The 502,550-nt window shown below is 33.4% G+C and overlaps 6 protein-coding genes, 1 long non-coding RNA gene and 1 pseudogene across 12 annotated transcripts; 4 read left to right on the top strand and 4 right to left on the bottom strand.

The window, feature by feature from the left end:
- Positions 1-46,904: 46,904 nt before the first annotated feature.
- Positions 46,905-60,332, bottom strand: LOC118200529 (uncharacterized). The gene is made up of 2 exons (XM_035372490.2): positions 59,373-60,332; positions 46,905-48,091 (listed from the first exon to the last, which is right to left on the bottom strand). Exons 1-2 carry the CDS (start codon positions 60,155-60,157, stop codon positions 47,320-47,322), a joined length of 1,557 nt encoding a protein of 518 aa, XP_035228381.1. The 5' UTR covers positions 60,158-60,332; the 3' UTR covers positions 46,905-47,319.
- A 16,705-nt stretch (positions 60,333-77,037) lies between these two features.
- LOC118200530 (uncharacterized) lies at positions 77,038-103,217 on the top strand. Its single transcript, XM_035372491.2, has 2 exons — positions 77,038-77,369; positions 97,175-103,217. The coding sequence occupies exons 1-2, from the start codon at positions 77,164-77,166 to the stop codon at positions 97,941-97,943; spliced, it is 975 nt and encodes a 324-aa protein (XP_035228382.1). The 5' UTR covers positions 77,038-77,163; the 3' UTR covers positions 97,944-103,217.
- Positions 103,218-135,700: 32,483 nt separating this feature from the next.
- LOC118181314 (THAP domain-containing protein 2-like) lies at positions 135,701-137,882 on the bottom strand. Its single transcript, XM_085823118.1, has 3 exons — positions 137,449-137,882; positions 136,492-136,668; positions 135,701-135,790 (listed from the first exon to the last, which is right to left on the bottom strand). The coding sequence occupies exons 1-3, from the start codon at positions 137,599-137,601 to the stop codon at positions 135,701-135,703; spliced, it is 420 nt and encodes a 139-aa protein (XP_085679244.1). The 5' UTR covers positions 137,602-137,882.
- A 3,815-nt stretch (positions 137,883-141,697) lies between these two features.
- LOC118181315 (uncharacterized) lies at positions 141,698-152,818 on the top strand. 2 transcript variants are annotated; one of them, XM_085823932.1, is made up of 4 exons: positions 141,698-142,346; positions 142,444-142,512; positions 143,877-143,954; positions 152,650-152,818. In XM_085823932.1, exons 1-4 carry the CDS (start codon positions 142,201-142,203, stop codon positions 152,651-152,653), a joined length of 297 nt encoding a protein of 98 aa, XP_085680058.1. In that variant the 5' UTR covers positions 141,698-142,200; the 3' UTR covers positions 152,654-152,818. The 2 variants fall into 2 exon arrangements, with proteins under 2 accessions (XP_085680058.1, XP_085680056.1); XM_085823930.1 differs by lacking the exon at positions 152,650-152,818 and adding an exon at positions 144,192-144,654 and having other exon boundaries at positions 141,700-142,346.
- Positions 152,819-159,304: 6,486 nt separating this feature from the next.
- LOC146995456 (uncharacterized) lies at positions 159,305-163,897 on the bottom strand. The gene is made up of 2 exons (XR_015043067.1): positions 163,761-163,897; positions 159,305-159,468 (listed from the first exon to the last, which is right to left on the bottom strand). It is a non-coding gene; the product is annotated as an uncharacterized LOC146995456 (long non-coding RNA).
- Positions 163,898-167,184: 3,287 nt separating this feature from the next.
- On the top strand, positions 167,185-186,894 carry LOC118181310 (uncharacterized). Its single transcript, XM_035350422.2, has 2 exons — positions 167,185-168,274; positions 179,682-186,894. The coding sequence occupies exons 1-2, from the start codon at positions 167,253-167,255 to the stop codon at positions 180,466-180,468; spliced, it is 1,809 nt and encodes a 602-aa protein (XP_035206313.2). The 5' UTR covers positions 167,185-167,252; the 3' UTR covers positions 180,469-186,894.
- Positions 186,895-228,071: 41,177 nt separating this feature from the next.
- On the top strand, positions 228,072-501,896 carry LOC118181311 (uncharacterized). Of its 5 annotated transcripts, none has more exons than XM_035350424.2 (4): positions 228,072-229,178; positions 344,323-344,415; positions 490,090-492,029; positions 501,514-501,896. In XM_035350424.2, exons 3-4 carry the CDS (start codon positions 490,110-490,112, stop codon positions 501,700-501,702), a joined length of 2,109 nt encoding a protein of 702 aa, XP_035206315.1. In that variant the 5' UTR covers positions 228,072-229,178; positions 344,323-344,415; positions 490,090-490,109; the 3' UTR covers positions 501,703-501,896. The 5 variants fall into 5 exon arrangements, with proteins under 5 accessions (XP_035206315.1, XP_085680055.1, XP_035206316.1 ...); XM_085823929.1 differs by having other exon boundaries at positions 344,323-344,434; XM_035350425.2 differs by lacking the exon at positions 344,323-344,415.
- LOC146995455 (histone-lysine N-methyltransferase SETMAR pseudogene) lies at positions 419,087-419,740 on the bottom strand (annotated as a pseudogene).
- Positions 501,897-502,550: the final 654 nt, after the last annotated feature.

Here is a 502,550-nt window from a genome sequence, read left to right as displayed (position 1 = left end):
TGTTGCATTTATACCATAAGTACATCATTTATTCATTGTTAAATTAATCTCGTTAGGCTATTTTCGTTGTTGAGCCAGAGTGCTAATTTATGTTATCTCTATATTTGGTACTGCATTATCTCTTTAATTGCCTACATTAATAAGCGTATATGTGATATTACCTGTTGACAGTATCTAAGAGTTGACAGAGTTACAGTTGACAGATTCTAAGTCTTAAACAACTGCTTTATTTTTGTAAATCAATTTCTCAGTAATGAATTGTGGTATTTTACCATCTAAAGAAGTATTTATTATCTTGGAATATATTACTGCATCATTCTATATTATTAATTTTGTTTAATTGCATTAATTAGTGTTTTGATTTTGTATTAGCATATGTATGTTTAATTTCTTTTTTTTCTAAATCCTGTATGTCGGCCATTTTGTCACCTACACCAAATCCTTGTTAATTATTTTGCAAAGCTGCATTTAAGACCTGTTACTTTACACCAATAAGTGTATAGTACCTTTATTATTAATTCGCCATTTTATCAGTCATAATACTGTTGTCAATCACTGTGTATGCCATTTCATCATATGACCATTTTCTAATGGCCGCTAGAGACTCCTCACTCTCTCCCTCCGCACCCCTCCGTTACATCAGAAGGCTTACCGTGTCCACCCGTTATCGACTCATCCCTTTCAAGAACGCAGAACTTTTTGGCTCAGATCGCCTTCATTTCCCGGTTCCTGGCAGCCAACAACGCCAAACGAAAACTGAACAAAGAGGATCTCAAAATAATCCTGGACTTTGTGGACCTGGCTCAGAAATTGGTGCTTGAACAGGAATTAATAATAATCTCCCATCAAGCACAACTGGAAGTCTACAACGGGCAAGCAGATTCCCTGCAGAAATTGCTAACATTATTCGAACCTTCCTCAACATCAGTTTCTGTTCCAACATCCTCTCATCTCCCCACCACTGCAGAGGCACAGCAGGAAGTTCAAGAAGACGAGGGAGGTCCATTCACCTTGATTCAACGGAAAAAGAAACGGCCACAGAAAAAGCTGTCGGACAACGTCCTACTTCTAGCCCCCATAGATTCCACCACTTCCCCGATTGCCATCCAAAAGCAGCTTACTTCTCAGCTAAACCCCTCTAGATTGGGCATCCCTATAGAGCAGATTTGCACCACAAGATCCAAAGAGCTTTTAGTCAGGTGTAACACCCGCGAGCAATTACTCAAGCTGAAAAGTTCAATAGAACAAGTACCATCTTTAAAAGATTCACTCACCCTTCGAGAGCCAAAGCCAAGAAGAGAGTCGATAATCCTCTTTGGTGCACCGGAAGAATTCACTACAAAAGACATCGTTACGGCATTTGAGTTACATCTCCCGTCCAACAAAGTAGGGACTATCCACCCAAGAACTCCCCTACACCAAACCAACTCCAAGAATAACTGGATTATCCAATTGGATAGGGACTACTTCAACAGGCTTGGTTCTAGCGGCCGCATCTACTTAGGCTTCTTCTCCTGCCCTTTTAGAAGATACCTCCGTGTCCCTCGTTGCTTCAACTGTCAAGGTCTAGGCCACATCAGCAGGAATTGCCAAGAACAACCCTCTTGTGTGCAGTGCGCAGGCCCACATTCCATGCCCATAGGATCCTGCAAGGAGCATCCTATATGCAAAAACTGCACATTGGCAAATCAGCAACAAGGTACAGATCACGACTGCCACCACGCGGCTAGTTCAAGACAATGTCCTGTATACAGGACTGCGGTCCAGAAACTCCTGCGGACAGCAGGACAACATTAGATAACACCCAAAGATCAAGAATTCCAGTTCTCAAAGTCATACAATGTAACTTACAAAGATCCTCAGTAGCCACAAGTCACATGCTGCATGTCCAATTCCAACAGCAGGCGGACTTAGGTATCTTTCAAGAGGTTTATATTACTAAAGAAGGTCTTCCAGTTGGCTCGACTTCACACAACAAAATTTTTCTTTCCCATAACAAGCTAGCTATGATCGTCTATAACGGTGCAATGAATCCCATGGTCTGGAGAACGACAAACCACACAATTGCCATCATTCTGGACTCAATAGAGGGAAGCCTCATGGTCATTTCATGCTACTTTCCCCCTAGTCTCAGTATCAACGACCTCCTAACTGAACTTGACTTCTTACACCATACTCCTCTAACCCACATCCTGATCTGCGGGGATTTTAACGCTGCTAACCGCCTTTGGGGCTCACCAACAGACAGTCCTCGCTCCTTTCCTGTCATAGATTTCATAAGTTCTCATGGTCATCCTCAATAAAAGCGACTCCCCTCCCACCTTTGACACAATACGTGCCAGAGGCTGGCCTGATCTCTCTTTGGCAACACCACAGCTATCCTCACATATTGCAGCCTGGACAGTAGCAGACTTCCCTTCTCTTAGTGACCATCAAGCTATCATGTTTAACTTGCAATCCCCACGCAGCATTGTAATTAAACAAAGATTTAAGACGGCATATGGTGGGACACAAAAACTGGAACAACACCTTTCTGCCTAACTAAATTTTTTCCTACAAAGAAACAATTCCATAGACCCCAGGCAATTTGGCTTCCAAGGAGGACTTTCTACAGAACACGCCATCTCCAAGTTAATGAACTTGATAGAGTGCAACAGAAACAAGGGGCACCACTCCTTGATCATTAGTCTGGACATCCAGGGAGCATTTGACTCCCTGTGGTGGCCAGACGTTATACAGGCTTTATCTCAGATGAACTGCCCGGCAGAACTACAAGAGCTAATTCATAGTTACCTCAGCGATCGCACACTCCAGTATACAGCGAACGATGGTATAGTCAGACATCACCTAAAGAAAGGATGCCCCCAGGGCTCATGCCTTGGACCAGTACTTTGGTCGATAGTTGCCAACTCAATCTTCAAGGAATTTGATGACAATTGCCAGGACTGTGACATACTGGCCTACGCGGACGACTTCTTGATTATAGTCCATGGAAGATCCAAATTAGAAATGACAGCGCAATTCTACCTCGACAAGTTTAGCTTCTGGACAAGGGACCACAAGATCACGATCTCTGCCTCAAAATCCCAAGCTTTGCTCATAGGCGCCAAAAGACCTCTCAAAAGGAATCCATCCATCAAACTTTATGGCAACCCCATCAAGATAGTTAAACAACTCAAATACTTGGGCTTAATCATTGACTCAAGGTTATCCTGGCTTCCGTATCTTCAGTATCTAAAAATAAAAACACAGTCTTAAAAATTACATGCAGAGAACAGCGGCTCCAACCTGGGGCATTTCATCGAAACTGCTAAAACATTGGTATCTCACCGTTACCCAGGCCATAGTTTTATACGGATCCGGCATTTGGGCAAAGCATCTAACGGTACAAGAGAGGCGCCTACTTAACTCACTCCAACGCCCACACCTTTTGCAAATAAGCAGAGGATACAGGACAACTTCAACAGCGGCACTGCAAGTCCTAACAGGGATACCACCACTAGACTTGGTGGCAGAGCGAGAGGCGGCCATCTCCAATACTCTCCGACTTGGGAAAGACTATAAACTCTGGAACAGGAACTTGAATACCTCGGAGTATATTCACAAGATCTTTGACTATCCCTGCCACCCAGCCCAGCATTACCTCGCGGAAAATATATACACGCAGACACTTCTCTGTCGGCAGAACTCAATAGCCATCTACACGGATGGTTCCAAAACAAAGGATGGCACTGGATGCGGCTTATGCACAATGATCGATGGAGAAATCAAATACCGCTGGAAACGTAGACTCAATCCGAACAACACAGTCTACCAAGCTGAATTGTTAGCTATTAAAAAAGCAATCGATCTCTCATATGGTCACCAAGAAACTGTCTATATCTATAGTGACTCACTGTCGAGCATAGCCGCCATAGAAGGACCAGCCAGCCGAGACCCCTTCGTACTCAACATACAAAGGGCATTAGTCAACCTCCCACTCAATTATCGTCCCATCATTAGCTGGGTACCAGCGCACACAGGTGTAGTCGGCAACGAGCTGGCGGATGAACAGGCAAAACAAGCGGCTTCGGGTATCTTCCTGCCAGAACATGCTCTACCTCTGCCTTCCTCTTATCTCAAAAAGATTACACGCGGCGACCTTTACGCAGAATGGCAGCAGAGATGGGATACTTCCCGGACAGGTCGAAGGACGTATAAATTTATCCCAAAAGTTACAGACCTTGTCTTCTCCAACTCATCTTCATTGACTACGTTCCTCTCTGGGCACGGCCCGTTTCCTGATTACCTACACAGATTTGGACTTAGAGACTGTGATCTCTGTGAATGTGGACTAATCGGAACGCCAGACCATTATGCATTTACATGCAGATTGACAGAGGCGCACCACATGCGTCCTCCTTCAGATAGATATTGGAGAGAATGGACAAAAGTGCTACTAGAACGGAGGGGAGCGTGCTTTAAACTTCACAAGATCATCAAGTTCTGCAGGGTACACTTTTAATTTGTCACCTAATACCTCCCAGCGCATAACCCTGCTACCAGATAAGTAATATCTGTTTGCTACTGTTATGTCCATATTATTTTCATCATACTCTTATCCTATTCGTTAGATGCATTTAACGTATTACCTTAAATACTACACTTTATGTGACTTTTACTTGACTGTAATAATCATCCTCGATGTGTTTATAGTATTAACTTAATTATTATAATTGATATCATATGCTTTCATTTTAATCTGAATTTTGTAACTACAGTATATGTTGTCAACACATTAACGTGTCTAATATATTAATTTAATCATTATAATCGTAATCTTATGCCTTCCACTTAAATTGAATGTAGTAAATACATAATCCAACGTATATATATGTAAGTGGATTCCCATCGGCATTAAGTAAGGAACTGACACTCTTATAAGTATGTTTCATAAACAAATTATCTTAAGAATGTATTATATTATGTATATTTAAGCATTGCCATAAGTAATGTAAGCAAGATCCTGTATGCGTATCAATAATATGTGTTGCCAGTTGTACAAAATTTCATGCTTGTTTAATCATTGTACCATGGTATTCTGTGCTTTGCTTACTGTACTCAGAAACTTCATTCTTAGTACTCATTCATCTCAGTATGTTGCCATTTTTATCTCTTATGTTTTTATTGCATATTACCAAGAAGTGTCATGTAATCAAAATGCGCACTAAGTCATGTCAGCCATAGCACTTCCCTATATTTTTTATTATTTTACTGCTATGTAATTATGCCTTATTGCAAATCGTGTAACCTACTAAGCAAGCATATCTAATCTAGAATTTATCATGCGCTTACTTAGTATTAATAGTTATAAGATAGTTGCATCATTTCGATTTCCGCAAAAATTCCTGAAACACAGCTGTATATTTTGCATTAAATTAAGAAATTTTGAAACTTATAGTACTATTTGCGAACTTTGTTATGCACTTATGAGCTTTAGTATTAAATACTATTCTTTAGTTACTCACTATTAATCGTTATTAATGTATCTCAGTATCATTCATTTACTTACCTATTCAAATTTGCAATGTTCTGCATTCGAGTATTTAATTATTTATCTTATAATCCTATATATTATGTAAGCGCATATTATGAAACGCATATATTATGTAATATGTAAATAACGTGTGGCTGCTAGGACCTATTTAATGTTTATAATATTCTGTGTGCACAGCTACTAATGAGTACAATATTTGTGCGGATAGTAAGTTATATAATTTGTTCATTGAGCAAAACAGTAATAACGTTTGATGCTATGTATATTTTTTTTAATGCTATGTGTAATTTTTAGTGCTATGTATAATCTTCATGCTATGTATGTAATCTTCATGCTATGTATATCATCATGCTATGTATGTATGTATGTACAGTATGTCTTTAGTATGTGACACGGACAGATACGCAGCATAGATTAAGCCAAGTTCACCAATAACGATTTGTAGTGAAGTCCGGACACCTTACTAACTCAATGTACTAAATTTCATGCAGTGCTCTTAACAAATTACTGCCGATGGAACATTACACAATCAGAGCAATTGTAATTACACGCGCGTATGAATAATACTCAGCTCAGTACAGCACTTACATCTTTTCATGTAGCAGACAACGTCTGCAAAGGTGCCATTGTAACAACCATTACTGTGAATCGGTAACTTCTGACTTAGACTCAATAAATGCCGCTGGTTTGCGGGGCTCGCCCTGGCAGTGGCGGAAGTAGATAGTAGATAATTTCTGCAGGTCAGGCACTATTCCGATTGGTTATACCTGAGGCCGGAAGCCTGGTCTGTAGTGCTCTGCCCATGTACACATCGATCTATTTTCACTTAAACATCCGAGAATTGCACAAATTAGGCACCGCTCACAACCTCGGCATTGCGCACTACGTTGCCTTTGTCCATGTACTGTAACAGCTTTAAATATTATTAAAATCTTGTAGTTTAAATAATTTAAGTAGATGAACATTAAGATATTCGTGAATGGCAATATTTGAAACCAGACTCGAGTGCCACGTGCGACTTATTATGTGACACGAACAGATATGCAGCATAGATTAAGCCAAGTTCATCAATAATGATTTGTAGTGAAGTCCGGACACCTTACTAACTCAATGTACCAAATTTCATGCAGTGCTCTTAACCCATTACTGCCGATGGATCATTACACAAACAGAGCAATTGTAATTACACGCGCGTAAGAAGAATACTCAGCTCAGTACAACACCTACATCTTTTCATGTAGCAAACTACGTCTGCAAAGATGCCATTGTAACAACCATTACTGTGAATCGGTAACTTCTGACTTAGACTTAATAAATGCCGCTGGTTTGCGGGGCTCGCCCTGGCAGTGGCAGAAGTAAGTAGATAATTTCTACAGGTCAGGTACTATTCCGATTGGTTATACCTCAGGCCGGAAGCCTGAAGTCTGTAGTGCTCTGCCCATGTACACATCGATCTATTTTCACTTAAAAAAACATCCGAGAATTGCACAATCTAGGCACCGCGCACAACCTCGGCATTGCGCACTGTATTGGCTTTACCCATGTATATAGCGATCTCTTTTCACTTAAAAATCAGATATTGAATAAACTCTGCATCGCTCATATACTAAGAAATCTGCTTTGACTTAAAAGAAATCGAGGAATTGCAGAAACTCGCGCATAAGCAACTCCATTGATTCGCGTTGTAAAAAAAAAATGTTTCTAGAAAATTGAGCGTAGTACAGGCGAACCAAGATCCTAGGCTAATTGATTTCTCAGCCCTACACTTCTTGCATCTCCAAGTACTACCATTCGATGATTTTTTCTGACTAACTAACCAGCATGGTATCTTACATTTTTCACAACAAACGTTATCCTTCAATAACCGACATTCCATCATAAATCCTCTAAAAAGTTCATACTCTCTTGCTAGTAGTAACCGGAGGTACTCGTGCGGCGGAAGTGACGTCACAGAAAAGGGGCGTGGTCTCCGACATCTTGGATAACGTGACAACCGGAAGTGACGTAGATGGATGGGATGACGTAACGGGATGACATCATCAAGCTTTCGTTTTGATTTTGTGGCAACGATAATATGTTTCAAAGTTTTTATTTTTTGTGGCAACGCACAATTTTTATGTTTATGGCAACGGTATCTTGAACCACGTGTTTGGAATGACACCACTTTTAATTTATTATTTTTAATTATTCGACACGTGATTAATTATATTTAATTATTTAGGACATCATTAATTTTAATTAATTACCCTTTTTTAATAAGTATTTTAATTATTTAGTACGACATTATTTTAATTGTTACCTTTAATTAATTTTTATTGAATTTAATATTATTTTCCCCGAATTTTAAAAATAACTCCACGAGCGGGATTCGAACTCGCCATACCTGAAATGAAAAACCTGAGCGTTACCTCAAAGCTAGCCCATCCTTCTTGCAAACATGTTATTTATTGATCCCATTTGTCCCTTTGACCTTTGTGTAGCGGAAACAATTATGATGTCACGAATCTGACAAATTGCTCATGCGCCAACCTGCCTTGACATGAAAACCGCGTCACACATTTGTCTTTTTCACGACGGCGAACGAATACAATCTTGGCGCCAATCAGATTCTTGCTAACCACGAATTGCTTTGTAACCAGGACGCCTATTCTATGATCACTGGATCTGTCTACAACTTGAGCGAACAATATTGACTAAAAAAAACCGGTATGGACAGCCATCACAACTTATCGGAGAAAGCCATTCTGTGGTCCTCAGTTGGTGGGAGGGTGGGTCCATTTAACTTTACTGAAAGGGGACAAGGCTTCAAGAAGCTTTAGACCAATCGCAGTACAGATGAGTGACGAAATTTATAGCGCGCGCTGGCTGAAATTCTAGGAATATTCTCCCATTATTTCACTAACTCACACGCTGCATTTTGTAATTCGAAAAAAATTGCACAAAACAGTATTATGACCAACACGCAGCAGAATATGCTGCTGCGTTAAAGCGTCATCACATTAGCTGTTTGTTTCCGGAACAAAACGTTTGCAGCAACAGTTCTGAGAAACGGCCTTTGGCGATATAGGGTTACCATCTTCACTCGGTAAACAGGCTGAAAGCCAAACAAGAATCAGTTATCGCTCAGATTGGCGAAAGTGACGTTTCAAGTGACATTCGCTTCTTCGTGTTGTTTTGTATCGCTCATACGCTTTTCGTTTTAAACTTTATTGTTAGTAATGGAAGATAATAGAAAGGTGATTGCTATCAAGTTAATCACTTTGATCTCCACTCTCGCACTTCATGTAACAGATAAACACCTTCTGGTTATAGCAATCAATTACATCAGTAATAACCAAATTCTGTATACACTAAGAATAGTTTATAAACATGTGCTGGATAAGTCTATTTATCACACATCGCTTATGTGTATTTTCTGTTGTCTGCATTTCAATGAAAATTTGATGGCTCACTGGAAAATTTGTAACCTGGTGAAAGCATTTTCTGACTAACTTTAGGACTTATAATTACTGTTCTATCCATTCAAACAAACAGACAAACTCATGGTGGGGAAAAAAAAAAAAAAAAAAAAAAAACCTTCTATGACAAAAATCTATATGGCTGATATTTACCTCCTCACAGCCAGCAGATACTATTCAGCAAAATGAAGATCAAATAAAGCATATGAATACATGAGCAATCAAACATGTGCGAGTTTTTACTGTCCCATAGAACACACGGTAATATGCCTAAAACACATTAATTATACCAACTCTAGAAATTAGGTGTTCACATCATGAGTTTGTTTTACGGTTTGGTTTATTGAGATTACAGCAAAGCACACTAGGGCTATCTGCCTAAGGGAAGGGATGCCTTCGTGGAGGACTTTCTAAGGAAAACTGGCTCGTATACACGTTACACATGGGGAAAACCACGAAAGCGCCCATGCAGCCAGCCCGTTCGCGGGATTCGAACCTCGGACTGAACTACCAGTGTTCAGCGACTTTACCGCTCGGCCGCTGGTGGGCTCAGTTTGTTTTATGTGATTACCGCAAAGCCTCGAGGGATAACAACAGGAGGGATCCCTTTGTAGAAGATTTTTTAAAACTGGCTCGTAGTTACAAATGGGGCAAACCAAGGAAACGTCATGTAGCCAGCCCGTTCGCGGCATTCTAACCTGAGACAGAACTACCAGTGTTCAACGACGCTTCGGCCACTAGTAGGCCCGTGCACTTAATTGGAAAGTGCAATTCATTATGTAAACAGACATGAAGGTGATAATCAGTTGTGCGCTGTTTTAAGTAATCAAATGTTATAAATGCACAGCTGTTACATTTTTTAGTATTTATTAGTCATGTTTTTATTACGTAGATCATACGTATGATATAATTATGAATTAACCCAATAACAAAATGTGTACACTCTTTAGTACTCAAATATTCATCAATTATTTTTCAACTGATTATTACATACCCATAATAATTTGCAAAGAACTGATAACTATAGTTGCTGCCAACTACATAATCGTTATCTGAATTAAAAGCAACTTCAAATAAACTTCTTGGCAATGTTCATTTTTGTATTCATACATACATATATATATATATACACATCTAATAAGTCATATATTTACATACAGATAGAGAGATGCGATGGTTTAGAAGTTGTTAATATATATTTATTATTATTAATGTAATGAATAAGATTTATATTAATGAATGTATATACAAATATTTTCATCATTCATAATAATAAATCCATAAATTTACAATGTTTCAACATGTAGCATTTATAATAAACATATAGTTTTTAATGTATTTATAATCTAAAAAGCATTTCATTAATAACAGGAAGATAATAGCATACAAATTTAATGTGTATCCTCATTATTACATAATCTATGTTTTCCTTTTTTACGCACCTTATTTGTTGTTTACAGTGTGTCGCTGATTATATAATTTCAATTTAAAAGTAGTAAAAGAAAAGTCGCGCATATACAAACGGATTTAAAAAAATTATTAAACTTAAATTTAAGAAATAAAATTCTATTATATAACAGTGATAATACACGATCAGCACGAAATACGACAAATTTGGCGAACTTTTGGCGACGAACAAGTTGTAAACAAATCCGAACTGCAAGAACGTCGTAAAATACTGTCAGCTCTGAAATTTCCACGATTATATATTTAATGAATATATACACATTTAAAAAATGACTCAGGCAGTTATATTACAACAAAACAGCAATAATTAAATCGGCCTCTATTTCCACCGTCCATCACTTCACAGTGAGAGCCATCGCCATATTGAAAGTTACCCGTGATCCTTTAGAAGCAGAACTTTCGTCTGATTGGTTGAACGTTCGAGGAACACGTCTCCAGCCGGAACATTTTCGGATAAATTTTAAAATGTTGCTCGTAGCCGGGACAGGCTCCTCCTAGCTAGACGAAACATTTCTCGGAAGCCTGCCGCTTAAAGCCGTACTACTAGAATCTCGTTTCTCGGAATTGTCCCGGGTAAGCGCGCGCGTCCATAGAAGTGATAGGACCATTATGTGAAGGAAAATCCCGTTTTTTAATGGGAAAGTTAACGCAGGAATTTAGAGCTAAGAAATAAAGAATGATATGGGATACCACAAAAGCAGTGGTAAATACATAAGAGTAAATGTATTAAACTTACTTCAAATCCTTTTAGAAATAAACAATTTTAATCATTTAAATTTATAATATGATTAATTTGCATTACAATCTAATAGCAAACTAAGTTTTTTTTTCCCCATGCTTACATTAAAACTGTTTTTCCACAATTTATTTTACAGTTACTGTAGAAAAAATATTTCTTTAAATAAGAAATTAGAAAGAAAATATTTCTTTCTTAATATTCTTCCCTTTTCTTCTTTTTCTATGAAAATTATTACTTTTAGGAAAAGAAATAAAATTCATTCGCTATTACAGTATGGCCGATTGCTGCTGCATTCAAGTATCACACACGCATCAAAATGCTTTATTTTAAATAATTTATTCTATAATTAACATGAAAGAAAATATTTTTTCAATATAAAATATATAACCAAAATTAAACTAATCTATCCTGTATGTGTGATTAATTCGTTTTGCAATTTTTGTCACACAATTACTAATACCTTTTTTTTAATATTACATTGCTGTTATTTTAATTTTGTATATATATAAAAACTGCTCAGTCTAAATATTCTTCCTTCTCAAAAGATTTTATTCTGTGAAAATAATTAAAAGATAGTAATATTTTCACAATGCAAGTACTAAAGAAAAAATAATCAGTGTAGGTCTCCTGCAGTTGAAGTCCTTGTCAAAGCAGCGTTTCGACACATTTTAAATAGAAAACTAATAATAATCAATATCTCTTTTACAATATAAAAATAAGAATGCTATGAACAGTATTTTTTTTTTTTTAAGTTTGCTAAGAAACAATGATTTTTTAATACTATAATAGGTTACAAAAGTACTATTTCATGAACAAACCCTCAGTCTTATAGCATTGTTACTTTATAGCATAATAAATTAATAATGCAGTATAATTCTGCTAACAAGCTCACCAGCCGACGAGCGATAGAGTCGCTGAACGCAGGTAGTTTGGTCCGAGGTTCGAATCCCGCGAACGAGCTGGCCGGCGTTTTCGTGGCTTTCCCCATGTGTAACGTGTATACGAGCCAGTTTCCCTTAGAAAGTCATCACTTAGAAACCAGTTTTAAAGCGTAATAAAATTACACACACAAACAACAACAACTACAAAATCTGAAAGCATTCAGATTTTATATTACTCCCAAAGGGCCATTTTTTTTTAACGTTTTGCGTGTTACCTTTATTTATTAAATATCATGTTTTTCGCACTTATAGCATAAAATTCAATTCAACAGCAATATCATACAATTTTAAAAAAGCATATCTTTAGAATTTCCGATACATAGTCTCGCGCGCTAGAGATGAAAATGTTGTTTTCCTCTTTCATCCCCCCCCGTACAATGTTACCATTGCTCGCTTTGAAATCGTTGGGTTTCTTAATCAAAAACTCATAAATGCTTTACAAAATATGATATATGAAATGGATAATAATACAAATTCCCAGTTCCAAATTTGGGCCTCCAGATGCCCATATTGGAATAGAGGATTACGTTATTCAGAATTTCATGGCTCTAGGTACCGTTGTTTTATCCCAGTGCGGGAAACATTCATACATTCTGCAGATTCCTCATTATTTAATTTTTTTAAATATAATAGAGTGCGAAAATACTTGGTGGCACCGATTTGAAAAGTGAAACGACACAAAATGGCAAAACGAAATTAATAGCCCCTCTGGGCTAAAACTTATTTTTAAAAGTATCGCACTAGTAGTAGTACAGCTACTGAAAAAAATATTATAAAACTATTTTACAGTTTTATATTTTTTTTTTTTAATTTTTATTTTACAGTAGTGTGAATTTCGCGTAATAATGAACGACATTCCTTTTTGTGTTCACAGTATTATTCGTAAGCTATTCAACTGTTAAATTTTAAAGTAAACGTAATTCTTGCTGTACATAAATCGAGTAGAAGCTTATCGGATGTCTATATTTGTATTAAATGAAGAAGGTTTATGTGCTTGATAAACTTCTTATTATTTTTAAAGCATACAATTACAATTTAAATCTATAATTTCAGGAATAGTAGAACCTTTCTTTCAGTAGAAATTGCGTTCTTGTTTTCTGAATTTGGCTCCAAATACTCTCTCAGTTCATCGCAAATTAAAATAACTATAAATTTTGGCAATCTGAAATACGCAATGAAAACATCTTTTGGCAAATCAAAAGCATCAACATATTTTCTATAAATTCGCCACAGATGCAGAGATTTACGACCGTATTTTTCGTTTAAATATGAAAAAATCAGCGGCGAAAACACATACACTTCCGTACTCAGAGAATATAGGATGTCGGGCAGACCTGTTTTTTACTAGCAGCGACATCTGGCGGCCCACAACTTGCTGTCGACTCTCGTAGCGTAGAATAACCGTCCAGGAGTGTTTATTTCTTGAAACGGACCAGGATTTCTTTTGGCTTTCTAAATAACTCTGTTCTTTGATATTTTAAATGTAAGATTTTTCCACAATTAAATTTTTTTATTATTAAGATATTTTTAATTGTTTTCTTTTTTCTTCTCATACTTACTAATAGTTAATTTATTAATTTTTCTATGTTTCCCTTTCCCAAACATAAATTTTATTTCTAACTTTTGCAAATTGACGCTTATTCCTACAAAAGTGAATTTAGATTTTCTTTTTTACATTTTATTTTGCAAAAGTTTTTTTCTTTTCCTTTTCGTATTTTTACTTTAATTTTTTTTATATTTAACTTTCTTTTTTGGTTTTACAAAAGTAATATTTTATTTTTACGAATTTATTTTTTCCTTTTCACTTTTTTTATTTCGCAAAAGTTTTTTTTTTCTCAAATTTATTCCTTTTCGTATTTTTACTTTATTTTTTTATTTACATTTAACTTTTTTACTTTAAAAAGGTTTTTTCTTTTGTTTAAACTTATTTTTTTTTTACAAAAGTAATATTTCTTTTTACAAATTTAATTTTTCCTTTTCGTTTTATATTTTAAAAAAAGGTGTTACTACATTTCTAACTTTATTTTACAAAACTAATATTTAGTTTCATAAATTGAATTTTTTTCAGTTTTTTGTTTGCACAAATGCAGTTTTTTCCCCCCTAATGTATTTTGATTCCAAACGTAAATTTTAGTTTTTTTCTTTCCTTTAAAATTTTTTCCTTGCTACATTTTTTTTTTTTTTTTAACCTTAACATTTTACCCTTGTGTTAAATACAACATGATGTTACACTTCCATTTCTCCAAAAGTAAAGTTACCTACATTTCTCTGTCTACGAAATTTTAAGCTGGAATTTACATGCATATAACTTCACTAGATAATATTTTCTGTAACTTTAAACCAATATACACAATGTTCATTCTATATAGTCTAACTGGAATACTACATTTCTTACTTTTTTACTACTAAGTTGGTGGTACTCAGAACTTTGCCTTCTAATGTATTGTACTAACTATTTATGACTCTTTTAACTCCATGGGTTTAAGGCATGGAGGTAGGAAGTAAGATGGAGTCGCCCTAAACAAGTTTCTCCGTATCCTGCTTTGAAGCACCGGCGATCCCTACGTGGTGACCAAAACATTGGGTCATTTACCATTGAGTTCTATGGGATTTGACGCATTCGGGTGTAAATATTTTGTAATTACGTCGCAAATATACATATAAATGTATATATTTTCTTTTTCTACAACACTTCAGAGTCCTAAGTATGTGAAAACAACTTATTTTTAAACAACATTTCATTCTGAACGGAATTAAATGCTATACTTTTCACAGGACAGTTTTCTCAGAATGGTTTAATTTGAGTGAAATATTTTCACAAGTTTTCGTTAATTACATTAGAAAAAAAAATTAAGGTAATTCGATTTTATTCGGTTAAGGTACAAAAATTAAGATCAAAGTTTATTGTATTATTAACATTAAAATTATGCATTATTTCTTTTCTATTTATACAGCTTCTTCCTAAAATACTTTCTTAAATATGACATGATTTTTTGGCTTCTTTTAAATCGAAAAATGTAAGTCAATTTATAATTAATGCTCTATTCGGTTCATTTTAAATTAGAGAATTATTAGGAATTAGCGAAATACTTTAAATAAGTATTTCGCTAATTCCTAATAATTAAATAGGTATTAAATAGTATTTGACTTTCTCTGAACATTTCTGAAAGGGAATAAAATAAGTTTTTTTTTTTTAAGTATTATTTAAAACTTGTAACTGAGTTATTATAAAATGTAAAGGGAATAATTCCTTTAATTATACTTATCAGATTTTTTTTTTCCCTTCATTTCAACAATACATATTCCAAAACTCTTTATTACGTTCTTAAGTGCGCATCTCATAGCATTTGCTTTACAATACCTTTTAACAGATTGCTTTCCAATACGAAGAATTCTTGCTTAAATAGTTTTATAACGTATTTGTCAACAGGATTTCAATTTATGTTTACAATTCAATATTAAGGTTATTATTTATTTAGATAACATTTGTAATCATTATAAATTAGATACATTTAATCATTAGATTTCTTCACAGTACTTTCACAATTGTTTATAAGTGAATAAATTCTTCATTTCAAATACATTTATAAATAATTTAATGAAAATTTAAGTATTTTGTCAAAGGCAGATACATGCTTTTTGCAAGCACATGCATAAATACCCATACATATTTCCTATTTATCATTTCCGGCATGTGCAAATCTTTAATTTCTGTGCATTCACTATATTTTTCGTGTAAAGTAATTTACACTAATTTAGGATACACCCGAAAGTTTTACATAAAAAATATATATGAATATAATTTGAATGAAAATTATAAGTATTATTTTTAATACCCACTCAAAGGTCAGTTTTTCTTCAAAATTCTTCCACGATGGCATCTCTCTCTTTAGGCAGATAGCCCTTGCATGCGTTACTCTATTTAATCTGACCTATGTGCCTAATTACAAATATTTTAACATACATAATTTTATATTTATAAAACGTGTAAGCCCAAAGTGATTATTTTTCAGATATATAAAATTAAAACGATGGGTTTAAAATGAGCAGCAGTAAAGCCTCTCCTCTAAAAAATTTTAAAAGGTACATGTTACAATAATATATGGATGTGAAAAAAAATTGTTTTATTTAAAACATTTTGACGTTTGGAAAATAAAATAAAAGTAGCGAATACTCTATCAAGGGTATCGAAAGACGTATACAATTTTAAATGTACCGTAAGTTATTTTTCATTCTTTAAGCATAACATTTTTCTTAAAATCTATATTTTTGTAGTGCAACAGCTTATGATTTTATAAAACAAATTCATAATCCAAATCGCTGTTGTTAGTTATCGAAAAATAACCAAGATGTGATTTTTGCGTAAATGTCACTAAACTATACAAATTGCTATTATCCATCACACTATGAATGTTTCTTTCATGCGAAAGTGTCCCTTTTTCGATTTCTATGGAACTGTCGTGTGTCGAAATACTATCAGAATCTTGTCAAGCGAACTTCTGAATGTAAACAAAGAACACCCCCTCTGGTGACCCAAGCTTCAAAGCAGTGCTTCACTTTTAGCGCGGGTTGGCCCCTCCTCCCTTTCCTACCTCCATGCCTCCATGGTTTAAGGATGGGGACTTTTCTTCTCTCCAGCATAGCTCTTTCCGGAGAAGAGACCTTTCGCACGTCGCAGCAAGTAATATCGTCCTTTTTTTGGGCGAGTCTATGTGTTTCGGCAGAATGCCAACCAGGGTTGCGCTTGAGACGAACCAGGGTTGCGCTTGAGGTCGAACTATAAAACTGTTTCGATATTATAGAATGATAAGTTATGCGAAGAGTAATTCCAGTGTTTTTAATACTTGGGTTATTGTATGCGCTACGCAATAGGTGTATATTTTAATTGAAATTCACTTGCTTACTAGGTACACTCAGCAATCTTCAGTAATTAATCTTAGAAATTTTATCTTGTATATCAAGCATAACCTTTGCCATATCATTTGGCGCATCAACGCAACACTAAATATCAGCACAACTTTATGAAAAATGCATGTTTCATAAGTGTCTTCTATTGGAATAACGTAAACATATGATATTTATACTCAGATACATAAAGCGTATCGGGCGGTGTTAATTGGAAGAAAATGTTAATTTCCCGCGCAGTCCTAACTCCATTCTAAAGAAAGGGATAAGAAGAGTTTGGATACGTAAAGTAGACTCATTTATACTCTCTGTAAGATACTGTGTAGTTTGCAAAAAACATGCAAGTAATTCCAGAAAAAAAAAAAAAATTTTTTTTTTTTCGAAGGTGAACGCATTTCTTATTGAAATATAGATCGCAATCTGAGTTATATATTTTATTCTGTAATTTCATAATCTACATTTTTGCGACAACTGTCGTCGAGTTGTTGAGTTGCAAGAAGGCTTCGAGCGCAAAGGGTTAAAAGTGCTGTCATAGAAAAGATCGGGGCTTAAGATATTAAATGATGCATAAATAACTGAAAAGTTTGAGACAGGACGCAGACGATATAGCTAAAACGTTATGTATTACACATTTAAATTTGAACAGTTTTATGTCTGCATGTTTATGTGTTTGTAGCAACAGTCGCAATTTGTCTATCGCAGAATAAATTTTGAAAGAAAGGAAAATGGAAGCTGATGCAAGAGCATTAACATACGCTGTGACTTTAAGGTGGTGGCCAAATCATCAAGAATGCCTTCAACGTCTAATAATTATCATATGGAAATGATATTGTATCTTGTGCCACTGTATTCAGGCGGTTTACAGAATCCTGCAGAGGATGAAGTAATCTCCTGGATGAAAAACACACAGAAAGACTTTAGTTAGCTGTACTCCCAGAAAATACTAAAAATAGTAATCAGTGATAATCGCTGTACCATCCAAATGATACAGAAGGAATTTAACATTGTATCCGCAACTACGCATAAAATTTTCATGAGAATTGCATATGAAATAATTAGTTCGTCGTTGTGTCTCCCATAATTTAATAGGACATGCATATGAAAAAATTAGTTCGTCGTTGTGTCTTCCATAATTTAATGTGACATAAATAAGCGAAGCCTGTTAGAATTAGTAAAAAAAACCCTTAAAATTACTTAATGATGATTAACATTATTCCTAAAATCTTAGCTGGTAATGAATTATACGTAGCGTTTTTTTTATGTTCCAACACATAAAGAAAGTAAATATGAGTTTTTGAAGATGACTCCAAGCAACAATGGTGAAAAAAAAATGAGAAATAAAATTAATATATACCATTTTCGTCAGAAGTACAGAAATGTCAAATCCATTGTGTTAGAGGGAGAGAAGACAGAGCTAACTTAGTACATCAATAATTGTCTTCCAGAAGTTCATGAAGTGAATTTTAGGAAATTCTTGCTTCACCATGACAATGTATCTTCTCATTCAGCAAGATTGACAATTGAATTTCTTGAACAAAATACACATTAAAGTAACAGAACAATCCTGTGACAATTTTCGTGATCTTGCTATGTGTGACTATTTTTTAAATTAAAACAAAATTTGCGTGGCCATCGTTTTCATTCTGAAAATGAGACTGATAAGGCTATAAAAGTATATTTTTCAAAGATTCTAAGAAATGGAAGGCTTGAAGCATTAATCTTTGGAAAATTCGTTTACAAAAGTATATTGATGTTAGAAGGAACTGTTTTCAATACTCCTAAGTTTTGGTAAGTTTAACTTGCACTGTTTAATTGTGTCGCAAAAATTTCAGTATCATCCGTTTAAGGTTTCATGCCCTAGCAATTTAAAGAACTTTCCTCAAATACAATATTATATCCCCAGTTAATATAGATAAAATCTTTTTGATGTTATACATTAGTTTAAAGAAATAAAATTACTGTGTCTCAAAGAAATGATCGGCCACTTTATTTTTTTAAGTAATAGGAGAAAAGCTTTGAAAAAAAAATAAAGAATATTTTCCCTTTAAATACATATTTTCGTAGCTTTGTGTTTGTACTAAACCAATTTAAAAAAATTAAATAGTAAATTTAAAATATAACGTTTTACGCTGAAATGAAAAAAAAAATTAACCTACCCCAAAATTAATCGGACATTTTCATAATTTCTAATTAAAATCGTTTATACTAAATAAAAAAGGAAATTTTATGGAACTAGCCTGGATATAGCTTCTTATAAGAAGCTAGACAAAAATCTAAAAATCGTTTGCTTTTATAATTCGAATTTTCTTTTTAAAAAATATCGTTACTTAAATGTTTTCTTGCAATGGCTCGGTTACGAAAGGAAACATCTTTAGAAACTCACAGATTAGTTATTGACTTGCATCAAAAGAAAGGGAAATCTATTAGAAAAATTGTCCATTTACTTAATTTAAGTAATTCTACAGCACTTACAAAATTAAGTGTTATAAGAAACAGAATCGTATTCAAAAGAAAAGAAGACCTGGAAGACCATCTAAGTTACAGTGTCTCACAAAAGTGATGGGACACTTGTGCTTTACAAAACGAAACTGTAGTAAAATAAATTAAAAAAACATGTAAAAATTTTTTGTGCGTGTGTTTCATACTTAAATTTAGTAACAATTATTACATAACATACATTTTCTCAAAATATTAAAATATTAATTTAATAAAAATACAATTGTTTAGAACGGAGCAAAAAATGGCTCACATAAGTGATGGACACTTACTTTTCCATCAAATATTTATCAAAAAATTTTACTTTTTAAAAGGTTTTAATATTTTGGTGGATTTCCTTTCACTTTTAAAACATGATTTAATCTTCTTGGGATGGATTCGACTAATTTTTTTGTGATTTCTGGAGTGATTTTACCCCATTCTTCTTGAAGCACCGATTTTAATTGTTGTTTTGAAGAAATGGTGTGTTTGCGAATTCTTGATTCCAATTCTTGCCAAATATTCTCTACGGGATTCACGTCTGGAGATTGTGGTGGTATTTTATTATTTCAGAACAGTTATACAGCAGCCAGAGTCTAATGTTCAAAGCAGTGTGCGTGGGGTCATTGTCCTGGTAGAATTTAAAATCGTTATGAAGGTTCAATTTTCGCGCTGAAAATTTCAAATTTTGATTTAAAATGTCAGTATACTTGTACTGATCCATTATATTGTCAATAAAAACAAGAGTACCAACTCCAGCAGACGACATAAACCCCCATACAATAACTGCTCCTCCACCATGTTTTACTGTTGGCACCAAGTTCTGTTTTCGAAATTCTTCCCTGGGTTTTCTCCACGCCAAGATTTTACCGTCAGAACCAAATATATTAAATTTACTCTCATCAGCAAATATAACTTCATTCCAGTAATCAGAATTCTTATTTATGTTGGATTTTGCGAAAGCCAGTCTGAGTTTTCTATTCTTTTCACTTACGAAGAAATTTTTCCTCGCTGCTCTACCGTGATATCCAGGAGATCGAATTACTTTTCTAATAGTCTCAGGATTACCAATTACTCCATATAATGCTTGTAACTCAGCAGCAACTTTAGGAGCACTCATTCTTGGATTTTTTTTTATATTTCGAACGATAATTCGCTTTATTCCATTGGATAGCTTTGATGGTCGGCCAGGTATTCTTTTATCCTGAATCATATGATTCTTTTTATATCGTTTAATGATATTGCAAACTGTTGAATGACTTAAGTTAACTGTTTTAGGAGTTTCTCTAATAGATTTTCCACGTTCAATATGCAAATTAATAACTAATTTTCGAATTTTAGGCAAAGTTTCTTTTCGTTTAGCATTCATGGCTGCACAGAGCTAAAAAACACAAAAATTCCAAAACAAACTGGAGATAAATACTGCAGACGATTTTATAAATTATTGCCAATTGCTTTTGAGTAAAAATAAAAACCTCAATATTTTTATTGTAGTACGTAGTAGTATCTATGAACGTAGTAGTATCCATCACTTATGTGAACCATTTTTTGCTCCGTTTTAAACAATTGTATTTTTATTAAATTAATATTTTAATATGTAATAATTGTTACTAAATTTAAGTATGAAACACACCCACAAAAAATTTTTACATGTTTTTTAATTTACTATATTACAGTTTCCTTTTGTAAAGCACAAGTGTCCCATCACTTTTGTGAGACACTGTATACTATGATGGAATGAAAGGCTTTATTCTAAGTAATATTAAAAAGGATCCGAAACTGAGGGCTCCTAAACTCGTTACGGAACTTTATGTATTATATGGAATATGTGTATATCTAGAAACTGTAAGAAGAGTAATACGATCGGCGGGATATCATGGGCGAGTAGCAAGAAAAAAAAATTATATCGGTAAAATAATAATAATAATAAAATAACTTTCGGCTAGCTCGATGAAACAAAGCACTCCCGACTACTGGAAAAAAGATGTTTGCTGATCGCAAATGTAACATCTTTCGGCTCAGGTGGACGAGAAAGAAGAATTTTTTGGAAGGAAAACTTAGTACTAAGTGTTAAACACGGCGGAGGATCAATGGCGCATATTCCAGTGTTGGTAATATAGATTTTATAGACGGTATTATAGATCAGTATAAGTATCTTGACATCTTGAAGAGACATTTGGCATCGTCAGCACAAAATATACAAAATACTTTTAAATTCTACCAGTACATTGATCCAAAGCGTATTGCGCACAATGTTAGATTCTAGCTGCTATATAAGTGTCCAGAAGTAATTAAGACACCACCCTAATCGCCAGATCTTAATGCTATTGAACATATTTGGCAGGAACTAGAATTGAAAATTTGAAAACACAGCATGTCTTCGTGGCAGCAACTGAAAGCAGTGATTCAAGAGAGCATCATAATTAAAAAAAAAAAAGAAAAGAAAGAAAGAAAGAAAGAAAGAAAAAAAGAAAAAAAAAAAAGAAAAAGAGCTTGTGCAGTCAATGCTCAAAAGATTGAATGAAGTGATCAAGTATAAAGGTAATCACACAAGATATTAAGAAGCAAAAGTCATTTTTGGCTGTTTCTACATGCGTCCGATTATTTCTGTGAGAATATTTTTTGTCATTAAACAAACGATGTTGACTTTTGAATTTAATTTTCAACTTTTCGAAAATGTACTTTCTGTAAAAAATGAAGAATTTATATATAATCAATTAAAACCTTTTTTTTTTCTTTAATTTGTTTTAGTTTTTATGTTTATCAAAGGATACAAAAATTCAGTGTCCGATCATTTTTGCGAGACACTGTATGTAATAACTTTGAATTTTATAAGAATAAAAGTGTTTCATATATCTGTTCGTTGATAAAAAATGAATATTTAATTTTTTTTTAAATTTGTAATAACTGAAACTAGGCGAAATTTACGTCTTCCTAAGTTAGAATTGAAACGTTTTGATGGTAATATTAAAAACTGGCAAAAATTCATGATGATGATAGCACTGATGCAGATGACAAATTTCAGTATCTTTTACAAGACAATGAAGAAGCTTCATCGGCCAGAGATTTAGATGCAAGTTTTCCACCATTTGGCGAAAACTATTATAATGCTATTGAACAACTGAAATCTCGTTTTGCTAAAGATGAACTATTAATTCAAATTTATGTTCGTCAACTTTTAAATCTAGTTTTAACGCAAGCGAAAAGTGGCGAAAATTTTACTTTGCGGGTTCTTTGTGATAAACTGGAGACTCAGCTGCGAGCATTAGAGACTTTAGGGGTAACGCCTGAAAAATATGAAGCAATGCAGTAGAATCAGCTCTACCAGAAGTTCTTATCAAGGAGTGGGAACGCACACATAACCGTGTAGAAAATAAAGACAAGATGAACACGTTAGGAAATTTATTAGAATTTCTTCGTTTGGAAGTCGAAAGTAAAGAGCGGTTACAACTTGCTCGATCAGGGTTTGCGAATGATCAATTTGAAAAATTTAAAACAAAAGAAAAAATTCCTACTGCAATTTGTATTCTATCTAAATGTCACTGGAGGCGAAAAGGGAAATATTGAAGAAAAGGGGGTTTTGTCTGTTTCGTTTCATCTTGGCGCAGTATTGACTGGGAGAATTGAGCCCATTGATAATAATTTGGTAGCTATTAAAACAAAATTTGGATGGACGCTTCAAGGTAAACAAAGAAACTACTCAAAATCTTTGGAGAGTATTGTATATGCTAATAATTTAGATTTGACGGAATTATGGAGCCTAGATATCATCGGTATAAGATGTCGTGTGACAAATGTATTACAGAAGTCAAGTAACCGATGAAGAAACGGTAGACTTTTTTCAGCAAAACTATTAAAAGAAACAAAAGGTATGAAGACAAAGGTACAAGACAAAAGGTATGAAGTATGTTTGCCATGGAAAAGTGGACGTCCAGAATTAGAAACGAATAAAGAATTCAAAAGAAAGAAAGAGTACAAGACAAAAGGTATGAAGTATGTTTGCCATGGAAAAGTGGACGTCCAGAATTAGAAAAGAATAAAGAATTAGCCACTAAACGGTTAATGTCAACTACCAAAAATCTCATTAGATCTGGACATTTAAGAAAATACGATGATGTGTTTAATGAGTGGGTTCACGATGGGATTATTGAAATTGTATATAAAGTCGAGAAAAAGGGACACTATTTACCACATCATCCTGTGATAAAAACGGGTGTAACAACAACAAAAATTCGTCCAGTTTTTGATGCGTCGACGAAAGATTCCTAAGGAAATTCTTTGAATAATTGATTATAAAAAGGGCCAAATTTATTAGAGCTGGTACCCAAATTGATAATGCAGTTTCGGAAAAACGCAAAGGGTGTAACATCAGACATCAAAAAAGTATTTTTGAAAATCAGTTTGAATCCAGAGGATGGGGAATATTTTTAATTTCTGCAGTGGAAGGAGTTATCAAGACGAGAAGAAATAATCACTCTCCGACATTGTAGAGTGGTATTTGGTGCTTCTCCTAGTACATTTTTACTAGAAGCAACTATAGCTTACCATCTAGAGAACGTTCCAGATGAAAGGAAGCAAACAGCTTGTCGACTCAAAGAATCTTTTTATGTGGACAAATGTATTACAGAAGTTTTTATTATGGCTTTAAGAAAATTCTTTGCTCGAAGAGGTAGAGTAAATATAATCTACATTGACAATGGTACAAACTTCATTGGTTCAAGCAATGCTCTAAAAATTTAGATTGGGAGAAGATCATGAAGTTTTCCACTATCAAGAAAATCAAATAGAATTTTAACCCTCCAACAGACGCCTGGTGGGGAGGATGGTGGGAGCGCATGGTTAGAATGTTGAAAGAGATGCTAAGAAGAATTTTGGGCAGGAAAAGTCTTTACTATGAAGAGTTGGAAACTATTCTATGTGACTGCGAAGCTACAATAAACTCTAAGCCACTTACATATATTTTGAAGACAATTCGGAAGGTCTGAAGCCATTAACTTCCGCTTGTTTCTTACAAAGTATTCCTAGCAGTGAAACAACTGATTTAGACGAAATCGACAGCAAAAGCCTAAATATAAGATTGCGTTTCGTACAAAAATTAAGGCAAGATTTAAGAATGAGATTTCGGAATGTGTATTTAGCAATGTTGATTCAGAAAGGTAACAGCCTGGAAGAATCTTTAAGATGTGGAGAGGTCGTTCTTTTAGAAACTGATGGCAAGCGTATCAATTGGCCTTTAGGAATCGTCACTGAAGTCTTTTCTGGAACAGATGGGCAATCAAGAGTTGCCAGAGTGAGAACAGATGATGGAGAGAAGTTGAGACCATTCCAAAGACTTTATCCGTTAGAAATCAACAGTTCGGAAAAGTTACCATTCATTGCCCAAGATGCTCGAAGGGATGAAAGTGCCTCTACGAATATGCCTCTACGCCTGCAGCTAATGATTCAGATTCCAGTGAAGATGATGTTTCATCACCCTAAGTCCCAGATTTTGTTACTAGAGCTGGTCGACGTGTTAAAATTCCCAATAGACTTGATTTATAACTTTTGTTACAATTTATAGGTATCATACAAATTGCAAGGTGGGAGGTTGTTTGAGTAATACCAGTTACAACTCAACTCTGTTAAAGTTTTATGTTTTAAAACTAAGCTCTATCGTTGTTTTTAAGAATAACTGCTTCTAAATTTTGTAAATATCTGCAATTAAAGTGTTTTTTCATATTAAATCCATAGTTATTTTCGAATTCTTTAAAATCACTTTTGTAATGAAAGCATACAAAAATTTTAAATACATAATGTCAGTTGACATTATGTATACTATGATTTCAAAGTTTTAATAATCTTAACACCAAGAAAGAGTGGTTAGAAATTTATTCAAATTTTAGAGTAGACGCACGTCACTGAGTTATGCGAATGATGTGAAATGCGCAGCTCTCCGACACACGTGAAGTAAGATATAAAGGAAGAAACGTGCACAATGGGCAATATTCGTGTCGTTATTTCTACCAGACGAATTATCGAAGAAAGTTGGTTTTTGTCCCGGAGGATACGTGTAATAGGAGAGAATGCCAGGCCGCCGTCAACGAAGGCACTTCCAGCAGATAGACGATTTTACGAGGGGTATAGTGAGCAGACTGAGAAGCGTGGGTTGGTCCTTACGTCAAATCGCAGCTGATACCCACATGGATGCGAGCACGGTGCATCAGCTATGGCGAACATGGTTGGAACAAAGAAATGTGGGAAGAAGGAGGGGTGCAGGTGCAGCCAGAATGACGTCACCACGCGTGGATCGACGCATCCGCCGACAAGCTGTGGCGATCCCGCAAGTCACTTATACCGCGATTCTGCAGCATGTGCAAGGTACCCTGGATGTTTCCGTGTCGACCAGAACCATTTCCCGTCGATTGGCTGAACGTGGCCTGCACTCACGGCGTCCGTTAAGAAGACTGCCATTGACCCCAGAGCATAGACGCCAACGTTTAGAAGGGAGCCGGACTGGATGTGGATGACAGAAGGGCAAAACGTCATGTTCTCGGATGAGTCACGCTTCTGTTTATCCAGTGACAGTCGCCGCATACATGTGTGGCATCGACGTGGAGACGGATCTAATCTGGCATTAACTGTGGAACGCCCCACCGCGCGACAACGTGGCATAATGGTTTGGGGCGCTATTGCCTATGATTCCAGGTCACCTCAAGTTCGTATTCAGGGCACTATGACGGCCCAACGATACTTGGATAATGTACTGCGGCCGCTGGTAATCCCCTCCCTACCTTCAGGGGCTGCCTAATGCAATTTTTCAGCAGGATAACGCCCGACCGTAAAGTACTCGCATCTGCCAACATGCTCTGCATGGTATACAGATGCTTCCTTGGTTACCGTACTCTCCTGACCTGTCACCAATCGAACATGTGTGGGATGTGATAGGACGCCGTTTGCAGACTCTGCCCCTCTAGTTACTCTAGTTCAGAAGACGAACTGTGGCAAATGGTTGAAAGGGAATGGAGAGCCACCCCTCAGGACACCATCCGCACTCTTTTTGACTCTATGCCTAGACGTGTTTCTTCGTGCATCGCTGTCCGCGGTGATCCTACATCCTACTGAGCCGACACCGTTCTCGCTCTGTATTCTAATCATTTTGAAATAAAGATCACTTATTGCTGCTTGCTGTATTTGTCTTTTTTCCAAATTTCATCATTTTCTGACCACTCCTTCTTGGTGTTGCATTTTCAATATCGAGCAGTGTAAAAATATGTAGACATTCATTTATTAATGAATAATAAAATAAAGCGTGAAAACAGAAAAAAAATGCATTTAATTAATTTTACTTTTTAAGCAACATATATTAAACATACTGAAATTCTTTCATCCTTTTAAAAAAAGAATCATTTACAAAATTGCATATATTTCTTGATTAACAAATAACATAATCGAGTATGTCGTTTTTTGGAATTAAGTGATAAACATACGAATCTGATACACATATACTATACTCAATCAGAATAAGGTTCTTTGAGATTTGAAGTAGATTTCAACAATCAATAAAGACTACTGATTATTGAGACGATTAAGTCTACATACTAGTTAGTCTCGCTCTCCTAGTTCACTCATATTCCGCTTATTCAAGCTTAGCGATTTCTTTATCTTTCGGTATCCGACTACTTTCGACATCAGATTTTGGAAAATAGTACAAGTAAATCTATTATTGTTGTTATTTTTTAACAGAATACTATTTAAAGTGATAAACATTTGATCAAAGCTGGTTTTTTCTTGCATTTTGGGTTGAAAATGTGTTAAATTTCAGGATTACTAGACATGTTCCCACAAGTATTTATTAATATTTTACTTTTTTATCCTTCACTTATATTTATTAAGGTATAAAGAATTAAATGGACTCATCCAAGTGATAAATTAAAATGTCTACCTGCCTGAGTACATACACTAGCTATTTTTCGAGAAATTTCTCTTTTTTTCCTTTACGAAATTGTCTGAAAAAAATTTTAGGTGTGTATGTATCTAACTTTTACTCCGTTTAATTCACAATACTTCATAAATATTTATGGAAAACTACTATAGTTATATTTTAGGTTGGATTTGTTTCGTAACAGAAAAGCGGAAAAAAATCAAGTTTTTTAGAAAATAGGTTTAATGTAATGCAAACACAAACAGAAGGAAAAGAAAATATTGCCAAGCATGAAAATTAAATTGCAAAACTAATCTTGTTCCCGAGCACTTAATAACAAATTCAAAATCATCTTTTGAACATCACCAAAAGTCTTTAAATGTAAAATTCTCGTTTTAAAATTATTTAGAGTAAACCTTTAAACATTCTGGGTTCTTAAACGGAAAATTCCAGTTCACGGAATACAGCAAGAACAACCATAATTTTAACGATCGGAGAGACAAAATAAAAGTAGTTTTGGAAAGCTTAATGTATAACCCTTAAAATAAATTAATAAGGATTTGAAAAATTTTATTAAAACTGACCATTTGAACGTAGTCGGGACCTTAAAAGCTCACTTGGTGTGCGCTAACAACTTTTCTTGAATTTCAGCTCAAAATTAAGTCTGTAATCAGACTGAAAAATGATCGACAACCTCAACACTTATTTTAAAAAAATCTGATGTGGACACCACATAACTTCCTTGTGCAGAATATTAAATTATACGCATTTTTTTGCTGCATTTCATTTAAATTTATTTCTTTGAATTTCATTAGATATATATATTTCTCATTCAATTAAGTCAGTTCTCACTTCGCGGCAAGGCACAAATGCATGAAACCTCTAAATATCTTTATTAAAAATTAAAATATATAGAAACACATACAACACACAAATACAGTTAAAACAATTAAAATTATAGTAGTTCTTTCTTCCTGCTGCTAAAGAAGAAGAACTTATGTTTGATTGCCCTTGAAATCGATAATGTTATTCAGAATTTTATTTATCTATGGTTGCTTTTTGGCCTATTTATAAATTTTACATTAAGGCTTTTCTCTTCCGACTCAAAACAATAACAAATATTTTTAAAATATGTAATTTCCTAACTTATACGCATATCTATAGCACATACGTTACATTTAAACAAGTCTCCCAAACGGTATAGTGTTTAGAGGAGCCTATTACATTACCGAAGGGCCCGGGTTCTAATCCCGGAGAAGACATAGATGTTTATAAACGTTTAATGTCGGTGCGGCATGGCGGCACTCTAAATATGCGGCGAGCCAAAAATCCTCTCATGTGGATTGGTGGGAGTGGAGATGGGTGGGAGATCTCCGGATCCTACCCCCTCAAAATTGGGGGTGGAAAATAAAGTCCAACCTCTCTTCGGAGTAGGCTCTGACAAACATTGTTCCATGTAATATGGACAAGACAACAACAACAAAAACATTTAAATAATTGCAATGTGAAAGATTGTTGTCTTAGTTTTGACAAAAGAGCTTTTCTTACAATATCTAAAACGAATTATTTAATTTTTCAAAAGTGGGGGCTAAGGAGGAAGTCCCTTTCTCATGCGAAATTTATTTTCATGTTTTATACAATTATAAATTATCTAAAATGCTTCACTAGCTCTGTTGTTTAAGCTTCACTTTTTTAAAATTTGAATATGTCAATTTCTAACACCAATTTTTTTCTAGACTTCGCTTACCTTTCTTGTCACTGAGCCAGTGCCGGATTTTTCTGATGTAGGGCAAAAGCTAAAACTGCCGCCCTCACCCATCATCCCTTAAGTTTCTCTAGCAAGTTTCAATTTGTTTAATAAATACAGAACTAGATAGGGTTTGAGGTAAAAAACCTAAGCTCCATTTTATACTAAATTCTTTACGTACATTTTTTTTAATAAAGGAAAAATGCGTACCAAAGTTACATAATTAGGAAATCGTGCGCTTTTAGGAGAATCGCCTTTCTGGTGAGCTTACTTTCGGATTCAATCCTAAACCTAACTAATCCTCCAGTCCTCGCTTCTCACTATTCCGTATTATTGCATACTGGTTAAATTAGGTTAGGTTAGATTATATGAATATGGCAAAAACAGGATGGCAATCTGCTTAGAGGAGAGGGGCTTTCGTATAGGAACTTTTTAAAGGAAACTGGCTAGTATTCACGTAACACATGAGGAAATCCACGAAAACAAACCATGCAGCAGCACGTTCTCCTGGGTTTGAACCCAGGCAAGGTCGAACTACCAGTATTCATCGGCCTTAATCACTCGGCCACTGCTGAGGACATTTGTTTGATTATTTACTATGTGTTTCGTCATTAGGCACTGCATGGAAAAGGAGGAATGCCCCGTGGAAAAAAAATATTGTAAGGGGAACTAGCTCGTATCTATGTTACACACTGGGAAAATCACGGAAATGCTCATACAATCAGCACATTCACATATACTGGACCCTCGGACCGAAATACTAGTGCTCAGCGGCTTTTATTTCTCAACCGCTAATGGGTCCTTTGCATACAAAATATGGGCTACTACTGAGAATATTCGTGCTTAGTGTCTTGTTTTTCATACTTCCTATTTCATAAGTAATGTTAAGTTCTTACCTGCCTTACCCTCAGGGGAAGTTATTGGCAATATTTGTGATTGAAATTGATTATTATTATTAAAGCGAATTATTTAGAAAAAGTTTATTTGTTGATATTAAGCCAATAGTAAAACTTCCCAGGAGTCTGGTACCTTGACGCGGTCTGAGGGCTCCTTCTCCCAAGGGGGGAGGTCAAAATCCAGGCTCCACGTTCAATTGGGGAAACCCCAGTGTCCCAATTGAATCAGGACAGACAATGGATCAAATAATTCAAACTGCCTCAAACGAGTTAATCGAAGAGACAAAACTTTTGATAAGTGATATTGAGACGAGTTTGGAGGAAGCTTCAAGAGTTACTATTCCTCTTAGGAAAAAAAAAAAAAAAAAAAAAATTCAAAGTGCAAGAAGCGTTGTTTAATTTTATTGTTTCACAAGCTCTGGAGATAGAAAACTTGAAAGGTAAACTAGAAGGTAGTCAAAACCTACCTACTGAAAAAACGTTTTCAGAAATAGTAAAGGAACAAAGATCGGAAAAACGATCAGTCCCAAAGAAACATAAAATGAAGAAAAACGAACATGTAGCACTGATTTTTCCAAGTGTTAAAGGAATATCCTCAGAAGAGGTTAAAATGAAAATTGTTGAAACTATCGATCCAGTAAAATTAAAAATTGGAATTAGGAATGTAAGAAAAATTAACAATGGAGGCATTGTGAAAATCCAAAAATTATATTGTATAATATTGATTCTGATGTCAAGGTATCAGGGTCACTGTTCCTTCTAACCTTCTTCGGGAACATACAAGGACCTGACTCGGAACAGAGAGCTTACTAAAGCTATGTTCACTAATTGTGGTAAGTAGACAGGATACAGACGAAGGGTATACAAAACCCTTTATTTTTCTCTATATACAATAACTTCCGTACTTCGGAATACACTGACCCGCCACTTGGGGTCTAACGTAAAAGTATAAAAATAAAACTAAACTCTAATTTAACTTTAGAATAATAAACGTGGAAGATTGGCCTTATAATAACAGGAAGCGTATGTAGCACAGAGACTGTGAACACTACAATACGTTTAAATTTATCAAGAGGATTAAAACCTCTGGCCTGGAAGGCAAACAGCAACTGCGTAACTTCTAAGGTAAGCGGCCTGCTTTGACTCAACTGCTTCCTCTCTCTCGCTTGGCAAAAGGCCACAACTTAAATACTTGGCGTTCGCCAGACAAACTTTGCATAAAAACCTTAACGCTTATAATTCTTGCCGGAAGTAGAAAATAAGAAGTGATAGTAAAGATTTAAAATAAAATAAACGTTAGTAAAACTTAAGATCCTTACATACTTCCCGCCAGAGTTAATTAGTTTGAAACTGAGGTCTAAAACGACCTTGTTGAAAACTTTTAGCTCTAGAATCTAACGCGAGGCCAATCTTTTACAAACATACTTCGCTAGAAACTAGAAATTTAAAAGAAAGAACTTTTTTTTTTTTTTTTTTTTTTTACAATAGCAGCTCCCAGGATATACAACAATTTTTTTGATCTGTACTGCATCTAAACAGGAGCTTTTATTCAATTCTAATTCCTTCCAGAGATCTGGAAGGAAAACTAGTTTAATGAAATGTTACACAATGAAATGGCAAGTAACATATACAATTATACTTCTCTTAACATTCTTATTTCATTCATGACTATTTTAATTATCTCTCCCCGTGCTCTCTGACATGTGTTGTAAAAGAACACCAAACACGAATGTGTTTATGTCTATGTGTTCAACACTTCCTCCTACAATCAAAACACTAACGTGTTAAAATTCAACATACCAAGACCTCGTAACACACCCTAATTTCAACTCTAAACCCTGAGGTACTATTCTGAAAGTGGCTAACTCTGAAGTGTAGCGTCAGAGAGCCTAACTACATCATTCAACCTTTAACACATATTCACCATGATTTAGTCTTTTTACAGTCACACGAATAAAAAAAAAATTAACATTCACTTTTACCATATCACGGTATTTCTTAACATTTAAAATAACAGTTCACATTGTATATAAGAACATATCAACATACCGTTAATTTTACACATTTGAAAACATACATTAGTAGTACATTGTTAACTTCTATTCTTTTCAAAGCAAGTGCCAATTCTTTCTACATTGAAATACTACATTTCAAAAAGTCTTTCAGACTAAAACTTCTCTCTTGCTAGAATGTTTTAAATAAAATGTATACAATAACTTTTTTTCAATAATTAAGTCTTTACCCAACGCTATTACGCTATTATACATCAACTTTAGTTTTACGCGCGAGTAATTTAAAAACATAATACGAAAATCGGTCACAACTCATTTCTCGCCCTTTTGGCGATAAAGGTAGACCTCGCATGAGGTAAAACTTCTTGAAATCTGCCACTTGGCAGTAAGAATGAAAGATTAACTTAAGTTTGCAAAGTAACATAAAATTTTACTTATCTTTGTAATATTCGGCCATCCTTTTCTGGGTCCAGTCTTTAAAGGTACTGCAGATAGTAGTTTGATTTATCCTCCTTCTTGTACGGGCTCGCCCTTCAATGCTTTCCTCTGGAAGCTTCCTTTTTTCACCAGTTCGGCCATCCTTGAATACCTTCCTTTTCTCCTCTGCTTGTGGTCTTGGCCGTTTGATGGCAGCTGGTCTTAGCGGAACCGGGAAATTTCTTCCGTGTTCTTGCTTGGACCTCGTTGCTGGCCGTTCAAATTTTCCTTGTAACTTTTCCTCCGCCGCTGATGGCCCTTTCGCAGTTCGGCGACTTTTGCCGCGGAGAGTTCTGTCGGATGAGTAGATCTTCCGTTTTAGAGCCGGGTTATAGTTGCCGTCATTTCTCCTGGTTCTCTTCACATACGTCGTCCTTCTCCCTTCTTCATTCTGGGGGTGTTCGTGAACTCTCTTTTCTGGACGGTGGAACGGCTTCTTTTTCTTGTTACCTTCAATTTTTCCGCGGGGCAATTTTCTTTTCACTTGCTTCTGTCTCTTATTGGCCTGCCCTTGTACTTGTCGTTTTTCCACCTCTGGAGCTTGTACCTGCGGTGTCTGCCGTGCTGGATCCTGCAAAAGATCTGAAAAGATTTGCATTTTATTACGATCGAAGTAGGGCTTGATTTGATCAATGTTTGCGGAACAGGTTTCACCATTTCTGGCTTTTAACACTACAACAGCGTGAGTTATTTTTTCTATAACATATGGTCCTTCAAATCGTGGAAAAAATTTGGCAGTTTTATCTTCTGGTGCTGAAGAAAGTGAATGCTTAATTTTTAAACTTCATCCCCTACTTTATAAGTTACTCCCCGTCGTTTCAAATCATAATATAGCTTCTGTTTCCTTTGTGCTACTTCCGTATTCTTTTTTGCTTCTTTTATTAGTTTTTCTATATCACCCATTTTAAATTCTGGGGCTCTTTGTTGCACATAAAATAATTTATCTAACGGTGTTATAATCTTTCTGCCTAGAAATAACTCAGCAGGAGTTTTGCCCGTTGTATCATGTTTTGCGGTCCTAAGGGCGAAAGCAAATTCATTGACATAGTTATCCCAGCTTTTATGAAAATTTTTAACATAACTACGGATAATTTTCACTATATTTCTATTGACCCGTTCCGCTATATTTGATTGCGGCCGATACGGGACCATTTTTAAATGACGTATGCCCAGTTTTTGGCACATGTCTTCAAATATATTACTTACAAATTGAGGACCATTATCCGATATAACTTTTAGGGGCGCCCCGTATTTTAAAATATATTTATTTAAAATAGAATCGGTAACTAATTTCGCGGAGGCTCGTTTTAAGGGAACAATTTCGGTCCATTTACTAAAATGATCAACTATAACAAGGAGATAGCGACTTTTGTTTAACTGACTTTTTGGGAAAGGGCCCAATAAATCGATGCCGATTATTTCATTTGGAAATTCGGATTTAATACTATTTAGAAACCCGGAAGGCGGAAATTAATATAATTAACGGCTTGACATGTTGGGCAGGACTGGACATACGCCCTTGTTAACTTTTGCAGTTCAGGAAAGTAGACTGCCTCGCGTACGCGTTGAGTAGTTTTTCGAATACCAGCATGGAAGCTAAAGGGCTGTCATGGAGCTCCTGCAGGATATTTAATCTAAGACTAGCTGGGATAACAGGTCGAAATTCGTTGTTGGAATTCGTAGTTTTTGTTTAAAATAATAGACCATCTATTAGGTCGTAATGGGCCGCCCTATTTCTTATCGCCACAATATCTTGGTGGCTAAAATTTTCAGGATCCTTCAAATACTCATAAATGCTTCCAAACTCAGGATCCTTACCCAGTTCGGTTATTACAGTTTCTCGGGAATTTATTGTACATGCTGTAAGCATTGCCATCTTTACGGTATTGCCTTGTTCGTCTATTTTAATCCTTGATAGGGCATCTGCTACGATATTTTCCTTTCCAGGGGTATGCTTGATCACCAGATTATATTCTTGCAGCTTGAGTGCCCATCTTATTAACCTTGGGGATAAATTTTTCCCTGAGTACAATCTAGTTACCGCCGCATGATCAGAGTATACTGTTATCGGCGCCTTTCCAAAATAGACTCGGAACTTTTGCACTGCTAACAGAACTGCAAGTGCCTCTCTCTCGGTCGCGGAATAGTTTCTTTGTGTTTGATTTAAAGTTCGGCTAAAAAATGCCACGGGCTGCTGATTTTGCGAAAGTACCGCTCCTACCGCATAATCCGAAGCATCCGCTGAAATTTCTAAATCCTCATCCTTTTCAGGAAATTTCAACACAGGGGCTTGCGTTAATGCTTGTTTCAATTTTTCGAAAGCACTATTGGCTTCGGCCGTCCACGAGAATCTTGCCTTTTTCCTTTTTAATGTTAACAATGGCTTCGCGATAGCCGCAAATTCCTTTATAAAGGACCTATAATATGAACAAAGTCCTAGAAAAGAAGAGACCTTCTTTGCCGTGTTTGGAGTCGGATACTTTTGTACAGCGATTATTTTTGATTCATCTGTCTCGATCCCTTTTTGAGATATTTTGTAACCTAAATATTTTAATGCAGGGGCTGCAAATTTGCACTTTTCGACATTAACTTTTAGACCGGCCTCATTTAATAAAGAAAACACCTGTCTTAAATCCTGTACATGTTGGTCGAGATTATCACTAGTAATAATGATATCGTCTAAATAGATAAATGTGGACTTTCCAAGAACAGGTCTTAACACAATGTCCATGCATCGCTGAAATGTTGCCGGGGCCCCTGAAAGGCCAAACGGCATACGCAAAAATGCATAAGTGCCAGACTTGGTTATAAAAGCAGTCTTAGGCACGTCCTCAGGCCTCACCCCTATTTGAAAATAACCAGTCGTTAAGTCTAAAGTCGTCATAAATTTGGTTGATTTTATGTTCCTTAAAATTTCTTCTATGATCGGCAACGGATATACCGGATATTTCGTTATGGAATTTAATTTACGGTAATCAATAGCGAATCTCCACCTTTTTGGATGCTCCAAAGGATAGTCATTGTTTTTCTTACATAAAACCACCGGGTTAGCATAACTACTTGAGATGGGCGTTATGATCTTTTTACGTAGCATATCGGTAATATGCCATTCTAATGTAATATGCCATTCTATAATTTTTTCCTTATTCTTATCATACCGGTATGGTTTTTGGCGAACTGGCATTGCATCTCCGGTGTCAATACTATGGTTAGTAACCTGAGTAAATCCTGGAATATCACTAAATAACGAAGCAAATTCACTTACCACTTGTCGGATTCTATCTTGCTCGTCATTAGGCAGGTGGTCAAGTTTTAACATCGGCGGTTCAGCGTTTTCAGTACGAACTGGTTTCATTGTCAACTTAAGGGACGCTTCATTAAAATCCAGCGTAGCTTGGGCTTCAGAAAGAAAATTTATTCCTAAAATTAAATGTGCTTGCAGATTCTTTACTATAAAAAACATCACCTTTATTTGTTCGTCCTTGATACGGATATACAAAGGTACTTTACCTACGCAGTTACATTTTTCTCCTTGCGCCGCTAACTCTGTCGTATTATCGGCATTATATATGCGGTATTTGCGAAAATACTTTCTAAAAAACTCTTCTGCCACACAGGAACACTGCGCGCCGGTATCCAGGAGTGCGGTGGCTGGGATATTATTCACTAAGACTTCAATCTTCGGAAGAGTCAAATTTTTCACCATTACTGTATTTAACTTGTAGGAAGAGGGGTTTTCGTGGCCTTCGGATTTCCGCACCCTCTCGTCAGCAGAAATCCGTTTTAGTTTAAATTATTTTTCCTTTCCGTGCTTTCCTTCTTTTTCCCCTGGCCTTGAGACTTTTTTCCTGGGTTGCTATTGAACTGTCGACGTTCGCCGGCTGTTTTTGAATGCTCGGGTTTCCTTGCCCACTGATTCGCTTTTTCTCCGTAGCCGTATGCTTGAGTTTGCTGTAGTCTTGGCGTACCAAATTGGTTTCGCTGTTGATATTGGCGTCTTCTTTCGACGTCCGCCGTTCTTCTACTTTCAAACTGGATTGCTAGTTCAAATAACTTTTCCAGTGTAGTCGGATTTCTTAATTCAATAAAGTCTTGCGCTTGGGGCAGTAACCTCGGCAAAATCACTTGAATTATTTCAGGATCCGGACGGTTTCCATACAAGAGCTTGAAAACGTGAATTTTTCTTAAAATAAAGCTCGAGAGGTTTTCAATTCTTTGTTGATATATACTGAAAAGTTCCGTTTCTAATTTCGCACGATCCCTTACAACAGGGAAGGCTCTTAGTAGGGCAGTCTTGAAATTTTCGTAAGTATAGGTGGGACTTCCTGCTTGACCCAAGAGACTTCTGCCTATACATTTGAACCAGTTAAGCGCTTGGCCCCTCAAAGCGCTGGTAGCTAAGGTAACTTTTTGAAACTCGTGCACGGGGTAGAGCATGAAGTGGTCATCCAATTTTTCCAAAAAACTGGTTACCGGTGAGTCTCCATTAAATGTTGTTTCTGGTTTCATCGAAGCGCGCATGGTCTGGACGATGTAACTAAATCCTTCCAGGGCGGCAGCTGGCATTTCTGGATTCTGAGCCGTTTCTGCAGGCAGCACAGGTTCTTCTTGAAACTCGGCCATGGTTATTCTTCTTCGTTGGGCGCCACTATCAGGGTCACTGTTCCTTCTAACCTTCTTCGGGAACATACAAGGACCTGACTCGGAACAGAGAGCTTACTAAAGCTATGTTCACTAATTGTGGTAAGTAGACAGGATACAGACGAAGGGTATACAAAACCCTTTATTTTTCTCTATATACAATAACTTCCGTACTTCGGAATACAATGACCCTCCACTCGGGGTCTAACTTAAAAGATATCAAAATAAAACTAAACTCTAATTTAACTTTAGAATAAGATTGGCCTTATAATAACAGGAAGCGTATGTAGCACAGAGACTGTGAACACTACAATACGTTTAATTTATCAAGAGGATTAAAACCTCTGGCCTGGAAGGCAAAGTAGCAACTGCGTAACTTCTAAGGTAAGCGGCCTGCTTCGAACTCACGGCTTCCTCTCTTCTGCTTGGCAAAAAGGCCACACTTAAATACTTGGCGTTCGCCAGACAACTTTGCATAAACTCCTTCACGCTTATAATTCTGGCCGGAAGTAGAAAATAAGAAGTGATAGTAAAGATTTAAAATAAAATAAACGTTAGTAAAACTTAAGATCCTTACAAAGGAAGATGAATTGCAGGAAGCAATCTTAAAACAAAATTCAGTTTCTGAAGAAGGTGGATTCAATCCCCTGTTTCAGATTAAAAGTAAAAATAATAAAGTGCATTGGGTGGCGTAGGTCCAGCGCCCAAAATTTAAATCGATAATGAATCAAGGAAAATTGAACTTTAAGTAGTTTCGTATAACAATTAAAGAATATTTAAACATCGTAAGATGTTATAAGTGTCAAGAGTTTGGACACTTTCACAAAAGGTGCACTAAGGAAATGGTTTGTGCAAAATGTGCGCAAAAGGGCCATAACCATTGAGATTGCAATAATAGTCCTGTATGTATTAATTGTACTATGCCCAATAGTAAATACAAATTGGGACTGGATGTGAGACACTCAAGCTTAGACAAAAATAGTTGTTCATGTTTAAAAAGACAATTTGAATTATTAATCAAAAGAACTAATTATAGCCTTTAGTTCTTTTAAAGGATTAAAAGGGGTTCAAATAGACTTACATGATGCACGAGCTGCAGTATCTCAATTACAACAACGCCTTAATGAACAAAATTATTCTTTTGCGCTCATTCAAGAGCCTTATCATACAATAAAATAAAAGGATTTTCTTCACAATACAGATTGTATTATTCTGAAAGAAATTCCTTTGGCAGGAATTGTTGTTTTCGATAATGCTATTTCTGTTATAGAAGTATTTACTTCCAATTGTTTATTTATATTGAAAGTGAATTTTGGATTTAATGATTTACTTTTGATTTCTGCCTATTGTTCTCCAAAGGCTGATTTAGCTAAACATTTGAGTGAACTGTCAATGATTTTAAATAAAGAAAAGACTAAAGACATTTTAATTGGAGCAGATTTTAATGCTAAGAGTGATATATGGGGTATCCAAGAAGAAGATTCCCGTGGAAAATTGGTTTTAGAATTTATAAACACTTATGATTTATGTATTCTGAATAATTCAGATTCTTTTCCTACCTTAGAGGTTCCTCATGGATTGATTTAACATTGACTCATTCTTCTTATTGTATTGATTGGCAAGTTGTCTCGGATGTTTCCTGTAGTGACCATAATTATATTGAGATTGAAATTGACAAGAAAAGAATATTGTCTAATGTCAAAAAGAGATATAGTCTTAGTAAATTAAATTAGATTGAGTTTAAGAAAGTTTTAGTGATTTTAATGGAGCAGTATATTAATAAAGAGGTGAATGATGGTAATCTTGAAGATGTTGTTGAAAGTTTCACAAAAGAGATTGTATCTATTTGTGAAATGAATTGGCTGAAAAAGAGCAGGAGCTCAGAAAAGAGAAAGGCAATATGGTGGTCGAAAAACTTGGATTTTTTAAGATCTAAATTACGTCTTACAAGAAGGAAAGTTCTTCGAGACTTCAATTTTAATGATAAAAAGTTTTTAGAAGACAATTATAAAAGACTGAGAGGTCTTTACAAAAAAGAAATAAATGCTGCTAAAAATCGTTCATGGGATGATTTATGTTCTCAAACTAATTTAAACCAACCATTTGGTATTCCTTATATGGTTACCACTGAAAAAATTAAATCTGCTTTAAGCCAACTTAAAAAGGATGATGATTCTTTAACCGGTTCCATTCAAGAAACTTTGGAATTTCTGGTTAAATATCATTTTCCAGAAGACGTAGCTGTTGATGATACGGAATTTCAAAAAGAGATAAGACAAAGTTCCTTAAATTATGTAAATAATCACAATGATTTGTTGGATTTTACAATTGAAGAAATTCAAGAAATAGTGAATTCTATGGATAAAGGTCGTGCTCCAGGATTGGACGGTATTTGCCTAAATATAATTGAGGAAATTTTAAGAATAGACTTTATATTTATGTGTAGAATTTATAATGCTTGTTTAAAATACGGAATATTTCCAAAAGCCTGGAAAGTGGCTTCTTTGATTCTCTTTAATAAAGAGGGTAAAGAGAAGAATGATCCATCTTCCTATAGACCTATCTGTTTGTTGTCTATTTATGGAAAAATTTTGGATAAACTTATGACCAAAAGATTATGGTATTACTTGAACTCATGTCATGCTTTGAATTCTTCTCAATATTGTTTTACAGAGGGTAGTAGTACTACCTTGGCTATCCAAGATTTATTGAAAAAAGTGAAAGAAAACAGAAAGAATAACTTGCATACTGCATTAGTTTCATTGGACGTAAGGAGCTCTTTTAATAATGTATGGTGGCCCTTCGTCCTCCATCAATTAAAAAGATTCAAATGTCCTATGAATTTATTTAACTTATTTGGTAAATTATTTATGTGATCGTACAAGTTACATTTCAAGAAGGAAATTTCTGTATTTTAAGAAAGTATAGTGAAGGCTGTCCTCAAGGATCAAACTCAGGTCCTTTATTATGGAATATTTTTTGTGACTCGTTATTTGAGTTAATGTGGTGTAATGTACCTTTATTAATTTATTTTTATTTATTAGTTAAGGTGTAATGTACCTTTTAAAGATAATGTGGTGATTCAAGCTTATGCAGATGATATAATTGTGATAGTCTCTGCTAGTGGACGGCACACTATAGATCCAGATATTGATCATACTTTGGACTTGATAAATGAATGGTCCAAAAAAGTTAAATTGAATTTTGATCATAGGAGATGTGCGATTATGAGTATAGCAAAGAAAGGAAAAATTATTACACTTCCTAGAGATAGACTCAATGGACATTCACTGAAAAGTGTTCGTCAAATTAAATATCTTGGAGTGCTGATTGACGATCAACTTTCGTTTATACCTCATCTTAAAATGATTAAATCTCAATGTTCTGTAATTTTGAATAAGCTTTATGCTATAAAAGGTCTCAGTAGTGAAATTAAGAAGATATTTTACAAGAGAGGTATTGAGAGAAAAATTTTGTACGCTTGTCCTGCTTGGTATGAAAATAATGTGAGAACTAATAATATTATGGTACTAATTCAAAGATTGCAATGCTTAACATTACAAAATGTTTTAGTACTGTTTCTAATGCTAGTTTATTTATACTGAGTGGTTGTGAGCCTGTTTATCTGATTGCACAAAAGGATTGTATTATTTTTAATTTAAGGCATGGTCGGAGTTCTGACTTTGTTTTTGATTTATCTGTAGATATAGTAAATGTTGAGATATTAAGTTTAAAAAATGGTAAACATCCTGCTTTATATTCAAATATCGATTGGGACAAGAATGTTCCTTCTGGTGAAGGTCTTGAAATCGTCCCTGATGTTTCAAAAGTTGGTGGAAGAATTGGATGTTCATTTGTAGCGTTTTCAAATGGTGAATTAAGTATTGTACAGAAGTTTCGTTTGAGTGATAACTCTTCAGTTTTTCAGGCGGAAGTATACACCATTTTAAAATCCTTGGAGTGGATCAAGGATAAAGACTCTCAAGAAGATACTGATTTGTATTCAGATAGCCAAGTGCTATTCAAGCTTTAGCTGCTTCTAAGATTTATTCTGGCTTGGTGCTGAAGGCGTATAATTTATTATTGGACATTTCTAAGAAAAGAAATTTTAATCTTCATTGGATACGTGGACTCACTGGTTATTTGGGGAATGAATTGGCAGATCTTTATGCAAAGCAAGTGTCTAGGAAAGAGAATATTGATGTATTTCTTCGAACTTCATTTGTTTCTTACAAGAACTTGTTAAAGATTAATATTTCACAAGTTTGGCAAACCTTATGGGATAATTACTCAGGTAGATTTACTTTAAAGTTTTTAAAAGAAGTAAAAACTAAGAGATGTATTGGAAATGGTTATCTTAATCAATTCCTCACAAATCATGCTCACGTTCCGTCTTATTACAATAGATTTAACATTATACCTATTATGTGTCAATGTGGGGAAATAGATGCAGATGTTGAACATGTTTTTATTTGTAACTTATTAAAGGAAAGATGGTATAGGTTTATACCAAAATTGAGAATTGAATTGGATTTGGTTAAGATCTTCAAGAACGAAAAATCTTAAAATGGAATAAAAGAAATAATAAAGATTATTACTGAAACAGAAGAAGATATGTTCTTAAGATCTCAGTAATGTTAAAGAATATTGTATTGACCTTAAATATTTATACTGACAGTTTAATTTATTTGTAATGCAATCTCCTTGATTTGTTTTTCTAAAAATTGTATATGATATATATATTTAATATAATTCAAAGTTTGGAATTATTGTTTTAGTTCATAATCCTAGTTGGATCATTATTGTATTGTTTATCATAATCAGGCTGATTGTAATTATTTTTTGTATATGTAAATTTGTTTTAAATAAAGATATTTGCTGGCGAGGCTGGCGAATCTTGTATTCATCGACGAGTACAGTATGTTGGTGGAATTAATTATTTAATCGAGTAGTTCCAATAATTCCTGCATATACCGTAAGGTTCGCAGGAGTTAATAGCCAGTCTTACCTGCCTTAACGCTATTAAAATATCACGGAGTTAGTAACGAAAATTAAAATTTTACTCTGTAAGCCTTTTGTTCTGCAACTAAGCGCATGGAATCGTCATAATTTGGTCTGCGGTTTGATTTTCGGTTGTCAGAATCGCGAGACTTGATAAACGTTCCTGGCTCACCGATGATCGTAGATATTTTTTAATATGTTTTAATTTGCTGAAACTTCGATCTGAACAGGTTGAAGTGCTGGAACTGTGGAGCTGGAAAGTATTGTTATTACCATTACATCTTTGGCTCAAAATGGATTCCTGAAAAGTGTCAACCTAATTTCTCTTGGAGTCAAAAGAAGTCGGAAAACTTAAACCAGCAGTGGAATTAGCGGCTGATTTTGCTGTAGGTTATGTTCAGGATGGCCGCAAACACCGAATATTTGTGACTGCAAACAACGGGTTTGCATTTTCTAATTGATCTCGGCGCAGATGCTTGTTTATTACCTGCTACAAAAAAAAGATAAACTTCAAAGTGATTTCAAAATATATGCCGCCAATGGCACTACTTATGGGGTAAAATTTTTAACGCTTGATCTTGGCCTTCGTCGAGCTTTTCGATGGCCATTCATTATTGCCAAAATTAATAAAGGCAAAATCGGAGCAGACTTTTTGGACCATTTCAAGTTATTAATTGATTTAAACAACAAAAGATTAATCGATGGTGTAACTAACCTTACTACTCAATGTGACATTACATCCATCTCCAAAATGAATGATGTAAGTTCAGTACATGAAAAGTTAAAATATCATGATTTGTTATCCAAGTATCCGAATATTACAAAACCTAATCTTTTGATAACAAATGTTAAGCACAATGTTAAGCATCACATTTTACCTGAAGGTCAACCGGTGTATTCCAAGCCAAGACAGCTAGACAGTAAAAAGTTACAGACTGCCAAACAAGAATTTCAGTATATGTTGGAAAACAATATAATAAGACGGTTTACATCTCCATGGGCTAGTCCTCTCCACTTAGTCTCTGAAAGAGATGGAAATTTTCGTCGCTATGGAGACTATCGAAGACTTAATGCTATAACTATTCCTGACAGATACCCTATCCCTAGGATTAATGATTTTAACCACATTTTAAAAGGCAAAAAAATATTTTCCAAAAATTGATCTTTTCAAAGCCTATTTCCAAATTCCTATAGCCGAAGAGGACAAGCAGAAAACCGCTATAATTACGCCATTTGGCCTCTATGAATTTAATGTAATGAGCTTCGGTTTGCGAAATGCACCAGCTACTTTTCAAAGATTCATACATGAAGCATTTCAAGGTTTGGACTTTACTTTTCCATATCTCGATGACATATTAATTGCTTCATCCTCAGAAGAAGAACAGACATGACTTGAAACTTGTTTTCCATAAATCAGATAAATACGGTTTGAGAATCAACATTTCCAAGTCGATCATGGGTGTTGATAACTTAGAATTTTTAGGATATCTTATAACACCGGAAGGATCTCGTCCTCTACCTGAAAAAGTCGAAGCAATATTGAATTATAAATTACCAGAGACTATCCATGATTTGCGAACTTTCTTAGGGATGTTTAATTTTTATTGACCGTTTCTCAAAGATGCTGCTAAGACACAAGCAATACTTCATGAGTACTTAAAGGGTGCTAAGAAAAAAGATCGAAGAAAAATTAAATGGTCCGATGAAGCTATATTTAACTTTGAAAAATGTAAACAGGATTTGGCAAACGTAGCTCTTTTAAGTTATCCCAAATTCAGATTTGCCCTTGTCACTATGCACGGATGCATCTGATTGGGCTATTGGTGCAGTTCTCCAACAGTTTGGAAATGGAGCATGGAAACCTTTAGCGTTTTATTCAAAAAATTAAATAGCACTCAGAAAAATTACAGTAATTATGATCGCGAGTTACTGGGAATATATCTTGCAATTAAACATTTTAAACATATGTTAGAAGGTCGCGATTTCAAAATTTTTACGATCATAAACCACTAGTTTATGCTGTCAGACAAAAGACCGAAAAGACATCACCAAGATAATTTGGTTGTGGTTTCCTGCTGTTAAGTTTTCTTGTGGCAAACCTAGAGCTTTATTTCGGTAACTGTAAGAGCGCGAATTTAGTGTAGCCAGATTTTTTTTTAAATTTAATTTTGAAATACTGTGTTTGTTTTTAAAAGTTTTACTGTTTAATATTATTGTTATATATATGTTTAATATTATATTTATATAAATATTTGCAGAAGGTTAAGCTGTCGTTGGTGAGAGAATGTTGGATTTCATATGACATGAAGTTTATAATTTATGAATGTTTTCATTTAATTTTATTTAGTTAATTTTTTTTTTAGTTGTGTTTCTTGCATGTGGCAATCGAAAGATGTGGAATATTTAAAGCATTGAACAAAAGTTGTTTTGTTGAATTCCACGACGATAGTAACTTGAATATTTTAGTTAGTTTATGATGCTGAATACGCATAATTTGCTATTCTGTTTATGTTTAAAACTGACTTCGCAGTGCTCTGATCTGATAAGTGTATACATTTATTTACTCAATAATTATTTATAAGAAATGTTCATTCTACTATTTTATGATGAATTACATATATATAGGACTATGCTTTTACTTGCAAAGCTGTTGGACTTTGTTTTACGCATCTAGTATTTTATCATCTCATTTTACTATTCTGTTTACATAAAATAACGGCGTTTCACTACTTCTTGAAGGCCAAACTAGTTTGGCGCCAACTTACCCCGCTTATGGAATTTTAGCCTCAACTGCCTTAATTGCTCTTGTTATTGGCATTCAAACTCCACTCCTGACACCAAAAATTGTTGCGTGCGTACGGGTTCGTTACGAAATGAATGCGCAAGTCCGATAAAAAATGAACAAAAATTTATTATTATCACAACAAATATGATTAAATGTCTTCAAATAATCGTTCAGTATCACAATATATCATAGTAGTTATCTTCTAACTACTCAAACGTTCAAAAGAACTTAATTCAAAACAGCTAAAGAAAGCTAATCCGCGAATTCGCTACAATCAACAAGAGCAGTTTTCTAAACAACAACAAACTAAGTAACTACCACGAACTGAGAGGTTTTCCTCCTTTTATAAGATTTTAAAAATCGCGCGCGAGAATTTTCTAGTACTTTCTCGAAATCAAAAAGAGATATTTATTAAATGTTAAATCCACGCGCTCTTGTATTTTCAATTTTCCGGCTTAGCTTTCTTTTAATATTCGCCACGCGCGGGAAATAAAAGCATTTAATTTACAATTCAACTAAAGTTAATTATTTAAATGCCAAATTCGCAACAATATATATGATTAAAATTAATTTGGGATATCTACATCACTAGAATATACCTTTGCTGCAAAATGGAACAGTTTTAAATGTGCGAAATTAGAACTGATGCATTATAATGACTAGTTAATTTTATAAGCCTGTACTACAATCTGAGCTCGTCGCACAACCGAGCCCAACCCCAACTTAAGACCTCCATATTAGGTAGCAGTTAGGTCGTCAGGCAAATTTTGCCCCCAAAGAGAGTATTTGGTAATTTACTGTGCTGCTGCCAGTCCCACACTTACAGGGGCAGACTTTAATTGAACTCTTTCATCCATGGCTGAACTGTTCGACCGAGGTCACCACTCCTGGCCACCGGAAAACACCACGGGGTGTAGCTCTATCAGGCTGGAGATTTTACTGGTCGTCAGATTGTTGCCTGCCAATACTACGCCTGATGCCGCACTAGTCAGGAAGCATGGCTTACACCACCTCATCCTTTGGGCCACTCGAATAAACAAAATCAGGGCATCTGCTAACATACACAGGTCACGGTGAACCGACAAGCTCGTAACTTTATACCCCTGTGACCGAGATTGCCTAGCTACAGATTTTAGTCAGTAGCTTCACGGGTTTTTAGTGACGTCAGACTACTTCCTGTAAAGTTCCGCACGGGGATCGTGTCAGCGAGGTGTCACTCAAAAGCAGGGCTGGCGCTAAACTTTTCGCCGCCCAGTGCAAACTCCAAAAATCCAAAATTCTGCTGCTCCTGAATTCCGCCGAGCGGTGAGGTCACACTGACTGCACATGTTCTGGCGCCGGCTCTGCGTAAGAGAATGACTTTCTCTTTAACTCTGATCCCAGATGCGCTCAAACGATTTCGTCACGTCTAGTATGACGCATCAATTGTTAGTGTTATTTGAAAAGCATAAACCAAACAGCATAGAACATGATGTAGCTATAAATTTTTTATCAGCACTGTTCGATACCTATTTGCATGTTTCCATCCTGGGCCGATTTGGCCCTTTTAGACGACTGGTAGATTTCAGCTTTCGCAGTTTAACCACATCGACACTATGCATAGAACGCCTGATCGACATAAAGAAATAGAGGAGAGATCTTCCAACATTTCACATTAGTAAGATTAAAATTAATCAAATTATTTTTCTCAAAAGAATCAGATAAACTTTCAGAAGTATAAATGAGATTAAAAATGTCACGTGTAAAATGTAAAGTAGGGTACACAAATCATATTGCACTTCTCGATTTAAAAATACCTGACTGTTCAAAACTTAGAAACAGTTTTCATAAAACTATCTCACGGTATTCGTGGAGATATTCGTAGCATATACTGAAAATATCCAAACCTAAATTTTTTATACAAAATTATGCAAATTACTCAACACAAGGTTATTATATTTAATACTTTGAGGTCTTACACACTTCTTACTTACATAGCAAAAATTTGAAATAATATTTCATTGCAAAGTTCTTCGTTATAAAGTAGTATCACTACATTTTACTTAATCCTTTGGTCAATACAAAATAGCAGTTCCAAAGTTTAAAGAAAAATTTCACTCATTTTTCTTTAGATGAGGGTGTATATCTACATAGTGTCATTATACACGACGCAAAGTATAAACTATTCTTCTCATAAGTGAACTGAATTGCAAAATGTCACATAAAGCTATACTACGAATAATAGTCTGAAAATATCTCAAACGATCAACTTTCTACATATGAGCACATTAGAGCCGGAATGATTTTCAGTTACGTCAGATAAAATATAGCTACAAAAAACCAAGATGCTACAGTGATATTTATCCTTTACAAGTATAAAACAATTTTCCAATAACAAATCTCTTCTGATTGGAACGTGGAATTTTTCTGTTACTGAAGCACCTCACATGGAATTTTTCCCAACGAGTTTCATGCAGCACATCATTTTTCTCGATAGCATAGCAATTACAAAGCTTCAAATCATCCATTAAGATACTGATTTTTGCTTTCTGCCCAGGCCTGACCAATAACTTAGAAGAGAAATTTACAGCCATAAGTGATTCTGAATCTTTATAAACCGTTTCCTCATTATGCATACCTTCAAAATAATTGGATATTTCATAATATATCGGAATGCTACTACCCTTCTCGTTCTCGAGAACCTGAAGCTGAATTTCTACACCCAAAATATGAAATATTCCATTAATAGCTTCAAACTCAATATCATTTCTTAAATCACTCGAAAATGCTCCATCGATGGTTTTGAGGCTGTAACTGCTCAGAGGTAAACAGAATTGGGAAGGATACATCGAAATTGTAATCAGGCATATTTTATCTGGGATTCGATCATTTTGTTCAGAGAAATTAATATGTTTTCTGAAATACTTCTTTGACTTCAGGAGTATATCCTTAACCCCAAAGATTTGAGCCATACGATAGATATAATGAGCATCCTCTGGAGGAACAGGATAGCGAATAAAAAAGGCCTCGCATGCTGATACTAAATCGTTGACTGCGTAGAATTTAGCAGCAGAATAAGCTTCCAAAGCCACATTCCAATTCAAGATTACATATGATCGAGATAAAACACATCTGAAAATAGAAAAGAGAAATCAGTCATAATAAAATCTAAATTAATCATATTACTTTTAACATTTATTTTAGGCTCATTTATTTAGAGTAGGGTACACTTATAGAATTTCATTATTTTATGACAATAGATTCAAAGTGGCGGTTTGCGAAGACATTTTAATTATGTGCAGTGTCTTACACTATAGTTTTGAAATTTTATTTGAGTAGATCCTGTACTACATACTGAAATTTAAATTCTAAATTCTTTCCTAATATATTATTTTTTCTCTGTTTTTAAACTTGCTTGCTGCAAAATAAATATCATCAAAATGCTCTTTACAATAAAATAATTTAATCCATAAGGGTTAATCAGTAACTTTTATAATAATTCGGACACTCGAAAGTTTTGTTGATATGTTTCAAAAGAAGATGTTTTTTTGCCATATTTTTTGTTTTATATGAAAATATAAAACAAAATACAAGAATCATCATCTGCATTTGAAAATTATTACTTATTTACCAAATATGTTAACAGTTATACAAGTATATACGAAGTGAACATGGCAAGATGTTATATGCTAGCGAAAAGTTCTGTCAGAAATTTAATTATTCATCATTTTAATTATGGTCAAATTATTCAAAAATATCGAAAAAATCCTCGATTTAAAGCGTTCATGATGTACGAAAATGATGGAAATTGTGTTTAACTGTTAAAAATGCACTAGAGTCTGGACTGCATTCCAAGTCTGGACTACATTTCAATTTAAACAATAAAAAGATAAAAGTATGTGAATATAAAAAAATAAGAGGAAGATAAAAATTGAAACATTGTGAAAATCAGTTACAGATGGGTAAGCAATATTAAAAAATAACGGAAAATGTTTTAGCGTCCTTCAGGCCTTGTTGGTATCTACAACAACCGATTACAACATACATTGACTGTTGCTCTCTAGCGGTAATTCTCGAAAGGGTGTTGTCATCGCAGGTTGCAATTAGGTAAAACATGAGATCGCCATTGCGAACAGGGTGTAACCATGTGCATGACTGCGCATGTTGCAATCCGAGATTACGTCACGAATAGGAGGACATGATCTCTTAAAAGGTCCATGCAGGAGGGAAGAGCACTGTCGCTCTTGCAGTTCCGAAATTCTGGCATGTTGTTAGAAACGTGATTTCGTTTTACTCCGCGCGTGTGATATTCCTCCACAAGGTGAAACTTCATCATACGGATCATAAACAGAGTTCATGAAAATTTGCAACCTTTAAAAAATTGCCTTACTGAAATTCAATCAACATCAAATGCAGATCAAACTATTGCAAAAGCAACAGGAATTTTAAAATATCTAAATGGTGATAATTTCAAGTTTTGCTTAGAACGTTTTCATCAGATGCGTCATGTTGAAATAATATGCAATTAAATGCAATCCAGAGAAATTAGTGTGTTTAAAGTTCATGAATATATAAAAAATTTCAAAACTGCTATTTTAGAATTAAGAAACTCAAAGTACTGTGAGAATTTTTCAAAGATACTGATGGCAGAATCTAAGGAAATATGTGACTTTATACTGTATTGATATAGTGCACAGGTATTCTTCCACTAAACACTTAGCAGCTGCTAAATTGTTAAACAAGAAATGCTTCGCTAGTTTTAGGAATGAACATTCTACAAAAGAAATAGTACTGACCACTAAAGCATATCCAATGACTGACAAAGAAAAGCTTGAAATTGAACTAAAAGTATTCTATTGTAGGTATGAATACTGAAACTATCCATGAATACTGAAAATTAATTGAGCTACTGAAATTTATCTTCGAAAATAATCTAGTGAAATTACAAACCTGATAAAAATTCTCTTGAGAGTTCCCATGACTACATCAGAGGCAGAACGCTGCTTTTCAGCATTGAAAAGAATGAAAACTTTTTTAAGCACTAGGAATTCGGAGAGACTAAATGCGCTTGCATTGCTTTCAATAAAGAAAAATTTCCTCATTTGTCATCCAGAGATCAAGGGAAAATTATTGATCTTTTTGTGCAAATTAAAACAAGAAGAATGGATTTCATTTTTAAATGAATAGACAAAGACTGAACAGTAACAATTTTAAGTAATTAAGAAATGTTTAATTTTTTTCTTGTAAGATTTCATGAAGTTTCAAAATAAATTTTCTTTTTATACATGTTTGTTTTTTTGTACACAATTTTAAAACAAAGGTTAAATTTTTTGGAACAGCACCCCCACTAATTTTAGCCAAGAGCCGCCACTGTTGCCGACGGCAGTTCGGATGCGATCCTTCAACTCAGGAATGGTGGCACAACATGTTCGGAAAACTTCTTGCTTCAGGTGGACCCAAAGAAAAAATTGTACATATGAAAGATCAGGTGAGCGAGGCGGCCAGGAAATGTCACCAAAACGGGAAATTACTCTACCTGGAAATGTCTGTCGCAATGGTCCGTCCATCTGGAACTTTCTTATAACGTCCCAAGTTGAAATATTGCTGAAGTAGACGCTGGGTAGTAATAACAGAGTAGTTATTCTTGAAATAACTTTCAACAGCAAAGGCACGATGCTGTGCACTCCAACGATCCATATCACTGTCACACTCGAAACGGCAGCTCATTAGTACACGAATGCGGGACGAGCTGGCGCGCATTCATGCAGTACGTCATTGTGCTACGTAAGTCAAATTACGCTACCGCACCCTATATATATATATACTAGAAAGCCCGGCGGTCATACGAATGACCGCTGTTTTATATATTATAAGTTGTAATTAAAATGATTTATGCAAAGGTGTCTGCTAATTCAAACTGAATTACCCAGGGCAGGCGGCGAGGACGTTTCTTTGCTTACTGCCCCACGGGGTTTCCCCCTTCTACTTGTTTAATTGCTTAAAGTAGAGTGCAATGAAGGAAATCACTGGCGGTACATTTCTTAAGAACCACTGCTAGCTCAATAAATAAAGGTGATTTAAATAATAAAATGTTAATTCACATGTCAAAGATCTCTTTGTACACAACATTTTTTGTGTAGATCTTATCATCATTTTTAAGCTCGCCTTGCAGAGGGCCATCCATTATTTTTAATTTTACGTCCGTTATTTCACGAACCCTTGAACAGGCAACATAAAGTTGACCGTGTCCAAATGCAGTCTCAGGTAAAAAAATGCCAACACGCTTAATTCGATGAGACTTATTGATGGTCATAGCAATGGCAAGTTTTACAGGAAATTGTCTACGTCTCAATTGAAACGGCAACCCTGTGCCACAGCAACTTCACTCCATTGGCTAGTACATTTACGCAAGCAACCAATAAACTATCGGCGACAAACAGACACTTAAGCCGCATTTGTATATGGGGTGAAGTAACATCATCTGCACCGAAACGGCTGGCTCCCGGGCTTAGCGAAGCACACCGTTGGATTACGCAGGTCCGTGGCACGCCATTTTGACCATTCGTGTCTTCTTGGGACTTTAATTAGCCGAGATATTAATTAAAAACTAATTTCCCCCTACTTTTTCCCTACATTTTTCACTTTCTTTCTTGGGTTTTTCCTATTAGAGGAATTTGGCTACGTGCCAAATCCTTTTTTCTCGAATATCTACGGAACGGCGCTGAACTGAAATTCGATGCGCGTATGTAAGAAATTTTTTGTGGAAATATATTTTAATCGCCAAAGAGGGCGTAAATCATTCATGATGTATATATACTTCTTGTTCTTGGATTTGGCACCGCCAGTTGAATGTGTGTTAGACTTGAATAAACTTGGCAGTTTAGAAACTTGATTCGGAGTTTTCTGATGCTGAATTAGAGCGGAAAAGGTGTATAAATAATACTACAATACTGCCGTCTATTGCATACAAATCTAATTCTCTGTTGAATCTTGAAAATTATAGTAAATTAATTAGCTATTAGAGTGATTGCATGGATATTTAGGTTTATTCACAATCTGAAAAAACTGACAAGAAAACCGGACCCTTGATAGCAGAAGAACTTTTAGCCGCAGAATTATATTTGATAAAAGAAGTTCAATATGAAAATTTTTCTGATGAAATTAATAGTTTAAAGTCTGGACAGTTGATTTCAAAACACTCAAACATTCATGAACTAAATCCTTTTCTAAGTGAGGAAAGAGTTTTGTTAGTAAGAGGAAGACTACAAAAATCAACTTTAAGTTTTCATGAAAAGCATCCTATAATTATTCCTTCAAAAACTCATTTTACAGATCTTCTAGTACGTGATGCACATGAACGAGTTCTTCATACAGGTGTAGCTAGTACTCTCATGTTCCTTTGTGAAAAATACTGAATAATTAGATCCAGACAAAATGTGAAACGTGTTCTAAGAAACTGTGTACTGTGTCAGCGTTATAATTCCTGACCGATGCGACAAGTCATAGCACCATTATCTCCATCTAGAGTGCTAAGAGTATTAATATTGTGTGATAGTATTCTTACTGAAAATGTAATCTTAATGCTACTAATGTTGTATCTATGCTTAATATTTCAAGTATTGTATATATAATATTTAAAGAAATGCATATATTAGAAAATTTTAAGGTTGTAGAAATGTATAAGTGTGTTTAAAATTTTAATTTAATTCTGAAAAAAAAAAAAGAAAAAGAAAAAGACAGGTTTCTTGTAACAATTCTAGTATTTTAGTTGAATTATGATAATCTTGATTTTGAAATCATTTGTTTAATATTATCTTGAGTTATATAAATTCTTGATTTAAATTCTGATGCTTGAACAGGAATGTTATGAGAATAATTCTTGATGAAATTTACTTGAAAATTTACTTGATATTCTTGAAACATATGGTAAGTTTTACATGTTCTTGATATTTATGTGACATTTCTTTATTACAAAAACTTGAATTTGTATTGAAATGCATAATAATTCTTGAAAATGTTCATGTCACTGATAATCTTGATTGTTCTGAACTACAGTTCAGCCGGGCCCAGTGTGTAAGAAATTTTATGTGGAAATATATTTTAATCGCCAAAGAGGGCGTAAATCTTTCATGATGTATATATACTTCTTGTTCTTGGATCTGGCACTGCCAGTTGAATGTGTGTTAGACTTGAATAAACTTTTCAGTTTAGAAACTTGATTCGTAATGTTCATTTTACCTTGATGTTATGTATGATTTGAATTAGTGTTTTTTGAACCAGAATATCTTGAAATTCTTGACAGTTAATATAATATTTTATAGCGTATGCTCGGATTCCAAAAAATTCTCCGAATCCATCGATACCGTTCTCATCTTCGTACGACTTTAATCGGTTGAGATATTAATTAAAAACTGCGGAAACGTTAATTTCCGCGCTCATTTTTCCGAGTGGCAACAATAAACTATCGGCGGCACACACTTTAGCCGCTTCTTTTATATATATCCAAAATGGCACGCATTCAGTATTTATAGTAGCGGTTATGTAATAGGCTAGAATATTCTCGAAGGTACTGGTCTAGGGGGAAGATCCTAAATTGCTGAAAGTTAATTGGAGGTTGCGTGTTCGCGTAGAGCAAAGCCATAGTATTTTTTTTATATTTTACATATATGTCTTTTATCGTTTGTTCTTTTTACCTTACTTTAAATTATATATATATATATATACAATCTACTTTGGTTCTCAATACCTTCACTTCACGGAAATATTTGGCCTAACTTAATTTGCCAGTTTGACATTACCATTATTATTTGAGTAAAAGACGAAACACCTTCGTATTTATTTATTAATTATTGTTCATTGAACGGGAGTTGGTTTATTCCCTTGAACGGTCAACTAATTTCCGATCAATGACAATAATTACTTTCTTTTAATTTAATTTCTTTTTCCAATTGAAATTTTGTTATTCATGATTTAATTCAAGTCCACGTAAAACATTTTTAACAATTTACATTCAAGTTACTTTAAAACAATTTTTGGAGTTAAATTTCCTACCTGTGGGTTCACTCTTTTTAGATACTTCTACTAAAATTAATATTAGGAGATAATATAATCAATATACTTTAGTAAATAAATTATATATATATATATATAAATCTGAAAGGTTTCAGATTTTAAATTGCGTCCAAAGGGGCGTTTTTTATTTAACGTTTCGTGTGGTACCTTTATTTATTAAATATCATGTTCTTCGCACTTAAACCATAAAATTCAGTTCAACAGCAAGGTCGCAAAATAATTTTAAAATGATCACGTGTTTAGGATTTTCGATACATAGTTCCGCGCGCTGGAGATAAAACGTTCCCCCCCCGCAGAGTGCTCCCCCCGTAGAGTTCGACAGAGGAAGGATAGTGGCTTACCGAAAAAAGATGTGTCGACAAAAAAGATGTTATCGACAGAGGAAGGATAGTGGCTTACCAAAAGTGTCGATTATCTTTCAGGGTAATCGGTAGTCGTGTTGGACGAAACCAAACAACTGTAATGCGGATATGTGACCGTTGGATGCAGGAGGGTACGAAGGACTGACGTATTCGATCGCATCCACCTCAGTGCACCACTTCACGTGATGACAGGAACATTGTGCACATGGCCGTGACGGATCGCTCAGTCGCATCACGAACCATAGCACAGCACATTCAGTCTGTAATGCATCATCCAGTGTCTGTGCGTACCATTCGACGCCGTTTACAGCAGAGTGGTCTGTCCACAAGACGTCCATTGCTTCGTCTACCCTTGACGCAGAACCACAGACGTCTCTGCCGCCAATGGTGCGATGAAAGAAAAGTGTGGACGGCAGAATAGAATGAAATTGTCTTTACTAACGAGTCACGCTTCTGTCTGCAACACCACGATGGTCGGATTCGAGTCTGGAGACACCGTGGAGAGAGGATGCTGAACAACTGCATTATGCACCGCCACACTGGTCCTGCACCGGGTATTACAGTATGGGGTGGTATTCGATATCCCTCTCGCACTCCTCTAGCACGCATTGCCGGTACTTTAAACAGCCAGCGCTACATCTCCGAGGTGTTGGAGCCAGTTGTCCTTCCTCACTTTCAGGGCTTGCCCACAGCTGCATTTTAACAGGATAATGCACGACCACACGTGGCACGCATTGTCCAAGGGTTCTTCGTCAATCACCAGATTGAATTGCTTTCCTGGCCGGCTCACTCTCCGGATCTTTCGCCGATAGAAAACATGTGGTCCATGGTTGCTAAACGATTGACCCAGATTACATCCCAAGCTGCCACACCAGATCAACTTTGGCAACGTGTGGAAGCTGCTTGATCTGCTGTACCCCAAGAACACATCTAAAGTCTCTTTGAATCCATGCCGAGGCGTGTGGCAGCGGTGATCTCCAACAATGGCGGCTACTCTGGCTACTGATTCTAGAAGGAACTACACTTCACACCTCAATGCATCACTTCACGTGATAAATAGAAGAAGTCTATAAATTTAATCATTTGATACTTGGTCATCGTGTTATCTACTAAATAAATTTTGCTGTGATATCTCTTGTCTTTCTTGGTGTTGCAATTTGTGTGGCCAGGAGTGTAAATTAAAAATGCAGCAAACATCTACAATAAAACATTTAACTTTCTATTTGCTTTGTCCATGTGCACAGCGACCTGTTTGAACTTTAAAAAAAAAAAAAAAAAAAAAAAAAACATTAGAGAACTGCAGAATTCTCAGTATTTGCTGAGCAAACTGGCACTGCTCTGCATATACACATTGACCTGTTTTACTTTGAAGTAAAAAATAAGTAAATAAAAAAATAGAAAATCATAAATAAAAATAAGAACAAAGGAAATCTGAAAGGTTTCATATTTTAAATTATATCCAAAGGGGCCTTTTTTTTACATTTTGTCTGTTACCTTTATTTATTAAATATCACGTTCTTCGCACTTAAACCATCAAATTCAGTTGAAAGAGCAATATCGCAAAATAGCTTTAAATTGAGCATATCCTTTAGAATTTCCGATACAGAGTCTCGCGTGCTAGAGATAAAAAAAATTTCTGTACAATGTTGCCATTGCTCGCTTTTAAATCGTTGAGTTTGTTAATCAGAAATTCGTTAAAATTTTACAAAATATTAAATCGATAATAAAACAAATTTCAAATTTGGGCTTTCAGATGTCCATATTCGCAGTAGGATTATGTCATTTAAAATTGGATGGCTCTAGGTACCGTTGTTTTGTTTTATCACAATGCGAAAAACATACATACATTTATGTAGATTCTTCATTATTTAATTTCTTGAAATATAATAAAGGGCGATAGTATTTGGTGGCAACGATTTGAAAAGTGATACAGCCTTTTAGTTTTCAACGCAAAATCGCAAAACGAAAACAATCAGGAACAAAGCCCCTTTTAACTAAAAAATATATATATATATATTCCAAGTCTTTAAATAACAAGCAAAAAAATATATAATTCTTATTACCAAGTATTTCAGTAATAGTTAGCAAAAGTTACGGAGCATAATCATTACCACATTTTAGCATAATTAAAAACTTTTAAGTTTAATTACTTAAATTTAAAAACAAGTAATATAAAAAAATTTAAGTCAATTCTTTCTTAGGTCAACAAAGAAAAATATTATTTTAATTACTTTTTATTAACATTATTAAGATTTTTTCATTTCCTATTAATGAAGCTGATAGTGGTCTATTATTTCTTATTCAATCCACCTCTTGTAATGCTTCATTATTGCAAGGAACCTTTCCAGTGAGTTTCGAGCAGTCCAGTTCTTCAATTAATATTTTATGCAATGATTTCACACGACTCAAGGCGACATATGCTTGACCTGCTGCTGTTTTTCTTTCTCTAATCGTCGCTTGCGTTGTGTCGTAGTTTCTTTTCGCATTCTCCGTTTGTGAAGCAAGGAACATTTTAAAGGGTTATATTTTAAACATATGACTATTATGACGTTAACATAGAAATATGGGGAGATTTTAATGGGACACTACATCCTCTTTATCCAACCCTATAAAACTACAATTCTTTAATTCCACACACTTTAAAAATCTTTAGAACTTTGTCTAACTGTTGCCACTTATTTTGTTAAATATTATAATCCCATTTATCACAGTCATGTACTATTATTTATAAGTTGTTATATACAGTGTCTCAAGAAAGTGATGGGACACTTGTGTTTTACAAAAAGAAACAGTAATAAAAAAAATTAAAAAACATGTAAAAATTTTTTGTGGGTGTGTTTCATACTTAAATTTAGTAACAATTCTTACATAACATACATTTTCTCAAAATATTGAAATATTAATTTAATAAAAATACAATTGTTTAGAACGGAGCAAAAAATGGCTCACATAAGTGATGGCACACTACGTACTATGCAACAAAAATCGTCTAAAGTAAGCAATAAAAATATCTTTTGGGGTATTTATTTTTACTCAAAAGCAATTGGCAATAACTTATAAAATCGTCTGCAGTATTTCTCTCCAGTTTGTTTTGGAATTTTTGTGTTTTTTAGCTCTGTGCAGCCATGAATGCTAAACGAAAAGAAACTTTGCCTAAAATTCGAAAATTAGTTATTAATTTGCATATTGAACGTGGAAAATCTATTAGAGAAACTCCTAAAACAGTTAACTTGAGTCATTCAACAGTTTGCAATATCATTAAACGATATAAAAAGAATCATATGATTCAGGATAAAAGAAGACCTGGCCGACCATCAAAGCTATCCAATGGAATAAAGCGAATTATCGTTCGAAATATTAAAAAAAATCCAAGAATGAGTGCTCCTAAAGTTGCTGCTGAGTTACAAGCATTATATGGAGTAACTATTAAACCTGAGACTATTAGAAGAGTAATTCGATCTGCTGGATATCACGGTAGAGCAGCGAGGAAAAAATTCTTCGTAAGTGAAAAGAATAGAAAACTCAGACTGGCTTTCGCAAAATCCAACATAAATAAGAATTCTGATTACTGGAATGAAGTTATATTTGCTGATGAGAGTAAATTTAATATATTTGGTTCTGACGGTAGAATCTTGGTATGGAGAAAACCCAGGGAAGAATTTCGCAAACAGAACTTGGTGCCAACAGTAAAACATGGTGGAGGAGGAGTTATGGTATGGGGGTGTATGTCGTCCGCTGGAGTTGGTAATCTTGTTTTTATTGACAGTATAATGGATCGGTACAAGTATATTGACATTTTATATAAAAATTTGAAATCTTCAGCACGAAAATTGAACCTTCATAACAATTTTAAATTCTACCATGACAATGACCCCAAGCACACTGCTTTGAACGTTAGACTCTGGCTGCTGTATAACTGTCCTGAAATAATAAAAACACCACCACAATCTCCAGACTTAAATCCCATAGAGAATATTTGGCAAGAATTGGAATCAAGAATTCGCAAACACACCATATCTTCAAAACAACAATTAAAATCGGTGCTTCAAGAAGAATGGGATAAAATCACTCCAGAAATCACAAAAAAATTAGTGGAATCCATCCCAAGAAGATTAAATCACGTTTTAAAAGGAAAAGGAAATCCTACAAAATTTACTTTTAAAATTAAAATTTTTGGATAAATATTTGATGGAAAAGTAAGTGTCCCATCACTTACGTGTGCCATTTTTTGCTCCGTTCTAAACAATTGCATTTTTATTAAATTAATATTTTAATATTTTGAGAAAATGTATGTTATGTAATAATTGTTACTAAATTTAAGTATGAAACACACCCAGAAAAAATTTTTACTGTTTTTTAAATTTATTTTACTACAGTTTCCTTTTGTAAAGCACAAGTGTCCCATCACTTTTTTGTGTCACTGTAATTAATTTTTACAGCACTTGAGAATTCCTAATAAGCGGCCATTATTTGTAAGTCTTATAATATATTTAATAAAAACAGCATAACTTTAGTTCCGATAAACAGGAATAAATAAGTAAGAATTGACTTTAATATGCGAAAAAACTGTATTAACATTAAGTGTCATCCACTACAAGTTTAAAAAAGTATATTTGAACTTGAGTGGATTATTCATCCAAGTATAAAGTATTTTGTTAAAGATCGAAAATTTGAACAAGATATAGGGAGAGTGTGAGCTAGTAGTAGGAATTTCATGAACAAATAGATAAATAAAAAAACAATTAACAATTTTTTTTCTATTTTAAAATGTTGCAAAATAAATAAATTTGGGGAAAACTATAAAATAAGAACTCAGTAGATATATTTCAGAAGCATAATTAAATAATAAGGGGGGAATTTTTAGTAAATAAAAGCAGTTTTACAAAGATGCAAAATGTTGCTTTCAGTTAATAGAGACAAATTAAATGCACATAATATATAAAGAAGTAAAAAAAAATACTACTACGGTTACTGCTTACCTCAATAAAATTTTGATTGCGTCCAAACTGTGTTTGACTTTTCGAAATTTGTCATTTACTTCAGGAATTAAAAGTGGTAATCTTGGAAATCGTTTCTTAATCTCCACCCATTTTTTTTCCTCTACAATTTCACTCACTGTTTCACCGGTGTTAGAAGATACTTCTATCATAACCTTCACAGAATCAAACGGATAATCTTTTTTCACACTTTCTATGGTCATTTTACTTTTTATGCTTTCTTCACTCTGTCTTGTTTCTCTGTGCGTATCAGAAATATCTTCATTATTTTTTCTTTTCGAAAATATATTTTTTTCCTCTTTTTTCTTACAATATTCATTATTTCTTCCTTGTATGGAATAGCTTGATTCGAAACCTGATGATTCCCCGGAAAATAAATTTCCATCCACTGCAGTGCTGGGATTGGATTTACTTTCTTCATAAAAATTCCTAAGACCAGTTACTGCTCTTAGGTTTTCTTTTCGGGATCCGTCAAACTCTTTGTTTACTGGCTGCATTCCATATTCTTCTTTATGGAAGATTTGTGGACATTCCACTGGAAAGACCTGATGTACAATCATGTCCCGACGTTGTTGTAAAATGTCCGTTTCCAGTTCTTCGAGAAAATCAGTGCAATCCCAAATTCCACCGCAATATTCAGTTTCTTTTTTCTTTGCAGCAGAGTTGCGCCTCAAAAGCACTTCTTGAAAAACATCGTCCATCCAAGCTTCACGTTGACGAATTTGTGAAGGGAATTGCGATTCATTTTTTTCACGTTTAATGCCCATGATTTAATTACGCACACGCAAGGGATTTAACAGGTTTTTTGACACAACGCAACGACTATCAAATGTCAGCGCCAAACGCGAACTGAAACAATCTTGTTTACTTCCCGTTCGCTAGCCGCTCCGCTCTCTATCGGCTCAATTCCAATGCGCATATCCGCATCAGACAAGAGTATGGGCGAGGAGGAGATGTTCCAGCGTAAAAGTTTCTGTTTGTAGCCTAGCTGTCGTCGCGCGATTGGTCGGCGATATTCAAGGTTATCCCAGCATTCCATGGGGCATTTATCTACATGTTATCGACCGCATATGAAAGTCTCGGAGTCGTTTTGACTTATTTTTGTCTGCATACATCCTGGACCAGAAAACATAACTGTAAGAAATAGTAAATGCATATAATTGAATTGAATGGAAATAACCATATTTACATTTTCGGGAAAAATGAATGTCTGCTTAAGTTGCTAAACATTCTTACGCTTTCGTAATTAGGAATAAAACAATTTTAGAAGTCAACAGCACAATACTCATTAAAAATATCTATTACAAGAGCAGTAGCTATTATTAAAATGGATATACTGTATATGCTTTTTCCTCGCGTTATGGAAAAGCGGAGGCAACCAGAGCCAGCAAATTTGGCATACATGTAATCGTCTGTCAGAAAATGTGCAATTTCGAAATTGTTTTTCATTTAGTTTATACTTTGCGCACACTTAATAAAACTGAATAAGATACTTTTTTTTTAAAGCAATGTGTTGCATAAGATATTAATAATGTGTTGCATATTTTTAGTTTCAATCAGTAAGTCGAGCGATTTAAAAGAAATGTGATGCCACTTGCCAGTGGGTAAGATATTTGTTTTAGTATTTGCCGAGAGTAAGACAATCACTCGGCAAACTCAGCACTTTGAAGAAATATATTGCCACTCCCGAAAAAAAATATTTTTAATCTTCCACTCGCTAATGTGTTGCCTTACTAAATATCCTAATAAAACTAAATATCCTACGCTTTGCTTACGACAAAGCGCAGGATATTTAGTTTTCAAATTTAATGTTTCTGTTACACATTACAAAATCGAGCATTTTAAGAGCACTTTGTTATTATTAGTTAGTAACTGGAACGCTAGCTTAATTCCTGAAAATAACTGTGTATTTTTTTTTAGCCCCAAAGGGGCTATTAGTTTCGAAATGGGATTTTGGGTGGTTCGCTATAAACGGCGTATTTACTTATTAAATTTTAACCACTGACCTATTTGATGAACTACACTCATGTCCATAAATTAAGGATAATGAAAAATCAGGCAAAGGAAGAGTTACAAGCAAAACAAATTTGACTTATTTGTAAAGCTTATTTATTAAACAAAAGGTAAAGAGCAAAATAAGATGCTACATGTTTGATATTATTAAAAAAATTAGCGAATTTTTCTCCCTGGAGCAAATTACAAAAAAAAAAAAAAAAAAAAAAAAAAAAAAAAAAAACCTATTTACAAAAAACCAATATTACATGGTTGGTATGATTGTTAATACACTGTATGTCTCACAGACGGTGCAATACAGTCCGTATAAAGCCTAGGCATACTGAGTATCAAATTATCGATCTGATCTTGGGGGATATTACACCACTCAAAAAGCAATGCTCTCCGAAGTTCGGTAGACATGTAGGAGGAGGTTTACGGGCCGCAACTCGTCGGCCAAGCATGTCCCACACGTGCTCTACTGGATTCAAGTCCGGTGAGAATGCTGGCCAGTCCATACGGGTGATATCCTCCGATTGAAGGCATTCGCTTACGACGTTTGCACGGTGAGGACGGGCGTTGTCATCCACAAACACAAATTGTGCACCCATGGCGCCCCGAAACAAACGAACATGTTGTTCCAGAATGACGTCCCGATAGATTTGGCTTGTCATGGTTCCAATCTGAACACGCAGGCCAGTTCTGGAACCCAGAATAATTCCACCTCAAACGAGCACTCCTGCACCACCGTAACGGTGTCGTTCAATGATGTTTTCTTGGTGGTAACGGGTACCTGGAGCTCTCCATATGAACGTCCGGCGAGATTCAGACTGCAAGCTAAACCTGGACTCGTTGGAAAACATCACACAAGCCCATTGTTGCGGTGTCCGTAATGCATGCTCTCTACTCCAGGCTAACCGCAGGCGACAGTGAGTTGCAGTAAGTGGAACGCATCTGACAGGTCTACGAGCATATAGACCAATCTGCCCTAATCGTCTGTACACGGTCTGCCTTGAAATTGTCGTACCAGTGGCTGAAGAAAGCTGACAAGACAGGACTGAGGCTGTGCTCCACCTGTTTCTTTTGGCAATAACTGCCAAATACCGGTCCTCATTCGGCGTTGTAACTCTGGGGCGACCTGTGCTGTAACGTCTACTCACATTACCATCATCTTGGAATCGTTGCCAAAGCCTGGAGATGACACTCGGGGCAATTCCAAGTCCGTCTGATACTTCCAGTTGAGTACGCTCACATTCCAGACGGCCGATAATTCTACCACGTAAAAAATCATCCAAATGCGTCCTTTGTGTCATAACTATTCGGTTATTGCACTGAAATGCTTATAAAGCGCCTGCGAACAATTTTACTTCTTTGCCTGTATTCCTTATATATCACTCTCTTACACTCTCGTCATTGTGACGTACCATCGGTGTCATCTGGTTACTTCCTGAAATTTGCATATAATTCTTGAAGATGTGTGTTGTGATTTTACAGGTGATATATTTATTTTAGAGTTCGATTTCCTCGTGACTCCGAATTATCCTTAATTTATGGACATGAGTGTATATATATATGTAATATGGTGTAACCACCATATTCATCAAATTCTCTTTTTAAGAAATTAAATAATGAATAATCTTTATGTCTGTCTCTATGTATGTATGTTCCTCGCATTGTGAAGAAACGACGGTATCTAGAGGTATCAAATTTTGAATAGCTTATTCCTTTCCCCGAATATGTGTTCCTGGAAGCCCAAATTTTGAATTTCGAGTTAGCTTTACTATTTATTTCATATTTTGCAAAATTTTAACTAAATTTTGATTAACAAACTCAACGATTTAATTGCGAGCAGTGGTAACATTGCTCGCAATTAAACACTTTCATGTCCAGCGCACTAGACTGTTGCTATTCGAGAAAATGTAAGATGTGTAAGGATCTTAAGTTTTACTAACGTTTATTTTATTTTAAATCTTTACTATCACTTCTTATTTTCTACTTCCGGCCAGAATTATAAGCGTTAAGGTTTTTATGCAAAGTTTGTCTGGCGAACGCCAAGTATTTAAGTTGTGGCTTTTTGCCAAGCGAGAGAGAGGAAGCAGTGAGTTCGAAACAGGCCGCTTACCTTAGAAGTTACGCAGTTGCTTGTTGCCTTCCAGGCCAGAGGTTTTAATCCTCTTGATAACTTTTAAACGTATTGTAGTGTTCTCAGTTATCTGTACTACATACGCCTTCCTGTTAATATAAGGCCAATCTTCCACGTTTATTATTCTAAAGTTAAATTAGAGTTTAGTTTTATTTTTATACTTTTACGTTAGACCCCAAGTGGCGGGTCAGTGTATTTCGAAGTACGGAAGTTATTGTATATAGAGAAAAATAAAGGGTTTTGTATACCCTTCGTCTGTATCCTGTCTACTTACCACAATTAGTGAACATAGCTTTAGTAAGCTCTCTGTTCCGAGTCAGGTCCTTGTATGTTCCCGAAGAAGGTAAGAAGGAACATTGAACCTGATAGATGTTTATTCTTCAATTATAATTAAAAAACTCGGCTCTGTGGAAGCAATGTATTGCTGCAGCCGGAAATGAAACACTTCTATCTTGCACGCACTAGAGTGCTGCCATTCAGTAAAGCTTAAGATACTTTCAAATTAAATTGGAAGGATTTATGTAATAAACTAAGCAATTTAGACAATAAACACAGTTCTTAAGAATATGTTTTTCTACTTTTTAATGCGATTGATTTAAATAAACATGCATAAAAATCATGAGATGTCTAATTAGAAATAGTCAGTGTTTTTATGAAATGATGTTAGTTGGGCTCATTAAAATCATTGTATACATTTTTCTTTTTTATAATAACTATTTAAGGTTGCTAATTATGGAAACGGTTAATTTTAAAAGAATTAATGTAGCGAATATAAAAATATATATCGCAACCTCCAACACTCTATCGAAAATTCAAAAGATATGCTGTTTTTGACTATTTTATGATTTTGCTGTTGAACTAAATTTTAATTGTCGTAAGTATGAAGAACATCATATTTAATAAATAAACATAAACATAAAAAATAATAAAAAGACAAAGCCATTTTTCCTAAGAAAACCGAATACTGATAGGATAAATTGAGAAAAGATTAAAAAATATAAAAATGCAGGCCAACACTTAACATTGCAATGGGAATTCTAAACACATGCTGCATAAGCAGCCTTTATAAATTCTGTGCTTTTGTTGAACTGCATGTGGAGTATGTGCGGAGAAAACGGTGCTGAATAACAGAGCTAAAAAGAGAAAAAAAGGGAGATGATTAGAGGGAGTGAGGGCAAGAGCAGACTATTGGACTGAGAGAGCACAAAAGACCCTTTTGGAAGACTGGTCAAAATCTGAAAGCTTTCCGAATATATATATATATTTAATAATACTTATTTTAGGTAGCTGGCAGTCGTAAGCAGTTAATGAAATAAAAATCTGTCTAGAAGAATTATTACTTTCCGCACATAAACTGAGCATCATTCAATGTGTTTGAACTCCTAATACAAATTATTGATACGCCAAAAACATCTTTATTGTTGTATTTATTTTAAATTTCTTTTTTTTTAAGACACATAGTCGCATATGGTATTACATATTGAATTAGCCTCAGCTAACATTTTTCGTGTCACTCTTTAATACAATAAAAACACGAAGGTACTGCACATGCTAAAGCTGTAGAGAGGTATTTTTGGAAGCAGGCAAGATGAAAAATGAACAACGCCTTCACCGGGAACCGAACCAAAGACCTCTGGAATACGCGCCAGCGTGTAGACCACCACACTACGAAGGCATGCCAATTTATCCTTATAAAGCATTCGCAAACACAATGCACATAATACATGCACTATTGAATAATATATGCCCTTTTACCCGGTTATGAAATCAAATCTCATGATTTATTTATTACCTTTAGCAGCGAACTAATTTGCTTTTTTATTTCCTGTAATTAATCATGTCTGCAATCTACAGGTTTGAAAAATAAATAGTAATAGTTCAAAAATAGCTAAACAAATTTTGAAAAATATGGAATGTAGTACGCAATCATACAATTTTCGAAGAATCGAAGAATATTTTCGACATTTTCACTTTCTTGTCATTGTTTTCAATATTTTCCTCTCACTCGAATATTTATTCTGTAGGGATGTTCAAAAAGTATTTAGTGTAACATAAAACTCTGTCGCAACGTCTTTCATTTACATTATGAGATTTACTATATTACTCGATATTACTTTATTATTACTCTATATTAGAAGATACTGTATTACCCGCTGTACTTATGAGTAATGTTTTCAGATACTCGAATTTTTCTATCTTACTAAGACTTTTGTTCTTGTTTCTAGTGTTTTCGTAACTATTCCAAAACTCCGTGAATTTTTTAGGATGACCTGAATATTTTTCTTACAATAATTTCTAACAATAAGTTTTACTGTACTTTGTTCATTTTTTAGTCTAACCAAGTTTTGCTCAGGATCTTTAGTACTTATTTTACCCTCTTCTAACACTCGATTAATTCGTTTAATCGTTTAATAGTTCGAGAACATTTTTCCTGATGTTCCTCAGAACTAACTACATCCACTTCTAGAGAATCCAAATTGAAGAATAAAGTACCCGTCTAATTCTTTCAAATTACTTTTCCTTTCTATTAACAATTCATGCACTTTGCATAATTCATCTGTATCTTTCTTTGCTAAATTATACTTGACTTTTTTAATAGTTTAAAAACTATTGTTTTCAATGCGGTTCTCCTTCGTTTTAATCTTTCTATTTCTGCGATTTTTTCGCGTTAATATGTAAATGTACCCAAAACTTCAAACTTCAAATTATCAAAATCTAAATCAAATACTTTCAAAATTAAGTATTCTGATTTTTAAGGCATGATCTGGACACATCCATCCGCATGAAATTCACTTGTTTGTTTTTTTAGAAATCGAAATTTTCCGGTTGAGATGCACCATATAAAAACAGTATTAAACCAATGGCGGCCCGTACAGGAACACAAAGCATTAGGTGGTTCTTTATCCTTTATTACATATTTTATGTCATATAAATATGTATAGATGTCCTATTACAAGGTGGCCCAACCCTTTGAGAATAATACTAATTAACCGATACTCGGTTCCCCTTCTTCGTTTTTACATTACATGTGTTCTGCTGCCAAGCAGAGCCATCTACAATACATTTATTCTTTTTAACACCTTCTTTTGCCAGTTGCTGATTCTTTGCTTCAATGATAAATTAATTTCAATTTCATTGCGATAACAGCAATTTCCTTACTTGCCTAAAAATGGCAGATGCCGAGTCATCTTTGGATAAAGATTATGAAATTTGGTATTATCGTCCTTAGATGCCTATTTTTTATGGCATATTTTAGGAATGCTACTAAAGTTCAGGTGGTCTAATAGGATGTTTTTCTTTAGTTAGGTTGGACTCAAAGGTATGATGATTAGGGTGGCCACTTTTGTTGTACATTGAGCCGATTGACTGATGCCCCTCTCAAAGAAGTAGACGGGGAAGGTGAAATATTGATTTATGTAGTGATCGAAATGCACCCTTTCTTGATGAATCTTCGGGAGGAAAGGCGCGTTTCTTTTGTTTTGCCGACTTCCATTCTAGTTTCATTCATTGCGGCAATCTATAATTAGTGAGTTTAGAGTATATTTCCGATGAGACTTTGGTCTTGGTACTTCTACGATATCGTTGCTACTGTTGGTAGTTGTATCGTTTTTTCTAGCTGGTCTACCCCTTCGTTGCCTCAAATTCCGCAGTGTGCCTTTACCCATTTTTATAAAATTTTGATACTTTTGCACTACGTTCGTCGCCTGTTCAGTCATTTCAGATGGGCACACGAAATTAATTGCGCCACCTATTGGTACGTGGAATAATTATTTGCTAGGAAATTTTGGCTTTTTGGAAATACATACAATAGGTGCCGCTTAATGTGATCACATTTGTTCAAGACTATAGAGAATTAATTCAATGATAACATTAAACAATGGCAAAAAATAACCTTTAAAATAGCGATGGAATTGAACTAAATGAATATAAATATGATTAGAAACATATAAATAGGGACTTTCACAACATTTTAATTATGAAAATGCAAAAGTTTATTTATAAATTGTTCATGTGGTCTTTAATGCAATGGCGTTTCATAACCATTCCAATAAATATAGAGGGTGTTTTCATTTTTTTAGAATGATTTCGGACATATGGAGCAGATTGCAATGAAAAAGGGAGATACACAACTACATGTTATAGGAGTCCCATATACAAAATTTCAATATTAGACGGCTACTGGATTTTGAGTTATGCGAGATACACGTACATAGAGACGTTACGAAAAAAATCTCTTCTGGATCCATTTTAAATCTATTTTACAATCCGTTTTGGATAACAGAGTCCTTTATTTTGTCCTTACATACAATGTCAGGGAAAAAAATCATTAAAATGGATTCGAAAGCGGTCAAAATGTATATTTTCGTTGAAATAAGATCCCTGAAATTTTCCTCCATTGAAAAAGTTCCTTTACCTCTTACAAGGAAGTAAACATTTATTTCCAGTTATTAGATAGTTTTTTTGAATTCTCCGCTGGCAGCAAACGATATTGTTGTTTTTAGGAGAACATCTCTATATATAATAAAAGAAAAGCTAATAGACCCAGGGCTACGAAATTTGGTACATAGGTTATCTAGACAAGAGGCAGTGCACCTCGAAGTGATTGTTTCAAAATTGGAATCAGATTTTTCTTTTTATTTTATCTTTTTTGATGAAATTGCATCATTTTGAATAGTTTCATTCTTTTAGAAATGTTCATTCCTTTGCAACAGTTTTTCATTTAGTGCTTTGTATACTGGACTGCTGACTGTTGAAAATATGAGATAAAATATTATTAACTATACATGCAACACGCACATTGCAATCTTCTTATTCTGACGCGCATGTGTCTCGGGAGACACAACAGAAAGTGTTTTCCTTTTTTTTTTCTCTCTCTCTTTATTAGCTAATGACAAAGAGGCTTGGATATTTTGAAGTATGTCATCGACAAAGCACAATTTTGATTTGTTATTGCTTTCTGATGATAGTTTTATTCATTCGGAAATGGGATTTTGGTAACAGTTTTTCATTCATTGCTTTGGATAACTGGACTGCTGACTGTTTTCTCTTGAAAATATGTGATTTATTGATTATTTCACTGCAATTTTTATATTATGTTTTAATTATATGAAAAGTTTTGCATGATTTGTTTTAGGAAACAAAGTTCTTGACTTCCTTTATACCATTTGAATTTTTAAGGCATTGCAACAGGAAGTTGGTTAATTTATTTATTAGGATAATTAATACTTGTGTTAAGGGATATTGCTTATTTCATTGTAATTTTTTTATATGTAATACATTTTTACTGAAATTTCTGGTTTTTTGATAAAGTTTTTCTGTAGAGTAAAATTCTGCGTTAGTTTTTTTAATTTAATGTTTGATGATCCTTTCAGGCATTTTTGTGGTACATTTAAAAGCCAGACGAAGGCTGGCCGCTTAGCGTCTAGTTATATATAAATACTTTGATATCGGAAAACTCAAATATATCTTAATATACTGTTACGAAGTTTGCACATATACGGATAATTTTAATGAAACTATATGTAAAATTGTTGTATTTCTTTTGTATTATATAATACGAAAATCTAAAGAAGGAAGCTTGCCGAAAAAGTAAGAATAGACAGGGGCAAATCTATTTAACATTGAGTAAATGGCTATTTCGACAATTTGGCGAAATATCACCAAGCTGGCAACATTTTTGGCTGCTAATTTTTATCGCCAAATTTTGCCAAAACTGGCGACCATTTGACGACATTTTGGTCCAGCTCCTGTATCTCCAAATTAAGTATTGTAACTGAATAAAATGTAATTGGTCTCTATATTAGCTGTAACCGTATCTGGCCCTCTTATGCCTTGCAGTAATTTAGAGCAGCAGAACGTACTAGAAATATCTCGGTGGCCGGGGGAAAACTATTTAAGGCCGAAGAGAACATCTGCCCTCAGTTTTATGTGCGCAACTCGCTCCAGTCCTGTTTGATTAGCCAAGATAGAAACGATGGACATGAGATGGCCACAGTCTCAGTGTACTTACCGCAATATGGTAATTTGAATTTCATTTCATTTTATAGGAACTACTGACGGAACTACGCCCAGGAAACTACTGACGGAAAGTGTTCTTTCCAAACTTCTCTCTGACACTAATAAGTATATCCTTACGGGTGATCTCAACGCAAAGCACTCCGAGTGGGGGTGCCGTAAAACTAACCAAAATGGTAAGGTCCTCTATGAATTTATAAATAATCACCCAGTTGCCCTGCATGTTACTGAGGAGTATACGTACAGACCACAGAACCCAAGAAATGCAGACCTTCTTGATATTCTTCTGACAAATACGTCAATCAGTATTTATACTGAAGTAAAGCACGAATTGAGCTCTGACCATATACTGGTCATTGCTTACCTAGGCACTACTAAAGAGGCAGAAAATGAAATGATCCGCACAAATGACTGGAATAAGTTCCAGAAATTTCTTAGACAGAATCCGCCCATCTTTGATACTCTGAACTCGCGGAAAGATATAGATGATGCAGTTGATACCCCCTCTGATTCAATCAATAATGCTATTGAAAATGCATCTAGACACGTCAGAAGAAATAAAAACGCTGGCATTCTGCCACAGGAAATTAGAGAGATGATTAAGGGCCGGAATAGGATGAGGAAAGCGTGGCACCTTACATGGAGCCCTCACGGTAAAAGAGATATGAACAAATTAAATAAATTAGTTAAAAAGAAAATAGATGAGCATAAGAGAGATGTATGGGAGGAAAAAATTCAGAATCTTAGTCCGAATGATGGCATTCTCTGGACGTTCATGCGTAACTTGAAAAGGCAGCGTACATGCAATAAGCCGATTTATACTGAAAACTCTGTTGCTCTCAAGACAAATCGACGATCCTTGCGGACCATTTAGAAGAGCAGTTCAGACCTAACATGACGCCCATGGACATTAATTTTGTCAATGAGGCATACTACTTTGTTAGGGATTGTCTTAATGCCCACACTGCTTCCCCCAGTGAGATCAAAGAAATCACAAAGAAGCTTAAAGTCAAAAAGGCCCCTAGCATAGACGGTATTAATAATCACGCACTTAGAAATCTGCCCTGCAATGTTGTGACAAAATTCACGAGTATTATCAATGCGTGTCTTAGTCGATGCTATTTTCAACACAAAATGGAAAACCGCAAAAGTTATTTTATTGCCTAAGCCCGGCAAGGATAACACTAAGCCAGATGGGTACAGGGCCATTAGCTTGCTTCCGGGACTAGGAAAGATCTTTGATAGAATAATGTACAGCAGATTGAAAAACTATATTGAATTACTGCCTCCGGAACAATTTGGTTTCCGGAGAAAGCTTTCGACAACGAAGCAGCTGGTTCGGCTCGTCGAGTTTTGTGGGGATGCGCTCCACAAGAAACAAAATGTCGCCTTACTCATGCTAGACGTTCGAAGGCATTCGACCGCGTCTGGCATGAGAGGCTTATTTATAAACTTATAAATCTTCCTATGGATAGAAAGCTGATTCAGCTAATTATGTCTTTCATCACTAATAGGAAATTCACTGTGGCTATTGGAAAGGACATCTCCAGTTTACGCACCATGAATGCAGACGTCTCACAAGGGTCCATTTTAGCGCCCGTCCTGTATTTATTTTATGTTCATGACTTCCTTAGGGCTCACATTGGTAGAAATCACTTTCTTGAGTGCTATGCGGACGATACGGCATTAGCCGTAAAGTCCGCAAACGCACACCATGCAATCAAGAAGTTACAGGAGCTTCTACCAGTGGTAGAAAAGTGGTGTATGACTTGGAGGATTGCTATTAATGCCAGCAAGTCGCAATTATTAATGATAAGGAGGAAAAATACACAGTTGACTATTAATAACAAGCTCTTCTTATTCTCTGAAGAGATTCCTAGAATTAGTAAGGCGAAATACTTAGGGGTAGTGCTAAATGAAAGATTAAAATGGGGAGATCATATAACAGAAGTCGGAAGAAAAATTTTCACTGTTGTAAATAGTCTCATCCCTATATTGGGTAATTATTCTAGCTTAGAGCTCAGGAAAAAGAGGCTAGTTTATATCACGGCAATTAGGCCATTGATGACTTATGCGTCGCCGGCCTGGTGCACAGCTACCAAGGAGGATATAAAAAGACTTCAAATCATGCAAAACAAAGTCTTAAGGCTTATCACCCATGCTCACTTTTTTGTGAGCAATGCTACACTGCACTGTGACTTAAAACTGGACACTCTAGAAGAGCACCTGAATAAGATCAACAGGAAATTCTTCACGAAAGCTCTGAACTGTGACCATATGAGAAATTTTGATATCTTTACTTACGAAATATTGAATGAGGACGCCAAACTGTGCCCACTTGCGGTCCACCTTATCAGGGACCCGAACCTTCCCACCTAGTGCCCACCTGTAAATAATGTACCTAATGTGTTTATTAGCATTCTTAATTTTGTATCTTATTCATTTATTGTACTGTGTATTTCTTAAATTCACTAGTTGAATTCACATTCTACACTCATTTTATGACTCCCACTTAGTCACGCCTTTACCGGGCCGGTTACTTGCTAGTGAGTTCTTGCGTTGCTGGTCTTCCTATTCTTTATCCGTCTTTGCTCCTCCTTACGGCGGACATTATGTGAAGATAGTTCTACGTTATTGTGCCCATCTGGCATAAATTTGATTGAGCCAGATAAACTACTGATCTCAGTAGTATTCTGGCTATAAGTTATTAGTCAGACAGTCAGTCTGCCCTCAGTTATTGTTGTTGTGAGTTATTAGTTCAGAGTGACTTCGGAATAATGAAAGCTTCGCCTCTTAGATGCGCTTTGCTTGCGTTGTATTTAATGTTCTTAGTAATTTGAAGTGTAACCACTGATTTGTACTCTGTAATATTGTGAATATCTGTGTATTTCGGTAAAGAGCTCCAGAACTCCGTAGTGTTTCTTTTGATAAAATATATTTTATAAACCTATCAATCTATTACGAACCCGTACGCAGGCAACACGTTTAATTTAATAACTGAGACTTTTATTAAATAATTTCTCTTTGCCCATGTTCTTAGTATTACTATTATTTTCTGACTTTCTTTAAAGAAGATAAAAACTAAAAATTGTGAGAAGTAAGATCTACATTAGAACACAGAAAAGGGACCAGATTCAGAAATGTATGTGTTCATATATGTATGTATGTGCATATTTACGTAGGTATGCACGTACATGCACACATACATACATATGTCTCCACTCGAATATGAGCATCAGGAATTTGGAATTTAGCCCAGATTTGGAATTTGGAGTTTGTTTTATTATCTATTTCACATTTTGTAAAACTTTAACGAATTTTTTATTACCAAACTCAACGACTTTAAAACGAGCAATGGCAACACAGTATGGGGGAAAAAAGATTATCTACATAGCGCGAGATTGTGTATAGGAAATTCTAAAGATATGCTCTTTTTAAATTATTTTGTAATATTGCTGTTGAATTAAATTTGATGGTTCAAGTGCGAAGAATGTGATGTTTAATAAATAAAGGTAACACACAAAACGATAAAACAATGCCCCTTTGGACGTTATATAAAATCTGAAAGCTTTCAGATTTTTTTAAGTATCATTTTGATTTCAACAATAGGCTCTTCAGTGAATTGGATTGCAAGCTAAATTTTTCAGGCTAGATTTTTTAAATAATTATTCTTTTTTATGTTATTTTTTCGATTTGGTAAATTTAGTACATTACCCCATCCATCATAAACATTGATCAATATTCACTCCCGTGATCATTTACGTGATTAGTATTCAATATGGGGCAGGAAGATTAAATGTAAATCTTTTCCACAGATAGGCTGGTGGCATTGAAAGCAAAAACGCTAATGAGAACTAGGGGACAAAACCGGTGGGAGTTTGATCAGCAATGTGTTAGACGGTAGCTAATTATTTACAGTAACATACTTTCAGCACAATGCAAAAATTTTTCAGATTGCGATGGCTGTATCTCTTCAATAATGAAATGTTTGGTTAATTAATACCCATTAGCTATCTACCCTTAATTGTAATTAGTGAATAGGAAAAGCTACGCATATCATCTTTCAATTAAAATCTCAGTGGTATTACAGGATTACAAGCACGTAAAAGTCACAGTCACACTCAGTCTTTTCAAAGCAGTGATTAGATATGATCTGACAGTCATGAGCATGAGGATTGTTTGTCTGAATAGAGGCTTCTTAACAAAAGGCTTTCTAAGGACAACTGCTGATATTTACTTTCACGTAGATATGTAGAAATATTAGCTATTTTGGAAGCAGGAGATGTGAAAAATGAGCAATGAGCAACACCTTCGCCGGGAATCGAACTACGGACCTCTGGATACGCGCCTAGCTTGCTGACCACTACACTACGAAGGCATGCTAAGAAGGTGGGAGAAATACCTAATATACTCCCCCTTTTAAAGGGTAACTGGGGTTTTAGGGGACCCAATCGCCAAATCCTGGGCGTGGAGAATCATTATTCACCACCCTTTTAGTTCGGGCCCTGTACAGACATTAGGTATTTGGGAAACAGAAAATGTTATGTTATGTAGAAGTGAGGGGGGCCACGTAATATTTACCCTAAGTAAGCAGGTATTATCCCCACACACTAACCAGAAAACTAACAACATTCTGGCATCATTCCTCGAGTCGTGATGGAAATTGTGACTCCAGTGAGCACTTCAAGTACTGCCACCGGCGGCGACATCAACGGTACTCCTAACCTTTCAGCGTTAAATTAGCTCAAGTAAAAGGGATTAAATTACATGATATATATTGAGATATACATAGTTGTGCAGGTGCATATTTCAAGATGTTATCTATTGTAGTGGGTACCGGCAACATGTTTCAGAACATTATATATTGCATTTGAAACAGGCATGATGTTTCCACGTTAAAATCATTTTTGTAAACATGATCTGTTTACTATCAGAATTAATTAAGAACTATAAAATTGTTTACAAAGCTTTAGATAAACAACGTAAAACAAACCTATAAACAACTTAAACATGCAGCCAGCTAGAATCGAATCTGGAATGCAGTAGCAGTCAGTGACTTTTACCTTCTGGATAATTAGTGGAGAAATTTTTTGCAAATATTTTAATGCCATATAAATAGGCTGAGTTCTGGAGAAACAGGGTTTAACAGCGAAACCAAGACGTAGAAAATTTTACATTTCATTAAAAAATAACATTTTTTTAAATTTAATACAATCCATAAAGTGAAAGACTGGTAGATTTTACGCACTTACATATTAAGTTATTTAACACCAATAGCTACTATAAGCTACTACATGATATATTACATACTGAAAAAGCTTATAATATTTTAACAAGTGCAACAATAGGGAAAATTTGACATTAAAATATTTATTGGATCTTGTATAGCTAACTAATATATCGAAGATATTTATTAGAGTGTATAAAGCTGGTCAACACCAAAAATGCATAGATGGCCAGTATCTCGAAGTTGTACCCCGGTCGCCCAATCGGGCATAGTGTGATCGGTTGCCAGACCGATTAGCCCAGGTTTGAATCCCTTATAATGTATGGATGTTTGTAACAGGGCTAATTAAATTATTTTGTGATATTGCTGTTGAATTGAATTTTATAGTTCAACTGCAAAGAATGTGATGTTTATTAAATAAAGGTAACACACAAAACGATAAAAACGCCCCCTTTGGACGTAATATAAAATCTGAAAGTCTTCAGATTTATTTTATTTTATTTATATATATTTTTTGTGCAACGTGTACATATACGTGCATATACATACATACATACATTTTTGAATGCTCTTTCGATAACAGAAAAGTTCCGAATACAATAGCGGACATTATTATGCTATGTTTGAAGCCTGACTAAATTTGAATAAATTTCAGGTGTATAGAAAAGTTTGAAATTATTTTTATTTGAATGACTATTATATTTAATTGTTGATAAACTTTGAACGAAAATATTATATTTGATAGAAAGAACTTATGAATTCCACTACCAAATATTAGTATTTGAACCTCAGTATAATGCCCTTTTAATGAAAATTAAGTTACAAGTTCAAAAATGTTTGTGTTAATAAATAAATAAATAAATAAAACAAGAAACTGTTAATGTATTGTGCCAGTGTAAGTAATATACTGAATTCTTAATAAAATCATGTCAGAAATAATATGAAGAAAAATATGAACTAGTAGTTAGAAGAAAACCAAAACCTACAGGAGAATTAACCCAAACTCAACCTAAGCACAGTGGTCCAAATTATCGTGACAGTGTCAATTCCTGGGAGTTCCGACGCAGTGAGCCTAATCTTTATTGTCCTTAACCTAACTCCCTCCTTTTTTGTTCTAGTTATCGTTGATCATTTTCTAAGTAATTAAAGTACCAGTTTAATTGAACGAAAATGTTTCCATAAATGTTTTGTTGATGTGTGCTACTATATGAAATTTTTTATACTTGTTTAAGTCTGCTAAGTCAAAAAGAATATCCGAAGATATTTGACCTTACTGAGAGCGTAATATGAAACATATACAACATAATTATGGCAAAATATTTGCGAGCAAGTAATTACATTTAGATTACAAAATTCTCTATTTTCAAACTACAAACTCAAGAATTATTTTATCAAGGTTAATTTTTTGGGTCTAATTTCAATTGAGACAAAACTATACTAGTGAGCCATTTCTGTCCCATAGTAAATTTTACGTTTTGCCGAGTGGCAGCAGATTTATTTTACATAAAAGGATTTTCTTATTAAATTTCAAATATAAACATCTTACTCTTTCTCCAGTGGCTATTATATCGCTGAGTTTTTAATCAAACGTTCCTTAAATTCCCCCAAAATATGAAATAAATAAAAGAACCAATTAAAAATCCGGGCTTCGAATTGCACAAGTTCGGGTGGAGGACTTTAAGTGTTCAGAATTAGATGGCTACTAAAGTCGAAAACAAAGTTATTGCTTTTCGTGAAGTGACAACAAAAAGCTTTCTGTCGCTTAGTTTTCTAAATAAAATTGAAACTTAAGTATCTTACGCTTTACGGAACGGTAACACAAACTTTTAAATCTCCGAGATTTTAGTCAAAAGCTACTTAAATTCGCCCGAAATATGAATAAATATAAAACGAATTCGAAATCTAAAATTCGGCTTTCAGGATGCACATTTTCAGATAGAGGACTATGTGTATCAAAATTTAGTGGTTTCTGTGACATCGTGATTCTTCATTATTTAATAGTATTGATAACTATTAAACCTTTTCATACGGTGCATTATTACTTTTTTGCTGCATAAATAATCGTGAATTATTCTTTCATGTATAATAAACCTTATAAACATTTAAGTTTCAGAATCGAAACCTCAGAGTGGTTTGGTGCGTATTGTTTCCAAGCTGCAGTAAAGGCTGATAAAAAAGATCGATAATTTATATCTCTCTTTGTTATTAATTATCAGTAGCTTTGAAGAGCTCTGGTATAAAAAGGACAGAGATTTTGAATGTGTTATTTTCCCCCTTCGACTCCTGATACGTAAAAGTGTTATTTCCCCCTTTCGACTCCTGTTACTGTGAAAACTAATGTTTAAGAAACCCTTTTAAAAGACAACAGCTGCCTATAACGTTTTATATAGCATAAAATGGTCATTCGTTTAACCATTCGATTTCAGACGCAGCTTGTGCTCGTCGAAATATTCATTGAACCAACAATAAGAATGATACTTACTAAAGATAGATTAATGGCCAGTGTAGAGAAATACCCAGCTCTTTCACAGCTGATTCCATCAGAAGAAGGGCATATTATCGCTTCTGATATTACAATGGATGGATTACTGAATATAATGAGGTCAGTGAAGCTCTTAAATTCATGATTTTCAAAATTTAAACCTGAGATTGTTTGGCTGTGTATAACAGGAATTGTTAATAATTTTTAAATGTACAATCAGTCATATTTTGATTTTGATTTACATTTTACTATTTTAGCCAGCCATATTCAGAATTTAAAACTTTTGTTAAATAAACCATTTTGATCCATATTCAGAACTATAGGTTAAGCAAATGTAGTTTATGAATTTCGAGTAAAACTTGCTTAAGAGAGAAAACTTATCACTTAGATCAGTAGTCTTCAAGCTTTGCCATCTCCCAGACCCCCTAAAACTATAAGGGTTTTCGGGAAATTTTACCCCACCTTTAGAAAAATGTATCTTAAAAATAATATTTAATGTAGATCTATAGGAACTTTACGCGAACATTGTTAAAGAAAAGTACTGTATTTTTTATTTTAAAATGTTAACGTAAAATTAGCATAATTTACTCATTATGATATTATCTGCAGTCGCATTCCATATTCTGGATTAATTTGTTTCTGTGTTTTGTTTTTATTGCCACATACTTGGAGAAATATTTTACTCTTAATATTATACTGTTCTAAAGGGCCTGAAAATTTCTGGATATTCTGCATGCATTTGCAACCAAAAATTTAGTAGCTCTTCTTTCTTAAATTTAGATTTTAAAGTTGAATTTATTTACACGTGGATAAGTCGTCCCTTTTCTTTCGGATTTTTTATCCAGTCATACTTAGTTTTTTTCTCTTCTGTGAAATATTCTTTTACAGTTTTTTTTTTCATTTAAAAAGTCTGCTATATTACATAATTTTTAACACTGTCATCTAAATGTAATTCATCTTCCATCACAAAAATTGTTTAATTTTGCAAAGTATTGCATGTGATTCTCTTCGACATATGTTATATAGTATATGTCAAAGAGAATCGCGATCGACACACGTTATATGTCGAAGTTTTATTTTGAGTCGTGAAACTCCGAGCTTTGATTAGGAAACACCGCGGTTCCCCGGAACACAGTTTGACGACCACTCATCTAAACTATGCGGAGACTACAAGATCATGTAGACCACGATAGAATTTCGAACACATACTAACCAGGCTAACTTCGGTGTAATCCCAGCAAGATCAGTATTGTCTGCTATCAACAGGGCAGCGGAAACAGGCCAAAACTCTCACATTCCTATTCGTAAAACTGTTCTTTTTAGAGTAAAAACTGCCTGTCGCACAAAATCTACGTAAAATCTGAATTGCAAATCCCCTGATAAAAAGAGGCAGAAAAAAAAAAGAATTAAATAATTTAACATGTCGTTGCAAAAACGCAGATGCAATAACAGTGAAAAAATTCCTGTTAAATTGTCGTTGGATAATATTTCTCAGCAATGATGATATTAAGGAATCAGTATAAGAAATTAATAAAGATCATTTAAATTCATCAATTGTGAAAGGTTTTTAAACCATAAAAATCATGAAACCAGTTTCACTTTTTAGTCCAAAGGAGCTTTGTCCCTGAAGGACTATTGTTTTCGTTTTGCGATTTTGCGTTGAATTACTATACTAAATGCCCGTTTCACTTTTCAAACAGTTTCCACCAAAATTTTAGAGTCTTACATTAAATTTGAAGAAATTAAATAATGAAAAACCTGCATAAATGTATGTCTATTTCTCGCATTGTGATAAAACAACGGTACATAGAGCTATCGAATTTTGAATAACATAATCCTTCTACGAATATGGGCATGTGGAAGACCAAATTTGAAATTTGGAATTTGTTTTATTATTGATTTCATATTTTGTAAAACTTTAAGGAATTTTTGAGTAACAAACTCAACGACTTAAAAGCGAGTAATGGCAACACTCTACGGCTGGGGAAAAAAAAACCTTTTCATCCCCAGCGGGCGCGGAACTGTGTATCGGAAATTCTAAAGATAGGCTCATTTTAAAATTATTTTGCTGCTGAACTGAATTTTATGGTTTAAGTGCAAAGAACATGATATTTAATAAATAAAGGTAACACACAAAACGTTAAAAAAACGCTCCTTTGGACGTAATTTAAAATCTGAAACCTTTAAGTTTTTTTGGGAGGCGTCTCTTTTTTTTTTTTTTTTTTTTTACTTTTTGTTTGGCATTTTTAACATAATCACAGGGTGGAACACTTGTACGTAAAGTGCTAATAAATTGACGCCGGAAAAATTTTGCCCCATTGTTGATTGTTGATATTCAAGAATCCAGATAAGAAATTTCTACAGACCTTTAAAATTCATCAGTTCTAGATGTTGGAACATTTGGAAGATATTGAACTCTTACAATCTTCTGGTATTTGTAATTCGATGCTAATACTTTGAGCTATAGTATAGGCGGACTATAGAAATATCCTGTCATAAAACATCTCTTGTTTTACGAAGTTCTGTTACGAATATTAAAAATTTCTTTACGCAAGCCACACACTGTAGCATATTTAGATTTCTTTATCTTAAAGTATTAACCACAACTAATATTAGTATGATACAAGTAACATTTAATATCACACTCACGGTTGATGATTTTGAAGTACAAAAAGCCGAGGTGGCGAACATTAAAACTCTTTCAGCGGCTATTCAGATTCAAGTGATTGGCGATCATCGAAAGGATGTTTACAAAATTTAACAGATAACGAATACATTTTTGGGTTTTAGGGAAACTTGAATTAATTTGAAATAGAGATTTCAAAGAGAAATTTTATCAAATTCGCAAATTTATTTTTCATAAGATGGAAGATTCAAATCAGCAATTAATTTTCTCATATAAAGGAAGAACTAATTTATTGAAATTAGAACAGAAACGACATTTTACGTCTATTATTATTACCCACATATTGTTATGCTCATAAATAAGATAACGAGAAAGTTTTTTCTAGTGTAGGTAGTTGGATTCACTGTGTAAATAGATAGAGATCTATGAATCAATGCAGGACGCTGAAACTCTCAACATAAAAATAGAAACATAATAAATTTTGAAATTACATGGTAGGCAGGTTCGTGTGAGGGCGGGTGAGATAACGAAAAATTATACTCTTAAAAAGCGTAACAGCCCTGGATTTGAAGACCATTTAATGACTACAAAACCCACTAGAACTACGTGCTCACGGGAAGGGGTACTTCCATGGATGTATTTAAAAAAAAAAAAAAAAAAAAACTGACTCGCATTCACATTACATACGGGGAGAAACAAGAAAGCTTGAAAGAAATGTAAAAATTGGTTCCAGATATGAAACCTCCCTGCAAAATATTTTAAAACAATCCAACATTTTTTTAACGATAAATCAAAATTTCTACAGCAAATCTCCGTTTATATATTTCAACAGCAAATTAAAAATAGAATTTTTTTTGCTTGGTTTCTTCATTTAATTAAATCAAATCCTGAAATTCGTTTTTAACCCCCTTCTATCAACCAGAATTTCTTGAATTTTTCGGCATATACGTACCTATGACGACGACACAATATTCTTGAGAAATGTTTAAAAAATTCCGGAACAAAAATTTTTTTGTTTAGTGTTAAATATTTTTCACATATCTTCCTCCAACGGTCAAATTAATCATAATTTCGATATTCACGCAGTCGGAGATGGACCAGAAAATAATTTTCTAAATGAAAAACTTTTGCGACTTTAAAAATAATTTTTGAAATTCTGGTGTTTAACAAAAAACGATTTTTTATTGCATAATTGTTAATAGGGATGGGTTTTAGAATCCTTCACTGCTAGTAGCCCTATAGTTTTAAGTGGCGCGATATAAGTTACAAAAGAATTTGAATTTTAACAAGCATTTAAATTGGTTATTCAATATTATGATTATATGAAAATGTTATTCAATATTATGCCTATATGTTAGACTATATAAGAATGGAAGATTTACTCAGTCTTAAAATATCACCACAATTTTTTTTCCATATAGTTCTCTTCAGTGAAAAGGCCAGTAGGTTAGAGAACAATACGTTGCAGATAAAAAGTTTGTTTACGTAGAAAGTTTTGCTGAAACAAAATAGAGCTTGATAAAAATAAATGTTAAAAAGGAAGAGTTTCCAATGAAACCCAAAATATGAAGGGTCTGAAATTAAAATTAAATTTTTATCTTGCCCACACACACATATATGTAAATCGAGAGAGAGAGTGTGTAAAATTTAGCAAAGTTTCAGCTTCAACAGTTCATTTTTTGACAGCCATGTGCTTGCTCCTTTTACATTTTCCCTTTATTTTTGCGGCACGTAAGACGCATGTAGGACCTTAAGCTGTTGTGCAATCAGTGTTATTGCTTCAGATGTGATTTCTAACTTTCTTTGGTCGAAACAAGAAAGAGAAATTCTTCAAGGCACTTTTATATGTTGTTGTTGATGATGATGATAGTAATACTACTACTAATAATAATAATGATTTATACATTTAAAAAAACAGTACAGTTGGCAGCAATAAAAAAGGAAAAGAAATTAATTTCATATTGGATTTAGTTTTATAACTAACTACGTAAAAGCATCAAAAAAGGGTACGAGCTTGGATTAACTTAATCAAACATCTTTTCACTCTTATATCTTTTTCTGAGTATATAAGCCTCGTTAGAATGGCTTTTACTACGTGAATTATCTAATTGTATGCCCAAAATACCCCAAGCTGTACGATTATGTTTTCAAACTCACTCTTAATTTATTATAAATCATGTTGGCCTAAGAAGTATGCATACATTTTTGAACTACTTAGTAACAAATTAAACAACAGAATCTAATTACTGCCTAGGCTCAGAAGGTCCAGGCCTAAAACTCCCAGACCTTAAGGGCACCTCAAATTCCTCATTGCTGGACTTTCTCATTACTTTTCTCTTACACAAAAACAAAAAGCATTGCGTGTCCCTGAAATAATACTACGCATAGGCCATCGTCTATCTTAATCAGGCCCAGTCGAGCAATATTTGACATTTGAGCTTGGCTAATTAAGTGGAAAATACAAATAAATATATATCATCGATAAATACAGATAAATATCGCTACTGAATATAAGAGGATAGAAAACGAAAGAAAAGAAAAACAAACAAGGAAAACATTAACAAACTGCAGTTTTATGGGAATACTCTCTCTTGGACTAAGCAAGTGATCTTGTCTAATACTCTCACATGGATCCCAAACATTAGATCTATTATTCAGGTGTGTGGATCGAGTAAAGCTAAGCACTTCTTTCTAATTGCTGCTTTCTTTCTGCAGACAACAAAGCATCTCCCTTCTGCATTTACAAAGCCATCTCACTTCTCATATTCAGTTATGCTTGCTCTGTCCGGGTGTACTCAAGCTGCACTACTCGCAAGCAGTTACAGACTGCACAAAATCTTATTATTCGACAAATATGTAATGCATCGTGATATATTCGTAACAATAAAATACATGAAGAATTATATTTTGTGCAATTGAAGTAATACTATAAGCTAGCCAAGAAATTTCTTGAAAAAATTTCCTTTATTAATAATGAATGTATTAGCAATTATGATTACGATAGATAGGATGCTAGTAATGGAAAACGCCTCAGGGTGATCCTTGATGTAAATATGATCTAACAATTTGCTTACTTTTATTACTTACGCCTGCTATCAAAATAAAAACTCCGTTTTTGGACTGTTGGACTCAGGTCTTAATGGACATTTTTTGAACTGACTTCATTCGAAAAAACAAATATTTCGACAAGGAGAGTGCCTCGGGTACAGGCACCTTGGTGACAGCACAATTCCAATCCGATATAATCAATAACTCGGCTATTTAAAAGCGATGTATTGCCACTACCTAAATAAAATATTTTTATCTTCCGCGTGTCAGTGTGTTGCGATTCAGAAAAGCATAAGATATTTAACTTTGGAATTTAATCTGCTTGTTACTGATTAGTAAACCAAGTGCTTTAAAAGGAATAAACGCAGTCTTAAGAACAAAATTTTACTTTATAATCTTATTGATTTGAATAAAAATATATTTAAATCAGGAGATGTCTAATTATTAAAGGCTTTTAGGAAATTACATCAGCTGGATATATTAAAATCATATAAAAAAGGGGAACTTTGCAATATTGATGGTGTAGAACGTAGAAAGCTGAACTCGTAATGAAGAGCGAGAATTTTGATTGCGTAGAATGTCGATCCATAATGAATATGAAACTGGCAGCAGAGGCAGATTAAATCTTCATTTTATTCCAGTAGGCGCATTATTTGGGCCTATTTCAAAATATTTACATTTTTGATAGATTTACAAATAAGAAAAGAGCAGCAATAAAAACAAATCTGAAAGTACTGAAGTAGGAACACTGAGACGCAAAAACGCAGCAATGTTGTTTGGCGTAGAACGTAGATCCATATTGAAGAGGAAGAATTCTGACTACTTAGAATCTTAAAATGTAAATATTAAGAAATTTGACAGTCTAGGTAGATTTGACAGTTTTTATTTAAATTGACATTTGTGGCCACAACTTACTTGGCACTTTAATGGAGCGTATTTCCAGAACATTTACATTTTTGATACTGTTTGCGAAGGAAGAGAACACATCGAAATTGCATCCAAGTAGCACAGAAATTGAAGCGATGCCCCGCAATTATCCAACAGGGAAGCTCGTCAAGAGGAAGGTTTGGTTAGAAAGGTTTCAGTTCTCAAAATTTTGAGTTTAGGTTCCAAATAACCCACGTCATCAACGTTGCACAGTCCATGCAAGATGGCAATCCAAACAAGTTATTGTGATTTTTAGAATACAGAAGAAGAATTAAGGGGTTACTATTAGTTTAAAGTATAATTTTGATTTAATTTAGGTTGCTCGTCACGCAAACGTCTAGAAACAGAAGTGAAGAACTGTGTTTATTGCTTTTAATCTGCTTAGTTTGTGAATGAGTAACAGACATATTCTGTTCGAAAGAAAAATTAAATATCCTATGCCTTTTAAATCGCTGGCTTTGTCAAACAAAATTTCATTAAATTCAAACAAAATAAATAAAGAAAGAAATAGTGTAGAGTCATTAGGGTATTCTGAAGCAGGAGAAATGAAAAATGAGCAATTTCTTCGCCAGGACTCGAACCCTGGACCTCTCGAATACGCGCCGAGGGTGCTAACTGTTACACCATGCCATGAAGGCATACCGGAAGGAGGGAGAAAATACCTAATAATAAAAATTAAATAAATTAAATAAAATTAAATAAAGAATAATAAAAATCGATTTTCAGAGTACCAGCTTTCAGGTAGCATTCTTTTCGATTGGAAGATCGCAGTGGTTGTATGTATGTATTTGTTTTCAGACACTTGCGTTTTTCAGTTTTATTTGTAAATATCACTTACTAAACATTAGCAAAGTGACTTTATTTTTCTTCCATATATATTATTGTTTATATATTTTGAAACCTGCTCGTTTCGAAAAAAGTTATTCAAGACGTTTTTAGATATATATATAGTATATATAAGGTTCTGATAATGAACTTACATAAGTATTCCGATACTTTGAATAAACAGTTTACACGTAATTCCGTCGGATATCCTTTAGATAAAATTACACTTTTCATTATTAAATAAGACAGTTTATTGTTTAAGAATGTTCCATTTGTTTCATTACTACGTAAGAACTGATTTTAGTAGATCGTCCTAAAAATTCTTATGTTTCCTTATTCTTTTCTCTAAGTCACTCCATACATGTTCTATAGCATTTGATTCTAGAGAATATGGAGAAGTTTTGATAATTTCAATGTAGGATATGTATCTAATCCTAAACTTTTAAAAAGGTAGAAACGATGATTTTTTAATGAATTTCAAACAATTAAATTTGTAATTGGTTCCTTAAATTAAAGTGCCAACTGTTCTAATAACTCGTAGAATTGCAGACTTCAATTTTAACTCATTGAAAAAATAATTATCTGCATACTTAGTGCGTGAATTCGCATTATTAAAGAATAGAAAATGCTACTAATGTTTTCTTAGAAAAATTAACATTATTAAGATTAACAGTACAAAAATTTATGTTAATTCTCTTCTCAAAGTCTTCATTACTTTGAGAAGGGAATTAACATAAATCTGGAAGAAATATCTCATTTTATGATTTAATCTCGTTATTTTGCAAATTCCACTTTTTAATACAAATAGTTAATACCGGAGATCCTATTTGTCTTTAATAATTAGTCTTCAGTTTTTTTAATGCCAGAGTACTTTAGTCTCGAAATTCACTTTTTGTGCCAAAATCACTTTTTAAAGTGCTGCCACCAAATGCCATCGAAATGCATTATTAAAAAAAATTAAATAATGAAGACTGAATGTATGTGTGTATGTTTATTGGATTGTGATAAACGACGGCACCGACAGCCACCGAATTTTCAATACACACTGTTTTTCACCCGAACTTGGGTACCTCGAAGACCGAATTTTGAATTTCGAACTTGTGTTTGGTTTATTTCGCCCGAAATGAAACATTTTTATCTCCGGCGCATGACTGCTACCATTCGGCAAAATGTAAGATATTCAACTTCAACTTTTAATCCACAAATTCGACTGTTTGAAAGCAATGCGTTGCCATTGCCTCAAATAGAATACTTATTATAACCACGTACCAGCCTGTTGCCATTCAGTAAAGAATAAGACATTTAACTTTCAAATCTAAACTTTCTGTTACTTCGTATCAAATGACTCAAAATCAATAAAACATAGCTCTTAAGAATATTTTTTCTGCTTTTTAAGCCAACTGATTTGAATAAAATTGCATTTAAATCACGAGATATCTAATTAGAAATATTAAATATTTTTATGAAATAACACTGACTGGACTCATTACAACCATGATATAGATTTTTCTTTTTTAATGATACCTCTTTTAGGCTGTTTGCTGTTAGTATTCACAGAAATAATATAGCCAATATGAAAAAAAATGTAAGCGATAGTTTTTAATATTCATTTCCTAGGAAATAATCATAAATAAAAAGATTAACAATTATATTTACATTTAGTCTTAGCAGCGATAGCGATAGATGTTTAAATTTAAGCCTTTAAGTTTTTCTTATAAATATATATTTTATGCAAAATAAAATAAAAAAATATGTTTAAAATTCCTCAAAAATTCTGTTTGAAATAAATCACATGCAATAATAATAATCTTTACATATAATAAAAGAAAGAGTCTGTTTGTGTGTGTGTCTTTCGTTTGCACTGCGCGTAAGCTAATAGACCCACGGTTACGAAATTTGGTTACATAGGTGCATCTAGACAAGAGCCAGTGCACCTCGAAGCGATTTTTTTCGAAATTCGAAATCGAATTTTTTTTTTATTTTTTTTATTTTTTTATTTTATGTTTTGTGACGATATGTCACAAAACATAATTGTCATTTTGAGACATAATGGGCTATAGGAAAGCGAGATTTAACTCTACACACTCCATTTTCACATCGTCATGAAACGTAGGCACCCACCTATTTTACGAACTTAAAATAAATTTCGTGTTTCAATAAATCGGTTAAATACGAATTTATTTAACAAAGGGAGCTTAACACTTTTTCAATGGGATTTTTTCTTAAAAAGTTTATTTTTAAAAATGTACAGTTTATTTTTCTTTGATTTTTGGACACGTTAAACTTTTATCCTTGCGACTGCTTTTACAAAAAGAATTCTGGAAAAATGATAATATTTTGTATTTTTTAAAAAAAAATTAATTAAGCTTCCGAGTACACTTCTCACATCTTTAAAAATGTGATTTTGGCAACAATTTTCCTGTCTTATTGTTGTTGATAGATGTTTGATGAAATCGCATCATTTTGAATAGTTTCATTCTTTTAGAAATATGGTTTTGGCAACAATTTTTCATCGTATTTCTTATGTCACTGTTTTTAAGAGACTGGCATATTTCATTGTCGTTTTTCTAAATATATAATACATTTTTATGGATTTTTTTTTTTTTTTTTTTTTTTTTTTTTTTTTTTTGATAAAGTTGTTCTGCAGAGTAAAATTCTGCGCGGAATTTTTTATGTTTTTTGAGTTGCTTTCATGTTATTTTTTGCTTATTTCACTGTTTGTAAGATATTGAAAAGTTTTGCATGATTTTTTTTTTCTTCAACGGAAAGTTGGTTAATTTTTTTTATTAGGATAATTAATATTTGTATTAATTGATATAGCTCATTTCATAGTAATCTTTTTCTCTTGAAAATATAAGATGAAATATCATTAATTACACTTTGCTTTTCAGAATTTTTTGTTTTTGTATTCTTTTATGTTATTTATTGCTCATTTCATTGTTTTTAAGATACTGAAAAGTTTTGAGTGATTTTTTTAGGAAACAAAGTTCTTAACCCCTTTTATACCTTTTGAGTTCTTCAGATTTTGCAAAGAGAAGTTGGTTAATTTATTTATTAGGATAATTAATATTTGTATTAAGGGATACTACTTATTTCATTGTAATTTTGTTATACGTAACAACTTTATTTTATGAAGTTGTTCTGCAGAGTAAAATTCTAAGCAGTTTTTAAATTTAACGTTTGGTGTTCCCTTCAGCCATTTTTCCGGTACATTTAAAAGCCAGACGAAGGCTGGCAGCGAAGCTGCTAGTAATAATGATAAACAGAAGTGCGCTTCTCTGGCAAACTGCAAGAAATTGGAGGGGGGACAAAATATGCCAAAACCATAAATGAAATATTATACTTATATCTTTCGGTGCATCGTCATCAGGGGATTGGCGCAACGACAGAAGTAAATGAATAAAATAAAACAGCCTGTTTCTGAACAGTTAAATTTTTAAATTTAAAATAGTTTTAGAAAAATATTAAAAGTAATCTGTGCCTTTGTCAATTTAAACTTTACAGGCAAAGTAAACAGTGCAAACTTATCAAAAACATAGAAAAATTCAAAAATATTGCGAAAAAATAGGAAAATTTATATATAAAAAGGCCGGGTTAAAGAATAGCATAAATCATAAACAAGCAATTAAGCTTTAAAAATGAAAATTTATAATTTTAGTGGACAGCGTCCAAAAACATGTAAAACAGAAGTAATCCAATATATCAAAAAATAAATGAAATAAGTCAAAAAATTTGATAAAAAAAGTATAAAACAAAAAATAAAAAAATAAAAAAGAGGATAAAGTTTCTAAGATCTGGAACATAAGAGTAACAAAAGTTTTGAAACGAAAAAAGATATTCGCTTGTGTAGCCGCAAAGTGTGTAAAGTAATAAATTTAGATAAACTTTATGAATTTTAAACCGGTTAAAGTCCACATGAATAATTAGAAAAATTCCATTGCGATATTAAAAATGTAGTAGTAAAAATGAAAAGTTTAAAAAAGGAAAAAAGATCGAATTACCTGGATTAGGAATCCGAAGAGATCGCAATTTGAATTCAAGTGAAGTACTAATTCACATCAGTTCAACGAATGGAATAAGTTATATTTTAAATACTAAATAAATGCTAAAATAATTGAAATATTTTTAATTGAATTTGATATTAATTGAAATACAAAGTAAAAGCTTTTTGTAAAAGTAGAAAAAATATAAAATTTAAAAATATAAAAATAAAAAAAATTTGCAAATAAAATATAAATGAATGAATTGAGCGTAGTGTTTAGTAAACTTTGAGTAAAGTTGTGAGCAAACTTAGTGAATGCAAAACTGGGATTAGGAAAATTTGTCATAATTATAGGTAACCTAAAAGAGGTTAAAGGCAGAAAACGAAAGAACAGTCAAATGTTAAAAAAATAGAACGCACTCAACGGGCCTTTCTTGTGGCATGGAACCTAGAGTATGTTTATTTCGTTAATAAAAGAGATAGAAAATTTAAATTAAAATTTAAATTTAATTATGTTAGAATGTTCACAAGAATACCTAATGAAAGTATTAAGAACATCTAAACTATAATGCCATAATGGTTTAGGTGTATTCTATTTTGAAAAACAGCAGCTTGGAGGTGAAAATAATTTTTAGATTGACAATTATATTTTAAATTATATGGATCTTTTTTTACTTTTTAGTGTTTAAATTAATAAACTAAGTTCTTTTGTAAAATCATTGCTGCTATTACAAATATTTTGTTATTATTTTTTATATAGTAGTATTTAGCAATAATTTTTTAGATGTATTAAAATTCCAATTAATAGGTTTAATTGTTTCAAAATTGAAAAGTCTTCTTTTATCAAATAAAGTAATATTGTTGAGACTGTAAATTTTGTAGGTCAAGATAATCTGCTTCGGTGTCTTCTTTGTTAGCTTTATCAAGCTTAAAATATTTAGGATAGATACGTTATTTGATCTGGCTTACCCGGTTTAAAAGTCCCTAACTGAACTTTATTTCCGTAATCGTTGACCGTAGGCATATACTTACAATTTCAGAAGTGTTTTAAATGAGGAAAATATTCATACTTTGCAATTTCAAATTTAAAAAAAATGAACAAATAATGAAATGTAACTTTGAATGCGGTCTTCCGGTTCCTATACTTATATTAAAAAAAATCTGATGTGTACACCACATGACTTCCTTGTACGGAATATTAAATTATACGCATTTTTTCTTGAATTTCATTTAAACTTATTGGATTAAATTAAATCTACTTCGGCGACAGCACATAAACCACAATAGAATAAATGCATTCTTTAAAATTCACTCTAGTATTTGTTTACCATAGCGACACTCTGGCGCTAGATTCACTTAACAGTATTATATTTCGTTCATATTATAACTCATAATGCACAAAATTTATATAATTTAAAGAATAGAATTATCTATTCGCTGCCACATGTTCTATTCAAATACTATAATAAAGCTAGAATGATGCATAAAAGAAATTAAGCAAACAAATAAAAAAAGAAACAGTTTTTCACAGACGATTGAGTATTTCTCATTCAATTAATTCAGTTCTCACTTCGCGAGAAGGCAAAAATACATGAAAACTCAAAATATCTATATTAAAAATTCCGAGGTAAATCTTAAACACTTATTTCCTCGAAAAAATTCTAGAAAGGATTAAGCATGATTTAATTGGGAATAATAAATGAAGGCGTTATCTTTGTTGTTGAGAAGCTAAGTTTCTCTAGATTGGCAACAAATCCACTAGTCTGCTGTTTCAAATGTAAACAATCAATGGCCGCCATAAAAAAAAGGCTTAGCGGCACTTAAACAACTTTTAAATTGTTGATAATTCTAAAAATATTGCATACAGATTTACTATAGGCATAAAAACCTTAACCGGAAAATAAAAACAACATAATTAAATCATTTTTAAAGCAAAAAATGTACAATTTACAAACATATAAGAGTAAAGGAACTGAGATCACTGAGCCGGGTAACAGAGTGGATATATATATAAATATATTTATATACGTTTGGTGCGGCCGATTGCAACCAAAATACGAGGTGCACATCTACATGTTATAGCAGTCCTATATACAAGATTTCAACGTTCTGAGGCTACTCGTTTTGAGTTATGAGAGATACGTACGTACATACTACTTTTGTACTTTACGTACTACTTTTCTACTTTACGTACATACGTACGTACGTACATACATACGTTCGTACACACGCCACGAAAAATTCTCTTCAGAATTCATTTTAAAGCAGTTTTATAATTTTTTTGGAGGAAAAGCGTCTTTTACTCTGTCCTTACGTACACATGTCACGCAAGAACATCGTTAAATTGCATTCGATAGCGGTCAAAATGGATATTTTCGTTGAAATATGCTGCCTGAAACTTTTCGCGGTTACAATACTTCCTTTTTACTTCGTACAAGGAATAAAAATTCAGTAGTAAAAAAACGACGATAATTTTAATTAAATAAGACTTAAACAGCAACAAGATAAAATTTATGAATTTCACATCTTTAATCTATACAATTATTTTGTATAAAAAATAACATATATATACATATTCAGAACTTGTTTACGTACCGTGAATAATTAAAATAAAAATTAAAAACTTCTAAACTGAAACTGTGACATTCGCTTTACAATATTTGCAGGTTAAGAATTCAAAATTACATTTTCTGTCGCTCCTGGCCGATAATTTCGGCCATTTTGTAATGTTATATTTATTATTCATTAAATAAAATACTAGCAAATATTTCTATCAAGTCATTTTATTTCATCCTAGTTGCACAATTTCTGCGAAAACCAGGTAAGAGTTAATCCAAACCATGAATATATAAAAACGGGCTTGGTGGCAGCAATAATAATACTTGTCTAAGAAAAGTTTATTATTTTTTTATTCTATGTTTTAGGAGTTCTAATACCGTTACTTTTCACGTCACTTCTGCTACTTTTAAGAACACATGTCAAGCCATAATTAATATTTAATGGAGCACAGCGTAAGAATATGATGATGTTAGTTATCATTTTGCGACCAGCTAATTACTCGTTGAAAAGAAGCAAAACCTACTGAAGTCACTGTATAACGTCAAGTTTCTTTGCTTGTCTGCCTAAGGATGTCAAAAGCTTTTACGTACTTTCCCCACAATGAGAAATCACAACAGGTGGCTTATGATAACTCGCCACTAATCGGATTTGAATCACTTTTTTGTTTTTGTTTTGTGCTCTCCGAGTTTTAGAATATTCTGAGTGGCAATTAGGGAAATAACCTTATCCGCTGTGATAGGTTAGTTTCTTGTGAAAACGTACACATTGTAAAGTCATTAAGGTTTTCTTTCTTCTTTTTTTTTTTTTTTTTTTAGTCCAAAGGGATTTGAATCCCGAAGGACTATTAGTTTCGTTTTGGCATTTTGCGTCGGACTCATAAATGTCGGTTCACTTTTCAAACTGTTGCCACAAAATGTTAGAGTCCTGCATTATATTTGAAGAAATTAAATAATGAAAAATCTGCATAAATGTATGTATATTTCTCGTATTGTGATAAAACAACGGTACATAGAGTCATCGAATTTTGAATAACGTAATCCTCCAACGAATATGAGCATGTGGAAGACCAAATTTGAAATTTGAAATTTGTTTTATGATCGATTTCCTATTTTTTAAAACTTTGACGAATTTTTGATTAACAAACTCAAGGATTTCAAAGCGAGCAATGGCAACGTTGTGCAGAAAAATATTTTTATCTCCAGCGCGTGAGTCTCTGTATCGGAAATTCTAAAGATATGCTCGTTTTAAAACTATTTTACGATATTGCTGTTGCACTGGATCTTATAGTTTAAGTGCGAGAAACATGATATTTAATAAAGAAAGGTAACACACAAAATGTTAAAAAACGCCCCTTTGGACGTAATTTAAAATCTGAAACATTTCAGATTTTTTTTTTTCTCTCTCTCTCTCTTTCTTTCTTTTTTTTTTTTTTTTTTTTACGTACATACGTTCGTACAGACGCCACGAAAAATTCTCTTCAGAATTTATTTTAAAGCAGTTTTATAATTTTTTTTTTTTTTGGAGGAAACGAGCCTTTTATTCTGTTTTTATGGACAGATATCACGCAAAAACATCGTTAAATTGCATTCGATAGCTGTCAAAATGGATATTTTCGTTGAAATATGCTGCCTGAAACTTTTCGCGATTACAATTCTTCCTTTTTACTTCGTACGAAAAAGTAAAAAGTTTCAGACTCTGTGAAAAAATAAAAATTCAAGATGTTTGACTCCCGCAAGAGAAAAATTGAGTAGGATATCTACAAGTCATTTTAAAATTGGCAGTTTTTTATGTTATTTTCAACTTGCCTTGAGATATAATTAAGTTAGAATAATTCGAGAAAAAGTTTAACTGAAGTGCTGTAAAAATGTATATAATTAAATAGGTGTACAAGAAAGTCATGTGGTTTTCTACATCAGATTTTTTATTTATATTTTGATTTATACATGGAATATCTTTGAAAGCAATATTTTGGGCTGCTGCGTCATGTCTGATATGCTGTCCAACAGTAAGATATTGATAACGAATTGAACAATAGAAAAGCAGTAACATATCGAAGTATCAGTGACTAGAGAACACCCAGACGAGGTCAAAGACAAATAGTTACCTGGGAGTGGGAAAAACAAGAGATAGCGCTTCTATGATATGTAAACTGAAACTTTTACTTGAGCAAAGTGACAACCAAAGGGTTGTTTGCAGCAATAAAAATATACATTTATATATAGATTAAACGGAAATTTGAAGAGGAAAAAATTTCGCCCTATGAAAATGCCAACACTATAAATTCCTTCGATAAAAGAGATGGAGCAAATTATAGCTGTTTAGAGGCTGAATAAGAAATTTATTAAAGTATTATATTGAAGGTGCCTTCCGAAAACATTGCGACAAAAGCATCGCAGATGAAAACGGTACGGAGAAAATAATGCAAGGGGAATAAAGAAAGCACGGTGAAAACATTACAGATCTAAAAACATCGTCGTAGAAAGAAATGCGTCTAAAAATTTTTGCAGTTTTAAAACACCGTCATAGAAAATACCGTGGTAAAAGTTAAGGCACCTAGAAATCATAGCATGATGATAACGTCACAGACATGTATCTTCAGACTTAAAATTTTCCTACATTTGGCATAGGAAAGAATTTTCACGGAAGTAATTTGTAAGTTTACAATGACCGAAAATAATTTATTAATGTTTTCATGAAGTTTTATTACTTTAGAATCATAATCTGAAAATCACTCAAAAAATTCCTTAAAATACAAATATTTTTCACTTTCAAATAATGGCAACCATATTGTGAGCTGGCTACATGACAATACTGAAACCTGCCAGCTAATATTTTATTTTTTAGCTACGTAGAAATGCAAATATTTCACACTTCAGTTTGTGTACGGGTCCTACATACTTTTCCCAATTTGAATATCAAATATTTCGGTCGATTTTTTTCGTACAAGAGTCAAATGTTTTGCGTGTCTACGGAATAAGTGTTTTACGTGTCTTTCTAAGGAATAATTGCCCTTCCATATCAATCAATATACAGCGACCAAAGAAACATAAAAAGTTATATCTCGTATTTTATACAGTCAAAAGTCGTTAATTCGGACACCCATAATCAGGAATGATCTATAATCCGGACCTCAAAGCTACAAACTTTCTGCGCATGCGTCGCGTTGACGCATGCGCGTAAGACCTTTACGGCTGCGAATATGCGTGTGCGCGTGCGCAAAATACGTTTACAAATGCGCGTTTAATGTATAACGGACGGTATAAGCTAAGCTCAAATTATGTAATTCAGTTAATGTTGCAGATTGCGTTGTTCCTTAATCTTCGAATTGGATTCGGCTTATTATTTTTTGCATACTGTTAAAGCAACTTTATAAAAGTAAGCTTGAACTTTCGATTATGTCAAATAGAATTTCTGATATATATTTACTAATATGTAAAGGATCTACAAAGGGAAAGTATGTTTCGAAATCCATTAAACAAAAAGTGGAATTGCTGCAAAAAATGGATAAAGGCATATCCTTTGTTTATCTAAACTTTAACGTTTGTTTATCTAAACTTTGTTTATCTTTAACGCCGCGGCACGCAATGAATTGGAAGTTGATCAGTCAGCACTATCCTTATCTTCAAGGCAGATGTTTTTATTTTATTTGGCTTATAATTCCTTACTAAATGTAGTATTTCATCTCGATGTACTCCGTCTTTGATATGATTTAAATCGAATTCCTCATCATTATAATTCGCTTCCGATAGCGAAGAAAGTGACAGAGGTTATTGAAAACGAAAAAATTTCGATTGACAAATTAGTCGGTAGACACAGCAATTATAGGACTTGAACAGCGGAACTTTGTAACTGAACAAGAAATTATGTCTGTTTATAGAATTCAAGAGAATGTATTATCACATAAAAAACGAAGCAACTTAAATAATTGAAAGAAATGTTTAATAAAGTAAACAAATAAATATTAAGCTTTTTTTTTTTTTTTTTTTTTTTTTTTTTGTAAATTTTGATACTCTTTAGATCATAATTGTTCTTTATTTCATAAATTACGGTTTCATATTTTTAATTTTATAATTTCTGCATGCCATCTTACCAGATTTAAACTGATGATCTATAATCCGGAAAAATTGATAATGCGGAATTGTCGAAGTCCCGACGAGTCTGGATTAACAACTTTTGACTATATAACATTTTTTTTACATTAGAAATATGAAATCACGAATCTTTGCTTCACTTAAACATTTTTTTTCTTTTCAGCTTTGTTATTAAGTATCGTTTTTTTTACGCTTACGCCACGTGTGGTTCGACAGTAAAATCACAAAATTTAAAAATCAGCACAGCAGTAAATGTTTAGAAATCTCGATGCAGTGTTGGCATGTAGTGCTGGTGTTAAGTATTAGCATATATTAGTCCAAAGGAGCTTTGTCCCTGAAGGACTCTTGTTTTCGTTTTGCGATTTTGAGTTGAATCACTATAAGTATCCGTTTCACTTTTCAAACTGTTGCCACCAAATATTAGAGTCTTTCATTATATTTGAAGAAATTAAATAATGAAAAATCTGCATCAATATATGTATATTTCTCGCATTATGATAAAACAACTGTGCATTGAGCCATCGATTTTGAATGACGTAATCCTATTGTGAATATGGCCATGTGTAAGCCCAAATTTGAAATTTGGAATTTGTTTTATTATCGATTTTATATTTTGTAAAACATTAACGAATTTTTGGGTAACAAACTCAACGATTTGAAAGCGAGCAATGGCAACAATCTACGGGAGTAAAAAAACCTTTTTATCTCCAGCGGGCGCGGAATTGTGTATCGGAAATTCTAAAGACAGGCTCATTTTAAAACTATTTTGCGACATTGCTATTGAACTGAAATTTATGGTTTAAGTACGAAGAGCATGATATTTAATAAATAAAGGTAACATACAAGACGTTAAAAAAACGCCCGTTTGGACATAATTTAAAATCTGAAACCTTTTAGATTTTTTAATTTTTTCAGTCTTTTCTCAGTTCATCCTATCACTGTTCAGTTTTATTAGAAAGATGGCTTAAAAGCTGTTTTTTTTTAAAAGGGGGGGTCTGTTTGCTATGAACGTTTTGTGTGTTAACTTTATTTTTTAGATATCACTTTCTTCCCATTTACACTATATAAAATTCAGTTCAACAGAAAAATCACAAAACATTTAAAAACAGCATACATTTAGAATTCCCAATAGTGTGTTAAAGGTTGTCATACATATTTTTAAATTCGTTATATTATTTTTAAAAAAAATTAAAAATTTTCATAAAAATATTGAATATTTCTAATTAGACATCTCATAATTTTATGCATGTTTATTTAAATCAATCGCATTCAAAAGTAGAAAAAATATTTTTAAGAACTGTATTTATTGCTTTTAATTCCTTAGTATATAATTCAGTAATCTTTCAGATTAAATTTCGGAGTTTCTTAAACTTTACTGAACGGCAACATGTTGAAATGCGAAAGATAAAAGCATTGTTTTATTTCCTGCCGCTGCAATACATTGATTTCATTAAACCAAGTTTGTTAATTAAAATTGAAAGAACAGTTCAATTTCGAATAGCGTTGTCACAGCTCGCTTTCAGATTGTTGAGTTTGTTAATCAAAAATTCATTTATGTTTTACAAAGTGTGAAATAAATAATAAAACAAATTTAAAATTCGGCTTCCAGGTGCACATGTTTGGGTGGAGGACGAAGTTATTCAAAACTTGAAGGCTTTAGGTACCGTCGTTTTTCTACAATGCGAGGAACATACGTACATGCATGTAGTTTCTTCGTTGTTCAGTTTCTTTAAAAATAAAACAGGGAGATAATATTTGGGGGCAACAGTTTGAAAACGTGAACCGACATTTGCCGCAAAATCACGTTTCGAGACTAACAGCCCCTTTTAGCCTAATAATTGATGTTAACGCTATTCTTTCTTTTCAGATTTATCCAGTGGAATACATGTCCAATTAAAAACTGGGATGTTGCTCTGAAGACGTATGCAGCTGCACAGGCATATGGAGTGGTAACTTTACAACGCATGTGCGAAGAATTTTTCTGCGAAAACCCTATTTGCACGAACTATATTAACGCAGTTCACGGGCTGGCGACAAGGCTAAGCATTGATCCTGTTGTGCATGTCACCAGTCAATTTTTAGCTTTAGGCAGAAATATGCGTGAAGCAGAGGAATTTCTGTACTGCTTCGTGAAAAATTCAATGAACATTGAAGCTTCAATTTTTACTGTGCCTTTGGTGGACATCGGCATGAGTGCAATGAACAATTTTCATAAAGATATATCCAATGAGGTTGTCTTTGAATCTCGGATGAATTGTTACGAAATATTAGGAATCGGGATTAATCTGCACTGTTGTGATAATACCGAAAGAAAAGTTTATGTAGAAGTCGTTAATGACAAAGAACATATATTTTTTACCGAAGAAAGGTTCAAGTCATTAAATTCGCCTTGTATTCTCAACCTCAGAAAAAAGTTGATCGTAAGACCCGAACAGTCTGCGAGCATTCGAATAACTGTAGAAGACCTGGATCCTGGTTTATGTTACTCCTTGGCGCAAAATTCTATGGAATTATGCAGTAGTTTGAAATGTTCTGTGAGAAGCCATCAAGAGAGGCTGCACGAAAGTAAAGAACTATGCTTCATCGGTGAAATTTTTTACCACAAGAAATTTCGAATGCATTCATTAAATTTTTAAATTAAAATTAAATTTAAATTAATGTTAAGCATCTTTTGCATTTAGGTTAATCTTGTGCATTTATTTTATTTATGTAGACTTTAGCTTTTGTAGAGCTTTGAATCAGAAGCACCAGATCAACCATTAAATGCACTGTATTAGAAAGATTCTACTAATCATTAAGTACAAGATGCAGTTAAAATCATTTATGATAATCCTTCGTTTATTTAAGAATGGCTTAAGTCTACTTACTTACTTATGGTATTAAGTGAAAATGATATACATGTAAAAAAATTGTAAGAAATAATTTATGTTTGGCACCTTAGAAAATGGGAAAGATATTTTCAAACGAATACCTAATTTATCGATTTAAGGGCCATTACATTCTGTGTATGCTAGTAGTTAATTACGCCATCATTCTGCAAAAATTCAATTAATAGGTAAGTATTTAAATGTGAAAATACGTTGCCCATTAGAAGACAAAAGGCCAAATGTTTAACTAACAAATTTGAGGAACAAATATCGCTTCCTTTGAAGCTGGACTTGTTCCTCACATTTCTTAGATCTATCTGTTTTTCAAATTTGCTTTTAAGAGATATGATGAATAAGGAAATATAATGAACGATATATAATGAAGAATTTAAATTAATTTGCAAGAAGTAGCATAATACCTACCCATGGATTAGTTTATTTTGAAATTTATGCAATCCAATTCTAAGTTGTCGCATAATGAAAAATGCATGTATATATAGTATATATAATAAAAATTAATATATAATATGTAATTAATATATATAATGTATTAATATGTAATAAAAAATTAAATAAAAAGTAAAAAATAAAAATATTAAACATAGTTACAACTGATGTAAGTAAAAAACAACTAATCGCGTAAAATTACAAATTGTGCAAAAATTACTTTTAAACTCTTTCTTCAGTTTAATGGCACTTGCGCACATGACAGTTTTTCCCAAACTGAACGCTTGCACACAAGAAATATCCGTTGCTGGATGAGTAATAATAGTTTGTATGGTTTAGTGGCAGTTGCACACAAAACCACATCTTCTTGATTTTCTTTCAGTAACTTAAAACTGCGACTCGAAGTATTAACTTGTTTTACAAAATTTTAAGCCATTGGGCAGCATACATATAGATTTTAACAAAATGTTTATCTTGTGTGTGTCTTGCCGTATAAAGAATGATGACCTTAAGAAGTTAGGTAACTTTAAAATGTCAAAATATCCCCAAAATACGATACATTTTAAAACTCAAAAATCTTCATAACTGGTTTATAAATATACGATGCTGCATACTTACTTCGATAGCCCCCGTAAATCACAAGGCTGATTGATTGTTTCTGACAGGCTGGTTTCTGTGCGGAAGTGTTATTTGTTGTTCATAATTGATTATACTTTTGTACCTCATTTAATGACTCAAAATTCTAATTTCAAAGCTTTAAATAAATACTATCAATAATTCAGGGTAAACAGAAGTAATCGTTTTAAATGTAATTTTCTTTCGTTCTTTCTTTCTTTTTTTTCTTTTTCTTTTTTTTTTTTTAAGAATATAAGTTATAATGAATTTCATTTCAATAACATTATATTAAAACTGTTACTAAATTACTTTAATACGCAGAATACACATTTTCAAAACTATTTTAATATTCAGAATCAAAATGTGTAATCATTAATTATGTATAAAAAAATTTATTCATTATCTACATTAAGATTGAATGGCAAAACTTGCAACTACCTTTTTTGAAGCCGAAATCAGAGTTTATATTACTGTAAAATTCTAATCAAATTCCTCATTAATTAATGAAATTTCAATAAATTTTATGCTAATTGTTAAGTTTATAAATCTGTATAAAACAGTATATAGGAATAATAACATTATCTAATATCTTCTTAAATATTAATGTAGTTAAATTCTATCTTTATGTATGGTGCATTGTAATTAATGTTACTTTCATTAACTTGTATATAAACATCAGTTATTATTCTTGCATCTGCTAGAACGTACTGCGTAGTTGGAGGACAACGAAGATAAAAAAATTGTGTCTGAATTTTAACGATACAATGTTCATATCTTAGTGTTGCTCGCTCATTTTTGTAACAGAAGACCACAGGAAGCTAGAATCTCACTAACAATCCCCTTAACGGCACTTGCATATTTTCTCGTTGACCATGAAAACTGGCGGAGATGGCACCAAATGTTCTAAAATTATTCCGTGGTTTTTTTTTTTTTTTTTTACCGGAAATGGTCGATTGCAAAGATATGTAAGTACCGTTTTCTCGCATGTTTCTTAATTCACCTGCTACTTGTGGTCTTTAATATTACTTTAATAATTAGCATTAAATTAATTCAAAAATAATTGGGTTTTATTTCAGTTTACTTAACGTAATATTTAACTTTCTTTTTAAATAATAGCATTAATGTTGCGCCGTGTTTAAAGTGATTAAAAGTAAGAGAAAAAGGAAAAATTCAATTATTCGAAAAGTGTAGACAGTATTCCCAGAAATCCACAGAAAGTGTGTGATTATGGCAAAGCCTCGAGGGCTATCTGCCTAAGGAGAGGGATGCCTTCGTGGAGGACTTTCAAAGGGAAACTGGCTCGTATACACGTTACACATGGGGAAAACCACGAAAACGCCTATGCAGCCAGCCCGTTCGAGAGATTCGAACCTCAGACCGATCTACCAGTGTTCAGCGACTTTACCGCTCGGCCACTGGTGGGCAAATTCACGGAAAGACTTTGCTTTTATTTCTAATGACTAGCTGCTTGAAGTAGTTATGTATATATACATCTTTCTTTTACAATTTTCTGAAAAATTCCATCGAATTATTGAGTTTTTAGTTTTTTTATTACTTTTCAGTCTCCGGGTATAATAGTGATAAAAGTAACGTTAGCATCATACACCTGGTTAAAAGAGTTCTTTAAGGGAATTGCAATTTTGGTTTAGAATTGAAACTTGTAGTATTAAGTTAAGGAATTGCTTGAGTGTTTAAATAAACAATTTTGCTTATTCATTAAGTCAACTTTGTGCCTAACGAGTTTTCATACATAAAGAAACTTTCGGCTAGCTGCATTGATTTTTTTATGGTTTCTTCTATTTGTCACATGTATACGAGGTAGCATTTTGAACGTTGCCACGATCGATGCACATAGATCTTGCGCTTTATATCAAACTTTGAGAAGGAGGTTTACTAACCCTGAAGACGTTTATGAAAATTTAAAATAATTGTTTTTTACTTCTAGAATAATTTAATTGGTTAGTATTTTAGGAATTTACTCATTATAGCGGCCCTCAAGTTTGAATGGCTAATCAATCGTGAAACATGAAGATAATAAAAGACACAATATACCATAGTAACAATAGTACTCACATGTTGCTTCCTAAGAATATTTTTAATAACCGTTATTACAAGGCCATATTTCTGAAACTGCTTTCAACAATTCATCAAAAACATAATCTGTTTCCTATGTACATTCTCCATATAAATTCCAAAATATGTGATTCGAAGTGATGTCGATCCGTGCCCCGTTGTTTTTTATTAAGCCACATAGGCGAAACCCGAGATTCTTCCCACATTTTGGGTGTGAACATCCGTTGTATGATCTAAAGAATTGTCACTGGGACTAACGTCATCAATTTTCTACATTTTATATCCCTTTCAGCAGTCTGAATAGATCATTGATCCATCTTGTACGCGTTGAATAATTTTCTCAGTAAGTATACTATTCCAGATTTGAACGAAAAAGCATTCACTAATTTCACGGCATATTCCTCCAAAAATCCATTGTTGTGTGAGTATTTTGCCACTGTTGTTCTTACATGGCACGAACAAACTTTCATTGATTTCAGCTATTTAACTGGGACCGTTCACTGTCTGAGGCAAAGATTCAGTGGACAGCATATTCGTCTACTGAATCTTTGCATCACGTTTAGGGAACACGCAAACAAATGTTCCGATCATTCGCAGCATTTTCGAAGCTGTTTTTCACACAGTCTGAAGAATGTCAGTTCCTCTGCCCAAGAATACATAAATTTAATAGCAGTGATGAATGATATTCTTGAACAACTGAACCAATTTCCAACACGAAGTCCCTTCTTTCTTTTACAATTTTTAAGAGTGCACCTCCAAATGGTTTCGTCGTTAACATATAGCTTCGTGTTGTGGCCGGACATTTTCGTACAGTCGCTTGTCAGGTAAAATATCTCTTTCTTGAAAAAATTATATGGTACCCACCTTTTTATTTGGTAAATTGGAGACTGTTAACCCCATATTCACAAAGCAAATATTTAAATAAAAATAATGCGGAAAAGAGAAGTATTTAAAAAAAAAACTAATGCGAATTCGAAACCCTTAACAAAAATTAAACAAATTAACAAACACAACAATGGAGTTTTGGAGGATGCTACAATATAAGAACACGTGACGACAGCAAAAATGTAATGTGTAGTGACGTTGTAAGGGTTCCCTTTAGTTCACTAACCACTTATTTTAAATTTTATATCTTTTCTGAATTCTCTCGTTTCCTCTCACATTTCCTCTCCAGGATACAAATTAAGAAGGTGAAAGAGGGTATTTAAACTTTGGAAACGAGAAGGTTAGGCAGAGAATGATTTCCCTAATGAAGCTCACGTTTGTTATTTTGTCCTCCATCTTAGTAGCATATCGCCGGTGTAGGTTTCTTAGTCAGCCTGTTAGATTAAATTAAATTGTGTAATCTAGCACTACATCTTACCTTTTAGATTTATTGTCAACTTACCTTTAAGTTCTCACCCCAAGTAATCGGTGTTGTTAACCGCATGTAAATATGCGCCTAGTTGTGATTAATAAATGTGCTTCTTACACCCTTTCCTTGTAGTGTTTATCTTCACGCCTGTACGTTAACACTAAGATCTAGTCACATCCCATGTTAGCAACGAAAATCAGATCTTACAACGTATAAAAACACGTGGCGAGATATCTCTGTTGATTAGCGATTCAATCTTGGGGGCCGCTATCATAAGAAAGTACCATATTTTAAAATGATTTCTTAGTTTATGTGATTTTCAAAAATTGCTGAGAGCTTAATCGTAATCCTTTGTGTTTGTTATAAGTAAAAAATACATTTGTTTTATCCTTAATTTTATCAAAATTTGTAAATTTTTAAATATGACTGGTGTTCTACCAGTTTGAATATAGATCTAAACCTATGTGATTCTTGTATGATCTTAATTACTATTATTATTATTTTGTAATGATTATAAAGAATTTTTTGACAAATAAATATATTTATATATTGTTTATATGATTCTTGTTTTCATTTATTAATGCGAGACATCTCGATTTAATAATTTAATTTCTATTTTTATATGTTGGTTTTTAACATTAATTTCAATTTCTTAATGATATTTTATAAATAAATGAATGCAGTTAACGCGTCTGGAACTCAATGCCAGGTTCTTTTCATAAACATTTCAGAATATAAAAACGGTAGGTATCTCATATTATATCAAAATTATGCAAACTGTTCCAGAATAATTTTTGTATTGAATGAGCTTAATTACTTTTACTATTAAATAAAATTTACTAACAAAACTTTTACTGATAAAAAATTATTTCTACTTAAGTTAAAAAACTTTAGCTAAAGTAATTTTTTAATTTTTATTTGACATACTGGGCAATAATTAGATAATTACGGTAACTCGCGGAATTAAATATAGACGAGGGATAACTTGCTGCATAAACTGCATGGCTTTAATTCTAGTCACAAGATATCAGTCAAGATATCACAGTCATGTTTACAATCGTAGAGACATTAGGTTTACTTCGAAGCAAGAAACGTGAAAATTCAGCAACGCTCTTTCTAAATTTCGAACTTCGGAGGCTAGTCGGAGGTGCTTCCAATTGTATCCCGGAGACAGATGGTAAGGGAGGAGAAAATTCCTTACATTTTCCCCCACTTAAAGAGCAAATTCTGAGGAGAGAGAGAATGCACCATCAAATTAAGGTGGTGACGAATTATCGTCGGCTATGAATCGATAAATCTTACTTGAATAAGTGTTCCATTTCATCGACTAGGGCACTACACAAACTGACTCCCTTGCCTCCGTATTAGGCCGCAGGTGGGTTCTCTTGTCAAAAGCTTCTCTAAGAAGGAGAACTAGAAACATTCACTTATTGCAACACCTGTGGATTTCCTATCCACAAGTGGCGGACAATTAATAACAAGTTAAACCACCTTCCCAGAAGCACGAAGGTCACAAAGGGTGGGGAGGATATTACGCTCGTCTCTAATCGTCACACTTCCTACCTGGGTGGCATAGGCCACTACTTTCCAGTGAGTAGTGAACTCCTATGTGAACCTACCAGTACGTCAGGATCACATAGGCTGCCCTTTTGGGCAGTAGGAACCGTGTCCGTGTATTTTATGCTTCCAGAGTTCCGACTGTCAGAGTGCAATACGATGCCAGTATTTGCAATTCCAGAGACTTTGAATCGATACCATACTGCGTGCCTTCGTGACGTAATTAGTATAGTGACGTAATTAGGACTTAATGCTGTAAAGTATTTAAATGGCATCTTTTTTATTGTATGATGTAAACCAGGTTTTGGGGGGGAAGGGGGTCTGCCTAACGTGATTTATACCTGATGATAAGCACATTTTCTATTTTTATTTACATGTATTTTAATCATTTCATGATTCTTTTACAATTTCCATAAAATTTTATCATTCTCCTAAATTAAAAAAAAAAATTATTTCACATTTTTTCTCTAATATGTATATTGACTTGCTTGTTCTTTGGTTATGTCCTAAAGGCTAATTTGGCGAACACGTCATGACTCAAGCTTGCAATTTACATGACACAAGCTTTTAATGCAAAAAAAAATCTCATCTGGTGTTTTCAGATAGCGTATATATAGGATCATATTTTATCATTCATTTGATGCATCATAATCTTTAAGGTTATGTGCCATAAAATATATACCAATCATTACAAAAAGGGAAATATCTTTTCACTTTTTGCATTTTATTTCAATTTCTCTTCACTCCCATCTTTTCTAGCAATGGAATCATTTTTATGAGCGTGCTTGTCTTCATAACATTTGCAATATTCATCAATTTATTTTTAACAAATGCAAAATACAATTCAGTTTCCCACTTATTCTCAATAGCAGTTATCAGTATGTTGTAAGAATTTTTCCAAGAACATAGTAAAATTCTATGTAAACAAATTACTTTCTTTTAATTTTTTTACCTATCCAAAGCAACTTTCTAGATAATTCTAATACTGCAGTAATATATTCTTGCATTTTCATTATATCAAATACAATAACATTTTATAAGAAGTAATATGTTTATTAAATTTGTACATTCATGAATTGATCTAATTTTTTTGACATATTTTTTTGAAGATGTAGTGCGTATGATTGTGAATCTGAAATATTTAGGAAAATTAAAACCTTATTTTTTCAACCATTCCTTATCTTAGTGCACTAATCACTTCAGGCTTTTCTTCAAACATAATCCTTCTTTAATTAGAAGTTATTCTATTTTAAATATTCATATGGAATAGTTTCGTCCATATAACTTTTCTATGCAAATTCATTCTTTTAAAATAGATAATATACAATGCTTCCATTTCATATTTTTGTCAGTTGCAAAATTGCATGGATTCTCCAGAAATTCAATTTTCAAGTCATTTTCTCGCTTATCAATAAAAATGGTTCGATTCCATTTCTGACTTTAATTCTTGGGAAATTTATAGGTATCTGTCCGTATGGTTTGAAGTGTATCGGCTAAACTAACAGTACGTTAAAGTTTTGCATCAAGGGACGCGAACATTACGTCCGAAAAGCCGAAATTAACAAGTCTTTGATAGCTAATCAATTTAATCTTAATTTTGGCTTTAGGTCTGCAAAAATTATGCATTGTTGTTGGTAAACTGGATTTTCTTGAAGCTTCTCACATTCACAAGGATTTATCTTGTTTAGTTAATGACTTTAAATAGTCTAGTCCTGCCTAACGCTTTTATAATTATATTAAATTAATTTCTTCATAAATAGTTGCGTTACTATTTATGAAGACTGATGGCGCTACATTTTCATTCGCTTTACTCCTTACTACTCTCGCAGTGCAAAGCGAGAGGGCACGATCAAGAAAAACGGAGAAAGAAAGGCTAAATTTTCCGTAAATAGAAAGAATATCGACAGGCGCTCCTAAAACAGATCAGGAAGACAAAGTGGAAGAAAATATTTCTTCATTTGATGAGAAAGTTTGTGTGCAAGAACACTTTACAGAACTGGGTAGTATCTCAGCCACAAATGAAAATTCTTAAGAAAGCAGGAAAGAAAATTAAAGCCTTTTGTTTGTATATGTGTTAAATTTAGTCCCATCTAAGAACTTTACTACTTCAAAGCTGGAAGGACAATTAGAAAAAACAAATAATACAGAGGAGGAATCATAGCCATAAAAAAATCATCTTAGGCAAACACGGCAAAAAGAGGCACCTCTACACTGCGAGGTCGGTCACAGAATAGAGCTAAAATAGAACAAAAACATATCACAATAATATACCCAAAATAAGAACTCTCATCTGAAAAGGTAAATGAAAAACTGGTAAAATACATCGATCCGCCAAATTAAAGTTAGGTGTGCCCGCAGTTAAGAAAGTGAAAAATGGAGAGGTCCTAATACAAACAACTAAAGAAGAAAGAAGACCTCGAGATCCTTAAGGAAACTTTCATGCTGAAATGCAAAAATTAGGAAGTTAAAAGAAACAGTCGACTCAAAACGACCGCGAAAGGTTAATCCATAAATCATACTTTGCAACAGAACAAAGACCTACCCAAAGATGAGATAACAAAGACCTACACAGAAACTGAAAACTCAGAGTCCTCAAGTCGAAAGCGTGGACATCGAACTGTTATTGTCAATGAATGCTAAACTTGGTAAACACTAGGTAGCTTCAATAAATCCAACAACTTTTAAAACCATCATGAAAATAATAAAGCTTATCGTACAGTGGATCAGAAATAATATCCGAGAATTTATGCAAGTAATTTAATGTTGCAAATGCAATGAAAGTGTGCAATGAAATCTGTAATACCTTAGAAAGAGTGATCTTTCTGCTATTGGGCTCTTTCTTCCTTTGAAAACTTTTAAATAGTAATTAGCAATTTATTGTCAGCTCTCGTTATTTTACAGCTATCGTTAATTTTTCTTATGTTATAAAGTTCTTCTTAAGCAAGCTTGATATAAATATTCTCATAATCCTTCTTTTTTTGCAGTTTGAAGTATCATTATCATTCATTTTACAGTCTGAATGGACTTTAAAAAAAACTGGTTCTGTTGAATTAAACACCTTTTAAATGTGTTTGGTAAGAGATCTATTATTTGGCATTTTTCTTATAGAAAAACAGAATATTCTTCTTCGTACATCAAAAGTACACTTATGTAGCCATTTTACTTTCTACACCCAATTTCTTCGCGAAACATTTAACGCATTCTTTCTTTAGGGATTTCTATACTTCTTGCCAACGTTTAATAGACAAATAAAACAAATATGCACCATAAAACTAAATTTTATATTTCAATTTAAGAACCGTGACTATATTTTCTATTTTGACGCTAGTTTTAACATACCTAGTTATTAAAGTCTAGAAAGAGGATATTTAATGTAATTAGAAAGAAATATTTCTTCGCAAATACATAACGATTTAAAGTATGCAGAACTATATTGAATTACTTTAGATGAGAGTAATGATGCAAATGGTTATGGACAACTAGTAGTTTTTGCTAGAAGTCAATCAGGGAATATATTGAAAGAAGAGCTAATAGAACTAATAACGTTGAAAGAGAAATGTACCAGTTTTGATATTTTTAAAGAATCCATTTTAAAATTCAGTATTTATCTACAAAAATTGTTTCTGTGGCAACAGATGGTCCACCCTATATGGTGGAAAAAACATTGGTTTTATTCAGCAGCTTAAGCAAAATATTGGACATTCTCTGATTGAATTTCATAGCATAACACACCATTAAGTTTCACGCGCGAAGCAAGTTTTAAGTTCCATGTAATGCCAGCTCTAAGAAAAGTCATCAATTTTATAAATGCACGAGGTCATAATAAACAAGAATTTGCACAATTATTAGAGAAACCGAGTACCAAAATTCTGACATATAACAATGTATATGGTTCTGACATATGACAATGGGGTTCTGACATATAACAATATTGAATGGTGCTCAGTTGCGGTCAAGATCTTAATCAGTTTTTCTGTTTATTAGAAGAGATAAAGCTATTTTTGAATGAAAAAAATAGTTATGACGAATTTTCAAATATAGCCTGGTTAAATGATTTAATGTTCATATGTGACATTATTCAGCATTACAATGAAGTGAATAAAAAGCCTCAGGGAAATGGACGAATTATATCAATGACATTTGAAAGTATTAAAATATTTATGAAGAAACTTGACATCTTCACTAAAGATTTGGAAATGAAAATCATGAAATATTTTCCTCAATTACAAAAACATTTTCAAAATACAAAATTTTTTAAAAATACGCTTGACTTTCAAGAAAATGGAATTAAAATATTTAACATAATTTCAAGAGAGATTTAATCAATTTAAAGTTTGAAAAATACATTTCCCTTTTTTTTTATACCCACACGAAACGGAATTGAAAACAGTGAAGTTAACATAATTTATGTTGTTAAGTATCCATGATTTAGAAATGGAATTAGTTGAATTTCAAAGCAGCATACAGTGAAAAAATAAATTTGAGAATTTGGTTTCTGAAGGAAAACTTTCTGAAAGTACGTTTTCAGTAAATAATGATCCACCACTATAAATTGAAAATATTATATTAAGCGTCTGGGATTCTTTATGAAACAATTTTATTTCAATGAAGAGACGTGTTAATGCTCTTCTAACGATGTTTGGGTCCACATATTCATGTGAAAAATTGTTTTCCTCGACGAATTTTGTAAAATTTAAAAATAGAAATAAACTTGAAAATGAATTGACCGCAAAATGAGTTAAACTAATGAATACGGAAAATGAACCTAATGTTAAGAAACTATTTTAAATAAGCAACAACATATTTCTCATTGAATATATTTTATCAAATTTATTAAACATATTGTTACGAACTATGTGCATAGACAGATGATTTTAGTGCAATTGTATGTGAAAGTATTGTATTTCTTTTGTAAATGCGGTGTCCGCCGAAAACATCGCGGACGAAAACGTCGCGGGAAAAAGCAACGCAAGACGAAAACGTCATGGTAGCAAAACATCGTGGGAGATAAAAAAAAAAAGCAAAGAGAAAATATCGCAGTTCTAAAACATCGCGGTACAAAATATCGTTGTTCAAAATAAAGCGGTTCAATTACTTCGCAGTTTAAAAATATCGTCGCCGAAAATATCGTGGTAAGAAATAAAGCTCCTACAAATCATCGTATAAGATAACATCGCAGATATGCGTTAAAAGCTGTATATCCATATCCTCACATAATGATTTATGAGCGCAAGGAAGAAAGAGGAACATAATCATTTTTATAATTCATAATTTTGAATTCTTTAATACATTTTTTCTAGAAAAGTGAGAAGGAAATCTGAGAATTTAAAAGCTGAAAAGGAGTAGAAAATTAATGCAACATATAGCACTTAATAGAAGTTTTAAACTGTCACAGATAGGTAATAAAGGACATGAATAAATAAATATTTTTTCATAAATGTTACTGATAATTTTTCATGAAAAATATATATTTTAAAGAAGTTTAGAAAAAGGAAGATCTGTAACTGCAGAAGATTACCTCTATAAAAGTTGCTTAGTTAATTGTCAAATAATTTTCTTTCACGTTTGTTAATCTGATATTCTTTAAGTGAAAATTATGTTTCAGTTCCTTTATTCTTAAAATGCCGTTAACATTTTCATATGGAATCAATTATTTGGATGCAAATTTGTTAGTTGTGATGAAAATCAGCTACATAATATTTCAGCAGGAAATTTAGATTTATTGAATTTTACAAAAGCACCCTAACACTATCTGCTTAGAGGAAGGCTCTACTTTGTCAAATACCTTCTTAGGAACTGATTCATATCCACGTTATACTTTAAGAAAATCCCGAGAATCTCATACAGCCAGCTCATTCACCATGTCGAAGTACCAGTATTCAGCAACTCTACCGCTCGGTCACGAGTGCTAGTTCAGCAGGGGAATGTTAATGGAAACTAGTTCTTTTTACACCAGTCGTTGAAAGACTCACATTAAAAATTATACGCTGAAAATTTCAACCGGACTTTTTTTCTTTAGAAATAATATATAATTGCGATGAATACTCTCAGAAACACTGGTATCTACTTAAGACGACTAGTGCTTCTGAGAAGAGAAATAAACATAGGTTTTAACCATTATGCATAATGACTATATCCACGTTAAGATTCTAAAAATATGTTACTTTGACTAGTCGCTTTAAAGAGAATTCTTTATATTTTACGTTTAGAGATTTCTTATAAGATTTCTTATAAGCACTTTAAAAGTGTTATTTAACTTTAAGGATATATTTTATTCGAAAATTTTTTTGTTATGGATTGAACATTTATAACATACGAGAACCATTTTTTTAAGACGAATACATCTATGAATGACTAGTATAGCTTTGAAACTTTGACATTTAATGTCATCTTTCTAAGACGACCAAGTTCGTAGAAGAGAAACTGTAGATGGTTGCCTTAGAGAGGGTTAACTGAACTTAGCTTTCACATTTAGGTCTATTTATGTCTATTGGTAAAGATTTAATTTTTTTATTACCTTATGTGAAAAAAAAATAATTATTTCTTGTTCTTTCTTAAGAAATAGTTTATCATTTCGTATCAACTGGAACTGGCCAATATTCGGTTTAGGGTGAAAAAATTATTCTATATGTTGGTAGATAGATATTTTATCATGGCTGCTACTAAACTATAGTGGAATTACCACTTAGGCTTGGGTTGGTTTATTTTATCATGATAAAGCACATCAGGGCAGTATGTCTAAGAGGAGGAATGCTTTCGTGGAGGACTTTCTAAGGGAAACTTGCATGTTACGCATTAGGGAAAACACGAAAACGCCCATGTAGCCAGCCTGCTTTCCTGAATTTGAACCCAGGTCGGAATTATCAGTGTTCAGCGATTTTACCGCTCGGCCGTTGGTGGGTCTAGCTATTAGGAAATGCGGCTTAGTTAAGAAAGTTTCAAAGAACACTGGATCATTTTAGCATTTAAAACAAAAGTACTGGCAGAGGGCTCTTATTTTATAAAGTCATCTTTGCTCCGTGTTTCTTAATTTTCAGATATCTTAATTTATGCGTACCAGAAATCTATAGCAAAATTACATTGATATTTCTAAGTGAGATTTTATTTAGCGGCGATTCTTTGTCCTGGGAATTTCTTTCTCGTATTCTTTGTCCTCCGTAAATTTGAAACGAGTATATGTGGCTGCAAGTGTTTAATTAAAGTAAAAATTATTAAAATAAAACCTTCAAGCTGGCCTTAAACTGCCCTTAGAGTAGACAGTTTTCAAGGACAGAAACTGCACATATTTAACTCTGACAGTGAATTTTCAGTGAATGAAACGTTTCAAGTACAATTTTTTTGTATTTAAATGGCCAGTTGTTTGAAATAAAAAACCGCCATTGTTTCTATGTGTCATTTTAAAGGTTTTATAAGCATATATTTTTGATTGTCAACCCAGAAATTAAAATCAACCCTGCAATTAAAACCCTGCCAACACTGCAATTAAAACAGGATTAAATATACGAATTCGTGAAATCCAGGAACTCATAAGTGAATATAAATCTCAGTCTTTGGAAGACCTGCTTGATTCAATGCAGTCTGACTACACCACAGTGTGGCGGATCGCCCGCTCGCTACATACCCACACTTCTTACCCCATTGGCCCTTTTCAACGCAAAAAATAAACTTATCTATATAGATGAATATATGGAAGATGTTATGGCAGATCATCTTGCTAAAATTTTCACTCCTATCCAGACTACCATAGAAGAAATTATCACAGAAGTTCAAGATTTTATTATTCACCTCCCGGATAAAGTGGGAAACACACACCTGAATCCTGCATCTCCAGTAGAAGTTTCTAACATAATTAAAAACCTCAACACCCAGAAAGCGTGTAGTTTCTATTGAATATCAAACAAATGCTTAAAAGAACTTCCACGAAATAATATTGTTTTAATAACCAACATTATGAATGCCTGCCTTCGCCTTAATTACTATCCATAACAGTGGAAACATTCAGTCATAATTACTTTTCACAAACCCGGGAAACATCCAAAAGAATTCTGCTCCTATAGGCCCATCAGTCTCCTTCCAAATATTGGCAAGATTTTTGTAGAGAATAATTCAGAAAAGACTCCTTCATCACCTTGAAAATAACAACGTAATTACCCAAGAACTATTTGGTTTTCGACCAGGCTACAGCACTGTACATCAGCTTTAAAATTTCACTGAATTTGTTGCCCACTCATTTACAAAGAAAAATACAGTTGCTCGCTGCTTTATCGATTTTAAGGCATTCGACAAAGTGTGGCATGAGGGGTTACTCTTCAAGCTGCACTTAGCTCGTTTGCCTATCAATTTCATAAAACTTATCAAAAGCTATCTTCAAAATCAACCTCAAGGAAGTGTCCTTTCACCTTCGCTCTATAATTTATACATCAATGACATGCATGTACCACTTAATTCTACAATATACGCTGACGACACTGTGATCGCAACCAAGTATCTCCGGCCCCAGCTTGCCATAGAAAAATTAGAAACAGCCACTTCAATAGTCTCTCCCTAGTGTAACGTATCGAATTTAAAGATAAACCCTACCAAAAACCAAATTATGATATTTCGAAGATACAAGAAAAATATTCCCACCAATATTGACATTCAATAAATCATCCTCATAATAATCATCCTCTTCCAATAGTTACTTCAGTAAATTATCTTGCATGAAAGCAACTGCAGCCAAAATTTCCTTACGTTCCTTAATTGGCAGATATCGTCTTAATATCAATACCAAACGTCAACTCTATTTAACTTAAATCCGACCTGTATTACTTCCAGTATGGGCGACAGTTCGCAAAACCGACAGAAAACGAATGGAAATATTTCAAAATAAATTATCCGGGAGATACTCAACGCCCCATGGTACATGAGAAATAGACAACTCCAGAAAGAAATTCGAATAACAAATATTTAGGACCATATCCTTTAAACTGCACATAACTTCTTCGAAAGATTACAGCATTCAACATATCCGCATATCCAGAATTTGATAAATTATGTTCCTACAACAGAAAATCCTGTGAAGCGCCCTCGTAATATTTTCCATAACTCTAAATGGTAAATCCATGTTTTACGAGGACTTTGTATTGCAAAGATATATTGACTTTGTTTACCTCATACTTACAAAGATATGCAAAACGTGTGTAAATATGTGTATATATTTTACTAGCGACTTGTTTGTTCTTACAAAGATGGACTTTGTTCTTTTATACTTGCAAAGCTCTACTTGTTCATAGTTTATTTCTTTACTCAATTTACGTATTGTACCTTCAAATGTGCTTGCACAACCAAAGTTATCCTAAAGGGAAAGAAAATATCTCAAATTTTCGCTAATATAAAGATATGTAACAAATCTTTAAAATGTAAACAAATAATTATCATATGAGAGAGTGTACTCTATATTACGCATCCTCACGTGACTAGTTTCCATCTACCACTTTTATCTTACATTTAGTGCTCAAACTTTCAAAGTACTTATAAAACTCCAAATTAGTGCATGTTTACCTTCATCATGGCAATTCGAACACACTCATTTGTCTCATACCATCTTTCAAACTACAATTAATTCCTGTGTTTACTTCTACTAAAAGTCTATCTTCCTACAAGCCACATGCTGGGTCACCAGCCCGAACAGCCAACTCCATAACTTTGCATTACGCCATATCGACGAAGCGGCCCAAGGCCCAAGGCGATATTTTCCGGAGTACCTTTGCAACTTAATGCAATTACCTCCACAACTTCGTTAAGGAAAACTGAGGTGATTAAGACAAAGCACTGGCTGAAGGGTAATGAAGGAGACCATTAAGGGTTTACAGAGAAGGAAGTGAATAAGGAGTCCGCACTATGGACGATAAATTCTTTCTGCTTTCAACGCTAGGTTGAAAGAGAGAGAGGTGATGGATAAGGCGAATTCCTGAATGCATTGCATTAATGGAATCGGAAAGATTGAAAGACAATTAGCCGGGAAACATAATTTTCCAGGGCTCGGGAAAGGTATATTAGGTAATACGGAAAACCGCAGTAATCGCTAATGCCTTGGGGATGGGCTGGGGGGGAGAGAGTCTTACGACTAAAGCTCGGAGCAAGGGATCGTGAAACGAAAAGAAGGGGGGGAAAGGATTCAGGAGGCGCAAAAGTTCTCCTACCGCCCGTCGAGAGTACAATAGGAGCAACTTTTGAAGCGGAAAGAACCGTGAAGAAAGTTAACTGTAGAAAAGACGGAGAAGTTTTAGGATAGTTAAAGGGAAGGGAAGCAAGGAAAAGTGTTATAAGTTGGAGAGGAGAGGTGGATTAAAAAAGGGGACAGAAATAAAAATTGGGACAGAATTAACCAAAATTACCTGATTGCAGTTGGTGTTTGAAGATATGCAAGCTTGTATATATGCAGATTGCTGGAACAAAAATTCATGAAATAAAAGTGTTTTGAGTAGCATATGGGGGAGTTAGATTTAAAAGATTAGAATATTAATTTAAATTTCAATAATTAAGCAGTTTAAGTTAAATAATTAAGTTAGATGATAAAATAATAAAGAAACGTTAAAACTATTGCAAATCTGATTTATAATTGTCTGGGCCGTGTTTTATGAAAAGATGAGGTCTTGGCAAGTGGAGGGGCAAGTTACTTATAGCAGCACGGATATAAAACCGAGAAACGAGGCCGAATTAGGTCCGGCGGGCATGTAGAAGTATAGAAATAATTAAGGGTCGTCGGGTTAGGCCCGTGAAGTGCTTGGTAATTTAAAAAATTTTTAGAAAGAATTCCTAGTCAAGCAGACACCTCCGCTTCGGCTTCCTAGGAAAGATGTTATAAGTTCTATCAAGAACGCTCCTAGGTCGCTTAGCTGAGCTGGGCTCAGCTGGATCATAAGCAGGAAGTGAATGCAAGACTGGGTTTTCGATCTGTGTTAATCTATTAAAGAATTTGGCCGAATTTTGCCTGAAAAAGGCGTCAAGGGGAAGAATTTTGAGGTCGTTATGAAGCACTTCATTACGGACGAAATAATGAGCATTTGTCAGAATACGAAGCGTGACGCTCTGGAATACTTGAATTTTCTTCAGGTGGCTATTGACGGCAGTCAACCAGACGACAGCTGCGTAGGTCAGGATCGGAAGGATGGTGCTTTTGTACAGGAGGATCTTGTTGTTGAGAGAGAGGTTGCTGGTTCTATTGAGAAGGGACATCAGTTGAGTTCTTGTAGTACGAGCTTTGGATATGGCATAATTAATGTGTGTATTCCAGAGCAGCTTCGCATCTAGATATACTCCCAGATATTTGTAGGCTTCCACCCAGGGTACATTTTCTTCAAATAATCTGAGTGGAGGGAGTTGACTATGGACATTCCTCTTTCTGGAAAAGAAAACTGTGGCGGCACTTTTTGCGACATTAATTTTGATTTTCCAGGTAATGAGCCAGGACTCCAAGTCTGTTAAATACAGCTGTAGGTGATTGAGAGTGGCATGTAATGTTGGGTGCTGTGAAATGATGGCTGTGTCGTCTGCATAGAGTGCTAGGTCGACACTTGGTGTTTGTGGTATGTCATTTACATACAAGTTGAAGAGCGTAGCGCTAAGAATTCCTCCCTGAGGCACCCCAGCCAAGATAGGGCGAGGAGAAGAGACAGAATATTTTACTTTGACAGAAAAGGTACGATTAGTGAGGTAAGAGTGCATTATGTGCACAAAATTAGCCGAAATTTCAAGTCGCATGAGCTTGAATAAAATTCCGATATGCCAACATCTGTCGAAAGCCTTTGCTACGTCTAGATAAACAATAGCTGTAGGCTTTCCACTGCGAGATCCTGTATGAATGATTTCTACTACCCTCAGTAGCTGGGCCTGAGTTGAGTGTTTAGCACGAAAGCCGAATTGCTGAGGAATAATAATATTTCGGTTTCGGCAGAAATCATTCAGGTATCTAAGCAGTATAGCTTCGTAAATTTTACTAAGTGAAGACAGAAGGCTGATCGGCCTATAATTTTGAGGGACCTTTGGGTCCATTCCAGGTTTTAGAATAGGAATGACTAATGCATTCTTCCAGCTATGGGGATAATATTTTAGCCTTAGCATTGAATTTATCAAAACTGCTAGGTAAAATATGAATTTAACTGGTAAATTTTTAATCATGCGATTAGAAATCCTATCCAGGCCAGGTGCTTTTGCGGGGGTGAGATTTTTGATAAAAGCAGAAATCTCGGTCATTGTTGTGGTGATGGGTTCCTCAGAATTTGTATCTGAGGAGAGAAATTCTTCAACTTGGTGTTGGACTTCATGCGTGTGCTCTGCACAGGAATCGAACATGAGTCCAGTGTTAGGTGAAAATTGTGTTTGAAGGCTGTCTGCTATGCGTTCAGCCTTTTCGGTGTCTGTTAATGCCATCCGGTCGTTGACCGTGCCCATTAGGGGGGGAATGTCGTGCTTTGGTTTGCGAAGCCGTGCGCTAGCAACCCAGAGGCTATTATCAGAAGTCTTTAAGGACTTAAGATAGTTTGCGTATTTTTCGTCTGTATGTTTCTTAATGTCAGACTTGATCTCATTCTGGATCCTTCGCAGTTGCACTCGAAAGTTTTCCAAACGTGTATTTTGCCAATCTCTGCGAAGGCGGTTTTTAATTTTGATTTTATCTTTAATGTGATCAGGTAATTTGTAATAATTTTGCCTGAATTTGGGTTTGGAAGCGGCTGTAAATGCGCTTCCTAGGGTTTGGTTGAGCCTGTCAATGGCTAAGTCAACCTCCTGATTATCGTGAATTTTGATAGGGGGGAGAATACCATTTTCCAAGATATACCGAAAGTTGTCCCAATTTGTGGAGACTTGCGCCGGTAAATTTTGGATGTTTTAAGGGTGAGGTGAACCGGATAATGGTCAGAGGACAATTCCGGAATCACTTCGATCGAATAATCTACTGGAATATTTTTAAATAAGGCCAGATCAATAATGGAAGGAGCACCTAACCCCCCAGGAAACTGGTAATGGGTAGGTGTGTTTGGCGCAATAATTTGGATACGGGCGTCCTGAGCCCAAATTTTGAGTTTATCGCCATAGTTGTTGGCAGTGACACAATCCCAACTTCTATGACGGGCATTTAAATCTCCTGCGATAATCAGGTTATTTGCAACACCACTTAATTTTCTGAGATCAGAGATAAATGCGGGTCCCTGTCTCGGAGGCATATAGCAGGACGCTACTGCTATTGGGGGACAATTTGGAATATGAATTTGGACTATAGTCGCTTCTAAGGCCTCCAGTGGTGGCGTGGGTATCCTAGAATGCTTTAGGGAGCGTTTTACATAAATGCTAGTACCGCCACTAGCACGAACAGTGTCACTGATGCATACCTCTCTGTCATTTCGGTAGCAGAAATAATTCGCGATGTTCGCGCTAAGTCCCTCAACCAGATGTGTCTCCTGTACGAGGAAGAGGTCCATGTGATGCTCATTAATAAAATCCCGGACTTCGTGAATCTTCTTCTTGATTCCATTAGCGTTCTAGTAGGAGATCAGGAGAGAATCTTCACTAGTTGCACAGTTGAACTTGAGGCCTTTAGTTTAAGAGGCCACAGTATGCCTCATAAATATAAAATGCTCTCTCAGGCCCCGTGGAGACATTTCGGAGCCTAGGGAGAGCATTTCTAAAAGCCTCGAGGAGGATCTTATGCTCTATACCGAATTCCGAGGCGATTTGGAAGACGCTCCGGAGGGTATCTGTGCAGCTTCCATCATCTACGGTCGGGGCTGGAGCCTGGGCCGGTGGAGTTGGCTGGAGAAGAGGACTCTGCTTCGGCGCTTGCTTGGGAACTTGCTTCGTCGCAGGTGCTTGCTTCTGGTCCTTAGTAGATGATGGTAGTCCGGGATTTTTCCGTCCGGAAACGACATCGCTAAATGAGGGATCCGTGCTGCTAATTGGAGCTTTAGCCGGAGCCGGTACAAATTTTGAAATCCCGCTATCCGATCTAATAGGGGGGTTTTTATTTTTATTGGCTGGGTTTCGGGGACAGTGAAACCAGTTGGCTGCGTGCCGCCCAAGGCAGTTCGCGCAAGTGTTGGCTTCCTCCGGGTCTTTGGTGCATTGGTACGCGTAATGCGGGCCAGCGCACCTCAGACACCGGATTGGCAGTGTGCACACTGCGGAACTATGGAAGAAGCCTTGGCAGCGCCAACACTGGCTCGGCCCCTTCTTCCCGATATGCTTTTCGAACTTGATCTCAATGCCGAACATTGTGGTTTCCTCAAATATGTCATAGACATTTAAAGCAGGATTTAGTTGGACTAAAAATAATGGCATTGGATAGCGGGACCTGTGCCTACGGAGTTGGGTTACAGATATGACAGAATAACCCAGGAGTTGTAATTCAGCTTTGATTTTGTCTGCTTTTGCAGAGTTGGGTAAGCCGCGTAATATTGCCTTTACGGGCCGATCCTGCTTAAGATTAAACGACTTATATTCGGCGCCCTGATTGTTTAAAATTTGGGCTACCGAACGATAGTCTTCCTCGGACTGCATTTCTATGCGGAGAAACTTACCCTTCATCCTACAGATGGCCGTAGGCACAGTAGCTTGTACTAAGGAGGTAAGAAATTCAAAGTCTTTTGGCTCTACAAAGAAGAAAGGAATTTTTCTCTTTGATTTCTTAGAGCTTTCAGTAGGGGGGGGGGAAGTACCGTCGCCGGATTGCTCCTCGAGATCGTTTTTTTCTTCCACCCTAACCGCAGGTTGGGTGGGAGGCAATTCCTCCTCTGGTTGTTCGCTCCAAAATGGAGGTAGGCTATTGTTTGGTTGTGGTTTCGAAGGGGAATTTGGCGCACCTCGTGCTACAAGATGGCGAGGAGGCCGTTGAAATCCTTCATCGTCAACTTTTCTAATTTTTTTATTTTTAGGCAGATCGTTATTATCTCTTGAATTTAAAGTTAATTTTTGAATTTTCTTAGCACTATGAAGAATTTTTTCTGCATTTAACTTTGCAGGTTTTAGGATTGGGCTATTGGATTGATTTTTATTTAAATTTTGAGTTTTATCAGAATTAACATTATTTTTTTCCGAGATAACATCTTTAGTTAGTTCTTTAGCCGATTTGATTAATTTCTTAATACACTCATCCTCAGTTGGGGGAATGGCAAAGAGAGGCAGATTTAGGCGTTTAGCAAGAGTGGTAAGATTAAAAAGCGTTACCTTAGATTCTTGTTCCACGCACTTGAGATCGATGCTTGCAAGAGGAGTTGATCTTCGAGCCCTGGACAGATTCTGCTCCAAATCTGTAAATCTAGCCTTGAGTAGGTAGAGTTGTTTGATCTGGATGAGTAAATCGTCCGGATTTACCTCTGGAACTGGATCTGAGTCGGAGACTGGGACGGTCGTGTCCATCTCGGCGCTGGTATCCGTGGGGTTGCCGGCCATAATTTCCGGCGTCGCGTCGCTGCAGGTGGCTTGTGGGGAGTTCATTGTCATGCGTCCGCACTCTGCGAGAGACACCCTGCTAATCCGACGAAGCGGTTATCGCTTGCAATTTCAGTTTTACACCATCGTCTCAGGGCAATTTTCAATTCGAAAGGTAAAAGCAGTATTGCTCACAACTTCGTACCGTTCAAGGTTCCGATTTCCTAAATATTTATTTATTCAACGGCCTTGCAGCATTCATCATAACTATCGTTGGTGATTTATTATAATCTTGTAATTATCTTGTACATATATATTAATTCTTTAACTATGTTCATATGATAGCATTTTTTACTTTCCCCAAGCAGATACTCAGTGTTTTTGTAATTTTCAGATGCGAAATTTAATTAATTTTCTGTTTACCTTTAGATGGCAGAACTTAACTCCTTCTCTTTCAGAGACTCTAACCTTATCAGCATACACTTTTTCAGTTTCTGGTTATCACGACTCATTTATGTCCCAGTGACTATGAAATTTCTAGGAATAAAGGATTCCAACCGATCCGCAGAGTCCTTCAACGACCGACGATCTACGAAACATAATTGCGTTGCTAGGCAGCTATAAGCTTCGTAACCGGAAGAGGAAATGTTTATGTTTTTATGCGATGGATTGCGTTCTATGAACGTTCGAAAAGTTATTTCCTGCATAGATAGGGATAGGGCTATTGGCCAGGAGACCTTGCAATAGAACTTGTTACTTCACAAATGGATTATGTTTATAACTTTTTTGTACAATTTTTTTCTGTTCAGTGATTATATTTTATTCTTTAAATTAAAAAATTAATTTACGACTTTCATGGTCAAATGATTGCAGTACTTTTTATGAATGATTAATCTGAAGATCTTTTACAATCTCCCCTGAGAAAAATAATCATATTACTATTAATAACACTTACTATATATAAATTTAATTAGAGTAGGCTCTTCGTGTCTTTCATTTTGAAAAATGCTTTATCTTAACACAGTTTCATATAAACTGTGGAGAAATTTCAATTCATGTTATAGAATTTTGTTCTTCAGTCAGTAAATTTTCTTTTCAGTGATAATGGGTTATTCTTGTTTATGAATCAAATGTCAGTTTTGATTTTGATATTTTTATAGTTTTCTGTTAAAAATTTCCATATCTTTATTATTTTAGAAGGTCTGAATTATGTTTCAAAGCGATTTGACAAGATTTTTAAATAGCATTCAGATATAAATTCAGTTAAGTATTCTGAACACGTGGTTACTCTCAGTTCTCTTTAATAATTTCATAATTAAATATAAAGAGCAGAGAAAGTAAAAAATGTATTCAAACTAATTCAATATATCCTTAATTTCGTCCTGCTTGAACTAACTTCTAACGAATAAATGCAGTATTTTAACTAAAATATATACTGTAGATCTTTTGTATTTTAAAAGTACATGTGATAAACTTTCTTCTGCCAAACGATATATATGCAGATATTGAGCTGTTTTGGCCATGGTTAAATTATATATTACTCTCATTACCTACAGCAGTGTTATTTTATTTATTTATTTTTCAAATTAAGTGCAATCAATAAGTTTTCAATCATTCTATTCCATTCAATAACCTAAAAGTTGTATTTCTGATGTTTAAAAAAAAAAAATTATCACCGTTATCAGGAGCTTTTATTTTCTTGCAGTTAAGTTTCAATTGGTACATGAACCTTTTTCGAAAAAAATGTTTTGCATATGTTATCTTTTACTGGAAAAGACCTCCTATTTTTTATTTTCATTTATTGAACTCATCATTTCCTGGTAGAGGTTAATTCATTTGCTGCAAAACTACCAGTTTAATATCAGAATACCTAATGTATGTATTTTAAAAAATATCATTCATTACCTATGTAAAATTTAAGTTCACATTCTCTTGCAGTAACTATTTGCTTTTTTATTCTCGGTTTTCTTTTTCAACATTAAAGACTCGCAGTGAAAGAAACAAATTCAATTAAATAACAAGAATTTAATAAAAATATAATGGTAATTACATAGATAATCCTGAAATAATCTTAACAGAATTGTTTTATATTGTTACGCACAGCGGTGAGCGATAAGAGGCTAGAGTGACTCCTTTGCTAAACTTATTTCCAATTGACTACTTTTTTATAAGCATACAGTAAATATCCTCTTATTAACTAACAATCCAGACTTTCTGAAATGTTGTATAAATTCATCTAATTGTGGCCAAGTATGATATAAATGTTGCTCACCTTTGGAGTTCTAAATATACTTGGATTCTTTATTTCCAAGTTTTTATTCTTCAGCCTTACTACAGTTCTATAACCAATGTTGCATTCAGGGACGAAGCAGGTTCCATTATATCCCTTATATTCGTAATAAATACTCATATTAAATCAATATTTCCGCTATTATTGCCCATGTAAAATACTACTGTAAGGTGAATGTGTAATGACTTCAGCGCCCTGTATAAATAATGCGACAAAAAAGTGGTAATACGAGTTTCACATCCTTCTTTACACTCCGTGATCACAAGCTATTTCAAGCTATTTTGATTGCGAAATTGGAGACAGTCATTGCTGACTAGAACAAAAGCGGAAGTACCTGGATACGCAGGGCAGAACCTGTGACCTTCTTTCTTCGACTAGTACCGACTACTTCGAGTCTTGACTAGTAATTCAAACTAGAGCTACTAGAGATACAGGCTGACTCGTCAGCCATTTTGAATCTAAGCTTTAGGGTTGCAATTTAGGTGTGGAGCGGCAACTTTGGCTCTTTAGCGCTGTCCGCTAAAATTTAACATTCTAGAGAATCCGAATTTCAGCTTTTTTCTGCATCCATATAAAAATGTGTGGCTTTTCCCCCTTCTTTTGTCTTCAGTTCAGATTCTTTCTCGTATTTTTTTTTAAATTGCCAAATTTCTCGTATGATTCAAGTTATTTTAAAAGTTTCTAAAACATTTTCACATATCATATTTCAAATTTGTATTTTTAGTTAAACATACTTTCTTTTTGAATTCCTTTATTGAATTTTCAATTTTTTCTTTTAAATACACGCATAATGTTATTCATCTCAAAATGTATTTTTTGACAAGAGCTTTCCCTCAACCACATTCTTAATATGGTTGAAGGAAATCCCTCAACCTCCATTAATTTAGGATAAGGTTTAATCTTTAATTCTTGTTTTTTATTTTTAATATGTTATTTGAATTTTGCTCATATGGAATCAAACGTCTATTACTGTAGCAAATTTGTTAAAAATGTTATTTTGTGTGTGTTTCCAGAAAAAGCTGCTAAACACTTTATGATTTTAAATACTGATTCAGGATATACACCTTTAAATTATAATGCTTTTAGAATGAAGTGCAGAATGCTATAAAAATTACTTCAATGCTCAGATGACTGTGGGATTCATAGATTTAATAGAGTAAAAAATTCCATTAAATATTTTTTTTTTTGTTCTTTATTTAGCTAAAAACAATAAATACACACACAAATAAATAAAAATAAAAATAATACCTTTACATACAGAATTTACAGATACTATTTACTTATAAGTTTATTTGTTGTTGATGGTTACTTTTTATTATACTTGGAAAAATTATACTTACATACATATGCTCTTAATAGTACACGATCTGAATATTTAAATGATGATAATTCCATAACATAATAAGATTCAATCTATATCACAGCAAAGACAATACTTAAATCACAGTTCTTTTTATTAATTAATTTGCATAAGTAAAAACATAAAAATATTATTCAGCTTCAAATCTATAAAATAAGTCCTCTAGTAACAAACATATGACAAACACATATAGTGAAAATAAAGATAAATAAATAAAAATGTTTTGCTTTTTTGTCTAATGTAGTGCAATTCAGTCTATTATATTCAAATTTTATTAAAACATACTGCAGTAATTGAATTTTTTCCATTATACATCAAACTGCTTTATATAGAATGATATTATATTAGTTTTACTTTTAAAACTAATATAATATAATTAATTCTCATTTATATGCAGAGATGTTTGAATAAATGCAAAAAACCATCTGAATAAATCTTAGCCAACACTATTCAGATAGTATTCTTGTTTTCAAGGTATATCATTTTTATTTTGTTCTTTTTCCATTAAAGGAGCTAACCTAAGAGACTTATTTCATTTACATATATCTCATTGATATTATAAATATAGCTTAAACATGTTTTATGTGCATACTCAAAGGGGGATGAGAAGTAAGCCTTGATTCAAAATCTGTTTTAAAGCAATAAGTAAATAAATAAAATACACTGGTTCTATTAGAATGTCAAAAAATACTGTTATGTATTCTATGAACAAATACAAATTCTCACATCATACTACATAATCCTGGTACAAAAGAAGAAATGTCTGATTAGGAACATACTCTATTTATTTGGTAAAAAAGAAGAGTAAAACATATGCAACATCTCATTATGAAAAATCCTGCAAGCCATTACAATACTATAAGACATTGATTAGTAAGGTTATCAGGTTCAATGTTTCTTCTAACCTTCTTCGGAAACATACAATGACCTGACTAGAACAGAGAGCTTACTAAAGCTATGTTCACTAATTGTAGTAAGTAGACAGGATACAGACGAAGGGTATACAAAACCCTTTATTTTTTTCTTTATATACAATGACTTCCGTACTTCGGAATACAATGACCCTCCACTCGGGGTCTAACTTAAAAGATATCAAAATAAAACTAAACTCTAATTTAACTTTAGAATAAGATTGGCCTTATAATAACAGGAAGCGTATGTAGCACAGAGACTGTGAACACTACAATACGTTTAATTTATCAAGAGGATTAAAACCTCTGGCCTGGAAGGCAAAGTAGCAACTGCGTAACTTCTAAGGTAAGCGGCCTGCTTCGAACTCACGGCTTCCTCTCTTCTGCTTGGCAAAAAGGCCACACTTAAATACTTGGCGTTCGCCAGACAACTTTGCATAAACTCCTTCACGCTTATAATTCTGGCCGGAAGTAGAAAATAAGAAGTGATAGTAAAGATTTAAAATAAAATAAACGTTAGTAAAACTTAAGATCCTTACATACTTCCCGCCAGAGTTAATTAGTTTGAAACTGAGGTCTAAAACGACCTTGTTGAAAACTTTTAGCTCTAGAAACTAACGCGAGGCCAACCTTTTACAATCATAACTTAGCTAGAAACTAGAAAATTTTAAAAGAAAGAAATTTGTTACAATAGCAGCTCCCGGAATATAGAACAATCTTTTTTCTTTTTCATCTGTACTGCATCTAAACAGGAGCTTTATTCAATTCTGGTTCCTTCCAGAGATCTGGAAGGAAAACTAGTTTAATGAAATGTTACAGAATGACATTGCAAATAACATATAGAATATACTTTTCTTAACATTCTTATTTCATTCATGACTATTTTAATTATCTCTCCCCGTGCTCTCTGACATGTGTTGTAAAAACACCAAACACGAATGTGTTTCTGTCTATGTGTTCAACACTTCCTCCTACAATCAAAACACTAACGTGTTAAAATTCAACATACGAGACCTCTTAACACACCCTAATTTCAACTCTAGACCCTGAGGTACTATTCTGAAAGTGGCTAACTCTAAAGTGTAGCGTCAGAGAGCCTAACTACATCATTCAACCTTTAACACATATTCACCATGATTTAATCTTTACAGTCACACGAATAACAAATTTTTAACATTACTTTCACTTTTACCATATCACGGTATTTCTAAACATTCAAAATAACAGTTCACATGTATACAAGAACATATCAAGATGCCTTTAATTTTACACATTTGAAAACATACATTAGTAGTACATTGTTAACTTCTATTCTTTTCAAAGCAAGTGCCAATTCTTTCTACATTGAAATAATACTACATTTCAAAAAGTCTTTCAGACTAAAACTTCTTTCTTGTTAGAATGTTTTAAATAAAATTTATACAATAACTTTTTACAATATTTAAGTCTTTATACAACGCTATTATACATCAACTTTAGTTTTACGCGCGAGTAATTGAAAAACATAATAAGAAAATCGGTCACAACTCATTTCTCGCCCTTTTGGCGATAAAGGTAGACCTCGCATGAGGTAAAACTTCTTGAAATCTGCCACTTGCAGTAAGAATGAAAGATTAACTTAAGTTTGCAAAGTAACATAAAATTTTACTTATCTTTGTAATATTCGGACATCCTTTTCTGGGCCCAGTCTTTAAAGGTACCGCAGATAGTAGCTTGGTTTATCCTCCTTCTTGTACGGGCTCGCCCTTCAGTGCTTTCCTCTGGAAGCTTCCTTTTTTCAGCAGTACGGCCACCCTTGAATACTTTCCTTTTCTCCTCTGCTTGTGGTCTTTGCCGTTTGATGGCAGCTGGTCTTGGCGGAACCGGGAAACTTCTGTCGTGATCCTGCTTGGACCTCGTTGTTGGCCGTTCAAATTTTTCTTGTACTTTTTCCTCCGCCGCTGATGGCCCTTCCGCAGTTCGGCGACTTTTGCTGCGGAGAGTTCTGTCGGATGAGTCAATCTTCCGTTTCACAGCCGGGTTATAGTTGCCGTCCTTTCTCCCGGTCTTTTCCACATACGTCGTCCTTCTCCCTTCTTCATTCTGGGGGTGTTCGTGAACTCTGTTTTTTGGACGGTGGAACGGCTTCTTTTTCTTTGTACCTTCAATTTTTCCGCGGGGCAATTTTCTTTTCACTTGCTTCTGTCTCTCATTGGCTTGCCCTTGTACTTGTCGTTTTCCCACCTCTGGAACTTGTACCTGCGGTGTCTGCCGTACCGGATCCTGCAAAAGATCTGAAAAGATTTGCATTTTATTACGATCGAAGTAGGGCTTGATTTGATCAATGTTTGCGGAACAGGTTTCACCATTTCTTGCCTTTAACACTAGAACAGCGTGAGTTATTTTTTCTATAACATATGGTCCTTCAAAGCGTGGAAAAAATTTGGCAGTTTTATCTTCTGGTGCTGAAGAAAGTGAATGCTTAATTTTTAGTACTTCATCCCCTACTTTATAAGTTACTCCCCGTCGTTTCAAGTCATAATACAATTTTTGTTTCTTTGTGCTATTCTTTTTTGCTTCTTTTATTAGTTTTTCTATATCACCCATTTTAAATTCTGGGGCTCTTTGTTGCACATAAAATAGTTTATCTAACGGTGTTATAACCTTTCTGCCGAGAAATAACTCAGCAGGAGTTTTGCCCGTTGTATCATGTTTTGCGGTCCTAAGAGCGAAAGCAAATTCATTGACATAGTTATCCCAGCTTTTATGAAAATTTTTAACATAACTACGGATAATTTTCACTATATTTCTGTTGACCCGTTCCGCTATATTTGATTGCGGCCGATACGGGACCATTTTTAAATGACGTATGCCCAGTTTTTGGCACATGTCTTCAAATATATTACTTACAAATTGAGGACCATTATCCGATATAACTTTTAGGGGCGCCCCGTATTTTAAAATATATTTATTTAAAATAGAATCGGTAACTAATTTCGCGGAGGCTCGTTTTAAGGGAACAATTTCGGTCCATTTACTAAAATGATCAACTATAACAAGGAGATAGCGACTTTTGTTTAACTGACTTTTTGGGAAAGGGCCCAATAAATCGATGCCAATTATTTCATTTGGAAATTCGGATTTAATACTATTTAGAAACCCGGCCGGGCGGAAATTAATACAATTAACGGCTTGACATGTTGGGCAGGACTGGACATACGCCCTTGTTAACTTTTGCAGTTCAGGAAAGTAGACTGCCTCGCGTACGCGTTGAGTAGTTTTTCGAATACCAGCATGGAAGCTAAAGGGCTGTCATGGAGCTCTTGCAGGATATTTAATCTAAGACTAGCTGGGATAACAGGTCGAAATTCGTTGTTGGAATTCGTAGTTTTTGTATAAAATAATAGACCATCTATTAGTTCGTAATGGGCCGCCCTATTTCTTATCGCCACAATATCTTGGTGGCTAAAATTTTCAGGATCCTTCAAATACTCATAAATACTTTCAAACTCAGGATCCTTACCCAGTTCGGTTATTACAGTTTCTCGGGAATTTATTGTACACGCTGTCAGCATTGCAACTTTTACGGTATTACCCTGTTCGTCGAATTTAATTCGTGACAGGGCATCTGCTACGATATTTTCCTTTCCGGGGGTATGCTTGATTACCAGATTATATTCTTGCAGCTTGAGTGCCCATCTTATTAACCTTGGGGATAAATTTTTCCCAGAGTACAATCTAGTTACCGCCGCATGATCAGAATATACTGTTATCGGCGCCTTTCCAAAATAGACTCGGAACTTTTGCACTGCTAACAGAACTGCAAGTGCCTCTCTCTCGGTCGCGGAATAGTTTCTTTGTGTTTGATTTAAAGTTCGGCTAAAAAATGCGACTGGCTGCTGATTTTGCGAAAGTACCGCTCCTACCGCATAATCCGAAGCATCCGCTGAAATTTCTAAATTTTCATCCTTTTCAGGAAATTTCAACACAGGGGCTTGCGTTAATGCTTGTTTTAATTTTTCGAAAGCACTATTGGCTTCGGCCGTCCACGAGAATCTTGCCTTTTTCTTTTTTAATTTTAACAATGGCTCAGCGATAGCCGCAAAATCTTTTATAAAGGACCTATAATATGAACAAAGTCCTAGAAAAGAAGAGAGCTTCTTTGCCGTGTTTGGAGTCGGATACTTTTGTACAGCGATTATTTTTGATTCATCTGTCTCGATCCCTTTTTGCGATATTTTGTAACCTAAATATTTTAATTCAGGGGCTGCAAATTTGCATTTTTCGACATTAACTTTTAGACCGGCCTCATTTAATAAAGAAAACACCTGTCTTAAATCCTGTACATGTTGGTCTAGATTATCACTAGTAATAATGATATCGTCTAAATAGATAAATGTGGACTTTCCGAGAACAGGTCTTAACACAATGTCCATGCATCGCTGAAATGTTGCTGGGGCGCCTGAAAGGCCAAACGGCATTCGCAAAAATGCATAAGTGCCAGACTTGGTTATAAAAGCAGTCTTAGGCACGTCCTCAGGCCTGATCCCTATTTGAAAATAACCATTCGTTAAGTCTAAAGTCGTCATAAATTTGGTTGATTTTATGTTCCTTAAAATTTCTTCTATAATCGGTAACGGATATACCGGATATTTCGTTATGGAATTTAATTTACGGTAATCAATAGCGAATCTCCACCTTTTTGGATGCTCCAAAGGATAATCATTATTTTTCTTACATAAAACCACCGGACTAGCATAACTACTTGAGATAGGCGTTACGATCTTTTTACGTAGCATATCGGTAATATGCCATTCTATAATTTTTTCCTTATTCTTATCATACCGGTATGGTTTTTGACGAACCGGCAATGCATCTCCGGTGTCAATACTATGGTTAGTAACCTGGGTAAATCCTGGAATATCACTAAATAAGGAAGCAAATTCACTTACCACTTGTCGGATTCTATCTTGCTCGTCATTAGGCAGGTGATCAAGATTTAACCTTGGCGGTTCAACCTTTTCTACACGCACTGGTTTCATCGTCAGCTTAAGAGACGCTTCATTAAAATCCAGTGTAGCTTGTGCGTCTGAAAGAAAGTCTATTCCTAGTATTAAGTGTGCTTGCAAATTCTTTACTATAAAAAACATCACCTTTACTTGTTCGTCCTTGATACGGATGTACAAAGGTACTTTACCTACGCACTTACATTGTTCTCCTTGCGCCGCTAATACTGTTGTATTATCCGCATTATATATGCGGTATTTGCGAAAATACTTTCTAAAAAAGACTTCTGCCACACAGGAACACTGCGCGCCGGTATCCAGGAGTGCGGTGGCCGGGATATTATTTACCAAGACTTCAATCTTCGGAAGAGTCAAATTTTTCACCATTACTGTATTTAACTTGTAGGAAGAGGGGTTTTCGTGGCCTTCGGATTTCCGCACCCTCTCGTCAGCAGAAATCCGTTTTAGTTTAAATTATTTTTCCTTTCGGTGCTTTCCTTCTTTCTCCACTGGCCTTGAGACTTTTTTCCTGGGTTGCTATTGAACTGTCGACGTTCCCCGGCTGTTTTTGAATGCTCGGGTTTCCTTGCCCACTGATTCGCTTTTTCTCCGTAGCCATGTGCTTGAGTTTGCTGTAGTCTTGGCGTACCAAATTGGTTTCGCTGTTGATATTGGCGTCTTCTTTCGACGTCCGCCGTTCTTCTACTTTCAAACTGGATTGCTAGCTCAAATAATTTTTCCAGTGTAGTCGGATTTCTCAATTCAATAAAGTCTTGCACTTGGGGTAGTAACCTCGGCAAAATCACTTGAATTATTTCAGGATCCGGACGGTTTCCATACAAGAGCTTGAAAACGTGAATTTTTCTTAAAATAAAACTCGAGAGGTTTTCCATTCTTTGTTGATATATACTGAAAAGTTCTGTTTCTAATTTCGCACGATCCCTTACAACAGGGAACGCTTTTAGTAGGGCAGTCTTGAAATTTTCGTAGGTATAGGTGGGACTTCCTGCTTGACCCAAGAGACTTCTGCCGATACATTTGAACCAGTTAAGCGCTTGGCCCCTCAAAGCGCTGGTAGCTAAGGTAACTTTTTGAAACTCGTGCACGGGGTAGAGCATGAAGTGGTCATCCAATTTTTCCAAAAAACTGGTTACCTGTGAGTTTCCATTAAACGTTGCTTCTGGTTTCATCGAAGCGCGCATGGTCTGGACAATGTACCCAAATCCTTCCAGGGCGGCAGCTGGCATTTCTGGATTCTGAGCTGTTTCTGCAGGCAGCACAGGTTCTTCTTGAAACTCGGCCATGGTTATTCTTCGTCGGGCGCCACTATCAGGTTCAATGTTTCTTCTAACCTCCTTCGGAAACATACAATGACCTGACTAGAACAGAGAGCTTACTAAAGCTATGTTCACTAATTGTAGTAAGTAGACAGGATACAGACGAAGGGTATACAAAACCCTTTATTTTTTTCTTTATATACAATGACTTCCGTACTTCGGAATACAATGACCCTCCACTCGGGGTCTAACTTAAAAGATATCAAAATAAAACTAAACTCTAATTTAACTTTAGAATAAGATTGGCCTTATAATAACAGGAAGCGTATGTAGCACAGAGACTGTGAACACTACAATACGTTTAATTTATCAAGAGGATTAAAACCTCTGGCCTGGAAGGCAAAGTAGCAACTGCGTAACTTCTAAGGTAAGCGGCCTGCTTCGAACTCACGGCTTCCTCTCTTCTGCTTGGCAAAAAGGCCACACTTAAATACTTGGCGTTCGCCAGACAACTTTGCATAAACTCCTTCACGCTTATAATTCTGGCCGGAAGTAGAAAATAAGAAGTGATAGTAAAGATTTAAAATAAAATAAACGTTAGTAAAACTTAAGATCCTTACAAGGTAAACATCAGTTGATCATTCTTTCACAACAGCAATAAATGTTTCATTCAAAATTCCTAATAACATGCCAAAACAGATTCACAATTGATGCCTCATCTAAGGTCACACAAAAGTAAATCCGATTTAGCTGACTATGAGATCTTCTATTGTAGAGGACTTTCTAAGGAGAACTGGCTTGTATTCACATTACACATGGGGAAAAACCACAAAAAAAAAAAAAAAAAAAAAAACCAACCATGCAGCCAGCCTGTTCGGAAATAGAACAGAAGATGGAACTCCCAGCATTCAGTAACTTTAACCATTCAGCTGTTGGTGGGCCTAATTATTATTCGAAGAGACAAAGAGCAATTTTTCAGTGACAACTACTCTACTTTTTTACAGACAAAACTGAACAGCAAAAACTTCTTAAACTCTTGATTAGATTCTAGTTTACTTTCTTCCTTTTAAAAGCAGGAGATGCAAAACTTTGCCGCTGCTGCCTTTTATTTTGAAGAAGCTTCTTGAGACCAATTCCACGGGCAGTCAAATAATATTTTATTATCTTTGTTTTGATATTGCAACAGGAGGGAATATTTACCTCGCCTGCTTTCTTACAAATCATATTAACAAATTCCACATCCATAGTTATATTTCCATGTATTATTTCGTCTCGAAAATTTTGAATTATTTTTTCACACAGAAGGCACAATTTAAAAATTTCTGGAGGACATTTAAGCCCACCTAAATTTGCAAAATTAATTATGTACTGCTTATTTTCATCAATGGAAGGAGTATTTTGCTCACAAACTAAGAGAAACTGTAAGCATGAATTACAAGCATTTTTCAAAACAGAATTTATTGCAGCTCCTACAATATAACAGACATTATTTTCCTCACTAAGGGTGAGATTCTGTAGAGATACATCAGAAACTTCTAGTATGGTAACAGGCTCTAAAGCTTTTTTCTCCTTCAGAAATTCAAATTCATCTTTCGCATAGTTTAATAAGTAAATATCTGAATCAGTAGCATAACTGGAGTTCTTAATGTCAGATATAAACTGAGATAAACAGATAAGCTTTAATGCTTTCACAGCTTGCAAAGCACTTGGCCTCAAACCAGCTTTTCTGCGTATCTGAGAAAATACATTTTCTAGAGCATCTTGTATCAATCTGCTCGTCAAAATAAACTGAAAATCATTCAGAAAACATGCCTCTGCTAACTGTATGGCTGATAAAGTAGAAAGAATCAAACCAGTATGTAATGGTTTCCACCCTTTACCAATTTCTATAAGCTGTATAACATTAATAAATTCAAAAAGTAACTCAATTTTTTTGCTTTTATTTCTCACAGAAATTGAGTTCTTTCTACATCTAGAGGATAGCATTTGAAACCACTGACATATAAATCTTATCCACCATGCTGTTGTAAGAGCATTAGGGCTTATCTCTTTTAAAGCTACTGCCTTCTCCAATCCCACAGCTGTTTTAATTGAAAAAAACCTCACAGCAGAAGCAACATTCATTTTATCAAAATGTGAGGGGAAGAGCTCTTCTTTGCTGAGATGATGCATAGTTCTCAAACCACAATTTTGGTTTGTTTCAGTAATCCAGATATCTTTTATAAATCCTGCAGATACATGCAAAGTAACCAAATTTTCTTTATTGCAAACATAACTGGGCAGTTTTATACTATGATTAAGAGTTGCAGACCAGAGATTTTTTAAAGATGTGGCACATCTGCAAATACATAAATAATTTTGCCCTTAATTTCAGTAGTGAAATTATTTCTTTGGTTTTGAGAAACAGATATTCCCAAAGAATTCCACAGGCTTCTATTTACTGCTGCCATATCGCTAACAATACCAACAACATTAAATCCAACAGAATTGACAGCTTCGATAATATTGACAAGTTGTTTGAGCTGGCATCCTGTTACCTGTCCAGTTATCTCACGGGCAACCACTTGCTTCCATTTCAGCTTCAGACTTCTTAGTAAAATAACTAAATAGTGATTTCCTGCACCCTTTTGATTTCCTAATGTACATTTACCAATAAATTTACGTTCTGAAATATCAAAATCAGGATTGCGAGAAATCTCCATTTCATCCAAAGATAAAATACAGTCTTTATCATTAGCATTCATTTTTTCTCCTTTAATTTTCAAAAGTTCAATCATGTCACTGATGACTCCAAAATTCATTTCAAGACCTTGAAGTCTTTTATTTAAAGTGCTGTATGAAGGCACAGGAAAACCTATTCTGTGCAAGTAATTATAAACATGCTTGCCCAAGGCAAATCTAACTTTGAGGCCTTTTATTATTCCCCCGTTAGACCATTTTGCAATGCTTCTACGAGGAATTTTCAACATTGCTATTTGTTCATCTGAAAGAAATGTTTTCACTCCTTTCAGCAATTCCTCATGCTGTACTTGAAGGTCATGAAGTTGAATTTCAGTGCTATGCCATTTTTTTAAAACATTAATTTCATTTTTTTGGTTGCTCTAAGTTCTTTCAGTAAAATTTTGTTCTGGCATTGCAGAAGCGAGATCAATTCAGTCTGCTGTTTTATAAAAATTCCTTAAAAGAACATCCTGGAATAAAGAAAAAATCTATATGAATAATCAAAGGGGGGGGAACACAACAAACAAACAAAAAAGATCTGAAAGGTTTCAGATTTTAACACCCAAAGGGGCTTTTTTTGACATTTTGTGTTTTACCTTTATTTATTAAATATCAAGTTTTTTACACTTAAATTATAAAATTCAGTTCAACAGCAATATTGCAAGATAATTTTAAAATGAGCATATCTTCAGAATTCCCTATTCATTGTCTCACACGCCGGAGATAAAAGTGTCTTTTCTGTACAACATTTCTATTGCTCGCTTTGAAATCCTCAAGTTTGTTAATCAAAAATTCATTAAAGTTTTACAACATATAAAATCTATATTAAAACAAATTCTGAATTTCAAATTCGGGCTTCCAGATGTCCATATTCACAGTAGAATTAAGTCATTCAAAATTTGATGGCTCTAAATACCGTTGTTTTATCAGAATACAAAAAACATACATGCATTTATGCAGATTCTTCACTATATAATAGGGTGATAATATTTGGTGGCAACAATTTGAAAAGTGATGCAGCCGTTTATAGTGTTTCAATGCAAAACGAAAACAATAGTCCTTCAGGGACAAAGCCCCTTTGGATTAAATGCCAAACTTAAACAGATAATAAATCCACAAAATAAAAATGCAACTTCCAGGTCTCTTTTCCTACACTGTGGTGGGTTTTTAAATTTGACTCTATTGTTTTCAGCATTTTCTAGATTATTTTTGTTTTATTTTCTAATATTTAAAATTTATTTCCAGCTTTTCAAGGGATCGATTATCTCCATAATCATGAGCAATTTAATAACACAAATTATCAACTTATATCACAGCCTTCACAAATGCTGATGAAATTAATTAAAATTAATTACAATTTGGTTGCAAGATGAGTCTAAAAGTTGTTTTTGCACACAAAACTGAAATTTACATAGAGAATTTGCAACTATTGATGAAATTAATTACATTCCTTTTACCAAAAAATTACTTTATAGAACATTTTAAATGTATATAAGGAAGCAATTTAATTATACATTAGTTATCAACTTACATCAGAGCCTTCACAAATAGATGGTATTTCATTGCAAAATGAGGCTAAAGGCTGTTCTTGCAAACAAACGTGAAATGTACACAAAGAATTTGTAAATGCTGATGAAATTAATTACATTCCTTTTACCCCCCCCCCAAAAAAGTTAATAGAAACGTTTTGTATAAGCAAGCAATTTAATAATACACTAATTATCTACTTACATGAGATCCTTCACAAATAGATGGCATTTTATCACATGATGAAGTTGAAGCTTGTTCTTGCAAACAAACCTGAAATATATATATATAAGAAATTTAGAAATACAGATAATATAAACTACATTCATTTTAAGAAATAATTATTTTACATAACATTTTATAATTCATAAATAGATAATAAATTTTTAACACTCAAAATTCAAAAATAATTCCATAGCACAACAGCCAGATATAGTACAGCTGTTTAGCAACCATAAGACAAACAATTTCATATTTCAGAAATCGTATAAAAATTCATTAATATATGTAAAACATATGACATTTAATAGCTGCTCAAATGAAAACATAGCATAGATTCTTTACTAGCAGCTGTTATTTAATCAGAAGGTAATGCTAAATGTTGTTGCAAACACACCTGAGATGTACTGTAATGCACACATTTGCAACCACTGGTGAAATGAAATAAAGTGCATGATTATGAAGATGGAAACATTTAAAATACTTCAGCAGCAAAATTTATTTCTCCAAAATATGAAGCTGAAGGTTGTGGCAAATGAGCCTAAAAGAAATTATAATATATGAAATATGTGGAAGTGAAAGAAATTAACTCTGATTGGATAAAAATAAATACAAATAATCATTACCATTTTAAAAGTAACTTTCAACTTATAAAAAAGCATAAATACAGACTGTTCATAGCATTCATACTTCTTAAACATAAGTAAATATTACATTAATATATTTTTAAATTTTAGAAACAGTGTTAATACTTTTTAGAAAAAGTTTATAATACTAAATATTTAATAACCGTTCAAATGAAGACTTACAACAGATGGTTCAGCAACAGAAATCGCTTCAGTTGATAAAGGTAAACTGTGCAGCAAGCCACCCTGAAGATGCAAAAATTATGAAACACATATAAGTAAGGATACCTGAAAATGCTGATAAACAAAATATACTTAATGTAATTTTAATAATAAATAATATAAATAATCCTAATAAGTTTTGTAAATCTTTAAACAAAAAATAACAACATTCAGACAAGACATATAAGACATTAAAATATACATTTAAATCAATGTATTATAACTATATTATTGTATTACTCAAGATTAAAGTTATTAATTTCAATATTATTTCTTTTACTTACTCCATACATATTTCCCTCTATTTATCTGGAATTTAAAATTAAGCAAAAAAGCAACTTTAGTTTAATACAAATTTTGATTTAAACTCTTTTGACTTTGAAGGCAATCAGATACAGGTTTCTTTCTTTTAGGAGCAAATTTGAAGAAACCAGACCCATGTATGACTGTCCTCGAAAAACTACAAAAACTTTATCCAAAAACTACATCAAATTGAGGTTTTATGCCTAATTTTCAATATATGATTATAATAACAAAGTACATACTTAATTATATATATAACAGAAAAATTTTAATTTTTTAATCTAATCTTAGGGACTGTAATTACAGCTTTATCACATAATGCCTTAATTTCAATATTTTGATTCTTTTATAAAGCAATTTAGTCCATTTGTAATAAAAACATATTTTTCTTATGAAAAACCATAAAAATAAAAAACACATACATTACAAAAATTGGATGTAACTGAACGGTGCTTTGGTAAACCAATGCCTTTTAGACGCTGTGGGGTCAACAGTTGTGGGGGATTAGGCACATTGAAAAGAGTTGGCACAGCATTGGGCTTGAGTTTTTTACGCCCATCTTGCCTAGAGCATTCAAATTGATTTTCTTCAAAATGTACCTGCATATTTAACAAAAGCATGCATGAAATTTAACATTAAAATCAAAAGCACTAGTATTTAATTACAGTTACATATATTATATTAATTTAAGAATGTAATTTTCTGATAAATTAAAATTTTTTTTATGAAAATAGAACAAAATTTTTAAAAAGTAATCATGTTTGTAAAACTACTTAAAACATATTTCCTGCTCACACACTAAAAATAAATTTAAAGTACCTATAGTTAAAAATATAACATTAAGATTTACTACTACAATAAAGGATAATAATGGGATCAAAACGATTCATCGAACATTTAAATTAATATTTAACTTCTTAAAAATGTCTAAAAATACAGAATATATTTATCTTACTATAAAGAAAAAACAAAATCATTTATTATTTGGATCATACCATCCAGTTTTTAACATTGGCGCCAACTATCTGATTTGGCGACAATATATCAGAATCAAAACATAGAATGCTACTTTAAAACACCAATCGTACAGTAAAATTAAAGAAAAAGGCACATCACATTTCTAACTGAGCACAAAGTTTACATGAAATGTATGATACAAATTTTACAAACGGTATAAACTTTTCATGATAACAACAGAAACAACATGAAACAACGATGATAAGGCACTGCACAAACACATACACATTCCGCAGTTGATTTTGTACTTCTAAAATCAGTTGATCGTCAATAAGTGACAGTTAAATGAAAATAAATATTTTAAAGTACCAAGAAGAGTAATTTTTCTAACATTCTATGGAAAAATACGAAGCTGAACTTACCTCACAAAGATACGCTCCTGGGCCCGGGATCCATTCATCTCGACGAGAATTAACTATCCATTTTCTTCGTCTTTCTTCATTTCTAGGGAAACGAAACATCCTAAAGTTATTTTTAGACAGATTCAAATAATTTGGTGCAGCACAACCACCCATATTTCTGAAAATTAGGTCGGAATCGATCCACAAATATGTCAAGAAATCAGTGCTAATCCAATAGCGAATACCAACAAGTTAGCTTCAAAATGGATGATGATTCAGCTCCCCTTTATAGTAGCCTTAATTCAAACTGGTGTCAGTGGCCTTTCGCGGTAAATATTTAAGAAATAATCCCCTTTGCATCAACACCTGTAGGCGAGAATTTTCACGATAAGCATACGATCTTTAATTTAGAAGTCAACAACAAAAATCAGAGTTATATTTTGAAATTTTCACAAGACTAGTTTCAATGGTTTTACGGAACCATCATCCTCAGTTGCAAAAGCGCAAATGAACGAAATAAGATATAATGATTAGATAAGATAAGAAAGACTGGACAGGAGTGAGCTACTGGTGCCATCTGTTGATGAAACAATAACTAAAATATAATTTCTTTAAAGGCTGAAGGCAAAGATGGATTGGAATTAGCGTCGTTAATTAGAACAAAAAGATTTTTTTATCCATTTTTCAATCTATCTTGGCCTTCAGCCTTTAAAAAAGTTATGTTTTAGTTCTCGTTTTATCAACAGATGGTGCCAATAGTTTAACTCCTGTCCAGTCTTTTTTATCTTATCTAACCACTATATCTTATCTCATTCATATGTGCTTTTGCAGCTGAGGATGATGGTTCGGTAAAATCATTGAAACTAGTCCTGTGAAAATTTGAAAATATAACTCTGATTTTTGATGTTTGACTTCTAAATTAATACTTGCTCGGCGTGTTATTGTATCTTAATTATACGATCTTTCTTAACTAAGGCAATGAGATAGCAATTTTTATAAAGCGATCCGGTAATCTCTAAATGGCATACCCAAGCAATCAATCTTTGAACATGAAGCAAGTACAGGTATAAGTAGTCGTTAAAGCAATTATTGAATGGCAATTTGTGTACTAAATATGGCAATGCAATCTCGTAAAAGTAAGCAATTAAGGCAAGTCAAAAAGCAAAAGTTCAGGTAGAGTTCGATCTTGGTGGTAATAATGGCATTAGCATAATCTAAAAGTGACCGAGATTCTGTCGCAGGCGAAGTCGTAGCTCTGAAGCTGCGTTCACACAGACGAGGTCACGCGGTCGCGCGTAAAGCGTTAACCAATCAGGAGTGAGTTCAGAGGCGGCATTTGTCGCATCTCCGGAGGCCGCGTGAGTTGACTTAACTTCAACTTTTTGACGCTCGATGCGTCAGTTTCAGGCAACTCGTTTCAAAAGTCCGGTTTATACCATGGTTTTTAAATGATTGCACTTTCAAAAATTCTTCTCGATATAAAAAAAAGGTCAAATGGACTAATCTTAATAAAAAGTTCAGATAATAATAAAAAAGATGCAGAAAATTTCTCAAGTTTATTAACAGTAAGCAATAAACTTTAATAATAAACTATAAATAATATATGGGCCCACCAGGCGGCCGAGCGGTAAAGTCGCTGAACACTGGTAGTTCGGTCCGAGGTTCGAATCCCACGAACGGGCAGGCTGCATGGGCGTTTTCGTGGTTTTCCCCATGCGTAACGTGTATATGAGCCAGTTTCCCTTAGAAACTCCTCCACGAAGGCATTCCGACCCTTAGGCAGATAGCCCTCGAGGCTTTGCCATAATCACACATACATATACATAAATGATATATGATTGATAGCTTTTACAGAATAATCTAAAGCAATAGATTGTTGCAAGAAAATAGTGATGGATTTCGGAATCCGAGATTTTAAATTTTTCTTAAAATATATCTACATCAATTTAAGGTTGCTCTTGTTGCCTAGTGGATAAAACGTTGGCTTCTTGAGTTAAAGGTTTTGGATTCAAGCGTCACCAGGAAATGATGTTGTTACTTGAAAAAAAAATGTACAGAAAATATTGAAGAAAGGAGCCGAGAGGTGAAAAACTGATACCTTGAGAAGAAAGTTACGTGATAGTTAAGACGTTTTAAAAGAAACCCGTGCTGTTGTACGGGCCCCGTATTGGCCCATAGGCCAAATCCCCGTAAAAATCCATAAACAGAAACCCGTATAACTGTACAGGTACCCATAGGCCAAATACTCATAAAAACGTATCATATGATGCTTTATAAATACACACACAAACAAACTATATCTTATCTCGTTCATTTGTGCTTTTGCAGCTGAGGATGATGGTTCGGTAAAATCATTGAAACTATATCTTATAGTTTGTTTAATAGCTAAGACGTCTTAACTATCACGCCAAATCCCCGTAAAAACCCATAAAAAGAAATCCGTGCTGTTGTACGGGCCCCGTATTGGCCCGTAGGCCAAATTCTCGTAAAAATATATAAACAGAAACCCGTATAACTGTACGGGTACCCACAGGCCAAATACTCATAAAAACGTATCATATGATGCTTTATAAATAAACACACAAACAAACTATATCTTATCTCGTTCATTTGTGCTTTTGCAGCTGAGGATGATGGTTAGGTAAAATCATTGAAACTAGTTTCAATGATTTCACGTTCCCGTGCGTTTGAAATAAAGAGTTCGCTAATCGAAGTATCTCACCTGTTCTTGTTACCAAATAGATCTCCAAAACTGGAAGCCCGGTTCGGGGAAGAAAAGCATGTTCTTTGGAGATAACATGTTACAAAGTCCTATTAGCAAATATCACAGATGTCCATTAAAAGAAGTGCACTGTAAAAAAGAAATCTGTAAGGTTACTAAGAAAACTCATGGAAACTGAGATGCCATGGGTTATTTGAGTAACAGAAACAGGTGTTTTCTTTGTAACATTACAAGAGTTTTGCCTGTAATGGTTACAGATCTTTTTCTTGTAATATCACAGCATATAGTTATGTAAGTAGAACATATTTTTCTCATGTAAATTCCCAAACGATATATCTGTAATGGTTACAGATTATTTGCGTGTAATATTACAGCAAATAATTATGTAAAAAGAACATGTTTTTCTCATGTAAAATCTCAACAGATATATCTGTAACCGTTACAGGTTATTTGCTTGTATTATTATAGCAAGTTATTATGTGAGTAGAAAATACTTTTCTTAAGTAAAATTCCAATGGTTGTATCTGTAAAGGTTTCAGATTATTTCCTTCTAATATCCCATTAAGTAATTATGTGTGTAGAATATATTTTTCATAGATAATACTAAAGTATATGTCTATAAAAGTAATAGATTTTTTTGTCTAAAATGATGCTTATTATAATAAAATATATTGAAATCAAGATGTTTTGAGTAAAACAAAATCTGCATGTGTATATCATTATACAGATATATGCAAGTGAAGCATAATAGTTTGGCTTTTTAAATTAGTCAATTTGACCTCAGAATAGCATTAATTTAAAAGATGCACTTTCAACAGCAATGTTCTTTTTTCAAAAAGTAACATTAGTCTGTTGCAGAGTATTTTTGTTTTATGAAGAGAAACTTATGTCTGATATTATTGAAAGGCCTTTCATATTATCATTTTGACTAATTTAAAAGTTCAAATTGATATGCTACTCCTTATATTTGCCCTGTAAAATAGCTGAAAAAATAGTATGTTTTATTTGCATGTTTTAGTGTCAGTTAATAAGATATGTTCTAGAACTTTCTTTTTAGTAATTTTAGCTAAAATAGACACATGTTGCTTTAGATTTAACTTATATGAGTAAACGTGTTGCATGTTGATATGGTCATATTATTACAGTAAAAGATATTTTGTGAAATATTTCTATGAAGAACTCAGAACAGCTGTTCTTCATATTTCAAAAATATATTCTCTCCTTCTAAAAAATGACATTTTCAGTAAGTTAAAGAATTCAACATGGCAATGAACTTCATTTTGTTACTACAAGGAATTCAAATTTTGTTCATACGCTTGAATTACAACGTCTAACTAATTTTTTTATTCTTATCTGCACTCAGTGTTTGTCAACAGTCTGCTATTGTTTGAAATAATGCATAACTTTTTTACTTACCTTCAAATAATTTCCTTTCAATAAACAGATAGAAGTCTTTCATTAAAAACCTAATGTCATGCTTTTTGAATAAGCATAAAACTTTGCCAACTGACCTTAATTTTTAAAGCCTTGTTTCCCTTAAAATTCTTAATACAATTATGCCTTTAAGGTGGTCTACTACAGCAGCATTACAATACTAAAAATTTTTTTACACGCAGAATCGCTAATTAAGAAACTATGTTGCGTGCAATTTGGCAGAAATATAAAGCAATAGGTCAGTTTTCGAATCACAATGTTAGAATCAGGTTTGAAATGAAATTTACTTAAATATTATATTTTAAAAAAATTAGTTTGAAATACGTAATTTTAATGTGTAGTTTGGAAAGCCATCAATAGATGGCGCTACGAGTTAAAATTTAACATTGTAATCTTATTTCTGCAAAAATTCACGAAGTAATTGATTTTGATATCAGTTATAAATCATATTTTTTTCTAAATAATATTTAGAAGCGTTTCATATATTCCTTTATACACAGTTTTCACTAAACATTGTCAGCTGTCAGCAGAATGACGTTTACGGCAACCCTATTGCATTGCTATTCCGCACTCGTTTTGTTTACATTTATTTGTACTGTGGTCAGTTTGCAAAAAATATGCGAAAATATCAAGGACGACCGAAAAAACATCCTGGTTTTAATAAAAGATCCAGAATTCAGGGTAAACGTCGAGCTCAAGAAAAAAATATGAAATTAAATTCCCGAGATGTGGAAGATTCCGAACAAGCGGATGTTTTCGAAAGGTGAGAAATAATTTATTCTTTATATCGACTACCCCGTGTTTATGATTTCGTAGTAAGTTAATTCCGAAGTAAAATATGCGTATTTTTTTTATTGAAGGTCAGAAATTATTGATACAACTGCATCTGTGTCAAAGGAGAATCATTGCCCGGATGATTTTTTTACAAAGTAAGTTTTTTTTTTTTTTTTTTTTTTTGTATGTGTGTGTATGAGGGGATGCTAATAATTGTTCAATTCTGTTATAATAATTTATTCCTCCATTCACACTAAATTGTTGGGAAATATTGAAAGGGTAAATTCCAATTCACAAGGAATTGCTGAAATAATTGAATCTTTTCAAAAGTATGAGCATGTTCTTGCGATCTAAATTGAATTCACCATCATTACATGTATTATTGGAAATTTTATAGTCATATGTTTGCTACGAAATGCTTTGTCAGTTACCTATGGTATATTTTAACAGGTGTATGCACATTTATTCATGTGCTCGCTGTTCAACTTGCTTTTTTTTATTATGTCATTTACTTGGATGTTAAAACTTTCTTTTAGCGTTGGAACATTTTATGATCATTTAGTAAAATTTATATATAAATATATATTATTGCTTGTTTATTTATGGTTCTGTGTATTTGTCATGTATGCATGTTGTGAAGTGTAGTTTTTGAAAAATATGTCACAAATGTTAAATTCCACCAAAAGCTGAATTGAATTGATATTGGGATGCAGGTAATTAGAAAATATCTGCTGTGTATTTTGAGCGTAAACCAAACTAGTGCCAAGAATGGGACCAATACGCTCAGGCTTGCTTAGCCTTTTTGCCATTGTCCAAATTGAATTATCTCCAGTATAAAGGGAGTGAATGCTTTCTCTGTATAACATTAAAATATCCGTCTGATCAAAAATCTACCAATAAGAAACTTTTCATATGTTATGTGACAGACTTTCTGCAAACAGAAGTCCTCAGCTGTGTTCTTGTACATGTTTTTTAATTGTGGTTCAGATGTGTACTTCTCAAAGGAATTCTTCTCATAGGAAGATTATCTGAACATTTAAAAACTATATTCTGCTTTTAGGGGCCTAATATTTTATGCCCCTAAAATTAATATTGAAATTTCTAAAATGTTGAAAAATATGTCATCTGGATTCTGTACAAAAAATATAATCCCCTTTTTCATTTCTGCATTTGCAATTCCTGCATTTTCTTTATTCCTACATTTTTTAATTGGAAGGAATTTCATTCGCAGAGCCCTCTAATTTATTCTTACAAATCATGTAGTAATGTACCATTTTAGATAGATATAAATAACACATTTTGTAATTTTTCTAAACTGTGGTTATACAGCATGATATAATAGCTACACAGGGTATGGCGAAACAGTATACAGCAATATCTGTCGCACTGTCTGAGATGGGTGGTAGTCATACATAGCTTAATGCTTAAATTTGTTATGTGTTATTTATTTATTCATGTTTTTTTTTTTTTTTTTTTTTTTTTTAATTATGTTATAGCAGTTTATTTCTTTCATTCTTAGGTCCGGAAATGAAAAATTTGACTTTTCTACGCCAGAAGTTACAGCTAATGTTCCTAAGACAAACCAGGCTTTCCTGAGGTAAGTTGGTTTATTTTTAAAATAGATATTAGCTGTGCATGATATTACAGTTACTTAATTATGGTTAACTAATTATGTATTAATTTAGAAGTCAAGCAACCAAAATCAGCGTTATATTTTCAAATAGTGAATATTTCAAAATATGATGCTGATTTTTGTTGCTTGACTCTCAAATTAATACTTGGTCGGTGTGTTATTGTATATTAATTAAACTAATTATGGTTCTTTTCTTCTCAGTTCTGATCTGGACATTTCAGTTATTGACTCTGACGTAGAAGGTAGAAATACAAGCTCTCTTTTGGGATAAATATGTATTTCTCTATGCCAAAATTAAAATGTCATCATTTATGTTTTTCTTTTATGGTGTTACATTATGTTGTTTACATACTGATAGCTATTAAAACTGTTAAATATAATATTGTAGCTATCAAAAAGAGGGGGATGAATTTGATTTGTACCAAATTTGGACGTTTTGCATGAAAGAACTTGAAAATAAAAGATTTTTTTAAAAATATATTCATTGAAATCAGTGAAATTTTCAGTCGGGACACTGAAGCAAATGAAAATATTTTGGGGTTTGATTCTTTTGATGGGAGCCTCATCAATAAGCCTACTATCTTTTTTAAATATTGCTTCTTTTTCATTGTTTTCATGATGTTTTATGTTCCCTTCATGAAAGAGATTTTAATAATTTAAATTTTGTTAATAAAATATAACAAAATGAAATCTGTGATTATGTGGCTGTTATTTTTTCCATATATATTTATTTGAGGAAAACCACAAATTTTATTATTTTACAGAATTTTTAAGAAAAATATAAGGATAAAATTTTTTAAATAATTCTGATTACTACCTTTGCTTTCCTCTCATAATGTGCCTCAAATTAGAGCAATTAGACAAGAAATTTAAGTCGTGATCTTTTTTTTCCAAGTTTTTTTTTTTAGGCTTAGGAGTATAAATTGCTTATCCCCACAAGACAGTGCATCTTCTTAGTATGCCATCCTAAGGCTCCGTTCACATGATGGTATAAATGTCATAGACGCATAATCATAAGGCACAAAATGTGGGAGTTCCATTCACACCTGCGAGAGAGGGTCTAAGCCATAGCCAATTAGAGAAGCTAAATTTGTGCATGCATGTATGTGTCTACAGCTTTGAAGATGACTCATCTTCTTGTAGTAATATACTGGTAATCCAGTGTATTATTATTGTTAATTTATTTGCTATCTGTTGCCTAAATTTCCTAAACCTAATTGCGAATGGGCTGCCTGCATGGGCGTTTTCATGGTTTTCCCCGTGTACATGAGCCATTTCCCTTAGAAAGTCCTCCATGAAAGCATTCCTCCTCTTAGGAAGATCAAATGCTTTGCTGTCATCAAATAAGCCAAATTTAAACCTAATTTGTAATATTTATATATATTAATTATATATATGTATATATATTGTATATATATATATTTTAGCTTGGAGTCTGAGCCTCTTCAGGAGAACCTTAATGATGAATTTCTGTGTCCTGATTCACCTTTAATTATCGAAAGGGAAGATCGACGAAAGGCAAATCCATTACCATCTGGCAGAACAATTTGCAATATGTCTTTTGTAATAGTGCAGGCTAGGACATTAGAGCAACATTCCCTAAATTGTAAATTTGGAGGATCATTTATTTTTAACAAAGTGATTCGACGTGGTCTTGTCACTACATATAACTATGTATGTGATAAAATTTTATGTGGGGAAATGGCAACAATTTGTTCTGATATGGAGAAAAGCAGCCTAAATCAGCTTGCAGTATTAGGTGCGTTATCTACTGGCAGTGGATTTTCACAAGAGGAGGAAAAGTTTAGCATCATGGAAATTCCGTATATGAGCAACTCGACCTTTGCTTCTTGTGAGCGAACTACTGGCAAAATAATACAGGGATGTGCACAGGAAACTATGTTTCTATAGAATAATGCTGCTATAGAAGAGGAGAAAAGGCAGGCAGAACTTCGCAATGATAAAGATAATGATGGTTATCACTGTATAACTGTCATTGTTGATGGAGGTTGGTGTAAAAGAAGCTATGGGCATGGTTACAATGCTTCAAGTGGCATATCTGTTATTATAGGCATGGTCACCCAGAAAATTTTGTTTGTTGGAATTCGCAACAAAGTGTGCCTTATATGCAGTGCTATTGAAGATGGCAAGATGCCAAATAAAGTGCACCTTTGTTGGCGAAATTGGAATGGGCCTTCTACAGGTATGGAAAGCAGTGCCATTGTGGAAGGTCTGAATTATCTCCAGTGTGTTCACAAAATACGTTGTACTCGACTTGTTGGAGATGGAGATGCTAACACAATGGCCAAAGTGAAAGAAAGCGTTTCATATGGAGGACGGGTGATCAAAGTAGAATGTGCTAACCATGCTGTTCAAAGATATCGCAGAGCTCTTGAGAAACTTCAGCAAAATACTGCGCGCTTCCCCGGGGCTAAAGGAATTGCTGCCCGTAAATTGCTGAAAATTAAAATGCCACTGTTAGTCAGAGGTGCTAGAGTAGCTATAAAAGCTCATGCTTTACCTAGCCATTATCAGCACACACAAGAAGCTATTGATGCATTAGTATCTGACTTGAGAAATGGGCCACATCATATATTTGGCAAGCATGATGCTTGTAGTGCTTTTTGTGCAAAGAAAGGTGCAGAGTTGGACAGCACGTACAATGAAATTTTTTCCTCGGGTATGTTGCAAGCTATTGAAGCAGAAGTGGGAAGAGTACTGATATCGTGTAGCAGTACTCTTATTTGGAATGCCACAAATAATCCTGCTGAAAGCTTCATGAGTCAACTGTGTAAAACATCTGGTGGAAAAAGAGTTGATTTTTCCAAAGCTGGTGGCATGAACAGGCGTGCGAGTATTGCTGTCATGGCCTGTCAAAATCCAGCACAGCAGTGGCAAAAAAATGCACAAAAAGCTGTAACAGGAAGTAGCCCCAGGACTCCAACTTTGAAATTCTTAGCTTCCAGAAATAAGCGCCATGTAAAACGTCTTGAGACACGTAGACTTTTTGACACTGAGAAGAAAAAGAGAAATATGAGGAAAGCAGGACATATTCAGCAAGGTGGGGATATTTCTTATGGTGATTTTCCTGAGAAACCAGACCTATCAGATGAAGCATATGAATTGGCAGCTAAAAATTTTTTTATATCAATTGAAGTTCCAAAAAAAGATTCTCTTGAGGCCGTAACACGTGGACAGTCATCATCTGAAAGATGGCGTCATGAAAGATCAAGAAGAATATCATCATCCTTTTTCAAAGATGTTGCTGATAGGCGTCCAACAACACTCAGTGCTGCTTTAGTGAAACGTATCATATATAATGATAACGTTTCAACTAAAGCATTAAAGTATGGCTTGACTAACGAAGCAGTAGCCTTAAATCAATACAAGGAAAAGCACATGGGAAAAAACATCAGACGTTGTGGCCTTTTTATTGATCCTAAATATCCCTTTCTTTGTACTTCGCCAGATGGATTGATAGACGAAGATGGATTACTTGAAATAAAATGTCCTTATACAGCCAGATTCTCAGCAGACTTGTCAGACTTTTTCAGCAAGCCTAATTCTGTTGGTCTTCGGATGGATGCTGATAATAATCTTTATTTACCGAAAAGCCACAAATATTATTTTCAAATTCAAGGGCAGTTAGCCATAACAGAGAGGAATTGGTGTGATTTATATATATGGTGCAGAGAAGATGCAATCACATTAAGAATACCCGAAGACAAAACTTTCTGGATCAGTTTAGTTCCAAAACTCGAAAAATTTTACGTGAATTGTATTCTTCCTGAGCTTGTTGATCCAAGAGCACCAAGAAAAATGTCTCTTAGAGAACCGAAGTATATTGTTGATGCTAGAGCACAGAATGAGAAACAAAAACAGGCCACTGCTTCTGTAAAACAAACACAAGAAAAAAGAGAAATTGAAATTTCAGAAGCAGATAAAATTATTTCATCTCCTAGAAAGAATGCAGGAGAGAAAAGAATCAGGAAACCAAAAATTATTTTTGATTTGTAATCAGTAACAAGCCAAGCCAGCACACCGTAACATTTTCTACGTCTGAATAAAAACTATGCCTGCAACAAAGCATTATGATTAAATCCATACCTAATTAGAATATTACCCCATTTCTCTAAAAAAAATATGTTCAAAAAGTCTCTGCTTTCAGTAATAGATATGTCTGATCAATTCTGCCATAATTCTGTAATCAATACTTGAAGCTAGAATCTCCTGTGCTGCACTGCCATTGCATCTCTTTTCTGAATGTTTCATCATCCACTTCTCATTCTAAATATTCCTGTGTGCTTTCATTTATAGCTGCTAACTTGTTGTGAACATTTTCTGCACCACATGTTATATTTTGCAGTGTAAATAATGCGTGCAATCATATATTTTGGTTTTAATCATCAGTAACTTTGGTAAAACTACATTTATGCAAAGAAGACTTCCATAAAGTCACAGTTTCTGTGAAAAAGAAAATAAGTTTGATGACCTCTGTCATAATTCAATAAATAATTTTTTAAAATAGCATCACCTGTGCTGCACTAACATTAGAAAAAATTAAAGTCATCTCTTTTCTGAATGTTTCCTCATGCACTTCTGTTTCTAAGTATTCTTGTGTGCTTTGATCCATAGCTGATAACTTGTTGAGAATATTTTCTGCGCAACATGTTACACCTCTGAACTTAAATACTTGCGGTAAAGAAGTATTTTGGTTTGAATCATGTGTAACTCCAATATAAGTCCATTTCTCCAAGGAAAACCTCCACAAAGTCACTGCTCCTGATTCAGCTGGAAGGACATCCATACAATGATATTTGAGAAGAAGACATACAAAATTGAGTATTGTGGAAAGATGATTGCTTATATCTTGAACGTGGATGATCCACTTGTCTATAAAACTCATAACCATTCTAAAAAATAAGGACATCAAATTTCAGTGCATCCTGCTCTCACAAGAGAGAAAGGTGATCATTAGAAGCCTTCCCAGCTCCACATGTTAATGCTGCCTCATGTTGCATAATATAATAATACACACACTGGCCAATCAATAAGAAACCTTTCAGATTTTCATCTGAATGCATGCTAGGGATGAAATATCCAAATTTTTTCTATGATGTGGATTATACTTGGTTAAAATGCCAGTATAAGTAAGGTGTAAGAGTGCTTTTCATGATGAATGAAGTAAAATGGGGAAAAAAGGCGGCAGATCGTTCACCATTTGAAAAAGGGGCTTATTGTTGGTGCACATTTAGTGGGGGCATCGATTTCGAATCCTTCTCTAAAAAATGTAACTGCAGTTCGAGCATAGTTTTCAAAGACAGTGATCGGCGGTATCTCCGATGAATTGTACGGCAGAACACGGATTCAACTATCACAAATCGTCAACCAAGGCTCTTCCCAACAAATTTCAGCTAGAACTATGCGCAGCGAATTGCAGAGGGATAGGAATGCATAGTTTTGGTGCCTGTAAGAAAATCACTCAGTTCTGCCGACATGCAAGACTTCATTTTCAGTGGTGTCGAGAAAAGACACTGGACATCTGAGGATTGGAAATGGGTAATGTGGTGGGATATTACATTATGTATTACATATTAAACATAAGTTATGGGTTACCTCATAACTACAGAAGGTTCCTGTTCGCTGCCAGAAAAGGTTGAAGTAATCTGCAATGTAAATTACCGACAATACATGAGCTTTGTTCATTTATGGGCATGATAAAATTTTATCGATGCTTTTTGAAAAATGCTGCAGAAACTCAAGGAGTCATACACGAAATGTTAAAGGGTGATAAAAAAAGATCATTGTAAAGTTCCATGCACAGATGAAGGTGTTTAGTGTATTTAATTATGGCAAAGCACACTAGGGCTATCTGCCTAAGAGAAGGGATGCCTTCGTGGAGGACTTTCTAAGGGAAACTGGCTCATATACACGTTACACATGGGGAAAACCACGAAAACGCCCATGCAGCCAGTACGTTCGCGGGATTCGAACCTCGGACCGAACTACCAGTGTTCAGCGATTTTACCGCTCTGCCGCTGGTAGGCCTGCACAGATGAAGGAATTCACCAGTTTGAGAAGTGCAAATCTGATTTAGTCAATGGTGCCCTTTTGTGTTTCCCAATGGATTACCCTTTGTGTGCAGATACATCAGACTTTCCTATAGGATCAGTATTGCAGCAATTGGAAGAACAAGAACAAGACTGAAAACCTATTGTGTTCTACTCTAAAACATTAAATAATGCACAGAAGGTTTATAGTACCTATGACAGAGAATTCTTAGGAATATATCTTTCTGTCAAGCATTTTAAACATGTATCGGAAGGACGCAAATTCATCATACTTACTGATCACAAGCCACTGTCATATGCATAGAAGCAAAAGAATGGGAAGGCATAACCCAGACAACAACACCAACTTCAGTATATATCGGAATTTTCAACTGATATTCAGCATATTGATGCCAAAGAAAATTTAGTTGCAGTTGAAGTAGTCTCAGTTACTGGCTATGAAGCAGTAGCAGATGCTCAAGAATATAATGAAGAATTGCAACATTTAATGACAGGTAGTGCTTCACTGAAATTTAAATCATCTACATTAGCATTTTGGAAAACATTAAGATGTGACAGCTCAACAACCAGTATCAGGCCTTTTATTTCAAAGCAATTTAGATAACAAATGTTTCATCAAATTCATAATTTTGCTCCTCTGGTATCAGGACAACTGTCAACGAGATGACTGAAAAATTTATCTTTCCAAATATAAAGAAAGAAATTCACGAATAGACTTAAAGTCCTGTTAATTGTCAAAGGAGCAAAGTCAACAGGCATACAAAATCTAAAATAGCCGAGTTCCAAGCACCTCATGCTAGATTAAGTATTGTGCAAGTTGACCTGATTGGGCCATTACCACCATCTGCTGGTAGGACGTATTATCTGACATTTATTGACCATTTTTCCTGTTAGGGAGAAGTAGTTTCTTTACCAGATATCACAAGAGAAATGGTTGTCAAAGCATTTTACAATCATTGGATTAGCAGATTTGTTGTGCCTAGTTCCATAATCTCAGATCAAGGAAGACAGTTTGAGTCGCAGCCTTTCAAGAGCCTTGCAAAAGTATGTGGTGCTAAAGTTTTACGTTCCACTCCATACCACCCACATTGCAGTGGGAAAATTGAGCAGTTTCTCAGAACTTAAAAAAATGCAATAAAGACTCACAGCAACATCAGATGGACAGAAATCCTTCTAGGATTCAGAGTTGCAATATGTCCTGATACTAATCACTCTGTAGCTCAAATGGTATATTTTATGCAAATAAGGTTACCATGTGAGTTTTTCGACTACCTACCACTAAAACTAAACCTGAACCATTTGTAACAAATTTACTGTCTTTTATGGATCAGCACCAGTTTATCAACTGCTAACAAACATAAAATATTTATGCATAAAGACTTGAGATCATGTTCTCATGTGTTTGTGAGAACTGATCGTGTGAAAAAGGCACTTGAATTTGCTTATTGAGGGACCATTTTTTTTGTGGTGAAAAAATATGATAAATATTTCCGAGTCTTAATTAAGGACAGACAAGTTAACATTTCATTGACAGACTGAAACCAGCTTATTTGTTACTTTCGAACAAATTACTAGAAACAGTGACTAAAAATAAAAAAAACCATTTCACATTTCATGTACCCAAAATTCTGATATTGTACCTAACGTCAAATCTATTATTCTAGATGGTATGAAAATCAGAAAATGTGTTGGATTTAAGGACTAATGTTTTGTATATTTTGCTATACTTCATCATCTTCTAAATATTAGTAAATATATATCTGCATTAGTGATAATCAGCTGTGAGCACATAGTGCACCATCTGCAACTCATTTGGGTATAAACTATGCTAGTGATTATAATGTCCTTGCTTTTTCCCATATGCCATATGTTGCATGAAATTTTGTTATATGAATCTAGCTTCCTGTGAGGAATTTCTGTGACCTTTCTAGTATGTATGGTCAAGAATTAGGCTTGTGATATACTGTCATGATTTTGCCCACATGTTCCCTGAATATACTACCATTTCCTTAGGAAGACTTCCAAGAAGAATACTGTTGTGAGTTCTAAGCCTAACTATGGTTTGGAACTGTTTATAATGAATTATTGGGATTCTGCACATGTAATGTGGATGCAATTCTATTTCCATTTAGATTTTCTGCAAAGGCAATGCTTTAGCTGTGAGATAATTCTGTTTTGGAAATAAAACTGATATTTATTTAGATTTGTGGTATTTATAAGGCAGTTTATCAATAGCAGGTAGCATCTTGCCTCTTTGCTTTGATCAGGGCCTGTGCAACCAGTGGTAGTCAAAATTTTATAATTTAGCAGAGGGCACTGAGCAGCAAAATTTAGAGGCAAAAAAATGTTCAGAACTTACGAAGACATCAGCCAGCAGAATTTAGGATATGCAGAGATTGCACTGAGTGGCAATAGTGCCATATGTTACATTTGCTATCTGCATTATTAATTTGTGAAACAATTTCAGCTGCTTGAAAATGCATTTTTCTGTTAGAAATTTGTATTTCTTGCAATTTCTTTTTTTTTGGGGGGGGTCGAGAATATGGTGTTAAAAATATTTTATCATTTTCTTTTTTTTTTCTTTTCAGGTGAAAATTTTGTGCATGATTTGGCTTTCATTGAGACGTCTCTGGGTCAGGAGTTACTAAGGAAGAGAAACTTACATGCAGGTTGAAGCATGCAGTGTCAAATGTATAAGGAATATAAAAGATGCTGTATATTAGTATAAGTTTGAATAACAATAATAAAAAAATTTCTTGAAAATTGTGTTTTTTCTGCGAGTTATTAAAATTGGAAATAATTAATTACAATATTTATGAAAATTTTCGAAAATAAAAATACAAGTAGTATTTAAAAAGTACTGCAAAACTCATTTTTAAGTAGAAAAATTATTCTCAGATGAAATTCTTTATGCAAAAGGATTCGATTATGCAAAAGGACTTTTTTAGTATTTGAAAGGTTCATTTGAACCCAACAACTGAAACTAACGTATCCCCAGTTTATTGATACCAACCATTTTGTTGGTATCAATGAACCCACTACTTTCTAAAAGCATTTCTGTCAATTACTAAGGGCTAATGAACAAGTGTTGAATTCTCAAGATGAATGTTGCCGAAACAGAAAAAAGTGTACTTCAGAACATTCTGCAGTAGCTCAAACAAAGTCACGGACCTCATCTATACTGTAGTCAGAGAGAAATTATTCCCCTTCCTTTTCTTTCAAAAGCTGAGTTTCCAAACGCACAACGGGAGGCCGTTGCTAAAAGCTGTGGAACCAGTTTTATAGCTATTTTTAGCAACTTGTGAGCTGTTTTTCAGATAACACAGTAAATCTCGGGGAGGGGGAATTTGAAATCATGATCACTGCCGGTACGGCAGAATTTACGTACAGCAAAATTGTAAAATTCAGCGAAGCATCAAGCAATAAAATTTTAGAATTTTGTGGGAAGGGCACTTGACAACAGAATTTATTGCGTACAAAGTCAGCAAAATGCATAGCGCCGTACCTGATTCATGATACAGCAGTATTCATTACCAATAGCAAACTTGTTTGAGGATAAGTTCGAAAAAATGTTTTCTAGTTGTTACCTAAAATCGGTAAACAATAATCTTTGAAAGATTATTCGATTATATCGTTACTAATATGGTAAAAATTTGAAAAGCAATCAGAAGCCGTATCTCTAGGGTCTTCAAGTCACGATTTGTTTTTATTTGTTCGAATATGATATTTATATCTCTCTTCCTACAAGTATGTATCTTCGTACGTATAAAGTATCAAAAATAATAAAAGTAATTAATAAATTTTCTCTAGTTGCCATGAAAACTACATCTGAATATAAAGATAAGAAAGACATCAGTAAATTGCTGTTGTTATTTGCTGATCATAATGGTAATCAACCGAACATGATCACATATACCGTCTTCAAAACTTTGATTTTTATCAAGCTTCATATAAATACTAGGTTTTTGTTAGTCACGTAATTTGACATCCTAAATTTAAGATGACAGATGAAATAATGACTAGTTCTGAATTAGCTCACTCAGGAAGTAAAATTTTCTCCTTCCCGTCAATATAGCATATTTATAGCTCCCAATGATGGCGATCACTAACTAAATATGTTATGGATTAGAACCCTATTGCACTCCATAAGTTTTTCTTTATTCGCTTTATGTGCATGCATGCATGCTTGGTTGTGGAAGAAATTAAAAAGCCCCCCCCCCTTTTTTTTTTTTTTTACTTAGGTTATTCGAATGTATACGCCAGACATTTATTTGTTGAACTGTAGTTATAATTTGGTACGTGGTGCTAGAGCCGTTGGAGCCGAACCGAACGTCAGTTTGTTTAGAATTATAGAGTTTGATTACGCCAAAGCAGGTGAATTTGGAAAACACCAAAATCGGTCATGCATCCAACTCGTTATCGAGGCTTGAACTCCGGATGAACTACCAGTGTTCGGCGGCTCGCTTGCTAGAACTGCGTTAGGCTCTTTGAATGTAGCAAAGCCACGAGGGTTACCTTCTTAAGATGGCAGGCCTTCGTGGAGTCATTTTCTGAAGGCTTAGATTAGGTTATTATGGCAAAGCACAGTAGGATGCCTTCATGTTGAACTTTCTTAGAGAAATTGACAACCCATACACGTTACACATACAGAAAATTATGAAAACGTCCATGCAGCCGGCCCGTTAGCCTTTATTCGAATCCAGGTCGAAACTACCAGTGTTCAGCGATTTAATTCCTCTACCGCGGGAGGGCCTAATTGCTGAAGGGAACTGGCTTGTATTCATGTTACACACGGTGAAAACAAACAATGCAACCAGCTGATTCGTCTGGCATCGAACCCAAACCAGTTCGAACTTCCAGTATTCAGTAGTTTTAACCACTCGGCCACTGGTGGCGTGTGGTAGGAGCCACAGATAATGTACTGAGTAGCAAAAATCCCTAATAGTGGCCCTGGTTACTAGTAGGATTGTAAGTATATTGGTAATCATCCAATCTACAGCAAGGAAATTTCGGAGCTTAATTGTAAAGTCAAATGCGACACTCCGATAAACGTGGTATATGTTCTGTAATATCTTTGCGTGTTATATACATAGTTTTTTTTTTTTTTTCTTTCAAAGTTAGACAAGTTTACACAAACAATATAGGTCGAAAAGGGAGCTGGTCTGCGCCCGGTGAGCCTGTCGGCAGCGTCGCAAAGCGTAATTTGACTAACGAAAAGATCATGCTTTGGATCTGGTGATCTGGATAGTCACTTGTGTTGAAAAATAAATTTATTTCAACAACATAGGCCAAAAATTTAGTTGATCTGCGCCCGTGAGTCCGTCGGCAGCATCGTAAAGCGTAATTTGACTAACAAAAAGATCATTCTTTTGTATTTGGTGGGATTGCCGTGGTATTAATCACAAATAGTATATGGAAAAAGGTAAAACCCTTGACAGTAAAGGATACAACGAGATGCTAGTGCATGTTGACGCTGCTATCAAGGAAAAGAGTCGAATTGAGTTCCGGCGCAGAAAGGTAACGTTCCATCAAGATAATACCATACGTGTCTGCATTCACCGGCTAGCCTCTGTACGGACTCGAAAGGGATCTTTCACCACATCCACCATATAACCCCGACATCGCACGTTCGGACTTTCAGCTACATCTTGCTGGTCCTATCTTCACTTCTGCACAAGACGTCCGAAATGAGGTTGACCTGTGTTTGGACTCGGGCCACCAAGTTTCCGAGCCGAAGGTTTTGAAAAACTACCAAAAAATTGGCAGAAAAGCATAGATTTTTGGTAGTGATTACTATCCGCACTAAAGGTACTGACTGCTTTTTTTTCATAACTTTATGAAGAACGTTCGTGCTTAAAATTTTCGTTACAACCATTAAATTCTGTAATTTATGAATTCCTTCCCACTTCTCATGTATTTATCAACTGTTCTTTATGAACCTGATATTCCTACAATTATCAGCTGTACTTTATAAATCTGATATGTAGAAACGCAATTTGATTTTATGCATTTCAGTATCAAGTGAAATCTTTAAACTAATCGTTCATTATAACACTTTATGTTGTTTTCATTCAAAGCTGAACTCAGATAATGTGCCGAGGTTGAACTACCAGTAATAGGCGACTTTAGCGCTCGCCCGCTAGAATTTAGAGAGGAACTGAGTGCTAGAATTGGGTTAGGCTCTTTGAATATAGCAAAGCCACGAGGTGGCAGATAGCAGATGCTTTCGTGGAGGAAGTTTCTGAAGGCTTAGTTTAGTTTATAGCAAAGCTCCCCATACACGTTACACACGGGGAAGATTATGAAAACGCCCATGTAGCCAGCCCGTTCGCCTTGATTCGAACCCAGGTCGGAACTACCAGTGTTCAGCGATTTAACCGCTCGGCCGCGGGTGAGCCTAATTGCTGAAGGAAACTGGGTCGTATTCATGTTGCACAACAGGAAAACAAACCATGCAGCCAGCTGGTTCGCCTGGGATCGAACCGAAACCAGGTCGAACTTCCAGTAATCAATATTCTTAACCACTCAGCCACTGGCGGCGCGTGGCAGAAGTAAGAGCCACAGATATTGTAGTGAGCAGCAAAAACCTCTAATACTGGCTCTGGTTACTAGTAGAATTATATATTGGTAATAATCCAATCTACAGCAATGAAATTTCGGAGCATAATTGTGAAGTTAAATACGACACTCCGATAAACGTGATAAAGATGAAAAATTTTTTAAAAAAGGAAACTTACTATGCAAATACATGTATTCATTAGTAAACATTTTATAAAATTTATTCTTAATTTAGCGTTTATGAATTCTCAGAGAATTATCTCATCGAATTATTTTTTTCTCCTCTGGTAATCCAATATAATTGATTAAATTTATGTGCTGTTAATATCTTTGCCTGTTATGTACATAGTTTTTTTTTTTTTTTTTTTTTTTTTTTTTTTCCCGTTCAAAGTTAGATAAAACTGAACGTACGTTACACTGAAATTACTTTGTCTAGAAAGTAAGCGCTTGAGTAGAAACAGATGTTGGGTTTTATTTTTAGAAGACATGAGATCGCTTTCTGTAAAGTAATGTTATAAAATTTTGAATTTGAAATAATCGTACTTCGTTTTTAGTAGCGCAGAATGATAAAGATTTAATGAGAATATAGCAAAGCATCTTTTTAGAGACGCTGTTATAATTTTGCTATTTTATTTTTTTATGGTAGGTCAAGGAAAAAGGCAGGCTGCTAAATACGGTAACAGCACATTACTCTGTTTCATATATAGCGAATCCGCTCTGAAATGAGGCACGAAGCGGTAAAGTAGCTGAACACCAGTATTTCGGTCCGAGTTTCGAATCCCGCGAAGGGACTGGTTGCGCTTTCGTGGTTTTACCCTGTGTAACGTGTCTAGGAGCCAATTCCCTTAGAAAGTCTTCCACGAAGGCATCCTTTCCCTTAGGCAGATAGATCGTACCGGTGTTTATTTTATCAACAGTACTGGTTATTTTTAAAAATGATCATCCTAGAAAGGTGATTGCCAAAAAGTATTCACTTCGCATATTTATACGTTATGCATGAATATACTCTTTTTAGTCAATCTAATATATATAAATTACTAATGCTTTAAAAAAATTCAATTTTCAATATTCTGTTTCCTATTTGTTCCTGTTCAATGAAACAGATTCATACACAGCAAATCCAAATGCATCGCTACAGGAAGATGATAAACCAGCACAGTACGTAATTACAGTTACATCCGGAAAAGAGTAGATATACATATAAATACATAATATATATATACGGTATACAACGATATACAATATATATATATATTATCGTTTTTTAGGATGTATCTATAATATGTATCATTTTACTTTATTAAAATATAATATTCAATTTTGTAATTTAGGAATTTCTTCTCCCTTATCATGTATTATCAGCTTGTACTTTATAAACCTGATACCCCTTCAATTATCAGCTGTATTTTATAAACCTGAAACATAGAAACGCAATTTGATTTTATGCATTTCAGTATCAAGTGAAATATTAAAACTGATTGTTCATTATAACACTTTATGTATTCATTCAAAGCGGATCTCAGATAATGTGCCGCAAATTATTTCCACACTAAGTTTTTTGTGCAAATAATACGTCCTGCTAGTGTTTTTGTAATAAAATGCATGTTATTGATTTCGAATTTTCGTTGCATCTTGATATTGCTGCCAAAAGATATTCAATCAACAATAGTATCTTTTACTACGTTTATGTGTGTGGATACATAGACCATTTCTCCGTGTACTAGAAAAATTTGATAATGATTTATCCACTTTTGAAGTAAAAAAATAATAGTTAGGAGTGTTATACGATTTTATAATACAAGTAAAAAATATATATAAAGCTCTGGAAAGTGCTAACACATATTTATGGAATATTATGGATGGTAATTTATGAAATATTATGGATGGATGAGTAAATGGAATATTATGTGCGTGCTATATATGTATACACATATCATCAAGTATAAAATCATTTATATATAATTTTTATGTCGCGATGAAATTTGTTTTCTTCCGCAAAATAACGGCAAATTATGAAACATTACGCAACATTGAAAAGCGTGATGAACAAATTTTGCGAAAAGAAATAGCGACTGCTGCACGTATCTCACAGATATCTTTCATTCAACACAAAGGTGAAAAAGTTCTATTCCTGTTCAAAACATACCCTGCAGTCTGAGTCACAGACGGAAGAAATGACAGCAGGTCTTTTGTTCAACTGAGGGGATGTGTTTTATGGCTTACTCACTTTCCCGCCAAACAAGTACAGAGGAAGGAAGCGTCGTTGCCATAGTAACCAGGCTGTAGGTAGTCTTACAGATTTGAGTCTTTATCGCTCAACGTTCGTAGCGCCATCTGTTATTAAAAATCGACATGAGAAAGGGATATTAAACGCTCTTAAGAAATTTATTTCTAAAATTAATACTTCAGTTTAGCTTAAAATTTAATGCATTTTAATTTTACCTATAATTTTTTACAAACATAATATGTAATAAATAAGCTTAATATTTACCATTTCGAAAGTGATACTAAAAAGTATTCCTAGTTATAAATTTCGAGATTCGCATACAAAATTGTGAAATAAACATGTGACAACAGAAAACAAACTTTATGCTCTCTCTATATTACAGCATGTTAATTAAGAAGTTTATTGAATTTATAATTTTATTGTGAAACACTATGAAGCAAATGATATGCTAATTAAAATACAGAAGTAAAAATAATTTATTACTTAATTCATAAACTTTACATAAAACCTGAAAAAAAGAATTAATTAAAAAATAACATAATTTAATAAACATTTCATAAAAATTCGTTTCGACTGCTTGGTAAAAATGAATGGTTTTTCTCCTCTTTGTAAACCATGTCTCCTAAATAAAGAAAAACATTTCTTTTAAAATCATAATCATGCTCTTAAAAAGCTTATAAAAATTATTTTAATAGATGTTTTAAACATGTGCTTATATAACACTTTTAATCATATTTCTTTATAATATCTTAATTAATTAAGAACAGCTTAAATTCTTTAAAAAATTGGATTACAGTGAACCGTCTCATTACGACAAGCTACCTCAGTCAATCACTTTTTAAATTTAACCAGCATTCCTCATAAAATAAGGATGCCCACTATCATTCATTTAAAAGATCAAAATTTTCAGGAATCACGTATAGCTAGCTTAGAGAAGGTTCATCGTACAAAAACAGCCAATATTCAAATATTTTCATAAATGAAGCCACCATAGTTATTAAATATAATATACAGTATACTTATATTCAGAATTCAGAACTTGAATAAATTTCTAGAACTGTTTTAGCATTCGAAAAATATTATATTTATTACCTTAAATTTCTAAAACAATATTACATATTCGTCCAAAGGAATCACTGGGACTCGGACATTTTCCCCCTAGCTTTCTTTTAGCACAGGATTCTGAATATGTTTTAAAGATTTAGGTAATGTTTGTCTTCCTTAAGGCGCTCACAAAACAAGTTACCCTAAATGTTTTGTCCGCATAGTGGTCATTTTCATCTTACTAACTGATTTGCTAGTGGATTTTGGGTGCGTGGCCTATCATTGATGAAACAATAATAGTGAACAGCTTCAAGAAAATTGGGGTTATCTAATGCTCTTGATGCCATATTCCCACTTATTTTTACTAATTTTATCTTCCGAAAATTAAGAGGGAAAAATTAAACGAATAATTTAATTTCCAAAGGACACAGTCACAGTAGGAATATAACAAAGGAAAAGTAATCAGGGATAAACTACTACTATCACAATATTATTTATTTAAAAGAAACCTCTATTTCAATAAGAATACACATAATTGCAATATCTAATAAGTTATCTCATTTCTTCTTTATAATTTGAACTTCTGTCATTCTCATTGTTGTTCTTGCAAATCCTTAGGCCTCAAATCATACATAAATAATTAGAGAAGGTTGTGGTCCGATGCTTGCTAGGGTGAACATTCAGCTGATATGGGAAAATTGCACAGTGAATGGCAGTTGGTATTTGCTTTCACTATCATAGATCATTGTTTGTATTAGGCTGACATAATATTCAACAGTTAGAAGAGAAAGATTCAACGGGGCCTTAAGTGTGCAAAAGTTTGCCTTTGTTAGTATGACGAAAACAATCATTATGTTGATAAATCCATTTTAAAATCTTGGGATATTCATTTTCTGAATGCATTAAAAGGGGGAAAATTATGTAAATATTTTTTTAATTTTCAGAATCTGGTTCTAAAGCTGGGTGGGGTGGAATATGCAACGCAATACGGTAATCCTGAAGATCATTGCTTGTGGCAGTACAAACTAAACGGTGATAACTTGCATGCTGTAGAAGAAGACACAAATTGCAGCTCCAGATGCATTAAATGCTTTGAGGTCTAGGGAGTAGCAGTGGGCAATACTAAGAGTGAAATTCAAGGTATAGGGAAGTAGGAATGAAAATTACTTTTATCAGATAACTTAAATGGTTATGTTACTAAGTGTTCTTATTGGAATGTAGGTTTCTTTTAAATAATAATACTATGATAGTTACCAGTAGTTCATTCATGAATATTTTTGATTGTTTATGATCTTATTGTAATCACATCCTTCAAAATTAAATTGATTGCTTAATTTCCCCCTTGATTTTCATACTATAATATTAGTAAAAAGGAATAAAAAAGTCTGCAAGTAAACATAACTCCTCTTTCTCCCTCTCTCTCTATATATATATAGGTATGTATCTTCGTGTGCAACTAAGCAAACCAAATGTGACTTTTTCTTCTTTAAAAAAATTGTGTAAATAAATAGAATTAAGTTCATTTCAAAGACTTATGACACATGAAATATACATGATCAAAATAAATTAGAAAATTAAGTTCAAATAAATTTTAAGCTAAATTACGTGTTGCAATGTAAGTTGCAATAATTCAGTTGTAATAATTAATACTAACAAAACCAAACATCATATTCCCATTCTGCAAAGTATAAAAATTCTTCTGCAAAACTGAAAAAATGACCAACACTTTCTTTGGCTTATTTGATAACTTTCAAATTCACTCCTTTGTTTGCATTTAGAATTTATAACTTTAATTTTCCACAGAAATTTGTTTTTGATTTTAAAAAATTTCACTGGCTTAATTTCATTCACTTCAGCATATATTAATAGATGCAGAAGGTTTTTGTACCTTACATAATTTTAAATCTTATGTAAACTAACGTAATTAATAACAAAATCAAAACATAGATCAGAAACAGCATAAAATTTAATTAATAATTACTACTAGTGTCACACAAAATGCTATGAAATTAATTAATAAAATAAGAATGAGATAAAATATATAGAATTAATATTCCACATGTGTGAAGTTTGGAAGTTTTACGTTAAATATTTTTTTTAATTAAGTATTTTTAAAAATGACCCCTTAAAGCATGGGACCTTGCGTAATTAGAACTTGCAAATCCACTTCACTAGTCTTTCATAACATTGCTTTAAGATATCAAAAATAATGCTACTGAAAGGCATGAATACTTACTTAAATTTGAAATTAATTTGGTTGACTTAATATTAAAAAAAATAAATCTTCATATATACGTCTAAAAATCAGACCTTATTAATTTTCTTTTATTTGAATGATATCTGAATTCTGCCTTAGTTTGGACTAGTAAATCATTGGGTAATTAAATGCCAAGCTATAAGAGAACTAACGTAGTTTACAAATGCACTGAATTTTATTTCCGGTATTAACTTTCAAAGAAAGTCAAGTTTTCTGCATATTTGCATCATTTGGATTGATAGAATATGGCAAAGCATGCAAAGGCTATCAGCCTAAAGGGAAGTATATATTCATGGGCGGTTTTGTAAGGAAAAGTAGCTTGCATTTCCATTTATTCATGTGTGTAGATATATATATATTTACATTGTTAATGCTAAAATCAATGCTTCATTAAAAATTCATTATTATTTTATTTTTAATACAACATACAGATACAGAATTGTTTTAAATTCCAATAAACAATAATAATTTATTTTTAAGAAAACTTATTTTATGATTTATATATTATATTACATGAATAAGAGAAACATTTGTCAAGAAATGTATTAAACTTGTATTAGCAGATTCATGCTTTCCTAGTAACAAGACTATCATACTTCAAAACTGTATTAAAACTGGGCAAAATAAAATCAACATAAATTCTACATTAAATGTTTAAAAACTTATAAGTATGCAATGGTAGTTATATATACAATATAATATATGTTGTCATTTATAAAATATTAATGAAATGATATTTTTGGAAATAATGCACAAAATTTTAGTTTTGTTTTATAATTAGTTTAACGAATTGTTAGAAAAATATTTTAGGTCATTTCCATTTTTCCCCTGTTGATATTAGTATATTAAAATATATGGAATAATTAAGTTGCATCTAGTTATTAAAACAAAACATTACGAAAAGTATGATACGGCATATTTTTAATCAATATAATTACTTCATTTTGGAATTATATTTTCGTAAGAAATTAATACCACTGAAAAGAATATTATTACACTAAAGGAATAAACGAGATTCTCGACCGCGTTGTTCAAGTTTTTGTAATTTTACTTCATAACACACTCGTACATAAACATATTAGACTGAATTATAAACCAGGTATAACTAATTAGATAATCCTAGAAAAAGAATAAACTAAACCTAGTAAGCAAAAAAATATATACATTACATTCAGAATTCTAAATGTTTATGTAAACGTTTCTCGCAAGGCCTGCCGGGAAAAAGATGTCAAACGTTCTTTGGTCAGACGATTGGAAAAGAACGCTAAAATGATTAGTTTTGTTTTCAACAGCCACATTACCATTTCAATTATATACCACAAACAGTGATTAAATTTTGGAATAATTAGTTTTAAATAATAATACGGGCAATTTAAGGCGTAATTTATCGGATGCACAATGACAAAATACTACTATTAGATCTGCATTTGGAATAAATATTTTGCATTCTTTCAACTCATTAGACATTACGAACACTGATATTAATTAATCGCAAAGCTTAAACGTTTAAATACTTACTCACTACATATAACAGTGCAAAGTGCATGAGAATAATTTGCATAAAATGAACAAAAAATATTTCAAGCAGTAATTGTAAACATTTTCTTACTTACCTGCGCCATGCAACCAACATGCATTGAGCCATGTTTTTTTCTGCAACTAGCTTTCAAACACTTTTTTCCTGATTGGCTAATTTCCAGTCAGTCACGTGATTCTTCTGCGCGGCTACTGAAACATTATCTGTAATGTTACAAGCAAATCAGCTGTTACCCCTACAGTTTGCTTTCAACCTTTTACCATTACAGGAAATTCTTCTGTAACTTTTTGATTTCTGTAACTTTACAAAACTTTTGCCTGTAAAGAGCGAACTTTTTTTTTTACAGTGTGCTTAATGAAATAACTCACTAATTCAGTGTATTTTCAAATACAGTAATTTAAAAAAAAGATATTAATTTATACTTCATCTTTTTATACATTTTTTTTTTAAGGTTTCTATGTATTTTGTGTTGTAAAAAAATACAAGCGCGTATTCAGAGACTTGAATGCTCGGCCGCTGCTGAGCCAAATATATGAGCGAATTCGTGCACTACATTTTAAATCAGAGTGACAGAAGGGGACTGGGAAAAAGAGAATAAGTTCAAAAGTTCTTATTCATTACAATTAAATTACAGAGGTAAGATTGAAATAATGCAAAATTACAAAATTAACAATCCAAAATTTAACCTAGGGTGTTTTTTTTTTTTTTTTTTTTTTTTTTTTTTTTAAAGCCTAAGAGGAACATCAGTCCCGAATGGGATGTGGGATGTCTCAAAACGGCGTTTTGCGTTGAATCACTATAAACGACGTACCAGTTTTCAAATTGTTGTCACTAAATATTATCGTCCTGTATTATATTTAAAAAAATTAAATAATGAAGAATCGGCATAAGTGTACGAATGTTTTTCGCATTGTGAAAAAACAGCAGTACCTAGAGCCATCCAGTTTTGAATAACGCAATCCTCCACCCGAACATAGGTACCCGGAAGCCCGAATTGTGAATGTCGAATTTGTTTTATTATCTATTTCATATTTTGTAAAACTTTAATGAACTTTTGATTAACAACTCAACGATTTCAAAGCGAGCAGTGGCAGCACTGCACGGAAAATATATTTTATCTCCAGCGCGAGAGACTGTCTATCGGAAATTCTAAGGGTATGGCATTTCTAAATATTTTGCGATTTTGCTGTTGAATCGAATTTTATGCGGTGTAAGCGCCAATAACATCCCTGCTAAAAATGCCCCGTAGAAACCCGTACAGCTCTATAGGTAGGCCAAATCCCCGTAAAAACCCATAGAAAGAAACCCGTACAGCTGAACGAGTATTCGTAGGCCAAATCCCCGTAAAAACCCATAAAAAGAAACCCGTGCTGTTGTACGGGCCCCGTATTGGCCCGTAGGCCAAATCCCCGTAAAAATCCATAAACAGAAACCCGTATAACTGTACGGGTACCCATAGGCCAAATACTCATAAAAACGTATCATATGATGCTTTATAAATAAACACACAAACACCTTAATAATAAAAAGACAAAAGAAAGCTTTCAGATTTCATATTACCCCCACCAAACCGGCGTTTTTTTCACCTACACACACATACACGTTTCTAGAGCTTTTGGACTAATGCTCCTTTGGGATAAAAGTATTTAAAAATAGCGTATCTTTAGAATTTTCGATAGGCAGTCTCGCGCTAATGATAAAAATATTTTATTCCCTACAGTGTTGCTACTGCTCTCTTTGAAATGTTTGACTTTTTAATAAAAAGGTTGTTTAAGTTTTACAAAATGTGAAACAGATAATAAAACAAATTCCTAATTCTAAATTCGGGCTTCCAGGTGCCGATGTTCAGATGCAGGACTACATTTCAAAATTGGATGGTTCTAGGTACCGTTGTTTTTTCACAATGCAAGAAACATACATAAATTTATGCAGATTCTTCATTATTTAATTTCTTAAAATATAATACAGGGCGATAATATCTGGTGGTAATAATTTTTCAAAAGTGAAACGGACATTTTTAGTGAACAGGCGCAAAATGCTGTTTCGAGACTAATAGCCCTTTTGGGCTAAAAAGGGCGTGTCTTTGGCTAAAAAGGTTTGTAAAGGACCTTTTAGTAAGAAAACATAATATTTATATGATGCTGTTGACAAGGCATCCTCATATTCATGGTTGTTATCTACCGGAAGGAATTTTACGGTACTCCTGCATAAGGGTCATAAGAACATTTACGGTACGTTTACATAAAGGCCATAAGAGTATTTACGATACGTTTGATAAAACTCATAATGATATTTACGCCAGTTGCCAAATGCTATTAAGATCAGGAGCCTCAACTTAAAAGTATCAGAATCACGAATCTTTACGAACGTTTGTGTTTGAATTTAATCCAGCACTTCTGATTAGGATGTCGTTACAATTTTGCAATCACAAATCATGACTGCTAACTGCATCAATAACATTGAGGTTTTTCTGGCTGATGAGTAAGATCCGGCCGTTTATTTGTGTTACTGACACTTAGTAAATATGAGAGGTCCTGTAGCTCAATTATAAAATAAATTATGATATCCAAGAAAAAAATAAATATGAAAAACATGTCAAATCACCAGGCCAGTTATGACAATTCTGCAACTTACCCTTGGAATTAATACCGGTAATGGAAGTCAAAAAGTTACAATGAAAAACTTACATAGTATACAAGCAATAAGTTTAAAATATCAAGTAGTAGCACAAGGTTCAAAATAATGTTTTCAATAGGAAGCTGTTCGGGCTGGTGATTAGTAATTATACAATGCAAAGAGTATTGTTAGGAGTTTATTAAAAATTTATTAGTGATATCAAATGATCGAAAAATCAAAGCGATATCAAATGATCCAGAAAGGAGCAATAATGAAATGAAACAATACTGGTGAGATTGGGGAGAGACAAAATGATGTTTAAGGAAATGAATTATTATTTAAGTTAATCAGCATACCTTGTAGTATAGTAAGTATACCTTACGTTATTACTACTAAGCTAACTTTTATTATTTGTGGAACGCACACACTGGACCGAGAGTGAAAATACTTCTGGTGATGTTGCTGCCTGTAAGTTTCTCCATTAATGAGAGGGTATGTCATGATGTCATAAGATTCAAAACGCCATTTCGCGCTGCTGTATTGTGTTGACTTTGCATTCTCCACGTCTACCGATTTATCTAGGACGCTTTCAAGTTACTCCAGTTCAAGTTCAAAGTTACGTATTTTTCTTTGTAAATTGCAACATACTATGTCTATATGTTTTTTATTTTACAGAAGAAGGAAATTAGGGAGAAAGTCGGTGACATGACGAGCCGACAAAGTGAACTAAAACTAATGTAATACAAATTATCGAGAGTTACTGATTACCAGCTTCATTCGTGAATTTTTTACGACGCAACAGCATACACGATAAAATATCACGTGCTCTGACGTCATATCTGAATATTTTTCGATTAGTTTTAGTTCTCATTTGCAGTCACGGCAGGCTGCAGTCAGGCGGTGAAAAGAGATCGGGATCGGAAAAAAGAGAGTCTTTTTACGGTCGATCGACATGAATTCGAGCTCGGAAGCAAAACAGCGGGAATCTCAAATGGGTGACGCAGTTTTGGATGCGCTTTCCAAGTTCGATCGCTGCGCTAAAACGAAAAATGAAAAGATCCACCGCAAATTGCTTTGGGACTGGACCAACAATGAAAATGACGACTCGTACCCGGCCCCGCGTCCTAAGAAAACTCAAATAATTTCTGCCAGCTGTCTTGGATTATGGTGCAAAGATGATGATGTTGAATTCGTAGATGTAAAATTAAACGTTCCGATTCATGAATCTCCGAAAAAAAATTCGGGAAATGGTGTTTGCACTTCCGAAACTTCCTCAAATGTTAGTTTGCTCGCGTCTAGAACGAAAGAGTTTCTGCTACAGGCATGTTCAGTTCCAAAGAAAACAGGCTTAGATGATGAATCATCCAAAAGAAACCGTGATAGAAATACTTACACAAATTCTCAAGGAAGATCATTAAGTGTGTCTTCTCTTTTGAGGAAAGGAGATAGATCAAAAGTAGATTACAAATATCCTGTGCACAGGTATCATAGGAATATCCATCGCGATCAAAGTCTGCTGCAAAAAACATATTTCAGCAATAAATCTAGCAGTGCAAACGAACAAAAAATAAAATATGTTAATGTACAAAGAGAAACGCATGTTAATGTACAAAAACAAAAACCAGTTATAAAAGAAAATGTTAAAAGAGAAAATCCTTTTGCAAACAGGATTTCAAATGCTACAACTTCTTCGAAGTCTGCAAAGAATTCAACAGTAAGCATCCAATTATCATCCTCTAATGGAGAGGCCTTTATTTCAAAGGCTACAGCTTCTACGAAGTCTTCAAAGAATTTAACAGTAAGCATCGAATTATCATCTTCTAATGGAGAGGATTTTGCTGAGTTCATGGCTGATATGAAAGCTTTGAAAAATATTCGCAAGCAATATCCGAAGTTAAGAGATTTAATCCCTGAACCCAACACGGAAAGAAGGAATGTCAAATACAGTTTGGAGGGAGTAAAATGTTTGCTGAAGTGAGTTCCGTTTTGTATTTTTTAATGGCATTTTATTTATCTTAAATTAACATTTTGCATGTGAAGTACAATTTTATTGAATTTATTTTAATTTAGAAAATGCTAATTCAGAAGTCAAACAACAAAAATCAGCGTTAATTTACAAAATTTTCACAGGACTAGTTTCGATGGTTTTACCGAACCATCATCTTCAGCTGCAAAACCGCAAATGAACAAGATGGGAAATAATTGGGATAATAGATGGGATAATAAATAGATGGGATAATAAATAGATTGGGATAATAAATAGATGGGAACAAGATGGGAAATCTTGTTCATTTGCGGTTTTGCAGCTGAAGATGATGGTTCGGTAAAACCATCGAAACTAGTCCTGTGAAAATTTTGTAAATTAACGCTGATTTTTGTTGTTTGACTTCTGAATTAGTATTTATTCGGCGTGTTATTGTGTCTTAATTAGGAAATGCTATTTAAAATTTATGCAAATGTTTCAAATAGCCTGTTTTATTTGTTGATTTTTGAACTATGTTAATTATATTTTTCAAAGGTTCGTATGTTTTTCAAAAGTTCATTGATATGTTTGTACGTTAATTTGTTTGTATATTTCATATGTAGATTAGTTGATCCCAGTATGTTTCGAGTTTTATGGGGAAATATTACTATTTTCATTCACATTTACGACTGACTGTAGATTTTTTTACCTTTAAGTTCTATTTATGAATCTAATTTTTTTACCATCTTCCCATTGAATGCTTAAAGACATTTTCAGACTTTAGACATTTTCTATAAAATTTTTCGTCGAATTATTATTATTATTATTGCGTTCTTTATTTACAAACCAGAATTTGTTCTGCTATCAAATGACTTTAGAGATTTCGAATTTAGTCTTAAATGTTTAACAAGATAGTTCAAAATTTTAAAAGTGACTCGTGTTTTTGTTTGCATTTGTGTTGTTTAAATCTCTTGTGTTATGGGCCATTCTGAAAGATATAGATTCTTAGATCCATAATTTGTTTCTTGCTCTGCTTTTTCAATCACTACTTTCACATATTTTCGAAAGAGAGTTGTGTTATCTTCGTTACTAATGCATTGTTAAATAAAACAATTCTTACTATCCTGCCAGTTTAATAAACTCTTTATATGTAATGCGCAGATCCTCAAGAAGTGCATGGGCCCCAGAATAAAGTATATGATGTGGACACTACGTCTTCCTTCTATGGCCTATAGAATTATACACATCTTTTGCTGCACTTCATTTAAACTTATGTCCTCGAATTTTCGATAGAGATGTATTTCTAATTTAATCACCTAAAGTTCTCGCAATCATGCTACAAGAGAAAAAGTTAAAACACCAAATACTGTAAAACAGTTAAAAAAACTATTTTTAGAATTAAAATGAAGTCTCTAGGAAAAAAAAAAACAAGCAATTCGGCCAGCAAGCAGCAAGACAAAATTTTCGGTGCACAAAATTGAAAGTTTAACTGCCAGTCTCTCACTGGGAGGAAAAGACACCGATATTGGTGCTACAACTGACGTAATTCACTGTTCTACTAGGGGTTTAAATTTAAACGAATGGCGACCTTGTTAGGCTTAACAGCACTTTTAAATTGTTCATGGTTCTACAACTATTGCATGTAGATTAATTAAAGCCATAAAAATCTTAATCGGAACATAAGAACAATATAATCCAACAACTTTTAAAGCAAAAAATGCACACTTTACCAACGTATAAGAATAAAAAAACAGTTCATTGAGCCGTGTAACAGAGTGGCAATACATATATATATATATATATATATATACACGTTTGGTGTGGTGAATTGCAAAGAAAAAGTGAATTACATTTTGGAGTTATGTGGGATACGTACGTACGTACAGACATCACCAAAAAATTCTCTTCTGAATCCATTTTAAATCCATTTAATAATCTGTTAATCTGTTTTGGAAGAAATAGTTCGCTATTCTCTTCGTATGTACAGATGTCACGCAAAAACATCGTTTAAATGGATTCGGTAGCTATCAACATGGATATTTTATTGAAATATAATACCCGAAATTTTTAGCGATTGGAACATTTCCTTTACTACGTGCAAAGTAAAAAAAAAAGTTCCAAAAGTATAATTAAAGAGTATTCTTATAGTCAAAGAGTATAGCAAAAGATAAACTTTATGCGCTCATATGTGTTTGAAAGTAGTAATATTTATTGTGAACTTATACATGTCCTCTATAAATAAAGCAAACATTAATTTTCATTTTACTACAGCTGCATGTAGCATGTTTGCTAATTTTAGGTCATTCAATATTGAGTCTTTATAGTTGCTTAGTAAATATACTCGATCAATATGAAATAAAGTAAATTTATTTCTAGTTTAACACTGTTGAAGTTATCAACAATAATATAACATTCATAGAAGGATTCGAATTAACAAATATTGAATTCGATTTAAGTATTATAAGGAATTATAGTATTCTCCTCATTTGTGCCCATGTGGCGTAGTGGTTAGCATATTGAATTCTCATATCGAAGGATACGAGGCTCTGTTTGTTCCCAATGATGACACAGTTGATTTTTCTCGTTCTTCACTCCATGAGGGACCAAGTCGCTTCGGAACCCTGAATGCTGTTAAGTTCAACAGAGTTAGATCCCAGGTAAACGGCCCGACCCAACGATTGATTTTCGTTTTTTCCCCCATGTGTAACGTTTTAACTCCATAAAAGCAACCTGCCTTAGGCATATAGGCCGGATGTACTCAAATAACGTAATAATTTTTACGTTTCTCATTCTGAGAAACCTACGTCAATAATACAACTACTTGTATTAATCAGCATAAAAAGTGACTTATAAGGAAGCGTGTAATTTATTGTTACGGATTTTGTATTTTTTAGCTATTTTTAGTAGAATTAATTAAAATTGTTTTATATCCCCGTGCAATAATCAGCACGAGACTTATTTGAAGAGAAAGCTACGGAAAAATTAAAATACAGGAACACAAGCATTCAACATTATAAATAAATAGATATCTCGTAATTGTTCATGTTGTTGTTCATAACTTCATTTGAGAACTTATTTCAACTCTGCATTACAACAGGTGCTTTCTGTAGCGGGATCGGTCACACAACACAAGTGGTTTGGGAATGCTTCGCTGCCCGTGGGATTGGAAATTTAGTTTTTATAAAAAATCGTGGAGATAGGTAGAAAGTTGTTGCGGTTTTATCTATGAATTGCACGGAAGAATTGGTTGTCAGAGCCTCAATAAGTTTGGACTTCTACTTCCACCTAAATTTTGAGGAAGAGCACCCCAGGACTGTGGTCTGAGGGTCGCCTACCCCTGCCCCTATTCCCTTCCACCAATTCACATGAGCGGACTTTTTGGCTCGCCGTATATTTAGACTGCCGCCATGCAGCAAAGAACGCTACACATTTACAAACATCCAAGACTTCTTCTGAATTCGAACCCGGGACCTAACCATTCCCCTAACCATTATACCGTTGGAGTGACATAAGTAGAAGGTATGTGGTATAAAATATAAGGTATGTGAAAGGCATACATACGTTCAACATCTGTCAGGATGACAATCTTTAACTTAACGACCTAAATGTTGCTTGTGATTATAATGCAACTGAAGTTATCAAAATTCCTCTATATTCTTTGGCTTTAAATTCTGTCGAGCATCAGGAGTGAGTTGGAAAAAAGAATAAAGAAACATAATATTTCTTTGAAAGCTCCACTAAAAGCAATTATTATTATGGAGGAATGGGATAAGGTGGAGCATTCTTACTCGAAAATGTTGGTTGAATGAGTGCCAGAGCAGTGAAAAGTATCATTTTAGTAAAAGGTTTTCCAACGAAATATTAAATATCCTTTTTTTTTCATTTTGAACTGTTTAAAAGCATTTTGAATAACTCTTCCGAAAACAAGAAGGCCTTAAAAAAAGAGGATCAGTAGTACATATGAAAGAAAAATGAAGTTATTTTATTGGTATTTATAGCAACTGGTATTCTCAGATAAAACACTAGTGTCCGAAAAAAAATGTGCGTATGTATATATGTAGAGATAAATACCAAAATTTTTTAATTATTTTTTATTTTAACTATAAATATTTAATATTAATTTATATTAAAAATATTTAAATTTTCTAGTATTTTTAAAGATAAGCTCTTCATCGAGGTATTGTACTGTAAAACGAAGTTGTCAGTTATAATTTTTCACTGTTATTATTTCATAGTAGCTGCAAACAGGCGAGTTCCATATTAAAGTATTTGATCTATAAGCAGTCTCTTTTTCAGACAGATTTAGTGAAACAGAGTTTCAGTTTACTGTCGTTCAGCGAAATAAAACTCTTTCATAATTTCAAACGTTCTTTTGCTTCAGCTCGATAGCAACTAACAGCTCACAGCTGCTGCTTATTCAGTAAAATAAATCTAATAAAGTAACTTCTTATTAATGGCTTAAGCCTCTAATGAAACCCAGGCCCTTCGATACCATATACTATAAGCAAATAATTAATAAATGTCAAAACTTCATTAAGGGAAATAAATTAAAGCTTTTCGTCTATTTTTGAAGGAAAAACTTAATTACAACTAAAATTATTACTTTGCCAGTTTTTTGTTCTCAAAATCTTCAGTAACACTGTAGAGATCTAGTCCATTGCGCCTACCTTCTGTATTGTCCACTATGTAGACCATATGGAAGGTTTATTTAATGCAAAATATACATTTGTAGTTTTATTATTATTATTATTATTATTGTGGTTCTTAAAGAAGTTCTTATACTTCTTAAGTAATTTTTATTTCTCCCAACAAATAACACTTTCAGCAATTGAGAGGAAAGTTCGCACTGATATTACAGTATCTGCAGCTTTGTTCTGGAATCGTATTTTAGAGTAAACTGCAAAAATTTAAAAGGACTGCCGTTCCACGTTCTTGTGTCGATTTTCAAAACAATAATGTAAATAAAACTCTGAAATACTTCTTTCTTAACGAGGAAGTCTTCCTTATGAATGCCACCATGATAATAATTTAGTTGATATTCGTAATTTCCATTCAAACGTTTCGACGAAACAAAAAAGGTTTAACAATTAATTACATGTAGCTATTGAAATCACATGGTCATTTCTTTGAATATTCCATCCAGAGTAAAAACAATTTTCTTCTGAATTTAATTCCCTATGGCCATTTAGAATCTCATTCTTCACCTTCCGACGATCTCACCTGACTAACATCTATAAAATAACGTTTCATGCAAAAAAAATGACACCCTTAAAAATGTGGCGTCCGCGGCCCTTTCGTCTCCTTCTAGCTGTGCCACTTCTTCTTATTAGAAAAGGGTCTCGTTTTACATGTTTTTGCACGATCTAAATTGCATAAGCGAGATACTACTATCTCTGTGCCCAAGATCACATCAGTACACAAGTTATCAGCTTCGAAAGTAATCGAAATGCAGAGACTGATACGGTGCTTGTTTCTTTCCATTCCCTACATAAAATAATTTTGTAGATTACGGTCGCGTTATCAAGCTGTTATTGCATAGATATCGGTAACAAGAAAACTAGTCGTTTCGGCAGCTATTTTTCATATCGCCAAATTGAAAAAAATAAGGTAATCCAATAATCTGAAAAATACTAAGCAGCATGTATGTAATCAACAACCCGTTGTATGAAATTCTTTTTCTACTGCAGAAAATTTAATTTGACTAAGTAAAATAAAATGGGAAATAAACATTTAGTATGCATACATTTTAGACCAATAAACAATTAAATTTGCTAGGCGATAAAGCGTTAATATTATGACGAAGGGATGAACATTCCTTTCAAATGCTAAGAAAAAAATATTTTGAGGAAATTGTTTCGTTCAGCGTTAAAAGAAATATATCATTTACGAATCCAATTTGTATCTTCTTTTCAATTATAAAATTAAAAATAGTTAATCATATACTTTAATCTAATTGGTTTAACCCACTTTTAATACACTCGAGTGTAAAATTAAGAGAATTTGTGAATTGTATCTAATTTTACGAAAAGTATTGAACAAAGGCGCTACAATTTGCCGCCGAAGAATTATGCAAGTATTCAGAGCCGAATACCTAAGAGTGTAATGAGGTGTCTGCGGTGCTATGATTGTGGAAGGGATATAAGCGCACGGAGAGTTTTCGGCGATTTGTATGCTCATACTCTTTCACGACATTCGCCGTGTTTCTCGCAAGAGTTCGGTAAATTTTATAAATTATCAGGTAAAATGAGCACCTATGAATGTATAGGTGACGCAGTGAGATGGCCTATTGGAGGCATGCCAATCATAGGCGTAGGTGGCTAGAGTACTCCAGGTAACATAGTGTTGTCTGCAATTTATGGAAACAGTTTCAGGACACTGAATCCATATCGAAAAGACCGGGATAAGGTCGACCAAAATCCGTAACGACGAATCAAGAACGTTATTTAGCCCTCCCAATGCGGAGACACAGGACTGCTACAGCTTCACAGCTGTCACGTTAAGCTCTATGCTGCACCTGAAACTCAAATTTCACGGTTTATAGTTAATCGAAGGCTTCTTGAGATACGGCTGTATGCCAGAAGACCCTCTGTTTGCGTTCCGCTCACTGCAGTACACAAGAGAGCGCGTTTAGCACAGTCAATATGCGCTTTGGACCAGACTTCAGTGGAACACCATGCTTTTTACAGATGAGTTGAGATTCAGCCTGGACACTGATTCTTGGCGGACCTGTATTTGCAGAGAGCGTGGAACACGATAATTTCTACCCCTCATCAGAGAAAAGATTCATTTCGACGGTGGTAACGACCATTACGAGGTGTAATGATCTGAGCAGGCACTATGTTGGACGGCCGCACACCCTTTTGGTGTTTGACAAAAGTTTTCTGTGTGCTATGAGGTATAAAGAGGGAGTTCTTATAGTCCTATGTTCGACTTTTCAGAGGCACTGTTGCACTGTTTCAGAGGCACATGTACGACTTTTCAGAGGCTTCCTGTTTAATGGACGACTATGCTCGTCTACATATGGCTCAAGTGGTCGTCGAGAACCATCCCGGAATTGAAAACGGCCTTGCTGCAAGAGTGGGATCGACTGTCACGGAAGCTCCTCAGCGAACAGCTGTGTGGCTTCACATACGAATTTCGATGTGTCAAGGGAATATATTAATTTATTTGTAATAGCAGGCTGAGAATAGGAATAGTTGTAATTTAGCATTCTTTCATCTGGAACAGTGGAGCCTATATTTTGTACGGTATCATCAATTTGTGAAACAGTACTTTCCGCAGGATCATGCTTTGAATTATTATGGGACAAATGTAGTAAAATATTATCTGAAACAGTAAATCTTTCTTCTTCAGTGGCTCCTTGTTATTTGTTTTCCCTGAAAATTCTCGTATATTAAAAGGGTGGATGTCAAATGAAGTGTTGCATCAAGAACTTGTGAAGTAGCAGTGGATTTGACTTCTTAGTGACTTCCGCACTCCCTCAGTTTCCTGCTGTTTCTTATCCTTAGCCATTTAACATCATGCTGTGACAATGATTTTCATTCTTCCAACTTCGTTTCCTTATATTTATTTCTCTTTTGTGTACCCACAGCTGCTTAGACATTTTTAAATTAGAACTAAACGAAATATTATTTTTATATGTTGCCTGCACAAGAATAAAACTGTGATAAAATACTGTTAATATTTAAACTAATTATTATTTTTAGAGTGAATGCAAGCATGTTAGGAAGTATCATTCTCTTGAATACCCTCGTATTCCATATTCCTATGTTTTGCCTAATCAAACATTTAACAGGGAATAATAAAAATCTAAGAATTCGTTGCATATGGAATTAATTATTAAAATTTTACTATAAAACTCAAGCAATATATTAAAAAGTACTAAGCGAAATATTCTACAAGTACATAAAAGCTTAACACTACAAACCACTACACTATACACATACGAAAGTACAAAATTGCCTGCAGAAAAAAACAAAAATTTAACCTGACAAAACTGGCAAGTTTTATCCAAGCTCGTTCGTCACGTGTCTGTTAGTGAAATGCTCGGAATGCGGCAGCTAAATAATATTATTATTTGCATTCTTACTTGTTTTCACAAACACATATCGCGAAAACTGTAGTGACTAGCATTTTGTGCCCCACTTCGAAGTAGGTACTGTGCGGGTGCATTTGTTGCATCAACTTAGTTATGGAATTACACAGAAATGTTTATTATGTTGACGACACTGATCTCTTTTAATCCCTTATGATTTTTTATTAGGGAGGGTTTTCCACGAATACTGTTTGTAATACCTCCATGCTCTTCTAATTGCCGGCCGTAACCTTCAAACTGTGGCTTCATCCGTCAGCCAATGCATATGAAGCGAGATAAATTGCCGCATCATTCTGAAAATCATTCTGAAAAACGTTTGCACTATGTCAAGGTGTTTGCCCAGTTGAAATCCCCATCCACGCTGACAGACGAGAACATAGTGATGCGCTTGCAGACCGCCTGTTCTCCCTTACAGCGGCTTAAAAATGAAAGGAATGTATTTTGGAAGTCTGTAGTGACGGCAATGAAACATGGGTCCATTACTTCAATGCCAAACACCAGGCTTAAATCCCACTTGGAAGACACGCAATTTGTGGATATCGATGCCATCAGTGTTAGGAGTGAATTCACAGACATTTGGAAAAACTCCTTTGAAAGTAGTATGATTTTTTCCCCAGTGGTGGCACTAGCCATTATAGGCATTGGCCACTACTAAGGCCGGAAGCTGTGGCTACTTTTTAATGGAGGCACTTAATAGCTGGGCCACTGTTGCTTCATGGGAAGGGAGAGACAAATTTACATATATGCCTTCTCTGGGATTCGTACCCGGGCCCTTCGGTACGGCAGTCAGGGTCACTAACCACTTTCTCGTACTGCCGGCTAAAAAGCATGAAAATACTTCCAGAACATTAACAAAATTATATTGACTCTTGAGGGGAATTCGTTGAAGGGTGACATCTTCAATTCTTTTATTCTCAATAAAAGTTTTAGTAAAACAAAAAATCCAATTTTTTGGTCATATTTGAACCACCTTATATGCATTTGCTTATTTATGTATTATTTTATGGACCTGTACCACTTGGAAATCGTGATCGAACTGATTACGTTCTTAAAGAATTACTCTCGCAGCTGTCAATTTAATTATTTTTATTAATTATTATGAACACTGAAGCTGTAGTTTTTCGATGCGATAATTTCGATTGTTTTGTTACTGGTTTTATTCTTTGACAGATTATATTTCCGCGAACAGACTGATGATATTTCCACGGGATAGTAAAGGCACATTGGGACGACACAAACAGCACAAAGTTTAATAATGACAAAAAAGATGAAAGAAAATATTTTATCAAATTTACCTGTTAAGTTTTCCTGTTATTTTTAAATAAGAGAAGCCGTATAAAAATTTAGGCATACTTAGATTTGAACTATATTTCTCTGAACTTTTGTCTTTCCACACTTTATCAAAAAATTTCTCACATTCTCCATGACACTACTACTGTGTATCATAATTTACCAAAGCCTTTGTTTCCTTGATGCTTAATCTAGATTTCTCTTTTGACCGTACTTTGTTCTTAACAGAAAATTTTCATTCAAGTACTACGTTTCCATGATTTCGGGAAAAAAAATTCATTGTAAAACAAAATCATATAAAATCTAAGCCAGGAAAATTCTGATCTCATTTATAAATATAAGAGTTTTCTCTTTATTCTAGATATTAAACTGCGTTATAATTTTTATAATTCTTTTAATACTGTAAGTATAAATAATCGAATTATCAAATTTCACAGCTCCATTTGTGATAGGTCGCTGAAGAAAGGTGCTGATGTGTTCCAAGAGCTCAAAGGTGGTGCTCCAAGAACTGGAATTGTTTGTCATTTTATCGGAGAATATTATAACAACAGCAAGAAATGAGTACGGACTAGTGGAATAGTGCTGTGCCGATCAAATGGATACCAATAAAAATCACATAAGACACTGCTTTCCGTTTGTGTTTGATAAGAGCAGTTCTGCAGCTTTGGGCTGCTGCAATATTAGTCTGTCTGTGGATTTGTGTAACGACTGGCATTATTACTTTGAAGCTATGTCAACATTCGTTTTTAGTATCTGTGCAGTATGTAATAAAGTATTTAGCATCTATGTATCTATATAATGTATGCATATGTAGCATCTTAATAAACTCCTCATGCGTTCCTTGTAAGGCTCAGGGGATTTTTCACTAAATAGTTGCGGCATTCGGACAATACCTGATTAGTCTATGTAAGCCCCCCGGGTGTCCGGACCCACTTTCACCTGCATTATTAGTCAAGTGTATCAAAAGCACATATCGTTGCTACGAAAATTGGAGGACGGTGACAGAAGCTTTCAAGATCAACCACGGTCTGGCCATCCATCTGCATTTTCTAAAGAAAATCTGAGCTAAGACATAACAGTTAGTTCAAATTCAGTTGTAGAGGAATTAGTGGAAACCTTCCAGGTACACAGAACAACAGTGGAAAGAAGTCTTGCAGCAATGGCTTTCACCACAAATTTTGGTCACTGGCTTCCACATTATCCGAGTGCAACTTATCGAGTCATGACGTTTTACCTTGTCGCCAAGAGTTTATGATCCAACATGATAACGCTAAGCCACATACTGATGTGTTGATACGTCAGAAATTACTAGACTTTGGTTGAAAGGTTTTACCTTATTCTCCGTATTTGCCTGTCATATCCCCCACAGGCTTCCCCTTTTCTTGCGCTTTGCAAAACTCCTTCATTGGGAAAACCTTTGGTGATGTGGAGGCTGTGAAAAGTTCTTAAACTCGAAACCTCAGGAGTTTAATGGGGTGAGATTCATTGTCAACCGGAAAGATAATAAGAGGTCATTGATCATGATAGTGATTAAATATAGTCCTTAGTGAGTTCCAGTTTGTATTGCCTGCGCTTCGATATGCACAACAAAAACGACTAGAACACGTATGCAAAAGTTGCTTTACGAGGATTTCGTCACTAATACTGGAATAATATTTTTTTCTATGTTGTAAATTTCAAATTATTCATGTTTCACAAAAGCTGACATAAAATTCACAGAAAAATGTTTCTAAATTTTTGGATCTCACTTTCATCTTTAATAAATGTTTTGTATTATTATACACACATTTTACTTGTTTTATTATTATCCAGTGGGCCTGTTTCTTTTAGTATCCATTACAGGAGAAAATTCTTTTCTTTGATGTTTTATTTCTTTTTGTTACTTTTATTTTTATAGTAACTTTTCACTCTTTTTTGCCAGCTTCAAAATATTTTATTTAAACATGTGTATGCGTACTTTTAAACATACTGGCATTGCTTGAAATAATCATGCTTATAATCAAATAACCTAACATAAATTTTATTCTTTTCAGTTTCTTATTCTCTGGATCATGCAACTTTCTCAGTTGGAAACTAGCCTTAGAAATGTACGCTATTTCTCAATTCTTTGAGGTAGTTGGACTTCAAAGCAAGTGCCATGCTTTTTTCCTTCAAAACCCAGCTACTTCGGAAAATGCTCGAGAAATCATCCAGTACGCCAACTACTTTGGAATCAAGAAAGAGCTCTTAATGTCAGAAACATTTCTTCAAGAAGACGATGTATTTTCTTCATCGCCATCCAATATCTACACAAGATCATGTACAATCACTGCTTCCACATATTTGGAACCGTATGAGTTTCCAATACCTCTAACCAATGCAGGACCTAAATCATTGGATAGCATATTTTCGGGTGATATGAAAAATGATCTTGAATTTGAATCATTCCAAGGATCCTTTCGGATCACTGGCATACAAATCAAATTAGAGCCGGATGGTAAAGAAATAGGTAAGAAATTGAAAATCTTCTGTGACGTCTCGAATGAGTTCGAAAATATCTTCTTTGAAGAAACTAGAGAGAAGTCTCTAGATTCCTTAATCGTAATACATTTTCGCAACAATTTATTGGTAAAGCCTGATCAGAAAGCTATGATCAGTGTTGTTATCGATGATTTGAAACCTGCTCTCTGTTGGGCAGTCGAGGAAGATGCTTTGAGGTACCAGTCATATCAAGGAGGCTTCCGACTGACAATAAGAAGCAATCAGAAACTTAGAGGTTCTAAACGAAAGAGATTTTTCATAGAAAAAATATTTTATACAATTAGAAAAGAGGTTAATTAGATTCTTGCAAGTTTAATTTAAAATACCATTAAAAGTCTGATTTAAAATGATTTATTTTTTCACTTTTACTAAACAGTTGGTCGGAACTTATCTGCCGTTTCTTGAATGATTGAAGTGTTTTATCATGAATTGCTCAATATTCATTTTTATATCTGAAATGTTAAAATTTTCGACTTTCTTACCACGTTATGTTGCATTATCGCAGTGCAAAGCCATCCTTGCTCTTTGAAAGTCTTTCTAGATCCGGAAACTGTTTGCAATGTTACACCAAATCATAGAAAAAGGTAAATACAATAGCAGCCGACAGATTTATCTCCCTCATACAGAAATGAGAGATTCATCTCAAAAGATTTTTGTTAAAGAGCTTGAATATTTTTATTCGAAAATTTATAGACTAAAAGTATGATTTTAATTTAATATTATAATTCTGAAAATGCACCATTGCTTGAATAGCAATAGCAAAAATGTTTCACTACATTATTTTTATATGTTCAATGTAAGTTATGATAAATTATTTAGTGACCTAAATCGGTAGATTGACTGATGGAATTGCCCTTCATCTTTATCAACATCTTCATTAATAAGCTGTTGACAAATTATGAACATTTTGAACATTATTTAATGTAATTTGAAGCAAATGCTTTTAAGATTTTTAAAGATAATTTATTTCAACTGTTTTGTAAAATATTTCTTCTAGGACGGAACGTGAATATGAAACAGTTTTTCTTAAAGTACTCGAGGAAGGCACCTTTTCTCCGTAAGAAGGTAGCCTGAAATGTTCTGTGCTATGATCGCCAGTAATGTAATGAAATTTTTTTCTACCTGAGTGTCGAGCAGCAAAAGCATTGTTTTGGCTTTGTATATATATAAAGTAAATATGAGCCAGTTTTGTTTTGGAAAGCTCTCTATTAAAGCATCCCCTCCGTTAGGCAAACAACCTAATATTATCAATTAATCTTATCTCTTTTATAAAGTAAGAAATAAATATATAAGTAAGTTTCGTAAGAAATAAATATATAAGTAAGTTTCGTAAGAAATAAACATAAAGGATATCATAGTGTTATAACACTATGCAACTATAGTTGCAGTATTTCTCAGAAATCTGCTTATATTTAGGTTTGTGATTTAGAACTTCATGGTTACCGTTTTCGACATTTATATACTCATTAAATGCGTTATATATGCATTTTCCTATATATGAAAAAGTTATCCTTTGAAGGAAGATACTTTATCTGATTATATTGTCTGCAGTTTTATCTCGGCTGTTGCACTACTTTTCAGAATGTTTAATGGGTCTAAAAAATTGTCGTTGAATAGTTCCTGCTATGATGGTTTTCTAAAGGTCTGTGCCCATGCTTGCGATGATCTCACAGTCTTGTCTATATATAAGCCCTGAACCAACTGAGAAGCTATTTGGAGCCAACAACCAGATTCAGATGATTTCTTCTTAATTAATAATCTTGTTTGATATGTCTTTGAGTAATGCATATGATCATAAAGACGCTGTGTAGTTAGACTTTTTTTTTCTGATTTAATATGGTGAAAATGTCGCATGCATTTAATAGATATCGTGTTCCGAAATTTGGATGATGATTATAGATCGGTATTTTCCGAGGTTATTTTTTTAGTATGAGTTAGGTGTGCAGCTCGTATGAAAAAAGACGGTTTCAGACAAAAGATGCTCCTGTTTGTTATAAAAACAAAAGGAGCAAGAATCAAATTCTGTAAATAAAAGTTGGATATCTTCCCACACTTTTTCATCAGTAAGTGTCTATGACAGCGATTCTCAACCGGTGGTACGTAAGAGAAACATAGATGGTATGTAAAGAAACAAAGTATTTTTAACTATTAAATTAAAAAATTACGTGAAGAAAAAGAACACTTGATAGAAATTTCTTAACAGAAGATTTAAAAAATAACACCCTTTTTAATATTTGGCTGAACAAAATAATAATAATAACAATAATAATAATAAATAAATAAATAAATAAATAAACATTTAAAGGCATTTCAAATAAAGCTATTAAATTTTTATTGTCTTTTTGCACAAACTAATTGTATTTGTGTGGACAAGGATTTTCTTCCATGTTATATTTGAAAAATAGATACAGAATAAAATTAAAAGTGGATCCTAATTTACGGTTAAAATGAAATGAAATAAGACCAGACATAAAGAAATTGATCTCTCCTAAACAGTCCCAAATTTCCCACTAAATTTTAGAATTAAAGTATTACAGCTTAAATTTTGATATTTAAAATGATAACGAATTTTTAATCTAATATTTTTATGTGTGCATATTTAATACAAATAGCCAATAGGTTGCGCAATCGGCAAAATGTATTTTTTGTAATATTTCTATTAAAGAACCGAAAAATAATCATTGAAAAATGCAGTGGTGGTACTAGAAGCTTTCAATTTTTTGTTTAGATGGTGAGCGTTAGTCAAACCGTTGAGAACCGCTGATCTGTGGCAATTACCAGCAACCTCATCTCTTCGACTGAGACTGAAAACGATCCTCTTGTTTAGTTATAGCAATTCTGCCAATCAGCTATAAATTTAGAATCAATGAGTAAAATATTTTAAATCTCATTGGGATTTCTGATGAGCACAGTGATAATGAGTTTTTTTTTTTCCTAAACTTCTTTATTTTTCTCTCATTGAGCAGTAGTCAAGAACTTACATGAGATATTTAGAAATTTACTATGAAACAGACTGCTAAATGATGAGGCCTAGTTTTTAGGCTGATGTACACCTTAGACGATACCGAAGTAAGTTTGACTCATCTGTGACAGATGGTAGATTATCATTTATTTACATTTTTCGACTTAACAGTATTTTCAGCTTACGAGGGAGAGTTCACGTCCTTTATAAGCCAAACTTAAGTGGAGAAGCACTATTGGATAATTACAATTTATTCCTTAATCAGGTTAATTAGAAAATCGTTTATGAAGACATCCATCCTATATTAGGCAAATTGCTGTAATGCGCTTTGCCGCAATTAAGTAATCCTGCCTTGTTTATTTTGAAATCCAGTTCATCGATGATCGACGGCAGAAAATTGTTTCCTTGATATGGTTTTGATACTAGACGAACGGATTAATTATGTGGATATTTTCGAGTTTTTACTCGTGTGTAACGTAAATATATGAAATATGTGTCTGTAAGTCCTCGTCGAAGGCATCCATTCTTTTCAGAGATAAACAGTTCTCGTGTGCTTTACTTCAGATACTGTTTAAAATATCTTTTTGAATAGTTGAAGTGTTGTTCTGCTCATCGACTGACAAAGTGCTACAGTGCAGACAATTAGATTGTAATGCAGTTGTTGGCTGCTCTTCCTTCTTAATTGTTTTCTTGAAGGAAATACCTTTGCAAATATTAGGCCTTGTGACTTGTACTTTTTTAGCTGTTTTTGTAAATGTTTTCTCATGTAGAAGCTCACGAATAGCTCTGCCACGAAGATTTACGAGCTATGATACTTTCCTGGACTGCGTATAATGGACAATTTACCAGAGTTTGTATCATTAATAATCTATAGGGCATAAATAACCTGTGGTTAAGTAGTTAAGAGTGATGAATACTGGGAGTACGAACTCGGCTCGATACAAGGAAAACGGGCAGGCTGCATGGTTTGTTTTCGTGATTTTCGCTTGTGTAACCTGTTTTCCTTAGGAAGTATTCGTGAAGGCATTCCTCCCCTCATGCAGATAGCCCTCGTGCTCTCATAACCGTAACGTAACAATTAATAATCTATAGTTGAATTCCATTCCGATCTCTACAGCCCATCCGTAACCGAGCGAATAAGATCGCCGAATGCTGGTAATCCAATCCTATACCGGCAGATGGGCTAATTGTATGAGAGTTTTCGCGTTTTTTCCCCATATGCAATGTGGATACAAGCTAGCTTTCCTTGTTCCTTGAAAAGTCCTACACGAGGACATTCCCTTAGGCACATAATCAACGTGTGCTTCGCTTTAACCGAAACCGCGCTATTAAAATAGCAAAGCGCATGATGACGCCTATTATGAGGTATAATTCAATACGGAGGCAAAGAGAAAAGCTGCTGAATACCTCTATACTTTATACTACCCGCAAAGGGATATAATATGTCTTTATTCTTTTTGTTTTAGTTAGATTCGATTTAATTTGGAAAAAGTAGATGATATCTTACGTAGGTATGAATTTCGGTAACATTATATATGTAAGAATCAGATAACTGAAACTGATTTCCAAATAACGAACTTCAGAAAGATTTATGACGTGCATATTACTATCTTTGGGATAGGTTCGAAGTAACTAAACTGAAAAGAGATATGGTAGAGGCATAAAGATTGTTAGAAATTAAAGGTAGAATTTTATCTTGCGTATAATTCTGTTATTATATAATATAGTATACGACGCAGGCTTAGTCACATAAAAGATTTGTTTATTCGCTTCTGTTAAAAGTTTTTAACAATGGCCGAATGGCTAAGACTGCTCAATACTGCCAGATCGATCCCAAACAAACAGGCTGGTTGCATGGTTGGTTGTCAATATATATAGCGTGAACATGAATCACTTTTCCTTAGTAATTCCTCCACGAAAGCATCCTTCCCCTTAGATGGATAATTCCTTGTGTGCTTTGCCATATTTGAATAACCTAACCTAATTTGAAATTTTTAATTTCTTTCCATTATTCTAGCTAATCGCTGTATAAAATGCATGTTAAAGAGACAAATCTGTTAACTCATTACATGTATAAAATAAATGCTCTTATTGGTACCTTCTAATTATCCGCAACCCCACGAAAAGTGACCACTTCATTATTGACTGTTTGAAATAACGGAAAATGTTTGTTTAGTTAATTTTACGCCTAATAGGTACTGTTCTGTTCATAAGTAATAAGAAGCATTTTACAAGGAATTTAAAGAAGGGTAGGCAAAAACATTTTTATGGCCGATATTTACTTTTTGGCAGTTCTTCCAAACGTCAGTGCGTCTCTGCGGATAATCAGAAAATATCGAATTATGTATAGAAAAGTTATTTCTCAGTTTATGTAAAGCTTAAGTAATTTGGAATTTGCGTAAATTTTTGCACGGTCAAATAAATGATACTGTTCTGAAACAAAATTATGATCTTTCGAATCTGATTGATATTGTGAATAATTTTTAACAGGTTTACTCCAAAATTGGCATTCATAATGTTATATCACCCATCATTTTCCAGAAAGTGTTTTGCAGAAAAATATTTTTATTGAAGCTGAAGTTCTGATCATGAGATAATTAAAAAAGTACTGTTATAGTTAGCTCTATAATTTTAATAAAATATAGTACCCATATGACTTGAAAAGGGTGATTTTTTAAGATGTGGGTGATAATAAAACATAAAAGTCATATTTCGATTTAGCAATGCGAAATCTATAAACAACATTAAAAACAACTATAGCATTAAAAACAGATTTTTTTAATGCTTTTGGCTTTTAAATGTAGCAGGTTTTTTTAAATACTTCTTGATGGATTATACTTTGGTGTATGTAAGAAATACAAGTATGTACAAGAATTATATCTATCTTAAGTGATTAGTGTTCAAAATGAAATGCTCAATTTGATCCACTCAAAATTTTTAAATTTCCCTTTTTATTGCTAATTACTGCTTTTTATTACCAATTTTAGACGCTATTTAATAATTCTTACTTCCTTTGAAGTACCAAACAGTTCAAAAAATTCCATTCTCATGTTAAAGTTTATCCTGAAAAGCATTTAAAGAAAATTCTAACTTATTTAAAACAGAATTTTGCTTGAATGTAGAAATAGCATGTGTAATGTAATGTAATATATGAGTGTGCTTTAACCCTCCTGGCTGATAATAAGAGCTGTTAGTTATTTATTATAATACAATTTATTGTTATTATTTCATTGCCTATTTATATACTTTTGTGTAAAGTAACGGCCCAAATATGACAGTTTTATTCCTTGAAATGGCTAGCATAGTGTCCCTTGAATGACAATTAAAAGTACTTTCTTCATTTTTATTTTCAGCATTTCTCTTCCTTCAAAACTTTTTGAAAAATCTGAATCTGAAAAAACTCGAAGTAAACAGTTTATGTCAGCATCTGAAGTTCCACTTTTTGATTTTTTGAAAAACCCATAAGTAACGAGTATACCATGTCTATAATAATGCTAGTATTTATTGTAACATTCGTATGTGACGTCATCTTCTCTACGAGACTTTTCTTTTCTTTTCTCTCTCTCTTTTTTTTCGGAAAAAACCTTAAAAAATGTTTTATATTCGGGCCAATACTGTATTGTATTCATGTATAAATAATACTAATTAATTATTGTATGTTTCTGATTTGATTTTTTCTAATTATCTACTTATCTTGAAACCATTATTTAATCTACATCTTTATCTCATCTTGTAAATTTTGAAATAAATGTTTCAACAAAGAATTTTTATTCATAAAATGCGTTTGTATGTAATATGGGTTTGATTTTGCGTATCTTTCTGTTTTCAACATCTAAGACTCTCGTAAGAATACGTATACAAAGGAAATTAAAAATCCTAGTTTAAAAATGCAAATATTATTAGAACACGATTACTGTAGCATTAAATATAAATACACATCCAGTATTATATATTACAACGCAATAAGATGGCAAGTTGACAAGTACGAAAAAATGAACTAAAGGAATATATACAGGTCACAGATAAGGTATATAATTCAATTATTTCATGAAATAACTAGTCAATTCGGTTAACGTGTGTGATAAATTCATAATTCCACACTTTGACTAATTATTTTATTGACTAACGAGTTATTCAATAAATTAACTAACCATAGATAGTTAAAATGCAAAATAAACAGTTTGACTGAATAAACAGCATGCAAAATGCTGTTTAAATAAAAACACAATAAAATCATTTATTATGGCAGGGCTAAAATAGAATTTGGTTTTGCACAGAATATTATTTCTTAAACAGATGCAGTTTTGTTAAAACATGCGTTTTTCCTGACCGTAACTCTAGCAATATGAACTGTGGCAACTGACCGGAGAGATTTCTGTATATCCGGCATTTCTTCAATCTTTGATGGTTTTTCTCACAGACATTGAACTAGGATCGGGAATATAGCTGTTTTATGTGCTTGTTTATTATTCCCAACAGAAAAACCTCTTCTATTATTTTCGTTATAACATTTTAAATAAATCTGGCGTTACCTGTTTCTGTATCAGCTTCAGGTACTAAGATATGAACTGTAATACCCAAAGTGGCTTGAGAATCAGATTTATCTGACATTAATTTTATCTTCTTCATGAATTTCAGATTTATGTGACATTAGTTTCTTCTCAGTTTCAGAGTTTAGATTTCGTCAGCGAGTCAAAAAATCAGATTTGTCTAACATTAATTTCATTTGAGTTTCGAAAGATTCTTTTAGAATTTCTGTTTCGTTACGAAAATCCAGTTCATTAAAACTACACGTTGAGCTTAGCCAGAAGGCCGAGAAGCGATGGGGTCAGCTGTTCTGTTGGTAGCGATAAGAAAAGCAAGTTCATTAAAACTCAAGTCATAGATCTTCTGGACAATTTTCTAAACATGATAAGTCAACAGGTACTGGGATACGAACTATAAGTCCCAAAGAAGCTTCAGAATCAGATTTATCTGATATTACTTTCATCTGGGTTTCAGAGGTCAGATTTTGTCAGACTCAGATTCTTGAGAGTCGGTACATAAAATTTAATCAATTTCATCTGAGTTTCGACATTTTTTTTATTTATTTATAAACATTCATTAAAACACAATTTATAGATCTTCTGAACAATTTTGTCTTACAAAATACAGCCTTCTAAACATGATATGTAAACCGGCTTATTATATTACCGTGTTTTTGTGAACAAACTATGCGTACTTTATTAATGGCACTATTTAACCTTGTTTTTTCAGCACGTCATTATCACAGTCTGAGATAATGAATGATGAATACTGATGTTCTGAGTGTCTGACACAAAACATTATTTGGCCACAGTAATCTCTATACATTTAGTTCAGTAAATTATCTTTAATTGTAAAAATATTGCAAATGAAAGTAATTCTTTCAGTTTCTTAAACGAAACATAAAAGTTGAAATCATTATTATTATACAGGGTGTCCTATAAATATTCGTACAGACTTTAATGAGAAGTAGGGCACATCGAAAGAACTGCATAGCAATCCATAACCGGAAACTTCATGATAAATTGATATCAGAGGTACATAAAATGAAAGGACGCAAGACATAGAGAACCAGAAATATTTAACGCTCACAAATATTGTAATAGATCATAAACTTCATTTCAAAATGTTCAAAATTTCTGCCATTACAAGCGATACATGCGTGACAGCGACGGACCATGTCCTGGCGGACAGTGTCCCAAACACTAGGATTTGCTTGGTTACCTGCAGCAGCGCATACGATTCCTGGAATTAAATCTATTTCGGACATCGCCGGTGGTTCTTGAGGCATCAACCGCTAGAAGTTTTAACTTCTAGCTGACATTGTGCTCTGAGGCCTTTGGCTGGAAATAGAAGAATAAGCGCTTTTGCGTGACTTAGATTAGTATTAATTAGTAATTAATTAGTATATAAGTAAAACAAACATGAAAATGTTATTTGCTATATGGAAAATGCATAATAAAGTTGAATCTTAATAAACATAGATGAAGTAAATTATATATCAAGAAATTGTATTCTTGCAATGAGGACTCGAAAATTATTTGCCAAGTTTAAATGCGCTAATACTAGAATAATGAAAATGCGTTGAGAGTAATAATATGGGTAAATCTATAACAGACTACCCATGTGTTTCGTACACAACAGCCAAAGAATTTCTAGAGTTAAGAAAGAAACTTTCGCCAAAGCAGAAGTGTCCGTGTCAGACTGAAGAAGTAGAAATATACATAAAGTTTACTTCTTTGGTCACATTTGTGATATGATCACTCCAATTTAGTTTATTATTCAACGCAACTCCCAGATACTTGGCCTTATTTACCTGCGGGACTTCTTCATTAAACAGGTGAAGTTACTTTTAAGGGGAGCTCTAGTGTGTTTCCTTCTTACAATTAACAGTTGAGATTTCTGTGCCTTAATAGAAATCCTCCATCTAGTGCACCATGCTTCTATCTCAGGCATAATATTTTGAAGTTTTCTTACTGCGTGATTTGCGTTGGCGGACTTTCCAGCTAAGGCTGTGCCGTCCGCGTAGCATCCCAAGAAATTATTCCTATCTAGGTGGGCCTAAGGGAAGTCAGGAATATACAATAAATAGAGTACGGGGCCAAGAATACTCCCTTGGGGGACCCCAGTGTTGATAGCTCTTGTATTTGAAAAGTCACTTCCGATAGACACTGTAAATTTTCTTCTGCTAATGAACGAGACTATCAGTTCGATCAATATTGTCAATATTGAAGTTAATTAGTTTGTAGATGAGACCGCCATGCCAGACGCGCTCAAACGCTTTTGCCACGTCTAGCATGAGGATGGCAACATTAATCCGATGGTGAAGGGCATCTTTGCAGAATTCTACAAGTCTGACTAACTGTTTCGTCGTGGAAAGTTTACTGCCGAACCCGAATTGCTCCGGTGGCAGTACGTCTAAGAATGGCCAAAATGATTGTCTCACAAATTTTACCCAGACCCGAGAGTAGACTAATAGGCCTTTACCCCTCATGTCGAACAGAGCAAATGTTAACACAATATATATATATATATATATATACAAATCCAAAATGTGTATCCCGGACCACACTTAGAGTAAGCAGTCGCTTGTTACGTGAGCGGAATCAAACATTCTAATTCGTTTAACGAATACTTGTCCAGAAATGATGATATGAGTAAAATAATTAAATAATGGATTATAACAGAGAAAAATCATTATTTTCCCATGTTTTTCAATGCAATAAATATAAGGAATTTCAGAAATTTCAGTCCTGAAAGTGCAGAAAGTCCTACAATAAGGCTGAATAAAGAAGTCCGTAGGTCACGTGAGAGGTTACCCTCCCTGGTGCTAGCTTTTAGAAATGCTTCTTGAGTATTGAAGAAACGCAACAATCTGGAGTAAAATAAAAAGAGTAAAAATAAGAATATAAGCACTATGTACAGAGGCTGTTAGCACATTTTTTAGACGATTTTGGCAAGCGGTAATAAAAACGCGTTTGCTGCAAAAGAAGTAATTGCACAAACCTCTCGTGTGTAGTTATTCCAGTCCACAACTGTTCCGTGACTGATTTCCAAGTGCTTTTCATGCCATTTAACTGAAGTTAATTTTTCGCTCCAACCATAAATAAACCTCACACACTTCAAGAAACTCGATCTCCATGACTCAAACCATGTACCTTTCCGAACATTATTTTACTGCGACCAGCTGAAAGGCTGCAGCGCCATTAAATTTCGTCTCCGAAATATAATCTCATTTTATGACTATTATCACAAGTAGCAATTTTAGGCAAAACGCCTTTCGCTTGAAAAAATCTGGCAGATTCTTCACTTCTGGGCAAATCCGAAATTTTCATTGGTTTTTCATCCACTTTTGACATACTAGTAAAAAACGTTAGTTTAAGAATTTACTATGCTTTCATGGTACAACGTCCTGATTCTCCAGTTCATATCACGTGACCCCAAGTGATATCATCTCACGTAGACTACACTACAAAAATATAATTCTCTCAGTAATTATTTACATTAATTTCAAGTTAAATCTTTATATGAAATACACAAGTTTAAATGCAAGAATTATTTCAATTTGAACGAGTAACTTACTCAGAAGTTATGTAAAACCGCAGTCCTTTACTTCACTAGTGCATTCGGTTAATCTTCAAATTATGGTAACTTGGCGATTTTTTGGCGAAACTTTGGCGACCAAACCTGCTACAGCAGCAACCTGCTAATTTTGGGGGGGGGGGGTGACGCCATTTTGTTTTCACGAAGTAAAGGCGTTTTTATTTATTTATTTATTTTTTTCAACTCAACATTTTTTCCAACAATCTGCTAGCCGAATTACACTTATGCTTTTATGGAACAAAAGTGCTTAATCATGACGAAGATTAGGTGCGAAATCGGGAGAAAGTGTAGAATCGTCCACTGCTTGCCGCGTTTTTAAGAATTGCATATACACGGTATCCATGTACACGTCGAGCTATTTTCCCTTAAAAAAAATCCCAAAATTGCACAAAAATGGCATTGCGCACACTCTTGACTTTATCCATGTACGCATCGACATATTTTCACTTAGAAAGTCAAGTAAAATTGACAAAAATCTAATTCTTCTTACTCTTGTAAAAAGCGCCAAACAAATAAGTGGGCAATTCTGCACTTTAGCAGCGAAATTGTTTCTAAGTGCTTATTAGCTAAAATCCCGATTGGAATTTTCCGCAAAATGTCACATTACATGTCTCATGATCTCTCATTTCTCTGAGACAAAATAATCTGTGATTTGAACTGTGTACTTCTCAGATTATTGCTAAAGTCCTAGCTAGTAGTCTTTATCGCCTTACCAAAATGTCGCCAAACTACCTGTTACCATATTCCAAAGATTAGCCGTGCATTCTCATTAGAATTGATGAATTTAATAATTGACTTTGCCTTTTTTCCCCTTGATTTTCGCCTTTGGGTGAGCGGTGTGATTGCATCCTTATTGACTCAATTACCGCGAGTGGCCTTTGTGCATAAAACTGAACTATCTGGTAAAAATTCTGTGTAATTGTATGCCAGCATTGAAAGAATCAATCTGATAAGAAATGGTTGCAAATTGTTTTGAAAATGAGGTGTAAAAGGTTACCAGCGAGGATATTACGTTCAGCATCAGTTGTACCACTAATCGCCTGCGCCGGCGTAATTGAAAAGTATCAAAGTTTTATTTAGTGAACCATCCCACTCATACTGTTAAAACTATGTTTGTTTGTTTATGTACCTTACTTTGGTAGATTCTGTACCTGGAAGCGCATGTTAAGGATCACTATTTAAGAAAATAATACCTATAGTCATTTTGTATGTAACAATATTATGAAAGGTTTCCTTTCAGTATGAAGATAAAACAGAAACAAATCGTTATCTCTGAATAATATTTGGACTAATAATCCTACGTTAATAATAAATTAGATTTAAATCAATGTTTAATTGCTTGCTAAATATTTCAGTAATTCAAACAAATAAATTACCAACATAGAGGCTGCTTTCTAGCTTCTACTTGGCACGAATCAAAAGTGACCTCGAGAATTCACACGTGTTATCTCGTTATAGCTCAAAATAACTTCAAAATTTATAGCATCAGTTCCAAATTTACCTCATAAGCAATAGCACTTTAGTTTAAACAGATTTTATTTTTCTAAATTCGCCAATTTCTGTTAGCTAGTCGAAGGAATTTGCTAGCTTTTCATTAGTACAAGAAACAGTATTTCAGAAAAATTTAGTTTTCAGTTAAGATTCAAAATCCATCTTTAACTATGGAAGAATTTGATGCATACGTTTGGCGGAAACATGACGTTTACGAGTCAGGAGTAAGCTGCAGCAGAACAATCACTCGATCGCAGTCTTGCTTCAACAGAGTTCAGAATTCCCCATCGGATTTGGCTCTGTTCTGCAATGCCAACAAGCACCAACCACCAGGACACCCTCATCTGATGGTAACAATGAAAGGTCCTTTGGGTGCTATACCCAATACAATAGTAACTCGAAGCACAGGACAACATCTCTGTATATCTGACTATCTCTGCGACTGTTTAGAGCCATACAAGAAATACCATCCTTTACGAAACCAACAAGCTAACAGCAAAAAAGGCTCAAGTCGTAAAACACGTTCCAAGAGGCGGTAGTTCTTGTCAATCGTATTTAATTCCTATACTTTAGTAGCTTCCAAGTCTGCTTTAGCTGAGTTTAGAACTGATCCACCAACCTATATTTCCAGTGTTATTAATTTAGCCCGTCGATTTAAGAAAGAATTTAAAGAACTGATAGAGAGGTACGTAAACCATCACGAGGTCTTTATTAGTACAGATATGGACATCTAACTTTTTACTACCTGCTACAAAATGCCTCTGAAATAACTACGAGAAGATAGTGTCAATCAAATGCGAAGTCCTAGACAATCAGTTCATCTGTTAAAGACCGTATAGAGAAAATGTATTTTCAATCACAAGTAGAAAACATAAGATTCAAATAATAATTATAGGCTAATATACTTTTTTTTCCTGCAAATAAAAACATTTTCAGAACTAACGAGTAGTGCATAAAAATAGTTTTATTTTCTTTAATTTTTGCTATATGCTTTTGTTTCTAAAAGCACTTCTTACTTTTCTTGAAATTTAGCTTTTGAATTCTTAAAAATCTCCATGAAATTCTTCGCTTGCGTAAAATTAAAAAAAATTATTACAATTTAAATTAGCAATTATTTCCCCGGTAGTTTTTCCGCTTAACTTTTCTTTCCTTAATCTGCTCTTGTTTTATACATATAATACCATAACACAGATTTTATATATACACGATGAATTCGTATTTTTATCAAACTCCAATTTACAAATTAAAGTTCCTGAAAATTTATGGTCTTTCTTATGCTTTTCTACGCGTTTAGAAACTTTGCTGCGACCCATACGAGTTTATCAAATCGAGAGTATATTGCAATTCCATAATTATACAGTTTAATTCTAAGTAATTGCACATTAATTTTAATGAGACTAACATCATGTGTCAAAAGTAGACTCAGTGGCTTTCGTAAAATATCGTTTTATCTGTAACCATGTAAAGCAACTTTTCGCTGAGAATTTTTTTCTTTTTATCCAAGAAATCGTCTGGAAGTTAAAGTTTGCTCTTCAACCAATACTCATTTTATTCTGTCTCCAAAATATGTAAATAATGTCCCAGGTTCAATTTATTAATATACTTGTTAGTTCTCGATTGTTACCGGGAATTTTTAGAAACATGAAAATCTATAGAGATGTAAGCGAATTGGTAAGCAATTCTTGCTACTTTTAGATTCAATTTCTATAGGTTTAATTTTAATTAACGTAACTAACACCATGTTATCTTTGATATTCAAATGTGCGAGTCCTTTGATGTTCAGTCTCTATCATCATGTATGATGATAAGTATCCCCCCCCCCACCAAAAAAAAAAAAAAAAAATTCAGATTTCAATGTTTCCCAAATAGGTTTCTTAAGGTTTTTTAAGCTCTCCCTGAGCTCGCAGTTACACTCACCTACTACTGACCCATTTTTTTACCTCTTTGTAGCTTTATTATTAAGCATCAGTGCATCATTTTTTTCACACTTACGCCATATACAATGCAACAGCAAAAATTGCAAATATTTTAAAAGCAGCTTAGCAGTATACGTTCAGAATTCCCGATGCAACCCTAAGTGTTGGCATGCATTCCCCCCCTTTTTTTTTCAGTCTTTTCTCAATTCATCATATAAATGTTCAGTTTTCTTACTAAGATGGCTTTACAAAAATATTTTGGGTCTTTTTATTATTAACGTTTTGTTTGTTTACTTTATTTATTAAATGTTACGTAATATAAAATTATATGCGACTTACGCAACACAAAATTCGATTCAAAAGCAAAATCACAAAATATTTAAAAACACAAAAAAATCTTTAGCACTTCCGATTGACAGTCTCGCGTGCTGCAGATAAAAATATTTCATTCCGTACAGTATTGTCACTGCTCGCTTTGAAATCTTTGAGATTTTAATCTACAATTCGTTAAAGTTGTACAAAATATGAAATAGGTAATTTGAAATTCAAATTTCCGGCTTCCATGTGCCCATGTTCGGCTGGAGGTGTACGTTATTCAAAAATTGATGGCTCTAGCTACCGTTGTTTTCTCAGAATGCGGGAAACATGCATACATTCATGCAGATTCTTCATTATTTAATTTCTTTAAATATTTTTACGGTTTTTGTATTTAGTTAGCTATTTTTAGTAAAATTGTAATTAAATTGTTTCATTTCCCCGTACGACGAGTTTTAAAAGAAAGCTACGCCGAAAAATTAAAAATACAGGAGCACGCGCATTTAATAAATAGATATCTCGTAATTGTACTCTTTTGCTTTCCAGAAACCTCGAGAAAATACCAGAGTGTTCTCGTGCATAATTTAAAAATCTAATAAAAGCTGGAGGAAAACATCTCAGTTCAGTTGTTTAGTTAGTGCTGTTATTGATTGTAGCGAATTCGCGGTGAGATGGGATTTCTCTCTCTCTCTCTGTGTGAGTGTTTTTTTTTTTTTTTTTTTTAAATTGTATTCTATTTAACGTTTTAGTAGTTTAAAATATAACTACTGTGAGATATTGTGATATTGTACGAATATCTATGAGGAAATTTAAGCACTTTGCTTTATTTCTTGGGATAAGAATAAATTTTATTCACCTTTTTATCGACTTGTCCATTCAATCCATTACGAACCCGTACGCACGCAACATTATAAAACGGAGCGATAATATTTGGTGTTATTTTACATTTAAAAAATTTTCTAATGAAAGCATTGGGTGGAACCTTATGATCAAAAGTAATTATTTATACTGATCTGTATTCTATGAATTATTCTTGAATTATGGTACCAAATATGCAAAACCATTTCATATTACGAAAAGCTTGAATTTTCTGTTATCAATGATAGACTGAAAACAGAAAGAAGTAAATATTAAATGTTTGCTACGAATCAGAGTTGCAAAAAAAATATTTTACAGATCTTAAGTCAGCTGCTTAAAGCAAAGTTGCAATGTGTCGTTCTCTGCAAAAAGTATATTATTTGATACATTCTTGTTAAAGCGGTCAACACTATTGGTCAAAATTGGAAAACTTATCGCCTGACCTATATGTGCCAGTTTCAAATATCGCCAAAAGTTCTGTCAGCGGCTGATTCAATGAGACGGCTTTTGTTATATTCGTCTAAATCGAAAGGTTCCGATTTCCATACCAAAGGACGAACCACAAAGCCTTCAGCTTATACCGATAGATGGCGCTCTGGTAGCATGGCGAATTGTGCAGGCTTTGCACTTTTTTCGAAACGTGCAGGTCATCACTTTTTTTAAGCTTCCATATTTTATGATTAATATATTAAATATGCGTATCTTCCTTCATTATATCATATCATATCTTGTATTTGAAGCCGAAATGATGGATGGAAGTTTTACAGATAATTTACGACATCATTAAAAATATTAAAATTAAAAATAGAATATATTGCTTTAAAATTTCTTGTTTTAATAAACAGTTACTGATTAAATCTAAAAGACAAATTGAAGATATTGCTGCATTTTTCTTTTCTGACACCATTTGTTACGTTATTTTCTTCCTTAACGTTCGTACGGGGTTCGTATGGATTTGGAGTGAATAACTACGACACTACTTGATGGAATATCGAAACACACTTTACCAATATTAATCAGGACAGCTGCAAAGTCACTTTTTACAGTCGTCGAAGATCTACTGTAAACACACTGTCACACACGATCAGCGACACAGCCTCCAGGTTATCAGGCTATCACCGTGGAGACAGCTTCACAGGTGACACGTGACAGCAGGGCCGGACACCCGGACGGCTTTCAAAGACTAATCGGGTATAGTTCGGGACCCGCTCCATCTAGAACATAACATGTTTACAACATAAAATACCTAGCGTTGCATTACCTACACGACAGGAGAGCATTGCATGGCGACATAACATAGCTCAGCACAGACATAACATGGCATAGCATTCGAGGAGACAGCTTCACAGCAAAGCAGTAGAGTACAGCTCCCGACTCTGCTTGGTCGTTCTCGGAACTCCACGTACTCTCGAGACTCTCCACGCTACAACTCGCGATGCACTCGACGACACACAGTGCACAGCTCCCGACTCTTCGGTTCAGTCGTTCCCGGAGCTCAACACGCTTCCTCGACGATGCACTAACCGCGATACACGAGACTCTTTCGGTGCACTCGACGACACACTCGGCACTCGCTGCCCGGCTGTGAACTCGATCGACTCCGCAGGGATTGACTCGCTAGACGAGACACCAACTCGATACTAACTATTTCGCACTTGATGAGACACTCACTCTCGCCCTCTCGACAAAGCACACTCTAACTGACTGCGGACCAGCAGGGTTTTATATAGCCTTCGGCTTGTGTTCGAGAACATTCTGGGCTAAACCGGTAAGAATTCGTTCCAGAAGGTTCTCCATCCGTCCATGGTATATCGCCAATTTTGTCGCCAAATGGATGATCTCTCGCCAAATGTAGCAACTCTGCCTTTCCTTGCCATTTTATGGCAGCCTTAAACCTTCTTTGCGGGGAAGCTATCTCACCGCGTAACACTATTAAGCTTTGTTTTCGTTACGACATCCACTGAGTTGCGGCCCGCCGATAGAGGAACTGCTGTTTTTTCATAAAACACCAAAAATTATTAATTTTTACTTTTAAATAACGAAGCTTCAATAATTTTGTTTGAACGATGTGGCAACAAGCGATTTATTTAGCCTAAAGGGGCAATTTGCCCAGAAGGCTATTAATTTCGTTTTGGCATTTTGCGTCGGTTCACTATTAATGTCTGTTCACTTTCCAGATTGTTGCCACCAAGTATCACAGCCCTGCATTATATATAAAGAAATTGAATAATTAAAAATCTGCATGAATGTACTTATGTTTCTCGCACTTGAGAAAACAACAGTACCTAGAGACATCAGATTTTGAATACTGTAGATCTCCATTGAAATATGAGCATCTGGAAGCCCAAATTTGGAATTTGTTTATTATCTATTTCATATTTTGTAAAAATTAAAGAATTTTTGATTAAAAATGTCAATGATTCCAAAGCGAGCAGTGGCAACACTGTACGGTGTGTTCCTCAGGAAAATAAAACATTTTTATCTCCAGCACGCGAGACTGTGTATCGGAAATTCTAAAGATATGCTCATTTTAAAATTATTTTGCGATATTGCTGTTGAACTGAATTTTTTGGTTTAAGTCGAAGAACATGATATTTAATAAGTAGAGGTAACACACAAAACGGGCGTAATGTAAAATCTGAAAGCTTTCAGATTTTCAGTCCAAAGGGGCTATTTGTCCAGGACTGTTAATTTTTTTCCCGTTTTTTATGGCTAAACCTACGGGGCCCTTAATTTTTTCTAAGTGTGAAGTTTGATTTCAGTCTCCTGTCGTATTTATCTTAATATCAATGCATCCTTATGTTCGTATCTGTTAGTATTGTTTGTTTTTGTCTGTACGCGTATCTATTCTTGTATTTGTTTTGTATATTTTTATGTATCTGTGTTATTCCAACGGCCATACACACCCACAAAGTTATTGTCACGTAATCATAGTCAAACAATAATCCTCAGCTCCTGTTTGGCCTAGTATTGATCTTTAGATTTGTATTATAAAATCCCGAGGCAGCCTCACGGGGCCCCACGGAGTTGCTATTCCTAGATAAGGGAGGGCGTGGGACACACGCCTGTTTACCTATGTTAAACACCAGGCGTCCCCGTCCTCCGTAACCTGTCACCTGTACAAAGATGTAAACATAGTTTTGGGTGTGAGTAGTGGGATTTAGAAACCTCTTTAATTGCCGCAATAAACGGACAGTAGACAAGGACTCAGCAGGAACAACACCGAATGAACAAATAACCTTGCAGCAAATATTTAAGAAATTCCTCGCTAGATGGCAGAACTAGTCAAAATAATTTTTTGTATTCTAAAATAAGGTTTAATAATAGCACTGGGTAATTTATAGTAATTAATAATATTAAAATAACATATAAAAGACTGGGCAATTATGATTAACTTTTAAATAATTATAGAGAATTTTTAAGATTTAATTAATAATTAAAAAGTTTTTTAAATATACTTCATTCGGTGTATAAAGCTTACTTAACTGGAGAGTTTACCTGTGTAAATAATGTCGCGTTGAATTGACAATTACGTGCTTGATAAATTTGTCTAACAACAAACCGACACTGTGAATACAATTGACGCTGCTAACACAAATTATCAAATAAGAACACCTGAGTACACAACACTAATGTGCACACAAAACAGGATTTAAAACTGCTCCTTATTTAAAAATTTAAAATATAAATAAATAAATAAAATAAAAATTAAAAAATATGAAAGTTTTCAGATTTTATATTACGCCCAAAGAAGCATTTTTATTTTAAGTCCAAAGTTGCTTCGCTCCTGAGAAGCTATTGTTTTCGTTTTGCGACTTTGCGTTGAATCACTCTGAATGTCCGTTTCACTTTTCAAACTGTTGCCACCAAATATTATCGCCCTGTAATATATTTGAAGAAATTATATAATGAAGAATCTGCATAAATGTATGTATGTTTCTCGCATTGTGATAAAACAACGGTACCTAGAGCCATCCAATTTTGAATGACGTAATCCTACTGCGAATATGGGTATCTGGAAGCCCACATTTGAAATTTGGAATCTGTTTTATTATCGATTTCTATTTTGTAAAACTTTAACGAATTTCTGATTAAGAAACTCAAGGATTTCAAAGCGAGCAATGGCAACGTTGTAGAGAAAAAAACATTTTTATCTCCAGCGCGGGAGACTGTGTATCAGAAATTCCAAAGATAGGCTTAATTTAAAATTATTTTGCGATATTGCTCTTAAACTGAATTTTATGACTTAAGTGCGAAGAACATGATATTTAATAAATAAAGGTAACACACAAAATGTTAAAAAAACGCCCCTTTGGACGTCATTTTTCTTTCTTTTTTAATTTGTTTTGTGTGTTACCTTTATTTATTAAATATCATGTTCTTCGCACTTAAACCATAAAATTCAATTCAACGGAAATATCACAAATAATAATAATAATATATCACACTAAAGCATAAACGTGATTCTCGCATGAAAACCATGTTGCTCAAGTTTTTCTTATTTTTATTTCCAACACATGCATAAACATAGTACACTGAAATATAATCCAAGTACAATTAATCAGGTAAACCGAAAAAAAGAATAAAAAGTAAACTAACCTAGTAAGAAAAAAATATCCGTTACATTCCGAATTCTAAGTATTTGTTTACATAAACATTTATCTTAGATATCAGACGATTGCAAACATACGATCGCCAGAGATTATATGATCATTTTATTTTCAACAGTTTCAAAAGTGAATGGATGCAAAATGCCAAAACGAAGTTCATAGCTCTTCTGGGTAAATTCCCGCTTTGAGCTAACGCAAAAGCAAGTAATTCGGCCAGCGGGCAAGAAGGCAGCGTTTTAGGTGCACAAACTAAAAACTGAAACTTTTGGTCCCACTCGACAAAAAGACACTGAAGGTGCATAAACTGATTCGCTATTTTTGCTAAGTTTCAGATGTAAACAAATATGGCTGCTATGGTAAAAATTAGGCTTAGCCGCACTTAAACAACTTTTAAACTGTTGATGATTCTACAACTGTTGCTTGCAGATTAACTAAGAGCATAAAAACCTAAACCGGAAGATAAGAACAACGTAATTCAATCATTTTTAAAGAAAAAAAATACACAATTCACCAACTTATAAGAATAATAATAAAAAAATAAAAATAAAAACCTCAGCTCACATAGCCGAGTAACAGAGTGGGTATATATATACATATATTTATTTATATACTTTTTATACTTTTGGTACGGCTGATTGCAACCAAAATGGAGGTGCACAGCTACATATCATAACAGCCCTATGTACAAAATTTCAACGTTCTGAGGCTACTCGTTTTTTGAGTTATGCGAGATACATACATACATATGTACGTAGTATGGTATAGACGTCACGAAAAAATGTCTTCTAAATCCATTTAAATCCTTTTTGAAACCCGTTTTGGGAAAAAAGGAGTCCTTTATTCTATCCTTTCGTACAGATGTTACGCAAAAACATCGTTCGATTGCGTTTGATAGCGGTCAAAATGGATATTTTCGTTGAACTATGATACCTGAAAATTTTCGCAATTAGCATCTCTTTAGAATTTTCGATACAGAGTCTCGCGCGCTGCAGAAAAAATGTTTTTATCCGTACTGTGTGGCTATTGCACGCTTTGAAATCGTTGATTTTGTTAATCGAAAACTCATAAATGATTTACAAAATATGAAACAGATAGTAAACCAATTCCAAATTTGGGCTTCCAGATGGCCATATTCGGGTGAAGACGTACGTTATTCAAAATTGGATGGCTCTAGGTACCGTTGTTTTATCACAGTGCGAGAAACATACATACATTTATGCAGATTCTTCATTATTTAATTTCTTTAAATATAATACAGGGCAATAATATTTGGTGGCAACAATTTGTAAAGTGAAACGCCACAAAATGGCAAAACGAAATTAATAGCCCTTCTGGGCAAACGCTCTTCGGGCTAAAAACGGAAAGAAAGAAGGAAAATTATTATTCACTACAATCCACAGACTGCAACCATCAGTCTTCGATTTCCGTGCAACCTCCCCGCCCACATTACACAACATCATATCCCACTTCTGACACCAGAAATGATGTTGTACAGGAAAGCATCATATGATTCATTTTCCAAAAGAAAATCAAATTCTTTGGAAAATAGATAACGCTGATGCCACGCAAATTCAGTGTAATGTTCCGGTGTCAGGATCAAGTTCAATACACAAGCCAGTGATCTCAAACTGGAGGCCCCCCCCGAAGCAATTTTATGTGGCTCGCGAATACATTTCCCAAAAATTAATTAGTATTATTATGAGAAGAATGAAGAAAATTTTTAAGATTTTAGTGATCTGGAGTGCAATTTTATATTATTTTGCTTACCGAAAGCGAACGTGAGTAAAGCTTTGAAAAATCTACAAATGGAACTAATTAATTTATGCTCTGATATAAATCTGATTCAAAGATTTGAAGATATAAATTTGATTAATTATTATTAGTACTAGTCAAAAGTTTGCGAATTTTTGTAATAAGAAATTTTGTTTCTAAATACACAGTAAACAATTTTTTCCCGTAGTTGAAAATTGGTAAGTCTTAAGAAAATAATGTTAAGATTTCTAAATAAAGATAGAAAATTTTAGTGAAATTATGTGTGAAATCGTTGTATTTTTGTCTATAATGTAACAGGAAAATATCGAGAGAAATGATTCTGTGCCGAAAAGTAAGAATACAAAGGCAAATTGATGGCTATCTCGCTAATTGGCGAGAAATCACATTACGTCGCCAAACTTCGCGACCATTTGACGATATTTTGATCCGGTCTTTGTATCACAGTATTGTAACGGATTAACTTCAATTGATTTTATATTTAACTGTAACCGTATCCGACCCTCATGTGCCTTCCAGTAATTTCGAGAAGCAGAGGCTGCGATCAGGAACGATAGCGTTGACATTTTAGCAGAGCTCCGAAATTTTAAATGTGTATTCAGAATTTCTCACATCCCTAAATAAGTTTTTTTACATTTTCCCCTTCGGAATGTCTCGTCCATCGAACCGAAAGTTTCCCTGTCTCTAAAAAGAATCTGTTCTCCGTTCTTCATTTTCTGCAACATCTACGAAACCGAAACCTAGCACCTAGAACAAAACATTCAGATAAGTATCAGACAAGCAGACTTCGTAAAATTTGAGGACTATAGATATACAGCTTGTTCACAGTGGAAAGAATTACGGGATAATTTTGAGGTACCAGGAAAATGATTAGAATGGCTGTAGCGGCAAATTTAAGAAGAATTCGAAATTTCATAAGCATTACAAAGCTGTGAGAGACCAGAATTTACAAGAATGTATAACGGAAGAATCGGAGTACCGCTTTCGAATCCTTTTGAACGATGTTTTTGCTTGACATGTGCACGTACGAACAGAGCAAAGGACTCATTTTTCCAAAACGGATTGTAAAATGGATTTAAAATCAGTTTCAGAAGTTATTTTTTTTCCTGTTTCAGAAGTTATTTTTTTTCCTGTTTCAGAAGATATTTTTTTTTCCCTGACGTCTGTACGTATGTATGTATCTCGTATAACTCAAAAATGAGTAATCGTAGAACGTTGGAATTTTGTATATGGAACTACAGTAACATGTAGTTGTGCACTTCCCGCTTTTCGTTGCAATCGATCGCCCCGAACTTACATAAATATATATGAAAAGTAAATAAGAATTAAAAAACTGAGCTCACCAAGACGCGTAACAAAGTGGCAGCCGGCTCGGTGAGCTCAGTTTTTTTTTTTTTACCTTTATATGTTTGTAAATTGTGCATTTTTTGTTTTAAAAGTGATTGAATTATGTTGTTCTTATGTTCCGGTTAAGATTTTTATACCTTTAGTTAATTTGCATGCAATAGTTATAAAATTATCAACAATTAAAATTTTAAGTGGTTCTAAGCCTAACGAGGCCACCACTTGTTTATATCTGAAACTCTTAGTAGAATACTGAATTAAAATTCAGTTGGTGCACCAACTTCGGTGTCTCTTCCTCAGTGTGACCGACAGTTAACTTTCAATTTTGTGCACCAAAAATTTTGTCTTCCTGCCCGCTGGCCGAATTGTTTGTTTTCCTGTAGAAATTCTAATTTTAATTGTACAAAATTTTTAAAACTGTATTTGGGGTTTTAGGTTTTCTCTATTTTGCAATTTTAATGAAGCTTGAGTTTTTATGTATTTTTGCCTTGCCGCGAAGTGAGAAGTGAACTGATTGAATTAGAAATGTATCTTTCATGAAATTAAAGGAAATAAGTTTAAATGAAGTGCAAGAAAAAATATGCATAACTTAATAGGCCGTACAAAAAAGTCAAGTGGTGTCCATATCAGAATTTTTCAGTATATTTGCATGCAAAAGATTTACTAATTGATATTTTAAAATAAAGGCTGTATTTTTCTAAATGGAATTAATTAAAAGTCAATGGTTCAGTTAAACAATGACATTAATGTCATTGGCATTAAAACTTTGGGGATCATATTCAATTTACATAAAATATCTTGCGCGCAATATAGCAGTACAGTTAAATACTTGCAGTATTAGAGTTTGATAAAAAATACTTTTTGAAATTATTATAATTTAATTCAAATCTACTGAATATTTTTTTTCGCACATATAAGTGTCATTTCTTGTAACTCTAAAAAAGTGTTGACATAGTTTTTTTTTTTTTTTTTCTTTTTTTTTTTTTTTAATTAAGACCAAGGGGCTGGCAGTAGTTGAGATGATACTGATAACTAAGATGATTTTCATAAATCAGCGACTCTGTTTGAGGTAATATTAAAACGTAACAGGCAACCTTAAAGCTGAAATTTCTTATGTCAAGCTTTTAGTTTAGAATTATATTCAGAGATGGCAGCAGTGAACATCGTATAAATTCTTTTTACTACACTGTAGGAGTTGTTCCCACCACAGCTTACATCTCATCCGCAGAATACTATTTACGCATTTACGGATCTCCTCAGTCGTCAGGCCCAATTCGGGATTCACTCAGAAATCTGGAAAGAGCAGGAACAGGAATTCCCCGCTGCATGCCAGAATAATAGCAATAGTATCAATGGTAGAGTTGCTTATTGCGATCGCGTTACTCCATAGCTACACTGATAACATTAAGTAACAAGAAAAATACCTTTTCAAACAATACCGGAATTTGACTAATTTAGCACAAATACCAAATAAGTACACTCCGCAAAAAAAAAGGGGGGGCACAGTTCTATATCTCCCGTTCTACTGGGTCGATTGACAAAATTCAAATTACGTTTTTCCTTTCTCGAAAACGCGACTTAGGATATGTATTAGATTTATATATAGCATTGCTCTAACATAAGAATTTTGACCCAAAATTATCTGTTCATAATGTCTTTAACATAGTAATTCATTAATAAACTGTTCGTACCTTTTCTGGATATTATTTAACCGATGCTAATCTTAATGCTCGGAGGGCATCCCTCATTCACTGGAAGAGAACGCTCAAATGTAAAATTTTAAATTAGGCAAAAAGGGAAAATAAGTTCAGTCTCTATTTGTCACTCATTTATTTAAATATTTTATTTATTTTATCCTAAAAGAGGCTATTAGTCTCGAAATATGATTTTGCGTTGGTTGGCTATAAACGGCGAATCACTTTTCGAATTGATGCCACCAAATATTACAGTTCTATTATTTTTAAAGAAATAAAACATGGAAGAACCTGCATATATGTATTATTACGTGCGTACGGGTTTGTGATGGATTGAATGCACACAGAACAGATGATAATTTGATACAAATTTATTTTGCCAAAAGAAACACTGAACCTGCATATACGTATGTATTATTACGTGCGTTCGGGTTTGTGATGGATTGAATGCACACAGAACAGATGATAAATTGATACAAATTTATTTTGCCAAAAGAAACACTATATAGTTGCAGAACTTTCCACAAAAATACTCATACGGCTTATAGAGGTTCGCGTTGCCAAGCATTCGTTGTTACATTACACAAAAGATACTACAATGTCACATATAATTTCACTAAAATTATTTACACATATACAAACATTGCCTCCTTTCCCAAAACTGTTCATCCCGGTCAGTTCAATCCCTGGACAAGAAGCGATGTTTTCAACTAAAGATACTAAAACAATAATTTCAATAAATAACATGCAACAGCTCAAATACTAAATCAATTATTAAACGTATAAATTTACAAACAGGACCATGATCTTAGTTTATTATTTACATTATAGTCTATGTTGCCGTTAAATTTCGAAAATCGTTCATGTACACATTACCTAGCTAACCTGCAGATTAACTCATTTGCTCCGTAAAAATGCGAAATCAAGAGTTTTCAGCATTCCACACAGGTAATGTGCACATTAACGGCTTCCGTATCGTTAAAGTTCAAAAGTTTGTTTCTCGCATTCTCTTTCCCGTTCCTTCCACTTTACACATTACCTACTAGGCACTCGCTAATCTGCACACTGCCTACTAGGCGCTCGTTAAACTGAAAATAAATATATGCTGGAACAACAGCAATGTTCCTGTACACTTAAATTAACATAATGTTATTTAATTTTTTATATCTAAAAAATCAAGTTAATACAATTAAACAATCAACAAATTAGTTGATAGAATCAATCATCAATTAATTAAAGACTATAACATTATGATTTAAAATACTAATGCAATTAAGGAAATGAATTTGCAATAGATATGATAAAATTATGCCACTTATTAGTGTAACCTAAAGATTGTGGACACTTTGAATTACATAGCAATTGGATTTTGCGACAATCACACCTATTTGTGGTACATTTAGATTTGCAGTAACATTTTTTGAAACCCTGCCCCATCAACAATTTAAAAGTGTAAGTGGCGGCTGTTTTAAGCATACAGAAATGTTGCTTTGCTCCAAAGTTCTTATTTTCACCTTAACGAGTGCCCAGTAAGTAATGAGCAGATTATCTAGGTAATTTGCAGATCGCTGAGATTGAAAATTTCCGTAATTTGAGTAAGCAAACATTTTCCCGTACTTTAACGGATCACCCTAGTTAATCTGCAGATTAGTTAGGTAATGTGCAGAATAAATTATTTCCGCACTTTAGCGGCAATATATACACTATGAGGATTACGTACTATGGTCACAATAAAGGGCTAGCCCGTCGTAATAACCAGTTTTAGGCTTAGAATTTCATGGCTTGCGGAATCGAAATACGACGTGGTTTAGCCTAATTAAGACTATGTAAGGACCATCGCAGGGTTATTGTAGTTTAGGAGAAAGTTCTTTCCACTGATTTCGATTCTATAACCAGACCTTGTCACCTGCATTAAATCGACGTCCTGTAGCTATTGTGTCATAACAAGTCTTCATCTTCTCCGTTGTGAAACTGACTCGATGTAGAACAAAATTGTGCATCACTACAAACCATGCCTAGAAATCTGAATGTACTTCTAAAGCGATGAAGACGCATCCGGAGGGCGACCAAACAAGACATCACCAGACAGATGAAGGTCCGGATCGAAGAGCATCTGGGATGGAGAATAACCGATAGCCTCGTGGACAGTACTGCAATAGGCCAGTAAAAACTGAGGTAACTTTTATTCCCAATGCTGTTGGTTTCTGGAAAACATCAGCAAAAGATTGTTGAGGAGAGTTCGGTCAAACCTCTCTACTGTGCCATCTGGCTGCGAATATAATGGTGTCGTTTGGATTTTATAAATGCTAACTAGTTTACAGAATTCTCTAATCAAAGCAGATATATAATTTCTTCCGTAATACTGAAGAGGCACTCCGAACATGGAAATATAATGCTGTATTATTATGCTGGATTATAGCTCGAAATGTCTTACCAGCTGGGTTTCCTATTTTAAGACTCCATTAAATCCATTATGACTTTAATGTCGCCGTCTTCCAACTGGTCTTTTTTGACTTGTTCAGGATTTCATGACTCACGATCAGTAGATGTTGAAGTTGTACTTGAAGAGCGACCGGATTAATTAGCTCGTATCTCGCTTCGGCTCTTCTCCAACTTTCTGAGCAGGGTCTTCTAGATAGGGCCTCAGGGTTTCCGTATTATGATCCTTCCGGTGACGAAAAGAGATGTCATATACCTGGAGTCTATCCACTTGGCTATTTGAACTTCGGCATTCTCAAAAATAATAACCAGGTCAATGATGCATGATCTGTCCGCAGCAGGAATTTTCTTCCATAGAGACGATGGTGGAAATGCTCTGCTACTTTAACTAGACACTTGCTCCAGCATGCTACGACAAGTCCTTGACCCTTTACTTTTGGGGACAAAACAGCATCAACACTTTCATTGCTCACATCTGTATCGAAAATAAATGGTTTGCCGACCTAAGGGTATGTAAGGATTGTCGCAGATGTCAAACATCCTTCAATTTGTTAAATGCATCCTTACATTCTTTGGTACACAAGTACTTCTGCTTGCTCCCTGTCATTTTTAAAGAGGCCTTGCGATGGAAGAAAAGTCCTTCGCATAATCTCCTATAGTATGTGTAAAGCCCCAGAAAACTTCTCTGCTGAATGAACATTTTCGGGGTGTTTCCAATCTTTATCTGCCGGCGCATTTTCTGGATCCGTACACACAACTTCGGCAGGGGTAACATGTGCGAGGTAAGTCACTTCCTCTCTGAACAATTTACATTTTGCAGGACTTAACTTTAGACTGGCTTCCTTCAATTTCTGAAACACCTTTCTAAGATTTTTCAAATACTCTTCGAAACATTTCCCGACGACGATGATGTCACCCAGGTATATATCAGACAGGCTTCGTAGGAAAGAACTCTCAACACGGTCTCTATGAGGCGTTCCTATATTGTTGCTTTGCAAAATCCATAAGGCATCATACTGAACTGCTAGAGTCCTTGTCCGCTAGTTAACGCCATCTTTTTTCGGTCGTTAGTGTGTATCTCTAGCTGATAATATCCACTTTTTTAATCAAGAGTCGAAAACCACTTGCTTCCAGAAAGATAGTCTAGAATGTCGTAAATTCTAAGTAAAGGATAACTGTCTTTCTTATGGATGTCGTTCCGCCGGCGATAGTCAAATCAAAATCTAGTCGAACCATCCTTCTTTCGGACTAGGATGATTGAAGAGTTCCACATAACATAATCCTCCACCCAAACAAGTACAGCTGCACTCCAAATTTTGAATTGCGGATTGTTATTATTATTTATCTGATATTTTGTAAAATTTTAATGAAACTTGCAGAGCGAGACTGCTGCCATTCGGAAAACTGAAAGAGAATCTTTTAATTTTAACTTACAAACTCCGCTCTATGAAAGCTATTTGTTGCCGCTGCCGGAAATAATATACTTTTATCTTCCACGCCGCAGCGTGTTGCCATTCAGTATAACCTAAAATACTTTTAAAGTTTTGTCTGGAAGTTTATTGAGTAATAAACTAAGCGATTTAAAAGCAGTAAATGCAGCTCTTAAAAATATTTTTTTCTACATTTTAACATGATTGATTTAAATAAATATGTACTAAAATCACGAGTTCTTTAAGTAGAAACATTCAGTGTTTTTATGAAATGACACTAGCTGGACTCATTACAATCATTATATATTTTCATTTTCTGTGATAACTATTTAGGCGGTTGGAAGCGCAAGCGGCTTGTTTTTAAAGAATTAATATAGTGAATACAGAAATGTGTATGACAACCTTTAACACTCTTTCGATATTTCAAAAGATATGCTGTTTTTGGATATTTTATCAGTTTACTGAATTTTAAGCAGCATAAGGGCGAAGAGGGTTTTATTTAATAAACAAAAATAATACCTAAAAAATTAATACTGGTGTTGGTGTATTTAATTATGGCAAAGCACACGAGGGCTATCTGCCTAAAGGGAGGGATAGCCTTTCGTGGAGGACTTTCTAAGGGAAACTGGCTCGTATACACGTTACACATGGGGAAAACCACGAAGACGCCCATGCAGCTAGCCCATTCGCGAGATTCGAACCTCGGACCGAACTACCAGTGTTCAGCGTCTTTACCGCTCGGCCGCTGGTGGGCTCCTAAAAAATTAATAATAAAGAGACAAAAATATTTTTTTCGTCTTACAAAGAAAACTGAATTTTGATATATTGAACTGAGAAAAGTCTGAAAAAATATTAAAATATATGTCAGCATTTAACCCTGGATCGGAAATTCTAAACATGCTGCTATGGAGCTTTTAAAAATTTTGTGAGTTTGTTCTTTAAATTTAATAAACAAGTTCAAAGATTTAAAAAAATGTTTTGTCGCCATCTTTAAACATTAAATAAAATACAACGAAGTAAGCAAGCAAAAAGTAAAGCTAAACGATTTTTTAAACATCACCAAACTACAAAAATAATAAAAAAAAAAAGTGTTAGACGATAATTTTTTGTATAAAGTTTCACGAAAATGTTTTGGTGTACGATCACTTTTGTGGCGTGTTTTATATATGCCTAACATTTTCAACTTTAGAAAAAGAAAATAAGTCAGTATTAAAAATTAAAAAGTTTAGTTTTATTCAAAGTCAGATGGAGATGATACGAAATAAATACTGGGCTTTATATTTGAATTCAATCCCGGGTTACAGCGCTTTTTCTGCAAATTCTTAAAAGTGTGCGAACACTTTTGTGAGACACTGTGTGACACTCACTCTGTTAGCTGGCTTGGTGAGCTTAGTTTTCTTTTTTTTTTTAATTTTTATTTTTATATGTTAGTAAATTGTGCGTTTTTTACTTTAGAAATGATTGAATTGTGTGTTTTTTATGTTTTTTATGTGTTTTTATGTGTTGTTTAAGTTTTATGTGTTTTTTATGTTTTTATGCCTTTAGTTAATCTGCAGGAACTAGTTGTAGAATTATGAGTACTTTAAAAGTTTAAGTAGCGAGTTAAGCCGAACGAACCATCATTTGTTTACATTATCGATACGTGTAATCTCGATTTATATTTTGTTATGCAGTAATTATTTATTCCGCTCGCGTGCAGCATTGCAAATCCTTTTGTTGTCATTATCTTAAGGACAAATGCCGTGATCTTGAAACAATCAGTTTATACCGGTCGCGTGCGACCAAGCTGTCGAGGATTGCATCCTTAGTAAGAAATGCATGAAGGTTTATCCACAATAGTAGTTGTCTCAGAGTCAAATTGCATACGGGTCCAATGCATGATTACAAAACAGTTCACTGGGCAGAATTTGTTAAAAATACTTTGTTACAATGAAATGAAATTTTTTATTAACAAAAAAACAAAAACAAATAAACAAAATTTTAAATTTCGCTGCTTAAATTTTACTAAAAACGTCGCAAAAACATTAAAAAAAAATCTGAAATGCCTGAGATTTTAACGGTCGGCCAAAAGGGTTTGTTAAGTTTTTTTTATACTTTTGCTGAGCTTGCAGTCTACCAGTCTGTTCTTGAACACACGCCGAACCTATTTCTGTTTCTGGCTTTTTAGCTTTATTATTAAGCATCGTTTTCTCTGCCATATACCATTCAATTGCAAAACCACAGATTTTTGAAATCAGCTTATGTTTAGAATTCTCGATGCAGTATCGTTCTCGATGAAGTACTGGCATAGATTTTTAATTATTTTCAGTCTTTTCTCAGTTTATCGTATCAAAGTTCAATTTTCTTAATCACTTGGGCCAGAAAAAAAAATTTTATTAGTAACTTTTTATATATAAATTTTATTTATAAAATATCACATTGGGAATAAACAATAACAATCTAGTTTCTTTCATTTATTCATTAAAATTTTCTTCGAAGCATCAGTATGTTTGTTTGTGAATAATTATGAACGTTTTTGTTTCTTATCAAAGTTTGATACTGAATGGCTTTTCAATTCTGATAAAGTTTTGTAGGCTTGGAAAGTACTGGAAATTATCTTCATCTCGAACTGCAGATGCTCATTGATCAATGCGGTTCTTTTCTTATTAATTTTAAAAAGTGAAAGAAAGCTGTTCACATATAAAGGTAGCCCCAAACAAAGCTTTCGTAACAGAGCTTATTTATGTTTTGCCAGCTATAAATAAAGTTTAATCAAGTCTGTATCTTCAAATATTCGAATAAGATTTATATAACATTTTAAATTAATTACTTCGATACATAGATTTTATGATATGTTATTAATGTTTGGTTTTAACAGAAATAAAAATAATATAATCCTGGACTTAAAATGCAGTTATAAAAAAGGTTTTCTCACAATAAGCTTTTATTCAAAATGGTAAATTTATGCACTAAAAGGAGAAAAGCGATTTATCATACAATTTAATAGGAATTACATATTCAATAATTCTATGGACAGAATTCATCTGCAATTTTATATCACAAACAATAAAATGCAGTTATAAAAAACAATAAAATGCAGTTATAAAAAAGAATAAAATGCAGTTATAAAAACAATAAAATGCAGTTATAAAAAAGGTTTTCTCACAATAAGCTTTTATTCAAAATGGTAAATTTATGCACTAAAAGGAGAAAAGCGATTTATCATACAATTTAATAGGAATTACATATTCAATAATTCTATGGACAGAATTCATCTGCAATTTTATATCACAAACAATAAAATGCAGTTATAAAAAACAATAAAATGCAGTTATAAAAAAGAATAAAATGCAGTTATAAAAACAATAAAATGCAGTTATAAAAAAGGTTTTCTCACAATAAGCTTTTATTCAAAATGGTAAATTTATGCACTAAAAGGAGAAAAGCGATTTATCATACAATTTAATAGGAATTACATATTCAATAATTCTATGGACAGAATTCATCTGCAATTTTATATCACAAACAATAAAATGCAGTTATAAAAAACAATAAAATGCAGTTATAAAAAAGAATAAAATGCAGTTATAAAAACAATAAAATGCAGTTATAAAAAAGGTTTTCTCACAATAAGCTTTTATTCAAAATGGTAAATTTATGCACTAAAAGGAGAAAAGCGATTTATCATACAATTTAATAGGAATTACATATTCAATAATTCTATGGACAGAATTCATCTGCAATTTTATATCACAAACAATAAAAGCGTGGGGCATCCACGATAAATTAAAAAAGATAATGGCTCTTACATTTAACAATGTAATTAAATTCATAGATATTGTTATTCAGGCGCCCCATGCATCTATTATTCGGGATATAAAATTATGAATAAATTAAGCTAGCAGAATTATTCGATCTATTAGTCTGTAGAGTGATTAGGTTTTTTTTTTAAGCAGGAGATGTGAAAAATGCTCAATACCCTGGCCGGGACTCGAACCTGGACCTCTCGAATACGCGACGAGTGTGCTACCGTTACACCACGAAGGCATGGAGAAAATACATCATAATGCCCGTTGAAGTGATGAATCATTTTATTCCTTTTGATGCATTAATTAACATATCCATTTTAAGTTTTCTGCATAATTTTTTTAATTAATTTTATTTTCCGTTTTTAGTCTCAGTTGCACGTTATGGATGATAAAATTTTGAGTCTTTATTAAAACATCAGTTTAAATTATACGAAAGTCTATGAAATACAGAAAAAATAAATGTATGTCATTCAAAAAATGAAGAAATCGCTTGGAATGTTCAGTTTCAGAATCTAAATTTAATAGCAATGTTACAACAAGTATTTTACTTAAAGCTAAAAGAAAGTTCATCGTTGAGTACGCCAAAGTGACAAACTCCGTCATTAAGTTCATCGAGATGGCAAATTCAAAACACTTTTTCAGTCAACTTCAGACTGCAACACATTTATAATAAAACGAAGAAACTAGCTTAGTTAATATTTTTTTTTATCATTCCTATTTTTTAAACGGACAGAAAATTTCTTTTACAATCTCCGAAGATTTCAAAACTTTATATCGGATACATTTTTAGATGTTTTAATTTTAAAAATCATAAATGTCGAAAAGACTGAAAATGATTGGAGCGATATTAAAAATTCACCAAAAATTCAGAATTTAATTACAGTTTTCATAGAAATTTCATTGTAAAATTTGTTTATACTATGTTCGATTGCAAAAATTGTGATTTCTTTAGTTTGTTAACGGAAGATATGTGTGAAACGTCATTTAAACATTAAATAAAAAAAATCTAAATTTGAAAAACATCGCTTCACCAGATTGCATTGTCATCAACCAAAGGTGTGGGTATAAAATCTGAACTTGATAGCTTATCGGGAAGTAGGTTAAAATTAGATGACAAAACTCCATTTAGAAAGTGAGCTAAATAAAAGTTTAAAGTAACTAAAATATAGAAATCTTTGCAACACCATACTTGCAACAAATACATAGATGAAATAAATGTCTTTGTAAGCCGTACAAAATTGCTTAACACTACTACGTGATCATTTCTATCTTTTCCTACTGCGTTATTAGTCATCCTCAGTATATTTTATAGTGCATTTAATAGGTAAGAAGTTTGTGTTATGCAAAAGACTTTGGCAATTCTCAATAATAAAATTTTGAGAATTAAGCCAATGCACAGAATTTTTATAACTCAGCTTCCAGTTAAAAAAAGTAATCAGAAGAGAAAACAAACCTGAAAAGATTCAGTTTTTAAAGTCAAACCAGAGAATTTGCTAAAGTTTTTTATGCTCTCGCTGAGTATCGCAGGTTACCAATATGCTCTTGCACTCATCCTAACAAAATATTTTTTCTTCTAAGTTCATTCTTTTTTAGTGTTGGGGGTTACCATACATTTTTTAAAAATATTCGTTACACTATTTCTTGGAAAACCAACCACTAGAGTGGCCAGGCGCCTCAAATGCCATCTTAAAAACTAAAACAGTATACAAATATTTTAATGAATCCAGCTAGTGCCTTTTCATAAAAATATTTAATATTTCTAACTAGTCATTTCGTGATTTAAATGCATTTTTATTTAAGACTAGCGGAAGTACCCGATGCTAGTTACGTTAGATTGAGAGTAGTGTATCTAACAACAGAAATAACGATACCGCTGTAATCTTTCCCTAATAACGATGCACAATATAAGATTCACAGTCACACATTTTTCAGTCTCATGAATTTTGAATGACGTAATCCTACTTCGAACATGGGCATCTGAAAGCCCAAATTTGAAATTTGGAATTTGTTTTATTATCGATTTCATATTTTGTAAATTTTTAACGAATATTTGATAAACAAACTGAAAGATTTCAAAACGAGCAATGGCAACATTGTACAGGAAAAAAAAAAAAAGAAAAAAAATTATCTCCGGCGCCTGATACTGTGTTTCGGAAACTCTAAAGATATGCTCATTTTAAAATTATTTTGCGATATTGCTCTTCAACTGAATTTTATGGTTCAAGTGAGAAGAACGTGATATTTAATAAATAAATGTAACACGCAAAATGTTAAAAAAAAAAAAAAAAAAAAAACAGCCCCTTTGGACGTAATTTAAAATCTGAAACCTTTTACATTTTCTTCTTTTTATTGCTTTTTATTTTATTTTGCGACTTCATTTACTCTCAGACTATTGGGCCTAGCCTTTCATCATGTTCAGCAATACAGCTCTCCTCAAATAAGCTCTTCTCGTCCATGTAGCCTGCTCTAGGGCATTGGCAACACAACTGTCCGTAATTTTATCCTATGCATTCGTCACCCAACTTAACGATTTCTAGTAGCCTAAGCTATATAAAGTTTCCTCGTTGATTTCTCTTCAGTCTATTTTCAATGTAGTTATTGATTTCCGTGTGCAAATGATCTGTAAATGGCTTGTTTTTCAAGCGTTTGGAGATTGGCTTGTTTTTCAACCGCAGGAATGACTACATATCTCCAAACTCTTGGTTTAAACCAAGAGTTTGGAGATATGTAGTCATTCCTGCGGTAATCACTATTTTGTTAATTATTTTTTCTTTAAAGAAGTTCTTCGTGGTTTTATCGCAGGTGAGTGCTGGCAAAATCCTGCATTAGCACAGCTCTCTCACCTCACAAAACAAGTGATAGAAATAAATCGACTCTCTTTATTATCGCTGCTTGTGTGCACTAAACTTTCTTGGTCTTAAGAACATAAGAACTTAAGAACATAAATGCCTAAAACACAATCTATTTCCTCTTTCTTGACCTTAGTTATGATTGGGGGGGGGGATTTCTTTTCATCGAGACGAATTCCCAAAATACATGTACTACATTTGCAACCATTGTGCACTTTCGTAGCCATTGGAGGGAATGCAGCCCACTAGCGACCGAGCGGTAAAGACGCTGAACACTGGTAGTTCGGTCCGAGGTTGGAATCCCGCGAACGGGCTGGCTGCATAGGCGTTTTCGTGGTTTTCCCCATGTGTAACGTGTATACGAGCCAGTTTCCCTTAGAAAGTCCTCCACGAAGGCATCCCTCCCTTTAGGCAGATAGCCCTCGTGTGCTTTGCCATAACTGAATAATCCACTAAATCCACTTGGAGGGAATGCATATCACAGAGACGCCCCTTTGATCAATGGCAGTTTGAGACCCTTGTTCCATAAACACTGCAGTTTCATCCATAGCAATGATGTTAATTTGAACAGTTTTGTCAATCATATCGCTGAAAGAACCATCCAACCCCTATTGTAATGCTCTGAATACGTTTGGCGATATGTCTAGCTATGGTTCCACTGCAGGGGCAAATGCTTGAATATCAGCTCTGCGAACAACTAACACTCTGCTCTTCTGTCAGCAACCCATTCACAGATTATGTGTTTCAATTCAGGAAAGAATAGTTGACGACATGATTCGCATTTACGCGCCTTGGCATTTCCCTGTCTACCTATTGGCTGAATTAATTGTACTCTGATTGTCATTTTCAGACCATTCGTAGATTTAACTTCTTCTCTTTGCAGAAAGCTATAAGATTTTTCATCCCTGGATTCTTCCGTCATTACTTTCTAGTATTCGACGGAATACCTCTTTTTGCACTTTTTTTTACATGAGCATCAAAATTTTTAAATCAAATGCTAAACTTCCGTTGCTAAAGCGACGTATCAAATAATAAATATTCTAATTGGTTGCAACCACGTCCGTTTGTTTTAAATGGCCATACGTCCGCATTTCGTCATTCGGCAATTCGCTTGTCTGGATGCCAGGTAATAAGGCGCACGTGTGGCTAACGATCTTAACTGCGGCTTATTTTAAGGGTATGGCTTATATCAAGAGTACCCCCTGAAAAATCGTGCTAGAGCTTATTCTTCGATTAGGCCTTATTTTCGTAGAAACGCGATACATATATGCAAATTCTTCACTATTTAATGTTTTTGGTAACATTTGGTGAAAATCGCTAGAAAGGTGATTCGAACAGAAAAGTGATACATACAAAAAAGGAGTTTTATAGTAATAGCACCTCTGGTGGAAAACGTGGGAGGTGCACCAGTGGCCGAGAGGTAAAATCGCTGAACGCTGGTAGTTCGTTCTGGGACTCGAATCCTGACGAACGGGTTGGCTGCATGGGCGTTTCCGGTATTTTTCTCATATGTAACGTGCATACGAGCCAATTTCTCTTAAAAAGACCCTTCGCGATGGCATCGTTTCCTTTAGGCAAATAGCCCTTGAGTGCTTTGCCATAATCAAGTAAATCAAGCCAAACCTGTTGTGAGAAGGCTGAAAATTCTGAAATTTCAATTCTCCAAATTTTTAAAAATTTGTCAAGGTGAACGTGAAAATAAATCAGCCTGAAATATTCGAAAAGAACTCATTGAACCGAATCACTGGTGTTTAAGTAAACTTCTCATCAGGCTTCAGATTTATGGGTAAAAGTAAAATCATTGCTTTTAAATGTTTTTTATACTTTTCAGAAACAATGCGAGTGAAAATATGTAAACAATTTCACACACGCAATAATTTGAATAAAAAATTTGTAAGAAAATCATGAAAGGCGTTTAAAAATAAAAAAAGTGCTTTTTTAAATTATTAGTAAGCTTTCTTCGGCATTTAATTTACACGAAACATGATTTTTTATTTTACAGTAAAAATGTATTCCTTCGAGTGAGTGGGAGGAGAGAGAGAAAATGGAATTTATTTCCAAACGAAACCAAGAATATAAGAAAAGTCAGCAAAAGTGGCAAGGAAGAAAAAATTCCAGTATTAAAAAAAGTAGAAAGCAACTCACATGACAAAGAATTACTGGATATTATACCTCACATTAAGCATTTTCTTTTCGAAACATATTTCAGGTTGTTCGTTGTTTTTTTTTAATTAAATTTGAATGAAACAATTAGAATTCCTAGTTTTGACTTTAATATCAAACTGAAATAAGATGAAGATTTTAATTCTAAACTGGTTTCCAAATGTTAAGTAACTAAGAGAAAGCTGACGATAACTTAAAAAGTATTCTAAGCAAAGTGGATGGAAACTTGATGAAAATATTTATTATATATATCTCTTGTAACTTAAAAACACAAGAAAATGTTATACAGAGTATTGATATTTAATATTAATATCTTATAATATTCGTAATTTAATATTCGTTTGAACAATAAATTTGCATGAACAAAAGTAACATGAGTCAAAGACAGGGCTTGAAGCTTCGTCCGCCAACTTGTGTGCACGCCTCACATCTACGGCGCATGGAATCCCAAATATTCTGGAATATTGAAATTTAATTTTTGCGGCAGCTACTGGGATTCGTGCAACCAACTCCTCGGCATTTTTAACGGGGGTGTCATAAACCAACTGCTTCATATGCCCACATAAAAAGAAATCAAGACGTGATAGTTCGATGATCGAGCAGATCAACGCAGCGAACCACCACGTCCGATCTACTACTGTTGTCCGATTGGGGGATACCCTACAATGCCGGCCCAGACATTAACTGAGAATGGACCCTGCGCTACACGACGTACTGTTCGGTGAGGCTTGTCTACTGCCCAGAGATGGGTGTTATGTGCGTTGCTCGGTGCATGGCAACTCTTTGAAAAGAACCTCTTTCTGAATCTCCGGTGCAGCATTGCAAAAATATTACGGTTCATAGGATATCGTTCTATGTACCAGCGCTGTGCGGCTGACCCACTACTATCTGCAGCACCGTATGTCAAATGCATATCTACTAACTCCACGTTCGTTTAATTATTCATCCAACTAACTCTGCGTTCTCGAGCGAAATGACGATTACCTGCAAGAACTCTCAGAATTTTCGCTCAACGCTATCTACCGCGTCCGAAAAAACATTTCAGACCCAGCATTGCTATATGATTCCGAGTGGTAGGGTTGCATCCTACACCTCCTGAAAGTTCTGAAATGTGATACTGAGACACTCTCTCTCTCTATATATATATCATTGTAGAACTAGCCTGAAATTAAGAGTAAAATCAGTGTGAAATGTTAACTATCAGTGTAAAATGTTTATGTATGCCCAACAACTTACGCATGTGTAAAACAAACATTATTGTAACAATATATTCTCAGTGTCTATACTTAGGTGCACATAAAATGCATCACGGTAAAGGTTTAGTGTATAATATTTATGTAAAAGCTTTAGTGTATTCGTCAATATGCAAATATTGTAAAAATGTTTAAATATCATTGCAAAATTCTCAAATTTCAGTGTACAGTGTCAGTAGAAGTTTCTATTAAGCTATCGACTCCTCGCTTCAAAGAGTTCTCGCGCTGTACAGTTGCGAATTCCGGACGATACCTGAATAGTCCTTGTAAGCGGCCTGGGTGTCTGGACCCGCTCTCACCTGTCACCTGTAAATATCTATTGATGAATCGGACGATAGTTACAATAGATTGGAGATGGTGGCGTAGATATAATGATAATATTGCAGACTGACGTGACTGAAGAAAAGGCATTATTTGTTGCTGGGCAGCTAATTATGGATACACATGTTCTTCTTCACACATCATCATGAGTGCGATATACATCCCATCTTCATAACATTCTTTGAAATTTGCTTCTTAGATAATGGACGAAGCAAACAGATTAGTTGCAAATGTTAAGAGCAGTCAGCAAAGTGGAGAAGTACGCATTCAAAAAAAGCGCGAGAGACTCATAGATTCGGTACTTTGTTGAAATTTTGGTTTGTGATTGGATAAAAAATACCCGCAACGCTGTGATGTCATAATACAAAAGATGGCATAATACATGAAACGGGTAGTAGTTTCCGAACTCCATTTCCTTATCCTAATGACTTTCAAAAAGACAATGACATACATGCAGACTTATAACATAATATATATATTATAATATAACATAATCCAACAAGTCATACTTCGAGAAGTAATACTGCATTCTTTGAAATAATGAAGACTGGTGCGGGCATTGCATATACAAAATTTCAGCGTATTCCTGCAAAGTCCCTTGACATTAATCTATTGTTACGGATTTGGTATTTAAATAGCTAATGCTAGTTGAATAGTAAATTAAATGGTTTTATTTCCAGCGCAGTGCAGCGCGTGAGGAATATTAAAAGAAAGCTAACCCGGAAAATTGAAAATACAAGAGCGCGTGCATGTAACATTTAATAAATATCTCTTTTTGATTTCGAGAAAGCTCTCGGGCGCGATTTTAAAATCTTATAAAAAGGAGGAAAACCTCTCAATTCAGTTAAGCACCGCTGAACCAGAATCCATGGAAACAGCACCCATTGATGATGGAAAAATAGATGAAATTCCACCCGAATCAATAAATCCTAACAAGAATGGCGGACGGCTTCCGCCCTTCATTGTAAGAGATACCAACTTCAACTGGAATAAAGCTAGAGCGTTCTTAAAGAAGCATGGACTGTACTCTGAAAGTGACTACTTCGGTCAGCAAATCCAGGACGGATTCAAGGTATTGGTAAAAATACCAACTATTTTTAAACAAGTCCAGAAAATTCTGAAAGATGAAAAGGTGAGTTTCCACTGTTTTGAGCTACCTGCATCTAAAAATTTAAAAGTAGTAATCCGGCATTTACCGGCTTACATGGACATTAATGAAATTACTGAAGAATTAGTCGCCAAAAATTATGACGTCATCCGTGTCAACCAATTGAAAAGACGAAGAAATGGTGATGTAATCAACCTCCCCCACTTTCTCATTACTCTTAAGAGAAAATGACAAAAATAAGAGAATCCATCAAGAATCTTTCCTTATGGGAATGAAAATCAAAGTTGAGGATTACAAGGGCAGAGCGGGACCCTTGGCAGTGTTATCGCTGCCAAGGGTTCCACCACTCGTTCGCGAACTGCAATCACGAGCCGCGTTGTCTTCGTTGAGCTGAGGCGCACGAAACTTTCAATTGTTCAAAGGATAAATCTGAACCTCCGAAATGTGCCAACTGTTTGCAAGTTGGACACACAGCCAACTATAGAGGATGTGAGAAATTTCCACAGCAGAAAGTGACTCCCAAAGCTAAAACGTTCAATGAACGTATAGTGACGAATAAATCATATGCTCAGGCATTAACTACGGGACTCGCTCCGGAAGCTATGAAAATGATGACAGAGGCCAAACAAATGTTCCAACAACTAAGCATGTTGGTCACCTTCATTAAGGAATCTGGAATTCCTTTTCTGTGCAAGAAATTAATTGATGAAAACTCAACTACACATCAGGAACGAAATCCGGACTCCCAAATTCATGGATAATTACACCAGACGGTTAATTTAATTTAATTGCAATTTTCTCAGAAGACACGTAACCAATGATAAGTCAGCTTGCAGCCCACGTGACAACTGGTCACGCCCCTTCGCTATTAGCTCCTGCCCTTCTGGACTCACACTTCGAACTTATTCTTTTTTCAGCGCCATCTGATGTGCAAACATCTGATGACAGCCCGAACACATCAAGCAGAATGCTTGATAATCTCGGCATAAGTGGAATTAGTCAGTTATTTTAGTTAGCTTGTTGTTGTTTTAAGAGTTTGTTTAGAAAACTGCTCTTGTTGATTGCAGCGAATTCACGGATTTGCTTTCTTTAGCTGTTTTGAATCGGATTAGCTTTCTTTAGCTGTTTTGAATTAACTTCTGTTGAACGTTTGAGTAGTTAAGATAACTCCTGTGAGATACTGTGATACTGCACGATCATTTGAGGAGATTTAAGCATTTCTGTTGTGATAATAATAAACTTTGTTCATTTTTCATCGGACTTGTGCATTCAATTTTTAACGAACCCGTACGAATGCAACACTATAGACCTCTCGTCTCTTGAAAAGAGCTCTTCTTAGGTGCAAACCCACCACGATGGATAGACGCTGAAAAGTAGTGGAAGAGGAACCCAAATAATTTTATAAAACTCCCTTCTATCATAGAACTCACGTTCAGACTTAGAAGTCCAGAAAAAAGGCTATCAGATAATACATTTAAAAAATTCTCGGTACTTTTCCGTTTCGCCGGCTCAAATCTTGCCAAGCAGACTGTATTGGGGACAACATACAGTATACACATAAAAAATTTTAACAAATGTTACTTCTAAGAATATTTTATTTTGAAGGCATAAATATTTTAATATCGTTTAAAATTTTGTAAAAAACCAATAAATAAAGACAATAAATTTGTAAAAAGACATTAATTCAAGAATTTACTATGCTTTCATGATTCAACATCCTGATTCGCCGCTTCATATCACGTGACCCCAAGTTATCTCATCTCATGTAAACTAGGCTACAAAAATCTAATCCTCTCAGTAATTATCTACATTAATTTCAAGTAAAATCTTAATTTGGGATATAAGTTTAAATGCAAGAATTATTTTAATTCGTACGAATAGCTTACTCAGAAGTTATGTGCTTTATTAGCCACAGTGCCAGACAGTGCTTTATTTTGCTAGAGCGCGGTGTGATTGCATCTAATTGACTTAATTACCGCGAATGGCCTTGGGGCATAAAATTAAACTATTGTAAAATTGTAAAAATTATACGTAACTGTATGCCAGTATCGAAAGAAACAATCAATTTGATAAGAAATAACTGAACTTGTTTTGAAAATGAGGCGTAAAAGGTTACCAGCGAGGATATTCCGTTTGGCATTGGATGTACCATTATTGGCGACTTTATCGCCTGTGCCGGCAAAACGGAAAAATACCAAATTCTCTTTACATTTCGAACATTAATTAAAGGGCTCTTAAGCGTGTCTAAACATCCTCTGTATTAAGAGAATGCTAGAAATGGTGAGAGTTTAGAGGTACTCTATAATTGCAAAGTCTCATTAATGAGTACACGAATGAAAAACCGTTTTGTGAACTGCTGGTGTATTTGGCGAATATGTATTTGTATTCTAAGCAAAGTAACGTAACCTGTAAAATAATTTTAAGTTTTACCAAAATAATTACTCTAAGTATATTGTCATAAATGTGCGACGATGAATTATTGCCCTGAGGTAATCAAAATTTTCTCTGACTATCCAGATTTAAGTCTTATTCAACTTGTTGGGAGCAAAACACGGGAAATATAAAATGCGAAAATAAAACAATTGAACTGCCAAGATGAATGTCGAGCAAAATCAGGTAAATCAAAACAAAGAAATACCAAATTTCCAAAACGCAAGCCAAATACAGAATGTTTCATATTAAATGGGACAAAAAGTATAGCACATTACGTACAAATTCTGTAACTGGTTTTTTAGGCCAAAACAAATTAATTCTGAAGCTACAATTATACAAGTTTTATCTGGCAACAGCAGAAAAGTCTTCTGATTACAAAATCGCCGCTAGAGGCACTGTTAATAAAAATAGTGCCATCCATGCAGAAGAAAACGTACTGTGTTTTGGAATGCAACAAAACATCATCGTTTATCGTCGTTCAAGACATTTTCACACGAAATTTGGTAAAGAACTATCAAATCGTCATGATATCGAAAGGTGGCTGAAGAGTTTCGGAACACGGGCTGCTTGTGTAAGAAAACCAATCCAGGACGAACAGCAGCCAAAACCGAAATGATTGAAAAATTCGTGAAACGCTTTTACAAAGTCCCACAAAATCAAAATGTCGTGTGAATTCTGAATTTAGTATGCCTCATATAACGGTTTGGCCGTGTTTTACGGACACATCTACAATGCCTGGTGCAGGCGTTGACAACTTCCGGCAAAAGGTTACGTAAAGCTTTCTATGAGAATTCGCAAGATAAGCTGAAGGTAGATGGTTTCCCAAATAGACTTATGCTCACGGATAAGAATTAAGCCAGAAACGTGTAAAGTCACTTTACACGTTTCTGGCAAAGTTAATTACCATAATTTACGATTTGGGGGCACGGACAATTCGCATGTTCTAATGGAACATGAGAGTGATTCTCCAATAGTGAAAATTTTCGCCACCATTTTCAACAGTTGTGTTTTTGGTCTTTTTTTGTCCGTGGAAAAATTGATTAGCGGGTGTATTTTACTAAGATATGCTATATATATGAGTGGTGTTCCCTCAGTTAGAGAAAGCGGTTCCTGTCGTCATTCTGCAGCAAGACGATCCTCCACCACATTGGGATAAAAAGTACGCTAGTACCTGCACGGCAGTATATTCTATCGCTGAACTGGCCATGCTGGCTCAAACGGCATGTCATTGCTTTGTCGGCCACCAAGATCCCTAGATCTAGCCCCTTGCAATTTTTTACTATGGAGTTTGGTTAAAGACAGCGTGTTAGCGCTGTTCCCCAAAACGTAAAGCAACTGAAGCAGTGGATAAATGAAGTGCTCGAATCAATAACAAAGGATATTCTAATTTTCTTATCAAGAGTATGGCAGGAATTAGAATATTGCACAGATATTTACCGTATCACCGGGAAGGTACACATATAACATCTATGGAAACTTGGATAACTATAATTTCACTGTTAATTTGATTTATCAAAATAAAGTAACTACAGCGTTCACAGGTATGATTCCTTTTTGTCCCATTCAGTATAAAAAAAACCTGTATATTAAAAACAGAGACAAGCCACTTAAGAAAAGTTCAAACAACAAATAAATAAAAATTCTGAATTCTGATTTGAGATGTCAGCAAAAAGAGCTCTTTTAAAAAGTAATATAGTTTATCCGAACCACAGAGATGGCCCAGGCATAAAAGAGACATACTTTATAGCAGTATTCTCAGCCAGGTTTGAGTTTTCCCCAAGAGGGACTCCGTAATTTCAGGGAAGGAATATAGTCAGTCTATCATTTACCTTTTAAGCATTTAGTTGTAGTTTATGAATATAAAACTCTTATTTGTTTTAAAGTTTTAAACTTTATTTTTCTTAAAGTTTTGGTATTGTTACCGAATTTGTATACATGTCAATAATTTTACTGAAATTCTGTGTGAATTGTAGTATCTCCTGTAACATGACAGGCCTCAAGAAAATGAAGCTCTTCCAGAACAGTAAGATTACATGGGCAGGTCCATTTCACGTTGAGGTAAATGATATGGCGAGAGAGCGCCAAGCTGGCGGTGAGAAATCGCCAAAAGTTGCCCAGTTTGGCGACCATTTAGCGAAATTTTTGTCCGATTCATTTATAATTGTAACTATACATCCCTTCCAAGAATTTCGGGAAATCGAATTTATTGGAACTTTTTCGGCCTCCTGGGGAAAAACTGTGCAAGACTGGACAGAGCATCAGCTCTTAGTTGAGATTTGAGGACTTAGTAGTTTGAAGTGGCGACTACTCACGTTTGTGAAAAGGTCTGGAACTATAGAGCTTTCCTTTTGCGAAAATAAATTTTATCAAGTTATCGGTTCTGTGTGCATTCAATCCATTACGAACCCATAAGCGTGTAATTGTATTTATCATCATTTTCTGTATATTTTCTTGTTTAATTTATAGAAACATGTTAAAAAAAATTTAAATTGAAATAAACGTACATCTATTTTTTAGGTTTTGGAAATGAGGCAAAAGGGATGGTCGTCTAGCAATGGTGAAATGGGTGCATGGTGTAAAAAATTAGAAGCATTGATTTACAGGCTATTAGATACATATATATTGAGAATATCACGGGAACGTTCTACAGTGGGTGTTTACACACTTTTTGAATGATTTCGGGATCGTTTAATTAAAGTTTAAACTGTAAAGAGAATTTTTTTTAAATATTCGATCTGGTAACCTTTTTTCTGGTCTATAAGTCTGCATCGTTGGCTTTTCGTGCAAACAAGTAATGGATCAGAAGATATTTACAGTGGCTCACATTTGTTTTCGGACACTTGGTATTATTTAAACTCATTTGAATAAATTGCGTACTAAATACTATGTGGAGACATTAGGTATTTTTGAAAACAGGCAAGATGAAAAATATGCAACCGCCTTCACCGAGAACCGAACCACGGACCTCTGGAATACCGGCTCAGCGTGTAGAACCACTACACCCCGAAGGCAGGCTAAGAAGGTAGGAGAAATACCTTATATACTCCCCCTTTTAAAGGGCGACTGGGGATTTAGAGGACCCAATCGCCAAATCCTGGGTGTGGAGAATCCTCATCCAACATCCTTTTAGTTCGGGCGCCACTGTAGATACATTACGATTTTTTCGAGGCCGGAGAGATGAAAAATTAGCAACCGCCTTAGCCGAGAATCGAACCACGGACCTCTGGAATTCCGGCCCAGCGTGCAGAACCATTACACCACGAAGGCATGCTAAGAAGGTGGGTGAAATACCTTATAACAAAAACACAGACTTCATATTTTTCTCTAATATATTATTTTATCTTTATTTTAAGCTTTTCTTGATGTAAAAGAAATATCCTCAAAATATACCTTGCAATAAAATGATCTGCTCAAAACGTGCTAATCAGTAACTCATAATTAATTCGGACACCCAAATTTTTTGGGGGAGATGTTTTGATAGATAAGCTTCTTGTAATTTTTTATTTTCAATGAAAATATATAACAAGAATTATCGTCTACATTTAGAAATTTTTACTCCCTTAGGAAAATATATTAATATCTATGTGTCTAAATTAAACATGGCAAGACGCTTCAAATTAACGATTATTCTGTATAAATTCAATAATTCCTTTTTTTTTAAAGATGCTAAAAAAATTCGAAATATGCATAAAATCCTTCATGTAGAGCGTTTAAATATCTATGATGCTATGAAACGAGACAAATTAAGTGGAATTTCTGAAAATGCACTGAAGTCTAGACCACATTCCAAACTAGCATCAAAGAATCAAAGAAGCATTTTTAAGAATAATTTCGGATATAGGGATACAGAGGGCAGTCAGCAAGAAAAATATTTTTTGCCAATAAGAAAAGCAGAAAATACACCTGGTGTTCTCAAAATTTATAAGTTTTGTCACATTGGAACAATCTTTTATTTACAGAAAAGTCAAAATGTAATATACTTGGGTGAGATAGACAAATTAATGTATGGCAAAAAGCAGACTTAATAATTGATTTCGAGAAACCTATTGCCCACTTAGTAGCACATGCATCATGGTTTAAGGATATTTCTGTGCCTCGCCTCTGGGATAAGAAAGTTAGTGTATGTAGAAAATAATATGGATTTAGTATAAATATGTAAATATTTTTAATGAAAACCTGAAAGCATCTGAACTAAAATTTGGAATGCAAAATGCATTCAAATTCTATCAGGATAATGATCTTAAATATACATTCCTAAATGTTCGCTTATGGGTATTACACAAATGTCCTGAAATTACGAAAACTCCTAAATATTCTCCGGACTTAAACATATAAAACATACAAGGACGGTACTGAAGAAAACAATAAGAAAACATGATATTCCTTTGACAGTTGTACTAAACAGAATTCATTATGTAAGAATGGAACAAATGAAGCATTCTCATACTAAAATATTAGTTGAATCCATTTGAAAAGAGCATGAAAAGTATCATTTCAAGTAAAAGATATTCATGTTTTTATTAAATGTAAACTGTTTGCTAAACTTGCTTGCCGAATACTTATGTGAGTTCATTTTCAGAACTTATTGAATATTTTTTTTTTTTTTCCCCTTGCCAGAAACGTTTTGAATAACTTTTTTTCAAAACAAGCAGTTTTAAACTAGGTGAATAGTATAAGTGAAAAAGAAAGGAAGTTATTTTGCTGATATTTAATAACTAATATTTGTAAATAAAACTAAAAAACAGAAGGCTTGGAAACAAACACTGTGTCATACAACGGAAAGCAACCAAAAATCCATATCTCGATGCAAAATTTTTTGTTACGTTCCTGAGAAAGTTCTCTGTCAATGACATTTCCTTCTTCACCCTTGAGCATCTGGTGACAAATTTTCGAACACATGATCAACGATGTGCAGGGAAAGAAAAACGAGGTTTATTTTTAGCGGCAGCATATAGATGGCGCTGGGGATATTCCGAGAGATTTTCACAGCAGTCCCGCTGAAAATTTGTTCTCTCGGAGCCATATTCTGTCAATCGGTTTGGCCCGCGAAAACGCGGCTCATCCCCACCAGTTGCATCGCGTGCGGTGACGTTCTTTCCTCATCACTCATAATCGTCTGCACGCTTCTCGAATGAGGTTCTGTAGCAGTTCATAGGTCGCGCTCTTATTTGTTTCATCATCCTACTTTAGCTGTTTAACATAAGCCCAGAGGGAGAGGGAGGTGGAATTATTTTCGTGCTATATCGTTCGTTTTTATAAACATATGACAGTATTTAGCCTTATTAGTATTTCGTCGTGACCGCATCTTATTCAACAGTTCTTCATATAGAGAAGCTGTGCTAATGTTCAGGAAAGAACAACACTTCTGAATATCTGATAAAAGTGATTGTATTTATAATCAACTACCAAAAAACAGATGGATTAACTGATTGTTCTTCAAAAACAAGGCCGGTAGGTGAAAATTATTATTTATTTGAATTCCTTACGTTAAAGAAGAAATTTCACCTTGCTTTTGTTCTTGCTGGTCTTCTTACAAACAAGAAGCAACAACATTCCGTTAATTTGGTACATCGATGAAAAGCAGATCAAGGCTCAGATGGTTCAAAACATTTCATTTCCCCGAGGAATATCTTAATTTATTCTTCATTTAATACAATTTGTGAAGAGGCTGTTGTTGCTGACAAACAATGAAAACTGCTCCAATTTAAACTTTATCAGCTCCACCCAAATTTTGTTTTCCTTCTTCATTATGGGACTCTCTCCGCTTTGCACACGATTATTACCATTTTTATTCGTTCTATTACCGCATTGGAGAGAGAAACAAACAGAAAAAAACCCAACTTAACTCCCAGAAGGCATTCTAAACGAAGGCTAAACAGCGAACAAGTTGACTTTGGAATTTTCTTTTACTATTTTTTTCCCTCCCGATTCATGAAGACTTGCCGGAAAGTGAAGTTTCCCGCTTTCATTTGAGCGAAGGATTGAGCAATTCTCCAGTGTTTTTTCTGATTAGGTTCTACGGCGAGTGGAGGTGTCACGTTGCTGGTTTCGTCAAATATTGAATAAAATCATTTATGTTGATTTCTCCTACATGTTGCCCAGCTATGAATTAAAACTGGATTCAATCAGCTTTAGGACGGTAAGTGTCTTTTTTAAAATTTCTCAGATTTTATAAGGAACGAAATTTATTTCCCTGTTTTCGAAGCATAAATATTTATATTTGTTTGACATGTAAAAGTCCTGTAGCAATTATGAAACAGGTTTTTTTAAAATGTAAGCTGCTTTAAAGATTGAAATTTTCGCCATTATTAACTCATAGGGGATAATTAGGCTCGAAACACGATTTTACATTGTTTCACTGTGCATTCCAGTCTATTCCCATTCAGCAAAATATAACATAGGTATCTTTCAAATTGAATCTGTCCTTTCTGAATTATCATACTAAGTTATTTAAAAGCAACAGATGCAATTCTTAAGAATATTATTTCCTGGCTTTTTTAATCGGATTGATTTAAATAATGTATTAAATTCTTGATACATTTAATTAAAGACAATATAATTATTTTTATAGAATAATTTCCATAGTTTTTCAATTTTGAAATACATAGAAGATATAGAATTCTCCCATGTTAGTCTCGATGTATATTCATCTAGTATACTCTCAAATTTTTAGCTATTCTACCTGGATCATCTACAGTGTCTCACAAAAATGATGGGACACTTGTGCTTTACAAAAGGAAAAGGTAATAAAATAAATTAAAAGAACATGTAAACATTTTTGTGGGTGTGTTTCATACTTAAATTTAATAACAATTATTACATAACATACATTTTCTCATAATATTAAAATATTAATTTAATAAAAATACAAATGTTTAGAACGGAGCAAAAAATGGTTCACATAAGTGATGGGACACCATTAGATACTACTACGTACTACAATAAAAATACTTTTGGGGTTTTTTATTTTTACTCAAAAGCAATTGGCAATAATTTATAAAATCGTCTGCAGTATTTCGCTCCAGTTTGTTTTGGAATTTTTGTGTTTTTTAGCTCTGTGCAGCCATGAATGCCAAACGAAAAGAAACCTTGCCTGAAATTCGAAAATTAGTTATTAATCTGCATATTGAACGTGGAAAATCTATTAGAGAAACTGCTGAAACAGTTAACTTGAGTCATTCAACAGTTTTCAATATCATTAAACGATATAAAAAGAATCATATGATTCAGGATAAAAGAAGACCTGGCCGACCATCAAAGCTATCCAATGGAATAAAGCGAATTATCGTTCGAAATATTAAAAAAAATCCAAGAATGAGTGCTCCTAAAGTTGCTGCTGATTTACACGCATTATATGGAATAAATTTTAATCCTGAGACTATTAGAAGAGTAATTCGATTTGCTGGATATCACGGTAGAGTAGCGAGGAAAAAATTCTTCGTAAGTGAAAAGAATAGAAAACTCGGACTGGCTTTCGCAAAATCCAACATAAATAAGAATTCTGATTACTGGAATGAAGTTATATTTGCTGATGAGAGTAAATTTAATATATTTGGTTCTGACGGTAGAATCTTGGTGTGGAGAAAACCCAGGGAAGAATTTCGCAAACAGAACTTGGAGCCAACAGTAAAACATGGTGGAGGAGGAGTTATGGTATGGAGGTGTATGTCGTCCGCTGGAGTTGGTAATCTTGTTTTTATTGACAGTATAATGGATCAGTACAAGTATATTGACATTTTAAATCAAAATTTGAAATCTTCAGCACGAAAATTGAACCTTCATAACGATTTTAAATTCTACCAGGACAATGACCCCAAGCACACTGCTTTGAACGTTAGAGCAGTATAACTATCCGGAAATAATAAAAACACCACCACAATCTCCAGACTTAAATCCCATAGAGAATATTTGGCAAGAATTGGAATCAAGAATTCGCAAACACACCATTTCTTCAAAACAACAATTAAAATCGGTGCTTCAAGAAGAATGGGGTAAAAATCACTCCAGAAATCATAAAAAAAATTAGTCGAAACCATCCCAAGAAGATTAAATCATGTTTTAAAAGTAAAAGGATATCCAACAAAATATTAAAACCTTTTAAAAAGTAAAATTTTTGGATAAATATTTGATGGAAAAGTAAGTTTCCCATCACTTATGTGAGCCATTTTTTGCTCCGTTCTAAACAATTGTATTTTTATTAAATTATTATTTTAATATTTTGAGAAAATGTATATTAGGTAATAATTGTTACTAAATTTAAGTATGAAACACACCCACAAAAAATTTTTACATGTTTCTGTAATTTATTTTACTACAGTTTCCTTTTGTAAAGCACAAGTGTCCCATCACTTTTGCGAGACACTGTATATTAATATTGATAGACCATATTAAACTTTAAACAGCTGTTTTGAGCGACCGCTAAAATCGGAACCCCTTCAGATTTTAATTTTTTATTAAATTTTTTCTCAATGATGTTTAAAAATATAAAAATGATAAAATGAAATTTTGTAAACTTCAGTTATCAGTAATAAAATGAAACTTGTAAACAGCGTGTTTAGTGAAATTTTATCTTAAACACGTAATGTCTAGAACCTATAAAGCATTTCTTATTCAGATTTTCATATCAAATCATATATTTTCAAGCTTTCCATTCATTCAGCTTAAATTTTGAAATTAAAATTCAAATACATTTGAATATAATGAATAATGAATATAATTCTTTAAGGCCTTTAAAAATAACATTGAAAACATGTGCCAAATGTTTCACCAAATGTTTGTATATACTTTGTACATGTGCATTAAAGATTGAGACTTTATATACCTATGTTCGAAAATATTTTTTTACATTCATATCAAATCATATATTTTCAAGCTTTACATTCATTCAGTTTAAATTTTGAAATCAATATTCAAATACATTTTATATTCATTCTTTAAAGGCCTTTAAAAATAACGTTGAAAAAATATGCTTCATTTCATCAAAATGTTTGCTTATACTTTTGTACGTGTGTTGATGCTTAAAGATTCTGAGACTTTACATACCTTGTGTTGAAAATATTTTTTTCTTAGGTTTAAAGTTACATATTTTTGCTTCCTTGTACAAAGTAAAGAAAATAATGTAATCTTCAAAAATTCCAGTTTTCGTATTTCAGCAGAAGCATTTTAATTTTTTTGGGGGGGGGGGGCTTGACGTTTGCACGTACGAACAAAATTAAGAATGCTTTTTTCGAAAACGGATTGTAAAATAGATTTAAAATATATTCAAAAGGGATTTCTTTCGTGGCGTTTGTATAGTCTGTACGTACGTTCGTGACGTCTGTACATGGGTATGTAGGTTTCTGGCAAAACTCAGAAAAGATTAGCCGTAGAACGTTGAAATTTTGTTTATGGAATTGCTATAACTCCATATAGAACACTTAGTTGCTAAACTTTACAGTGATATCTCAATGTTACATTACCGTCACATTACATTTGTAACCACGATACAACGTCGCAGAACTGTCACATTGGAATGTGGATGTGAATGTCGCACGGATGTCACATACACGTTATAGCAAACATTTAATGTGACCACAAGAAATTTTTCAGTCTCCCACACCCTGACCTTTCTTGACTTTGTTCACGTAATTCTTCTTTAATGGGAGGTATCCTTGCAAGGCTGACCTTGCCTTCCCGATTCATTGTTAAATGTTTCAATAAACCTTTGAAAGGAAATTATTTTTTATGCTAACGGCTTGGAATTTTAGTTACTTCCTCTTTGATTAGAAATAGAGTTTATACCGTGTTTTTATTCATGTGATACTTAGAAATCGTGGAAATGTATTTTCTGGTGAATGAATTCACATTTTACCGTGTCTAGTATTATTAAGAGGGACTGACTAAAGAGTTTAACATAGCTTTTTTTTAATGTCTGAGGATTTTCACGACTATTTTCTTAGTTCTGTTCCTTCTGCTAGCTGAGTATCTCGTCTCTGCTAAATTTTCAGGTAAGCACTCTGTTTATTGTATATTAATGTCAATAATATCAGTATAATTAATATGCAATAATAAATGTGTATTTTAAAAGTTATGAGCAAAAAGAAATAATGCATTGACATTCGATTCACTTTTGTTTGTATTGCCAAGAGGGCGGAAGCAAGAGCATCAGCAATACTTTCACTTTTGTTCATTACTTAAAAATTTTAATTTAATGGAGTCAGTTTTATTTGGTAGATATAATTCAATATCTGTTGCTTTTAATATTAAAAAATAATGTAAAAAAGGAATTTATTCTATACATTTTATTACAGTACTTTGCATAGTTATTTTATTGCAGTGCTCAGCTATTTTTTCAAAATTAATTTCATAAATTAATTAATTATTACCATGCATAGTATTTTACATCACATTACAAATGATACCGTTATTTCTATAACATAACAAATGATGCCATACTTCCGTAACCAGGTTCTAGTTATATACAATAATTTTTTTAATCGTTATAATCTTACAAGTGGCGTATTACTTTACAACGCTGAACATTTTAACGTGTTTCCTTTTGCTAAACTTCTGAGAAAGTGTTTACTTTCCGTATGTGTTGATTAAAATATGGAACTTTTGTCACATGAACTTTTGAGTCTCATTCATTTTATCAACTTAACAGTACTTAAGCATTGCTATATATATATTCTATATTGTCGATATTCCATATTGGATAAATGCGCCCTTTCAGCTTCACCCTCTGTGACGCTTGGACGTTATTACATTCTGCTCTCTTTCTCTCGCAACAGTAAAAAAGTGTAAATGTTCTGGTAATAGGCACGATTAGAGTGCCAAGTGAATTGTGGGTACATACGTCAAAATTTAAATAAAAATGTAATTTATTCCGCCTGGAATGCCAAGTTTTCTGTTCATTGTGGATTAGTATTCTACGCAATCAAAATTCTTTCCCTACAGTATGGATCCTCTTCAATATGCCATCTACGTGCTTCGTCATCAGAATATCTAAGTTTCTAAGTCTCAGTGTTCCTACATCAGGGATTTTTAAAATTTGCTTCTATTACACACACACACATGCGCGCACGCACACATATACATAACATATATATAGCTACCTCCCTTACCCGGCCTTTATTTTCGTAGTCGTTGGTCGTAGTCATATACTTCCAATTATAGAAATGATTTAAATGACGAAAATATTCATATTTTGGCAATGCCAAATGAAAAATTTGAATTTGGACAAATAAAGAAATCTAACTTTAACTGCGGTCTCCCGATTCCTACACTTATATTTAGATACGTTTTCATACTCGTTATTAATAAACAAAATTGTAAGAAGTTTGACTCCATACGACAAAAATTTACCGCGATATTTAATTTCAAATTTTGCAAAATTTGATGTCACTTTCAACATGCCTTGAGGAATCATTTATTTAGCGCGCCAGACTATTGCCATTCTTAAAGGTGAAAATTATTTATCTTTCAGTTTAAATCCACAAATACGGCTGTTTGAAAGCAACGTTTTTCCGCAAATACCAATAATGAATAATGAACATTACCAGCTCAGATTGAAGTACTGCCTTCAATAGCGCTTGACTTTGTTTGACTTATGATAATGTGATAATCCGTAAGAACGGAAAAAGAAGAACGTGTTTCCACTGCACTCAAATAGAATACCTATTATCTCCACGTACCAGCGTGTTGCCATCCAGTAAAGCCTAAGATATCTAACTTTCAAATTTTATCTTTCTGTTAGTAAGTAGCAAATGAAGCGACTGAAAAGCAATAAACGCGGCTCCTAAAAGTAATTCTATACTTCTTAGTTCGTTTGATTTAAATGTAAATAAATTTAATGAGCTATCTAATTAGAAATATTAAATATTGGTATGAAATGACACTAACTGGACTCTTAAAACTGTTACATGCTTTTTTCAATTAAAAAATTAAAACTCGTGGACGTTCGAACGGCTAGTCTTCAAAGAAGTAATATAGAAATAAATAAATTTTTCGAGGTGTTTAGACTGAAGTTAATGTTAATCTGAAGTGTGTTGTTATCTGTTTAACGAGGTGTTAATCTGAAGTTTTCAGAATGCAGTTTATTTTATTTGATATATATATTTTATTAAATTGCATGATAATTCAAATTACATTTGTTTCTAGATCAGTTATGGAAGAAATTAGTGCACAGTTGGTTTTAAAAAATTTAAATTTATACATACATGTCCCCACACATATTTTTGTCACAAATACGATAATTCCGTTTCAACGTGAATATTTTTATTTTTAGTTTGCTTTTAATTTTGGCCTAACATTTTTTTTTTAAAATTTTTCATGCGTTCAATAATATTTCTTTTCTGAATACTACCTTTTTTACGCGTTCATCCGTATCTGTTTGTCATTCCAAACCTAGAGACTATGATTATGCGAAGTAGATTCAAAACAAAAGTAATAGCATTGTCTATATTTATCTTAGTTGTTTGACCCCTACTTTTTAAATACGAACTTTCATTTTCGTTTTTACTTTCCCTTGCTTTGATAATTATATATTACCTTCTGCATTCTTTTTTTTCAGCGATATAGTTTTGCTATAATCTGCTATGTATTTTGCATTTTAAAACGAATTTGGAATTTGATATCGATCTGTAAAGTTAAATAACTATTCTTTCTTAAATTTCTTACGCGATTTAGATATTCTGCTGTGCAAACAGAAGCATTATTGAAAGAATAATCTCATTTCAATTCTTTCTTTTTGACTGAATAAAAAGTGTCTAGGGGTTAATTTATATGAAAAAAAGTGTTAAAAGTTTCAATATTACAGTTTTAATGACAAATTTACATTGTGCGCGCGCTTGTTAATTAGGTATCTCATGATTTAAATACATTTTTATTTCAATCAATCAGATTAAAAAGTAGAAAAAATATTAAGAACTGCAATTATTGTTTAAAATCGCTCAGTTTGTTGCTCAAGAATAGTCAGATTCGATAGGAAAGCAAAATATGTTACGCTTTACTGAATGACAACACGCACCCGCGCGGAAGATAGATGTCTTTTTAGGCATTGGTAAAAGACTGCTTTCAAATAACTCTTTTTGATTTAAACTAAAAGATGACCACTTTTACATTTTTCCGAATGGCAACAGTCTGATGCACTGGAGATAAAAATGTTGTTGCCATTGCTTGTTTACAAATCGCTAAATTTATTACATAAGCACAAAATATTTTTTAAAAAATTCAAAATTCGCTCTTCGAGGTGCTTATGTTCCGATGGAGGACTCTGCGTATTCAAAATTCGATAGCTCTAGATTTTACCTTTTTTTCCCCACAGTGCGGGAAATATAAAAACATAGATGTACACATCACTTCATTATTTCATCCGATTAATTTCAGAATTATTTGTAATTAATTTTAACTCTCTATTTCGTCTTTTCAAAGCATTTTCTCATATTGATTACTTTTATTTATTCATGTGAAAATAGAGGTTTTTATTTAACTAACTTCGAGTATGAAACTTTTGGTCTTTGGTTTATGGAGGATTTGATTAAAAATGAATTGCAACGATTAAAATGGAGAACGTTAAAGAAAACTGCGCTGTGTACTTTTTCCTATTTTGTAAGATTTGAGTTCTCCCTATGTAAAGTATTTATGTTTTGTGAAATTGACGATAATTGAGCTTGAAGCTGTTAATGTGGAATCATTAAATGTCTGTATGGATACTACTTGGTATTTTTTCTTCTTTTATTAATTTCTTCTTTTGCTTTTTTGTGACAAATGTTTTTATCAATAAAGAATTTTTTTCTTTCATCATGAATTGTGAAACTTGATCGTAATATTGAATCTGCAGCTATTAATTTGAAATTAATGCATGTTGGATACTTAATTAATTCTTTTTCAATGTTTTATTTATTCTTTTAGACCCGGAATTCCCAATATTTTTCTTGTATCGATTCCTTTTAAAAAGGATGATCTTCTTCATAGACCCTTTTACATAACATAACCTGCTATAACACATAATTGTGCACTTTTCGTTGCAATGGGGCGCACCAAAAGTGTGTGTATAATATATGTATATATATTGCTACTCTGTTACCATGCTCGGTGAGCTAGTATTGAGTTTTTTTTTTAATTCTCATTTGTTGGTAACTGTGCACTAACTGCTTTAAAAGTGATTGAATTATGTTGTTCTTGTTTTCCGGTTAAACTTTTTATGCCTTTAAAAATGCTTTAAAAAGACAGAAATAGAGAATTAAAATAAATTACACATAAGTTAATGATGATCGTGGAGTCGACAGCCGAATATCCACCATCAACTAATCGGCGTAATCAAAATTTGATTAATTATTAAAAAAATTGATAATTAATTGTTTATCTACATACAATAGTAAAATTATCAACAATTTAAAAGTGGTGCTAAGCCTAACGAGGCCACCATTTGTTTACATTTGAGAAGGTTAGTAGAATAATGAATTAAGTCAGTTGGTGCACTGGCTTTTTGTCCAGTATGACCAATAATTAAATTTCAATTTCGTGCCCTGAAAATTTCGTATTCCTGTCGCTAGCCGAATTGCTTGTTTTTGCGTAGAAACTCTAATTTTAATTGTAATTTTTTTTAAACTTGTATTTGGTGTTCTAGGTTTGGACACATGCCTGTTTACCATGCCTGTTTTGTTAGTATATAAAAAGCGCTGTATATCTGTTCAAATTAAATAAGTTTTGTGTACCTGATATAATGTATTGCATAATGTATTCTACAGCGTAAAGTTTCATCTGTAATTACTACAATCTAATAACAAAAATTAATATTCTACAGTGTGTCTGCATGCTTTATGTATGTTTATATGCGCATTTTACATGTGATCTATATGTGTCTTTAGTGTAAGTGTATACTATATATTAGCTTAATTATGTTTCATTATAAGTATGTGTTTTACTTGTATAAGTGTGTGCAAACTAGTATCTAATTTCTATTATTCTATAATGTGCTTACATGTTTTATATGTGTTATATATGTACATTTATATGTGTTTTTCTTGTATAAGTGTGTGCAAACTAGTATCTAATTTCTATTATTCTATAATGTGCTTACATGTTTTATATGTGTTATATATGTACATTTATATGTGTTTTACAAATGTTTTGTATATGTCTTTATATGTGCAAGTGTAAGTGTATGTGTTTGTATATACTGTAATTAGTGTCTAACAAACCAAGATGTAACAAATCATTTGCCTATCGATCAAAACTAATGTATTCTTAAGACGCCCCTGTATGGCTGTGTACAATTACGTAAAATTCTTCAATAAACTTCCGAGGTGGCCTCATGAGGCTCCTGAGAGTTGCTGCCACTAGATAGAGGAGGGCGCGGGACATATACCTGTTTACCTCTGTTAAACATCAGCCATCCCGTCCTCCGTTACCACCCAACCAACCAAAAATTTTTAATGAAGGTGCTTTGAGTTCTTATGTATTTTCGTCTTTGAATGAGAGATGTATCTTTTGATGAAATTTAAGGAAATAAGTTTAAATAAAAGGCACCAAAAATGTGTATAATTTAATAGGCTGTAAAAGGAAGTCATGTGGTGTCCACATAAGATATTTTAATAAACGACCTTTTACAAATGGAATTTTGGCTGCTACAAAAGGATGTTCGGTGACCTTGAAAATTTCTCGACATCAATTTCTTGTAAAATCGGCTTATTTTTAAGAGGTTTTGAAAATAAACGCAACTTAAAACAAATTCGAGATGAAATTCTATTCGGCTTGTATATTTTCCCTTTTTGCATGGATTGATCTCCGCAATCATTTTAGTTTCTTGTTTATTCAGAAGTGATTGGAATTATCCATATATGAAATATTGAATATTTTATCTTTACTTGCAAGTGAGATGATAATCACTCAGGAAATGCCTGCAGATCTAAATCGTTGACTTTTTCGACCCATTTAAATATCTTAAGATATTTCGTAAAATTTACCTAGAGGCAAGTAGGTAAAAGGAAAATTATGCGCTTTTTTAAAATGCAGCAATTTAAGTTGCAAGTTTGTGCAAATAAATGATTTACAACTGTGATGTAACAAATAATATCAATCTCTACTTCGAAAAACAGATTTATCTGATTTTAAACACACGTCGTCCTCTACCGGAACATGCGCATCTCGATACCTTAATTTTGGATTTGTTTTTGTTTATTTCCTATTTCATAATTTTTACAGGAATTTAACGAATTTTTAATTAACTAATTTAGCGATTTTCAAGAAACGCGTTACCACTGCAGGAAATTAACATTTTTTTTTTTTTTTTAATCTTTCACGTGTATTACGAGATTTCAAAGCAATAAACCTATATCTTTTTATCATTTTCCGCAGCAAAGACTTAAAAAGTAAAACCTGGGAGGTCTGGTGATCTGTCAGGGGATGTTGAGACAGTGGAGAAGGTGCAGTCCGGGCGCCACATTTTCAGGGGCCGAGTTTTTGATTGAAACATTATATTATAGAGGTTAGTCAGGTAAATCGTCGAGGCAGGTGAAGAATAATTAAATCATAAGTTGCCATACGGAATTAAATAGAGTTAAATAATTAAATAAAATTGTTTCTGATTTTTGTTAAAATTTATATTAGTTATTTATTTGTTAGTAATATTTATAAATTTTTCGAAAACATTTTTGAATTTGTAACCTATAAAATTTTTATCATTGCCTTAAAGTAGAAGTACATCTACTTTAAGGCAATGATAAAAATTTTATAGGTTACAAACTTGGAAAAAATAAGCTTTTTTTATTCAAAACTTGCAAAGATATACACAAATTTATATACTGGCACGTTTTGAAATTTGACATATTTATAAGCTATATAAGTTATAAGCGATAATATGCCAAATGTACTTTACGCACTTCGTTAAAATTATTTTAAAGAACGAACGATGCAGCTTTTTTGTACGCTCGTGCACAATGAGAAAAGGGAAAGGAAAATAGATTACTCTAAATTAAGAGTTTCGGCAAGTAAATTATTTATTCTTGGCGCAAACTAAGAAATGTTCGCCAAGATAAATTTTTAAATTTCTTGGTAAAGTTTTCAACAAATTTTATAAAATTCAATATTTTGAAATAATGAGTCAAAGAAACGAAACATGGAGAAAATAGGTATGCCATTTCAGAAAAAGTCCGATTTTGGATCGAAATACCTATGTTAGAGCAAAGGTATAATATTAGTCTAATATATACACTTGGTACCACTTTTGAGACATGAAAAACGGAAGTTAAGTTTCGTCAATCAGGCTTAGTAGAACGGAAAACATAGAACTGTCCCCCTCCTTCTCCCCCCCTTTTTTTGGTATTGACAACTAAATATTAAATTCTTAGACTGACATTTCTTTCAGATAATTCTAACGTGTTTAATTAATCATTAAAAAAAATTAATTAAATATAAATTAAAGTAAGCAAATTATGAAATCTTTCAAAGCTTTCCGAGAAAATTTACGAAGTGAGATAACACTGGGTAGCCAAAAATAATGATTACCCAGTGTCTTTTTCTTGTCCATTAAATTATTCTTCGACGCATAAATAAAAATACATATGTTTGTATGGAAACAATTCTAAAAGTTTCTTAATTTCTTACTATACCTTGACACACGATGACGTTTTGATTTTGATTTTTGTAGCCTTAGAGAGAAATGACTAGAAATTATATTCATCAGGGATTATAGATGCTTGTCAGTCAGTCGGGTTCTTTTCTTATTAATTTTCAACAGTGAATAAAAGCTATTCGCATATAAGTGTATTTCCAAACGAAGCGAATTTTCTTAGTTCAAAAATTTCGTAACTGAGCTTATTTATTTATGGGCAAGTTATTAAAATCTCTACCTTCAAATCTATGAATAAGATTTATATCCCATCCAAAATTAATTAGCTCTATTTATGTATTTTCTAGGGCGTTGATTCATATTCGTTTTCATTGGAAAGGAAAATAATATAAACTCGGACTTTAAATAGGTAAAATCTTGAAATCTTTGCAACAAATTTATTGTTATTTGCAACAAACGCGTAATTGAAATGGCTTAACGGGCCACATAAAATCGCAGCGGGGGCCGCCTGCAACTTTTGAATGGCCAGTAAGGCATCTGTCTTAAAACATTTTTTAAACTTTATCTAGGGGGAAATTATTAGGAGAAAATTATATGCATTAAAATATAATAATTGAAATTGCAAGAATATGCAAATAAATGATTAACATTTGTGATATAATAAGCAGCATCACTTCAACTATTAAATAAAGAAATGTATGTATGCATGCATGTACGGATGTTACTCACATAGCGGAAAATGATGGTACGCACAGCTACCTGATTTCGAACCCACGTAGTTTTTAACCCGAACAAGTGCATCTTTACTTCATAATTTTTGGTCATTTAATGAATATTTTATTAAGAAATTTAGAAGTTTAAAAGCAATGTGTTATCACTGCCTGAAAATAAATATTTTATCTTCCATTCGTCAGCATGGTGCCAGTCAGCAATTTATAAGATCTTTGACTTTCAAATTGAATCTCTCTTTGATTGATTAACAAGCTAAGCGATATGTAAGCAATAAACACATTTCTTTTAAACACTTTCCGTAGCAAAGGGTAAAAATTAAAAAGTGGGAAATCCCGGTGACCCGATGAAAATTCTGTTCTCTGAACAATGTGTATGTTGCGATCGCAATGTTTTTTGAAGTATTGGTCAGTGGCGTAGTTAAAGGGAGGGCGAAGGAGACGATCCGCTCCGAGCGCGCATTTTTAGACGGTGTATGTAATGCGTGAAACATTATTTTATAAGTTAGTCAGGTGGATCATCGAGGCACATGAAGAATAATTAGATTCCAAATTGTAACACAGAATTAAATTATGAAGAAAAAGACCTTTCAGTCTAAGTAAAATATTCAAAGAAATCCCCATCTGATTTCAATAGGTACAGACCCTTTTTATTCCTTTTTTCATTCCGTTGACACTTTTGAATGCAAATTACGAGTATCCATTAAATTATGATCACGATGACTGTAAGGAAGAATTCCTCATTAAGAAAGAAGCATTTAATAATTTTATTTTCGTTATTGCTAGGGAAATCGAAACAGAAACGTGGAAGGGCAGTCATTTTGAATTTTTTCAGTTTACACCAAAAATACAGTCTCCAGAACATAGTTCCAAATATTGTAATACTAGTGCGAACTTTCCAGTGAATTGCTGTTAAGTGTTACTAGTTGTGAGGAGCAATTTTTAAATAAAAATCATTTAAGACCTAGAAATGTTTACTTTGCATTAAAAAAATCTTTCTAACAGCAGCTGGAGCAATCAAATAGACTTCTAAAATGTCATCGATGGCTTTACGAACAAAGAAACAAGCAGGATAATAATATAATTTTTAAATGCTGGAATTAAAGTTTTTTCTTCAGAAATAAACGTACAGTGTTATTTTCCCCCCGCATTCCGTTTTCATATTTTTTCTAGTTATTTGTTTGTATATCAAGAGGGCGGCGAACATTCTAGCTATGGCACTGCTTTGAAGATGGGATGAAAAACACCAGCCGGGAGAATTAGCAGCTATGCATTCGATTTTCGAACATATGCAGCCAAAATTTCTCTTCAACCTAACATATTTTTATTTCCCCCAACGTAATTTGAACTTCAGCTTGAACTTTGTTGTGGGATCATTCAACTCAAAGGAGAGAATCGATCCATCGTTGAGAAGGGGAGGAATTCCACCATAAAATAATACTTGTCATCATGGTTCGACATAACTTTCCTTTCTGTAGTCACTATTTATTTCGGAACGTAGCGAAAAAAAAGCAATAAGTAAGCAAGCCAAGGTTTCTTGACCTCTGGAGAGGTCTTTGCCAGCGGGTACAAACAATCCCCAGCTGGCCAAGGTGCCGTTTTCTATTATGATTGGCGGCACCTGTCATACCATGTCAAGGTTGGATGGACGTTGTCCTAAGCCGAAACGGTCGCTTGGACATTACTTCAGATCCGTGTGCTGTACGTTGCCATGGGTTACGTCTTCCAATCTGCTGACGGGATTACGTAGTGAAAGCGTCATAAATCAAATGTAGCGAAAAACTAAATTTTACCTTCTTATGTTGTTGAGTCGGTTGAGTTCTTTTGAAGAATTCGAAGAAGTATACACCGTGTCCACAAAAGTCCTCACCCAGTCTTTATTTTCGAAACCATTGGCCATAGACATAGATTTCTAATTACAAAAACGTTTCAAAAAACGTAATTACAATCGAATCCCGCTATAACGAACTTCAAGGGATCGAAAACTTGGTTCGTTATATACGTTTTGATTAGACGGAGAAAAAGGGAGATCATCTCATAAAATAATGTAAAAATGGTTTGATTTGATGAATCACACAGAACGAATGGTTAGCATTGCCTTATCTCCCAAAGATCTTAGTAGTAATTTTCATTTAAAAAAATCGGATTAACTCGGTTGAGATTGTGATTAGAAATGGCCCGACTGGAAGAGCGAAACATTTTTAGAAGAGTAATCTCAAACTGGAGGCCCCCGAACAAATTTTATGCGGCTCGCGAAGATATTTCAATTATGTATTTGTTACAAATGCGGTGTTTCAAAAATTTCAGGATGTTAGTTATTCGAATTTCGAGTTAATGTTATTTTCATTACCATTAAAAACGAACTTGAATAATGTGGCAAAAATCTACAAGTGGAGATAATTAGTTTGCAATGTGATATAAATCTTATTTGACGATTTTAAAAATTTACGAAATTTGCGCTAAGAATAATAGCTTTGTTTAAGAATACATTTATATGTGAAGCGTTTTTTTCATAGTTGAAAACTTATAAAAAAGATGAAGATTTAGTCATTTCTCTCCAAGGCTATACAAACTTTATCAGAATCATTCAGGCTGTGGTAAGAATAAAGAAGTTTATAATTATTTACATTTTTATATTCAAAGATATGTATTTTTATTTATGTTTCGAAGAGAAATTTAATAAATAAGAGAAAGAGACTAGGTTGCCAGTATTTATTCTGAAATATGTCCCACACGCAACAGTTTATCCGAAAGCTTAGAAAGATTTCAAAACTTGTTTACTTTTGGTTTAAGTTAAATTATTTAATGATTAATTAAACATATCAGAATTATTTGAAAGAAACATTAGTCTCAGAATTTAATATTTAGCTGTCAATGTACTTAAATTACAAAGTGTAACCAGCAAAAATGTCTTGCAGGTACCAAATTTTAGATTTCAGATTGAAAATAAATATAAATTGCAGTTGTTTTTATTTATGATATTATCATTTTTGCTTGTTATGTTTTGATAAGTGTTTAGCGAGCAAAATTTAAAACTTACTTAAAATATTTTTTATTTTGTTAATAAAACTTTCCATTACATTAAAAAAAGAAAAGAAAAGAAAGGGGGGAAGAGAGAGAAGGAAAAAGAAAAGATTTTGCCCCGTCAGTTGTTTTCGGATCATGCATGCAATTTGACTCTAAGCTCACTGTTTTATGGGATATTAGATAGAAATTTAGACAAGTATTGGAACGCTCTATATCTCTTGTCTAATACAGAAAATTAGGGAACGTCATTCCATAAAAATATTGAATATGAAGATATATCGAGAATTCAGTGCATTTTCATCATTTTTATTTATCCGACTGAAAAGTGAAAAGCAAATATTCTTAAGAACTGGATCTGTTGTTTTTAAATAACGTAATTTGTTAATTCATAAGAGCCAAATTTAATCGAAAAGATAAATAGCCTTCATTTTCCCGAATGGCAACAGATTCGAGTGAAGAATCCAGTAGACACCGCTTCATGTGATCGTGGTCAATGTTACCATTCGGATATTGTTATCGAATTGCCTCAGTTCCTCCCCATTGTACACAAAAACATGGAAAATACAATACGTCACTTGTTGGAATAAACAGTTCAGTTAATATGATCAAATCATTATCGAATAAATTTTCAAACTGAAATAAAGTCCCCAAACAAAGTTAAAGTAGATTATAAAAATTGCCAAGAATAAAAAAAATGTCGCCAAGTAAAAGATTGTATCGCCAAACAGCTTGTTTTCGATTTTAGTGAGCCATTTAAACAAATATTGACTTTAGTTTGATGCTCAAATATTGCACTTGAGGCACAAATATCGACCCTAGTGTAGATTTTCAATAATTCTGTTGATTTTGAGGACGATCAGACGGGAGTCTCACTTCTTCAGGAGAGGGAAGGGGGCATTACGCAATTTTTCCTCTTTTCCTTAAAGGGGGGGAGGAGGAATCCTATGAAAACATCTACAGTAAATTTAAGTTTCTTTTTTGTTTAGTTTTGATTATTACACTGGCATGTTCTCTTTCAGTGAATGAGGGATGCCCTCCGAATATTAAGATTAGGGGTACAGCATCGGTCAAATAATTTCCAGAAACTTTATGAACGTTCATGAATGAACTTTTGCGTTAAAGACATTATAAACAGTTCATAAAAAAACTTTCAATTTTCTTAATTAAAATTCTGTTGAAAGTACCTATTTATATGTTTCTTACATTCCCTTGACAGTTTGAAACACATTTTTTCCTCATCGTGTAATGCTATCATTCGATAAGGTTTCTGTTATCAAAACAGCCGTGGACAGACGTGATGGCACGGAGAGTAGAAACAATGTATTGACTGTGGAGGAGATAAGTGAATCAAGTCAAAATCATGTTTCGAGACTAATAGCCCTTGGGCTAATAAAGTGTACTTACAACTATGATAGCATTCGTAATTCAAAGATCACTCAGAGATTAAGTACGAAATTCAGGATTGTTATTTTAACCAATAATCTCTCTAAACCAATTTCTTGGGCAATTTCTTTAACCCAGTAGCTAGTTATAGAAAATTCTTATTAATTTAAGATGTCTCATTCTTCTTTAAACTGATTTGCAATCAACAAAAGTATACAAATTCCATTAGTTATTCTATTGTTTATTCGATAAACTTTATATCCTTGTCAAAACAATTGAGTTTTTTACATTCCAATTTAAGCATATATCTACACCGCTTTCAAAGGTTGCTTTTGAAAGGAAAATTGTGATAATGACAATTACCTTCATCAAATCGTAAATGAAAAAGAAAAAGTTTGTATTGTTTCGCTGTTTGTTTGCTTTAACTAACGATAATATCCACGAACTACGAATTACTACTAATGAAAAAAAAAAAAAAAAAAAAAAAAAAAAAAAAAGAGATCCAGAGGAAAGAAAAATCTTTAAGGCTCAAAATGATACATGTCCATCAAATGCTTGGGCAATAGTCTTGTAAACTATCGTCTATACCGCATTCAACGGATTCAAATTGAATAACAGTTAACTAGTTCGAATCGATGTAGCGTGCCATTTTTGAGATTACCTTGACTCGGGAAAGAAACGAGAGCAAAACGTCTCAACCGTAATAAGCGGCTATTAAGAAAGAAATGTTGAAGTGTGAATGAAAAACGAACAAAAAAGAATTGAGAAGGAAAAGTACTGTTTACAATCTGCTCGTTTGTGTGATATGAAATCGACCAGCCGTCATTCAACCCCCCCTTTTTTTTAATTCAGTGTGTCAAAACAAGAATTTTTGCGTCATTTAAGACATTTTTGTTATTAGAAGTTTATGACCAACGGTGGAGGAAATAAAATGCCGGATGAGGACTTAAGTGGAGGTTATGTTCCATTTCAGGCTTTCCCAGTTGAGGCTTTTTTAAAAATCGTGCTATTTCAGTCTCTATAGTTGAGAACGATTCCCATTTCACCCTTTTCATTCAGGGTCAACGTAAAATCCGAAAGCGCAATAGAAGGTCACATGGCTATGAAATATGTATAAAGTGATGTCACACTCACACTTCAGGTTTTAAACTTAGTTTCGATGCAGTTTACACAAATCATTAAAATCATTGGGAAATACACCTTATATATATATATATAAAACAGCATGTTTGAAAAATTTGATTGTAATTCAATATTATAACTAGAAATAAATGAATTATTTAAAGAATATCTAAAGAATAATATTTTCAGAAATGAAACATCTTGAAAATCGAAACAATGGAAGCGAAAAATGAAATATTTTGAGGATTTGGCTAATTTAACATCTGTAATAAAAACAGAGTGCTCTGTGAAATCCTCAATAATACTGCTATCACAGTTTTTAACAAAAATCCATTATTTTACAGATTTTTAGAAATGTTACTTTCATCTTAGAGAAGGATATATAGGAAAATCTGTTTTTTTACAACCATCTGCCGAGCAAAGTTAATATATATAGAGTATCTATGCACATATATGTCTTCCTTTCCGGCTGAAGTAATTTTTATTTATGCACTTTAGAGACTCACATTTTCTTTCCGGTTTTCCTTGTTTTTCTCACAATTTATTCCGGAGCAACTCAAAATACACGATTTCACCTTATAACGTCTCCCTCTTCACCAACTATTATGAGAGGTTAAAAACAGGAAGGCTGAAATAGCAGGGTTTTTAATTTTTTTTTCCTTTTAATTCAGAACCCTTGCAGAAGGGGAGGTCTGAAATGGCACGATTTTTGTTGCCACCTCCAGAAAGCCTAAATCTAGAAAGTCCGAAATAGGACTTCACGTTCGTGAATAAGGTGTATATATAATTTAAAGTACTATGGTTAATACTGTATTTTGATAATTGAATATTACTCTGAAATAATTAATTATATAATAATACCATACGAATAATTATTCATGTGAAAATTAAAGTGATACGAAATGCTACGCTTTTAAAATGGTGCATTATTTAACTCCTCAAGATTTCACTTTTACCTGAAATAAATAACTACAAAGTAAATTAAAAAGCAGGCAGAATAAAGCAAAATGAAGCTAAGCAACGAACAGAAACAGAATAGACAAAGAAAAAACTATTTTTTCATATTTTGTCTGCAATTTTTCATAGATTATGAAAACAAAGAGACCGCTGCAAAAATAATACATCTTGAGTATCACTGAGTCTTTTTGACCAAAGTATTATTCGAATTTCATTTCGTTGTCGAATTGCGCAGTTCAGCAGAAATTTTTGCTCGCCTTTTTAACACCAGAGGTGCCGTTAGTCTCAAATCAGGCTGTTTTGTCCGTATCACTTTTCAAATGTTGCATCAAATGTTGCCACCAAATTTAATCACCATGTATTATCTGTAAAGAATTAACATAGCAAATACTAAAAAAAGTATGGCAACATTTAGCACACTATCAAAAATTTTTTAAACAGACTGCTTTTAAAAATCTTGTGATAGAACTGTGCGATTTTATCTGGCGTAAGTGCGAAGAAAGCGACGTTTTAAGAAGTTTAAAAGAAAGTTTAAAAGACAAAAAAAAAAAAAAAAAAAAAAAAAAAAAAGTTAGCAGGGGAGAGTAGAAGAGTAGATTGGTAGACTGAGAGCTCGGTGGAAACATAAAAAACCGTAATAGACCCTCTGATGCGAGGTCAAAATTTGAATTTTTTTTAGTCTGTTTAATTAATATATTTGTATATTTTTTCCTATCTTTTATTTTATTTAAATTATACAGCTTATATTATATTAGCTTGTTTAAATATATATTAAATAGAAGTTTGAAAACCTTTCGCAAATTTCATTGATCTTGATCAAATGATTAAATGATCTTGATTTTTTAATGAATTTACCTAAAAGTCTGCCTTGTTCTTTAATCTCCAATAAGCAATTCCTACTACGCATCTTTAAAAAGACCTTAATGACTTCTAAACATTTATTAATATTATTTACGTGTTCCGCCGTAAGGCACTACACGGAAGGAAGGAATGCCTTTGTGGAGGACTTTCTAAGGGAAACTTACAATTATTTTCGGACACTTATTTTAAATTTATTTGCAAATTTCAGTCATTAAATATTAGCGAAATGTCTTTATTTGTCTTTCAAATGTACTACTGCTCATCTTTTCTTAAAACAAGAGAAATTTAAAATTTTAAAATTAAACTATAAATTAAAATTGCACTTTTCATTCATAGTTTGTTGAATATGTTTTCTTATTCTTTTCTTCAAATTACTCCATACATATTCAACAGGACTAATCTCTGAAGAATATGAGGGCGTTTGCATTATTTCAAGACCTTATTATAATAACCAAAAGCGAACATTTAAAGTATAAGATATTTCCTCCCTCATTCCAGCATGCCTTCTTAGTGTAACAGCGCATTCGGTGCGTATTCGAGAGGTCCTTCGAGTTCCCGTGAGGGCATATTTCTCATGGCTCCTGCTACAAAAATACCTAATGTCTCTACAGTGGCGCCGAACTAAACGATAGTGGATGATGATTCTTCACCACCAGGATTTAGCGATTGGGTTCCCTAATCCCCAGTCGCCCTTTAAAAGGACGAGTATACAACGTATTTTCTCCCTTCTTCCAGAATGCCTTCGTGGTGTAGCGGTTAGCATACTCGGCTCGTATTCGAGAGATCCAGGTTCGAGTCTTGACGAGGGAATTGCATATTTTTCATGTCTCCTGCTACAAAAATACTAAATGTCTTTAAAAGGGCTTCTGTTAAGCATCGTTATCCTGGTAAAACTTGAATGTATTTTGCATTTCAAGTTTTCTTTCAGATGCTTTAACATTTCATTACGCATATATTTATAATGATCCATATTTGTTACTATGAAAATGTAAATTTCTTATCCCTGACGTAAGCGAAGCATCACAAAGCCACTAGACCTCCGTTCCCGAGCTTAAATAGTAGGCAACAGATTTTCGAATTCAGTTTACATTTGTTTTTTTTACCACAAAGTTATTTCCCCCATAGGACTCAAATATATCAAATTTTTACTCGTCTGTAAATGCAGTATTGTTCTAATATGATTAGCTTTGCTTACTATGGGTTTTAGAAACGTCGGGCATATTTTCCTCGTTTTTCTTACTAATCGGCCATTGTATCCATGAGTTCTGAAGACTCTTCTAAAAGTCTCAGGTTTAAAGTTTATTGCAAACATATATCAAAATCCGATGTAAATTTTACAGCACTAATTATTTTGTATAGTTTTTCGTATGATAAATCTTCGATTTCTTGGTCTTAATGGCCCAGATTTCAGTGCATTTTCAGTAGTTTAACTTACTTCCCGTCGCTTTATAATATGAAAGATAGTTAAAACATTTTACATCAACAATGTTTATACGCAGCTATCTTTTTTCTAAGCTCGGAAACTTACATTTCGAACCTTCTTTGCCGGCAGTTGATCGCGCTGTTTGCTCCAACTGCGCACACACGAAAAGTGTGTGCGTAGTCACCACCTTATATATTCTTGCTGCTGCTCTTTTTCCATTTTCCAAGGCAAATTCTAATTCTACGACTTTCAGCTTAAAAGCCGATGTATAGCTGCTGTATTTTCCGATTTCAAGCACGCTACTTACCACGAATTCCAAATGATACTATGAATGAAAAGAGCTTGAAATATGCGAATGCTCCAAGGAGGAAGGAGAAGAAAGTAATTTTATTACAAAACAGTATTTCTTGGAAGCCAGTGTAGTGAAAACCTGTTTGGACTGCCTTCATTTATTATCGCGTCTTCGATATCATTTATTATCGTCATTTATATCGAGTGGATTTCTGGCGTCGATGTTATGGCTGAATAACAGCTGCACCAGAATGCAAGGAAAGTTTCTGCTTTCCATCCTGGCGCCAACCAAAGACAAAACAAATACATATTCTTTCTTTAAAGATGTTTATTGACTAATGTTATTGACTAAAGGGGAAAAGGCGATGTTAAAAAAATTATATTTTAAAATAAGAAATTGTTTAGTTTTTGGGGTCCGGACATCGTGCAGGTCACTATTTTGTTACATAAATTTCATCTGCAAAGTTGGGGTGCGGACATTACACAAGCGTATACGGTAATAATTTATTTCCAAATGCAGACTGTAATTCTTACAATGTATTTTCATTTAAAATAAAATATTATAATAAGAAATGTCGTTTGCCGAACAGTTTAGGAAAACATTCGTGTTTTCGAATTATTATGTGAGTTACAAATTTTTAAAGTTGTTTTTTAATGAATTATTTTAATAGGATGAATATTTAGATAATATTTATTTTGTAAATAGAGGAAAAGTAATATATCAAAAGAAAATCTATAGTAATAATAAAGAAATAGTCTATGTATAAGTATGTATTAGTATAATTCTTTTTTTTTTTTCGAATCAATTTAAAAAATTTAAGTGTCCGAAAACAATTATGAGTCATAGAATTTAATTTCTCTGTTACTATTTTACCTATAAAACCAAATTCGTTTGGAATTGTTCACCTGGTAACAAATATTTAATTTCTGCGTGTCTCATTTTCAATCTTAATACGCGCGATGACTCGCTTCTACATATCGCGCTATCGTAATAGTTGTTTATGTTACAGTTTATGTTACAGCTCACGAAACACATTTACATTTCTTGCAATACACGCATAAGAAGATAGTAGTCGTAATGAAGAGAAAAGTAAAGGAAATATTAGGTTGACTGCAATCCGTTTTGCACTCTACTTTTTTGTTACGGTTCTCTTATCGTAACCGCACCGCTTCAATGGAAAGGGTCAGAGTTGCTAGAATTTTAAAGAAATTTTCAGACACTTTTGCTAATAAACTGAATTTTTGCAGCTTGCTGATCTGATTCCTGTTTCAGAAAATACTATTGTTTTAAGATATAAAATTTAAATATGACGTTTTGATGCTGATATCGAAGATAAGCCTTCGTCTTGGATAATTTATAATTTCAGTCATGTGTTAGGTAAGTGTAAATTAACTTCATTAGAAATATGTTTCTTACAAATTTACGTTTTTGCATTATATGAAATAAATTTTTTAAGTTAGCTAGCGATTTCGCGATAGTCTTCTAAATTAGTTATTATATAAAAAGAAAAGTATACATATAAAGATTTTGAGAAATCAAGATAATGTAATTTCAAGAGTCCGTCTAGCAATCAATAACAATTGCAATGACTACATTTTTGCTTTTAAATTTCTTTTTTTTTTCTAAATTTTTTGCTTTTAAATTAAATGTTTATTAATAACAGAATAAATTTGAAATTAAAATTTGTTTTTAACCAGCTTCGTTAATTAATCCATTTAGTCAGATGAGACCCCTTTCTCGTAGTTTATGAGTTTACCAGCTGCGGGAGCGGTAAGGCTGATGAATACTGGTAATTCGAGTTTAAATTCTGACGAACGAGCTGGCTGCGTGGAAGTTTTCGTGACTTTTCTCATGTATAACATGAACACGTGACTACTTCCTTCAAATAGTCCTTCCTTTAAGCAATGAATCCTCGTGTCTGTAACCATAATCCAAATGAATCCATCCGTCTTCTCTAATAGTTGTTATCACCCATTAAAAGTCCATTAAACCCCCAAAGTTGAAATCTTATTTTTATTATTTAATCTCATTTATTATTTAATCTTAATCCAAAAATTTAGAGCAAGGATGTTCAACCTTATCCTTCAATCGACCCCCTTTTAAAAGAATACTTTTCTTCATCGACCTCCGTACACTTTTTCTCTATAATAATTGAAAAAGAAATTGTAAAGCTAACAAGTAATTAGACGTAAGACCTATTTGGTCTTAAAAATTTTTTGCGCATAATGCTGCAAAAAGAAATGAAATAATAGTAGTAGGTAGAAACATTGCAGCGATCTTGCTAAAAAGTTACCAGGAGCTGTAGCTCCACGAAATATTTCAACGCTGTATTACTAAAATATGAACTAAGAAGAAATTTTTTTGTCTGGAAAAACTGGAAAAAACTGTAAACATGCGAAAAAAACGCCTAAAATTAACGTTGGAAGACATGCTAATGCACGAAAAAATTAATCTGACCGTTGTGATATGTGAAAAGTTAAAACACATACAAATTAGATTGACGGTAAAAAAAAATATATATATATATGAAAAGTTAATACATATAAAAAAATAGATGGACTGAAAAAATGCCAATACATAAAATGCAAAAATCTTAATGAAAACATAAATTGCAAAAATACAAAAATACAATAATTACATAGCGGAAAATGGTAAATTAACCCACTCGTACCCTCAACAGGCTTTTCAAGGGAAAAATGACTAAGTGTCGAACTAGGCTAAATACCATTACGCGTTTCGCCGAAACAGACCATTGAAGCTCTTGTTTAATGCGAAAATTTTTTTATAAAAAACATGAATATTCCCGAAAAAATCTTTTTTGGAGCTTCACTGCTCTGTTCCTTTTTCCCGACGCGTCCGCTGAAAAACACATTAGGGTGTTAAAAAGTAGTTGCAACTCCGAGCAATGTAAAATTAAAATCAAAATAAAATAAATAGCGGTCTGCTATTAGTCAAAAAATTACAACGTACGGGCTGGTCCTGTATAGCTTACAGAAGATAGAACTTTTATAAAGAGAATGGTGCTGTAATCAAATTAATATGCAATTAAATTTGCAAGAAAACAAACGTCGTAGGGTCTTATTAGGACGAAAAAAACACAGACAAAAGAAACGAAAAAACTGACCTGGGAGGTGCCGTCCTTTGCGTCCGAAAAATTTTAGAAAAGGGTGCAAAACCCCTCCGTGTCCAACCAACCTTCCTTCTCGTCGTGTAACGTAGGTGGGAGAAACAATAAAATCTGCATAGGCCAATGGGCTGAAATTGTTGTTTTGGCGGGAATTCCTTTCCCCCCTTTTTTATAGAGGGTGTGACAGACGTGAAAAGACACGGAAAGTACTCAAAATGGCGTCAGTCAAGTTGTTAGAAGAACAAAACTGCTACAAATAAATTAAAATGGCTAATTCAGCTAAAATTACTTATTTTTGGCCACGAAAGAAAGAGTAAATTGGAAAAAAGTCGTCATTCTTCAAGCTAGAGGGCGGTCAAGCTACTATGAAAAATGAAAAGGCCCGATTTGTTAATAATAGTAGAATTTGGCCTTCTAAGTAATTTAAAACTATTAAATAATAGTATTAAAGTATAGTGCCAAAATCTATAATATATATAATACAATATAATCATAATACAAATAACTGCACATAAAATAACTTAACAATTAGATTAAGAATATGAACCAAAGTTTTGAAAAAAAAAAGTGTTTCATTATATTTATGTTTCATTATTTTTTACAGATATAAACAAATTTTCAGAACCAAAATCACAAATTTTATTGCACAAAAGTTTGATTTTAATGAACGTGATGGCTACGATTAATGCAATTTTTTGAATATTTGGCATAAAATTGCGCACCTCCCTTTTTTATTGCAATCGCCAGCGCTAAAAAAAGCACTTTGCTCGAAGGACTTCCCAAATTTTTAGCATAATTTGAAAACGGATAGCCGTAGAATGGTAAAATTATAACATCTAGTTATGCATTTTTCTGATTTTTCCTTCCTTGTACAAATTCCAGAGAATATTCTAATCGGGAAAATTTCGGTTTCCAGATTTCAACGAAAATATCCATTCTGACCGTTCCCGAATCTATTTCGACTAGTTCAGCCGTGGCTTCTATATGTACGTATATCGCATAGTTAAAAAACACTTTGCCGTAAAATGTTGAAATTTTGGGTTTGTAACTAGTATAATATCTAGCCGTACACCTCTCTCTCTTTTTTTTTTAATGTAATCAGCAATCCCAAACAGCCACATTACTCAAAGCACTTTTAAACTCAATAAAATATGTTACTAATATAAATTAAAAATTTGGTAATCTTCCAGTTTTTTGTTTTTGTTTTCGTTTTGTTGATGGTTACAGAATAATAATATAAAAACATGGTATTAGATAAATTAAAGACTTCATTTATTTTAAACAGCAATAAAGAAACTTTTATTCTGTCTTAATATGTCAGGTAAGATTGTTGAATTAATGGTTGTGTCAATATTTGATGTTAATAAAAAAATAAAACTAAAAACTCACCACTACACCACGAAGGCACGCTAGGAAATCGGGAGAAATATCTTATATACTCCCCTTTTTAAAGGGCGACTGGGGTTTTTAGGGAACTCAATCGCAAAATCCTGGGTGTGGAGAATCCTCATCCAACACCCTTTTAATTCAGGCGCCACTGTAGAGACATTAGGTATTTTTTTGGAAGCAAGAGCTCCAAAAGTTTACAATAAGAGTTGTTTCTGTTTTTGTACGATGCAACTTTATAAATGTATCGTATCCGGTGTCACGTGTTTAAATAATCACAAGAGTTACAAAATAAAAATGATCTCTGAATGATATATTTTATCAAAAGCAAAATTTGAGAACGGTAATGAGCGAACATTTCGCAAATCCAGAAATTCCGGATTTGAGAAATTAAAAAAAAACTAGAAATTCCGGCTATATCCGTCACCTTTGCGTACTTAATGTATTTTATTTATAGAAACTGCGCATTATTATTATTATTATTATGTTGGAGTAAAAAATTAATTTTTATCCTCACAATTATATTTGTGGTAAAGTCCTTGAAATGATAGATTTCATACACACTTAAGTACGCACAAAAACCTCTCGTATTCATGAAATCTCTACGAATTTGCATTGGTAATTACAAACATTTCCAGAAATTTAGGTGAAGCTACCTTTATTTCGACATTTAGCTAAAAAAAACTGAAAAAATATTTTACTTTATGAGAATCAGAATTCTTAAAAAAAAAAAAAAAAAAAAAAAAAAATGTTTGCAGCATATTTTTTAACAAAATCAATTTTTTAACAAAATCAATGCTTCAATAATTTATTTCTTCTAGGAGAAGAATTTAAATATGTTTATTCAATACATTTAGGTAAGTAACATCATAAAACAAAAATGAAGAATTTTTTTATGGTTAGAATTTTATAAATATGTAGAGTTCCTCACTTTGTAATTCTAAGTTAATGTTGGAAGTGAAGAATCTAAGAACTGATAAGCGAATAGTCGCTTTAGTTCGGTGACAAGAAACAACAAGATAGAAGGGTAACTAACCCTTTATTATTTCAATAAGATTTAACAAAACTCCGCCTGGGAGTGTACAAACAAAGCCCGCACTTGGGCTTGAACTTAAAAGACTAAGAATTTAACTAAAGAAATATAGCCGAAGCTATCAAGGTTCAAATCGAGTTGGCCCCTTTATTTGACAACGAAGCTTAGCAAGGGCCTGAGTACGGCCGAGCGTAATAACAGCTTTGAGAGAGAGAGAGTGGCCAAAAAGGCAGACGCGCGCAAATCAGAAACTCTGATTCTCTCTCCCTTTGTAAGTAACTTCGTGGTTTAAATACCGCTTTTCCTCATTAACTATTCAGCAAGATTCCAAAACTACGTTCTGGCCGGAAGTAGTAAGTTGAAGTTAAGAATTTGACAGGAAAGGAACTTTAACTTAAAATGTAACTGTTAATAAAATTAACATAATCCTTACAAATATGTACTTAAATATCGGAAATCCTCGTTTTAAGGAAAAAAAAAGATAAAAAATTCGCTGTCTCCGCTACATTAAAATTTTTTAAACTTTCTTGCTTCATAATTATGTTGTGATGACTACTGCAGCTTCACATTTCATTGTATTTTGTCTTGCAAAAATTCTTGTTTCCTGAGTAATTTTACAAATAATTGTTTCATTTTTGAAGAAAGGATTTCATCAATTTTCGAAGATGCTTACGTGTGTTACTGCGTATCTGTATCTTTGAAATTTTCAGCAGTTTATTTCGACAAGAAATGACTTTTTAATACATATAACTATAAACCCTTTCCCCTTTTCAATGATGTCACACCAATACACCTATTTTTAGAAACTTCAGACCGTACATGGATAATCCTGTTAATACTTCTTCGAATTAAGATCTCTGAAACGTACTTTTGTTGCTAGCAGGCATTATTCTGAAAAAAAAAAAAAAAAAAAAAAAAAAAAATTTCTCATGCGTAATACCGTTCAAATAGACCGAACGTAATAGTATGAAAAATACTGATAAGTCTCAAAAGAAAATGTAAAAGGATTTAAGCAAAAAAAGGAGCGCGTCTGTCTTATTTTGTACCTTAATTTACTAGCATCTGGTGCAACAAATCTAAGCATGTTAAATATTTTTGGAATCAGCAATGCTCACTTTATTTTTTAAAATCAAAACTAAAAAATCAGTTTTTGAATTGTTAATTTTGTTTTATTCTTCTTAACTAGAAACAAATACTCTAATCTTGTAAACTAAAATGATATGCAATATAAGCAATTTAACAGCATTAGGAGCTTGTACGTGAAAATCACTTTGGATCTGAAAATTAAAAGTGAAGGAAAATATTATTAGTTTCACTAGAATTCAAATATCTTTCGCGAATCTACTAATCGTTCCTTTCCATATGATAATTTTATTGTTTATTCTCCTGAAAACTCGGCAAATCATGTCAGCAAATTGGCTTCATGTTCATCTGTCATAATAATACTTTCGATTTTAGACTTTATAGCTTTAAGCTTTCAGTTTTATTCATTAACTAGCGGAAGTACTCGATGGCAGTTAAGTTAGATTAAGAGTAATGCATCTAACAGAGAGAGAATACCTCTATAATCCTTCTCTAATAACGATTCAAAAAAATATGATTCATAGTCATACATTTTTCAGTCTGATGCGATTTGGAAAACACATAAAAAATTTCGATAGAAAAATAAGCTAATTCTGTCTCAGTATGTCAGCAACAATGGCACGGAGTTTTTAATGATTTTCGTCTTTCGTTTTTCCGAGTTCTTAATTAACATCCTGATTTTAGCTATTTTTATTTATTTATTTATTTATTTATTTGAAAATGTGGACGTTGACTTTTTCCAGGACCCAGAAAAGAACTGTAGAAAGTTTGGTGACAATAGCTATAGTAGTTTTAAAGTTAAAAAACTGCTTTGTTTGGTTTTGCTTTATAAAAAAATCTGATGTGTACACCACATGACTTCTTTGTACGGAATATTAAATTATATGCATTTTTTCTTGCATTTCATTTAAACTTGTTGGATTAAATTAAATCTACTTCCTCGACAGTGCATAAACCACAATAGAATAAATGCACTCTTTAAAATTCACTATATTTGTTTACCATGGCGCCACTCTGGCGCTAGGTTCATTTAATAATATTTCGTTAATATTATAACTCAGAATGCAAAAAATTTATATCATTTGAAGAATTATCTAAGCGTTGCCACATGTTCTATTCAAATACTATAATAAAGCTGAAACGATGTACAAAAGAAATTAAGCAAAAAAAAAAAAAAAAAAAAAAAGAAAAGAAAAGAAAAGAAACACTTTTTCACAGAGGATTTTGTATTTCTCATTCAATTAATTCAGTTCTCACTTCGCAACAAGGCAAAAATACATAAAAACTCAAAATATCTGTATTAAAAATTACGAAGTAAATCTTAAATACTTATTTCCTCGAAAAAATTCCAGAAAGGATTAAGCATGATTTAATTCGCAATAATAAATGAAGGCGTTATTTTTGTGTTGCGAAGCTTAGTCTCTCTAGATTGGCAACAAATCTACAATTCTTCTGTTTCAAATGTAAACAAATATGTCCGCCATGTTATTTAAAACTTAACCGCACTTAAACAGCTTTTAAATTGCTGATAATTGTACAAATATTGCTTCCAGATTTACGAAAGGCATAAAAAACCTTAACCGGAAGATAAGAAGAACATAATTCAATCATTTTTAAAGCAAAAAATGTACAATTTACAAACATATAAGAGTAAAGAAACTGAGATCACTGAGCCGAGTAACAGAGTGGATATATTTATTATAAATATATTTAAATACGTTTAGTGCGGCCGATTGCAACCAAAATACGAGGTGCACATCTATATGTTATAGCAGTCCTATATACAAAATTTCAACGTTCTGAGGCTACTCGTTTTGAGTTATGAGAGATACGTACGTACATACTACTTTTGTACTTTACGTACTACTTTTCTACTTTACGTACATACGTACGTACGTACATACGTACGTTCGTACACACGCCACGAAAAATTCTCTTCAGAATTCATTTTAAAGCAGTTTTATAATTTTTTTGGAGGAAAAGCGTCTTTTACTCTGTCCTTACGTACAGATGTCACGCAAGAACATCGTTAAATTGCATTCGATAGCGGTCAAAATGGATATTTTCGTTGAAATATGCTGCCTGAAACTTTTCGCGGTTACAATACTTCCTTTTTACTTCGTACAAGGAATAAAAATTCAGTAGTAAAAAAACGACGATAATTTTAATTAAATAAGACTTAAACAGCAACAAGATAAAATTTATGAATTTCACATCTTTAATCTATACAATTATTTTGTATAAAAAATAACATATATATACATATTCAGAACTTGTTTACGTACCGTGAATAATTAAAATAAAAATTAAAAACTTCTAAACTGAAACTGTGACATTCGCTTTACAATATTTGCAGGTTAAGAATTCAAAATTACATTTTCTGTCGCTCCTGGCCGATAATTTCGGCCATTTTGTAATGTTATATTTATTATTCATTAAATAAAATACTAGCAAATATTTCTATCAAGTCATTTTATTTCATCCTAGTTGCACAATTTCTGCGAAAACCAGGTAAGAGTTAATCCAAACCATGAATATATAAAAACGGGCTTGGTGGCAGCAATAATAATACTTGTCTAAGAAAAGTTTATTATTTTTTTATTCTATGTTTTAGGAGTTCTAATACCGTTACTTTTCACGTCACTTCTGCTACTTTTAAGAACACATGTCAAGCCATAATTAATATTTAATGGAGCACAGCGTAAGAATATGATGATGTTAGTTATCATTTTGCGACCAGCTAATTACTCGTTGAAAAGAAGCAAAACCTACTGAAGTCACTGTATAACGTCAAGTTTCTTTGCTTGTCTGCCTAAGGATGTCAAAAGCTTTTACGTACTTTCCCCACAATGAGAAATCACAACAGGTGGCTTATGATAACTCGCCACTAATCGGATTTGAATCACTTTTTTGTTTTTGTTTTGTGCTCTCCGAGTTTTAGAATATTCTGAGTGGCAATTAGGGAAATAACCTTATCCGCTGTGATAGGTTAGTTTCTTGTGAAAACGTACACATTGTAAAGTCATTAAGGTTTTCTTTCTTCTTCTTTTTTTTTTTTTTAGTCCAAAGGGATTTGAATCCCGAAGGACTATTAGTTTCGTTTTGGCATTTTGCGTCGGACTCATAAATGTCGGTTCACTTTTCAAACTGTTGCCACAAAATGTTAGAGTCCTGCATTATATTTGAAGAAATTAAATAATGAAAAATCTGCATAAATGTATGTATATTTCTCGTATTGTGATAAAACAACGGTACATAGAGTCATCGAATTTTGAATAACGTAATCCTCCAACGAATATGAGCATGTGGAAGACCAAATTTGAAATTTGAAATTTGTTTTATGATCGATTTCCTATTTTTTAAAACTTTGACGAATTTTTGATTAACAAACTCAAGGATTTCAAAGCGAGCAATGGCAACGTTGTGCAGAAAAATATTTTTATCTCCAGCGCGTGAGTCTCTGTATCGGAAATTCTAAAGATATGCTCGTTTTAAAACTATTTTACGATATTGCTGTTGCACTGGATCTTATAGTTTAAGTGCGAGGAACATGATATTTAATAAAGAAAGGTAACACACAAAATGTTAAAAAACGCCCCTTTGGACGTAATTTAAAATCTGAAACATTTCAGATTTTTTTTTTCTCTCTCTCTCTCTTTCTTTTTCTTTTCTTTTTTTTTTTTTTTTTTTTTTTTTATGCCAAAACGAAATTAATAGTCCTTCTGGGCAAATTGTCCAGAAGGACTATTAATTTCGTTTTGGCTTTTTGCGTCGATTCACGATAAGCGTTGTATCACTTTTCAAATTGTTGCCACCAAATATCATCGCCTTGTATTATATTTAAAGAAATTAAATAATGAAGAATCTGCATGAATGTATGTATGTTTCTCGCACTGTGATAAAACAACGGTACCTAGAGCCATCAAAATTTGAATAACGTAATCTTCCATAGAATATGGGCATGTGGAAGCCCTAATTTGAATGTGAAATTTGTTTTATTATCGATTTCATATTTTGTAACACTTCAACGAATTTTTGATTAACAAATTCAACGATTTCAGAGCGAGCAATGGCAACACTATACACAAACACGAAAAAAAAAAAAAAAAAAAAAAAAAAAAAAAAAAATCTCAAAGGCGCAAGACTGTATCGGAAATTCTAAAGATATGCTCAATTTAAAATTATTTTGCGATATTGTTCTTGAACTGAATTTTATGGTTTAAGTGCGAAGAGGTGGGCGCACCAGCGGCCGAGCAGTAACGTCACTGAACACAGGTAGTTCGGACCGAGGTTCGAATCCCGTGAACGGACTGGCTGCATGGGCGTTTTCGTGGTTTTCTCCATGTGTAACGTGTATACGAGTCAGTTTCCCTTATAAAGTCCTCCACGAAGGCATCCCTCCCTTAAGGGAGATAGCTCTCGAGTGCTTTGCCGTAATCTAATAAAACCAAACCAAACCATAAATAAAGGTAGCGCACAAAATGTTAAAAAAACGCTACTTTGGAAGTAATTTAAAATCTGAAACTTTTCAGATTTTTCTTTTTTCTTTTTCTTTTCTTTTTTTTTAAAAAAAGCAGAAGACGTGAAAAATGAGCGATGGGCTCGATTCTTGGACCTCACGAATAAGAGTCGGGTATGCTTTCAATTATACCACGAAGCATGCGGAACGAAGAGAGAAAATAACTTATAACCTTTAAATGTGTAACTAACCATTTTGCTCTTGCGACTTAGCAAATTTCAACCCGGCTTTGATCAAGATTCGCTTAGTGCAATTTTTGTCCAGGCTGTTTTGATACTATTAACCAATGATAACGCTAAATGATGGGAAACAAATATCCTCAAAACAGCGATGGAATTTAACTAACTTATTATAAATAGAACAAAAAACATAGAGTAATAATGAAATATATATATGATATATAAAAATTGAAAAATTGGTAAAATAAATATGAATATAAGTAGGCAGTTTAAATTAGAAAAATGCAAAAGTTTGTTTATGAAATGAACTATTCACAATTTCTTTAATACAAAACCATTTATGAGCATTTCATAGCATTTCTGGAAATCGGTTACCGATGCTGTAGCCCTAATCTTAATATTAGGGCATCCTTCATTGGAGAAGAAATTACCAATGTAAAATTTAAAATCAGGAAATAAATCAACCTTAGTTTAGCTCAGGTGTTTTCAGGGAATTTTTTCCCCCCAGGAAAATAAATAAATAAATTGCAGACTTCTGCCCCCCTCCCCGAGAAGGGGCCTGTGTCTGATTCCAACATAACTGCTATAACATGTAGATGTGCACCTTCCATTTTGGTTCCAATCAGCCGCACTAAAAGTATATTATCTATCCACTCTGTTACTCGGCTCAGTTTCTTTATTCTTATATGTTTGTAAATTGTGCATTTTTTGCTTTAAAAATGATTGAATTATGTTGTCCTCATCTTCCGATTAAGGTTTTTATGCCTTTAGTTAACCTGCATGCAATAATTGTGGAATTATCAACAATTTAAAAGTTTTTTAAGTGCGGCTAAGCCTAATTTTTGCATGGCAGCCATGTTCGTTTACATTTGAAACTTAGCAGAATAGTGGATTTGTTGCCAATCTAGATGTTAATCTTCGAAGCAACAAAATAACGTCTTATTTTATTATTGCAAATTAAATTATGCTTAGTTCATTTTGGAATTATCATTTTAGTTATTAGCTTGTTTTTGCGTAGAAACTGTAATTTTAATTGCAAAAATTGTGTTTTTCTAAATTTTTTTAACTGTACTTGGTGTTTTATGTTTATCTATATCTTTCAAATTTGAATGAAAATATTTTGAATTTTTATGTATTTTTGCCTTGCGCGAAGTGAGCGTAAGCGGCGCTGAATCGTCTACAAAAACTGTTTCTTTTTTATTTGTTTAATTTCTTTTATTCGTCGTTTTAGATTTATTACAGTATTTGAACAGAACTTGATGTAATTTTTCAGATGATATAATTTTTGTGCATTCTGAGTTATAAAATTAATGAGATGTAATGCTGCTAAGTGAAACTAGCGCCGAAGTGTCTCTGTGGTAAATAAATATAGTGAACTTTAAAGGGTGCATTTATTCTATTGGGGTTTATTCGCTATCCACGAAGTAGATTTAATTCAAAATTCGTTAACTAATTGAATATGTTGAAATGAAATGCAGGAAAATTACGTGTAATTTAATATTCCATACAAGGAAGTCATGTGGTGTGCACATCAGATATTTTTATTAACTTTTTGTGTGTTTATTTATTTTTGAAAAACACCATGTTCTTGGTGCTTACGCTACATATTTTTATTTATATTTTATAGCATATTTTCCCATAGACAGTCTCGCGGGTTGGTGATAAAATTTTTTTGTGCACGCTGCTGCCACTGCTTGCTTTGAATTTGTTGATTTTGTAATTCAAAAATTCGTTAAAGTTTTAAAAAATAGGAAATAGATAATGGAACAAATTCGAAATTCAGGCTTCCAACTGCCCATGCTCGGGTGAAGTACAACGTTATTCAAAATTTAATGGCTTTTAGGTACCGTTGGTTTTTTTTTTTTTTTTTTTCGCAGTACAAGGAACATGCATGCATTCATGCTGATTCTGCATTATTTAATTTTTTCAGTATATTACTGGGGAATAATATTTGGTGGTAGCAATTTGAGAAATGATACGCCGTTTATAGTGATTCAACGCAAAATGCCGTTTCGTTAATAATATATCCCATTCGGGACTAACATCGCTTTTGGACTAAAAAATCAGAATAATATTGTAACTTAAAAATATTGGAATTTTAAGTTTTTCTTCAAAAATAAATATATAGTTTTAATTTATTTCCTTCGCGTCGTTTTGACATCTTTTCTAATTATTGGTTTCTGTATCAAGATGGCGGTACAATAAGGCACCGCCCTGGGCGGCGAAAGTTCTAGCTACGCCACTGCCGCTTAGCAGACCTTGGGCTTCCAGGTAAATTATTTGGAAGAATAAATACAGCAGGTATGTAAAGGAGGGCCTGCACGTTTATCATCTCATCTCCGTACAAGAAGGGTTTAGTTTGCGCGATTAGTTCGGCATCCCATGCATCTCTGCGAAACGAACCAAACATCCTCCGTAAATATTTATTTCCCGCTCGGCTTCCTGCAAATCAGCGGGGCGAGGAAGCTTCAAGAAACCAGCGACCACGTCTCGAGAAAAGAATCGCTTTTGTCCCCTGTTTTAATTGACATTGTCTAAATGGATGTGGGGTCCTCTTTAATTGGGTCTCTCTCTCTCCTTGCCAGTCGCTCCTTTCACATCTCGCTGGGCGCGACACTGAAAATATGTTTTTTGAATAGTGGGTATAAGAATACGTATCTTGAATAAATATTATGCGTACACTTAGGACAAGTCCAAAGGCATTGTTGACAAATTTGAGCAGTGTATGAAAGTGATGGAATGAGACAATTATAAATCAAAGAGTAACTTCCGGTTTCCAAAGTAATTCTCCAGAGTAATTTTGTAGAGTAATCAGATTCATTTCGAAGTAGGAAACGAATCATTACGAAATTCTGGAGCAATTTTAAATTAAATCTTATATTAAAATAGGCGAAAAAGAAATGTGTGTGCCGTGGACGCATTCATCTGATCAATGTTCACCTTTATAGAGTGTTAAGTATTGTTATACATTTCTTTCATATTCGCTATACTATTTATATCTGGAATATACACTGATGATGATAATCCGGATATCTTCAGTGTAAAAATTGTTACTGCTTAGAGTTGTAAGAAAAGTTCCGAATTTGGGGGTAATTTTTCTCATCTGACGTGTTTATTCCCAAAATTTATACATATTGTTAACATGCAAAAATACTAATTCAATACCTGAAAACATTGGAAAGTATCAAAATGTTTAATTTAATTATTCTTTGTTTTGAAGGTATTGATGGCGACGATTTATAAAACAATTTAAAATGGAATCCTTAAGTTTTGAAATTTTTATTTTCGAAAAGACACGGGTTTTTTATAGATTTAAAACTGACAATTTTAAGACTCGATAGAATATTATAAGCCTTATTTATTATGATGTAATTTTATTATGACTTGCATTCTGCGAACGGTTTTATGTTAGTTTTGCGATATTATGAGATGAATAAGCTTTAAGCCATGAGTTATCTAGTTTACATAAATTCAGCTGTTATTTATTTTGTTACTTTAGTTATTATTTTCAGTGTTAATAGTTGCATCAGCGTCTTGGTTAATATGATTCAGAAAGGCGAAAAAGGGGGGAAAAACAGGCGAACCTTAAAAACAACATTAGTTTGGCGTAAATGTCTTCAAAATAATTTTTTTGTTTGCTTTCCTTAAAAAAAAAGCGGTAGAAAAAAATTCTGCGGAATTTTTGTCGCTCCTGAAGAAGAGGGACTTGTGTCTTATCATCTTCAAAATCGATAATTACTCAAAGCTGAACTAAGGTCGCTTTCTTGCCTAGTATTAAATGGTTAACTAAAATCAAAAACAAGCTGTTCTGCGATATAGTTCTCTATTTGGCGATATTTTTTAATTCTTGCCAATTTTCATGTGTCTTGACTTTATCTCTTATTCGAAGACTTTGCATTGGTTTGGTAAGTGTATTCGATAATAGTTTGACGATATTAGCGGAACTGTTGATTCTAATAAGTGATGTATTTTGCATACAAACAGGAGGGACTTCGGCAATTCGATAGCAATATTCGAAAGGGAACAATAACCGTGATCCCATCAAACGATGTGTACTGTTATGTCGAAGTCGGTGCACAGTGTCCTCTTAAAATATGTTTAAAGAAAAGCAGAATTCTTTCTAGAACAACTGCTTGTAAGGATAGTGTAAATAAAAATGAAAAGCGTGCTCTTGTTTCATTGTAATTGAGGGTAGTGTTGGCAGAGTTTAAGCCTTTATCTGCTTTCAATTTCCCCTTTGGAAGGGGTCAATCACGATAAAAGATTTCCAGACCTACCAGCCAGTTGCAAAGAAGCGGGTCGCACTCCTTGGTACGACTTATTACCTTATAAAAAGAACCCAAATAATACAGCCTGCCTATGCGATCTGCGTCAGAGGTTAATTTTTAACACCTACGTATATGGGTGTGCGCAGTGGTCAGTTTTTTAATGATTGCGCTTTTACTCACTGGAATAGGAATCATGCCTTCCCCCCCCCCCCGGTATCATTTGTTTCTGTTACTTCAGACTATTTTGATAGTATAATCAGCGCTTAGATTCTCTAAGTAAATAAAGATAAAATAGTTATTTTGAAAGAGAAAAAATAATAATATTTTGGTTTGAATGTGTCCAACTAGTGTCATTAATGAAAATATTTAATTATTTTAATTAGATATATCAGGAATGGAATAGATTCTTAAGATAATCAGTCAGATTAAAAAGTGAAATATATTAAGAACTGCCTTTATTACTTCTAAATCGGTTAGATTTTTAATCTATAACAAATAGGCTAAATCTGAAAGTGAAATGTCTTACGCCTTGCGGAATGGCAACATATGCATTCAAATAGCCTAGCTTGCTATAGAAAATCTCTGTGCTACGGGGGGGGGGCAGAAAAGCAAAAATAAACGCTTTTGATTCAACACTTATGAATCATTTTTGAACAGAAATTTTTGCCTTTTTTTCCTCTAGATTAACATTTTTCAGCTTTTAAATTTCTATGATATTTTATACAATTTTTATTTCCTTGTGCGAAATAAAGGAAGCATCGTAATCGCAAAAAACTTCGGGTGTCAAAAGAACAATTTTGACCGCTTTCGAATCCGTTTGAACGATGTTTTTCCATGACATAGCTACACGCGGATAGAGTTTAAGACTCTTTTTCCCAAAGCACATTGTAAAATAGATTTTAAATTGATTCAGGACAGACCTTTTTCGGGACATCTGTACGTACGTGCAAATGTATCTCGCATAACTTAAAAAACGAGTAACCTCAGAACGTTGAAATGTTGTATATGGAACTGTTATAACATGTTGCTTTGCACCTCCCTTTTTGGTTGCAAGATGCTGATATCTTCTGAAGTCGTTCATTCGAAGCTCATTTTTCACAGGCTTTCGCACAATGGTATACTTGGTGGAACTGATAAGCGATACGTGTTGAGGGAAATGCTTGAGAAAGTAAATAAATCTGCAAAGAGGGTGGGTTGTTATTCATTGCAGTTGTATACAAGAATATTATTCAAGAGTTCGAGAAAAGGGGGAAAATAATTTGGGATACGAATGTATTCGCGGTGTCAAATGTTTTCTCTTTCTGTAGTTTCTGTAGTCATTCGAAGCCGTGATTTTGAGCAGCGAAGGCTTTAGTAAATCGCATTGGCTTTGCTGAAATGCAGTTGATTTAGTGTTTCTTTCAGTAGTAAATATGGCTCCTGCCAAAGGAAGCAAACATAAAGCTGGCTTTAAATGCAAAGTCGTTCAGTTTGAATAGGAAAATGGAAATTGAAGAAGCAAATGATGTTTGGTTTCGGTGAAGGCTTCATATGTGACTGGAAGAAAATTGATGGCATAGTAATTTATATGCCAAAGAATGACTATGCTTTGCGGACAGGGTAACAAAATGGCTTATCTTAGAAGAAAGTGTTGTAAACTGACCTCCGGAAAATCGTTAGTAACAGCATTTAGGTACACCTAGAAATGAAATTTTTGTATGCTCATCTTTTCCTTATTTTTATACCTATCATTTTTACATCCGCCGTATAACGCGCACTCCTAAATGTCCGTCTCATATTTTGTATTAAAAATGCGCATCATATGCCAGAATATGCGGTACACGTACATCGTAGTATCTCTTGTATCATGCAACATGAAAGTCTTCAAAAAAGCAAAGCTTCCCAGTAAAAATGAGTCAAGTCCACTTAACATTGAGGTCATAACATCTCGCCAAATTTTCGACGTAGAGCCAAGCTGGCGATAATTTTGATGACTAATTTTTTTCGCCAGATTTGGCGAAAAATTACAAAATGTCGCCAAATTTGGCGAGCATTTGTCTATATTTTGGTCTGACCCTTGTGTAACTATAACTGGTTCGATCACTATGTAACTGTAACTGTGTATGCCTTCCAGCAATTTCAAGAAATCAAAGGTCCTGGAAATTTCTCGGCTGCTGGAGGAAAAAGACCAGAGAAAATATCAGTTCTCAGCTTAATTTGGCCCTGTGTTCAGTTTTCAGCTTAGAGTACTGAGAGACAACTCTGTGAACTTTACATTTGACGCTTTTTATATTGCTTTGTATTTAACATTCCTAGTAGTTTAAAGTAGTAACTATTGATTGTGCTCTGTCATATTAAGAATAGCTGTACGAGTACTTTTGAAACATTCCAGAACTGTAATTTGTTTCTTTTTGGGAAAATGAACTTTATCAAGCTATCATCCGTTCTGTGTACGTTCAATCCATTACGAACCCGTACGCACGTATATACTTTTAGTCTTGCTGACTGCAATTAAAAAAATGGAAGTGCACAATTAGATGTTATAGCAGTCCCATATACAAAATTTCAAAGTTTTACGGTTAACTTTTTTTTTTTTTTTTTTTTTTTTTTTTTTGAGTTATACGAGATACATTTGTAAGGACATATTTAGGGTAACTTAGCTCTCATAACGCACGTACAGACGTCACGAAAAAAATGCATTTTGAATCCGTTTTAAATCCCTTTTACAATCCGTTTTGGAAAAGAGAGTCCTTTTCCTGCCCGTGCGAGCAGACATCACGCAAAAAGTAGTCAAAATTGATTCGGAAACGGTCAAAATAGATGTTTACGTTGAAATATGAAACTCAAAATTTTTCGCGATTACAATAGTTCTTTTACTTCATAGAAGGAAGTAAAAGCTGCTTTTATTCGAGTTTCGGTATTTATGAATATTTTCTACACTTTTATGTATTTAATTTATAAACCATGTTAAAAAATAATTTAAATTCAAGTAAATGTATATGTGTTTTTCGAGTTTTGGAAAGAAAGATAGGGGAGAATGACCCTCTAGCAATGGTGAAAGATGCCCATGGGGATAAAGCTTGAGAACCATTGTTCTATAACATCTTGATCACATTAACCGAACTGTTGATCTCAATAAGCGATGTACTTTCTTTGTTTTCGTCTACAAACAGGCGGGACTTCGGCGATTCGGTAAGAGTATGCGAATGATAACATTAACCGCAATCAAATTAAGCGGCGTCTATTGTGCTTAAAGATTAAAACTGTACGTGAAAATATTGACCTTGTGCTTTCCTGTTTCTAGAAAACTCATCCATCCCCCACCTCTCTACTTTTTGCAATTCTTTGTTTGATGACGATTCCTCCATTCTATCTGTCGTCGCTTTCGAGAGAATTTCTCTCATTTCGCGGTTTTAACATTGAAGATACAAAAATAAAAAGGTGAAAGGATGATGAAAGAGAATTCATCCTTTCACGTGTGATTATTTCGTAGAAACACCTAACGTTCCTTTTTTTTTTCCCCCTTTACTTTTTTAATTTGTTTTATTCTTTACCCCTGTACACCAACTGGACAAATTGCGGGGTTGTCAGCCGGTTATGTGACGGTCGTGGGAAAAGTTTCGTGCCGAACGAATAGTAGTCGCTGATTGGCTAAAGAATAGGGGATCGGCCACTTGCTGCAGAAGCAAAAACAATGCTGAGTTTTTAGCCCAAAAGGGATATAAATATTTTTTCTAATATAAGAGTTTTAATTACAAATTTTTAAAAAAATCTAATGTGTACACCACATGACTTCCTTCTACGGAAATATTAAATTACATGCATTTTTCCTGCATTTGATTTAAACATATCAAAATGAATTAAATCTACTTCGTCGATAGCGCATAAACCGCAATAGAATAAATGCACTGTTTAACATTTACTATATTTATTTACCATAGCAACACTCTGGCGCTAGGTTCACTTAACAGCGTTACATCTCATTCATTTCATAATTCAGAATGCACAAAAATTATATAAGTTATCTAATGGTTGCCACATGTTCTACTCAAATACTACAATAAGTCTAAAACGATGCATAAAAGAAATTAAATAAAAAAGAAACAGATTCTCACAGACGATTCAGCGCCACTTACCTATTGCGCATGCGCTACTCGTAAACATTCTGCTCTGTCCGAGACAGACTATCGGCAATATTTGTTGATAATACGAAACACTTATATCCTCGAATTTCATTAGAGATATATTTTTCATTCAATTACTTCAGTTCTCACTTTGCGGCAATTCAAAAATAATAAAAACTCAAAATATCTTCATTAAAAATTGAAAGATATAGAAAAAACATAAAACACCAAATACAGTTAAAACAATAAAAAAAATTGACCATTAAAATTAGAATTTCTACGCAAAAACAAGCAATTCGGCCAGCAGGCAACAAGGCAGGTTTTTGGGGGCACAAAAATGAGTTTAACTTTGGTCCCACTCGGCAAAAAGAAACTTCAGGTGCAGAAACTGAATTCACTATTCTGCTAAACAAATGTAAACAAATATGGCTGCTATAGTAAATAAAAATTAGGCTTAGCCGCCCTTAAACAACTTTTAAATTGTTGATAATTCTACAACTATTGCATTAACTAAAGGCATAAAAACCTTAACTGGAAGATAAGAACAATATAATTCAATCATTTTTAAAGCAAAAAAATGCCCAATTTACCAACATATAAGAATAAGAAAAACTGAGCTCACGAAGCCGAGTAACATAGTGTGTGTGTGTGTGTATATATATATATATATATACTTTTGGTGCGGCCGATTGCAAGCAAAAACGGAAGTGCACGAGTACATATTATAGCAGTTCCATATACAAAATTTCAACGTCCTGAGGCTACTCGTTTTTGAATTATGCGGGATACATACGTACAGACGGGAAGGAAAAAATCTTTTTTGTATCCATTTTAAATCAATTTTATAATTCATTTGGCGATAAAGAGTCTTTTATTCTGTCCTTACGTACAGATGTCACGAAATAACATCGTTAAAGTGCATTCGATAGGGGTCAAAATGGATAATTTCGTTGAAATATGATATCCGGAATTTTTCGTGATTACAGTATTCCAAGACCGACCGCGGTTGCAGGTACTTTTACTCATTTTAGAAAGCCAGTTTTCAGATGCAGTGTATGCTAATTTTCTACGCCATTCCTCACCCCCCTCTTATATAATTAAGTTATAAAAAAGTGAAAAATATAAAACCCAGAATTTTTTGTTTTATTAGCTGAAAAGGGCTATTAGTCTCGAAACACGATTTTGCGTTGTTTCACTTTTCATTCGTGTCTGTTGCCGTTCGGCAAAATGGGAAACCTTTCCAATTGAATCTGGCTGTTACGTATTAACGGATTAAATGATTGAAAAGTGATACATATAGTTATGAAAAATAACTTTTTTAACTTTTAAATGGATGAATCGATTCATTGAAATAAAAATGCATTTCTTTCATGATATACCTGATTCCTTCAATACATTTATAGAATGACCTTATATACCAGGGGTTCTTAACCAGGGTGGAGTTCTCACCCTGCGGGAAAATTTCATAATTTCAGGGCAGGAATTCGGCCAGCCTTTTGTTTAGCTACTAAGCATCAATTTTAGTTTATGAATACAAAAAACTAATTTATTCGAGTTTTGGTATTTATTAACATTTTCTATACTTTTTGTTGTTCTATTTCTAGGAACATTTTCAAAAATGATCTAAATGTAAATAAGTGCGTATACATTTTTCAAGTTTTGTTAAGGAGATGGTGGTGAATGGTCTTTTAGCAACGGTGAAGGAGCTGTATAGAGCAAAACATTACTATTTTATATTTTTTCACTTTTCAAATAGACAGAAGATATACGAAGTTGCTATGTCTATCTAAATGTTTATTCATTTAGTATCCTGCAAAATGTTTCCCTGTTCCATCTGTGTCATCTCTATTGATAATTTTCTACCGATAACTCATATTAAACTTTAAAAGAACCCTTGGGGCGGCCGTTAAATACTGAACACTTTATGATAATATTTTTAAGTTTGCCTTTTTCTTTCTTTTAGTATCACTTTCGTCGGCGAATATAAATCAGGATGTAAATTGCCAATGTATAAAAAAATAATTTAAGGATTTAGTTTTTATATTTACAACATCTATGCATTATTGCTTTTACGAGATACATATTGTTTTTCCATTTTAACTCACGCATACAGACATAAAGGGGAAAAAAAATACTTGTTCGTAAATTTTGGAAAAAAAAAAATCTGATAAGATTTAAATTTTAAAGCGGCACCACAGGTTTTCAAAGTTATACAAAACGTAGACTAAGCAAATTCAAATATCATACTCAGTTCTACCATAATGAATTTTGATATAAAAATTTTGAGAATTTGAAAAACTCTTTGTAAAAAAATGAACTAGAAAATGAGAGTTGTTCCAAAATCTTCAGACAAATTAAACCCCTATCACTTACACTATTCGTTTCGGAGCACGGCATCGAAAGAAACATTCCTCGTAACTGCGTTTCCACAAAATCGGTTTACCATCTTCACTTGGTAAACAGACTTGAAAACGAAACAGGAATCAGTTATCGTTCAGAATGGCGAAAGAGACGTTTGCTTTCAAATTCCGTGTACATACAAAATATATTTTGTAATTATTTTAATACCGTTGGCTCAATGCCTTGGCAAAATGACATGTGTTTATTACATTAATTGTTACTTTTAAATTGTACATTTTTTTATTCAGATTGTTGTAATGATCCTGTTTTATATATTCTTACAAATACTTTTATATCGTACATTCAGTGATTTGTCATTATTTCTGATTTTATTATTGTAAACAATATTTTTGTATTCGTATATTTATTTAATAACTTTTATGTGCACAATATAATATCATTTACTGATATATGTTTTGTGACGACTGAAAAATATTTACTTTATCCCCAAAAGGTTAAATATTTTGTAAAAGTTACTTGCTCAGTTTTTTTTTTTTTTTAATTCCCAAGTATAGTTACAAATCCAAAGATTGTGTGTAAGTGGGTGAAATTTAATGTCTAACCTAATGCCCAAAATGCACTTCAGTTACTTTTCAACTGTGTATTCCATATCCATGATAATGGGCAAAGAACTGATGACTACAGTTACTGTTAATTACATAATCGTTATATGAATTAGAAGTAACTTCAAATAAACCTTTTGGCAATGTTCATTTTTGTATTCTTACATATATATATGTACACACATCTAATAAGTCATGTATTTATATACACAGCGAGAGGGAGAGATGCGATGCTTTCGAAGTTGTTGATGTCTGTTTATTAGTATTAATGTAATGAATAAGATTTATATAAATGAATGTATATACAAATATTTTCATCATTCATAATAATAAATCCATAAATTTACAATGTTTCAACATGTAACATTTATAATAAACATATAATTTTTAATGTATTTATAATCTAAAAAGCATTTCATTAATAACAGGAAGATAATAGCATACAAATTTAATGTGTATCCTCATTATTACATAATCTATGTTTTCCTTTTTTTACGCACCTTATTTGTTGTTTACAGTGTGTCGCTGATTATATAATTTCAATTTAAAAGTAGTAAAAGAAAAGTCGTGCATATACAAACAGATTTAAAAAAAAATTCACCTTAAATATAATTTAAAAAAGTTCTATTATACATGTTTTTTTAACTCAGTGGCGGTCACTTGCCTATAACGGCATTGGTCACTCCTAATGCCAGAAGTGGTGGCCATTTTATTGTGGAGGCACCTAATAGGCGGCCATCGTTACCTCCTATGAAGAGACAGACAATTGTACATCCATGCCTTCTCGGGATTCGAACCGGGCCCCTTCGGTATGGCAGTCAGGCTCCCCTAACCACTATACTGTCTGAGAACCGAATCGTCTGATTGGTTGATCTCTACGTATTCAGCTGCTAACGGAACATTTTCGAAAAAGTTTCAAAATGTTCCTCATAGCCGGGACATCCTTTCTTCGGCTAGATGGAACATTTCTCAGACACCTCTAATTTAAATCAGTTGCTACTAGAATCTCGCTTCTCGGAAATGTCCCGCCTAGCCGCGTGCGTCGCTAGATATGATAGCCCCTTTAAAGTTGTGTGAAACCAAAAATCTGTGCAAAAATTGCCGTATATACAAGATAAATGCAGAATAAAGGCTTTTATATCTATCAGTAAATCTTCGCCTAATTTCGAAATTTATTCTTGTATTGCGAATGCTATTATTAATATAATATTCAAAATTTTCTTAATTTATTTTCAAAATACGTGTTCTTTAATATCTAACATAATGATTTTCAAATTTAAGGAGTTTTTCTGACAATTATAATATTAATTGTTCTCATAACGAGACTTATTTCTTCGGTCTCTGCAAAAGACGCCACTTAATGTGATTGCGAATAATGTTATCATTTGAATATTGTCATCGAACTGCCAAAATCTCCCCGGTTTGTATACGAAAGCGTGGAAAATACATCGCTTATTTGGATTAACAATTCGATTAATATTATCGAATTTATTATAAATTCGATTTTTTAAAACAGAAACAATGACGCCAAATAAGAGATTATGTCATCAGATAAGAAAATAAAATATAAAGAAAATGTTCATTACTACTTGAATTCCGAATCAGGCTAAGGTCACTGTAACGTCGAAGTATGATGCGCGAAAATTTATTTTTAACAGCGTTATAGGCAATGTGTTTTTCAACAAGTATGAAAATGATTTAAAGGCGTCTTCAAAATTGCTTAAATCTTTTTTGGAAAGTGAAATATTATCAAAAGTGATATCAAAGTTTCTTCGGTTCCAAATGAAATATTCGAAGTTGTTTCTAACGAAGAAATCGAGTGACCATATTAAAACAAAAATGTGTTTTCATCTTGCGTGCTTTTTTTTTTTTTTTTTTTTTTTTTTTTTTTTTTTTGTCGAGTTTTACTCCACCTGCATCATTATTAATAACTTACTCAATAATTGGTTATATTTTGAAATCTGAAAATATAATGTAGCACTGCTTTATGAAAATATCAAATTAAAATGTGTAAGTATTCTAATATTTTATTCAGGGGAAATTATTAAATTTTATTGTTATAAGTAATTATAAGTTTTGTCAAAAATTTTGAATTAATGTTAAGAATTTTGGAATTATTTTGCTAACAAGATAAGAATTTGAGAATTATTTTGTAAATAAGATTATTGTTTAAAAATTTGAATTTTAAGATTGAAATATAAATGAAATAATTATTAAATGGGAGAATATTAAATATTTTTAAAATTAATATACAAATACCAAAGATTTAAGAAATTGAATAATCGTAATAAAATTGATATTAAAATTTAATTAAGAGTAGAAGGTATTAAAAGTTGTTTGGAATTATAGAAATGACTGATATAATTATCAATAATTGTATGTTAAATATGAAGTATATTGAGGGAGTATTGGTTCAGAAACAGAGGCCTGTTTTACCTCTGCATAATTGTTCCTTTTACCCTTCTCATATAATATAAACTTTGAAGGCTCCCACTTTATTTAATTTTTTATATAAGATCTTTATTTTTTAATATAATGGAATGTATAGTGTAGTTCAAAAGACCAGTTACCTTTAATAAAGGAACGGAGGCCTTTATAACTACCAAAGCAACCCTCAACCACTAATGAAAATTTAGTACATGAGGTCGTTAAAGTGGATATGCTCTAATAGCTGGATATATGTGTACTAGGAGAAAGCTGTGGAGTCTTTCAGGTTGTGTAAAATGGAGAGAATTGTAAAATGTAATAATAAAAGTAAAAACCATAATTTCAATAATGCTATTACAAACGATAAAGTATTACTTATAAATGTGAAAATTCATATGGTGTAAAATTCTACGATTTATGATTATTCGTAATAATTATTGGGTATATAAAATTTTTACAACTGTGATATTGTGTGCAAAAAAATTTGGGAAATCTTTCCCTGAAGTATCAAAATTGTGATGTGAATGTTCTAGAAACAAGAACGTTTTATAGATTGGACTCAAATCTTAACTGGACTCTAAAATGTGCAATTATTTTAAAAGAATATAGTGCTTAAAATTATTATTGAATTCAAAATTTTACGACTTGTAATTTTTTAATTGTTCAAGAGTTAATTTTGTGTTTTGTATTTTCAAAATTATATCTATCATATTTTGCTGCTCTAATCCTTTTCCTCTCAAAAAGGCTTCTCTATCACTCCGCCTTTTTCTTTTTGAAAGGGGGGAATGTGTAAGATAAAAAATATGAAAGCAAACTTCTAAATTTAATTGGCTATAACCTCTTTTATTTTAAATTTAACTTAGAAACTTCATATCTCTATTTTAAAAATAGTGCTATAAGTTTAAACTGCGTCATTGAAATTAATCAGGCGATCCTACGTAACGCATAATGCAGATACCTCTTGCTCAATCAAATAATTGTAAACCAAAACTTTTTAACTCGAGCTGAAACTTTTGACTCCCTCCCTTCTTCCTTTGAATTGATGCGTCACTTTTCGCTTCTGTGCTACGTGAATGCTTCGCTATGTTCGCTTCTATCGTTATAGTATCAAAATGTAAAATGTTCTAGAACTAGGCACGATTGGAGTGCCAAGTGAACTGTGGCCACAAATGTGAATTTAAATAAAAAAGGAAATTAATCCGGCTGGATTTTTCCTAATATGGATCAAGTATCTACGTTAAACAACATTGCTACCCTTCTACATCTCAGTGTTCTTACACCAGTTCGTCCAAAATTGACCTTTCATTGCATACATATTTAAGTTACACATTTTTTATACTAAACAATTAAAAAGTTAAGTTGCGTATTATGCAATCGTGTTTAGTACATAATAACAACCTACATATTTATACAGACAAAAACAAAATTAATTCCAGGAATACCCGCGTTCTCTCAGATCAAAATTCTTTTAAAATTGAGTCCTATTCATCATTTAAAGCAGTATGTATCTCATGCTCTAAGCGCTCAGTTAGTAGATTGCGTAAATCATGTAACTGTGATTTTGGAAGAAACTTTTTAAAACCTTTTTGAGTTATGTGTTACTAATTGGCTTTGTCGGTTTTAGGAGAAATTTATTGCGAAATTATATTTTAGTCCCAAACTCTGTCTGAAAGTAAGAAACCAACTTTTAAAAGAAACTTTATTTCTTTGGAGACGAAAATACAAATTTTAAATTGTTTGTTAAAAAGAGAAAAGGCATCTTACGTTACGAAAGGTCTTAATTTAAATTAGGCGACAGTGAGAGCCATTAAAAAAACAGTTTGTTTATCTAACTTTTCGGAACGTATTCCTGTGCTTGTATTGGATGTTATTCTCGTTTAACACAATTTCAATTTTTTAGAAACCTAAGTTCCTTGTTATAAGAGGGTTACCTGCATTTTTTGTGCTTTCGTTTCATACAACCCAAGCAGCACCGAAACAGAACACGCTCCGGAACAAAGTCATTCGTTCTATGACGGTGTTATGAGTATATAAGACGTTCTATACTACGTACTAAAGCGCTGCGTATTACGTACATTACCCACATACACCAGCGGTACTTCTCGAAACATGATGCAGAACGTGCTTCTAGAACGCAACAGGAATATTCATACAACGTTCTAGGAACGTCATTCGAAAATGTTAGTTGTACCACGTTTTCACATTATGTTCTTCGTTCATGACGTGTAACCTATTCGCATGATTTAGAGCATTAATGAAAGTTCTGTTAGAATGTTAGAGGAATATTAATAGAATGTTCTAGGAACGTTATACAAAAGTATTAGGAGTAACGCTTTTTGAAGTTCTTCTGTTCGTTATTGAACTGTAACTTACTGACGTGATTCAGAACGTTCTGCCAGAATGTTAAAGGAACGGTCTGCTAGAACTTTACAGGAACATTCAATAGAACATTCAGGTTCAGGTTCAGGTTCAGGTGGAAGTGTAGTGGGACATCCAATGTTTGCTATAAGTAATGTAGGTATAGTCCCACTATACTTCGGTTTATTTTTAAAGTTAGTATTTAAAATAGTGCACAATAGTATATTGACATTATGATTGGTATCATATCTATTAGATATAATTATAGTAATTATAATAGATATAATAATAGTAGGCCAACATTCATAATTTATAACAGTTCATAATAGTTCCTTGAAATAAACGTTTATCACATGAATCTGTATCTTCTTCTTCTTCTTTTCCCTTTTTTTACTATATCATTAGTATTGCAAGGGTTTGTTTTTAAGATAATTACATAATAAGAGTTTTAGATGAATTACAGCTTCAAAAATGAATTTTGACATTAGTTACGTTAGTGCTCACATAAATTTTTGCCTTTTGAAGATAGATATTTGATTGTATTTTCTATTTTATTTTTTAAATGTCTGTTGTTAATTGCAAAACGAAGGAAGGCATTGATATTTGAATTAAGCAATTTAATATGAGTTGACTTTGTTAATGGACATTGAGTAATATAATGGAATGGATCACCTTTAGATAGATTTATATTATATATATGATATTAGATTATATTAGATATTTAGATCAATAGAACATTCTTAGAAACATTGTACAAAAGTGCTAGCAGTACCACACTTTGACGTTCGGTATTGACCTGCAATGTATAGACGTGTTTTAGATCGTGCTCTCAAAACGTTCCAGCAACATTCTGGCAGAACATACCGCCACGTTACATGTAAGTTTTACAAGCGTAAGTATTTGACGTCCATTAGCCGTTTTAGAACTGTAACGTACAGCCGTAATTTAGAACGTTTTGCCCAAACGTTCCGAAACATACTTGTATTGAACGTTCTTGTGTTAGTTGGGTATATTCATCATAATGCATATATTTTATTTAAGCTTTTAACTGCGCATTAGCTGTTGCTTTCATAAAACATTTGCAGAAAGACTACAAGAAATAAAATTAAATGAAAAAAAAAAAAAAAATTGGAAAAGTTTCCCACCCAATGAAATAGGTAACTGTTACTAAGATTTACAGGTGATTTTTCTTTCCTTGAACACCACATGGCATTTATTTTTCATGTTTGAGCAGTTTCAAATGAAAGAACAGAATATTAAAAAATGTATAATTTACGCTTTCAGCTTCTTTTCAAAATGCCATGTGTTTACTAATTACAACCTTTCGTGACTGAAATGCTAAAGAATTTTTTTCTGTGATTTTAAATTCAAGTTGGCTTGATTCCACCTACTAGACTACAGCAATGCCCCCTTGTGACGAAGTCTCGTGAACTGATTTCGCTTTTCTTCTTTTGTTAGGTTTTAGCTTTGAGGGTGCCGGACAGTGGAATATTATATTTCATTTGAAACTCAGTCACGATTACAGATGACAAGATATGAAAAGGTAGATAAAAGATGAAATCGTGCTCTTACTTTTATTTCCGCTTCGCAGAAAGAGAATTTAGGTTTTAATGCATAATTTAATAGTTGTACAATTAGAATACTGTAAAAGTTCTTTGTTGTTTATATTGAAAAATTATGGGCGGAAAAATAACCTTAATTTATACTAAGCAGTATAAAATTATATATAGTTTCGTAGATAAGCGTAAACATGGAAGGTTTTTAATGCTCTATATCTAACTAAATTCCTATGAACCACTTAAAGGACGAAAAAAGAACGTTGATAAAAATTGTAAGCACATAAGCTAATTAACTGTAAATTTGAGTTTATGTTTTAAAGTATACGCCGCTTAGTATGATTGTGGTTAATGTTATCATTCGGGTTTTGTTATCGAATTGCCGAAAATCTCCCTCCCCCCCCCCCCGTTTATATGCAAAAATATGGAAAATACATCGCTTACTGGGATAAAATGATACGTAGCCGTCAAATAAAACACAAAATCACTAAATCAGGCCCAAAAGTAGTACAGAAATTCTAAAATAACGGAGACATGTCGCCAAGTAAGGAATTAAGTTAATAGGAATCTTGCTTTTGAGTTCAAGGGACATTTAAGTCTCGGACCCGCGTATCAGAAAGCGTAATAAAAATTTGTTTTCAATATGTCAGCCTTGTAATAAATGATGAAATAAAAGAAGCTGAAGAACTAAAAACATTATTTTTCATGAATGATGTTCTGGATAAATTTCAATACGAAAATTTGTTAATTTCATAATTGTTAAATATTAACATTAAAACAAAATAATTACTCTTCAGTAACTTTTAAAGCTTTATAGGTAGATCAGACAAACAGACAAACAATCTTTCATTCGACAAAATAACAATTGGTAAGATTTAAAATTTGACGTTAAATTCAAAAGGGAATGTGCGCTTCTAAAGATAACAATATGGTATACTCAGTTTGGGGGCAAATTATTCTGCGCAAGAGTATTAATTCAACCAATTTAAAGGTAAAACATTTGGCAATTAACGCCCTCTACTGAGGGGATTGCAGAACATTCGCTTCGAGTCGTCATTTTACTATAGTTTGTTAAAAATACCTATATTTTTATTTTTCTTCTTTTTATTTGCTGTTTTAGCAGTAGTTGAAGCCTGATGAGCTTTTCGGTGAGCCGTATAAAAAAGCGAAAAGTGCATATGGAATCGTTACCTTGACAAAATATATTAATCTTTAAGATGAAGGTTATTCAAAAATAATAATTAATATTTATCACATAATAATTATTGTACAAATTTGGGGAATATAAACATATCTGATAAAAATGCAAAGGCTGAAAAGGAAGGGATAAGGCAGTTATTTAATCGTTTGTTTCAATTAAACTATAAGATAATTTTTTTCTTTTATATCACTATTTATTTTATGAATTTTAAATGAAATCTTATTTTATAAAAATGAGTTTCTTAATTATTTTTTATTTTACTCTTTTTGTTCTGAATTGCATAGTATCAGTCAAATTATTCAGTTAAAAAATCACTGTTCATTGTTTTTTAATAATTAATTCATCTAAAATTTTATATCATGAATAAAACAAGCGTGGGGCGCCTTTGATAAATTTAAAGAAAACGGCTCATACTTTTGGAATTAAATTAATAGATTTCGTTATTAAGGCGCTCCATGCTTTTATTATTCATGATATAAAGATATAAAATTTCAGATGAATTCGGTAAATAGAATTTTGAAGCAGTTTTTGCAATTAAATTACATAATAAACTATTTCCTCCCTTTAACTTCAATAATTATTGTGTACTTGTAACTAAAGCTTATTCTATAAAAATCTTATTTTAGCATTTTTTATTTTTATCGTATTTTAGTCTCAATGACGATTAATTGATCAATGATGATTGATTTCGTCTCAATCAAATTCTTCAGTTGAATAATCGTTTTTTAACAATGACTAATCGCTCTTTGACTTTAAACAGTTCTGTTACGCTAAGTGGTCTAAGAAATGCAGCAAATTTGTCGAAAAGTCATGGACCCCTCGGAGCCATATTTGTACAGTGTAGCACGAGTTTAAGGAATAATCAGTCTTATCGCTTTGAAAATGTGTTTTCCCAAATCTTCCCAAAAGTCACCAAGTTAGCAAGAAATTGCCAAACGTTGCCAACTCTGCGAGTATCAGAAACTTATTATTAGCCCAAAACGAACAAATAAATAAACAACTAAATAAGACAACACAAAATATTTCAATGATGGATAAAAATAACAGTGCGATCAAATGAATTTAATTATTTACTGAAATTTACAACAATACGAATCTACTGATCTACGTAATAGAAAAACAATCTAATGTGGACGCCACATGACCTCCTTGTATGCCTATTAAATGATACACATTTTTGCAATTCATTTAAAATTATTTCTTTGAATTATTCTGGCTGAATGAACCGATCCCTAAAGGCAAATTGAAAACAATATAAAAAATTGCAAATTTTGAAATTTAATATCCCGGTCCATTTTTGTCGCACGGTAGTCAACTTCTTGTATTTTTATTTTTTTCACAACGAGTATAAAACTTTCCTAAATACAAGTCTAAGAACCGAGAGATTACATAAAAAATTAAATTTCGTTATTTGGCCAAAGTTAATTTTTTTTTTTAATTTGAAATTCTTAAAACATGAACATTTCCGCCATTTAAAACACTTCTGTAATTAGAAGACTATGTCTACAGCCAACCATTGCGAAAATAAAAACTACTGGAAGTGCAAAATTAGATGTTTAGATGTTATATCGGTCCCATATACAAAGTTTCAACGTTCTACAACTAATCTTTTTTGCTAATTTTTTTTAACCGTGCGAGATACAGCTTGACTTCTCTACACACATCACGAAAAAATTCATTCTGAATTCATTTTAAATCCATTTAACAATCAGTTTGCCATTTTACAATCTGTACTTACAGTCGTCAAGCAAACAAATATTCAATATGTATTCAGGAAAGGTGAAAATGGATATTTGCTTTGAAATCTGAAACCTGAAATTTATTACAATTACAATACTCCCTTTTACTTCGCCCAAGGAAGAAGAAAATCTAAATCGAATGTTGAAGAAATTCCTTTACCACACTACATTGTCTTCAAGAAGCAGTGAGTGTACAGTATGTCAAAACGACAGCTTATCAAGAAGCAAATGACAAAATTCTACTCATAGTGAAAAACCACGAGTGAACTATGAATAAAAGCATATAAAAAATAACCTCACCATTGCAACATAGTTTAAATCGAGAATTCTGTATACAGCCCCCTTTATAGATAATTAGTCCACTAATTTATTACTAAAAGAACTCGTAGCCTAGGCATAATCCGTTAACCCTTTCACTTTCAGCACGAATCCACCTTTGGGGAGCGAGCAGAGCATGCAAATAATTACCGGGAAAAACGTATTCTCGGGATCGAATTCCTAGTGACCTCTTCTTCGACAGGACAAATGAATCATCTACTTTTGCTTTCAATGAGGTTCGGTGACCGTTCCCCCCCCCCCTTTTCATTATTCCATGTTCGTGCATCCCAACGAATGACCGATTCTTGATTTTGACACGATTTCCACGTAGTAAGCCTGCGGGGGTTAATTAATAAGGGACGCGAAACACGAGATATGTGTTGGTTCTCGTAATTGGTAACAGCAGCATTGTTGCGCATCAAAGGCATACATTGAACGGGCATTTATATCGCTGCGGAAGATGCGAAAGTGGACCATTTCCACTTCGGAAATCATTTGTAGAGTTTTTATGGATCTGTGTTAGTACATATTTTATAAATATCTGAAGGCTTCTTAATGTAGTAAAGAAATAAAAAAAAAAAAAAAGACAAGAGTAAAGAACAAAATGAAGTTATTGCCAAAAGATACGTAGAAACATGTTTACTTTACAATAACGCGACTGATGTGAAGGTTCAGGCAATTGTAATAGCGCTGGACGACCTTTAGGATACCTTCTTCGAAGAACGACCCAAACAATACCAGAAAGTTCAGGGAGCGTCTCATTCGTTCTACAACGGTGTTACGTGTATATGGACTACACGACATGCTAAAGCTTATATGTTACAAGCGCATTCTTAGTAAGTACATTTCAACGTGCAATACTTGTACTTTTCGAAATGTTCCCAGTGTTGTCACTCCGCCTATAACTAAAAATCTTCGGAGTGACGTTTCTAAACTTCTAAATAAGCAAAAATTCTTAGCTGTATAAATAATTCAGGATGACTTTTTTTTCAAAATAGATCCGTATCTTCTTGCTGATACTCAAATCCAGAAGCTGATTCTGTTTCAACTGCATCCGAGTTCTTAAAAGCAATGCGACCGTGAACAGCAGCACTTCTGTTTTCGATTCAATGCCAAATTATATAAAGGTTTTCAATACTACACATGGCTAACTGCAAATATTTACGGATGTAATGAGTTGAAGAATTCACATACAACCGTATTCCTTCGAATAATGTCTCTTACAATCTTAACCCAAATGACGCAGTATCTGTTGCCAAAATTAAAAGTTCTTCAGTCGAATGTGTGTCGGAGTCAGACGAAATGAACCTTGGGATCTGAGATACTCAGTATGTTCTATCAAGTGCATCTACATGATATGTTACGTGTTATAAGTGATACGTGTTACAACCGTATTATTAGAACGTACATTTCCATGCACAACACTGGTACTTTTCGAAAGATGATTCAAAACGTTCAACTAGAACTTTAAAGGAACATTCACACGACGTTCTAGGATCATTACACAAAAGTGTTAGCGGTACCACATTTTCACGTTCTGCTCTCTATTATTGAATTATAGCCTACTGAAATCACTCAAAAATCTCTTCCAGAATCTTAAAGGAATGTTCTTCTAGAACCTTATAGAAACATTCTTATAGGCACATTCACAGAATTCTGTAAGAACGTTATGCAACAGACCACATTTGTACGTCCGTTATAAAACTGAAATATATAGGGGTAACTTATAAACGTTCCTCCGAAACGTTCAAGGAACGTTCTGGCAGAACATGCTAAAATCGTTCTACTTGAACGTTAATGGCACGTTACAAGGAAATATTACAAATACAAGTATTTGACGTGCATTTTAGCTGTAACCTGTAAACTTAATTTAGAACGTTTTACTCGAATTTTCCCGACACATACGTGGAATACCTGCACTGAACATTCTCTGATCATTATTGTGCTAGTTGAGGTGTACTCCAGTGACGTGAGATGGGCCTGAACGTTATTTTGAAGTTCCTGATTGGTGTGGAGTCTTTAGCCTCCTAGCTAGTTCTTCAGTTCAGAAAAGGGATGTAAAATCACTTGGCGCTAAGTCGGAACGTTCCACCGGGTGATCAAACACACCTCATTTTAGTTGCTCCGGAAGTTGCTGAGATACAGGAGCATTGTGAGGGCGCTCGTTAACATAAATAACATAAAGTTAACATAAAGGAAGATAACTTCAGAAGTCACCACTATTGTTTATTTGTTTTTGAACATTGTGAACGTTCAGGCCCACCTCACGTCAGTGGCGGTCACATTCTTAGAGGAGGAGATAGAAAAGTTCGTCGAGCGGTTTGACAAATACTGAATCTTAACGATGATTTTGTCGAAACGTAACCGTGCTTGTACGCAACTTTTGGTAATAAATTCCATGTTGTTCCATGAATTTCTCTTGCCTTTTTTTATGCTCGTAGTTTTCTGAGGTGTTCTAAAAAAATTGTGTCATCTTATACTCATGCATGTACAAGCGGTTGTTGAAGAATATTGGTTGGAGATATACGAGTAAATTCCATAATGTCATTCATATCTTCATTGTAAAACAGTATAAAAAACATTTATATTTTAGATAAATTGATTTTTATTCGAAAGAAATTCCTAAATAATACTCCGTTTTGATAGTCACCACAATCCTATTTGGCTGCTGTTATTATTACTGCTATTCCTCCTATTTTATAATCTAGAGCAGAAATAGTTTTGAGCGCTGTTTCCGTAAAGTGTGCAAAACAAATACAAGCGTTGGATAAAAATGTAGTGAAAGCACGACGATAATTCCAAACAGATATTATTACCATAGAAATAAATACTTACAATCCCTCAATGTTATTGCCCGCTGCGAAATAACTGGAAGGCTCGTATATACCATCAGCACGTCACTCCTGACAATGCCCTGCAGCGAGCGGCCTAAAGTACAGATCACCACCTCCGTACTTTAGTAATCGATCTCTAGTGGTGGTTCTTTCATTTTAGCGAAGAAGAGGTTAGAAGCTTTCTCGATTTAGATCGTAAAAAGTAAAAGTTTTCGTTGAAAGCCAAATTAAAAATCTGCATTTAATTAAAGGCGTATTTAATTTTACAGATTTAAAAAATATAGCTAGAATTTACTAAGATGATTGCGAAATTATTTTTTTTTAAATAAGTGTATATAACTATTGAATCTTGAGGTGCATTTTCTGAATGTAATTTGGCAATATATGTTTGAGTAGTAACTCAATTAGTTTATTTTATTATTATTATTATTATTATTATTATTATTATTATTATTTTGCAAAAGCCTTTTAAATCAAAGTAAATGGAGTAACGGTAGGGTTATTGAGGGTATTTAAACATTTTTAGAACGATTTCAGAGCCATTTAATTAACGTTTAAAATTTTAATGCTAAATTAATGAGTATTTTTTTAAATGTTCTAACAATCTTTTTTCTGGGCTTTAAGTCTACATCATGATTTCCACGATGGAAGGGCTTTTCGTAAAATTTCCAGGTGTAGTCATTTCCATTGGATTTCCCCATCTTTCCAGAGTTTATCCAACGTGGTGGATTTGCGCTTAGAGTTCTTTTCAACAGACCAAAGGCACAATAGTGCATAGGTGAAACGTCTGAGGACTTCGCAGGAATACGTTGAAAAAGTATATATGAAATACCTGTATCAGTCTTAATTTGTTCAAGGAATGCAGAAGCACGTATCGAAGTATGACTTGTTGCTTTCTCTCGATGACGTTTCACTTCTTGAAAGTCATTGGGATAAAGGTATGGATAAATGGTATTTCTTTTATAAATATCGGACATAAAAGTTTCTCTTAACAGTACGAGTTGATTTTAACACTTTTTTCCAGGCTTCTTATTTTTCGCTTCTGTTGTAAGAGAATCCTGCGACAATCATAAACCCCTTATAGAAGCTTCTCAAAAGCTGGAGAACATTATGTGTTTTAGCTTTTCTAAAACTAGGTTTTTTTCTTATTTTAAATTACTTTCTAAGTTTGAAATCTTGGTTTATTATATTACTTATTGTTGCTACAGGTGTATTTAAATTAATATTTGAAAATTGATTTCTGTTTCACGGATTTTCTGTCTTTACCAACGATTAGAAGCATTAGAAACAATACGTACCCTTTTCGTGTATTCGTTTGGAGTGTTCTTCCCATGTGAAAGTAATGATTGACGGTTTTCCTCTTTCCAGTTAATAATGTTGCTTATTTTTCACTTAAAATTTTAATATCATGATTTCACAACACTTCTGAATTATGGAATAGGAATTCGGAAAGCGGAAAAGCGTCCTTCAATACACAGAATGCTTACCTGCGACATTTTTTAAAGAAGAATAAATTTATAAGTAGCATACGATATTTCTCATTTTAAATAGTAAGCTGTTGCCGGAAGTTTTTATTTTAAAATATTGGCTTTTTAATTCTTTATTGTAATCGTTCTGAGCCCACCAGCGGCCGAGCGGTTAAGTCGCTGAACACTAATAGTTCGGTCCGAGGTTCGAATCCCGCGAAAGGGCTGGCTTCATGGGTGTTTTCGTGGTTTTCCCCATGTGTAACGTGTATACGAGCCAGTTTTCCTTAGAAAGTCCTCCACGAAGGCATCCCTCCCCGTAGGCAGATAGATAGCCCTAGTGTGCTTTTCCATAATTAAATATACCGTAATCGTTCTAAAAATGTATAAGCAATCTGTGGGTTTCAAGAAGTAACAGATAACGCTAAATTTTCAGTAGAAATTATGCGAAAGCGAAGGAAAACCGCTTGTTTTAGGGCTGGATAAAAACCGGCTCGTGAGCTGAATTTGGTCTTTTTAATTGCTAAATCCGGCTCGGAATGAAATCCCGTACAGTCACTTTTTCATCTCTTTCCTACCCGATTTTGTTCGCAACCTGCAGGAATCAGCAGCATTAGTGCGTGTCTATGGTTACAGCATATATGCGCATGGTTATATTAATGGTCAACCTAAGCTGAGAACTCTAGATTTGTAGACAGCACGTGCATCTGCAGAAGAATATAATCCTATCATTTCTTACAGCTTTAATTTAGAAGTTAAATCATGACATACTGTGAATATCGTCGAGATAAAAAGATTTATCAGAAAAGAAGCTTAAGGAAAGAACACGTCACCTCTAAATTCTATTTGATGATGAAACAGTATAGGTGCAAATCATTTTATGCCCAACAGGAAAAGATCTCATTTTTGGTGCATTTGTAATTTTCTGCTCAGACGGAGTGTTGAGTTGGTCTAGGGCGTTGTTGAATAGAAGATAAAAACTTCAGCTCACATAAATTATCATGTAATTTATCATTCACTCGAACTCTACCAACAGAATGTGACACAATTAATAACAAAATGCTTAGAAACCTCTCCTACAAGTGTATCAGCAAACTGAGAAGCATATTCAATGCTAGTATGCACAACTCATACTCTTCGAATGCAATCATATTCTTGATTCAGAAGTATCAAGAAGCAGCAAGCAAAGAAGAGACTCACTATGCAATCAACGGAAACTTTTGAGACTGTTAAAATTTTTCGGTACTTTAATAGAAATCATGATCTCTGATTGGAAAAACGATATTTTCATTGCCGGTTACGTGAGATCTTATAATGTGGATTAATGACGCAGTTTAGATTGATATATTATAAAAGCTTACTACTTCGAGGGGGGGGCAAAAAGGGGAAGTAACCAAATTAAAATAAAGAATAAAGGGGCTATTTGCTAATTAAAATCATAAATTTGCTTTACATGTTTTTATCTTATATGCATGTATTAATAGAGAGATTAGGTGTTCGGGAAAGTTAGAGTTACTACTGTTGTAATTAAAAACTATTTTAAATTTAAAAGTACAGTAAAATCGCAGTAGAAAAAGATTTTTAAATAAAATTAAAATTATTGCTAATAAATATTAGTAAATAATTTTTGGCTCTAGTTTTTCAATTTTGTATTTCATGAGACGAAGTTTATTCTACTACACTCTGTAAATATGTAAATTTTAATTTGAGATAATTTTTATGATAATTATTTTCGATGTTTGAATATTTTCATGTAATTTCCATTCGACCGTTTTATTTAAGTTTTTAAACATTTTTATACAGTAATTTTTATTGAAATCGGATCGTGTCAGGATATTTTCTTCGTTAGATGGAGAATATAAATAATTAATTCATTTGAATTAATGAAGTCGAAACATTGCTAGGTTATTTCTCTCAAGTGGACGAGGAAGACGGAACACGATCAGATCTCTATAATTATTGGTGATTTTAACGAGAAGGACTAATATCCCTTGAAAAATCAGACTTTTTCCCATGGAATTAGCAATAATTTTAAATTATTCATTATTTTTAATTTTAATTAAATTTTTTTTTTTAATTCTACAGTTTTACCGTACCTAATCTCTAAATTCAAAATAGTTTTTAATTACAATAATATTAACTCTAACTTTCCCAAACAGATAATCTCTCTCTTAATATTTAATTAAACTTAGCAGCGTTTACGCTACCTTTTTGCTTTGAAGGTCCATTTGTGCATTTTTAGCCCAAAAGACAAGTTAGTCCCGAATGGAATATTATAATATATCACGTCGTGTAGTCCAAATACACCATAGTCTCAAAACGGCATTCTGCGTTGAATCACTAAAAAGGGCATATCACTTTTCGAATTGTTGCCACCAAATATTATCTCCCTTTATTATACTTAAATAAATTAAATAATAAAGAATATGCATGAATGTATGCAAGTTTCTCGCATTGTGAAAAAACAACGGTACCTAGAGCCATCAAATTCTGAATAACCTAATCCTCCACACCAACATGGGCACTTGGAAGCCCGAATTTTAAATTTCGAATTTCTTTTATTATTTATTTCATATTTTGTAAAACTTTAACAAATTTTTGATTAACAAACTCAACGATTTCAAAGCGAGCAATGGCAACACTGTACGGAAAAAAATAAATAAATAAATAAATAAATAAATTTTACCTCCAGCACGCCAGACTGTCTATCCGAAATTCTAAAGATATGCTGTTTTTAAATATCTCGTGATTTTGCAGTTGAGTCGAATTTAATGTTGCGTAAGCGCCAGAAACGTGATATTTAATAAATAAAGTAAACATAGAAAATCTTTAATAATTTTAAATTTAATAATTTTTTAATAAAAAGAGAAAAAATTGTTTTGTAAAGCCATTTTAGTAAGAAAACTGAACATTGATATGATAAACTGAGAAAAGACTGAAAAAAACAGAAAAATCGATGCCAACGCTTAACGCTGCATCGGGAATTCTAAACGTATACTGTTATGCTGCTTTTAAATTTTTCGTAATTTCGCTCTTGTGCGAAACAAATGATGCTTAATAATAAAGCTAAAAGAAAAAAAAAATGTGTTAGGAGTGAGTGTAACAGCAGACTTGTAGACTGCAATGTCAGTAAGAGCCTAAAGAACCTTAACAAACCCTTTTGGGCGACCGTTAAAATCTGAAACCTTTCTTTTTTTATTTGTTTGTCTGTTGTTGTTAACATTAAGTGATATATATATATATATATATATATATATATATATATATAATTTATTATTAGAAGAGTTTTTTTATGAATCGTCACTAAGGAACATAAATTTAATTAATGCGATAAATTATTAAAATAAGTTCGAGTCATTATTTTAAATATGATATATATATATATATATATATATATATATTATATAATATTCAAAATCTACACCAGCGTAAGGTTACTTAGTTGTTCAATTTAAGTTCAACTACCGGTAATAGACCACAATATATTTTAGTTTCTGAAGTCATGCTGCTTTATCTAATTTATCGATGTGGCAATATATATGTAAGCAGCTAAGAAAAATGCTTAAATTTCGTACTTTTGAGAAAGCGATAGAAACAACGTCATCCATGTAGATCCAAACACATGTTTATCGGCATCATTATACCACCTGGCATTCCATGTCCTTGCACGGAATCGCGTGCATTCCATCATCGTGCGAGGGACTGTTTTCTGTATGTTTTGCGGGGGTCGTCAATCGCCCCGTTGTCGTGTGGGCGCAACGGAAACTGTTCCGCCTCGCCTGCGACACCCAACAGCTGCAGGAAAACAATCGCTGGGTTGATGTCCAGACAAAGATACATTCCGAATTCTGCTCCACGGGAAGGTAAACGCTTCCGCTGTGGTTTTTGAGCGGAACCGCACAGCAGTTTGCTTTCTACCTGGCAAGAAATATGGTAATATCGTTCAAGTGAAGCAGTTTGAGTAATCTTCAGGAGATCCACTTCCTCTGCTTGACGTTTTACATTTTCTACCTGTCTTAAAATTAAATTGAAGGTGAGGCAAGTCCAGTGGCTTAGCTATAATTTTTGCCTCCCAGAACGGTTCCTAAATTTGGTGTTCTTTCTTTGATATCCAAAGAAATAAATATAAAAACATGTCTAAACGATATCTACGTTTAATTTCTAAGAAAAACTTTCTTTAATTCCAATATTTTAAAATTACACTGTCATACTGCTTGTTTCTCTTGGTGGCAAAACCATCAGTGACATTGTAAGGTCTATTCCAGTGCTCTTCAAGCTTTGTCGAATCGACAAGGTTTTTTTCGGGGAACCCTATCCCACTTATAAGGTATTTTCTCCCTCCTTTCCGCATTCCTTCGTAGCTGGAAGCATACTCGAAGCGTGTTCGAGAGGTTCAGGGTGCGAGTACTGGGGAGGGCATTGCACATTTTTCACTTCTCCTGCTTCAAAAAAATCTTATGAATCTACACACTTTTAGAAAAATATTTCTTAAAAAAAATTTTAAAGTAGATCAATATGTTATAGATACTGTATGTAAAGACAAATCAAAGATAAGTAACGTAATTTTATTAAAAAATTTTAACATAAAATTAATATAATTTACTCAAATTAGTGACATTAACTCGTGCTCCGCCCTTTCATTACATTTAGTAACTGAGTTGCGTTTGCAAGTTTTTATGCAAACTGTTGCAATCTAGCTCTATTTATGTTATCTACAGTCGCATTTAATATCCTGCATTTAATTTGCTTATATATACATATATGTAAGATATAATAAAATACGATGACTCCTCTAAGAAATGATTGGCGACTTCAAAATTGACTATTCTAGATTTGAATGTTCTCCCCCTAAGTTCATCTTTACTCCCAAATTCGAGATCTTTCCAAATTACATAACGCTGCTTGCAAAGGGAACTAAAACCTAAAATTAACCAATCGCAGCTTAGCTGGTACATATGCACCTGCTTAGTGTAAATACTGCTTCGCAAACAATTACGTCATTCCTTTTCTTAACTTCTGCCATGCAAACATCTTTGCATTGCTATGCTTACTTGTCTAAGATGACGTCGTGCTTTTTCTAATCTGTGTATATAAAAATTATTGTAGTCAACTATGATCGAAAAGCATATTGTCTACAAGGAAATGATGTGATGTGTATAAAAGTAAACATTAGGAGTAGACGAATTCAGTTGTGTCAGCGTCATCTTTATGCATCTATGCTCAGTCGTAATGGCTGCCAGAAAGTAAAGTATCCTGTAAAAGTATCTGCCAGAAAGTAAAAGTATTTTGTAAATATAACGCTGATTTTTGTTGTTTGACTTCTGAATTAGTAAAAGTATCTGGTTTATTCTATGGATTAAAATATCAGGTATATATTGATTACCACACACGCTGAGAAAAAAATTCACTTAAATGCATGAATGAAAAAACGCACTTTCTGAATAGCGTTAAAATGTTTATGGTTGTATGAAAACTTTTGGGTACTCTGCAATGGTCTGCAGCCAAAAGTTTAGGAGTTGTCTATCTTAAATTTAGATTTTTAACGTCGAATCCGTTGATATGCCGATAAGTATTCACTCTATTTCAAGTGCCCATCGAAGAGACTACATAAAGATAGCCAGAAAACAACATGGACTTAGCATGTTATTCGCGGCGACTAGCAGAACTTGGAACTTGAAAATTTCTTAAATGCAAAATAAACATTCGTAGTTCTTAAATACTTCTTAAATGACTTTTATTTAGAAGATGCTTTCCGCGACCAGCAACACTTACAGCATTAATGAGGAAAGTTGCAATAGTATTACCATATTTGAAACTATTCTGGAGATTGCATTTTAGAATAAGAGGCAAATATTCTGTAAGTTCTTGTTTCGATTACCATCACATCAATAGCAATAACGGGAATAAAAGTGTGAAATACTTCTCTCTTAAATAGAAATTATTCCTAATTAATGTCACCAGGATAATGATTTAGTTCACAGTCATAATTTTGGTTCAAAAATTTCGACGGAATAAAATAGGTATAACAAGAGTATACAGCGTTTGAAATCTACAATTTATTTCTTGAAATAGATTATCTGTAGTAAAAATTATTTTTCTTTTCAATTTAATACCATATGGCAATTGTGAATCTAATATTATTCTTCACTTGGCTCGACGTTCCAACTGGCAAAGAACTATAAAATAATGTTTTACACAAAATGCCCCCTCCCCTAAAAATGTGCCTCCTAAGGCAGACCGCCCCCTCCGCTCCTCTCTCGTTATGCCACTCACTGCTTTAAAAGTAAAATCAAACTGGAACTGACTGTAAAGACGTTTGATCACCAGTAACGCACACTGGCTAACTTGAGAACATTCAGAAAACACATAGCTGGTGTTGTCAGCGACAGTGTTAGACTGCCCTGAGTGGCATTTTCATGTGAAACATATTTACAGGGTTTAGTCATATGAATCTTCAAGGCCAAAAGGCTAATTGACGTTGCTAATTGACGTTTATTGAATGATAACGAAGTTTGCTACGGTTATCTAAAGGGCGGATGTCTTCGTGGAAGACTATAATTCTCAGCGCGGAGCTTAAAAATGGGAAATGCCTCATGTTATCGTTACGAAAGGGGCACTGGCTAGTATTCAGGTCTACAGTGTGAACGTAACATTACCTACTCTAGGTTTTATAGGTACATAATGCAGCCAGCCCGTTACTTGGGATTTGACCCCAGTCAAACTAACAGTTTTCAGCCATCTTATCCACTCGGTCATTAGAGAAATCAAGAACAACGAGATGTCGCATTGGCATACGAAGCTGATTTAAAAAGATAACAGGTGACTCAGTGTTAATCGATCTTAGACATGCATCAGACGTACTGGATGTCAACTCAAATCATGGAGCAAATTTTAACTCTGACCACTACTTAGTAATGATGAAAATTAGAGTAAGAATTTCCAATTCCCCATAAAAACCAAGGTTGTGAAATTAGAAAAATATAACCGTCAGCTGTTGAAAGATACAGATATTAAGCAAACATACCAAAATGAGTTGGAAACGAAATTAAAAAACATTAAATTGGACGAACTGGAAAGTATTGATGAGAAAGGGAATTTACTAAAATTGGCTATTATGGAAACTGGTAACTCTGTCAGAGAAAAAGTTAAAAAGAAAAAAATGTGATGATTGGTTTGACCTGCAGTGCAAGAGCTGCTACCGAACTTAAAAATAAGGCATATAAGATACAAAGAAAACATACTAGAATAGCCGTTGACGAATACAAATGTGCCAGAAAAAGGAAAAAAAAAAAATATCCATCGTATTCAGAACACGAACTTTCATGAAAATGTTGAAAATCTTAGAGAAGTAGGGGAAAGCAGAGCTTTCTCTTATGAGATTAATCGTATACAAAGAAGTTTCAGGCCAAGAACTACACTGTGCAGAGGGAAAGATGGCAATATTTTAAGTGCAAAAGGTGACATTATCAGGTTCAATGTTCCTTCTAACCTTCTTCGGGAACATACAAGGACCTGACTCGGAACAGAGAGCTTGCTAAAGCTATGTTCACTAATTGTGGTAAGTAGACAGGATACAGACGAAGGGTATACAAAACCCTTTATTTTTCTCTATATACAATAACTTCCGTACTTCGGAATACACTGACCCTCCACTCGGGGTCTAACGTAAAAAGGTATAAAAATAAAACTAAACTCTAATTTAACTTTAGAATAATACACGTGGAAGATTGGCCTTATAATAACAAGAAGCGTATGTAGCACAGAGACTGTGAACACTACAATACGTTTAATTTATCAAGAGGATTAAAACCTCTGGCCTGGAAGGCGAACAGCAACTGCGTAACTTCTAAGGTAAGCGGCCTGCGTTGACTTACTGCTTCCTCTCTTTCGCTTGGCAAAAAGCTACAACTTAAGTACTTGGCGTTCGCCAGACAAACTTTGCATAAAATCCTTCACGCTTATAATTCTGGCCAGAAGTAGAAAATAAGAAGTGATAGTAAAGATTTAAAATAAAATAAACGTTAGTAAAACTTAAGATCCTTACATACTTCCCGCCAGAGTTAATTAGTTTGAAACTGAGGTCTAAAACGACCTTGTTGAAAACTTTTAGCTCTAGAATCTAACGCGAGGCCAACCTTTTACAATCATAACTTCGTTAGAAACTAGAAAATTTAAAAGAAAGAAATTTGTTACAATAGCAGCTCCCAGGATATACAACAATCTTTTTTTCATCTGTACTGCATCTAAACAGGAGCTTTATTCAATTCTGGTTCCTTCCAGAGATCTGGAAGGAAAACTAGTTTAATGAAATGTTACACAATGACATTGCAAATAACATATAGAATATACTTCTCTTAACATTCTTATTTCATTCATGACTATTTTAATTATCTCTCCCCGTGCTCTCTGACATGTGTTGTAAAAGAACACCAAACACGAATGTGTTTCTGTCTACGTGTGCCACACTTCCTCCTACAATCAAAACACTAACGTGTTAAAATTCAACATAACGAGACCTCTTAACACACCCTACTTTCAACTCTAAACCCTGAGGTACTATTCTAAAAGTGGCTAACTCTAAAGTGTAGCGTCAGAGAGCCTAACTACATCATTCAACCTTTACCACATATTCGCCATGATTTAATCTTTAAAGTCACACGAATAACAAATTTTTAACATTACTTTCACTTTTACTATATCACGGTATTTCTTAACATTTAAAATAACAGTTCACATGTATATAAGAACATATCAACATGCCGTTAATTTTACACATTTGAAAACATACATTAGTAGTACATTGTTAACTTCTATTCTTTTCAAAGCAAGTGCCAATTCTTTCTACATTGAAATAATACTACATTTCAAAAAGTCTTTCAGACTAAAACTTCTTTCTTGCTAGAATGTTTTAAATAAAATTATGCAATAACTTTTTACAATATTTAAGTCTTTCCACAACGCTATTATACATCAACTTTAGTTTTACGCACGAGTAATTTAAAAACATAATACGAAAATCGGTCACAACTCATTTCTCGCCCTTTTGGCGATAAAGGTAGACCTCGCATGAGGTAAAACTTCTTGAAATCTGCCACTTGCAGTAAAAATGAAAGATTAACTTAAGTTTGCAAAGTAACATAAAATTTTACTTATCTTTGTAATATTCGGACATCCTTTTCTGGGCCCAGTCTTTAAAGGTACCGCAGATAGTAGTTTGGTTTATCCTCCTTCTTGTACGGGCTCGCCCTTCAGTGCTTTCCTCTGGAAGCTTCCTTTTTTCAGCAGTACGGCCACCCTTGAATACTTTCCTTTTCTCCTCTGCTTGTGGTCTTTGCCGTTTGATGGCAGCTGGTCTTGGCGGAACCGGGAAACTTCTGTCGTGATCCTGCTTGGACCTCGTTGTTGGCCGTTCAAATTTTTCTTGTACTTTTTCCTCCGCCGCTGATGGCCCTTCCGCAGTTCGGCGACTTTTGCTGCGGAGAGTTCTGTCGGATGAGTAGATCTTCCGTTTTAAAGCCGGGTTATAGTTGCCGTCATTTCTCCTGGTCCTCTTCACATACGTCGTCCTTCTCCCTTCTTCATTCTGGGGGTGTTCGTGAACTCTGTTTTCTGGACGGTGGAACGGCTTCTTTTTCATGTTACCTTCCATTTTTCCGCGGGGCAATTTTCTTTTCACTTGCTTCTGTCTCTCATTGGCTTGCCCTTGTACTTGTCGTTTTTTCACCTCTGGAACTTGTACCTGCGGTGTCTGCCGTGCCGGATCCTGCAAAAGATCTGAAAAGATTTGCATTTTATTACGATCGAAGTAGGGCTTGATTTGATCAATGTTTGCGGAACAGGTTTCACCATTTCTGGCTTTTAACCCTACAACAGCGTGAGTTATTTTTTCTATAACATATGGTCCTTCAAATCGTGGGAAAAATTTGGCAGTTTTATCTTCTGGTGCTGAAGAAAGTGAATGCTTAATTTTTAAAACTTCATCCCCTACTTTATAAGTTACTCCCCGTCGTTTCAAATCATAATATAATTTCTGTTTTCTTTGTGCTACTTCCGTATTCTTTTTTGCTTCTTTTATTAGTTTTTCTATATCACCCATTTTAAATTCTGGGGCTCTTTGTTGCACATAAAATAGTTTATCTAACGGTGTTATAATCTTTCTGCCTAGAAATAACTCAGCAGGAGTTTTGCCCGTTGTATCATGTTTTGCGGTCCTAAGGGCGAAAGCAAATTCATTGACATAGTTATCCCAGCTTTTATGAAAATTTTTAACATAACTACGGATAATTTTCTCTATATTTCTATTGACCCGTTCCGCTATATTTGATTGCGGCCGATACGGGACCATTTTTAAATGACGTATGCCCAGTTTTTGGCACATGTCTTCAAATATATTACTTACAAATTGAGGACCATTATCCGATATAACTTTTAGGGGCGCCCCGTATTTTAAAATATATTTATTTAAAATAGAATCGGTAACTAATTTCGCGGAGGCTCGTTTTAAGGGAACAATTTCGGTCCATTTACTAAAATGATCAACCATAACAAGGAGATAGCGACTTTTATTTAACTGACTTTTTGGGAAAGGGCCCAATAAATCGATGCCAATTATTTCATTTGGAAATTCGGATTTAATACTATTTAGAAACCCGGCCGGGCGGAAATTAATATAATTAACGGCTTGACATGTTGGGCAGGACTGGACATACGCCCTTGTTAACTTTTGCAGTTCAGGAAAGTAGACTGCCTCGCGTACGCGTTGGATAGTTTTTCGTATACCAGCATGAGAAGCTAAAGGGCTGTCATGGAGCTCATGCAGGATATTTAATCTAAGACTAGCTGGGATAACAGGTCGAAATTCGTTGTTGGAATTCGTAGTTTTTGTGTAGAATAATAGACCATCTATTAGTTCGTAATGGGCCGCCCTATTTCTTATCGCCACAATATCTTGGTGGCTAAAATTTTCAGGATCCTTCAAATACTCATAAATACTTCCAAACTCAGGATCCTTACCCAGTTCTGTTATTACAGTTTCTCGGGAATTTATTGTACACGCTGTAAGCATTGCAACTTTTACGGTATTACCCTGTTCGTCTAATTTAATTCGTGATAGGGCATCTGCTACGATATTTTCCTTTCCGGGGGTATGCTTGATTACCAGATTATATTCTTGCAGCTTGAGTGCCCATCTTATTAACCTTGGGGATAAATTTTTCCCTGAGTACAATCTAGTTACCGCCGCATGATCAGAGTATACTGTTATCGGCGCCTTTCCAAAATAGACTCGGAACTTTTGCACTGCTAACAGAACTGCAAGTGCCTCTCTCTCGGTCGCGGAATAGTTTCTTTGTGTTTGATTTAAAGTTCGGCTAAAAAATGCCACGGGCTGCTGATTTTGCGAAAGTACCGCTCCTACCGCATAATCCGAAGCATCCGCTGAAATTTCTAAATTTTCATCCTTTTCAGAAAATTTTAACACAGGGGCTTGCGTTAATGCTTGTTTTAATTTTTCGAAAGCACTATTGGCTTCGGCCGTCCACGAGAATCTTGCCTTTTTCCTTTTTAATTTTAACAATGGCTCAGCGATAGCCGCAAAATCTTTTATAAAGGACCTATAATATGAACAAAGTCCTAGAAAAGAAGAGAGCTTCTTTGCCGTGTTTGGAGTCGGATACTTTTGTACAGCGATTATTTTTGATTCATCTGTCTCGATCCCTTTTTGAGATATTTTGTAACCTAAATATTTTAATTCAGGGGCTGCAAATTTGCACTTTTCGACATTAACTTTTAGACCGGCCTCATTTAATAAAGAAAACACCTGTCTTAAATCCTGTACATGTTGGTCTAGATTATCACTAGTAATAATGATATCGTCTAAATAGATAAATGTGGACTTTCCAAGAACAGGTCTTAACACAATGTCCATGCATCGCTGAAATGTTGCCGGGGCGCCTGAAAGGCCAAACGGCATACGCAAAAATGCATAAGTGCCAGACTTGGTTATAAAAGCAGTCTTAGGCACGTCTTCAGGCCTCACCCCTATTTGAAAATAACCAGTCGTTAAGTCTAAAGTCGTCATAAATTTGGTTGATTTTATGTTCCTTAAAATTTCTTCTATGATCGGCAACGGATATACCGGATATTTCGTTATGGAATTTAATTTACGGTAATCAATAGCGAATCTCCACCTTTTTGGATGCTCCAAAGGATAGTCATTATTTTTCTTACATAAAACCACCGGGCTAGCATAACTACTTGAGATGGGCGTTATGATCTTTTTACGTAGCATATCGGTAATATGCCATTCTATAATTTTTTCCTTATTCTTATCATACCGGTATGGTTTTTGACGAACTGGCAATGCATCTCCGATGTCAATACTATGGTTAGTAACCTGAGTAAATCCTGGAATATCACTAAATAACGAAGCAAATTCACTTACCACTTGTCGGATTCTATCTTGCTTGTCATTAGGCAGGTGGTCAAGATTTAACCTTGGCGGTTCAACCTTTTCTACACGCACTGGTTTCATTGTCAGCTTAAGGAACGCTTCATTAAAATCCAGTGTAGCTTGTGCGCCTGAAAGAAAGTCTATTCCTAAGATCAAATGTGCTTGCAAATTCTTTACTATAAAAAACATCACCTTTACTTGTTCGTCCTTGATACGGATATACAAAGGTACTTTACCTACGCACTTACATTGTTCTCCTTGCGCCGCTAATACTGTCGTATTATCTGCATTATATATGCGGTATTTGCGAAAATACTTTCTAAAAAAGACTTCTGCCACACAGGAACACTGCGCGCCGGTATCCAGGAGTGCGGTGGCCGGGATATTATTCACCAAGACTTCAATCTTCGGAAGAGTAAAATTTTTAACCATTACTGTATTTAACTTGTAGGAAGAGGGGTTTTCGTGGCCTTCGGATTTCCGCACCCTCTCGTCCGCAGAAATCCGTTTTAGTTTAAATTATTTTTCCTTTCCGTGCTTTCCTTCTTTTTCCCCTGGCCTTGAGACTTTTTTCCTGGGTTGCTATTGAACTGTCGACGTTCGCCGGCTGTTTTTGAATGCTCAGGTTTCCTTGCCCACTGATTCGCTTTTTCTCCGTAGCCGTATGCTTGAGTTTGCTGTAGTCTTGGCGTACCAAATTGGTTTCGCTGTTGATATTGGCGTCTTCTTTCGACGTCCGCCGTTCTTCTACTTTCAAACTGGATTGCTAGCTCAAATAACTTTTCCAGTGTAGTCGGATTTCTTAATTCAATAAAGTCTTGCACTTGGGGTAGTAACCTCGGCAAAATCACTTGAATTATTTCAGGATCCGGACGGTTTCCATACAAGAGCTTGAAAACGTGAATTTTTCTTAAAATAAAGCTCGAGAGGTTTTCGATTCTTTGTTGATATATACTAAAAAGTTCCGTTTCTAATTTCGCACGATCCCTTACAACAGGGAAGGCTTTTAGTAGGGGAGTCTTGAAATTTTCGTAAGTATAGGTGGGACTTCCTGCTTGACCCAAGAGACTTCTGCCGATACATTTGAACCAGTTAAGCGCTTGGCCCCTCAAAGCGCTGGTAGCTAAGGTAACTTTTTGAAACTCGTGCACGGGGTAGAGCATGAAGTGGTCATCCAATTTTTCCAAAAAACTGGTTACCGGTGAGTTTCCATTAAACGTTGCTTCTGGTTTCATCGAAGCGCGCATGGTCTGGACGATGTAACCGAATCCTTCCAGGGCGGCAGCTGGCATTTCTGGATTCTGAGCCGTTTCTGCAGGCAGCACAGGTTCTTCTTGAAACTCGGCCATGGTTATTCTTCTTCGTTGGGCGCCACTATCAGGTTCAATGTTCCTTCTAACCTTCTTCGGGTACATACAAGGACCTGACTCGGAACAGAGAGCTTACTAAAGCTATGTTCACTAATTGTGGTAAGTAGACAGGATACAGACGAAGGGTATACAAAACCCTTTATTTTTCTCTATATACAATAACTTCCGTACTTCGGAATACACTGACCCTCCACTCGGGGTCTAACGTAAAAAGGTATAAAAATAAAACTAAACTCTAATTTAACTTTAGAATAATACACGTGGAAGATTGGCCTTATAATAACAGAAAGCGTATGTAGCACAGAGACTGTGAACACTACAATACGTTTAATTTATCAAGAGGATTAAAACCTCTGGCCTGGAAGGCGAACAGCAACTGCGTAACTTCTAAGGTAAGCGGCCTGCGTTGTCTTACTGCTTCCTCTCTTTCGCTTGGCAAAAAGCTACAACTTAAGTACTTGGCGTTCGCCAGACAAACTTTGCATAAAATCCTTCACGCTTATAATTCTGGCCGGAAGTAGAAAATAAGAAGTGATAGTAAAGATTTAAAATAAAATAAACGTTAGTAAAACTTAAGATCCTTACAACATTAATCAAAGATGGAAGCAGCACCTGAATGAGATGCTGAATTCCGAAATGCCTTCAGGAGTTAGTGGATTAACAATCAGAAATTTAGAGTCCCCTATCGTTGACAGAAGTGAATAATGTTATAAAAAACAATAAATCTCTTGGACTTGACAATATACCGTCAGAACTTTCAAAAGTTGTTGGACCTAACTGTGTACAGCTTATAAAGAAATTAATTCAACATATTTGGGAGAGTGAGACACTCCCAAAGGAATGGAAACTTAGTACTATATGCATGATACACAAAACAAGGCGACGCGCTAGACTGTAGTGATTATAGAGGAATCATTCATCTTTGCATTTTCTATAAAATTCTGTCTACTATTCATTTTGACAGACTTTTGCCGTTTGTTGATAACTTGATAGGCGACTACCAACGTGAACTTAGGAAAGGAAAATCTACAACTGAGCAAATTTTCAACTTAAAACAGATTCTTGACTCACAATCCTTTTATCGATTTTAGAACAATATATGATCTTACTAACAGAGAACTTCTCATAAAAGCTATGCATGAATTGAAAATTCCAGAAAACTTGTTGCACTTGTATCCTTGATTCTCTAAGAAGCCATAATTCAAGTATGCATACAGGGGGATTACACAAAACAGCTTGAGGTAAGAAATGGAGTGCGACAGGGGGATGCATTGGCATGCCTTCCGTTTAACACAGCACTCGAAAAAGTAATTAGAGACTCGAAGATCAATATTAGAGGAAATATTTTTACTCAGTCAGTTGAAATACTGACTTATGCTGTTGACATTGACATTATTGCCCGAACCGCACCGGCTCTCAAACAGGCATTTATGGCATTAGAACAAAGTGTTAAAAAGAATGAATTTATTTGTAAACGAAAGTAGAACTAAATATTTACCTTGCTTAAAGTTTGACTTACAACTTAGTCACTTACAAATCGGCAATTATAAATTTGAGAATGTTAACAGTTTTACTTATTTGGGAAAGGAAAGATGAATAATAAAAATGTGTCATCCCCAGAAATATGTAAAAGAATCATTGCTACAAATAGATGTTTTTATGCTCTGAAGAATTATTTAAAAGCCAGCTTTCTTAAATTAAAAACTAAATTGCTTCTTTACAAAAGTCTTATAATAGTCTTGATTTACGCATGAACTTTACGTGATGAGGAAACTCTGGTAATTTTTGAGCGAAAGCTCTCGCGTTGCATTCTTGGTTGGGTTCAAGTGAATGGATCATGGAAAAGAAGATCTAATTTAGAACTTTATAAAACTTACAAACAAGCTGATATTGTAAAGTTCGTCAAATTATAGAGACTTAAATGGGCTGGCTATCTGGCTAGAATGAATGAAGATCGTTACTGAGAGAAAATCTTTCTGGCAAAGCCCATGAGAAATAGACCTCGGGGCAGACTCTACTAAGATAGATTGATTGTGTCGAAAAAAATCTTAATATTTTAAAGGCTAAAAACTGGAAAACAGTTGCAAGAAGTAGAGTTGCCTGAAGAAGACTTCTGGAGAAGGCCAGGGCCCACCCAGGGCTGTCGAACCACTGAAGAAGAAACAAAAACCCAGGGAGGAAAATCAGTTATAGATATAACTTCGGATAATCTAGAATCTCTGTTTGTTCAGATACGCCAGATGACGAAACGCGCTTTTCTTGAATTGTTGATGGTTGTATTGAGAGATTGCAATTTCCTTTGATAAGTCGGGATTTTTCCATGGAATCAGCAATAATTCTGTCGTTCTATTCTTCTCTTTTATATTTTAATTTACATTTACAGTGTATTTATTCATAAATTACAATTACTTATTACCACAATAGTGCATATTAGCTTTCCAAATTGTCAATTATTTTTAACACAGCAGTGCACATTTGTATTCTAAATTTGATTTCGAATTTCCTAGGAGATAGGCATCTGTTTTGCACTGCATATTTTAGCACGGCAAAATTTTCATCATATTTTAGCTCGGCAAACCTACTTATTTACGTCTATAAATAGCACGCCACATTTTTACTGCATTTTGTTTCATGCTTGCAGTTCTGCTCTGGATTCGCCAGATGGGAATATTTTGTCAATATAATTTGAATGGCATGTTCTGTTTCATCCACAAAAATTGTATTATTCCAGCTGGCAACATGAAAGAATAAAATGTCTTCGTTTTCCCCTCGTAAAAGAACCACATCATAAAATAAAACCTCTGGAATGATCGGTGGAAAAAGTGGCACGCTGCATATTTCTCCTTATTCTAAAATAAATCGAATGTTTGAGGGGATATCTGAAAGGATTCGGATTTTATAAAGTCTGAACAGTTTATCAATATATTATCAATGTCGATTATCCACAGAGATGGCCCAGGTGAGAACAGCGAAACATTTTAGATGATACTAGATGAATACTTATTTAGACTAACATGGAAGCGTCTTATATCTCTTGTCTATTTGAAAAGTGCAAAAATATAGGAATTCATTCTATGAAAATATTGGATGCTTTTAACTAGATATATTATATTATGAATAAATTACATTTTTATTTAAATCTATCCAACTGAAAAGTAAAAATAATAATGTTCTTAAGAAACGCATCTGTTGCTTTTCAGTAGACGCATTTTGTTCGTTTGTTAATTCATAACGGACGGATTTAATTCGAAAGAAAAATAGCTTACATTTTCCCAAATGGCAACAGGCAGTGAAGCAACGCAGTCATGTTTCGAAACTAACAGCTCTTTTCGAAGTTTTTTAGCCCAAAGGGCGTTAGTCCAGAAGGGTTATTAATTTCGTTTTCTCATTTTGCTTTGAAAAGTTTAAATGTCGGTTTACTTTTCAAACTGTTGCCACCAAATATTGCAGCCCAGTATTATACTTAAAAAAAATTAAATAATGAAGAATCTGCATAAATGTATGTATGTTTCTCTCATTGTGATAAAAATGGCGGAACCTAGACCCATCAAATCTTGAATAACGTACGTTTCCACCCGAATTCGGAATTTGTTTTATTATCTATTTCATATTTTTAAAACTTTAACGAATTTTTGATTAACAAACTTAACGATTTCATAGCGAGCAATTGTACAAAAAAAAGAACATTTTTATTTCCAGCGCACGAGGCTGTGTATCGGAAATTCTAAAGATAAAGATATACTCATTTTAAAATTATTTTGCGATATTGCTGTTGAACTGAATTTCATGGTTTAAGGGCGAAGAACATGATATTTAATAAATAAAGGTAACCCACAAAACATTAAAAAAACGCCCCTTTGGGCGTAATGTAAAATCTTTTCAGATTTTTTTACAAGTATTTTTATTTTTATTTTTTTAATTAATTTTCTTAGGGAAACTTTAAATTAAACTTTAAATTAAGCATTTAAATCTGTTTCGTATGGAATGCAGATTTCAGTTTCTTTAAAGTAAAAGTTTACTTTTTTTTCTTATATTTTCCCTATATTTCTTTTCTCTTTCTCTTTTTTTTTTTTTTTAATTCTAAGAAAACGGCGAATTCGAAATTCGAAGAATACAAAAACATTTTGAATTCATTCTATCTCTGCTTAAAAGCAGTTACTTTGGGCTCTGGAAAGCATTTTGAAATGGTCTTTTTGTTAGACCCAAAGATGAAATCCCAGTCTTGAATTCGCTTAATTTCATTTTTCCCAAGTAAAACAAGTTTTGCTACGTGTCTACAAATATACTCGATTTTTTTTCCTAGAAAAAGGCGTTTCCAACAGCTACATCAGCGAATTTTAGTTCTTTTCTACATTTGATTTAAAGAAAAGTGCACGTAGCGGGGAAGGGGGGTTACTTGTTGGCATTAGAGGCAAAACATTTATTTTTGTCCGAAGAATTTCGTTTCCAACGCTCCTTTCAGTATTTCTCAGGCAGTGTAATTAAGCGTAACATGTCTACCATTAGATGGCGCTAATCGCTAACTCTGTTTGGCGTGCTTTTAGCTATAAAAAGAATTACTCATAGAAGCCCTTTTCAGCTACTTCATTTTCATTCTTAAGCTCACATTCTTTCATTTTTAAAATTATTAAAATCTAAAGAAAAAATTGCAATATAATTATAATTATCAGCATTTAAATGGCGTATATTCCGGCGTATGACGCGCACTTTTAATTAAAAAAAAAAAAAAAAAAAAAAAAAAAAAAGATCGAAATTTAAGGGTGCGCGCGCGTTTTACGACGGATATAAAAATGATACATTTAAAAATAAGGAAAAGAAGAGCAAACAGATATTAGATTTCTATATGCACGTAAATGTTGTTTATTTAATATAAATGACACAACTTATGAACTTAAAAATTTTCATTATCGTATAATTTTTAATTATTGGATAATTTCCTTTACGTAAAGCATATTAATTATTGTGCTTTCATTCATTCAGAGAAAACCTCTGACTCCTAATTCCGCGAAATCATTCGGTCAGAAACGCATTCTTACCCGAAATTATGTCTCTCTTTTCCCGAAACCTTAAAATAATATTCTTGTCCACATCTGCATTGAATACCGCCCACCACTTTTGCGGAATTATTTACTTTCTCAAGCATTTCTCCCACACACATAGTGTTTCTCTTATCGCTTGTCAATTTAGTGTACCATCGTTCCAAAGTCTTCGAATGAAAAGGCTTTAAAAGATAAGAGCATCGCACAATTATCTCTCATATTTTTTCGTAATGAAAATGGTGCGCGTTATACGGCGAATCCACATAAGAATTTAAAATTTTAGTTTGAAATTATAGGTGCGCGTTGTTTGCCTGAATATACGGTACGTCTCAGCGAGAATTATTTAAAAAAAAAAGGATGAACTTTGTAGAAACAGCTTTATTATTATTATTAGCCCTAAACGCTTATTGATCTCGAAACATGATTTTGTCTTGGTTCACTTTTCATTGGTCCACTGTGTTGCCGTTCTCCAAAATGTAAGATACTTATCTTTCCCAATGAATCTGTTTGTTATGGACGAACAAACTAACCTGTTGGAAGAGCAATAGACGCAATTTTAAGAATATTATTTTTTGACTTTTAAATGTATTATAAAGTCCTTCATTTTCTTTTTCAGTTTTCAAATCCTAAAATTCTGGTGGGCTTATAAACGTTAAAAGCTATTTCTAACTACTAATTAGTAGTTAAATTTCAACTCTCACCCCTCAGTGTTATTTAGAAGCTGTGACGCGCGTTATCGTCGATTGCCTAGTTAAATTACGAAAGCACAAAAAAGTAAAACAGGTTAACTTATTTTAATTGCATTCTACCTAGATACTTGCGGGGGTCAAATTAAAACAAAAAACACAGGTCTCCTGGACTTTGCAGAGAAACATCTGGTCAACATTTAGCTCAGAAAAACTAAAATCTACATCAAGCTTTAATTTACCATGCAGATAAATTAATTAGGTTTAGCAATTCAAATTAACTGAAGCAACACCTTTTGCTAAATAACAAGCAAGCGTAGTAAGGCTTCTTCACAGCCAAGCGTTTGATCTATTATAGCTCATACGGTTACGTATTTTTCCTTTATACGAAACACTTGCCAATCAGTTCTTCATAATTCCTTGAACAGAGGAAGTACGTGACGAAATAAAAGGAAATATATATATATATATATATACTTATATGTAAATCAAAAGTCAAACTGCTCAGTTAAATTCACCTAATGTCCCCCCCACACACAAATAACTATCACAATGATATGTACAGTGATTTTCATCCTGCTGTGTAGAATGCTAGGTATTTACAAGAATTACTCGGTCTATTCACAGTTTGCTGAAAATCCTGTTAACTCGAATTTTAAAAAGTATTTTTGATTCCTCCTTCTCTCTTATGCCGCGGCACCGTCATGAAAATTTCTCTCTTTTTGAACAGCGGCCAATTTGCATAAAGGTGGGCCATCATTATGAAAGCATCCCCTTTTGAGTTATCGCAGTTATTTCATCGATGGCTACACGGATCCTTCTCACTGCAGCTGGGGACCAACGAATGTCAGACATGAAATTCCTTTTCCTTCCCCCGTGCAAGTGACGTTGTTAGTTAGTTGCAAATGGATAACTTGAGGCCTATTGCCCCGTATTCTGTTCGTTCTAGTAGCAGAAGGGGAGGGGAGGTGAAGAGTTACTCTACTAGAAACTGTTCTGTTCAACCGTCTGCATCCATCTGAATGGACATGAGGCGAAATGGAAAGTGTGTCCCAACGGAATTCGCGCGAGGGATTGTGGGTGGTTGCGTCCGAAAAGGTTTATTGACTCGCATGGACGACCAGACAGGTCGGAGATAGAACGATGGAAGTAATCCACGCAGTTTTTAAGGCAGTGCCACGAACCGACTGACGACTTTTAAAATTAACCTTAAATTGGAATAAATACTAAATCGGTACAAGTTTTTTTTTTCCAAAGGCGGGTTCTAATTTTAAATTTTCAGTAATTTTAGATTATTTTTTCCTGAACTGTAAGCATGGCGGTTTTGCCACGTTCTAAGACACAAATTCAGGAGAAAGTATAGGTGTTTGTAAGTGTATAGTCTCGCTGCACTTAAAAATTTTAGAGGCTGATACAGCTCTATAGAAATTCCTGTAGAACTCTATAGCGTGGGTTGGGAACCATTTTTACTAAGAATGCATATTTAAAAAATTTGGGTGTTTGGCGGGCACCTGCGTCGGCTGTAATAATAATAAAAATAAATATATATAATAAAAATACTACTCATACGATATTTTCACCCTCCTTTCGCGGTGTAAGTGGAAGTACATTCGACCATATTCGAGAGGTCCGGAGTTCGAATAACTGCCAGGGTACTGCAAATTTTTCAAGTTCCTGGATCTGTATGACCTAATGACTCTACGGTATATATATATCGAGATAGATAGATAGACAAATAACCAGATAAAGTTGAACAAAAATTAAGATTATACGATCTAAAAAAAAGGTGTTGGGGAAAATTTTAAGAGCTCTCAACAGTAAAAAAATGAAAAATGTGAAAAGCAAAAGGTGTAGGTATGGTGTAAAAGTATGGCAAAAACATTGGTGATAATCTCAAAATTAAAGTATCAATTAAAAATAAACTGATGAAAGAGTAAATAAATGGCAAAAATAAAAAATATATATATTAGTCTTCCCTATTTAATGTTTCAAACAGAACTTGCCGAGGGGTGAGTATTTAAAACATTAAACCGAGTTGATTAAGGAGAGATGAATAACATGTTTCGTTCCTCTTCACTGTTAGACATCAAACCATTTTAAATTAATCTGCTTATTGAAAAAAAATCAAAAAATAATTCATTTGGTAATGTAATGTTATTCGGATGTCGCTAAGATTCAATTTCTGTCAAAAATTTAATTCTGTAATTCACACAATTGTTAAAATGGCGGAGATAAAATACTAATTTTACTAAAATTATTCCTCACAGTTGCGAGTGTTTGTTGTCCAAATAGCTAAAATTTAGAATTTAGATATTTGAACTGAAGGCAGTTTAAAATTTCTTTGAGGGCAACCCTGCTCTGTAGCAATGCCTTTCTATAAAATTCTATGAAAATTTTATAACTTTTCACAGAATAGAATTCTGTAGAAATGTTACTTTGAAATACATACATAAATTTTATAAAGCCTTTATAGTAGAATGGTATTCTACAGAAATCTGCTATTTTCAAACTGTAATTAAAGCAAAATTTTAGTTTTCGTATATTGAATCGAATATGCAATAGCAAAACAAAAATTGTTTAATTATCAGTGTTGAATCATTTTTAATGAAAATGTTTGCCTTTTTTACTCCAACAGAACGTTTTTTAGCATCCAGATTTATATAACGTTTTCTTTTTCCAATGTTTTGTGCATTATTGTTTATATTATACAAAAATTAAATCTTCTAAAAACATAAAATCCATTTAAATTATAAAATGAATTAAAAGATTGAATTTATGCTGTCCATTATAAAATTTTAATTTCAGAAATGAATTCTTTTAATCATTTTATGTGCACGTCTGATATGGCTGTAGAGTTATTGGGTTATTTCGAAGCATGAAAGATGAAAAATGAGCAATGCCCTCGCTGGGACTCGAACCATGGACCTCTCGAGTACGCGTCGAGCGTGCTGACCACTACACCACGAAGGCAGGCTAAGAAGGCGGGGGAAATACCTTACATACTCTCCCTTTTAAAGTTCGACTGGGGATTAGGGGACCCAATCGCCAAATCCTGGTGGTGGATAATCATCATCCACCATCTTTTTAGTTCAGGCATTACTGTAGAGTCATTAGGTTGATTTTGAAGCAAGAGAGATGAAAAACGAGCAATGCCCTCGCCGGGATTCGAACCACGGACCTCTCGAATACGCGCCGAGCGTGCTGACCATTACACCACGAAGGCATGCTAAGAAGGTTTGAGAAATACCTTATATGGCAAACGGATTTTTAATGTTAATTAAACTTGACTATTATTTAAAATGCGTTCATTTTTATTTAAATATTTAAAAATAAAAACAGTATTGAATTTTTTTATTAGAAAAAATCACATTTGTTCCGATCTCCCTTTAAGTCATAGATCATTTCAAAATTTAAATTTATAATTCTGTTCAAAAATGAAACTTATTTCAATCTTTTCAATCACGAGAAATAGGAAGAAGAAAGAAAGATAGATAGAAAAGAAAAAATTATAACTTCCGTAGAATCTTTTCCAGAAAGTTAAAGCAATGAAACTTAATTAGAATTCTTTAGAACTATATCAAATTTTCAATAAACAGTATCTGTTATTTTTAGTACGATACGATTAGTTAATTAGCACATTATATAGAATTCTACTTGCAGTACCTTTGGAAGTCGTACAAAATGTTTTAGAATCTGTTCAAAACACCTCTCTAGAATATCTGTACATATCTTTATAAAATGCTGTATAGCACATGACTTTATAGAAGCTATTTCTAAAATTTCATTGACCTCTACAGAAGATCACTGACCTATTTTATAGAAAATTGGGCCATAATTCTAAAGAAGATTAACATAATTAGTTATAGAATTTTATAATAGATTCAGGTATGGCAACATTGTGCATTATCCCATAAAATTCTAAAATGTTTAATGAAGTTCTAATGGGCTTATTCACTTTATTGCCTAGGCTTGTACAGTAGGTGCTGCTTAATGGTCCATGAATATTTTGATAACATTAACCGAATGATACCAACAAACGATGACAAAAATTGTCATTCGGGAGAACAATGGCATTTTACCAACTGAATGTAAACACAGCAAGAAATATATAAATAGGTACTTTCACAGAATTTAAATTAGGAAAATGCAGAAATTTTTCCTAATGTCGTTAATTACAAAGTCCATTTAATGAACTGTTCATAAAGTTTCCGAAAATTATTTGCATTAATATTCGGAAGGCATCTCTTCATTTTAAGAAAACATGCTATTTTTTTTGTATTATTTTATTATTTTTGCTCCAGATGTAGTTGATGTGTCTGATCGTCCTTAAAATTGGATAAAGTTATTCAAATTACTTTTTAGCCTAGTTTTAAATGGTCGACTGAAATCGAGACTAAGCTGTTTGGGGATTCACTCAGCAACATTTCTGTGTCATTTGGCAATTCTTATAATCTATTTCGACTGAACCCTTACTTCGCAATATTTATAAATTTGACCTTATTTGATGACTTTAAATAATTTATTCTTAAATACTTCGACAACATTAACCAAATTGTTGATCCTAATAACAACCCTGTATATGCTATGCTTTCGTATGTCCCGATTAAATTAAGCGTCATCTGCTGTACAGAATTGGCTATAAAACATTTTAAACCAATCCAATAAGCTAGATTGCATACACGTAAGTACACTTTTCGATACGAATAAATTTTCTGATGCCACGCTACGTCTGATCATAAGTCACGATCCCAGAGCGGAAACACCTGGTTTCGTTGGTCTTTTTTATGTCAGCTAGTCAGCGAATCACGTGGTATCTAAAACGAGGCTTCGAGTAAGAAATACATAATCGCTTTTCATCGATCCATTAACGGATTCATCAATGATTGAAACGAGAGTTTTGCTACCAAGTTTATCGAAGGATTGTAGATTGCTTCAACATTTTCGTGTTCTACTTAATGGTTACCGTGAATCAAATTAGAACTCCCACTTCAACTAATGGATGTTGATTTAATGTAAATTGTTGTCATTATCTATGCTCTTCAGGCGTGAACTTTCCTACCGTTTTCATATCACGATGTAAAAAGGAGAGAATCTCTTTGAAGCCATACTTCTCGGTTTGTTCCATTCATTTGCGAAATCTCAAATTGTGGAATAAAGTTCATTCTTTTGAATTACTTACTCTCCTATAATTGTAGCCTTTGACTTGCTGCATTTTAAAATAATTCAGTTATTCATGTATATCAGCTCGTACGTATTTATTTATGTACAGCCAACAAATTTCGAACGCACGAACTTTTCCACATGCGCACCTCGAAGACCGAATTTTGAATTTGCTTTTAATTTATTTCGTATTTTGTGCGAATTTAAGATATTTTCAATTAAAAACTCAGTGATATAAAAGCTTCGGGCTGCCACTCCACAAAGCATAAGATATTTATATTTAAAATTTAATCTGTAAACTTAGCAATATAAAAGTGTGTTGACACTCAGCTTCAGCTATACAACGTGATATATTTGTCTTCCTAATTAAATCAACAAATTCGGCGATTAAAAAAAGTGTTGCCACTGCCCGAAGCAAAGAATTTTCCTTTTCCCACGGTAGTCTGTGTTGTTCAACGAAACGTAAGATACTTAATTTTACTTTCGAATTTATTGTGTTATTAATTAACAAAATAAGCAAGTTACCAACAATAAAGTTGATTGATTTCAGTTATTAATTATTAATTGGATCTGTGAAGTGACACTATCTGGATTCATTAAAATCATCTTCATATAGAATTTTGTTTGTGTGTGTCTAATTCATATACATCTACAGTTTTATTACGGTCTTAATGAAATTTTTCGCACTTAATTTGATAAGAAGAGAAAGTTCACTGTTTACATTACATTTAAGAAACAAAAAATAGCCCACAGTGTCGAGCCCACACTCGAGGTGTTTTATATTAGAATGTTGCACGCACGTCACCCATTTGGATTCACGTCTCCTTGTCGAGATCCTGCTATCTGTGGATTTTATACATGCTAAAAAAAGTTTGTTTTGTTTACAAAAAGTATACATTAATATTTCTACCCAATGTCTGTTTCGAAACTACGTGGTCGATGTCGTCGCTATTGCGTTCCCGCTGTAAGTCCTTATTAAAATTGTTAGATGACGCCGTATTCGCTTACTCATTAGAACCGCGTGGAACTTTACAGGACAGATTAGAACCTTTAAAACAGAATCTCTGCGTTCTGTATCAGTTTTCACTAATATTTCGAAAACGGTGTAAAAAATTCGCCAAATTGGATGATTTTCGGAAAACTCATTTTCATATTTAAAAAAAGAAAAAATGACAAAGCAAGTACCAGTTCTTACCAAATCCGTTCCATGGGGCCATGTTGGTTCTACACTGTACTACAGTTTATTCGAGTTCATTAAAATTTCCGAAGTGCGTTTCATTTACTGTTAATTAATTGTCAACCCCGCGAAATGGCAATAGCTAGATTTATTAAAATCATTACATAATTAGCTGGCGCATCAGTCTAGAGTTCCACATACACTATGTTTTTCTTGTGTTCCAGTTAAGGTTTTTATGCTTTTAGTTAAGTTACATGCAATAGTTGTAGAATTATCAACGATTTAAAAGTTTAAGTGACTAAGTCTAACGAGGCCGCCATTGGTTTACATTTGAAACTCCTAATAAAATAGTTGATGCACCAACGTCAATGTCTCATCGCCCAATATAATAGATAGTTAGCTTTCAATTTTGTGCACCGAAAATTCTGTCTTCCTGCACGCTGGCCAAATTGCTTGTTTTTGCGTAGAAATTAATTTTAATTGTAAAAGACATTTGAACTGTTTATGACTTGATATTTGTTATTTTAAGTTTTTATGTATTTTACAATTTTTATTTGAAGATTGAGTTTTTATGTATTTTTGCCCTGCCTCGAATTGAGAAACTGAATTGATTGAATTATAAATTTATCTCTAATGCAACATTTCTATGGGTCTTCATTTTTTCAAGGAATATAGTGCTATTGTTCGAAGTATGGTTCGTTGCTTTTGTTTCGATGATTTTTGTTTGATTCTTTGAAACTGATTCGGATAATGAAATGGGATTTCTTATATAAAATATCGGACGTAAAACTTTCTTATGATAGTACGTTGAGTTTAACATTTTCCCCCACTCTTTCTATTTTTAATTTCCCAGTGTAAGAGAATCCTGCGATAGTCATAAACCACTTACTGAATCTTGACTTGACTGCGTTGAGCCACGTGTAATGTGCATCATGTTTTTTAAGCTTTTTAATTTTTAAAATTTGGTTTATTTTTTTTATTTATTACTGCTACATATTTTGCAATTGATTTCTGCGTCGGCAGATTTTCTCTTGTTACCAAGGGAGAAACATTAAAAATAGTACGTTCTTTTTTCGAATATTCGTTTGGTCTCTTTTTTCCACGTAGAATAGCTGACTGTTTTTTTCCCCTTTAAAATTATTAATGCTGATTTTGCACTTAAAAATTTTAATACCATGCATTTCACAGAGTTTTCGAGTCATGGAATAGGAATATTTCTCTTCGAGAAGAGCAAAAATATATTCTTCTATCCACCGCTTGTTTGCATGCGACATTTTGAAAGAAGAAACAGTTCAAAAGTAGCAGGCGGTCTTTCTCATTTCAAATAATAAGATGTTGCCAGAAATTTTTATTCCAAAACGCAAAAAAGTAAGCGCTATGGAAATCGTTCAAAAATGTTTAAACGCTCTGTGTGTAACACCATAAGCGAAGCTTGTGAAAAGTGTTAAATTCTTCGCATCCTAGTTTTGCTGTATCCAGATTATAATTAGGAAATGCAGTTTAGCCTAAAAAACTAAATTTTTGAAGTGGCGTTATTATTATGTAGTAACAGTTTTACGAAAAATTTGCGCCATTTAAAGTAACTCTTACTAACAGTTATATCCAAATAAGTAAGAAGTTCGAGGTGGTTAAAAAAAAGAAAAAGAAAAGGAGAAGACTATACAAGATCCGTCTCATTAGAATTTCCATGTTACTGGGAAATATATCATGACCTCGTTACTCTTATATGCGACGAATCTCATTTTCGTTTTGTAAATTCCTTCTGCAGGCGATTTTCTGTTTTAGGAAATTCCTGATTTCCATGTGTTCTAAAAACCTAAAGCGCGAAAAATTAAATAAATAAATCACTGTAGGACGTTCTGAAACATTCCAAAACGCGATTATACAAAGGGTGTTTACCCTTTTTTTGAACGATTTCAATAAAGAATTTAAAAAAAAAAATATTTATAAGTTTTGGCAGTAGCTTATTAGTACTTGAAATGAGAAATATGATTTCGTAAATCTGCTAGTAGTCTGTACATACGTACGTCACGTCTTTTCGTGTTGTCTGTACGTACGTCTGAACCCATCTGAAAACCCGTTTTGGGAAAGAGTCCTTTATTCTGTACGTACATATAGATGTCATGCAAAAACATCGTTTAAATGGATTCGAGAGTGGCCAAAAAGGATATTATCTTTGAAAAATGATACCCGAAATCTTTCACGATTACAATACTTTCTTTATTTCGTACTAGGAAGTAAAAAACAAGAATTTTTATTGCTTAAATTAGTAATATGAAAGTAAATATGTAATAGCAAGAAAAGTTACGACTGTCGCGCCATCTTTTAAGAAATAGAAAGGGTAAAAAGTGGAAAAAACAGTAATCTCAAAAGATCTTTAAACTTTGAATCTTCAAATTCCAAGTTATTCAATTCCAAAATATTTTAAATGTCATTTTTGTGCTTAAAATGAAAGAATTAATTAAAATCTTGTAGGCTTAAACATTTCAAAGAAATACTATTATTAGCCCAAAGAAGCGCAGACCCAAAGGGCTATTAGTCTCAAAACGGCATTTTGCGTTCATTTCACTTTCTGCGTTGATTCACTTTTCAAACTGTTGCCACCAAATATTATCGCCTTTTATTATTTATTAAAGGAAATATTATTTATTAAATATTATATAATTAAAAATTATTTAAAGGAACTAAGTCATGAAGAATATCCATGAATGCATGAATATATCTCGCATTGTGACAAAACAACGGTACCTAGAGCCATCAAATTTAGAATAACGTAGTCCTCCAACCGAACATGTGCACTTGGAAGCCCGAATTTTGAATTTCGAATTTGTTTTACTATCTATTTCAAATTTTGTAAAACTTTAATGAATTTTTGGTTAACAAACTCAACTATTTCAAAGCAAGCAATGGCAACATTGTACAGAAAAAAAAAACTTTTTTTATCTCCAGCGCGCTAGATTGAGTATCGGAAAAGCTTAAGATATGCTGTTTTTAAGTATATTGTGATATTGCTGTTGAATTGAATTTTATGTGGTTTAAGTTCGAAGAACATGATATTTATTACATAAAGGTAACATATAAAACGTTAAAAAACTCCCCTTTGGATGTAATCTAACATCTTTTGAAAACCATTCAGATATTTTTAGTCCAAAGGGACAATTTGCCTAGAAAGACTAAAGACTATTAATTTCGTTTTGGCATTTTGCGTCGATTCACTACAAGCCTTGTTTGACTTTTCAGATCGTTGTCACCAAATATTATTGCCCTGTATTATATTTAAAGAAATTAAATAATAAAGAATCTACATAAATGTATGTAAATTTCTCGCATGTGATAAAACAACGGTACCTAGAGACATCACATTTTGAATAACGTAATCCTGCAGCGAATATGGGCATCTGGAAGCCCTAATTTAGAACTTGGAATTTGTTTTATTTTCTATTTGTTTTATTATTTCATATTTTGTCAGACACTGAAGAATTTTTCATACCCGACGATTTCAAACCGAGGAATGGCAACACTGTACCGGGGGGGGACATTTTTATCTCCAGCGCGCGAGATTGTGCATCGGAAATTATAAAGATATGCTGATTTTAAAATTATTTTGCGATATTGCTGTTGAACTGAATTTTATGTTTAAGTGCGAAAAACGTGATATTTAATAAATAAATGTTACACACAAAATGTTAAAAAAAAAAGCCCCTTTGGACGTAATTTAAAACCTGAAACCTTCCAGATTTTTTTTTTTTTTAAATTTTAATTTCTTAGCAATATTTTGAAGGAATTATTATTTCATACCAAGTATTCATTTGCGCGTCTGAATAAACTGTTATGCTGTCAGCGTAGTAGTTCACTTTAGAGACTAATAAACATATTCTGACGTATCATTAATATTTGAAAATAGGTTTAGGTCTTAAATAAAATATCTCTCTTATCAACAATAACATTCGTCAATAAGTCTTCCATATGAAAAAGATTTTTATTTCATTCTAAAAGTTGTTTTGTTACCGCTTTCAAGAACCAAAATTAACAGTAACTATAAGTGGCAGAAAAATATTACGTTAATAAAATTAAATGAAAGTACTTGTAAAATACAAACTACACGTCGTTACCTGAAATCCAACACTAAGGAAATAATAAAGAAAATAGGTTTTTAATAACGAATAAATATAACAATGGGTGAAATTTTTGTTCTAACTTCTTAGTCCGATATCGTCTGTATAAAGACTAAAATTAAAATGTTATCAAGAAGTTTTTTAGTAACATATAGTCTGCAATTCTCTTTGTACGTTTCTTTACTTTTAATTTTATTCAATCAGTAATACATAGTTTTATTTGTTTCTCATTTTATGCCATTTGACGTTCAAAAAAGAATGCAAGAATAATCTTTTAAAATTGAAATCTGTTTAACAGTTTTTTTTAAATTGAAATCTGTTTAGTTTTTACATTATTCAGCATAAAGGTTTGGTTTTAGGAATTAGCAACAGTACGTATTATTTTTGTTTAAAAAACAGCAGAAAGTTTTATAACTTTTATCTCCCGCCAACTTATACACATAAGCAAGGGAGGTTTAGTGGCTCACATTTATTTTCAGACATTTGTAGTTTTGAAATTTATTGCATATATTGCATATTAAATACTGAAACATATTTCGAACATCTGAAACTCTTGTTAAGACATTTTAGCAGAAAAAAATTTTTGTCATAGTTTTTACTTCTTTGTACTGTAATTGCGAAAATTTTCGGTTATCACATTTCAAGGGAAATATCCATTTTGACCGTTCCCGAATACATTGTGATTATTTTTTACATGACATGCGTTCGCACGCGAAGAATAAAAGAAATTTTTTTTCCAAAACGAATTGTAAAATTTATATTTTCGTGATGTCTGAACGTACACTGCGAAAAATAACAATGAATCTTTCGTTCTACTGGGCCGATTGACGAAATTCAGCTTGCGTTTTTCATGTCTCGAAAGCGTGACTTAAGATATGTATTAGATTTATGTACAGCATATTGTTCTAATATGGGTATTTTGACACAAAATCGGACTTTTTCTGAAATGACATGCCAATTCTACGACTCAAATTATGCCAAATTGCCTGGTTTTGTAAAAATCGCACAAATAGTGTTTAAATAATTAGCCCTCAAAATTCTAGCTCCTCCATGTTAATTTAATTTGGTATATATTTATTAATATCTCTTTTTGTATTAAATTTTTTTTATTCTTCCTTTCGCATTTCGAAATTTAGGTTTATTCTGAATAAAATTCACCCAATTTTTATGATTTATTTTTTAAATTTACATTTTTGAATAATTCTTATAAAGTTTCCGAAAGAGATTTTGAATTATAACCTATAAAAGTTTTACCATAATCTTAAAGTAGATGTATTTCTAAGCATATCTACAAAAAATTAGAGTTTCTTATTTAAAATTTCCCAAGATATACGTGAGTTTACAAATTGGCGGGTTTAGAAATTTGGCATATATGTTATAAGTGATAATAACGCCAAATGTAGTTTACGCACTTTGTTAAATTTATTTGAAAGTATGAACGATGACATTTTTCAGCTCCTGTACAATGAAAAAAGGAAAGGAAAATAGGTTTCTATAAATTAAGAAGTTCGCCAAGTGAATTATTTTTGGTCCAAACTGGGAAAAAAAAAAAAAAAAAAAAGAAATACGCCACGATTTCTGAATTTCTCTGCAAATTTCTCACCAAATTTTACAAAATTTAATATCTAGGCATAATTTGAGACGTAGAATTGAAATATGGGGAAAACTGGCACGTCATTTCCGAAAAAGTCCGTTTTGGAGTCAAAATACCTATATTAGAACAATGCTATATATATAAATATAATATATATCCTAAATCGCTGTTTCGAGACATGGAACACGCAATTTGAATTTCGTCAATCGGCCCAGTAGAATGGGAGATACTAAAGTCCAAAGGGGCTTTGTTCCCTGAAGGACGATTGTTTTCGTTTTGCGATTTTGCGTTGGTTCACTATAAATGTCAGTTTCACTTTTCAAACTGTTGCCACCAAATGTTAAGAGTCCTGCATTATATTTGAAGAAATCAAATAATGAAAAATCTGCATAAATGTATGTATGTTTCTCGCATTGCGATAAAACAACGGTACATAGAGCCATCGAATTTTGAATGATGTAATCCTACTGTGAATATAGGATGTGGAAGCCCAAATTTGAAATTTGGAATTTGTTTTATTATCGATTTCCTATTTTGTAAAACTTTAACGAATTTTTGATTAACAAACTCAAGGATTTCAAAGCGAGCAATGGCAACGTTGTACAGAAAAAACATTTTTATCTCCAGCGCGCGAGACTCTGTATCAGAAATTCTAAAGATATGCTCAGTTTAAAACTATTTTTCGATATTGCTCTTGAACTGAATTTTATGGTTTGCGCAGTGTACGAAGCATGTATAACTTACTTTCAAGTCCGTGAAATTAACCGGTGGACGCATGTATAAATAATGATGCAGTTAGTTCATGCTCTTAGTTTATGCTCTTATAAAGTGTCTAGTTCTAAGCGTCTAGCTGCAAGTAAGCTTAGCAGATGTAGTTTTTGTCAGCTGTTTTATTGTGCCTAGTCTGTAATGATGAACTATATTTTTTCCTATGATATCTAAACAAACCTTTATTTTCGGTCGAACAGGACCTCTGAAGTTATTTATATCACAGCAGCAGAGCGTGATTCTTTTATCAAGAAGTTGGATACACAGATGGCTGGAATAGTTGTACTGCTCAAAAGTTAATTTCTGTGAGCAGTGGCAAGTGAAAGGACCGGTATGCTGTGATTCCCTTCCAATGGAAAGAAATTATACTATAAAGTATTTCTCCCACTTCCCTAGCGTGCCTTCGTGGTGTAACGGTAGCACGCTGGGCCGGTATTCCAGAGGTCCGTGGTTCGATTCCCGGCGAAGGCGGTTGCATATTTTTCATCATTTCTGCTTCCAATTAACCTAATGACTCTACAAGTGGCGCCCGAACTAAAAGCGTTGTGGATGATGATTCTCCGCACCCAGGATTTGGCCACTAGGTCCCTTAAAACCCTAGTTGCCCTTTAAAAAGGGGAGTATATAAGGTATTTCTCCCACTTCCCTAGCGTGCCTTCGTGGTGTAACGGTAGCACGCTGGGCCGGTATTCCAGAGGTCCGTGGTTTGATTCCCGGCGAAGACGGTGGCATATTTTTCATCTTTTCTGCTTCCAATTAACCTAATGACTCTACAATACTACGCTTATTTCCAAAAGTTAAGCACGGAGAGGAAAATGCTAATTTCCGGAAGCCAATCAGAATTGAAGAGGATGCAATTCGCTGCAAAGGTATATGGAAGTATGCAAATATGTTAGGTAACAGCCCATCGCCCTTTCATGTCAAAAAATATGCAAAAAAGGCTGTCTTATAAGAAGCCAGCCTTATGAAGGGTTACAAAAGTTGATTGTAAGTGCTGATACAAGATGTTTAAAACTTTCGTACAATTTGTTTTCAAAACATACGTGTTTCTATGACTTCCAGAAGACGAATGGAAGATTCTGAGCGCTGGCGTGCTGTGAGGCGCATTGAAGAAGGGCAGTCAATCACAGATGTTGCTCTTTTCTTCGGCGTTTATCATTCTGTAATTTCACGTTTATGGAAACAATTTCAAACCACACAGACAGTTGTTCGAAGGCCCGTAGCCGGTCGCCCAAGGATTACAACCCCCGCGGAAGATCGATATATTGCTATTGTAGCCAAGCGGAATCGCAGAGCGACTTCCACACGTGTGACATCTATGGTTACAGCGTCCATTGGTAAGGCGATATCTGCAGCTACTGTACACCAAAGATTACATATGAGGGGACTGTACCCCCCGGGTACCTCGAGTTTGAGTTTTTCTAACCGTCCAATCAAGAGAGGCGATTACAGTGGTGCCGGGAACATGTCAATTGGAATGTGTCTGACTGGGGCAATGTCATGTTTACTGATGAGTCAAGATTTGCTCTGGAGCCAGATGACAAGCGTATAAGGATATGGCGTGAACTACGAACACGCAATCAGTCCCAAAACATCACGCATTCCGAGGAAGCATTATGGTGTGGGCAGGGATTTCATTAGGATACCGAACCGACCTGCACATCTTTTAAACAGGGTTCTTTGACGGCTGTCCGGTATCGAGATGAAGTCTTAGAACCCATTGTGAGATTATATGCTGCAGCAGTTGGCTCTACTTTTGTTTTAATGGACGATAACGCACGTCCCCATAGAGCTGACATCGTCGATGACTACCTGGAGAGTGAAGGGATTGCGCGTATGGCGTGGTCAGCATATTCGCCCGACCTTAATCCCATTCAAAATCTTTGGGATGCTCTCGGCCGTGCTGTATCTTCACGTTTCCCACCTCCAGCCACTCTTATTGAGCTGGAAACTGCTCTACAAGAAGAATGGCGATTGCTTAAGTCTGCGGTGGTTGACCACCTAATTGAAAGCATGGTCACAAGGTGTAAACTTTGTACACAGATGAGGAAGGGATCCCTATTAATGTCCTTTTTTTCATTATATGTTTTTTATTTTCACTTTATACATAATTCTGTTTAAGTCTCCAGTATGTCATTATCTGATAACTTACAAAAATTTAATATTGTTTTCATTTCTGTATATAATTATTGATTTTGTTTTATGCATAAATATATATGCTACTTTCCTGCTGAATTTTGTGTCAATCAAAGCAGTATTTGTTGATTTGTTTTGCATTTTACATCTTCGTGCTTAACTTTTGGAAGTGAGTGTATAGACTCGGTATGTTGAAGCACTGTTTGCCGCCAAAGAAATGGTTCATTTTTTAAGGAAATAATCAGATCCAACGAAAAGATTCTGAAGTCGCTAAAGGCAAGAAAGCGTATTCACTTCTGATGTCGATGTTAAATCATCAATTTCTGGCTTCATCGCACGGAGATAAGTCAGCAAAGCAAATGTTTTGCATAATGCTTCGTACTCTTTACGAGTCTATAGTGCAGTGATTCAAATCTCTACCAAGAAACGCTGGCAAGCATAAAGAAGAGTCAAGAAGCGTCGATGAAATGGAAAAACTTGCAGCAAATTTACGACTAGCTGGTGCGGAAGTAAGTGATATTGTTACTTTCTACGGGTTTGTAGTGATTAATGGCAACACTTGATGAAGAATCAAAACACAATTTATTCGTCAGTATTACATTGAACAGTTCCAAAGACGCGGTACAGTCGAAAAACACGCTGAAACAATCAGCAGCACAGCCTTCAGGTTGTCAGGCTTTACAACGGTGAAGACAGCTTCACGGCAAGCACTAAAGTACAGCTCCTGACTCGGTTCGGTCACTCTCAAGCTAATCTCTAAACTCAACACACTACTACTGAACTCAACATACTCTCTGCTACTGAATTCAAGGTACTCCTACTTCGCGTATAGGAAGGGTATATGTAGTTTTATCCTACCTTTCCCGAGACAATCCCCAGGGAAACCGCCAAGAAGGCGTTCTAGAAGAAGAAGGCGTTTACTTTAATTTAATAATCCGTACAAAGACGTCATGTCGTGTACACATCAGATATTTTTACCATAGCAGCTACATTTGTTTGCATTTGAAACTTAGCAAAATAGTGAATTAAGTCAGTTTCTGCACCTTCAGTGGGACCAAAAGTAAACTTTTCGTTTTGTGCACCGAAAAATCTGCCTTCTTGCCCGCTGGCCGAATTGATTGTTTTTGCGTAAAGATTGTTTTTTTTTTAATTGTTTTAACTGTATTTGGTGTTTTATGTTTTTCTTATCTTTCTTTCAATTTATATATATATATATTGAGTTTTATGTATTTTTTGCCTTGTCACGAAGTGAGAACTGAATTAATTGAATGAGAAATGTATCTCTAATGAAGTTCGAGGAATTAAGTTTAAATGAAATGCGGTAAAAAAGTGCTTGTAATTTAATATTTCATACAAGGAAGTCATGAGGTGTACACATCAGATTTTTTTACTCACAATTTCCGAAGTATCTTTGGAGAACTGCCATGATAACAGCAGCTTATCTTCATAACAGAATTCATAATAGTTCTATTGAAAATTATATTCCCTACAGATTAAATCATAGTAAAGATCCTTATTTGAAAAATATTCGCATATTTGATTTCTACCATGGGTTATCTTTTGATGGACCTAGTAACAAAGCGCAATGCGCATCCAGAAATATTAGGTTTAATGATGAAAAGTTAAAGAAAGATGGTAGAAGGTTTGTTTCCCAGAATTTAAACATTTTTTAAATTGAAACTGAAGCTTGTAACATTGAAGCTGTAGAGGAAACCATTTCTAAAGATATAAGCGATGTCGATGTACCACGAAGTGAGCAAATGGAAGATGAAAGACCTTCAATGAGGAGAAAGCCGCCAATTAGATACTATTAGTGCATAAAAATTCTAAGATTAGTCTAAAAGTTATGATGACCACAGTGACAGAAAGTATAAACTTAAAAATAGTTTATACAAACTGAAACAAGCACCTCGACAGTGGTATAAAAGTTTCTCAATTTCATAATAGAATTAGGTTTCAAGCAATTAAAAGTGTGTCTTGGATTTTTACTCACCAAAAAGAATGGCTTGTGAACAACTTACTAACTGCTGGATCAAATAATCGTGAACTTGGTGAACTACCGAGTTGCTAACTAAGATTTCCAAATTTGGAATAGTTTCTGAATGCGAATGAAGTTTACACGAAATAAATTATTTTTAGATCAAGAACCCTACATATTGCGGTCTGCAAAGTGTGTTTTATGCCTATGGAATCTAAATTTTCACCAGCTGATTTCAAGGTTCTAAGTGTAAAAAACCTTATCGAGAACTACTTGTTTTCTTGTTGTAGTATCTATCTCCTAGACCAGATATTTTATACGCGGTGAATTGTTTAAGACAATTGCAAGAAAATCGTACTGAATCCCCATGGTGTTCTCTTAAGCGAATTCTTCGCTATCTGATAGGAAGAGCTAAGGTTGGTTTTGGTTTATTAGATTATGGCAAAACACTCGAGGGCTATCTGCCTTAAGGGAGGGATGCCTTCGCGGAGGACCTTTTTAAGGGAAAATGGCTCGTATACACGTTACACATGGGGAAAACCATGAAAACACCCACGCAGCCAGCCCGTTCGCTGGATTTGAACCTCGGACCGAATTACCAGTATTCAGCGACGTTACCGCTCGGCCGCTGGTGGGCCCAGGTAAAAATGGCGTATTCAGAGTGCAATAAGATTTCTCTTTGTAATACTTAGGTGATTGGGGGGCAAATCATAATGACAGAAAATCTTTTTCTAGCTGTATTTTCATGTTAAATGATTAATCCTTTACTGTGGTGTTGTTGAAAACAAAATTGTGTAGCTTTATCATCAGCGTAAGCTGCGATTATTGCCTTAGCAAAAGGTGTTTGAAATCAGTAATTAGTGAAATCATTGATATTAATACGTTCACAGTGTTTGAGGATAATAAATCAAATGCATAATTAACGGAAATGATTCAGATAGGTTGAAACGCATACATATTAAACTTAAATTTATTACTGTGTAAAAGCACATAATATGAAAAGTGAGTTAATCTGTTCAAGTGTAGAAATTGTTGACATGTTAAATAAATCATTACCTAGGGGTAAACTGAATAAACATTTACTTTTATTAAGTATGGTGAGTCTCCCGTCCTAAAAATTCTTCTTTTACCTTAATATTCACTTCAGTATCTCATGTTTTCTATAGCTTTCAGGTAGTCCGCAATAGAAATTTAGGACAAGTAAATCACGGCACGTAAATCAGGCACGTAAATCTTACAGGATCGAAAACGCGATTAAGAACCGACAGGATTTTTCCTTTAGTTACTAATTCATCTTCTTTAAATTCCAAGCCTTCTGGACTAATTTCTAGAGTATTAGCGTTTCTATCGCATAATAGCTGTAAAGCAGTTCCTAAACAATTGCTTTTCTTATAAAACCTTCAAGTTCTGGTTTGTCTTATACACTAGTAATGCAGTTATCAACATAAAAAATGCCTTCCAGCTTTTCTGTATTAGAATGTGACTAGTGTGTTTCACCTTATTCGATAAGCTTAAGTTCCTCTGTTAAGTGATAATTAATAATTGTTCCTAATAGAAAAGGGCTGCAGGTGGTGTCAAAAATTAGTCGATTATGATGCCAAATTTGCAAATTCCTTTCTGTGTCAAACCACAAGAAACGGAAGTAATCCTCATCTTCTACATTTACACAAATCTGGAGAAATATATATATATATATATATATGCTCTTCTTATGTGTGATATGACACCTATTTTCCCATATCTAAAACTCATCATTATAGAGAGTACATAGTCTATTAAAGTTTATTCCAGTTTCCAAACAAGCATTCAATGAAGGACTTTTGGGAACCTTCGATGATGCATCAAAAACTGGTCTCATCTAAGCTATGCTATTTTCCTTCAAAATGTGACGATGTGGAACATAATGTCCAGTTAGAGAACACTTGGATTCTGTCACTATTTCAATTGTATCATCTTTCAATCAGTCTTCGAATACTTGCTGATATTCTAAATGATAACTCTTTTTCTAGCTTTCCATACGTTTGAAAACTTATTGATATTCTAAAAGATAACAATCTTTTTCTATCTTTCGATAGGTGGTAGCCAGTCTTTCAAAACCAATTGAATAACTGCCAGGTAAAGGATGGTGAACTTCTTTTCAGTGCATATGAACTACGTATCTTCCATCGCATTTTACATATACAGTTTCTTGAAAATGTTTCACTATAGTTTGTTTAATCTCATTTTTATGCTTCTGCTGTATAATCCATAATACCTATAACTTCAAAACCCCATAAATTTGAAATGCTCGTATCGGTTGCGAGTAGTGAAGTTACAGTCATATCTACGTTTCTTCTATTCTGACTTCCAAGAATTTTTCCCATTAATGTCTAGCCTAATTTAGTGTTCATGGCAATAAACCTCCGTTAAGCTGTGGTTTTTTTTCCACCTGTAAAGAGTTTTCCTGCGACATCTGATCCAATTAATATTTCAGTAGGACTTGAAGCCTTTTGCATGTCACTTATAGTAATATTAGAAGATTCAAGTTCTCGAATCTACTGCCTATAGCTAATTCGAGGGATGACACCATAAATCATTTCTTGATCTAATGTAAAGATACTTACCATCAAGACTACCTAAATAAATCTTATATAAAATTTATGTTTCGATTCATTTATTATTGTCCCTCCAAATAAAGAATGTTGTCTTTAATTGGCTAGTAATTCATATTTAAATCTAAATACATATTCATATTTGAAGCTGAAGCTTTTAAAATATATGACTTATGTGATCCCCCATCAATTAATGCACGAACATGACACTCAATCTTACTACCTATTAACTTTATAACGAGTGTCTGAAGAAATACTTCAGGATTAGAAAACGAATTTAAATGTATCATTGTACATTCCAATTGAATCATTGTATCATTGACATCCTTTCTTGACTCGATGGGCTTATTTTCACAAATTGAATTATTTTTGTTTTTATTGTTACCATTATTTATTTTATGTGGTTCCGGACACATTATTGACAAATTTCTCTTTGAAGATAATATACATTTGACTAAAACCTTACAGTTCTTTGCATTATGTTCTGATTTCAGACCAAAAAAAAAAAACATCTCTTATCAAAATTTTTTTTCTTTTATTTCAGTCACATTTATTTAGCTTTAAAGCATTCATTACTGTTATGTTAACCTATACAAAACAGTCATGCATCACTTAAACGATTTTCTTTGACAACATATAAACTAGTAACACTAACAATTTCTTTATTTACTTTCAAATTGATCCTTTTGTTTTCCTTAAAGGATTCATTTTTAAAATTAAAACCTTAAATTGCAATTGAAACGCACTACTCTGTTTAGACTTCATTTCGAATAAATTTAATTAAATCATCAAGACGATATTTTGGGGCTGTTTCATTTGTTTGTCTTTGCTAGACTCTTAATAATTTTAAGGGAACACAAGATTCTACCAATGGAAACAAAATTGCATCATATGTTTCAGTTGCTACACCGAGAGTCTCTAACTCTCTCAAATGCAATTTTAATCTGTCAAAAAGAGGGCAAAGTTAAGAAGTGGAATTTGTCGTGGTATTTGAACAACCAATGACAAAAGTTCTCTGATGTAAATTTCTATGAATAAATCCTTTTTGCCAAATCTTAAAGCTTCTGTTAGCTTTGGATAATTTATCTGCAGTCGCAGGATAATTATCTTTTAATTCTCTAGCGCCAGAATTCCTCACAGTTGATTGGATAAGACGCTAGAATTTTTCTGCAGAATCTATATTATCATCTTCCTGTATTTTCTTAAATAAGATCCAAAATAACAACCATTCTTTAATATTGTGATCAAATTTTAACTCAATTCGCAGACGTTTAAACTTTCGTTTTTGTGAAATATTTACATTATCAGAAAAATTTGCTACACTATCAAGATGTTTCTGTATTTATCTCATCTGAAATTATTTTAATCTTAAAATAATTGTTTAAGTATATTGTTCAACAGATTTACTTTCATTTTCTAAGTCCTTTTCTGTCTTGTTAGCTTCTAACATTCCATCCATTATTTGACTACCCAAACTTCGCGATTCTTCAAGTTTTTTCTATAAAATCTGAAATTCTTATTGCACTTCGATGACATCATCACGATCCTCTTTGTTGATGTCTTCATATATCTCATTAATGATCCTCGTGAATGAACTTTTTGCCAGTTTCCTTCGTTTGATGATCTTTTCCTTGTTTACAAATCCTGTCGCTGTCCGGAAGCCATATGTTGTGGAACACTGCGATCATTTTACTTTCGTTAAAACAGACTCGACTGAGCCATATATTATGTGGCCAAAAAAAAAATAGTCTTCATAAGAGTAAAAAAGCATAGATTTATTTACAGAAAATGCAGATTCGTTGCTAGTTGAATATTCACATACCGCTGTCTCACAAAACAAGAACACACTGTTGCCAATGCGCTACAGTTAAATATTGACATCAAAGGGTAGGCTCGTCAATAGCCAACAATTACAGCGCCAAAGGATATAATATATTACGAGTGACTCCATTATTTTCAAATGAAAGCATGAGAACGGATGTGTATATGGGCACGTAAATTCATTGTCCAGTACAGAGAATAGACTAATAAAAAATGAGTAGTGTTTATAATTAAAACTGGGCCATAACATTTATAAACTAATTAGATTTCATTTACAAACGATCAACCAGAAGTAATAGTTTACTTAAAGCTCGTTGGTATTCTAAACTTCATTATTTAAATTCCTTTAGAAAAGAAATTTACATATTTCCATTTTTATTATTATATTAAATAATGATTTAATATTCAAACAATGTGCATCTTTTGTTTTAAAATAAGCTCAGAAAAGTAGTTTTATTTAAATATTTCGTAGTAGTATATTAATTACTTTGTAGAAAATTCTAAAATGATTTATCATGCACATTGTTTGTCAACCCACGCAAATACTATTTCATTTCAGAACTTTGTGCTGTGATTTCCATACTAGGAAACAAAATGGTAAAACGAGAAAATTTATTCTCATTTGAAAATGCTTCATGCGAAAAAGAAAGTGTTGCCATCTTTCTGGTCATTATTCTTTGTATTTCCGCTCTTCCTTATCATATTTTGTTGGAACGTCATCATTAGTATTCACGACCAATAGCGGAATTTCGTTTTGTCACAAACTGCTACTCGCTTTGAAGAATAAAATGACGATTTTTAAATGTCGTGCGTACTGCTTTGCTTTCGCTTTACATGAATTTAAAAAATGGTGGATGGCCTTCGCATTTATCTTTCACTTGCGCTGCCAACTTCTCAATGTTAATTATTATTCCTGCACATACTTTTAGAAGGTGAACTGTCTTTATATAGGTCATTTTTCAAAACTAAAATGCAGAAAGATATACTTTTAAATAACTGCTCAAACAGAAGACATGTAGGAAGTAAATCCATCATTTGCTTATTAAAAAGACAACAGATTTATCATTTATTTAAAGATAAAAATAATTACCTATTGCTTAATGCTTAGTGCGTTTTAATTAATTAAGTTTTATTTAAGGGGTAGAATAGATAAAAAAAATTTAGACAATAGGTAATTTAAGTGAATTGGTTTCGTTAAGTGAAACGAGTAAACCAATCAGAATGTAGTTAAAAAGTTCCAGCTTATTTACATCTTACCTGAAAAAATAGTAGCTGGTAGAAACATTGCAGAATGTAATTTCGTACTACAAGAAGGGAATAAATATCAAACTTAAGGTTCAATTACAGCGGTTCCTATTTGCTTTCGGACACTTGTATTTTTTTAATTTATTTGCATAGATCTTGCACTAAATATTAAAATTTAGATTTCACATTTTTTTCTAATAATTTATTTTCTCTTAAGCCTTGTTTGTTGTAAAGAAATAGGATCAAAATATTCCCGTAATAAAATAATTTGTTCAGAAAATGTTTAACAGTAACTTACGTAATAATTCGGACACTCCAGATTTTTGTTGAGTTGGTTTGGTAGACAATGTCTCTTGGTGCAATTTCTTTCTTTTAAATGAAAATATATCACAACAGTTACTGTCAGTATTTGAAAATTATTACTTGTTTAGCAAAATATATTAAATATTTCTTATATGAAATTATGAAATAAACATAGATACTACAAATTGACGACAAACTCTGAGAGAAATTTAATAATCCATCTTTTTTAAAGATGGTAAAAGAATTCGAAATATCAAAAACATTTTTGATATAAAGCGTTTAAATACTTTTAAGGCAATAAAAAGATGCAAACTGCTTCGAATTTTCGAAACTACAATGGAGTCTGGAACACATTCTAAGATAACCTCAAGGCAAATATATTCTATGAAAAATCAAACAAAGTTAGTACTGCAAAACGTTCAGCAAATTTAGAAGAACGATTTACAATAAAAATTAACCTTGAAGCTTTCAGAAGAATCATTTAATGCCCATAGATACAATAGACGATCAATAAAAACAAAATCAACAACAAAAAGAAAAAGGAAAATTCGCCTGGTTTTCTCAAAGTCCATGATAAATAAGGCTTTATCATATTGAAACTATGTTATATTTGCAGAAGAGCGAAAATTTAATATATTATTGGGGGCCGACAGATGAATTAATAGGTGGCAGAATCGAAATTCAGAATTGAATTTGAAATACCCATTACCTACAGTGAAACAGTAGGAGTGGAGGCATAATGGTTTAGGATATGTTTCGCTGCCTTTGGAATGAAAAATTTAATGTTTGTCAAAAGTAAAATGGATTGGGATAAATATGGAAATATTCTGAATGAAAACTTGAAAGCGTCTGCAAGATAACTTGGAATAAAAAATAAATTCAAGTTCTATCAGAACAACTATCCTAAATATACCGCCGAACATTTATAATATATAAATGTTAGCTTTTTGTAATTAATTATACGGCTATTCCTGAAGTTATCAAAACATCTCCATATTCTACGGATTTAAATCCTATGGAACATATACGGAACGAGTTGGAGAAAGGATAGGAAAACATGACATTTCTTCGAAAGCTCTACTAAAAGCAGTTCATACGGGGGGGATAGTGCAAAATAGAACGCTTGAAAATATTTATTGAATCCATGAAAACATGAAAAAAGTAATTTTAGCTAAAGGATATCCAGCAAAATATTTATAGGGCTTGACCTTCTTTAGTAGCATAAACTAGTAAACTCCTAACAGACGGACCCACGAGTGGTAAAGACGCTGAACACTAGTAGTTCCTACCTGCTTTCGATTCCAGGCAAACGGTCTGGCTGCATTGGCAGTTTTGTGGTTTTATCCGTGTGTAACGTGTATACGAGCCGGTGTTTTCTTTCGAAAATCATCTACGAAGACATCTCTCCTCGTAGGCAAGATAGTCTTTTCGTGCTTTGCTATGGTTAAATAAACCAAACATAATAAAAGTTAATCGAATTATGGAAGTAAGAACAGAGTCTTGAAAAAGTTTGAAACAACCCTTGTGTTAAAACAAAACTTGAACATAAACATGCTACTTGTGCTTGAGAATGTCAGCCACCACTTGTAACTTTTAAATAACAAGCAAATTTAAATTAAGACGTAGGCTTCAAGGCAAAGATTATACAATTTAATTTAATTCGAAGTTGGCTCAAAATTTTTCACCGACGTAACAATTAAGTGTCGGCAGCAGTAAGGCAAAACCGAAGAATTGCGATCTTATCACAGCTGGCGAAACCTAGAAACATGGCTACACGCTTTTTTTTACAGCATAAAATCCTCAAATATTCTATAACTGATTTACTCTTTTGGCGAGGAAGCAGAAAAGATGAAGTGATAGTAAAAGTTGAAATTATTGTGTAATTAAACTATGATAATAATAACCCTACTTATTGCATGTCCCTTTATTTTCATGTTTTTCTCAAAATGTCAGAATACTTAATTGAGTTCATTTTGAGAGCGTTTTGAATAAATTATGTTTTTTACCAAAAAAAGCTTTCAATAACTTTTTTCAAAACACGCTTGTTTTAAAACAGATGATCAATAATAATAAAATAAACTCATTTTAATAATTTTTATTAACTGATGTTTGAAAAATATTTATTAACTTATATTTCCGAATAAAACTGAAAAATACAAATGTACGAAAACCGTGTGAGCCACTATAAACTGCGTATAATCTTAATATCTCATTTAGAAAAGTAATTGCTCATTGCTTAAAAAAGAAATCAATAAATGTTTCTTAGATACAATAATATCATATTACCTGAAAACTAGAATTTTTAATTTGTGGAGCTAAATTAAATCTTGAATTAACATAAAAGATTATATAGGGCATAAATTAGTCACAGATGAAAATTTACATTTTGCTTTTTAAATCATTTTACGAAATTCATCAGCAAACCTTTGGCTTATTTTCTACCTTTAATTTGCGAAAAACTTCATTTTTTTACAAATATGTTAAATATTCTGAGAAGTAAAAATATATGCCACAAAATATTTCACAAATCTAATTTAGATGTTGACTAATTAGCACCGGAGCTGTACCTACTCTCGATACTCACCTTTCTGACCGTATCACTTTTATATACGTATCACTTTTCAAATAAAAGGATTTTGCCACCCAAATTATCGCCATATATTATTTTAGATGTAACACAGTGAATATGAAAAAAAGTACGGCAGCACAAATAAAAGGATTCTGCCATCGAATGTTATGATTACGTATTATTTTTAAAGAAATAGTATAGGGAATGTAAAAAAAGGTATGGCAACACTTAACACGCTATCGGGAATTTAATTTAAAAAATTTATAATTTTGCTGTATTTAATGTGACGTAAGGGTGAATAAAGTGATGTTTAATAATAAAGTTAAAAAGACAAAAATAGTTGTGTCAGCAGGAACGAATCAGAGAGCAGACTGGTCAAATATGGGCTCAGCGGGGCATGAAAAACCTTAACAACTGATGCAACGTTAAAATCTGAATCCTTTCAGAATATTTAAAAAAAAATTTATTCAAAATGTTCTTTAATTTCTTAGATTATATTCTGAAATTATTTACTGATTCTAATTAGAGCTGATTAAGTAAAGGACTGACTTTATGCTGCGCGAACTGCCCAGATTATTTTAAGAAATTTTAGGAAGTTTTTTCCAAATTATCGTGAGTAACATATTTTTCTATATGAATGTCGAGTAAATCCGCGAATTTAGGATCTTTTAATTTTTTTTTTAGTTTTTGTTATAATAGATTATTTTGTTACTAGACTATTTTTGTTATTAGACTATTAGGTAATGGAGAAATAGTACACGAGTTTGTTCCTCGCGTAGTAGAAACACGGCGGCACCTAGAACCACCCCGATTTAGTGTGTATGTGTGTGTGTGATTATGGCAAAGCCTTGAGGGCTATCTGCCTAAGAGGAGGGATGCCTTCGTGGAGGACTTTCTAACGGAAACTGGCTCGTATACACGTTACACATGGGGAAAACCACGAAAACGCCCATGCAGCCAGCCCGTTCGCGGGATTCGAACCTCGGACCGAACTACCAGTGTTCAGTGACTCTACCGCTCGGCCGCTGGTGGGCCCCACCCCGATTTAGAAAGACACGTTATCTTCCACCCGAACACATGCATTTCGAAACCCGAATTTTGAATTTCAAATTTGCATTTTATTTGTATTATGCTTTCTGCGACTTGACGAATTTTTGATAAATGTATTCCGCACTTTATAAGCAATCTGTTTGTTACACTCGGTAAAACGTGAAATATTTTGTTTTTCAAATTTAACAGAAACCTCAGCGATTTAAAAGAAATGTATTGCCACTTAGCAAAGCATAAGATATCACCTTTCCAACTGAATCTGCCTGTTATGAATTAACAAACTAAGCTGTTTAAGCAATAGATGCAGTTCTTGATTTAAATAAATATGCATTGAATTCACAATTTATTTGTAATTAAAAACACTGAATAATTTTATAAAATGGTATTCTATATTTTTTTAAAGTTTTCAAATAGATAGAATACATAGAATATTCCCGTGTGTATCAATATATATTCTTCTAATATATTCTAAAATGCTTCGCACTTCCACTTGGCTCACCTCTGTTGATAATTCATACTGATAAACTCTGTTGATAATTCATACTGATAAACACTTCATACTGATAAACTTTCAAACACCCCTTTTCAGCGACCGTTAAAATCTGAACCCTTTCAAATTTTTTAATGTAATTTTATCATTTACTAGTTGTTTGTGTGGCCAATCGCCTAAAATAGTTATCATAAAACGGAAAAATACATAATGATTTTAACTAGTCCAATTAGAGTCATTTCATAAAAAATATTAATACGTGTATTTCTAATTGCACACCTCATTTAAATTAACCAGATTAAAAAGTTAAAAAGAATATTAAGAACTGCCTTTATTGCTTTTAAATCTCTTAGTTTGTTAATCAATAACTGATAGTTTAAATATGAGCGTTAAATAAATAATTTTTATTGAATGGAAACACATTGAAGCATGGAAGGTAAAAGTATTTTACTTCTGATAATGGCAACACATTGATTTTAAATAGTTGAGTTTGTCAGCTTTTAAATAGTTGGGCTTTTAAATATCTTTCATTTTGCCGAATGGCAACAGACTAGCGCCCCGAAGATAAAAATGTTTTATTTCGAACAATGTTGCCTCTGCTCGCTTTCAAATCGCTAAATTAGTTATAAAAAGTTCATTAAACTCATACGTTATATGAAGTAAATAGATAAATTCAAAATTCGGGCTTCAAGTTGCACATTGGGGGGGAGGACAACGTGCATTCAAAATTTTATATCTGTAGGTGCCGTCGTTTTTCCACAATGCGAGGAATATACAAACGTACATACATACATATTGATTCTTTATTATTTAATAATAGAGATTTCACCCCCCAAACTTTAAAATTACTGTCATAATTATGATATACATAAATATTTCGCTTTAGCTGTGCTTCGAGCGGACCGCTTTAGCTTTGCTCCGACGTATAATAAATAAATCGTACAGTAAACTTTTAAAAATATGGCAACAAAAAGACATAGGACAGCTTCAAACACAAATCATTCTTTCGCTTCCGGCTTGTCCAGAATTAGTGTGCGTTTATTTTCTCGAAGCACAGAAAAATTAATGGAAAGAGAGACAGGAATAAAATTTTACATTCGTGTCAAATTTTCTTACACAAATGTGATCATAGAGAAGTATTTCCTTCTGCTAAAAAACGTTTTACAAACCTCTGTTCCACTCGGTAATATTTCTTCAAATGCAACGCTGTTTGATTGCAAAGTTTGTTATGTGAGGCAGAAAAGAATAGTTCTTTCTTTCCCATTCACACTGCTCGGCAGATGGCTGAAAACGAGGATATATTCCCAATTAAAAGAAATTTTCAAAACATTAACTTCCATGAAAGTATTCAAAAGCGCCATCTGTATGGGTTTTCTTACAGGTGTTCCGCATATTGTGTTGTTATCTTTCCAAAATTGCAAACCGGGATATTTTAAAATTAGAATGCATAGGAAAATTTAAATTTTTTTAAAAATTTATACTGCAAACGAAATAAATGTTTTATTATTATTATTACTTTAGCAGATTCGTTATTATTTTATTTATCATTAGTAGTAGTTTTATTACCATTTTATTTATTTATTATAATTATATTTATTATTGTTATTGCTTATTATTAGTTTTATTACTTATTATTAGTTTTATTACTTGGTGATTTTATTTATTTAATATTATTATCATACTTATCACTATTATTGTTAGTATTGTTATTTATTATTTATAATTATTATTCATTATTATTTTTATTAGATTTATTATTATTTTATTACTTTACTACTACTTATTATTATTTATTTAACATACTGAATTAATTGATTAATTAATTAATTTTTAAATTAATAAATTGCTTTATTTTTTTTGCTTTATAACAAAAATTTTATGGTAAAAAAAAACTGTAATTATCTCAATAAACAAAAAGTTTAAACAGCAACAAGTCAAAAATTATGAATTTTACCTCATTAATTACTTATTTTACATAATCTGTACATTTATTTTATATAAAATTATATCTACATATATTCAGAACTTGTTTACTTACACTGAATAATTCAAAGAGAATTCATAAACATTCGCTTTACAATATCTGCAGGTTCAAAATTTAAAATTACATTTTCTGTCACTTAAGATAAATTTAGATGTGGGAATAAAATTATGTTCCTTATGCGGTAAAATAAAATATTCTCAAATATTTTTGAAAAGTTATTTTATTTTATCCTAATTTCACAATTTCTACAAAATCCAGATAAATTAGTAGTTAATCCGTAACGTGAATTTAGAAACCAGCTTGCCCGTAAGAAAATCAGCCTGATGGCAACATTGTAATAAAGCCTGTTTTTAAAATGCCTTTTTGGCCAGTCTATTAAAAGTGGATTTTGGAGACAGCATAGGTGAGCTTTCTGCTTGGCTGGATTACACGCTATTATAGAATCAGAGCAGAAACAATAAGCGAAAGTTTTAATTATTGTGACTTCTGAATCAAATTTTTGAAAGCGTTTCCGTTTTATTGATCATTAAGTGTGATATATGAAGAAAATAATGTGCTTTGAAGAATTAAAAAAAAAAAGGATTTTACGAAATATTATAAAATTTGTCGTCATTTTTCATTTGGTTTTAATCATATCTCACCATGGATGAATTGCTGAAACTTTGAGTGTGTTTAAATGACTTTTAACGTTTTCATCTTTTACGTGTTTTTTCATCTTTCACATTTACGGTTTTTCTCCGTAATTAACTTGAATTCTTGAACTTTCCTGATTGTGTTAGTGAAAGCCAGCCGAGTTATCACTCCATCTAATATTTAAATAAGCTTTTGAGTTAATACTATAAGGTATTTTATATTATTTTATCAATTATTATGATTTAAACCTTTAACTTCTTTCCGTAGCCATCACCATAGTGCCGCAGAAGAGGGGAGTGGTACATTTTATGGGGCGAAATTTTCATATGTGAAACATTATTTTATTATTATAGGGCTTAGTCATGTGAAACATAAAGGTAGGTGAAGAATTATGAGATCCTGCTTTGCCATATGGAAGTAAATTGAGAAGAAAAATACTTTTCTGCCGTAAATAAAGTATATAAAGAAATCACCACGACATTTCAACCTTTGATTTTAAATTATGACTATAAACTACATTATTCATTGCGACATTCATGAGGGAGAATTTCCCCTCAAGAGAGACATATTTCAGAGTTTTTTTCTGTTATTGCTAGGAAAAACAAAGAAGAACGTGGAAAGGCGGCCTTTTTGAATTTTTGAAATTTGTTGTAAAACATAATCTTGTAATATAATCTTCTAAACAAATATAATCTTCTAATAAAATAATAAAATATAATCTCCTAAACAAAGTTCCAAATCTTGTAATACTAACTGTGCACGATTGCTGAAAGTGTTGCTTATGCTATCTTTAAACAGTACTTTGAGAAATCAAGTAGACTTGTAAGTTCTCATCGCTGATTTTTGAGAACTAATAATATAATTTTTAAATGTTGGAATTAAAGTTTTTTAAATAGTGTTTTAATTTAGTTAACTGTATGTCAATTTGACTCTTTTTTAATTTACTGCTTGCATATCAAGAAGGGCGATAATATCAGAGACCGTTTCAGGTAACCAAAAGCTCCAGCTACGCCACTGCCTCAACAGAATGCAAATTATTTGTTCGTGTATTTAAGCCGAGGGTTTTGAATGTTTAGATTACATTGCAGCCGCAAATTGTATTCCAGCTTTAGTGTCTTGCTAATCGATGTTTCAAATACGCACCGTTAAATATCAGACCCGTCTTGAGTAGTCTGTTCAGTGTGAAGTCTCAGACTAGGTTTATTGAGATTTGAAATTTTGATGTAATTACATGCAAATAATATATTAATCTTTTAAGATCACTGCAACTTTTGCATTTCTGTGTAATTACATATTTATTCAATATGTAATTGTATATTCAGTGTGAAAACATTTAAAATTAATTTTAAGAATACCTGTGAATCTCTCGTTGGGCCGGTTTCTGCTGCGAACCGACTGTGAGCCCAATAGGTCTAGGAGTGCAGCGGAGCAATACCTGTAAAATCACCGACGAAGTTCTAGTGCTTCATACACATTTCCCTGTCCCTGTGCAGCAATTTGCCACTTAGACGGCGCATTGCCACTCAGACGGCACATTGCCACTCAGATGGCCACATTGTACTAATATCTAAAGAAATCGGTACGCATGGTTCATGTAATTACCAAACAGCACTGAAACATTCAGAAGGCGTTCAGAGAGTATGTCGTTCGTTCTCTAACGGTGTTACGTACAACACCGGCACTTTTCGAAACCGATTCAGAACACTGTTAGAACGTTAAGGAAATTATACAAATGTATTAGTAATATCACATTTTGACGCCCGTTATTGAACTGCAAAATATGGTCGTGATTTAGAACCTACTCCCGAAACGTTCCAAGAATTGAGAAGAACGTGCCAAAAATTTTCTACATTCATGGCATGATGTATGGAAGTATTGCAAACAAAAATATTTGGCCGTGCTGTTCTTTCTTTTAGAGCTATAACATATAGACGTGATTTAGAACGGTGTGCTCGAACGATCACGGCATGTACGGGAAGCATTTTCTTTGAACGTTCTTTGATGCTTTTGTGCTAGTTGGGTATATGCTCCCAGAGCAGAGATTCTCAGAGTACAGGTCTCAGCTAATAGAATAAACGACTCCGGGCGATGGAACTGCAACAAATTGAAGCAATAAACAAATGAAGGCGCCTAAAGTAAGAATTAGCACAAATAAGAAAAAAATGAGGCCCGGTGGTTCAGCGGCTAGCACGTCGCGCAGCAGCACCACAGGTCCGGGATTCGACAAGCTGACCACTTTTCCAGGCAATATGCACAAGCAGCCCGGATCTCACGGTCTAGAAAGCATATATCAGGACACTGGCTGGCAATGGCTCTCTAAGGGCTGTCTGTGCCGCCGAATTTAGTTTAAGAAAAAATTATCACTTACTGCAATTACAATGGAGCTCAGTTCAACTTTATTAAAGCGTTGTTATTCTGATGAACGCATTAAAGGGCATAGCGTTTTAACTGCAGTGGCAGCGAACTAAATAGAAGTTGTAAAGGAATTCTTCTGGAAGCTGCGAGCGAATTGCTCCTTTGAGCTTTGAAAATGCGTTTCTTTGATACTGAAAGAACGTTGTCAAGTTGGAAAAAAGTTGTCAGATGTCGCCATGGCATGTCCGCCGAAAATATCGCGGCAAAAGCATCGCGAACGAAAACGTCGCGGAGAAAACAAAGCAAGGCGAAAACGTTGTGGCAGAAAACATCGTGGGAGAAAATAAAGCAAAGACAAAACATTGCAATTCTAAAACATCGTGGTACAAAATGTCTTCGTCAAAAATAAAGCGGTTCAAAAACTTCGCAGTTTAAAAACATCGTCGTCGAAAATATCGTCGTAAAAACTAAAGTACATACAAATCATCGCATGACGATGACAATACACACATAACGTTTTTCCGGAGTTAAAAAATTGTAAATGCGTTTTAGCATAATGATATTGGAGCGCAAGAAGGAAAAAGAGATATTTTTACTTTTATACTCGTATTTCATATTGTAAATGAACTAATAAATTTTTACCGAAAACGTAAGAAAGAAACTTAAGCATTTAAAAATTGAAAATAAGTAGAAAATTGGTGCAACTTATAGCACTTAATAGAATTTTAAACTTACATAGTTAATTAACAAAGGTCATTAATAAATTATTATTTTTTATAAAGTTTTACTTATAATTTTTCATGAAAATACAGCCTAAAAGTATTGTAAAATACTGTGTAAAAATTGCTTTAATTATCAAATTACTTTTTTTCATGTTTGTTAATCTGATATTTTTTTAGTGAAAATTATATCTTGTTTTGTTTCCGTTTACTCTTAAAGTGTCGTTAGCATTTCTTGCACTTCCAAATCTTTATGCGAATATGCATTCACAACTTTTAAAACCTAAAAAACACATGTGTGCGATGTTATCGTCATGCGATGATTTGTATGTGCTTTATTTTTCACCAAGATATTCTCGACGACGATGCTTTTAAACTGCGAGGTTTTTGAACCGCTTTAATTTCGACGACGATATTTTAGAATTGCGATGTTTTCTATTTGCTTTCTTTTCTTTTACGATATTTTGTATCACGGCGTTTTCGCCTTGCATTGTTTTCTCCGCGATGTTTTCGGCTGTAAACAGTAGAATGAGTTTTGACATACATCTGTCCTTACAGATCTATTTTTTTGGAGGCTTCTGGAGTCAAAAATCTGAAAAACCAGCTATGCCCTCGTCGAGAACTGTTAATCTCACCTTTTACCGTTTACATCTTGACAGAAGGCATGGGCCTTGGGCATAATTCCTTGTGTCCTTACAGTTCAAACATCAACCGAATCAAAAGCTCTATAACTAAAAAAATACATATAAACACATTTAAAGGCCATAAATTCAGAATTCAATGAAATACTCAATCAAATTTGCAATAGAAAATCCACTAATTATATTAATAATAAAAACAAATACGTAGCGATATAAAATTCAATTATCAGCAAATAAGTGAAAATATTTACAAAATTTGCAACAATTTCAATGAAATGAATGGTTTTAAAAATAGGCTTAATACTTACGCTAAAAATGTAGTAGTTTTCATATTTTTTTCTTTAATTAACATGTTATGGGTCAATATATAAATGCAATTTATTAGGAGCAATACAAAATACATACGCCGCTTAATGCAGTCGCGAGTAATGTTACCATTTGGATATTATTATCGAATGTTTTTAACTGAAGTCGCCAAATAAGATCAAAATAAATTTAAAAATTGTCAAGTATCAGTAAAATTTCCCCAAGTAATGGATTATGTCGCCAAACAGCTTTGTTTCGATTTTAATAGCCAACCATTTAAATTTAAGCGAAAAGCTACCTGAGTTGGCTTAATTTTGAATAAGTATCGATTTTGAGGATGATTAGAAATTTATTACAGCAAAATAATAATCATTTTTAATTCATAAAAAATAATAATCTAAATTTAAATAAATGCGTATGCATTTTTCGATTTTGAAAGGAGGGAAGGGGAAATGATTATTTAGCAATGGTGAATTGAGTGCTTGGGGGAAAAATAGTTGTGAATCTTTGAGTGAAAGGTATTATGAAGAGTTCATCAAAAACGTTTTGCCTTTTCGTAGTTAAAATGCTGCTAAGTATTTAAATGTTTCTTGTTGTCCTTGTATTGAATTAGCGAAATTTCATTGCTAGCTTGAAGAATATTTTTACCATCGTTTAAAGTTATCATTCGGTTAATTTTAGCAAATAGCCGTGGACAAATATGATCATATTAAGCGGCGTCTATTTTAAGTTATATTTTTGCCATTAAAAAATATTAAATTTTTGCCCACGCGGCGCAGAAGATCTCAGACACTGGACATCCCTGATCTAGATTACTGACGCAAAATTATTCCTGTGCGAGTTTTGATAAGAATTTAAAGTCCAAATTTTGCATATTCTGAACTAGTAGTGTGTAAATCACACATCCTTGATCTAGTTTTTAAGGAATAAAATTCCCCAGCGTCTCATTAATGCTGTTTAAGTGATTCTCCGTCTTCCTCTTTTTCTTCTTCCGCGCTGCATGTTCAGAATACCAATTAAATTATGCGTTGCGTAATGTGACCACCATTCTCAATTCATTCTTCTCTTCGTTTGTGTTTGCCAATTTTCTACTAATGAATGCAAACTAACTGATGTTGGTTACCAGTGTTTTGCTTTTAATTTTTATTGTTTGGTCAAGATCTATGTGTTTTCTAAAAATTAAACACGTGCTTTGGATACCAGAAACTTTAGAGTGAATCCAAGAAACTAAAGCAATCGAGATTTAGAAAAGTGACACTGGCTTATCTTTAAGCTCAGTTTCAGTCCCAAATAGATTTAGTAAAAAATGCAGATCTCAAAAGGAATAGTAGTTATTACAAATGAGACGAACTTCGAAGCCTCCTCAGCAGCATGCGAGCGATAGAAACTTTAAGCATTTGTGATTGATTCTCTAGTTCTGAATTTTGGTGCTGATGAATACCTCTACGAAGCCTTTACCGGAAATTAAAAATTAGATGCGGATACATGACTTCCTTTGCATGCTTACTAAATTATATACACATTGTTGTTGAACTTCATTTAAACCTATCTTCTCGAATTAATTTAACTTAATTAATCGATCTCTCCAGGCAAGTGGAAAATGACATAAAAAATTTCAAATTTTGGAATGAAATATCCCGGTCAGTTTTTGTCGTATGAGAAGCAGATTTCTTACGATTTTATTTTTTATAACGAATAAAAAACTTTTTCAAATATAAGTATAAGAAACGGGAGACCGCATAAAAAGTTAGATTTAGCTATTTGTCGAAAATGAACTTTTTAAAAAAAACACTTGAAATTGATAAAACGTGAATGTTTTCATCATTTAAACCACTTCTATAATAGGAAATGCATGCCTACGACTAACTGCGAAAAAAAAAAAAGCCTCGTAAGGGGTGATATGTCGTAAATATAATATAGTAAGAAATTTAGAACTAATTTTTTACAAAGACCAAAAATTGAAATTCATAATTAATAAATGTTTTTCGTAGTGTCTGCTGTTTAGTAGCTATTTTCTAGACCCTATATATATATATATAACATATACAATGATTGAATTAAAGTAAATATATTAATAAATAGTAACAAATTGCCTAATACTTGGCAACGGCTAACGTTTTTATGTTATGAGATACATATATGCGTATGTGCGTATGTATAGATGTAACGAAAAATTCCCTTTTGAATCTAATTTAAATTCATTTTAAATCCGTTTTCGAAAATTGAGCCTTTTACTTTGTGCGTACATACAGACATCATGCAAAAAACGTTGTGCAGATGGATTCGGGAAACATCAAAATGGATATTTCCGTTAAAATATGATATCCGAAATTTTTCGCTTTTACAGTGCATCTTTTACTTTGTACAAAGATTTAAAAATCGCTTCTCAAGATGAAAAATATTATGTATCAAATTTCCTTAATTGTAAATTAATTTACAAGTAAAAACTTAATTTTTTTAAAAATACTTGGGCTTCATCATCAACAAAGTACAGGAAATTCTCGATTATCCGGACTAATGCGATAGAAGCAGATCCTGGAAAATTGAAAAGCGCAATAATTAATTGCCATACATATTGTATGTGTTTATTTCTTAAAAAAATCAATAATTTTACTTTATATTTGAGAATCTTTAAATATTTTTCAAGTTTCACTGAGTATTTTTCGAAATGCTTTTTTATCATTACATCCGAGTTCACTTTGGTTAGCGAAGTCCAACAGAGTTTCAACAAAAGTCATTGCTGTCTCGGCATTAATGTAATTTTCAGAATCTTCTCAGCTTTATTTTCACTATCATTCTCTGCCTTTTCACTTCTTGTGACATTTGAAACGATATCCATATCACTCAAGAATTGGAAGTCCGGCTCAGTCGAAACGCCGACAAACCATTCATCGATGTTTTCCGTACTGACATTTTTTGGTGTGATCTTGCTTGAGTCAAAGTCCTGCACACTCTGTTGGGCTGATGAGCTACTGCATCCTCCGAAAAAAAAACAAAAAAAAACAGAGTCTAAAGAACGTTAAAATAAACTTGTTAATATTGTAATCGCGACAAAATTTCGGTTATCGTATTTCAACGTAAATATCCATTTTGATCGTTCTCCAATCCATTTGAACGATGGGACATCTAAAAGTACGGACAGAATAAAGGACTCTTTTTTTCCAAAAACCGATTATAAAATGGATTTTACATATTGCCACTCTGTTACCCGGCTCGGTGAGCTCAGTTTTTTATTCTTTTAAACTGGTTAATTGTATATTTTTTGCTTTAAAAATGAGTGAATTATATTGTTCTTATGTTCCCGTTAAGGTTTTTATGCCTTTAGTTAATCTACATGCGATAGTTATAGAATTATCAACAATTCAAAAGTTGTAATGGCGCTAAGCCTAACGAGGCAGCCGTTTATTTACGTTTGCAGTTTCAGAGTTAAGTCAGTTGGTGCACCAATAAAGTGTCTTTTTGCCCACTGTGACCGAAAGATAACCTTCAGGTTTGTGTACCGAAAATTTTGTTGTATTTCTGTCCGCTGGACGAATTGCTTGTTTCTGCGTGCAAAAAAAAAAAAAAAAAAAAAAAAAAAATTTATTTATTTTTTTTTTAACTGTACTTTGTGTTTTAGGTTTTACTGTGTGTTTACAATTTTTAATGAAGATTGAGTTTTTAGTTATTGCTTTTGCCGCGAAGTAAGAACTGAACTGATTGAATTATATAATAAAATTCGAGAAAATAAAGTTCAAATGAATTGCAGCAAAAAATTAGCATGATTTAATAGGCTGTCCAAGGAAGACATGTGGTGCCTACGTCATATTTTTTATTGAAGTCTTTGGCCGTTCGGCCAGCGTTCAAGTCCCGACAGACATACTAGATACATGTGCATTTTCTTCGTAGTATTCCTTACGTATCTCATGAATGCGAACCAGTTTCCCTTCAAAGGTCCACCATAAAGGCATCCCTATCCTTAAGAAGACAGTCTTAGAGTACTTTATTGTATTCTCTATAATCGTTCATCCATCGCACATTGTACTGGAAAAATTGTTACTTTTCCCATGTTTTCCTATACCTGAAAACTAAGACCGTCAATTCTTTGACACACTGTGTAAATAAAACTGCATAATGGCTGCAATTAATTTTATTACAAAATATGATTTTCTAACATGAAGCTGAGTTTTTATGTTTCCTTTTTTTTTTTTTTTTTTAGATATGGCTGGAAAGTCTTCTGTCGGCTGATCTGTGGCTTTTCACATGAAATTTTGGAATTCCTAAAATAACTCATGGTCATCTTGCAATAAGTGTGAGCACTTTATTTGCCTGTTAGTTTTACAAGATTTCTTGAATTTGCATACATTTTATTGATTATTTATACTACTGTTCATTGGTTCTTTACAAAAATAATATATTTATATTTCTGCTATAAATGCAGATAAATGAGCAAACATTTCTCCCACATTTATACGTGCAGAAAAAATATTTGCCTTCGATTTCGAAATTGTAAAACATTAGCTCGAAATTTCGGACCAGATGAATAGCGGCTGATTAAGTATTTAAAGTAAACGATCTGATGTGGACATCACATGACTTCTTTGGACGACCTATTAAATTACACACATTTTTCGCTGCAGTTCACTTAAACTTATTTTCTTGAATTATTCTAATTTCATTTATCGATCCCTCGAGGCAAGTGGAAAATAGCATCAAAAACTGCAAATTTTGAAATTAAATAGCCTGGTCATTTTCAGTCGTACAGAAGTCAAAGTTTTAATTTTATGTTTTCTTACCGAGTGTAAAACTTTCTCAAATATAAGTATAAGAATAAGGAGACGACATTAAAAGTTAGATTCTTTATTTGTCGAAATTAAGTCGAGTAAATTAAGTCGGTGGGTGTGTATATATATTTCTGGTAGTGTCGATTGCAATAAAAAAGGGAGGTGCACAACTAGATGTTATAGCAGTTCCATATGCAAAATTTCAACGTTCTGCGGCTAATCTTTTTTGAGTTATACGAGATACATTCATAACATACATACATAAAAGCTTACTATATACAGACGTCACAAAAGATCCATTTGGCTCCACTTTTAAACCATTTTAGAATTATTTTTGAATCAAGAGTCCTTTATTCTGCCTGTACGTACAAGACAGATACGGGAACGATCAAAGTGGATGTTTCCATTGGCGTATGATACCCGAAATGTTTCGTGATTACAATGCTTCCGTTACTTCGAACAAGGTGTAAAGACATTAGGTTATTTGGAAGCAGGCAAGATAAAAAATTAGTAACGCCTTAGCCGGGAATCGAACCGCGGACTTCTGGATACGAGGCCAGCCTGCAGACCACCACACCACGAAGGCATGCCAAGATGAAGGGAGAAATACCTATATATACCCCACTTTTAAAGAGTGACTGGGGTTTTTAGGGGACCCAATCGCCAAATCCTGGGTGTGGAGAATCGTCATCCAACACCTTTTTAGTTCGGGCGGCACTGTAGAGACATTAGGTATTTTGGAAGAAGGCAAAATGAAAAATTAGCAACGCCTTCGCTGGGAATTGAACCGCGGACCTCTGGATACGCGCCCAGTGTGCAGGCCACCACACCACGAAGGCATGCCAAGAAGGCGGGAGAAATACCTTATAAAGGAAGTCCAAAAAAGATACGGCCTGCGGGCGCGACAAAGGGATTCATAAAATATCAGATTTCTTATTTCATATCCCATGTTAATCTTGGGAAAATTTTGGAAGTGCTACGCAGTACAGATTAAGTCTCAATCCCAACACTTTCTGATTTTTTTAAAAACCTAAATTTCCATGAAAACAATTTTCCAGTAACTCATAATTTCATCAAATTCAAGCTAAATTGTATCTTCCGAAAAGTTATCTAATTTTGGTATAAAATGGTGGAAATTTTACATGTTGTCTTATACCTTTTTTAAAATATGTTTGAGACTGGTTTAAATTTAAATGGGAGAATACGAATTAAGATCTGTTTTTACTATCTTATACGAACTATGCGAAATAAAGGAAGTATTGTAAACGTAAAAAGTTTCGGGTATCATATTTCAACGGAAATATACATTTTGACCCTTTTCAACGGAAATATACGTTTTCCGAATCCCTTTCGACTAATTTTTTTATCATGTTTGTACTTACGAACAGAATAAATTACTCTCTATTCCAGAATGTATTGTACGAGTACAATGGATTCAAAATTCACTTTTTCGTGGGGTTTGTGCGTACGTATATATTCATTTCTTTTAACTTAAAAACCATGCTATAGAACATTGAAATTTTGTATATATGTCCGGTATAAATGTATATATGTAATAAAAGCACTTAGCAGTATTGATGGCATAGAAACATAGGTTGTAGATCTATAATGAAGTGCAAGACTTTCATTTTCATTTTTATTTCAGTAAATATGTTGCAGCCACAACAATTTGGCACTCTGCTTGTGCCTATTTCAAAATCTTCCAGCTAGGCCGAAGTGCAGAAAGCAAGTGCTTAATGTTCAGGATGAAATCTTTATTCAGACCGAGTTTGTTTTGGTTCTCAGTGTATTTTCATTAGATAATTAATAGTGCTGTAAAATTGTTATTGGCTGTCCACCTCGTTACCTAGCTCGTATGTATATAAATGTGTGTGTGCCACCTCCTTACCCAGCTTAAGTCCTTGCCTGGCCTTTACTTGCGTAATCATTGAGTCACAGACATCAGATTACAGAAGTGTTCTAGTTACAAAAGTGTTTTAAATGAGAAAAATTATTCATGTTTTAGCAATATCAAATTTAAGCAAAACATTAATTTGGACTAATAACGAAATCTAACTCTTAATGCAGTTTCCTGGTTCCTATACTTTTATTTGGGAAAGATTTATACTTGCTATGAAAAAATAAAAATATAAGAAGATTGACTCCCGTGCGACAAAAAATTGAAAAGGCCATTTAATTTCGAAATTTGCAATTTTTGATGTCATTTTCAACTTGTCTTGAGGGTTCGATTAATTAAGTTAGAATAATTCGACAAAATAAGGTTAAATGAAGCGTAGCAAAAAGTGTGTATAATTTAATAGGCCGTACAACGAAGTCATATGATGTCCACATCAGATTTTCTTATTACATTTTATCTAAAGATATGTATTGTTGGTATCTGCCCAAAAGTTCATCTCAAAGCCTTGTGGGACAACAACATCTGCAAAAAAAAAAAAAAAAAAAAAAAAAAAAATAGATTGCAAGCGTTAGGACGTAATGTGCAGGTATTATTGCACAGAACCTGCTAATTTTTGTAAGAAATTTCAGCGACCTCGTAATCATTTGTCGATTATACACTTCTAGGTTAACTTCCATCGGCACAACATTCAGTGCTTCGAGCCTTGTTTGTAGCGGTGCCTTGTACATAATGGAATTGGACGATCCGATCAATTGGACTGATTCAAATAACCGTTTAATTTTACTGAGCGAATTCACTCCTATTGTAGGGAAAAAAATTGTAACTCTTTTACGGCTCAGCTTTATACTATCTCGGGATTTGTTCATAACGATGCCTCGTCTACAACAGTGCCTTGTTCGTAATGAAACTGGGCAATCTGTTTCGGAAGCATATTTCGTAAGTGCACATCTGTATCGCTACCTAGGGAGTGGCTTCTAGAATGGACCAATGGGGTTCCGGTAATATTTCTTTCATTTCACATGACTTTTGACTCTTTTTTAAGCAAAATGGCTGAAAATGTTTTACCACGCAATTTCTTGTACAAAATAATTAACACATTGTGCATTTCTTGTGAAAATTTTTAGTGCGAAGTTAGATCAAATATAAGCATGATTATATATGTAAACACTAAATTCTTAGAATTTTTTATTGCAGGCTGTATGAAGAAGATGTTCCGTAATTATAGCCAATGCACAGTTTTATTCAAAATAAACTTTCCTAATTTGAATTCTTACGCATTCAATGTGTTAAATTTCACATTAGTAGCTGTTCACTCTTAAATGTGTTGCCTGCACAAGAAATACAGAATCTTCAAACAGAATGATTTTATCTCATTCACAACGAATATATAGACTTCATTTATATATAACTTTTAATGTTAACAATAAGTGTAATAAGATCGTTCACAATATATATTTTGAATTTTACACTTTCAAAACTAAAGGAATGCAAGCATTGAGATAATAAAATACTACATTCATTGTAACTTTTCCAGTTATTCTTAGCTCAATAAAAGGTGTGCACTTAAATACTCTTAATTAACAAGTGCTAGTAAATGCATAATATTCGAGTGTAATTGTAGCTTGAGTCATTTTCTCGATATAAAGAGTAATATTATGCCACGAACATTAAACCAAATATTCCAGTGCGTGATAAGTTTCGAAGAAGTGTAATGTTGAGAATTAAGTAAACTTATAAAATGTAAGAACTATCAGATTTTCTACTGAAATGATAGCAGCATTTATACCTTATACATTTATAACTTCTAAACAAGTGCAAAATAAAACGTAAACAACAGCGTACGTTCATATGCACACTTTCAAAGATTCAGCGTCACAACAGCAATAGAAGTTCATTGGTCCATTTTTCTTAACTTCTCCCTCAGTGGCGATACTGATGTGCATTTGTGAATTATGTGCTCTGGAACGGATTCGAAGAACCGTTTCACTTTACAGAGCGAATTTATTCCTATTCTAGGAAAAAAAAAAAAAAGTTGCACCTATTCTACAGTTCAGCTTTATAGTTCTTGTTCGGAGCATAAATACAGATATACAGTCTGATTCGCGAAAAAATAGCAGAGTTCTTGTTGGAAGCTTGTTAGAGATATAGATCTGCAGCCTGGTTCGCGAAGAAAAGAGTGGAGTTCTTTTCGAAGCATGTCAGAATATTCTGATTCTCATTTCAGGGGAGAAAAGAATGTTTGTCCTCCCATGTTAAAAATGAGTTTAATTTTTATTATTTCCCAACATTCTGAAAAATGTTTCTAATACAATTTTAATTTTAGGTCTGTGTAGAAAGGACGTTTCATGGGATCTCTAAACTACTGTTGAAAGAAATTAGTTTAGTGAGCTAGCATTCCACTCACTCAATTCTTCCGATCTCACAGCTCTTTCGATCCTCTCTGCTATTTGTTCATCCTCGCTAACCGTTCTCGATTCCTCCTTTTGTTCCAGATCTTTTTCATCAAGATTATTGCTAGTGACCGGTGAGTCATGAAAAAGAAACGATTCATTTCTGTGAGCGAACAGTTTCGGTCCGATCTCATGAAAGAGAGGTTTTGCCTACCTCTAACTGATACTTTTATGTAAGTAGGCCGATGTTCGGAAAAGCAGAAAGCTTCGTAAAGATGCTTCGGCATGAACCTACCCGTCTCTTATACAGATCCGTTAGTAACTCGTAAAAAGCAACCTCTTTGAAGCACTTTATGCCAGGAAATGGCTGTGGATGTAGGATTTTTATTTGCTTTGCTAATCAGAATTGGATGCTAAAATCATGGCGGTGGCCGACATGAAATGTCCCTTTCCTTTATGGAGGTTGATTTTACAAATTACAAATGGAGCTTCTTAAACTGTCATCTTCATCCCAATGTACTCATAGGAAGATTTCTGTCTTTTGGAGCAGTGCCTAATTTGCGCACACGTTCCGGCACGTATGAAGGCTACACTTGCCAAGTTACACTTATGATGGTTTCTGGCTTTTGAAACAACGCTAAATGTATTTAGACTGGACAAGATTCAGGCCGGAACATCCTTAAGAAGGCCTGTGGTTTCCTTGCACTGTGGCTAACTTACATAAAGGAAGGTACTGCCGTCTTTATGACGGATCAACACTGTGAAGCGTTATAGGGTTACCAGAGATCCGAAAAGAGTGGACTGGCGATGATTTTATTTTATTTTTTCGTTTATTGAAAGGCTGTCATGCTTAAAACAATTTTCGATTGTCATTTCTGATCGCGATTACAAGACTTTAATGTTGCTTTAAGGCAAAATAATGATATTATGTGACGTCATCCCTCATTTGGCGAAACATTTGTGTTATTTCGAGATCCCATTTCTACATTTCGACTTTATTTGGCAATTTTCCATTTTATTCGGAGAGATTACTTCAGTTAAAAAATTTCATTCTGTAATACTTCGATAACATTAACCAAATTGTTGATACCAATAAGCGATGTATTTTCCGTGTTTTCGTATCAGGTGAGTGGGGCTTCGGCAATTCGATAACAAAATCTGCATGATAGCATTAACTGTAATCACATTAAGCAGCACCTACCGTTGCAAAAAATCTTGCCATTTCGTTTCATATATCATTGGGATTAATTTCGGAAACTGAATATGCATTTTATGTTATTGAATATTAATAAAATGATATTTATATAGCATGCTTTTAAACTTTTATGTGCAGATTACACGGTAATTCCCACATGTATTTTTTTAAAAATACTTACAACACTCCAAAAGCGAATAAAATAATGTCGTTACTAAATGTAGGTCATATTCAAACTACAAATTGCTTCGCTAATCCATCTAAAATTGCAACAAGTTATTTATCTGCCCCCTTATTTTCGTTTCACCATCCAGTTGCCTCGATTCCCGTAGTGAAAAAACTGATTTTTTGTGTAATACTTGCTGTCCCGCACGCAAAGCGTGAAGAAATATGATTTTCTCTTCCAAACAAGCATTCAGCGGGGAAATACATCACTACCGGAGCGAAGAAAATGGATATTACAACGAAATCCTTCTTCGCTCACGCTAGTTTAATCTCCGAGAAAACTTAAATGTTGTAAAATCCCCTTATTCAAAATGAGCAAGAAATTCTGTGCTAACAAGCTTGCACACAACGAGAAAGTTTGTTGATTATTATTGGTGAAATACCGTCTTAGCCAGCACAAGAACGTTCAGTGGTTTACGTACGTTTAGGAAAATGTCGAGCGAAGCGTCCTAAATTACGTGCATATGTTACAGTTGTAAAACGAACATTAACGTCAAATGCTTATGTTTGTAATACTTCCAATATGCCATGTACTTTCAATTTTGGAAGAAGATTCTAAACTACTTCTGTATATTGCAGTTCAATAACGAACGTAAGAAATGGTACTACCAGCGCTTTAGTATAATATTTTTAGGACGTTTTATGATGTTGTAGCATTCCTTTAACGTTGCTTTAAAGTTAGTTGTTCTTAATCACTTCAATAGGTTATATTTGAATAATGAATAGTAGAACGTCAAAACGTGATGCGATTAACACTTTCTTATAACATTCCTAGAACGTTCTGTGAATGTTCCTCTAACATTCTAACAGAACGTTCCTTTAACATTATGAATTACGTGAAGAAGTTACAGCTCAATAACGGACATTGGAACGACAAAGCATGGTACTATTAACACTCCTACAGAACGTTCTTCAGTACGATCTAGCAGAACCGTTCTAGCAGTTCTTTTACGTTCTGAATCACGTCAATAGGGGACAGTACGAGGAGCAGAACATCAAAAATAATACTTTTGTATAACATTGCTATAGAACATTAGAATTTTCCTGTAACGTTCCAGCAGAACATTCTAAATATGTTACAATTCAATAACAGATGGTAGCGTACAGTCAGTGGCGTAGCTAGGGTGAGACAAAAGGGGACATCTGTCCCCGGGCGCAGCATCCAGGGGGCTCCAAATTGATGGTACGAAATTTTAGAATGAAGTGTTTTCCATTCGTGGCACACAGAAAGGGGCGCAAAAACTTCAGTTGTCCCCGGGCGCTGAAAACCCTAGCTACGCCTCTGCGTACAGTTCACTAACTTTTTAACGTTCTAGCAGAATGTTCTGAATCACATTTCGAAAGGTACCAGTGTCGTTCGTCAGAATGTAGGTACTAAGAATGCAGTTGAACATATAGAACGTTCCATGCACACATAACACTGTCGTAACGGGCAGTTCACTAACTTTTTTAACATTCTTAGAACGTTGTATGAATGTTCCTGTAACGTTCTAGCAGAACGTACTGAGTTACGTTTCGAAAAGTACCAGTACTGTCCGTTGAAATGCACGTACTAATAACGCGGTTGTAATACGACCATTTAAGCACGTCATGGTGAATGCATTTCATAGCACATGGTGTAAACGTTTCGAAAAGTAAGAGTTCTTCAAAATGAACGTACTAAGAACGCGGTTATAGCATGCACCGTTTTAGCACATCGTGTAGAACTTTCTATATACACGTAACACCTCATAGAACGAATGACACGTTCTGGGAACGTGCTCTGAACGTTCTGGTATTACTTGGGGTTACATGCTCAATAAGGAAATTCCAATTCAAAATTGCACGTTATGAGCAGGGTGCAGTGCGATTCTCAAACTTTTACAAAATCTTAAAGTGCCTATTTTTTCGCGTATGGTGTCCTATTTTTTAACTGATTTTATGGTCTGGGAATCGAAAGTGGAAAATTATGTGAATAATTTAATTTCCAAATGATGAGGTTACAGTAAGGACATAACAAATGGAAAATAAATACTGATTAACTAATTAATTTAATTAATAACTGATAAACTAATTAATTTAATTTTACAGGCTGACTTAGCAACCTACATCGGCGATAGACTAACTAAACAGCCAGAATGTGTAGCCGCAACTAAGATTAACAGCTGGGGGGGGGGGCAAAATAGCAAACGTTCGCTACACTAGCGAAATTATGCTCAGTCAAATCTTCTCGTTTCCCAATTTAAATGCTCTTATTTATATTTATCTACTTAATTTACATCCTGGCGAGGAAATGCAAAGGGAAATAAAGAATTCAGAAAAGATACTAAAATTAAAATAACTGGTTAGTGAACTAAGGGGAACCCTACAATGATGCAGACGTTTAGTCCATAAAAAAAGGCTTATCAGATCAAATATTTAAAAAAAGAAATTGCTTTCCATTTTAATCATTAATTAAACGTCCCCGAAATCGCTCCAAAAATGTCTAAACACCCTCTGTATTAGGCTGAATGGAATTTCATCGAAGACAACTTCTGATATCATTTTTAAAAAAGTGTGCATGAAAGCAATTGAACGAGGGAATTAAATATTTCAAATTCATAATTTCCATCCACTCATTGAATTGATGCATTAAATTATCTCACGCAATTAACGATTTAATCATTTACTCGGATAGAGGTAAATCGTGCAGTTTAATTGTGCCATGTGTAGTTTGATTGATTTTGCTCCGAAATGAATAACCTTTCATCACGGAAATTGGATTTGCATGGGTTGACAATATATTGTGAGTGAGATCGAAAGCTAAATATGTAGAAATTGTATAAATGGAGCGAATTAATTTGCAGTGTGATATAAATCTTAATCAAAGACTCAAAGATGCAAATTTGATTAACTTTTATTCATACTTCTCTCAAAAAATATATAAGATCAATTATGAATTTCTGCATTAAGAATAAATCCTTTTTTGGGTTGTTCATACATTCTTTGTGAACCGCTTTTTTTTTCACAGTTAAAAATCAATAGGGTAAGAAATCAGTTGGCCGATAAGCAGCTATAACCTATGATGAAGATAATTTATAGTACCTTCTCCCTGATTCATATCAATTCAATGAGGTTACAATCTTTAACAGAATCGAAATGATATCAAGTGGCATTTCGTAGCCACTTGTGGCTGAAGTAAGAAATAAAGAAGTTTATAATTACTTTACTTAAAAAGACACGTATCTTTATTTATGCTTCGAATAAAAATTTGATCAATAAGAGAAAGGGTTGTCATTATTTATCCTCAAATTTTGTCCTAATTGGAAAATGTTCATAATTTTTTTATTATTAGTTTAAATTAAAAGTACTTAGCTAATGAATAAACATATTAAAGCTATTTTGAATAAATGTCAGCATGAAAATTTAATATTTAGCTATTTATCAATACATATGAGTAACAATATGTAACCAACAAAGATGTCTTGCAGGTGCTAAACTTTATATTTCAGATTGAAAATAAATTTGAATTTTTTCCTTTGCTATGTTATTATTATTATTTATGTATGTGTATATATTTCTGTAATTCTTTACTAAATGAGTGGACTGAGTAATAAAGAACACTAACAATTTTATTAACGGTATAATTACTACATTTCGTACACGTTGCCTTAGCCGAAACCAGTGGCCAAATGAGAGTTTCTTTCTTCTTGCAATAGGTGGCGCTGTATTCTAATTTAATGTGTTATATTTTATTTATAAATTATTTTTTTTCCTTTTAATTAAAAACAAAATTCTGTCTCTTCAACTGTTTTCAGTAAATTTGAGGACACTGCTTTAAGTTGTAAAATGTATAAAATTCCTATTGATTAACTTCAACATAGTTATACACAAAAGTGCATTAATATACATATTAATGTAATTAATCATTCATAATTATTTATAAACATGTAGTTACTTGCATCCAATTCTAGTTTAATAATATATAACTTAAATCCAATTTCAGAATTAGTTAGAATTTTCCTACAATCAAAAGCCATTCGTTAAAAAAAACTCTTTTGCAGATTAGAAGCAAAAATTTATTGTAACAGAATTTCGATTTTAAGGAGTTGTAGAGTCCATCGAATGTTCGTAAAATATTTTATGGATAAATAAATGTTTTTTATAAATGGGAGTGCTAGCGGCGTAGCTAGGAGCAGATGAAGGGGGTTCCACCACGGGCGGCATATTTTTAGAAGCAGCATTTTTTTTTTTTTTTTTTTTTTTTCAAAAGCATTATTTCGTAGGGTTAGTAAGGTGGATCGTACAGGCAGATGAAGAATAATTAGATTCTAAACAGCCGTATGGAATTAAATTGAGAACAAAAAGTGTTTTTACTCTAGCCCCTGAGGAGCATGACTGCCTTTATCCAATCATGAGATTTTCTTGGTCTCTTGCATTTCTTGTTTTTTTTTTTTTTTTTTTTTTTTTTTTTTTTCTTTTTTGCGTACATTAGTTTATGACTGAAAAGATTTTACTTTCTTTCTTTAATAATGTAAATATCATCTTAATGAATGGAAGTTTATGAAAATAAGGAAATAAGTTACTGTACGAATTTGTCTGTTAAATGCGGTTTCAGTACATCAGTTCTTCAAGAGAAGATCCAAAAGCGCGTGCCACCCAGAGGGCTAGGAAAGTATCCAAAGAAATCCTTAAGTGATTTCTGCAACTGTACTTTTGTTGTGCCTTTTTTGACTTCGTCGAAACTTTTGAATACAAATTACAAATATCAACTAAATTTCGATCACCGTGACATTATTAATGAAAAATTTCTCGTTAAGAGAGAAGTAATTCAAGAGTTTTATTAAAGCGAAACAGAAACGTGAAAGGGCGACCCTACTGAGATTTTAGCCCAAAGAGGAGTTAGCCCAGAAGAGCTATTAATCTCGAAATGGCATCTGAATCACTTAAATGTGATGTATCACTTTTCAGATTATTACACCAAATATTATCACCTTGTATTATATTTAAAGAAAATTAACAATGAAAAAAGTGCATGAACGTATGTATGTTTCTCACATTGTGAAAAAACAACGGTATTTAGATTCATCAAATTTTGAATAACATAGTCTTCCACCCGAACATGGGCACCTGGAAGACTGAATTTGGAATTTGTTTTATCGTCCATTTCATATTTTGTAAAACTTTAACGAATTTTATGATTTAAAAACTCAACAATTTCAAAGCAAACAATGGAAACACTGTAGGGGATAAAACATTTTTATCTCCAAGGTGCGAAACTGTCTATGAGAAATTCTAAAGAAAGTTCTTAACTAGTTTAGTCCAAAGTGGCGTTAGCCTAAAAGCTCTCGAAACGTATATGTGTCTGTAAATAAATAAATAAAAAAAAAAATAAATAAATAAAAAAATTTAAAAAATTAAAAAAAAAAAAAACTCCCGTTTGGGCGTAATATAGAATCTGAAAGCTTTCAAATTTTATTTATTTATTGTAATTTATTTTAAAATACAGTAACATTGTTGTAGATATTGTAATATCGGTGGGAACCTGAGTTTGTGGACAAGTGTTACTGTGAGAAGCATCTTCCAAAAATCATACAAGAAATATTTAAGAAATCTTTCTCTAATGTCTACATAACAGCAGCTGCAATCAAATAGATCTCTACAGTGTCATTGTTGGTTTTGCAAACAACAAAATAAGCATAATAATAATGTAATTTTAAAATATTGGAACTAAAATTCTTCTTGAAGAGTAAACACATTGTAAATTTATATGCTTGCCGGTCGTTTTGACAATTTTTGTAGTTATTTGTTTGTATACAATAGAAGCCGCAAAATCGGGGACCACCCCAGGCGGCAAAAGTTCTAGCTACGCTTACTAGAAATACCGTTTAAAAATAGACCATTAATTTTTCGGGACTCAAACGACAGCGTCTTATTCGTAAAAGTGTATTGCATTCATAACACGTGAGCTCACTACATTCTGTTTAAAAGAAAGGTAACATTTGAATAATAATCCTTGAAAATAAGTAAAAGATCTTGCATTTCTCTTCTTACGTCTGTTAACGCAGTCCAAATTATATATAAGCAGGTCATATAAATTAGGTCATAAAATACATCAGCATTGCCAAAGACATTAAAACGTGACTTTTTCTTAACTACTACATTAACTACTAAAAACATGATAAACTATTTTCATTTTATCTACGTTTCACTCTCTGTAATGGTAGTCAAGTTAAATCAGCATATAGTATATGTTGCACATATCCATGCTTGTGATAACAACGAATAATTTTCTACACTTTCTTTCCTTCTTTCTTGGGAAGGGGTGGGAGAAGGGGATTTGAAATAGACATTTCCTTATTTAATGTTGAAGTTTTCTAGTGTAGCCTTACTTAATGCTTTAAGTAGCCTCGCCAAAACTTCGATCTTTGCACCTCAGAGCCAGGAAAATAATTTTCCAAATAAAGTTTCTCAGGGTGAACTTTAAGCGATTTAAATTTTTTAAAGTTACTATGAGACTGTTAACAATAACGATTTAAAATATGTCGTTGCTAGCAACTCCATGAATTTAAAGCGACGATGAGATCGGATAAAGAATGGAAAAGTTTATCAAAAGTGACCTAGGATAATCTGATATTTTGAGTTGTATAAAGCCCCTGACATGCGTAGTTTGACCCCGGTTGAAATCCCAAATGAACGGTCTGTCTGCGTAAATAAGTTACTGTACGAATTTGTCTGTTAAATGCGGTTTCAGTACATCAGTTCTTCAAGAGAAGATCCAAAAGCGCGTGCCACCCAGAGGGCTAGGAAAGTATCCAAAGAAATCCTTAAGTGATTTCTGCAACTGTACTTTTGTTGTGCCTTTTTTGACTTCGTCGAAACTTTTGAATACAAATTACAAATATCAACTAAATTTCGATCACCGTGACATTATTAATAAAAAATTTCTCGTTAAGAGAGAAGTAATTCAAGAGTTTTATTAAAGCGAAACAGAAACGTGAAAGGGCGACCCTACTGAGATTTTAGCCCAAAGAGGAGTTAGCCCAGAAGAGCTATTAATCTCGAAATGGCATCTGAATCACTTAAATGTGATGTATCACTTTTCAGATTATTACACCAAATATTATCACCTTGTATTATATTTAAAGAAAATTAACAATGAAAAATGTGCATGAACGTATGTATGTTTCTCACATTGTGAAAAAACAACGGTATTTAGATTCATCAAATTTTGAATAACATAGTCTTCCACCCGAACATGGGCACCTGGAAGACTGAATTTGGAATTTGTTTTATCGTCCATTTCATATTTTGTAAAACTTTAACGAATTTTATGATTTAAAAACTCAACAATTTCAAAGCAAACAATGGAAACACTGTAGGGGATAAAACATTTTTATCTCCAAGGTGCGAAACTGTCTATGAGAAATTCTAAAGAAAGTTCTTAACTATTTTAGTCCAAAGTGGCGTTAGCCTAAAAGCTCTCGAAACGTATATGTGTCTGTAAATAAATAAATAAATAAAAAAAATAAATAAATAAAAAAATTTAAAAAATTAAAAAAAAAAAAAACTCCCGTTTGGGCGTAATATAGAATCTGAAAGCTTTCAAATTTTATTTATTTATTGTAATTTATTTTAAAATACAGTAACATTGTTGTAGATATTGTAATATCGGTGGGAACCTGAGTTTGTGGACAAGTGTTACTGTGAGAAGCATCTTCCAAAAATCATACAAGAAATATTTAAGAAATCTTTCTCTAATGTCTACATAACAGCAGCTGCAATCAAATAGATCTCTACAGTGTCATTGTTGGTTTTGCAAACAACAAAATAAGCATAATAATAATGTAATTTTAAAATATTGGAACTAAAATTCTTCTTGAAGAGTAAACACATTGTAAATTTATATGCTTGCCGGTCGTTTTGACAATTTTTGTAGTTATTTGTTTGTATACAATAGAAGCCGCAAAATCGGGGACCACCCCAGGCGGCAAAAGTTCTAGCTACGCTTACTAGAAATACCGTTTAAAAATAGACCATTAATTTTTCGGGACTCAAACGACAGCGTCTTATTCGTAAAAGTGTATTGCATTCATAACACGTGAGCTCACTACATTCTGTTTAAAAGAAAGGTAACATTTGAATAATAATCCTTGAAAATAAGTAAAAGATCTTGCATTTCTCTTCTTACGTCTGTTAACGCAGTCCAAATTATATATAAGCAGGTCATATAAATTAGGTCATAAAATACATCAGCATTGCCAAAGACATTAAAACGTGACTTTTTCTTAACTACTACATTAACTACTAAAAACATGATAAACTATTTTCATTTTATCTACGTTTCACTCTCTGTAATGGTAGTCAAGTTAAATCAGCATATAGTATATGTTGCACATATCCATGCTTGTGATAACAACGAATAATTTTCTACACTTTCTTTCCTTCTTTCTTGGGAAGGGGTGGGAGAAGGGGATTTGAAATAGACATTTCCTTATTTAATGTTGAAGTTTTCTAGTGTAGCCTTACTTAATGCTTTAAGTAGCCTCGCCAAAACTTCGATCTTTGCACCTCAGAGCCAGGAAAATAATTTTCCAAATAAAGTTTCTCAGGGTGAACTTTAAGCGATTTAAATTTTTTAAAGTTACTATGAGACCGTTAACAATAACGATTTAAAATATGTCGTTGCTAGCAACTCCATGAATTTAAAGCGACGATGAGATCGGATAAAGAATGGAAAAGTTTATCAAAAGTGACCTAGGATAATCTGATATTTTGAGTTGTATAAAGCCCCTGACATGCGTAGTTTGACCCCGGTTGAAATCCCAAATGAACGGTCTGTCTGCGTAGGAGTTTTCATGGTTCTCCTCCTAACATGAATGCGAACAAGCTTTCGTTAAAAAAATTGACCACGAAAGAATTCTCCTCGCATTCGAGCTCGAGGACTATATGAGAAATTTATCTCGAGTGCTTTACTAAAATCTAAGTAATCCAATCTCATCTTGTTGATGCCACATCAGAGAAAAAGAGTAAAGCTTGTTTCAGATTGATTTGCGGAGGTTACAAAAAACAAGATCATTCTTTTTCTGAAAAAATGCTTTGGCACTGCCATGAGTTGACAGGCTGGAGGGGAAAAAGAATCGGGTAATTAAGCTTTTAAATTAAACAGTGTTGATCGATTTCCTAAACTATTTTTGAGAATTTAAATTCTGTTTTGGAATTTCCATAGGCATCTAAATCTGAAATTAAAGGAGAATTCAGCTAGTTTAAGCTAAACAGAACAAAAACTAAGAAATTTAGGTTGTCCCCAAAGTAAAAAAAAAAACTTTCTGAGTTTTCGTGTTGCAGAGATACAGATAATACAGAAGTGTAGAATTTTTCATTATAAAAAATTAGGAATACATGCCGGAAGGGAGAGTTGTGTTAATATCTCTATTCGAAGTTTTGTTGCCTTTGAAGAAACTGCTTCTTGCTTCTTCATTTGTGGAATAAATGTTGTATCTAATGCTTGTGTCCATGTTCTACAAATCTTACTAGACTTGAAGCAAATTTGATTTCAAGCGAAAGACTTGAAATATGCGATGATTTCTAGGAGCTTTATCTTTTATCACGATAAAAGGATTTCTAGGAGCTTCATTTTTTTATCACGATATATTTTTTAAGAGCTTTATTTTTTTATCACTACGAAGATGTTTTAAAACTGCGATATTTTTTAAACGTTTTATTTTCAACGGCGATGTTTTGTACCATGATGTTTTAGAACTGCGATGTTTCTTCTTGCTTTCTTTTCTCCCACGATGTTTTGCACATTTTCTCTTTGCGTTGTTGTCCCTGCGACATTTTGGATCGCGATGTTTTCGCCTGTAACCCCGAAAAAAAAAAACAACTTAATAGAGCTTTCGACAGTAAATAACAGCAAGGCGAGGCTGTCAGAAGCTCTAGTTTAAAACATTCAAACCCTTAGCTTAAGTGCACAAAAACAACTAATTTGTATTTTGGTGAAGACTGCGAAAAAGAGAAGTTATGCTAAAGGCTTAAATCATAATAATTAGTTAATTAACATAAAATGCATTATATAGTATTATTTATCACATAACAACCACCATAACGAAGCCCCAGATAAAGGTAATGAACCAGTTTTGGTCACATTCAATTTCCTATGCACTTGATGTTATTTTATAACTTCATAACGAACCTCCAAAACTACGAAAGTCGGATAAAACGAATTGTATGGGATTTTTTTTTATTGAAATTTTTTTGTACTTTCCATATTGATTCCTGAATTTCTGCAAGTTTTAAACAAAAAAAAAAAAAAAAAAAAAAAAAAAAATATGTGATGTGTACACCACATGACTCATGACTTCCTTGTACGGAATATTAAATTATACGCATTTTTTCTTGCATTTCATTTAAACTTATTGAATTGAATTAAATCTACTTTGCCGACAGCGCATAAACCACAATAGAATAAATGCATTCTTTAAAATTCACTTTGTTTACCATAGCGACACTCTGGCGCTAGGTTCACTTAAGAGTATTATATTTCGTTCATATTATAACTCATAATGCACAAAATTTATATCATTTAAAGAATAGATTTATCTAATCGTTGCCACATGTTCTATTCAAATACTATAATAAAGCTAGAATGATGTATAAAAGAAATTAAGCAAACAAAACAAAAAAGAAACAGTTTTTCACAGACCATTGAGTATTTCTCATTCAATTAATCCATCTCACTTCGCGAGAAGGCAAAAATACATAAAAATTCAAAATATCTATATTAAAAATTACGAAATAAATCTTAAACACTTATTTCCTCGAAAAAATTCCAGAAAGGATTAACCATGATTTAATTGGCAATAATAAATGAAGGCGTTATCTTTGTTGTTGCCAAGCTAAGTTTCTCTAGATTGGCAACAAATCCACTATCCTGCTTTTTCAAATGTAAACAAACAATGGCCGCCATCAAGAGAAGTATTAGGCTTAGCGGCACTTAAACAACTTTAAAATTGTTGATAATTCTAAAAATATTGCATACAGATTTACTAAAGGCATAAAAACCTTAACCGGAAGATAAGAACAACATAATTCAATCATTTTGAAAGCAAAAAATATACAATTTTTAAACATATAAAAGTAAAGAAACTGAGATCACTGAGCCGGGTAACAGAGTGGATATTTATATAAATATATTTATATACGTTTGGTGCGGCCGATTGCAACCAAAATACATGGTGCACATCTACATGTTATAGCAATCCTATATACAAAATTTCAATGTTCTGAGGCTACTTGTTTTTGAGTTATGTGAGATACGTATGTACGTACGTACATACGTTCGTACAGACGCCACGAAAAATTCTCTTCAGAATTCATTTTAAAGCAGTTTTATAGTTTTTTTGAAGGAAAAGAGTATTTTATTCTGTCCTTACGTACAGATATCACGCAAAAACATCGTTAAATTGCATTCGATTGCAGTCAAAATTGATATTTTCGTTGAAATATGCTGCCTGAGATTTTTCGCGATTACAATACTTCCTTTTTACTTCGTACAAGTAAGTAAAAAGTACTAATCGTTAAAATAATCCACGTTTACCATATTAGGATCCAAAAGATCCCTAAACAAATCGTTATCTTTAAAAATAATCACTTTTACGTTACTTTTATTTTATTTTCACCCCCACTTTTGTCTGTGTTCTAACCAAAGACTATGAGAGACAGGTGTGATAACCAAACGAGGATACGGGGATACAGTAAGCATATCTTAGGACGAAATCACTGGACTAAATAATGCGAATGGGTTCTCTGATTTCATTGAAACTTTTTTATTGAGCTCCCCAGAAAAACTTTGTTCAAGGATAATATCATAATGGAAATTTTGAAATTTTCGATGTACAGGAAGAGGGGAAGTAATAATCATATAAACTTGCTGTTTTTACAGTGGATTCTTCTTTCAAGAAATGAAAATTTTTTATCCTTCGCTTTACCCTTTGTTTGAATATAAATGCTCCCTAAGTTCTATCGTCCGAATAGGGGTTTTGTATTCTTTAGATCATTTGCAAGATATAAGATATTTTTATAAAGGCCATTAAACGTTTTTGTCAATCATATCTTTACGTAAGCGATTTTATTCTCACTGGATATTGGATAAGACAAGTAGGTGAACGAAACCTTCCTTTTCTGGAAGAACAAAACTTTCACATATTCTTTCAATAAACGTTCTGTACTTTGTTTCTGCATCAAAAATTCAAACGCTCGTCCAGCTGTAAACGAAAAGCTTCTGTTCCTGTGCACAACTCCAAGGGGTGCCCAACTGATGTTACAAAATTTTAAAATAAAATGTTCTCCATTCTTGGTAAACATGAGGGGGCACGGAATCTTCAGTTGTTCTCGAAAGCTGAAAACTTGGCTACGGCTCTGCAGAAAAGCAACCTTAGTTTGGCATGAATGTTTTCATTGAATTTCCCAGAGAAAAAAGTTTCCGCAGAATTTTTTTTTTTTTTCCCTCTTGAAGGAAAAGCACCTATGTCTATGATAATTTCATCAATAATAGACAATAAATTTAAATGTTGATCAAATTGTCTAAGACCTCATAGTCAAACACTAAGCTACAAGCTGGCTCCTGTAATTTACCGACTGAGAAGTTTATAAAGTATCGGGTGGGAGAGAATGCAAAGCCGAGATTTAGATAGAACTGGCTGAATCTAGGGCACATCGCTACTTGTTTCTCTCCAATTAAGATCCTGAAGCTCTCAGCTTAAACACACTGAATATTAATTTGCATTCTGGTGAGGAATACAGAAAGAGGAAATTAAAGAAAAGATCAAAATAATAATAACTTGTTAACTAATATAAGAATTTTACAAACTCATTTGGCGACTTTACTTCAGTTTAAAAAAATATTCTGTGATATTTTGATCATATTAACCGAATTGTTGATCCCAGTAAGCGATGTATTTTCTTCATTTCTTGTACAAAAGCAGGCGGGATTTTGGCAGTTCCATAACAATATTCGAGTGATTAATATTAACCGCAATCACATTAAGCGGTGCCTACTGTAATAGAGATAGAGATGTACATACAGCCAGGAAGTATTTCGAAATTCTTTGAAAAGAAAATGTTTTCAAGTTTGATATTAAAGTATTTGAAATATTTTAAGTGTTTCAGATTCTTACGCTTTTACATGAAATAGATATTTATTTATTTTAAACATTCAGCGAATTCTTTTTAACAAGTTCAAACAAATAGAATCCTGTTGATCTCTACTACTAGTTGAGAAAAGCTAGTTAATCTAGAACGCACGCCGTTAATGTGGAATGACAGACAGGGAGGTGCAACTGCTTTTTACAAGAGCATCTAAAAGTGTGCCGCACTCAAAACAGTGGACAGGTTTTGATAAGAGTGTTTAACTTTCACCGAAATGGCTAAAAACTTAAAACAAAAAGCAGAAGATAGTTCATGATGATGATGCAGTTTATATGCGGTCTGTTGTGCCTGAAGGGGAAAAAAGCGAAAGCGCCAAAACAGGGTCAAAACATGCTCTACTTTTAGATCACTTTGGTAACTGGTTAGAAGTAGCTGGAAGCCCAGAAATGGCGATACATCGCTGATTTTGGTGCTTTTCCCGATGTAAGGAATATTTGGAAAATACAACGATTTTTGCAATTTCAATATTCTTTTACTTTGTATAAGGAAGTAAAAAATATACGTTTTTGCTATTTTCCTGAACACCCTAATTTTAAAATCTGCGGGTCTTCAGTTTCAAAAAGGTGGCTACACTGATTCTAATGAATGAAAGTGACAATTACAAATGGGACTCACAGAATTCTATAAAAAATCCAATTTTAAACTTCTTTAGAATCCTTTAGAATTATCGCCCGCTTTTATATAAATAAGATCAGTGATCTTCTGCAGAATTCTATAAAATTTTAGGTATTACTTCTACAGATTTATGTCAAGGAATTCTATAAAGAAATGATGCAATTATAACTGTAGAGGATTATAGACATATTGTACAAAAATTTTTTCAGTTTTTAAAGGTCTCACGTAAAAAATCTTACATAATGTGTATAGAATTAACTAACAGATTTCTACTGAACATATTAGATACGGTTTATGGAAACCTAGCCAAAATTTTAAAGAATTCTAAATTTCCGTGCTTAAATTTTTAAAATCCTATAGAAGCTTTTGAATATTCAATTGAATTACAAAAAATTTTTAAAAATTCTTTTGCGATTAAAAAGAGGCATCATAAAATGAACAGAATCTTTTTCGACGTGTGGATTTTTATGCAGACATTCTATTAAAATTTGTATAGTTTCCTAATATATGCAATTTTAGGTAATGTGTATAGAAACAACTAATATAAACTGAAAATATCAGACATAGTTTATAAGAAATTGAAGCATCATTCCAAAACTGTTTAAACGCATTAAAACGCTGTTTAAAGAGGATTCGATTGCTTTTCTATAAAATAATAATAATAATAATAAACTAAGGTTATTTGTCTAAAGCAAGGGATGTGCTCATAGAAAACTTTCTAAGAGGAAATCGGTTTATACTGTCGTTATACAGGTACAGATAGAAGTAGGCGGGACACCAGAAACTCACCATTGGTCGCACAGGTATAGACCTGCTACGCTAACTGGGCGATGCCGTCTCAATTTTGCGAGAAAACACGGGGGACAGTCCGAGGGTCTCCCATCCCTCGTCATCTAACGTAACCTCTCGAGGAGACTTTCAACTCGTCTTTTATTTTGAGTGTCTCCTTGCCATACAGACTCTAGCTATACAAGACAGAAACCATGAAAACATTTTTGCACTCTTAAGAATATTTTTTTAGAGGTTGACAATATTCTAGAAATTCCTTTACAGTTTTATAGACAATCCTCTATACAAATGCTTCTTTATAAAATTCGTACCAAATTTTATATAACTTTCATATGCATTCAACTTCTATACAGAAAAGTGGCTTTGCAAAATCTCATAGAAATTTAACAAATTCTTTATAAAATGGTATTCTATACAAATATCTCAAATGTTTCAAATTGTAATCAAAACAAATTTTCAGTTTATGTTCTATACTGTCAGATAGATAAAAGCAAAAATGAATACTTTTTATTTATAAATGTTGAATCATTTTGAATGGCAACTTTTGCCTTTTTTCTATTTAGCTTCAAAATTTATGTATCCTTTTGTGCAATTTTTTTTTTTTTTTTTTTTTTTTTTTTTTTTGGGTACCGCATTGCTTATCTAATACAGAAATTAAATCTCGCAAAGAAATTTAAATCATAAAATTAGTTAAAAGATTAAATTTTACACTATTAAATATACCTGATATTCAATACCTGAAATAAACGCCTTTAATTATTGTATACTTACCCCTCATAAGAGAATTGGTTAATTAAATTTATCTATTACTTAGAATACTCGTAATTTTATTTGTATTTAAGTATTTTGAAATCAAAACAATATTAAAATTTTTTATTTGTGTTTAAGCATTTTGAAATCAAAACGATATTAACAATTTTTTATTCAAAAAAATTCACATCTGCTCTGAAAGTTTTAATTCTTCTCCTTAAATATCATATATCATTTCAAAATTGAGTTTAAAACATTCTATTAACAAATTAAAATTTTCTTCGTTCTTTTTAATTCCAAAAGAAAAAAAAAAGTTTGGTTTTATAATGTTTTTAAATGCTCAAAATCGGTTATAGGATTTAATATAGAAAAAAAAATTAAAACAAGGGAACTTGTTTAGAGTTCTTTAGAACTATGGTCCTGTGTCTATATAAGGTATCTGATATTTTAGGTAGAATTTTATCAGTTGATTCTTTATACATTCTATAGGTGGAGCATTTACAAACTATACAACTACTTTTTATAGAATTTCTGCACATATCTTTCTAGAATCTATATATGACTCTATAGAAACTCTATCTAAAATTTTACAGAATTCTACAGAAGATTTTCTGACCTACATTATAGACAACTTTGTCATAATTTTAAAGAAGATTTTTAATTACGAATTCTAAAGAAGTTTAATACTTAATTTTTTTTAGAATTTTTTTAGAAGAAAGAATTTTCGTAGGGTGAGGTAGCATCAAAGATATAAACTCCCTTCTATTTCACCCCCTGAGGACTAAAACTTCCTTCTAATCTTTTATTTTTATTTATTTATTTTTAAATTACTTGTCTGTCGAAGTTCTGGACGAAAATTTAGTACCAATACATATTTATAATATTTTTTAAAAATTTTTTAAAAAATTCTCTTTTCCTTTTTACGTATTATCCTGCTTTCCAGGCTTCTCAGTTAATTCTTTAACGCTTTTTTCATTGTTTCCTGTACGTGTATTTGCTCCAGAAAAAATTTGGATTTCTCAGAGTGAGTTTTAATACTGTTAAATCAGGAAGAATTTCGGAATTTAGAATTATCAAAGAGCATTAGAAAATGCATTTAGGAAAATAAGCTTGTGTCTCAAAAGGAAACATTTTAAAATTACTCATTGCTAATCACAGTTATTTTTTAGAAGATTAGCAAAATGAGCCAATGTCAGTTGTATAAGCATACAATCTGTTACTTTAAAATAGGAACTTCAGAATCATTTTTTTCCTGCCCGCCTTCTGTTGTAATCATTGGAAAAATAGCTGCGGCAGATGGTTTGAGCCGCTTAATTATCCCCCGCTATATTTGTTTGGCTTTATGAAGTCTGACTTCAACTACAGTCTGATATGAGTTGGAGAAAATAAGTGCTGTATGCTGATGCTGACAGGATTACAAAGGACTTAAGGATTACAAATGCGGGGAGGACGTCAATACTCTGAAGTGCCTATTTTAAAGAAATCTTCTAGGAATCAGTATTTCCAAGACAAGGTGCTGCAACAATAGTCTCCAGAAACAGTGTATGTAATCTCTATTATTACATAATGAATAACCTATATGTATGCGTGGTATGTGTGTGAGGACGTTCCTCTCAGTGTGGAAAGGTGTATGTGATAATGCCAAAGCCTCGAGGTCTATCTGCCTAAGGGAAGGGATGCCTTTGTGGGGGCTTTGTAAAGGAAACTGGCTCGTATACATGTTACGCATGGGGAAAACCACGAAAACTCCCATGCAGCCAGCCCATTCGTGGGGTTCGAACACCGAACTACCAGTGTTCAAAATCGACATATTGTACAAAAATTTATATACGACTTATAAAATACAAAGCGACTTATACCGCTTGGCCGGTGGTGGGTCTCACTGTGGAAAGACGACGCTTCCTAGAATCTTCAAATTCTGAAGACCAGTAGCCCTTCATGTGCACATAAAAGCGCAATTTCTTATTTGTTTGTTTAGTATTTTATACGAATTTAATGAATTGTTGATGAACAGAATCAGCTATTTAAAAGAGAGCAGTGGCAAAACTGTTCGAAATTAAATATTTTTATTTTCGGCGTGACAATGTGTCTCCATTGAGAAAAATGATAGATATTTATCTTTCAAATCTAATCAACAAACTCTGCTATTTTAGAGAAATGTGTTGTCACTATCAGAAATAGGATACTTTTATCTTCCATGAGACAGCGCGTTGCCATTCGCTAAAGCTTAACGTATTTAACTTTCAAATTTAAAACTGTCTATTATTGATTAATTCAATGGTCTCAAACTGGCGGCCCCTCAAGAAAGTTTACTCTGCGCGCCAATACATTTCAGTTATGTATCTGTTTTGATATAATGCTTACAGATTTCGATATGGCATAAATTCATTGGACAGTGGATTAAAATACAAGGTAACCGAAAAAGTTCTTGCCGTTTCTAATATGATATTGGAAAAGTGAATCCCAACATAAAAATAGTTGCCAAACCTGACAATGAAATGGTTAGGATGTGGGTCCAGACATTGACCAAGAGTATAAATGCGCGTTGCATCGGTCTTCAAACATAATTCATACAGCGACTGATTGAAACAGACGCGTCAAAGGCGCTCGTTCGGAGTTCTATGCTGTATGATTTTAAGGTGGGCCTCAGAAGCAGAATCAAGTTGCCGAATTTGCCAGGCCTTTGAGGATGAGCCGTTAATGAATGAACTGCTAAGCAATGGTTCCAGAAGTTCAGGTCAGGGGATATGTCTCTTAGTGATGCACCACGCAGCGGTCGGCCACAAGCGCTGGACGATGAGGCCCTGAGAGCATCCATAGAGAGTAACAGTAGCCAAACATGTGGTGAGCTTGCTGCACACTTCCAGGTATCTGATGAAATGATCAAACACCATTTCCAGCGCATAGGAAGAGAATACAAGCTGAGAAAGTGGGTACCCCACTCACTGTGCGATGCAAACAAACAGCAGCGTGTCGCTGCCTGTTATTGCTTACTCGGCGCGGCAATACATCCATATTTAATCGAGTACTCACCAGCGATGAAACGTGGGTCCACTATGACACACCCAGGCGTTCCAGGCATTGTTTGTCGCCACGGGACCCTGTGCCTCAAACTGCAAGACATTCTCCACCCACGCAAGATCATGCTCTGTAGCTGGTGGACTAGTCGTCAAGTGGTGCACTAGAGCTCCTGCCAGTGAGCCAAACCATCCAGGCAGGCCTGTACTCACAGCAGTTTGAACGTGGGCATCAGGCACTGATGCATAAAGAGCCAGCATTGGTCAATCGTAAGAGTGCACTCCTCCTCCATGAAAATGCGAGGCTGCGTGTGGCTTGGGAGGCCGGGGACACTATCCAGAGACTGGGCTGGGAGACTCTACTCCATCCACCATACTCCCCATACCTCGTGCCAACAGCCCACCACCTTTTCCATTCCCTGGACAATCATCGTCATAGGAAATCCTTCAACAACCGGCCAGACCTCGAAAAGGCCCTCACTAACTTTTTTGCTTCCAAGACGCCTGGGTTTTACCGCGATGGCCTGGGTTTTACCACGAGTGACAAACACTCGTTGGCAAAAGGCACTGGATGCCGATGGTGATTGCTTTGAGTATTAGCGGTGATTATTATTTGTGTTATGACTTTTTCTTTCTGACTGTCCAAAACAGCAAGAACTTTTTTGGTTACCTTGTATAATGTTTATCAAGAAAATAGAAAAGTCTAGCAAACATTTCAGCAGCCATAACATTCCAGTTGAGTTCGAAGCTAACGCTGGCACATAGCCAAAAGTGCATATATTACGCATTATATAACAGCGCTGTTCCAGACCCGCAAAAGAAGCTAAAGGAGAAAAAGACATTAATCATCGCATCTCAGGAAATGGCAGTTTAAAATATAAATATAAACAACATTAGAAACATAGGAATTGTGTTCATATGGTTTTATGTTATTTATATGGTGTTATGGTGGTTATTTTTTTATATGGTGTTATGATTGTAGTTATATGGTTTTATATGCTGTTTATGAACAGCACGGTTGCTGTTGAATGAAAATAAAAGAGAATTGTTAGATTTACGATGCCAGTTAAATTAGAAAACTCTCTATGTTTGCATGCCAAACCGCATGACTAGGCTAAGGCGAAACGCTGGTACAATTCACACATTTATTCGTTAGCCGACAGTTGGTAAAATTTTTGTATCTTATGGTGCGTCCGTAACCCCCTACCCATTTATGAGCTGATAATTTTACTTTCCTTGAGTCTTTCGCTAGTTGGTAGCCTGGATGTATAGCTATGCAATTCATATTGCTAAATACACTCATGTCCATAAATTAAGGATAATTCGGAGTCACGCGGTAAACAAATTCTAAAATAAATATATCGCCTGTAAAATCACTACACACATCTTCAAGAATCATATGCAAATTTCAGGAAGTAACCAGATGGCACCGATGATACGTCACAAATGACGAAAGTGTAAGAGAGTGATATAAAAGGAATATAGGCAAAGAAGTAAAATTGTTCGCAGGCGCTTTATAAGCATTTCAGTGCAATAACCGAATAGTTATGACACAAAGGACGCATTTGGATGATTTTTTACGTGGTAGAATTATCGGCCGTCTGGAATGTGAGCGTACTCAACTGGAAGTATCAGACGGACTTGGAATTGCCCCGAGTGTCATCTCCAGGCTTTGGCAACGATTCCAAGATGATGGTAATGTGAGTAGACGTTACAGCACAGGTCGCCCCAGAGTTACAACGCCGAATGAGGACCGGTATTTGGCAGTTATTGCCAAAAGAAACAGGTGGAGCACAGCCTCAGTCCTGTCTTGTCAGCTTTCTTCAGCCACTGGTACGACAATTTCAAGGCAGACCGTGTACAGACGATTAGGGCAGATTGGTCTATATGCTCGTAGACCTGTCAGATGCGTTCCACTTACTGCAACTCACTGTCGCCTGCGGTTAGCCTGGAGTAGAGAGCATGCATTACGGACACCGCAACAATGGGCTTGTGTGATGTTTTCTAACGAGTCCAGGTTTAGCTTGCAGTCTGAATCTCGCCGGACGTTCATATGGAGAGCTCCAGGTACCCGTTACCACCGAGAAAACATCATTGAACGACACCGTTACGGTGGTGCAGGAGTGCTCGTTTGAGGTGGAATTATTCTGGGTTCCAGAACTGGCCTGCGTGTTCAGATTGGAACCATGACAAGCCAAATCTATCGGGACGTCATTCTGGAACAACATGTTCGTTTGTTTCGGGGCGCCATGGGTGCACAATTTGTGTTTGTGGATGACAACGCCCGTCCTCACCGTGCAAACGTCGTAAGCGAATGCCTTCAATCGGAGGATATCACCCGTATGGACTGGCCAGCATTCTCACCGGACTTGAATCCAGTAGAGCACGTGTGGGACATGCTTGGCCGACGAGTTGCAGCCCGTCAACCTCCTCCTACATGTCTACCGGAACTTCGGAGAGCATTGCTTCTTGAATGGTGTAATATCCCTCAAGATCAGATCGATAATTTGATACTCAGTATGCCTAGGCGTTGTACGGACTGTATTGCATCGTCTGGGAGACATACAATGTATTAACAATCATACCAACCATGTAATATTGCTTTTTTGTAAATAGTTTTGTAATTTGCTCCAGGGAGAAAAATCGCTAATTTTTTTTAATAATATCAAACATATAGCATCTTTTTTTGCTCTTTACCTTTTGTTTAATAAATAAGCTTTACAAATAATTCAAATTTGTTTTGCTTCTAACTCTTCCTTGCCTGATTTTGCATTATCCTTAATTTATGGACATGAGTGTAGATGAAAACAATGTACCGCTTGCAAAACCTGTAATTTGCGCTTGTTGTTAGATCTACATTACATCAATATCAATCATCTGAAATTGTGCAAAACGTTTGATTGTGTCTTTCATATGAAAATTCATCTTGTAGAATCAAAGTTTTAAACAAAATTATAACTGTGATTTATTTAAGATGCCAAACTGCAAGCCATGTCTTCAATAAAAGGTAAAAAAAAAAAAAAAAAAAAAAATCTGAAATGTTTCAGATTTTAAATTACGTCCAAACGGGCGTTTTTTAACATTTCGTGTGTTACCTTTCTTTATTAAATATCATGTTCCTCGCACTTAAACCATAAGATCCAGTGCAACAGCAATATCGCAAAATAGTTTTAAAACGAGCATATATTTAGAATTTCCGATACAGAGACTCACGCGCTGGAGATAAAAATGTTTTTTCTGCACAACGTTGCCATTGCTCGCTTTGAAATCCTTGAGTTTGTTAATCAAAAATTCGTCAAAGTTTTAAAAAATAGGAAATCGATCATAAAACAAATTTCAAATTTCAAATTTGGTCTTCCACATGCTCATATTCGTTGGAGGATTACGTTATTCAAAATTCGATGACTCTACCGTTGTTTTATGGTTTTCCCCATGTGTAACGTGTATACGAGCCAGTTTCCCTTAGAAAGTCCTCCACGAAGGCATCCCTCCTCTTAGGCAGATAGCCCTCGAGGCTTTGCCATAATCACACACACAGTACCGTTGTTTTATCACAATACGAGAAATATACATACATACAGATTTTTCATTATTTAATTTCTTCAAATATAATGCAGGACTCTAACATTTTGTGGCAACAGTTTGAAAAGTGAACCGACATTTATGAGTCCGACGCAAAATGCCAAAACGAAACTTCGGGATTCAAATCCCTTTGGACTAAAAAGTGACAGAAGAAGTACGTGCCTTTCAAGATAAATTGGAGTTTCGTGGTGTTGGGCGCAATGAAATTTAATGTTTTATTTGCAATAAGGGAATATCAGCTCCAAATTACGAATTTACAATTATCTATTACATCGCCATTACGAATCGAATTATAATAAAGAAAATTTGAAATTTTGGAAGGTAAACTGAGGGATGAAAAGATACTTTTTTTTTAAAAAAAAAATCTGAATTGCGAAACAATAAAATTTTTCTACGGAGGCAAGTGAATTCAGTGAAGCAACAGTTCATGCAAGTATTGCTTTCGCGTACGTCATTGGAAAAAGATCAAAATCATTTCGTGATGAACAATGATGTGTGCAGTTTGCAATGATGTGTGCGACAGAAAAACCTGCATGAACTGTTACTTCACTGGATTCATTTTCATCCGTAAAAGCATTTCGTTGTTTTGCAAGCCTGGTTGGTTAAAGACTGTTAAATTACATTTGATGCACTTCTTTGTTCCTGACAAACAACAATTATTTAAAAATCTTATTTTGGCGACCAACATGGCAGCAGAAAGTATTAAATAAATCGCTAGTGATTTACGATATCAGCTAAATGAAAGATATATATATATAGATAGATTTTGCAGCATTCTAAATAGCAGTTAATGAGAGTTCTGAAATCTCAGATATAGTACAGCTTGTCGTTTTCGTGAAAAGTGTTACTGATGAATTGAGAAATTACTAGAAATAATTCCTATAGAAGGAAAACCTGTTGCACAGAATATGTTTCCCGAAATAAAAACTGTAATAGATAATTGTAATAAAATAGCTGGATTTACAAATGAAATTTTCAGAAACGTTGCAATTTTCATCGAGAAGCACTACGTGCCAAATGTTTGCAGACAGAAGATGTTACGAAAACGGTTATTAAAACGGCACATTTTATTCGTGGACGAGCTCTGAATCATCGAGACTTTGTTGCACTGCTTGAAGAAACTGAAAGTGAGTACGAAGAAATGATTTATTTTAATGAGGAGTGGCAATTAAGCTGAGAAGCTGCATTAAAACAACTTTTTGATTTAATAAATGAAATCAACATTTTTATAGTGCAAAAAAATAAAACCATCGATGATACATAGTGACACATAGATGAAAGATCTAACATTCCTTGTTGATTTAACTGGCCATTTAAATATTTTCGATAAAAGACTGCAAGGAAAGGATAAACTTCTCGCTGACATGTATGCTTCTGTTAAAGCTTTTAAAGCTAATAAGAACTTGTATGGGAAACATAGCCAAAAAAAAAAAATTTCGAACATTTTCTCTGTCTTAAATTCCACACTTCTAAATGAAAATATGATTCCAAATGAAAAATATCAAGGATATGCAAGAAATTTCAAATGAAAAATTCCAAATGAAAAATATCAAGGATATGCAAGAAAAATAGCCTTATTGCGACAAGAATTTGAAGGCAGATTTTAGGGAGTGAATGATTTGGAGTCCGAATTTAAATTATTTTCATTACCATTAAAAGTGGATGTAAATAACATATAAGAAAACCTACATAAAGAACTAATTAATTTATAAATGTTATTCAAAGATGTGAAGACACAGGTGAGAATAACTTTTATTCTGACTTGTCAAAAGATAAATACCGTCAACTGCGAATTTTTTCAGTAAGAATAATCGATTTGTTTGGAGGTATATTTTCATACGTGAAGAGTTTGTTTCGCAGTTGAAAGCTAACAAATCTAACAAAACTGCCAGATTGACTGATGAGCATCTACAGTCCGCGATGAAGATAGTTTCCAGTAATTATTCTCCAAGGCTGTGAACGTTATCAAATTGGAAACGTCATTAGATATCGAGCCGTAATAAAAAATAAAGAAATGTATTATTATTTACACATAATCATATGTCCTTTTTTTTCTGCACATATCGATTAAAAATTTAATATATAAAGAAAAAAGAAGAGGTTGTCTCAACTTTTGCTCCACTTGGAAATTTCAGTGAAAATTTTGTAAGTTTACATAATTTATTTATTTTAAGTTTATATTAAAAGTAAGTTATTTAGTGGTTAGTTCAACATATTAGAATTATTTGATATAAATATCAGGCCAAAAAATTTGTATTTAGCTACTAATACATTTGAATTACGAAATGTAATAAAACAGATTTGTTACAGATAGAAAATAAGTACGATAAATTTGAATTTTTCCTTTGCGTTATTATCATTATTTGTTTTTTTTTTTTTTTGTTTTTTTTTGTTTTTTTTTTAATAACTATTTAGTAAATAAAGTTTGAAATTAAGTTAAAATTTTGTTAGTTATTTGAAATTTAGTAATAAACTTTGTTAAAAGAAATCTGGCATCCTAGCTGCTTTCAGGTTATGCATGCGGCCCGCATGCAGTTACAGTTTAAGACCACAGGCTTGACAAATTAAGCGATAAAAAAACGATATATATCTAAATAAAAATACGAGTTTAAAATATTTTATGAAACTACACTAGTTGAATTCGTTAAATTGTTATGCTACACTTTCTCGCGCAATTTTCCAATTTTCTCCTTTATATTTCATTTTGTACGAAATAAAGGAAGTATTGAAATTTCGAAATATTTCGGTTTTCAGATTTTAACGTAAATATCCGTTTTGAAAGTTCCCGAATCCATTTTGACTATTTTTTTTTTTTTTTTGCAGGACATTTATATATACGGGAAAAATAAATGACACTTTACCCCAAAATGGATTGTAAAATGAATTTTGTCGGGACATATGTACGCACGTATGCATTTCATATAATTGGAATTTTGTATATGGGAGTGCTGTAACATCCTGTTGTGCATATTTCTTTTTTATTGCAATCGGCAGTACAAAAATTATATACATATACCCACTCTCCTTACCCGACTTAAGAGTTCTTACGCGGCCTTTATTTTCCCATTCGTTGGTTGTACTTTATTCTTCCACTTACAGAAGCGTTTTAAATGACGAAAATATTCATGTCCTGAAATATTCATTTCAAATTTTAAAGAAAAATTTAATTTTTGTACAAATAAGGAAATCTAGCATTTAATGCGGTATCCCGGTTCTTGTTTGATGAAGTTTTTTTCTCTTTATGTGAAAAATAAAACTATAAGAAATTTGACTTGAACAAAAATTGACTGGGATTTCAAAATTTCAAAATTTGGAATTTTCGATGTCATCTTCAACTTGCTTGAAGGAATCGCTTAATTAAATTAGAATAATTCGCGGAATTAAGTTTAAATGAGGTGTTTAAAAAAATATACATAATTTAATAGGCATACAAGGAAGTCATAGGGTGGCCATAGCAGATTTGTTTTTTTACAAATTTTACTGTCTGCAAATTGAGAGCAGAAAATTATAGGAATTATATAAATTGCAAAGGAGACGGTTACGGTGAGAACACACCAAATAAAAATTAGTCGTGAATAAACTAAAGGCAACTATCACAATATTATTTCTTTAAATGAGACCTACATTCCAGTTAGAATACATATTAACATAGCAATATCTAATATCTTCGAATCTCACCCGTTCTTATTGTTATCTCTACCACTCCTTAAGCTCTAAATCATCTCTAAATAATTAGAGAAGTTTGCATGTGCAGCTAACTCCGCGAAATCGTAGACGGAATGCCGTTTCGTGTTTGCTTCCCTATGATCAGTCATTTCAAGCCTGAAATTCAACTGTTAGAAGGAAAAGGCTCCATGTGATCTTCGAAGGTAGCTTGCGAGCGTTTACTTTTGCTAGTAAGACGAAAATAATCATCTCGTGGGTAGATCCTTTATAAAAATTAGGGGAGATCATTCTCCGAACGTATTGAGGAAGAGGCAAAATGACACGAGTAATTTTTAAATTTTCAGAACCTGGCACTAAAAATGCTAGCGGGAAAATATGCGATGAAAGACGGTAATATTTTATATTTTATAATTATTGTATTAATAAACTAAGATGCCTCAAATAAAGTATTTCAGTTTCATTGTTCAATACCTGTATGAAGACATTGGCCGTTAAATATTACTTAAAACATTTATAGAGACATTAGGTATTTTGGGGAAGCAGGAATCATGAAAAATAAGCAATGCCTTCGCCGGGAACTTCTGGAATACGCGCCCATAGTGCAGATCACCACACCACGAAGGCATGTCAAGAAGGCGGGAGAAATACTTTACATTTAATAGCATTTCAGAATATAAAGGGCTTAATTAAAAAAATTCATAATTTTCTAATATTATCTATAAAAGATGATGAGTTATTACTTCAGATCCTTTTTCCTGTCTAGAGTTAAAGAGCGTATTAATTTTGCTTATTGGCAGTTTAATATATTTTTAATCGTGTTTTTTCGATTTGAAAATGAATTCCTCTTTAACTCTTATATATTAATTTTATTTGATTTTATGTTCTCTCTGAGCATTGCAGGTTTATCAGTCTGCTCGTTTACTCACTGAGCTACATCGTTGAAACTACGCATATACTTGTCAGACCATGTCCGTTAATTGGCATGGTAGCGTAACATAGAGTAAAGTAACAATCCGAAATATTTGAAAAGAATCCAGTAAAGACATTTTTAACGTGAAAACTGCGTATTCTTTCCTAAAAAAATGTTACAGATGATAACCTTTCACAAGTCAATACTGCATGAAATCGGAGTTCGAGATACGTTTCTCTAAACCACTATCCGCCCTTGGCGCAGACACTGGGAAATTCAATAATGCGTAAAACAGCCGATGCCAATCTCATGAATGGCAATTTAAGCTAATTAAAGTTGGCGATACCATTTGGCGTTAAAATGAAATCACTTCGGCTGGCAAACCTTTTCGCCAAGCACCGTTATGACGGTCATCGCATCAGAAACCGTAATGCACGTCCGTTAAATGGTCGTCTGCGGCAGAGAGTAGAACGCGACGGACTGTCCGATCGAATTTTGGCTGACCACGCAATTTTTAATTTATTTATTTATTTTGTCTTTATCTTTCGTGGAACTTTTTTCCCGCAGTATTTTGTCATTTTGTAGGACGACGAAAATATATGCAGTACAAATAAATTTTCCTTTTCAAGGAAAGTGTTTTCGTTTTCGCGTGATAATTCGTTTTCTGGTTTGCTATTTTGTGGGTTTTCCAAAGACCGCAGCTAAAATGAAGCCGAAGAAGGCACCTGTCGTTCGAAGGTGAGTCATAGTGTTTCTCTTCTTTTTGTATATCAGCTGTGCACTGCCTCTTCCGGGTTGCCATCTCCTCTAAGAGAATTCTTTCAATTAGGAAAACTTAAGAAAATTGTTTTTAGAGATTTTATTTTCGTTGAATTTTTATTATAATATGAAATCGTTTATTAGAAGTATTTAGTAAAATTAATATATTTTCCTATAAATATTTAATAACTGTTGATTGCTTAAGTTGATTATTTATTAATTACATAATTGTGATTTAATTGGAAATGTATATATTGTTGTTTAAAAAATATTTCTCAAATTTTATGTAATAATAATAGCAACTATCTTTCAACATGAAATCGATTAAATAAATTTTAAAGCTGTGAGTGTAAAAATGTGCTAGTTTAAGAGAAATAAAAGTAAATTTTATTTTTTAAAATTGCTTAAAATATTTTCATTATTTTTCGACTTCACGCTTTCTTTCTTGTCTTTTCCAAAAGAGGAAAATTAAAAATTCGCTTGAAAAAATGACGCATGTCACTTAAATATCTGCCTGTGAAAATTTTAAGTTTCATGTTTAAATTCAAATTTGTTCTTAAAATGATAAAATATACACAAAAAGAATTATGGTGAGAATTAATCAGAATAGAGAGGCGATAAGGATTTTGATTTGATTCGATAATTTCATGGAACACGGCTGGCTCGTTGTTCTCCGTTATTGTTTGACGGGTTGGCCCCTGTTATGGCCTGACGGCTGAACTCGATTCGGCCTCGGGGGGGGGGGGTCACCCCTTCCAACAACAACAACAAAGTATACGCGGTTTAGAGATATTTAAGCTGCAAATACATAACTACTCGAAACACATGAATTTTTAAAAGTTTCCGAACGGAAAAATTTTAATATCTGCTATTTTCCTTCCTTCGAATCTTTAGAATCATTTCGATTATTAAACAACGAAGAATATGTACGTTTGTCCCTTGCATTATGGATAAACGGTGACACTGAGAAATTTGGAGCACACATGTTCCTTCACCTGGACATGTGAACACAGAAGTCAGAATTGTGAATTTCGAATTATTTGTTTATTTATTTACTTTATATTTTGAGCGAAATAAATCAAATTTAGGTAAACAAGCTCACCAGTTTAAAAGTAGTGTGCAGATTTAAAAGCATATGATATTTAGGTTTCCTTTCAAGTTTAATGTCTCATATCGATTAACAAACTAAACGATTTCAAAGCAAGAAACGTAGTTCTTTATCTCTATTATTATTAACTAGGCGCATGTGCGTTCAACCGCCTAAAATAGTTTCTATAAAAAAAAAATCTGATGTGGACACCACATGACTTCCTTGTACGGTCTATTAAATGATACACATTTTGTGCAGCACTTGATTTAAACTTATTGCCTCGAAATATTCTAACTTAATGAACCGATATTGGTTCATTAAGTTAGAATAATTGAAGGAACCTTCAAGGCTAATTAAAAATGACATCAAACATTGCAAATTTTGAAATTAAATACACTGGTCAATTTTTGCCGTAGGGAAGTCATACTTCTTATAATTTTATTTTTTCATAACAAGTATAAAACTTTCCCAAATATAAGTATAGGAACTGGGAAACTGCATTAAAAGTTAGATTTCTTCATACGTCGAAAATTAGTTGTTGACGTGGAAATCAGAAATACTTACTGTTTTTATGGCAAGTTTACTTCAATTCTTATTAGCCCAAAAGGACTTTGTCCCGAACGGCATATTAGTCTCAAAAAGGCATTTTGCGTTGAATCACTGTAAATGGTGTATCACTTTTCTAATTGTTGCCACCAAATATTATCGCCCTGTATTATATTTTAAAAATTAAATAATGAAGAATCTGCATGAATGTATGCGCGTTTCTCGCATTGTGAAAAAAACAACAGTACTTAGAGGTATCAAATTTTGAATAACATAGTTCTCCACCCAAATATGGGCACCTGGAAGCCCGAATTCTGAATTTCGAATTTGTTTTATTATCGATTTCATATTTTGTGAAACTTTAACGAATTTTTCATTAATGAACTCAACGATTTCAAAACCAGCAGTGAAGCTCTGTACGGAAAAAACGTTTTTGTCTCCAGCGCTCAGTACTGTCTATTGCAAATTCTGCAGATATGCTGTTTTTAAATATTTTGGGATTTTGCTTTGAATCGAATTTTGTGTTGCATAAGCTCCAAGAACGTGATATTTAATAAATAAACACGCAAAGCTTTAATAACAAAAAGACGAAAATATTTTTGTAAAGTCATCTTCGTAAGAAAAGTGAACATTGATATGATGAACTGCGAAAAGACTGGGGGGGAGCCAGAAAAATATATGCTAAAAACACTTAACGCTGCATCGGAAGTTCTAAGCGTATACTGCTATGCTGCTTTTAAAATTTTCGTAGTTTTGTTGTTGAATGGTATGTGTAGTAAGTGCGAAGAAAATGATGCTTAATAATGAAGCTAAGAAGAAAAAAATTATTAGTGGGACTGTAAAACAGCTGACTGGTAGACTGTGAGCTCAACGAAAGAGTAAAAAAAAAACTTACTAACCTTACTGAACTACAAAATCTTCTGAGCCACCACTAAAATCTGAAAGTTTTCAGACTTTTTTTATTTTCTTATTATTATTCGTACTTTACATTTTTAATATTTTGTTTTAATGCATAACTTAAATGTCAGTTGTATAAAGAGAACATTTATTGTTTTAATTTTTAATTAGTAATGATCTGTTTTATGAAATTTAAATTTCATTAAACAGATAATTAATAATTAAGGATCCAGACAGTAAATATTTCTGTGCTGCTTATTAGAAAAGTCGTAATTAATTGAATATTAAGTTTCAATTTGTTTATCATAGCCTTTAATTACTATACCATTTTTTGAGATAATAACTATAAAAAATGTCTCAAAAATATGTCATGTCTCAAATTTTAAGAACCGATGATATCATTAAACAAACTAATTTAATTCAGGCTCTGTTCCTCGGTGGGGGCAGGATATAAAAACCGATTTGTATCTAGGTTGTTAACACACTACGAACAGAACCGGGTGAATGTATGTAATCATGGTTCGTTGTATTTCTTCTCGAGAAACGGCATAATTTCTGAATTTTCGAGAAACTGCATAGTTTTTCGGGAAAAAGGGAATTTTCTGAAAATATCATGTAAAATATGTGAGAAGGAATTTCAGTTATTTCTGTTGTGGATAAATACATTAACGATGAAGATAAAACTGTTAAATATTCAAGCAGAGAAAATGCAGCATTTTTAACCAGAAAGGTTTGCTCAAATTTTTGCAATTTTAGAGACTCTTAAAAGTGAAATAACGTTTCATTGGAATTAAAAATGGGACAACCTGATGAAAAGCAAACACTTCCGGTAAATATTTCCCGCAAGTGAAGGGGCGGCAGTTTCCATTTTTTCAAAGCACGAAATCTGCACGGTGAAAATAAAAGTACCGTCTACGAGATATTCATAAATAAACATCAGTTTTCTTTATTTGCACTTTAATTGCCACTTTCGCTTAAATAAATATATAATATACAGTTAATTTTTTTTTTTCGAATACTGTTTGAAAAAGGTCATCAAAGAGCCATAAATAACAGCAAACTGATCTCTGCTTTTTTTTTTTTTTTAAATATCCGCTAGCAATAAAAATCAAATTGAACTAAGCATGATATATAATATTATCACTAAATTTCACGAAAAAGTGAAAAAGGAAGAAAAAGCAAACATTTCCTTTCTCGGGCAATGAAAAACGACAAGAAATCTAAAGCATAATGAGCATCTACAATACTTAAATTTTTATTATCCCGACAGGGCTTTAATCCTGAATGGGATATTAGTGTCGAATGGGATATTAGTCTCGAAACGGCATTTTGCATTGAATCATTTTGCATTGAACGACGTATCACTTTTCAAATTGTTGCCACCAAATATTATCACCCTGTATTATCTTTTAAAAAATTAAATAATGAAGAATCTGCATGCATATATGCTTGTTTCTCGCATTGTTCCGCATCATCTATCATTGGGCCATCCTTATGAGTTTAACTATAATCGAATGCTTTTGTATGTGATATTAATTACGCATTTATTGATTAAAATAATTATCTCTCTAAAAATAGAAAAATAGTATTATATAACTTGATGATTGCAGTGATAAGTAATTTTAGCACAGCACAGATAAATAATTTGATGCAATTAAAATTATATAATGACTTCAAACAAAAGACAATGTCTCGAATCAAGGATAACCTCTTTTAAAAATGGCTAGTACGATAAGCGGCTTTATTCCATACGTCTCAGAATAAACGTCTTTCCAAAATAATTCCTGTTGCAAAGAAAAAGTTTCTAAATTAACACATAATTACCCTTCTTTCCACAGCTCTCTTAAACGCTGGAATTAGTTTCCTTTTACATACCAGGGGTGGCCAGACTTAAGAACAGCGTGTTGGGATTCAGGAACGTTCGAGAACTGCAACTACATTTTTTTGGAAGTCACAAGTTTAAATTTCCATCATTTTAAATTAGTGAAACAGGTTTCAAATGGAAAAAAGTGAAACTTTTGTAAAAGGAAAGGAAATAATTACTTTCTTATGGACATCGAGTAGATTTAGTTTCCCATATTTCATTACATATACGCTAACCCACTTAACAGGAATTCGTTTAAAGCAAACACTCGGTAACATGAAAAAAATGTCGGTTCGGGCAGCGATGTACATGATCTTATAGAAAAGTTTATCGATTAACGCGAATTTCGGTTAATACGAATTACGAACTATTTTCCAATCTATTGCGTCCTTAGATTTTTTCTTCCTTGCACGAAGCAAAGGAAGTATTGCAATCGCGAAAAATTTCGGGTATCATATTTCAGCGGAAATATCCATGTTGACCATTCCCCAATCTATATGTAAGATTTTCTTTTGCATGACTTCCGTACGCATGGACAAAATAAAGGACTCTTTTTTCGAAAACAAATTGTAAAATGAATTAAAAGGAACTCTTTCTTGACGTCTGTACGTACAGACGTCAAGAAACTTACGTATGCATGTATGTATATCGCGTGACTCTAAAACCATTAGCCGTAGACCGTTGAAATTTCGAATATGGGACTATATATATATATATACGTATGTATATGATTTTTTACATTTTATATCAGTTGCATTCATTTTATTGAATTATTTTTGTTTCGGTTTTCAAATGTTTAAGTTTTTTGTTTTTATTTTGGTACATGTATTTCAAAATCTAATTTTGATTTAATTATTATTTTGATTTTATATATGGGGAATTTAAAAAGTAACCGTTTGCTAACTCTCTTACTTAGTTATTTTGTTTTATTTATTTCTTGAAACGGTTTTATAATTAAAAAACAAAAACTGTTTTTCATAAATATATGCAAAACAGTTATATATGCAAAAATATATAACTTTTGCATATATGACTAATATATATGCAAAAAGGTATATATATGCAAAAAAGTTTTCTTGTATAAACTTATACATATAAGAATATAAGTCCACGCATAGGGACATATTTATGAGTGTAAGATTGGGTAAACAGCGTAAAGACATTTTATATTAAGAACATTGTGTATTTGTATCTATTTTCTGACATTCTTGTCTGTCTTTTTGCATGGAAATTTTTGTATTTATGTTACTTCTATGTTCGTGTAAGACACATTTTGCCTTTATATTCTAGCTTTGTTCTATGCCTGCATTCCAATGGTTTTGTTTATCTATATTCTTTAAAATATACTTCACGTCTATTGTATCTAAAACCGTGTCTCACGTTTTATTTAAAAGCTACACAAATGATGAACATATATTCTTCAACATTCGCGTTTCATTAAAGTAAATGAATCTTAAAGCACTTATATGTGTTGGTTCATAACTGTCAACATTTATCTATCGTACTTTCGCAAACAAACCTCATGCAGTTCAGTCCTACTTAAGCCACATAATTCATAAGGCTTTCTAACCAAATACAATCTCTGATTCCATAAATTCCTATCTCTGGCAGCTATGCTTAAACTTTTATCTTTCCTTCCTTTCTGCAGAATCTTGACAATTACAGGCGTATCAAATGCTATTCCATTATTGTGCATCCATTTCCCTTTTTCCTTCGAAGAATCAATAAATGTAATTTCATTATTTTTTCTTCTTTTCCTGATTTTCTGCATTGTCTGAGAGACCTGCTCAATTATTAGACATAACAACTCAATCTAGTTCTTTCGCCAGCTGATGGGAAAAATTGTTCTTTTTAAAGAAATCGAGCAAACTAATATCGCACTCGGAAAATGGAATGATATTATTAAGATGTAACTGCCACGCATTATCAGAATGTTCTTTTTGTTTTGCATCTTCATATTGTGTATTAAGATGCAAGACGAGTTCGCAAAGAATGCGATTTGGCAACTGCCAAAGTGGTAATATCTTATCGGTGAATCCCATCATCCCTTGCCATCGTCTCATTGTCTTCGAATGGGGTCAAATGCAATTTCTTAAAGGTTAAGGAAGCTACAGAATTATATGCAAATTTAGGTTTAGCGAGTGTCGCATGAAAACACTGAATAGAAACTGTGTGACAAAATGCTGCCTGACATATATGTAGTGTTAGATTTCGTATCGTATATCAAGTTATTTTGAAATGCCAGGAAAAAGTAGCCCACAGAAAGGCTACTTAATTAATCAGTAACACGAATATATGCACTTTTTTACAATCACAGAATCATAAAACATCGCATTCACATTATGTAATATGCAACAAAATGACGTTTCGTAAGACTTTTTTTTTTTTTTTTCTGCTGAACTTTAGATTGCAGCACATTATCTGTTTCAAACTCAGATTCAAAATTGAGTCTTAAGAGATGTTTATTCGTAACTACCCGACGTTGCTCGTGCTTTACTCACGACCTTCATTTAGAGGGAGGAAGGTAGTTTTTTCGAAATCTCAACTAGATAATGATTTTTTTCTGATTTTGGTTCAAGGTGATTAGTGCAAAATTTTGTTATGATCGAATAAACTGTAAAACGGTGTATAAATATCGCAGCGCCATGTAACAGTTTTAGTAAAAAGCGGTACTTGCTTTGTTATCGATTATGTCTTTATACGGAAATGATCTTTCGGAAAATCACCATCCACGTTTTCGCCCTTTTCGAAAGAGAGCGCCCTTAAATTCTTCTTTAACTGTTCTATACAGTTCTGGAAAAATCTATACTATCCTAATAAGTAAACGAACTCGGCGCCCTCTAACAACTTTAATAAGAATTTGTACGGTTGCTATTATTTAAATTAAATAAGTTTTTATGATTTGGATCTTTACTATAACTTCTTCTTTCCGTTTTATCACCAGACTGCAAATTTAGATAGCATTTAAGCTGCGTATAGTATTTAAATTGAGCGAGCATTCTGGATTGCAAGACAGAGCCTGTTTCTGCCTTTCGCGGGCATGTTGCCTTAGTTCCTACGAGCTGTGATAAGTTTCTAATTATTCGGTTTTGTTATCGTTATTGCTGCGGGCATTTGAATTTTATACGCCGGTTAAATATTCTGAGCCAGCTTAGACTAAAATTTTGTAGTCTTTAACTACTATTCTACGCTGTAAACTGGAATTTGACTGTTACTTTAGCTGCATCGCCAAAACTTGTGGTTGACTTGTTAGCACAACAACGTGCATTTATGTTCAAAGTTTATGTTTAAATAAAATTTTAAACATTCCAAGTCTCTGTAGTTACTTCAAACATAGCGATTATTCGCTTTTATTCTGTTAGTGTTTGGGATTAACTTTTACCAGATCATGTAAAACCCTATCAACTGATAGCAGGAACGCAGAAACTACAACGTAAACCTAAGATGTGAGTCTGGAGCACAACGATCTAATATATACGCCCTGAGTGTGGACCCTGTCGAGTAGGCTTTCGAAATCTTATGTCGACAGTAACCTTCCCTTTGCTTTGAAAGTGCAGTATGCAAAATTTTATCTAGATCCTCATAAAACTGTAGATTTCTGTGAATAACACACACGTAAATAAACAAAGGAACATATATATATATATATATATATATATATATTATATGCACAGACGTCACGAAAAAATCCATAAGTACCTATAGATGGACGTACATACGTACGTAAGTCACGAAAAAAATCCATTTTGAAACTCCAGCTAGCTGGATTCATTAAAATCATCAATATATATATATATATATATATTTAATTAAATCAGAGTTTCAAAATGGATTATTTTTTCGTGACGTCTGTACGTACTGTACGTACGTGCGTATGCATCTCGCATAACCCCAAAACATTGAAATTGTGTATATGGGACCGCTATAACATTTATACATACCCTTCCCCTTCCCGAGCCTGTATTTTTCCAATCGTTGGTGTTAGACATATACCTCCAGTCATAGAAGAGTTTCAAATGATGAAAATATTGGTATTTTTAGTAATTTCAAATTTTAAAACAATTTAATTTTGCACTAATAAGGAAATCTAACTTTTAATGCAGTTTCCCGATTCCAGTCTTATATCTGGGAAACTTTTATACCTGTTATGAAAAAATAAATTTGCAAGAAGTTTGACTCTCGTGCTACAAAAATTAACGGGGATATTTAATTTCAACATTTGCAATTATTGATGTCATTTTCAACTTGCCTTGAGAGGTTGCTTAGTTTAAAATAATTCGAGAAAATAAGTTTAAATGAAGTGCAGCAAGAAATGCGCATAATTTAGTAAGCGTACAAGGAAGTCATGTAGTGTACACATCAGATTATTTTTAGTTTGGGGATGGGTCTGAGAACTCATTTACTTGCTTTATAGCAGACAACTAATTTATCAATTTTCGAATCTTATTGTAAGTTATTTGCCCGAAAGGTCGTTGATTAATCTTATGCCGTCCACGGCCAATGTGTTATTCCACTTTTCATTCGAGTCTGTCGCCTGTCGGTAAAATGGAATATTTTTATCTCTCAAATTGAAGATGTCTATTATGGATTAATAAATTAAGTTACTGATAAACAACAGATGCAATTCTTAAGAAATGTTTAGACATTTTAATCGCATATATTTAAAAAAATGCATTTTGTTCATGACATTTTTGAGGCATTAGGTATTTTTGGAAACAGGAGATGAGAAAAATGAGCAACGCCTTCGCCGGGAATCGAATCACGGACCTCTGGAATACGCACCCAGCGTGCAGACCACCACACCACGAAGGCATGCTAAGAAGGCGGGAGAAATACCTTATAACATATAGCAAAATAAATAAATAAATAATTTTGCAGAATATACTAATAGTATACTTTTCTTATTTTCAAATATACAGAAGATGTAGAACAGTGGTTTGGGACCTTTTTTTATTCCATGAACCCCTTTCACCAATCCTGGACGCTCATTCCTTTCCATCCTTTTCAAAAGTCCAAATATATATATATATATATATATACAGAGAGAGAGAGAGAGAGAGAGATTAATTGTTAATGTGTTTATTAAATTAAACAGAAAAAGGATCGAAAATCTTGATAAGTGCCAAATCTTGAATCCCCCCCCCCATGAACTAAAACTAAATGCTTAACAATAAATAAAAGACTGACCGCATTACCTTGCCTTCCTAAAACTGAGAAATTCTGTTTAAAGAGGGAGATTCGCCCTAGTTGAGAACTCCTGATACAGAACGTTCCCATGCATGTTTAAATGTATATTCATTTAGAATCCTATAAAATGTTTCGCTATTCCATCTGTGCCATTTCTATTGGCAATTTCTACTGAATTTCATTTTGGGTGACTTAAAATCTTAACCCTGGCAGATTTTTTATTTTTTTTTTTTGTTCGACTATTTTTGAAGCAATATTTTCTTATGTGCATTTTTTCACACATAGAAGGCGCTCTGTTGTGACAGAGAACAATTCTTTTAATTTGGGATGCGTGCCATTCATGTGCTTTATATGCATTTAGATTAACATGAGAACGTTTTGTATCTTCTGTCTATTTGAAAGGCGACAAAATGTACAACTTTATTATATAAAAATTTTGAATGTTTCTAATAACGTTGCATTAATTCAATTCATTTTTTTAAATGAATTCGATTAAAAAGTTTAAAAAATTCTTAAGATTTGCTTCTGTTGCTTTTAAACAGTTTAGTTTGTTAATTAATAGCAGAGAGATTAAATGTGAAAGAATGACATCTTACGTTTTTCCGAATGGCAACGGACTCGAATAAAAAGTGAAATAACGCGTTTACAGTGAACCCAGCAAAATCGCGTTTCTAGACTAAAAGCCGGTTTGAGCTAAAACTCTGAAAGGTTCAGATTTTAATGTTTCAGCAGAGAGTTTGTTAAGGTCGCAGTTTGCCAGTTTGCTCTTGGATTCCCTCCTGTTAACACAACTTTCTTTTTTTTTTGGTCTTTTTAACTTTATTATTAAACATCGCTTTTTTCGCACTTATGTCTCATTAAATTCAACAGTAAAATCAGAAGTTTTTTAAAAGCAGCCTATTTTTAGAATTCCCGTTAGAATGTTAAGTGCTAGCATACATTTTTTTACTTTCAGTCTTTTCTCGGTTCATCCTATCAATATAAAGTTTTCTAAACAAGATGACATATATCAGTTGTGCGTGTGTCTGCCCGCGTGTTTACTTTATTACAGGACATCAATTTCTTTGCACTTAAAACACTACTAAAATTCAACAGCAAAATCGCAGAATTTATAAAAACAGCGCATGTGTAAAATTCCCGCAACATTGTTAATCGTTTCCATTAATTTTTTACTCTGCCTTTTATTATTATTATTATTATTATTAACCTTTTTATATTTTTGACTTTATTAATTATTATTTTCTTCGCAGTTACTTTCAGTACTGAAAATAATAAAGGAAGTGAAATAAGTATCTTATTAACCTCCGATAGCATTTCGTTTTGGAAATGTAAAGTTAACTTTAGCGAATGGTTTTAGTATTGGGAAATATAAGTAAAACTGATCAAATTATCATTATACGTCAACTAAGATGTGTAAAATAAGAATTTTCGGTTCTATTAATATATGTTTAATACTAAATCAAAACGGTAATAAAGAAAAATAAGAAAGACGGAAACTGCTCTTAATTTCGTAAATTATGTTGATGTCCACCATCTACTAGTTACCCTGTCTCGTATAGTGGGTGTCGTGTCATAACTAATTAAGTCATGATATAACTACAGAATCGTCGCTTATGCATTATTTCCTACTACGAAACCTGTTATACTTAGGTTGCTCCGACAACCGCCTTATTTAACCGGGTCAAAAATTTTCTCTTTCTCTACGCTTTGGCTATTGATTCCGGTCGCTAAATGTATTCCCACAGATTAACCCGTGCGAAACAAATCGATTAAATGTGATCTCCTGACTAATTATTCCCTTTTGACTTATTAGGTAGGGTACAATCACTTTTAACCGGCAGCAACGGGACCGGAATGAGATCTTTTCGGATAACTAACTCAATATTATGTTATAAATGTTTGTAAAAATTTTAATCCTTTTATTTGTATTTTTGATTTTTTGTATTGTCATAGTATTTTGGATTGCTTCATTTATTTATTTTATATTTACTGTTTTTAGAACTGTAATTTTATCGCTTATTTTGTGTTCAATCTAATGTTTGGCCATATGTTTTGTATTTAAATGTTTATTTTCTGCATAGAATTGTAAATATTTTAATTCTATGTTCAAAGGCTTTGGAACCGTAAAAATAGTTCGATAAGATTAAATTGGATTATTCAATTATGGCAAAGCACACGAGGGCTATCTGCCTAAAGGGGAAAGATGCCTTCGTGGAGGACTTTCTAAGGAAAACTGGCTCGTATATACGTTACACATGGGAAAAACCACGAAAACGCCCATGCAGCCAGCCCGTTCACGGGATTCGAACCTCGGACCGAACTACCAGTCTTCAGCGTCTTTACGCTCGGCCGCTGATGGGCCAGTTCGATAAGAAGGCATGTTATGGGCGATTTCGTTCCTCAGGGGCCTTGGCGACAGGTTTTGACGTCAAATTAACAACATTGGGGCAAGTTTACGCTAACATGTCGAATTTCTGGAAGATTCGCGAGAACACATTTTCGAAACTCTACGACTGATTCTACCAGAACTTTGCAGAACCCATGCTGCAGGGTACGGGACGAACAGCTGCGGAGTTCAATTGAAAATCAGCTGTGAGAGAACTACAAGTTAGGATTTACCCTGAGAGTGACTGCTAAATATCCGCTTTCTCCTTAGAAAGTTATTACCAGCTATTATTGTGCTTCATCTTTTGTGACGACATCTGCAGCTTGCGAAGTCCGTCGGTCATCGTTTAGAGCCACATTTCATTAAATACTGTTGAGAATCATGTAGGTTATTTAAAATTAAAATACATAACACAATTTTAATAAAATAGATTTATTATTAATTATTTAATTTTAATAAAATAGATGTATTATTTTATAGACTTTTTAAAAATGTCACCTTTCATTGTAGAAAAGAGTATTAAATCATCTATAGTGCAATAGATTTCTTACGATTATCTGCCTAAGAGAGTTACGGTATGCTATTCAAACAAAGAATATGTCTTTCATTGTAGAAATAATTAATAAGAATAAGTCTCTGAATAAGTCTATTGTGTTCACCTTAGTCTTTCTTTCAAAGGTAATGAAAGGCTAACAACAAAAAAGCAGAAATGGTACGATTTTTAATCCAGAGCCCTGCAAAAACCTGAAATGGCAGGATATTTGTTGCCAGTTTCAGAGAACGTGAATCGGGAAAGTCCAGAATGGGATACCACGTCGGCCACAATTTACACCAACAAAAAATGTAAAGTTACGTTTTTTACATTTTTCAGGCAAGAGCTACAGCTAATATGACGTCTTTCAATGTAAATTGTTTCTGAAAGTCATGGCCACTATCTTCAACATTCAACACATCGACACATTTAAAAGAACTGGTAATTCATCTTTATAATCTTGAAAATTCATTCGTTATATAAGTTTTTTTGTGTTGGGTGGCAGATACGTAACTCAAATGTTTTTCGCATTTAAATATTCAGATTGTTAATCCAGGGCACATTTTGAATTCCTTGTACAAAGTTCAGGAAGTATTGTAAGCGCAAAAAATTTCCGCTATAATGTTCCAACGAAAATATCCATTTTGTCCGTTCTTGAACCCATCTGAACGAATTTTTTAGGTGATTTCTGTAGATACGGCAGAATAAAGGACTGTTTGTTTTTCAAAATCGGATTGTAAAATGGATTCAGAAGGGAGTTTTTTTGTGACGTCTATACATACATACATACGTATGTGTGATACATACATACATGCGTATCACGCTTAAATCAAAAATGATTAGAGCATTTTTTTACTGTAAAGTGATTGAACTATGTTCGGGTTACGTTTTGTATGCCTTTAGTTAATCTTCATGCAACTGTAGCTGTAGAATTATCAAAAGTTTAAAAGTGTACGTTGCACTATGCCTAATGAGCGGCTATTTGTTTACATTTGAAACTCTTAATAGTATAGTAAATTTAGTCAGTTGATGCACCAACCTTCAGTGAGACCAAAAGTTAACTTCATGTTTATGTTCACAGAAAATTTTGTCTTTCTGCCCTTTGACCGAATTGCTTGTTTTGCCGTAGACACTCTGCTTTTAATTTCTTATTTTTTAAACTGTTAAAAAACAATTATGTTGGTGTTTTGGGTTTTCCTGTATTTTATAGTTTTTAATGAAGATGCTTTGAGTTTTTATGTAAGCTTCCTTTGCCGCTAAGTGAATTGATTGAATGAGAAATATATCCCTAATGAAGTTCGAGGAAATAAGTTTAAATGAAGTGCAGCAAAAAATGTGTATAATTCAATAGGCCGGACAAAGAAGCCATGTGATGTCCACATCAGATATTTTCCTAACCGAACTGTGAAATAAATTTTTTCGTGACGTTTGTACAAACCTATCTATCTCTCATAACTTAAAATTCGATCTGCCGTATAATGTTGAAATTTTATAAAATGGGATTGCTATAATATGTAATTGCACCCCTCCCTTTTTTATTGTAAGCGACAGTACCAAACGTGTCTATATATACATAATAACAAAACATTTAAAAAAAACATAATATAATCATGCCTACTATTTTTGCGCATTTAAGCTGCTGAAAAGTTATCAGTAAAGACATAAAGTAAGAAATTTAGAACCAATTTTTCACAAAGACAAAAATTTAAATTCATAAGTAATAAATTTCAAATAATTCTATAAATGCAAAAAAGGATTTAAAAAAGGGTTAAAACCAAAACACTTCAAACAAGCAATACCTCAATTGTTTGAAAAAAAAAAAAAAAAATGCTACTTCATTAGGAGAAAGATAACTGAAATCAACCGAAATCTCTCTTCCACAAAAATCCTTGCTTTTCTGTATCCAAAATTAGCCGATGAATCATTTCAAAGCCGATGAATCAAATCATTTTAATTATAATAGTTCACCCAAAAATTCTGACCCCTCCCTAAAACAGGGAGGTAAATTCTAATTATTATTTTTTTTTTTTACCTTCAAATAAATATGTAGAACTCTATTCAAAGAATTGAAAACATAAATAAAATAATAAAATACTTCAGAGAAAATTTCAAATCAAAATTTTAAACAAAGCGAACATTATGCAAAAAATTAAAAACGTAAGTAAAATTATAAAACTTTAGTGAAAAGACTTAATACAAATGGAATTTAAATAAAAAGTCACAAGAAACAATTAAAAACTTCCATCACTTTCTTTTAGAACAACCGAAACTAGTAAAAAATCGTTACTGTAGTCACGTTTGGGTTTGCCAGTTTGGCTTCATTGGCGAAACTAAGATATAGTGGCCAGAAAGTAATCCCTCAAAAGGCGAAAAACTGGAACAAAAGAATTGAAACTGCTAATTTGGTTGATAATAGTATTTGCAATAACTTTTTAGATATGTTAGAGTTCCAATTTATAAGTTTATTAATAGAAAAATTAAATTCTTTTCTTATATCAAAAAGTTTAATTTCTTTATGATTATGAATACTTAGATCAAGGTAAACTATTTCTGTTTGTTTTTTATTGTTCTTATTAAGTTTTAGACAGCTTGGGTAGCTGCTGCTATTTTCGATGGGATAATAATCGATGAAAGAAATAATGCCATCAATATATCTATATGTGTGTTCAAATTTACTTAAATCGTTATCAGAAAGACTTTTTAGGAATTTGAATTCTTTAGAAAATATAAATAAGTTACAAAGATGACTTGAATATGAACTTTCCATTGGAATTCCTTGTGTTTGCAATGTTTAATATAGTTTTTGTATGGCGAAAAATGTAGAAACTTTTCCATTTTTGTAAATTCAGAATATTAAGTATTTCAGGAATTTTTTTTTTTTTTTTTTTTTTTTTTTGTTTTTTTTTTTGGGGGGGGTCATTTCTAAAAGACTTTCGTAGATTTCTTTGAGTGGTTGAAACGAGTAGAGGTTTTCAGTCACAGCAGTTAATATTGTAAATTTTGATTTCTAACTTTTTCAATGATTTTCAAGTAGTCGTAAGTAATCCATCAGAAGTTTTTGCCAGGTTTAAGTTGTTCAAAACCTATATTACAAATAGTTTTCAGATTGGTAAAACTATAATCAAAATTCTTCTTGAAGTTTCTAGTACTATTAGCTATAAATCTAAATTTTACAGGATTTTTTAATGGAATTTCGTTAAGGCATTGGTAAAGCTATTATTTGTAGAGAAAAGAGAAATTCTCCATTTTTTGTGAAAAGCAGAAATTTTGTTAATAACAGTTCTTTCCTTACTTTTGCAGAGACTATAGGTAGAAGAATTTTTCAGTTCATTTTCTATTATAGAATTATAAAATTGTTTTTATAAAATACTGAAATTATTGTTTTCTTTATCAATTTTGGCTATCGTAAATTGCTTTTTTAATTGTGAAAACTTCAGAAGTAAATTTTTCCAGTTTTTAATTCCTTTGAATCCTTGGATTTTTTCAATTTTTTTTTCCTTTGGCTTTGGGTAATAATCTCATTCTTCCATTCTTTAAACAGATGTGAAGGTAAACTTAGTTTGAGAACTTATTTTCAAGATGAAATTATCAATATCTGTAGAAATACTTTTTTCAGTGCAATTTATTAATGAATTTAATAGGTCTAAACTTCGTTCCATTTTTCATTAGCTGTTTAATCTTTGATCTTGAATAATGTCTATATTTCCTGCTATATACTTGTGCTCTTCGTCAACAAATGATAGAAATTTTTCTTCATTACAAAATCATGGTGCCGCTAAATGTTCTTCGTTATGGCTAGAAATTAAACTACTTAGCTTTTTCTTTTACTTGAAGCAAACCGAAATTTTAGAATTTAGTGCAGAAAATTTTTGTTGTGCTTGTTTAAAAATCTTATGAAGTTGAAGATCATTATAATTTTATGTAGAAATTTTATGATACAGAATTTTTTTATATTTGGAAGAAGTACAATTAAATTTGAATTTAATGTGTACAATTAAATTTGAAGTACTAAATCATTGATGAGATTTTTACCTTTGAATTTATCTTTGACAATTTTTTTTGACAAAATTTTACATGTTTTATTTAAAGCTACATATTTTAAACTCATATTTTCACAGAGATATGCATGAAATCAGTTTGCAGTTCTCAGATTTACAGAATATTGAACATGCGGTACTGGCATTAGATAATAGTAAACAGTGGCGTAACTAGAGGGGGCGCTGCATTTTTAAGGGCGGACTTTTAGCATAAAACATTCTAAGTTACTCAGGAGGATTGTCAAGATAGGTGAAGAATAAACTCCACACAAAATTAATAGAGAAGAAAAAGAGTTCTCGCTAGATAAAGCATTCAAAGAAATCACCACGTGACTTCAACAGCTACACATTTCTGTTATATCTTTCTTTATTCCATCGAAACTTTTGAATACAAATTCCGAACATCAATAAAATTATGATCAGTATGAGATTTATAAGGAAGAATTCCTCGTTTAGAAAGAAGTATTTCAGAGTTTTATTTCTGTTATAAAAAAGGAAAATCGAAACGGGAAGTTTGCAGTTTAATTTTAAAACACAATCTCCAGAACCAAGTTCCAAATATGGTAATATTATTTTTCCTCTCAATTTCTAGTTGTGAGAAGCTTTTCCTAAATAAAAATCATTTAAGAAGTATTTATATAGGAAGTGCAAAAGTACATTTCGTATTTGAGATATCCTTCTCTATAGTCAACGTAGCAACAAGAGTAATTAGAATTTTCCTGTACAAGTGTCATCGATGGTTTCGTGAATGAAAAACAAGAAAAATAATAATATAATTTTAAAATGCTGGAATGGAAATTTTTCTTCAAATGTAAACGCGTAGTTTTATTTCGTTTTGAAATATTTTGTAATATCGTTTTGAAATATTATATAATATTGGTCGCAAATTCTAGGGCCTCCTGGGGCAGCAGAAACTATAGCTACGCCACTAATAATAAGGCAGCAAATATTTCCTGTCATTCAGATTTATATTACAAAAGAGCTGTCTGGCTAAGTAACCTTTTATAGTTGAAAGATTTTTCAAGTGGAAAACTCTTTGGAAAATGCATTTACATCAAAAAGAAAGAACAACATTTTGTGGAAGTCCTTTGATATAATGAAATCTGATTTCTCGTATTTGTTTCACTATTGACTCTTCTATGTTGTACCGAAATAAAGTACTTTATTTTATCTGTGTTAAAATTCTGGAAACAGGTCGATGCATTGTAGAGAGGCTCTTCATTCTAACCGTTTAGTTTGAATTAGGCTTTTCAAATGGCATAAAATGTGTTTTGAATCCTCTTCCTGTCTTTCATGAGTGGTAATAGCATGTTCCAACAACTTACTTCTATGGCGCATTTTTGTTTGTTAAAATCCTCTTTCTGACTGAATTAGGGATGTCTAGAGTGATAATATTTTGTGACCTTCTCAAAGATACGCTAAAAATAGATAATCATTTTAAAATTAATTAAGGCTGTCCTAAAATCAAGTTAGGTAAATGCTTGCGCACGATTTGTCAGGATTCATTAGTAAACATTTATAAAGATTGTATAAAGCAATATGCTTGGAAATTAAAAGGAAGTAAATCATATAGAAATTTAAATGTTATAATTACTTCTAAAACTGGAGTTATTAGTATTCGCTACTTTGGTGTCTTAAGCTATAAACTAATACAGAGGGTATTTACACGTTTTTAGAAAGATTTGCGGGCTGCTTACTTTATGTATAAAATGTAAAAACTATTTTTATAAATGTTCGATATGATAGCCTTTTTTCCGGACTATAAGTCTGCATCGTGATTTACATGATTAAAAAACTCTTCGTAAAATTTCAAACGGTATAGATTTCCATACCTCTTCTATTTGCTCTCCAGAGTCCATCCATAGTGGTGGGTTTGCGCCTAGAAAGATCTCTCTTCTAGGGTCCAAAAGTCCAATAGTCCATAGTTGAAACATTAGAGACTTTGCAGGAATACATTGAACAGATGTACGTGCAATACCTGTATTAATCTTCCTTTTTTCAAGGAATGCATTGGTACTTTTTGAAGTATGACCTTGTAGCTTTGTCTTCATGAAGTTTCACTCTCTGAAGATTATTGGGATAAAGAAATGGAATTTCTTCTGTAAATACCTGACTTAAAACTTTCTCTGGATAGTACGCTGAGCTGATTTTAACATTTTCCCACTCCTTTTTATTTTTGATTTCCATTTGTAACAGAATCCTGCAACAATCCTAACTTACTGAAACTTTCTTTGCATCGACGGAACGTTCATACATTTTTCCTCTTCGTTTTCGATAATAATTAGATTGTTGTTGTTGTTTCCATGACTTAGGTAAACGCATGCTTTATCCAAGGTTACAATATATTTCTATTTATCTCTTGCTAAATAGTTTTTCATACAAATCCTACAAATTGTTCTGCTTTGAGCCACATGCCTCCGCAAACGCTGATGAACATTATTTTATTTATTTTTGCTATTTCTGAGTCGGCGGATTATCTCTCAACGATTTAACTTTAGAACAGTATGTACCTTTTTCGGGCATTCGTTTGGAGTCTTCTTTTTATATGGAAGAAGTGACTGATAGTTTTTCCCTTTTCTACTAATAAAGTTGATCATTTTGTTATCAGAAATTTTAATACTATGCATTCGACAACATTTTTGACTTATGCAATAGGAATATTTGTCTTGGAAAAGCGCAAAAATATATTCTTCATTCCACAGCTTGTTTGCATTCGATATTTTGAAAGAAGAATAAATTTATAAAAGCAGATATTATTCCAAAATATTCACATTTTTAAATTTTTTATCAAAATCGTTCTAAAATTATGTAAACATTATGTAAACAGATGAAGTAATAATGTAAACGTTTTGGTTGAACTTTAATGCCTGCAAATATAAATAGTACAGCAATTTATTCATTGTTTCTTTCAGTAATCACTAAAAATGTTTCATAGAATTGTACAAAAAAATCCAATGTTAAATTGCTTTAGAATCCTTTACCTTTGTGGTCCAACTTTCTATACACTAGGTGTTATTTCTATAGTATCAACCAATCTAAATTCCTTTTGATGTGCATATATATACCTGCGATATTTAGGTATCAGTGACAACGCTCGTTCAACTGCAGCAATATGTTATATTGATTGCTCAAAAACTGGTACGGGCTTCAAGTAAAATACTACTTCCATTTGTCCATTAAAAACCTTTATGAGCTTCCAGTACGACTTCAAGTTGTACCGAAAATCAAATAAGCTTCTTGGATGAATATAGAAGGCTTAAGTATACGGAAAAAGGACATTTTCGCATGTTTGATATAAGAGTTAAAGTGGACAAAAAAGAATTAATCAAATATATATAGATAAAGAGACAGACGTGGTTGCAAAGATAGTCGATACATGTTGTAAGGACTATAATTCATTGTTATTCACTGAAAATTCATTATCCACGTTTTGCAACGAAAACATTACCTTCTTAACCTATGTATATATAGGGTGGCAGCAGATAATAAAACTGTACTGTTCAATAGTTAAAAGGAGAAATACCTTGATAAGTTTGGTAACATGGTAAAAAGCATAGCATTATATCCTAGCAAAACTGCCGAAACATATTTGCTACAGAGGAAAACAAAAAGTTTTACAGTGTCTCGCATTTGTTTTCGACCGCTTGTATTTTTGAAATTGCATAAATCTTGCGCTAAATATTGAAATACAGACTTCAGACTTTCCCCAACATTGTTATTTTTTGTCTACTTTTAAACTAGCTTGTTTTGAAACAAATATCACTAAAATATTCTTCGCGGTAAAATAATTTATACCAGAGGTGTTAATCAATAACTTTTACAATATTTCGGACTCTGGAACTTTTTTTTATGTTTTGGAAGACGATATTTATTGTTACATATTTTTACTTTCTCGTACGGAATTGAATTGCTATAGCATGTAATTAAGCACCTCTGTTTTTAATGCAATCGGCAGTACCAAAAGTATATAGATATACAATATACCCACCCATCACATACGCGGCCTTTATTTTAGTAGTCGTCGGTGGCGGACATATACTTCCAGTTCTGTAACTGGAAGTATATGTCTGTCACCAACGACTGCTAAAATAAAGGCCGTGTATGGGGTGGATGGATATCTATATACTTTTGCTTTAAAGTGTTTTAAATAACGAAAATATTCATGTTTTGTCAGTTTGAAATTAAAAGAAATTAATTTTCGACAAACAGCAAAATCTCTAATTTTAAATGCGGTCTGTCTGCTTCTATATTTGGGAAAATTTTATGCTTGTTATGAAAAATTAAAATTATCAGAAGTTTGACTCCCATACGACAAAAATTGACCGGTATATATAGTTTCAAAATTTGTAATTTGGGATGTTATTTTCAACTTGTCTTGAGGGATCGGTTAATTACGTTAGAGTAATTCGAGGAAATAAGTTTAAACTGAATTGCAGCAAAAAATGTGTCTAATTTAAAAGGTCGTAAGTCACGTGGGGTCCACATCAGATTTTCCGTTTTAAATAAAAATACATCTCAAGATTTTATCGTCTGCATTTGGAAACTGAAGGGTATGCAGCAAGAAAAAGCCAGCTCCACACTTTTAAATTTTCGGAAAATTTTTAAAAATTTCAAAAATTTATTTTATAACTTACGTTTTAAACGTTTGCCCATATTAAAAGTACTAGCAAAAATTATTATTATAGGGATACTCCAATGCAAAGAACATTTCTTTTTAGCAAAAAGGCCCACGAATACAAAGTCTGTCTATGTTTAGACAGACAGATTGCTTTACAGACAGACCTTTCTTGCTTCAATTATTATTTTAGCAAAGTTCCATATCTGAAGTGAACATAGCAAGATCCTGCAAATTAACTACAAGTTCTGTTAAAAATGTAGCTATTTACGACTATTTAAAATGATTAAAGCATTCAAAATATTAAAAAAACCCTTGATATAAAGTATTCAACTACCTTTGATGTGCTAAAAGGATAGAAATTGCGTAGAACTATTGAAAATGCACTGAAGTCTGGAACACATTTCAAGATAACATGAAATGGAATCGGAGATTTCTCCTATGAAAATTCAAACAAAATCCAAGAATTAGTGCTGTAAAACTTGCAACGGATTTGGAATAATGGCTCGCAATAAAATTTAACTCTTAAACTAGTATTAAAAGTGCCTTAGAGCATTAGAGCAAATGTATACAATGGGCGATCCACAAGAAGAAAATTTTTCGTCAACAAGATAAAAATGAAAATACATCTGGCTTTCGCAGATTTCATGGTAAGCAAAGATCTTTTATATTGAAGTAATGTTACATTTGCAGACGAGTCAAAATTTAATTATATTTGGGTCCCATGGACGAACTGCTGTGAGGCCAAAAGAACTGAATAAATTAGAGAAACCTATTGCCTACTTTTAAGCATGAAGGTGGAAGCTTTAATGGTTTGGGTATGTTTAGCTAGCCTCCGGGGTGGGAAATTTACATTTTATAGAAAATAATATGAATCTATATATATATATATATATTCTTTGGATACAGTAAAACTTAGAAGTTAGACACAATAAAACCTGAAAGCACATGCAAAAAGACTTGAAATGCAAAATACATTCGAGCTCCGTCAGAAAATAAAGACCATAAACATACAACCCGAAATGTTTGCTTGCGGTTGTTATACAACTGTCCCGAAGTTATCAAAACGCTTCCATATCCTTCGAGCTTAAATCCTAATCAAAGAGGTTATGCAGCGAGTTGGAGAAAAGAGTAAGGAAACATCACGTTTCTTCGAAAGCCCTACTAAAAGCGTTCTTAAGGAAGAATGGAGCATTCTTACATAAAAAAAAAAAATCCATTGAATCCATAAGAAAACGCTGGAAGTGCCTGAATATTTATGCGAGTTCATTTTCATGAACTCTCGAATACATTATTTTTTTTAACCAAAAATGTCTGGAATGCGTTTTTTCAAAATAACCATGTTTTAAAAAAGTACACGTGAAAGAAAAGTGAAGTTGCTTCGCTTTTACTGAGTAAGCTGATATTTGCCAATAAAACTGAAAAACAGTGTTCAAAAACAATTGTGAGCAACTGTATATCAAAAACGCTTGTAAATCTTTATTAATTTTATTTTATTTTATTTGTCAATATTGCGCCATTTTACATTCTCAAGTTTTTACAACTTTTTATGTACATTGAATATGTTTTGTTCTTGTTTTCCATGGTAAAGTTCATTTTTTTGAATATCTTGGTTTCCACGGTAAAGTTCAGCGGACTTCCTAGAATGCTTTATAGCTTTAGCTTAATTATTCCACTCCTGAGTTTCATTTTCCGCAGCTTACTGGTAACTTAATCCAAAGTTTACGATCTTTTGGCTTAAATGGGCGGAAAATCTGCGACATTAAATAAGTTATCTCGACGATTTTGTCCTGGTTTTAAAACTGTGTCTTTGAAACGATGATTTCTATTGATACTTTTTCGTAATAAAAATAAATCTCGTTCATTCACGGTATGGTTGAGTGAAAATTTAAATCTCGTGAGAAAACAAAATCGGCAAGCCTTTAAGCGATGAGTTTACGACCAGAAAGTTATACGATTACGTTTCCATGCTTTGCCAGCCATTGCTCTAGAGTCAAAGGTTTATATAATAATCCAGGTTTGCTTAACACCGAAATAGTATTGTTTGTACTTCTGGCATGTAATGGTTTCATATTTTTTTATAATGGAAAATGTCTCGTAAAATTCAGGGAAAAAGAAACTTTTCCTTGCATTGGCGTAAATTTTATATAAAACTTTAATGATTTCGAAAATGTTTTACGTAAATTTCCTTCTTCAAGAATACTCAATTAAAAAAGTCTGATGTGGATACCACATGTGACTTTCTTGTACGACTTATTATTTTGCTGCACTTTATTTAAATTTATTTCTTCCAATTATTCTAACTTAATTAAACGATCCCTCGAGGCAAATTGAAAATGACATCCAAAATTGCAGAATTTTGGAAATTAAACATCCAGTTCAATTTTTGTCGTACGGGATCAAAATTCTTATAATTTTATTTCTCATAACGAGTATAAAACATTTCCAAATGTAAATGTAAGGACTGGGAGACAGTATTAAAAGTCAGATTTTGTTGTTTTTCCAAAGTTAATTTTATTATTTACTATTATTTAAAATTTTTTTAAAAATATTTGTCGAAAATTATTTTTTTGTAATTTGACGTTGTCAAAACATGAATATTTTCGTCATTTAAAACACATCTGTGATTGGAAGTATATGCGAAAATAAGGACCGGGTAAAGAATTTTAAGCGGGACAAGGGTATGGGTATATATATGTATATATATATATATATTTTATTTACTATTGTCCATTGAAATAAAAAGGGAGGTGCACAACTAGATGTTATATTTAAATGTATGATGTCATATATAAGTGTATGTTCGTATGCACAGACGTCGTTCCAAAATAAAAAGGTCAAAATGTATTCTGGAACGGTCAAAATGGATATTTCCCTTGAAATTTAATAGCCCAATTTTTTGCGAATACTTCTTTACTTCGTATAAGGAAGTAAAAAATTATGTCTTGCATAACCCTTTGAGTGCAAGACACAATGCATATCGAGAGAAACCGAGAGAATGCTAAGCACACGAAAGTTATTTTCGTAAGGGGAAGGGCGCCTTCGTGCAGAACTTACTTTCGGAAAGTGGCTTTTATTCATGTTACACATAGGAAAATCCGCGAAAACATTCATGAAACGAGCCTATTTGCTCGGTTCGAGACCAGGTCGAACTACCCTTATTCATTGGTTTTAACCTCTCGGCTAATGGTGGGACTGAGGTACAATATAAATAAAATCTTTTGAAAATTACAATAACTTTCCGGTTTCGTAAAATAAGTTGGGTTCTGCTTGTACCATCCGCACTTAATTTCAATAGCGCCATATTCTTCTTTTACTTATCTTCTGTTTAATTGTGCATCCTGTATGCCGTTACATTCTAATTTATATTGTATTTTTTATTCTTTTCCATACCATTAAATAGCCTGTTCTTTTTTATCCTCATCTATTCTATCCCACTTTCAGTTCTATGTACTATTCTATTCCTGTTCATCTTGTTCTATATTCTATTCTAAACATTATAATTCGGGTGAAATAGGGATTTTATATAAAATTTATATAATATATTTATATATAAATTTATATAAAATTTACGCCAATGCAAGGAAAAGTTTTTTTTTCCCTGAATTTTACGAGACATTTTCCATTATAAAAAAATATGAAACCATTACATGCCAGAAGTACAAACAATACTATTTCGGTGTTAAGCAAACCTGGATTATTATATAAACCTTTGACTCTAGAGCAATGGCTGGCAAAGCATGGAAACGTAATCGTATAACTTTCTGGTCGTAAACTCATCGCTTAAAGGCTTGCCGATTTTGTTTTCTCACGAGATTTAAATTTTCACTCAACCATACCGTGAATGAACGAGATTTATTTTTATTACGAAAAAGTATCAATAGAAATCATCGTTTCAAAGACACAGTTTTAAAACCAGGACAAAATCGTCGAGATAACTTATTTAATGTCGCAGATTTTCCGCCCATTTAATATTAAAAAATATTCCGCGCTTCAGAACATAGAGAGACATTTACGCTTTATAATGACACCACTTACATTTTAGGCATTTGCATTTGATTTAGGCAGCGGTGTTTTACCAACTGATCTTCTGCAAAGATGCAACTCAATGATTATTCTATGATCGAAATCACTCAACTCTATTAACTTACTCACTGTCTGTCAAACTCACGTAATGCGTTCCTAATACCACTAGAGTTGGGCAAAGCCGCTGTTTTGTGGGATCGGATCAGAGCCGTTCGCTCACTGAAATGAACCATTTCTTTTTGATGACGCACCGCTCGCTAACAAAAATCTTTAAGAAAGATCCGGAACGAAGGGTGAATCGAGAGCGGTTAGCGAGGATGTAGCAAAGAGCGGAAAGAATCGAACGAGCAGTAAGATCGGGACCATTTAACGAGGATGAAGCGAAGAGCGAAAAGAATCGAACGGAAAATGGGATCGGAAGAATCGACTCAGTCGAACTTTAACTGATTTTTTTCAGCTATATTTTTTAGGTTTCCTAATATCTCCTTTCTAAACTGGACCAACAATAAAATTCTAGAAGAAAAAATTTTCAAAACGTTGGAAAACGATAAAAAATAAATTCAGTTTTAACATGGGAGCATAAACAATCTTCTTCTCTTCTAAAACGGAAATCGAACTTTCCTGGAACGCTTCCAACAAGAGCTTCATTTTTTCCCCTCCAATCAGCAGTAAGCTCGGGCAGTAAAATAAATCAGTTCATCAACGAATAGCAGAACTGTATTCCCGGCATCCTTACAATAAGAGCTCTTCGTGAACTGTAAAAGAGCTACAACTCCATTTTCTGGAATCGAAATAAAATTGCTCAATAAAGTGAATCGGTTCTTGAACCAGTTGCGGAACGGATTATTCAGAAATAAATACCATCACTTTTGTTTCACCACCATTTACTTTAATCTCAATCGATGACGTTTCAAACTGTGATAAAACCAGACCTGCTTCTTCCCTGAGGTGTGCCGGGTACTTATAATTAAATAGCGTAGTTAATGTACATTTCTTTTACTACATAATTTTTTAGCAATACATTTGATCATAACTGCTGTTTAAAACGAGCTCCCCTGTCCAGTGCTCGAATGTTTGTTTTGGGTCTGATTTGGATAAATTAATCCGTCTCATAGCCAAGAACGTCGGAACTGCCAGCGAACTACAGGAAACCCGATTGATAGAGACCGCGTCATAACCATTCGTCGCACATTTATGCAAGTTATCGGTTGTTTGAAAAGATAGAAGTATGCGGCATAAGAGTGTGTGCAAACTGAATGAAACTCACTTTCTAACTCGAAACGATTGTTGATACCATTATACCATTCTTGCATTTTTCATAAAGCTGCGCGCACTCTTATATTAGACCTATATTCTTTTCAGCTACTCATTAGTTAATCACGCAGGGGACGAAAACATCTTCGGTAACATTATGAGAAACGGTGATTTTACAAAAGGGTATTTATTATTAGTTCATTATAGCATTATTTTTTTTTTTCCTTGGATTCTTTTTTTTTTTTTTTTTTTTTTTTTCCATATGGAGTAACTTTTTTAGAGAATTTTAAAAAGCAACGTGTATTTTTTTCCTCTCTAGAGAGCTCGTAAGTCACGATGCTGAGAAAATTCGGAAAACCCAAGAAAATAATCATTAAGGAGAGGGGGTATTCGAAACATTCTATTACTTGCAGTAAAAATGCTTTTTACTTCTTTGTACGAAGTATAGGAAGTATTGTAATCGCGAAAAAAATCCGCTTACCAGATTTTCAGTTGAAATATCCATTTTGATCGTTTCCAAATACATTTTGATTATTTTTCTGTGTGACGCCGGACGGGCAGAATAAAGGACTCTATATTTCAAGATTCATTCTAAAATGGATTGAAAATGGACTTTTTTAGTGACTTCTGTATGTACTTATGTACGTATGTATCTGGGGAACACCAAAACGATTAGCCATTAAGCTAAAATTTTGTATCTGGAACTGTTGTAACATCTAATTGTGCACCTCGCTTTTTTATTGCAATCGGCAGTAGCATGTATATATATATATAATGGGGTATATAGAGCAGTGAATATATATAAAGATTTTTCTTTGTAGATTTTTAGGTTTTTAAAGCAAAAGGAGGTCTAGAAAATACTAATTTCAACACTAATTAAAATACTGACTAAAATATTTTTTTCTTTTCCTATTTCATGGTTTTAAATTGAATTTCTGTTCATTGGAGATGGTATATGGAAAGCTTTCTTATTATAAATTATTAAGAATTATTGGTTTATATATATATACACATACACCTTTCTCCTTACCCGGCTTAACAATACTTACCTAGCCTTTGTTTGCGCTGGCGTTGGTTTTAGACATACACTCCCAGTCACAGAAGTGTTTTAAATCAAGAAAACATTCATGTTTGGGCAATTTCAAATTTAATAATAATAATTTTGCAGAAATAACGAAATCTAATGTGGTCTTCGAGTCCTCTGCTTGTTATTAAACTGCTTATACTGTGCTTATAATTGCTTGTTATTTTATACCTGTTATGAAAAAATATATATATAAGAAGTTTGACTCTCGTACGATAGAAATGGACTATTTTCAAAATTTGCAATTATTGATGTCATTTTTAACTTGCCTGGAGGAATCGGTTAATTAAGTTAGGATAATTTCAAGAAATAAGTTTAAATTAAGTGCAGCCAAAAACGTACATAATTTAACAATCGTTCAAGGAAATCATGTGGTATCCATATCAATTTTTTTATATTTGAAATGACATTTACTTTGATAACAGAAAGAAAGTTAGAATATTTTAAACTATTAGACAGAGCATATGAAATACTTAATATAGGTAGAATTCTAAAGATTTAATCATTTTAGATCCCAAAAAAGAAAGCATCAGATATAAAAACAACTGTTACATCCTTTCTAACTCTTTTGTATAGCAGTTTGTCATTTCGGTGATAATAATTAAAATATTGGAATCTTCTTTCAAGAATGAGAACCTGAAAAATTGATCTGATTGTCAAAAACTGCGGCACACTTATGCCAATCCGGCTTTTTTTTTTTCACATAGGTGCTGGCAACTTTATAACATCTAAGCATTTTTAAGAGTGGGCAGCTTTATGACAATGCGGATTTTTTCATAAAGGTGTGAGCTACTTTATAAAAATTCGAAGATTTATATCGTCTTTTGAATAATTAATTAATTAGTATCTGAAACGAAAGTAGAACTCGCATAAAGGTGTGTGCACTTTTATGAAAAGCGCGTAATTGACATAAGGGTATTAATGATTGCTTTCAGTCGAGAAACTGATCTTTTCTTTTTGTGCACGCCCTCTTTGCCACGGCAGTGTTATGAAGATTTTCGTCTTTCTGAACAGCGATCGACTTAATGAGGATGCAGCATCGTTATAAAGCCGTCCCGATTAATAACCGCGAAAAGGGGGTGGAAGGAAACTACAATATCATCTCCACGATTCAAATATTTGTTGTGACACAACATTTAAAGCTTCAAACACTTATGTCATTGTGTATGATTCTCGAAATAAAATTCGGTATTAAATTCCTCAGTAAATTTTTGCACTGTTTTTAAAGCGAAAATTTTATAAAAATTTTGAGAATAAATTTTATAAACTATAATTAACAAAAGTTAGTGTCAAATATCTTTCCTCCCTGAAAGAAAGGTCTAGAAAAATACTATTAATTACTAAATATAAGTAATTAATTTCAACAGCAACCACTGCAAACCGACGACAAGAAGGAAAAAAATTCCTGCCGAGTGATGAGAAGAGAGCGAGAAACCAGAAATAACTGCAAAATAAGTACAAGAGGAAGTTGATGGAAGGGGAAAGATCATGTACTTCAAGATTTAGGGTGGTCATAAAGAAACTTTCCCGATATATGAAGCCTAGAGGCCTCATCTGCTCAACCAATTGAAATGAAATTTCAGATATTGTTATTTATAGGTATGCGTTCAAAATTATGATGATTTAAAACAATAGAGTTCTCACGATTACAGTTACAGAGAAAAAATTTTGAAATTTTTGAATGGCGATACCCACCTTTTTTCCTGCGCAAAATGATCATATTTACTTATATGTAAACTTTATAAATACCTGTTAAACTTTAATTTATAAAAATGCGCTCATAGAACTGGAATATAATTAATATCATGCCCCCCCCGGGAAAAAGAACTTCGTTTGTCAATGATATTTTTAAAAAGAATTTTGGGGTGTTGAGGGACTAAATAATTTATATATATATATATGTATGTATGTATATAAGCAGAATTTTTTTTTTAAAGTCGAAAGGGGGTTTGTTCCTGAGGGACTATTGTTTTCGTTTTGGCATCTTGCGTTGAAATCTTTAAAAAGCTGTATTACTTTTCAAACTGTTGCCACGAATTATTATCGCCCTATATTATATTTGAAGAAATTAAATAATGAAGAATCTGCATAAATGTATGTATGTTTCTCACATTGTGATAAAACAACGGTACCTAGAACCATCCAATTTTGAATGACGTAATAATGTGAATATGGGCATCTGGAAGCCCAAATTTGAAATTTGTTTTGTTATCGATTGCATATTTTGTAGAACTTTAACGAAATTTTTATTAACAAACTCAAAGATTTCAAAGCGAACAATGGCAACGTTGTACAGAAAAAACACTTTTATTTCCAGCGCGCGAGACTATGTATCGGATATTCTAAATATATGCTCAATTTAAAATTATTTTGCGATATTGCTCTTGAACTGAATTTTATGGTAAAAGTGCAAAGAACATGATATTTAATAAATAAAGGTAACGCACAAAATGTTAAAAAAAACGCCCTTTTTCAAGTAATTTAAAACCTAAAACCTTTCAGATTTTCTTTTTTCTTTTTTTTTCTTTCTTTTTTTTCCCCTCTATTGCCTGGTCCTCTCAAAATCGATAGAATCAAATACTGAAAATCTACATCAAACTAAAGTTTTTTTTTTTTTTTTTTTTTTTGGCGGGGCAGATTTTAAAGGATTTACTAAAATCGAAACCAAACTGTTGGGCGATTTAACCCTTATTTGGCTACATTCGAAAACAGCAATGGAATTTAATAACGATAAGTAAAATTAATTAATAATATAAAATTAAATAATCAATAATAATTATAACTTATGTAGTTAATAATATAAATATAATTAGAAACATATAAATATATACTTTCAAAACATTTTTAATTAAGAAAACTGTTTGAATAATTTAGTATTCTTTTCATAATGAAATTCAAAAGCATCGATCGAACGTGCGCCAACGTATAAATTGATGAGACAAGATTAGCTATAAACCCTGTGACTGAGCCAGTGTTTTAGTCACTTAGCCTTTTTCTTCAGCCAGTCTACGTCCTGTCTTTGGAAAACACTCCTGCAGCGAAAATGTCACCTAATAGGTTACAATAGTGACTCTGAGAGCACTAAGTTAGTCTATGTAAGTCTTTTTCAAAATTTAAATTTTAAATGTCTGCAAAGTTTTTCGAATTATTTTTCGTTCTAATTAAGTAGAACCTTTTATTTATTGAACAAAGATTTCGTGTGTGTTATAACATAATTCTTTTTATAATTGTGCTAGAGGAGTACGTTGTCAAAACACCTTATCAGTGTATTCAAAGGCTTTATGCGTGTCAAAAATGGGAAAACTTTTTTATGAACAGATGATGATGTCTTTAATGTAAAAGTTCATTTATGAAATGTTCGTGACATTTCGGAAAATTATTTGACCGAGTCTATGCATCTAATCTAAACACCCGGAGGACTTCCTCATTAGAAGAAAACATACCAATGTAAAATTTAAAATTAGACCAAAAAGCAACCTTAGCTTGGCAGACAGGGAAATCTGCAGAAATTCGTTTGCTCCGAAAGAAGATGGACCTGGGTCTGATTGACCTCAAAATTGACAGAGTTACTTAAAATCTACGACACTAAGATTTTTTCTCCTAATTTAAAATGAAGGACTAAAATAGAAAGCAAGGTGCTTGGTGACTTCTTTCTCTATTAGGCGACAATTCTTTATCACTTAGCAATCTTATAATACATTTTTGAACTTATTTGACGACTTTAATTCGGTTTAAGAAATTTATTCGGTAAATTAACCGAATTATTTATCACAATAAACAATATATTTTATATGTGTCCCGTACGCAAATGACCAGAACCTCAACAATTCGATACTAATATCTCAATAATAACATTAACCACGATCATATTAAGCATCTACTGCAAATTCTGAAGAATTAATTTTTTTCTCATGTGTATTAATGAACGTATCGAAGATTAGTTGATTTTGATTCCTCTTCGAAAATGGACGTGGCGACTGACAATCCACCAATAACACCTCATAATCTAGAGTTTCGAAATCTTTTTTACGGATCAAACATTCTGTATTTCATTGGAGTTTTCGTTTCCATTGAAGCGTTCGTTATCGAAGAAGTAGTGCGTGGAGTTCTAAGCAAGTGGACCATCCCCGTATCTGAGATCATCCAGAAGAAAAAAGAGAGAGTAGTAATAAAACTTTATGCGCAAGGCCAGATTAAATCCACGGTCTTAAGATTCCTTCTCGGAATCAACGTGGCATGGCAATCTATGGGAGTTTCCGTAAATGTGCCCTTGATTGCTTAATCGCGACCGCATCCGGAGCATTTGTCCTACTCTCGAAGCAGTAATAGAGTTTACTACAAATGAATGTTTGCATGAAACCGTTGGTATGGAAAAGCATACACGATAAAACATAAAAACATGATAAAGATACACGATAAACACGGAGTACTTGTGTTATAATATAATAACTGCCGCTGAATATGATCACGTTTGAGCTGCTATTTTGACAATATTAAAGAAAGAGATAAAATGTACTTCAAAAGAGCAATGGAATTTAAGAAATTTAATATAAATGCAACAAGAAACATATAAATAAGTACTTTACCAGCATTTTTATTAATAAAAGGCAAAAATTCGCTAATGAACCATTTATAATGTCCTAAATGCAAACAATTTATTTATGAACAATTCATAAATTTTCTGAAAAAGATTGTACCGATGCTGTACCCCTAGTCTTAATACTCGTAAGGCATCCCTCATTCGCTGAAAGAGAACATGCAGATGTAAAATTTATGATTAGGCAAAAAAAAAAGTAGCCTAAGTTTGGCGTAGATGTTTTTAGAAGTTCCCCCCACCCACCCACCCAGGAGAGGGAAAAAGTAAAATAAAATTTTGCTCAAATTCTTTTGCTCTTGAAAAAAAGGGGGGAGGTTGTGTCTGATTGTCCTCAAAACTGCTAGAATTATTGATCATCTACGTCAAATTAAGGTTCTTTTTTCCCTATAAATGATTGACTAAAATAAAACAAAATTATTTGGCCACTTGATCTCGAAATAGGATATATTTCTTCGTCTTTTGGAAATTTTTAAAAACCATTTTGAACTTATTTCATGACTTCATTTCAATTTTTAAGAAATATTTTATCACATTTTGATCCTATTAACCGAACTGTCGATCCCAATATGCGACGCATTTTCCAAATTTTGAACTCAAACGAGCGGGTCTTCGGAAATTCGACAACGATATCCGAATGATAACATTAACCTCAATCACATTAAGTGGCATCTTCTGCGTTGTTTTTTTTTCCCGTATTTTGGTAATATATAGTCTCAAAAGTGTTGAAATAAAAAATTTAGAGTCTCTAGCACTTTCGCCAATGACACCCTTGAACGGGGTTAAAGTTTTATGAAGATAAACAAATATCCATACAGAACACTACTGGTAATCATATTCTCTAAAACAGCTCCGCCTTAAGCGCTTCGCGTGCACTTCCCAGGGACTCCTCGACAGCTCCAAAAATTGTGAACTAGATACAAACTGAATGAAATTAAAAGTATGAAACAAAAAGTAGAAAAAATACCAGAAATTTAAGAAATTATATCTTGCAATCGAAAATTTGCTCAGATGAATTTCGTGTCGCTTCTTACAGACGATGCTTGACTGTTACTTACACATTCGAGAAACTTCTCAAGAAGTTTTCTTGGAAATTCTTAGCGATTCTTCTATGAGTTTTCTGTGCATTTGAGTTCATTATGAGCTTAATTGCTTAACTAGTAAGTGTTTATTATTAAAGGAGATAATACCGTAGTTCCTCGCGTACTTTGTCCCTCGCATATCCCCCCTTAGCTTTTTAGAGCCAAGTTCTGAGATTTAAAAAAAAGCGTATTTCCCTCTTTTCCTATGCACTCAGAGAACAAAAATATCTAAATTTTAAAATGGATTCATCCTCTTAGGGATTGCTTTCATCTTACTAACAAGACAGAGCTCGCAGACTACCTGCGAAGGTCACGCCGAACCTTTCCCTTCTCACTGTTGAGCTATATACCAGCCTTATTCAAGAACCACCAACTAATCATTGCGAAACGAACACGAACGGCCTATGATTTCGGAAACAATTAAAAAAGGTTAATGTGACTCAGCTGCACATTCACCTTCTCTAATTATTCTTTAATTCTTTATTTTCTCTTATTATTTATGGATGATTTAAGGCTCAAGGAACAGCAGAGATAACAATAAAAACGGGCAAGATTCAAGTTGCATGGAAGTCAAAATAAAGATATCTTATTAGATATTGTAAGGTTAATATTACTGTTTATTATTATTGGATTGTAGATTTTTTTAAAAAAGAAATAATATTGCGGTAGTTACTAGTAGTTTATCTATGACTACTTTTTATTTGTCATTTTCTTATTGTAGCCGCGTCACTCGGAAATTAAATTATTCGCAAAATTTTAACCTTTCTATTTTTGGGAAATAAAATTAGTGAAAAAAGGGGTAAATAAGCGAGGAAATACAGTAAACTGTATGAAATCACGACCTCTTTAAAAGTAGACTCTTGTATACCAATGTGTGAAGAAAATGGAAATCCGTTATGAATCTCTCCTGTTGCATTGAAAGAAGATGGCTATTTCGAGTCGTTGATATGTGCACAAAATTGCGCACCAAAAATCAATCACTGGTATCCTATTAAGCACTTTTTCTTATGTCTAAATTTAGGCCTAGAGCCCGTTATCGTTGTATAGCAATAAAATCCAATTGTAAATGTCTTTAGTAATGAGAAATATAAGTTTCAAACGAAGTAATGCGATTATGTGTTTGAATCGAACTGTACATAACGATTAACTTCCAGAAACCAAATTTATCGTAGCAACTTTAAGGATAACTATATTTTATCTAACAGTGGTAATAGAAATAATTATAAAAATAAAAAAAATGGAAATAAAATTATTTAATCAGTTTTTAGATGTTTAGCTTTAAGGTCCAAATAATATTCAACAATTCTTCCGAATTTCGTTTTATTTTTTGGAAACCTTAGAGGGATTGTGTGGATCTCCAGATATCTGAGGAATATAAACAACTCTTAAGCAACATTGGAACGTTCAGAGAGTGTGTTGTTCGTTCTATGACGGTGTTACGTCTCTAAAGACCATTCTACGCTACGTGCTAAAGCACTGCATGTTATAAACGTGTTCTTTGTACTACATTTCGACGTACAACACTGATGCTTTTCGAAACATTTCCAGCATGTGCTAAAAGTACGTTTTACAGGACATGTTTAACTATTATGTGTTACAACAGTGTTATTAGGAAGTAATGAGTAACTTCTCAGTAATGAGAACACTGGTACTTTTCAAAATGTGGTTCGGAACATTCTGCTAGAACGCTACAGAAACATTATACAAAGATGTTAGTAGTACCACATTTTAGCGTCCGTTATTAAACTGCAATATAGAGACTGGTTCATATCGTTTTGACAGAATGTGTCATAAACGTTCAACTGAAGTGTTCGTTACGTTATATGAAAGTACTACAAACACCAGTTATTTGACATACTATTGCCCGCTAAGCGGGAAATGGTATAGATGCAATTTAGAACGTTCCCAGCACATGCGTGAAGCATTTGCATTGAATGTTTTCCGAACGTTCTCTTGTGCTAGCTGGGTACTGCAGACGGTTTGGCATTCCTACAGTCTTTTTATTTCTTAAAACCGCAATCGCACACGTGTTGGGCATTTTCCTTTTTATGTTCAAGGTATGAATATGCAAAATTTTGCTCATTAGTATTCAAAGAATCAAGTTTCTACCACGGAAGAGTAGTAGCAGAACAGGAACAAACTTTTTTCCATTTCTTATTTCTTAATTGGCGGAAACGAGTGCAAAAGCAAGAACCAGATGACAGTATTATAGCCGTCCGAAGGCCGTCTACAAAGAACTAAGTTAGGGCCATTAATTTGGAGGCCTGTTGGCAAGTTTTGCCAGTTTTAGAGAATAAATGCTTACAAAAAAAGTGACCCTCTCGCTAGTCACGGAATGAAATGACCTAATTATAATGTTATGTGACGGTGTTTAGTCTAGGAGCAAATAGCACGAAATGTTGTGCAAATACATAATTGAAAGTGATAACGTTTTCGTTTGGGTGCTAGAGCAGTTAGTTAGAGTTTCTCATTCACATTGCACGGAATGTTAAGGCTCCGTGAAAGGTCCATAGAGGTATAGCAAGTGATAATATGGTTAGAAAGAAAAATTTATTGTTTCAAACTCCTGAAAATTTTTAATTCTAGTTGAAAATTTAGTTAATTTTTTAATTCTAGTTTAAAATTTAGTTTCCCAAGTTAGCCACCATGTTGCTTATTAAATAGGTTCTATGGAGAAAAAAAAAAAAAAAAAAAAAAAAAAAAATCTGAAAGGTTTCAGATTTTAATGGTCACCCAAAAAGGTTTGTTAACTTTTTTACGCTCTTGCTGGGCTCGCAGCCTACCAGTCTGCTGTCACACTCACACCTAATAACCCCCTTTTTTTAATGGCCATTTTAACTTTATTGTTACACATCGTTTTCTTCGTACTTACGCCACATACAATTCAATAGCAAAATTACAAAAATTTTAAAAGCAACATAGCAATATACGCTTAGAATTTCCGATGCAGCGTTAAGTGTTGGCGTACAGTTTTCTATTTTTTCAGTCTTTTCTCAGTTCATCATATCAGTCTTCAGTTCTTTTTAAGAAGACGGCTTTACAAAACTTTTTTTGTCTTTTTATTATGAACATTTTTTGTGTGCTTACTTTATTTGTTAAATATCACGTTCTTGGCGCTTACGTCACATAAAATTAAATTTAACGGCAAAATCACAAAATGTTTTAAAAATATATCTGCAGGATTTCCGACTGACAGTCTTGCGCGCTGGAGATAATGTTATTTTTCGTACAGTATTGCCACTGCTCGCTTCGAGATCGTTGAGTTTGTTAAAGAAGATTCGTTAAATTTTTACAAAATATGAAACAGATAATTAAAAAAAAATTCAAAATCCGGGCTTCCAGGCGGCCATGTTCGGGTGGAGGACTACGTTATTCAAAATTTGATGGTTTTAAGTACCTTTTTTTCACAATGCTAGAAGCATGCATACATTCATCAGATTCTTCATTATTAAATTTCTTGAATTATAATACTGGGCGATAATATTTGACGGCAACAATGTAAAAAGCGATACGCCGTTTATAGCGATTCAACGAAAAATGCCTTTTATGAGCGTACTATCCCATGCGGGAGTAACATCTTTTTTCGGGTAATAAAAATCTAATGTTAAACTTCTTTAAAATTCTTTAGAGTTATGGCCTAAATTCCTATGAACTAGGTCAAATATATTCCATAGAAATTTACAAAATTTTAGATATAGTTCTTATAGAGTTAAATATGTATATTCTACGGAGATATGTGTAGATATTCTGAAGAGATTTGTTCGGGCATTCTGTAAAAGTATGAGCAGTTTTTAAAGATCTCATGAATCTAATGTTAACAGGATAGAATGTAATGTTTCATATAATGTGTAAAGAATCAAATAATGTAATTCTATTTCAAATATTGCATCTAGTTTATAGAAAACTGCGCCATAATTCTAAAGCATTCTAAATCCTTGCTTCAGATTTTTATATAAAATCCTACAGAAGCTTTTGGGTAGTTAAAAGCATTATAAAATCAACAAAATTTTCTTAAAAAGAAAAAAGAAAGATTAAAAAGAAAGAACTAAATTTTCAATTGCAAAGTTTTTAAAACTTTGCACGAATTATTCTAACTTAATAAACCGATTCCTCAAGGGAAGTTAAAATTTTTTGTCTTACGGTATTCAAACTTCTTGTATTTTTATTTTTCCATAACGCGTATAAAATTTTCCCATATGTTAGTACAGTAACCGGAGAACGCAATAAAAGCCAGATTGTATTATTTTTCCACACTTACGAATATATGTCATAGCTGCATTGTGCTGAAGTGCACCTTGTTCCTTAAAGATACTCATTATAATATTAATTGTAAATAATAATTCTATTTGTCTGTATCTTTCATATGAAAAATTAATTTAATATTTATGGAAAAGTTTTAAAATAAAAAAAGTTTTCCTTCGTGAATTTTCTAAGAATAAACAAAAGAACCAGCGACTATAGTCGTCCTGCATATTTTCACTGCTTTTCAAATCTGCAGAAGAATATAGAGCGTTCCCATGTTAGCATAAATGTCGGTTTATCTAGCATCTTATAAAATGTTTCGCTATTCCACTTGGGGCATCTCTGTCGATAATCTCTACTGATAAATCATATTAAACTTTAAAAAAATTCTTATCCGTGCCGTTTAAAATTTCCCCCCATTCTTTTTCCCTCTTTTCTGACAGAAGGTTCTTGTATATGAATGTGGCATTTTAATTCTAGTTGTAAAGTTTCTTCTTACGCTATTTTAATAGAAAAAGGGAAAAGAATTAAGGAAGTAACAGTTATTAGGCTTAGAATATTTAATTTCTACTCCTCTGTCATAACATTCTTATTAATTAATACGGTATGTTAATGCCGTATACTTGATAAATCACATATACCAACAAGTATATATATTCAATATGTATATGTAACAAGAATATATATCCTTTTTCTTCTTAAGCCAACGCTCGTCTTTGGCAAGTCAGCCATTGACGCCGCGCCATCCAGTGTAGTCGTGCCCATCCTTCCATTGTGTCTTGGGTTTCTCCAGATCATCGCAGATGCGGAGATGATCAGCGTTTCCTTCTGCTAAGCTTCATAGGGGGCATATGGGAAAGCTCAGAATGCCGATTTTATGGAGATGGCTGTAGAGGTAGTAGTGGCCTGAAGATGGCCACAGCGACGTCTCGGGGCAGATTGTTGGGAATGCATCTTGTTATTATCGTTTCCATCTTTTTTACTAATGGCAGCTACCTTCCACGGTTTTAATGACATTCGACGTAATTTTGCTGCACATTGTTCTGTATATTAGGGAGTTTGTTGGCTGAGGCATAGAGCGTCCTTCCTTTGTGAGACTGTCCGTCCGCCTGTTATTTTCATATCAATGCCTCCAAAATTTTAAATTAGACTTTTAGCGACTGAACAATAGATTTTATTAACTGAAGAGAACATAACTTGAAAACTGAATTTATGAAGAATCCAAACAGCTTGGTCGCTAATATGTTTGCTGCGAGACAAAAATAAAGTTAACATAATTTGAGGCATGCTGTATGTTTGTTAAGCCATTATTAGCGCCAGAGGTGCTATTAATGTCATTTCTTTCAAAAGATTCCTTATTTAGCAAAGTTGTAAAATTATGAATCTACTTTCTGCATTGGAAAATGTATATTAATCATCCCGCTTAAAAATATGATTATAATAGTCGCATACCTACTTCTTAAAAAATTCATTATTAGTGCAGATAAGCTGTTTGTCTCGAAAGGCGATTTTGCGTTATTTCAACTTAATTTATTAATTAAGTTGTTGCCATTCGGAAAAAGGTGAAATATTATACTTTCGTATTTAATCTACTTGATATTAATTAACAAACTACATTATTTAAAAGCAATATAAATTAGTTTTTTTTTACTTTTAAATCTCACTTATTTAAATAAAAATGCATATAATTCATGACATACTAATGTACATAACATTACGTATTTTTATTCACTTTTCAAATATCCAGAAGATATGTTATGTTTCCATGTTAATCAAAACGCATATTCATCTAATATTCCGCATAATATTTCGCTATTCCACCTGTGTCATGTCTATCGATAATCTCTACTGATAAATTAGATTAAAAAACTGTAAAAGCCCTTTCGGACGATTGCCAAAATCTGAACCCTTTCAGATTTGTATTACTTCCTTGTACGAAGTAAAAGAGGTAATGTAATCGCAAAGAATTTTGGGTGTCATATTTCAACGAAAATATCTATTTTGACCGCTCTCGAATCCATCTGAACGATGTTTTTGAATGATATATGTACATACGGACAAAATGAAGGATTCCTTTTTCCAAAATTGATTGTAAAATGGATTTAAAACGGACTCAGAAGTTTTTTTTTTTTTTTTTTTTTTTTTTTTTTTGAGTCCAGTATTTTAATTCCCTTTAAAAATGATTTAATTATGTTGTTATGTTGCGAGTAAGTTTTTTATGAATTTAGTTAATCTGAGTGCAATAGTTGTAGAATTAAGAATTTCAACAATTTAAAATTTTAAGCTTAACGAGCCCGCCATTTATTTACATTTGAAAGTTGTTAGTGAATTAGTTGAATAGTGAATTAAGTCAGTTTAGTGTACCAATTTCAGTATGATTTTGCCCAGTGTGGCCAAACGTTAACTTTAAATTTTGTGCATCGAAAAATTTGTCTTCGTGCCCGCTGGCCGAATTTCTTGTTTCTATGTACAGACTCTAATTTTAATTAGAAGACTTTTTTAACTGTTTTAACTCTGTTATATTTTTCTGTATTTTATAATTTTTAATGAAGATGTTTTGAGATTTTATTATTTTTGCCTTGCCACGAAGTGAGAAACTTGTCTCTAAAGAAATTCGAAGAAGTAAGTTAAAATGAAATGCAGCAAAATTGTGTATTGTAACAGAAGGGAAGGGCACATAAGGAAGTCATGTGGCGTCCACATCAGATTTTTTTAATTTATTCCTCGGTGGTACACAAATTTGCAAAATGCAAAATCAAGTTCAGGCGTCTTTGTTGCATAATTGACTGTTTAAGAATTATAGAAAATCCTACCCATTTATTCCCTTCTTAATGAAAAAAATTTACTGTTTCCGTTAGATATGTATTCGTTTATAATCGCAAATCTGTACGAATAATTATTAAAACTAAGCGTAAAGGGCTAAATTTAATTTCCCGCGGAGCTAATTCTTCTAATTTACTTGTAGAACAGAGGAGCAAATATGTCAGAGTCACGAAGCGATTGGTAATTTTATCCGACTCGTTTGGTATTTATAAGTGATTCACAAAAGTTAATCGGTTACCATGGCAACGAAGATATATTGACCCTAGCAACGATGCCGACACCGACACGAAAGTCGTAACCACGTAAGTCAATCAACTCTGGTCGAAAGTCAAAAGTTCACGAATCACGACATTTCAGCGTTTTAACCATACAGATGGTAAATATTGAAAAAGGAAAAGCAGATTAGTGGATTGATTTCTGTACGCTGTACTGAACATTTATTCTATCAGTTTTTTTTTTTTTTTTTTTTTTTTTTTTTTTTTTTAATACAGAAGGAGCCGTTTAATGCCATTATGTTTGTTCACGGATATTTTTTGATAATATTAATCGAATGATAGCATTATGATGAGAAAAAATATCCTCTAAGCAATAGAATTTAGTTCATTTTATATAAATACAATATAAAACATATAATAAATATTTTCAGAGCATTTAATAAGGAAAATTCAACACATGCAAAAATGCAAAACATCATTTATGAACTGTTCATAACGTTTCTGCAAAGTTAATTCAAAGAGAACATGCTAAAATTTTAAATTAAGCAAGAAAAGCAAACTTTGTTTATTATAGATAATTTCAGATAATAAATCCCCCCCTAAGGAAAAAGGGGAAAAAATTGTGCAGATTTTTTTTTCTCCTGCCGTAGAAAGACTCGAAATACAATGTACGTCCAGAAAGTAAGTTCCGTTTGGTAATAAAAGTAAATTGTGTAGAGCTACAGAAAAGTTATTTATTGCACAAAATTCAACAACTCTTAAACTACTTTTCCACATAACTGCCGAAATACTGCAGGCATTTGTCATAACGTGGCACAAGTTTTTGTATACCTTCTTCATAGAAATTTGCCGCCTGTGTCTTCAACCAGTTGGAAACAGTTTCTTTCAGCTCGTCGTCATTGTTGAAGTGTTGACCGCCAAGGAAAGACTTAAGATGTAAGAACAGATGAAAGTCGCTAGGAGCGAGGTCAGGGCTGTACGGAGGATGGTCAAACACGTCCCAGCCAAATCCCTGTAGGAGGTTTTTCGTCACATTTGCAGTGTGTGGTCGTGCGTTGTCGTGAAGAAAAACAACACCTTTTGACAGCAATCCTCGGCGCTTATTCTGTATTGCGCGGCGCAATTTCCGAAGTGTCTCGCAATAAGCATCTGCTCTGATTGTTTGACCACGCGGTAAGAAATCAATGAGTAAGATGCCTTTCCAGTCCCAGAACACTGTGCACATCATTTTTCGAGGTGTCAAGATTTGCTTCGGCTTAACCTTTGCTGGGAATGAAGTGTGCCTCCATTCCATTGATTGACGCTTACTTTCAGGGGTGTCGTAAGAAACCCAAGTTTCATCTCCTGTGACTATCTGTGTCAGAAATTCTTCGCCGCTTTCAGCATAATGGGTCAAAAACTGAAGTGCTTTACCCATCCGTTTTGTTTTGTGTTGCTCAGTAAGAATCTTTGGTACTCAACGTGAGCAAAGTTTACGAAATTTCAGTTTTTCGGTAACAATTTCATGCATTAGTGATCGTGAAATTTGGAGAAATTCCATAGCGCGAGCACTAATTGTAAACCTTCGGTTTACATGGATCTTGTCATCAATCGCGTGAACCAGTTCTTCTGTAACCAAAGATGGACGCCCACTTCGTTCTTCATCGTGCACATCACTACGTCCGACTTGGAACTTTCGAACCCATCTTCTCACCATTGAATAAATCATCGCTTTTGGTCCGTAAACATCGCAAATTTGCCGATAAATTTCACTAGGTTTCACTTTCCTCGCATTCAGAAAACAAATCACAGATCTGATTTCACAAGCGGCGGGATTTTCAATCAACACCGACATTGTAAACAAGCACAACAAAGCGTACGTGACTGACAGCGATCTCCAAATGGCGCGCGTTTCTTCTCCTTGATACAGAGCGTCTACTGCGCATGTGCGGAACTGCGATCGCAGAGCTGCAGCGGAGATAAATTGAAACGGAACTTACTTTCTGGACGTGCCTCGTAGATAGGGTTATTAAAAACTACGTCACACTAAGATTTTTCCTGATTTTAAACCGTTGACTGAAATCGAAACCAAGCTGTCTAACAACTTAACTTTCACCTCGCGACATTTCTGTATTTCTCTCCCACTTGACAATTTATATCATTATTTGCCGAAAATTAGGATTTTTTTTTTTTTTTTTTTTTAAATTTGACATTGCCCAAATATGAATATTTTCGTCATTTAAAACACTTCTGTAATCGGAAGTATATGACTACGATCAACGTTCGCGAAAAAAAAAAGGCCGAATAAGTACCCATCCCTTGCCCTGCCTATATATATATAATCGAAACAGAAATTGAAAAGCTAACAAGTAATGAGACGTGAGACCTATTTGGTCTTAAAAAATTTTTTGCGCAAAATGCTGCAAAAATTTGAAATAAAAGGTAGAAATATTGCAGCGAGCTTGCTAAAAACTTACCAGGAGCTGTAGCTCCACGAAATAGTTCAACGCAGTATTACTAAAATATTAACATAGAAGAATTTTTTTTTTAAAATATTAACATGGAAAAAAGAAAAAACTGCTTACATGCGAAATAAAACTGTTTTAAAATCAATGTTGGAAAACATGTGAATGCATGAAAAAACTAATCTGACCGTTGTGATATGTGAAAAGTTAATACATATAAAAAAAAGATCGACGGAACAAGCTAAAACAAAATAAAATTAGTACGTTTGATACTGCCGTTTGTAACAAAAACGCGTAACTAGATGTCAAAACAGTCTCATACACAAAATTTCAACTTCTACGACTAATCATTTTTAAGTTTTGTGAGATACATACGTGTGTACGTACGTATACGCGTCACAAAAAAAAATTCATTTTAAATCTATTTTCAATCCGTTTTGGAAAAAGAAAGTCAGTCCGTTTATCGTGTGCTTACGTACAAACGTCATGAAAAAAATAAATAAATAAATAAATAAATAAATAAATAAATAAAATAAAATAAAAATAAAATATAAATAAATAAATAAATAAATAAAAATCGTTCAAATGGATTCGCAAACGATAAAAAGTGGATATTTCTGTTGGACTGTGATACGCAAAAGTTTTTACGATTATGATACTTCCTTTGCTTCGTACCAGGAAATTAAAACGCAAACATTTCCATTCAAAAATGATGAATATAAAAGGTGATATTTTATTCTCTATGTAATTTAAGTACAGGCACGAATCCCTTGAAAGTAACCAATTTAATGCAATAGTACGCTGTTGAGAGTGTGTTCGTATTAAGAAAGTTCTTTAAATCTTCCGTGCGTGTAAAGGATGATTTTAAAGCTCGAATTTAATCAATAGTCAGATTTTCAATTTTAATCTTTATATCTTCAGTCGTGGAAGAGACAGATAAGCGGTATTACAGATGTCTGGGATGCGAATCGTATCCACATAACATTCTTATTTAACAAAATGGAGACGATCATGAAAGGAAGATCTAAGAAACCGGCGGAACAAATATCATTACACAAATGACAGATCATTAACTGCGTCTTAGAATCATTCGTCCGTGATTGTGTCGGATGAGTCGAAAGATTGGGACAAAGTCGTGAACTCGCGTGATCGCAGCCGAAATCATGCGTGAGTCGCGTGACAATTAAGGGAGTTTGCGCAAATGCCAAGGTTGCCCGGAATCCCAATTCGTGACGCCTAACTTTCCTTTTCGAGAACCGTCACTCCCAATTAGCATCCTTGTTCTGGGTTATGCGGATCGCTGTTGCCATTCTGGGTCAGAGGGGATAGAAATCGACTATTCGCAGAGGGCCAGAATAGTGCTGGATGGTGCATGCAAGTACCTCATGCAAATTACCACCTGTGTAACCGTTTTATGTATTAACAGAATCACGGCTTCCAGAAAAAAGAACAAACGAGATGAATTTTATGGATTCGGCATATGACTCTGTGGCTATCGCATTCGTTGACCCCTCCTTGTGTGTGTCCTTCGTGAAAGCATTGAAGTATCATCACTTCACGCCGATGGAACAATAGAACTTGTGACAAGGAAATTGTGAAACTTTGTGACATTTTACTTGCTAGTAGGAAAGTAAGTGTTTGCCTCGGAAAACAAGGATTTGAATATGTGATTCTTTGAAACACCACCACGGGAATGGTGAATCTCGAGTTCTTCGTCACGACAATGACAAGTTTGGATAAAGTATTTTTGGATTAGACCTCACATGGCAAGTGGTAAGAAAGTCTTGAGAGTGGTCGTCTGAATTTAATCCCGAAACTGATCGGACAGGTATCATTTTATTTGTGTATTATTTTCAGTGAACTATCTCATTAACAAATCAGCTGTTACGAATAGCATAACTGTTACACTGTCACTGTACGTGTCGATTGTAGTCCTTACGAAAATGTTTTATGGAATTCTGTAACAAAATCTAGTCTTCTTTAAAATCTTCTAGGTTTTAGAATTACATCCCGATTGTCTATAAACTAGGACAGAGATCTTCTATAGAATATACTAAATTTTAGATTGCATGTGTAGGCTTATGTCTATGCTATATGTGTTATGTTTATGCTATAGAAATTCGATAGCGTACGTGAAGATATTCTGTAGCGATTTGTGCAGTTATTCTATAAAAGCATGTATAATTTCTATAGGTCTCACGCATAGAATTTTAAATAATATGTAGGGAATCAACTAACAGAATTCCTTTAAAAATATCAGATCCAGTTCATAGAAAATTAGGCCACGATTCTAAATACTTCTAAACTTTCATTGCTTTAATTTTCTATAAAAGATTCTACAGTAGCTTTCGATCAGTCGACAGCATTATAGAATCAACAAAACTTCCTTTGGGGATTAAGAAAAATAAATTAAATTCTAATTTTTAATAGAATTTTTTATTCTATATTTTGTACTCATATATGACGTGGAAGAAAGGAATAAAAATTATCGGAACAGGTGCGAATTTCCTTTTTAATAAAGAATTTCAGTAACGTTTCGATTTTAAAATTATTAAAAAATATGAATACGTTTTAAGTAACAGCAAAATGTAATTAATATTAATTAAACGGCTTCGAAATTGTACTAAAAATGTGTAAATACCCTCTGTACTTTCAAAGACGGAACGATAACTCGTTTAACAGTCTTAATAATGCTATTTTCAGTGTTGTTTATCGTATATTTTTAGTATCGTCTAACGGTCTTAATTTCAAGGAATTATGTTAATTAAGGAGTAGGAACTCTACAAGATTACATAATATTAAGCACAACTGTTAGAACACAGTGCCTAATTATCGAATATGCATCTTTATTAAAACCTGAAGTAGCGTTCTACTCAAAAACGTGTTACCGTTTAATGATACTGGCTTAAGTAAGCCATTATAGGATCTACCCACTTTATTTTGAAACTACCTCACATATTTAAATATTTCTTATACTTGGTTATTAACGCCTTTAGAACGATGGGTGGGAAGGTTTGACCTAATTCTTTATTTGGCGTATATTATCAAAGCTTGACATAATGAGCATTATAACTTTAGCTTTTTTTTAGCGTCTGAAAACTTTGTGAATTGACGTTTGATGTTGGCTTTCATTCTACCTTCGTATTATCCGACAGATCAGACTGATCGAAATCGAGTTCTGAGAATTGAACGAAGAATTAATTAGGTTTTACAATTACTTGCTTCGATATGATATTCTTACTTCGTGTCATTGCATACCATCTCCGCAAAAATAAATCTAATAAATAAATGTCACAAATCTAATAAATAAATAATTGTGGAAAATTTTCCGTACGTAAGTTTGCTTTTTCTAATAATGATTATGGTAATTATTAGTGTGATTGCTGATTGAGTTTGACATTTCCGACTTCGATTTCATTGGCCAGTACATGTTCAGGGAAACAGCTTTTCTTTTTCATGAGTTTCTGTCGTATAGCATAAGTAATTCTTAGATTTTGTAGAATTCATTTGAAAAGAAACATACCAAAGTAAAATTTAAAATTAGTAAAAAAAAAAGTATCCTAGACTAGTGTTAGATTAGATTAGGTTAGCACTAATTTTAAATAAAATTTTACAATAGACGCCGCTTAATACGATCGTGGTTAATGCTCGGATATTGCTATCGATTTTTCGGATATTGTTATAGATATATGAAAATTAATAGATATTGTTATCGATATCTGAAAAGGGTGAACTAAGGAATAGAAAACTTTAAATTCAGGAAAAGAAATATTGGTAATAAAAACAAATTCATCCGTATCCATTTCTAAAATTTTATTATTTTTTAATCACCTTTTCTAAATAAACAAAAAATATCTGTTTATTTTTTAAAAATGCAACCTACTCAACAGTTGCTGTTTCGAGTAGTATCAGCCGGACTCATCTTCTCCTTCACGCCAACTCGTGATCCGATTTTAAATGTCAACAAACAGATTATTTTACGAATTTCTAACCAAATTTCACCATGTTAAAAGAGTCATGTTAAAAGAGAAACTGGTTTCCAGAAGCTTCAGACAAAAACAAATGAAGAACTTTGAACTCGTCAAAGCTTGGCGACAATTTTGGGTCGAGTGCGTCTAGTCCAGAGCAAGAAGGATTGTTAATGTGTTAACACGAATAAGAGTGGAAAGAGCAACAAACAACAGAAAGAAAATATTTTCTGGGATAATTCTGCACCTGCCTTCTTTTCTCTAAGGACTTATTTGGGTTACAGGATGAAGTCGAGGAAAATTAATCTTTCCGTGAAGTTTGTCGCTGTTTTCAGGGTTTTGAAAAGTTTGTATATAATGCGCATGCTAATTGAAGAGATTAACTGTCAAAACTGAATTAAACAAAATGCGTTTCTTGACAGCCTAATTGATGGAATGGCCTTTACCCTCTTCAGCCCTTTGCTTGACATGCATTTAAAACATATTCATCTCTTCAGAACTGGACAAAACTAAGGAATTTTCCCCCCCTTTCTCTTCGAGAGATGAAAATATTTTTAAAAGTTCGTAATTTCATCGCTCAGTTTTCACAGAATTGCAATAGTACAAATACAGTTTTTATACAACGTATTTCAACTTTTACCACCGCCTATTTACAGCACATTTTAGTCATTTCTTACCAGCAGGAATGAAGTCGCTGAACACAGGTAGTTTTCGGACCGGGGCTCGAATCTCGGTGAACAGGCTGGCTGCGTGGGAGTTTACGTGGTTTTCCTCATGTGTAACGTGGATAAGAACCAGTTTTCCTTGGAAAGTCTACCGCGAAAGTATCCCTTCGCTTAGGTATACAGCCCTCGAGTGCTTTGCCTTAATCAAATAAACCAAGCTTAACCAAAAGTGCTATACGAAATACACGATTTTTTTCAATAGTATATTTATTTTGGGGTTTTCTCTTTTTTATGGGTTTACACATCTAACGATATTATGAGAATTTTTTTCTCTAAAACAAAAAAAGGCGTTTCTCCCATCACAAGTTTTAACCGAAACATTTGTGCTAGATTTTACGTAACGAGTTCGTACGCGGAGCATTTTATGACCCTGGCATTAATATTTTGCCTGAGCTCTGTCTCGCTTAGGAGAGGAAGGACAGAATGTACTTCTGGGAAGTCTTCGCGTAAGTCAACCAATCAAATTTGCTGCAAACGAAGTTTACTGGAAAGAGGGTAAGAAAATTCAACATGTCTGATTAGCTAACTTATAGAAAAACCTCCGAGAAATATATTCTTTCCTTCTGTTCTGCGCAATATAAAGCTGCAGACGAAACATTTCCCCCAGCCTTCTAAAATGCCCTAGGTACATACGCGCAACAGATGGCTGAGAGGAACTGTTTCGGCAGGAAATCTCTCGTTTGAACTAGTGGAGTGAATGCCGTTTCTTATAGCAACGCACATTGCTGTATGTGATAACTCCATTAAATGGAAAAGAGTGCATGGAATTTTCGCTTTCCTCGCTGAATGTTTTCGTGGTGTAACTGATAGCCAGTCCGGAATGCAATCGGAAGATCCATGGCTGGGATCTGGCTGATGTTTAACGTTTCCTTCCTCGAGAAAAACTTTAATGACTCTTTAACACTTCGAGGAAACCATGAAAAGCCCTTGCAGCCAGCCCCTTCATTGGGACTCCAGTCCACGTCAACCTACCAATGCCCAGTGGTCTTATCAGCTCTGCTACAGGTGTGCAATTAACAGAAACATCAAGTTTCCATATTTCTGGTTGTAGATTTTTTATGAGGATTTTTGATGCTGCATGAGAGATGAAAAATGAGCAGCACGGACTTCTCGAATACGCGCCGAGCGTGCTGACCACTACACTACTAAGGCATGCTAAGAAGGGGGTGAATACCTTATATACTCCCCCTTTTAAAGGGCTACTGGGGATCAGGAGACCCAATCGCCAAATCCTGTGGTGGAGAATCATCATCCACCAACTTATTTAGTTCGGGCGTCACTGTAGAGACATTAGAATTTTTGATACTGCATGAGAGATGAAAAATGAGCAATGCCTTCGCCAGAACTCGAACCACGGGCTTTTCGAATACGTGCCGAGCGTGCTGAACACTACACTACGAAGGCATGCTGAGAAGGTTGGAGAAATATCGTGTATGGTAACACACATCGCAGGTCTGTTTATGAAGTATTATTGTCACGTGACGTATATCCGGTATGTTGTATTACATTTCAATTCCACACGTTTAAGTGCATCCGATGTAACTTTTTGAGTTCTTCAAGAATTAAGATCGCATGTCTCGGATAACAAACGGTGTCTCGAGTTACGAACACTCAATCGACAACGAATGATTTTCAATTGTATTTTGAGACAAACTCTGACATAGAAGTAGCCCTCGGGAACATCATCTTAATATTTTCTGCTGCTTAATTCTCATTAACAAAGCACGGCAACAATTGATTCACGTGTCCTTTATTCGATCTGGCTAAGATTATACATTTTTATATACCTGTTGATTGTTCTTATTACTTTGTGTTTGTAATCTGTTTTATTTTAATTACATGCGAGCACCATTTGATTGCATTATACCAATATTTTCTGTAATATTTTGTGTTTATGCTTTCCACCGTTTGCTACAACTGGGCCAGCTCTATTGAAAAAAACTGTTATGATCTTTGTGCAACCTCTTGACATTCTAAACTCACTGGTGGTTATACTGTGTTAAGTTATTCATTGGTAATAATTCGCAAGTCCATTTCTGTTCGATTTGGGTTCGGCTTCGTGTGTTTAACTCCATTTTTACCGTTTACTGGAGATTGCTATAAAACTGTGTCTCTGATTATTATCAATAATATTGTGTCCCTAGGTAAAAACTTGGACTTGAAAGTCAAGATCGGAAAAAATTACTACAGGTTACCAAGATGTGATTTTGTGCGGAAGTGTCACTAAATTATACAAACTACTAAGTTACTAAAGGGCTACCACAAAAAAAGTTAAGTTACTAAAGGGCTACCACAAAAAAAGTTAAGTTACTAAAGGGCTACCAAAAAAAAAAAAAAAAAAAAAAAAAAAAAACCCGATGATTTTTATTGTTTGACTTCTTAAATTAATATTTACACGTTCCTGTGGTTCATACAATTATTTAGGAAAGTTACACTATATTTAAGAAAATTTCGTAATTCGTTATAAAAAGTAAACACAAGAATTCTGAATCCGATATATGACAAAATCTGACCAAGATATTTTATATTAAAATCGGGAAATATATTTAGGGTCTGTGCGCAAACTGAAGAACGTTTGGTTTGGTTTATCGAGGTTAAGACAAAGCGCACTAGGGCTATCTGCCTAGGGGAGGGATGCCTTCGTGGAGAACGTTTTAAGGCAACTGGTTCGTATATAGGTTACACATGGGGAAAACCACGAAAACGCCCATGAATCCAGCCCATTCGCGGGATTCCAACCTCGGACCGAACTACCAGTGTTCAGCGACTTTACCGCTCGGCCGGCCAAACTGAAGAGCGAAAAATAAAATAACTAATTAACGTAAATAAAAATCAAATTTGCACTTAAGCAAAAATAAAATATCAGCTTCGAAAAAGTTTTTTGATGTTAAAAGATTAAGTGACAAGCATTTATATGTATGGATATTCTTGTGAAAAGTATTGTTCGATATAATGTTTTCAAAATAGAGATCTTGTTAACAGAATTTTATATATTTGATTCTATGAGATCGCTGCCTAGGTGCATAACAAACTGTAATACTATTTACATTAATGAAAAATAAAAAATATTTGTATTTTAATGAGTTTTTAGTATGATTGCTAGATTATGATTTTAAAATAGTATTAATAACATTTTTTACACTTTAAAACTTGTAAATTACGTTGCGAAATTTTTTCTGTAATCTATTGTAACAAAACGATAAATTTAAAGAGTATTCAACCCGTAAATCATAAAGGAACATTTTTGAATTGAATTCAAAAAGAAAAATCAACCTCGAATGAATTTAATTAATTCAAAAACAGATCCCCAAAGCAAATTTTAACATGTCATTAAATATTCAAGATTTTGAAATTGAAGCTCGATGAACGTTTTTCGTAGGGATTCAAACGTTTTGTATTTTATGTATTTTTTTGATAGTAAGTACAGCGTTTCCCTAAATGCAAGTATAGGGGCCGGGTAAGTATATAAAACACTAAATTTCTTAATTATTTCAAAGCTGAATTTTCTTAATGTGTTCGTTTGTTTCGTTTTTAGCTTTAAAAAGACGACAACTTGAATATTTGTGGCATTTAAAACATTTTTGTTACTGAAAGTCTATGTCTATGATCAACGATTGAGAAAACTAAGTCCGGCTAAGGGCTTTTATGGACACGGTGTATATATTTATTCTGTTTTTATGATAAGTATTGTAGGCGTCTAAAAAAAGGAGCCGAAGCAGCCAGTCTGAAAAAAAAAATAATATAGCTAAGAAACTAATGTATCGCAGTTACGCTAGTTACATCAACGTTTTATGAGGTATGGCTTACTATGTTTTATGAGTCATGGCTAGATGAACAGGATGTTATCATTCGTCCTTTCGGACAGAATTAGGATGAAGCTTAAGCAGAGAAGAACTAAGCTAAAATTTCTAATTTTTCGCCTTCCACATTAGGACTTGGTAAGGGAAACTGTACATAGATCTATTCGTTCTATTTTTCATTGTGGTGTGTAAATGTTTGAAAGGAAAATATAAGTGAAAAATGTTGACCTTTCACAATGAAACACTGAATTTGCTGTCTATGTGCTAGCACTGACGAGCGCGTAAAATTGCATTCAGAGCCCCATACAGGCTATGTGGAGTCAATAGGTACTTATCAAACAGGAAAAAAGAAAAATCAGTTATGGCTTTTCCGAGATTCGAACTCCAGACCTTCTGACTGCCAGGTAAAGACCGAAGCAAGGCAAGCACCTATGCATCACTATCCCTTCTGGGCGGCACATCCGACTGCCAGTCGGACTTGTTGCAATAACACCACGAAAGTACGCGATAAAGAGGGAGAAAATTCCAAATAAATATATCATGATATTCCTGGTGGCCCAAGATAAACCGAATCTAGCAAGGAGAGAACATATGGACTATAGGGCGATAAAGTGACCCAAGAGAAACTGAGCCGGGCATAGTATATTTTACTTACTTTCGTTTCGGATTATCCTGGGCCATCCGATATAAGAGAAGGCTTTGCCACCAGTAAATACTTATATTGAAAGTAATTATCAATAATCCGTGTGCCATTTGGGTAAAGTTTTACTTCTGAAGAAAAAGAAAGGATATCTGATCACCGTCGGATTCGACAAGAGATTTATTCGAAATCTTCTTTGGTCTAAATTCAGATTTTACATTGGAGTGTTTGTTTTGCAGTAAGATTCTTAATGCGTCTTAAAACATAAGTAAGAATCGATGTAGTATACGTTATGTAGCGCGTATTTCTCTACAATAATGAAATAGGATGCCCCTGGAATCTAGTTTGCTTCGCGATCTATTGAAATATCAAAAGACTATATTCGATTTATGAATCTAAATTTTCTGAAAACCTTTACTGGCTGTCTTCTTTTTTTTTTCGGGGGGGGGGGGGGAATAAAATTAATCTTCAGAAAGCAATAAAAATGCTTAAATATCGGGAAAGTTCTTGCAAATTTTGGCTGAGTACTGCACACCTAATTGGGATGCAAGTTAAAAAAAAAGAAAACGGACAGAACACGACTTGCAAAACGGATATGGCCAAACCATTTTGCTCGGTGACAAGCCTTTATTACTCTCTTTTACAGACTCTGTGATCGCGATATTTCTGCAAAAGCCACGATAACAAATTAACCCCGGCGACCCTAAAGCCTGTCTCTGAGCTTGTTCCCATAACTTGTTCGAAGACGGCTTTTGTGAGTTGCTATCTGCATGGGCACGACCGTGGCCTTCGAGATAACATGGCCTGGTTAGCTGCGAGTGACGTCACGAAAGGCGTCCGATCCTTCCGTGACTTTCTTTGCTTCAGATTTGAATGCGAGCGTTTCGTTCGATGTTTAGAGTGCTTTGTTTTTAATAATGCATAATGATTAAATTTCCAGAGACTTGACGGGAAAACGTATATAAAAGGTAGTATATTCATTTGCAGTTAAGATTAATAACTTAATAAATATTATTTTTTAAGAAATATTCACGAAATTTTCTATGCCATGTTTTAGGTTATCTTGTGCATTTTTTTACACTGCATTGTAATAATTTGTTAGGATACACTCAAAAAAGAAAGTTTTGAAGTAAGGAAATAAAAAGGCTGTTATTTATTAACATAAAAATATCTTTAAAGGTTGGAGAAGGAGAGGAATGAAAATACTTAGAAATATAAATAATTCACTAACAAAAGTAAATATAATTTAGCAAATTTAAAGACATAAAAAATTATTTTTCCTTGAAACTATAAATATTTCAGGGCTTCCAAACATTATGCAAATACATTTTTAATTCATTTAAATTACTATCTAATAAAATGAAAAGCAGTTCAAAAGCCACAGAAAAAATTTAAACCTCAAAACTTTGTAAATTAAATAAATTACAATTTTCCTGCAACATTACAGAAAACGAATAATTTTCACATATTTATATGTTATCTATAGCAATAATTATAATAATATTTACGTCATTTAATAATATTTACATTATTACTTATATGTAGATGCATAATAAATGATATATTTACAAATAAAAGCCATCCATAAAATGTTCCACAAAAGCGTAAAATCAATAAATTTGCCAACGAAAGTCTCAAAACAACTATACATAGAACAAACCATCATTTCTGTCTAATTAGCAAATACTGTGCAAGTTGTACTAGTATACTGAAGCAATAATTAATCGCAATTGATAATTTATTTTGAAAATTATGAAGTATTATTAAATAATAAGGAAACAGCAAAGGATTAATAAATTTAAATGTAAAAGGTACAATATTGAAAATATATTTGAACTGCATCATATTTAGTACACTATTTTTAAAAAATAAAACAATGTCATTTACATACTCATATCTTTTCCATCACGTATTCTTGACTTTTTTAAGTTTCCTTTCATCGATTTTTGTATGCATATTATATTGAAAAACTTTAGTATACCGTATATACCCGCGTATAAGTCGAGATATTTTGGACAAAAAAAAGACTTCAAAGTGGGGGGGGGGGGTCGACTTATACGCGGGGCCATAAAAAATTAAAAGAATCGGAAGTTCAAAAATTTCTTTATATAATGCAGTTGTGTTCTTCCCGCACTCAAATTGGACGACTTATCAAATAAGTCCCTCACTTGAAGTAATTTCATGACTTAAATTATGTGACGAACTAATTACAGAGTCCCTCTGAAATTATTATAAAATCATTTAAAAAATGTTGTATTAGCAACGAACTAGACGGCACGGAAGATGATGCTGTTTTTGAAAGTGAAAATGACGACGAAGGCTCTAGTAGTGATTGTAACAATACAGAGTTCGAGACTGAATCTCAGATGATTTTGAATAAATGTAGTACTTAAAAAATTTTTTTCGAAGTTTCTCGATCGATTTCGGAAGTGGGGGGTCGACTTATACGCGGGTTTCTTATTTTCTACGAATTTTTTATGTCGAAGTGTGGGGGGTCGACTTATACGCGGGTATATACGGTAATTGTTTAAACAAATATTTGAAATGGTGCTCATTATTTTTTTAATCTGCTAGAAAATGGAATTCCACACATTAAACAAGTTTCATGAACATCAAACATGTTAATGTTTTGTACATATATCTCGGTAAGTATGACCAGTAAAGAATGTTGTTCAACTTCTTTACTGGTTCTTCTTTACTTTCAACTGGAACAACTTCATCTCCTAGATAAACTGCTATATCCATATGAAGCGATACGAAGATACTTTTCTCAATTTTAGGATGTGTATGAAAACTGAGCAATAAAATATAAATACCAGAAACAGATTTGTGTAAAATAATATTTGAAGTACCTGAAATATTTAATTTATTCGGTAACATAGAAGAAAAATTCTCAAATGATGCTATTTTGTTCTTTCTCAAAAATAATCTTAGCTCTTTTTTCCTTCTTGCTCATCCTCTGAGGGGTTGGAATTTCAGATAAGTATTTTGGACAACCAGAAAAAATGCATGGGTAAGCATCGTTATTTAATTTAGGATGCCATCTACACATCTGAATAAAAGTATCTTCGTTTGTTGGTAAATAATCATAGCGAATAATATCATCTTTTCGAAAATGTTTTTCACACACAACGCTGCGATCACTTGCAATAAAATTTTTCCTTAAAATTCTTTTGATCCATAAATCCCGTTTTACTTTATCTTTTGGAAATTTGAATACTGATACATATTCGTTGGTGCCATCGTAATTGGATTTGCATGCTGGAACGCAACATCGTGCAGGCATGATGAAGACAGCTCTACATAGACGTCGATCGTTATTCTTGTTAACAAATAAGTTAACTAGTAATCTCAATTGAAAAACGAAAATATCCTTAACAACATTACTTAAATTTAGCAATAAAAAAAAAAAAAACACGAATAATAAAACAATACAGCACGCGATCAACGTAATAAGAAGTCTTCGCTTGCAGTGTCCACACAATGCAGGGCGATGGGTGAAAGTTCAGACGCCTTACGGGACGTCAAATCACGTGATTCTGCAGCTGACCAGGCCATCTAATCTCGAAGGCCACGGCACGACACGCTACGCACGGGTCGTAATGGGCATTCCTCTTGCATTTTCGTGTCTTTTTTTTACTCCTTTCTCGCCTGCCTTAATAACCTACATCATAGCAGGCCAACACACTCACTTTTTATTCGTGATGACACTATTGTTGTCGACGGTAGACCGGTCTTGGTCAAAATGACTGCTGCTGCAGTCTTTAATAGCCCGCAATCTTTTGCTTTAGGCTCTGTAAGAGAAAGTTCAACAAACGTTTATGACAGCAGTCGGAACTCGAAATGGTTTGGGATTTCTTTTAACTCTAATGGGTTTTGTAACCGTTCTTAATGCTAGTGGGAAAAAAAACTTGCAGTGTTAGTAGTAGTAATAGTAGTAACTCATCATGTTTCTTTTCCACTTTCCCCCCCAAAACGTTTTTCCATCAAAGAAGTCCTGTTTTGGAAAGGTCTCATCGAAAACTGTTTGGCAGTTTAGCTCTCTAAGATGTAATTTTAGTTCCACTAGGATGCTGATCGAATCTATTTTAATCCCATCTAAGCAAAAGCTGCTACTGGTTATCATCTAAAGCAGCTAAAGTAAAAAATAAAAATAATAATAATAAATTACACTAGACGAGTTTCTGTAGTGTATTTTTTTCCCTCTTTATACGAGGACAGAAAATCAAAAATGGATTTTTTCCTCTCGAAGGCTAGAGAGAACTGTAGCCTCGGCTGGTACTTTACACTATCATTATGGGAAATAGATACATTGTTTTAAATGGCAGTATTATTTTCAAAGATGGCATTTCAAAAATAAGGTATTCAAAAGATATGATTCGAAGATGTGGAGAGACCGATACATAATTTTAGACGCAAAACATAAACTCGTTACCCTAAGGAGAGAATGCATGAAAATGTGTAAGTTTTTATGTTTATTATCAGCACCAGGAAACTATTAGTCTCGGTCTCCACTTTTTATCCATATCACTTTTCAAATGAAAAGATGTTGCCGCCTAATGTTATCAATCGCCATCTATTATTTTTAAAGAAATGACAGACCGAATATACTAAAATGTACCGCAACACTTATCAAGAATACTAAAGATAGGCTGATTAAAAATATTTTGGAATCTGCTGATTAATTTTATGGGACGTAAGTGCGAAGAAATTAATGTTAAATAAACACGGATTGAAAAAAAATTGTGTATGTCATCCTGGTAAGAAAACTGAATATTGATATAATGAATTGGAACACATCAATGGCAACACTTAACACTGTATCAGGAACACTAGACTTACGGGAACTTTAAAATTTTGTGACTTTGCTGTTGAATTTAATGCGACGTAAGGGTGGAGAATGTGATGCTAAGCTGAAAACAGAAAAAAAAAGTGTGAATCATATTGCTACAAAAACTCCGTATTCATAGACTGAAAAACTAGAAAAATGTATGGCACTTAACACTCTTTCAAAAATTCCAGAAATATTCTGTTTTAAAAAATTTTAATAATAAACTTCGAAAAAAGGTTATGTTAGCAGGAATGAGGCTAAGAGCAGAATGGCAAATTCAAGATCAGCGAAAGCTTAGAAAACCTTAACAAGCCCACTGAAGTCTCGTTAAATTCTGAATCCTTTCAGTTTTCTTTTCTCCCAAGATTAAACAGAATTGTAGTGTCTTCGAAAGAGCGGTTGGTACAAAATGGGGGGTTTATACATTTTAAGAAAATATATCTACTTCTATTATGCTGTGCAACCTTATCATTCATTTTTAAAATGAAAATGATTCGTTTTCAAAATGTCAAAAATATATTAAAAAAAATATGTGAAAGATGTCAAAGATTTTTCAAACATGACAAAGATATGATCGGAAGATGTGCACAGACCAATACATAATTTTAGACGCAAAGCATAATTCTTTACCTTAAAGACAAAATGTGCGAAAATATGTACTGCTTATTGTTTATTAACCCATTATCGAGAGTCAGAGGTGCTATTAATGTCATTTCTTTCAAAAGATTCCTCATTAAGCAAAGACATAAAATTTGTACAATTATGAATCTACATTTTGGCATTCGTAAAAAGTATTTGCCATACCACTTAAAAAGATGAATATATTAGTAGTATAGTTACTTCTTAAAAATTTCATTAGTGGCCCAAACGGGCTGTTAGTCTTGTTTCACTTTTCATTCACGTCTGTTGCCATTCGAAAAAAACGTAAGATTTTATTCTTTCATACTATTTAATCTATCTGTTATTAATTAACAAATTGCCTCCTACACTTTAGACAGTTCGTCTTGTACTCAGGTATCAGTCTACCTCCAGGCCCACAGTAGAACACCACTTCAAGACAGCAAGAACACGTCATGCATTACTTGCACAACAACGGTAGTTGGAGGTTTTGAACAAACTGAACTATTTAAAAGCAATGGATGCAGTTCTTAAAAAGCTATTTAAAAATGTTACTTCTTTCCTTTTAAATCCGACTGACTTAAATACAAATCATTTAATTCATGATACATCTAATTAAAAACTTTCAATATTTTTATATGTGAAGCAGTTTTTTCTTTTCTTTTCTTTTCTTTTTTTTTTTTTTTTTTTTTTTGTCTGTGTGTGTGTGTGTTTAATGCAACGTGAAAATCTAAATAAGTGGAGTTTTGCCGCAAAAGTAAAAATACAGGGGCAAGTCTATTTAACATTAAGTAAATGGCTAAATGGCTATCTCGCTAATTTGGCGAGGTATCACCAAGCTGGCAGTGGTTCTGGTGACTACTTTTGTCGCCGAATTTGGCGAGAAATTGCTAAAAGTCGCCAAAGTGACGAATATTTGGTGACATTTTGCCCCAGTCCCTGTATAACTGTAATGATAATTGTAACTGAATTGTAATAGTAGATCCAATTATGCAAATATAACCGCACCGGACCTACGATGTAACATTAAGCGTATATGCCTTCCAGTAGTATATGCCTTCCAGAGAAATGGAATTTACTAGAGGTTTCTCTGAAAACTGTGTAAGAAAGGGAAGAGTATCAGTTACGGAGTAATTGTTTAGTTCAGCATGGTTCGGAGTTATTTGAGACATCTCCGTGTTAGTTTCGCTCTTCAGATGCGCTTTGTATTGAGTTGTGTTTAACGTTGTTAGTAGTATGAAGTTTAACTACTGATTGTAATCTGTGATACTGTGAAAAGCTGTACGAGTGTTTTTGTGGAAAATTCCAGAAATGTGAAATGTTTCTTTTGGTAAAATAAATTTGATCAAGTTATCATCGGTTATCTGCACATTCAATCTATTACGAACCCGTACGCATGTATTAAAATATTTTGTTAAATAGTTTATAGAAAAGCTTGCATACTTGCCTTTAAATAAAACGCAATTCAGCTATCAAACTGCCGTTCGTTTGCGGTTAGCAAGTCCTACTGAGCATTACACGTGTATAAACGCTATTAAGAAACCCAATAACCCTCTAATCAAAAAAACGAACTACAAAAGAATAAAGCAAATTTCTTTCGACAAGAGTTGGGAAACATTATCTTAAAGCAGCATCGAGCAGAAACGTTTAATGATAAATAATCGTAACACTTCTCCGTTTCGAATCAAGGCGTGGCAACAGCATTGTTTCCAGGTTTATAAACCAGATTGCTTCATGATAGTAGTGACTGAATACTAAACTTCGAAACTAGATTCTAAAAGCGAAACATTGTTAACGCTGGCTGACCTTCCTCGACATGGTGTGTGTCTAATTCGGTTTCTGTCGGACGGGTCGCCGTTGTAAAACGTATGAAATCAAGAGGCAAAAAATAAATTACATAATAGACCTATACGAGCTTTTTTGCTGGTTCAGCTCAAAATCTATCCATGAATTGCATATTAAGGTAATTGTATCATCCAATAGTAAATTTGGGAAAGTATTTTAAATTAGTGAAGCCCATATTTTAAAACCATTCTGCTATTTTTTAACCTTTACTTAAAAAAATAATTAATTAAAACTTTTTTTTAAAAAAATCTGAAAGGTTTCAGATCTTCACGTTTTTTATCAAAAGGTTTGTTAACGTTTGTTACGCTAATTTTAAAAAACAGCATAGAAGTATACGTTTAGAATTCCTAATGCAGCGTTAAGTACGTTTAGAAATCCTAAAACTGCGTTAAGTGTTCGTATACATTTTTCTCTTTTTTTCACTCTTTTCTCAGTTCATCGTATCAATGATCAGTTTTCTTACTAAGATGACTTTAAACAACTTTTCTTTGTCTTTTTATTATTGTATGCGTTTACTTTATTTATTAAATATCACGTTATAAGGTATTTCTCCCACTTTTCTAGCGTGCCTTCGTGATGTAGTGGTTCTGCACGCTGGGCCCGTATTCCAGAGGTCCGTGGTTCGATTCCCGGCGAAGGCGGTTGCTAATTTTTCATCTCTCCGGCTTTTCCAATTAACCTAATGACTCTACAACGTTTTTGGCGCTTGCGCCAAATAAAATTCAACAGCAAATTTACTAACTATTAAAAAACAGCACATCATCAGAATTTACGACAGAAAATGTCTCACGGAGCTGGAGATAAAAGTGCTTTATTCCGTACAGTATGTCACTGCTCGCTTTGAAATCGTTGAGTTTGTTATCAAAAATTAGTTAAAGTTTAATAAAATTTCAAGTAGATAATAAAATAAGTTCGAAATTCAAAATTCTGTCTTCCAGGTACCATGTTCGGGTGGAGGAGTACGTTATTCAAAACTGGATAGCTTTAAGTACCGTTGTTTTTTCACGATGCGAGAAACATGCATACATTCGTGAAGATTTTTCATTACTTAATTTTTTTAAATACGATAGAGGCCGATAATATTTCGTGGCAACTATTTGAAAAGTAACACATTGTTTTTAATAATTCAGCTAGTAGACTAATATCCCGAATATAAAATTATCGAGACCAAAAGAATTTTTTGCTGAAATTGTTGTTCACTTATATAAAACAAGCCAATCTTGTGCTTGACTCACTCGAAGGGTGTGGTGGTCACCTCCGCTACTTAATGTGGGGTATGCCCTGAGAAAGTGACGGCAAGAGACCTTTGCTAACATTCCACGTGACTAAGATTTATCTCTCCCTTCAATTACAAGGTCAGCATTGTGAACGTTTCACATTATACAAAAGTGAGGATACTTTCTCGTTGTCTCCATGTGAAAGATACTTTTATGAGAATAGTTCTCCCATCCTTAGAGAAATGTCATAAAATTCTATAAAAAATACAATGTTATACTTCCTTAGAATCTTTTAGAAAGTTGGCCTAATTTTGTATAAACTAGGTCAGAGATCTCGTGTAAAACTCTTATGAAATTTTAGATGCAGCTTCTGTAGAGTTGTGAATAGAGATTCTATAAAGATATATGTATCTATTCTACACAGATTTGTACAGAGATTCTGTAAAATTTTATACAGTTTACAAAAGCTCTACAAAGTTCTACAATAATTTCCATTCAGGAGTTTCTATAAAGGCTGTCTTAGTCTCAATAAAATTTTCCGTTGTTTCATGAAAATACATTTTTTAAACCGAATAAAAATTACTAAATAGTCAATTTTCCTCTTTAATTGCAACAAATGTAGTAGGTAATAATTTGACTTGCCATTTCTTACGTTCTTTTATTTTCGGCGGTGGGGGTTGTTGCTGGTTGCCAGAACGAATGAAATATGTTGTTAATATCAGCATCATTCACCGTATTTTCTTGCTTATCCCCCCTTTTTTGTTCTAATTTTAGCATCCGAAAATCAAAACGAGAAAGCTATAATTTAATTTCCGAAGGACGCGGTTACAGTAAGGACATGACAAAATGAAAACTAGTCATGGATAAACTACTGGTAACTATCACAATATTATTTCTTTAAAATAAACCTACATTTCAGTCAAAATACATAGTAATGTTAACGTTACAATATCTAATAAAGTATCTCCATTTCTACTTCCCTGGAACTCGAATCTTGCCCGTTCTGACTGGAATTTCTGCACCTTCTCAAGCCTCGAATCACCGGTAAATATTTAAAAAAGGTGAATGTGTAGCCGACTCGACGAAATCGCATACCGCATGTCATTTCGCTTTTGCTTCGCCGTGATGGGTCTGTTCTTCTATTAGACTGGCATTAATTTCATCAGTTAGTAGGGAAAGGTTCGGCGGGTTCTTTGCAAGTAGTTTGCGAGGCCTTTATCTTTGTTAGTAAGATGAAAAGTATGACTACGTGGAAGAATATTATTATTATTTTTTTTAATTTAGGAGAGCTCGGTCTAAAAAAAAAAAAAAATGCGTTTTTTTTTTCTTTTTTTTTTTCTTTCTTTTTTTTTTTTTTTTTTTCCAGAATATGGAGCTAGGGAGGAACGAGGGAATGCGGTTTCTATGTGCATAAACACGCTTCTGGTTTCCTGATGGTGTAATAATGAAGCATCATTGAAAAAAATATGTCAAAGAATAAAATATGAGTTTAATTTCCATTTCGTGATAGTATCATTAACTTCTGGCCCACTTCAACACATTAAACCTATAAACGTTGGTTTTATTATTTGATCAGGGCATAGTTTCGTCTCGCATCTGTTTTTATTAGATCAGCAGGAAAGTGCGATTATTGTTACATTGATTTCTCATAGCATTTCTTAACACAAAAATTGGAAGCTTTTCTCTTCGTGTTTCAAAATTTCTTTCATTTTCCAAATTATCATCAGTTTTTCTAAGTATTTAATACAAAGCGTGAAATCGTAACTCTAGTAAAGACGACTGAAAGGTTTTGAATTTATGTATATACATTTTCAGTACACGTTTTAGCACAAATGGGCTATTAGTCTCGAAAACTCAATTTTGCGTGGTCCACTGTAAATACGTTTCACTTTACATCCGAGTCTGTTACCATTCAGAAAAACGTAAGGTATCCTTCTTTCATATTTAATCTGTCTGTTATTAATTAACAAAGTAAAATGTTTAAAAGCAAAGAGGCGGTTCTTAAAAAATATATTTTTTAGATTTTAATCGGATTGATTTAGATAAAAACTGCATTTACATTACATATTTTTTCCCTTTTCAAATATAGAGAAGATAAATAACATTCCCTACGTTAGTTTAAACCTTTTTTTCCTCATGCACTTTTTAGATCAGAGGTTCTCAACCGGTGGTACGCAAAGAAAAAGTATTTTTAACTATTAAATTCAAAAATCTCGTGAATAAAAAAAAATTTGATAGAAATTTCCTGTGATCGAACTCGAATTGAAGATTTCAAAAATAATACACTTGTTAACGTTTACCTGAACCGAAAAATAACTTTAGAGGCATTTCAAATAATGCTATTAATTTTTTATTCCCTTTTTGCACAACCTATTTGTGTGAATAAGGATTTTCTTCATGTTATATTTAAAAATTAAATGCAGAACAAAATTAAAAGTGTATCCTAATTTCCTGTTAAAACTAAGTGAAATAAGACCAGACAGAAAGAACTTTCTCTCTCTTAACAGACCCAAATTTCGCACTAAATTTTAGAATTAAAATATTGTAACTTAAATTTTGATAATAAAGATGGTAACCTATTTTTAATCTTATATATATTTTTATGTATGCATATTTAATACAAATAGCCAATAGGTTGTGCAAATGGCAAAATATATTTATTTTTAATATTTCTATTGAGAAATTGAAAAATAATCATTGTAAAATTACGCGTTGTACGTAAGTTTTTCAGCTTTTATTTAGATGGTACGCGTTAGTAGAAGGGTTGAGAACCGCTGCTTTAGATCATTACTAAATTATCATTTCTCACCCTTTCCTTTCCAAAATTCAAAAAGTATTGTAACGAATTTTGTGCATAATTAAATTATTATAGTGAAGTTGTTGTTTTTATTTTTATTTATTTATTTTTAATAATGTAACATGAAAATCTAAAGTTGTGCCAGAAAAGTAAGAATACAGTGTCAAGTCTATTTAGCAATGAGTAAATGGCTATCTCGTTAAGTTGGCGAGATATCGCCAAACTGGCGACGGTTTGGGGGACTAATTTTTTTCTCATACTTTAGCAAGATATCCCCAAAAGTCGCCAAACTTGGCAATCATTTGGCGTCATTTTGGTCCGATTCCTGAATAACTCTAATTGATCCTATATGCAACTGTAACTGTATCCGGCCCTCATATGTCTCCCAGTAATTTCGAGAAATGGAATTTTCTGAACACTTCTCGGGAGTCGGGTGAAAACTAGTGAGCATTTGCTCTCAGTGTTAAGTTTACAGCTTAATTAAGATTATCCATGTTAGCTTCGCTGTTTAGATGCGCTTTGCATGTCTTATGTTTAATGTTCTTAGCAGTCTGAAATGTTAGTGCTATTACTCTGTGATACTGTGATATTGAACTATACGAGTATACTGTGAAGAGCTGTACGAGAACTGTGAAGTGTTTCTTTTGGTAAAATAAACTTTGTCGAGCTATCATCGGTTGTCTGTGCATTCAATATATTACGAACCTTTTGTAAGGAACAATTATATCTATTTGGATTATATTTCAATGTGCTTTATAAATTAAACAAGAAAAGCACAGGAAATGTTGATAAATACCAAACATTGAATAAAAGTAGTCTTTTATGTTCATAAAATGAAATACTTAGCTTCTTAAAAAAAAGGCTCACTGCATTCCTTCCTAAAATCCTCCCCCCAGTGGAGCACTTCCCTTAGCTTAGAACCCGTTGTCTAAGCGCATACTCATCTAATATCCTATAAAATGTTTCCATATTCCACCTGCTTTATCTCTATCGATAATCCCTGTTGACAAATATGCTTAACGTTTAAAAGAGCCCTTTTGGGCGAACATTAAACTTTGATCCCTTTCAAACTTTAATTTTCTTTTTCTACTCTGGAAACCACGTTATGTGCGAAGATAAAATCTAAAATTTAGATTCCATACAGAACGTGAATCGACACTGACTTTGGCTCCAGTCTCACTTTGGACATGTTTCTGTGATGAACGATAAAATGAAATAATATTTACTCCCCTTCCCTTACGTGAACGAATGCGACAATCCGTTTGCCGTTACTTAACACTTTACGCGAAACACGGACTGTTTTCAAGTGTAATATGCTTTATCAGTAGGTATTATTAACAGAGAGGGCCCAAGTGGAAGACCGAAACATTTAATAGGATACTAGATGTACAGTAATTGAGACTAGCGTAGAAGCGTTCAAAATCTTCTGTATAGTTTAAAAGTGAAAAAATACAGAACTTCATTCTATGAAAATATTTAATGTTTTAAAACAGATATGTCGTGAATTCAATACGTGTTTATGACTACATTATTTAAAATTTAATGGCTCTAGGTAACGTTGTTTTTTCCTCAATGCAAGAAACATACATACATTCCTGCAGATTCTTCACTATTTAATTTCTTTGAATATAATGCAGGAAGATAATATTTGGTGCAAAATTTTAAAAGTGATAAACCGTTTATAGTGATTTTAAGCAAAATACCGTTTCGAGACTAACGTCCCTTTTGGGCTAAAAATATACTTCAGAATTGCATCTAGTGCTTTTCAGTTATGTGTAGTGTTCCATGTGTTAATCGATAGCAGACAGATTCAGTTTGAAAGATAAATACTTTCCACTTTTCCGAATGGCAACGGACTGAAATGAAAAGTGAAACCATGCACTGACAGTGAACGACATTTAAAATGAAACGCGAAATCGTGTTTCCAGACTAATAACCCTTTCAAAAAAAAAAAAAAAAAAAAAAAAAAAAAAAAAAAGAAGAAAAAAAAAAAAAAAAAAAAAAAAAGAGAGAGAGAGAGACAGATCTTAGTATAAGTAACCCATAAAATAAGATCTCTACTTTTATTGCAGACACGAATGAGAACACGTTTCGCCTTTCAATGCAACAATTAACTCATTCTTATTCTGGTAATAAAGTATTTGATAGCAAGTTTTGCTTTTATTAACTTTCCAGCGGTCTGAAAATAAACGAGAATACTTTTACGAACCTCTTCGTAATGATTCTCAAAATAAATTAAGTGCTGAACATAATATTTAGTTGTTTTATGTGAACATAAAGTAGTATTAAAGCCATTTTTTCCGAAGAACTCTTTTCAAATAATGAGGCTGAACATAAAAATTTTAAATTTAATTACTATAAAAAGCTTTATGAACATTCACTATTCTCAGAAGCAAGAACTTCTGTTGATATTTGTGAAAGGAATATGTACGGTTATTATTATCTCAGGTACAACTATTATTTGGAGGTAAAAAAAAATTCCTTTGATGAAAGTGCTCTTTTGGCACTGCCGGTTGCAATAAAAAAGGTAGGTGCACAAGATGTTATAGCAGTTCCATACATAAAATTTTAACATTCTGCCGCTAATCATTTTTGAATCAGGCGAGATATATAGGTACACTGCGGGGGGGGGGCAGTTCTATATCTCCTGTTCTACTGGGCCGATTGACGAAATTCAAATTGCGTTTTTCAGGTCTCGAAAGCGCAGACTTTTTCTAAAATGGCATGCCAATTTTTTTTTCCATATTTCGATTCTACGACTCAAATTATGCCTAAATATTAAATTTCGTAAAATTTATTGCGAAATTTACGGAGAAATTTAAAAATTTATCTTGGCAAATTGTGTTTCAGTTTGCGCCAAGAATAATTCATTTGCCGAAAGTCTTAATTTATGGCAACCTACTTATTTTTTTTTTTTTTTTCCTTCATTGATGCACGAGCGGAAAAAAAGATCCATCGTTCATTCTTTCAAATAATAATTTTAACAAAGTAAGTAAACAACATTTCCGTTATTATCGCTAATCATAAGTATGCCAAATTTCAAACGCGCCAATATGTAAATTGATGTATATCTGAGAAAAGTTTGAATAAAAAACTCTAATTTTTTACAGGTATGCCTAGAAATACATCTACTTTGAAATGATGTTAAAAGTTTTACAGGTTTATAACATAAAAATGTTTTCGAAAAAATATTTAAAAATAAATCACAAAAAATGTGCGAATTATATTTATATTAAGCTTAAATTTCGAATTCTGGAAGAAGGAATCAAGTAAGTTTAATAAAAAAAGAGATATTAATAAATATATATCAAATTCAATTAACATTGAGAAGCTAAAATTGTGAGAGCTAATTTTTTAAAAACTACTCGGGCGATTTTTACAAAACTTGGCAGTTTGGTATAATTTGAGTCGTAGAATCGAAATATAGAACAAAATTAGCATGTCATTTCAGAAAAAGTCCGATTTTGTTTCAAAATATCTATATTAGAACAATGCTATATATAAATCTAATACATATCCTAAGTCGCGTTTTCGAGACATGAAAAGCGCAAGTTGGATTTTGTCAATCGACCCAGTAGAAAGAGAGATATAAGAACTGTCCCCCTCCCTTTTCTACGCAGTATACATATGTACTAAGTTCAGACTTCACGCAAAACAAACAGTCAAAATTGATTCGGGAACGGTCAAAATGGATATTTTGGTTGAAATCTAAAACCAAAACTTTTCGCTACTACAGTATTTCTTTTAATTCTTACAAGGACGTAAAAACATTGAAAAATTTAGTTGCTGTATTTTATTAGTCTTTTAATAGATGTTTTAGTGCGGGAATTTAAGTTTTTTTCTTTCGTGTTTACAGTCAAGATTACATCTGCTAAATAGTAATATGATGAAATCAAATTATTGAAATGTTTTATGACATTTGTATTTGTACTTGTTATTAAATATTTGTATGGCTGAACATAATAAATAAGGAAACACGAGCTTAAGTTGTCTAAAAAAGTCACTGGATATTTCTAATGTATGTATATAAACAGCTTTGGTTTATTTGATATGACAAAGCGTTCGAAGGCTGTCTATCTAAAGAGAGGGCTGCCTTTGGGAAAAATTGGCTTGCATACATGAACGCGTAGAGAAAACCACGAAAACGCCCGTGAAGCCAGCCCATTTGCCGGGATTTGAGCCTCGGATGTTCAGGGACTTTACCGTTCGGTCGCTGATAAGTTAAGTGTAAAGAAAAAGCTATTTTTTCCTAAACCTCGTTAAATAAATCTTGAAAAATGTGGGGCATGTATATTGTCTGGATAAAAACAGAATCGGCTGTGTTAATTAAATATAATTTCTTATCAGCCACTTCGAAAGATTTCAAGCCCCTTTGTATTTTCCTTTTTTAATAAGCTAAATGGTAATGTGTTTTTAAAACTTTTGCTATTTTATCACTTTCATTCCAGAAAAGTGTAGAAGAAACGCCAGGAAGTTTTAAAAGTTAAACTCTTTTCAAGTTGATTTTAATGTTATTCACTAGTAAATATTTTCATGTGTTGGCAAAGTGGATGTCAGTTTTGTCTAAGAAGAGAAATGAAAATTTTATACTTTAAAATTAAAATTTTTATATACTTTAATTTTAAGAAATTTTAATGCTAAACTGTTCTTTAAAATTTTAGATTTGCATGTTAAGTTTTTATCTTTTTCATTTCTTGTCCTTTTTCTTTAAAAATTCCGTGTGTAAAAACTGGTTGAGTCTTATACAACGGTGGCGCTGGTTCCAACAGAAACGCCAACGGTGCCGCTGTGAGAAGTAAAACCAAGATGGTAGACGAAGCGTGAGTGGTGTGCGTGTTAACCCTTATAGAATTCCAAAGACCATTTCTTTAAAAACTGAAACCCGTTTCATGCTCACCCGTTTCTTTAAAAAACCGAAACATCTGAAATTCTGATTAAGATTCACAATAATTTCTTCCCCTCCGTTCATCAAAGAACAAAGTGGTGTGAAGGTTTTAAATGATAACGTTTCAAGTTCCTAACAAAGGAGCTTCTCCCTGAATGTATACCTAAGTCATCTTTAACCTAAAGATAAAGAACCACAGCCGAATCCTTTTAGGATTCGATGCAGTTGAGGAAACTGCACCTGAGGCTATTGTATACTTTAAGAGGTACACAGAATGAGATCCAGCTGACGGGATGAGAGTTCTGACAAGTGATGACGAGTTGTACACTGAGTGAACGTTGATTTCAATAATTTATGTGTTATATTTTTTCTTTATTAAATTGTAATCGAGCACGTTAATAAAAGAACTAGTCAGCTATCCAAATAGTTCTTCATTTTTTTTCACTTTTCGTGTATCAAAATCAAGGTGCGTTTTTTACGTGAAAGCGTCTTACACAAGAGGAAATACGATATTTTCGGTTAAACGTAAACGCAAAGATCTAACCAATAAAAACATGAAAAACTTAAAAACCTATTTTCTAGAAATCTTAATCTCGCATTCACGTTCTGGAGGTCACAGACGTATTGACTCGCAAACACACCTGCTGTCTACATCCACGATGACAGTTTTCATCAGAAGTATTTTCTATTTTTTATTTATTTATTTTTTAAGTTTTAAGAATACGTTATTTGCTAGACAGCTATATAACCAGTCATATTTTACGCTACCACATACGGCAGGCAATTCGAGATTTTGACATGAAAACTGCAAGGAAACATGTATAAACATGTAAGGAAAATAAAAAATTATAAACAGGTAATAATTTCCTCTTTACAATTTTCCTTCTTGGTCTGTTTTATAAATGTGTTCCCCTAAAAAGAAGAAACACGTGTTTACCGTGACCTAAATTTGTACTGTCCATCGGAAGGAATAGCTCAAAAAGGCATTTTTTTTTTAAAATCGCAGAATTTCCTTCTGGATATCGCGCTGGCAACGATAATTCTTCGACAGGCCGTTGCCCTTTTGTTTTGTAAATACGAACAACGGTGGGTATTGGGTCACGTTTTCCCCTTACCTAGAAATCTTAGATGCGGTCAACTGATACAAAGTTTCTTTTATCTGACTCAAGGAAGGCAAAAATTTGTGCGCACGAAATACTACTCTCAAACTGTCTTTACGCAATCACCGTAAATGAATATTGAAACTACAATCGTCAGCAAACCTGGAGAAGAAAAAAAAATTATCACTGAAAAACATTTTTAAAATTAATAAAATAAATCTAAAACGATTTAAATTTTACCGATTATATATATATAAATTTATAAAGTAAAACTAAATGCTTAAGTACTTAGTTTTAGTTTATGAATATAAAAATTGTTTTTATTCAAGTTTTAATATTTATCAACATTTTCTATACTTTTCTTGTTTAATTTATAAAATGCATCAAAAATAATCCAAATCGAAATAAATGTGTATATATTTTTCGAGTTTGGGAAAAGAGGGGGGCGTCTAGCAATTGTGAAAGGGGTGTGTGAGGCAAAAAAGTTTGAGAACCACTGGTATATAACGTCATTCTGTAAAAATATCGAATGTTTTCAATAAATCCCAAATAAAATGCATTTTTTTTTCAGTCAGTCAAATTGAAAAGTAAATATATATAAATCTATATTCTTAATAATATTCTAATATGAAAAATAACGTAATATTTAATGTATTGCATATATGTATTGCTTTTCAATAACTTCGTTTGTTAATTCATAACAGAAGCAATAAATTGGGAAGATAAATAGCTTATATTTCGTCGAATGGCAACAGATGCAAATGAAAGCATTGACAACTGGTTCACATCTAAACTGAACCAAAGTAAAATCGACTTTCGAGACTAACAGTTCTTTTGGGGTAATGAAGACAGTCGTTGGCAGAGCAGTTGTTTTTTAATTACCTAAATGGTTGTACGGAATTTTATTCGCTGAAAATTATATGCTGTAGTCTAAGACCGAATTAGAATACTTAAAAAAATTTACATTCCCAAGTGAATATAAAAGCATTAATCTTGCCTGAAATCTAAAAGCAAATATTCGGCAACTAAATTAATTGTAGTTGAAGTGACAGATAAAAAGTACATATAAGGCAAAAACAAACTTTTCCTCTTCTGAAGATTGTTTTTGATTTGCAATGAGCTGTTTGAGAAGATTTTGTTTTAACCCGTGATCGAACCCGGAACTGTTGAATCCCCAGCGGCATCAAGTGATTTATCAATTAAGGTAGCCGACATCCTTAACTTTTCCTCTTTTTAATCTTAGGGTTAATTTCTTCTTCCGTTTTGTGAACAAAGAATTTTGCTTTGAAGTCTTTGAAGCCGGTTGATTAAAGTAAGTATAGTTCGATCGTCACAAACGCAACCTTGGTTGGCATTTTGCCAAAACACTTACAGTCGTCCAGAAAAAGTGTTAATTTATGCTGCGGGGCGAGGTGTCACATGAGGGTTCTATCTTCATTGAAAAGCATGGAATTGCTGGATTTAGGGAATTTACTGCCGATGTAGGAAAAGATTCGTTGTCATTACATGATTTCGCACCTTTAGTTCATATGAGCAAAAATTAAGCTTCGAATTAATTTGAAACCTGGAAACCAAGCAAAATGGACTTTTTTTTCATAATTTATGTATTTTGCATGAATAGTGTATACTTAAAAAAATAAGATTACTAAAACACTAAAAGTCTAAAACTAAAAGTCATGGAACTACATTTTTTAGCAGAAGAAAGAGTATAGGAAAAAAATGGTCAAGTTTTTCACCTTATTTGAGCAGTATCTGCTCAGATCGTAGTTGATTTTATATGTCATTTGTCTTGTCAGCATTACAAAAATATTTTAGGCGATATGAATAATAATGCATATAGATTTTTAGCACAAAAATAAAAAAGAAATGTCATGATAATTTATAATAGTATTATGATAAATACATACTTAAATAGCTATAATAATCAATCCTTATTGTATAATTTTATAACTAATTATAGAGAAATTTCTTAACAATGTACACTGCGCAGAAAAAAAGGGAGACAATTCTATATTTCCCGTTCTACTGGACCGATTGACAAAATTCAAATTGCGTTTTTCATGTCTCGAAAGCGCGACTTAGGATATATATTAGATTTATATATAGCACTATTTATGACTTTTTATGAAATAACACATTTCATAAAAAGTCCGATTTCGTGTCAAAATGTTTTTACATATTTCGATTCTACGACTCAAATTATGCCAGACTGCCAAGTTTTGTAAACATCGTACGAGTAGTTTTTAAAAAATTAGCTCTCAAAATTTTAGCTCCTCAATGTTAATTGAATTTGGAATACATTTACTTATTAATATCTTTTTTCCCCCTTCGAAATTTAGGTTCACTCCAAATAAAATTCACCCATTTTTTGCGTTTTATTTTAAAAATTTCTATTTTTAAATAATTTTTATAAATTTTTCGAAAAACATTTTCGCTGTACTTTCGATAACGTGCGTACTTTCGAAAAACATTAAATTTGAAATAAATTTTTACGGAGTTATTTTGGAAATTATATGAAATTCTTTTCCTCAGTGATGCGTAATAAATATTTATTAATACTATATGAAAGGCTATTTTTTTAATTAAAGATGATATTATTCAAATTTTTGACTTTTTTTTAAATTTCTTTCTTTCTTCTTCTTCTTTTTTTTTTTCTTTTTTCTTTTTTACATTTGCAACAGTAAATTTTTACCTTCGCCGTGTTATCGTCTGCTACTTTACTTTGACTGCATTTAAATGGTGTTGGTGTATTTAATTATGGCAAAGCACACTAGGGCTATCTACCTAAGGGAAGGGATGCCTTCGTGGAGGACTTTCTAAGGGAAACTGGCTCGTATACACGTTACACATGGGGAAAACCACGAAAACGCCCATGCAGCCAGCCTGTTCGCGGCATTCGAACTTCGGACCGAACTACCAGTGTTCAGCGACTTTACCGCTCGGCCGCTGGTGGGCTGCATTTAAATGGAATTGCCTAAAACTGAAAAATCGTTTCACGTTTATTTCCACAATGTTTTTAAGCAAAAAGGACGTTGACAGTTTGAGTCATGTCCCAGCTTTAAAAATTATACATATAAGTATAAATTTTTACATTAATTTTCTTCGAAAGAATGTTTTAAGTAGCTAATTTTCTCTCGTGTTATAGATTGTATAAAAAACATATGATTTAGATTGTATGTAGTCGATATAATTATCGGGTCACTCAGTGGTACAGAATAAACACTGCTGGACTGTTTTATTTCTTTGTCATTTAGCAAAAAATATTTTAATTAAAACATTTATCCTTTGGACTTTGCTTTAAACTTTATTTATAGTTAATATGCCTAGAAAATGAAAAGCTGTCTTCAATTGAAACGCAGTTGATGTAATTGATATTTAAAAAAATTGACAAGAATGCAAAATTTATGGAAGTGTAACAATCGAAAAATATTCATTTTCTTGTGGTGAGCACTGAAAATAAATTTAGAAGGAAAGAAGAAAATTAGGGAGAAAAGTAAGCAAAAATTTGAAGGGGAACTTGGTTGTCAGAAATACCAAGGTGTTTCGAAAAGTTGAATGCTTGTGAATATGCTTGCAGAATGCTTGAATAAAAGAGAAAGCCATTAAGAAGAAAAAAATAAATTTTTGCATAAAATTTAGTATATTTTTAATTTAAAACGTTTTAATCTTATGATATTTGATTCTTGCGATTTCAGAAATAAACTATTTAACTAAAATATAAATAACATTTTAAGAAACTAAATGTAGAATGATTAAATTGTATAAAGCAATGAGCACAATGTTAAAGCTATACAATATATTTCTCCGGCCTTTTTAGAGACCCTTCGTGGTGTAGTGGTCAGCACACTCAGCGCGTAATTGAGAGGTCCGCAGTTCGATTTCCGGAGAAGGCGTTGCTAATTTTTCATCTCCTCTGCTTTCAAAAAATACTTAATGTCTCTATAGCTATTTAAAGCAATATATGCAAGTCATCCTAAGTTAAAATGTCGGTTATACATCTTTCTCATTTATATATCTTTTCTGAACGGAACATTGAAAGGCGTGTTAACTGTGCTGTGCTTTACTGTATATTTTCTTTTAATATATTTAGTTTTCAGATGCATCGTAGTCTGGGCCACACCTGGAAAATTTATATTAATAAATATATTTAAAATACTCAGTTCGAATGAATAAATAGAAAATTTTAAAACAATTATCTGAAAAAGACAATGCAACACAAACAATTAAAATAAAAGTCTAAAAATTTTAAAATTACCTATAATAACTATGACATATATATATATATTTTCTTTATATATATATATAAAGAAAACTGTTTGGAAAAAATAAACGATGCACCTTTTATTTAAACTACGCAGTTCGAAAGGGTAAATAGAAATTTTTAAAACAGTTATTCGAAAGAAAGCATGCAACTTAAACAATTAAAATGAAATTCGAAAAAGAAAAAATTACTTAAAATATCAACAATTATAATTAAAAATATAATATAAAGAATATTATTTGAAAAAAGGAACGATTGTGACTTTTTTTCCGCTCACGGGAAAGGAAAATAGGTTGCCATATATTAAGAAGCTCGCCAAGTGGCGCAAACTGAAAAAAAGCGCCAACATTGTGAATTTCTCCATAAATTTTACAAAATTTGGTGTTTGTTAAGTAAATAACTACAGACTTGTTTATTTCTTACTCCAGCTTGACACTCGATGGCGTTTCGATTGTGATAAAGTTTGTAGGCTTGAGCAAAATTACTAGAAATTATCTTCATCTCAGGTTATAGATGCTTATCGGTCAGTCGGGTTCTTTAATTTTCAACTCTGAAAGAAAGCTGATCACATATAATGCATTCCCAGATAAAGCGATTATTTTTAGAGCAAAAATTCATATTTGATTTTATTTATTTTTCATAAGTACGAATAAAAATTAATCAAATCTTTATCTTTAAATCCCTGAATGAGAGTTATGTCACACTGTAAATTAAATAACTGCGTTTATAGATTTTCGGATGCGTTACTCATGTTCGATTTTAGTGGAAATGAAAATTATGTAAATTCGGATTCCAAATAACTAAAATCTTGAAACCTATAAGAATGAAATGTAATCTCCATTTGTGACCACTGATCTATCTACAGCTTCAGTGTCAATATCTTTCTCTCCCTTTCTAATTAGAAACTCCCGTGGTTTTTATACGAGGTTTGGGGCAAAAGTCATGGCAACTATTTTTTTCTTGTAGATATGTGAACGGATCACAAAACATATATGTGTCATGTGGAAGTTCTGCAGGCATAGTGTGTATGCAGAACAACAGATGGTTCTGTGATAGCTGGCTGTGTGGTAGCGAGGGCTCTGAAATCAGTCAGTTGGTGAGTGTCGTGCGAGTTGGAAATAACCAGTGTTGAGCAGCGCGCTTACATCAAACTAGCCGTTTTCCGAGGAAGAAATGCGATGGAATGTCACAGTGAATTAGAAGAAGCCCTTGGGAATAATGCCCTACCATATCGTACAGTAGCACGGTGGGTAAGAAAGTTTCAGCAAGGACGTGTGTCAACCAGTGATGAGCAACGTTCGGGATGACTGGTTAGTGTGTCGTCATCGAGCACCTCATGGATGAAGACAGACGATGGACGTTACTGGAGTTAGAGAAAGCAAGTGGCATCGCGGAAAGGCACCGTCCACAGGATATTGCGTAATGAGCTACAGCTACGCAAAATCGCTTCGCGGTGGGTACCGCATGCACTGACGGAAGTTCAAAGATGGGTGTGCTATGCAATATGCTCCGACCACTTTGCACGCTGGCAACAGGACGGCGATCAATTCTTTTCACAAATAATCGCCATCGATGAATTTTGGGCCAGGGCACACAGACCAGAACTGAAATGTCAGTCCGCGGAGTGGCGACATCCTGGATCACCAAGGCAGCAGAAGGTCCGTCAGAATCCTTTCCCAGTCAAATTGATGGTGATCGTCGCGTATGACGTCAGGGGTGTCATTGTTTGACACTTTGTTCCTCTTGGCAGAACAGTGACCGCACAGTACTACAGAGACTCATGTCAACCTTATGTGTATTGTGTTATCATTCTTTTGCACGGTGAAGGCCATATTGCCCTGTATACTACCGTAATAAATTCGTGTGTTACGATATTTCAGTGCTATTCATTGTCCACATATGTAGTTAAAACCTTGTCCTTTCATCTGTATATGTCACATTTTCCAACCGGACTGGTATCTTCAAGTAAAAAAAAAAATAGTTGCCATGACTTTTGCCCCAACCTACGTATATCTACAGCCTTTTGTTGCGCTAATGCTTTCAGTAATAGCCAGTTTACATTGAAAATGAACTTGTAGAGTCTCTCTTTCTTTGGTAGCATAAACTGGTGCAGCTCTAAAAAGATTAACAGAGGAGTAATCGTCTTTTCCTAAACTGTTGACAGACAAAGTCAGAAGAAGGTAATAGTTCTTTTATTGAACACAAAGAAATAACAATGACTCAAATTTACACAAGCCAAACACTTCTGGCTAGACTTAAATACGTAATGTTGAACTAATTCAAATGTACTAAATTAGCCTAATGGCTCACAGGATAATTTAAACGCGCAGGAAAGGCTCTGATTTGTATAAAACTGGCGAGACAAGCCGAATAACTAGAAGCACTCAACGCCCAAAATAAAATTGCTAATAGTCACGGTACAACGTGGCTTGAAGTAGGCAGAATACGCTCTAAAAATAACTTGCGTGACCTTCGCTTAAACAGCACTTCTTTCATCCTCAATCTGAATAAACGCTCGCTCTCTCATATTCTGCCATGAAAAGTGTGGGTAAAAAGAGAGTGATAGAAAAGAACTCAAAATTAATTATTAGTTACAGATAAATAGATAAAATCTCACAAACTAAAATTGAGAATAAAGTATTTTATTCTTTCGTATATTTACAGTCGTTATTGTGTACCCACTAGAGAAACACTGCCCTTGGATAAAAAACAGCAACAAGTATATATACTTTCACTGCCCTACATTAACAATGGTTATTTTCATTTTGCGTCACGCAAAGTACGTAAGATATGCTTATTACTTACTATTTATTACCTACCAATTTATTAATTCTTGAGTTAAAAAAACTTGCGTAAGTACTCGAAGCTTATTCAGGGTCTTTATTTCTGCGATTTTCGCGTTCTTTCAATGATAGTCATTTTATATTGAAAATGAACTAAAATTTAAAATTAAATATTTTATTCTTTCGTATGTTTACAGTCGTTATTTTCTGCCCACTATAGCTTGGACAAAAAACAGCAACAAGTATGTGTACTCTCTCTGCCCTACATTACAGGCTCGCGGGCCGCATGCGGCTTCCGGAGCAGTTTTATGTGGCCAGCGAATACATTTCATTCCAAATACAGTGTTGAAAAGATATCAAGATTTTAGTTATTTGCAGTCCGAGTTTACATCATTTTCATTTACATTATAAAAGGACATAAATAACGCACCAGAAAATCTATAGCAGCTAGATTCTTTTTTTTTTTTTTTTTTTTTTTTTTCAGTTGAAAATCAATAAGAAAAGAACCAGATTTTGACAGATGAGCATTTACAAATTTACAATCCATGATGAAGATAATTTCTTGTAATTTCTCTTCGAGGTTACAAACGTTATAAAAATCGAAATGCCATCGAGTTTCAAAGTACAGTAAGAAAGAAACTCATAATTATTTGCATGCAAGCAATATGTTTTTTTTATATGCGTCGGGAAAAAATTCCATACATAATGGGAAAGAGACTAGGTTGCCATTATTTATTTTCAAATTTTGTTTGACTAATAAAATTTTGTCACAAAACTTAAAAAGTTCCTTTTAAGTGAAAAAAAACTTTTAATACTTAAAAACTTTTTACTAACTTTTTTAATTTTTTGGTTGGAATTAAAATAACTTATTTAATGATTAATTGAACATGTTAGAAATTTTTGAAGGAAATATCAGTCTAAGAATTTAATAATTAACCGTCAATGTATTTGAATTACAAAGTGTAATCAACAAAAATGTCTTATACGTATCAAATTTTAAATTTCAGGTAGAAAATAAAATGTAAATCTGAATTTTTTCTTTTATTTATTTTTCTTTTCTTTTCTTTATTTATTTCAGATCATGCGCTTGTCCCGCATGCAATTTCAGTTTAGGACCACTAGCTTAAATAAGATGATTATAATCTGTTACGTAATGGTAATTCGAACATATGTTATGTTAGTTTTATATTCTTCTTCTCGGTTATGTTATAAAATATTCTGATATGGAATTATTACTTCTAGTATCGAATAGGTTAAACAGATACAGTGGTGATAAAACTAACTTAATCATGGTGTACCGTACATGAGAATAAAAATAAAATGATTGTTTATATGCTTAAAAATAAACACAGACCGGTATTATTAATTTGTGATAACTGTTATTTATCTCAGTGTTAATATAACTGTAATATATAACTCTGTGTTAATATAACTATAATATATAACATAAATTGTTTTCATTTATCTCCCTTTAAAAAAGTTGGTTTTGATTGCTGAATCGTCCCAAAGAGTGAATCCGATTTATCGCTCGATTAATCGATACTTTCTCGTTTTCCATCTGATTTACTGGAGCATGAAGCGTATAGGTTGGTTGAATGTGTATCAGTCGTACGTTGCCTACGGGCAGCATCGTTCTACGTTTTTGTTCTGTTGTCTCATTAAAGAATGAGTAGCGAATATATTCAACTTAGGTAAAATTATGATTATTATCAACCTGCCTTATTTACGATTAGTGTGTTTCGATATCGAAAGCGGAACTATTTGTACTCGTTTCCTTTAATTTATGTTACGTTTGAAACTCAGGTTTTTAAGTGTCGCTGTTTTGAGCGGATTTGCACCTGAATGTTGATCTTAGGATATAGTTTATCCAAAAAGTACTGGATTAATATTTAAAAATTCACATAAAGTTAAAATGAAAGGCAGCTTTTCCTGTATTGGTTTTTTGACATTTGAAATTCCCTCAGAGGATATTTATGTAATTTTAGAACGATTTCGGAGCCGTGCAAAGAGTACTTTTTAAAGTTTCGATCTGATAGGTTCGATCCTTTTTTCTGGACTATAAGTCTGCATCCTGATTCCAATGATAAAAAGGGCTTTTCGTAAAATTTCCAGGGGTATTCTTTTCTATTTCTCTTCCACTACTTTCCAGATTTCATCCATCGTGGTGGACATGCGCTTAGAAAGATGTCTTTTCGAGAGGGCAGAGACACAATAATCTACGGGTGAAACGTCAGTGGACTTCACAGGAATACGTTGAAAAGTTATATATGCAATACCTATATCAGTCTCTATTTTTTCAAGGAACGCGGTGGTACTTTTCGAAGTATGACTTGTTGCTCTGTCTCCACGAAGTTTCACTCTTTAAAAGTCAGTGGGATAAAGAAATGACATTTCTTCTGCAAATATCGGACGTAAAACATCTCTTTATAGTACGTTGAGTTGATTTTAACATTTTCCCGTCTCTTCGTATTTTTAATTTCACATTGTAAGAGAATCCTGCGACCATCATAAACCCCTTATTGAAACTTTCTTTGCGTTGATGGAACCATATATGCACATTTTTTTTTTTTTTTTAAATCTTCGTTTCCTATAATAAATAGACTTTTTTGTTGCGGTCATTTAGGTAAACCCATGTTTCGTCACGGGTCTACTGCTGAATATGAAAATACAAGCTTTTATACAATCTGCTCTGCGGTGAGCCACCTGTCTCCGCAAATGCTGGTGAATATCATGTTTATTAGCTTTTTCAAGTTTTAAATCTTGGTTTATTATTTCATTTATTGTTGTTACAGATGCGTTTAAAGATTTTGCAGTTGATTTCCGCGTCGGCTGATTTTCTATTGTTACCAATGATTTAACATCAAAAACATTAGAAACAATACGTATCTTTTTTGGATATTTGTTTGGAGTCTTCTTTCCAGGTAGAAGTAACTATTGGCGGATTTTCCTATTCCGATTAACAGTGTTGCTTATTTTGCACTTAGAAATTTTAATGCCATGCATTTCGCAACGTTTTTGAGTTAATGAATCAGAATATTTCTCTTCAGAAAGTGCAGAAACATATCTTCAATGCTTTGTTTACATGCGACATTTTGAAAGAAGAATAAATTTATAAGCAGCAGACGACATTTATTATTTCAGATAATAAATAAGCTGTTGCGAGAAATGTTTATTTTAATTCGTTTGCTTTTTTTTCAATAGTTTATAGAAATCGTTCTAAAAATGTGTAAACATCCTCTATGCGTTCATGTTTACGCTCAATACAAAAGTAATAGCACAAAAGTCATTCTCTAAAAAAGCGACTATTTTCAATTTCAATAAGAAACTTAAATATTATTATGAAACTGACTTCATTTAATTCTACATCAGGTAGTTCAAGTATTAATCAATTTCAACATATATTCAATAATGTTTAAAGAATCGTTTATTGAAATCTTCACAAGCTAGTCTATGTAGCATTCTAAAGAATCAATAGAATGTTCTTTTACTGTTGCCACTTACTGTTTATTGAAGTCGAATACGCTTTTAGCATTTTTCGCATTGCCACGCTTCGAAATTAAAAAAGTATTGATTCAGATTGGACAAGAATAATTTTGTAAAGATAAATCAATCATCTGCCGTTCGCTAAAATATGGCTGAACTCTCTAGATAATTTTATTCATAATTCTTTTATTCAAATAGATATATTTTATTGGAATTGGAGATCAATTAAAAAATTGTTTGTTTTTCATTTATAGTTTTGTTAAAATATTGAAATTTTATTCTTAAGTTGATATATTTTTATGTTATTTTAATTATTTTGTTCTCTGGCAACTTTACTCTTCATTATCTCATTTATTGTGCGCCGAAGTTTTCTAGCGGAATATACAAAATAATGTTTTAGTTAAACCACATGGTGATAAGTAGAAAGAAAGCGAAAGATTAGAAAAGCGGATTTGTGAGAGAACCTGAGTAATAAAGCTGTTTTTAAGGCTTAGTTTATTGGTGAATGAATGTTAGTATACTGGTGAATATTTAGTTTATTGCTAAAGCTCTCAAACTGAAATTGCGTGCGGGCCGAATGCACAATCTGAAAAGGGACAACGGGCCAGAATATGTATGTGTAACAAAATAAATACTTTTTAAAGTAAATTTTAAATTTGGCTTTCTAAATACTTAGAAATTACCAAAAAATATACTATAAACAGTAATAATAACGTAAAAGCAAAAAATTCAAATTTATATTGTTAATTTATCTGAAATCTTTTTACATGAAGTTCGGTACCTACCACTTTTGTTGGATACAATTTGTAATTCAAATGTATTGAGGGCTAAATATTAAATTTTCAAACTGGCATTTATTTCAAGTAATTTTTACATGTTTAATAAATGATGAAATAATTTACTGAATTTAAACTAAAAGTAAACAAATTATAAAAGCTTTTTCATTTTTCAGAGAAATCTTCCCATGTGAAAACTCTAGAATAAATGATAACTTATTCTTTTTCTCTTACTCAAGTTTTCTTTGATGCAAAAATAAAAATAGTACATATGTTTGTATGTGAATAATTATAAACTTCTTGATTTCTTACTACAGCTGAAAACTTGATCGTATTTCGATCCTTGGAGAAAAATTACCAGAATTTATCTTCATCACGGTCTGTAGACGCTTTTCGGTCTTTTTTTTTTTTTTTTTTTTTTTACTGCGAAGAAAAATTGTTAACATATAAATGTATTCCCAAACAAAGCGATTATTCTTAGTGCAAAAGTTCGTAACTGAGCGTATTTATTTTTTGACAAGTTCTAATAAAAGTTGAAAAAATTTGCATCTTTAAATCTTTGAATAAGATTTATATCACATTATAAATCAATTACCGTATTTGCTGGCGTATAAGACGCATCCTCTTTTTTGTACTCATTTCTGAAAGATAAAACTTTATTACTGATCATTATAATGAATTTATAGTATTTTAAATATAAATACAAATACGAAGTAATACTTTCTGCAAATACCCAAGCTATCTGGGAAAGAACACCTTTAATCTTCTTCGTCAAAAGCAAGACACTCATCTCCAGAACTAAATGAAGAGTCACTTGAAACTTCTTTTAATCAGCATCCGAGTCCTCATACAACAAATTGTTCTCTGTACCATCCAGTGTTTTCCATGTTCTTTTAGCATACACTATCACACGTAGCTTGTATGCTGTGTTATAGCAATGCCGACGTTGTTTTTGGGCCATAACTTGCCAAGAAATTAAACAAAATTGAACAGTAGGAGTTTTACACTCTTAAAAGTCGTTCACAAAAATTGGAAAGTTTAAACGAACCTAGCTGTGATCGTCGATGACAGCGCATGCGCATTCACTGAACTCTACCTAACTGTAATATTCCCACATTCCCGCAAGGAAGCAAAGAAAAAAAATCCCATGATTCCGAATAGAGGAAATTTCCCGAAATGAAATATCGACGTATAAGACTCACCCCGTTTTTCAAACCTATTTTCAAAGAAAGAAAGTGCGTCTTATACGCCGGCAAATACGGTAGTTCCATTTGTAGATTTTCTGGTGCGCAGTTCGCGTTCGGTTTTAATAATAATGAAAATACATTAAACTTACTTTAAATAACTAAAATCTTTCGTAACACTGTATTTGTAGCAAATACATAAATGAAATGTATTCGAGGGCCACATACTTGTGAAATTGCGTCGGCGGCCATAAGTTTCAGATCACTGGTTTACGCAATTAGTGAGAATTTCTCTGCAGTGAGTTATAGGAGAGTAATATTTAAATATGTTTTTGAGAATTTCACCAGGAGAGCGCTGTGATGACTCTCTAGTTCCAATAGTGTGAACACATTTTTAAGTCGAAAATGAAAATAGTTAAATCATATGCACTCGAGACGTGAATCCACTTGATTTGATGTGTAACTCGAGATGTGACTCTCGGTCACCACTCGGTTTGATGCGATAATTCGAGCGGTAACGATGTTTATTTAGGTTTGGTTCGGGCAACTCCGCTTCACGATTGTGTTAAACAATACATATGTATGAAGCAACTGACAGTCTTTAATCTTAAATACGAGTATAATTTTTAGACTTATTGTTATATATACTTCTCCGAAGTTAGTTTGAATTTGATAGTTTTGGCAAGAGGAATATTATTTTCAAATCTACGGAGGTCATGAAGCATGGAATACGATGAGGGAATCAATTTAAGTGAAGACGAGTCGATTTTTCTTTGATGAAGAACGAAATTACATCTATGCATACACTACTTGAAGACAGAGAGGAGGAAAGCAGCAAAGAAGTAAGAAGGTAACAAGGGGAAAAAAAAACAGCGTTAATAGATAGTAAATGTGAAAGCTACAGTGGTTCCGCAGACGAGACATAAAATTCAGAATAGATAACATAGACAGAATCCGAAGAAATACCACAAAGCATACCGTCTGTATCCGGCGAAAGAGCCGTAGAACCGCAAGTTATCTTCAGACATAAAAGAGATCCATCAGATTTCTGTGAAATCATTTTAAGTTAGCTGCAAGAAATTCACCAAATATGCAGAACATCGTCTCGAATTGCTGGTTCGCCCGAACCTAAAATACCTCCGGTGGTTTAATAAGGATGTGAAGATGAAAAGAAAATCGTTATTAATTCTTATAAAATAAAAACTATTGATTTATATGTATGGTTTGCAGTGCAGTCATTTTGTCAGAAATTCGTCAAGATTGTCCGAAATAGGACGATCTCGGTGAATCTTGATTAAATTATTTCAAGTTTATCTGAGATTGAGTTGCATTTAAGTTACATCGGACATTTTGCATTGTGAATATTATAACGTTCATTCGACACAAAATGGTTCAACAAATAAGCTGAGTTATTCTATTTGGGGAACCCACCACGAAACTTTCCTAAAATCATTATTCTTATGTTATTTCTTTAGTAAGTTAAATTACTAGATCTCAAAATCTGCAGGGGTATCTGTGATTACAAATGGAAGAGAATCAGAATTTTTTCTTCTCCTATTCCTTAAACATGGTAAAAGGCTTTTCAGATTTAATTCAATTAAAATTATTCTTTAAAAATTTTAACTTTTAAAGACAATTCAAATGTCATAATTATTTCCTAATTTATATTTCTTATTTATCAGCCTCAAAAGACTAGCAGTCTCGAAATGTGATTTTAATATCAGAAAATATCACATCCAGTTTATAAAAAATTGCTCCATAATTCTACAGAATTGTAAACAAGCTTCCTGGTTTACATTTCTTTGAAAGTACCTGTAGAATCTTTTGAACATTTAGAAACATTACAAAAATTAACGAAAGTTTCCTTCGGAATTAAAATAAAGGGATTAACTTTTCGTTTTTGAATAGAATATTTTAATCCGAATTTTGAAATGAGGGAGGATAAAATGTTCCGGAACATATGTGATTTTCTTTTTTCCTAATAAAAAAATTCTAATATATTTAGGATTTCAAAAGAATATTTATATAAAAATAAGTACATTTTAAAGAATAGTTAGTTTAATTAAAGTTAAAAAATATGACGTGAAGTCCACATGATTTACTTGTATGCTTACTAAATTATACAGATTTTTTGCTGCACTTCATTTAAATTTACTCGAAATATTCTGACTTAATTAACCGATTCTTCAGGGCAAGTTGAAAGTGAAAATTTTGAAACTAAATATCGCATTTTTATAAGTTTATTTTTGTCATAACAAGTATAAAACTTTCTCAACTTACAAGTACAGGACCCGGTAGACCGCCCGTTAAAGTTGCATTTCGTTATTTGACCGAGATTAAATTTTCGTTTAAATTTGAAACTGCCAAACCATGAATGTTTCAGTCATTTAAAATCCTTGTATAATTGGAAGTATGTGTCTACGACCAAAGATTACGAAGATAAAGACCAGCCGAGTAAGAGAGTGAGTAGATATATATTGTACAAAGTAAAAGAAGTATTGTAATCGAGAAAATTTTCGGGTATCATGCTTTAAAAAAATATCTATTTGATAGTTTCGGATTCCATTTTGACTATTTGTGTGAGTATAATATCATAAGGTATTTTCTTCCTCCTTCCAGCATACCATCGAGGTTTAATGCTAACACACTCTGCGCGTATTTGAGAGGTTCAGGACCCGGCGAAGGCATCGCACATTTTTCACGTCTCCTGCTTCAAAAAAAGCCTAATGACTCTACAATATATACTATATGCATGTGTATATATATATACACCAAATATAATTTTCTTTTTGAATAACGATTATTCTATACTGAAAAAGAAACATTTTAACAAAAAAAGAGAGGTGCATAACTAGGTGTTATAGCAGTACCATATACAAAATTTCAACGTTCTATGGCTAATTCTTTCTTAGGTTATGCGAAATACATACGTACACTGTGGGGGGGGGAGGGAAAAAAAGAGGACAGTCCTATATACTAGTCGTTCTACTGGGCCGATTAACAAAATTCAACTTGCGTTTTTCAATACACGAAAGCGCGACTTAGGATATGTATTAGATTTATATATAGCATTGTTCTAATATCGGTATTTTGACACAAAATCGGACTTTACGTGAAATAACATACCAATTTTTTTTTCCATATTTCAATTCTACGACTCAAATTATGCCAATTTACCAAGTTTTCCAAAAATCCCATCAGCAGTTTCTAAAAAATTAGCTCTCAGAATTTTAGCTCCTCAATGTTAATTGAGTTTGGTATATATTTATTAATCTCTCTTTTTTTATTAAACTTATTTGATTCTTCCTTTCACATTTAGAAATTCAGGATCATTCCAAATAAAATTCGCCAAATTTTTTATGATTTATTTTTAAAATTTGTATTTTTAAATAATTTTTATAATTTCTAAGCATACCTAAAAAAAAAAAAAAAATAACAGTTTTTTTTTTTTTTTTTTTTTTTTTTTTAAATTTCTGAAGATATACGTGAGTTTATATATTGGCGCGTTTTGAAATTTGGCAAATTTGTTGAAAGCGATAAAACATCAAATGTGATTTAGACGCTTTGCTAAAATTATTTGAAAGTAAAAACGATGTAACTTTTTTTCCGCTCATGCACAATGTAAAAAGGTAGAAACGAGGTGCCTTTTTTCCGCTCCGGCAAAATGGAAAGGAAAGGAAAATTGGTTGCCATATATTAAAAAGTGCGCCAAGCTAATGATTCTTGGCGCAAACAGAAAACATTGCGCCAAGATAAATTTTTGAATTTCTGCGTAAATTGCGCACCAAATTTTACAAAATTTAATATCTAGGCATAATTTCAGTCGTAGAATCGAAATATCGAAAAAAAATGGTACGTTATTTCAGAAAAAGCCCGCTTTTGTGTCAAAATACCTATATTAGAACAATGCTATATATACATCTAATATACGAGGGCTATCCAGAAAGTAGATTACGTTTTGGAATAAAAAAATAAACAAAGTATAGGAAACAAATTTTATTATATACAGATGAAAGCCACACTCAAATACTACTTTTCTACATAGTCACCATACAAATTAAGGCATTTATCGTAGCGATGTACGAGCTTGGAAATTCCTTCGTCGAAAAATTCGGCCGCCTGCGCCTTCAACCACTTCGTTACCTCTTCTTGCAGCTGTGCGTCGTCATCAAAACGCTGCATAGCCAGCCACTTCTTCATTGCTGGGAATAGGTGGAAGTCGCTCGGTGCCAGGTCGGGACTGTACGGCGGATGAGGAAACAACTCCCACTTAAAAGATTCAAGAACTTTACGAGTGACATTTGCCGTGTGGGGCCGGGCGTTGTCGTGAATCAACAAGATCTTAGAGCTCAACATTCCTCTGCGCTTGTTTTGAATTGCTCTTCTGAGTTTTTGGAGAGTTTGGCAATACCTTTGAGAGTTTATTGTAGTGCCTCTTTCCAGGAAGTCCACCAAAATTACACCTTTTCTGTCCCAAAAAACAGTCGCCATCATCTTCCTTGCCGACATTGTTTGCATGCATTTCTTGGGTTTTTGGGGAGAACTTGTGTGCCCCCACTGCATTGATTGCAATTTCGTTTCACAGTTCACATGTTTCACCCATGTTTCGTCACCAGTAACGATGCGATCGAGTAAAGAGTCACCATCCTTATGGTAAGCGTCCAAAAAGTTCAACGCTGCAGCCATTCGCTGATTTTTGTGGTCCTCTGTCAAGATTTTTGGAATCCATCTTGCACAAAACTTGTGGTAACCAAGCTTTTCGCTGATGATTTCGTGCAACAAACTTCGCGAAATTTGTGGAAAACTCAAAGAAAGTTCCGTTATTGTGAAATTTCGATTTTCACGGACTTTAGCATCGACTTTTTCGAGAAGTTCGGCGGTCACTATGCTGGGTCTCCCACTTCGATCTTCGTCGTGAACATTGGTTCGGCCATTTTGAAATCTTATGACCCACTGACGCACTCCACCTTCAGTGATAATGTTGTCCCCATACACTTCACGAAGCTGCCGATAGATTTCTATCGGTTTACAGTTTTTTGCAGTCAGAAACCTTATTACTGAGCGCACCTCGCAGCTCGCGGGATTTTCAATTAACGCAGACATTTCAAACCGTCACAGTATCTGAACGGAGCACAGCACGAACCTCTCACTAGCACGGCTAGATGCAGACTGAGCTGCGCAACGCTCTGACCCCAAGATGGCCGCGCTAGCCCCGCCCCTAGCGGACACAGACGGAAACGTAATCTACTTCCTGGATGGCCCTCGTATATATGCTAAATAGCGGTTTCGGGACATGAAAAATGCAGTTTGGATTTTATCAATCGGCCCAGTAAAACGGGAAATATATAACTGTCTTTTCCCTCCCCCGAAATGTACAAACAACACGAAAAACATTCCCTTCGAATTCATTTTGAATCCGCTTTACAATCAGTTATTGGATAAAGAGTCAACCCTCAGAAAGGATATTTCCGTTGAAATCAAATAACCGAAATTTATATTTCAGGAGTGAGTATACAATGATTAAAATTTTATAATTAACGGCTTAATTTTAATCTTTTAATTAATTTTATGATAATTGGTTTTACGCTTTCCCAAAATTTTATTTTTATGTTATATAAGCAATACTGCACAAAACATTGCACAAAACGTTACATTAGTTTAGAAATTAAAAAAAAAAAAAAAAATAAGGGCGTTAAATGGAAAAGGTAAAAACTTCCATTTAAATCAACGCTTATGAATAAAAGGTGTTTAATTTTTGTCCTGTATATGTCATATAGCACGTTCAAAAAAATCAAAATTTTCATTATAATTTGAAAACTTTGCAAATTTCTGTATTAGAATACTATTCTATAAAGGCCTTAAAAAGTTTCTGCATGATTTTGTAAAGCAACATTTTTATGGAATTTTGCTGTGTGAAAGCTTTATAAAATGTTTTTAAAATGTTTTAGAGAAGTATTTGCATGGAATATTACCTATAAAATCCTATAGGAATTTTTCTATAGAGTTCTCCCGAGCTCTAGGAGCATTTTTCATTCGGGAAGTGTCGTTAGCAGTATGAAAATGTAAATCTTACAAGAAAGAAATTTTTTAATTTAAAATTAATCAATCAGCTAACAAAAGAAAAGTGTATTTATAACTTTCGATACCTTTTTAATCAAGATCTTAAGGAGAAAAAAAAAGATAGTTGATATTTAGAGATCGACTTTAATAGTAAAAGAAAAGTAAAGTGTGTCAAGGTTAACTCCAATCAAAATGTGCGGCATTCTTCAGTACACGAGTAGAATTGGAAATAAACATTAACAGAAGAAAAAAAAAATTAGCAGCATAAAAATGGACTGTTAATCTGTTAAGTGGCGAAATGACTACAGTTTATGCACTTTTTCGCAACATTAAACAGCGTGAATTAAAAAATAAGTGTTTGAACTTGACTTCGATCAACAGAACGAAAGTCTGAGTTTTCCAGTTGCCAAGTTTTTTACTTGCTCTAAGGAAAAAAAATTAATTCTAATTTGGCATAATAATTAATTTTTATTTATTTATTTATTTATTTATTTATTTTATTTATTTATTTATTTATTTATTTTACCAATATCGATGAAACTAAGCATATTTGATCTTCAAAACAAGAAAAAGGGCCGCTATCTACATAAGATTTCTCAAAAACCACCACCGCACGGTATCCGCTGTCTTTGTTTACAAATATTTTATATAAATTAAACGAGCCTTTCATTAAAAACTCAGCGATTTCAAAGCTTTGTGTTACTATTCTGCAAAGCGTAAGATGTTTCAAATTTAATCAGAAAACTCATCGATATAAAAGAAGTGTATTGCCACTCAGGGAAAACACAATATATTTATTTTCCTTTCGAATTTAATAAACAGACTCAGGAATTTTAAAAAAATGTATTGTTACTGCACAAATTAAAATATTTTTAAGTGTGTTATTGTCTCAATAAAGTGTAAGATATTTAATTTTTCTGCCAAATTTATTCTCTTATTAATTAACAAACTAAGCGATTAAGAAAGCAATAAATGGAGATTCATTTCCATTTTTCCATTATTATTAATTACTAATTGGAACCATGAAATGACACTATCTGGATTCATTATAATCAGATATATATATATAGGGTGTACCGTAAGTGTTGCGACAAACTTCTAGGGGAGGTAGGGCACATCATAAGAATTGAATAGGAACCTATGCCCAGAAACGTCACTGTGCGCCGCCAGGGGTGCTCTATAGAAGAGTGCTAGTGGAAAGTGAGGATTGCCTCATTCGAGCGGTAGCCACCATACGGAGAGCATAGAACGGAGAGCTTGCAGACATGTACTTAGTGTATGGAATAGCTGAAGATAATGGATGAGCCGCTGCACTTTATTTATTGAGAACGATTCAGCGACAGACCTCAACCCCACCGCAGTTTGTTTACACGTTTGCATCAAAATTTGTGCGACTACAGGTCATTAAAGAAGTGGATTCATTTTGGACTGGATGTTCGTAGCCATTTGAACAGCTCATTCCAGCATCGATGGATTGGGCGTGGTGGGCCAGTTCCCTGACCCCCCACAGTCACCGGATTTATCGAGCCTTGATTTCTTTTTCTGAGAAGCCATCAAAAGTGTCGTGTATCACAATCCTGTTGCATCTGAAATGGATCTCGTGGCAAGACTCGCCTGCGCAACTGCTACAATCAAAGAAACTCCCGGTGTGTTTAAACATGTTCGGCAATCAATGGTCCGCCGGTGTCAGCCATGTTTGGCGTCTGATGGTGCAAGCTTCGAGCATCTGTTGTAACATTCAAGCTGTCGTACACCATTTGTATTCATGTCCAATAAATGTTTCAAATTAATCACTCTCTTGTTTCCTTTCCCATCTTTCTACCTCTGTTACCACTTATCCCTCACATTTCCAGGTATAGGTTCCTGTGCAATTCTTAATCCTTATGATGTGCCCTACCTTCCCTAGGAGTTTGTCGCAGCATTTACGGTACACCCTGTATATATATACATATACACACAGTGTATCTGTTAAATAAAGAGTGTCCATTTGTTTGTTTCCGTATGTGTCATTCATACAAATCTACACTTTCATTCCGATCTTGATGAAATTTTGCACCCTGGGCTTTCGAAATAAAAGGAAGGTCACTGTCTAATATAAGATTTCTGAAAACAAGAGCCATCCGTGGGATCCGCAATATCTCTCTCTGTATATATATATATACATAAATTCAAAATAAAGTAATTAAAAGTAAACTAAAAAAAGCCTATGACTTGCGCTAAAGCTGCAATATAATAAGAAAACTTTCATCTCCAAGAAACACAAATTCAATTTAAAAACAAATGAAAGAATTTTTTAAGTTTAAATTCTGACTAAAAAATTTCTTTCATTCATGGTTTTAAATTGAATTTGTGTTCCTTGGAGATGGTATATAAAACTTTTCTTATTATAAATTATTATGAATTATATATATATATATATATATATATATATTGTAATTCACTGCGCATAAAAATAGGGCATAGTCGGGTATTTTAGCTAGTGCAAAATAAAACTTACTTAACATATTGGATTAGCTTATTTTAGTAGCCTGCATCTTTGGTAGTTTTTCATTTACTAAATGCTTTTTCAATGGTCACATCAGCGTTTCTCAAACTGTGGTCATCCTAGCTTTGCAAATATGTTATTTGTTAAAGAAATTAACTGTTATTTGTAAACAAAATTAACAAGATTTTACATTATTTCTTGCCGAGGACAAGTGGCTAAGTACATTCACATATCTTTCAGATGCATTGTCAAAACTAAGTAAACTAAGCCTGTGTCTATAAGATGATAATTTGACTCTTCTCAGTGCCCAAAAAAATTAAAGGGGTTTGAGAGGGAACTTAATTTGTACGTTAGTTGTGCAAAACAGAGAAATATTTAACCGTTTCCAAACTTGAATCTTTTTAGTAGAAAGTTACATCATTAAAATTATGCACTGACATATGTTCGCATATGGAAACAATGAGGACCTAATTCGAAACTTATTATCCAAGTGGTAAATACAGAGGATGCTTACACATTTTTAGAATGATTTCGATAATTTTTTAAATGTTTCGAAATAAAAATTTATGGCAACTGCTTATTATTTAAAATGAGAAATATCCCTGCTCCTTTTAAATTTATTCTTCTTTCTGTGGGATTGCACAAGTTGTGGACTGAGAGATGTTTTCGCGCTTTCCGAAGAGAAATATTCCTATTGCATAACTCAAAAAAATTATTATATGTATGGTATTTATGTATGGTTATAAATACAAAATAAGCAACTTTCTTCAGCGGAAAGGGAAAACCCAAACATCATTACTTCGGAAAGAAGACTCCAAACTAATACCCGGATAAGGCAGTACTATTTCTAATGTTTTTAAAGTTAAGCCGTTGATAACAAGAGGAAATCCTCCAACGCAGAAATGAATTGCAAAGTCTTTCAATACATCTGTAGCAACAAAAAATAAAATAATAAATTAAGATTTACTACTTTAAAGAGTTAAAAAACGTTATTTCACCACCTTTTGTGGAGACATAGTGCTCAACGCTGAACGATTAAGAATCCTGTATGAAAACTATTAAGCAGGAAATAAATAGAAATACATTGTGATCCTCGATAAAGTACGGGTTCACCTAAATGACTGCAATAAAAAAGGTCTATTTATCATCGAAAATAAAAAGAAAAAAAATGTACAAACTTGGTTCCGTCAATGCAAAGAAAGTTCTAATAAGGGTTTTGTGATGGTCTCTAAATTCTCTTACAATGGGAAATTTAAAATAAGAAGAGTGAGGAAAACTGTTAACATCAACTCAAAGTGCTATCAAGCCCACCAGCGGCCGAGCGGTAAAGACGCTGAACACTGGTAGTTCGGTCTGAGGTTCGAATCCCGCGAACGGGCTGGCTGCATGGACGTTTTCGTGATTTTCCCCATGTGTAACGTGTATACAAGCCAGTTTCCCTTAGAAAGTGCTCCACGAAGGCATCCCTCCCTTTAGGCAGATAGCCCTCGTGTGCTTTGCCATAATTGAATAATCCACTAATCCACTAATCCAAAGTGCTATCAAGAGAAAGTGATGTCCGATATTTATAGAAGAAATTCCATTTCTTTATCCCAATGAATTTCAAAGAATAAACCTTCATGGTGACAAAGCAGCAAGTCATACTTCGAAACGTACCACCGCATTCTTTGAAAAAAAAAAAAGGAAGACTGATATAGGTATTGAATACATACCTTTCCAGTGTGTCGTTGCTAAGTCTCCTGATCTTTCATTTATTGTGCTTTTGGTCTCTCGAAAGGAGCTCTTTCTAAGCGCAAACCTACTTCTATGGATGGACTGCTTCGATAGGGGAAGAAGAATGAAAATCAGTACTTCTGGAAATTTTACGAAAAGCCTTTTTTATTTAAAATTTATTCTATTATGTAAAATTCTACTATGTAAATCAACATGCAGACTTATAGTCCCGAAAAAAAAATACTCTTTACAAATATGTAATATTCATTTAATATATTTAAAAACAATACTCTTTACATCTTAAACACTAATTAAATAACCTCGAAATCGTTTTAAAAGTGCATAAGCATTATCTGCATAAGGAATATTCATATGTTCTTGATCCTTTCCATTGAAAGTTTGAAAAAAATAAAGTGTCATCTAATGACAGAGAACAGTTAATTGAATAGTTCTTTAAGGACATGGAACTTAAAATAAATTTCCAAGCAGAAGGAAGAGTTTATTTCTGGACCTCATTACCAGTGAAAACGAAATATATTGTACATTCTGGCGTAACGATACACCTAATTAATAACAGTATTCTTGGCAAAAAGTTTTTAAATTTCAGCGTAAGTATTTGAGTAATTCGGGAGCAAGGGAAAAAACTGATCTCTCTGCACAATGGTTGAGAGCAAGAAAAATAAATATTCACCCTCCGGTGAAATTGATTCAAATTTTACGATGTGTAGAATGAAAATGTTTCCCTTTTAGAGTAACATTAAGGTGGATTACCAATTATATTAAGGTGTAAAAGAATTCGTGTGCTATTTGCACGAGAATTTTACAGATTGTAGCTATAAGGAACTAGATCATTTTTCCTCTCTGCCCAGAAAAACTGTCGAACATTAACTAGTGACAACAAGCAGCCTTACCATCCGTGTGAAATATTATGTGTTTAGAGAAAGAAATTTAAACGTAATTTTTGGTTTATTTTATCAGTTGATGTATACTGTCACAAATTTAAAAACTGTTCTTTGCGCAGTCAACTGTTTTTCACTTAAATTTTAAGAGAAATGCCCTCAAAGTGTAAATTTATACCCCTCAAAAAAAAAAAAAAAAAAAAAAAAAAAAAAAAAGTCTGAAAGGATTCAGATTTGAAAGTCGCACCACAGAAATTGTTAAGATTTTTAAGCCCTCGCTGAGCTTGTAGTTTATCAATCTACTCTTAGACTCACTCTTACTAACACTTTCTTTTTAACTTCCAATTTTATTGGTAAACATCGCTTTCCTCGCACCTACGCCGCATAAAATGCAACAGAGAATCACAAAACTTTTAAAGGTAGCATATTTTTAGGATTCCCCGATAGAGTGTTAAGTATTCCATACATTTTTTATATTCGCTTTATTATTTCTTGAACCTTTTTGTGGTCATCAACGAGCTGAGTTCGCATTCTAGTTACGCATCGCAGTGGGCGCAAGTGAATGCAGCTCGCATTATGATTTTACGACTGATATATATAGCGCGTACTTCATTACAACTAAATTTCCTTATAACGTCGCTTTAATGCAGCAAATGGGCCCACCAGCGGCCGAGCGGTAAAGTCGCTGAACACTGGTAGTTCGGTCCGAGGTTCGAATCCCGCGAACGGGCTGGCTGCATGGGTGTTTTCGTGGTTTTCCCCATGTGTAACGTGTATACGAGCCAGTTTCCCTTAGAAAGTCCTCCACGAAAGGCATCCCTCCTCTTAGGCAGATAGCCCTAGTGTGCTTTGCCATAATTAAATGCACCACACCACACCTTAATGCAGCAAATGAACTATCCCGAAGGGTTGAGGTGATATTTCAGTGCACCATAGCGCTTTATTTAATAAAAGCGCTTCCTCGCGTGTAGACGTCTTACGATGTGATTACCGTTCTCGTGGATCATACAATGCATACTTTACACAACATTCTCGACGGCCGAACGTAACGTGTGGACAGGAATGCTCAGCACATCCCCTGAAATGTTGTCCTTTAACGTCGACTGCCTCAGCTGAATTTGTGGGATGACAAAATTAGTCAGCATATCATGATACCTTTGCGTAGGAATGTTATAGGTATGAGGTCTTGCTAGAGAAATATTCTCAAAAGAGAATGTTTATGAAATCTGCTGTGCAGCCACATCAGACAGTAACTTTTTGTGAATACAGTGCAAATTTCCTGAACTGCGTGAAATCGTTCGGATGCTCGTGATCGAGAAGTGTGAGTATTAGCTGCCCCATTTATGTGATACTCCCCACAAAATTCTCTTTCTCCACGGCTAAACATCGTCGATCATTTTGGCAAGAAGTGTCAGAACAAATACCACCCCGTTTTTCATAATCGTTGTGTTTTAATTCCTGCACGCGGTTTACCCATTTGCCATACTTTTACGTAAGTTATAACGACTTCTAAACTCACGAAGAGCGGCGGATGCGTTCAATTGATGGATATAAAATAACTTTACAAGTAACATGCGCCGCTGAGGTAAAGTAAGACGTTTGTTGAACCCAGCTAACATTCGGAATGTCCTTCGTTGTTTTTCCCTTATCTTCATAAAATGAAATACTGATGTTACTGTTGTTTATGATTTTTATTTATATTTTCAAATATCACTTGCGTTTCATACAGATTTTTCAGTTGTGTAGACTACTACAGCGTCGCATTTTCCCACAGCTATAGGAACTATTTTTTTTCCTTTCTCGGAATCTTTTTTCCATGTCGTTATTAGATCCTTTACCAAATTTGGTGACATTCCAGTTGATAGATCGAATACAGATGGCTCTGAATACTGTCAGTTAAAAAAAGAACTGAATAACTTTATAGAAGCTAAATCTAAAATTTAATAGAAACTTAGAGAAGATCTCTGACTCATTTTGTAGAAAACTGGACTATTATTCTAATGGATTATTAAAAGGTTTAACTTGGTTATTTACAGAATTCTGTAAAATATTTTCGTTAAGACTGTGAATACCACTAGTTCGATACAGGTTTGAGAGTAGACGAAAGAGCTAGATGCGTATTTGATTTTCAGGGTTTTTCCCATATGTAACATGAATAAGAGCCAGTTTGCCTTAGAAAATTCTTCCCTTAGGCAGATAGATCTCGTGTGCTTGGCCGTACTTAAATAATCTAACCCTCAAACTTTGTTGATTCTTTGTTGTCTTCAAACTTTGTTGATTCACGAAACCCTTAGAATTCTAAGATTTTTTTTGGGGGGGGGGAGAGAACTTAGCCCATCCCATCCTCAGAAAAATGTGACTTGAAATAATATTTAAAATAGATCAATATGGTATAGGTACTTACTTTATGCAAAGACAGTCAAGTGTTTTATATTAAAAAATTGTAGCATAAAATTAAGTAATTTACTCATTAATAGCATTAACTCATATTAAAATGTTTACAGCTGAGCGTGAAACATCTGGGTATTCTGCATAAATCCGCGACCAAAGATTAACGAGCTGCTTTTGCTGAAATTTAGATTTTAACTTCAAATGCGATGATATGTCGATACGTCGTTCCCTTTCCTTCACTGGAAAGCCTTCTGATTTAATTTTTTTTTATTCCAGTCGCGCTTTGTTTTTTTCTTCTGGGAAATATTCTTGTGCAGTTTTCTTCAATGGAAAAACGTGTTCCATCGCATAAATTTTAACATTGTTGTCTAAATTCAATTCATTTTCCATTACAAAACTGTTTAGTTTCGCAAACATAGCACGCTATTCTCTTTGGTAAATGCTGACCACATGTTAAATTTTAAAACTCATCTATAACTAAATGCATCTTTATATTTTTTTCTTAATAAGTTATATACAACAAGTTGAGTGCTTTATAATTTTTATTTTGATTTGCGGAACCGAGGTGTTCCGTGGAGCACAGTTTTAAGACCACTGACCTAACCTAACCTACATGGAATGAATATATAGAAGACTGATCCTCGAAAACGCCTATGCAGCCAGTTTGTTCGGTAGGATTCAAACTGCGGTTGAACTACCAGGGTTCACTTGTATTATCCACTCCGCTACTTACATGCCTGCGGAATAGCATAAAAACTTCAACGCAAAAAATATTTAGCTTCGCTTCATTTAAAAAAAATTAAACTCAAAATTCATCATTAAAAGCGTGGGAAAATTCACAGAAGCTTGAGACGGAAATGGAAAGTTTATAGCAAAGATTTCAACATAAGCAAAATCGCATCTGAAAAATAAACCTTTGGAGTAAATGAAAAAGAAAAGGCCAAAATCCGATATTCTTGATAGGCAAAGAGCTCTTGACTGATTATAATTGCTTCGTAGTCGATGGCTGTATCAACAATGTCAAGCAAGAGAAGTGCCAAGCAAGAGATTTTACCATTAGATTGCGATATATATTTTAAACGTCACGGAACATTTAAAAATCTAATGCGACTTTGATTTAAGATGTACCAATGCTACCTGTTGTTCATTCCAGTACTCAATAGGATTTTAATGTACCATGGGTTCTGAGAAGCCTGAATGAAAAATATTAAATAAATGTGCTAAATAAGAGTTAAAAAAATATTTCAACGAGAAAGCTGCCTTTTTTAAAAAGTAAATTAGCTACATTCCCCCCTTCCTTACTTTTTTTATCTTGTAAATGGAAAGATTAATAACACAAATGTCTGAATTTTTGCACTGAACATCAAAACAGAACTGGGAAAAAAAATTGCTTCGCTACGTTTGCTTTTTGCATTTCTTTTTGAAATTAAATTCTGAATGAAAATATTTTCTTCCGGGGGGCGGTGCTAATTAACAAAATCTATAAATTTAATTGCATTGTCAAATGTATAAGCCATTATCTTTTTTAACTTGCCATGAGCGCCCCGTGATTTATTATCCGCGATATAAAATTATAGACGAATTCTGTCAATAGAATTATTGAATCTATTATTGCCATTAACTATATGATAAAATGCCATTAAACTATATGACAAATTATTTTTCTCCTTTTAGCGCATTAATTAACATATTCACTTTAAATTAAAGCTTATTCCATAAAAACCTTTTTTTTTTTTTTTAAATTGCATTTTATTTTCTGTTATTTAGTCTGAATTGCACGTTAGCAATGATGAAAAGTTTTAGTCAGTATTAAAATACAATCAATAAATTCAAGAAAATATGATACAAGGAAAAATAACTGAACGTCATTCAGAGAATGAAGCAATCGCATTGAATATTTAGTTTTGGAAATTGGACGTTAAGAGCAATATTACAATGGACATTTTACTTGAAGCTAAAACGAAAAAACGAATATCGTCAATTCGTCATTAAACGCGCCAAGATGGCAAATCAGAACGCTTTTTTCCTCCGTTTTCCTCAGACTGCAACACAGTTTTTAAAAATATACTCAAAATTGTTCAATGAATTTTTTTTTATCATTCTTGTTTTAATAGAGAGCGAAAAATTTAAGCCTGTGAAAATTTCAAAACTTTATATCCAATATACTTTTAGATACTGAAATTTTAAACATTAATAGAAAATCATAGATATCAAATACTATACAAAATCGAGCGATTTTCATTCAAAAGATTTTTTCCGCTGTATTCGATGGTGCAAGCAGTAAAATTCTCATATGCTTGGTTTGTTCGTTGAACGAAGATATGTGCAAAAAATTAAATTAAAAAATATATAAATATATAAATCTAATATTTTAAAAGAATTGCTTTCCTCATTGCATTGTCATCGATAAACAATGTGAGGGCAAAATCTGAATTCGTTAGCCTATCAGGAAGTAGGTTAAAAATCAATGACAGAATTACCTGTGAAATACTGTCGGTGAATTAAATAAAAGCTTATAATAAACCCGTGAATTTAAGGGAAAAAATTGTTTTATACAACAATCTCCCCCTATGATAACTAAAGAACTCCGTTCTTTAATATTTCTGGAATTCGAATTTGCTTTTTAATTCGTATGTATAGCGTGCAGTGGAAATGTTTTGAACGATTCTGTTATACACGTAAGCAATTATTTCTTGTTCCTTACTATATCTTCGTGTGTATTCTCTCTCTCTTTCTTTTTTCAAAATTTCAGTTACTCTACCATTTTTTTACTTTGTAAAAACGATTGCCATTAGCAATTGCTCCCATCACAAAGCAAGGCCAAAGTTAAAAAACTTGAAGACAAGCACTAAAGCGTAACATCGTTTCCAATTCAATCTTGCGTGCTTTATAAAATTGATCAAAACAACAGAAAAATCATTGAATAAATTAGAGTTTCTTAGTTCCATTTTTCTAAGTTCAAATAATGAGTTGCTTTGAGAAATGCTTATGTTGAAAGCACGGAGCAGTTAGTTAACTTTGAAAACTTGCTTTATTCGCATTTTTTCATCACGTTGTTACAATCCAAAGAGTATATTTTGGCCTAATAATAATAATAATAAATGAAAAAAAGCATAATTAAATCAAATTCGGAAACGGTTCAGATTTTAACGTCGCACCAGAGGATTTGTTAAGATTTTTATGCTCTCAGTGAACTCACAGTTGACTAATCTGCCCTTGGGCTCACTCCTGTTAATACAACTTTGCCTTTTTAACTATATCATTAAACATCGTTTTCTTCACACTTACGCAGCTTAAAATTCAACAGTAAAATAGCAACAATTTTTAAAAGCAGCCTATTTTTAAATTCCCGATAGTGTTGAGTGTTGCCATGTGTATTTTTCTTTTTCCCACCGCCCACTATTTCCTTAGTTTATCATATCAATATTCAGTTTTTCTTAGTAAGATGACTTGATTTTGTTATTTTACTACTACTATTCATTTTCCATATGTTTTTGTAACTCCTAAAGGCATTTTATTTCTATAATTTTCAAAACGTTCTGATAACACGATAAACACTGAAACCGCAAATAATGGGACTACTGTATATATTGATTAAAAGAAAAAAAAAGCGCTCATAATATTGAGTTTTCTTCGATAATGGGAAAACAAACAAGCAAGACAGGTGCGCCTGGAGGAAAAGTTTACAGCAATTACGAGACCGGACAAAATGAGCTCAAGGATACTTAATTTTAATGCAACGCTTAACTGATCACTTTTTACCGTATTATTAAAAAAGTAATGCAAAAATTTATTCGATTTAGAATATCAGTTTAGATAAGAAGAAAAGAATGTAATTGTAAATTTAATTTATTAAACTTCGAGCTCGTAGACAGCAGGCAATTTAGAAACGAACTTCAAAGTTTGCTGTAAAAAACATTATTTAAGAAAAATAAATCGGATAAAAATCACATTTAAGGCACATAAAATTTCTACTTATGTTTTTCTATATATGTAATAAATGTAGGTGCATATATTTTATTTCGTATTTTAATTTAGCGCATTAAAATTCGCAGCATGAACGCTTCAGGTAGAGATTCAGTAAAAGCAATATCGAAAAAAACTGAATATTGAGTAGTGTCGCCATCTGGTGCTCGAAAGATGAACTTCTGGAGCTTTCATTTGAGTTTACCTCTTTATTTGTAGAACAGTAAAATCATACTCAATACAGACCAGGGTGAGAAACTTGCGTCACCTGAATATGAAAAAAAACAACATTAAATTAATCAAAAATGATAAAGAGTACAGATTTTAACCATCGCCCGAAAGGATGGGTTCAGGTTTTTACGCTCTCCCTGAGCTAGCAGTCTACCAGTCTATTGTTGTACTCATACCGCCCGTGTTCGAGTCCCGGAGAAGGCATGGATCAGTGGCGTAGTTAGGGTGGGGCAAGGGGGGACACTTGTCCCCGGGCGCAGAATCCATGCGGCACCAAATTGATGCTACGAAATTTTTTAATGAAATGTTCTCCATTCTTGGCACACAGAAAGGGGCGCAAATTCTTCAGTTATCCCCGGGTGCTGGAATCCTAGCTACGCCACCGACATGGATGTAAAAGTGTCTGTGCCTTCATAGGAGGTAACGGTGGCCGCCTATTAGGTGCCTCCACAATAAAATGGTCTTGTATTTTTGAAATTTGTTTGCATATAACTTGTATAAAATATTAAAATACAGTACTGCATTAGGAAGTATCATCAAAATATTCCTTGTAGCGATGAAATTTATTCAAAACGTACTACTCCATAATTCACATAATAATTCTGGCACTCGAAACCTTTGAGAGGTTTCGGCAGATGAAGTTTCTTATCATTATTTTTATTTTCACACAAGGTAAATGAAGTATTGTGATCGCGAAAAATTTTCGGATATCATACTTTAACAGAAATATCCCTTTACATCGTTCTCGAATATATTCTGATTAGTTTTTGCGCGACATCTGTACGGACAAAATAATGGACTCTTTTCCAAACGGGTTGCAAAAAGGATTCAAAATTAATTTTTTTCGTGATGTTTGTAAGTACGTATGTATCTCGCATAACTCAGAAACGATTGCCATAGAACGTTGCAAATTTGTATGTGAGACTGTTGTAACATCCTGTAGTACACGTTTATATATATTTTTTAATTGCAATGGGCAATACCAAAAGAATATACACTCTTTTGCAAAAAATTCGCAGCACAGGACTTTTGCGATCGTGACGAAATTTGGTATGCAAAAACATCTTGATCGAACATGCAAATGATGAAAGTGTCAAGGCAAATGAACAGGAATTGCGATCATAGCGTGCATTTCTAGTGCGCAATTCACAAAGTATAAAACCAATAACAGAGGCGGAAAATTTATCTTTTTTTGTTGCTGCCATTGTAATTCTGTGAAGAAGCAACTAAAGATGTCAATTCGATGATATCGAAGAGATTACAGACCTAATGACCTAACCTACCTAAACGACTTCGAACGTGGTCGCATTCTAGGATTGCGTGAAGCTGGGTGGTCATACCGAGCAATAGGCCGTCACCTGCAGTGCACAGACACTGCTGTGCAAAGATGTTGGCAGCAATGGTTGCTACAAGGAAATTGCCAACAAAATAAAAGCTCTGGAAGGCCAAGGATCACAAATGCGAGGCAAGATAGGATGATTGCTCGCCAACCCGGAACTACCCCAACGGTATCATTGTCGACACCGTGAAATGGTGGACGGTACAACGGGAGGTATAGACGTGACTTCCACTATTTCACGGTGCTTGTCTGAGGCGGGGTTACGCTCACGCCTTTAAGACGTTTGCCTTTGATCCCACAACATCGGCGGTGTCGTCTGGAGTGGTATCGTAGCCGATCATCATGGCTGTAATCAGACTGGCATCGTATAGTGTTCAGCGATGAATCCCGCTTCATTCTTGAGGCAGATGACCACCATGTTCGTGTCTGGATAGGACGGGGCCAGCGGTCCCAATCAGCCATTATTTTACAAAGGCCATTACCCCTGGTGTGATGGTGTGGGGCGCTATTTCTTATGACAGAATGTCATCTTTAGTCATCCTCCGTACATCTGTAACAGCTCAACGATATGTTGATACCATCCTGCGGCCGGTTGCATTACCCTTCATGGCACATCATCCTGGGGCCATTTTCCAACAAGATAATGCCAGGCCACATACCGCATGCACATCTTTGGACTGTACCCGTGCAGTTGATACTCTTTCCTTGGCCAACAAGGTCACCAGACCTTTCATCAATTTAGCATGTCTGCGACATGATAGGCGACATGAGACCTTTCACCATTCGAACATGTCTGGGGCCGCCAGATTCGGGCACCACAAATTATCGCAGATCTGGAACGAACACTGATGAATGCCCGGCAGAATGTGTCGCAGGATGACATTAAGAACCTCTACCACTCCTTGCCTAGACGAATTCAAGCATGCATTGCCGCCAGGGGCGGTTCGCCCAACTACTAATTTGAACACTCAATGGGTGATTGTGAGCCATGAGCAGGTACTATGACCTTGGTTTTTTAATCATTTTATTATCTGTGTATGAGCTGTACACACAGTCAGTTTCATCAAAAACAACCACTCCCTTCATGGTGCTTCGAGTTTTTTGAAAAAGAGTGTATATATATATATGTGTTGTGTGTGTGTGTGTGTACTCATCCCGTTGCCCGGCTTAAAAGCCCTTTCGACCTTTATTTTCGCTATCGTTGGTCGTGGTCATACACTTCCAGCTACAGAAGTGAATGAGGAGAATATTCATCTTTTGACAATGTCAATATATATATATATATAAAAAAGTTGTTTAGGACAATTAAGGAAATCTAACTTTAAATGCGGTCTCTCTGTTCCTATACTTATATTCTGTAAGCTTTTATTCTCGTTATGAAAAAATTAAATTACGAGAAGTTTGATTGCCGTACGACAAAAAAGGAGAGGGATGGTTTTTAAAATTTGCATTTTGATGTCATTTTCAATTTGTCTTGAGGGATCAATTATTCAAGTTGGAATAATTCGAGGAAATTAGTTTAAATGCAGTACAGCAATTATGTACATAACATAATCGGCCGTACAAGGAAATCGTATGATGCTTACACCTGATTCTTCATTTTAAATGAAAATACATCTCAAGACTTATCGTCTGCATTTGGAAATTATTACTTGTTTAGCAAAATATATTACTGGCTCCCTGTCTGAGGTGAGCAAGGCAAAATGCCGCAAATTAATGACAAGTTTTGTTAATTAACTATTCATCATTTTAAAAATGGCAAAAGTATTCGAAACGTACAAAATATTCTTGATGTAAAGGTGTTCATTATCTTTGACATAATAAAATGATGGAAATTGTGTGGAAGTGTTGAACATGAACTGATTGTTGGACCACACTCCAAGCTAATACGAAAACCTCAAACATTTATCCTACGCAATACCAAATAAAATATGAATACTTCAAAACTTACAGCAGATTTTGAACATTTTTGCAATGAAAACTTTTCATAAAATCATCAGAAGAATCGTTAAAACATATAGGTACAATGGTAGATAAGCAAAAACCAATTTCATTTTTTTTCGGGGGGGGATGCGATTACGGCAAAGCCTCGAGGTGCTGTCTGCCTAAAAGGAGGTATGGCTCCTTGGAGGACTTTATAAGGGAAACTGGCTCGTATGAACGTTACACAAGAAGAAAACCACGAAAACGCCCAAGCAGCCATCCCGCTTGTAGGATTCGAACCTCGGACCGAACTACCAGCGTTCAGCGACTTTGGGCAATTTCTTTGGTAACTAGGAAATAAGGAAAATATTTCCGATGTTTACAAAATCTATGGTAATCAACGATTTACTATATTAAAACAATGTTATATTTTCCAACGAGCTACAACTGAATACATTTAGATCCGATAAACGAAATCCTTGAAAGCCAAATGAAGAATTAAATCCTAAAAATCTAGTGCCTACTGTTAAGCATGAATTAATTATCTGGGTATGATTCACTTTCTCTGAGACGGGAAATTTACTTTACACAGAAATAATATGAATCGGTATAAATATATTGTTGCGTTTTTCTTTTCTGACACTGGTTGTTACGTTCGTACGGGGTTCGTAGATTTGGAGTGAATAACTACAACACTTGATGAAGTATCGAAACACACTTTATTTACCAATATTAATCAGATAGCTCCAAAATCACTTTTACAGTCGTCGAACTGTTATAAACACGCTGATACGTTCAGCGACACAGGCAATAACGGTGGAGACAGCTTCACTGCAAAGCACCCGAGTACAGCTCCCAACTCTGCTTGGTCGTTCTCGGAACTCCACGTACTCTCGAGAATCTCCACGCGATGCACTCGACGATACACAAGAGTATAGCTCTCACTCAGCACAGTCTAAGACAAAACTCGACGATGCACTAATTCGCGATGCACTAAAAGACTCTCTCGATGCACTCGACGACCAACTCAGCTCTAGACTTCGAGACACTCGCTCAATGACTGACTATTAGCTCGCTAGACGAGGCACATACACTAACTTACTGCGGACCAGCAGGGTTTATATAGCTTTCGGCTTGTGTTCGAGAACATTCTGGTCTAAACCGGTAAGAATTCGTTCCAGAAGGTTCTCCATCCGTCCATGGTATATCGCCAGTTTTGTCGTCAAATGGGCGATTTCTCGCCAAATGTGGCAACCCTGCCTTCCCTTGTCATTTAATGGCAACCCTAAAACTGCTTTGCGGGGAAGCCATCTTACCGTACATTTCGTAACAATATAAATATTCTTAGTGAAAATCTGAAAGCATTTTTAAGAAAACTTGGAATGCAAAATCCATTCGAATTCTAACAGGATAATGATACTAAACCCTAAACCTTATAGCCTTAAATCTTTGCTTGTGATTGTTATACAACTCTGCTGAAGTTTTCAAAACTCCTCCATATTCTGTGGATTTAAATCCTACCGAAAATGTATGAAGGGATTTGGAGAAAGAATTGGGAAACATGGGGGCATTATATTTTTAAATTTTCACAGTTTGTGTGAAATTTAAAAATATAACGCTGATTTTTGTTGTTTGACTTCTAAATTAATATTTGTTCGGCGTGTTATTGTATCTTAATTATGAGGGCACTTCTTCGAAAGCTCTACTGAAAGCCAGAATAAGTACACAGAACAGAGCATTCTTACTCAAAAAATTAGTTCATGCAAAGTGCATGAAAAATGTAATTTTAGGTAAAGGATATCCAACAATGAATGTCCTAATTACCCATTCGTGTTTTGATTAAATATAACTGTTTGTTCAAAGTGTCCAATTACCTAGTATGTGAGTTCATTTTCAGAATTTTTTAATAAGGTATTCTTTTTTACCAAAATCTCTTTGAGTAATTTTTTCGAAAACAAGCAAGTATCAAAAAAGATAATCAACAGTATGCGTGAAAAAATAAATAAATAAATAAAATCTGAAAGGTTTCAGATTTTAAATTACGTCCATAAGAGCGTTTTTTTAACCTTTTAATTTTGTGTGTTGCCTTTATTTATTAAATATCATGTTCTTCGCACTTAAACCATAAAATTCAGTTCAAGAGTAATATCGCAAAATAATTTAAAATTCAGCATATCTTTAGAATTTCCGATACACAATCTCACGCGATGGAGATAAAAATGTTTTTTCTGCACAAAGTTGCCATTGCTCACTTTGAAATCCTTGAGTTTGTTAATCCAAAATTCGTTAAAGTTTTACAAAATATGAAATCGATAATACAACAATTCCAAATTTGAAATTTGGGCCTCCAGATGCCCATATTCGTAGTAGGATTACGTCATTCAAAATTTGACGGCTCTAGGTACTGTTGTTTTATCACAATATAGGAAACATACATACATTTATGCAGATTTTTCATTATTTAATTTCTTCAACTATAATACAGGGCGATAATACTTGGTGGCAACAGTTTGAAAAGTGAAACGGACATTTAGTGATTCGGCGCAAAATCGCAAAACGAAAACAATAGTCCCTCAGTAACAACGCCCCTTTGCACTAAAAATTAATTTGTTAGTGCTTCGTACCTAATACTGGAAAGCACAAGTGTCCGGAAAGAAATGTGAGCCACTGTATACGCTAATACCCTAATATCGCTCAATTATACTAACTATATTTTTGAATAATTCTTTACTAATTTTAATTTTTCTCCTTTGGTTATTATTAGTTGCGCCTATTTTTGAGAAATAAATTCTTGATATTTTTTATTCAAATTTGATTAGTAATTGTATAAAGACATTCTTCAATAAATATGACACTTTTACTTCTTATCATCCAATTTTCATTTGTGTTTGGGGTATTTCTGCTGAATCCACAGCACAGGTAGGGAGGAAACACCATTGTTCATCCGTTTTGGTTTGTTCTGGTTCCCCAAATCCATAGTTATATTTCACACTATGCATCCAAGCGTGGAAAGCTGCAAAAAACAAACCTTTTTTAACCTCGTTTTTCTCATGTATTCTTTTCCTGCAATAATAGTTCGTTACCTGTTTATTTACTTTCTTTCCTATTTGTTTTGCTCACTTTCTTACTTAATGGAATTGTTCTCGAAATTGTCAGGAAAGGAAAATAGTCACTTGATACTTTTTAACTCCGTTTTGGTGTTTAACTGAAGAAGTAACTGCAACTGCAATATGAGTTTCGATATTATTACTTTCGTAAAAGTACACTATAGTAGGCGCCGCTTAATAAGATCATGTTTGTCCACTCTATTTTGATAACATTAATTAATAAAATTAAACCATGAGAAATTGGAAGTCATGTAGATGCAATAAGACGCAACCGTAGCAGATTTAAATCGTATTTCTTTTATTGTAGGTAAACATTTTGCGGGTATAAACAAATAAACACACTAATCGTGCCTATTCCAAAACAGTTACATTTTAGATACTGTTGCGCTAGTAAGAAACGCTAGCAGCGTTTTAGCAAGAATAGAAGTCATAGCAGAGTGAGTAGTTATTTCAATATGGAAGATTATTAAGAGAAAAGGTTTCGGTTTAAGTTCCGAATTAGCTAAGTGATCATAGTTTTGTAAAAGTCATATGTCATGGAATATTCTAGAAATGAAGCAGTTCAGAAAAATCATTACTATTTTTAGAATACAAAGGGGAAATACCCAAATTAAAATGAAGAATTAAGGGGTTATTGCTAATTTTAGTTATAATATTTTAATTCTATATTTTTTAATCTTGCAATATATATATATATACTAAAATTGTCTAATTTACATTTTTGGATTCTGTTATTATATAAATGTGCAATATATTGGAGAGCTGATTTATTGCGTAGAAAGAATGCTGATACTTTTTAGTTACTATTATAGGATAGAAATACAAATTAAAATGAAGAACAAAGGGGCTATTGCAAAATTAAAGTCAGCAATTTGCTTATATACTTTATATCTTACAAATACATGAACACTTTTAGGCTGGAAATGAATGGCATACATTTTTCTACTTGCTACGTCTCGTAAATAGCATTATAAGACATTTTACCTTTCTCAAACAATAGAATTTTAAGCAAGCAATTACCTCCCCACTGCATTCTAATGAGCACGTATTAAATTTAAACAGAATTGGCACGCAAAAAATAATTAAAAGATAATTAGCTCTCATATTCCTGCTACATGTTTGGAATTTACAAATAAAAGGACAGATGCTGTTAGCTTTGTTTCCTTATCATTGTTAAAAATGTTAGACATTCGAACACCTGCTTCTGTCTGCGTAATTTCCATTAAGCAAAGCAAGTCACGCTGCCATTCAGTGATGGTGAAATTTAAAGAGCACATTCGGCTTACTAAAGTAAAAAGAATTAAGAATGAAAAGGAAAGTAATAGTGCAACTTTCTAAGTGATTTTGCTGAATTCTTTCAATTGTATCTCATCGATGTTGAAGATAACTTCATCTGTGAATATATACGTATTTGTTGCAAATACATTAAAATACGTCATTAGCTATTAAATATTACAAACGCCTATTAAAATTTAAGCGAAATCTGATCTAATAAATAACACTAAACTATTACAACGGCATACATTTGTTTTGGGACACTTATATTTTGAATTTTATTTGCATAGATCATGTACTAAATATCGAAACATACACTACAATTTTTCTCTAATGTATTATTTTTTCTCTGTTTTAAGCTTGCTTATTGTAAAATAAATATAATCAAAATATTCCTTGTAATATTTTTTTAATGTGTAAATCAGTAACTCACATAATAATTTGGATACTCCAAATTTGTGTTGAAATGTTTAGGTAAATAATGTTTCTTGTTGCAATTTTTTTATTTTACATGAAAATACATTACGATCATCTGATCATTTTCTTCATACAGGGTAAAGCAATTTAAATTTTCTAATATTTCTTATATGCATTTTATGTAGCTTAGACCTCCACTATTGTAATCATATTTGAATAGGGTGTTTACATAAATTTAGAGTGATTTCAGGGCCTTTAATTAATGTTTAAAATGTGAAATGTGTTTTTTTAAATATTCGATCTGATAGCCTTTGTTCTGGATTATAGTCTCCATCGGTATTGTTGTGAGAGAAGGGCGTTACGTAAAATGTCCATGGCTATGAATTTTCATTCTTCTTCCACTACTTTCCAGAGTCCATCCATCGTGGTTGGTTTGCGCTTAGAAAGAGTTCTTTTCCAAAGACCAAAGTCACAATAGTGTATAAGTGAAACGTCAGGGAACTTCTCAGAAATACCTTAGAAATGTATATATGCAACAACCCGATCACTCTTTATTTTGTCCTGGAATACAGTTGTACTTTTCAAAGTATAACTTTTTGCTTCGTCTTCATGAGGTTTTACTTTTTAAAAGTCATTCAGATAAAGAAATGGATATTCTTCTGCACACATAGGACGTAAAATTTTCTCTTCATAGTATAATCAGTTAGTTTTTTCCCACTGTTCTTATTTTTAATTTCCCATTATAAAAGACTTTTGCGACAATCATAAATCTGTTACTGAAACGTTCTTTGAATGGACGGAACCACATTTGTACATTTTTTCTCTTTGTTTTCTATAATAAGCAAACAGTTCTGTTGCAGCTGTTCAGATAAACCCATGCTTCCTGAAGACTCACAATGTATTTCCATTTATCTCCTATCATACATGGTTCTACAAATTCTTCTGCGTTGAGCCACATGTTTCGTCAAAAATTTATGAACATGATGTTTTTAACGTTTTAAATCGCAAACTTTAGTTCATTATTTCATTTAGTATTGCTACAGATGTATTTAAAGACTTTTTAAATAACTTTTGGTTCGGATTTTCTCTTGTTACTTACGATTTAGCTTTATAATTATTAGAAACAGTGCGTACCATTTTCGAGTATTCATTTAGAGTCTTCTTTCCATGTGGAAGTTATGATTGGCGGTTTTTCCTTATTTGGCTAATAATCTTACTTATTTAACCTAGAAATTTTACTGTGATTCATTTCACAGCGTTCTTGAATTATGAAATAGGAGTATTTCTCTTCGTAAGACGCAAAGGCATATCCTTCACTTCACAGCTTGTATACATCCGATATTTTGAAAGAAGAATAAATTCAAAAGTAACAGATGATGTTTGTAATTTCAAATAATAAATTGTTGCCAAGAATTTTTATTCCAAAACATTTTCGTTTTTAAAATTATTTATCGAAATTATTCTAAAAATGTGTAGACATCCTCTGCATTTCAAACTGTACCTTTATCTGATATGATAAGAAAATCAATTGTTGATGGACTTTTTTTTTTCATTCTGTATACAAAAATTTGCTAACATTCTAACCTAAATCTTTGATTTTTTAAATAAAAAAGTACGCAATGTTTTCTACAGACACTGTTCCTTGAAAATCGCTTTAGAAGTGTGTTAAGATGAATAAGTGTTGAATTATTTGAATTATAAGTATATAGCATGTGCATCCGTTCCTAAATTATAAATGATGGCACACGAAATGCCATGCCATTCAATTACGTTTAATATTTTATAGTTAATGTTAAAAGCGAGTTTTTAGGAGCTTTAGTTCATAGAAAATCCGGTAGATTTCAATTTCGATTTCGATTTCAATTTCGGTTTCTAATTTTCCGCAAAACCGCATTTGCAAAATGGCTGATAACGACCAGTTAGCTATCGAACAGAATGTAAAAGTTGTGATGTTTATTGAAGAAACGAAGATTTTAATGGTGACAGAAAAGACATTTTCGTGCACATTTTCGTACAAAATTAACTATTTGCAGACAAACCATTCACAGATTTTGGTCAGCAACCGGAACTCATTAGTTCCATTGTTGCCACCATGTCGGTTTTCACGCGGATAAGCCGATTTCTAGATTCAGAATCCAGTTTAACTATTAATTTGTTCTGTTTTCGTAGAAATTTGAAATTAAGACGAAATAAAATAAATTTGCAAGAATATTTTGGAGTATTTTATTTTAACGGATAATGAATATAATTTCACCCTTCCTCAAAATGTTCCCAAGGTCAGGAGTGATAAAAAATGTAATTTTGAATTTCTAACCTATCGTAAAGCGAATGTGGCAGTTTCATTTACAAGTTTTTAATATCTAATGGTATGTAAGTAAGTTCTGAATATGTATATATACTATTTTATACACAATAAATGCACAAATTAAAGAAAACAAACAATTAAATAGATGAAACTCATAATTTTTGTCTTGCTGCTGTTTAACTTCGAAAATAATAGTTTTTGTCTTGGTTTTATGTTTTTTAAATAATGTAGACAAAGGTAGACAAAGCAATTTATTAATTTAAAATCAATTAATGAATTCAAAATTTTTAACAAATGAAATAATAAAGTAAAAAAATAAGACTAAATCTAATAAAAATTTTAATACAATAAATACATTAATAAAAATATTTATAGTAATAATGAATATAATAAAAAAATTAATGTAATGTATATAATAATAAAAATTATATTATTATTATTTATTCGCGAAAACGTCGATGACAGAGTTTAGAGGTCTGCTTGATTTCTACAACTGCTGTTATTCAGATAGTATAGAAAGATTTCTTAAATGCAAAATAAACGTTAAAATTCTTCTTAAATGATTTTTTAGAACATCATTGTAACAACTAGCAACATTTTCAGCAATTGTGAAAAACGTTTGCAGTTAATTGTTACAATGTTTGGATAGAACAAATTGCAAAAACTCAAAATATTCGCCCTTCCACATTACTGTTTTTTTTCCCTAACAATAACGGAAATGCAACTCTGAAATACGTCTTTCTTTGACCAGAAATTCTTCCTTATTGATGATCAGTAATAATCAAAAATTTCGGCGGAATAAAAAAAGATATAAAAAGTTAAATCTCGTGATGATTTCTTTGAATACTTCATTTGCGGCGAAAAGTATTTTCTTCTCAATTTATTTCCATACGGCAATACAAAATCTCGGTATTCTTCACCTTCTCGACGGTCCACATCACTAACCTCTATGAAATAACGTTTCATATGAAAAATGCCGCCCAGGGGGATCGCCTCTTCCCACCTTCTAGCTACTGATGAGATATAATGTCACATCGGTATTCTGAACGTTATGGAGGCGAAAGACAGTGGTCTCGGCATAGCCCAGATGGCCCATGGGATTTCATTTTATAGGATATTCTGAAAGGTAAGTTATTCGGAAGAAAGCCTACAGAGGTAGTCCATTTAAACTATTTTTGCGATTTATTGCAATTTCGGCAGACGTGCCAAAAGGCTGTGACAAATGCAAAGTTTCACTTATAGGAGGTTATGAAATAAAATGGTAAATAAAAATGAGCAATGTCCTGGTCTGGACTCTAACTTGGACGTCTCGAATACGCGCCGAGTGAGTTACCGTTACACCACGAAGGCATGCTGGAAGGAGGGAGAGAATACCCCATAGGTTTAATTATGTAAGATCGTCGAGGCACGTAAAAAATAATGAGATTTTGAACTGCATACCGAATAAAATCAAGAGAGAACTGTTTTTACTCGAGGTAAAGCATTCGAAGAAATCACCACTAAATTTCAAGACCTATAAACCTTTGTTAATTTTTTTTTATTCCATCGAAATTTTTAAATGCAAATTACGAATATAAACTAAATTTTGATCACTGTAACATTAATAACGAAGAATTTCTTGTCAAGAGAGAAGTTTTTCAAGAGTTCCATTTCCGGTATTGGTAAGGAAAACGCGGAAGGGCGCTCCTTTTGATTTTTTGTAGTTTATTCTAAAATGCGATCTCCGGAACAAAGTTCCAAATCTTGTAATACTCTTGAGAACTTTCCTTACAGCTGCTGTAAGCACTGCTGCTTCTAGAGAAGAGTTTTTTAATTAAAAATCATTTAGAAAATATTTTGAAACTACACATGTTTATTTTGTATAAGTAGTATTTAAAAACTAGAAATGTTAAATTTGCATTTAAAAAATCCTTCTTTACTGTCTACATGGCAGCAGCTGGAGCAATCAAGTAGACCTCTATAATATCCTCGATGGTTTCGCAACAAAAAACTAGTAAAATAATATAATTTTAAAACGTTAGATTTAAAAGTTTTCTTCAAAAGCGCACATAGTTTAAATTCATTTCCTTATGTGTCATTTCGATATTTTGCAGTTATTTTTAGCATATCAAGAGAGGTGACAAGTTCGGGGACAGCCCCGAACGGCTATAAATCTAACCATTTATATGGCATTTCCTGAGCCTTCTTGTATTTTTACTACTTTTGCCAATTCGTTGCATTTTTACCGTATGTTTTATTCATATCTCTAAACATTTTAAGTTCAAGGCATATTGACAGACAAAATGTTTTTCCTTTCAGGCTCGAGCAAGCCTTTCAAGATGCTGAAATTGCTGCTCAGCCATTGGCAGACACACAGAGAGCCTCTAAATTTCGTGCTCACTGATGATCCTTTATACTGCAGTCACCTCACCAAATCCCCTTTTCCGGAAGTTTACTCCGTCAACAGAGTCAATCCTATTTTCGAGGACGACGAGAACGAGACGAAGAATGAGACGCCTACCCTCCGTCTGAAGAGATCTCTCAGTGAGGAAAGGAGAGAGAACGAGACACGAGCTTCTGACGACACTGGCTATTCTTCCAGCGGTCAGTTTAAAAGCTTGACCACAGCGGACAGCCTCACCGACGATGTGGGCTCACTGGAAGCTCGACACATGAGCTCAGACTCAGACGAGTACTCTCATCCTGAAGCTGTGGTTGTGTCAGCCGATGTTCACAGAGTATCCTACCCAGAAGACGTAATCGTCTTGTCGTCTTCCGCTTCCTCAAATAGCAGTCATATATTCAGTGCCAATTCGTATAGCAGCCATTACGGCGGAAGTAGTGATTCATCGCAGGAGCCTTTCGATAGCCTCACCATGTCCAGTCTTACAGACACTAGCCTTCGGGAAGACAGGCAAAAGTCAGGGTCGACAGATGCCAAGAGGCCCAACTCGTTAATCAAAGAAAAACTGCAAAGGCTTTTAGAAAGGGGTAATGAACGTTCATCAGAGACATTTCTAGATTCGCTAGACCCAAAACCCTCAAGTGCCGTAGCCGACAATGAGATCGAAAAGACAAAAATGGATCTTATGAAGTCTCTGACAAGAGCTCTCAACAATAAAGTGCCAAAGCGAGAGCAAGTGTCTCCTAGCAACAGCGAAGAAGCAGTGACACGCACTGATAGTGCTCTCAGCGATCACCACAGCCAAGCTAAGTCTGTGGATCGCAAGAGCACTTCAAGTACGACATCGCCTAAAACGCCGAATTCGTCCAAAAAATCGCCTTCGAGGAAAGATTCAAATGGAGTGACGCGCCAGGACGAATCTAGTGGTTCCAGTTCTATCAGTTTTACAAAATCAAGGAAATATCAACTTCGCAGCAGTAAGTACCAATCGACTGAAAAAGAGTCGAAACGAGAAAGAGAAAGTCCTAGAGAATCTTCAGGTTCTCAACAGACTCATTCCTCGCATAAATGCAAGTTATGTGAAAATGCTCACCGGCCATTGGCATTTCATCAGTTGCTACCAGGTCACTGGAGTTACGACAATGTGTATCTTCCCCAGATTTCTGGTATGTGTTGTCCATGTATGCATCACCACCACCACAATCCTTTGTATCAACCGTCGTCCGATGATGACGTTTTCTACCCACTTTATTACCACCATGATCTCGCAAGGGCTAGACATTCTTGGGCACCTTACTCCACTCCTAAGAACTTTCTTGATAATAATTCTAAGCCACACAATAGAAGTTCAGAGGACAAAGGTGTTTCTACTTCATCCAAAGAGAATTTACGCAATTCATCTGGTCCTCGCTATTCTCCCGATGGAAGTTCCAGAGAGACGGACAGCTCTCACATTTCAAATCGTCTAAAACAGTCTTTGTCAGAAAGACGATCTTTAAGAGAACCGAAGAAATGTAAATGCGAACACTGTTTAGCGTCCGTCCTCGATAAGGATACTTCCAATCCGTCCAATTTTCCCAACCATCCTTGCACTTGTTACTGCCTTTCGCATAGAAGAGTCAAGTTCGCTTCGGACACGGATGTATCTCAGCATAGGCACATTCATTCAGCTCCCATGAGAGTGTTAAAGGACGGAAATAAGCTAGCCAATGGAGACACTATTAATGCAGCTTTTGTGATGAATCTTCCGCACTTGAATGGCCATGCTCTAACAAACCAAGGAGCTAAAGATAATGGTTTAAAATCTAAAAAAGCGCCTCCACTAATACCCAGAGGACTGAAGGAGCCAATAAAGGTATGATCCGTTCATTTTGAACAGCTAAATATTAAAAAAAATTGAAAAAATAAGTTTAGTGTAAATGTGTAAAATGCTTATGTGGTTACCTACGATATCGCCAAGAAGTATTTACATGACAACCTAAGTATGCGCATAGTACAAGTGTGTTTGAGTATACAGCTTTTGAAATCCAATAGCTATTTTTCTGATCAGTATTTCTTTTTGCACTGAGTGCATTTATTTTGTATGAACTCTAATTTTTTTATGAATTCTAATGGAACTATGAAGTTTTCTCTCTTTTATTTTCATTACGTTAAATTTTCAACTGTTCTTGAGTAATATTGGTCAGTACACAATGCCCAGTTTGAGCAGTTTTCTGATACTTTTTGCGAAAGAGATCGCTGTGCACACGGGGAAAACAACGCCAAAAGACTGAAAAGTGTACATGTCATCTATGGAGGAAAGAGAAGGAAAATGATAAGTGACACCAGATGCATCATTGAAATAGGCCAGGGATTCTCAAACTTTTTCTTTCATCGACCCTCTTATATTTTTCTCTATAATATACAGCACACAACCTAATTATAATACATGTAACTGATTATAAATAGCTTAAAGATATCAATTAACCTAAGAATCTAATCAAATGTTTTGAGAAAAAAAATGTTTTATCAGATTTATGTTTTATTATTTTTATATTACTATTATTTTCAACAAATATAGATAATTTTTCAAAAACAAAATTACCGATTCTAACTGCACAAAAGGTCGATTTTAATGAATCTGATGGCTACGTTTGATGTATTGATGCAATTTTTTTAATATTCGATATAACTTAATTCTTAAATAACCTCGTTCAAATAGTGTTTCTTGTTTTCTGTAGTCAATTATTGACTCCACTGAATCCTGCCTCTACTAGGTAAAAAAAGTCAATAATGTTGCTCGGTAAAAACTTTTTTGAGATATTTCTCTCGGATCAATTTTAAATTACAAACTTAGCGCATGCATGTGTTTTGAATAAGAGTGTTTCAATATACTCCTTCAATGCGATCAACTCTTATGCATGATAATACCAAGACCAAATATATCAGAGGCTCACGATTCTATGAGCCATGCTGAATCATTCAAATTTTCAATGTATTGGAAGCTAAAATTATAATCTTTTAAATTTTACAAGCGGCTTGTATATAGCAATATTATTTCTTTCCGTTCTTCGTAATTTTTTGTTGTGTTTTCTTCTGAGCATTCATTTTTTATAACGCACTTTTCCGCAGAAAATGCAGCATATTTCAAAACATTATTGATTTTTAAAATATATTAAAAAGTTTTTTATATTTTTCTATTATATTTATTTTATATACACTTGAATAACAAACAAAACAAAATAAATGATATCATGATTTTGGATATAAACTGCGGATGAGGAAATGTTTTGGTGACTGATGTGATGTATAGGTATTATAAGATATGAGAAAAGAAAAAGAGCAAAGAACAAGGAATAATTAAATCTTATTGACGATATTTGTCGGTGAGCAAAAAATGCCCAATTTGTGCATATTTTACAAATAAAAAAAAATATATCTTGGATACGAATGAGTTTCAATAAGGAGTATGGTTTTACTGACTGAAAACAATGTCGCACACCTACGAGGCATAGAATCAATGAGGTACTGGGGGTATTCTCTTCCACTTCTGTAAAAGAGAGCTTTCAAACTGCTGGACTATTTCTGGGGCTTAAAAGGGACTAGCAGTCCTTCTGCCTAGAATGTCCCAAACATGTTCTATTAGGTTCTTATCTGGAGAACATGCTGGCCAATCCATTCAAAGGGTTCCTTCGTCGAAAAGGAAATTGTTCACTAGCTGAGCACGATGTGGCCTGACATTATCGGCCCTGAGAATGAAATCATCCTCCATTGCTGCAGCGTAAAGGACCACAATAGGTCTGGGGATCTCATCCCTATATCGCTGAGCCATTACTGCTCCATTTCTGATAATGTGCAGGTTGGTGTGGCATTGATAGAAATACCGGCCCAGACCATCACTCCCCCTCCGCCAAATCGGTTATTTTCATACACAAATATTCCATATAGTACCAAGTTCTCTCCAAAGAAGAATCTGCTGTCAGGTTGAACACTAAAGCGAGACTCATCCGTGAAGAGCACGTTGCTACACTCATCTCGCGTTCATCTGAGCTACTCCTGTGTCCACCTTTTGAGGGCAGTAGGGTAATCTTGTGTCAACGAAACACAAACCCTTGGTCTGCAAGCATACAAACCCACATAGTGGAGTTGGTTTCAAACAGTTTCTAAAGGTTCTGTTGCAAGAAAGTGGAGCTCATATCGCAGTTTCTTCTGGCCCTTAGTGTTAAATACCTATCCTCATTTTGTGTTGTTTCAGGCGTACGGCCTTGCCCCGATTTTCGGCGGGCATTTCGAGTTTTCAAAAACTGATTCCATAGTCTGGAAATGACACTTTGAGGAACTCCTTTCGCAGCAACGGATTGCGTTTGACCCACCTCTAAACAATCTATGGCACTCCAGACTACTGGTCAGTCATCTTGCTGAAACATCGTATTCACAGTTACAAAACATTCAACGCATATCATTTTTTTTAGTTATCTAAAACACATAACTTTCGATTTCACAGACAAAATTTGCATATTCCCAGATTTGTAAATGTTTTGTTATTTGATGAAGTTTTACTCTTTATATTCATTGGCACAAAGAAACGGAATTTTTTCTATAAATACCAGACGAAAAACTTTATCACGATAGTACGTTGAGTTAAATTTAACATTTTTTCCCACTCTTCTTGTTTCTAATTTCCCGTTGTAAGAGAATATTGCGACAATAATCAACTGCTGACTGAAACTCTATTTGCTTCGATGAAACCAGATTTTTCACATTTGTTTCTCTTCGTTTTCGATAATAAATAGATTTTTTTTATTGTACGTATTTAGGTAAACCCATGTTTCATCGTGGGCCACAATGTATTCCATTTATCTCCTGCTAAACATGAAGATGCAGGGTTCTGCGTTGAGCTAACGCCTCGGCAAAACGTAGTGAACATTAAGTTTTATAGCTTTTTAAGTTGTAAATCTTGGTTTATTATTTTATTTATTGTTGCTGCAGATATATTTAAAGATTCTGCATTTGATTTTTGCGTCGGCGGATTTTCTGTTATTACAGTGATTTAACTTCAGAAACATTAGAAACAATATGTACCTTTTTCGGATATTCGTTTGGAGTCTTTTTCCATGTAGAAGTAATGACTGACGGATTTTTCCCATTCCGATTAATAATTTTGCGTATTTGTTTTCGATAATGAACAGTTTTTTATCGCTACAATCATTTAAGTAAACTATGCTCCACCTAAGGTTGCAAAGTATTTCCATTTATCTTCTGCTAAATAGTTTTCATGAAGAGTTCTACAAATTGCACTACGTTAAGTAGCATGCCACGGCAAAATCTGGTTAACATTACATTTTCTAGTTTTTTAAAGTAAATCTTGGTTTATTATTTCATTTATTGTTGCTGCAGATGTATTTAAAGACTCTTCGATTGATTTCTGGGTCGGCACATATTCTGTTATCACTAGAGATTTAACTTTAGAAACATTAGAAACACTACGTACCTTTTCAGGTATTCGTTTGGAGTCTTCTTTCCATGTAAAAGTAATGACTGGTGGTTTTCGTATTCCGATTAATAATGTTGCGCATCTTCCACTTAGACATTTTAACACAATGCGTTTCTCAACGTTTTCGTATTATGGAATACAGATACAGCTGTTCAGAAAGCCCAAAACATATCCTTCATTCCATAGCTTGTTGACATGCGACTGTTTGAAAGAAGAATAAATTTAAAAGCAGCAGATGATATTCCGCATTTCAATTAATAAGCCTGTTGCCAAAAATTTTTATCCTAAAACATTTGCTTCTTTTTAGAACCATATCGAAATCGTTCGAAAAATGTGTAAACATCCTCTGTAGTTTTATATCAACAAACAGATCAACTGCCGAAGCATTTGATCCTCACTGAACACTTTAAAATTTCATCGAATCCCGGGGGTTCAATACCGACCCCAATGGGAACCACTGGAACAGACGTATCGATTCCCAACCTAACGTTTCTCGTCAAAATCGCCAATGAATATATATATATAACTAAATTAAATTAAAAATGACCTTATAACTACTTACAGAAATTGACGCACTAATTAATCAAATAGCACGAAATCCGTTTTTCCAGCAGTTTAATTTATAAGGTATTTCTCCCACTTTCCCAGCGTGCCTTCGTGGTGTAGTAAATCCTAATGTCTCTACAAATTTTCTTTTGTTAGGCACAACGCTGATTTCATGTGATTCACGGCATCCCTTCTACTTATTTAAGCAATCAATATCTGCACTATCTTGATGAAGCAATGTGTAGAAATCCGGTGTCTGTCATTTTGTGATTCTCGTTATTGAAAACAGCCGTTCGTAGCAATGCCCTAAAAGCACAAAAATACGTGTTCAGTTTTATATTAATGCACTTTAATTTCCATAACTTTTCCTTTAAACATTTAGTACCGAATATTTCAAAAATAAACAGTGTATTTAAAAAGTCATTAGTTGTGTAGCTATGCATTATGATACATTTATGTGCAAAATTAAAAGAATCTGCACATTATGTCGATTTTCTGAAAATTAATGGACAGATTTTAATGAAATTCGATATGAATACAGTCAAGTCTTTCATCCAGACGTCCATAATCCGGGATGATCTATAATCCGGACATCAAAGCTTTAAACTTTCTGCGGATACGTAAACGCATAATGTGTTTACCCAAGCGCATAATACGTTTACGCATGCGCGTTTAATGTACGACACACGGTATAAGCTAAGCTAAAATTATCTAATTCAGTTAATGTTGCAGATTGCATTGTTCCTTAATCTTCGAATTGGATCCGGCTTATTATTTTTTGCAGACTGTTAGAGCAATTTTATAAAAGTAAGCTTGAACTTTCGATTATGTCAAAAAGAATTTCCGATTCTGGAGCTGCCAAAGGATCTACAAAGCGAAAGCATGTTTTGATGTCCATCAAACAAAAACTGGAATTGCTGCAAAAAATGGATAAAGGCATATCCCTTGTTTCTCTAACCATTCCGAAATCTGTTTATCAATTTCACGCTGCTCTGCGAGGGGGGAACGTCGCGGCGCGCAATGAACTGGAAGTTGATCTGTCAGCACTATCCTTACCTTCAAGGCAGATGTTTTTATTTTATTCGGCTTATAGCTCCTTACTAAATGTAACATTTCATCTCGATGTGCTCCGTTTTTTATATGATTTAAATCAAATTCCTCGTCATTATAAATATCACGAATACAAATCAAATAGTTTTCTGGTTGCAATTTTCTAATTTCGACTATGCGTAATGTATGCTTTACGCATGCGCGCGTTGAAAGAAATGTTTAATAAAGTAAACAAATAAATATTAAGCTTTTTCTTTTTGTAAATTTTGATACCCTTTAGATCATAATTGCTCTTTATTTCATAAATCACGGTTTCATATTTTTAATTTTATAATTTCTGCATGCCATCTTACCAGATTTAAACTTGTTAACTTCCTTTATGTAGTTAAATTAATCACTCGTAAAATGGTTGTAAAAGACAAACATTTATTTAAAGATAAATCTTAATAACCTACACGTAACGTATTGGTAAATGTACATAACATAAACGTATTTACTGCATCGTACCATTAAACATTTCAAGTGTACATCATCTCAATGTATATTTTTTTAAAATTATATAATAGAACGACATCCAGAAATTAGCTGTTGCAATAGGTATTTGTCTAATAAATAATAAATAATTTACAATTGTGCTTACAAACTGATGATCTATAATCCGGAAGAAACGATAATCCGGAATCGTCGAAGTCCCGATGAGTCCGGATTAAAGACTTTTGACTGTATACATTTATAACAGAGTAAGAGACGTACCATTCAAAAATCATTTTATGTACGTACAATTTCTACAAAGCTAATAATGTAGGGGTGTCCAAAATTCATGTTGAGATACCGAACTGAAAATGAGTCTAATATGGGGTATGGTCCCTTCTCACAAACTTTCACCTACAAAAATGTTTGAAAGGTGCAAAAGAGTTTCTTATTTGGGCATTTTTGAATTTGAGGAAATGAATCGTAAAAATTGTGAAATCTAACTTTTTATGTGTTCCTCTGGTTCTGATACTTATATGCAGTAAAATTTTGTTCTTACAAAAAATAAAACACAAAAAGTGTAACTTCTGTACGGCAAAAACTGATCGAGATATTTGACATTAAAATCATATTCAAGAACCTTACACAAATTGAACAGAGAAATGCTAGCATTTCTACGTAACTAAATATAAAATATCAGTTTAGGAAAAGGTTTCTGATGTCCAAAGGTTAAATGAGAAGCATTTTTATGCATAAGGAAAAAAGTACTAATAAATATAATTTTTTTGAAATGGAGGTCTTATTCACAGAATCTCAGAGAATTTGTGTTCCAGAAAACACTGGCAGGCTTCGGTATTGGCACGTAGCCATCTCGTAATAGTATTTGCATTAATTTAAAATGAAAAATATTTGTAGCTTAATGAACTACAGATATTGTTTTTGTGTTCAGATTATGATTCTAAAGTAAAAAAAAAAAAAAGCTGATGTATACACTATATGACTTCCTTGTACGGAATATTCAATTATACACATTTTTTTCACGCATTTCATTTAAACTTGTTTCCTTCAATTTCGTTATATATATATATATATATATTTCTCATTCAATTAATTCAGTTCTCACTTCGTGACAAGGCAAAAAAACATAAAAACTCAAAATATCTATATTAAAAATTGAAAGATATAGAAAAACATAACAAATACAGTTAAAACAATTTAAAAAAATTTACAATTAAAATTATAGTTTCTATGAGGGAAAAAAAAAAAAAAAAAAAAAAAAGCAATTCGGCCAGCGGACAAGAAGGCAGATTTTTCAGTGCACAAAACTGGAAGTTTAATTTTGGTCTCTCTCGGCAAAAAGACACTGAAGGCGTGGAAACTGACTTAATTTGTTTTGAACGCTATGCTGAGTCAATATATGGGATAACTTAATAACTAAAATGATAACTCCAGAATAGATTAAGCATGATTAAATTTGCAGTAGTAAAAGAAGACATTACTTTGTTGTTGCGAAGCTTTAGTTTCTCTAGATTGGTAGCAAATCTACTATAGTGCTAAGTTTCAAATGTAAACAAATGTGGCTGCTATAGTAAACAAAAATTAGGCTTATCACACTTAAAAACTTTAAATTGTTGATAATTCTACAATTATTGCATGCAAGTTAACTAAAGGCATAACAATTTTAATCGGAATATAAGAACAACATAATTCAATCTTTTTTAAAGCAAAAAATACAAAACTTACAAACATATAAGAATAAAGAAACTGAGCTCACTGAGCCGAGTAACAGAGTGGATATATATATATACACTTTTGGCGCGGCCGATTACAACCGAAATAGGAGGTGCACATTTACATGTTATAGCAGTTCTGTATACAAAATTTTAACATTCCAATGCTACTCGTTTTTTGAGTTATGCAAGACATACGTAAGTTGCAATTTTTCCACAGATGGACTGTCTCATTCACCTTCTCCGATAGCACCGTGGGAATTTCTCACAAACAAGATTTTTCGAGGTCATCCCGAAAGCTTGTCAATGCTGAAAAACAGCATAACAAAACATGGGCAAAATTGCCACCCTCAACAACAACGTTCTAGCACTAATACATTGTGGAAAAAGTGAACTGCTTATGTACTGCAAAGAGCAACACACTGAATCCTCCATTACGGAAGTGAATAAAAAGTGTGCTATTTTATGCTGTATCGTTTCAATAAAAAAACTAGCTTCCTGCAGATTCTTTGTGAACATTGGAAATTTTTTTTTTGGGGGGGGGGGTCTCAAATACTGTTTTAGAGTGGTGCATATAGTCATAGTAGTTTCTATCACAGTAACCATAAAAATTAAACAAGAATAATAATAAATAAGAATTATTAATCCATGGTTAGCTTGATTCCATGAATTAATTAATCATTTCTCGTAATTCCCCAGCACACGCACTCCACGGAAAGCAAGCCATTTATCTGTTATTCTCAAATCCTGAGGATTCTTGAAATTTTCTAAAGGTAACATAGTTTTATAAACTATGACTGTCATCAAATTTATTAGGAATTCCCAAAGCTTCTAACAGCCATAAATTGCTCATCAATTTTTAATTTACATGAAATTCTGTATGATATTAAATGTTTCTGATGTGTTTCCTGGTCCGCTCACAGACAATCCCAATTAAATATCTGCCGCTAGTGATAACTCAGAAATTCGGCAGACCCATCCTGTAAAACAACCAACAAGCATCCATCCATGAATACATAAAGCATCCACAAGCAAATCTAATTTTTAGATTTTCTTTTCAAAATTTTTTGATAGAATCAGTACAATACAATATTTTTTAAATACTTCTGAATAACATTATTAAGTTTCTTAAACTAACAAAAAATAACATAGAATAATTATATTGCTCACTTTAAATTTGCTAATAACTTTGTATGTAAAAAGAATTGAAATAAATTATTTCTTTTGGACATAGAGTAATTTACCATATTTCACCCATATATTTTACTTGCATAACAGCCGCACGAGGCTAGCGAGCTTCACTGAACGGAACTTTGGTGAAACCGTGGCAAACATTCTACCAGATCACAAAAGGGTTATTAAGCGTTATTAAGGCTGTGGAATAAGAGATCATACAAGAGTCCTTTCTTCGCCGGAAAGAGAGAATTTACCGAAATAGGGAATATCGGATGTTTCTGTCGTCAGCTGTCTTTTGCGCCTTTGACTCATATTCTCAAAACTCAATTCTAGGATTCGTAACCAAGAATCTCAAATTTTTAATTCACAATTTATGAAATTTTTATGAACGGCGCATATTTTAAATCATGCTTTTAAAAATAACATCATTGAAAATCATAGAATTGTATTTTTTAGCAGAAGTATTATTTTAAATAGTACTAAGAAAACAAAGATTCAACACACAAATGTTTCCACCCTGTTTGAGCGGGATCTGCCCAGATTGTAGGACATTTGCCAGTATCGTGATCTTCTATATAAAAATTTTTTTCGCTCTTTTCTCTAAAATAAATTTGCTGTCTTCCTAGTGTTAGCCCCCCCCCAAAAAAAAAGAAACGTAATGATTATTTGTTATAGTATAATTATTATAATTAATTGAATAATTATAATAATCATTTATAATCGCATAATTATTAAAACTAATTATTAAGAAATTTCCTTTTTCACAGTGTGTTAGTATGCAGTTATATTTTAGCTCAAAGATAAAAACATAATTACAATAATTAATGACTACCATAAAATTATTATAATCAATTAGAATGTTAACAATTTAATACAATATTTTTTTTTTACAGATGGATGAACTCTATCGAACATATCCCATCAATTTTAGAGACTGGGAAGCTCATTACAGACGAACTTTCCTTCAGAAAAGAAGAAAACGAGCTTTAAACATGGTGGGCATGGCCATCGGCATCATATTAGTGGTTGGAATTGCCATAGCTTTAACTTTTGTATTTCTACGAATAAAAAGGCCAGCATGATAATACACTAAACTATAATGTAAAAATAATTATAAAAACTTTTTAGATAAAGCAAAATTATGAATCAATGTATGAGCTTTCCTTTCCATTACTTTTATGGAAATTTACGTAACTGAAATTGTCAAGCGCTGTTATTACATTTCAATGTATGTTAGACAAATAAAGTGCCTCTAATAATTGTTTTGTCAATAAAATCATTTTCATTTTTAAACAGAAGAGAAACACGAGAAAGTAAAACATAAAATTACCATAGTAACGACATTGCGTTTGGCGTAGATTTTAGAGCAAAAAGGTTCAGGCTTCTCTTCATCAACAGCTAAGAAATCTGGAACGAAGGGAAAGTCACGGTTGTATTTACACCCAAAAGGAACAAAGCGAATGAGAATGTAACGCTATCTGTCTGCAGAAATATTAACGTAAACTGAAATATGCTGGCCAAACTAAAACAGCGTTGAAGTTTCGCATCCGAAAAGGCGAAAATGACAAGTCATCGATAGCTAATCATAGTTGGAAATACAATAATAATTTTGACTTAGGGTCTGCAAAACTTATCTAAAAAGCTTCTACCATTGGTGAATTGGATTTTCTTGAAGCTTTTGACATAAACAAAGACTTAGCTTGTTTAGTTTACGCCTTTAATTCTAATTCAGTCATTCCTAACGCTTTTAAAACTTTATTATCTTAATTTTTGAATTTTTGTCACTATTTCTACTTACAGACGGCTCTACTTTCTAGTACGCCATACTTCTTTTGAGTACAAATACTGTTGTGTATGGGTTCGTAATAGACTGAATATACAAAGGTCCAATTACAGCTTGATAAAATTTATTTTGTCAAAACAAACATTT

Source organism: Stegodyphus dumicola, chromosome 9 (assembly GCF_044657685.1).
Source record: "Stegodyphus dumicola isolate Sdum_Otavi_A_Nest chromosome 9, ASM4465768v1".
Lineage (NCBI taxonomy): Eukaryota > Metazoa > Arthropoda > Arachnida > Araneae > Eresidae > Stegodyphus > Stegodyphus dumicola.
Note: the sequence above shows the minus strand (reverse complement) of the source record. Positions and strands in the feature narration are given on the sequence as shown.

Coding starts and splice junctions, on each gene's coding strand:
- LOC118200529 (XM_035372490.2), bottom strand. CDS start 60,157: ATGGGCATTAAACGTGAAAAAAATGAATCGCAATTCCCTTCACAAATT. Junction 48,092..59,372: donor GCAATCAAAATTTTATTGAG/GTAAGCAGTAAC, acceptor TTCTATTTTCAG/ATGTGTTTTATCTCGATCAT.
- LOC118200530 (XM_035372491.2), top strand. CDS start 77,164: ATGGTCATTCGTTTAACCATTCGATTTCAGACGCAGCTTGTGCTCGTC. Junction 77,370..97,174: donor GGATTACTGAATATAATGAG/GTCAGTGAAGCT, acceptor CTTTCTTTTCAG/ATTTATCCAGTGGAATACAT.
- LOC118181314 (XM_085823118.1), bottom strand. CDS start 137,601: ATGGGTGGTTGTGCTGCACCAAATTATTTGAATCTGTCTAAAAATAAC. Junction 136,669..137,448: donor CAGGAGCGTATCTTTGTGAG/GTAAGTTCAGCT, acceptor TTAAATATGCAG/GTACATTTTGAAGAAAATCA. Junction 135,791..136,491: donor TTACATCCAATTTTTGTAAT/GTATGTGTTTTT, acceptor TTGCATCTTCAG/GGTGGCTTGCTGCACAGTTT.
- LOC118181315 (XM_085823930.1), top strand. CDS start 142,201: ATGCGAAAATATCAAGGACGACCGAAAAAACATCCTGGTTTTAATAAA. Junction 142,513..143,876: donor CCGGATGATTTTTTTACAAA/GTAAGTTTTTTT, acceptor TTTCATTCTTAG/GTCCGGAAATGAAAAATTTG. Junction 143,955..144,191: donor ACAAACCAGGCTTTCCTGAG/GTAAGTTGGTTT, acceptor TTTTCTTCTCAG/TTCTGATCTGGACATTTCAG.
- LOC118181310 (XM_035350422.2), top strand. CDS start 167,253: ATGAATTCGAGCTCGGAAGCAAAACAGCGGGAATCTCAAATGGGTGAC. Junction 168,275..179,681: donor GGAGTAAAATGTTTGCTGAA/GTGAGTTCCGTT, acceptor TATTCTTTTCAG/TTTCTTATTCTCTGGATCAT.
- LOC118181311 (XM_035350425.2), top strand. CDS start 490,110: ATGCTGAAATTGCTGCTCAGCCATTGGCAGACACACAGAGAGCCTCTA. Junction 492,030..501,513: donor GACTGAAGGAGCCAATAAAG/GTATGATCCGTT, acceptor TTTTTTTTACAG/ATGGATGAACTCTATCGAAC.